Raw genomic sequence first — 547839 nt, 5'->3', positions numbered from 1 at the left:
CTCTCTCTCCCTCCCTTCCCCTCTCCATAAAAATCAATGGGAAAATATCCTTGGGTGAGGATTAACAACAACAAAAAGACCAAGCAAGGCTTTTGCCTGATCAAGTGATTTTTCACAGCTTCCAGGGGGTAATCGGTAATTACCTGGAGAAGGGTGACTTTCAACAAACTTTAGGTTTAAAATGCATATATTTCAAGGCATTTATTGCCATATTAAAATTGATGTGACATGGTGGGATTGTTGTCCTTTGGTACAGCAACAGCAAAAGCCTCAGAAAGTGATTGCTTTGCATTACTGCCCTCTCCATATAAAAAACTTTTAGGGAGTGAGACTTCTTTCTCACTTAGGATCTAAAAAATTTTTTAAAGAAAATTTGCAATCTGTCAGTATTCTATAACTATTGGGTGAAGATGGAGGAAAATAGCTTAGTGAATAGAGTATCAGAAAATTGTACAGATAAGGAAAAGGGGAAGGGATAAAATTCCTATCTGATACGAAGCATGTGACCTATGAAATTTTGTAACTAAAATGGCTGTGAGAATGGAAACTTTGGAATGACAAGAGCAGGAAACCAAAATGCTGACAGAGAGGTTTCCAGAGCTAAGTCATGCCTAGACAGCCTCCACCATAAACAGATGCTTAAAAGAAGTTGGCCACGTGTGCAGAGGAGTATCATCTAGTACCCATCACCCTTCAAATGCAATTTAAAGACCTGTCATATGTAATTGTGTTCATTTGATCCTTACAAGATAACACAATACCATAGCCTAAAGCAAATTATATGTAGACTTGCTTACAGGGTTGGTAAACCTAGTATATTATATTGCAAACAAATTGTAACTTGGAGACTATATTTAAGAGACCAAGCTATAATTATGGAAACATCAATATGCAAGTTGTGGTTGGTTTCTGCCATGAGCTAAAAGATGAAATCCAGGGGAAAGGGAGAGGCTGCCTGCCCCATGTTGTATATCACATGAAAAAATGGTGAAATATATGAAGCTATTTCTCATCCCCCTACAATTAGGTTCTTGTTCAAAATGTGATCTCTTCACAGAGTTGTGTTGACTAACAAGATGTTTCCTTATATTTATCTGATGTCAAATTATTAATACTTGCTCATTCTTTACTTCTTTGTCCTTTGGTTTCTCTGTCTTTCCTTCACAGCAGGACATGTAGATTGAGGCTTGTGGAAAACAACCTGCTGGAGTACTTTGTCATAAGTGATAGTTTCCTCCTAGCCCTCTTAAAAATGACAGCATTCATCTCTTTTCCTTCATTGCCAAACCCCAAATTAGTTGTCTTTTCCAAAGAGGTTCTTCCCTCCTTTTATCGTATGGATTCCGAAGGGGGAAGAGTGGAGTGTGACAGTAGTCTTCTGACTATTGTCCTCTGAGTCTGTGGGGCCTGTGGGAGTGGGAAGGCCCGGCAAGTGGGTTCAGTCTTAGTTACATTGCAGCTCGCTGTGAATGCCTTCCTCAGAGGACAAAAAGACTTCCATGGGATCCAAAGCCATTAGCCCTTCTTCTAACTGTGAAATAAAAAATCCAGGGATATATTTAGACATGGAAAGGGTCTTAGAGAACATTTCAGCTGCCCTCAGTTTATATCTGGGGAAACAGACCAAGAGAAGTGAAGGGATCTGTGCAAATATCAGCCATTACCCCAGTGCTCCTTCATAGGTAGGACCACACTCCAAGGGTATTCCAGAAAGTTAAGCACTTTCTCTATTAAATGAAGCTAGTTTATCCCAGGATCAACTCAGTAGATTCTAAATAATAATCCAAAGGCAACTTTCACTGTTTTTAAATTTCTGAGATATTTAGATCTTTCTTTTTATGCTAAAGTGTATTCTTACTGATAGGAGTGAGAAGACAAGGCATATCCACACAGAAACCTGCAGAAATTGTCCTGACTTGTAAGGGAGACTCTGGCAGCCTCTTCAAAGGGCAGTGGCTGTTGCCATTGTGGAGGGAATAAAAGTGAAGTATTTTTATCTGCTCTTACTTCTGAAAGAGGAAATCTCTATTATATATTTGAAAAAATTTAAGAAAAAAGGATGAAGATAATTTCAAATTCAATTTTGTTAGGGTTTAGTGAGAATTGATATTCCTTGATTCTAAAATGTACTAAACTCTTGGCTATCTGAAGCTTTTAAGGAAATGCATGGCATAAATTACCCAAAATAAAACGAGAGATTCTATTCAGATCAAATCCTCTTACAAGTTACCTCCCAGTAAAAAGTCTTATTATAAATTGAAGTTTTTTAGGCCCAAGATGATATCCATTAATTTTCTGCAACACCTGAAAAAGTTCCACAAAATAGATCCTAATTCACTGGAGTTGCCTTCTAACAAAAACAAAAAATCTGTACATGACTCTGAGACTTATCAAATGGGTTGTTTTCTTCAATAGTTTACCTTCCTAAACTAGTCTGTGGTGCAATCTGATCTGTCTGTCTTCTGTGAACACACTTGTCAAGGTACATTCTAGGTACAGCCTCCTCTACAGCCCCTCATGCTCTGAAAGCTTTGATACCTTAAGAGACCAGTTTACCTCCTCAAGTGCCTTAAACTCAAGCACAACAGCCCCCAATGCCATTACCACACTCAGCTTTGGCTCTGTACCCCTTGGAGGTGGGGGGCCTGTCATGTTGTTGGAAGACAGAAGATTCAGGATAGACGTGGGAGAGGCATGGGGAACCCCAGAACACTCACTATCTTATGCAACTGTCACCAGATTGAAATGAGCATCCTAGAAGGATCTATCACATGGCAATACAGTCTACATGGAGCCAGATGATGGGAAGGGTAGTTAGAGAGAAAGAGCTGGGTAGCTGTTGGTACATGATCGGCTGAGTTTGGTGAAGGCAGAGACTAGCTTTTCAGCTCCTGTTGGTAACCTCCACCTTTCCTTCTGCTGTTGCTTTCCTGTCCCTTCCCAGCACCTTCTTTGATGCTAAAGGTCTTAGGCCCTTGCCCAGATCCTCCATACTTACTTTGTAGCTCAGCTAGAGTCTATGTTAATTTAAAGAGATGTTTTCAATTGTCACAACCATATTCCTTTTTATTGGTGTTATTATGTAGCTTGAAAATATCAGGTCTCATATTTCTTTTTCAAAGAAAAGAGCCTTAAAATCAGAAAATCTACCTTCACATTGACATTTCTCAACCTTATTAACTTATAAAGGAATCTTACATCAACTCTATGAGACCTAAAGCATGGACTTTCTCTCTTCAGAAGCAGCCAACATGACTGTGCATGCACTTGAGCTTGATGACATTTTCAGGTCAGGATTTTGTTATTACTTCTCATTTATTAAAGGTTGGCCCAGGGCTGGTGTTGTCTCGCTCAGCTGAAGAACATTCATCTCCCCTCTTGCCCACTCTCAAAATAAAGGCTCAGAGAAGTATCCAATGGACCAAAACCATTCTTTTGTGTTTATTTACTGTACTTCAAGCTGGGTTTCCTTATCTTAAGAGCAAGAATTGTACTCTTAACAAACAGATCTCACCAATTCCAAAGCTGGTAAATTGCTTTTGTCAGGTCTGTGTTGACCTTCTGAAAAGCAATGCACTGGTGTAAGCTTACAGTTAAGGTGTGCTTATTCTGACCTTCTCCTTACCTAGGCAGAGAAAATTTTCAGTCATCCATGAGAATGTTCTTTACATTTTTCTGGGGATCAGCAAGATGACAGGTGGTTTGCAAAGCCTAACATGATCATTATTCTTCTAAATCATTGTTCCAGCTCTAGAGTTTTTCTCCCCTGATATTCACATGGATTCCTGTTTAAACAAACCTCCCACTTCCACAAGCTAATAAAAGTGTCACGCAGATTGTTACAAAGAACTATTGTTATTTACAAATCTACATTTTCTGTGAAATCAAAACATAATAAAGTAAATTTTCTGTGTTGACTTTGTTACTTTAAACTTGTGATGTCTTGCCAAAGCCTCTGGTGAAAAGAAATCCCTGCAGGTTATGGGAATTATTCCCTTTTCTTTCTCAGGACCACTCTTAACACAACTGGATCAAGAGATGTCTTTCAAGTTTGTAAAGATTTTCAGGGAAGACCATTGACTTATCTTACTGTTAACTACTCTAGTGAGTTAATGGGTAAGTCTTATATTCTAGATTGAATAATTATTCCAGGTTCCCACCCTGTGTTCCCCTGTGGTTACCATGTAAGGGCCTGTGCCCTCTTGGTGCCAGCATGCTTTGGCAGTGCTTATAAATTCAGTGTCTCTCCTAGGCCCACCCCCAATGACTTCTCTGAATCCTTGCTTTCCATGTATATGCTTGTTCTGGACTGAAATGATATTTTCAGGTTAATTAAAAACATGCAAAATCCCTCACTCCTTTACTGTGCATCCTGATAGTGTGTGCTACTTATATACAGACATGCAGCAAAAACCCAGAACAGAGAAATTAACTCTTTCCAACAAGGAAATTTATTCCCTGATGAACTCTTTTGGGGTGACCTACCTAAGCAAGGTGCTGATTCTGCACTTCAAGCACTCCAAGGTCAAACTTCTCACTGTCCTTCTAGGATTCCATTTTTCCTTCCAGAAACTCTAACCCTAACCCTAACTCCCATACTCACATGATCTGAAGAAGAGGTAGTGTCACATGTGTCTGTGTGTGTTTTGCAAAGGGCATTTCACCCAAACACTTTTGCTCAAATATTATCAATGAAACTTTCTGTTACCTAGCCTTTTGGTAAGAGGGCTGTGCTGTATATTGTTGGATCTATAGAAACAACCCTGGTCTCTACCCATTAGACACCAGAAGCAATTCTCTGGCTCCCCAGTTGTGACAATCGAAAGTGTCCCCAGACATTGCCTAATGTCCCTGGTGAGGGGAGGAGGTGGCATGGGGTGACAGTGAAACTGTTCTCTATGAGAAACTGACCTAACACTTTGAGTTAAGTCCTCTATGCAAATGCAAGTCATCTATCTCTCTGCCATTTTCAGCTAGAATACCTAACTGGCAGCATTAGTTTAATGGGATGAGTTCTCAGTATTAGTTTAATGTATCAGACCAGTTAGGAAGGAATCTTGTGGAAAGGGTATAGCTGTAGAACCCTCAGCATCATGGGCAGAATGAGGCAGGCTGGGACTTGCAGCTCACTTCAGCCACACTGTGTCCCCAGATGGTGGGAATCAAAGAAAGGAGGAAAGTTTAGCAAGGGGAAACAATGTGGTTTTAGGAGCTGGCAGCAGAATCTTTGTTAGGAATTCTTCAGTTTCACAACACTCAGTGGGAGAAACAAGACCACGATCCGACCTGGAAGGTGGAGGAGTGAGAATGCTCTAGCTCTGCCTAAAATAGTTGAGTAATTTTGTTTCTCAGGAAGGAGGGTAATAACAAAGGTAGGACACTGCAAAATGGAGACAGTCTGAGTTCCAAGCAAAGAAACAGTTTAAGGTAGGGTGGGGGGATCATCTGAAGGATTGTTCATGAAAAGACCCCCAGCAGTGTGCACATGCATGTGCATGCACACACACACACACACACACACACACACACACACACACACGCTGCCTGATAGTCCTACCCAGGGTAACCCTAGCCTTGTATAGGTGATATTTTAGTGGCATGAAGGAATCGGAGTGCTGTCCAACATGTGCCAGCAAAGGTGAAAAGGGACAGCACAGGCTGAATGCAAGATGGGGTAGAGTGGAGGAAAAAAAGAAGCCTGAGTGATAGACCAACTAAAGGGTAAGGCCACTGGTTGAAGACTTTGGGGTAGGTCACTGGCTGAAATAAGGAAGAGGAAAGCCTGTCCTTTTTTACTTGACAAATTTTCATGGGCCAAACTGAATTTATATTTTAGGTTGCCTATCGAAGTAAAGGGCAGATGAGAATCACTTGGATGAATAAGTAACACTTTTTCTATTCTCTCATGCTATTATCTAGTTCTAGATAATATAGCATGATTGAAATCCAATCAAAATGATTTTGTAATTTTTGAGTACTGAGTGACCCCATGAAAGCTCCTGTGCTTGAGTCACAGGCTCTGGCTTTCCTGAGGCCATCCACCCAATCCTATGTTAATAGTATCACAGTCTTTCCTAATTTCCACAAAGAGAGGACTCACATTACTGACCATAAACCCAATTCAAATAATAAATGATGAAGATAGGTTCAGTATCCACTCAGCTGGATTGCTCACACTGGTTACTTCAGCAGAGGTTGGGAAGGTTGGCAAACTCATTTGTCAATGTTTAGGGACTTCTTATAACAGGTGGATGTCATACACCAGCCGAATAATAGGAAACACAAAAAATGAAATCTGGACTGGAGTCCCTAAAAGTTTACTTATCCATATAAACTTTGTCATCTGCCTCTTGATCATTATTCTCCAATAGTAAGGAAGACTTCATGAAAGACCTTAAACTCTGAGTCGTCATTGTGGAATCACATCAAGACAAATATTCTCAGCCTAAGAATATAACTAGAAGGAGAAAGGATTAATTTTCCTATATGTTGCTTTAACTATAAACAATACCTTATCTTCTCAGCAACTCTCAAGAAATAATGAGCTCTAATGTTTTTTAAAGTGATTCCACCAGCCCTTGGAGATTTTCTTAGAATCATGATTCACAGATGAGAAAGTTCCCTCTTCTACAGGATTTAGTAACTGAAGTAGGAATTACTCAGTAGGTTGTCTATAAAGACAAATGAATTTGACTTCTATTAACCATTCATTCACTGGTCATATTTTGTCTTTTTTATTTTATTTTATTTTTTATCTGACTGAATAATTGGGTCAAGATGATCCCTCTGGTTTGCATTTACAGACATATTATTTGAACAGTTTATAAAATTATTGTTGTTCTGTCATATGGATATGGAACTTCAACAGAGCAGTGAGGTTCTATGACACATCCAGGATACTGAGAGTGAGGATTCATGGAATCAGAATGTCACATTTGGAAGGAACAATGCATATTAACTTATTCCAACCTCCTTGTATTTGATTCATGGGAAAACAAACGAAATTTCACAGTTTGGACACTGATGTAAGCAAGGCACTGAATCATCTTCAGGGAAGAACAGTTATTATTCATTCAATCAGTCTGTATTGAACATCTCCTGAGAGTCAACTGCTGTGCTACATACTGGAAATGGAGTAGTGACTAAGACAGAAGTATCCTTGCTCAGAGCCTGTTGGGAGGGCCAGCATGAAACATGAACACTTCTTAATTTACAAGTACTTTCACATGTATGGTGGGATTTAGCCTTTAGAACCACCTTTAGATACAAATATAATTATCCTATTTTTTGAAATGAAGCAAGTTTCAGAAAGATTTAGTAGTTTGCCCAAGGTCATAAAAACTCTCATAAGAGGCAGAGAGCAAGGACTCAAATATTTGTTTTCTAACTCTCATTCCAGTGTCCTTTCTAGTATATCAGAGCTCCCTCTAATTAAAGCTCAATGAGCCCTGGCTGGTGTTTCTCCGTGGTTAGAGTATTAGCCTATACAACAAAGGGTCATGGGTTTGATTCCCAGTCAAGGGCATGTGCCTGGGTTACAGGTTAGATCCTGCCCTGGTTGGTTGGGGGTGTGCGGAAGACAACCAATTAATGTGTCTCTCTCACATCTATTTTTTTCTCTTTCTCTCTCTTTCTCTCCCTTTCTTTCTCTCTCTGACTCTTTCTCTTCCTCCCTCTCCCCCTTCCACTCTCTATGAAAAAAAAAAAATCAATGGAAAAAATATCCTCGGACTTCCGGTCAAGATGGCGGTGTAGGTATCACATCCTCCCACAACCACATCAAAATTACAACTAAACTACAGAACAACCATCATTCAAAACTGCCTGAAATCAAGCTGAATGGAAGTCCTACAACTACAGAATTAAAGAAGCAGCCACATCGAGACTGAAAGGAGGGACAGAGGTGCAACGGGCTGGTCCCACACCCACGTGTGGCAGATAAAAATTAGGAGGATACCTCAGCTGGGAAGGACCTCCCTGAGGTCTGCGGGGTCCCTGTACCACACCAGCTGCCCTGCTCAAGGTTCCAGTGCCAGCTAGAGAAGTTCCCAAAACTTCTGGCTGGAAAAACCAATGGGAACTGAGGCTCAGGGAAGCTGAGGTGGCTCAAGCCCCAGGCAGCTCCTCTTAAAGGGCTTGGCACGGACTTATCAGACTCTCTCCCTCTAAGCTTGGAGGGGAGGTAGCTCAAGGGATGCCAGAGACATACAGGGAAGAACTGAGCTGTTTGGCACTGGAGCAAGGGCTGGAGAGGGCGCTTTCTCCAGGACAAACGTGCTGTCAGGGGCCTTTGTTCCTTTGGTGAGACCTTCCCTCGGGCAGCAGATAGCCACCATATCTGGGACTCCAACAACCTAGCTCACACTGTTTGCCCCCGTCCTGGTTATTCCCTGAGGCCCTGCCCCACCCAACTTTCAGGCACACCCAAGCTGTTGCCAGTTGCTTTACCACAGGATCGGCCTGTTTTGGCTCCTGCTTCAGGTTTTCCTAAAGTCTTTCAAACAAGCAGCATCTGGTCTCAGCTAGCCCCATACCTCTTGTTAAGTAATACACAGAAACAAACACAGGGAGGCAGCCAAAATGAGGAGACAAAGAAACAGGTCCCAAATGAAAGAACAGAACAAAACCCCACGAAAAGAGCTAAGCAAAATGGAGATAAGCAACCTAACAGATGCTGAGTCCAAAATACTGCTTATAAGGATGCTCAATGAACTTAGTGAAAACCTCAGTGAACTTAGTGAGGGCCTCAAGAGCATAAAGAAGGACCACTCAGAAATGAAGAATGCACAGACAGAAATGAAGGAGGCACTAACTGAAATAAAGGATAATTTACACAAATTCAATAGTAGAGTAGGTAAAGCCAAGAAGCAAGCCATCAATTTGGAATATAAGGAAGCAAAAAACACACAATCAGAACACCAAAAAGAAAAAAGGATCCAAAACAATGAAGATAGTGTAAGAGCCTCTGGGACAACTTCAAGTGGGCCAACATTCGCATCTTGGGGGTACCAGAAGGAGAAAAGAGAGAAGAAGAAATAGAAAACCTATTTGAAACAATAATGGCAGAAAACTTCCCTAACTTGGTGAAGGAAACAGACATACAAGTCCAGGAAGCACAGAGAGTCCCAAACAAGGTGAACCCCAAGAGGTCTACAACAAGACACATCATCATCAAAATGCAAAAGGTTCAAGACAAAGAGAGACACTTAAAAGCAGCAAGAGAAAAGTGGTTGGTTACCTACAAGGGAGTTCGATAAGACTGTGACCTGATTTCTCAAAAGAATCTTTGCAGGCCAGAGGGGAGCGGCAAGAAATATTCAGAGTGATGAAAAGCAAGAACCTATAACCAAGCTGTCATTTAAAATCGATGGCCATATAAACAGTTTCCCAGACAAGAAAAAGTTAAAGGAGTTCATCACCACCAAATCATCATTATATGAAATGTTGAAGGGTCTTTTTGAAGAAAAAGATAAAAAAATATGAGCAAACAAAATGGCAATGAAGACATAGCTATCGGCAATGGAATCTACAAACAAAATGAATAAGAGAACAGAAACATTCTCAGAGATATAGAGAACATTTTGTTGGTTGCCAGATGGGAGGGAGTTTGGGGTGAATGGGTGAAAAATGTGAAGGGATCAAGAAGTACAAATTGGTTGCTAGACTGACATACCTCAAAGGGAAGGGGAGTCTGGGGGGTGGGAAGAAATAAACCAAAGAACTTATATGCATAACCAACGGACACAGACAACAGTGTGGGAAAAGGCAAAAGGGGGGCAGGAGTGGGGAAGAGGAGGTCAATGGGGGAAAAATGAGGAACATCTGTAATACATTCAACAATAAAGATATAATTTTAAAAAAGAAAAAATATCTTCGGGTAAGAATGAACAAACACAAACAAACAAAACCTCACTGAGAAGTATTCTTTCTAATGGTCTGTTGAAAATTTGTTAATTGGTTTCATGACCATATTATTCAAATGTAAATGAGGATGGGTGAATGTCAAGGGAATTTCTGATTTCATTTATGTGCAATCCAGACAGCAAATTATATGTAGGTACACATTTAACATAGCTCTACCGGAAAGCAAGAGACTTTTAGTTATATATTTAACAATGTACTTTTAATTAAAATAAATTAGTTTTGAGATTCTTCTAGAAAATATGACATACCTCATATTTATTTATCATGTATAGAGTCAATAAACAGTTGAAGATGGTTCAAAAATCTTATGTATCAACTCAAACATGGTATAAATTATGATTTGTTTATTAAGAGTTTTCCCCAAACTCTTGGTTAGAAAATAAAATGGCAGTGGAGTGAATGGAAGCTACACTGATTGTCTCCCAGAATCAAACTGTAATTACAACTAAAATAAAGGAAAGTCATCTGGAATAACCAGCTGAAGAGCAGCTGGAGGGAACCCTTATAACTAGGAACATAAAGAGGAACCAAACTCAAGACTGGTAGGAGGTGCAGAGGCACAAGAGGGCTGGCTGGGCTCCCACAGGCAGCAGTTGAGAGTTATCTTAGTTGTGAGAAGTTTCCTATGAGAAATCCCAAACTGGATCCCCAGCACAGAGTGGTGGAACAGGAAAAGGTGTCCACATAATACCTGGCTGTGAAAAACACCAGAGCAGAGATTCTGTCCAGCAGGGAGAGGCACTGGTAACATGGGCACCTGCCTGAAGGGCCAGCACACTAAATTAGAGCTATAGCTACTCACCCTGGGCTCTGGCAGAGAGAGGGAAGGCTGGACTGGAGATCCATGAGGAGAGTTGGGGGTTCACGGCACTGGGGAGAGAGCTGGGGAGGAGGCCATCAAGAGACCTATGCTGAGTCATTTTCCCACACTACAGAAACCATTTTTTTGGGGGGGCAGACTTTTTTCATCAGAGCAGCTTTAGCCTAGAGGGTAGGGGAGCAACTGACCCACCCTTTGGAACTTAACTCTGCTAGACTAGGAAAAACACAATCAGAGGTTCATTAACTGTCAGAGACTACCAACCAGCCAGTAGGCAGAGATGAGTCCCTGAATGCTTTGAGCCTTGGGCCTGGCTCTTAGTTGTTGGGTTTCATGGATTTGGGGACCAAGCTGTGATGGTGGCTAACTGGGACCTTGGGCTGAGCCATTAACCTATGCTGGAGAAACCATTTTTTCAGGATGAGTTTTCCCAACACAGCAGCTGTAGCCCAGGGGGTGGTGAGAAGTAAATGCCCCACCCATTGGAATTTAACCCCATTTGGCCTGGAGGAGTCAGCGCCTAGCACAGAACTGCAACCTATGGCTCATTAACTGTCAGACACTACCAACCAGCCTGAGGGAGAGAAAAGTCTCTGGGGGCCTTGAACCTGGGATCTGACTTGTGGTCATTGGGTTTTGTGGCTCTGGGGACTGAGCTGTGACGCCTCTGACTTGGTTCACTATGCTGAGCCATTAACCCATGCTGCAGAAACCATTCTTCTCAGGCATAGTTTTCCCATCAAAGCAGCTTTGGTCCAGGCCCCCCACTGGAATTTAATTGCCCCACCCATTGGAATTTAACCCTTCCCAACTAGGAGTAGTAAGCACATAACACAAAACTGCAACTTGAGGCTCATTAACTGTCAGAGACTATCAGCTAGCCTGCAGGTGAAGATGAGTCTCTGGGCACTTTGAGCCATGAGCCCGGTTCCCAGTCATTGGGTTTCAAGGCTCTGGAGTCAGAGCTGTAAAGACTGGGCTCCTGTGCTGAGTCATTAACCCATACTGCAAAAACCATTTTCCTCAGGCAGTTTTTTTCTCAAAGCAGCTTTAGCCCAGGGGGAAGAAATTGCCTCACCCACTGGAAATACTCTTACCCTTCCCACCTGGAAGAGTTTTCATTCATCTGAGGGCTACAACCTGATGTTCATTAGTGATTCAGACTAAAAGTCAGACTTCAGGCAGAGGCTCTGGGATACTTGAATCTTTTTCTGGTCTGTGACTCTATCCAGGAAAATAAAAACAGACATTGGTGTTCAGCTTGGTCCCTTCCATACACATCCAAAACCAGCCGAGGGAGCCATAATCTGCAGAACATCGATACCCACAGGGAGATTTTGGCAGTCTCCAAACCCACCTGAGACAGCGAAAATGGTAAAACAAAGAAACAAATCCCAAATGAAAGAACAACAGTATTCTCTAGAGGAAGGACTAAGTAAAATGGAGATAAGAAAGTTACCAGGCCCTGGCCAGTTTGGCTCAGCAGTTAGAGTGTCGGCCTGCGGTCCGGAGAGACCCGGGTTTGGTTCCCGCTAAGGGCATGTACTTCGGTTGCAGTTTGTCCCCAGCCCTGGTTGGTCGTGCGGGTGGCAGCCACTCGATATGTCCCTTCACATCGATGTTTCTCTCTCTCTCTCCCTTCCTCTCTCTCCCTCCCATTCTATCTGTACAAAAAATGGAAAAATACCCTCAGGTGAGGATTAAAAAAAAAAAAAGAAAGTTACCAGACAGAGAGTTCAGAGTAATGAATATGAGGATGTTCGGCTCCATAAGGAATGATATAGAAACAATAAAAATCAACCAATTGGAAGTGAAAAAGAGCCAAGCAGAAATGAAGAGTGACATAGCAGAGATAAAGAATACTATGGAAGGAAAACCAGCAGATTAGAGAAAGCTGAGGATTGGATCAGATAATTAGAAGACAGAGTAGAGAAAAAAATCACTCATCAGACAACCAAAAATAAATAAATAAATGAAATAAAATAAAAAACAGGAAGACAGTTTAAGAGAGCTGTGAGACAATTTTAAATGCAACAACATCCACATCATAGGAATATCAGAAGAAGAGGAACGTGAGCAAGGGTTAGAGAATTTATTTAAAGAAATAGTGGCAGAAAACTTTCTTAACTTGGTAAAGGAAAAAGGCATACAAGTTCAGAAAGCACAGAGAATCTCAAGCAAGAAGAACCCAAAGAGGCCCACACAAAGACACATCATAATTAAAATGCCTAAAATTGAACAAAAGATGAATCTTAAAAGCAGCAAAGGAAAAGCAATAGGTTACATACAAAGGAGCTGTCCATAAGGTTGTCAGCTGATTTCACAACAGAAACACTTCAGGCCAGAAGGGAAATGCATGAAATATTCAAGGAAATGAAAAACACAGATCTGAATCCAAGACTACTCTATCCAGCAACACTAACATTTAAAATAGAAGGTGAAATAAAGAATTTCCCAGACCAAAAAAAAAAAAAAAGTCTAGGGGAATATATGAGCACCAAACTAGCATTGCAAGAAATGTTAAGGGACTGCTGTAATAAGCTGAAGAAATAGAGAGAGAGAAACAGGCATAATTAATAAAAATGCAATAAATAAGTACATATCAAAATAACCTTAAAAGTAAATGGATTAAAGGCTTCAATCAAAAGACACAGAGCAGTTGAATGGATAAGAAAGTATGAACCCATGTATATGGTGTCAACCAGAGACCCACCTCACAATAAAAGACTCACACTGTCCATCCTTGAAAGTGAAAGGATGGAAAAAATTTTTCCAAGAAAATGGAAATTTAACTAAAGCTAGGGTAGCAATACTCATATCTGATCAAATAGACTTCAAAATGAAGGCCATAACAAGGCACAAAGAAGGCTACTACATAATATTAAAAGGATCGATCCAACAAGAGGATATAACACTGATAAACATATATGCACCCAATATAAGATTACCAACATATATTCTAAAACTCCTGAAGGACTTTAAAAGCTAAATCAATAGTAATACAATCATAGCAGAGGACTTCAACACCCTGCTGACATCACTGGATAGATCCTCTAGACAAAAATTTACCAAGGAAACAGAGATCATAAATAATGCACTAGAGCAGATGGATTTAATAGATATTTATAGAAAATTATACCTCAAACTTCAGAATACACATTCTTCTCAAATGCACATAGAACATTCTCAAAGACAAACCAATGTTAGACATAAACTAAGGCTCTACAAGGTCAAGAAGATTGAAATCATATCAAGCATCATCTTTGATCAAAATGTCATGAAATTAGAAATTTATTACAATAAAAATACTCAAACACATGGAGGCTAAATAGCATGCTATTAAACAATGAATGAATTAACAAGGAGATCAAGGATGAAATAAAAAACTCACTGGAAACCAGTGAAAATGAACACACAATAACACAAAATCTATGGGATGCAGCAAAAGCAGTCCTGAGAGAAGTTCATAGCATTACAGTCCTATCTCAAGAAACAAGAAAAAATTCTAATAGACTATCTAACCCTACAACTCAAAGAAGTAGAAAGTAAACAAAAAGAAAAACCAGAGCAAGTAGAAGGAAAGAAATAATAAAGGTCAGAATGGAAATAAGTGACAGAGAGACTAAAAACAATTTAAAGGGTCAATAAAATCAAGAGCTGGTTCTTTAAAAAGATAAGATTGATAAACATTTAGCCAGACTCACCAAGAAACAAGAGAGAGGACTCAAATAAATAAAACCATAAATGAAAGAAGAGAAGTAACAACTGAAATCACAAATACAAAGGCTTATTAGGAAATACTAAGAACAATTAGACACCAATGAATTGGACAACCTAGGGAAAATGGACCAATTCCTACAATTAATTATACAGTCTCCCAAAATGGAACCAGGAAGAGTCAGAAAACTCAAACAGACCAATAAGTAAGAAAATTGAAGCTGTAATCAATAAACTTAGCAAACAAAAACCTGTGTCTAGACAGCTGCACAGGGGAGTTTATCCAAACATTCAAAGAAGAATTAAAACCTACTCTCCTCGAACTATTACAAAAAATTCAAAAGGAAAGAAAACTTCCAAGCTCTTCTTATAAGGCCAGCATAATCCTAATTCCAAAATCAGATACAGACACTACAAAGAAAGAAAACTACAGGCCAATATTCCTGATGAACATACATGCCAAAATCCTCAATAAAATATTAGCAAATAGAAACCAGCAGTATATATATTAAAAGAAAAATCCCCACCAGGCAATGGGATTCACCCCAGGGATGCAAGGCTGGTACAATATTCACAAATTAATAAATGTGATAGTACTACATAAACAAAATGTAAGATAAAAATCATGATCATATCAATAGATGCTAAAAAAAACATTTGACAAAATCCACCACCCATTTCTGATAAAAACTCTCAGCAAAGTGGGAATAAATGGACTATATCTCTACATAATAAAGGCCATATAGAAAACCAACAGTCAACATCATACTCAATGGGTAAAAACTAAAAGCATTTCCCTTAAGAACAGGAACAAGAAAGGAACAAGCCACTCTTATTTAACATAGTACTGGAAGTCTTAACCACATCAATTAGACAAGAAGAAAAAATAAAAGAGATCCAAAGTGGAAAAGAGGAAGTGAAACTGTCTTTATTTGCAGATGACATAATATTGTATATACAAAACCTAAAGACTCCATCAAAAATATACTAGATTTAATAAATGAATTTTTCAAAGTAGTAGGATACGAAATCAACACCCAGAAATTGATGGCATTCTTATACACCAATAATGAACACTCAGAAAAGGAAAATAAAAAATAAAAATAAAACCCACTTACCATTGCAACAACAACAACAAAAGTAAGATACCTAGGAATAAACTTAACCAAGGAGGTAAAACATCCTGTTCTCAGAAAACCACAGAACATTGAAAAAAAGAAATAGAGGAAGATATAAAAAAGTGGAAACATATACCTTGTTTATGAGTTGGAAGAATTAACATCATTAAAATGTCCATACTACCCAAAGTAATCTATAGATTCAATGTAATCCCCACTAAAATACCAACGATATAGTTCACAGAACAAGAACAAAAACTCCAAAAGGTTATATGGAACCAAAAAGACCCCAAATAGCCACAGTAATCTTGAAAAAGAAGAACAAAGAGGGAGGGATCACAATACCATATATGAAGTTATACTACAAAGCCATCATAATAAATAAGCCTAGTAATGGCATAAGAACAGGCATATAGATCAATGGAACAGAACAGAGAACCCAGAAATCGACCCAAGACATTATGCACAATTAATATTTGACAAAGGAGACAAGATAATACAATGGAGAAAAGACAGTCTCTTCAATAAATGGTGTTAGGAAAATTGGACAGCTACATGCAAAAAAAAATGAAGCTAGACCACCAACTTACACCATATATAAGAATAAACTCAAAATGGATAAAAAACTTTAATGTGACTCTTGAATCCATAAAAATCCTGGAAGATAATGTAGGCAGCAAAATCTCAGATATCACGTGTAGCAGAATTTTCACTCATACATCGCAAGAGAAACAAAGGAAAAAATTAATAAATGGGATTGCATCGAACTTCTGCATGGCAAAAAAGACCAACATCAAAATGAAAAGGGCACCCATTCTTTGGGAGAACATATTTGCCAATGATACATCAGATAAGGGGGTAATTTCCAATATATATAGAATGCTCATATAACTCAATGAAAAGAAGACAAAGAGCCCATTTTAAAAATGGTCAAAGGATTACTTCTCCAAACAGGACATACAAATGGCCAAGAGATATATGAAGAAATGTTCAACATCACTAATCAGAGAGTTGCAAATTAAAATGACTATGAGATATCACCTCGTACCTGCCAGAATGGCAGCCATCAACAAATCTTCAAACAAATGCTGGTGAGGATGTGGAGAAAAGGATACTGTAGTATATTGCTGGTGGGAATGCAGACTGGTGCAACCACTATGGAAAACAATATGGTGTTTCCTCAAAAAGTTAAAAATAGAATTGCCATTTGACCCACTGATTCCACTTCTAAGAATATATCCTAAGAAGCCAGAAATACCAATCAGAAAGAATATATGCACCCCTATGTTCATAGCAATGCTATTTACAATAGCTAAGATCTGGAAACAACCCAAGTGTCCATCAATAGACAAGTGAATAAAAATGTGATACTTTTACACAATGGAATACTATGCAGCTATGATAAAGAAAAATCTCTTACCCTTTGAGATGACATGGAGGGACCTAGAGAGTATTATCATGTGCGAAATAAGCCAGGCAGAGAAAGACAAGTACCACATTATTTCACTTATTTATGGAAGATAATGAACAAAATAAGCTGTTGATCTAAATAGATCCAGAGACATGGAAGTAGGGAACAGACTAACAAACCTCAGAGGGAAGGTGGATGGTGGGAGGTGGGAAGAGATAAACCAAAAAACTTATATGCATATGTACATAACCTATGGACACAGACAATAGCTTGGGGAAAGCAGGAGGGGGTGGGACTGGGCAGAAGGTGGTCAATGGTGGGGAAATGAGGGACATCTGTAATACTTTCAAAAAATTTTTAAAAAGTGTTTTCTTACTGTTTGATTACCCAGACTGAATAATTAAAAATTATATTTTTCATATATCTTGCCCTTTTATTGGTGTGAACCCTGAGGGGGGGAAAAAAGACACCTACTAAGAAGGGCTCCTGGTGGCTAATAGAACTGAAATTTAAAAAGCAGAGCCCAGCAGCCATTTCTGAATAGGGGGCCTCTCACACATCCCAGAGAGGCCTCTGTGCTAAACCGCCTGCCTGCACTGTGTTTCTGCTGGGTAAGTGAGCCCTTATAAAGGTTTCCTGGAATCTTGTTTAAATCAATAGCACTGAGGTTTTCCCCACCCAATCAGAGCTGCATAATTCTGGCCAACTGAGCAGCTCTATTATGACCAGTCAGGACAGTGCCTTTTGGGCCAAACTGCATGGATCTAGAGCCCTCATTTGCATAAGGAAGGACCAATCAGGGACCAGGGTGGAGGTCTCCTATCACATAAGCCAGCTCCTCTCTTGTTAAGGGAGCATGCTTTCCCTTACCACCAAAGGGGATTGCAACTCCAAGGCTGAGCTGGGAGAAATCTTGCCAGTGCAAAGCCGAGCAGGCCAGCACAGAGCTGTCTAGCTGGAGAGGGACCTGAATGTCTCATTGCCGTGCTACATCACAATTGAGCTGTTCCACAGCACTGCTGTTCTCACTGTTTTCTCACTGAATAAAGTTTCCTTCCTCACTGCACCCCAAATTGGGGATTCCTGTTGGTGCTGAATTGGCACCAATGACCATTGGTTAACACTGGGAAGAACAAAGACAGTAAAAATTTTCTTAGCGATGGATGCCAAAGAATTATTTTTTTCAGAATTGTATTCAAACATAACAACGTATTTAAAAATATTTTTGAAGGTACAAAAAAATATGTAAATATGATATGAGCATCTATTAACAATAATATTTCATCTTATTTAACATGAAGTATGGGTGGTCTTTCTCTCCATAAAGCAAATGGAAGATTTATATAATGCTAGATTATTAGATAATATTTCTAGGAGTCACAGGTGATCTCTCCTTTACCTTTTGATCTAGAAACAGTCCATCAGGATTGAAGCAATACATGTTGCTGGCATTGACTTTCAGTTGATCTCTAATTGACTGCTCACTTAGTCCATTCTTGAGGTTAGGATCCTTTCTGATGGTGGCCAAATCAGCAAAAGGAACGTCTCTTCAGAATGTAAAGGAACCAAAGACAAGTCTTTGAATATCTGGAGCATGTAAGAAAGTGAAAGAGAAACTTTGTCTAAATGGAATCTTAAGTAATGGGTCAGGGGTGAGGGTGGAGAATTTTTATTACAATTACTCTAGAAATATATGAAATAGATTTACACTCGTGTTTATTTATGATGGAAAAAACTGTCCCTGGACATGTATTTTAATTTATATGAAAGCTGCTAAGAAATGTAAGATCATGGAGAAGGTGGTCCTTAAAATATATAAATATAATCTAGGAGGAAAGTAATCCTGCCTAGAATGTAATTCATTCTTTTGGGGCAATAAATAGAGTGAGATTATATCCAAAAGCAACTTACCTATTTCTTGGACATGTAAGCATTTTTCCATATAACAACTACAGCAGAATCAGATCCCTAGGTAGATTATATTGCCAACAGTCATGGGGTAGGAGGGGAACAACTCACCGCCAAATGTCATTTTCTCTTTTATGGTCCTTAAGTGGGACCTAAAATTCTTACCCTTACCAATGCCATTTGGAGATTAAGAACATATTTTAAAAACTTTTCTTTTAAAATCAACGAATGTTATTCAATTTTATTCCATAATTTAACAATTATTCATTCAATAAATACCTGGAATAATTTATCATCTATCAATTAGTTCCCCTTGTTTTGGGAAAGTAGCATTGAATAAGGTAAATGAAATAAATGAGACTTCTATTTCTGGTAATATGGCAGACTAAATATCCATAAAAGGAGCCCTCTGCTGCAAAAGCCCTAGAAATTTACCTAGACATCAAGTAAAATAAGCATTCTTTGATATGTAAAAGTAAACTCTCTCTACCCCTAACTTCAATACAGAAAAGCTCCAAAGGCCAAAAATAAAGATGAAGCTGAAAACTCAAGCTTTGGTACCACAGTGAAGGTTTACTAATCTCCTTCTCTAAACGATTGGGTTCTAAAGGCCCTGTCAGTGTAGAAAACAAGGTCTTGGGCTTTCTTAAAGTGAAGAATTGGAATTACCATGGCAAATTCCATCCCTTCCCACATGAAATCAGAACCGTCAAAGTGCTATACATTTAATAAAGAAAAAATTTGACCACTAGCATAGGGAATAAAGTGGAAACTAGTTTGTTATGAAATGGGATTAGGGTAGGGAGAAATTAATTATTTAATTATTTAATTAAAATAAATTTATAGCTCTGACCATTTATAGCTACCAGCCTCTCCTCACCTTAGTTTGATGTTAGAATTACATAATTTGTATGCTCCAGAAATTGTGTACCCAGAAAAGTAACCTTAAAAACAAAATAAAACAGTTCTAGATTGAGGTACCAGGCAGATGCAAGAACAAAACCACTTTAAGGGTCACATTTTTAACCAGGTTGCACAGGATTTTCACAGATAAAGCTTCACCAAATCTGAGTTCATAATCTAAAATTACAAATACACCAAAAAGTAAACTATCAAGATTGAGCATTACAGATGAACAAACTATAGATTTAGACTCCCAAGAATATAATTTAGTAAAATTATTATGCATAGATAATAAAACAAATTGACCTAGAAATGATTTTTTAAAAGTTAAAATTAATAATAAATACAAATAAGGTATTTAATACGTAAAGGGGAAAAGTAAGCTAAAGCTAAAAGATATTTAGAAAAATAAAAAGAACATTCATAAATGAAAAATATAATCATTGATATTAAAAACTCAGTGAGTTTCTGCCTCTGGCCACAGTAGAGGAAATATTGTTAGTCCTTCCTACTAAGAAGGGCTCCTTAGAGTCACCCAAAGAGCTGCAGAAACTCTTCCTTAAAGGTTTGAAATTTAAAATAATCAACAACAACAAAAAAAATGGCGGCAGAATGAATGGAAGCTACACAGATCATCTCCCAGGACCAAACTGGAATTACAACAATAATAAAGACAAATCATCAGGAAGGGGCAACCGAAAGGCAGCTTGGAGGACCACATAACCAGGGACACTGACTCAATTCTGGTAGGCTTGAGAGGACACGAGAGGGGGCCAGGAGCCCAGTGTCCGCAGCGGCCTGGGCTGGAACCTGCAGCAGCCGGGGCTGGGACCTGCTGCAGACTCGGCTGGGACCTGTGGCCACTGTGGGGACCTGCTGCGGCCTCAGATGGGACCTGCGGCCCCTGTTGGAAGCTGCGCCCTTGGCTGGGACCTGTGGCCTCAGTTGGGTGCTAAGACCTCAGCTGGGTGCTATGCCCTTGGCTGGGAGTTGCCACAGCCTCAGTCACCCTTAACTGGGAGTGGCACCCTGGGATTAAAGTCCCAGGTGGCTCCATTGCCCAGAGCACAGACAGAGGCTAAATTGGCAGCAGCCACTCACAGAGGGAGGGCAGACTGGACTGGAACTGTGTGGAGGCACTTGGGACTTGGAGGGAGCTCAGAGCTTTTGCTGAGTGTAGCCATGCAGGACTGTGGTCATTTTACTCCTTCCCAGGGACCTGGGGAGAGGCAGCGGCCCCTCCCTCAGAGATTCAACTTCACCCAGTGGCCATTGAAATGCTAATTGAGGCCCATTAACAACCAGCATCTGCCCCACTCTCAGGAAATCCTCTTACACTGAGCACCTGAGGGAGTTTTTCATTTAACTCAGAAACCAAGGTTCTTCAGGTGACTGCTACTAATAGCCTCCAGGCAAAAAACCTAGAGGATAACTACCATTCCCTAGACTAGCAATTCTAACCAGGAAAGTTAAGACTTGACAGTGGTGTTTAAAGGGGGTCCTCCCTGGCTCATCCAAACCCAGGAGAGGGAGCCACTAACAGCAGAACAACAACACCCACAGGGAAAATTTGGCAGGCTCCAAAGCCAATGTGATAGCCAAAATGGTGAAAAACAGAAACTAAAGCCAAATGAAAGAACAAGAGACCTCTACCGAAGATGAGATAAACGAGGTGCACTTAAGCAAGTTAACAGAACTAGAATTCAGAGCCATAATCTTGAGGAAACTCAACAGCATGTGTAAGGACATGAGCACCATGAGAAAAGACATAGAAATGTTGAAAGACAACCAGCTGAAATTAAAAACCACCAAGAAGAAATGAAGAATGACATATCAGAAATAAAAAAAAAAAAAAAAAAACACATTGGAAAGTCTAAATAGCACAGTAGCGGAAGCTGAGCCCTGGATCAGTGAATTAGAAGATAGGGTAGAAAAAATCAACCAATCAGAAAACCAACAGGAAAAATGATTGAAAAACAGGAAAAAGGCTTAAGAGAACTGTGGGACAACTGGAAACATAATAACATTAAAATCATAGGAGTCCCCGAAGAGGAAGAAAATGAGCAAGGGTTAGAGAATATATTTGAAGAAATAGTGACAGAAAACTTATCTAATTTGGTGAAGAAAGAAGGCATTCAAGTTCAAGAAGCACAGAAAGCCCTAAGTAAGAAGAACCCAAATAGGTCCACACCAAACACATAGTAATCAAAGTGCCACAAATTAAAGACAAAGAGAGAATCCTAAAAGCAGCAAGAAATAAGCAACAGGTTACCTACAAAGGAAACCCCATAAGGCTCTCAGCTGACTTCTCAACAGAAACACTGCAGGCCAGAAGGGAATGGCATGAGGTAATCAAGGTCATAAAAAACAAGGATCTGAATCCAAGACTACTCTACCCAGCAAAGCTATCATTCAAAATAAAAGGTCAAATAAAGAGCTTCTGAGACAAATAAAAAAAAGGCTACGGGAATACAATAGCACCAAAGCAGCACTGCAAGAAATGTCAAAAGGACTGCTGTAATTAGCAGGAGAAATAGGAAGAAAAATAGAACCACACTAAACAAAAATGGCAATAAATAAGTACTTATCAATAATCACTTTAAATATAAATTGATTGAATGCTTCCATAAAAAGAAACAGAGTAGCTGATTGGATAAGAAAGCATGACTCATCTATATGTTGTTTACAAGAGACCCATCTCACAACAAAAGACTCACATAGGTTGAGAGTGAAGGGATGGAGAAAATATCTTCCAAGCAAACAGAAAGGAAAAAAAAAAGCTGGGGTAGCAATACTCATATCTGATAAATTGATTTCAAAATGAAGGCCATAAATTGAGACAAAGAAGGCCACTACATAACAATGAAAAGATCTATCCAACAGGAAGATATAACCTTGATAAACATATATGCACCCAATATAGGAGCACCAACATATATTAAAAATCTTCTGGAGGACTTCAAAGGAGAAATTGATAACAATACAATCATAGCAAGGGAATCCAACACCCCGCTGACATCAATGGATAGATCCTCTAGGCAAAAAATTAGCAAGGAAACAGAGACTCTAAATGAAGTACTAAACCAAATGGATTTAATAGATATCTACAGAGAATTACACCCCAAAACTACAGAATTCACATTCTTTGAAGTGTACATGGGACATTCTCAAAGATAGACCATATGTTAGGACACAAACTAAGTCTCTACAAGTTCAAGAAGACAATCATATCAAGCATCTTCTCAGATCACGATGACATGAAACTAGAAATTAATCGCAACAAGAACATGCAAAGACATTTGAACACATGGAAGCTAAATAGCATGTTATTAAACAATGAATGGGTTACCGTGGAGATCAAGGAAGAAATTAAAAAGTTCCTGGAAACCAGTGAAAATGATCACACAACAGCACGAAATCTATGGGATGCAGCAAACGCAGTTCTGAGAGGAAAGTTCATATCACTACAGGCCTACCTCAGAAAACAAGAAAAATATCTAATCTCACAACTTAAAGAACTAGAGAGAAAACAAAAAGAAAACCCCAGAGCAAGTAGAAGGAAGGAAATAGTAAAGATCAGAGCAGAAATAAACCACTAAGTGTCCAAAAAAACAATTCAAAGGATCAATGAAACAAAGGGCTGGTTTTTCGAAAAGATAAACAAGATTGATGGACCCTTAGCTAGACTCACCAAGAAACAAAGAGAGAGAACCCAAATACACAAAATCAGAAATGAAAGAGGAGAAGGAACAACTGACACCACAGAATACAAAAGATCATTAACAACTACTATAAACAATTATATGGCAACAAATTCGACAATCTAAGTGAAATGGACAAATTTCTAGAAACACATAGTATCCCAAACTGGATGAGGAAGAGATAAAAAACTTGAACAGACCAATAAGAACAGAAGAAATTGAAGAGGTAACCAAGACTCTCCCAGCAAACAAAAGCCCAGGCCCGGAGTTTTACCGAACATTCAAAGAAGAACTAACACCCATTCTCCTCAAACTATTTCAAAAAATTCAAGAAGAAGGAAGACTTCCAAACTTGTTTTATGAAGCCAGCATAGTTCTAATTCCAAAACCAGAAAAAGACACTACAAAAAAAGAAAACTACAGGCCAATATCCCTTATGAACATACATGGCAAAATCCTGAACAAAATACTAGCAAATCCGATCCAGCAATACACCAAAAAAATTATTTACCATGACCAAGTGGGATTCATCTCAGGGATGCAAGGTTGGTACAATATTCACAACTCAATAAATGTGATACACCACATAAATAAAATGAATAAAAACCACATGATCATATTAACTGATGCCGAAAAGGCCTTCAACAAAATCCAGCATCAATTTCTAATAAAAATGCTCAGCAATGTGGGAATAGAGGGATCATATCTCAAAATAATAAAGGCCATATGTGAAAGACCTACAGCCAACATCATACTCAATGGGCAAAAACTAAAAGCATTTCCCTTAAGAACAGGAACAAGGCAAGGATACCTACTTTCACCACTCTTATTTAACATAGTTCTGGAAGTCTTAGCCACAGCAATCAGACAGGAAGAAAAAATAAAAGGGATCCAAATTGGAAAGGAGGAAGTAAAACTGTCAGTATTCGCAGATGACATGATACTATACGTAGAAAACCCCAAAGACTCCATCAAAAACTTACTAGACTTAATAAATAAATTTTGAAAAGTAGCAGGATACAAAATTAACGTCAAGAAATCAATGGCATTCTTATAACCAATGATGAACTCACACAAAGAGAAACTAGGAATACAATCCCATTTACCATTGCAGCAAAAAAATTAAGATACCTAGGAATAAACTTAACCAAAGAAATAAAGGACCTATTTGCAGAAAACTACAGGTCATTGAAAAAAGAAAGGAAGATATAAAAAAGTGGAAGCACATACCCTGTTCATGGAATGGAAGAATTAACATTATTATAATGTCCATACTACACAAAGCAATCTATAGATTTAATGCAATCTCCATCAAAATACTAATGGCATACTTGACAGAATTAGAACAAGGACTTCAAAAGTTCATATGGAACCAAAAAAGACCTCGAAGAGCCACAGCAATCTTGAAAAAGAAGAACAAAGTTGGAGGGATCACATTACCAGATTTCAGGTTATACTCCAAAGCCACTGTAATCAAAACAGCCTGGTACTGGCACAAGAACAGGCATATAGACCAGTGGAACAGGACAGAGAACCCAGAAATGGACCCAAAGCAATATGCTCAATTAATATTTGACAAAGGTGGCAAGGGCATAGTGGAGTAAGGACAGCGTCTTTACTAAATGGTGTTGGGAGAATTGGACAGCTACATGCAGAAAAATAAAATTAGACCATCAACTTACACCATACACAAGAATAAACTCAAAATGGATAAAAAACTTAAATGTGACTCATGAATCCATGAAAATCCTAGAAGAAACTGTAGGCAACAAAATTTCAGACATTATATGCAGCAGAATTTTCACTGATATATTACCTAAGGTAATAGAAACAAAGGAGATAATGAACAATTGGGACTACATCAAACTCAAAAGTTTCTGCACAGCGAAAGATACAATCATCGAAACGAAAAGGTTACCCACTGTATGGGAGAGCATAATTGCCAATGATATATCGATAAGGGGTTAATTTCAAATATATATAGAGTGGTCATACAACTCCACAAAAGGAAGACAAAGAACCCAATTAAAAAATGGGCAGAGGAGCTGAATAGACACCCCTCGAAACATGACATACAAATGGCCAAGAGACATATGAAGAAATGCTCAACATCACTAATTATCAGAGAGATGCAAATGAAAACAACAATGAGGTATCACCTCACACCTGTCAGAATCACCACCATCAACAAATCATCAAACAACAAGTGTTGGCAAGGGTGTGGAGAAAAGGGGACTCTAGTACACTGCTGGTGGGAATGCAGACTGGTGCAGCCACTATGGAAAACAATATGGTGTTACCTCAAAAAAATTAAAAATTGAACTTCCATTTGACCCAGTGATCCCACTTCTAGGAATATACCCTAAAAAGCCTGAAACATCAATCAGAAAGAATATATGTACCCCCATGTTTGTAGCAGCACTATTTACAATAAGTTAAATCTGGAAACAGCCCACATGTTCATCAGTAGATCAATGGATAAAAAAGCTGTGGTACATATACACAATGGAGTACTATGCAGCTGTAAGAAAGAAAGATCTCTTATCCTTTGAGACTACCTGGAGGGACCTGGAAAATATTATCCTAAGGAAACAAGCCAAACAGAGAAAAACAAGTATCATATGATCTCAGTTATTTGTGGAATATAATGAACATAACAGTTTGAGGAATGGGGTAGTCTCAGAGATGTGGAAATGGGATACAGACTGACAATTCTCAGATGGGGGGGGGAGATAAACCACAGAACTTATATGCATGTATGTATGAACAATGAACATGGACAACAAAGCTGGGGACAGGGCAGGGAGGGAGGGGGAGCGGGGAATCAGTAGGGGTTACAGGAGAAACATCTGTAACAAAAATTAATTAATAAAAAAAACCAGAGAAAAACAAAATAAAATAATCAACAAAGAGACTGGCGACCCATTTTGAGCCAGGAGATCACACACAGTCTGTGTGGTAATGAAAGATCCAAACACTAAGCACTCTAGGAGTTTGGGGTCTGTCACATATGCCACTGTGGTTCCATCAGACAGTCATGAGCACAAAGCCACAAGGTAAATGGAAGAGTCATGGAACTAAATATGGCTGACTGAAGAGAAGCTTTTAAAGACCAGGTGCCCAGTTATTTATAAAATAGTGGTATTAAAGAAGACACTGAAGAACATCATGTAAGAGATTATTTTGAGCAGTATAGGAAGACTGAGGTTATTAAAATTATTAATGAATAGGGTAATGACAAGAAGAAAGGCTTTGCTTTTGTAACCATTGGTAACTATACCAACTCCATGGGTAAGACTGTCATACAGAAATACCATACCATGAACAACTATAACTGTGAAGTAAGGAGAACCCTGGATAAACAAGAGATGGCTAGAGCCTTATCCAAAAGTGGTTCTGAAAACTTGGCAGTGGTTGTACAGGCTGTTTTAGAGGGAATGACAACTTTGTTCATGAAGGAAATGTCAGTGGTTGTGATGACTTTGGTGGCAGCCATGGTGTTGAAGAATGTAATGGTCATAATGGACTGGGTAATGATGGAAGCAGTTTTGGAGGTAGTAGAAGCTACAACTTTGGCAATTATAATAATCAATCTTCAAATTCTGGACCCATGAAGGGAGACAATTTTGGTGGCAGAAGCTCTGGTTCGTATGGTGGTATAGGCCAATACTTTGCCAAACCACAAAGCCAAGGTGGTTATGGGTATTCCAGCAATACCAGTAGTTATGGCAGTTGCAGGAGATTTCAATTTTTTTTAAAAGCTATCAGAAGAGGAGAGACAGAGAAGTGACAGAAGAACCACAAGTTACAATATGTTTCCAAATTCAGCCAAACACTGTGGCAGGACCTAACTGCTACAGAAAGACATGTTTTAGAAAATACTCTATGGCCCCCACAAAACTAAGGACTATATTTATGATTAACTATAAAACAGGCATTTTAATTTCTGTATCGTGGAAAGCATTCCAACAAAAGTTTTTAATGTAGTTTTATTGATTGCTAAATATAATGATTTGATCATGAAGTTTATTAAATGTGTTTTAAAAACCCCAGTGATAAACAGAAAAGTAGATACAGCTAAAGAGAAAGTTAGTGAAGTAAAAGATAGATCTAAAAAAATTATTCACAACGCTGCCCAAGATATAAGAAAATGGAAAATATGAAGGAAGGTAGAAGAGATGGAAGATAGAATGAATAAATCCATCATATGTATTATAATAGAAATTCCAGGAAAAAAGAAGAAAATGAGAAAGATGAGCATTTCTCAGAATGGATAAAAAAATAGACACCTTCAGATTCAAGAAGCAGAAGTTCCAATTAGGATAAACAAAATACAGAGTTAAGAAAGAAAAAAAATAAGAGAAGATATCAAAAGCAGACTTTTCCAAAGAAATGATTTAAATAAGAAAGTAATGGAATAATATTTTTAAAACCCTGAAAGAAACTAATATCAATCTATAACCACATATCCAGCTGAATAAAGGTAAAATAAAGACATTTTCAGAGGGATTTCAAAATGGCAGCAGAGTAGATAGATCTTTCTTGTATCTCCTCTCTGAACCAAACTGGAAATAGTACTAAATTGGGGAACATTCACCTTGAATTACCAACTAAAGTCTGGCTGAAGAGGAGACTTTTAACAAGGAAGGGCAAAAAACACCTCAAGACTGGTAGGAAGAGCAGGGTCATGAGAGGGGTTGGATACACTCCCATGGGTGGCAGACTGAGGGCGAGGAGGGATATCTTGGCTGTGTGTGGGGGGTGAGTCCCAGACTCTAGGCTGGGATCCTCAGCCCAGGGTATCAGAGGTGGGTACAATAGCATACATAACATCCAGCTGTGAAAGGTGCAGGGCTTCTATCTGCCAGGGAGTGATGAAGCCTGCTAGATACAAAGCCACTTAAAAAAACAAACAAACAAAAAAAAAACCAGAGTACAATATTTTTGTTTGCATCCCCAGAGGCTTCAGCGGAGGGAGGGCAGTGTGGACTGGAGTTGTCAGGACAGTCTGGAGTGGGAGGCATGGGGGGAGACATGGAAGAGTGGTGGCTTGCACTGGTCATCCTCTCCATCATACAGCAGCAGCCATATTTCTTGAGAGTGCAAGCCCCTCTCAGCAGAAACAGCCTGAGAAAGGCAATTACCCCATCCTCAGGGATACAGCTCGCCCCACCCTGCATCTCAACCCCTGCTGAGGAGGTAGCAGCAGAGGCCAAGCCTATGTATCTAGGCAGTCTCAGAGGGCATCAGTGACTGGCTTTTGGGTGAGACCATGCTCCCCACTCTCCTAGGAACCTGACTGGTGCTTGGCCCTCATGGGAGAGTGGCTAGAAACTCCCAGCTTCCACCAGACCCCACCAGACTGCCTATGAGGGGCTTCACCCTCCTGAGGTCAGGGAAATATTTCAGGAAAGATTCAGACATAAGGCTCTGGGATGGAGAAACACATCCACCATCTTCCCTGAAATCTGAATAGCACTTCCCTCTCATGGGAAGCCCAGAGGTCTCACCCTTCCAATTCTGTGAAAAGCCCTTCAGAAACAGATATTTTAGTGACGAAGTCTGACAGCTGACCAGCAGGCGGAGGCAGAGGGGGACAGAGGAGGATCCCAAGGTGCCTTGAGATATTTTCTGACCCACCCCAGGGCTCTGTGCTGCTAAAAAGCAGGTCTTAGAGTGTAGCTTGCCCCTCCTGTGCATAGCCAAGCCATGTGGAGGAGGCCAAAAATGTGGATAACCTGAAGTTTTGAACAGATTGCCAAGAGCCAAACATGCACAGCTTCTAACAGTGAATAGCACCAAAGTATCTTCTGGGAGGCCCAGAATTGGCATACAAAACAGTCAGCCTGGACAACAGTCAACACAAGATTGGGCTGCAATGGGAGATCACAACAGGCACTAAACTCTATCAAGACATAGATAGAGTTTAAAAACTCCACTTTGTTTTTCTCTCTTTTTTCATTGTTTTTTTTTTTTTTTCTTCTTTATTGCTTTTTATTATTTTTTCTCTCCTATCATATCTGATTTTTCTCTTTCCTGTCTTACTCTATTTTTTCCTTCTCCTTTTTTCTCTTCTTCCCAATTTTCTTTTACTTTCTTCTTTCTCTTTTTTTCCTTTTCATAATTTCTTTCCTTCCTCTTTTTTATACCATATTCCTTTGTCAGTTCTTTATTCTTATTATTTTCTCTCCCTTCTTTCTAATCATATTCTTCTTTGCTTCCCCCTTTTTCCCTCATATCTTTTGTTTTGTTATTTTTACTCTCTTTTCTCTTTCCCAATCCTCTTTTCATTTGTGCTTGTTTTTTTGTCTTGTTATGTTGTGGTCTTTTGTATGTTTATGTTTTGTTTTGTTCTGTCAGCAGCTGCACAACAGCTCACATAGTGTAGTCTGGGTTGAGCCTCACAGTCAGCCAGCCTGAAGGGAGATTCCACCCATAAATGGGACAATAATAATCAAAACCCAATTACAACAGGAGAGCCCAAATAACTCACACAAGGGACATTGCCTGAGCATCATGCTCAGGAGATCAAAGAGTCTATACAACTGGGTCCTACAGGACTCTTACAACGCAAGGCTACACCACAAAGACAGGGAGTTATAGAAGTCCTATATAATACATAGAAATAAACACAAAGATATGGCTAAAATGGGGGAGACAAATAAGCAAACTCTCAATTTTTTTTTTTAAAGAAGGAGGAATCTCCAGAAAAGGAGTTAAATGAAATGGAGGCAAGTAATTTATTAGACATAGAGTTCATGGTAATGGTTGTAAGGATGCTCAAGGAACTTTGTGAGCACTATGAGGAGCTTAATGGAAACTACATTGGCGTAAGACATAAAAACCGTAAGTAAAAACCAGTCAGAAATGAAGAATACAATCTCTGACATCAAAAATACAATGGAGCCCTGGCCAGTTTGGCTCAGCGGTTAATGCGTCGGCCTGCGGTCCGGAGAGACCCGGGTTCGGTTCCCGCTAAGGGCATGTACTTCGGTTGCAGTTTGTCCCCGGCCCTGGTTGGTCGTGCGGGTGGCAGCCACTCGATGTGTCCCTTCACGTCGATGTTTCTCTCTCTCTCTCCCTTCCTCTCTCTCCCTCCCACTCTAGCTGTACAAAAAAATGGGAAAATATCCTCAGGTGAGGATAAAAAAAAAAAAAATACAATGGAAAAAATTAAAAGTAGACCAGAGGAAGCAGAGAATCAAACCAGAGCTTTGGAGGACAAGGTAGGGAAAAAATCCAATCAGAGCAACAAAAAGAAAATAACAATTTTTAAAAATGAGGAGAATTTAGGATTGGGACAACATGAACTGTAACAATATCCACATCATAGGAGGAGAAAGTGATCAAGGGAAAAGCTGGTGAAGAAATAATGACAGAAAATATCCCTAACCTCGTGAAGGAAAAAGTCATAAAAGTTCAGGAAGCACAGAGAGTACCAATCAAGATGAACACCAAGAGACCCACACCAAGACATATCATAATGAAAAGGGCAAAGGTTAAAGACATAGAGAAACTCTTGAAGGCAGCAAGAGAGAAAGAGTTAATTACCTACAAGGGAGTTTGCATAAGGCTGTCAGCTGATTTTTCAACATAAACACTTCCAGCCAGAAGGGATTGGCATAAAATAGTCAAAGTAATGAAAAGCAAGGACCTGAAACCAAGACTACTCCATCCTACAAGAATATACTTTAAAACTGAAAGTAAAATAAAAAGCTTCTCAGACCTAAATAAATAAATAAATAAAAGGGTTACAGGAATTCATTACCACCAAACCATCAATGCAAGAAACATTAAAAGGTCTGCTTTAAGAAGAAGGTCTTTAACAAGTGACAGCGAAGTGAATAGAAGCTACACAGACCATGTCCCAGGACCAAATTAGAATTACAACAAAAATAAAGACAAATCGTCAGGGAAAAGCAACAGAAAAGCAGCTTGGAGGACCATATAACCAGGAACACCCATTGATCCTGGTAGGATTGTGGAGGTATGGGAGGGGAACTGGGAGCCCACAGACAGCAGCGGCCTTAGCTGTGAGCAGCGCCCTGGGGTTAAACTCCCAAGTGGCTCCACAGGGCAGAGCTGGGACAGATGCTAAAATAGCCACAGCCACTCACCTTGGGCTCCGGAAGAGGGAGGGCAAACTGCACTGGAACTGTGTGGGGACACTCGGGATTTGGAGGGTGCTAAGAGCTTTTGTGGAGTTGTGGCCACACAGGACAGTGGTCATCTTACTCCTTCCCAGGGCTCTGGGGATTTGTGGTGGCCCCTCCCTCAAAGATTCAACCCCATTTGGTGGCCATTGAAATGCAAATTGAGGCCCATTAACAACCAGCACCTGCCCCACCCTCAGGAAATCCCCTTACACTGAGCACCTGAGGGATTTTTTCATTCAACTGAGAAGTGAAGCCTCTTCAAGAAACGCTATTGATAGCCTCTAGGCAAAAAGCTAGAGGATGACTGTACCATTCCTGGCTAACAACTCTACCCAGGAAAGTAAGACTTGAGAGTGGTATTTAACGTGGGTCCTCCCTGGCTCATCCAAACCCAGGAGAGGGAGCCACTAACAGCAGAACAATAACACCCACAGGGAAAATTTGGCAGGCTCCAAAGCCCACTGTGATAGCCAAAATGGTGAAACACAGAAACAGAAGCCAAATTAAAGAACAAGAAACTCGTCCTGGCCGGTTTGGCTCAGTGGTTAGAGAGTCGACCTGCGGTCCTGAGAGACCCGGGTTCGGTTCCCGCTAAGGGCGCGTGCCTCGGTTGCAGTTTGTCCCCGGTCCTGGTCGGTCGTGCGGGTGGCAGTCACTCGATGTGTTCCTTTCACGTCGATGTTTCTCTCTCTCTCTCTCTCTGTTCCTCTCTCTCCCTCCCACTCTACCTGAACAAAAAAATGGGAAAATGTCCTCGGGTGAGGATAAAAAAAAAAAAGAAAAAAAAAAAAAAAAAAGAACAAGAAACTCTACTGAAGATGAGATAAATGAGGTGCAGTTAAGCAAGTTAACAGAACTAGAATTTAGAGCCATGATGTTGAGGAAGCTCAAAAGCATGTGTAAGGACATGAGCACCATGAGTAAAGACATAGAAATGTTGAAAATCAACCAGTTGGAAATTAAAAACAACCAAGAAGAAATGAAGAATGACATATCAGAAATAAAGAACACATTGGAACGTCTAAATAGCAGGGTAGAGGAAGCTAAGGACCAGATCAGTGAATTAGAAGACAGGGTAGAAATAATCAACCAATCAGAAAACCAACAAGAAAAATGATTGAAAATCAGGAAAAAGGCTTAAGAGAACTGTGGGACAACTGGAAACATAATAACATTAAAATCATAGGAGTCCCCGAAGAAGAAGAAAATGACCAAGGGATAGAGAATATATTTGAAGAAATAGTGACAGAAAACTTCACTAATTTGGTAAAGGAAGAAGGCATTGAAGTTCAAGAAGCACAGAGAGCCCCAAGTAAGAAGAACCCAAACAGGCCCACACCAAACACATAGTAATCAAAGTGCCACAAATTAAAGACAAAGAGAGAATCTTAAAGACAGCAAGAGATAAGCAACAGGTTACCTATAAAGGAAACCCCATAAGGCTCTCAGCTGACTTCTCAACAGAAACACTACAGGCCAGAAGAGAATGGCATGAGGTAATCAAGGTCATGATAAACAAGAATCTGAATCCAAGACTACTCTACCCAGCAAGGCTATAATTCAAAATAGAAGGTCAAATAAAGAGCTTCCCAGACACACACAAAAAAAGGCTAAGGGAATACATTAGCACTCAACCAGCATTGCAAAAAATGTTAAAAACAAAACAAAACAAAAAACGGCTGACATCTTTATAAACTGCTAACTGATACAGTGACACAAATAAGAAGTAACAGACTTTTTCAGGACAATGAGCAATGTTTTAAGCATTGCTATATTAAGTACACACACAAAAGGATCAAAAATCTTAAGAGGATTCAGAGGAAAGCAAAGAACAGACACAGTTGATTCTTGTTATTAAAGTTGCCACCAACAATGAATTAGTGACTATAAGCATAACTCAGATTTAGTGTGGGTTCAGTTCCAGATCATTGTAATAAAGCAAATGTTATGCTAAATTGAGTCATATGAATTTTTTAGTTCCCCAGTGAATACAAAAGTTATGTTCACACTATATATAGTCTATTAAGTGTGCAATAAATAGCATTATGTTGAAAAAAATGTACATACCTAAATTAAATATACTTTATTGCTAAAAAAAAAAAAAAAAAGAAAAGAAAAACAAAACAGAACAAAAAACTGCGGTAATTAACAGGAGAAATAGAAAGAAAAATATAACAATACTAAACAAAAATGGCAACAAATAAGTACATATCAATAATCACCTTAAATGTAAATGGATCAAATGCTCCAATAAAAAGACACAGAGTAGCTGACTGTATAAGAAAGCATGACTCATCTATATGTTGTTTACAAGAGACCCACCTCACGACAAATGACTCACATAGATTGAAAGTGAAGGGATGGAAAAAAATCTTCCAAGCAAACGGAAAGGGAAAAAAAAGCTGGGGTGGCAATACTCATATCGGATAAAATGGATTTCAAAATGAAGGCCATAACTAGAGATAAAGAAAGCTACTACATAATATTGAAAGGATCTATCCAACAGGAAGATATAACCTTGATAAACATAGATGCACTCAATAAAGGAGCACCAAAATACATTAAAAATCTTCTGGAAGACTTCAAAGGAGAACTTGATAGCAATATAATCATAGCAGGGGACTTCAACACCCCGCTGACATCACTGGACAGATCCTCTAGACAAAAATTTAGCAAGGAAACAGAGAGTTTAACTGAAGCACTAGACCAAGTGGGTTTAATAGATAACCACGGAGAACTACACCCCAAAACTACAGAATTCACATTCTTCTCAAGTGCACATGGGACATTCTCACTGATAGACCACATGTTAGGACACAAATGCAGTCTCTACAAGTTCAAGAAGATTGAAATCATATTAAGCATCTTCTCAGATCACAATGGCATGAAACTAAAAATCAATTGCAACAAGAACATGCAAAGACATTTGAGCACATGGAGGCTAAATAGCATGTTATTAAACAATGAATGGGTCACCGAGGAGATCAAGGAAGAAATTAAAACTTCCTGGAATCCAGGAAACACCAATCAAAAAAAATATATGTACCCCCATGTTTGTAGCAGCACTATATACAATAGCTAAGATCTGGCAACAGCTCAAATGTTCATCAGTAGACGAATGGATAACAAAGCTGTGGTACAATTACACAGTGGAGTACTATGCAGCTGTAAGAAAGAAAGATCTCTTATCCTTTGAGACAACATGGAGGGACCTGGAAAGTATCATCCTAAGTGAAACAAGGCAAACAGAGAAAGACAAGTATCATATGATCTCACTTATTTGTGGAATATAATGAACATAACAGTCTGAGAAATGGGGTAGTCCCGAGATGTGGAAGTGGGGTACAGACTGACAATTCTCAGATGAGGGGGTAGTGGGGGAGAGATAAACCACAGAACTTATATATATGTGTGCATGAACAATGGACATGGACAACAAAGCTGGGGACAGGGTGGAGAGGGTGAGGGCGGGTGGAATCAGTGGGTGGAAAAGGAGAAACATCTGTAACAAAAATAAATTTATTAATTAAATAAAAAAGAAGAGGAAGAAGAAAAAGAGAAAAAGAGGAGCATAGATATTAAAAAATGGGAATAAATAAATACCTATCAACAATAACCTTAAATGTAAGTGAATTATATGGTCCTTCAAAACACATAGAGTAGCTGAATGGTAAGAAAACATCACCTATATATATGCTGTCTACAAGAGACCCACCTCAGAACAAAGATTCACACAGACTGATAGAAAAAGTATGGAAAAAATATTCCGTGCAAATGAAAACAAAACTAAACTGTAGTAGCAATACTTTCATCTGACAAAATAGACTTCCAAACAAAGGCCATAATAAGAAGGAAAGAAGGTCACTACATCATACTGGAGGGATAAGTCCAACAATAAGACATAACCCTTGTAAACATATATGAATCCAATACAGGAGCACCCAAATATAAAACAACAACAGAAACCACTTGGAGGGCTTTAAGGAAGAGAGTGACAGCAATAGAGTCACAGTAGGGAAATTTAATACCCCACTATCATCACTGGATAGATCTTCCAGAAAAAAATCAACAAGGAAGGACCAGAAAAATGGCGGTGGAGTGAATGGAAGCTACACAGACCGTCTCCCAGAACCAAACTGGAATTACAACTATAACACAGACAAATTGACGGGAAAAAGCAACAGAAAAGCAGCTTGCGAGGACCATATAATGAGGGACACTGACTCGATCCTGGTAGGCTTGTGAAGGCTCGAGACTGGGGCTGGGAGCCCACGGTCGGCAGCTCGGCAGCGGCATTAGCTGGGAGCAGCGCCCTCGGGGTACACTCCCAGGCGGCTCCACAGCCCAGAGCCGGGACAGAGGCTAAAAAAGCCACAGCCACTCACCTTGGGCTCTGGCAGAGGGAGGGCAGACTGGACTGGAGCTGTGTCGGGACACTCGGGATTTGGAGGGTGCTCAGAGCTTTTGTTGAATGCAGCCACACAGGACGGTGGCCATATTGTTCCTTCCCAGGGCTTTGGGGAGAGGCAGCAGCCCCTCTCTTGGAGATCCAACCTTACCCTGTGGGCCATTGAAGTGCTAATTGAGGCTCATTAACAACCAGCATCTGCCCCACCCTTGTGAAATCCCCTTGAGCTGAGCAGCAGAGGGAGTTTTTCAATCAACTGACAACCCAAAACTCATCAAGTAACCTCGACTGCTAGCCTCCAGGCAAAAAGCTGGAGGATAACAGTACCTTTCCTGGGCTAGCAACTTTAACCAGGAAAGTAAGACTTGACAGTGGTGTTTAATGTGGGTCCTCCCTCGCTCATCTAAACACAGGAGAGGGAGCCACAAACAGCAGAACACCAACACCTTTTGACAGGCTCCAAAGCCCACACTGATAGCCAAAATGGTGAAACACAGAAACAGAAGCCAAATGAAAGAGCAAGAGACCTCCACCAAAGATGAGATCAATGTGGAGCAATTAGGCATGTTAACAGAGCTAGAATTCAGAGCCATGATCTTGAGGAAGCTGAACAGTGTGAGTAAGGACATAGAGACACTGAAAATAAGCCAATTGGAAATTAAAAACCATCAAGAAGAGATAAAAAAATGACATATCAGAAATGAAAAACACATTGAAAGGTTTAAAAAGCAGAGTAGAGGAAGTTGAGGACCGGATCAGTGAATTCGAAGACAGGGTAGAAAAAATCAACCAATCAGAAAAACAAAAGGAAAAAACTATTAAAAAACAGGAAGACAGCTTAAGAGAACTGTGGGACAACTGGAAATGTAATAATATTCGCATCATAGGAGTCCCCGAAGAAGAAGAAAATGACCAAGGGATAGAGAATATATTAAAAAAAAATAGTGACAGAAAACTTCTCTAATTTGGTGAAGGAAGAAGGCATTCAAGTTCAAGAAGCACAGAGAGCCCCAAGTAAGAAGAACCCAAACAGGCCCACACCAAGACACATAGTAATTAAAATCCCACAAATTAAAGACAAAGAGAGAATCCTAAAAGCAGCAAGAGATAAGCAACAGGTTACCTACAAAGGAAACCCCATAAGCCTCTCAGCTAACTTCTCACAAGAAACACTATAGGCCAGAAGGGAATGGCATGAAGTGATCAAAGTCATGAAAAACAAGAATCTGAATCCAAGACTACTCTACCCAGCAAGGTTGTCATTCAAAATAGAAGGTCAAATAAAGAGCTTCCCAGACAAAAAAAAAAAAAAAAAAAAAAAAGGCTAAGGGAATACATTAGAACCAAACCAGCACTGCAAGAAATGTTAAAAAGCCCTGGCCGGTTTGGCTCAGCGGTTAGAGCGTTGGCCTGTGGTCCAGAGAGACCTGGGTTCGGTTCCCACTGGGGGCATGTGCCTCAGTTGCAGTTTGTCCCCAGCCTTGGTCGGTCGTGGGGGTGGCAGCCACTCGATGTGTCCCTTTCACATCAATGTTTCTCTCTCTCTCCCTCCCACTCTACCTGGGCAAAAAATGGAAAAATGTCCTCGGGTGAGGATAAAAAATAAAAAAAAAGAAATGTTAAAAGGACTGCTGTAATTAGCAGTAGAAATGGGAAGAAAAATAGAACCACACTAAACAGAAATGGCAATAAATAAGTACATATCAATAATCACCTTAAATGTAAATGGATTCAATGCTCCCATAAAAAGACACAGAGTAGCTGATTGGATAAGAAAGCATGACTCATCTATTTGTTGTTTACAAGAGACCCACCTCACAACAAAAGACTCACATAGGTTGAAAGTGAAGGGATGGAAAAAAATTGTCCAAGCAAATGGAAAGCAAAAAAATCTGATGTAGCAATTCTCATATCTGATAAAATAGATTTCAAAATGAAGACCATAACTAGAGACAAAGACGGCCACTACATAATATTGAAAGGATCTATCCAACAGGAAGATATAACCCTGATAAACATATATGCACCCAATACACGAGCACCAAAATATATTAAAAATCTTCTGGAGGACTTCCAAGGAGAAATCTACAACAATGCAATCATACCAGGGGACGTCAACACCCCATTGACAGCACTGGATAGATCCTCTAGGCAAAAAATTAGCAAAGAAACAGAGACTCTAAATGATGAACTAGACCAAATGGATTTAATAGATATCTACAGAGAATTACACCCCAAAACTACAGAATTCACATTCTTCTCAAGTGTACATGGGACATTCTCAAAGATGGACCACATGATAGGACACAAACTAAATCTCTACAAGTTCAAGAAGACTGAAATCACATCAAGCATCTTCTCAGATCACAATGGCATGAAACTAGAAATCAATTGCAACAAGAACATGCAAAGACATTTCAACACATGGAGGCTAAATAGCATGTTATTAAACAATGAATGGGTCACCGAGGAGATCAAGGAAGAAATTAAAAACTTCCTGGAAACCAATGAAAATGAACCCACAACAACACAAAATCTATGGGATGCAGCGAAAGCAGTTCTGAGAGCGAAGTTCATAGCACTAGAGGCCTACCTCAAAAAACAAGAAAAATTTCTAATTGACTGTCTAACCCCACAACTTAAAGAATTAGAAAGCAAACAAAAAGAAAACCCCAGAGCAAGTAGAAGGAAGAAGATAGTAAAGATCAGAGCAGAAATAAATGACATAGAGACAAAAAAAACAAATCAAAGGATCAATGAAACAAAGAGCTGGTTTTTCGAAAAGATAAACAAGATTGATGGACCCTTAGCTAGACTCACCAAGAAACAAAGAGAGAGAACCCAAATACACAAAATCAGAAATGAAAGAGGAGAAGTAACAACCAACACCACGGAAATACAAAAGATCATTAACAACTACTATGAACAACTATATGGCAACAAATTCGACAATCTAAGCGAAATGGACAAATTTCTAGAAACATACAGTCTCCCAAAACTGGACCGGAAAGAGATAGAAAACTTGAACAGACCAATAACAACTAAGGAAATTGAAGAGGTAATCAAGACTCTCCCAGCAAACAAAAGCCCAGGCCCAGATGGCTTCACGAGGGAGTTTTACCGAACATTCAAAGAAGAACTAACACCCATTCTCCTCAAACTATTTCAAAAAATTCAAGATGAAGGAAGACTTCCAAACATGTTCTATGAGGCCAGATAATTCTAATTGCAAAACCAGAAAAAGACACAACAAAGAAAGAAAACTACAGGCCAATATTCCTGATGAACATAGATGCCAAAATCCTGAACAAAATATTAGCAAATCGCATCCAGCAATACATCAAAAAAATTATTCACCATGACCAAGTGGGATTCATTCCAGGGATGCAAGGCTGGTGCAATATTCGCAAATCAATAAACGTGATACACCACATAAATAAGATGAAGAATAAAAACCACATGATCATATCAATAGATGCTGAAAAAGCATTCGACAAAATCAAGCATCCATTTCTGATAAAAATGCTCAGCAATGTGGGAATAGAGGGATCATGTCTCGACATAATAAAGGCCATATATGAAAGACCTACAGCCAACATCATACTCAATGGACAGAAACTGAAAACATTTTCTTTAAGAACAGGAACAAGACAGGGATGTCCACTTTCACCACTCTTATTTAACATTGTACTAGAAGTCTTAGCCTCAGCAATCAGACATGAAGAAAAAATAAAAGGGATCCAAATTGGAAAAGAGGAAGTGAAACTGTCATTATTTGCAGATGACATCACATTATACATAGAAAACCCTAAAGACTCCATCAAAAATCTACTAGACTTAATAAATGAATTTGGCAAAGTAGCAGGATACAAAATTAACATCAAGAAATTGATGGCATTCTTGTGCACCAATGATGAACTCACAGAAAGAGAAACTGAAAAAACAATCCCATTTACCATCGCACCAAAAAAATTAAGATACCTAGGAATAAACTTAACCAAAGAAGTAAAGGACCTATTTGCAGAAAACTACAGGTCATTGAAAAAAGAAATAGAGGAAGATATAAAAAAGTGGAAGCACATACCCTGTTCATGGATTGGAAGAATTAACATCATTAAAATGTCCATACTACCCAAAGCAATCTATAGATTCAATGCAATCCCCATCAAAATACTAACGACATATTTCATAGAACTAGAACAAATACTTCAAAAGTTCATATGGAACCAAAAAAGACTCCGAATAGCCACAGCAATCTTGAAAAAGAAGGACAAAGTAGGTGGGATCACAATACCAGGTATCAGGTTATACTACAAAGCGACAGTAACCAAAGCAGCCGGGTACTGGAACAAGAACAGGCATATAGACAACTGGAACAGAACTGAAAACCCAGAAATGAACCCAAGGCAATACGCTCAATTAATATTTGACAAAGATGGCAAGAGCATACAGTGGAGTAAAGACAGCCTCTTTAATAAATGGTGTTGGAAAAATTGGACAGCTACACGCAAAAAAATGAAACTAGACGATCAACTTACACCATACACAAAAATAAACTCAAAATGGATAAAAGACTTAAATGTGACCCGTGAATCCATAAAAATTCTAGAAGAAAATGCAGGCAACAAAATTTCAGACATCATACGGGGCAGAATTTTCACTGATACATCACCTAAGGCAACAGAAACAAAGGAAAAAATAAACACATGGGACTACATCAAACTAAAAAGCTTCTGCACAGCAAAAGAAACAATCATCAAAATGGAAAGGCAACCCACTGTATGGGAGAACATCATTGCCAATGATGTATCAGATAAGGGGTTAATTTCCAATATATATAAAGTGCTCATACAACTCCACAAAGGAAGACAAAGAACCCAATTAAAAAATGGGCAGAGGAGCTGAATAGACACCTCTCCAAACAGGACATACAAATGTCCAAGAGACATATGAAGAAATGCTCAACATCACTAATCATCAGAGAGATGCAAATTAAAACAACAATGCGGTATCACCTCACACCTGTCAGAATGGCCGCCATCAACAAATCATCAAATAACAAGTGTTGGCGAGGGTGTGGAGAAAAGGGGACTCTAGTGCACTGCTGGTGGGAATGCAGACTGGTGCAGCCACTATGGAAAACAATATGGTGCTACCTCAAAAAATTAAAAATTGAACTTCCATTTGACCCAGTGATCCCACTTCTAGGAATATACCCTAAGAAGCCTGAAACACCAATCAGGAAGAATATCTGTACCACCATGTTCATAGCAGCACTATTTACAATAGCTAAAATCTGGAAGCAGCCCAAGTGTCCACCAGTAGACGAATGGATAAAAAGCAGTGGTACATATACACAATGGAGTACTATGCAGCGGTAAGAAAGATCTCTTATCCTTTGAGACGACATGGAGGGACCTGGAAAGTATCATCCTAAGTGAAATAAGTCAAGCAGAAAAAGATAAATACCACATGATCTCACTGATATACAGAATATAATGAACATAACAGTCTGAGGAATACGGTAGACCCAGAAACATGGAAGTAGGGCACAGACTGACATCCCTCAAAAGAGGGGGTGGGGGGTGGGAAGAGATAAACCACAGAACTTATATGCATGTATGCATGACCAATGGACATGGACAACTAAGCCGTGGATGGGGCAGGGGTGGGGTGGGGAGGGGGGTGCCAATGGGGTAAAAAAGGTGAAATATTTGTAACAAAAAAATAAATAATAAATTAAAAAATAAATAAATAAAGCTATACACACACAGACACACACACACACACACACACACATATATAGCAATATTAAAAAAAAATCAACAAGGAAACAGAGACTTTACATGACACACTGGATTAGATGGATTTAATTGATATTTACAGAACATATTATCTCAAAGCAGCAGAATATACATTCTTCTCAAGCACACATGAACATTCCCAAAGATAGACTACAAGTTAGGACACAAAATAAGTTTTGACAAGTTCATGAAGAATGATATAATACCAAGCATCTTTTCATATCACAATAGCATGAAACTAGAAATCAACTACAATGAAAAAATAAAAAACACTCAAACACACGGAAGCTAAATAGCATGTTTTTAAACAATGAATGGGGTACCACTGAGATCAAGGAAGAAATTTTTTAAAAACCCCACAAAATCCTGGAATTAAATGAAAATGAACACAAAACAACCCAAAATGTATGGAACACAGTGAAAGTAGTCCTCAGAGATAAGTTCAAAGCATTATAGGCCTACCTCAAGAAGCAAGAAAAATATCAAATAAACAAGCTAACCCTACACCTATAAGTACCAGAAAGAGAGCAACAAGAAAAGCCCAGAGTAAGCAAAATGAAGGAAATAATAAAGATAAGAGCAGAAATAAATAACATAGAGTCTAAAAGAAAAACAAAAAAATACAAAAGAACAATGACACCAAGAGTTGGTTCTTGGAAAAGGTAAATAAGATTTATGAACCTTTAGTGAGACTTACCAAGAAACAGAGAAAACTCGTTGTAAATAAAATCAGAAATAAAAGAGGCAAAGTAACAATTGATGTCACAGAAATACAAAGGATTGTAAGAAAATACTATGAACAACTATATGCCCACAAATTGGACAACCTTGACAAAATGGACAAATTCCTAGAAATATACAATCTTCCAAAAGTAAGTGAAGAAGATTCAGAAAACTAGAATAGACTGATAACAACTATGAAATTAAAGCAGTAATAAAAATTCAAATTAAAATTAAAACTTCCAGCAAACAAAAGTCCTGGACCAGATGATTTAACAAATTTACCAAACATTCAAAGAAGAACTAACACGTATCCTTCTTAAACTATTCCAAAAAAATCAAGAAAAGGGAAAACTTCCAAACTCTTTTACAAGACCAGCATTATCCTAATTCCAAAATCAGATAAAGACACTACAAAGAAAGAATATTTTAGGCCAATATCCCTGATAAATATAGATGTTAAAATCCTCAACAAAATATTAGCAAACTCCATCCAGCAATACACCAACAAACTATACACTATGACCTAGTGGGATTTATTCTGAGGGTGCAAGGCTAGTGTACTATCCACAAACCAATAAATTTGATACATCACATAAACAAAAATGAAAGATAAAAATCACATGATTATATCAATAGATGCAGAAAAAGCATTCAATAAAATCCAGTGCCCATTTATGATAAACACTCTCAGCAAAGTGGGAATAGAGGGATCATACCACAACATAGTGAAATGCTATTTATGAGAAACCTACAGCCAGTATCATAGTCAATGGGCAAAAACTGAAAGCATATCCCTTAAGATCAAGAACAAGACAGAGATATCCATTCTCACCACTCTTATTCAACATAGTGCTGGAAGTCCTAGCCGCAGCAATCAGACAAGAAGAAGAAATAAAAGGCATCCAAATTGGAAAGGAAGAAGTAAAACTGTCATTATTTGCAGATGACATGATATTGTATATAGAAAACCTAAAATCTCCACCAATAATAATAAAAAAAAAACTAGATTTAATAAATAACTTTAGCAAAGTAGCAGGATATAAAATAAATATCCAGAAATTGGTGGCATTTTTATACACCAATAACACTCTCAGAGAAACCAAGAAAACATTTTATTTACTACTGCAGCAAAAAATAAATAAATATAATAAGACATCTAGGAATAAACCTAACCAAAGAGGTAAAAGACTTGTCTTCAAAGAACTATATGACATTGAAGAAACCAATAGAGGAAAATGCAAATAAGTGGAAGCATATACCATGTTCATGGATTAAAAGAATTAACATCATTAAAATGTCTATACTACCCAAAATAATCTATAGATTCAATGCAATTATTATCAAGATACCAATAATATATTTCACAGAATTAGAACAAATATTTCAAAAATCTATGTGGAACTACAAAAGATCTCAAATAACAACAGTGATCTTGAGAAAGAAGAACAAAGTTAGAGGAATTGTGCTACTTGATATCAAAATATACTCCAAGGCCATAGTAATCAAAACAAAATGGTACTGGCATAAAGATAGACATATAGATCAATAGAACAGAATAGAGAGCCCACAAATAAATTCACACATTTATGGTCAATTAATATTTGACAAAGGAAGCAAAAACATATAATGGGGTAAAGATAGTCTATTCAATAAACAGTATTGGAAATACTGGACAGATATGTACCCCAAAAAATTAAACTAGACCACCCTCTTATACTATACACGGGAATAAAATAAAAATAGTTTAAAGACTTAAATGTTAATCTCAAAACCATTAAAATCCTTGAAGAAAACATAAGCAGTAGAATTTCAGACATTTCTAGTAGCAACATTTTTTTTCTGATAGCAGTTCTATCTAATATATAGAAACAAACACAAAGAGAAAAAAAAGAGAAAATAAACAAATGCAACTATATCGAACTAAAAAAGATTTTGCACAGCAAAATAAATCATCAACAAAATGAACAGATAACCCATTGAATGGGAGAACAATTTGCCAATGATACCTCTGATAAGGAGTTAAACCCAAAATTTATAAAGCACTTATAAAACTCAACACCAAAAAAATCATTCTAATTAAAAAATGGATACAGGACCTGAACAGACAGTTCTCCAAAGATGACACAGAGATGGCCAATAAACATATGAAAAGATGTTCAACATCACTAATTATCAGAGAAATGCAAATTAAAACGAAAATATCACCACACACCTGTCAAAATGTTTATCATCAATAAATCAACAAACAAGAAGTGTTTTTGAGGATGTGAAGAAAAGGGAACCCTTTTGTACTGTTGGTGGGAATGCAGATTGGTGCAGCCACCGTGGAAAGTAGTATGGAGTTCCCTCAACAAATTAAAAATAGAACTGCCATGTGACCTAGTGGTTCCACTTCTGGGAATTAATCCAAAGAAACTCAAAACAGTAATTCAAAAGAATATATGCACCTCTATTTTCATTGCAGCATTATTTACAGTAGGTAAGATTTGGAGGCAGCCCAAGTTTCTGTCAGATGAGTGGATAAAAAAGCTGTGATACATTTACACAATGGAACACTACACAGCCATAAAAAAAAGAAGTAAATCTTATCATTTGCAACAGCATGGATGGACTGGAGACTATTATGCTGAGTGAAATAATCTAGTCAGAGAAAGACAAACACCATATGATTTCACTCGTATGTGGCATCTAATGACCAAAATGAACTAAAAAGCAAAATAGAGACAGACTCATAGATAGAGAACTGGTTGACAGCTGTCAGGGGGAGTGGCTGGGGTTGAGGACAAAGAAGGAAAAAAAAAAAGAGAGAAAACTCATGCATACAGCGATCAGTGTAGTGATTGCCAGGGGAGTGGGGTAGGGGAGTTATAGAAGGGTACAGAGGGGATAAATGGTGAAAGGAGACTTGTTTGGGGTGGTGAACACATAACAAAGTATACAGATGGTGTGTTGTATGTAGCATTGTGCACATGAAACTTGTATAATTTTTTTAAACCAGTGCCATCCCAACAAATTTAATAAAAAGGAAAATAAAAACAAACAAAAAAATATACTTGACCATTAGGTCAATAAAAGGGAGACCTGAAAGGAAGACAGAAGAGAAAGAGGAAAAATAAATGTAATATCCTGGAGGAGACTGAAATGAGGAGAGTTAAAGTGCAAATAGAAGGAGAAAGATTTGGAAGAAAATGAAGATTAGGAGTTAATAAAAAATTAATTATTTTTTTAAAAAATGGCATTGAGGACCTAACTGAGGTGATAGAGAGAGACTAATATGCTTGAATGATCAGAGGCTGAGCAGCAAGAGCAGGTGTTTATAGTAAGCAAGCCTTGTAGACTGACAAAGTGAGTGCAGTGGGGATCGAGGGATGAGAACATAGGTGGTGCTGGTCATGCAGTGTTTCGAAGGCCAAGCATGGAATTCTGTCTGAACTGGAAAGAAATCTGAAGGGAACTGGGCTTTCAATGAATCCTAAGAGAAGAAACTAAAGGGAAAAAATAGGTGCTTAAGAAATTGTCTTCATTGAAAGGCAAATTAAGACATCCAGGTTTTGGAAATAAGGCTGAATAAGGGTATGAGTCTATGGTTTGGCTTTGGGAGTGGAGTTCAAAAGTCAAAACAGAATGAAATTATGACCAGGAAAATATTTCCTAAGCTATAAATTACTAATCCTTTTTTATATATTGTTTTCATTATTTTTGGAATAGGTGTGTTGGGAAACTCCAGGGCTTACTGGGTGCATGAATTATCCATATGGACACAGAGGTTACCCAGAATGAAAGCAAGGGAAGGAAGAGGTGGGGAACTTTCTATGTTTATTAGGGAACATGGAAAAGTGTCCAGATATCAGTGGATGACAGGGAAGAGAAGAGTCCATCCTCATGTTGGACATGGACCTAAATAGAAGGTTGGTTTATTTTAAAAAGGTGTTGCAGAAATATTTGGGAAGGAATATTGTGGGGCATACAGTGAGAGGAATACTCTCTGGGCATGGGATAACAATCTCCACTTGATAGATGTTGAAGGCAATACTATCATCAAGAATGTTCAAGAAAGACTCTTTTGGTGGCAACAAACAGAAATCCATTCAAAATAGCACCCCCCCTCCCCACCCCCCAAAACCCACAAACAAACAAACAAAGAGCTCTGACAGAATTCCTGAACAGAAAGCATTGTTCATCAGGGCTTCAAATAAACTGACATTTGTTTCTAGAAAGATGTTGGAGACTAAGGTAGCTACTCTTCAACTGCTTTTCTCTGTAGTTCAGCTTCCTCATCCTCTTTCTTATCCTCTTTCTTCGCTTGTTTAAATTTTACATGGCCCATCATAATTGCTGGCTCCAGCTCTTCCTCATAACCTCACACTTCTCACACCCTGTCCCTCTTTCTCTCTTTCCTGGTTCATTGAGAGAAAGAAACTAAGTCCTTCTCACCAGGCATGTCAAGGGTCTCTTGCCACCTCTGGATGGGTTACTTAGAGGTCAGGTGTCTCTTTTCCTTGGGAGCTTCATAGGGTTCAGGTCCACTCAGCAGAGGCTGGAGTAAAGAATGAAAATGTCAGATATATGTAGCTCAAGAGGAAAGTAAAAACTTCATTAAATCCAGGGGTGGAGAGGGTATGGAAAGTCACTTAGAAAATCATAGTGAAAAAGACCTAAGGGAAGGTTGGCAGAGGACAGAGAGCCCAAGGAAGAGGATAAAGTAGTTGGGTGGCAGGGGCTACATCTTGGGTTGTCATGGCAGATCAAGGAGGCAGGAGTTGGGCTACAGACTAGGACAGGGTAAAGGGTACATGAACACTGTGTGGAATACTAGCCCATGTTAGCCTCGAGGCAGCATCCCCAGCCTTAAGAGAACCAACTGGCCCGCTCTAGGGTAGAGTGTGGGTTAAAGTCCTCTAGCTGAGCACAAGCTGGGATGGCTGGATTAGTCAGGCCTTTCACATTTTTCTTTTTACAGAAGAAAAGATGCCAGGTAGGGAAGACCTGGTAACAACCTCATAATTCAGAGTCTGGAAATCTTTTTGAAAAGCTGAACTAAGGCAAAACAAGAAGTCAGTTATTTTCACAGTGTGAAGTGGTAAGTCAGCTATTCGTTCTGATCCTTGTTTGTTCTTGGCAATGACTGTCACAAGTTCAGAGGTTTAAGCTCATTGAAGTTGTATACTCAGAAGTCCCTGAGTCGGGTTCCTCCAGCCATGACCGGTTGGTTGCTATGAATAGGCCAGCCTTTCTCAGGGGATGGGGCTGCTTATTGTGGGACTGTTTGTTTCATAGAGTTATTGCTTCCAAATATCAACATAGAAACAGAATGGGAAGAGTGGGGGCAAAGATAAAAGAGGGAGGGAGCAGCACACTGGTGATAAAACATGGCATGTGAAAGGAATGAGGATAGAAGCACCAGAAAGACACTGTCACATAAGTCTGGAGAACAAGCAAAAGCAAACACAAAACACTGTCCATTCTCCACTAAAAGGAACCCAGAGCTCCTACTAGAGGCAAAGAAAGTACAAAATAAGTTTAGAATGTCTTGTTGTGCCAGAAAGCAAGGGAGTGTTCAAAGAATGACAGGGACATGTCAAAAGACACAGAGCCAGACTGAATGGGCTTCTTCTAGCCTAATGTGGCATAATTTGAACATCAAAATAATGATCATAACATATTATAGCCTATTAAATAAAATAGAAATTCACGAGTCCTTTCAGATACAAATAAGCCCAATAATAAATCAAACGTTGGTGAGGAATAGGATATTTACAGTGTCAAAATTCTCCCTACAAAATACTTATTACACAAGGGAGAGGAAGAGTTGCTGATAAATACACCTTAATCAGGTGACTGAAGTCTTCATTGCCAGTGATTCTACAAATCGAAAACATATGTTACCTGATGCATTGAGAAGAACGGAGCATTACTTTGGGAGCAGTCCTGAGAAAGATGCATATCCTGAATCCAATCATGAGGAAATATCAGACAAGCCCAAACTGAAGGACATTCTACTAACAAGCCCTAAGTCTTCAAAAGTGTTAAAGAGTTAAAACTCAAAAAAAGACTACAAATCTGTTTCAGAGTAGGAAAAACTGAAGGGACATGACTAAATGCTCTGTGTGATTCTGAAGTAAGTCCCTTGACTATAGAAACAGTAATAGGACAATTGGAGGAACTTGAACAGGATTGCTGACTGTAGCCGTCAGTGCAGTTTCCTGGTTCTAATGGTAACGCTGCAGTCAGGGGAATGCCCTTGTTCACAGAGAATGCACACTAAAGAGCATGGGGGTTATGGGGCATCATGTCAACAACTAAATCCCCCCCCCCACAACCCACAAAAAGAGGTTTTTGGACTACGCTTCTAACTTTTCCGTAAATCTTTGTTTGTTTCAAATGTTTAAAAAAACATAAAGATAATCTCTATGTTTAAAAAAATGGAGGTTTCTTTTAAAGTATGTAATGGGTTGAATGGGGCCCCAACAAAGTATATCCACATCTTAGAACCTGTAATGTGTCCTTATTTAGAAAATGGGTCTTTGCAGATGTGATTAAGGATCTCAAGATGAGAGCATCCTGGATTATCAAGGTGGGCCCTAAAACCACTGGCAAGTGTCCTTGTAAGAGATACACAGAGGAAAGACACACAGGAGAAGGCCAGAGCCACCAGAAACAGAAAAAGGCAAGAAAGGCTTCTCCCCTAGACACCTTGATTTCGAACTTCTAACCACCAGAACTGTGAGAGAATAAATTTCTGTTGTATTAAGCCACACATTTTATGGTAATTTGTTACTACAGCCTTAGGAAACTAATACAGAGTACTAGTCTTCTTTCCTTTTGTTACAACAAGGTAAATACTGAAACCAACATGTGCTTTGGATATCCTCACCAATTTAGGCTGTGTTAGCCCAAAGAGGGATGGACATTCACCCTTTGAATGGCTATGTTACACTCAGAAAATGACCACCAAATATTGTATTTGACCTTCACCATTGACACCTTGGATGCCAAAGTGCTAGGCTTGTTTGGATTCTTCCTAAGGCAGTAGTTCCCAACCAGGACATTTGACGATTTCTGGACATATTTTTGGTTGTCATAACTGAGGGATGGGGATTGCTCCTGGGATCCAATAGGTAGAGGCTAGGGATGCTCAATATTCTGTAATACACAGGACAATTCCTCACCACAAGGAACTATCTGGCCTAAAATGTCATAGTGATGAGGATGAGAAATGCTGTTATAAAGGAACAACTTTCTTTTTCATTCTACAAAGAAGTAGGATTGTTGGATCATATGGTAGTACTATTTGAAATTATTTTTTAAATGTTTTCCATCTGGCTGTACCATTTATCCACCCACCAATAGTATACAAAGGTTCCAATTTCTCCACATCCTTGACAACATTAGTTATCTTTTTAAAAAATATGTAATGGTGATCCTAATAGGGGTGAGATGATATTTTGTGGGCTTTATTTATTTTTGTTTGTTTGTTTTTGTTTCATTGGCTTTGAATTGCAGTTCCCTGATGATTAGTGATGTTAAACATCTTTTTAAATGTCTGTTGGCTATTTGTATATCTTTAGAAAAATATCTATTCAAGTCCTTTGCCCATTTTTAAATCAAGTTATGTGTTTTTGTTTGTTTGTTTGTTTTTTGCTACTGAGTTGTATGAGTTCTTTATGTTTTTTATATTAACCCTTTATTGGTTATATGGTTTGCAAATATTTTCTCCCATTCCATAGGTTTCTGTTTCACTATGTTGATTGCTTACTTTTCAGAAAGCTTTTACGTTAGATGTAGTCCCACTTGTCTATTTCTGCTTTTGCTGTGTATACTTTTGGTGTCCCAAGAAATTATAGCCAAGACCAAAGTCATCAAGTTTTCCCCTGTGTTTTCTTCCAGGAGTTTTGTAGCTTCAAGTCTTACTTTTAAGTCTTTAATCTATCTTGATTTGATTATTATATATGGTGTAAGATAGGGTCCAGTTTCATTTTCCACATGTGCATATTCATTTTTTTCCAACACCATTTAAAATAAACTATCTTTTCCTCATTGTGTATTTTGGTACTCTTGTAGAAGATCAGTTGACTGTATATGCATGGCTGATTTCTGGGCTCTTTATTCAGGTCAATTGGTCTACATCTCTGCCTTTATGCTAGTACCATACAGTTTTAATCACTGTATTTTTGTAATATATTTTGATATAAGGAAGTATGATGTCTCCAGTTTTGTTCTTCTTTCTCAATATTGTTTTGGCTATTTGGGGGTCCTTTATGGTTCCATGAATTTTAGGATTTAAAAATAAATTGTAAACAATGTCATTGAGATTTTGATAGGAATTGCATTAAATCTGAAGATCACTTTAGGTAGTACAGACATTTTAACAATATTAAGTCTTCTAGTCTATGAACATGGGATGCCTTTCCAGTTTATTTGTCTTCTATTTCATCAATATTTTGTAATTTTCAATGTACAAGTCTTCCTCTCCTTGGTTAATTTTATTCTTAAGCATTTTTTTTTTTTTTTTGATAAATGGGATTGTTTTCTGAATTTCATTTTTGTTAGGCTTCCAGACTATGTATGTCTTCCATCTCCAGAAATCTGTGGTTTACAGTAGGATATGGGCTACATATAAGACGTGGGAAATGACCAAAGGATCTGGAATTTCTGAAAAGTTCCTGCCTCATACCTTTTAAAAAAAAATTATTTTTCTTTATTGTTTTTTAGAGAGAAAGGAAAGGAGAGGAGAGACAGAGATAGAAACATCGATAAGAGAGAACATCGATTGGCCACCTCTTGCATACTCCTCACTGGGGATCGGGCCCACAGCCTGAGCATGTGCCCTGACCAAGAATCAAACCGGTGACCTCTTGGTGCATGGGTCAACGCTCAACCACTGAGCCACACTGGCCGGGCCCAGTCCCACACCTTTTTAAAAAAATTATTATTAATTTATTTTTGTTACAGATGTTTATCCTGTTTCCTCCATTGACACCCTCCTCTCAACCCTCTCCCCATGTCATTGATGTCTATGTCCATTGGTTATGCATATATCCAGCCTTATACCTTTCTTTAGGCTGTTCTTGCTCTTTATCACTCACATGTGGAGAAAATTTTCAGGTGAGTACTGTAAATTGGTTCAGAATACACCTAATAAAATATTTTAATGTCAACCACCAAACAGTGTTGTACAAAGGACGCCAGAGCCCAAGCCATGAAACCCAGGAACTTAAGCTATCACATGATACAGCTTGGGAAGGAAACACTTCTCTGACTCTAACCACCCCTCTACCCTCCCTCCTTCCTTCTGCTAAGTATTTATTGACCACAACCAATGCAAACATTGTGCTAAACATTGGGAATCAAAGATAAATAAGTTCCTAATCTGATAGGAGAGAGACATTAAAATATAAAGTTTGAGTGCTGTTATAATGATATCAACAGAGATAGACTATTTTAAAAATATTTTTATTGATTTTTTTTTAAGAGAGAGGAATATCAATGTAATAGTGTAACATCAATTGGTTGCCTCCCTGATGCACCCAACCAGGGACCGAACCCACAACCTGGGCATGTGCCCTGAGTAGGAATCAAACTGACAACACTTTGGTGCATGGGACAATGTTCAAACAACTGAGCCACATTGGCCAGGGCCAGAGAGAGAATTTTTGGGAAAAGCTTTCTTTACTTGACAGGGCAAATCAAATCAGGATTCATATATTTGATAGGAGAGATGGAAAAAACATCCTGCAGAGATAAAATTGAAATAAATATCTCAAAGCTTGGTTCAGTTCTTTCTGTGGCAAAAACTGGTTAGGGGATGTGTGGAGTTGCTAATATTTGAAAATCCAGAGTGTTTTTTATTTTTTATTTATTTATTTATTTTTTTATCCTCAACTGAGGACATTCCTCCATTTTTTGTTCAGGTAGAGTGGGAGGGAGAGAGAGGAACAGAGAGAGAGAGAGAAACATCGACGTGAAAGGAACACATCAAGTGGCTGCCACCCGCACAACCGACCAGGGCCGGGGACAAACTGCAACCGAGGTACGTGCCCTTAGCGGGAACCGAACCCGGGTCTCTCAGGACCGCAGGCCGACGCTCTAACCGCTGAGCCAAACCGGCCAGGGCCAGAGTGTTTTTTAAATATCAGGTGAGATCTTTCTAAACTAAAAGACATCTAGAGATATTTTTGAAGGCAAATATCCTTATGAGTGCTGAAAATCTGCATTTATGAAAACGTCCCTTAGTGAGATTCAAAGGGTATTTGTTAGTCTTGCTGTGGAAACCATAGGCCACATGGGTTTTGAGGCTGTCAGTGGATATATAATCACAGTGGAGCAAGGCAGGGAAATTAGACCCTGGGGCAGCTATGAAGACTCACATTCTCTGTTCTTATTTGAATCATGCAGGCAAAGCAGGTGGATTATGTGAGTGACCCTTTTAAGACATGCCTTTGGCTATGGTGACCAGTGATTGTTGGGCAGTCTCTTTTGATACTTTTATTAAAGTAGGTGATTAAAACACCTACTTGACTATAGCTTGGCTATTTTTAGACTAACATTTCCTGGAGTCCAAGACCCTGTGAAAATATGGGCAAAGATGGTTAAAGAAGTGAGGATAGAAAAAGGGGCCTTTTGCACCCCTTGCATAAGAAATCATAGTAGTGCCATTTAATAGCCGATTTCCCTTCTGGTGACAGCTATGGGCACATGAAACCTGAGCCAGGAACTGCTCAGCTAATTGAAGTGCTGTGTAGGTTCTCTTTGCCCTCAAGAACCTTCTGATAAATAGCTCTTGACCAGCTCCTTATATGGTTACAGATAGCCCCAAGAGGTTGAGATGTATTTGGACCCTATCTGATTCTTATTTCTCAAGAGTCTCAAGCCTTTGCCTCTGCAGCCGAGAGAGATGGTAGTGGTCTACAGAGGCTCTTGTACCCTGGCCCTGCGGCACAGTCACTTTTCCTCTGAAGATTCTCTCTTATCTTGAAGAAGAGAGGTGCCTGGCATTTGTCACATTGTGTTGGGCAGTGGCTAAGATAGTTAAGCAGAAGCCATTTGGGATATCAGAACTGGCAAACTTGCACAGGAGAGAAGTGGCTCTTGACTTGTTCACCTTTTGAAAGCCTTTGGGACCCACTGAGAATAATTTCATAATTATTGGGTGTGACGTGCTGGCTATCATAATTATTGGGTGTGACATGCTGGCTATCCAATTTTGTTGGTTTATTACTCAGAAGAGCCACACCAGAGGGAAGGGTCACTGTTGTTGCCTGGCATCAGGTACTACAACCCAGAGACTTCCTCCAAAGGACTGTGGCCCTCGCACATTACATTTTTTTCTTGTTCACTGATGGAACACAATGCATAATATATGTTGAATAAATAAGTAAATTGAGCAAAGACAGAAGTTGGTGGCTCATTAGAACTTTGTGCTTGGATCTTGAAGCAGACAGAATTAAAAATATGTTGTCATTATGGAATTTATTCAAGTAACTAAAAAGATTAGATCATGTGAAATCCCTAAAACTGTCTATTAATAACACAGGTGCTTAAGAGTATGCTAGTCATAGAAGACAAAAACCGTATCGCTCAAGAGGACAAAAAATCATTTTTATGTTAGTGTTGCAGTAAGATGTGGTTTTTTATCAGTGGATTCGATGGATTCTGGCACACCCATCTCCTGCCTCCTCGAACCAGTTTGGCCACTCATGCTCCAAGCAGTCGCTTGCCTCCAGAGAAGCACTAAGCACTCGGCCCCAAACAGCTGCCACTTTCTAACCTCCCCTAAAGAAAACTATAGAGAGAAATGCTTTCCACCTTCTCCAGGTAGACTTTTCTTACTAAAGGCCACATCTTCCCTGAGGAGTATAAAAGAGAGGGAGAAGAAAACCTCCAGGAAAACACAAAGCAAAGACAACCTTTTCAGGCGCACTCATGGCAGCCCATATTTAATGTGGAACTGGAACTGTGGAGTGAGAGCTATTCAGAAATGTATACCCAGGAGTGTAACAATCTGTAATATATGACTATGGAGTAACATGTAATATGCTTTATATAACATTGCAACCAGGGGAGTCATTTTTTAAGAATAAAACAACGAAGGAGAATAAATATCATTAATACAATGTGAGTGACATGGGAGTTCCAGCGAATGGGGGTTTTTCCCACTCTAACATTAGATTCTAATTGCAGTGGGACCATCTTAGTTTCCACTAACCACCTTTTAAAAGATGATGTAAAATACAATTTGTTATCTATAAGACCCATAGGCTTGGGTTGTTGGAAAACCTGACTTGGTGGCGCCTCAAGGTGAGTGATAGTAATTTACTGGTAAAAAAAAAAACTGCCAAAAAAAAGAGCTCTTAACAGGTTCTCTCAGATACCATCACTGGGATGTTCTCGCATGATAAGAAAAAAAAATAGAACACTTGAATAGCTGCACCAATCCTTAATTTCTCCACTTTATTCAACTGTATTGGTATTCATGGACAGTTATAAGGTACCACGATGCTTCTGGGAGTCCATGACCAGCACCAATGGGAACTGGTAGGCAGGCCAGGAGTGGGCACAGAGCACATGATGCCCAGTTGAGGAGCATGACATCATTTCACAGCTTCATGCAGCCTGGATCCCTCTTGAAATTGTCTGGCAGGCCCCCACCTGGGTAGGATGGATGAGATGCTCAGAGAGACTGCACATCTTGTTCATGGGACCCTCCTTTTGATTCAACATTGGCCTTGTCCAATGTTTTCCAAAACAAATGTTGTGAGATGTTCATAAATATTCTTTATAAAAGGGAAGGGTGTCCTATGATCTATTAAAAGTGCTAGTTACACAGATTTCTTTATTATGGGACTTCTTAGCACTTCCTGACATTTGACTTCCAAGGGAATAGTAAAAGTTGCAATGTTCCCCCCAAAAAGCATTTCACTGGGCCAATGTTTCTCAAAACCCATTGTGGGAAATGACTGGTCTGTATTTGTTATAGGGATCTTCTTTCTGTTTCAAATTCATACACATCATTCCTCTTGTCTTTGTGCTTCTATCATCTGTTCTAGAAACATTAGTTTCCTATCTCCTATCATAACACACATGGTGAAGAAAAATGGGAAGTCCACCTTGTCTGTTGAGATCTGCTTAGGCTCTGCACCTTTCCAGGGTATCTGACAGGCACTATCCCTGTTGTACAATAATCAGCTTCCAGCTGAGGAGACCAGGTAGGCAGAAAGTTAGAGGCATACTGCATCATGGCCAGTGTCCAGGTGATCGGGGCTCAAACCCAGCTTTTTAATTCTGTAGCTGCTCAGTAGGAATGACATTAGTACCCACCCTATAGAGTGGTTTGGAGAACTGAAAGCAATCATGCACATTAGTACCTGATGCACAAGAAATAAGAACAATGATGATTTAGAGAACATTAGATAAGAAAAAATAATATGTCCCAAATAAAATTATAATTTGGCAAAATTTTTACAAAAGCTACTTATTAAAAGCTGCTGTTCTTCCTGGCCAGTGTGGCTCAGTAGATTGAGCATCACCCCATGGACTGAGAGGTTCCGGTTCAATTCCCAGTCAGGGTACATGCCTGGGTTGAGGCCTCAATCCTCATGAGGGGCATGCAGGCGATAGCCAATCAATGTTTCTCTCTCAATGCTCACTTCTGTTTTACCACCATCCTCTCTTCTACCCTGTCTGTCTGTCTTTCCTTCCTGCCAACATTTATTGAACTTTAATATTCTAGAATAGAGGCCATCTAGTTCTAGATCATGAAGGTATAAAGATGAATACTGTAATGTGGAACTTGAATTCCTTGTGGTCCAGTGGGGGAGGTCAACAAATAAATGTATAAGGAAAACACCATGTGTTAAGTGCTGCAATTTAAGGTGCAGTTGGGAGAACATGACAGTATCCCTGGCGCAAAGTGGGTCCTCAATACATTTCAACTGAGTAAAGGAAAGAGTAAACAAATGAATCTAATGTATACTGATATGAAGAAGATTATCATTGATTTGAGGGGAAAAATATGTTTGCGATGTTAATTAATATTTCCTCCCTGCATTTTGTCTTTTATCATTTCAAGTGTACAGATTTTTTAGTTCTTTGTCCCAGAAAACTATCAAAGAACCAGCCTAAAAGAGCTTGCATATGGAAGGACCTGCTCCCACTGTGGACACTGTCCTGAGTGGGCAAGATGGAGAGTGGAGAAGCTGAGAGGTATAAAGACATGGTATGTGAGCCTGGGAACAGCACCCAGATCTCAGAAATGGTGGCTCAGATACACACGGGGGGAGCCTGGCACAGGTGGGACCTCAGGTCCTACAGCCCATGCAAGCCACAGAAGCAGATAGCCACCAGACTTAAGGAGTACTGCGGGTTTATAACGACATGTCACAGGGCAGTAGGACACAGTTGCTTAAAATTTTATTCCTTGTACATTCTTTAAAATTGTAACTTACTGCCCCTTCCTTAGACAAACACACAATCTGAGTTTTCTTGCCTTTTGGTGATGGTCAGCTGAGATTTTTAACTCCAAAGTTTTCTGCCTAAGGCTGGTCACACACAAACTTCAAAGCTAAGGACTCAAGAGACTGTGAAATAAGCTACAGTTGAACATAAGAGACAAACTGGAGAACAAGGAGGAAGAGAGATAGCGACCTTTCTGCCTTCTTGCTCCTGCTAGAGAATTAAAGGTATTACTCGGAAGTAAAATATAAACATTACCTGAAAGTCGTCTGTCCTCTAGGCTCCCTACAGCTCTCCAGAGCATTCTTGATAGAGGGCCAAAATATGTGATGGCAATGTCTTAGAGGCACCCCTTCTTCCTCATTTTCAGCACCTACTTCAGGGTACCACTTACCTGTGTCCACACAGCACAGATATTATTTGCCCTGGTGAAGTGCATGATCATGGGACAAGAGAAGAACAATATAACAGTGGACAGAACACAAACATGTTTTAAACATTTTAACACATCCCCTGAAGTTTCACATTAAAGAAAAATGTATTTTTAAAAAAATGATTGAAAGAGGGATCAAAGTTTACTTAGAAGTAATCCATAGGTGTGAGATATGAGGGTTTACTATATTGGGGGGCAGGTAGTTGACCATATATGATGTTTTCATTAGATATTACAAAGTAGCATTAAAAATAAATTCTTTGCCCTGGCCAGTTTGGCTTAGCAGTTAGAGAGTCGGCCCATGGACCAAAGAGTCACAGGTTTGATTCTGGTCAAAGGCACGTACTTTGGTTGCTGTTCATCTCCTGCCCTGGTTGGGGTAGTGCGGGAGGCAACCAGTTGATGTCTCCCTCTCAGGTCAATGTTTCTCTCTCTCTCTCCTCTTTCTCTCCCTCCTGGCCTTCCATTCTATCTGAAGATAAATGAAAAAATATCCTCGGGTGAGGATTAAAAAATAAAATAAATAATAAAGTCCTTGAAGGAAGTAATGGAGACCAATTATTAAGAAATGCTCAGGGTCAAGATGGCAGCGTAGGTAAACACAGTATCGCATCCTCCCACAACTACACCAAAGTTACAACTAAACTACAGAACAACCATCATTCAAAACTGCCTGAAATCAAGCTGAATGAAAGTCCTACAACTTAAAGTCCTACAACTTTAAAGTAATTAAAGAAGCAGCCACATCGAGACTGGTAGGAGGGGCGGAGGCGGATGGGCTGGTCCCACACTCACATGTGGCAGATAAAAATCAGGACACCTCGGCTGGGAAGGTCCTCCCTAAGGACTGAGGAGTACCAGTCCCACACCAGGTGCCCCGCTCAGGGTTCCAGTGCCAGGAAGAGAAGTCCTCATCACTTCTGGCTGGAAAAACCAGCGGGAACTGAGGCTCAGGGAGGCTGAGGCGGCTGGAGCCCCAGGCAGCTCCTCTTAAAAGGCCCACACACGGACTTATCAGACTCTCTCCCTCTAAACTTGGAGGGGAGGCAGCTTGAAGGGCACCAGAGACATACAGGAAAGAACTGAGCTGTTTGGCACTGGAGCAAAAGCTGGAGAGGGGGCTTACTCTGAGACCAACATGCTGTCAGAGGCCTTTGTTCCTTTGATGAGCCCTTCCCTGGGGCGGCAGACAGCTGCCATATCTAGGACTCCAACAACCTGGCTCACACTGTTTGCCCCACCCTGGTGATTCCCTGAGGCCCCGCCCCACTTAATTTTCAGGCCCACCCAAGTTGTTGCCAGTTGCTTAATCATAGGATTGGCCTGTCTTGGATCCTGCTTCAGGTTTTCCTAAAATCTTTCAAACAAGCAGCATCTGGTCTCAGCTAGCCCCATACCTCTTGTTAACAGGGAGGCAGCCAAAATGAGGAGACAAAGAAACAGGTCCCAAATGAAAGAACAGAACAAAACCCCAGGAAAAAATTAAGCGAAATAGAGTTAAGCAACCTAGCAGATGCTGAGTTCAAAATACTGCTTATAAAGATGCTCAATGAAATTAGTGAAAACCTCAGTGAACTTAGTGAGGGACTCAAGAGCATATAAAAGGACCAGTCAGAAATGAAGGAGGCACTAACTGAAATAAAGAATAATTTACACAGATTCAATAGTAGAGTAGGTAAAGCCAAGAAGCAAACCATTGATTTGGAATATAAGGAAGCAAAAAACACCCAATCAGAACACCAAAAAGAAAAAAAAATCCAAAACAATGAGGATAGTGTAAGGAGCCTCTGGGACAACAATTGTGCCAACATTTGCATCTTGGGGGTGCCAGAGGAGAAGAGAGAGAAGAAGAAATAGAAAACCCATTTGAAATAATAATGGCAGAAAACTTCCCTAATTTGGTGAAGGAAACAGACATACAAGTCCAGGAAGCACAGAGAGTCCCAAACAAGATGAACCCCAAGAGGCCCACACAAAGACACGTCATCATCAAAATGCAAAAGGTTCAAGACAAAGAGAGACTCTTAAAAGCAGCAAGAGAAAAGCAGTTAGTTACCTACAAGGGAGTTCCCATTAGACTGTGAGCTGATTTCTCACAAGAATCTTTGCAGGCCAGAAGGGAGTGGCAAAAAATATACAGAGTGATGAAACACAAGAACCTACAACCAAGATTATTCTATACTGCAAAGCTGTCATTTAAAATCAATGGCCATACCATATATGAAAGACCTACAGCCAACATCATACTCAATGGACAGAAATTAAAAACATTTCCATTAAGAACAGGAACAAGACAGGGATGTCCACTTTCACCACTCTTATTTAACATTGTACTGGAAGTCTTAGCCACAGCAATCAGACATGAAGAAAAAATAAAAGGGATCCAAATTGGAAAGGAGGAAGTGAAACTGTCATTATTTGCAGATGACATCATATTATACATAGAAAACCCTAAAGACTCCATCAAAAATCTATTAGACTTAATAAATGAATTTGGCAAAGTAGCAGGATACAAAATTAACGTCAAGAAATTGATGGCATTCTTGTACACCAATGATGAACTCACAGAAAGAGAAACTGAAAAAACAATCCCATTTACCATCGCGCCAAAAAAATTAAGATACCTAGGAATAAACTTAACCAAAGAAGTAAAGGACCTATTTGCAGAAAACTACAGGTCATTGAAAAAAGAAATAGAGGAAGATATAAAAAAGTGGAAGCACGTACCCTGTTCATGGATTGGAAGAATTAACATCATTAAAATGTCCATACTACCCAAAGCAATCTATAGATTCAATGCAATCCCCATCAAAATACCAACGACATATTTCATAGAACTAGAACAAATACTTCAAAAGTTCATATGGAACCAAAAAAGACCCCGAATAGCCACAGCAATCTTGAAAAAGAAGGACAAAGTAGGTGGGATCACAATACCAGATATCAGGTTATACTACAAAGCGACTGTAACCAAAACAGCCTGGTACTGGCACAAGAACAGGCATATAGAACAGTGGAACAGAACTGAAAACCCAGAAATGAACCCAAGGCAATACGCTCAATTAATATTTGACAAAGGTGGCAAGAGCATACAGTGGAGTAAAGACAGCCTCTTTAATAAATGGTGTTGGGAAAATTGGACAGCTACATGCAAAAAAATGAAACTAGATCATCAACTTACACCATACACCAAAATAAACTCAAAATGGATAAAAGACTTAAATGTGACCCGTGAATCCATAAAAATTCTAGAAGAAAATGTAGGCAACAAAATTTCAGACATCATACGGAGCAGAATTTTCACTGATACATCACCTAAGGCAACAGAAATAAAGGAGAAAATGAACAGATGGGACTACATCAAACTAAAAAGCTTCTGCACAGCAAAAGAAACAATCATCAAAATGGAAAGGCAACCCACTGTATGGGAGAACATCATTGCCAATGATGTATCAGATAAGGGGTTAATTTCCAATATATATAGAGTGCTCATACAACTCCACAAAAGGAAGACAAAGAACCCAATTAAAAAATGGGCAGAGGAGCTGAATAGACACCTCTCCAAACAGGACATACAAATGTCCAAGAGACATATGAAGAAATGCTCAACATCACTAATCATCAGAGAGATGCAAATTAAAACAACAATGGGGTATCACCTCACACCTGTCAGAATGGCCGCCATCAACAAATCATCAAACAACAAGTGTTGGCGAGGGTGTGGAGAAAAGGGGACTCTAGTGCACTGCTGGTGGGAATGCAGACTGGTGCAGCTGCTATGGAAAACAATATGGTGCTACCTCAAAAAATTAAAAATTGAACTTCCATTTGACCCAGTGATCCCACTGCTGGGAATATACCCTAAGAAGCCTGAAACACCAATCAGGAAGAATATATGTACCCCCATGTTCATAGCAGCACTATTTACAATAGCTAAGATCTGGAAACAGCCCAAGTGTCCACCAGTAGACGAATGGATAAAAAAGCAGTGGTACATATACACAATGGAGTACTATGCAGCTGTAAGAAAGAAAGATCTCTTATCCTTTGAGACGACATGGAGGGACCTGGAAAGTATTATCCTAAGTGAAAGAAGCCAAGCAGAAAAAGACAAATACCACATGCTCTCACTTATATACGGAATATAATGAACATAACAGTCTGAGGAATACAGTAGACCCAGACACATGGAAGTAGGGCACAGACTGACATCCCTCAGAAGAGGGGATGGGGGGTGGGGAGGTGGGAAGAGATAAACCACAGAACTTATATGCATGTATGCATGACCAATGGACATGGACAACTAAGCCGGGGACAGGGTGGAAGGGGGTGGTGTGGGGAGTGCCAATGGGGTAAAAAGGTAAAATATCTGTAACAAAAAAATAAATAAAAATTCATAAAAAAATAAAATAAAATAAAATAAAATCAATGGCCATATAAAGAGTTTCCCAGACAAGAAAAAGTTAAAGGAGTTCATCACCACCAAACCATTATTATATGAAATGTTGACGGGTCTTCTTGAAGAAAAAGATAAAATATATGAACAAACAAAATGGCAATGAACACATATCTATCGACAAGGGAATCTACAAACAAAATGAACAGGCAGAACAGAAACAATCTCATACATACAGAGACTATTTTGTTGGTTGTCAGATGGGAGGGAGTATGGGGGAATGGGTGAAAAAGGTGAAGGGATTAAGAAGTACAAATTCATTGCTAGACTGACAAACCTCAAAGGGAAGGGGGTTGGGGAATGGGAAGAAATAAACCAAAGAACTTACATGCATAACCAATGCACACAGACAACAGTGTGGGAAAAGGCAGGAGGGGGGCAGGAGTGGGGAGGAGGGGATCAATGGGGAAAAAGTGAGGAACATCTGTAATACACTCAACAATAAAGATTAAAAAAAAAAAAAAAAAAGAAGAAGAAATGCTCACAAGTGATCATTTCTAGATGAGAAGAAACCAAACAGAAATTTCTGAAAAAGAAATGAAAGAATACTTTATTGCAAAATCAATGGGAGAAGAAAGCTACACAGAGAAAAATGTATAGCCTTAAATACTTTCTTTCTCAAAATAAAAGTGAACCAAGTACTCATCTAAAGAAATTAGAAAAGTTATAATTCTTATAAATAAGGAAGCTAGGAAGAGCAAATAAAGATAAAAGCTGAAAGCAACAAAATATAAAGCAAAAAATATGGTTGAATGCATCAGTAAAACCAAAACTTATTTCTTTTAAAGAATAAATTAAGACAAAATTTGAGGCTGATTAAAGGAGGAAAAAGGACAGAGAGCAAAAATATACAAAATTAGTTATGAGAAAAGAGAAATAATCACAAATAGAAAAGAGATTAAATAAGTAATATAAATTACATACCCTAGTAACTGTGGTAACATATTTTTTTCAATTTCCATGTAATTTTATTCAGAATTTTGCCTTTGTTTTCTAAATTAATAAATATTTTACAATGTAAAAATGGCTACTGTTTTTTTTTTCTCTCTCTTTTGCTCCCCCTGCATTTGGGGACAATACCCTGGGTCACCCAATTCAGAGGTTCTCCTCCAGATTTGGTCCAGGAAATAAGTTTGAGTGACATTATGGCCCCCTTGAATCATTTTCAGAGAAACTGGGTTGGAGTGGGGGGAGCCTGCTGGGATTTGGAGGTTGACTAGGTTAGGGAAGTGGATTAGTGTTTTTGGTAGAGAAGGCACCTAGGGCAAGAACCTACCCCAAAGAAAAGAGTATTTAAAATGTTTCTTTGCCTCAGAAAGTGACATTTATTCAGAGGACAAAAAAAAAAATGAAGACAAGATGTCCTTCTCTTGGCTCCCTTCTCACCTCCTTCCTGCTCTTCCTCATCTCCCTAAGGCAGTGGTTCTCAACCTTCGTAATGTGCAATCCTTTAATACAGTTCCTCATGTTGTGGTGACCCCCAACCATAAAATAATTTTTGTTGCTACTTCATAATTGTAATTTTGCTACTGTTATGAATCGTAATGTAATATCTGATGTGCAGGATGTATTTTCATTGTTACAAATTGAACAGAAAGCATAGTGATTAATCACAAAAACAATATGTAATTATATATTGTGAAATATTTATTTCTAATTACAAATGAATGAAATTTTGTCTTGAAGCATGGTGGAGCATGAGTAACAGTCTTAATATAACAACAGTAAACTACATTGTTACATTTTGCAACAGTATGCATAAAAAGCCAATGTCAGTGTGAAGGTTGAGATTGCTTCTTTCTCACCAGATCAGAAATTCTTGGGGCAGTCTTTGCAAGAGCACAACGAAGATCATCTTCCACAACAAGTCTAGTTCTGTATTTAGACTTGATAACCAACAAGCTGGAAAACCCTGTTTCACAAAGATATGTTGTTGGAAATGGAAGAAGGTGCCACACAGTCTCAGACAGAACAGGACATGACTGCAAACACTTGATCCAGAATTTTGTAACTGGCATTGTAGAGAAATCAGTTCTCATTGCATCGCTGTTAATAATTTAATGAACTACTCTTGTGTTGTCTCAGGAACATCTTCAGCTTTGTGAATGGACTTCTGGCAAGTGCAAATAGGGTGTCAGGTAGATTTAGAAAGTATGATGAAATTTCGTCTGCAAGCATGTGCAAGTGTTTTTTCACAGAAATTATCATTGTAATCTTTTTGTCTGGTTCAATGTCATGTTCCTCAAAGAAAGCAGAAAAGGTAGGCAACATGTAAATTTTATTTTCATCCAATTTTTTTTTTTCCCAAAGCTGAAGTTTCATTTGGAATGATCGGATCTTTTCAGACAAATGGAGGCATGTTGCATTTGGCCCTTGCAGTGATAAATTTAACTAATACAAGATGACAAAGATGTCAACTGAGTAAGCTATTTTCTGCAGATCACTTTTATCATTGAAAAGTGCTTTGAACTGCGGTCTTGCTTTCTGATTAAAAAATGTTTTGAGCCCTGGCCGGTTTGGCTCAGCGGCTAGAGTGTCCGCCTGCGGTCCAGAGAAACCCGGGTTCGGTTCCCGCTAAGGGCACGTACCTCGGTTGCAGTTTGTCCCCGGCCCTGGTTGGTTGTGCGGGTGGCAGCCACTCAATGTGTCCCTTTCACATCGATGTTTCCCTCTCTCTCTCTTCCTCTCTCTCCCTCCCACTATGTCTGTACAAAAAATGGAAAAATGTCCTCAGATGAGGATAAAAAAAAAAAAATGTTTTGAGTTCATCACGAAGCTCAAAAACACATTTTAAAACTTTTCCTGTCAACAACCATCTCACTTCAGTGTGAAATAACAGAGCATTGTTTGGGACACCCAACTCGTTGCACAGTTGTAAAAACAGTCAACTGTTTAAAGTGCTCGCCTTTACAAAATCAACAGAACTCATGACGTTTTTCATTACTTCTTGTAACTCTTGTGGCAACATCTTCATTGCTAATATTTGCTGATGACTCATACAGTGAGTTCTGACAACTTTTGGTGACTCATTCAGTACCAAATGTTGAAAACCAGATCGATGTCCTAGCATAGCTGGAGCACCATCTGTGCAAACACCACAAACCTTTTCCCAAGAGATCTTATGCTCTTTCAGAAATGAACCAACTGTGTCAAATACATCACATGCAGTAGTTGTCGTTTCAAGAGACTCATTTTTAAAGTCGCCATCATTAATATACCTCATGTAAACCAGTAACTGTGAACAGTTTGCAATGTCTGTAGATTCATCAAGCTGGATGCTAAATATTGGAAGTGGAGCAGATTTAATTTCCTGGATTGCCTGATCAAAAATATCAGCAGACATGTCATCTATTCTTCTGTAGACAGTGTCTTTAGATAAGGAAATTGCACTCAATTCCGTAACAAATTCATCTCCAATCATAACTCGAACAATGTCTTTGGCCGCTGGCAACAGTGAATCCTCAGCAATGGTGTGAGGTTTCATAGCTTTGGTGATTCTGAGTGCCAGCAAATGTGAAGCTTTAATGGCTGCTATGTTTTGTTTGTGGTACTTCCCATCCTGGCTTTCTTGAGTCCATCAGCTTTGCTTCTAAAATAGTTGGTATTCTTGCTGGCAAAGCTTGGATGCTTGCTATCAAAATGGCGTTTTAGTTTGTTTGGCTTCATAGATTCACCTGATAGAACTTCACAACAAATAACACATTGGTTTCTCAATTCCTGCTATAATTATTGTAATTACTGTAAAAAATCCTCACTATATTTTCTTAATGTTCTTCTCTACATGATCCATTGTCATGGGATAGTTTGCGAATGAAAACAATATATACCAATAGCTTTAATAATACAAAAGATGATACATGGCATAGTTTAGTCAATATAGTTCATTAAAGTTTCCTATGATTTACCTTTCTCTGTGCTGTGTTTTTTTTTTTTTTTTTTTTACATACCTGTTACTATCACAAGGAGGCAGTATTCACATCAACCACAGCTGAATATAAAAAGACCAATCAGCATCCAGATTAAGTTACCATGGTACAGTTATTTTTCTTTTGCAGTAGTTGATAATTTTACAGTACATGATTTTACATTTACCCAGTAATTATAATTCATGAAGTGTCATTTTATCTCCAATACTGCTGCTTTCAACACAGTACCTGCTCTCTACATATGTGTGACTGGTCCACATATGTACATTATGGTGCCAACCCTGTCACATACACCTGTATTTGTATGGGGTGTATGTGATGGGGTTGGTGTGATGATGTCATCATGCTGGGTACTCTTATGTGGGCGTATCTGCACGTGGGCGGACCTGCCTGGAGACGGATAGAGGAGTGGTGTCTCATTTCCTAAGACCATTGGAAATATGTGTTTTCCGATGGTCTTAGGTGACCCCTATGAAAGGGTTGTTAGACCCCCGAAAGGGGTTGTGACCCAAGGCTGAGAACCATTGCCCTAAGACTGAACCCTGGCTAGGGTGAGGTGGCAGGCCAGCCCCTCTTACATGAGGTCAGCAACATTGAGGGGCATCTCTAAAATGTAGGTGTTGTAGAAGGTTTCAATGTCTTGAAGAGTCTGCTTGTCTTCTTCTGTCACCATATTAGTAGCTGCACCCTTATGGCCAAAATGTCCACTCTGACCGATTCAATTCTGTGGGTATAGTTTTCCCTGTTGGTGGGAAGGTCATGGTTGATGACTAAAGAAACCTGCTACACATCACTGCCTCTGGTCAGCAGTGATCAATACTCTGCTAGAGCCAGAGTAGAACTCCCTCATGATTACAATTTGTTCCTTTGGTCCATATCTCCATACATGGCAGAGATGGTGAAGTCTTGGGCATGCATGTTCTCAGTGAGACAACCTTTCTTCATGTTGATGAAGATGACTGCTTGGGTGATGGTGAAGATTTTATACAAGTCAATGTGTCCAGTTTCCACTCCTCTCATTCTACATTCATGTAGAATTGGTGGATACCCTCCAGAGTCAACTATTCCTTCTTGACAAGAATCTGAATGGGGTCCCTCGTGAACTTCCCGGTCATCTCAAACACATTGGAAGGCACTGTAGCTGACAGCAAAAACACCTGGGAATATGTCATAGATCCGTTCCTTGAATTCATGGCTTAGCATTTCATCAACTTCACCCAATACAAACATCTTGATGTACTTGGGAGACAGTTATCTACAGTTAAGTATCAAACACATGGTGTGGGGTGCCCACAATGATATGGGGAACTTCATCTGCAGTTTCTGCACCTCAGCATGCACATTGGTACCCCCAATGCAAGAAGTGGCAGAAGGTAACCATGTGATCTCCTTAAGCCATGATCACTTTCTGTATCTGCTGTGCCAATTCTCTAGTGGGTTCCAGGACCAAGGCCTGGGTGGCCTTCAGACCCAATTCACCTGTTGCAGAGCTGATACGGCTAAAGTGGCAGTTTTTCCTGTCCCAGAATTGGGCTTGAACAATCACATTATAACCCCTGAAACAAAGAAGAATGGCTCACTGCTGGATGGCAGAGGGCTTCTCAAAACCACAGGCATAGATACACAGAGAAGGGATTCCACGAGGCTCATGTCATCAAAGCTGTTAACAACCTCATTTGTTACTCTCAGTGATACTTTCAGGCTCCACTTCATCTGGGCCATTGTCTCTGGGTCTGTGGGTTTAAAGTGTGAGTATACTAACAGAGGCACATTGGAAATCCTGACAACAGGCTCTTCCTACCAGTAACTGGCCTTGCATGATGTCATCTTTACTCCCTGACCCAAACTCCACCAGTTCCAGGAATCCTGACTTGCAGACATGATCCTTAGAAACTCCTGTGGTAACACATTTGAATGACTAGAGAAAATGGTTATTTTCTAGAAAAATACACAACCTAAATATAAGAAGAAATGGAATATTTGCATAGACTGATCACCATAGTAGACAGTAAAAACATGATTAAAGATCTATTATTAACCATGCAAAAATCAGTTATTTCATATCTAAATTTTTTTTTTTTTTTTTTATCCTCACCTGAGGACATTTTTCTATTTTTTGTTCAGGTAGAGTGGGAGGGGGAAAGAGGAAGAGAGAGAGAAACATCGATGTGAAAGGGACACATCGAGTGGCTGCCACCCGCACGACCAACCAGGGCCAGGGACAAACTGCAACCGAGGTACGTGCCCTTAGCGGGAACCGAACCCGGGTCTCTCGGGACCACAGGCCGACGCTCTAACCGCTGAGCCAAACCGGCCAGGGCTCATATCTAAATTTTTTATAATCCTTGAAGAGCAGTTCATTTTAGTGTTTAGTTATTCTGGGCCATATGAAAATATGGAAAGCTCACCAGTTCTTTTCATAAAGGCACAATGACTTTCATACTGAGTACTGATAAGGAAGTTAAAAAAGAAAAACCAACAAAACCTAGAGATCCATTTGGTAATAACTGGATTATTTCTTGTATAGAACTCAATTTGCCAATATTTGATTTAGAATATTTGCATTTGTATTCCAACACATATAAGTTGAAACTAAGGGATACTTATTGTCCTGTGGGAGAATCTTCATAGAGAAAAGCCCATCAGAATGGATTTTGATGCCCCCTCATATAGAAATAAAACCAGAAGGCAGGAATGCAACTTGGATTCCAGTTGCCATTTCAGTAAGAAGTCAGAAACTGTGGACTTGAGTGAGAAGTGTGAGAACCATGTGAAAATGATCATTTAAAAAACTGCTCTGTTTTATACTGGTGCTCTGGCTCTGCCTCTGCCTCACAGACATGCACAAAAGTCTCAAAACAAAAAGGACCGAATGTTCGTCCTTGGGGGCAGCAAACAGGCAGAAGCTGGGAAGACAGCCACCTTCCTGGCGTCCAGTCATAGTGAGGCCAAAAAAGCAGGAGTGAGTCTGGACTGCTCTCAAGAGTTGAGCAGAGAGGCAGAAGAAGGGGAGTACTGGGATCATGGCCCCTGTCTGAAGAGTGACTCTGGGTTACAAGGTGAAAGGGCTATTAAGTTCACACACGTTTAGGGAACGTGTCTCCCTCCTCAGCACATGATTAGCTCCTCTCTGGGATCACGGACTCATATCCTTCAACAATCTCGGTTACCCAGGCTGGTATCTTCATTCTGTCACCACTTTTCTCCACCTCCACCTCTCTCATTCACTCCCTTTACTCCTTCAAGTCTAACATCTGCCTCCCCTCTTCATAAGATTGCTCTAAAGTGCTAATAAATTTACATAGTGCTTTTAAATCCTCGTGTTACATTTCTTCGCTGCATTTCCTGGAACTAGGGTTCCTAACATGTACTCACTTTGGGCCATTTCCACTCGCCACTGCCTAAAGGCTCTTGAACATTTCTTTACAGCCTTGTCACAGTCTAGAGTCCCCAAATCAGGCAGGTTAAAATCATTGTGGATTTTTGTTTGCCCTCTTAAATAAAATAATTGTATTAATAACTACTTATTCTTCCAGCTCAGAATTACAATTCTTTGCCTTCCCTGGTCCTTCTCTGCTGGAACCAATCTCTCTCCTCTGAATAAGAACAAAAGTTTACTCATACCATATCAATTCAATGAATCATTTGAGCACCCATTCCAGGTCAAACGTTGTACTGGGGGAATAAGTGGTAAAGAGGCAAACAAGGTAGACATGACCCCTGCCCTTAAGTGCAGCCCCACTGGTATGCATATAGGAGTTCCAACTCTCCCAAGAAAATTTCCTAAGGGCAGCAGGCAGCTGCATGTTCCCACCAGGGCTTTGCACAAAAGAGGTACAAAGAAAAATCTTCCAAAAGCATGAACGACCCTTGGGCATCTAAACATTATCTGCCCTCTTGACTTTGTTCTGGGATGAAGACCAGGAGCCTGCAGGAAGTCCAACTGTGAAGGAGATGTAGTGTGGTGCTTTCCCCACACAATGCTATTTTAAGGTTCCTGCGGAAAGATTCAGGATTCTAAATAAAAGGGAAAACAAACTAGGGAAAGGACAATTCTCCACCCCCACTCCCTGCCATTTTTTTTAAAGCACTGGATTGAGATTTAAATAGAGGTACTTTCGACTTCAGAGAGAGGATTCAAGGTAGATTATTTTTCTTCTTTTGCTTAAGTAAAGCCAGATGCCCAGCAGGTGTGAATCATGTAGAAAGCTTTTAAAGGTGGTGAGGACAAATGATCACTAAAATACTCAAAGAATGCTCATATTCCAAGAGATGCACACATGACACATATAAAAAAAAGCACCCTTCTGAGAAAACATTTTAAAATGGCAATGTTAGTGGTCAGGTTCTACAAGAAACTATCAAGTCTATAGCTCCTTATCAAAAAGTTTTCTTCGCCCTGGCCGGTTTGGCTCAGCGGTTAGAGCGTTGGCCTGCGGTCCGAAGAGACCCGGGTTCGGTTCCCGCTAAGGGCACGTACTTCGGTTGCAGTTTGTCCCTGGCCCTGGTTGGTCGTGCGGGTGGCAGCCACTCGATGTGTCCCTTTCACGTCGATGTTTCTCTTTCTCTCTCTCCCTCTCACTCTATCTGTACAAAAATTGGAAAAATGTCCTCGGGTGAGGATAAAAAAAAAAAAGTTTTCTTCTCACAAGTCTGCAGAAAGCAAAACCAAAATGATTCCTAGAACTGCAATGTTGAGTTCCAGTGAATGAGTAGAGTATTTGAACTGGGACAACCTGTTATGGTGCATACATGTCATTTCTTTCACACTTCCTGCCATTCATTTTGAAAACTTTCTTTGTGCATTTGGCCCATGAGGACACTCAGTTTGAGACTGAAAATAATAATGCTTTTGAACCAAAGAGATTCTACTTTCCAAGCCACTGACTGTAGGACTCCTAAGGTCCTATTGAGTTCCCTGAGCAAAGAAAACTATTGTGTGACATTCAATAGATGTGGGTTCATTCACGTAGACCTATAGGTTTATTGGAGGCACCAAATTTTTAGGATTAGAAGACATAGGAAGGTCACAACTGGTTACTGCAATACACAAAAGTTTATTTTTTACTTTTTTGAAGGAAATAATAGAAATAAACATTAATAAATTTTGTACAACAAAAACAGCTTTTAATATGGAACAGACAGTCCATAAATGTTTTAAATCTCAGAATGGCTTCCCTTTTTCAAAGTCATGCTTTCTTGTGCTCTAGGACAAATCGGCATGGAAAAGACGGTGACAGCCCACTGGGTGCAGTGAGTGGAAGGATGGACGGGCTTCCTTAGATTCGAGTCAGCTGGTGCCACAGACTGGATGGGAGAATGCTTTCCACTTTCTCCATGACAAAGTTTAAGGGGGCAAACAAAGTGCTGAGGAACTGCAAAGAGACCAGAAGGGCAGAGGTCAGGAGAGATCTCATTCAAGATTATAAAATAAACCTTTCCCACCCATGCTTGCATCTAAAGTTTCTGAATTATGAAAGTCTCTGAAGGCTACAGTTTCATATTTATGTTGACAGGGAACACTGGTTGATGGTCAAACCTACATTCCAGTCCCCACTCCCTGGCTCTGAGAGATAAAGGGGAGAAGTGTCTGCTGGCAGCCCCCTTTGCTCCTTTGAGAGATGCCCCACAGTTCTGAGGCCTTCCCATTAGTTTTTAGGATCTCCTAGCTGCCCATGCAGATGACCATCAAAAGGGTGGCAGATAAGTAGAAAGTGGACAAGAGTTAAAAATGGTGACAACCTGCTTACCTAGCTGGGTGTAGAACTCGCTAAGGGAAAAAGGGAATTTTTAAAAAGTCAAGTTTGTTTATGGTTGTGAACTGTGCAAGCCCATGCTCATTTCTGAACTACCTGCTTAGTGGTGTGCATCATGGGAGCCTGAGAAAGGGCAGCCAACAGCTCAGTCCATGGACAGCATGTCCTTGTTGAAGAGGTGCTGCTTTGAGATCTTTGGGATCTATTTCATTTGCTTACCAAACTCCTTTCTGCTTTACATGTAGAAAATAATTTAGTTCATTAACTGTGCCTTTTCCCAGCCCGGACTCTCTGGTCCACAGCCGACGCTCCAACCACTGAGCCAAACCGGCCAGGGCAACTGTGCCTTTTAAGAAACCCAAGTGCGCCTGGCCAGTGTGGCTCAGTGGTTGAGCATCGACCCATGCAGCAAGAGGTCACCAGTCTGATTTTTGGTTAGGGCATGGGCCCTATCCCCAGTGAGGTGCATGCAGGAAGTGGCCAGTTAATGTTCTCACTCATCAAGGTCTCTATCTCTCTCCCTCTCCCTTCCTCTTTCTCTAAAATTAGTAAAGAAAAAAATTATTTTAAAAATATAAAGAAACTCAAGCGCTTCACCTGAGACTCACTTAACATAATCTCAAAACTTCAGATTATGTTCTTGTGAAGAGTCAGCGTCACTTCCCACCCAATATTTGGTAGAAGAGGGGCCCTAACCCAGCCAGGCAAGAGAAGGGTGTTTGGATGGTTTCTTTGCCCTCTGTCTTTTCAGAAACAAGGTATCACCTCTCTAGGGTTCAAGACCTGTTTGTGTACTGTGGAGTCCTTTTTCCTAATCCCTTGCCCAGAGCACATCACTGTCTATACTACCAGGAATTTCCCATAGAAGTGTAGTGCAGGATGTGAGTATACATGCAGAGAGGAAACATGGTTCTTAGCTCAAAAAACAAGTGGACAGTACATTTAATGACGTTAAATGGGCTTCTCTACTAGTCATATATTCTAGGGATTGTGGGTCTTCGAGAAAGGGTATGGAAGGCAAGTTTCCCAAATGTATTTGACCTCAGAATCTTTCCCTTTTCTTCTTTTTTAAGAGAACCAATAAAATACAAACTGAGAAAGCCCGTAACACATTGCAGCTGGGACATCAAGTCTGAGGATGTTAAGGAAACTCAAGATAGTGTAAGATTTGGAGTCTTTCTCTGTGCTGTGTCTTTTTCATCAATTAAATATATTTATTCAGTAAGGCATTTAAGTGTTGGGTGAGATATAAAAAAGTCTAGGATAAAAATCCCACTGTCAGAAACCTCAAAACCTGGAGTTGGGAGGGGGAGTCACTAAGACTGTACACAGCAAGGTAATAATACCAGATAGACCATGATAGAACAGAAGTACAAGGAGGATCCAGAAAAAAGAGAGAATCCTTTCTGTTGAAAGGATTGGGAAAGCTTAAAACGAGGCAACTGAAAGAGAACCCATTGAATGGTTGGATATCAAAAGATAGAGATGGGGTAAGGATGATAAGAAAAGAAATAGGAGCCGGGGACAACTGGAAGAGAAATGGGAAAACAACAGGTATGACCAGAAGATAGCAAATAGTTTAGCTTAGCTAGAAGACTTATAGGTAGAACTTAAAAATAACTAGAAGAATGCTAGGGAGGGCCTGAAAGCCAGGCTGGATTTGTAGTTAAGAAATAGGCAGCAATGTTAGTACTTCAGCAAAGATGGACGGCTCTTTCTTTCCTCAAGTGCATGTGAGACATATGGCAATTTCCAGTAATCTTCTGAAACGATCTTTTGAATGCATGGAACCATTTGAGATGCTCACCCTATAGAATGGACTGCCTATGCCCACCCTTTACAGTTTAGAGTTGAATGCAGTTGTAAGGCATCATGGGAGATATTTGGCCCAGAAATGAGTAATTACTTTCTCAGAGTTTGTACAATCCTGGTTATGAGAGCATAATATGGACCGAGTCTACTGACTGCATTAACCTAACATGATAACATTATAAAATTAAAAATATAAACACACATTTTTAAACTTATTTTTATGTGTTCAGAGACTGTCATGCTTCATAAATCACAGCATTTACCTATACTACTTATTTCCATGAAGAGAAGCTGGGTGCTGACATGGTTTGGATAAACCAGAGATCTAAAGGGGCTGGAAGATGCAGTTCAGGGAACAAGGTGATACTGCTGGTGAAATCATCATATCCTAAAGACTTGCCTAAAAACAGATTTAGAACTGCCAAAGTTGTGATTGAGGGGGAAGGAACTACTGAAGTATTAGCATGAGCCAGTGCAGTTAGAGGAAAGGCATCACTCAATGTCTGCACTCTGGGCTGTTTCATGCACTATATAGTGGAGACATCAGGGAACCTCAGCTTGGGCAGCAGAATGAATGGGGATGTTGTTACAAAATTGGTTTGAAATAAAGCCATGCTTGTTTGTTTGATTTGTTTTGGGCACTGATGTGGATAACAAGTGCAAAAAGGAAGGCCTCTGGAAATCAAGAGGTGGGCCTTTCTCCCTGTTTGATGTCCATAATTGCCCCCTCTTCCTTGCGGCATGGCAAGACACAATGGGGCCTGCTTCCCTAGACTACACCTGCCTTCTCACCAAGGTTCCACAAGAGATTTAAGTCTCCCTACCTCCAATGTACATGACAACTGACTGCTCTCCCTCACATCTAGAATGTGCCATCCTGGGGAAATGGAGAAAAGAATCCCTTGAACCTTTTCCCAGAGACCCTAATTCTCTCAAAAGCACCCAGTTGTGATATGCTCACTTTATTACTAATTTTCTCCTTAGCATGCTGCCCCCTTTCATTTAAGAACTAAGTAAAGGTCAGCAGCTTTCACTGGAAGCATTAAAAAAAAAGGTTTGGTAGAACCTGCCTTGCTTGAGATGCTCATTTATATTTCTTCGCATGTATGAAAATCAGTCCATTTGGGGGGGGGGGGGGGGGAGGCAGAGATGCAACCAATGCACACAAAGGAACAGCCGTTTCATTCACAGACTTGGGAAAATTATTGCCTGAAGAGTGAAGTTTGAATGAGCAATACCAGGCAACCCTGGAACAGCTAATCTCTTTCAATGTCCAAAACTTCTGTTCAGAGGGCAGACATATATGGTCCAAAATGCACCATGATTCAATCAGTGTCTTGTGGTGAGAAAAAGCAACTGAACTAATAAAAAAGAGAAAGTGACACTTCAATCGCCTGATGCTCTTTTTCCTGAAGCACCATTATTTAGAAGGTCATGGCTCCCAACATGCTTAGTTAACATTCGAAACGCCTCTGCTTATCTGAATAAGTTCCAGGTGCCCCACTGCAATCAGACAATTGACATTTCACTGTAATCAATATCAGACTTCAAAGAAGTCAGGGCCTGTAAGTAAAGACGAGAGTCAGAAGTCCACGAGCTCAGTCTCAGGGAAGGAAGAAGAAAGACTACAGGAGTCAAGACTAGGCTCTTGAAAGCAGCAGGGGTCAGAATGCTGACCTTCCCACATTCTGTGAGGGGTTGGGTTTGGAACATAACTTATTTATATGAGCAACCTTATCTTGGTAACCAAACATTCTAGGAGGAGTTAGTCCTAAGTCATTGAGGTAGATTAGATAGGGGAAACCAGCTGAAGCCTCTCATTCACTATTTCCAGTGGCTCACACTTGCCTGGGCTTCCTTATTGGCTGCACATCAACATGTAAACACACTGCAGAGTTCCCAAGCTGCATGTGGCCTGGGGAAGCAGTGCAATCTCTGCATCTACTAAAAGTCATTATCCCAGGGACATAGCTCAGGCGAGGGCGGAGAAAGTCAGTTTCACATGCTACAAATGGTTGTAGGCAGCCAACAAGGCAGCTGTGATAACCTATAGGCCTCATGAGGGGCCCTATGAAGTGACAAGGGTGCAAACGTGGAAAAGACCACGGGGGTGGCATGGGGAGGAGGGTGATGTGGCTCATCTCTTTCAGGCCATCCATCTTCCTTCCTCACAAAGTGTCTCCAGACATTTTGGAAACTGCCAAACCTTACTGAAGGGCAAGATGAGTGTGATCCTCCAGACAGAGGTTTAAAAGCAAATTTGTCTAGCCCTGGTCTGTTTTTCACAGTGGTTAGAGCATTGGCCTGTGGAAGTGAAGGGTTGAGGGTTTGATCCCTGGCCCCAGTCAGAGTTGTGGGGGAGGTAAGCAATCAATGTGTCTCTCTCACATTGGTCTCTCTCTCTCTCTCTCTCTCTCTCTCTCTCTCTCTCTCTCCCCCTTCCTCCCTCCCTCCCTCCCTCTCTTCTATCTAGCTAAAAAAAAAGCAATGGAAAAATATCCTCAGGTGAGGATTAATAAATAAATGAAAGCAAATTTATCTAAATCGTATTTGAAAATTACAAATAACTGGTCAAATGACCACACCTTGGTAGAGTATACAATATGAGCCCAGCAAATGCAAACATATATTGTATTCAATCACTTGATCTTAGACTCAAAACCAAAACTTGAAAACATTAAATAAGGAGAGTCCCCCTTGTCTAACATCCATGATGAACACGTCTCTGATATCTGGAGGCTGCACAGCCTTTCCTAGAGAACACCCAGTCTTATTCTATCCCCCCATCCTCACAATCCCATCCTACTTAAAGCAGTTTCAAGAGATTAGTCATTTCATTCAATGCAGTGGTTCTCAAAGCCCTGGTTCCATGCCTGAAACACATGGGGAGTGTCTGAAAACTCAGACACCCATGCTGCATCCCAAACCAATCTCCCTAGATGGTTCCAAGGTGCAGCCGGAGTGACACCACTAATTCCTAGAAAGCGTTCCCCTCAAGAGCTCTGACAGCACACCACACACCTGTAAAAATTCTGGAAAGGAAGTGTTATCCTCAACCCCTCCTCAGAATCTTCTGGAGTCCTTGTTAAAAACACAGACTCCTGGGTGCTAACACTTACAATTCTGAATTTCTGATGGTGAGGCCAGGTGAATTTTATGCACGCTGGAGGCTGAGAGTCTCTTTTCTGACCCCAAATTTCCACCAAGTGCTTTTTTTTAAGTTTAATGAAGAATACAAGGCCAGTGACATACTTTTACAAGTTTGCCTTTAAAAATGTTTAAGAGAGTATGAAAATAGAAGGAACAGTAATTGTCTAATGTTGTAAATATATCCTTACTGGGTACAGAAATCATGCCATGTACAGAAGACATAAGGAAATTTAAGATACTCTGCCTGGAGAAAAGAGGAGGTAGTCAGTCAGAGTTTGGAGGGGACCATCAATATAAGAACTTGCAAGAATAGGTTCATTTACTATAGTTTTGGAGAGCAGAATAGGAACAAGAGTGGAAATTAAAGAGAGGTCAGTTTTATCAGTTTAAAGAAAAGTTCTGAGTGACCCAATAATAAAATTGGCTTCGATGTTAAATAGATGAGCTCCCCATTGCTGAAAGTAGTCGAGTTAAGTCTGGATGATCGATCTCTATCATGTTTCTGTTGAAGGCAATTTGTTTAAAGTCCCTTTCAACTCTAAGAAAGAATAGAAGAAATAGAAGAATAGAAGAAATGCTAGGCTGTATCTGATTTTTAAACTGATTCTTTCTGTAGAAACCACTACCATTTATTTATTTATTTATTTATTTATTTATTTATTTATTTATCAATCATTTATTGAAAACCTACGATGTGCAAGGCACTGTGCAAAGCTTTGGGGATACAGAGATAAGGAAGACACTGTCTTGCTCTCAAGGAGCTCCCATTCTAAAAGGAAGACAGACAAGTTTTCAACAATTATATAATATTACAATAAATGTGATAGTATAGGTAGGTATTCATGGAATACTGTGGGATCATAGAGGAGAGATCTAACTAAGCTTAGGAAAAATTTAGAAAGAAAGCTGAATATAAAAAAATAAAGAGGCATTAGTAGGGTGGATAAGTGGGGGCGGTGATGGGAAAGAACATTCCATGCAGAGAAAATAGCATGTGCAAAGGTACTGCGGTGTGCATCTGGGAAGGGTGAGTAATTCACTATGGCCAAATAGCAGTATTTGTACAAGAGCTGGGAGAGATGAAGCTGAAGAGGCAAACAAGGGCCAGATCATAAAAGACCTTGCTTGCCATGCTAAAGAGTTGGTACTTTATCTTGAAGATGGTGGGAAACCATTGGAGAAAGTCAAGCAAGGAAGTAACATGCTCAGACTTGCAATTTAGGAAGATCATTTTTGTGTCAGTATAAAAGAAAGACTGGCAAAGGAAGCAAGGAGTCCAGTTAAGACTTTTGTAGGATTCCAGGAAGAAATAAGGAAGACCTAAACTAAGAGAAAAGGCTGTAGGGGGGAGAAGGAGGAGAAGATGTGAATTACATTGATTGAATGTCTAGTGGCTTAGGAGGTTATACCCAACAGATTTTGGAGGCTGAGACAGACGGTATGTGGGGAGTAAGAGAGGGAAGAGTTGAGGAGGACTGCTGAGTTTCTGGCTTGAGTAAATGAGTGCCACTGGCGGAGGTCAGGAATACAGGAGGAGAGTGGTTTTGGTGGTGGAGGAAGAAGGGTGATGAGTTCAGTTTTGGAAATGCTGAGATTGAGGAGCCGGTGGGATTTCCAGTTCATCTTCAACACGCATGAAAATACTCTTGCAATTCCAGTCCCTGAACTCTGCCGAGCAGAAAATGTCAATCATCTGGAAAGGGATTAAATCAACCCAGCCAAGTTAAAAATCATCCTTTCTGACTCCACTTGCCTTGAAACCAGAATGGAGTTCTGAGAAAACAATGGATACACTTTTCCTCATTTCTTCTGTTTGAAACCTGTCTATGGCAAAATCAGTAAACTTACCCTCACTATATGTGCAGGTTGAAATTGTCAGTTTTCAACAAGGAAACTGATTCTTGATTGTCAATGTAGATGGCTTTTCTGATTAAATCTCCTTTCCACAACCCTCTTTAAAGATTCTTAATGGATTTCCACATTTCTAAATGTCATATCTGCATACTTCTTACTACTACAAGCCCTTTACACCCTCTCAATTCATTCCCAAACAAGCCCAAGGTTTATAACCATTAAATTTTTAAAAATTTAAACCATTTTTGAAAATGTAAATTTCATTTTTGCATTAAAAAAGATCCACAGTATCTAAAGATTGGAAATAATGTCACTCAATTTATATAAAACTGAATCATTTCCCACACATTTTTCATTTGCTAGGATTCCCTTATTTATTTAATCCTTTTAGACCTCACCCATTTGGGGGGAACTGCTGAGAAATTTCTGTGTATAAAACAAGGCAAGGCATGCATTAACAAACAATCTACACTTTCTCATTTGACCCTTAACCCTTTTATTCCACTAATGATAAGAAAAATTAAGCAGTGAGCAAATGAGCAATGCAGGCATATCCATTTCTACATGAAATTCCCCCATTTCTTTTGTTACTTCTCTTGCTTTTCCTGACCCTTCCCTGAGGCCTCCCTCTTGGCAAATACTTACAGCTTTTGCGAAGACCCCCATAAGTTCCGGAAACTGATGTGTCAGGAGGGCCAGCATAGCTGTGAAGGAACACAAGCCAGCAGTAAAGAGAATAAAGAAGGGAAGCTCCTTCTTTGGGTAAACTGAGACTTCATGGAAAGCTGTGGAGAAGATCAGAAGGGAAATAACAGGACTGGAATAAAATGCATTCTCAAGAAATTTCTATATGTGGGAAGTATTCTTCAGAGCTTTGGCTAAAGCATGTTGCAAATGAAAAAGGCATGGGACTTGAACAAACCATAGTCTACATCAGGGCAAGCCTTTGGCAGCCTAACTGCTTCTCCCAAGTCCATGTTCAACCTTCAGCGCTCCATCTAGAAGCATGATAGAGCTCATGTGGGGACGTCACACATTCATGGGCAGGGACAGTAATACCATGCATGCCTAATATATTCTTTTCTCAAAAGCGAACGTAAATGAAACAAAACTCTATTCAAATTATTAAACACATGTTCATTGTATAAAACCTGGAAAATACAAAGTATACTGGAAAAAAAAATCCCGTCTCTAGATTTTCACCTTCCTATAATTTCTAAACATTATAATGCAGGGATATTAGTTTATCTTGTATTTTTTCCTGGTGCACTCTAGGTATGTTGATGGAGAGGGCCACCCAGATAGAGAGACATTCAGCAAGGACCTCTTTTGCTGGCTATTGAATCTGCAGGGCTGAGATAAAGGCTGTGAGGGCCATCTGGAACAATTGTAGGAGACTCTTGATGATAAATATACTTCCAACCACCACCAAAATAAATAAATAAATAATGGGTGCTCTTTAGAATGCCTTCTATAACTTTTAAATTTCAAATGTTGGATTTGGGGAAACCAAAAAACTGTGCCACTAAAGCTGAAATAATCGAACTGCCCTGCTTCTTGTGGCTCGGTGGCTGCCTGTGATGTTGGTTGGTGGGGTGCTGACCAAGGAGGGAGGGGCTGGTCTGCCAGAGAGAAAAGCACCAGCTGCCAGAGGCCCTGGTAGAGGAAGCAGTGAAACTGCACAGGAGCGACTGCCCCTAGAACCAAAAGGATCAAGTGCTCCACTTCCTCAGGAAATCCAAGCTGTAAAGGCCTTTCCTTGACCACTCAGTTCTCACTACTTAGATCCATAAACAGTAATCCACTCTGCTGAAGCTAAGGGTGGAGAGGGGCCAGGAGGGAGAGAGGGACAAAGCACAACTAACCACATGCACTGGAATCCAGGAAGTCAACCTGCTAGAATTCAAACATGGGTTAGTGGCAATAGCCACACTTTTAATGTACAAAATGTAGGTTGCATTTAAAACAACTGACCCTCTCTGTATGCTCACTCTCAAAACCCAGCCTCTTGCAAAATTTTGAGGAGATATCAGACTTAAATAAATGTGAGCCACAATTTTCTATTTCAAGCTTATAAAGATTATTCCTGTAAAGTTTCTTTTAAGAACTGTAATCTTGTTGTAATAGTAAATCTACTGCCATAGAAACTTCAAATTGGACTCAAGTAAAACACTTAAAATAGTGTACTTTTCAGAATAGTGTCTACCGTACCAGAAAACTGAAACTATTTCTTTTGTTGATAATCCTCATCCGAGGATATTTTTCCATTGATTTTTTTTTCTAATACTCTTTTTTTTTTCTTTATTGATTTGAGAGAGAAAGGGAGAAGGAGTAAGAGATAGAAACATCGATGAAAGAGAACATCGATTGGCCGCCCCCTGCATGCCCCAGATGTACAGACACATCTATTGATTGCCTCCCAGTCGTGGCTGGACCTGCAACCCAGGAATGTGCCCTTGATTGGGAATTGAACCTGCAACCCTTTGGTCGACAGGCTGATACTCTAACCTTTGAGTCAAACTGGTGAGGACCAGAAAACTGAAACTTTAACAAGGCTCTCCCTGAAGGGAAAGTCAAAAGGTAAAATATGGGCCCATAACAGAGATTTCTGAAATCAAATCGAATGCAGTGTGAGACACCAGACCCTTTTCACAATCGAACTCGGACATGAGGAGCAACATGTCACAGGTCTCCCAGTTCCCTAAGAAACAAAGTTCACACTGGGACTGGCGAGCAAGGAGTCAAGTGAGTGACCTCCTGCTACTTCAATTTAAGACAGCAATTCATTTTGCACCCAGACCTAACCCTATTGAAGATCTATGACTGGCTCAATAATGCCAGTGTTGGACAATTTACTATGCACTCAGGGCTCCAAAGGTACAATATTCCTCTGGGCAAATTATTTAAATATGTTATAGTTATGAAGTATGATATAACAGGGGCTGGTAAAAGGGAGGGTGTGGCAGGAGAGAGAATGGGAAAAAGGGAATAACCAAAATTTGGAGATCATTATCTGAGGGAGAAAAATATGTCTTAAGTCAGGGCCACATGAAGAACCTGGACATGGTCCTTGTGCACAGTATGATTTGATAATAACTAGTTAGCCAGAATTGTAAAAGAAATCTTGTATTACAGTAAACCAAATCACCCCTTCCACACATGGAATGGGCCAGACTGCCGGGTGGTGTGGCAGGGAGGGCAGGATCCCCTCCCTGTGCTTGAGGCAGTGCTGAGGCTGTGTGTGTGCTCTGTGCACAGCACACCAACTCACTAGTGCAATTCCTCGAGATGCTCACAGCAAATCCCTCCGGATAAGAGTCTTGAGAGCACGCTCGCCTCACTCCATGACTCCACCTTTGGTAAAGATGCCAGGGTCCTGGTGTTGCCCCCTCCCATCTGTGACTCATCTGAAGCTCCCTCTAAAGTCAGGGCTTCCTCTACAAACTCCCATCTGTTTGAACTGCATCCGACCAGAGGAGAGCCCAGGCAGCATACTGCACAGTGGACTGCCTAGCCAACATCAGCCTCAAACTAGGGGTCTCTGTGCCCAGGCCAACATGATGCCTCTTCATTTAAATTTCAGTCAACTAGGGTCTTTCCCTTTGACAAATCTGAAGAGACTTGGAGGAGTAGGAAGCCAAACCCACTCACATAACTCACTTTAATGCATATGCTATCAAATAAGGACAGGGTTTGGGAGAAGAGTAATAAAAGACAAGGAACATTATAAACATTTATCATTTCCAACTCTCCCCATCCCCCCTCACTGGCTGAAGACACAACATAGAGAAGTGAGACTTACACGGGAGCAGTTCTCGGTCTGCTGTTTCTGTACAGATCGGGTAAGGATAAAACAGATGCCCCTTTTCTAAGGGATAAGGGATCATCCGAAAAGCTGAAAAGGAGAGACAATATGTTAGAGGTTCAATATTTGTCTCACAACTTCTCAACTTCAAAAGGGGCCTTTTGAGCATTTATATAATGGGGAACACGTCTACAAATAACTCCCAGAAAGGATGCATGACTTTCCCAAACTTGAAGTCATGTGCCAGACAAACTGTCAGAGGCGCACTGCAATGTATGACTCACACATTCATCTCACACTATATATTCTGGGCAAACCTTACAAAACTGGGTGGGGATGGGGGTGCAGAGGAGTAGGGAAGCCATTAATTCCAATGCCCAGAATTTCCTCATCTACAAAATATTGTTAAAATGTCATAAGTACTAATTCAGTATAGCCCAACTGATGGAATACACAAATGTGGACTGACTTGTTGGAGCCTGTTATAGATGTACAAATATGAAAGGCATTCTACCATGTCTATTTAAAAAATATGTCTAGGTGGAGTAGGATTCCAACCAAGATGGATAAAAACAAAAATCTAAAAACGTATGACCTGAGATGTATTTCTAAACTTTATGAAACATTTAAATCTTCAATATCATGTGGAAAAAAATGGATTAGGAGAGATTTATTATGTGTATTTTGATGTCAGGCCACCTAAATTCTGCTTTTGTGGCATCAGATAATATTAAGTCTCACCAATCAATCCATCCCTTCCTATCATCACATGTGCTCCTCTCCCTATTACAATGTCATCAGCATGTTAGTCTCACTGTTCCTATGAACAGTGTTCACAGAGGTGATTTTTCTTCAACAGATGTCCTTTAACTATAGTATGCTGTAGATACAAAATATAAAAACTGAACCCTACACTGGGAATGTTGAATATCAATCGTTGTCTTTATGCATGTTAAAGGGGAGTGGTGGCGACACAGGATTCTTTTTAGTTTTAATGCAACATTTCAAGGAATCATAGCTACAGACTTAGCTGTGTAATTACCTAAACCTTCTCAAAATACTGTCAATGTACATATTTCTCTTTTGCATACTTATTTCAAACAGGAATCAGAGACAAAGAATGTTCTCCCTCACAAGAAATGACAAGGTTCCATTGTAACCAGCATCAGTGCACATATGGTATTTATTCTGGTGTCTGAATATTATTTAAAAGTAAAAAAGTATGTATGTGATTCCAGCATTTGGAATGCAGTCAATCCGCAGCACGGTGGCATCACTCCGAGGTCGCACCGCGCTGCCGCAGAGAATATAAATCACTATGAACGTGGGACAGAGCAGAGCCAGTTTGCTGGCAGTTGGCTGAGGTAAAAATGTTATCAATTTTCCTCTTATAACAGAAACCTCTTAAACAGAGATTAAAACATTAAAAACACTCCAGTCTTTAACTGTTCTTAAAATGAAAGGCTTACTCTAGTTCAATCAGCCTTTAACTTACATGCAAACAAAGATGACTTTTGCCCGCTACAACCAGCGGAGAGAGAGCTCTCCAAACAGGTTAACACATAGATATCACTCGAAGAAACCACATCTCTCTCAATAGAACTAAGTTTACAAGAGAAGGAAAAAAACTACAAAACCAAAAAAAAATCTTTTAGTGCCTTTGTAGGATACACTAAAATCTCTTCTGGAAAGTGGGCATTTAAATTTAAACTGCAATATGGCAGGATTTTAATACCATTTCCCATAAATGATGGCTCCTATAAAAACATCCCAAATATGTGGAAAAACGTATGTGAAAGTTTTTCTTTCTTACTTTTCTAAAAAAAATCTAGATTCTCCATGTGCAACGGGGCTGCTATACTTAATAATCTGTTTAGGTTTATAAGATATAAATAAGTCCTCAGTTTTCAAAGTAGCTATAAATATGAATGCTAGATTTTATTCAAAAACTGAAGTCATTTTATACTTCAGGGAACAATTTTTAAAATGAAATATAGGCGTGCAAGGTCTTTAGAGTGTTCAGCCATGGAAATCAAATGGTTAGTTGGTATCTTTTCAGTCAGATACCAAATGTTTTTTTACGCCAGTATTTGGCATGCATACACAATTTTGTGCATCAAGTTAGCCTTTTTCTTCTTCTAATCAGCACCGGTCTTTTGGGGAGGGTGGAGACATTGATCACACACACACTCACACACACACACGCACATACACATATACACATGCACACACGTATGTCTCATCCCTTCCACCTCATGATTGCGAAGATGTGGAGTAAGGTGCTTGTTAAAACCACTCTCTTTCTCATGTCAGTTGTTATCTACATCAATTTCATAAAATTAAGACTTTTGGCTTCACTGAACAAAAGAAAATAAAATTTCTGTTTGTATAATTCTATCCGTCAGCCACCATGCTGTGCAGTGTCAGTAAAGTGAGGTAAGTGACATTAGTCTGGAGAGAGGGAAGAGGCACTGCTCATGCCTTGCGAGCTTCACCTCCTACCTTTCACTGCAAAAACCTGTGTTTGACTGTTTCACGAGAACCTCATGGCTTAAGTCAACATCCAGAAATTTTGCAAGGGCAAATATTAACACACTGATTTGGCAGTGCAAATCAGAATGAATAAAGGGTCATTTGACCTATTTTATGAATTGATGTGTTTTATGAGTGATCACAAACCTCCTAAAAATCTATTCTGAGAAAACACACATTTCCAAGCAATTAAAGATATACATGGATTTGTTAAAATACAAAACAAAAAAGCCAGGCAACTCCGTGTTACTACATGGCACACAAATGACACCTAAGCTTTCCTTTGTGCACCATTCCTCCCCACCTTGACTCTGTCATGCCTGCTGAGGGGTGAACTGGGCTGGGAATCAGTTAATGAACAGTCAGGTCCTCCACAGTCAAGTCTGAAGTGTTACACTGCGGCCTTCCTTCCCTGACAAGACACATTTTCTAGGCTCGGAGCCTATAAGTGTGGTGCCTAGCAGACACTCTCCACCAATACTGAAGAAGAAAAAAATCAACAGAACCAAAGAGTGGACAGAAGGATGGATTAAGTGAACAAGCTCATTCCTGATTTTCCCAGCGATTTTCTCATCCTACCCACAATACAGAGGAGGACAGAAGGTAATGTTTGATGTTTTGTTTGTTTATGTTGTCTTTCCAAAGAGGATCTCAGAGACCTTAATATAGACAGATGACTTGTAATAGTGAGAACTGAATTAGAATCCCAGCTCCACCTCCTAAACACGTGAATGTCGCCCTCATGTACCAAAGATAAAAGAGTGAGCCAGGCACACATGGTCCCTAAACTGACAGAGCTCACCACCCGGGCAGAAAATGGATGATCCAATAATCATGAAAATATTTGTGAAAGTTCCCACTGTGATAGCTCTTGGTAGGAGAGATCCGAGGGGCTGAGCTTATCTAAAGGAGGAGCAGTGGAGGTGACAGCTAAAGAATAAGCTCAACTTGACCAGGTTAACAACTGCATGTCTCTGGGTGAGTCATTCATCTGGGTCTAGTCTGCCGGTCTGTAAAAATGAGAATATCACGGACCTTGTGAGGCTGTTAAAGGGACTACGTGTAACAGCAGAGGTCAAGGGTGTCAAAACACAGTGCCTGGCTGCTCAATAAAAGTTAGTTTTCTCTTTATCCTCCTTTTCTGCAAGCCCTAAAATTCATACTCTCTATATTAGGTCATACTCTAGCTCATAAATAAAAATGCTGCTGCTTGGCTGGTGTGGCTCAGTGGTTGAACGTTGACTGACACACCAAGAGGTCGCCGGTTCGATTCCCAGTCAGGGCACACGCCCAGGCGGTGGGCCTAATCCCCAGTGCGGGGCATGCAAGAGGCGGCCAGTTGATGTTTTCTCTCATTGACATTTCTATCTCTCTCTCCTTCTCCCTTCCTCTCTCTCTAAAATCAATAAAGAAAAAAAAAGTTTTTTAAATGCTGCTTGTTTGTAAACAATTGGAAGTACAAACAGAATAGAAAATTATCATCAAAATACAAATTTTATGCTCTCACCTTTTACTGCATTGTGGGAATCTGGCCATAAAGGCTACCTGTCTTTTGTGAGACATTTGGGCACAACAATAAAGAAAGCACAAAAGTCAAAAGCCTGGGTATGATCCACATTCTTTCAGTATCTAGTTATGTGGCCTTGTGAAAATCAGTTTCCCTTGGTCAGATTAAATTATGTTTCATTCTAATTCTGAAGAAAAATTAGAGTTTTACAACAGATTCCTAACTTATAAGTAACCCTAACACTCTGTTGCTACTTCCATGATAGTACTCGTTACACACATGCACGCACACACACACACACACACGTGTGTGTATATATGCATATGTGAATATATCTGTACATACATACACACACACATTTCTCCCAAAGCATTTCAGTCTTACTCATCTTGGTATCCCAACACAATGCCTGGCACAAAGGAGGAACTCAATAAATTTTTGTTGAGTAAAAGAATGAACATATGAATGCACAATCAGAAAGAACAGACTTTTCCCTTTAAAAATTCAAGTGGATTCAAATTGTGGTCAGTCACTAAGACTGAATAAAAGGAAGGAGCAAGCTGGGCTCACCGGGCAGAAGGTGGGAAAGTGTCACTAGGGATCTGGAAACTGGCTATTCATAAGTGGTAACTACCACCAGGGGCTTTAGCTGACCACTGCTTTCTCCCAAGAAACAAAATCTTAGATGTATGAGGTGGTGCAGTGGGGGTGGGGATCTCTCCTTAGCAGTCCCAAAGGTGTCAGCCTTTTGGAGGAAAGGTTTAGTTAGAGGAAATGCCCTAAGGCCCACATCTTACAGCAAGTAGCATTTACCATTAGGTTCAAAGAGAATAAATTAGAATCAGAATTTCATCCTATGCTTCAACAATGGGCTATTTTCTCGTCTCAAAGGAAATACTCTGCCTTAGTCCCCCTAAAAAACACCACCTTCTTATCTTATACATTATTTAGTGAATTCTTCGGGGGAAAAAATTTCCAAAAAGAAAATAAAGAATCTTACTTGGTAAAGTGGAAAAATGGAAACAAAGAAAGGCTAAGTGATGTACCCCATGGCATACTGGTCTTCTGATACTAGAAAATTAAATCTTAACGTTCCCAATTGAAGTCAGCAGACTATCCTGCTTTGTAAAATAAATACAACCAAAACAGCCTTGAAAGAGCTAGGTAGGAGAGAGATAAGGCCACATTGGTATTTAATACAGGTAAAACAGAAGACGTGTCATTTAAAATAGGGCTCTAGCCCTCATCGGTGTTACTCAATGGTTAGAGCATTGGCCCAATCACCAAAGGGTCTCACAGTCCATTTCTAGTCAAGGGCACATACCTGGGTTGCAAGTTCAATCCCCAACCCGGCAGGGGCACGGGCGGGAGGCAACCAATAGATGTCTCTCTCACATCAATGTTTCTCTCTCTCTCCCCACCCCCAACTCCATTCCATTCTAAAAAAAATCAATGGAAAAAATATCTTCAGGTGAGGGTTAACAAAAAAATAAAATAAATGGAAATAAAATAGAGCCTCCAAAGGCGCAATACCATTATAAATAAGACCTAGTTCAAGTGAAATCTTGCACTCATATGTGTTTTTTATATTCAACTCATTCTTGCACTGGTTGTGTATGTGTGTGTGTGTGTGTGTGTGTGTGCACATGAGGATAACCAGAACCTACAGTGTTTAAAATAAGTATAATTCAGATAAGATGGCAGCTGTATAATGAACTAAGAAACATATTTTTAAATCTTGTAAATGAAAACCTTTCCCCTTTCTTGATTATCTTGACTTTAAAAAACATATTGTGTAATTTCAGGAGCTGGGACAGTGATGAATCAAACATTTTAGAAACCTTTGAAATGCTGATGTATTTGTGGTTTGAGGACTTTTTTTTTTTTTTAACCACCATATGTTTCAAACCCAAACAATCTCTGCCATGCATCAGCTGGATTTGGGGGTTTTATAAAAAATGTGAGTTATTTCAGCCTATTGTTGGGAAATTCACTTAATTCCACATGATGACTAATGCTCCAACATTAAAAAAAAAAATCATTAAAGAGCAAAGCCAAACTAAATTTCCATCCCCACCCCTAAACAACATGACAATTTTATTTTAATATACAAAAGACAAATTGACTAAAAGAATACTCATTTTTAACATGGAAACTAGTGAAATTAGGTACTGTTACCTTCCTCCTTGAATTCTCTTGATGTTGGAAGGGAGTTGGGGGGTGCCCTTAAATTTCAGAATGAAGAAAAACATGATTTAAAGGAGAAAAACCTCAACCATGAGGCTGGAAATGTCAAAAGGCGCCACCATGTGGTGCACTAGAGGAAATGCAACATTCTGCTCTCTGGCACAGACTACCCAGGGGAGGCCCACTAACCTCCAAGAGGGAGAGGGAACAACTCAGGTACTGCAATTACCCTTTCCACAACTGCACTGAAGCCCACCAACCTGGGGGCGGGGTGATGGCTTTCAGTATCATCAATGCTTCACAGGGTTCAAATAAATAGCAGGGTAAGTAAATAGCACTGTAAGCAGCCAAGTCAGAATTCTATTCCAAGTCCTCTCATTTAAAATTCAGAGCTCATCATAAATATAGAGAGTAGACTGGTGGTTACCCTTGGAGGGGTGGGGGTGAAATGAGTGAAGGAGGTCAAAAGGTAAAAACGGATGTTTTTACAAAATAAATAAGTGATGGGGATATAAGGTACAGCATGGTGACTAGTTAATAATACTGTATTGCATATTTGAAAGTTGCTGAGAGAGTAGATCTTAAATATATACAAACACCAAATCACCACATTGTATACCTGAAACTAATATGTTATATGTCAATTACACCTTACTAAAAAAATAGATCTTAAATATATACAAACACCAAATCACCACATTGTATACCTGAAACTAATATGTTATATGTCAATTACACCTTACTAAAAAATAGATTAAAATAAAATAAAATCCAGAGCTCTGATGCTTCCATTTAACTTTGGATACTGATCTAGAAGTAATGGCAAAAGACTGCACACAGTTGTCTGAAGTTGAAGTGGTAATTCTTTCATCTAAATTGCATGACAGATTTATAGCTTTATTTTTAAAAAGGTTCAAAGTGTTTGTAATGAAAGTTTATTTTTCTAAATTATGTATATACATACACACCCATATACATATATTTATGCTTGTAGGAAATAAGAATAAATGTGCTTGTAGAAAATTTGAAAAATACAAATTTAAATAAAAAAAAAAAAAGAAATCACTTAAAATCAATTTAAAGATATATTTATTTCCAGTCTCCTTTGTTTACACATATTTATTTATTTATCCTCACCCGAGGACATTTTTCCATTTTTTTTTGTTCAGATAGAGTGGGAGGGAAAGAGAGGAAGACAGAGAGAGAGAGAAATATCGACATGAAAGGAACACATCGAGTGGCTGCCTCCTGCACGACCCAACCAGGGCCGGGGACAAACTGCAACCGCGGTATGTGCCCTTAGTGGGAACCAAACCTGGGTCTCTCTGGACCGCAGGCTGATGTTCTAATCACTGAGCCAAACTGGTCAGGGCTATAATTTATTTTTTTAAATATAAAATTGGGCTTATTCTACACTTAAAATATTTAAGTCAGTATTCAATAATAAAAACATAGTTTTATATAGAATAATTAACTTTATAAACACTAGGAAGGGAATAAGCATACCCCAGTCTGTAAGCAGTGATGTAAAAGTTGAGGACTTCCAAGCAAATGTTTCAAAGATAGCTGATTCTCTTATCCTTATTCTATTCAGGAAAGGCCTAAATAGCTGGTGTTACAGAAAAGAGGAGTGAAGAAAAGTGAATTTGGGTTTACATCGTCGCTCCACCAACAATGGCTGCACGACATTCAACAAGTCATTCATCTCAATGAGTCCATTCCTCTCTTGAACAACTGAGATGGACACCTCCGACCTGCCTAACTCAGAACGTTATCAGAAGAGTACATGAAATGATGGAAATGCAAACTCTCTGTAGAATTATCCAGTTACAAAACACTCTTTCAGGCCTTTGGTATTCCACAAGGCATTTAGTACCTAATAAGCACTCTCACGGATCTCTTTTCAGAAATTGAACAGCAGTGTAACTTCTCTGGAGTGGTTCCTATTTATAGGTAAGAACCAAGTGTAGAATTTCCCTTCCCTATAGGTCTGATTGCCTTGCCATACTGTTTTATGTCTAAAAATTGATCTCCTTTTTAAAAATTCTAATAAAGTGCTCTGCCCATGTAATTTGAAATAATTATATTCCCGAAACATTAGCATCCTGTTTTATTTTGGAGCAATGTCATTTCACATTTCTTGAAATCTCACTGTCCTTCTAGTTGATCCAAAGCATTTGTCCATTGTTAAACAATTATATGGGTAACTAGTTTCCAAACAGAATTTCCAGTTATTTCTCATAGAATATTTTTATAGTTATGCTATTCATTTCTTGCCCCCCACCCACCCTTTTTGATCCTTTCTATAGGACTGGTAACTACTTTTTATTAATTGGACCCAATTAATAAGCTTCTATTACTATGGTTCCAAGATGCCAATCTATAAATATGTTCTTATTTGGAAAGGCAATCTGTGCATTTAATTTTCCACAACTAGGTGAGTCCTCTCATGTTCACTCTCGCTGGAATTTTTCTGTTTTGTTTTTTTCCCCTTCATGTTTACAGAAAAATTCCTTTTGTCTTGTCTTGTCTGGATAGAATACCTTAAATACATCAATGATGAACTTAAGCCACAGGGGACTATTCATGTGCCCATACATGCCTAAGTACAGTGTGCTGTCCTAACACATCCAAATACCAAGACCAGGACACCTGGAATATGTTAATACACTTATGGAATAGGTAGGGGTAGAAGCATTGATCAAATCAACATCCCTCTTGTTATAAGTGGTAAATTTTTTAAGTAGACCCACTATTAATTCTAAAGAAATATTTTCAAAACAACTAAACAAAAAACTTACAATCAACTTGAGTCCCACCTTTGTTAACTTACTTTTACTCAATCCCATTTGGCTGTCATCCATTCCCCCCACCCCCTTCCTATACCAAATTAGATTCCTGCTAGATTAGGGAAGGATAGGAAAAGGGAAGAACAGAAGATTGTAAAAATGAAAACAGAAGCAGCTAAAATAAACAGAATGAAAGGGATGAAAGAGACATTCGTTTAATGAAGCTGATTAGAGTGAGGATGAACTACAAAAAAATTAACAGACAACTCTAATATTTGTTCTGTTTCCCCAGGAAAGGAGGGGGAGGAAGAATCTCATGATACATGTTGTACTTGTTTTGCTTGAATTAATGATATTTGAGGGTCAACACACATGTTGTCCAGTAATTCATAGTCTTAGGCCTTTTTTCTTAATTTACATTCTCCCAGTGTCCTTGCTTATGATACTGTCCCAGTTCTTCAAGGCTTGGTTCCAATCTCATGATCCATAAGCTTGCACATGACCACTCCACCCTACAGACCTCTCCCTTCTGAAGAATCACTGGACAGTTGCTACATGCTGCTGGTTACTATTCCCAACTAGAAGAGATGCTTCTCCAGGGCAGGGGGCATGTCTCACCTGCCACGAGAGCCCCTTCTCTTTACACAGAATGATGGTAGCTAACACCCATTACAGCCATCTAACATAACCTGCCACCAAACACTAGGGTCCAATGGCCACTGCTCTTATTCTGAAGCAGAACTGCTGCTCGTTTGTGTTCTGGCCACCTGCCTCCAGTAAAAGAGAACTGTGGCTCTCTAGCTAACCTATCCAGAAAGGCCATGTAGAAGTGATAATGATAGCCCAGCATAAGGCCTAACCCCAGGCCAAAGATCCCCACAATGCTAAGGTGCAATGAAGGTCTCCAAAGAGGTTTTTCTGTTGGTAGTGTGTTCCTCAGCCAGAATAGTCCAGATTCATTCCATCTGTTGTAGAAACTTGCCTTTTTGAGCTGCAGAGATGGTACTACCACAGTAACACCCACCACCACCGAGGAAATGGAGAGCCTGAGTAATTAACCATCTCTCAGTGATGAAACATCACAGAGAGGAACAGCTATTGATGTGCAAGTCATTATTCATCATGGACACTCAGGGTAAAAACAATTTTAGCATCTTTCCATGCTCTTAAAAAATGTTTCAAAGGAAAAAAATTACTTACTGCCTTCCCACGTACAATGCAAAAGATTCAAAGCCCCTTCCACCCTCTTCCAGTGTGCCAGATGAAAGAACGCATATGCTATTGCTTCACTGTCCCCTCTCTTCAGGATATGTTCTGGGGGTAGGATTAAGCTTTTCATTTCTAGTAGGTACTGAAATAAAAAAGCAGGAGACAGATGCATTAATACATAGTAATTTGGAATTCAATATTGAATATAGGTTGATTTCCCTAAAGCCACCTTTCATAAGCATTTCATCAAACCTGCAACCCTATTACTACATTTGAAGGCAATTATGAAAATATCCAGAAATCAAAAGTTTGCTGACAGGTATTTAGCCTAGTACTAGTTTACTACAGTGAAGATCAGAGGCTTTCAGGCTAAGATACTGCAGTCAAAGAAATAAATATAGACTCAAAGAGCAAAAAGAAAAACTTAGAAGACATAATAATTTGGTATCATTTTTTTACAAAAAAACAAAACAAAAAATGATGGAGGGATGTGTAACCAGAATGAAAATATATAAAATGGACATGTGAAAGTTAAGAAGTCATATGACTAAACCAACTACACTAGAGAGACTTGAGATTTACTAGCACTGCCCATTATTTTTTTCTCCACAGATCTATCAAGGAGAAGGACCTAGTTCTGTGAAAAGGGCCATCCTTCACTGCTCAGATGCTGGAGGGAAGAAGGGTAGCAGCTGGAGCATAGAGAGACCCAAGGGAGGAAAGCAGTAGAGACCCCAAACTACAATGTTCTTTTAGGTCCTTTCCCAAAGACTGGAGGGTTCTCAGCTGACACATCTTCATTCCTATCTTCTACAAAGGAGGTGAGAGTACAGGGCAAGAATGAATATTCTTCATGGAGGCTCAGAGAAGACTAAGAGTCTATTTGTAGTTTTTTTTTTTTTTTTTTTGTATTTAGAACTAAAAGGGAAACAAATTTAGAATGATGTTTTATATTTGCAAATGTTAACTTCTCCCTGCTGCCTGATACTCTCACTGTACTCCATTACTCATTATGTCCCTTCCCCATTTGTCCCCAACACACATACACATACACTACCATCATCACACCAACCTATGTGTCTCCTTTAAAATGGAGATTAACATAAAAATTGCAACTAAACTACAGAACAACCATCACTCAGAACCACCTGAAATCTAGCTAAATGGAAGTCCTACAACTAAGGATTTAAAGAAGATGCCACATGAAGACTGGTAGGAGGGACAGAGATGTGGAATGGGCCGGTCCCACACACATTGTGTGGAGGATAAAAATTGGGAGGGATATCTTGACTGCAGAGGTACCCCCTAAGGAGCAAGGGGCCCCAGCCCCACACTAGGACCTCAAGCCCAGGGTTCCAGCACCAGGAAGGGAAGCTTCCATAACTTCTGGCTGTAAAAACCAGCAGGGATTGAGGCTGAGGGAGGCTGAGGCTGCTGAAGTTCCAGGCAGCTCTTCCTAAAGGGCCTGTGCACGAATTTACTGTCTCACTCCCTCAGAACTCTAGCACTGGAGCAACAGCTTGAAAGGAACCAGGGACATATGGGGAGAAACTGGATTGTATGGCAATAGGACAAAAACAGGACAAAAGTGTTATCAGAGACCACTGTTCCTTTTCTGAGACCTGCCCCACAAAAAGCCAATAGGCAGGCACCATATCTGAGTCTCCATCAACCTGGCTCACACTGTTCACCCTGCCCTGGTAATTCCCATAGACCCGGCTCTATCCAACTTGTGGGCCTACCCAAGCTGTTTCCAGTGGCTTTTCCATACAAGTGGACTTTCTTGCCTCATGCTTCATAATTTCCTAGAATCTTTCAAGTTAGTAGCATCTTACCTCTGTGTACACCATACCTCTTGCTAAGTGGCCCCAGGCCCAGCAGTAGCAGCAGTGGCTTTGGTTTGCAGTTTGTCCTCTCCTGTGCACCTATGCACCTCGCACAAGGAACAGCCACTCGCAGATCATTCTCTATCTCGTGCCAGGTAGCCCCGGGAGGGCACAGGCAGTGGTTAACTTTGCACGTCCCAGGAGGCCCCAGAGCCTGCGCAACTGGTGGACAGCTTCAGACCACGCTGGCTTACAATCCTACCACCTCATGAGTGACACACTCAAAGGGCAAACTTGGTGAGCACCAAAGCCCCACTGAAGCACATCCTGTTCTGTAGTTGCAGCCAATCCTCACAGCCGACTGACCTAGGGGGTCAATCCCACCCAGTGATACCAAGAGCAATCAAGGCTCAGCTACAACAGGATAGTACATACAGTCTACACAGGGGCACACCTGGAGCATCTAGCTTGGGTGGCCAGAAAGGCTGTACCACTGGGCTGTATAGAATAGCTACTACACAAGGCCCCTCTACCAAGTCTGGGACATGTAGCAGCTCTACCTAATATATAGAAACAAACATTGGGGAGCAGCCAAAATGTGGAGACAAAGAGGTCCCGAATGAAAGAACAGGAGAAATCTCCAGAAAAAGAACTAAATGAAATGTAAGCAAGCAAATTACCAGATAACTGGGTTCAAAATAATGGTTATAAGGATACACAAATAACTTCAACAGCATGAAGGAGGACTTAGAAACCATAACAAAGAAGCAATCAGAAATGAAGGATACACTATCTAAAATGAAGAATAATTTATAGGGAATAAACAGGAGATTAGAAAACACTGAGAATCAAATCAGCAATTTGGAATATAAAAAAGCAAAAACACCCAATCAGAAAAGCAAAATCAAAAAGAATCCAAAAAAGTTAGGATAATGCAGGGAGCCTCTGGGATAACTTCAAGTGTAACAACATTCACATCTTGGGGGTGCTGGAAGGAGAAGAGAGAGAGGGCAAGCAATGCAAAACCTATTTGAAAAAATAATGACAGAAAACTTTCCTTCCCTGGTGAAGAAAATAGATATACAAGTCCAGAAAGCAGGGAGTCCCAGACAAGGTAAGCCCAAAGAGGCCCACACCAAGAAACATCATAATTAAAATGCAAAAGTTTAAAGACAAAGAGAGAATCTTAAAAGCAGCAAGATAAAAGCCGTTAGTTACCTACAAGGGAGCCTCCGATAAGAATGTCAGCTGATTTTTGAACAGAAAGTTTGCAGGCTAGAAGGAAGTGACAAGAAATATTCAAAGTGATGAAAAGCAAGGGCCTCCTACCAGGATTACTCTACCCAGCAAGGCTATCATTTAAAATCAAGGGACAGATAAAGAACTTCCCAGACAAGAGAAAGCTAAAGGACTTCAGCCCCACCAAATCAGTATTACACAAAAAGTTAAAGGGAGAAGAAGATAGGAAGAAAAGAAGGAAGGAAGGAAGGGAGGGAAGAAGGAGGAGGGGGATTAAAAAACTAAATAAATAAAAGTGATGAAGGGATATATAATTAAAATGGGACAAACACAGCAAAAGAAAATGCTATGAGAAGAGATGTTCAATTATTTTAATATCACAAACAGTTGTCTGTGGATTTAACTGTTGGTAGAAATTTATGAAAGAGGGTGAAGAATGGCAGAATCCTGATATATGGAATGGAGATTATGACACATACATCTACCAATGTCTCTTTATCATCTCACTATGGATTTAGACACTTCAGTCTGTTGGGGGCTGTTGCCTTTGAGCTTCCCCTCCTGTTGGCACACATGGTATCAGGGTGTACTGCCCGATAGGAGCTGGGAGGACACATTCTGGTCTCTTGGTTCAGCAAATAAACTTTCCTCACTCTGGGTCTGATATTTGAGGAATCCTAAAGCAGGAAGAGTAAGGAAGTGAGAGCCCACCCAGAGTGCACTGGAAAACAGAGTTACAGCCATCACACCTGGGGGATGGGTGGGCAAGAAGTCCTTCTTCAATAGAAAGACCTCGTCCCAAGTCAGTTCATGAAAGATGTTCATTATTCTGATGGGAATTCTTGAAGTACGAGTTCCAAAAGAACTCTTTTGTCATATGCCGTTTTTAATTCTACAAGGTACTGCTTTCTTTCTCCATCTTGTTTTATCTTTTTTTTTTTTTTATCCTCACCCGAGGACATTTTTCCATTTTTCCATTTTTTGTTCAGATAGAGCAGGAGAGAGAGGAAGAGAGAGAGAGAGAAACATCGACGTGAAAGGGACACATCGAGCGGCTGCCATCCGCACGACCGACCAGGGCCGGGGACAAACTGCAACCGAGGTACGTGCCCTTAGCGGAAACCGAACCCGGGTCTCTCTGGACCGCAGGCCGACGCTCCAACCACTGAGCCAAAGCGGCCAGGGCTCTCCATCTTGTTTTAAAACAGACAAGGCAGAAATCTTTTGGAAAAAATAATGATTTTGAATTACCTATTAATCCAACTAACACTGTATTTATAATGAATACAAGACATAATATAAAGGTGAATTTTATTGCAATATAGAAGCCATTAGACTGTATGTTGCTCCTACCTAGGATGATCTTAAAAGACCCCAAAGGCTATGAATCATGAGAAGGATATATAACTTGTAAAGTACTATGAACTGTACTGATTGTTTCAGAGTAAATTAGAGAAGGAAGACCAGTTGGTTACCCTTAATAATCATCTAGAGAATAAAGGAAAGAGAAAATTTCTTACCTAACAAAAGCCCTAGAACAAGATTTTGATTTCTGAGTTCTCTAATAATTTACAGCCACCTTGCCTACCAAATAGTCAATTTTTAAAGACGGATCATGCTGTATGAACTTTGAAACAAACTAAATATGAAAACCACTAGTTCGTGTGTTCCAGGTATACAGAAATCTCTTCAAGTCCCTGATAATCAGATAGTGGCTGAAAGAAAAGTGTAAGCTACTATTCCTTTTATTTCCATGATTAGGAAAAGCTTTCGAAGTTTTTCATTAAGGATCTATGAGAGAACTCTTCTCTTGGCCTAATGAACCTTCAGGAATAGAGACACCTGAGAAGAAGTGAGCCCGGTAACCACTCATATTTGTGTGTAGAAGTTGAAACAAACTAGAAAGGGGTGGGGTTACAATAAATGTAATAAAACAAGAATTCACTTAAAAGCAGTGTTGGCCACCAGGGCATCTACATATATCTGGAAAATAGTAGTACCCGTATCTGAGATGAACAGTTTACTCAGCCCGCGCAGAGTGAATGTAGTGCATACAGCTTCAAGGACATCGTTCACAGTCCCAAATGTGGGCTAATGTGAGGTAATGCTCTGTTTATCTCCTAAGCTCCCTCTGATCATAGCATGTGTTTTCACATGCTGCCTTATATTAGTTATCCATGTGTCTTTCCTCTCAGCTTAATCGTAAGATCCTCAAGAGCATGCATCTCACTTTCCAAGAAGTCTCTCAATGAGCATGAGCTAACTAGACCCTCATGAGGCTAACTAGAGTAGCTTACCAAGGAAACTTAGCTGCCTTCTCATTGCATCTACTTTATGGCAGAAATAGGTTATGCCTATAAAGGAGATTTATACTCCTATACAGTTCCATACAAAATGTTGGCTCTAACCAAATGATGAAGGCTAATAACAACAATGTGTTATGTTTTTGGCTAGTCTTAAAATGCCTGGCAAGTTCAGTTCTCAACATGTGCAACATTTAAATTAGAAAGGCATGGAACATTTCACATCTTACTTGTCAAGTGAAAAATAAATGGAAAAGGGCAGATCCCTATCCACAAGTATGCAGAAATCAATTAGAATAACTGTAGCTCGCAAATCAGAGAACTCTCCGCCTGTCTATAATAATTACTTGGTTTCTATTAGCTAAGCCTGCATTCCATATCCTGCCTCTAACTTCCTTCCCAGATTCTCAAATCATGTTGATCTCGAAGTACAGGCTTCTAAAGCTTTCGGAAGCAACTTTTCAAAATATATTTGTCAGCATCTAGTTCCTTATGCACAATACAGGAACATAAAAGAGGAGCTGAGTAGTGTCCACTTATGGAGGTATTTGAGCAGAGGGTGGTTTACTTGTCAGGAAAGCTCCAGGAGAGATTTGTCCCATCAGGGACCACCCCAAGTGACTGCTTAAATCTTTTCTGTTAAGGTCTTAACATTCTGTAATAATTTGAGTAAAAATGATCCCAAAGTTATGCTTCATATAGATATCAATGCCAAGGAATTAATTCATAGCCAATTTCTGAATTTTCATACCAACAAAAGCAGAAGCCATATAAAAATCATTAGCAAAAATATGGCAATAAAAATGAGAAAGAACAGGTTAATTAAATTACAGCACATTTAGGTGATGGTTAACAAGTTGCTCCCAAAAAAGCAGGTAATAGAAAACTATTTATCAGAATAGAAAGTTTTCAAGATATGTTACTAAATAAAAAAGTGTACCATATAGATTATGATGCTTGTAATAAAAATGTTTATGTAGGCATTGAAAGGTCAGAGGTTGGATACTAACAGTGGCTAAATATCTGTTTTATGAAGATTAATTTATTTTGTGCATTTCCTATGCTTCCCAAGTTTTCTGTAATAAGCATTTTTATTTCTCTCTCTCTCACCTCCTCTCTCCCTCATTCTCTCTCTCTCTGTGTGTACGTAATACAAACCTATTTTCTGGACATGCATTAAAAACCAAGAAGGTAGCCCTAGCTGGTTTTGCTAAGTGGTTAGAGCATTGGCCTGAGGACCGGAGAGTCCCGGGTTCGGTTCCCACTAAGGCCACGTACCTCGGTTGCAGTTTGTCCCCGGCCCCAGTTGGGGTCGTATGGGTGGCAACCACTCGATGTGTCTCACATCAATGTTTCTCTCTCTCTCTTCCTACCTCTCTCCCTCCCACTCTATCTGAATATAAGTGCAAAAATGTCCTTGGGTAAGGATAAACAAAAAAACAAAACAAAAACAAAAAACCAAGAAGGTAAAAGACCTGTACTCAGAAAACTAAGGAACATTGAAAAAAGAAACTGAGGAAGACACAAACAACTGGAAGCATATACTGTGTTCATAGATAGGAAAAATTAACATTAAAATATGCATTCAATGCAGTTCTTATTACAATACCAATGGCATGTTTCACAGATCTGGAAAAAATATTCCAAAAATGTATCTGGAACCAATAAAGACCCTAAATAGCTGCAGCAATATTGAGAAAGAAAAACAAAGTAGGAGGTATCACAATACCAGATATCAAACTATACTACAAGGCTACTATAATCAAAATAGCCTGGTACTGATCTCAAAAAGGCGGTGGAGTGAATGGAAGCTACACAGACCATCTCCCAGGACCAAACTGGAATTACAACTAAAATAAAGACAAATTGTCAGGGAAAAGCAACAGAAAAGCAGCTGGAGAGGACCCATAAAACCAGCAACAGGAAAAAAGGACACTGAATTGAGCCTGGTAGGATCTGCAGAGGTGCAAGAAGGTGGGATGAGAGCCAACAAACAGCAGCTGTTTCAGCGGTGAGCAGCTCCCTCAGAGTTAAAATCCCAAGCCAGCTTCACAGTGCAGAGGGCCGATACAGAGCACTAAATTAGCTACAGCCACTCACCTTGGGCTCTGGCAGAGGGAGGGTGGACTGGTCTGAAACTCTGTGAAAAGACTCGGGATTTGGAGGGCATTGGGAGTTTTCTGCTGAATCACCCCCTCACAGGACAGTAGACATATTACTCAATAAGCCCCTTCCTAGAGCCCTGGGCAGATGTAACAGTCCCTCCCTCAGTAATTTAACAAGACCCAGCTGGGCTAGAAAAATGCAAATTGAAGCTCATTAATAGCCAGCATCTGCCCCACCCTCTGGAAATCCTGTTATCCTGAACACCTGAGAGAGTTTTCCATTCAGTTGAGGGCTACAAACCAAGGCTCATCATATAACTGAGACTAATAGCCTCCAGGCAAAAAGCTAGAGAATAACTGAACCTTTCTGAGCTTGAAAACCTACCCAGGCAAGTAAGACTTAACAGTGGTATTTAACGTGAGTCCTCTCTCCCACACTCATCCAAACCCAGTAGAGGTAGCCACAACAGTGAAACACCAACACCCACAGGAAAAATTTGACAGGCTCCAAACCCCCCTGAGATAGCCAAACTGGTGAAACAAAGAAACATATTCCAAATGAAAGAACAACGGAACTCTACTGAAGATGAGATAAATGAAATGTAGTTAAGCAAGTTATCAGAGGTAGAGTTTAGAGCGATGATAATGAGGAAGCTCAACAGCATGAGTAAAGAGCTCAACACAATGAGTAAAGATATAGAAACACTGAAAACCAAACAAGTGGAAATGAATAATGACATAGAAGAAATAAAGGACACATTGGAAGAAATAATCAACAGAGTAGAGGAAGCAGAGGACCAGATCCGTAAATTAGAGACTAGGTGGAAAAAAATCACCCAATAAGAAAACCAAAAGAAAAAAACAATGAAAAAACAGGAAGATAGCTAAAGATTACTGTGGGACACTTGAAAACATAACAACATTCACATCACAGGAGTTCCAGAAGAAGAAGAAAATGAGCAAGGGTTGGAGAATACATTTGAAGAAATAGTAACAGAAAACTTCCCTAAGTTGGTGGAGAAAGAAGGCATTCAAGTTCAAGAAGCACAGAGAGCCCCAAGTAAGAAGAACCCAAACAGGCCCACACCAAGACACATAATAATTAAAATGCCAAAAATTAAAGACAAAGAGAGAATCCTAAAGGCAGCAAGAGATAAGCAACAGGTAATCTACAAAAGAACCCTCCTAAGGCTATCAACCCACTTCTCAACAGAAACACTACAGGCCAGAGGGGAATGGCATGAAGTAGTCAAGGTACTGAAAAACAAGGATCTGAATTCAAGACTACTCTAGCAAGGCTATCATTCAAAATAGAAGGTAAAATAAAGAGCTTCCTACACAAAAAGAGGCTAAGAGAATACATCAGCATCAAACCAGCACTGCAAGAAATGTTCAAAGGACTGCTATAATTAGTAGGAAAAATAGGTAGAAAAAATAAACAAAATAAACAAAAATGGCAATAAATAAGTACATATTAATAATCACCTTAAATGTAAATGGATTGAATGCTCCAATCAAATGATACACAGTAGCTGATTGGATAAGAAAGCATGACTCATATACATACATATATATATATACATACATACATACATATACATACATATATATATATATATATATATATAGTTTATAAGAGACAATTGTTTATATGTTGTTTATAACAGACCCACATCACAACAAAAGACACACAGGTTGAAAGTGAAGGGATGGAAAAAAGTCTTCCAAGCAAACAAAAAGGAAAAAAGAGCTGGAATAGCAATACTCATATCTAATAAAATATATTTCAAAATGAAGGCCATAACTAGAGACAAAGAAGGCCACTACATAATATTGAAAGGATCTATCCAACAGGAAGATATAGCCTTGGTAAACATATATGCACCCAATATAGGAGCACCAAAATATATTTAAAATCTTCTGGAGGAATTCAAAGGAGAAACTGACAGCAATACAATCATAGCAGGGGACTTCAACACCTCAATGACATCACTGGATAGATCCTCTAGACAAAAAATTAACAAAAAAACAGAGACTCTAAATGATGCACTAGATCAAATGGATTTAATAGCTATCTTCAGAAAAATACACCCCAAACTGCAGAATTTACATTGTTCTCACGTGCACATGGGACATTGTCAAAGACAGACCCACTCTAGGACACAAACTAAGTCTCCACAAGTTCAAGAAGATTGAAATTATATCAACCATCTTCTCAGATCACAATGGCATGAAACAAGAAATCAATTACAACAAAAACATGCAAAGACATTTGAACACATGGAGGCTAAAGAGCCTGTTGTTAAACAATGAATGGGTTACCAAGGAGATCAAGAAAAAAATCAAAAAGTTCTTGGAAACCAATAAAAATGAACACACAGCAACACAAAATTTATGGAACCCAGCAAAAGATGTCTTGAGGGGGAAGTCCATAGCACTAACAAGCCTACATCAAGAAACAAGAAAAATTTCTTATTGACTATCTAACCTCACAACTTAAAGAATTAGAAAACAAGCAAAAAGAGAACCCCAGTACAAGTAGAAGGAAAGAAATAGTAAAGATCAGAGCAGAAATGAATGACATAGAGACGAAAAACAATTCAAACGATCAATGAAGCAAAGAGCTGATTCTTTGAAAAGTAAACAAGACTGATGCACCTTAGCTAGACACACCAAGAAACAAAGAGAAGAACCCAAATACACAAAATCAGAAATGAAAGAGAAGTAACAACTGATACCACAGAAATACAAACGGTCGTTAACAAATACTATGAACAATTATATAGCAACAAACTGGACATAATGGACAAAATTCTAGAAATACAGAGTCTCCCAAAACTGAACTGGGAAGAAATAAAAAACTTGAACAAACCAATAGCAACTAAGGAAATTGAAGATGTAATCAAAACTCTCCCAGCAAACAGAAGCCCAGGCCCGGACAGCTTCATGGGAGAGTTTTACTGAACATTCAAAGGAGAACTAACACCCATTCTCCTCAAACTATTTCAAAAAATTCAAGAAGAAAGCCTTCCAAACTTGTTTTATGAGCCCAGCATAATTCTAATTCCAAAACCAGATAATGACTACAAAGAAAGAAAACTATAGTCCAATATCCCTGATGAACATACATGCCAAAATCTTTAACAAAATATTAGCAAATTGCATCCAGCAATATATTAAAAAAATTATTCACCATGACCAAGTGGGATTCATCCCAGGGATGCAAGGCTGGTACAATATTCGCAAATCAATATATGTGATACACCACATAAAATGAAAGATAAAAACCATATGATAATATCAATAGATGCTGAAAAAGCACTTGACAAAATCCAGCAGCCATTTCTGATAAAAACGCTCAGCAATGTGGGAATAGAGGGATCACATCTCAACATAATAAAAGCCATATATGAAAAACAAACAGACAACATCATATTCAATGGGCAAAAACTGAAAGCATTTCCCTTAAGAACAGGAACAAGTGAGGGATGCCCACTTTTGCCATTCTTATTTAATATAGTACGGGAAGTCTTAGCCTCAGCAATCAGACATGAAGAAAAAATAAAAGGCATCCAAATTGGAAAGAAGAAAGTGAAACTGTCATTATTTGCAGATGACATGATATTTATATAAAAACCCTAAAGACTTTATAAAAAATCTACTATAGTCAATAAACAAATTTGGCAAGGTAGCAGGCTACAAAATTAACATCAAGAAATCAATGGTGCCCTGGCCAGTTTGGCTCAGCGGTTAGAGCGTCGGCCTGCGGTCCTGAGAGACCCGGGTTCGGTTCCCGCTATGGGCATGTAACTCAGTTGCAGTTTGTCCCCGGCCCTGGTCGGTTGTGCAGGTGGCAGCCATTCGATGTGTCCCTTTCACATCGATGTTTCTCTTTCTCTCTGTTCCTCTCTCTCCCCCCCACTCTACCTGAACAAAAAATGGAAAAATATCCTCGGGTGACGATAAAAAAAAAAAAAAAAAGAAAGAAATCAATGGCATTCTTACATACCAATAATTAACTCACAGAAAAAGAAACTTAAAAAACAATCCCATTTACCATCATGGCCAAAAAAATTAAGATACCTAGGAATAAACTTAACTAAAGAAGTAAAGGACCTATTTGCAAAAGACTATAGTACATTAAAAAAAGGAAATGGAGGAAGATATAAAAAAGCAGAAGCACATACCTTGTTTATGGATTGGAAGAATTAACATCATTAAAATGTCCATATTACCCAAAGCAATCTATAGATTCAATGCAATCCCCATCATAATACCAACAACATATTTCAAAGAACTAGAACAAATACTTAAAATGTTCCTATGGAACCAAACAAAGACCCCAAATAGCCACAACAATCTTGAAAAAGAAGGACAATGTATGAGGGATCACAATACCAGATATCAGGTTATACTACAAAGCCACTGTAATCAAAACAGCCTGGTACTGGCATAAAAACAGGCATATAGATCAATGGAACAGAAGAGAGAATCTGGAAATCGATCCAAGACATTATGCTCAATTAATATATGACAAAGGTGGCAAGAGCATACAATGGAGTAAAGACAGCCTCTTAAATAAATGGTGTTGGGTAATTTGGACAGCTACATGCAAAAAAAAAAAAAAAAAAGAAACTAGACCACCAATTTACATCATACACAAGAATAAACTCGAAATGGATAAAAGACTTAAATGTGACTCATGAATCCATAAAAATCCTAGAAGAAAACGCATTTTGTTGCAGATATATGCAGCACAGAAACAAAGGAAAAATGAACACATGGGACTACATCAAACTAAAAGGCTCTGCACAGCAAAAAACAAACAAACAAACAAACAAATCTCAAAATGGAAAGGGAGCTCTGGCTGGTTTGGCTCAGCGGTTAGAGTGTTGGCCTGCGGTCCAGAGAGATATGGGTTTAGTTCCCGTTAAGGGCATGAACCTTGGTTGCAGTTTGTCCCCGGCCCTAGTTGGGTTGTGCGGGTGGCAGCCACTCGATGTGTACCTTTCACGTCGATGTTTCTCTCTCTCCTTCCCCATCTATCTGAAAAAAAAGAAAAGGGAACCTACTGTACAGGACAGCATAATGGCCAATGATATATCAGATAAGGGGTTAATTTCCAAAATATATAGAGTGCTCATACAACTCAACAAAAGGAATACAAAGAACCCAATTAAAAATTGGGCAGAGTACCTAAATAGACACCTCTCCAAAAAGGACATACAAATGGCCAAGATACATATGAAAAAATGTTCAATGTCACTAATCATCAGAGAGATGCAAAAAAAAATGACTATAAGGTATCACCGCACACCTGCCACAGTGGCTGTCATCAACAAATCATCAAACAACAAGTGCTGGCGAGGGTGTGAAAAGGGGACTCTAGTGCACTGCTGGTGGGAATGCGGACTGGTGCAGCCACTATGGAAAACCGTATGGTGTTTCCTCAAAAAATTAAAAATTGATCTGCCACTTGACCCAAAGATCCCACTTCTAGGAATATATCCTAAGAAGCCTGAAATACCAATCAGACTGAATATATGTACCCCTATGTTCATAGCAGCACTATTTGCAATTGCAATTGCTAAGAAAATGGTCCAAGTGTCCATCAATAAATGGACATCAAAAAGAAGCAGTGGTACATATACACAATGGAATACTATGTAGCTGTAAGAAAGAAAGATCTCTTATCCTTTGAGATGACATGCAGGGACCTGAAGATTATTATGCTGAATGAAATAAGCCAGTCAGAGAAAGACGAATACTGTATGACCTTACTTATAGTGAAATATAATGAACAAAATAAACTTATGAGCATAATAGAAACCGAGGTATGATTACATTGAACAGAGTGACACTGTCAGATTGGAGGGGGGAGAGGAAAACTGGATGAAAGAAGGTGAAGTGATTGGCTAGAGAACATATATGTATAACCCTTAGGCATAGACAACTGTGTGGTGATGGTCAGAGGGAAGAGGGAGCAGGTGCTGAATGGAGGTGGGCAAAATGGTAGAAAATGGGGATATCTGTAATAGTGTCACCAATAAAAATTTTTTAAAAAGAAAATACTCATTTAGAAATTCCTTAATAATTTTTTTCTGTTAAAAATTTAATACGATTATTATTAAAAACTTGGGAAATATAAACAAGCAGCAGAAAAAAAAAATTACGTAAGTTTGGCTGGTATGGCTCAGTGGTTGAGCATTGACCCATGCACCAAGAGGTCACTGGTTCAATTCCCGGTCACGGCACGTGCCTAGGTTGTGGGCCTGATCCCTAGTGGTGAGCATGCAGGAAGTGGCCAATCGATGTTCTTTCTCATTGATGTTTCCATCTCTCTCTCTCCCTCTCACTTCCTCTCTCTCTCAAATCAATAAAGAAAAAGAAAAAAATCACAGGGAAGCAGCCAAAATGAGAAGACAAAGAAACATGTCCCAAAAGAAAGAACAAAACTCCAGAAAAATAATTAAACAAAATAGAGATAAGCAATCAATCAGATGCAGAGTTCAAAACACAGGTTATAAGGTTGCTCAAGACACTTGGTGAGACATTCAAGGGACTTAGTGAGACCTTCAAGGAACTTAAGGAGACCTCCACGGAACTTAGTGAGAACATCAACAACATAAAAAAGGACCAGTCAGAAACAAAGGATGCACTAACTGAAATAAAAAATAATTTACAGGGAAGCAATAGTAGAGTAGGTAAAGCCAATAAGCAAACCATTGATTTGAAATACATAGAAGCAAAAAATACCCAATCAGAACAGAAAAAAGAATCTCAAAAAAATGAGGATAGTGTAAGGAGCCTCTGGGACAACTTCAAGTGTACCAACATTCACATCATAGGGGTGCCAGAAGGAGAATAGAGAGAACAAGAAATTGAAAACCTATTTGAAACAATAATGACAGAAAACTTCCCTAACCTGCTGAAGAAAACAGACACACAAGTCCAGGAAGCACAGAGTGTCCCAAACAAGATGAACCCAAGAGGACCACACCAAGACACATCATCATCAAAATGCCAAAGATTAAACACAAAGAGAGAATCTTTTTTTTTTTTTTCATTAATTTTTTTTTATTTTTTATCCTCACCCGAGGACATTTTTCCATTTTTTGTTCAGGTAGAGGGAGGGAGAGAGAGGAAGAAAGAGAGAGGAAGAGAGAGAGAGAGAGAAACATAGATGTGAAAGGGACACATCGAGTGGCTGCCACCCGCACAACCAACCAGGGCCGGGGACAAATTGCAACCGAGGTACGTGCCCTTAGCGGGAACCAAACCCGGGTCTCTCTGGACCGCAGGCCGACGCTCTGACCACTGAGCCAAACCGGCCAGGGCCAAAAAGAGAATCTTATAAGCAGCAGGAGAAAAGAAGTTTGTTGCCTGCAAAGGAGTTCCCATAAGACTGTCAGTTGATTTCTCAAAAGAAACTTTGCAGGCCAGAAAGGAGTGGCAAGAGATATTCAAGGTAATGAAAAACAACAACATACAACCAAAATTACTCTATCCTGCAAAGCTATCATTTAGAATTGATGGACATATCAAGAGTTTCCCAGACAAGAAAAAGCTAAAGGAGTTCATCACCACCAAACCAGTATTATATGAAACACTGAAGGGTCTTCTTGAAAGAGAAGAACAGCAAAAATATGAACAATAAAATGGCATTAATACATATCTATCAACAACTGAATCTACAAACAAAATGAGCAAGCAGAACAGAAACAAACTCACAGATACAGAGAATTTTTTGTTGGTTGCCAGACGGGTGGGGGCTGGTGGGGGAGATATAAACCACAGAACTTATATGTATGTGTGCATGAACAATGGACATGGACAACAAAGCTGGGGACAGGGTGGGGAGGGAGGGAGAGGGGGGAATCAGTGGAGGAAAAAAGGAGAAACATCTGTAACAAAAATTAATTAATAAAAAAAAAAAAGAAGTACAAATTTGTTGTTAGACTGATGGACCTCAAAGGGAAAGGGGAAAGGAGGGCAGGATGAGATAAACCACAGAACTTCTATGCATATATGCATAAACAATGGACACCAACAATAGTGTGGGGAAGGCTGGAGGGGGGCAGGATTGGGGAGAAAGGGGTTAATGGAATAAAAGGGGGGACATCTGTAATACATTCAACAATAAAGATGAGTTAAAAATGAAAATAAATACATAAGTGTGGGGTTGGGGGGTTACAAGATGGACGTTTTTTAACCTTGTGTTAAGCACTCTCAACCTTGTGTTAATGCATTCTCAGAATCCTAGCCTGGGGAAACCTGGCCTGCCCAGATGTATTGGGTGCCTCATTTGCATGTGAATAAGGGTTTGTTATCTTTTGGCTTCAAGGTTTCTTCCTGTAAAAAGCAAGAGACAAAGTTAAGGCATATGCAGTAATGCCATCTCAAGGAAATAGTTTACTTAAATCCACTTGTGACCTGGGGGTACCAATCTGCAAATAAATGGGACTGCATCTGGAGCATTTGCTACCTTATGCTCTCCCTCACTCCAAGGAGCGTGTGCTTGTAGTTTAATTGTGTTGCACTGATCCTGGCAAGACAAGATGGCAAATAAATAAATATAAAATTAAAATACCAAAACCCACTGCACGTTTTGAGCTCTAAATTGGATTAAAAGGCAATTTTGCACTGTCAGTCAGCTTTACCAAGATAACAAAAACTGTATTAGTGTTTGTATGAAATAAGAGTTTTCATCACTCTAACAAAGTCCTGTAGACACTCAATTACCAGGTTGTTTTCCCCCACAAGTTTCTTGAAATCCCCATGAAATTCAAGATTCTAGATTAACTTTAGAAGACCTTTTTTTTTTAAGCATAAATTAATGGGAATACACTTCTGTCATAACATTCTGCAATCCTTACTCTACCTTATCTCATGATATTCTACACTCCTACACTTACAACTTGAAAACTAAATATTTATTAGGGGGTACTCACTTCAATAATCTGTCAAGTCCAGGCATCCCTGTTGATAAAAGTAGCTGCAGGCCCTGGCTGGTGTGGCTCAGTGGTTACAGTATTAGCCCATGCACTAAAGGGTCACAGGTTTGATTCCCAGTCTAGGGGCATTTACCTGGGTTTCAGGTTCAATCCCTGGCCCCTGTTGGGGTATAAGCCGGAGGCAACCAACTGATGTGTCTCTTACATTGATGTTTCCATCTCTCTTGCACCTCAACCTCCCTCCCTTCCATTCTCTCTAAAAAAAGCAATGAAAAAAATATCCTCTGGTGAGAATTAACAACAACAAAAAATAATTAGCTTCAGGAACATGGTGAGTCCCCTTCCCCAAGCACTGACAGGGACTGCCCACCACACTCCCTGTTGCCCCCAGGGTGGGCTCAGTAAGAAGAGCCCATGGTTAAATAGTGTTGGAATGTTTGGCAAGATGAAGATGAACGTTTTCCTCCATTAGTGCTGGTGATTTTTCTCCCGTAATAGCAGCACCCACAACACCCAGGCATCCCAGGCAGCTGGGGCTCCCTCAGCCCCCTGCTGCTGCTCAGAATGGGTGTGGAGCTCTATAGGTGGGACCTCCAAAGCTTGGGGTTGTCTGGTGGTGGTTGGTGATGGGTCACAGGCTCCTGTTATTTTCTAAACTTAATACAGAGGTGCCTTGGAGTTGCTGGGCTACCTGCATTCTCTTCTCATCCCACTTTCTTTTTTTTTTTTTTTTTATCCTCACCCGAGGACATTTTTCCATTTTTTGTTCAGATAGAGCGGGAGGGAGAGAGAGGAAGAGAGAAACATCGATGTGAAGGGACACATCGAGTGGCTGCCACCCGCACGACCAACCAGGGCCGGGGACAAACTGCAACCAAGGTACGTGCCCTTAGCGGGAACCGAACCCGGGTCTCTCTGTACCGCAGGCCGACGCTCCAACCGCTGAGCCAAACCGGCCAGGGCAACATCCCACTTTCAATCAGAGCCCTCCTACTTTTACTTGCTTTGTTCATTAAGGTTTCACATAAGATTATATAAGAAGGGGAAAAATGTTTATTGCTTAAAAAAAATAAATAAATAATTTTTTGTGGCCTGTTATTTTATACTACTCAGCATTTGGTCCCACTGACAGTGTTTCTATCTTAAGGCCATATTGCCTCCTTTCTACCTTCTCTCTGTGTCACTTCTGCATCTCTGTGCACTCTCCTCCTACATCCCTGGAAGGCTATGTTGAAACAAGAATACAGGGTGGGGGAGATTGGAAGATGGTGGTGGAAGAGGTGAGAGAAATCTAACTGGAATTAGAACTAAATAGGGAAATATTCACCCTGAAACACCAGCTGAAGATAAGACTTTTAAACAAGGAAAGGCAGAAACCATCTTGAAACTGCACCTATACAAAAGCTCGCACAACATGGTTGGGGTTGAGCCTCACAGCCAGCCTGAGAGGATATCACATCCATGAATGGGACAACAACAATCAAGACCCAATTACAATAGGAGAGCCCAAATAATCCACAGAAAGGTCACTCCTAGAGCATCCAGCTCAGGAGATCAAGGAGATTGTACCACTGGGTCCCATAGGACATTTACTACAAAAGGCCACCCCTCAAAGATTGGGAGTCACAGCAGGTATATCTAATACATAGAACAAACGCAGAGAGAACACTAGAATGGGGAGACAAAGAACCCCCAAATTAAAGAAAAGGAGGAATCTTCAGTAATAGACCTAAATGAGATGGAGGTAAGCAATTTATCAGACATAGAGTTCAGAGTAATGGTTATAAGGATGCTCAAGGAACTTAGTAAGCACTACAAGAACTTAATGAAACTACAAGAAACTGAGTGGGAACTACATCAGCATGTAAAAGCACATAGAAACCATGAATAAGAACCAGTCAGAAATGAAGAATACTATATCTGACCTCAAGAATATACCAGAAGGAGAGGCAAGATGGCTGCAGAGTAACTGAAGGTTGAGAGCCTCCTTCCCAGACAGGGACCAGATTTATAGCTAAAATACTTTGCAATTGACTTAAAAAACCAGGTGAAGTACAACTGTTAGACATATTATATCTAAGAAACACTGAAGAAACCGCACAGAGAATGGTAAGAAGAAGGGAGTCACAAAAAGGGGGAGCCTCTTCTGGAGCAGGTGAGGTAGGCCTCAGCCTGAGTGATATAGGCTGCAAAGCTCCCTCTCCTTGGGAGTATGAGGTCTCAGCTCCATGCAGGAATCCCAAACCAGAGACAAGAATAAGAGCCCGCATAGCACTGGGCAGAGGAAACCACGGGAATTCTGTCTGCCTGAAAGACTGGGACCGCATCTTCCCAGTGAAGAAGTGCTCCAGCCCCAGCCTGAGAAGTTTGCTTAGACTCTGACTGCTAGAAAGGCTATGTTGCAGGGTTTGGGTCTAGTGGAAAAGCCTGCAGGCTGCACCCAGCAGTACTTTGACAGACACTCTTCTTTCTTGAAAGGCATTGGGCAGAACCATAGTCAATGATTAAACTGTTTGGAGTGGGGACAGTGGCAAGGATCCACCTCGTATGTGGGGTCAGAACCCCACCCTCTCCTGTGGAGGCCCCCAGACTGCTCATTTGGTGGCACAGGATAGCAGAATGGATTGGGGATTTTGAGCCCACACTGATGAGAGTGAAGTTCCAGATAACCCCACTAGGTGCAATTATGTGAGGGAACAGAAGAACAAGATATTCCAAATGTAAGGCCCTCAGAGGCTACTGTCTTGTAATGGGAGAAAATACTAGCCCCCTCCTGAGGGCTGGGCCTGGAACCTCCTCAACCAGAGACTCTTTTGATTAATCCCCCGTGAGCTTAGGGCAGCTGAAACTGCCCCTGTAGAGAAGACTACATGCTACCTAACCTGAATCTGCAGCAGGCTACCTTAGTGAAAATTAGAGTTGGAGTTTCTGGTAGAGACTGGAGTTTGGCTTTGAAGCAGAGACAAATTTTCCCTCAGTGAGTGCCTGACTATGTAATCTCCAAGAAGAAAGTCCATTAGCCTGAGCTAAGCGAGCCTGGGTCCATCCTACAGTCTCTTCTGAAGGTTTTGGAAGAAGACCAGGCAACTTCATGGGGGAGGCAGAATAGCTGACCAGTAGAGGTGGACCTCAGAGAGCCTGGGTCCAACTACAGACCTACCACCAGCTCTAGGCTAAAAAAGCCAACCCGTTTACACAGGCTGGTTCCTCCCACAAACATACAGGCCTAGCAGACTCAGACTCAGTGAACAGAGTGTTAACTACACATAGGCAGCCCAAGGAGAGTTATACACGTCTGACAGCATGTGTCAGAACCAACACAATGAGTTGTGGGCCTCAGACCACACCGGAGCTGGACTCAATGAGACACAGAAACTGCATACCCAAAGAAGGATCTCAGCAGGCTCCAATCCTGCCTTGGGGGGCAGCTCCTGCACAGCGTTCAATACAGGGTGACAAAGGTTTACCTCTATAGACAATCAGCCTGCATGGTTAAGGATTGTACCACTGAGCCCATCAAGACACCTTGAGACTGCACCTGTACAGCACTTTGTACACCAGGGGTGATATTGAGCCTCATAGCCAGCCTGAGGTTCAATCCCAACCATGAAAGGACCATCAGCAATCAAGACCCAATTACAAAAGGAGGGTCCAAATACCCCACACAGGAGACATTCCTAGAGTACCCAGCTCAGGAGATCAAGGAGACTGCACCACTGGAAGCCACAGGACACCTTTCATAGAAGGCCACCCCACCAAGACTGAGAGTCATAGCAGTGCTATCTAAAACATAGAAACAAAGACATAGAGAAAGCCAAAATGGGGAGACAATGAAACAGGCCCCTAGTGAAAGAACAAGAGAAAACTCCAGAAGAAGACCTAAATGAAATGGAGGCAAGCGATTTATCAGATAGTTTCAAGTAATGGTTACAAGGATGCTCAAGGAAACAGCATGAAGAAGGATATAGAAACCATGAAAAATAAGCAGGCATAAATGAAGAATGCCATATCTGAAATACAAAATTCACTAGAAGGGGTAGTCAGTTGGCCAGATGAGGCACAGGGTTGAATTAGTGAATTAGAGGAATAAATCACTTAATTGGAACAGGAAAAAAAAAAAAAAAAAAGAATTAAAAAACAGGAGGATCGTTTAAGGGAATTTTGTGACAAAAAGAAACGTAACAACATCCACATCATAAGGGTATCAAAAGGAGATGGCAGTGAGCAAGGGATAGACAACCTGTTTTAAGAAATAATGACAAAAACCTTCCCTAGCTTGGTGAAGAAAATGTCACAAGTTCAGGAAGCACAGAGAGTCTCAAACAAGATAAATACAAAAAGATCCACAGTAAGACACATCAAAATTAAAATGTACAAGATTAAACACAAAGAGAGAATCATAAAGGCATCAAGAGAAAAACAGAAAGTTACCTACAAGGGAGTGTGAAGAGGCTGTCAGCTGATTTCTCAACAGAAATACCTCAGTCCAGAAGTATTCAAAGTTATGAAAGGCAAGAATCTGCAACCAAGACTACTCTATCATTTAAAAGTGAAGGCAAAATAAAAGGCTTCCCAGACAAAAGAAGACTAAAGGAATCCATTACCACCAAACCAGCACTGCAAGAAATGCTAAAGGGACTGATTTAAGGAGAGAAAGAGAGGAAAAGGGACTGATTTAAGGAGAGAAAGAGTGGAAAACATAGGCATAGAAAAAAAATGGCAATAAATAAGTACCTATCAATAATAACCTTAAATGTAAATGCATTAAATGCTCCAATTAAAATACACAGAGTAGCTGAATGGATAAGAAAACATGACTCATATCTGTGCTGTCTACAAGAGACCCACCACAGAACAAAAGATATGCACAGGCTGAAAATAAAGGGATAGAAAATAATATTCCATGCAAATAGAAAAAAATAAAATAAAAAGCTGGGGTAGTAATACTTATATTGGACTTTAAAACAAAGTCCATAACGGGAGACAAAGAAGGACACTACATAATGATAAAAAGATCAATCCAACAAGAGGATATAACCTTTATAAATAAATGTATATGCACCCAATAGAGGAACATATAAATATATTTTAAAAAACTTTTGGTGAACTTTAAAGGAGAGCTCAACAGCAATATAGTCACAGTAGGAAAGTTTAACACCCCATTGTTACCAATAGATAGATCCTCTAGACAAGAAATCAACAAGGAAACAGGGACCTTTAATGACACACCAGATCCGATGGATTTCATTGATATTTACAAAACATTTTATCCCCAAACAGCAGGATATATATTTTTCTCAAATACACACAGAACATTTTCAAAGACAGACCACATGTTAGGACAGAAATGAAGTCTCAATAAGTTTATGATTGAAATCATATCAGGCATCTTCTTTTTTTTTTTTAATTAATTAATTAATTAATTAATTTAGTACAGACAGAGTGGGAGGGAGAGAGAGGGAGAGAGAGAGAGGGAAACATCGATGTGAAAGGGACACATCGAGTGGCTGCCACCCGCACGACCAACCAGGGTCGGGGACAAACTGCAACCGAGGTACATGCCCTTAGCGGGAACCGAACCCGGGCCTCTCCGGACCGCAGGCGGACGCTCTAACCGCTGAGCCAAACCGGCCCGGGCTCAGGCATCTTCTTTGACTATACCAGCATGAAACTAGAAATGAGCCATGATTAAAAAGCTCAAAAATACACAAACACATGGAGGCTAACTAGCAAGTTATTAAACACTTTTTATTCAAGTATTTTTCCCTTTTTAAAATATAATACACTATATATATAGTTTGGAAATTTTTCTCCCATTGCATAGGTTGCCTTTTCACTCTGCTGATTGTTCTACTCTGTTGATTATTTTAGCTGTGCAGTTTTTTATTTTGATGTGGTCCCACTTGTCCATTTTTGCTTTTGTTGCTTGTGTAATATCTAAGAAATTATTGTCAAGACAAATGTTAGAAAGCTTTTATCCTATGTATTCTTCTAGAAGCTTACAGTTTCAAGTCTTACATTGAAGTCTCTAAAGCATTTTGTGTTGCTTTTTGGGTATGGTGTAATATAAAGGTCCAATTTCAATTTTGCATGTGGATATCCAATTTTTCCAGCACCACTAGTTGAAGAGAATGATTTAATTCTTGTGTTTTCTATTGTAGATATCAGGTTGTGGTACACTTAAATAGTGAACTTTCTTGAGCTAAAGACTTTTTGGTATTTAAGATTATTTCCTTAGGATAAATATACAGAGAGGGTATTACTGAGTAACATGTAGCAACACTTTAGGGCTCTTTCTATTTATTGCCAAATTGCTTACCAAAAAAGATGGTAGCAGTTTATACTCCTATCAGCAAGTGACTTAATTTCACGAAACCCTCACTATCACTGAGTATTTTGTTTAAAACTAAAAGGAGGAAAACAAAAACATTTATGCTTTTATTAGGTACAAATAGAATTCTGTTCTTTTAGTCTATTTTTTTTTTTGCTGCCAATAGCAAATACATTATGTAGACTACTTATTATGGAAAAAGATACTAATTATAATGATGAAGCAAGTAGCAACATAAAGTCAGACATACCTGTGAAGTATTTAAGGGATTCCAAGTTATGTGAAACAAAGATTCTCACTACTTCCTGTCTATATGCCAGAGGGAACTACAGGAAAGGGGGAACTAATTAGCTCCTTGTCCATTTCCTTTTTTATTTTATTATTATTATTTTTAAATGTTTATTGTTGAGAGTATTACAGATGCCTCCGCTTTTTTTCTCCTTATTGCCCCCCTCCTCCCAGTTCCCATCCTGCCCCCGGCCTTCACTGCGTAATGCATATATGCATGGAAGATCTTTGGTTAATCTCTTCCTGCCCCTCCCTTTCCCTCTGAGGTTCGTCAATCTGTTCCATGTTTCAAAGGATGTTTCTATTTTATTCATCAGTTTATTTTGTTTATTTCCTTTTTAATAAAATGGGGATAAAAATTACGGATGAGTGTTGGCCCATGCATCAAGAGGTTGCTGGTTCAATTCCCAGTCGGGGCACATGTCCAGATTGTGGGCCTGATCCCCACTGGAGGGCATTCAGGAGGTGGCCAATTGATGTTCTCTCATCGATGTTTTCCTCTCTCTCTCCCTCTCCCTTCCTCTCTCTCTAAAATCAATAAAGAAAAAAAAAAAGTATTACAGGTATCCCCTATTTTTCCCCCTTTGCCCTCTACCCTGCTCCTGCCCCACCCTAGGCCTTCACTGCACTATTATCTGTGTCCATGTGCTTGTCATAAATGGCCTTTATTATGCTGAGATATGATCCATCTATTCCCACTTTGCTGAGAGTTTTTATCAAAAATGGATGCTGGATTTTATGAAATGCTTTTTCAGCATCTATTGATATGATCACATGATTTTTATCTTTCATTTTGTTTAGGTAGTGTATCACATTTATTGATTTATAAATAGGGTACCAGTCTTGCATCCCCGGGATAAATGCCACTTGGTCGTGGTGTATAATTTTTTTAATATATTGCTGGATTAAATTAGCTAATATTTTTTTTTGAGAATTTTGGCATCTATGTTCACAGGGATATTGGCCTGTAATTTTCTTTCCTTGTAGTGTCTTTATCTGGTTTTGGAATTAGGATTATGTTGGCCTCATGAAAAGAGGTTGGAAGTCTTCCTTCCTCTTGAATGTTTTGGAATAGTTTGAGAAAAGGTGACCGTTCTTTGAATGTTCAGTAAAACTCCCCTGGGTAGCCATCTGGACCAGGGCTTTTGTTTGCTAAGATTTTATTTTATAGGACATTGAAAAAAAAATAAAGAAAGAAAGATATAAAAAAGTGTGAGCATATACCTTGTTCATGGATTAGAAGAATTAACATCAATAAAATGTCCATAGTCCCGAAAGCAATCTATAGACTCAATGTAATCCCCATTAAAACACTAATGACATATTTCACAGAACTAGAACAAACACTCCAAAAGTTTATATGGAACCAAAAAAGACCCTGAATAACCACAACAATCTTGAAAAAGAAGAACAAAGTAGGAGAGATCACAATACCGAGCACCAGGTTATACTACAAAGCCACTGTAATCAAAACAGCCCGGTATTGGCACAAGAACAGGCATATAGGTCAGTGGAACAGAACAGACAACCCAGAAGTTGACTCAAGACACTATATTCAATTAATATTTGACAAAGGTGGCAAGAACATACAATGGAGTAAAGACAGCCTCTTTAATAAATGGTGTTGGAAAAACTGGACAGCTACATGCAAAAAAAATGAAACTAGACCACCAACTTACACCATACACAAGAATAAACTCAAAATGAATAAAAGACTTAAATATGACTCGTGAATCCATAAAAATTCTAGAAGAAAATGTAGGCAACAAAATTTCAGACATCACACGCAGCAGAATTTTCACTGATACAATGCCTAAGGCAGGAGAAACAAAGGAAAAAATTAATACATGGGACTACATCAAACTAAAAAAGCTTCTGCACAGCAAAAGAAACAAGCATCAAAATGGAAAGGGAACCCACTATATGGGAGAGCATAACTGACAATGATACATCTGATAAGGGGTTAATTTCCAAAATGTATAAAGTACTCACACAACTCAACAAATGGAAGACAAAGAATTCAATTAAAAAATGGGCAGAGAAACTAAATAGAAACCTCTCCAAACAGGACATACAAATGGCCAAGAGACATATAAAAAATGTTCAATGTCACTAATCATCAGAGATGCAAATTAAAACAACTATGAAGTATCACCTCACACCTGCCAGAATGGCCGCCATCAACAAATCATCAAATAGGTGCTGGCGAGGGCATGGAGAAAAGGGACTCCAGTGTAACCGCTGGTGGGAAAGCAGAGTGGTACAGCCACTATGGAAAACAATATGGTGTTTCCTCAAAAAAATTAAAAATTGGATTGCCATTTGACCCAGTGATCCCACTTCTAGGCATATACCCTAAGAAGCCTGAAACACCAATCTGAAAGAATGTATGTATCCCTATGTTTATAGCAGCACTATTTACAATTGCTAAGATCTGGAAACAGCCCAAGTGTCCATCAGTAGAAGAATGGATAAAAAAGCAGTGGTACATATACACAATGGAGTACTATGCAGCTGTAAGAAAGAGAGATCTATTATCCTTTGAGACTACATGGAGGGACCTGGAGAGTATTATGCTAAGCGAAATAAGCCAGTCAGAGAAAGACAAGTATCACATGATCTCACTTATTTGTGGAATATAATGAACAAAATAAGGTGATGAACAAAACAGACCCCGAGACACAGAAGTAGGGTTCAGACTGACAAACTTCAGAGGAGGGTTTGGGAGGAGAGAAAAGAGATAAACCAAACAACTTATTCATATAAGCATAACTAATGGACATAGACAACAATGCTGGGGGGAGGGGTGGATGGAGGGTGTCAATGGGGGAAAAAGGAGAAACATCTGTAACAAGAATAAATTAATTAAATTTTTTTAAAAAATGAAAATTTACCTTTAGTACTCTGAAAGGGTTAATGTAATAACCTCTAAACTAAAAATGTGTCTCTCCACAGAGAAAGCCTTGCTATGTAAGTACAGCATACTAAGAGTACATAGCACTAGTGAAAATTGAGATGTGTGTAGAGTAATAAATCATTGACAGAAATGTGCCCTCCCTCATGTAAATCTGAACATTGATAGGGAAGAGCAGGGTGGGTGGGGAAGCATATTTTCAAGGAAAGCAGAATAAAAAGCTAAAGGTAAAAATCCAATAGACTATAACAATACATAGATGAAGGTATAGAACCAAGATGGGTGTAGCCCTTCATTTGTTCAGCATCACATAAAGTGAAATTTTCTTTAAAAAATGGAGAATACTCCCTTTAAATTCAAAGTCTCTGTTTTAATCCCATTAACTGGCAAGCATTCTCCAATGGTTTAGAGATTTGTCTTTTTGAACTGTGTACCCAGTTCTTGAAAATCACTACCACCATTAAGATCCTAACATCCCTAATCATCCTCAGAAAAGAGTAAGCAGTAAGTACATAATCAATGACTATAGTGAAAGATCACACAGGAAGTGACTGATTCTGGGATGAGGAAAGTCCAGGTTTCCTAGTGGTGATTTTTAATGGTGGGGGAAGGATGATTAAGATTTCCTCAGAAGAAACAAAGAGGGAAGAGAAAGAGAATGTTTCTGGAACAAGGAACAGACTGTTAGAAGGAGCTAGAAACAAAATGAAAAACGAGTTGGGTCAAATTATGAAGGGCCCTAAAGAACTATCAAGAAGTTTATACCTTCTTTTTTTTGGTTAATCCTCACCTAAGGATTTTTCCATTGGTTTTTTAGATAAGAGTAGAAGGCTAAGAGAGAGAGAGAAAGAGAAAGAGAGAAACAGTGATGCAAGAAAGACAAGTCAATTGGTTGCCTCCGACTGTGGCCAGGGACGAACCTGCAACCCAGCTATGTGCCATTGACTGGGAAACTGAACTCGAGACCCTTTGGTCTGTGGGCTGATACTCTAACTACTGAGCCAAATGAGCAAGGGCATATACCTTCTTCTGTAGGGCTGGAGACACAGTTGTAGTTCCTCAGGAGGGGGATTGATTTGTAATGATGAGTCTAAGGGCCGTTTCCTCCTTATAATGTGCTGCAAGCTAGAGCTTCAGAAATCCTCATGTTTAGAATCCAACTGACTAGTAAGAGGCTCTCCTTCAGAAAAGAGACCCACAGCTTTTAACTGTTTTCATTTATTTCCCATTGTGATATGTTTAAGAAAGATACTCCCCCCTCCTCATGTGTGCAGGTAAGGAGTATTCCTAACAGTAACCCTCTTGGAGTAAATAATATTTTTCATTGGACATTGAAATATTAACGGTGTACCTTTGCTTAATCAATACCTGATGGATCTAAGCTAAGAATTTATGGAAGCAGTTCCCAACTATTCTATTTGGTACTTTAATCTCCTGAGAAGACTATAACTGTGTAAAACAGTGTGTAGATATAGGAAATTCCTGTGGTAGGCCTTTGATAACTTCTTATGACAGAGAAAAAGAAGCCATGGAAGTGTTTAAGATATGATAATATCTTTACTATCTTGAAGAAGTCTGAACTGTCCACAAGGAATTGAGTGCCCTAGGAAGTTACGAGTTTGTCATCATTTGAAGTGTTAAAACCTAGGCTCGTTTGCCACCAGTAGAGAGTGAAGTTTAAAAGTTAAAGAATCCAGAATCAGTTCAGGCTCTGCCATTTATTTACTAGGTGACCATAAACAGGTAACTTAACATCTCAGACCTGCAGTGTCCTCATTTAAGAAGCCGAGAAAATAATATGAAATACCTCACAATGTTGTTATAACAAATAAATGAGATAGCATATGTAGTTCAGTTAGCACTGTGCTTGACACGCAGCAAAACATTCAATAGAAGCCAATAATAAAATAACTATTGGGTTCAGCTGGTATTGCTCAGTGGTTGAGCATCAACCCATGCACCAACAGGTTGTGGGCTCGATCCCCAGTGGGGGGCATGCAGGAGGTGGCCAATCGATGTTCTCTCTCATCGATGTTTCTCTCTCTCTCTCCCTCTCACTTCCTCTCTCTCTAAGAAAGAAAGAGCTCTTATCCTTTGAGAAGACAAGGAGGAACCTGGAGAGTACTATCCTAAGCAAAACAAGCCAAGCAGAGAAAGACAAATATCACATAATCTCACTTATTTGTGGAATATAATGAACATAACAGTCTGAGGAATAGGGTAGACCCAGAGATGTGGAAGTAGGGTATAGACTGACAATCCTCAGAAGAGGGGGTGGGGGGAGGGGGAGGGAAGAGATAAACCACAGAACTTATATGCATATACATATAACCGATGAACATGGACAGCAAAGCTGGGGATGGGGTGGGGGAGATGGAGAGGAGGGTGTCAATGGGAAAAAAAGGAGAAACATCTGTAACAAAAATAAATTAAAAAAACAAAACAAAACAAACAAAAACTATCATGTTGGGAGGGAAGGGAAGAGATAAACCAAAGAACTTATATTCATATATGCACAACCAATGGACACAGACACTAAGCTGGGGAAAGCAGGAGGGGGGGGGGGGTGGGTGCAGAAAGGAGAGGGTTAATGGAAAAAAAAGGGAGAAATCTGTAATACTTTCAACAATATAAATAAATGAATAAATAAATAAATAAAATAACTATCATAATATCATTATAAGGAGAGATCCAAGATTATGATGGGAAGTTGTCCAAGATAACCATGAAAGCCCCTTCTTACACCAGGAGTCTAAGACTGTATATATGGTAAAGCAAAAGTGGGTTTACAGTTGTTTGTATAAAAATGATATAATTAATAAATAATAAAAGAATAAACTGTGTTTTTCGTACTCATGGCTGTAAACCTACTTTTGCCCCATCCTATATTCTTCATTGACATCAGTAGAATTAAAGCTATTCTCTGTCTTAAAAGGCACCAATGTGTATGTATGTGCATGTGTGTGTTTACTAAAATATTAGCAAGCACTCCAATAAACTGCAGAACATGTATAAAAAACATTTATAGCAGCCTGCACACAGTACATATGTACCAGATGTTTGTAGTTAATTCTGAACATATGAGGCCAGTATTCACAGGACCTTTTCTCCATGAAAATGTTGAAAGAAGATATGGAAACAGTTTTCCCCTCACCAACCAATAAAAGTGGTGGAGAATCAGTTTACCTGCATACCCTATCTTTTCTCCATTTAATAATTAGAAAATAGAGTGAAATAGAATATTTTTAAACGTTTCTGCTTTTAGAAAAATTCTGTTTTGCAGGGACTGTGCTAGTTGACTGAGTCATATTCTTCCATGGTAGCTAGCCTTAGAGTATTTCTTAGGTCTTTGAATACTCATCTAGAGGCTCAACCAACCATTTAAGACCATTACCAGGAATTAAACGACAGCTTCAATTAAAGTATCTCACCAACAAGTATTGTACCAGTTTTCTATATTGTGGCCCAGGATTATAAGTTTCTGGTTGGTATAACTAGGAAAGTTCTCAGACTTAATGGGACATCAACAAGTCAAACATTAACAATTTTAATAATGTACAAACATACAGTGCTCAAGTATTTTTTAAAAACTTTGACTATATTATCTTACCTTATCTTTATCACAGAAGATAGATAAGGCTTATATTTTTATCTCATTTAAAAGATAAAATTCTGAGTTCAGAGAGGTGAAGCCCAAATCCCATGGCTAATAAGTAACATAGCCAGAACTTGAATGCAAGTTTTTGTCTCAAAATCTAGGCCTTTACTGTCCAATACTACTTCTAAAAATACCTTATATATAAGATTAGAATCATGATGGTGGATTAAGTGGAAGCTACAATGACCTTCTCCCAGGACCAAACTGGAATTACAACTAAACTATAAATATAAAAAATCATCCTGAATAACCAACTGAATACTAGCTAGAGAGTACATCCTTATAATCAAGGATGTAAAGAGGAGCCCACAATGAGACTGGTAGGAAGTGCAGAGGCATGAGAGGGCTTGCTGGGTTCCCACAGGCAGCAGCCAAAGTGCTGGAGGGATATCCCAGCTGGTGCTTTTCACAGTCAGATGTTATGTGGGCACCTTTCCCAGTTCTGTTACTCTGGGCTAGGGAGCCTCGCTTGGGGTTTAGACCCCAGACTTCTCAGGGATTACCAAGGTCTGCTTTTACCTTCCCTAGGCAGAGAAGCAGGACAGGCAAAGAATCAAAGCAACAAGAGATCTGCCTCTGCCTGCAGACTGACTGTTAGTCTAAGTCACTTAATGAGCCTCAGTCTGTAGCCAGGTGTCAACTCTTAGCCACAGCAATCAGGCAAGAAGGAAAAATAAAAACTGGAAAGGAGGAAGTGAAACTCATTATTCACAGATGGCATAATACTGTACATAGAAAACCCTAAAAGGCTCTATCAAACTACCTGGTTTAATAAAAAAAAATGTAGCAAAGTAGCAGGATACAAAATTAACCAGAAATTGATGACATTTTTATACACCAATAACGAAGTCTCAGAAAAAGAAACTAAAAAATACTATCCCATTTACATTGTAACAACAACAAAAAATATGACACTTATCAATAAACTTAACCAAGGAGGTAAAAGACCAAAACTCGAAAAACTATAGGACATTGAAAAATGACATAGAGGAAGATATGAACAAGTTGAAGCATATACCATATTCATGGATTATAAGAATTAACATTATTAAAATGTCCATACTATCCAAATCAATCCATAGTTTCAATTCAATCTTGTTTAAAATACCTATGGCATATTTCACAGATCTAAATCAAATACTCCAGAAGTTTATATGGAACCAAAGAAGACCCTGAATAGCCTCAGAAATCTTCAAAAAGAAGAATAAAGTTGGGGGGATCACAATACCTGAGGTCAGGATATACCACAAAGCCACTGTCATTAAAACAGCCTGGTACTGGCACAAGAACAGGCATATAGAGCAATGGAACAAAACAGAGAACCCAGAAATTGACTCAAGCCATTATGCTCAATTGATATTTGACAAAGGAGGCAAAAGCATACAATGGAGAAAGACAGTTTTCTTAATAACTCTGGGAAATTGAACAAGTACACTGGAAAAAAAACAAAAAACAAAAAAATAAAATAAAAACACCAAACCATCAACTTACACCATACACAAGAATAAATTCAAAATGAATAAGACTTAAACGTTGAGTCGCAAAACCATAAGAATCCTAGAAGAAAACATAAGCAGCAAAATCTCAGACATATCATGTAGCAGAATTTTCACTGATACATTGCCTTGGACAAGAAAAACAAATGAAAAATAAACAAATGGGACTACATCAAATCAAAAACTTCTTCACAGCAAAAGAAACAAGCATCAAAATGAAAAGAAATTCCACTGTATGGGAGAACATATTTGGCAGTGATACGTCTGATAAGGGTTAATTTCCAAAATATATAGAGTACTCATACAACTCAACAAAAGGAAGACAAACAATCCAATTAAAAAATGGGCAGAGGACCAGAACAGATACCTCTCCAAAAAGGACATACAAGTGGCCAAGAAACATATGAAAAAAATGCTCAATGTCACTAATCATCAGAGAGATGCAAATTAAAACGGCAATGAGATACCACATCACACCTGCCAGAATGGCTACTATCAATAAACCACAAGTGTGAAGGTATGTAGAAAAGGGAACTCTAGTACACTGCTGGTGGGAATGCAGACTGGTGCAGCCACTGTGGAAAACAGTATGGTGTTTCCTCAAAAAATTAGAAGTAGAACAGCCATTCGACACAGTGATCCCACTTCTAGGAATATAGCCTAAGAACTCTGAAACAAAAATCAGAAAGAATATTTGTACCCATATGTTCACAGCAGCACTATTTATAATAGCTAAGACCTGGAAATAGTCCAAGTGCTCATCAGATGAGTGTATAAAAAGGGTGTGGCACTTCTAGTCAAGATGGAAGCATAGGTAAACATGGTACTTGCCTTCTCCCACAAAGACATCAAAATTACAACTAAACTACAGAACAACCATCATTCAGAACTGCCTGTCATCAAGCGAATGAAAGTCCTACAACTACGAAATTAAAGAAGAAGCCAGATAAAGATTGGTAGGAGGGGTGGAGGCATGGACTGGCTGGTCTCACACCACATGTGGCAGATAAAAATCAGGAGGATACCTCAGCTGGGAAGGTCCTCTCTGAGGAGTAAGGGGTCCCTGTCCCACACCAGGCCACCCAGCTCAGGGTTCCAGTGCCAGGAAGAGAAGTCCCCATAACTTCTGGCTATAAAAACCAGTGGGAACTGAGTCTCAGGGAAGCTGAGGCTGCTGGAGTCCTAGGCAGTTCCTCTTAAAGGGCCTGCACATGGACTTACTCAGACTCCCTCCTTCTGGGCTCCACTGGAGAGGCAGCTTGAAAGGCACCAGAGACATATGTGGAAGAACTGAATTGTCTGTCATTAAGGCAAGAGCTGGAGGAGCAGCTTTCTCTTGGACAGACCTGATGAGCCTTTCCCTGAGGCAGCAGAAGGTCTCCATATCTGGGACTCCAGCAATCTGGCTCACCCCACCCTGGTGATTCCCTGAGGCCCTGCCCCACCCAAACTTTGGGCCCACCCAAGCTGTTTCCAGTTGCTTTACCATAGGATTGGCCTGTCTTAGATCGCGCTTCAGATTTTCCTAAAATCTCTCAGACGAAAAGCATCTGGTCTTAGTGAGCCCCATACCTCTTGTTAAGTGGTCCCAGGCCTGGCACTAGAAGCAGCCAGCCTTGGTTCACAACTTGGCTTTTCCTGAGCATCTCCAAGCCAAGCACAGGAAGCAGCCATCTGCAGATCACTTTGTAGCTTATGCTGGATGACCCCAGGAAGAACACAGGCAGCGGCTAACCTTGCCCCATAGCCAACACATCCAGTGGACAGCTCAGACCATATCAAAGCACCACCACCCAACCACCTCCACAAGTGACACACTCAATGAGTGGACACAGTGGGTACCAGAGCCCTGATGAGGTAAGTCTTGCCCTGTGTGGTTGGCCCCTGCACAACTGATCCTCCAAGGTAGTCAGAGGCCAGTGGTCAGTGGGCACAGCCAGTCCTTGCAGCTGATCAGCCTGAGTAAATCCCTTCCACTGATGAGCCAATAGCAACCAAGACTCAATTACAACAGAAGGGTGTGTAGTCCACAATAAGGGTGCACCTCAAGGGTCCAGCTGGGGTGATCAGGGAGGCTGTGCCACCGGACCCTACATGGCACCTACAACATGAATCCACTCTACCAAGCTTAGGAGATGTAGCAGTTCTGCCTAATACATAGAAACAAACACAGGGAAGCAGCCAAAATGAGAAGACAAAAAAACACGTCCCAAGTGAAAGAACAGAACAAAACTCCAGGAAAAGAACTAAACAAAATGGAGATAAGCAATCAATCAGATGCCAAGTTCAAAACATTGTTTATGACACTCAGTGAACTTAGTGAGGGCCTCAAGAGCATAATAAAGGACCATTCAGAAATGAAGTATGCACTAACTGAAATAAAGAATAATTTACAGGCTATCAATAGTAGAGTAGCTAAAGTCAAGAAGCAAACCATAGATTTGGAATACAAGGAACTAAAAAAAACACCCAATCACAACAGCAAAAAGAAAAAAAGAATCCAAAAAAATGAGGATAGTACAAGAAGCCTCTGGGACAACTTCAAGTGTACCAACATTTGCATCATGGGAGTGCCAGAAGGAGAAAAGAGAGGGCAAGAAATTGAAAACCTATTTGAAACAATAATGACAGAAAACTTCCATTAACTCAGTGAAGGAAACAGACATACAAATCCAGGAAGCACAGAGAATTTCAAACAAGATGAACCCAAAGAGGTCCACCTCAAGACACATATCATCAAAATGCCAAAGGTTAAACACAAAGAATCTTAAAAGCAGCAAGAGAAAAGCAGTTAGTTACCTACAAAGGAGCTCCCATAAGACTGTTAGCCGATTTCTCAAAAGAAACTTTGCAGGCCAGAAAGGAATGGCAAGAAATATTCAAAGTGATGAAAAGCAATGACCTACAACCAAGATTACTCTATCCTGCAAAGCTATCGTTTAGAATCTATGGACATATAAAGAGTTGCCCAGACAAGAAAAAGCTAAAGGAGTTCATCACCACCAAACCAGTATTATGGAATGTTGAAGGGTCTTCTTGAAGGAGAAGAAGAACAAAAATATGAACAATAAAATGGCAATACATACATATCTATCCAACAATTGAATCTACAAACAAAATGAGCAAGCAGAACAGAAACAGACTCATAGATGCAGAGAACATTTTGTTGCTTGCCAAATGAGAGGGGGCTGGGGAGATGAATGACAAAGATAAAGGAATTAAGAAGTACAAATTGGTTGTTAGACTGATGAACCTCAAAAAGAAGGGGGGACAGAGAGCAGAAGGAGATAAACCAAAGAACTTATATGCATATATGCATAACCAATGGACACAAATAATAGTGTGGGGAAGGCAGGAGGGGGGAAGGATTGGGGAGCAGGGGGTCAATGGTAGAAAAAAGGAGGGACATCTGTAATACAGTCAACAATAAAGATGTTAAAAAATAAATAAATAGAAAAAGCTGTAGTACATTTACACAATGGAATACTATGCAGTTATAAAAAAAGGAGCTCTTATCCTTGGAGACAGCATGGAGGGACCTGGAGAGTATTATGCTAAGCAAAATAAGCCAGTCAGAGAAAGACAGCTATCACATGATCTCACTTATATGTGGAATCTAATGAACAAAATAAACTGACAAACAAAATAGATCCAGAGACATGGAAGCAGGGAACAGACTGACAAATCTCAGAGGGAAAGGGGGAAAGGGGAAAATGGGGTGGGTGGGTGGGAAGAGATTAACCAAAAATCTTATATGCATACATGCATAACCGACGTACACAGACAATAGTGCGGTGAAGGCCTGGGTGGAGGGCAGGATCTGGGTGGAGAGGGTCAATGTGGGAAAAAAGGAGGGACATCTATATAACTCTTAACAATAAAGATAATTTTTTAAAAATTATGAAAAAATGAAAGAGCCTTATTTATGCTCATAGAATAGCTCTGTATTTAGAGAATGGCATTCAATAAATATTGATTACTTCAGTTTACTATAATTCAGGACAATATTTTCATAACTAGTTTGAAATTTTAATCAAATTTGAATGAAGATTTTTAACTTAACAGAAAACATATTAAATGAAACTCTATATAAAACAGGTATTACAATAGTCTTCAGATATTATGTTCATCATTATTGGAACTAGAATGGATAAATACACCCTTCCACAACTGTGGCACCGTGCACCACTCTACTTTCCTGTTTTATGAAAAGGTAATCATAACCTGAGTAAAATTTCTGAAATAATATTAGATCATTTATCTCTGTCATTCTGGATATTAACAAAATAAATTAAAATAGGTTATTCCATAATCTATCTCTCTCACACACACGCCATACCACCCTTTTGCTACAACACTGCAATAAAACAAGAAAACAGTTTTCTTTTGTCATTTTTCACCAATAAAAGTCTTTATCAGACATTTTTCCAAGAACATCAGGCCCTGCAGTACCTGATATAAACTGCAAGAATAGTTTGATTGAGGTCAAAATGTGCTATATTATATAAAAAAAAATGAAAATGTTAAGTGATATGCCTATCACATAGTAGATACTCAAATACAGGTAAATTGTAAATATGCATCCATCTCCCGAATAAAAGATTATAGAAATAGCTCCATATTTCTACCATGACTGACTCCCTTAAAATTAAATTCAGAAAAAGTATATTAGAAATATTAAATTGGCATTTATAATTGGTAGTTATAAATTGGCCAATTGTGTGATTAATAATTAAGACAAATATTTCCTATTACATATACCTTACTAAAATGCCACTCACGAGTTAAAAGAAAAACACTTCTTCATACTTTGAGGTTTTCTCAATTATTTTTTTGCCAATACTAATTAATTATCATTTATTTATAGAGACACAGAAGGTCGCATTGGCAAGTATTTTTTACCACTTTTATTCACAACGACATTCATTTTCTGAGTTGGGTCTAAGTAAGACTAAAACCTGGTGTGAAATTCCTGTCAAATACACCAACACCCTTGTGATCTCCATATTTTGCCAATTTCAGACTTCTTGACCTGGCCTACCTCGCCAGTTCAATCCACAAATTTACCCTTATTATGTGAAGGTTGAAAACCAGCCCTAAAGCCTGTTGAATGAGCTTTTGCTAAAAAAATGAGGTTAACACTCATAGGCTATACAGGGTCTCAATATTTGTAGGTTGCAATTCATTTTTTAATATATGTATATATATGTATATATATAGCTGTTTGCGTCCAAGACATGATACTGTGGTCATGAAACAATTTCTCTGCTATCATAATGTGTTCCTGTGGGGATTCCATATACTCACTTTTGGTACATGAGGATTAAATTCCACAGCTCTATGAATGGCCTCAACTGCGTTCATCTCTGCTGTGCTCAGCCCCCGTCGAGATGCAGCCTCGGGAGAGAATCTGAAAAGCAGAAAGACAAACACCATCCAGTTGGGACCACTGCTTGGGCATCAACCCAGAGAGGCATCTACACATCAAGGGCCCATAAACCACAGCGAGCCAATGGCATAACCTTTCCGAACCTCCACTACATGGAACCTCTGAATGACCCCTCAGACCGAGGCCAAGAAAAACCCCCGCAGAAGCAGAAAGTGTGTTTGCATCTAATTGTGGCAGGAATTAAATTCAGTTGTCAAGTCTCTCTGTCTAAGTAGCTAATCTAAATTTTCTGTGGGGTACCTGCTTAGGTCAGAGGTGGGAGTAAGACTGATGAGGGCAGAAAGTGTAGGAAAAAGAGGAGACTAGGTTACAGAAGAGCACACTTGGTTAAAAACAAAACTGGGGAGAATTTTAAAAGAGGCTCCCAACCCAATGTCAGTGCTGACATGGAGGATTAAGTTGTTGAAGCTTCAGCAGCAGGAGAGCCTATTTGGGCCATTCCGGCAGGGGCTGTGCATGCCCAAACTGTGGGCAAGACACCTGCCCAAGTGAATGAAAAAAACCAGACCATGCAATCTCTTTCTCACCTCACACCCAGGGCTAACTCCAGAGCTGTGCTTGGCAGGCAGACACCACAGGGGAAGCTGTGACAACCCTGGCCCTGCCCTCCCAAGCTGGAGTCACTGTGTAGGGAGAAAAGATGTTGCAGTAGGTACTGGCGATCTACAGGATAAAAAAGAATGAAAGACAATTACTTCGGTCTTGAAGTGCACACACACTTAACAGCAAACCTGTCTGACATAGCAGAGGCTATTTCTTTTTTCCTGTTATATGATTTTCAGTGCTACCAAGGGCGTGTATCCGAGAAGTGTGTTTCTAAACTGTAAAACAATTGAACCATCTATTCTCTCACCTGCCAGTCATCTTGGATGCTTATGGAAATTCTCTATGCCACATGTCACCTGCCTGAGTAAAGTAGGCAAATGTCCCATTGAGATGGTGACTCAAAGTAAACAGACCCTGGGCGGGGAGTTAGTTCAGAATAGATGAAGCAAAGAATGGGAGATGGCCATCCCCTCTGCCATATTATATAATACTGCCAGTCTTGGACTGCTGAAGGAAGAGGAATACGCAAGAAAGAAAGAAAGAAAGAAAGAAAGAAAGAAAGAAAGAAAGAAAGAAAGAAAGAAAGAAAGAGAGAGAGAGAGAGAGAGAGAGAGAGAGAGAGAGAGGAAGGAAGGAAGGAAGGAAGGAAGGAAGGAAGGAAGGAAGGAAGGAAGGAAGGAAGGAAGGAAGGAAGGAAGGAAGGAAGGAAGGAAGGGGAGAAAGAAAAGAAAGAAAAGAATAGGAAAGAAAGAAAGAAAGAAAGAAAGAAAGAAAGAAAGAAAGAAAGAAAGAAAGAAAGAAAGAAAGGCATTTTGTGTAAGTCCCAAGCAAGCATCTATTATCTTGCAAAAAAAAAAAAAAAGAAAAGAAAAAGAAAGTCACCTCAGAGGAATGGACTTTACAGAAATCCCTCTTTAGGGATTCATACACCCTACAATACCACAGGGTGTACATTCCCTCCTGCTAATAGTGAAAGAAAAGATCAGCACATTTTGAAAAGTGCACACATATAAGCAGGAGTCTCATAGAATAAGAGACTTCCAGAGAAACTCTCAGAAGCAACACATCTCCTTAAGTCAGGTTAGGCATTTAGTACCGCACAAGTTATTACTCACTTACTTGTCAGAGACAGCTCTTGCTTTGAGCAAGGCAGCTGTGTAGCATATTGTTGCCGACTTTGGTAAGCTTATATCTGTTAGAGAAAAAGAAAGTAGAACTCTTATAAGTCTTCAGAAACAAGGAACAATGATTTTTAATACGCTAGTATTTTAATTATGTAAGTCTAATAAAGCATATAAATTAAGAATATTTTAATGCAATCAGAGTGGTATGTGTAACTAATGGTAATTTATATTTTTGTGAATAACTCATGTTTAAAATCCACCAGACTGAATTTTAGCAATCATCTTCTATTACATATTTTCATCTGTTGAGATTACTTAAGGAAAGAATAGCTATAAATATATCAATTTAAATGTTACATGAATACTCTTGATGTCATGAAAGGAAAATACAAACTCTTTGTTACTTATAAAAGTTCTCAATAGGCATATGAAATACCAATGTGAAGAAAAAAGTATTACCTGGATTAAAAAAACAAACAAAAATACATCACAGCTTAAACCATATTTCTTTTGAATTAAATTTCAAGATCATATTTAATTTTCCTGTTAAAAATGTCATATATTGTATATATAAAACCTACATGATACATTTTTAAATATATTAGGATATATATATATATATATATATATATATATAAAATTGTTAGAAAACTATACATTTTTTGTTCATTCAATCCCATTTCATATAGACCCTAATTTGTTTCCCAGCACAGCTTCCTCTAAGTTTGTGTAGAAAATCTCAGATGAAGAGGTAGGAGTGGGTAACAGGTTCAGATAATGTTTGCACAAAAGTAAAAGTACAAGGTACAACTGTGTGGACAAAAATGGGGCATATGCTAACCTGATAAGCTCAGGGAAGACCTATGTGGCAGCCTTGCAAACTCAAAGACCTAAAGTAACCACAAAGGATGGTCTGAAATTAAATTTTTTAACTAAAAGCAGTTTATGGCAAGTAGTCATATCCTAGGCCAGCATCTTCCCTGACAAAAGTCAATCTTTACCTTAACTGAGCCTATTGTTTTGTTTTTGCATCTATGATAACATATCTTTGTTTTTAAAATTTTTTTAATTATTGAAAGTATTACAGATGTACCCCTTTTCCCCAATTGACCTTCTCCTCCCTGTCTCCACCCCCTCTTGCTTTCCCCAGCCTAATGTCTGTGTCCATTGGTTGTGCATATATGTATACACGTTATTTGGTTTATAACCCCCCCCCCCTATTTTGCTCGACAGCTTAGTTTGTTCATGGTGTTCCATAAATAAGTGAGATCGTGTGGTACTTCTTTTTCTCTAACTGGCTTATTTGGCTCAGCATAAAACTCTCCAGGTCCCTCCACGTCATCTCAAAGGGTAAGAGATCTTTCTTTCTTACAGCTGCATAGTATTCTATTGTGTAAATGTACTACAGCTTTTTTATCCACTCATCTACTGATGGACACTTAGGTTGTTTCCAGATCTTAGCTATTGTAAATAATGCTGCTATGAACATAGGGGTACATATATTCTTTCTGATTGGTGTTTCAGACTTCTTAGGATATATCCCTAGAAGTGAGATCACTGGGTCAAAATGGCAATTCCATTTTTAACTTTTTGAGGAAGCACCGAATTGTTTTCCATAGTGGCTGCACCAGTCTGCATTCCCACCAGCAGTATACTAGAGTCCCCTTTTCTCCACACCCTCGCCGACACTTGTTGTTTGATGATTTGTTGATGGCGGCCATTCTGACAGGTGTGAGGTGATACCTCTGAATGTTTCTTATGTTGACAACCGAGAGTAGATTAACCCAAAAGAGTGTAGTCCTTTTGGGAGAAACATTTGTTTTTAAATTATGATTCTGTTTCTTACTAAAATAATATTTCTTTAATACTCAACCAAATTTATACTACAATACAACATAGAAATATGTTGTAGTATATTTCTTAATTCAGACCAGGTTAAAATACGCCATTCCCAGTGCTGCAAAATTCATTCTGGGTTAGAGGAATTCCTAACACCTGGAATACCTTTTAAGTTTCTTTAAAGAGTTGTTTTCAACTTAGAATTATATTACAGTAGAAATGAAAAGGGAAGTTTCACAACTAGCCATTAGAAGAAAGCAGAAAAAATAATTTCATAGCTCTGGTCAGTGTAGATCAGAGGTTAGAGCACTGGCCTGTGCATTAAGAAGTCCTGGGTTCAATTCTTGGTCTAGTGCAAGTGCCTGGGTTGCAGGTTTGCTCCCTGGATGAGGTCAGGGCATGTGCGAGGGGCAACCAATCGATGCATCTCTCTCATATCATGTTTCTCTCTCTCCCCACCACCACTCCACCATTTCCTTCCACTCTCAATGGAAAAAATATCCTCAGTGGAGGATTTTTATAAAAATTAAATAAAAGAATTTTATGAAAGAAAACCAATCCCACATCCAATAACAAGTATTTACCATTAATTCCAGCATAAGGAACTTCTCTTCCATGACATTGCTAAAATACAAATAATCATAGAAAATCCCAACACAGAACTGAAAGGGAGTGAGTTCTTTGCAACTCTGATCTCATATATTATATGCAAACAAAATTTCACCACCATATGCATAGTATAAAATGATATGTTTATGACTAAGAAGACATTCACAGATTTTTCTTATTGCTTTCCCAATATCTAAACATTTAACCATTTCCCGGTGTGAGAAATTAATATAGGAATCAAGTATCTTGTTCACTATGGTCCACTCATTGATCGTCAGTAGAAGATACTTTTTAAAAACTACAGATAATACATGTTTTACTTACTTAAAAGTTCAGACCTTTAATTAAAAATTATTCAAGCCTTGTTTTCACCCTTTTTGGTGTGATCTGTGTCCCTTTTGGGTCAACCTACCACCTTTCTATGAAGTAGGGGAACCAATGAAAAGTCCTAGGAAGAAGTTAAGCCTGAAAATAATGGTCATCATTATTTGAAGGTGGCAGCACAAAATGGAGCCTCACTTGATAAACTAAAAAAAACCTGTTAAGGATTTAGCTTCTCAATAAGAAAAATCATTGTTTGTTGATGATTACCTAATTACCCAGTTAGAAATGCAGAAAAAGATACAACTGAGGTGTGCCAGCAGAATACTAGAGATGTCTAATCAAAGGTGATCTTGAACCGAGAACCAGGCCCTCTCACACCCATAGAAAGGACATTGGTAACTAGAAAAATACAACAGAGTTCTGCAACTATATAGTACACTTTCCCCTTAAAAAAATATGTATACTCCTTCATTGTATGTAAAAATGGTGGTATATGTCCACAGTCATAATACTTAGAAAATAAATAACTAAAAACATATTTTAATCAATATCAAATGGGAGGAGGAAATGTAAATACCCGTTTCCCACAAGTAGTGTGTTCATTTCATTTGTTATCTTTTTACTCAAGTAAACTATTTTGCTCTCTTTAACAAAAATAAAAAATAGGAAAATTTCTTGCATAACTTGTTTATTTAGATAAAGTTGAGCCTTGAATGATGTGGTGGTTATAATGCCACTGCCAACACAGTCAAAATTCCACATATAACTTTTGACTCCTCCAAAACTTAACTACTAATAGCCTACTGTTGACTGGAAGTCTTACTGAGAGCATAAACACTTGATTATCACATTTGATATGCTATCTACATTATATATTATATTGTTAAAATAAAGTAACCTAGAGGGGAAAAAAACACTATTAAGAAAATCATAAAGAAGAGAAAATATATTTACAGTATAATATGTATTTATTGAAAAAAATCTGCAAGTGGAGCAGTTCAGTTCAAACCTGTGTTGTTCAAAGATCCACTGTATTTTCAACATTTTTCTTTTTTTTTGGTAATCCTCACCTGAGGATATGTTTCTACTGATTTTTAAAAGAGAGGCAAAAAGAGAGTGAGAGAAACATAAATGTGAGAGAAAACATCGATCAGTTGCCTCCCTTATGCACCCTGACTATGGACAAAACCTACAACAATCTAGGTATGTGCCCTAACCGAGAATTGAACCGGTAACCTTTTGGTATACAGGCTGTCACTCCAACCAACTGAACCACCCAGACAGGGCAACATTGTCCTTTCAGTTCTGTCAAAGAAATAGGTCTATTTTGTAATGGCAATTTGTCTCTAAGGAATGATGAAAGCATTGCCCTAAAGAAATTAATTATAAATTCCCCTTCAGGTAAAGCATCTTGCTGTTCAAATAAGGTTTTGTTTACATATATATATATATATATATATATATATATATATATATTAATATTTTTCCTTTATTGATTTTAGAGGGAGAGGAAGGGAGAGAGGAGAGAGAAACATCGATGAGAGAGGACATTGATTGGTTGCCTCCTGCATGCTCCTCACTGAGGATTGGGTCCACAACTTGGGCATGTACCCTACTGGGAACCAAACTGGCAACCTCTTTGTGTATGGATCGATGCTCAACCACTGAGCCACACTGGCCAGGCTGTTTACATATTTTTTTTTGTCCTCACCCAAGGAAATTTTTGCATTTATCTTCAGATAGAGTGGGAAGGAGAGAGGGAGGAAGAGAGTGAGGGAGAAACATCGACGTGAGAGAGATACATCGAGTGGTTGTCACCCATACAACCCCAACTGGGGCCGGCGACAAACTGCAATGGAGGTATGCGCCCTTGACTGGCATCAAACCCGCAACTCTTTGGTCCACAGGCCAAGACTCTAACTGCTTTATTAAAAAAGCATTTATAGTACCTTTAGGACAAAGCTAATTATTATAAGCTGCTTGCCCCATGAGCACAACCACTATCATGTCTTTTTTTTTAGAGAGGAGAAGGGAGAGATAGAAACATTGATGTGAGAGAGAGACATCGATGGGCTGCCTCCTGCACACCCCCTACTGGGGATCAAGCCCACAACCTGGGCATATGCCCTGACCAGGAATTGAATCCAGAACTCAGTCCATGGGATGACATTCAATCCACTGAGCCACACCAGCTGGCCTAACCGCTATCATTTCTTAAAAAAATAAAATAAAAAGACAGACTTGGTTGTTGTTGCCTATTATAATTTTGAAACGTTATTTTAAAATAATTATAGGCTCATAGGAAGTTGTGAAAATGATACACAGAATCCTGTGAATGCTTCCTTCAGCTTCCCCTAATGGTGACATCTTACATAATTGTAATACAAAATCAAAAATCAGAAAATTGACATTGGTACAGAACTATTAACTATAGACCTTCAGTTTTACATGAATTCGTGTGTGTATTTGAGCATGTAGTTCTATACAATTTTATCCCACGGCTAGATTCATGTAAGCACCACCATAATCAAAGTACACAAATGTTGCAAAGGAACTATCTTGTGGTACAACTTTTTCGTACCGTCCCCATCCATACCTGTCCCCCGGTGACCACTAATCTGTTTTCTATCTCTATAGTTCTGTCTGTCCACTATAATTTTATGCTATTTCCACTAGGGACATATATAAAGTGATAAGGGAAATAGAATGACTAATAATAGTAATAAAAATTGTAGTATCAAAATTTTGAGGAGTTCTAGTAAAGGGGACACATAGGTAAACATGGTACTCCCACAACCACATCAAAATTACAACTAAACTACAGAACTACCATCATTTAGAACTGCCTGAAATCCAGCTGAACAGATGTCCTATAACTAAGGATATAAAAAAGAAGCCATGCCCTGGCCGGTTTGGCTCAGCGGTTAGAGCGTCGGCCTGCGGTCCGGAGAGACCCGGGTTTGGTTCCCGCTAAGGGCATGTACCTCGGTTGCAGTTTGTCCCCGGCCCTGGTTGGTCGTGTGGGTGGCAGCCACTCGATGTGTCCCTTTCACGTCGATGTTTCTCTCTCTATCTTCCTCTCACTCTACCTGAAAAAAAAAGGTGGAAAAGTGTCCTCAGGTGAGGATAAAAAACAAACAAAAAAAAGAAGCCAAATTGAGACCGGACAGATGGGTGAAGACATGGAAAGGGTTGGTCCCACATCCACCTGTGAATAAAAACTGTGAGGGATAGCTCAGCTGTAGAGGTCCCCTGAGGAGCAACGCATCCCAGTCTCACATAAGGGGCCCCCCAGCCCAGGGTTCCAGTGCCAGGAAGAGAAATCCCCATAACTTCCTGCTGTGAAATCAATAACAACAACAACAAAAAAATCCTCATTTCTGTCGAATATGTAACTGAAATGGAATTGCTGAGTCAGAAGGTAGATGTTAAGTTTAATTTGGTAAACAGTGCTTCAAAGTGGTAACAAAGTTTGCAAAACAAAAATATGGTGACAGATGTCAGAAAAATAGTTATTTCTGGGTTGGAGGACAGTTTTTTGCTAGAAAGGGGTCTGAGGCAACCTTCTAAGATGATGGAAACTTCTATGATCCTGGGTGGTCATCACACAGAGGTAATACATAAGTGAAAAGTCATTCAGTTCTACACTTAAGATTTATACAAGTTACTACATGTAGCTTACACCTCAATAAAAGATTTAAACACACACACAAAACTATAATCCTGTGCCACCTGTAGCTGTCTTCTCTTCAATCTAATTTCCAAAATATTTCACTTGTCTTTTATCATTCTTTCCCCCTCCATTCTATCTACAAATCCTTACCTAGTTTTGTCTTCCATAATAAAACAGAATCTGGTTATTTCTTAAGTCAGCTTTTCAAATATCAAGAAGTTTAAAACATCTCCTCTAAACCTAGTATTTTCTAGAATAAATACTTCTAGTTCCTCAACTCATATATTCTTCAGAACTTATCACTTATTTTTGTTACAGGGCCATGGGTGATTTTAAAATATAACAATTGGAAGGTAAATAACCCTCTAAATCCCTGAAACCTGACCAGTACAGAGCTCAAGTGAATAGTGCAGTCTGGGGAGTTACAGCCACTACACTCTCTGTGTACCAGCTAAGATGGCTTGGTGTTGAGCATCTGGAACTCCTTGTTTGTTCCAATGATTGAGCAGTCAACAAAACCTTCCAGATTCTATTTAAATTGACTGCAGCCAAATCCAGGTTTTTTTCCCCTCATTTACTTAAGCCATGAAAATTTTAGAACCTTGAGGCAGAATTTTCCATTTCACTCCATTAAATTTTAAATCTTAAAAATGAAAACTAAACCATTAAATCTCAATCATATCATTTCAGCCTACCAGTCATTGTTCTAACTCAAGCTATTATCCACAGATTTGCTTCATATACTTCATAAACATATGACCTTCTTCCCATATGGTCATTATCGTCATCAAAATTACTGCTAAAATTTATCAAGGGCTTATTAGGTATCAGTCACTGGTGTTAATCACTTACTCACATTATCTATTTAATCTTCACAACAACCCTAAGAAGTGGGACTTAGAGTTAGCCCTGTTTCATAGATGGAGAAAGTGAGGCATAGAATGGTTAAGAAATAAGACAACTTTACATATTTAGAACAAATATAAGCTGTCCCAGAGCACATGATTTTTAAGCATGCTATGTCTATAAGGTGAGATTTTTAAAAATACTGACCATGGCAAGACCAAGGAGAGAATTCAAGAATCAAATTCTAGGGATCACCCTAAATTTGCAATGGTCTCAATGATATATGTACAGCCCTTTATTATATTTAATGGCACAATAGGTATCATTAACTATATATTATAGTATATTAATTAATTATACTAACTAATGGCATAAGTGTTATGACCACATTGTTCCACATTATGTAAAAAGAGTATTAAAAATATTATTGCCCTGGATTCAGCTGAGGGCTACAACCCAAGGCTCATAGAGTAACTAAGACTAATAATCCCCAGGCAAAAAGCTAGAGGATAACTGAACCTTTCCTGGACTTGAAAATCTACTCAGGAAAGTAAGACTTGACAGTGGTGTCTAACATGGATCCTCCTGCATGCATCCAAACCCCGTAGAGGAAGCCACAACCAGAGGAACACCAACAACTATAGGCAAAATTTTCTGGGCTCCAAAACACACTGGGGCAACTAAAATGGTGAAACAAAGAAGCAAATCCCAAATGAGAGAACAAGTTAATTAGACAGAAGATGAAATATATGAATGGAATTAAGCAAGATATCAGAGGAAGAGTTCAGAGTAATAATCATGAGGAAGCTCAACAGCATGAGTAAAGATGTAGAAGCACTGAAAACCAACCAACTGGAAATAAAGAATGACATAGCAGAAATAAAGAACACATTGGAAGGAATAACCAGCAGAGTATAGGAGGCTGAACATCAGATCAGTGAATTAGAAGAGAATGTGGAGAAAATCACACAATCAGAGAAGCAGAAAGAAAAAACAATTAAAAAACAGAAAGACAACCTAAGAGAACTGTGGGACAACATGAAATGTAACACCATCTGCATCATGGGAGTTCCCATAGAAGAAAATGAGCAAGGGTTGGAAAATATATTTGAAAAAATAGTGACAGAAAACTTCCCTAACTTGGTGAAGGAAAAAGGCACACAAATACAAGAGGCACAGAGAGCCTCACGTATGAAGAACCCAAAGAGACCCACACCAAGACACATAATAATTAAAATGCCAAAAATTAAAGACAAAGAGAGAATTCTAAAGGCAACAAGAGATAAGCAACAGATTACCTACAAAAGAGCCCCCATAAGGCTATCAATCCACTTCTCAACAGAAACACTACAGGTCATAAGGGAATGGCATAAAGTAATCAGGTAATGAAAAACAAGGATCTGAATCCAAGACTACTCTACCCAGCAAGGCTATCATTCAAAATAAAAAGTGAAATAAACAGCTTCCCAAACAAACAAACAAAAAGCTACGGGAATATATTAGCACCAAAACACCACTGCAAGAAATGTTAAATGGACTGCTATAATTAGTAAAAGAAAAATATAACCACAACAAAAAAATATGGAAAGAAATAAGTACAGCTCAATAATAACCTTAAATGTAAATGGAATAAATACTCTGATAAAAAGACAGAGTAGCTGATTGGATAAGAAAGCATGACTCATGTATATGTTGTTTACAAGAGACCCACCTCACAACAAAAGACTCACATAGGTTGGAAGTAAAGGAATGAAAAAAATCTTCCAAACAAACAGAAAGAAAAAAAGAGCTGGGGTAGCAATATCATATCTGATAAAATAGACTTCAAATAAAAGACATAGGTAGAGACAAATAAAGCCACTACATAATATTGAAAGGATCTATCCAACAGAAAGATATAACCTTAATAAACATATATGCACCCAATATAGGAGCACCAACATATATTAAAAAACTTCTGGAAGACTTCAAAGGAGAAATCGACATCAATACAATCATAGCAGGGACCCCAATGACATCACTGGATAGATGCTCTAGACAAAAAATTAACAAGGATACAGAGATTCCAAATGATGCACTAGATCAAATGAATTTAACAGATCTCTACAGGGAATTACACCCCCAAACTGTGCAATTCACATTCTTCTCGAGTGCACATGGGACATTATCACAGATAGGTCACATGTTAGGACACAAATTTAGTCTCTACAAGTTCAAAAATATTGAAATCATTATCAAGCATCTTCTCCGATCACAATGGCATAAAACTAGAAATCAATTGCAACCAGAACATGCAAAGACATTTGAACACATGGAGGCTAAAGAGCATGTTATTAAAAAATGAATGGGCTACCAAAGAGATCAAGAAAGAAATTAAAAACTTTCTAGAAACCAATGAAAATGAAGACACAGCAACACAAAATCTATGGGATGCAGTGAAAGCACTCTTGAGAGGGAAGTTCATAGCACTACAGGCCTACCTCAGGAAACAAGAAAAATTTCTAATTGACTATCTAACCTCACATCTTGAAGAACTAGAAATCAGACAAAAAGAAAAACCCAGAGCAAGTAGAAGGAAAGAAATAGTAAAGATCAGAGCAGAAATAAATGACATAGAGATTTTTTTAAAAAAGCAATTCAAAAGATCAATGAAACAAAGAGCTGGTTCTTTGAAAAGATAAACAAGATTGATGTACCTTAGCTAGACTCACCAAGAAACAGAGAGACAGGACCCAAATAAACAGAATAAAAAATGAAAGAAGAGAAGTAACAACTGACACCACAGAAATACAAAGGATCGTTAACAAATACTGTGAACAATTACATGCCAACAAATTGGACATTATAGGTGAAAAGCACAAATTTCTAGAAACACATAGTTTCCCAAAACCAAACCAGGAAGAGACAGAAAACTTGAACAGACCAATAACAACTAAAGAAATTGAACATGTAATCAAGAATCTCCCAACAAACAAAAGCCCAGGCCTGGACGGCTTCACAGGGGAGTTTTACTGAACATTCAAAGAACACTCGTTCTCCTCAAACAATTCCAAAAAATTCAAGAAGAAAATAGACTTCCAAACTCGTTTTATGAGGCCAGCATAATTCTAATTCCCAAAACCAGATAAAGACACTACAAGGAAAAGAAACTACAGGCCAATATCCATGATCAATATGAAGGCAAAAATTCTTAACAAAATATTAGCAAATCAGATGCAGCAATACATTAAAGAAATTATTCACCATGACCAAGTGGGATTTATCCCAGGAAGGCAGGGCTGGTACAATATTCACAAATCAATAAATGTGATACAAAACATAAACAAAATAAACAAAAACAATATGATCATATCAACAGATGCTGAAAAAGCATTCAACAAATCCAGCACCCATTTCTGATAAAAACACTCAGCAGTGTGGGAATAGAGGGATCATATCTCGACATAATAAAGGCCATATATGAAAAACCTACAGCCAAGATCATACTCAATGGGCAATAACTAAAAGCATTTCCCTTAAGAACAGGAACAAGACAGGGATGACCACTTTCACCACTCTTAATTAACATAGTACTGGAAGTCTTAGCCACAGCAATTAGACATTAAGAAAAAATGAAAAGAATCCAAACTGGAAATGAGGTATTGAAACTGTCATTATTTGCAGATGACATGATATTATACATAGAAAACCCCAAAGACTCCATAAAAAATCTACTAGATTTAATAAATGAATTTGGCAAAGTAGCAAGGTACAAAATTAACATCAAGAAATCGATGGTATTCTTATATACCAATAATTAACTCACAGAAAGAGAAACTAAAAAACAATCCCATTTACTACTGCAGCAAAAAAATGAGATACCTAGTGTAGGGATGAGGGTTTGGTGGATGAACAAAATGTAACCTTGTGATACACAACCTGGCCAGCTGAGGATCAAAGTGTGTGTGTGGACAGATAGGTTTGCCTGGAGGGCAGGAATACCACCTCATTTGGAACTGAATGTTTTGTTTGCATGAAAATAGATAAGGTTTGCATGTCAATGGGTTGGAGGATCACCTTGAGAGGATAATGGGCATGGAAACCCATGCATAGATGGGTTTATTATTTTGTATCTCCTTTGATGTTCCTTTGCTGTAAAAAGCGAGAGACAGGGCTTGGCTGTATGGTCAGCAGAGAGGCTACCTCAAGGAAATAATTACCTAATCAACATGTAACCTTGGGAACCACTCTGCAATAAATTTGGCTGCATCCCCAGATCTGGAGCATTTGCTCTCTTGCACTGCTCCCCCTCACTCCTACCAGCTTGTGTTTGTAGTTCATTGTGTTGCACTGACCCCCAGCAGGTTGAGAGAGACAGCACCTAAGAATAAAATTAACCAAAGAATTAAAGGACCTGTTTGCATAAAATTACAGCACATTAAAAAAATATATATATAGGAAGTTATAAAAAAGTGAAAGAATGTAGCTTGTTCACAAATTGGAAGAATTAACATCATTAAAATGTCCATACTACTCAAAGCAATCTATAGATTCAATGCAATACCCATTAAAATACCAACAAAATATTTCACATAAAGTGAACAAATACTCCAAATGTTTTATGGAACCAAAAAAGACCCCGAATAGCCACAGCAATCTTGAAAAAGAAGAACAAAGTAGGAGAGATCACAATACTGGATATCAGGTTATACTACAAGGCCACTGTAATCAAAACAATCTGGTACTGGCACAAGAACAAACATATATATCAATGGAACAGAATAGAGAACTCAGAAACCGACCCAAGACAGTATGCATAAATAATATTTGACAAAGGTGGCAAGAGCATACAATGGAGTAAAGATAGCCTCTTTAATAAATGGTTTTGGAAAAATTGGACAGCTACATGCAAAAAAAAAAAAAAGAAAAGAAACTAGATCACCAACTTATACCATACACAAGAATAAACTCAAAATGGATAAAAGACTTAAATGTGATTCGTGAATCCATACAAAACTTAGAAGAAAATATAGGCAACAAAATTTCAGACATCACACGCAGCAGAATTTTCACTGATACAACACCTAAGGCAAGAGCAACAAAGAAAAATAGTAATAAATGGGACTGCATAAAACTAAAAAGCTCTGTACAGACAAAAACAAGCATCAACATGGAAAGGGAACCCACCACATGGGAGAGTATAAATGCCAATGATACATCAGATAAGGGGTTAATTTCCAAAACATATAGAGTACTCATACAACTCAACAAAAGGAAGACAAAGAACCTAATTAAAAAATGAACAGAGGACTTAAATAGACCTCTCCAAAATGGACATACAAATGGCCAAGAGACATATGAAAAAAAATGCTCAGTGTCACTAATCATTGGAGAGATGCAAAATAAAATGACTATGAGGTAACACCTCACACCTGCCAGAATGGCTGCCATCAACAAGTGCTGGTGAGGGTGTGGAGAAAAGGGGACTCTAGTACACTGCTGATGGGAATGCAGACTGGTGATCCACTATGTAAAACAATGTGCTGTTTTCTCAAAAACTTAAAACTTGAACTGCCCTTTGATCTAATGATCCCACTTCTAGGAATATATCCTAAGAAGCCTGAAACACCAATCTGAAAGAATATATGTACCCCTATGTTCATAGCAGCACTATTTACAATTGCTAAGATCTTGGAAACAGCCCCAAGTGTCCATCAATAGATGAGTGGATAAAAAAGCTGTGATACATATATACAATGGAACACTATGCAGCTATAAGAGAGAGATCTCTTATCCTTTAGATGACATGGAAAGACCTGGAAAGTATTATGCTAAGCAAAATAAACCAATCAGAGAAAGACAGATACCACATGATCTCACTTATTTGTGGAATATAATGAACAAAATAAGCTGATTAACAAAACAGACTTAGAGACATAGAAAGAAGTATGGTTCAGACTGACAACCTCAGAGGAGGAGGGCAGTGGGGTGAAGATGAGATAAACCAAAAAACTTATATGCATGTATGTGTAACAAATGAACACAGACACCGATGCTGGGGGAGAGAGGGATTGGGGGGAGGGTGTCTGGGGGGGGGGGAAGGGGAAATATTTGTAACAAAAATAAATTTAAAAAATAAAAATATTGTATAAATGGGATTATATAGTCTGTGACCTTTTGGGATTGGCTTTTAGCACTCAGCATAATTTTCTGAAGATTGATCCATGGCGTGTGTATCAAGTTTGCTCCTGTTCATTGTAGAGCAGTGTGCATTGCTGTGGTGTGCATGTGTATATGGATGTACACATGCATAATATTTAACCATTCCCCTGGTGAAGGACAACCAGGCTGATTTTAGTTTTTTGCCATTACAATAAGGCTGCTATGGACAGTCGTGTACAGGGGTTTGTGTAAACATAAAATTTTATTTCTCTGGGGGGAAAAATAAAACCAAAAAACATTATTGCCTTGGCCAGTTTTGCTCAGTGGTTAGAGCACTGGCCCATGGACCAAAGAGTCACAGGTTCAATTCCGGGCAAAGATGTATTTCGGTTGCGGTTCGGTCCCTGGCCCTAGTCATTGGATTCATGTGGGAGGCAAGCAGTCAATGTTTCTCTCCTTCTCCTTCTCCCTCTCCCTCTCCCTCTCCCTCTCCCTCTCCCTCTCTCTCTTTCCCTCCCTCCCTCCTCCTACTCTATTTGAAGATAAAATAAAAAAATATCCTTGGGTGAGGATTAAAAAAAACCCCACAACATTATCAAATGTTTTATTTAAATAAAGAGATAAATACAGTGACCCTTGAACAATTAGAGGGTTAGAGATGCCTATCCCTGCCCCACGCAGTCGAAAATCCGGGTATAACTTTTGACTGCCCGAAAATTTAAATGCGGTCATCCCTCAGGATCCATGTAGGATCAGTTCCAGGACCAATCTGCAGATGCTCAAGTCCCTTACATAAAATGGCATGAAACAATGCATAGTTAGCTCTCTGCATCTGAGGGATTGAAAATACTGGTTTTGATCCTTGGTTGGTTAAAATGCAGACGTGAAACTTTGGGATATGAAGGTACAACAACATATATAGCATTCCTCTGAGAAATATGAAGAAAAATGGCAATTTACATTAATAAAAAACAATGAAATACTGTTGCACAGACTCCAAATGCTTTATATCCACTCTCTTGTGCTTTTATTTGGCAAAACTTCCTTAGTAAATCCATGTTGGATCTTCAACCACCTATTTCCTAAGTGTTCATAAACCACATAATCATCACTTCTAGCATTTTGCTGGGATTGACCTATTTGCTTAAATTCTTAAAAAAAAAAAAAAAAGAATCAAAAGAATTAAGGGCAACATAGGAAATAGGAATAAATAGTCGCATTTTTTTTTATCATCTTATTAAGACATTACTTTCTTCTCTGCATAGCAGTATCATTGCAATAATCTGGCTATTAATTAACAAGAAGGGAGCAGAGGGAGGGCCAGACAATATAGGCATGCCATTTATACAGCTTTGCCAGGAAGATGCAGTTTAACATTCTCTAGACCTGTCACTGTATATGGCTGGGGAGGGACTGGACAATAGACATATGCCCAGTAAGGTCTGGGTGACATGGGAAGATGCTTACCTGTCAGTCACACCTGGGAACAGGTAATTGGCCAGAATAGGCATGGCCACTGAAGGTACAAAATCTGAAATAACTTAAGCTCCTGAACAATGGAGTTTATGCCCCCCCCCCCCTTTTTTTGCTTTCTTGCTACTTGTGCCTGACTCCTGGCTTACAGGCTCTCATGATCTGCGCTCCCTCACATGGCCCACAGCCATGTGGACCCCCCACACAATGGACTAATAGACAGTGATTAGCATGATGCTATGTCGGACTCAATTCCACCATGGAATGGAAACTCTAGACACTAGCTTTGTTTTTAGCTGTGCTGAAGCCCCACCTACCCTTCTTCCAGGACTGGATTAAGGGAAATGGAACTTTGAAAATAAAAGAATGTAACTAACTACATGCACATAAAGACTATTCATTCTCCTGTGCAAGTCTTAGAAAATTCTTTTTCTCAAGATACTGTAAGACCCGAACTCCCAGCACCCAGTGGGGAAAGCAATCCCCCACTCCCACCGGTAGACACTTAACTTCCACCGGTAACAATAGGATAAGATAGATCAAAGAATTGGACAAGAGCACACAACTGTGAAGATCATCCTCAAAAATCTTTATTTACATATGAAGAAATGTGGGCCCAGAGAAACTAAATGATATACAGTACTTAGAGCGGCTTAACTACAGTTGTCCCTCATTTATCGCGGTTAATCCGTTCCAGACTCTAGCGGTTGCACCTGGCGTTGAAGGATTCCTGGGGAGCTTGAATACATAGGCCTACAGTCCATACGTACAGTAATTTTAATTGTAATTGTAATACAGGGGTATATAATTGACTCAGACAACAGAGCGCACGCTGTATCATTTTCACTTTCTCGATCAACTTTTTAATGAATATATTTGAAAAAACCATGATAGAGTGAAGCCTCGAAAGTCGAAGGGCAAAGTAGCAGGGATGACTGTAATTAGTGACAGAATTGGTTTTGCATACCATGTTTGTCACCATCCCATACTGCCAATGTGGTATTTGCTTTTATTTTCCATATCATTATTCTCTTATACTTTATCATTTTGCTTGGAAAATAGTTTACAATTAAAATCTTGGGACTTTTGCTTCCTCTGAACTTTAGCCACCCTGAACAACTACTTACAGGTTTCTACCTCACTTTTATATGCTTATTTAGCTTTCTGTCATTCTGATCTTTCAATGTACTTTAGTCATTTGTGTTTCCTTTATATGTACCCCACTGGAAACAACTATAATCTCATCTATTGAAATCTCCCATCCTTCTTGAACCAATTTCCACACAAAACACAAACACACAAACTCTGTATGGCAAATAGTGCCATCACAAAGTTAAGTCATTTATTGATCTCCATTTATGAATTTATATTTGTCTTTCCTCTGAATTGAACGAAGAGCATGGCTTTGGCTTTTTGTTGTTGATATTTGTTTGTTTGCTTTTAGATTTGTGGAATATGTTTTTGACTAATGTTCCTTTTTTTACTATTATAAGCTATAAGATAAGAATTAAATCCAAGGTATTAATTACTCTCAGGCTTTGTTTAGTAGTAACTGAAGTGTTTCTAAGGCAAGAATTTATTAGATAATTTTTGTTTAGCAAATGAAATTTCTTGTGGATCTATACACACAGCCATTCACACCATGTCTCCAAATTCACAACCTTGAAAGATTAGGTGGACACTGCACTTGTTTTCCACATTTCATTTTTGTTATCTTTGGTCATTGTCAGGATTCAGAAGTAGGTAGGTGTCAATGGGTTACACGAGTTCTGGTAGGCTCTTAATCATGTCTTAGTTACCCTCCCCGAAAAGACAGAGTATCTAAGGATTATGCTGGGTCTACGGAGGCCTCAATTTCCTGTAGCTGAGAGACCAGAGAGCAAACAAAATTAAGTGGTTATGGTTTAAGCATAAAAAAATGTTCTACACTGGGATTGTTTAAAGAAGAAAAATCAAACTGTAATAACTTTATATTTATTGGTTGGAAAACCTAGCAAATACCTCCCTAAAGGATAGAATTCTGCTTCTTCCCAGTGTCTGAAATCACCTCACTGGTCCTCTTCAGTGGCATTCCATTCCTTCACATATTAGTGATTTCATACTGTGTTCATTTCACAACCACCTCAACTCAAAAAAAGGGCAGAGTATGAATCCATCATGCCAGTCTCTTCACTTCATGATCAGATCGAAGTTTACTTCATGATCAGATTAAAGTTCTTCCTCTACTGAAATGGCCTCCAGGTTCCTCTGTGGTCTTCAGAATAAAATCCAAGCTAGATCCAAAGCTCTTCAAGGTCTTATTCCCTGCCTAATTCACCCAAATTATCTTTGGCTCTTTGCTGCAGCCCTCCTCCATCCCTCTAATCTATAAACCACATACAGTACTCCACACAAGTGATGTCAATTGTGCCCCAAACCTTTCAATATGCTCTCTTTGCCTCCAGCACCTTCACTGTGTGGCTAAACTAGAATCCATCTCCATAGCAAAGGCTTCCTTCACTCCCTCAGGAGGAGGTGTCTCTTCCATCTTGGATTAAACTATCACAGTCTTTACATTTTATAGCAATTGTCTGTTCTCTTATTTCCTTCTCCTACTTACATGGTGTGCTTTAGGAGTAAAAGCTGTGTTTCTTCACCACTTTGTACCCACAACACAAAACAATGTCTGAAACATTGTTGATGGTCAGTGTTTGCTAAGTGAAATCCTAAATTCATATACTAACATCTCAAATTACTTGATATTAGCTTCTTTATATATGCAAACATCTAATTTATCTTCTGGGAGCCAAAAGTGATCAGTATTGATATTTGTTTTAAGAGGGAGTCAGTAACTTATTATTTCTCAACATGTGTATTGCATTTATCTTTCCTTAAGGCAGTCTAGTGGAATGCAGGTAATTATACTAGATGTCTATTTGAAACAACAGTGGAATGAAAAAGTAGGGCAGGAAGAAAGCAAGAGTAAAAGCTGAAACATGGCTGAAGAAAAGTAGAATTTTGGGCCAGATAAAAGGAAAGCAAACAACATCTCTTCAGGCTCCCAAAGACCCTTTATGAGAATGATGCTGCTAAAAGAATAGGTCATCTCAGGTAGAATGACTCTTAACTTTTCCAATGCCATAAATGGCTCATAATAACAGATTTGAAATTTAACGTAATAATCTTGGGGAAAATTAATGTAATTATGAGTATAACTATCAATTTGATGTGTCTCAGAAAACCTATGGGCAAAACTTTAGATAGGAGAGACCAATTTTTTCAGTGCTAATCTTTTTGACCTAATTTCTTTTGTTTATCTACAATAAAAATGAAGATGTAATTTTAAGAGGATTATTACTGTTTCCATGCATGAGATAGGCCAACTGAGGGTCAATTTCATATCTATAATTCTAAAAGTGTTTTAGGGATAGAAGCCAGAAGATAAATAAGTCCCACAGTACCTCACAAGTGACAACACTATGTTTAGTGCATTTAATTCTAACAAATCATTCATTCACCACACATTAAAATGTCTATCCTAGTACAAGAGTGTCCCAGAAGAAGACAACACAGGGCTTGCTCTCAAAGAATTTCTTTCTCTGCACTCCCCACAGCACACTTCCAACAGATTCACTGAGCATTGATTCATCCTGTCTCACCCTACTGTGTTGTTGTTGTTGTTGTTTTTTAAAAAACCACATCTTTCTTTACTAAAGTGAAAGCTTCTTGGAAACACAGAATAGATCATATTCATCTCTGAATCTGGAAGCACCTAGAAGAAACTTCAACGAAAGGGTTTGATAGATCCTTGCTGAAATAATTTTTAAAAACTAACCTAATTACTACCTATAATAATTTAAGATTTTAGAGTATCAAGTATTCCTTTTCTTGGTCAGGCAAAAAATTTATATACTTGAAGTTTGTATTAATCAAACACATGTGGCATTGACAGATGCTTTGGAGCCACTGACCAACCAAATAAATAAAAATGACAAAAATGCAGCTCATGCCCTGGCCGGTTTGGCTCAGCGGTTAGAGCATCAGCCTGCGGTCCACAGAGACCCGGGTTCGGTTCCCGCTAAGGGCATGTACCTTGGCTGCAGTTTGTCCCCGGCCCTGGTTGGGTCGTGTGGGTGGCGGCCACTCGATGTGTCCCTTTCACATCGATGTTTCTCTCTCTTCCTCTCTCTCCTTCCCGCTCTATCTGAGTAAAAAATGGAAAAATGTCCTCGGGTGAGGATAAAAAAAAAAAAAAAAAAAAAAATGCAGCTCATTTCTTCTTCCTAACTTGTTTATGGACAATGATGTATTATTACTATCCACTGTGTGATGCTGTCTTCCATGTGGCTGTCTTCCATAAAATTTCTGTTTACTCCTGTTTATAATATGATACAAAGAAAACAAAAGAAATGTAGATATTTTTGGTTCCAGAAATGTAAGGTCTTTTTGCTACACCTTCAAAAAGCCAATTCAAGGTCCCCTTTTAACCAAAGGGTAAAATTTCACTGAAGAAATAAAAAGGATTGATATACCAGAACCTCAAAAAGATGTGCACCTGGCAGTTCAGTGATTTAATTGGGAAATATTACATGACCATAGTAACTTGGGGCAAGGAAGGGGTAGGTAACATGGGTTCAACTACACCTAAAAAAATTCATCTTATGCTACAAAGTCAAACACCAGATGTAACTTGCAACTTTTAGATTGGATTACCCCAGAAGGTCAATGTCAGAGGGCCCTCCTATGTCTGGTGCCTTGAAGCCAAACACCAAAGTTTATGTTATGGTAATGGCTGGCTGGGGAGGGAGGTTACCTTGGTAAATTACGATAACTGGGCAATAAGGATTATTAAGACAACATAAATTTAGAGGGTTTGTCATGTGCCAACTCTCTAAATTATAGATGTATGCATTCATAAAATGTCTTCCATCATCAGAGACAGTAGAAGTTTCTCATGCATAGAGTCTTAACTAAAATATCTTGATCAGAACTCCTACTCATTGAATGTACAGCATGACAATCAATCATCCTAGTCCTCTTGACAGATCTACCTCTTAGTTAGCTTGTAGGGCACCCAGTGCAAAGCTATACAGGGCCATAGTTTCTCAGTGACTTGTGTTTACTGACCTGAAACCATAGTGATGACAATTATTTTCTTTTTATTTGTTAAATTAAATTAATTTAATTTTTATTTTTTATTTCTCAATTACACTTTAATTTCAATATTATTTTGTATTGGTTTCAGGTGTACACCTTAGTGCTTAATCATATATTTTGTTTAGTGTTCTCCCTTAATATTTCCAGTATCTAACAGGTACCATGCATAGCTATCACAACATTACTGACTATATTCTCTGAGTTTTACCTTACACCGCCGAGATTATTTTGTAACTATCAATTTGTATTCCTAATATCTTCACTTCTTTCTTCCAGACTTCCAGGCCCCCTGCCCTCTGGCAACTATGAGTCCATTCTCTGTGTCTATAAATTTGTCTCAATTTTGTTTGTTCATTTACTTAGTTCTTTAGATTCCACAAATAGTGAATTCATATGGTATTTGACTTTCTCTGACTGACTTACTTAACTGAGCATAATACCTCTAGGTTCATCCATGTTGTCACAAATGGTAAGATTTCATTCTTTTTTTTATGGCCAAGTAATATTCCATCACATATATGTATCGCAGCTTTTTTATGCACTTTTATACTGATGGGGATTTGGGTTGAAGTTTATGCACACCAAAAGAAACTATCAAAAAAATGAAAACACAATCCACTGAATGAAAGAATATATTCACCAATGACACATTTCGTAAAGGGTTAATAGCCAAAGTTTATAAAGAACTCATACCACTCAACATCAAAAAAATAAACAATATAGTTTAAAAAATGGGCAGAGGACCTAAATAAATACTCTCCAAAGAATACATACAGGATAACAGACATATACTGTAAAAAGATGCTCAATGTCACTAATCATTAGAGAAATATAAATTAAAACCACAATGAGATATCACCTCACCCCTGTCAGATAACTATCATCAATAAATCAATCAACAAGTGTTAGTAAGGATATGGAGAAAAGAGAACCTTTTGAACACTGTTGGTGGGAATGCAGACTGGTGCAGCCACTGTGAAAAACAGTATGGAGTTTCCTCAAAAAATTAAAAATGGAACTGCCTCATGACCCAAACTGCCTCTGGGTATTTATTCAAAGAAACCCAAAACACTAATTTGAAAGAATATATGCATCCCTTTGTTCACTGCAGTGTTATTTACAATTATTTTCCTTTTTGAAGCAGCAATGTGATTGATTTACCCATTTTTTACACAATAATCTGTTTCAACATCTGCCTGGTATCCTTGATCTTTTCCATAAGAAACAGTCCAGGGAAGGGTGCTGGATTAGGCTTAGAGTCTGTTACTAGGGAATGAGAGCATTTCAATCCTTCTTTCTTAAATGCAGCCTAATTTTGTAGTGGATATGTCTCAGAAGCTGCTTGTGCCTGTGGCACCAAACATCTATACACTGGACTGAAAAGCACTGTTTTTTTCTTGGTCTAAACAGCTGAACGCTGATAGCTTGAATACAGATTTTACTCACTGGTACTCCTGGCATCTCAAATCCCCCTTATTCTGCCTATTCGTCAAACAAATGTAAAACAGCCTAACCAAAACACAGAGTATTCAGTGACCATGTCAAAGGAACAGTGATGATAGTTGAATAAGCTGTGCCAGCTAGTTATAAGGCCTTGCGCAATGAACAAGGTTTATGGAATTTTTACTTATAACTACATGCTGACCTGCAAAACAGTATCAGCAAAATGTTTATTCTCTGAATAGTCTCAACATGGAGTGATTCCCCAGTGTGTTCTTTAGAACTTCTGTTTTCAATCTACTGAGACGAAAATATTTCCCTCAATATTAGATATACGTCTTGTTTTTAAAAGCATACCCTTTGCACATTACCAGATGACAAATAAAAAATGCTAATTTAGGATGGGCTTGATGGCATCAGTAAAAATGGTCTTGATATAGTTATTGCATTTATATAACATTTGTGACTACAAAAGAATAAAGCTATCCCTCACAAGGAAGTTTCTGTCCCCCAAATTTAGGGCAATCACTAAATGACCTAATGAAATAAATAAAAGAAAAAAGCTTGGATTTATAGTTCCTCTGGTACAAATTGTCCCAAGGCTGAAATAATTTGTCCTTTGATCAGGAGTAAAAATCCCCGGCTTTTTTCTGTCAACTTTCCAAAAGTTTAAGAATTGCTTATAGATAAAACTAAGCATTTCTGTTCTTATCAAATATCTATTCATATGTCCTATTAGATCCACGATTAATTTTAATAACAGGCTGTAGCACTGCCTGTTGGGGGGCACAAAACTGGGCTCTTATTCTCTTATTTTAACTGACATTTTATATATGGTTTTCCATTTGAACAAAATTGACTGAGAACAGTGATGAAGTTCAGAAGTGGTAATCTAAGCTCTTTATAACAGCTAATAGTTACTGAACTCTTGTGTTCCACGCTGTTCTAAACACTTAACATGGATTAACTACTTTAATCCTATAACAAATTCCTAGCTGTGTGATATTGAGCATATTACTTTGCCTTTCTAAGCCTCCATTCCATTTCTAGAGAAAGAAACCAAGGCTTAAAAGGTTAAGTAATCTGCTGAATTCACTCAGCTAGTGGGGCAGAGCTGGGCTTGATTTTACCACTACCAGTGACTCCCTTTATACCCCAGGGGACAGACAGAAACAGATGCTCCCAAATGTAGCTTGTAGCACTCACATTAACATTCTTACTTGTTCTATGAGATTGTTCTAAAATCAAAATACATAAATAATAATAAAGAAATGTATGAATACTTCTCACATTACCACCCTAATCTTTGAGATTTAAGTTTTAAACCTAGGTGGCCTATAAACTTCTTTGAAAGGCAATTCGAAGCTTGTAACAACTTTCATAATGGCTTCTAAAAAAAGGTTGATGACTTAATGATCTTAAAAACATTTCTGTCTTTAAAGCAAACGCATGACTAGAAAAACAGATGATAAGTCTCAAATTAAGTGAACACCATACATCAAATCCCCTTTGTGACTAAAGAAATCAGACACAAGTTGACTGAAGATGGAAAGCCATATTGTGAAGATAGTTTCAGAAAGACAAGCCAATGTATATCTATCTCTTTCTTAAGAAATGATTAAAAAGGAACCTGAAAAGACAATTTGGCATGCCTTGGCCGGTTTGGCTCAGCGGTTAGAGCATCAGCCTGCGGTCCCGAGAGACCCGGGTTCGGTTCCCGCTAAGGGCACGTACCTTGGTTGTGGTTTGTCCCCAGCCCTGGTCGGTCATGCGGGTGGCAGCCACTCGATGTGTCCCTTTCACATCGATGTCTCTCTCTCTCTCTCTCTCTCTCTCTCTCCCTCCCTCCCTCCCACTCTACCTGAACAAAAAATGTCCTCAGGTGAGGATGGAAAAAAAAAAAAAAAAAAGACAATTTGGCATCACTCAAATATTGCACCACAGCTCCAGCTTGCCTAATTCATGCCTTTGTTAAGAGGAGTGGGATAGGCAGAGTAAGTCACTTCAGTAAGGCTCATGTTTATGAAAAACACATGGGCTCTTAGAGCCCAAGGGACCTGGATTTGAATACCAATTCTGCAGTTTTCAAGGAATGTGGTCTTGAAAATTGGTTAAACTGATTCCAAAATGGTGGCAGAGTGAATGGAAGCTACACAGACCGTCTCCCAGGAGCAAAATGAAATTACAACTAAAACACAGACAAATCGATGGGAAAAAGCAATAGAAAAGCAGCTTGCGAGAAAAATATAACCAGGGACACTGACTCTATCCTGATAGGATTGCAGAGGCGTGAGAGGGGGGCTGGGAGCCCACAGACAGCAGTGGACTTAGCTGTGAGCAGCGCCCTTGGGTTAAACTCCCAAGCGGCTCTACAGTGCAGAGCCGGGACAGACGCTAAAATAGCCACAGACACTTACCATAGGCTCTGGCCCAGTAAAGATGGACTACTGGAAATGTGTGGGGACACTCGGGATTTGGAGGGGGCTCAGAGCTTTTGCTGATTTCCAGCCACACAAACGGTGACCATCTTGCTCCTTCCCAGGGACCTGGGGAAAGGCAGCGTCCCCTCCCTCGGAGATTCAACCCAACCTTGTGGGCAATGGAATTGCAAATTGAAGTTCACTAACAACCAGCATCTGCCCCACCCTTGGGAAATCCTCTTACGCTGAGCACCTGAGGGAGTTTTTCAATCAACTGACAAACCAAAACTCTTCAGCTAACCATTGCTGATAGTCTCCAAGCAAAAAGCTAGAGGATAACTGTACCATTCCTGGGCTAGTAACTATAACCAGGAAAGTAAGACTTGACAGTGGTGTTTAACGTGGGTCCTCCCTCACTCATCCAAACCCAGAAAAGGTAGCCACAAAAAGTAGAACACCTACACCCACAGGGAATACTTGACAAGCTCCAAAGTCCACTGTGATAGCTAAAATGATGAAACACAGAAACAAAAGCCAAATGAAAGAACAAGAGACTTCTATCGAAGATGAGATAAATATGGAGCAGTTAGGCAAGTTAACAGAGCTAGAATTCAGAGCCATGATCTTGAGAAAGCTCAACAGCATGAGTAAGGACATAGAGATGTTGAAATCAACCAACTGGAAATTAAAAACCACCAAGAAGAAATTAAGAATGACATATCAGAAATAAAGAACACACTGGAAGGTCAAAAGAGCAGAGTAAAGGAAGCAGAGGACCGAATCAGTGAATTAGAAACAGGGTAGAAAAAAATCAACCAATCAGAAAACCAAAAGGAAAAAAAAATTAAAAAACAGGAAGACAGCTTAAGAGAACTGTGGGACAACTGGGAACGTAATAACATTTGCATCATAGGACTCCCTGAAGAAGAAGAAAATGAGTAAGAGTTAGAGAATATATTTGAAGAAATAGTCATAAAAAACTTCCCTAATTTGGTGAAGGAAAAAGGCATTCAAGTTCAAGAAGCACACAAAGCCCCAAGTAAGAAGAACCCAAACAGGCCCACACCAAGACACATAGTAATCAAAATGCCAAAAATTAAAGACAAAGAGAAAATCCTAAAAGCAGCAAGAGATAAGCAACAGGTTACCTACAAAGGAATCCCCATAAGGCTCTCAGCTGACTTCTCACAGGAAACATTACAGGCCATAAGGGAATGGCACGAAGTATTCAAGGTCATGAAAAACAAGGATCTGAATCCAAGACTACTCTACGTAGCAAGGCTGTTATTCAAAACAGAAGGTCAAATAAGGAGCTTTAAAGACAAAAAAAAAAAAAAAAAGGCTAAGGGAATACATTAGCACCAAACCAGCACTGCAAGATATGTTAAAAGGACTGTTGTAATTAGTAGAAGAAATAGAAAGAAAAATATAAACAAACTAAACAAAAATGGCAATAAATAAGCACATATCAATAATCACCTTAAATGTAAATGGTTTGAATGCTCCAATAAAAAGACACAGAGTAGCTGATTGGATAAGAAAGCATGACTCATCTATATGTTGTTTACAAGAGACCCACCTCACAACAAAAGACTCATACAGGTTGAAAGTCAAGTGATGGAAAAAAATCTTCCAAGCAAACACAAAGCAAAAAAAAAGCTAGGGTAGCAATACTCATATCTGATAAAATAGATTTCAAAAGGAAGGCCATAACTAGAGGCAAAGAAGGTCACTACATAATATAGAAAGAATCTATCCAACAGAAAGATATAACCTTGATAAACATATATGCACCCAATATAGGAGCACCACATATATTAAAAATCTTCTGGAGGACTTCAAAGGAGAAATTGACAGCAATGCAATCATAGCAGAGGACTTCAACACCCCGTTGACACCACTGGATGGATCTCTAGACAAAATATTAGCAAGGAAACAGAGACTCTAACTGAAGCACTAGACCAAATGGATTTAATAGATATCTACAGAGAATTACACCCCAAAACTTCAGAATTCACATTCTTCTCAAGTGCACAAAGGACATTCTCAAAGATAGACCACCTGATAGGACACAAATTAAATCTCTACAAGTTCAAGAAGATTGAAATCATATGAAGAATCTTCTAAGATCACAACGGCATGTAACTAGAAATCAATTGCAACAAGAACATGCAAAGACACTTGAACACATGGAGGCTAAATACCATGTTATTAAACAATGAATAGGTTACCATGGACATGAAGGAAGAAATTAAAAACTTCCTGGACACCAATGAAAATGAACACACAACAACACAAAATCTATGGAATGCAGCAAACGCAGTTCTGAGAGGGAAGTTCATAGCACCACAGGCCTATCTCAAAAAACAAGAAAAATTTCTAATTGAATATCTAACCTCACAACTTAAAAAACTGAAAAGCAAACAAAAAGAAAACTGCAGACCAAGTAGAAGGAAGAAAATAGTAAAGATCAGAGCAGAAATTAATGACAGAGAGACCAAAAAAATAATTCAAAGCATCAATGAAACAAAGAGCTGGTTTCTCAAAACGATAAACATGATTGATGGATCCTTAGCTAGACTCACCAAGAAACAAAGAGAGAACCTATATACACAAAAACAGAAATGAAAGAGGAGAAGTAATAACGAACAGCACAGAAATACAAAAGATCATTAACAGCTACTATGAACAATTATATGGCAACAATTTTGACAATCTAAGTGAAATAAACAAATTTCTAGAATCACAAAGTCTCCCAAAACTGAATCAGGAAGAGATAGAAAACTTGAACAGACCAATAACAACTAAAGAAATTGAAGAGGTAATCAAGACTCTCCCAGCAAACAAAAGCCCAGGCCTGGATGGCTTCATGGGGGAGTTTTACCAAACATTCAAAAAAGAACTAACACCCATTCTCCTCAAAGTATTTCAAAAACATTCAAGAAGAAGGAAGACTTCCAAATTCATTTTATGAGGCTAGCATAATTCTATTCCAAAACCAGAAAAAGACACTACAAAGAAAGAAAACTACAGGCCAAAATCCCTGATGAACATAGACACCAAAATCCTGAACAAAATACTAACAAATCGGATCCAGCAATACATCAAAAAAATTATTCACCATGACCAAGTGGGATTCACCCCAGGGATGCAAGGCTGGTACAATATTTGCAAATCAATAAATGTGATACACCACATAAACAAAATGAAGAATAAAAACCACATGATCACATCAGTAGACGCTGAAAAAGCATTCGACAAGATACAGCATCCATTTCTGATAAAAACACTCAGCAATGGGAGAATAGAGGGATCGTATCTCAACATAATAAAGGCCATATATGAAAGACCTACAGCCAACATCATACTCAATGGGCAGAAACGAAAAGCATTTCCCTTAAGAACAGGAACAAGAGAGGAATGCCCACTTTCACCACTCTTATTTAACATAGTACTGGAAGTCTTAGCCACAGCAATCAGACATGAGGCAAAATAAAAAGGATCCAAATTGGAAGTGAGGAAGTGAAACTGTCATTATTCGCAGATGACATGATATTATACATAGAAAACCTTAAGACTCCATCAAAAACTATTCGACTTAATAAATGAATATGGCAAAGTGGCAGGATACAAAATTAACGTCAAGAAATAGACAGTATTCTTATGCACCAATGATGAACTCACAGAAAGAGAAACTGAGAAAACAATCCCATTTACCATCGCAGCAAAAAAAATTAAGATACCTAAGAATAAACTTAACCAAAGAAGTAAAGGACCTATTTGCAGAAAACTACAGGACATTGAAAAAAGAAATAGAGGAAGATATAAAAAAGTGGAAGCACATATCTTGTTCATGGATTGGAAGAATTAACATCATTAAAATGTCCATATTACCCAAAACAATCTATAAATTCAATGCAATCCCCATCAAAATACCAACGACATATTTCACAGAACTAGAACAAATACTTCAAAAGTTCATATGAAACCAAAAAAGACCCCAAATAGCAACAGCAATTTTGAAAAAGAAGGATAAAGCCAGTGGGATCACAATACCAGATATCGGGTTATACTACAAAGCGACTGTAAACAAAACAGCCTGGTACTGGCACAAGAACAGGCATATAGACCAGTGGAACAGAACAGAGAACCCAGGAATGGACCCAAGGCAATATGCTCAATTAATATTTGACAAAGTGGCAAGAGCATACAGTGGAGTAAAGACAGTCTCTTTAGTAAATGGTGTTGGGAAAATTAGACAGCTACATGCAAAAAAATAAAATTAGAACATCAACTTATACCATACACAGAAATAAACTCAAAATGGATAAAAGACTTAAATGTGATCTGTGAATCCATAAAAATTCTAGAAGAAAATGTAGGCAACAAAAATTCAGACATCATACGCAGCAGAATTTTCACTGATACATCACCTAAGGCAACAGAAATAAACGAAAAAATGAACACATGGGACTACATCAAACTCAAAAGCTTCTGCACAGTAAAAGAAACAACCATCGAAATGGAAAGGCAACCCACTGTATAGGAGAACATCAGTGCCAATGATACATCAGATAAGGGGTTAATTTCCAATATATAGAGAGTGGTCATACAACTCAACAAAAGGAAGGCAAAGAACCCAATTAAAAAATGGGCAGAGGAGCTGAATAGACACCTCTCCACACAGGAGATACAAATGGCCAAGAGACATATGAAGAAATGTTCAAAATCACTAACCAACAAAGAGACGCAAATTAAAACAACAATGAGGTATCACCTCACACCTGTCAGAATGGCCGCCATCAACAAATCATCAAACAACAAGTGTTGAGGAGAGTGTGGAGAAAAAGGGACTCTAGTACACTGCTGGTGGGAATGCAGACTGGTGCAGCCACTATGGAAAACAATATGGTGTTACCTCAAAAAAATTAAAAATTGAACTTCCATTTGACCCAGTGATCCCACTTCTAGGAATATACCCTAAGAAGCCTGAAACACCAATCAGAAAGAATATATGTACCTCCATGTTCATAGCAGCACTATTTACAATAGCTAAGATCTGGAAACAGCCCAAGTGTCCATCAGTAGACGAATGGATAAAAAAGCTGTGGTACATATACACAATGGAGTACTATGCAGCGGTAAGAAAAAAAGATCTCTTATCCTCTGAGACGACATGGAGGGACCTGGAAAGTATTATCCTAAGTGAAATAAGCCAAGCAGAAAAAGACAAATACAACATTATCTCACTTATATAAGGAATATAATGAACATAACAGTCTGAGGAATACTGTAGACCCAGAAACATGGAAGTAGGACACAGACTGACATCCCTCAGAAGAGGGGGTGGGGGGGGGGTGGGAAGCGGTAAACCACAGAACTTATATGCATGTATGCATAACCAATGGACATGGACAACAAAGCTGGGGACGGGGTGTGGGGGATGCGGAGGAGGGTGACAATGGGGTAAAAAAGGAGAAACATCTGTAACAGAAGTAAAAATAAATTAAATTAAATTTTAAAAAAAAGAAAAGAAAATTAATTAAACTCACAAGCCTCAGTTTTTCATCTGCTAAAATGGAATACATACCTCCTTGCAAGGTTATTGTGAGGGTTAAAGGTAATGTGTATAACATCCTTAGCACATGATACTTTCTCAATACAGTGTGGCCATAATAACAACCAAGAATCACGTTAATAAAAAAAACAAACAAACAAAAAAAAATACTGCCAACAGCAGAGAGGGTGGAAGTGTAATTGTTAAGAACATGGGCCTGGAGTCAGACCACTTCAGTTTTTATACTGGCTTTCCTTTCCTTGGAGAATCCACATCTTATTGAAAAAAGTGTTCTCAGTTTATCTCTTTTGTCTCATAAAATAACATCTTCATGGCTTTACTTTGACATCTGAGGCTCTTAATTTAAGCAAGTTACTTAACTTCTCTCAGTACCAGTTCCACAGCTGTAAAGGGGGGGCTAATAATAGTATCTACCTCATATGCTTGTGATGAGAATAAATGAGTTCATCCATGTAGAGTTTACAATCATGTCTGACCTTGACACATTATAAGAACTAAACAAATGCTAGCTATTGCTGCTGCTGCTATTTTTGTCATTGTGTTAAGGACACTCCAAAACCAGGACCAACCACCTGGACAAAAACTATCCACCCATAATGTTGGTTAACAAATTGAAAATGAAAAATTATGAAAACTCCTGAGGGGGCCAGCATGGCATTTCAGACTAATGGCTGGAATAATATAACATGAGAAGTTACCGTAAGGGCAAAATTAAAACTAGACTGCACATTACAAAGATGTGTGTATAAATAACTGGTAATCCTACTATGGATGCAGGGCTTCCAAAGTAGTTCACTGCAAAAGGACTTTGTGAACATCACTTTTAAAACTCAAAGCCAGCCCTGGCTGGTTTGGCTCAGCAGTTGGAATGCCAGCCTGTGGACCAGAGAGTCCTAGGTTCGCTTCCTGCTAGGGGCACGTACAAAAAAATTTAAAAAACCCTCAAAGCCAAACACACACACACACACACACACACACACACTGAAGAAGAGGCCAAGGGACTATATGTTGCCTTCCTCCTTTCCTCAGAACATGTTTCCACTCACCCCCTCCCTGTGCCTTGTCATATTTCTAAATTCGTTTTGCAAAGATCAGAAAAACAGCACAAATCCCATTATGTCACTTCCCAACATATCACTTAAAAAATTTATTAAAAATTTAAAAATTCAGCCACCTAGCAAATGTAATAAATGTAATAAACAAGTATTGCTATATCCATAAACCATGTAAGAAATAGCTACCTAACCAGAGCATTCCAATTTGCAAAGATAACATATAATCCTGCTGCTTTGAATGTGGCTCTATGGAGAGGGATGGTGGGTCTGGGATTCAAAGGGCTGTCTCCAGCATCTCATGGATTAGAATGATGACATCTGAACCAGGGTCATGGTGCCCCTACTTGCTGTCTATATTCCAAGCCCTCTAAAGCACCCATTTCCTTATCTAGGGCCAGAAAATTGGACAACTCAGTAGAGTTGCTTTGGGTCTCCAGGAAAAGCAGCAAGGATGAACTTGAAAGAGCCCATGTTATGGAATGGTGTGAAAAACAAGAGACGGGTTTTTAATAATCTTGTGTGGTAGTAGCTCACTCCTCAAGAACAGTAACTTCAGCAGGCACTTCATTATATTTCTACTGTAAATGACACAGGCCGGAGCCAAGTCCACACCAGAATACCCTTCAGAATTCAGTCAGGGTTAAGTTATCTGCAATCTACTGACAAATGCTGAACTCAAAACCCCTAATGAGGCATCTCAGCAACAGTATGCGTCCTGCTACTAATGAGGCTCTTTTTCCATGAATAATGAATAAAAACATCATCTCTGTTGCCAGGTACACACAAACAAATCTCAACACAAGGGCCTTGGTATGGTGAGTTTGTCCATTTGCAACAAAGGAATTTTGCAACGTGTGAGCCAAATTTTAGTAGAGGGTGGGACAGCTGTCTTAACAAATGTGAACATATGTTATCAGAATCTAATAAATCAGCTTTCCATTTTTGTGGAACAGAGGCCATGCAGTGGGATAGAGATGACAGAAAGTTCCAAATGAGTTCATTTCTTTACTTTACAATCTGTCTTATAACACAAAGCTGACGATTTCTCTAATGAACTGAGATCTTCATGAAAAAAGCCTTAAGAGATTTGAGATCCCAAAGGCTCTATTGGTTAAATCTTTTTTTTCTTAAGCCTTGATGTATTAGGTTGAGTACAGGTTGGCACTGGGGATGAGAACATGGCTACAGTGTGGCATTTGGAAAAATGCATGGTCACCAGAACCAAATGCATGGGACAGGGTTCCTTTGGTACCAAAAGACCCTCAATGTATAAGCATTTTGCCTTTATAAGGTAGTCTCATGGCTTAGACTTCCAAAGTCAGCTAGTGAGATTCTAGCATATAAACAGAGAACAAAAGTGAGCTTATGTGAAGGCAAAACAGTATTTTGTTTACTATAAAGTGTGCCATAGATACTTTTTTTTTTCTAAAATCACTTCCATGCTAGGTAGCGTGTATCTTGTTACACAGGGTGCTCATGTTTTAACAGGCCAAGAGATATCATTACTGGCAGAGGGCTTTTAGTTTCCATCAATTTGAGCAAGAATTAACAACAAAACAAAACAAATATAGTCGTACAATACCTCAGTTTCCTTAACTGTAGTAACCAACAACTGTAACCTATTTCAGAGATTCCTTATAAAGAATTGTGTGTCAAAAATAAGACTTAAATAATACAGTTTGCTCTATATGTTTGATGAATTCTTAGACACTCTGACCTGAATAATTCATTAAATGTACAAAAAATACTTAAAGAATATTTTATAAAGTACAAAATAATCATGTAATATAAGTAATCACTCACTAACACCCGTTTTATAAGCAAACATATTTATTTTGGAGAAAGAGTTTATGAAATAAGGCAGAACAGTATGAAATTCTGCCCTGATTTCAGTAGACAAGTCATGGCAGGTAATATGTGGATAATTTTTCTACAATTATTCAAATAATGATTCACAGACAATAGCAATATAAATGGAACAGTTTCCAAATCTTTAGTCTGTGTCAGTTTATTTTTCTGGTTTATTAAGAACAGGCAAAATGGAAAAAGCTCATGGGTGAGTAACCAGAACTGCTAAAGGACTTCAAAGTCCTCATGTGAAGAAACGGGGGTATTCTGCTAATGAGGAGAAGACCTGGGATGAAGGAGACATAATTTTATCTTCAAATATTTACTGAGTTGTCACAAGGGCTGTAGCAAGGGATAGTAGCTATTCAAACCTGCTTCAAAGGGTCAACATGACCAACAGGTAAAGGTCACAGTCAATTGACGTGTGGGTCATAGCAGAAGCTCCAATAGTCAGTGCTGTCCCAACAGGACATGTGCTGCTTACAGAGGTTCTGAGTGTTTCCTGGCCATGAAAGTAATAAAGCAAAAAAGTGGAACATACATAAATCTTATTCACAGGAAGACTGTGAGGGGAACCAGCTAGGAGGGAAGGAGAGGAATGTGGCACAGAATATTCAACATTTCTGGCCCCCATTAACCATGAAATTGTACGATTCTGTAAATGCCATCATAAAACTGTTGACAAAAATTCTTTAAGAGGAATGTTAGCAAAGGGCTGTACTATTTGAAATGGTTCTTCCAATCTAGTCTTTTTTATTTTTAATCCTCACCTGAGAACATGCTTAGAGAGAGGGAGAGGAAGAGAGAGGAAGAGAGAGAGAGAGAGAGAGACAGAGAGAGAGACAGAGAGAGAGAGAGAGATCTATTGGTTGCATTCCATATGTGCCCTGACCAGGAATCAAACCCACAACCCAGGTATGTGCCCTGACCAGGAATTGAACTGGCAACTTTTTGGTGCACAGGACAATGCACCAAACATCTTTCTCAGTTTTTATAAAACCCTCTCTCTTTTGGAGTTTTCTCCCATCTTAGATTCTCACAAATATAAAGTTGCCATTTCTCCAAAATAGCAGGAAAAAATTAAAGTATTTAATGCTTTACAAAATAATAATTGGTGTGAGTACAGTATTAACTGTATTTCTAAAAATTAAATTATACAATGCTCAACCAACCGAGCCACTCCGGCCAGACCAATCCAATAATTAAAATACATCAAAAAGATGAATACTCAAGTAGATAAAATATCCAAGGACTTACCATCATACTTTGCTAAGACTGCCTGAACATCAGCATATGCTTGTAGTTCCAGAAGGGCTTCTAAAAGGTTTTCATGGATGTTGAACATGCTTAGCAAGGGGAACTCCTTCATTAACTAGAAAAGAAGAAACCAAGAAATAATTAATATATATTTCTCATTTTAAAAAGTATAACTCATGCTGAATTGTAATATATTTATGTAATGTAAATGTATAATGTAATTTTTATAAGTACAGTTAATACTGTACTCACACCAATTATTATTTTGTAAAGCATTAAATACTTTAATTTTTTCCTGCTATTTTGGAAAAATGGCAACTTTATATTTGTGAGACTCTAAGATGGGAGAAAACTCCAAAAGAGAGAGGGTTTCATAAAAACTGAGAAAGATGTTTAGAGTTAGTGCTCAGTAATGCTGAAATACCATAGAGGCACAATAAAGTAAAGGCTGACAACCATCTCTCAGATGTTAACATTTAAACCTCATCAAGAACGGTTTGGATGGAAGCCAGAGAATAAAGAGGAAGCAAGCAGGGACTACTCTTTCAAGCAGCCTGGTGACAAAAGAGAAAAAGGAGTAAAATAACAAAGGTGATATGGATTGAGAAAATATGTAAGTAGTGCCCTGGTGGGTATGGCTCAGTGATTACAACATCTGCCTGAGCACCAAAGGGTTGTGGGTTTGATTTCTAGTCAAAAGCATGTTCATGGGTTGCAGGTTTGATCCCCACACTGGTCCAGGCACGTGTGGGAGGCAACGAATGAATGTATCTCTCTCACATAGATGTTTCTTTCTCTCTCTCTCTCAAAATCAATAAAAAGATTAGCCTTGGGTGAGAATTAACAACAACAACAAAAAAATATGTAAGTAGTAACGGGCAGCGGCAGTAAAGGGAGTGGATGTTCAGCAGTCCAGCCTGGTGCCCTCAATAAAACAGGAGTCAAGAAAATTTTCTGAGACTAAGGGAATAGGTAGCAGGAAGAAAATTTAAGGATGGGAGAGCCTGGACGGTGTAGCTCAGTGGTTGAGTGTCGACCCATGAACCAAGAGGTCGCCAGTTCAATTCCCAGTCAGGGCACATGCCCAGGTTGTGGGCCTGATCCCCAGTGGGAGGCATAAAAGGAGGCAGCCAATCAATGTTCTCTCACATCGGTATTTCTGTCTCTTTCCCTTTCCCTTCCTCTCCCTCTAACATCAAAGGATAGGGATGCAAGTACAGAAAAGCCAGCTGCAAAGGTAAGAACTGCTTAGGAAAATTCCCCAGGATTCTTAAGGCCATCTAAAGGGCCTGAGAAATTGGAGACAATGAATTTACTGAGGCTATGACTGGCATTAATTGTCAAATTTTAGCTGACAACTGCCCAGGTCCAATAGCAAAGATGCCAAATGAGTTAGGTTGAGCCTGGGCAGACTGAATTAGATTCAATGAAAAGTCAAGGAGCAAGAAAGATGACAAAAATGGTGAAAGAAAGATTAAAGAAATTGCCTAAAAGTTCTAGGCAGGGTGGCAGGAAGAAAGGCCCAATGAGAGTTTAAAACTATATTGAACTTCATGGAAAGCAAAAGGAATAAGAAAGGACCAAGATTTCAGAGTAAAATCTTTATCTTAAAGAAAGATAAATCCCATCTTAAGGGAAAGATAACCGGGTTCTTAATAAAGAAAATAAATAAATAAATGTATATGTATATATCCACTATTTTATCTACTACAAGGATAACTATTTTATAACACAATGACCTGTAAAAAAGTGATAACTTTTTTATACTCAAAAATAGGCTAATTCACTCTTAAGAAAAAAACCAGTGGATAAATTGCATTGACTATTGATTTTTTAGAGGAGATAGGAAAGAAGAGAGAGAGAGAGAGAGAGAGAGAGAGAGAGAGAGAGAGAGAGAGAGAAACATCGACTGGCTGCCTCCTGCATACCCCCCACTGGGGACTGGGCTGACAACCTGGACATGTGCCCTGACCAGGAATCAAACCAGTGACCTCTTGGTGCATGGGTTGACACTCAACCACTGAGCCACACTAGCCAGGCATGTTTTTTTTTTTTCTTTTTAAGTCAAGAATCATATAGCATATCTCTAAAAATAATTTCCTTCAGCCTCAAAGAGCATTATATTACCAATGAAAAACACCTATCAAAATGATTATATATTCAATAAGACTGTTGGAAGCATTTTTTATCGCTAGTGAAAAAGTGAATAAGACTCTACCACACATTGTTGATGCTCTGTAACTAATAAAAGTATTTCTTGTTCTGGTTCACTTTGATTCTGGTTGACATCAACCTTTGATCTCTTTTTCTCTTTCTAATTATAACTCGTTAGAATTAAAGCTCTCCATCATTCAGCATTTGGCAACACAATAAAGACATTCTCTAAACTGCAACATTTAAACATTTACCATTTTTACCAATTCTTCAGGTAAAGGTTACAAGTCATACTGTGCAATTTTAAAACTGCTATCCCAAATATTAGTACACTGAAGCATAAAAACTGAGAAGGGAGTCTTATTAAAATCCAATGAGACTCTATGAACAAACAGGGGGGTCTCAGCTTGTTGAAACTGGACTTGAAATAAGATGTTAGGAGCTTGGGCAGCAGTGCTTTTATTGGAAGTTGGACAGAGTATATGGTGTCCAAAAAAAAAAAAAAAAAATTACCAATAATAGGACTTTAATCATGGCAAACAGCAAATGTTGGAGCAGTAATCAAAGTCATATGACAATTTGGAAATCTAGCTTTCTTTGTTTAATATAAACAAGAAAAAGTGAACTTTCTACTGCCCCATCTCATTCTAGATATCACCTTATCCTCTCTAGCCCTTCAGAACAAGCTATCTTAGAAAAAAGCCATGAACACTACTCCCTCAACTCCCTTTACTCACCACATAGCTATAATCTGGTTTGCAGCCCCACAATTCCTCTGATCTGTTCATCCCACATTTGGAAGTGACTTAAATTTCTCCCATGGACACCCTCCAGTCCTTTTCCTACTTGACCTCTGCAACGTTTGACAGTTTGAAGAGTTTTTCCTTGAAACTCTCATCTCTCTTGGCTTCCTTGACATCATTCTCTTCTGGTTTTCTTCTTACTTATCTCCCAGCTCCTAGTCTGCTACTTAGGAGTAAGTAGTCTCCCGGTTGTGTCCCAAGTACTCTTCTCAAAAACACACTGATATCTAGGACTACTTTCCAGAGTCTTAATACCACCATCTTTGAGAGGATGGCTGCCCCATCTTCACATCCTGCTCTGACTGTTCTCCTAAGTGATTATATTAAATCAATTTATAAACTATCTCCCTGACAGTTTTACCTGATATACTTAATACTGAGCTCATAAATTGCTCCTCCCCAAGGCAACCCTTCAAACTTGCTCTTCCCCCTTGGTATTTTCTTCCTTGGAGAAGAGAACTATTAAACACAGTTACCCTCATTGCCCTATCCATTACAGTTACCTTAGAGGTCCCTAATCCCCTGTATGTATAAATTACCAATAGCTTTCATCAGGTACACGAAAAGCTGTTATGCAAATAAACAATAAACAAGCAAACATGATGGTAAGAATCATTAGTATCTCCTCTTTTCTCTGACCTTGCAGCTAATACCTTAAGTTATGCCCTCACGGTTGGCCTAAATTGCTCTGCTTGCCTCTGGATCACCTCTTTCCAATCCACCTTTCACTCTGCTGTTGTAAAGGCTTTTCAAATATACACAGAAGAGGCCATCATGTCCCTGCTTAAAAGGCAACCACACACATGGTCAGACCTACTCCAAGGAAATAGGCATATGTGAATACAAATTGACAAACAAGGCTGCTTATCACAATATTACTTACAAGGGTGAAAAATGCAAGCAACTTAAAATTTAACCCACTATGAGGCATTTAAGTATAAGATAAAGTCATCTTTGGAGCTATTACATGTAATCCTTAGTAGTTAAATTCTCAAATAATTTTTAGTGGCATGGCCTGGAAAATGCTGACATACAAAGTTATGTTAGAAAAAAGCAGTACGCAAAGTATATTTTCAATAAGATGTTTTTCTTCTATATCTATGCATAGAAAAATACATAATAAGAAATGAACCAATGTTTTAATAGTGCTTAATTCTGGTTAGTGAGATTAAAGGTGTATTTTATTTCTTCCTTATATTTTCCATATGTTCTAATATTTTGAAAGGAATATATGTGTATTCTATAAATTGGGGAGGAAAGACTATACATAAGAATATTGGCTTCTCATCAAATTCAGAAAATAAAATACTTAGCATGGCAAACACTGCCCATTATGACAAGTCCCTGTCCACTGCGCCAGCCTCATTTGTAGTCACTTAACTGTATACACATCACGCTCCCACCACAGAACAGCTTTCAGTACCTTAAACAGGCCACATTTACTTGTGTTTCTATCCACACTCCCTCTCCCCCTGGGTTTTCTCCCTTCTGTCTCCTTGATTCATCTGGCCAGCTCCTCAAAACCCAGGAACCATTACCTGACCTTTGACTCCTGGCCTCTTGCCTCCAGCTGCCAGGTTAAATATTCCTGTCCCAAACTCCCAGAGTTCTTGTCACTAAATAGTCTACTGGTCTATCCCCCCATGAGCCTGGGAAGAGTGAGAGAGTAGGAACTCTTTCTTATCAATAAATTCTTGGTCACTAACTGACCCATCATAGGTACTCAATAAATATTTTTAAATGGAATGCTTTTTTAAAAAAAAACTTTATTGTTTAATGTATTACAGATGTTCATTTTTCCCCCACTGACCCCCTTCTTCCCACTCTCGCCCCCCCTCCCGCCTTTTCCCACATTATTGTCGGTGTCCATTGGTTATGCATATAAGCTCTTTGGTTTATTTTCTCCCACCCCCCAACCCCTTTCCTTTTGAGGTTTGTCAGTCTAGCAATGAATTTGTACTTCTTAATCTCTTCACCTTTTTCACCCATTCCCCCAACCTCCCTCTCATCTGGCAACCAACAAAATGTTCTCTGTATCTATGAGAATGTTTCTGTTCTGCCTGTTCATTTTGTTTGTAGATTCCATTGTCGATAGATATGTATTCATTGCCATTTTGTTTGTTCATATTTTTTATCTTTTTCTTCAAAAAGACCCTTCACCATTTCATATAATAACGGTTTGGTGGTGATGAACTCCTTTAACTTTTTCTTGTCTGGGGAAACTCTATATGGCCATCGATTCTAAATGACAGCTTTGCAGGATAGAGTAATCTTGGTTGTAGGTTCTTGCTTTTCATCACTCTGAATATTTCTTGCCACTCCCTTCTGGCCTCAAAAGTTTCTTTTGAGAAATCAGCTGACAGCCTTAGGGGAACTCCCTTGTAGCTAACTAACTGCTTTTCTCTTGCTGCTTTTAAGATTCTTTGTCTTGAACCTTTTGCAGTTTGATGATGATGTGTCTTGGTGTGGGCCTCTTGGGGTTCATCTTGTTTGGGGCTCTCTGTGCTTCCTGGACTTGTATGTCTGTTTACTTCACCAAGTTAGGGAAGTTTTCTGCCATTATTGTTTCAAACAGGTTTTCGATTTCTTGTTCTCTCTCTTCTCCTTCTGGCACCCCCAAGATGCAAATGTTGGCACACTTGAAGTTGTCCCAGAGGCTCCTTACACTATCCTAATTTTTTGGATTCTTTTTTCTATTTGATGTTCTGATTGGGTGTTTTTTGCTTCCTTATATTCCAAATCGATGGTTTGCTTCTTGGCTTTACCTACTCTACTATTGAATCTGTGTAAATTATTCTTTATTTCAGTTAATGCCTCCTTTATTTCTGACTGCGCATCCATCATTTCTGACTGCTCCTTTTTTATGCTCTTGAGGCCCTCACTAAGTTCACTGAGGTTCTCACTAAGTTCATTGAGCATCCTTATAAGCATTTTGAACTCAGCCATCTGTTAGGTTGCTTATCTCCATTTCACTTAGTTCTTTTCTTGGGGTTTTGTTTTGTTCTTTCATTTGGGACCTGTTTCTTTGTCTCCTCATTTTGGCAGCCTCCCTGTGTTTCTTTCTGTGTATTATTTAACGAGAGGCATGGGGCTATCTGAGACCAGATGCTGCTTGTTTGAAAGACTTTAGGAAAACCTGAAGCAGGATCCAAGACAGGCCAATCATATGGTTAAGCAACTGGCAACAGCTTGGGTGGGCCTGCATGTTGGGTGGGGCGGGGCCTCAGGGAATCACCAGGGAAGGACTACCAGTGTGAGCCAGGTTGCTGGAGTTCCAGATATGGTGACTGTCTGCCACCCCAGAGAAGGACTCACCAAAGGAACAAAGGACACTGACAGCACATTTGTCCCGGAGAAAGCCCCCTTTCCAGCCCTCGCTCCAGTGCCAAACAGCTCAGTTCTTCCCTATATGTCTCTGGCACCCCCCCCCCCCCAAGCTGCCTCCCCTCCAAGCTTAGAGGGAGTGAGTCTGATAAGTCCGTGCACAGGCCCTTTAAGGAGCTGCCTGGGGCTCCAGCCGCGTCAGCTTCCCTGAGCCTCGGTTCCCGCTGGTTTTTCCAGCCAGAACTTATGGAGACTTCTCTTCCTGGCACTGGAACCCTGAGCAGGGCATCTGGTGTGGGACGAGGACCCCTCAGTCCTCAGGGAGAACCTTCCCAGCAGAGGTATCCTCCTTATTTTTATCCGCCACATGTGGGTGTGGGACCAGCCTGTCACGCCTCCGCCCCTCCTACCAGTCTCGATGTGGCTGCTAATTTAATTTCGTAGATGTAGGACTTCCATTCAGCTTGATTGCAGGCGATTTTGAATGATGGTTGTTCTGTAGTTTAGTTGTAACTTTGATGTGGTTGTGGGAGGACGTGGTACTATGTTTACCTACACCATCTTGACTGGAAGTCAAAATGAAATGCTTTTTTTAAAGTTATCTTCCTTTAGGGTACATATTATATGCATGCTGCCACAGGCCTACTTCAGGCCTTTGGATTATATATCCCCGAACTTGTTCCTCTACCCTTTAAAATCTCCCAATGACCTTCCACTATCTACATCTTGGGAAAGGTCTAGCTAGAACCCATAAGCGTTGACTTACTTAATGCAAGGAAGAATTTTCTTACACTTAGAGCTGTCTGAAAATAGACTAGATGGTCCAGAGAAGTCTCTATCACTGAAACTATTCATACAGAGACAGGCTAGGCACTGAACAGGGATGCTAAAATAAAAAAGACCCAGGATGTTTCCAGTTCTGTAATTCCAAGGGAAAATTTCCCAGCTCCTCAGCATAACTCTCAGGCCCTCCCTCAGCTCAGTACCAGAGCCCTCTTGCCTCTCCTGTCTTCTACATAATTAAAACTCTAGCCTTGTCAGACTGTAATATCCACCATTCCCAGAATTCTTTCTCTAGTTATAAGCCATTGCGTTTTTGCTCAATCCATTCTCACCACCTGAAATACCTTTTCCCTTTATTTACAAGGCAGCCTGTCAAAGTCACCCCACCCTCCAAAGCTCAGATCAAATGCTACCTCCTAAAGTCATAGCATCATAGAAAGTGAGAGCCAGCACAGCCCATGGAGATCATACAAACATCCTCCTCAGTTTACAGACATGGCCCCTCCCACCCCTGCCCCACCAAAAACAATGAAGTCTGAAAATTTAAGTGATTCAGCCAAAGTAGTTATAGGACTATGATTCAAACCTAGTCATCAGTACATCACAACCCCAGTCTCCACCCTGCCAAGCCTAGGAGAACTAAACCATTTTACTTAGGCTTCTATGCTACACTTAGTTATCTGCTTTGCATAGTGTTTGCAAGACTATATGAAGACAGCTGAGGAAACAGCCCTATATTTGGAGTTATTTCTGCTACTTACTACCTGTGCAACTTTGTACAAATTACTTAACCTCTCTGAACCTTGCTTTCTTCATCTCCTGGGTCTCAGCTCATACAGCATCTTTTCAGACTCTCTCCACTACTCTATCTAATGTCACCACACATTCACATCACCATTTTCCATTGTTTCTATCACATTCTGAAATATTCCTATTTATGTGGCTTAATATTAGATAATATAATAAGCAAAACAAACAAACAAAAAAGAATTAAACAGAATAATAGTAGGTAATACTAGTATTACAGGAGTCAGCAAATTTTTTCTGTAAAAAGCCAAGCAGTAAAAATTGTGGGCTTTGCAACCCATATGGTCTCTTGCACCAACTACTCAGATCTGACATTGTAGTATGAAAGCAGCCACAGACAATACATAAATGAGTGAGTGAGGCTATGTTCCAATAAAACTTTACTTACAAAAACAGGCAAGAACCCAGATTTCGTGTACAGACAATTTTTTAAAGGGGATTTTATTTAAAAAGTTTCGAAGTGGTATTACATTTGAAAAACATAATATCTCTTATACATTTGGTTTGGCAGATCATGGTAAAACTGAAAAAGACCTACCCTCTTACTCAACACTGTTTCTCTAGCTCTGTTCCTAGAGACCACTCACACAGGTTTCAGAAGAATCTCATACTGGTACAGCCACACAAAATGGGGAGGGAGCACTGTCACAAACAGTGACATGGATGGAACAATGAAGTACGACAAAATGAAACTTAGCAGGTAAAAGGACTAAGTTAAGCTTCTTTTATCTTAATGTAGACAAATATCAAGCAGTTTGAGTGAAAAATACTCTGTAGATAAATACATTGTAGAACATGATACAATTTAATTTTTAAAATGCACACAAAACAATTCTACATATCCTTTATGGATATTTATTATAGAAATGTATAAAAACACTAACTGGCTGGTACCTCGGGAGGGGGATGAATGGTGTGAGTGGTGGTCACACGGGGCTATGACTTTATACTGTTTTGTTTCTTTTTAGTAAAGAAGGTGAACAAATATGACAAAAATTTTAACTTATTACTATTTATTATTCTGGGTAGTGAGGCTGCTTTTAATACATTATTGTTTATTTTTATGTATATTTTTAAAGTTGCTTCTCAAACAGGAAGTTCATTAAATGCACTTTTCATTTATAATTCAAGTCATGAAGAGTTCAATTTTTCATCACTTAGATTTTTATTTGTTTTCTTATTTTCTAAATGCCCTTTGAGATAAAATTCTTTTTTTCCCCACTGGGGCTTTGACTCTGTAGCTCCTTAAAGTATTGCTAGGATCTAAGAAAAAAGGTCAAAGTTTGACTAAACAACATTTAGAGAATTTGATCTAACAGATTTTAATACACTACACTTCAATTCTATAATCAAGATTATGATTGCTACTCTCAGATGAACTACATCTTAGCACTCCTTCATTCTTCTCCATCTGAGTTCCAGAGAGGAGATTTACTGACACATATGGTGTGAGGAATTATAAGAACTATTATTTCATCTTGAAGGAATGTTCAGAGTAAAACTGACTAGAAGGTAAATTCCTTCCCTCTCTACCCCTTAGTATTGGGGTTAGGGTTTGGCTTAGGCAAGACTACCTAAAAAGAAAACTTCTGTCATAAAATTCCTTCCTGCTTGCTCTCCGGAACCACTTCAAAGATTCCTATAGCACATGGTTTTCAACATAAAAGAGAAGGTATCAGGGCGGCTAGAGAGGTGGCACATACGAAGTCAAGAGGACCACTGTCTTTGGAATCAGATAGATCTCAGTTCACAGCCAGGGACAGTAGAGTTTCTGAGCACCAGGTGAACTGATTTCTCTTGTCTGCAAAACAAGGATAATTCCCAGCTCACAGTGCACCGAGATATAAGATATAACATGGGGGCTTCATAAACGGGAGCCATTATCCTTATACAACATTCATATAGGTATTCTACATTTTCAGAGGGCTATTTGTTTGTTTTGCTCTGTGCAACCAGTTCCCTTTTTTGGTTTTGGTTGTATAGTACAGCATATTTCAATTTATGTGTTTATTCTAAAATAACATATAAAAATGGCTTGGTGACATAACTGGGCTTGCTATTAAAAAACTTGAATGAAGGCATGTCATAAATATAAAGGCCTGTTTTCTATAAGCCAAGTCATTCTAAATATATGTTTAAACTCCTTCACTATCTAGCATAGTTCTGTTTATTTATTGCCAGCTATCTTCTCCACACTGGTAATTGCTTTCTCCTGGAAGAAAGTAATTTATATGCCCCATTTTATCTAAATATTACAGTTCACATACAATGAAACACTAACTCTCCTATGATTCCTCTAATACCTATGGGGAAGAACATGGGATGGGCCAAGGCTAGAATTTCAGTTTCAATTTTACATCATCTGGCTATTGTCAGTTCAAGTTTATTTCAATGGAAGAATTTGAGGCACTTCCGAGGTTAACATTTATGAGCTCAAATTAAAAAAAAAAAAAAAAGGAGAGTCAATTCATTGGTTTTGAAATACTCCATGGACATAATTTAGAACTATAGTATGTATGCTTTTTCTCAGCTGACTTGCAGGATAAAAACAACTGTTTAAACCTTTCATGTTTGATTTGTATCTATTTAAACATTTTATTAGTTTAGCTGCTCATGCATTGTTCCTTGAGTGAGAAAAGCAATGTGAAAATTCTTACATATTTTAAAGAAGGGGTAATTAAAAGAGATCCTCAGCCAGGTTCCTACCGAGGTCAATGTAAGCTTGGCTTAATTTAAAGTTTATAAAATTTGGCCTGTATTATATTCAAACAGCAGATACTATTTTGTTATAGTTGCAAGTTTGACATTATTTAATTATAGTTTGTATAAAAGTATAAACAGAAAACAGAAAAGACACTCTGTATTGCATGATTGTTATTTTGGCGGTAATTTTTACTGACACAAAGAGACATGAAAGGAAAGAATGAATTGTTTACCCAAGTCCTCAGCGGCCCATGAGAGTTCTATTTACACAAATCACTATAAAATGCAATCCTAAGAGGCATAAGTATACATTAATAAGAAAAATTCAGAGACAATCTAAAGGAAAACTTTCAGAGACAATCTAAAGGAAAATATTAAGCTACACCTATTGAAAAGTAACATGATCTGCACAACCAGTGTGGCTCAGTGGATTGAGCATCGGCTCATGGACTGAGAGGTCCTGGTTCGATTCATGGTCAGGACACATGCCCACATTGTGGGCTCGATCCCCAGTTGGGGGCATGCAGGAAGCAGCCAATTGATGTTTCTCTCTCACATCAATGGTTCTCTCTCTCTCTAAAAAAAATCAATAAAAGCATATTTTATTATTTTTTATTTATATTTTAATCCTCACCCGAGGACATTTTTCATTTTTTGTTTAGATAGAGTGGGAGGAAGAGAGAGAGAGAGAGAGAAACATCGACGTGAAAGGGACACATCGAGTGGTTGCCACCCACACGACCCAACTAGAGCTGGGGACAAACTGCAACCGAGGTACATGCCCATAGCGGGAACTGAACCCAGGCCTCTCTGGACCGCAGGCCGACGCTCTAACCGCTGAGCCAAACTGGCCAGGGCAATAAAAGCATATTTTTAAAAAATAAAGAAAAGTAACATGATCATTATATGATCTATATGGACAGTTAGTTAAATTATAACTAGTTCTTCATTGAACTGAACACATGACATAAATATATCCATCACTGAGAAATGAAGAGAGAACAGTTGTAGGCACTATTGTGAATCATCCAGTGACAGTTTCATGTTACTAGAAGAATCAAAGGGTTGGAAACTTACCTAAATAATCATCCAACTTTCCTGTCAAAATTATGCTCATTTCACTCCAGAAAGGGCAATCTTCCTGAAAATTTTCTAGTGAATGAAATAAGCTTTGCACTTTCATAGACCCCAACGAAAATATTTTCAGTATAAAACAAGGTTCCTCTTCCATTTGGTACTCAATCAATTCCTTAACAAATTTCTCTGTCCCTAGTCAGATAAAACAAGCACAACCCCAGTCAGAACTTAGAAATCTTCAAAGATTTTCTTCTTCAACTTCTACCCTCCTCAATGACAATCCTTTACCTCATTTCAAGACATCTAAAAACTTTTCTTTCCTAAAGCAAGGGTCTCATAGCACCACTGTTTTATCTATTATTATATTTAGATAAAGATTCCCTGACTCTAAACTGCATGGTAAACTGCAGCAGCTTCCAGAACCTCAAGGGTGAAGGTGGAGAAGAGGTCAGGGAAGAAATCAGTCTCATTTTGTCTTAGGAAATGATTTATACACTCTTAAAAACTGACAGGTAACACTTTGAGTATAACATCTGCTTTATCACCTTAAACAGCTTCAATTAGGGCTGTGCCCTAGCCCTGAGATCATAAACAAATCTGAACAATTTGATGTATATTTCAAATGGCTTGGAAGCAAGCCCAGTAAAGGAACACAGGACAATAAGCACCCTTCCCTCCATGATGACATGGCAATGCTCTCCTGTTTCAGGAGTGGCCTCAATGAGCAGCTAAGCATACCGGCCAATAATTATTGTCAGAAAGAACTTATGCCAAAACCACAGTAACTGTGTTTGGCAGACACCAGTCCACATTCACATGTGTCATGGTAAATAATTCTATTCAAGAGATGAACTCCTTTGGTTATCTGGGACACAGTCAATAAATGCTCACCCCAGCAGGCATTTCATAATAGGGTCATGCTAAAAGTTAAGTATTATGAAAGGTTCTTTTACAGCAACAGGCAGAAGGTCAGTACTTTGACCTTTGACTTTCTTCCCGACACTGCTCTGTAATCAATTTGCCTTCCAATACTATCTTTCCTCCCCCAGTCTTTCCACTGAACCTCCTAGAACTTGACTCCATGATACACAAATTCCCTGATACATCCATAAGCTATTTATAGAACACGAGTCTGAGTTCACTGCTTCTGCTGCAGCTCTTAAAATTGCCCACGAAACTTATACTTACCAGGCAAGATGTAGGGCTGGCTTCTCTCTATTCTCCAAAGCATATCCAAACCATTACTGCTCAGCACTTGGGAGGCAGTTCCTGCTCCTCTGAAGCTCATGCCATAATGCTCCAACACCTGCCACCATACTCTGCCCATGTTTTCTACCAAGTAACAGACCTATGTACACTGACAACTTTTGCACCTGGCTCCACAGTCTTACAGTTTTTCTTTTTTTTTTTATCCTCACCCAAGTATATTTTTCCATTTATCTTCAGATACAGTAGGAGGGAGGGAGAGAGAGAGAAACATCAATGTGGGAGAGACACACCAATTGGTTGCCTCTCGCACGACCCCTACCAGGGCGGGGGACGAACCACAACCGAAGTACGTACTGTAACCAAAGTACGTGCCCTTAGCCAGAATGGAAACCATGCCTCTTTGGTCCACAGGCTGATGCTCCAACTGCTGAGACAAACCACCGGGCCATAGTCTTACTCTTTAACCTCAAACCCTACCCTCACTGTAGATGATCACAGTCCATATAAACATCCCATTTACTATCCTCAACTCTTGATTGTCTTACTGTATCAAAGTAAAACACTGTTGCTCTGCTACAATTACGTAACTCAAGGTCATAGACAAACTCTGGACCTTGACATCTAGATGTGCTGCTCCATCTAAAATATATAACTACCTGACCATAATGTACCAATCTCCAGTTATCTTATACCATTATTCACACTAACCTTCCTGTTTAACTTCATTAAGACCACCAGTGCTCAACCTTTCCACTTATTTTTGTCTTTATCTCTCACCCACTACTCTTAAATTTTCTTCTTCTTTTAGCTTCCATGATATCACACTCTCCTAGTATTCCTCCTACCTTTCCAAGTGCTCCTTCTCAAAAACCACTGGGTGTTTCTCCTCTATCCAGCCTTTCAATGTTGGAGACCACTGGGGATCACTTTTTAACTTTCTTTCTTCTGTATCTACATCTCTACATATATCATCTCACTCAATATACCATGACTTTATTTTTTATTTATTTATTTTTTATCTTTATTGTTGAATGTATTACAGATGTTCCTCATTTTTCCCCCACTGACTGCCTCCTTCCCCCTCCTGCCCCCCTCCTGCCTTTTCCCACACAGTTGTCTGTGTCCATTGGTTATGCATATATGCATATAAGTTCTTTGGTTTATTTCTTCCCACCCCTTAACCCCCCTACCCTTTGAGATTTATCAGTCTAGCAACTAATTTGTACTTCTTTTTTTTTTTTTTTTTTTTAATCCTCACCCGAGGACATTTTTCCATTTTTTGTACAGACAGAGTGGGAGGGAGAGAGAGGAAGAGAGAGAGAGAAACATCGATGTGAAAGGGACACATCGAGTGGCTGCCACCCACACGACCAACCAGGGCCGGGGACAAACTGCAACCGAGGTACATGCCCCTAGCGGGAACCGAACCCGGGTCTCTCCGGACCGCAGGCGGACGCTCTAACCGCTGAGCCAAACCGGCCAGGGCCTAATTTGTACTTCTTAATCCCTTCACCTCTTTCACCCATTCCCCCAAATCCCCTCCCATCTGGCAACCAACAAAATGTTCCCTATATCTATGAGAATGTTTCTGTTCTGCTTGTTCATTTTGTTTGTAGATTCCATTGTTGATAGAGATGTATTCATTGCCATTTTGTTTGTTCATATTTTTTATCTTTTTCTTCAAGAAGACCCTTCAACATTTCATATAATAATGGTTTGGTGGTGAACTCCTTTAGCTTTTCCTTGTCTGGGAAAGTCTTTATATGGCCATCGATTCTAAATGACAGCTTTGCAGGATAGAGTAATCTTGGTTGTAGGTTCTTGCTTTTCATCACTCTGAATATTTCTTGCCACTCTCTTCTGGCCTGCAAAGTTTCTTTTAAGAAATCAGCTGACAGTCTTATGGAACTCCCTTATAGGTTAACTAAATGCTTTTCTCTTGCTGCTTTTAAGATTCTCCCTTTGTCTTGAACCTTTTGCATTTTGATAATGATGTGTCTTGGTGTGGGCCTCTTGGGGTTCATCTTGTTTGGGACTCTCTGTGCTTCCTGGAATTGTATGTCTGTTTCCTTCGCCAAGTTAGGGAAGTCTTCTGCCATTATTGTTTCAAATAGGTTTTCGATTTCTTGTTCTCTCTCTTCTTCTTCTGGCACCCCCAAGATGCAAATGTTGGCACACTTGAAGTTGTCCCAGAGGCTCCTTACACTATCCTAATTTTTTTGGATTCTTTTTTCTATTTGATGTTCTGATTGGGTGTTTTTTGCTTCCTTATATTCCAAATCGATGGTTTGCTTCTTGGCTTTACCTACTCTACTATTGAATCTGTGTAAATTATTCTTTATTTCAGTTAGTGCCTCCTTCATTTCTGACTCTGCATTCTTCATTTCTGACTGCTCCTTTTTTATGCTCTTGAGGCCCTCACTAAATTCACTGAGGTTCTCACTAAGTTCATTGAGCATCTTTATAAGCAGTATTTTGAACTCAGCATCTTTTAGGTTGCTTGTCTCCATTTCACTTGGTTCTTTTCCTGGGGTTTTGTTTTGTTCTTTCATTTGGGACCTGTTTCTTTGTCTCCTCACTTTGGCTGCCTCCCTGTGTTTGTTTCTATGTATTGCTTGAAGAGAAGTATGGGGCTATCTGAGACCAGATGCTTCTTGTTTGAAAGAATTTAGGAAAACCTGAAGCAGGATCCAAGACAGGCCAATCCTATGGTTAAACAAGTGGAAACAGCTTGGGTGGGCCTGAAAGTTGGGTGGGGTGAGGCAACTAGTGTGAGCCAGGTTGCTGGAGTTCCAGATATGGCGGCTATCTGCCACCCCAGGGAAGGGCTCACCAAAAGAACAAAGGTTCTGACAGCACGTTTGTCCCGGAGAAAGCCCCCTCTCCAGCCCTCGCTCCAGTGCCAAACAGCTCAGTTCTTCCCTGTATGTCTCTGGCGCCCCCTGAGCTGCCTCCCCTCCAAGTTTAGAGGGAGTGAGTTCGATAAGTTTGTGCATGGGCCCTTTAAGAGGAGCTGCCTGGAGCTCAAGAACGTCTCAGCCTCCCTGAGCCTCAGTTCCCACTGGTTTTTGCAGCCAGAAGTTATGGGGACTTTTCTTCCTGGTACTGGAACCCTAAGCGGGGCGCCTGGTGTGGGACGGGGACCCCCTCAGTCCTCAGGGAGGACATTCTGCCAAGGTGTCCTCCCAATTGTTATCTGCCTCATGTGGGTGTGGTACCAGCCCATCCACGCCTCCGTCCTCCTTCCAGTCTCGATGTGGCTGCTTTAATTCCGTAGTTGTAGGACTTCCATTCAGTTTGATTTCAGGCAGTTTTCAATGATGGTTGTTCTGTAGTTTAGTTGTAACTTTGATGTGGTTGTGGGAGGATGTAATACCGCGCTTACCCTATGTCGCCATCTTGACCGGAAGTCTATACCATGACTTTAAATCCTACATATATACTGATAACTCCAAATTCCTCACCCCTGAATTCCAGACGCATATTCAACTTTCTTTATGCAATCTCCACATCAAAGTAAAATGAGCATCTTAAACATGATGGCCAAAACAAAATCCCTGCTTTACAACAAAAATTTGCTCCTTTCCTTGTTCTCCCTTCCATAAATGGTATGACCATCACCAAGCTGCTTGGGCTAGAAACCTGTGGACTCCTAGGCTCCCTTGATTATATAATTTCTTTCTTTACACATCCAATCCATTCAGCAATTCATTTTTCTATTGGTTATTGAGAAGCTACTATGTGCTGAGCACTGATCTAATGGGATAAAGTAGTAAATAGATTTTTAAAAAATTATTTCGCACCTGAAAGTGACATTCTAAAGAAGGGAGGAGAAAATAAGCAGGTAAGTAAATATACAGGTGGTGATTAGCTCCAAAGTGAATAAATACAGCAGGGAAGCATGTTAAGGAATACTGGCATGGCAGGCAGATGCAGTTTTAAATACAGCAGTCAGTGAAGGCAGGATAGGGAAGGTATTTTGTAAAAGATAACATTTAAGCAGAAACTAAAGCAGATGAGGGAGAGTGTTTTAGAATGTCTGGAAGAGAAACATTCAGGGAAGGGTTCCAACAAGTGCAAAGATCCTGAGGTGAGAGTAAGTCTGGCAGGTTCAACAAACATCAAGGCCAGTGTGGCTGGAGCACAGTGAACACATGGCAGAAACAAGGGCTAGATTATCTAGAGCCTTATAGGCCACTTTTAGAGTTTAAATTGTGAGAAGACAAACTACTGGATGGTTTTAAGCCAAAGAGTGACATGGTCTAACATGTTTTAAACCGCTCATTCTAGCTGCTCAGTGGAGAGTAGATGCAAGAGGACAAGAGCAGAAGCACGAGACCAGTTGGAAGGTTATTACAACCCAAGTGTGAGATAATGACGGTTTTAGATCAAGAGGTTGGCTGTGTACAAAGTAAGAAGTGGTAGAATTCTAAATATAGTTTAAAGGTAGAGCCAATAAAACGTATAATAGTCCAACCCTGTTGATTTTATGTGCAAATATGTCTCAAATCCATCCACTTCTCACTGCCACACCCTCTTCAGTTCTTGCCTGCGTTACTATTATAACTGCTTGCCTGAACTCCTCGTTGCCATTCTTGCCCTCCATTCTCAACAATATACCCAGTAACGTTATAAAAACATGTTAGATGACATCCCAACTTTGTTTTGCACATTTCAATGGCTTCCCCCTGTGTTTACAATAAAATGTAAATTCCTTACTATTTCCTTCAAAGTCCTGAATGACAGAGCTGCTGTATGCCTTTTCAAAGTCATCTCATTCTGACCTTCTCTTTACATACATACCCCAGTCTTGGGGTCTCTGCATTAGCTCTTCCTCTGTAAAATTATCCCCTGATCGTCACATGGAGATATCTTACCCCTCAGGTCTAAGCAACAGTGTCATCTCCTCCTGGATACCCTCTCAGAGCAATTATCTAAATTAGCCCTGCCCCAGTTACCCTGCATCATAGCAGATTTTCTGTTGTTGTTATTAATCCTTACCCGAGGATATTTTTTCCATTGATTTTTAGATAGAGTAGAAGGGAGGAAGGGAGAGAGCAACATCGATGTGAGAGAGAGACATCAATTTGTTGCCTCCCGCCCAACCCCGACCAGGGCCAGGAATCAAACCTGCAACCCTGGCACAAGCTCTTGACCAGGAATCAAACCTGAGACCCTTTGTTCTGTGGTCTGACACTCTAACCACTGAGCCAAGCCACCAGGGCCATAGCAACTTTTTTATAGTTCCTTCATAGCACTTACCCCTCTCCCCATTATAACCACTGCATTACATCCATAATTGTTGTCTGTCTTGTTATCCACTAAATATTTAGTGCCTAGAACCCAGTTTGGCACCTTGTAGGTACTCAAAAGATACTTGTTTTTAGAAAAGAATAAATCTACTATCCTTTTTCCTTTTCCTTCTCTCCCCTCCTGGACCCTGAGTTCACAGCTTATCACCTTACCACTTTCTTGACAATCCCTCATGTTTCTGACTTCCTAGTCTTTCTATTTCACTCACCTGACAACACCTAACCTTGCATCATCCCAGGTATCTATCAATTCAGGTCAAAGATTTGGAGGAACAAATAAAATATAATAATCTCTAACTTCTGCTTGGCGAATACTGCCCAATAATTTCTCTCTCCCATTCCCCCACTTCCTTCATCCTCCTAACCCACTTTCTCCCATTTTGTACTCAGAAGATGATCTTTTCATGAAAAGATCATGAAAAGTGAGTACGCAGGACCCTCTTCAATTCTTCAACCCTACCTCTCTACTACAACCAGATACATTTTTGTATCCCTATCAGTCATGCATGGAATCCCTCCTTTAATCAATTTGTCCCTCCTGTGCTCTGGAATTATCACTATGTATTTCTCAGTGCCTCATTCTATCAACGATCCCTTCTCTTTTGTATATGTGTTCAACATCTCCCTTTCTTCGCAGTCTTTTTCCATCAACATTTGCACATGCTCAGGTCTTCTCCTGCTTACATGTTCCCTTCTAAGTAATATCACTTTTTTGTTTTTCTCTCATATATAAGCTTATTGATAAAGTTGTCTCCAGTATACACATTACCTCACATTTAGGAGACAATGCAATACAATCTATTTTATACCCTTTACATCCCACTAATCTTACCTTAGCCAAATTACCAATCACCAATTTGATCACCCCTATTCTGCAGTATCCTCCAATCCTCTTTTCTTCTTTTTTCCTTTATTCATTCTTCCCTGGATGAGTTCAACCTTGCTCATGGTTTCAATCACCTTCCATGCTGATCATTTCTTAGAACTTCCTCTAGCCTATGTCTCTCTCCTGAGCTCAATTTCTACCTACTATATATTTCCACTTAGATGACCCATAGGCACTGCAAAGGAGCATATTTAAAACTGAAATAATTCCTCCTGGTTTCCCCATCCCCATCCAAACCAGCCAGTTACATTACAATCTCAATCTCTATGACGGCAACATTATTTCCCCAGTTCCCAAGTAAGAAATTCAAAAGTCATCTATGAATGCTTCTCTTTCTTGCTCTCTCTCACACACACTACTCAATATCTGAAAGTACAGAGAAAAAAGACATTCATCCAATGAGTCTCCAACTTCTCTCAACTCTACCTCTTAAATCAAATTAGACCTAGAATCCACTTGGGGTTGTTTTTACCTGGATCCATTAAATTAAACCAGATAATTTAGATGTGAATGTCTCTTCATTACCAAAGAGCAAAAGGCAAGTTTGGAAATAGAAACTGTATGAGAGGTGTGACCTTTCTCTCTTTTGGAAAGGGACATGTGCTCAGTTACAACAGCACAAAATGAATTCTTACCCTTCAGTGAATGATCTAAATAAATTTCCTTGCCTGTTATCAAGGACGTATGGTGAACATCAGAGTTATTTATTAACACATAAACTCCAAGTGTACTTAACAAGCCTTTATGCATCCTCATCACTGAAGTAAAAGAACTCAGCAAAGTACTTACAAATCAAGACAGAAGACTGAACAAACATGTCTACCTCCTCTCCCTTCCACAAAACCTTTGAAATGACAGGAAAATGACACAAAAGGAGACAAATATACAACTGTGATGAGAAAAGCAAAGGGTGCCCTGGCCGGATGGCTCAGTTAGGTTGGCGTGTCATCCCATACACCAAAAGGTTGCAGGTTCGATTCTGAGTCAGGGTACATACCTCAGGGTTCAATCCCTGGTCAGGGTGTATATGATACGCAACTGATTGAAGGATCTCTCTCTCTCTCTTTCTCTCTCTCTCTCCTTTCCTCTCTCTCTCTCTAACAACATACCCTCAGGTGAGGATTAAAAAAAAAAGCAGCCCTGGCCAGTTTGGCTCAGCAGTTAGAGCGTCAGACCAGGGAGTCCCAGGTTCGATTCCCACTATAAGGACACATACCTTGGTTGCAGTTCATCCCTGATCCTGGTTGGGGTTGTGTAGGTGGCAACCAATTGATGTGTCTCTCTCACGTCAATGTTTCTCTCTCTCTTCCTCCCTCTCTCCCTCCCACTCTATCTGAAGATAAATAAATGCAAAAATACCCTTGCGGGAGGATTAAAAAAAAAGCAAAAACAAACACACAGCAAACAGGGTGGGAAGAATGGCTGGTAGAGTCATTGAACAGAGATTTTAACAAATTTCTCCAAGATGAACTGAAAATGGGACTAGATTAAATCACAGCAGAGGAAGTTGAGGAAGTTGCAGCTGTTCTTCTGAGAAGAGCACCAGAGAGACTCCAAATTTGCAGTTAGCAGACACAGAGAGCAAGAGTGGCTGTCAGGCAGTAACTACATGTAACTGAACATCTGACCATAGAACAGCTGAGCTGAACAGTCCTTCTCATCTCCCTGAATTTAATGGAAATAAAATAACTACCTAATATATAATCAGTGAAGTACTCACTAAAGAAACTGAAGATGTGTTCAGGGTAGAAAAGAGCTTATAATGCTAGGTTAAGAAGTTCTCAGCCAAATCCCCTTATTTTTGCATTTGGTTGGTTGTGGGGTAGGAAGTACTGTTGTCTATTCCCCACCCGGTGTCCATTCACTCATTCAACAAAACTTAAGTTGAGTAACTATTAGGTGCCAGAGAACAAAATGAAGTTCTTATCCTTGTGGAGTTTACTTTCTAGTGTAGGCGGGCCTACACACAATATGTAAGTAAACAAATAAATAAATGAGAAAATTCCAAGGTAAAAGGGCAATAAAGAATAAGACAATAATATGACTGAGAATAATAGTGTTTCTAAGTATATGTGTGTGTGTGCGTGCGTGTGTGTGTGTGTGTGTGTATACGCGCTCGTGCGTGCAGTGCTTCTTCAGCTGGGTAAAGTGCAAAACCCTTCAAAGGTGTTATTTCAGCTGAGCTTAAGTGACAAGAAGGAGCCATCCAGGTAAGAATCGGTAATAGAATATGCCAGGCAAAGAAAAGTGTCATCCATGAGCATGGAATATCTTTCCATGTGTTTGTGTCCTCTTCAATTTTTGTCATCAATGTCTTATAATGTTTAGTGCATAGGTTTTTTTCACCACTTTGTTTAAGTTTGTTCCTAGGTATTTTATTATTTTCGATGCTATTGTAGATGAAATTGTTTTCTTAATTTTTATTTCTGAGAGTTGACTGTAAGTGTATAGCAATGTGACAAATATTTGTATATTGATTTTATATCCTATAATTTACTGAATTTATTATTTCTAATAGTTTTGAGTGGAGTCTTTATGATTTTCTACATAGTATATCATATCTTCTGCAAATAGTGATGTCTTAAAACCCTCTCCTCATACTCTTAACCTTGCTTTATTTTCACATCTTGTAACAACCCTCTGCCCAGTTTCTTTTAATACAAGTTCCTTGTGTAACATAAGTCCTATATCTGAGGCCTTTGAAATAAATTATTCTGATTCTTCCAAAAACAAGAAAAAATGTCCTAAGGAAGAAACAAGTAAGCCTGGTATACTCAAAAAGAAGTTCAATTGTGACTACAACCTAGCAAGTGAGAAAAACAGTAGTATGTGCTTAGTTTGGAAGAGTAAGGCAGAGAGCAGATCATGTAGGTCCTTACAGGCCATATAGAGTTTGCATTTTATTTTAAATGTAATGGCAATCATTGAAGGTGTTTTAACAGGAAAGTGACAAGTTCTGATCTGAGATTTTTTTTTTACTTGGTTACTTTCTGTAGAAAAGACTCCAGAGGGCCACAGAGGAAGCCTGGAGACCAAATGCATAGTTCAAATGAAAGATAATGGTGACCTGAATGAGGATTACAGCAATGCAGTTGAAAAGATGTGAAGAGAGAATGTATATATATATATATATGGCATTATAACACACCTTAACTGAATCTGGAAGGTGAAGCAAAGAGTGTTTGGGAGTAGAAAAAAAAAAAAGTAACTATTTTTACTTTATCTAAGCAGTAAAAATTTTCCTGGTGGGAGAGTCTAGCAAGATGCCCTTCTAGAGACTAAGCTTCTATTTAAAGGGCTCAATGAGACTCAGTTCTCAGAAAGTAATCTTGTATACCAGTGGACTCTCAAGTCACAAAGGTAGAGTCCCCAACACCATGAAGAGGTGGGGGGTGACTATTAGGGTATCTGCTCTTAATAAGTAAGACAAACAATTGCTTTTGCACAGATTATTAAGAAAGGAAACCCAAGAGACCCAACTCACTAGCCTCTCTGGTCATCACATGCATTACTGGCTATGCTTGCTTTATGGTCTCAGTTCCTAGTCCAGGTCAGCCAATATGCCTGTTTCTGTGATTACCTATCTATTCAATATAGAAGTTAACAGCTTCACTGGCCATAGAAGCAAACAGGCCAGACCAGCCACTAGAGACTCAGACATCAGTATTCCCTGTACATCTCACAAAAGGAAAACTTGCTTAGAAATTTCCCTAGCTGTTGTGAGACTAGAGAGAGGGCAGGCACAGGTTAAGTTAACTATACTTCAGGAAGAAGACATGGACATTAATAAGTTTAATAAGTGATCAATTTAAATAAATATAAGTATGGATCTTAGTAAGTAGAGACCACAAGAAGAATAAAATGTAATTTTTAAATGTTGAACCAGCAGATTTATTCAATGGAAGAGAAGAATAAAAGTATAATTGATATAAAACATGAAATACAGCAAAATTGACTAAACAGAATAATTATGACAATAAACACAAATGGTAAAATATACTAAAAGCTCAGATTTGAATAAAGACAATATTCAATAAAAATTTTACAGTTCCAAAATGTTCATCACAAAGTTATAGAAAGCTTTATCATAAAATCTGGAAATAAATATACTAGGCAAATCCAAATAAGATGCAGTAGCCCATCTTACAAATACAAGTTAAAGAGAAAATCAAGCCCAGTTGGTGTGGCTCAGTGGATTGGGTGTCCTCCATGGACTGAGAGGTCCCGAGTTGTGGGCTTGATCTCCAGTAGGGGGCATGCAGGAGGCAGCCAATTGATGTTTCTCCCTTACGTGGATGTTTCAATCTCTCCCTTTCTCTCTCTATTGGAAAAAAAAAATCAATAAAAGAAAACCAAGGCAGAAAAATATAAGGGACAAAGGAAGAGCATTATATACCCTTAATTATTTACCATCAGAATTATAATCAACATAAATGCATCTAACAATATAGCCTCAAAATATATGAATCAACAATTAATGGAACATGGAAAGAAACAGGTAAATAAACCACTGGAAGTGATTATTTTATTATATTCCTCTCAGAAACTGAAAGAGGAAGCAGACAAAATAAGCTAAAATACAGAAGATTTGAATAACATGGTTAATAAGCTCAAACTAGCAAATAATACAAACTTTGATAACCAACAGGGACCATATTACTTTCAAATACATATATAACTTTTATGAAAACTATCCATGTACTAAGCCTCAAAGGAAGCCTCCATAAATTCTCTCCAAATAAATATTATATGATTTACGTTCTTTAAGCATGATGTAAAAATAATTATAAATAAATGACAAGGGACTAAAATATAATATATAGGATAAGATAAAATTAAGGGAATAAAGAAATACTTAGAATCAAATGGAGCTAAGTGTTCAACTCAAGAAATTAATTTATAAAAAGGCAATAAACAGAATGAAGAAGAAGAAACAAAATAGTACAATATGGGCAGAAAAGACTGGGGAAAAAGTTGCAAAAATAAGTAAAACTAAATCCTACTTCGTTTGAAACAATTAATACAATAGACACGCTTCTGGCAAGATTAATCAAAGAAAAATAAAAGTAAAAAAGGCAAATAAACAATATAAAACGAAAGAAAGAAAAAATAATTATTTTTAAATTATGAAATAACATTATGAAAAGCTATATACAAGTTTGAAATATATACACACACACACACAAGTATATTTTGTAAAAGCCTCTCATATGTCTATAAGGATGTGCACTGCAGCACTGCTGGAATAATGGAAAACTGGAGGTAATCTGAGGGTCCTTTACTAGGGAAAGGTTAAACAAGATAGAGTAAGAGTGTTACATGAAATATGATGCAGGAGTTAAAAACTACAGGTTAAATACTAAAGGTACATAGAGAAAAAATGGAGGCTGTACTGAGTGAAAATGATTAAGAAAAAGAGAAAATCTATAGATGTAAATTAAACACACATGCCACCACATGATATATTTTACAAAATTGTTATGATCATGGTTTCTCTGAAATCAACTAAGTTTCATCTTCCTGGAATTTAAAAATAAATGGTACTCTAATAGAGAAGTTCCTCACCAACTATAGTTATAAGAGATTCCATCAAATCCCGATGTCCCATTACTTTCTTAATGGCCTCATAACCTCAAAAAAGTAAAATTTTGTTATTGACCACAAAAAAGTTAAGAAGCTATTATTTAAGATAAAAATGCATATGTACTTTTCAAATACAGCAATGTTCAAAACTAAACTACTAACCTCCTCCTAAAAAAACTCTTCCACCTGCAGGTTTCCACATTTTAGCTGATAGAAGCTCCTCTACTCCCAAGGAAAAATACTTGGAACCATCCTTGACTTCTCTTTTTCTCAAACTGCACACTGACTAACAAATTCTGTTCATTCTACCTTCAAAATACATATAGAGTCTAACCACTTCTCACCAAAGGAGGCTTTGTTACCACTCTGGCCTAAGCCACCACTGTCTCCTGCCAAGATTAATATAAGAGCATTCTGATTGAACTTCCGCCTATCCCCTTGCCACAAAGCAGCCTGTAAAAATAAAGGCTGGTCATATCACTCCTCTACTCAAAAACTTGCAAGGTTAACCATTTCAGCAAGGATAAAAGCTGAAGGAGTTATTACAATTCCTAAATCCTGCATGATCTATAACTCCTCCCCCAGCCCATCCCCTTTTCCTCCCCTGGGATTATTCTATTTCATCCACCCAGGCCTCTTTTGCTGTTACCTGAGCACACCATGCATATTCTTGCCTTAGGGCCTTTGAGCATATATCACATGACTAACTCCCATACCTCCTTCAGTCTTTGATAAAATGTTACCTTCTCTATCACACCCACCTGAACATCCTATTAAACCTATGACTTCTTCTTTGGCCCATTTTGCTCAGCGGTTAGAGCATCTGCCCGCAGACCAATGAGTCGGTTCAATTCCAGTCAAGAGCTCGCTCATACCTTGGTTGCAGTTTGATCCCTGGGCCTGGGCCTGGTCAGGGTCGTGTGGGACCAGTTGGAGTGTCTCTCTCATGTCCAATGTTTATCTTTCTCTCCCCCTCCCTCCCTCTCTATCTGAAGATAAATGGAACAATATATTCAGGTGAGGACTTAAAAAAAAATCCTCCTTATCTTGCTCTACTTTATCTTTTTTTAAATCCTCATCTGAGGATATTTTTTTCCATTTATCTTCAGATAGAGTGGGAAGGAGGAAGAGAGAGAGAGAGGGACATCATGTGAGAGAGACACATCAAATGGTTGCCTCCTGCATGGCCAGGGATCAAACTACAACCGAGGTATGTGCCCTTGACCAAATTGAACCCATGACTCTTTGGTCTGTGGGCCCACACTCTAACCGCTAAGCCAAACCAGTCGGGCTACTTTATGTTTTTCAACAGCTCTTATCAATTTCTAATCTAAGAATACATAATTATATTTATTATAATTATGTCTCTTCTCCCTGCTAGAATATGTGTGTGTGTGTGTGTGTGTGTGTGTATATATATATATATATTTATATATATATATATATATATGCTAGAATATACATATATTTAGTGAGGTCAGGTCAGGGTCTATGTTTTGTTCACTAATGATACCAATCGCCTGAACAGGGCCTGGCATTTTCATTGAATGACTGGATGGTTTGTGCAATGTGGGTACAGCAAGACCAAAATGAGGGCTGTAGGGGGAAATGAAGAGAGATGTGAAACCCAGAGAAACAGTGAGTGTGACTAGAGCTACTTAATAAAACAAGAGGAAGTCCTAAGAAGGTGAAATGCAGAACAGCAGGAATCCAAGAGAATTGTTTGAATACACAGTTGAGAAGCACAGAAGCCAAAGATCAATAACAGATAAGGGAGGTCAAGAACAGGATTTTGGAAGAGGAAAGCTAAATCAATCTTCCAGATGACAAGCATCTGTCTAGAACTGCTCATGGCCCAGTCAAATATAATGAAGACTCTAGTCAGTAGTGGATATAACTTACCCCATGGAAAAACGTTGACTTAGAATATGAAAATTCCTGATAGTAACAGTTTAGGTTATCACGTGTGTATTTAGTATGCCACAAGTAAGACTTTCATGTAAATGCCACTAACTAATGGTAAATAAAATAACACTCTTTTTTCCTAAAACTGTCATCTACATGAGGGATTATATTCTACCTGCGCTTCACTTTATATAATAAATACAAACTACAATGCTGATAAAACCCGCTTCATTGTTACTGATACAACAAGGTAATTAATAAATCTAGTACTTTCTCTTCTTAATTAAACACTTTTCCTTTCTATATAAATCACCAATTGCCAATAACTTACTAAGTCAACTTAACATGTCAGGGAAATCCAGAAAAGCAAATTATGACAAAAATGACAGCAAATGTTCACATAAAGTTTAACTTTAAAGATTAGTGAGTTATTACTTATAGCATTTGCTTTCAAGGTTAACTTTTCTTTATTTGTAAGTATAGCAACGGTGTCCAAGTAATACTTGGTTGCCTGAAGGTATTAAAATACTGCTCTTCCCATCTCCCAAGTCCACATAACGGTACTTTACTTTCTTCAATAATAAAGCTTAACATCTTTTAAATCAACTCATCATCCAAATTATCCATAGTAATCTGGGACAATTTTATAAGAAAAAAAAATTGTATAAAAAGGAAATAATGTGACCTGTGGAATGAATAACAGAGAGAGAAGAAAGGAACAAAATTAGAAGATTTAAGAATGAGGAAAAAGAGATTAGAGAGAATAAAAAGTGACCCCAAAGTATTCATTTAGAATTTTCCTCCTAAAAATATTTTTACCAATGCAATAAGAGCAGAATATTTCTCTTACAAAATATTCCCTAAATTAATTTTAAAAACAATTTGGGAAGGGCATAATAGTTCTCTTATATGAATCACTGATTTCATTAGAAAAAATTTTTCATGAACACTAAGTAGGCACAAATGCAAATCAATAGTCCTGAAGGCTCCAAATGCTTTGATTAGTCCCTGAGGTATGTATTTTATAAAGAGTGCTTTTTTTTAGAAGTGCTCCTCTTCAAAAATCATTTAAATGGCATTCTCTTACTATTAATACTATTAAATTAATTCCCAAAGGTCAATTGCTCATACCCTAGGATATATCTAATGACCTAAAAGGGATATATAATGAACACCTATAATAATTTTCTAAATAGAACTCATTTTAATTTATATTATTTTAAAAATCAATATTACCACTTCTAATGAAGGTAGAAAATCAGTATAATTAAACCAGTAACAAAGCAGTGTCAAAATCAAGAAGCTGGGAATCAAAGGTCACAGGTCCAAAGCTCTAACTGGGAATTTGAATGCAATAGCTCTGATACACCAATTTAAATATTTTTTTGACTGTGTCTATCTATAAGATACTATGCAGAATGCTGGAAATGGACACAAGAAAAACAAATATCATACCACCACTCCAGAAGCTCAAAAATCTAGTGAACTTCAATTATCCTTTTATATGCTTTTCAAGTTCAGCTCAAAAAACCTCTCTCTGTTCATTTAGGCCTAATCTCTCCTTAATGAAGGGATCACATGAGAAAGTGATTTAAGATAAAAACTGAAAATAGGAATTATTGTGAAAAAAGATGTCAGGAGAAATGGTAATATATGATCTCAAAACCTATATGTTTTCTTTAGTGAGAGAGTTCCACAGATGCTCAGATATTAAGCATCTCCATGAAAACTTAATTCTCATACAGAAACTTTGGGTAGAATACAAATCAGCTCTGCTCAAAATCCTTACATGACCAGGTATGTATTTGTAGGAGCAAGGAAAAGGGAGTGGAAAAATATATATTGACCACAAGTGTTGGTTACGTCAGTGAGAAAGCACGGTAGGAGGTGAGGGGGTATATAATAACTTCTTTCTTCTTTGACTTATTACAGTGAGTATAAATTATTTCTGTAACTTAATGGGACACCCATGATGTGTGTGAATTAAATGAAATGGTCTATGTAAACTTCTTAATAAAATGTATTGCACTTGATAATACTCAAAATTGAGAACCCCTAGTTCTAAACTAGAGAAAATGCAGGAAGGGTACAAGCCCAGGGATGAGGTAATTGCCATTTCCTATGGCTATTTTTCACAAAGAGCCATAACTAAGAACACAAGAAGAGTGATTAGCAGTTATCATCCTTACCAGCTAAGCTGAGCTTGGGTTTGACACGGTCAATGGCATATAGAACACACCTTCAGCTTACCTGATGTAAGTAATGAAGTTTTAGAAAGAATGAAAATTTCTACATTTTGATTTTATATAGGATATATAAAATATCTACATTTTTATTTTATATAGGATCTGACATTGTGGGTTAAATTGTGTCCTTTAAAAGGATACATTGAAGTCTTAACCCTTGGTGCCTGTGAATGTGACCTTATTTGGAAACAGGGTCTTTGTGGATATAATCAGTTAAGATGAGGTCATAAATCCAACATGGCTGGTGTCCTCATGAAAAGATGGAAATTTGGACACCAAGATACAGATACACAGGGAAAACATCATGTGAAGTAATGCACCTACAAGTCAAGCAATGTCAAGGATTGCTGGCAAGAAAGGATTCTTTCCTAGAGCCTTCAGAGGACACGTGTATGGTCCAGCTTATAACTGATTTTGGACTACAGGTTCCCAGAACTGTGAGAGAACAAATTTGTTATTTAAGCCACCAATTTAGCGATACTTTATTACTGCAGCCCTAGAAAATGAATATACCTGGTCATAAACAAATCACAGGTTGGTTTTATGTTAAAACTTTAGGTGGATGGATTTTTTTCTTTGATAGCTGTATTTCCCTGTGTCTACCCCATGCTTTACCTTTTTTCCTAACACTATTTTGCATTTTGAAAGTGGTCTCAGTCATTATTTTTAAGGTTTATTTTTATCATCATGAGAAAATAAGAATAACATACTCAATTTAATACTACATAAATTCATAAAGAAGAAAGATAGCTATAATCTTACTGGTAACAACTTTCTCTTTATTTCACATTTTTTCTTAACGTTTATATAGTGGCTCTCAAAGTACGGTAAGGGGGTTGCTGATATGTTTTCAGGGGATCCTTAGGTCAAAACTATTTGCATAATATGTTTTAAGAGTTCTACACTCTTATCCTGTTACAAGTTTACACAGGGGCATTTCCACAGACCACATGCTTGCTGATACCACAAAAGACCAAAGGCAGAGCAGATATGAGACTCCAGTTGTCTCCTATTCGGCTGGACACTAAAAAGATTTGCAAGTGCATATGGAACATTCTCAAAAATAGACCACGTGTTTGGACACAAAATACATCTCTACAAGTTCAAGAAGATAGAAACTATGTCAAGCATTTTCTCAGATCACAAGGGCGTGAAACTAGAAATCAACAACATTCAAACATTCAAACACATGTTATTAAACAGTGAATGACTTACCAGTGAGAACAAGAAAGAAATAAAAAACTTCCAGCAAAATAATTAAAATGATCACACAACAACCCCAAATCTATGAGACACAACAAAAGCAGTCTTGAGAGGAAAATTCATAGCATTACAAGCCTACCTCAGAAAAAAGATACATCTCTAAAAAACTATCTAACACCACAACTAAAATAATTAGAAAGAGTAAGAAAAGCCCAGAGGAAGTAGAAGGAAGAAAGAAAATTATAATAAAGAACAGAGCAGAAATAAATGACATAGAGACTAAAAAACAAACTAAAGATCAATGAGCCCTGGCCAGTTTGGCTCAGCGGTTGAGTGTGGGCCTGCAGACCAGAGAGTCCTGGGTTCAGTTCAGTTCCCACTAGGGGCATGAAAGAAAAGAAAGGAGGGGAGGGGAGGGGAGGGGAGGGGAGGGGAGGGGAGGAGAGAAATCAATGAAACCAAGAGCTGGTTCTTTGAAAAAGTAAACAAAATTGATGAACCTTTCCCAGACTCATCAAGAAAAAATGAAAGAGGACCCAAATAAATAAAATCATAAATCAAAGAGTCAATATAACAACTGACACCACAGAAATACAAAGAATTGTAAGAAAATACTATGAACAACTATATACCAATAAATTGGATTACCTGGGCAAAATAGACAAATTCCTAGAAACATACTATCTGCCAAAACTCAAGCAGGAAGAATCGGAAAACCTGAATAGGCCGATAACAACTTAAGAAAATTGAAGCAGTAATCAAAAAACTCCCAACAAACAAAAGTCCTGGACCAGATGGATTTTTAGGCAAGTTTTACCAAACATTAAAAGAAGCATTAACACCAATTTTCCTCAAACTATTCCAGAAAATTCAAGAGAAAGAAAGATTCCCAAGCTCTTTTTACAAGGCCAGCATTATCCTAATCCAAAACAAAATATACAACAAACAAAAAGAAAATTACAGGCTAATATCTCTGATGAACATAGATGCTAAAATCCTCAACAAAATATTAGCAAATCATATCCAGCAATACATTAAAAAGATCATACACCATTACCAACTGGGATTTATTTCAAGGACACAGGTCTTTGCAAATCAATAAAAGTGATACATCACATTAACAAAATGAAGGATAAAAATCACATGATCACATCAATAGATGCACACACACAAAAAAGCATTCGACAAAATCCAGCACCCATTTCTTATTTATTTATTTTTTTAAAAATTTGTATCATTGAGAGTATTACAGATGCCCCCTTTTTTTCTCCCTTGTCTCCCACCTCCCAGTTCCTGCCCCACCCCAGGCCTTCAACATCCTATTGTCTGTACCCATGGGCAATGCATATATGCATATAAGTTCTTTGGTTAATCAATTCCCATACTCCATCCCCCCCTTCCTTCTGAGATTTGTCAGTCTATTCCATGTTTTCATGCCTCTGGTTCAAGCTCTCATTTTTGATAAAAACTCTTAGCAAAGTCGTAATAGAGGGATCATAACTCAACATAATAGAGGTCATATATGACAAACGTACAGCCAACATCATACTCAATGGGCAAAAACTAAAAGTGTTTTCCTTAAGAACAAGAACAAGACAGGGTTGCTCATTTTTGCGACTCTTATTCAACATAGTACTGGAAGTCCTAATCATAGAGATCAGACAAGTAGAAAAGATAAAAGGCATCCAAATTGGAAAGGAGAAAATAAAACTGTCATTATTTGTAGATGATATGATACTGTATATGGAAAACCCTAAAGACTCCACCAAATAACTACTAGATTTAATAAATGAATTCTGCAATACAGCAGGATACAAAATTAACATCCGAAGATGGACAGCATTTTTATACACCAATAATAAACTCTCAGAAAAAGCAAGTAAAAATACAATTTCATTTACCATTGCAACAATAACAAAATAAGGTACCTAGGAATAAACTTAACCAAGGAGGTAAAAGACCTGTTCTTGAAAAACTACAGGATGCTGAAAAAAGAAATAGAGGAAGATAGAAACAAGTGGAAGAATATACTGTGTTCATGGATTGGAAGAATTCATTAAAATTCCATACTACCCACAGCAAACTATAGATTCAATGCAATTCCTATTAAAATAACAATGGCATTCTTCACAGATCTAGAACAAATATTCCAAAAATGTATATGGAACCAAAAAATAGCCATAGCAATCCTGAGAAAGAAGAACAAATTGGAGCGATCACAATACCGAATATCAGGATATACTACAAAGCCACTGTAATCAAAATAGCCTGGTACTAGCACAAGAACAGGCACATAGATCAATGGAATAGAACAGAGACCCCAGAAATTGACCCGTTCCATTATGATCAATTAATATTTGAAAAGGTGCCAAGAGCATATAATAGAGTACAGACAGTCACTTCAATAAATGATGGTGGGAAAATCTGACAGGTACATGCAAAAAAATGAAACTAGATCACCAACTTATACCATACACAAGAATAAACTCGAAATGGATTAAGTCATGAAACCACAAAAATCCTAGAAGAAAACATAGGCAGTAAAATCTCAGACATCTCATGTAGCAGAATTTTCATCAATACATTTCCTAGGATAAGAGAAGTAAAAGAAAAAATAAACAAATTGGACTACATCAAACTAAAAAGCTTCTGCACAGCAAAAGAAACCATCCTCAATATGCAAAAGGAATCCACAGTATAGGAGAACATATTTGCCAATGATCCATCTGATAAGGGGTTCATTTCCAAAACATAAAGAACTCATACAACTCAACAAAAGGAACACACACAATCCAGTTTAAAATGGGCAAAGGACCTGAATAAACACATCTCCAAAGAGGACATACAGATGGCCAAGAGACATATGAAAAAATTCTCAACGTCACTAATCATCAGCAAGATGCCAATTAAAACAACTATGAGGTATCACCTTATACCTGCCTGAACGGCTACCATCAATAAATCATCAAACACGTGCTGGCAAGGGTGTGGAGAAAAGGGAACCCTAGTACACTGCAGACTGAGGCAGCCACTATGAAAAACAGTATAGAATTTCTTCCAAAAATTAGAAATAAAACTGCCATTTGATCCAGCAATCCCACTTCTGGGAATATATCCTAAGAATCCCAAAACACCAATCAGAAAAAATATACACATTCCTATGTTTATGTTCACAGTAGCGTTATGTATAATAGCTAAGATCTAGAAACAGCCCAAGTTGCCATCAGTAGATAAGTGGATAAAAAAGATGTGGTACATTTGCACAATGGAATACTATACAGCTGTAAAAAAGAATGATCTCTTAACCTTTGTGATGGCATGGAGGGACCTGGAGATTATTATGCTAAGTGAAATAAGCCAGTCAGAGAAAGATAAATATCACATGATCTCCCTTATATGTAGAATCTAATGAACCAAATAAACCAATGAACGAAATAGGACCACAGACATGGAAGCAAGGAACAGACTGACAAACCTCAGAGGGAAGGTGGGAAGAGATTAATCAAAGAAATTATATATGTATATATGCATAACCCATAGATACAGACAATAGAAAAGTGAAGGCCTGAGTTGGGGCAGAAATTGTGTGGAGGGTGGCTAAGGAGGAAATCAAGGGGACATCTGTAATATTCTCAACAATAAAATTAATTTAAAAAAATAAAAAATAAGATTTGCAAACGTGAGAACACAATGTCACTGTTCTCATAAATTTTTGTTTGAAAAACAGTTACTTTTCATAAAAATGTTATTTGTGTTAACATGTAATGTATTTGTAATTATTATTTTGAAGTAAATATTTTTAAAACAGTTTTAGTTTATACATGATAAATATGATATCTAAAGATAAAACGATGAGTATCAATAGACAGACCCACAAATACAAAAGTTTTGGGGTCCTTAATTATTTTAAATGGGTTCTGAGACCAAAAAGTTTGAGAACCACGGGTCAATATTAGCATCTATTTTTTTTTTTTTAACCACCTGAGGATATGTTTTTATTAATTTTGAGAGAGAGAGGAAGGTAGAGTAAGAAAGAGAAAGAGAAACATTGATGTGAGAGAGAAACATCGATTGGTTGTCTCCCGTACACACCCCAACTGGGGATCAAACCCACAACCTTAGTAGGTGTCCTGACTGGGAATTGAAACACCAACCTTTTGGTGAACAGGATGACACTCCAACCAACGGAGCCACCCAGCTAGAGCAGCATCTATTTTTAATTGAAAAAATGTTATGAAACTATACTTAATATTTACAACTTTCCTTTTCACAGAAACTATATAACCTGGACAATAAAGGTAAGAAAAGCAACCCTAACTGAGTATTTACTATTCATGAAGTCCTGTTCCAAGTGCTTTGCATAGATTATCCCATTTCATTAGTACATCAACCCTATGAGTACTTCTGATGATAGGTGACTGGTAGACCACACTCTCAGAAATACTAACTATGTAACCTCGAACAAGATGTATGTCAAGGGTTGTTATGAGAATTAAATGAGTTTATATTTGTAAAGCACTTAAAACAATGCCTAGAACACAGTAAATAGTATACAAATATTTGTCAGCACTTAGATGGTATTTAAAACTATGAGTCCGAATGTAGTCATCCAGAGTTGTCAATGAAAACAGAACAGAAGGCTCAAGATTGGCCAGGGATAATTCAAATTTTGGAAGTCAGGAAGCTTAAGAGAATCTAAGCAGGAAGACTGTGAGATTTTAGAAGAACTAAGAGCACATGGTTTCCTAAAATCAAACAAATAAAATGTTTCTAGAAGGCTGTGATGATCTGTGTCAAATGAGAGGACAGGATACTGAAAGAAGCAGTGTTGCAGAGACAGAGAGTGAAACAATAATGGGGGAGAATGACGCAGAGGTCTGCAGAAAACTACATAAGTTGGGAAAACAGGTGATAAAAGTCTGAGAGCCTATCTTCAACTTTCAAAGGAGCTACAGATTTTAGGAAAGAAAGGCAGACAATGATATGGAAGCAGGCTCAAGAAGCAAGGAAGACCACTACTGCACATCAGGCCTTCACATTCTCCTCTCTCCTTCCCATCCCTCCAAACAGAGCCACACCAAACCAAAATCTTCTAGTTCTTCTAACTCTTCATACCTCAGGATTCCACTTTGGGAAATCCCATCTGAGACAAAACATGTCCCAAACCATCCCACATTAAGGGTTCTGGGAGAAACTGATCATATCTAGGGAGGCTTGTTCCACATGAGGGGAAGCTCAGACTACTAATGAGTGAACGAAACCCGATGTCTGCCTTGAAAAGATCATTTCAGGATTCTCTAAACCAGTGGCTCTTAAATGGGGAACAACTGTCCCCCAAACGGGACAGTTAGCTATGCTTTGGGTAGTAACAAGGGAACAGTTGCTACTGGCATCTAGTGAGTAGATGTAAGGGATTGCAGCTAAACACCCTACAATGAGAAGTACAGCCCTCCACAACAAACACTTACATAGTCCAAAATGTCAATAATGCTGAGACTCAGAAACCCTACTCGAAACTTGGGGCAAGAGGAGCGTTTGGTTTCTTTCATACAGGCAAACATTCCCATCCACACCAGTTATCTATGCCAGTTCTGAGTGAGTATGGCTAAGGGGCCAGACCAAACAGCCTTATGAATTCTATTCTAAATCTGTTCAAATAGGCCAAGGAAAGACAGAAGAAAAGCTTGAGGCTAGCTAAATAACAAAAGTTAAAAAATAAAATAAATAAATAAAAAAGCAGAAAGAGGCACAATACCAAAACTGAAAACAAGCAAATAGATTTTTCTTTAAATTTTAGAAAGCAAAAAAAATGCAATCCTTTTCATTTTGACTAATAACACATTACATGAAGTTCAATAGCTGGCATGCTCTCTTAGCTCCATCCACTGTCAAAACATTCCTTCAGTAAGGTGCTTTCATTCTGTTGATTGCAAAACGAAGCTAATTTAAAAAAATTTTTTTTTTCCCTTTTATTGATTTCAGAGAGAGGAAGGGAAAGGAGGAGAGATAGAAGCATCAATGAAAGAGAACATCAATTGGCTGGCTGCCTTCTGCATGCCCCCCACTAGGGATTGGGCTCACAACCTAGGCATGAGTCCTGACCAGGAATCAAACCGGCAACCTCTTGGTGCATGGGTCAATGCTCAACCAATGAGCCATACTGTCTGGACAAAAGGAAGCTAATTTAAGTGGGGTTTTTGAGAAAGCATCCTGGAAATTCAAAGTAATTCATGTGTTGTTGTTTTTTTCAAAAAAGCCATGAATCTTGACATAAAGAAACCTATGTGTTCTTACCTCATCAATATTTCACTTGCAGTATCAATATTTTATTAGACTCATAATCATCTACAGCTGGACTTCTAGAATTTCCTTTCATTCTCTTTCAGGATATCTCTCTCACCAAATAAGTTTTCCCTTCCTTAAGGGGTTTCCAGAGAAATTTAGAGAATTTATCCTCTATATGGAAGGCATTCTGACTCTAGCATTTCTATTTCCACTTTAAAATCTGCTCTAGGAAAGTTTCAACCAAATGCATGAGGAGAGGATGGCTGTGTCTTAAAGAAAAATTAGATCCCCCTGCTTAAAGGCTTTATCAGCATGCTGCCTAGAATCTAGCTTCCCAGCAAGACGGTTTATGTGCATGTATGTTGTTAAAGTAATGAACCCGTCACTGCAGTCCCGTTTAAGTATGACCTGTGACCTGAGAGGAGTTAGGCCTAACCAACAATTGTCTCCTGCAAGGCTGGTACCAGCTGCAACTTTAACAGAGAGAAGGATCCTCAAACTCCCCTTTTCCATTTGGGTGCCAGGAGTTTCTGAAGGAAAGAGCACTCGGAATATTTCTCTTCAAAACACATCTCCAGTATGTGTGACAGTGTCTTTCACAGGACTGTTATTAACAGTAGGTCCCACATCTACTGGATGATCTATAAACCCCATCAAAAAGCAACATGTGGGATTCCAAAATGGTGGCAGAGAGAATGGGAGCTACACAGACCGTCTCCCAGGACCAAACTGGAATTACAACTAAAATAAAGACAAATTGTCGAGAAAAAGCAGCAGAAAAGCAGCTTGCGACAACCATATAACCAGGTACACTGAATCGATCCTGGTAGGATTGCGGAGGTGCAAGATGGGGGCTGGGAGCCCACAGACAGCAGCAGCCTTAGCTGTAAGCAGCGCCCTCGGGTTAAACTCCCAAGCGGCTCCACAGCCCAGAGCTGGGACAGACACTAAAATAGCCACAGCCACTCACCTTGGGCTTCAGCAGAGGGAGGGCGGACTGGACTGGAACTGTGTGGGGACACTCAGGATTTGGAGGGCACTCAAAGCTTTTGCTGAGTTGCAGCCATGCAGGACGGTGGCCATCTTACTCCTTCCCAGGGCTCTGGGGAGAGGTAACCCCCTCCCTCCGAGGTCCAGCTCCACCCAGGTGGGCCAGTGAAATGCAAATTGAGGATCATTAACAACCAGCATCTGCCCCACCATTGGGAAATCCCCTTATGCTGAGCACCTGAGGGAGTTTTTCATTCAACTGAGAACCCAAGGCTCTTCAAGTAACCACTACTGATAACCTCCAGGCAAAAAGCTAGAGAATAATTGTATCATTCCTGGGCTAGCAACTCTAACCAGGAAAGTAAGACTTGACAGTGGTGTTTAATGTGGGTCCTCCCTCGCTCATCCAAACCCAGGAGAGGTAGCCACAAACAGCAGAACACCAACACCCACAGGGGAAATTTGGCAGGCTCCAAAAAACCAACATGTATTGGTACTCTAATAATATGACAGATTTTTTTTTTTTAGAAAAGTAACCCAAGGAGCAAATACATATAAATACACATACATACATACATACATAAATATGTGTGTACATATATGTAGAGAAAAAAAGAGAGATTGCTTAACTGATTGACTGTCTCATTCAAGAAAAATAAATCAGAAGTATCCCAAAATGTCCATCAGTAGAATGGGCAAGCAAATTAAGGCATACAGTCATCCCTCGTTTATCGCAGTGAACTCGTTCCAGACTCTAGCAGTTGTACCTGGTGTTGAAGGATTCCCGGGGTGCTCGAATACATAGGCCTACAGTCCATATGTACAGTAATTTTAATTGTAATTATAATGCAAGGTTGTATAATTGACTCAGACAACCAAGCACGCACTGTATTATTTTCACTGTCTTGATCAACTTTTTAATGAATATATTTGAAAAAACCGTGATAGAGCAAAGCCGCGAAAGTCGAAGCGCAAAGTGGAGAGGGATGACTGTGCATATATAATGGAGAAAAAAAATAGGGGAAAAAAACTCTAAGCATGTTTTCTATTTGGCAGTCGTTTTCACATAATCACATTTCTTTCTTCCCATCACTCCCTAAATTACCATTTTAGGTCAATTAATTTAAGACAAATGAAAAGCCAATAAAAGAGAAGTAAATTGCCCTGGGTCACAAAACTAGTGAAGAGAAAGGTAAGATTCACATCCAAGTTTTTGGACTCCCTACCCAGCATTTATCCCACTGTATCCCAGACTTTCCTCTAATATCTATATTTGGATTAGGTCAATAAATGCAATAATAAGTATAAAATAATATTAAATAAAAATCAAACTATTGTAAAGATGTGTTGGTTTTAATCATGTGAAATTTATATATATATACCAAAAATGATGATAATCCAAATGAGGCTGATGGAAAACAACTAAATTTAAAATCTCCTGAGTTTGTTTTTCTAATGAAGTTGCTTAAGCATATAATACAGAAAATCACCAAAATCTGTTCCTCCACGCATGCCTGTACCAGGCTAATTAAGGTTAAGAAAAAACAATAAATATAAGCGGCTAGTGTGGCTAAGTGGTTGAGTGTTGGTCCCATGGACTGAGAGGTCCCAGTTCGATTCCTGGTCAGGGCACATACCCAGGTTGTGGGCTTGATCCCCATTGGGCGTGCAGGAGGCAGCTGATGGAGGTATGCCTCTCACATTGATATTTCTATCTCTCTCTCCCTTCCTCTCTCTATAAAAAAATAACAATAAAAACATATTTCAAAAAACAAATAAATAAATATAAAACACCTCATAAAGGCTGAATGCAGCTGTGCCAGGTTAAGATAGAGAAATACCCTGTCCTTCATAAAATTCTCAGCTGTTTCTCTGCTATATCAAGAGAAGAAACTTCCACAAGTTAAAAAGCTTCAGGGGAAGTTCATACCTCTACAGAAATATCCTTTTCCTAAAATTAGCACTTGTACATTATAACAAGCATTATTTAAATTCTTCTGTCAACCAAGGAAGTAATTAAATCCTGAGAGATTTCCTTTACACAGTATATCTATCACTTTTAGTCAAATAAAAATCACTTCAGAATCTTCCTCCTCTTGTTCCTATCCTCAGGTCTAAGGAAGATACTGCTGTTTAATGGAGTAGCCAGAATCCAAGCACACATCTCACTTAAGCCTTTACATAATGTTATAACTTGCAGAAATAACCAGGATCGTTTATTGAAATCTTCCTAACAACTACACTTTTTTTTTTTTTTTAATTGAGTTAGCTAAAATTACTTATCTCATTCTTGGTTTCTGGTTACAGCCTCAAAAGTTTAATAGAAGGACATCTATTAAGATTTCTTTAATATGCCAGTCACTCTATTAAAAACTTTGCATGTATTATCCCATTTAATAATAATAATTATTGTTATTATTATTATTGTCCTAATTTTACAGATGAGGAAACAGGGAATAGAGAAGTTGAGTAACTTGCCCAAGATCACCCATCTAGCATGTTGGGAGCAAGAACTGACCCAAGACAGTCTGGCTCCAATGCCCATGGGATCACCATACCACAACTGGTATTCTTTACTATACTCATTCAGTGGACTCCCCTTTCTCTAAGTCAGGTTCATCACTACTGTTCTCAAACACAAATTTAAACTCACATCTCTCATCATTTTCACTGCCTCCCTGGTCCTTCCAAGTCTTCTGGCACACATTGCTAGCCTTCTTTTGATGTAGACCAAGACATTGGTGTCTCGTCCTGAAAAAAAAAGATATAGAACACCAAAATTACAAAAAAAAAAAAAAAAAGCTTTCAGCTTATCAGCAAGAAATACAGAGGCCCATTTGCCATGCCCTTAAAGTAAAACTAAAGAGAAAACAGACTGCTCCTTAGTTTTTCCTTACATCCAGGAGCAGTGACAACTTTGTTAACAGAATGCATACAGAGTAAAGTCAAAGTCCTTAGACTTGCAAAGGTCAAATCATGTAACTGATTCTCTAATCCATGATTTTGAGTTAGGATGTTGAATAGTTGATAAATAAAATCATCTGCCGCAAGTGCTGGGAAAACGAACATACCCACATTGGATGTAGTTTACAAGCAAGAATTCCACATTCTTCAAGTGTGCATGCTTTTGGAGAAGATGCAAGAGGTGAATCTCAGGTTGCATCCTGATGAACTATTTTTTTTTCCTTCTTGACATTAAGTTTGGAGAAGCCTCATCTTGAACTTCTGTTTTATATTATTCTTCCCTAAACATCAGTGACATCATAATCATCTCCAGGTCCCCAAAGCAGTCAATTTTAGATGGCAATGTAATACATTCCAGATATGACAATAGAGTATGCAACAAAATGAAAAACTACCCTAGAGTTAGAGAAAGCACTGACAAGCTAAATAGTTGTAATAATAGTCACCAAAATGGATCTTAAAAAGTACGTTAACAACTTCTTATCTTAATCTTTTATTTAATTATATGTCTTTTGGTTTTTGTTTCCAGACCAGAGCGAACATGCATACGCTTAATCCTCAATAAAATTACCATGTTTGAGAAAAATATGATACACGTGTTATAGATTAAGTTCATGTATAATATGCAGCTATTAAAAGATGTTAAGACTAAAGTCCTAACTTTTCAAGTTTTAAACAATGAGAACAAGATGTGTGCTGAAAATCTGCCAAGTACCTACAAATTATTTTAAAGATGTGATTATATTTGTTTGATATATTTAGGAAATAGATTAAAAGATTTAATTTACAGAAGAAAAGAAACAAAGAAAATTTCTTAAGTTATAGGTTATGTAATTTTATGTATTAATCCTCATTTAGTTCACAAAATAGACCTTTACTAGTATGTCTTCAAAATTTGTCATACATATTTTTAAAATCAAGATATATTTAGTAATTTGAGACTTGATTTACATATACTTACTGCAAAATAAAAATAAAATCATGTGTATTAATGGGTTGTGTGGACCTATTCATGTATACACAGGCCATAATGAAAAGATTTGCTGCACCTTAGTCACAGAGAGTAATACACTTTGTTTCTGCAACAAATCCAAGTATATCACTAACATTTAATTTTATAATCTCAAATATGAAAGAGATACATTCTTACTCTCCAAGTGGCAGGAGGGAGAAATTAGGTGAGAGAAATCCCACTTTAAGGAAATAACCCAAAGTTAGATTGGAGGATGAAAACACTTCCTCTCAAGAGGATTGATAAAATTCTGTTTAAACAACCAAGAAACTGGTAAGTCAGGGGGCTGGGAGGATTCCAGAAATGATTTTGTTGTCCTGTTTTTATACCATTCCCCCAAAACATCACTGACTCTCAGTTCAGTGTACTGAGGTGAAAGGTCTCATTTTAAAGTTATCTTAAATAAAAGAAGTCATTATTTTTCATGTAAAAAGAAGATAAATTAGGAATTCATGGCTCTTTCTCTCTAAATAAGAGCTAAATACTGAGACAGTCACCAATAACTGTTATATTCTTTTTTTTTTTTTTTATCCTCACCTGAGGACATTTTTCCATTTTTTGTACAGATAGAGTGGGAGGGAGAGAGAGAGAGAAACATCGACGTGAAAGGGACACATCGAGTGGCTGCCACCCGCACGACCAACCAGGGCTGGGGACAAACTGCAACCGAAGTATGTGCCCTTAGCGGGAACCGAACCCGGGTCTCTCCGTACCGCAGGCCGATACTCTAACCGCTGAGCCAAACCGGCCAGGGCAACTGTTATATTCTTTATGGTCCTATTTCAACCCATGCTATAGAAGACCCATAAAATAAAACCTTTGATAACATTAATACTAATTTAAGTCCTGTTTCCCATTAGGACTTAAAGTTATGGGGCAGAGAAGCAACTGATAAACAGATACATGAAAAAATTCTGGGGAGAAAAAAAGTTACCACTAAAAATTATTATCATTTATTCTTGGAATTAGGAATATCTAATTCCTAAGAAAAGACAATCTGAACATTAATTTGAACAGTATTGAAGCTACAAGTTAATTATGTATTATGCTCTTATGGGAAAGAAAATATAAGAACAAAGAAAGGCAAAAACCAGTATTTATTCCCATCTAAGGGAATCATATTTTGAACTGGCCTGAAAATTTTCTGATTAATCATGTTACAATTCTGATCCCCAACACCTCAACCTGGAGGAAACCTTACTATGTTGGGCTTCGTACTGGGATCCATGATGCTGTAGCTGCTGAGAACGCCGGTAACAGCCATCCCCAGCCTTCAGGGCCTGTTTAAACAGCTTTTCTGCTTCAGCAATGGTTGTTGCTTCCTCTTCAGCCAAGAGAATATAAGCAGTTGCACACCTGTCCATTCAGATAATAGCCACCATCAATTAAAAATTCAAGGACATTGTAATAGCTGTAGGAGTGCATGCAGAAGGGCAAGGAGTTAACAACAAAACATGCAGAGTGGCCAACTGGTTCATGCACTCCTGTTTGTAGTTGTTGACACAAAATAATGGTACAAAAGAAATGTCTGTATTTTAGCTTAAGAAGTAGGATGCATAGTGTTAGGAGCATGGGGCTCACATGGGGACTCTGCCCCTTATTAGTGTGTCATTTGGGTAAGTTATTACTCTGCCTCCCTGATGGAGAACAACATGGAATCTATTTGTTCACAATGTTGTTGTGAAGGTTAAGTAAGGTGATGCATGTAAAGTGCTCGGTGTGGTAGCCAGCATGTGGTACATACTCAATAAATGTCAACTAACGATGGTGATAATAATAGCTATTATTAAATATCTCCTTCCAACACTCAAAGTTAGAGGTACTGTATATAAGTTTACTTCTGTTTACTAAATATAGAGTCTCTATTCTCAAACACAGACTCAGTAAATCAAGTAAGTTACTCATTGAAAGAAACAGCGCTTCAACATCTCATTAGTTACCACTGATGTTCTATGTCAGAGAACACTAGAACCTCCAGACAGTGTTATTTATGAAGAGCTCAAAATTTGATTCAGCCTTAGTAGCAAGCAAGCATTAAATCTCATGCCTTTAACAACAATAGCTACCCCTTGTTGCTTAGTATATATTAAGCACTGTATCAGGCACTCAACATATATCGTCTCATTTAATACTTTCAACAGCCCCCTAAGGTAGGAAGCCACAAAGAATAAGCAGTTAACTAATGAACAAGGGGATCTCTTGGAAATTTAAACCTTCTAAATCATATAAGAACAATCCAACTGCCAAAGAAAGGGAATGTAATAGAGAAATGCTGAGGCCACAGCAGAGCACACAGATCTTCATCTACACAGATCCTTTTGGTTTCCTTCTTCTCCACTGTCTCTCTGGTGGTCATTTCCCTACTTAGCAGAACCTCCATCAGACCACAAGAGAGAAAGTAAACAGAAAGTAAAACCAAATGTTACTTTTACTATTCATAAAATGCAACGGCCAGCTAAGAAAAGGAGGCTGAACTTATGTTTTAGGTCACTAGTTAATCTTAGCCTTGAGGAGGGGTCTTGGAAGTTCTCTAGCCAGTCCATCCAGTTTCAGGCAGGACTGATCAGTGGAGTTTAAACTGAATGTAGTGAGGTAGGGAGGAAAATGCCCAGGAAAAAAAAAAAGCTATAAACCAATTACTATGGAGGGCAGTAGATGTGACTTGGAAAGAACAATAATGATGGTGAAACTGCCCAGTAATTCACTAGAGAAAACAACTGGGACAGGCATCAGGAAGCAATTCTTAAGGCTTCAGATACCGATATATAAACATGGGTCAAGGGTAATGAAGTGAAAATTGAGATTATAATACTGAGTGGTAGATACAGTATCTGAGGAATCAGCTTTAAGATTATAGTTGATGGGCTGGAAACTCAAGACAGGTTGGGGCTAACTTGCTTGCTTTGTTCATTTATATTACAAATAGTATCTTAGGAGGAGAGGCAGAGTAGCACTATTGGCCAAGAAAACATACATCTATGTAGAAACTCATGAGTCTGGGGTAGAAACATGCTAAGAGCTTATGAGTGAAGGAGAAAAGAAAGAGCAATAGAAGTGCTAATGATTGGGGAATACAGAACAGACTGCTCAGCTCGATGTAAGATACAGATGATGCGTCCTTGTCACAACACAATACACATACAGAAGCAAGAAATTGTGGTGATGGGGGTATCAACCATCCAGATATCTGCTAGAAGTCTCATTTGGTTAGACATAGGGTACCCAACAGGTTCTTGACTTACTTTGGTAACAATTTTATCTCCCAGATGGTAGAGGAAGCAATTAGGGGAACTTCAACTCTGGACCTAATTCTGACCAAGAAGAAAAAAATAGTTGGTGAAATGAAAATCGATAGGAACATTCAGAGAGAGTTACTATGTCATTTTGGAGTTTGAGGTAATCAAAGAGGGTAAGGTGAACTTTAAAGAAAAGAAGCATGACTCAATGGCATGAGACTCAGAAGGAAAATAATTTAAGAAGGTTGGGTAGTGTCCAAATGCTCAACTGTAACTGCAATTACTATGATCCTCTCAGAAAGAAAAGAGGGGTGACAATTAAGAAACCAATGTGGCTGCACAGAGATCTCTTACAAGGTCAGATTTTTAAAGAACATGTAAAAAATGATGGAAAGAGGGCATGTAGTGAAGGACTATAAAAGAGTGAAATGAGTTTATAAGAATAATGTCAGGAGAGCTAAAATTCCAAATTAGCTTAAGCTTACAAAACAAAATAAAGACAAAACAAAAAAATGCTAAAGACAACCATCTATTCCCTGTTTTTAAATTATGTTTAAGGCCCTAACACCAACCCAATTTCTCCAAAATTATTACAAAAATAAATAAGCAAAAAAGACAAACAACACAACAACATTAAAACAAGGAATGTTTATGGTTAGTAGCAGCAGATAAAGAGAAAGCAATACTTTCTAATTCCTATTTAGTTCCTGGCTTCTCCATCAAGGAGAATGATTGTCAGACTAAAAAAGGGAGAAGAAATTAAACTCTAAAATGGGTAAAAAGATCTAAGATAGCAAATAAATGAACTACAGTTTATCCTAAATGAACTACTATACTGGGATGGGCAAAACCCAGGAAGCCAACAAACATAGGCAGGCCAAGGAGTTGCTCTCTGTGAATAGTTAAGGACTCAAAGAATGGAGAGGTACTAGAAGATGAGATAATACATGTAGTATAAATGTTCAAAAAGGGAAAGAAGGCAGACTTTCCAAACTACAGAACTGATTTGGAAAGATATTGTAATGGATTATTAAAGAATAGGCTCCAAGCATTTTAAAAAGAAAGTGAACACTGGAGCTAGCTTAAACTCACTAAGACTAAGCAATTCAGTGTGTGCTAGCTTAATTTACTCTAATAGATTTACTATCCATTAAAGATCCATAGATACAACTGGCATTCTTAAAATCAAAATGGAGGAATATGGGCTGAATTATGGTATAACTGGTGGCTTAGTAATTATTTGAACAATACCAAAGGATGATGATTCATGAAGACATGAACCTGGAGGGTGGTTTCTATATGTCATATCACAGGGATCTATCCCTGACCCTGATATTTTTATCAAAAACATGGATGACACACAGAAGGCAGGTACGTCAATTCTGTAGATGAAAAGAAACTGGAAAATAAATATTTTGCATGACAGAACCAGAAACCACAGAGATCAACAGGTTATAATGGCAGGATTTCCATCTCTCAAGTGAGTATTTTTTCTAAGATAGCTGAAGAAAATTCTGTAACCTTCTTCAGAAAAAAACATAAACAGTTTAACAATGACCATTAGGCAGGGAGTGTTAAAGGTGATTCAAGTACCAGATGGGTGGCTGAGGTAAACAATCTTTAAGATCTCTGCCAACCCTGAGCTTTTATGATTCCAACTTCAAGAATCTTTCTCATTTTCCAAGATCTCCAGAAGATTTCCCAGTCTTCCTTGGTAACCCACAGAATGTTTAACAACAAAGCACAGCATTTCCTCTTATCTTTCCCTTGATCTTGAAATATTTTTAAAGTGTAATTTTTTCACCTTATGTTTTTATTATGTTTTTCCCACTAGCAGAAGTTCTATCTAGAAAATGTGATGGCTGAAACAAGCCTTCTGTAAAATTTTACGTCAAAATGTTTTAGATATGTAAAGAACTGTATTTATTTTATATACTTACAATATCCCATGAATAGCCCTTGAAGGATTTAATTGAACATTATAGCAAACCACTGAGCTGCTCTCTAAAATGACTAAAATCAACTTCACAAAAAGATTTTTTATAAATCAATGCCCCCCAAAATAATCCTCAAGTTCAAATGCATAGTTTAATATCAGTATCTCATCAATGCAACTGAATAGATTCAGCAAAGAATACAATTTCCTTTTTAAAAGCAATATTTTCCCCACTTACTCATTTATCTCTAAGGCTTCATGAGCTGCAGATATCCTAGCTTGGGGGTTTCTCTCCCTCCAGGCTTTCTGCATTACTATTTTAGAAAAAGAGAAAAAAAGCAAGTCAATCAATACACACAATTAGGAAGACTCAGTACAGGACTATAGTTGAATTAGTAGTTTTAGGCTTGGATTACAAGGAAATATTTCACTACCAAGAGGGTCAGCCCAAACCTCCAAGTAACACAAATGCATTCTAACTTGCTTTTCAACTGTCCTTCAGTTGCTGCTATCAAAACTTTCTTGTCCTCACAAACTACAGATCTAAATCTTATAGACTACTTCATTGTCTATAATATTACAATCTTGATTAAGATTTCTTAATCAAGAAGAGGCACTCTAACAGATATTTAATATTTCTTTTGCTCATTAATGTCATTTGTTGTTAAAGAATATATATTATTTTACACATTTTCAGATGACATTGTTACTAATCTCTTTCTTCTACATAGATACAACATAACTGCTATTGGTCATTTGCCCAAACACCTACTATAGGCTCTGGATATTAGAAGATTTTAAAATCTTTTGAAGAATTATCAGTTGGGTCAGATGAAAGTACTTTAGGCTTTTGCTTAAGATGTGTACCTGTTTATAGTGATAGCTGTAAACCTAGTTTTCATATACCAGAGCAGTTTGATGTATATTGTGGGAAGCTCAATGCTTGGAACATTTATTTCACTATGATGTTCCACCATGACAAAAAGTACCATTTTAAAAAGAGTTACAATCTCCTTATTTAATTTGTTCTATAAATTTGTATCCTCTAAGTTACTTTCTTAGGTATATGTAAGTATACCTTTTCTTAAAGATTTTTTTCATCTATTTACTTTAAGTTTAGTAATATAAAAAATATCAGGCCCTGGCCGGTTTGACTCAGTGGTTAGAGCATTGGCCTGCAGTCCGGAGAAACCCGGGCTCGGTTCCCGCTAAGGGCATGTACCTCGGTTGCAGTTTGTCCCCGGTCCTGGTTGGGTTGTGCGGGTGGCAGCCACTCGATGTGTCCCTTTCACGTCGATGTTTCTCTCTCTCTCTCTCTTCCTCTCTCTCCCTCCCACTGTATCTGAACCAAAAAAAAAAAATGACCTCGGGTGAGAATAAAATAAAATAAAAAATCAGTAGGAATATTTATAACTCAAGCAGTGTCAAATGCATGCTCAACAAAGTCTTTTCTAGGATGGAAAACAAATATGGATTCCAACAGCTAAGCCCATGCCCCCATTCAATTCTAATGAACCAATAAATAAACATATAAATCACTATAATATACTCTTTAATCATTTGGATTCACTAAATCCCAATGACTAACTCGAATATCATTAAGAAAACATGACCTTTCATTCTATCTCAACCAAGGATTTAATTAGCTTCATGTAAGAGTTATATATCTTCAAAACATGTAAATCCAACTTTGAAATCTTTTTTAAAATAATATTTTAAATTATAATGAAGGGACTCATTTCTATATCACTACTTTATTGTGATAAAGACTTTACAGTCAGCCCTCGTTTATTGCGGTTTATAGACTTTACCATGATAAATAAATTTCTGCAAAGTAGGATTCTTTCTTTATACAATTGTCTCCCTATTTGAAAAAACCACAATAGCCCTGGCCGGTTTGGCTCAGCGGTTAGAGCGTCGGCCTGCGGTCCTGAGAGACCCAGTTCGGTTCCCGCTAAGGGCGTGTACCTCGGTTGCAGTTTGTCCCTGGCCCTGGTCGGTTGTGCGGGTGGCAACCACTCGATGTGTTCCTTTCACGTCGATGTTTCTCTCTCTCTCTCCCTCCCACTCTACCTGAACAAAAAAAAAAAAAAAAAAGGAAAAATGTCCTCGGGTAAGGATAAAAAAGAAAAAACCACAATAGAGTGAAGCCGCAAAAGTCAAAGCATGAAGTGGCGAGGAAGAACTGTATTTAGGTATCAGAATTCTGGGTTCCACTAGTCAATCTCCAATTTAATTTTTATTTGTTGGGGTTTTTTATATTAAATCATTTTTTTATTTTTCAACTAGAGTTGACATATATTATTATATTAGTTTTAGGTGTATGCCCAGTGATTAGACATTACATAACTTACTAAGTGACCATCTGATAAACCTCACACCCATCTGACATCATACAACATAGTTATTACAATATCACTGACTATATTCCCTTATTATAATATCATTGATTATATTCCCTATGCTGTACTTTACATCCCCATAACTATTCTGTAACAACCAATGTGTACTTCTTAATCTCTTCACCCCCAACATCCCATCCCCCAACCTCCTACCATCTGGCAACCATAAAATGTTCTCTGTATCTATGAGTCTCTCTCTTCTGCTTATTTTATTTTTAAGATTCAATTGTTGATAGATATGTATGTATTGCCATTTTACTGTTCACATTTTTTGCTTCTTCTTATTTTTTTTAATCCTCACTCGAGAATATTTTCCCCATTTATCTTCAGATATGAGTGGGATGGAGGGAGAGAGAGAGAAACATCGATGTGAGAGAGAGACATCGATTGACTGCCTCCCCACACAACCCCAACCAGGGCTGGGGACCAAACCGCAACCAAGATATGTGCCCTTGACTGGAATAAAAAATGTGAATCTTGGGTTCGTGGGCTGACTCTCTAACCACTGAGCCAAACTGGCCAGGGCTTTTAAATTTTTTTTAATCCTCAACTGAGGACATGATTTTTACTATACTTTTAGAGACAGAGGAAGGGAGAGGGAGAGAAAATCATTGATGTGAGAAACACTGACTGCTTGCCTCCCATACAAGATTGACCAGGTATCACACCTGCAACCTGAGTATGTGCCCTGACTGGGAATCGAACCTGAAGCCCTTTGGTGCAAGGGGCAATGCTCCAACCAACTGAACCACACTAACCCAGGCTTCTACTTCTTCTTAAAGAAGACTCTTCAATATTTCATGTAACGAACTCCTTTAGCTTTTTCTTGTGTGAGAAGCTCTTTATCTGTTCTTCAATTCTGAATGATAGCTTTGCTGAGTAGAGTAATCTTGGTTTAAGTCCTTGCTTTTCATCATTTTGAATATTTCTTGCCAATCTCTTCTGGCCTGCAAGGTTTCTGTTGAGAAATCAGCTGACAGTCTTATGGGAATTCCCTTAGAGTTAACTGATTTTCTCTTGCTTTTAAGATTCTCTCTTTGTCTTTAACCTTTTGCATTTTAATTATAATGTGTCTTGCTGAGGACCTCTTTAGGTTCATCTTTTTTGGGACTCTGTACTTCCTGGGCATATATGTCTATTTCCTTCACCAAGCTAGGGAAGTTTTCTGTCATTATTTTTTCAAGTAGATTTTCAATTTCTTGCTCTCTCTCTTCTCCTTCTGGCACCCCCATGTACAAATGTAGGTATGCTTGATGTTGTCCCAGAGGCTCTTTACACTATTCTCATTTTTTTGGATTCTTTTTTCTTTTTGCTGTTCTGATTGGTTGTCTTTTGATTCCTCATCTTCCAAATCTTTGATTTGATCATTGGCTTCATCTACCCTGCTGTTGATTCCCTGTAATTTATTCCTCATTTCAGTTAATGTAGTCTTCATTTTTGACTGGTTCTTTTTTATGTTTCCTGTTTCATTTTTACTGTTTCTTATCACTTTGCTGAAGTTCATTTACTCTTCCTTTAAGTTCAGTGAGCATCCTTATAACCAATGTTTTGAACTCTGCATCTAACAGATTGCTTGTCTCCATTTTGTTGTTCTTTTTTTTTTTTTTTTTAAATCCTCACCCGAGGATACTTTTCCATTTTTTGTACAGATAGAGTGGTAGGGAGAGAGAGGAAGGGAGAGAGAGAGAAACATCGACATGAAGGGACACATCGAGTGGCTGCCACCTGCACGACCAACCAGGGCCGGGGACAAACTGCAACCGAAGTACGTGCCCTTAGCGGGAACCGAACCCGGGTCTCTCCGGACCGCAGGCCGACGCTCTAACCGCTGAGCCAAACCGGCCAGGGCCATTTTGTTGTTCTTTTTCTGGAGTTTTGTTCTATTCTTTCATCTAGGACATGGTTCTTTGTCTCCTCATTTTGGCAGCCTCCCTATATTTGTTTCTATGTATTAGATGTCTTCCAGGCTTGGTGGAGTGGCCCAATGTAGTAGGTGTTCTGTAGGGTCCAATGGCACTGCCTCCCCAATCACCCAAGCTGGTTACTTGAGGTGTGCCCCCCATATGGGCTGTGTACACCCTCCTCTTATAGTTGAGCCTTGATTGCTGTTGGCATGCCAATGGGAGGGATTTGTCCCCAGGCCAATCAGCTACAAGGACTGTCTGCAACCACCTACCACCGACCTATGACCACTGTGGAGGATCAGCTGTGCAGAGACCCACCCCACTGAGCAAGACTTCCTTCAGCAAGGCTTTGGTGCCCATTGAGTCTGCCCTTTGAATGTGTTACTTATGGAAGTGGTTAGATGATGGTACTTCGACATGATCTGAAGGAGTCCACTGGGGCCTTCCAGGAGGTGCAAGTCAAGGTCAGCTGATGCCTATGTTCTGCCTGGGGCAACCCCACATGAGCTACAAAGCGATTTGTAGATGGCTGCTACTTGTGTTGGCCTTGGAGATGCCCCTTGAGGCCATGCTGTAAACCAAGGCCAGCTGTTGGTAGTGCCAGGCCTGGGGCCACTTATTGAGAGGTATGGGGCATGCTGAGGCCAGATACTGCTAGTTTGAGAGATTTTAGGAAAATATGAAGCATGAGCCAAGACAGGTTATTTATATGAAAAAGCCACTGGAAACAGCTTGAGTGGGCCTGAAAGCTGGGTAGAGTAGTGTCTCAGGAAATCACCAGGATGGGGCAAACAATGTGAGCCAGGTTGATGGAGTCTCAGATATGGCACCCACCTGCCAGCTCTGTGGGAAAAGGGCTCAAAAAATTAATAGCCTCTACCAGCACTTTTTTTCTGGCAGAAAGCTGCCCCCAACTCTCACCTCAATGCTAGACAATTTAGTTCCTCCCAAGAAATGTCTGGTGCCTTCTGAGCTGCTGCCCCAGCACGGGAGTTCAGTGGGAGTCTGAGTAAGTCTGTGTGTGGGCCCTCTAAGAGAAACTTCCTGGGGCTCCAGCAGCCCTCTGTCTCCATCAGCTTTAATCGCTGCTGGATTTTATAGCCAGAAGTCATAGGGACTTCTCTTCCTGGCACTGAAACCCTGCGCTGGGGGCCTCCTATGGGGCTGGAACCCCTCGCTCCTCACAGGGGACCTCTACAGCCAACATATCCCTCCCAACTTTTATCTGCCACACATGGATGCAGAACCAGCCCGTTCTATGTGTCTCCACCCCTCCTCCCAAGTCTCAATATAGCTTCTTCTTTAATTCCCTAGTTGTAGGACTTCCATTCAACTAGATTTCAGGCAGTTCTGAACAGTGGTTGTTTTGAAGTTTAGTTGTAATTTTGATGTGGTTGTGGGAGGCCATGATACCGTGTTTAACTATGCAACCATCTTGACCAGAAGTCCCTGGTCATTATAGAGCAGATATTCTAAAAGGAATAAGCTAACTACTTAAAGCAGATTGAAAAGCCCTCTCACTCAGAACTAATGAAAGGATTTTCCATACTTGCATCTGCAGGACGCAGATGGTCCGAGTCACAAGTAAAGAATGTCTGGTGGTCCTGGGCAGAGAGATTCATGTCATAGTAAGTCAGAGGTTCCCGTCCTGTCACCCAAGTGTACCTGTTAAGGGAAAATAACATCATCAGACACATTTGAGAGAGAAAAGCATGACCTACAAAATACTAAGCTACGCAGGAACTGAAATATAAATCATTAACTAAGTACTAGAACAGCTTTGCTAAATATATTAGAGAGAGAGAGGAAGGAAGAGAGAGATAGAAATATCAATATGAGAGAGATACATCAATCGGCTGCCTCCTGCACTCCCCTTACCAGGCATCAAGCCCAAAACCCAGGCTTGTGCCCTGATAGGGAATCTAACCGGGACCTCTCAGTCAATGGGACAATGCTCAATCCACTGAGCCACACCAGCCAGGCAAAAAAACCCACATTTTTTTAAGTCATCTTATTCTTCCTTTAGGAAATACATCAGCAGGAAAGAAATAATCATTTTCCTATATATTTGTGTGTTAAAATTTTTCTAGCACTAGCTAATAAAAACCTTCCCTAATTAGTATTATAAGCAGATATTTCTCCAAAGCTATGACAATTCTCGTTTCCATAATTACTCTGATAAATTAAATTTCAATATAACTTCTGTGGCATCCTTACAACCATATTCCATGTAAGCTTCAAAATATTTTGATTGTATAATATATAATGAAAACAGTAACTATAATAGAAAATTTCCAAAAACGACATATTTTGTACATTATCCCAATTTCAATGCTAAAATATTTATAAAACAGAAAAATAAAAACATCTGAGAACTGTATCAAAATATAGAAGCATTAAATAGACTCTTAAAATGACCCCTAAATGAACCAGCAAAAACATTTGCTTTTGTCTCTGCTCTTAGAACTACTCATTTGTTCCCCAAGCTGTCAAAATGCTTACCGATTATATTCAGCTCCCCGAAATAAATTTAGTGGATTTCGCCATACTTTGCATTCTGCAATGAAGACAAATATGAAAATGTTACACATAGTTCAGAGACACTACATCTATAAGCTAATTAATTCAGCAAAACACCCTTCCTGGCCATTTGACAAGATAATTGTATTCTCTATCTTCTACGTGGGAAGCAACATGGAAAAACTCTGGGTGATTAACCAGGAAATGTAGCCCAGGCACAAGGACTTTGGAAAATTTTGCCTAATCTCTCTGGGCCCAAGTTTCTTCATTTATTAAACCAAGGTATGTGCCAAAATCAGCTAGTTCATAACTTCTACAATAATTTCAAGAAGTCTAAACAGATTCTATAAGCTTACTTCTAAAGGTAGAAGATATAGTTAGAAATAAAACTACTTTCTTTTACTCTGAAATATATCTTACAATAACCTTATATATGACAAGCTAAACTGAAGCTCTACAGTATAATATACAAAGAGCTTTAACTTTTTAATTAGGGTCTGTGTTAATATTGATTTTGTGTTAATTCACAAAATTGCTTTTACACTGCCATAAAGGACTGACAGGGAAATTAATACAGTTAACATTACTGTAGAGAGAAATGCTATAAAATTAAATTGTCTTAAAGCACTTAACTTTGCTTACTTATGCAGATACATGCATTAATCATCAGACTAATATCATAATGTTAGCATGTACTAGTAGATTTTACATCTTTGTTATACAAGGACCATAAAGATTTAGAACCACAGGACTTTAACTTAGAAAAGTAAATCATCAGTTTTTAGGACTATGTAACAGTAAGTGTGTGACTAACAAGCTATAATTCTTTTAAGACAGCCTGTGATTAAGACTTTCAACTGATTCAGAATACTATATTTCTTTGGATGAATAATGTCTTATTAGAAAATAAAATTAGTGCCCTGGCCGTTTTGGCTCAGCGGTCGGAGCAACGGCCTGTGGATCAGAGAGTCCCGGGTTCGGTTCCTGCTAGGGGCACGTACCAAAAAAATAAAATAAAATAAAATTAGTTATTAGTACTTAAAACATCTGTGTGTGTGTGTGTGTGTGTGTTTTCTCCCAAAAAATACACCTAAAGACATATAAGAGTGATAAATTATTGTAGAAATCAAAGAAATATTAAAGGCCATGGGTGAGATTCTACTCTCAGTCCTGTTATATTCAATATCCATTTTTTCACCAACCCACCCATAGACCCATCCATGAGCACTGAACAACCAGTGACCAGTGGGGTAAACAAACAGGTAAAAACCATTATTACAACACAGTGTGAAACTGAAGAACATGAAGCACTATGGAAACACATGTAATTGCAATAAAGTTATTAAAAATACAGAATGAAGGGTGCACACATAACAGGAAGACATGTTTTTATTTAAAAGAGGTAACTTTATCTTTAAATTAGGACAGAATCCCACTTAAAATCTGCTCAATGTTTATAAACAATGGCCCTAAATTCTCTGTCACTTACCTTAATTTGTCATTTAGGAAATGATTTTTGCTCAGTTCAGCATCTTTAAATTTTATTCTTAAAAAATTGAAATTTAGCCCTGGCCGGTTTGGCTCAGCGGTTGGAGCGTCGGTCCGCTAAGGGCACGTACCTCGGTTGCAGTTTGTCCCCGGCCCTGGTTGGTCGTGCGGGTGGCAACCACTCGATATGTCCCTTCATATCGATGTTTCTCTCTCTCCCTCCCGCTCTATCTGAACAAAAAATGGAAAAATGTCCTCGGGTGAGGATAAAAAAAAAAAAAAATTGAAATTCAGTGGCTGTCACTGCATATGGCACTAACTAAACAATTATGCTTCTCTTAAATAATTACTGTATTCCCAAACAAAAGGCCCCTAAGAGGTGTCATTAATGTACTCCAGATCATGGCTTGAATCACACTGGTGAGCCAAATAATCAAGATTGCTATCCTTGTGGCTATTACAACTTTTAGGTCCTTATCACTCCCAAACCCTCCTCAGAGAATATCTTTCAAGATTCAAAGTACTCTTCTTAAAATTTTATAAATATTGCAAACTTTGTAGTTAGCATACAATAAATATGCACACAGGTTTATGCACAAAGATATTCATAGTGGCATTAGTTACAATAAAACAGGTACATTTAGGGAGATGCCTCTCCCTCACTGAATTTCACCTGAAGTATCAGTAAAAAGGTTATGACAATTAATTTATCTTCAGTAAATATATCATTGTATTGCCTGGAAGGATAAGCACTGTACTGTCAATTGACAAATTACAAAGCAAATTGCCTTCAAGTAAATTTTCAATCCAACTTTATATATTGGATGCAAATAAAATATTTCTAAATAAAAAGAACTCCACAGAGAAATAGTATGTATACCTAAAGTATTATTGAACAGTATCTGAAGATGGTATCTTTATTTAGGAAGTGCCACAATGTAGCAAGCAGGGGGTGCAAGAAACATTTTTAAATACTGTTTTTATGACTTTATTAGAAAACTGAACTTTAAAAATAAAAAACCATTAAGAATTATTGCCAATTGTAAAAATAGTCATAGGGATATAAAGTACAGCACAGGAAATATAGTCAATAATACTGTAATATTGTATGGTGCCAAACAGGTACTATAATTATTAGGGTGATCACTTCATAATCATTATATTGTACACCTGAAACTAATGTGATACTATATATCAACTGTGATTTAAAAATTATTTTTTTTTAAAAAAGGAGTAATACAATTAACCAAAATCAAGAACTGGGAAGAAAGAGATGGACAGTCTTTACCTTTCATAAAAAAATAAAGGACTCAATAATATTATTTAGGTCTGGACAGTGTGGGTCAGTGGTTGAGCTTTGACCCATGCACCAGGAGGTCACCGGTTCAATTCCCAGTTAGGGCACATGCCCAGGTTGTAGGCCCAGACCCCACTGGGGGGCATGCAAGAGGCGGCCAGTTGATGTTCTCGCTCATCAATGTTTTCATTTCTCTCTCCCTCTCCCTTCCTCTCTCTAAAAAAAATCAATAAAGAAAAATTTTTAAAAAATAGTATTATTTAAACTGAAACATAGTAGTAAAAAAAACAAACAAAAAACATCATTGTAAACATTAGTATCATACATGTGATCTGTAGTCAGTTTTTTCAACTATCCCTGAACCTTAGAATTAGGATCTAAATAACTGTAAAGAATGTAAAAGGTTCTGATTAAAAAAATAAAAATGTGATGAAATACACACAAAAGTCTTCATTAGCTGTATCCTTCAAATTGAGGGTGCAGGGAGGTATCATTTTCCTTTAAAAATAAGTAATCCAAAGGTCAAATATGACATGTCAAAGTTTCACTTCAAATTAGGTAATAGCTACACTAATTTCTTCTTTGCTGCTCTGTTTCATAATATTTTATTTATCACAAAAACTTTAGTCTGGAATCACTCTAGGGAACCTAACCCTAAATATCAGACTGTCTGATGGTTTTGTGATATGGACAAAGGTTGAAAACGCCAAACATATTAGAATATGAAGATTTAAGACAGAAAATTAAACTCAGGTCTCCAGAGAGTAAAACTTTTTTCCACATGAGGTCAAATTTCTTACCTTATTTGTGCCTTTGAGAAATAAATTCCTTATTTAAAACACAAATAAAAGTTTATCTCCAAAAGGAATTTTCCATTCTCCATTAATATCAAAATTTTGATATTCTTAAGAAGCATTCAAAGTTGACTATGACTTCTTTAAGGGTTTGCTAACATCATTAATAGTTCAGTTAAAAATATGCCCCTGATACAATAAACATGTTCTCTATGGTTCCATCTGCAGGACCTCACAGTCAAGTGTCTGTCCACAACTGCTGACAGAAATGTTCAGACTTCGGTATGTAGACAGGAATGCATTTAGAGAAAGAGAAGCAGTAAATAATGGAATAGCACTTGTTTAATTCCCAAAGCCTACAAAATGGATTTTTTTCCTTTGTCATAATAGAATGATAAGTTTCTGTGTGAGACACAAAGAACATTAAAAAAAAAAAAATTGGTATCTATACCAAGGACTTTAAAATCAAGCTCAATCTTTTCTTCAGTCTTTCCTCTCACCATTCCCTATGAAAACTTTCCATCTCAAAGATGCTTATTTCATGCTTTTTCATATTCAAGTACTCCTCTAGAATGCCCACCCATCACTCATAGGACTGTGTGGTTTAAACATGTATGGAGTGGCTATTACACATTAGTTTCTGCATTAGGCCGTGTGTTACAAAAAAATAAAAATAAAAAAGATACAGTTTATGACAAAGAGGTTATATATAGCCTTGGTAGACAAATGAAGAGGGCATTGAACTATTATTATCTTATAGCCAACTGAAGAAGCTCTACAGAAAGAATAAATTTTCTGAGAGAACCAAAGTCTTTCTCTTTGTCACAATCCTCGAGGAAAAAGAAAACTTAATTATCAGAAAAAAAACTAAAAGGCTCTAATGTCATGATACTTTAAATAACATGAACAAAATATTGTTCTCTACATCCAACCTATTTAACTCTGATAATCTTTTTTTCTTAAAATTAAAAAAAAAATACATAATTCTCATTCCTGGGGCTTTCAAACATGTAAATTACTATTTCATAGCCTAGGAAAATTTTTTGTCTAAAAAGTTACCACCTCTTCCCAGAGACTAAAATCTGATAATGGTGGTAATATTATTATCACAAACAGCAGCAACAGCAACTTTTTTATAGCTATAAGCTTGATTTTCATTGAGCCTTTTTATAAAGGGGCTTGAAGCTCAAGTCATCTATATTCCTTACATAAATTATCAAGGGGGCATATAGTAGGCCCTTTTTACAGAAGTAATGAGTAAAGCATAACTTCCGGTCAAGACAGCAGCATAGGTAAACGCGGTTTCGCCTCCTCCCAAAACCACATCAAAATTACAACTAAACCACAACATAACCATGATTCAGAACTGCTGAAATACAACTGAATGGAAGTCCTACAACTCTGAAATTAAAGAAGCAGCGACATCGAGACTCGTAGGTGGGGCAGAGGTGTGAACAGGCTGTTCCTACACCCACGTGTGGTGGATAAAAATCAGGTAAAGCCAAGAAGCAAACCATCAATTTGGAATATACGGAAGCAAAAAACACCCAATCAGAAAAGAAAAAAGAATCCAAAAAAAATGAGGATAGTGTAAAGAGCCTCTGGGACAACTTCAAGCATGCCAACATTCACATCACAGGGGTGCCAGAAGGAGAAGAGAGAGAACAAGAAATTGAAAACCTATTTGAAACAATAATGACAGAAAAATTCCCTAACTTGGTGAAGAAAAAAAACACACAAGTACAGGAAGCACAGAGTCCCAAACAAGATGAACCCAAAGAGGACCACACCAAGACACATCATCATCAAAATGCCAAAGGTTAAATACAGAGAGAGAATCTTAAAGGCAGCAGGAGAAAAGTAGTTTGTTGCCTACAAAGGAGTTCCCATAAAACTGTCAGCTGATTTCTCAAAAGAAACACTGCAGGCCACTGATTTCTCAAAAGAAACTTTGCAGGCCAGAAAGGAGTGGCAAGATATATTCAAGGTGATGAAAAACAATGACCTACAACCAAGATTACTCTATCCTGCAAAACTATCATTTAGAATCGATGGACATATCAAGAGTTTCCCAGACAAGAAAAAGCTAAAGGAGTTCATCACCACCAAACCAGTATTATATGAAATGTTGAAGGGTCTTCTTGAAGGAAAAGAAGAACAAAAACGGCAATTAATACACATCTATCAACAACTGAATTTATAAACAAAATGAGTAAGCAGAACAGAAACAGACTCATAGATAACAGAGAACTCTTTGTTGCTTGCCAGATGGGTGAGGGCTAGGGGGATGGGTGATAAAAACTGAGGGAATTAAGAAATATAAATTGGTTGTTAGACTGAAGAATCTCAAAGGGAAGGGGGGAGGGAGGGAGAGATGAGATAGACCAAAAAACTTCTATGTATATGTGCATAACCAATGGACACCAACAATAGTGTGGGGAAGGCAGGAAGGGGACATGACTGAGGAGGAGGGGGTCAATGGGGGAAAAGAAGTGGGGACATCTGTAATACATTCAACAATAAAGATGAGTTTAAAAAAAAGACCTACATAATATCCCCAAGGTTCTTAGTAATTGAGATTAAGGCCTGGTGTCCAAACTGCCCAACAATTACCTTTATTCCATTTACCTTCATTACATTTACAATTATGCAACAGACCTGTTACCCTGCAATATCATATTTTTTAAGTCCTGTGCCTTCATCAATTAAATTTCCCACTAGAGAAACAGTTTTGAAAACTCCTCTGGAAGACTGCTAGGCATTTTTTAATAATCCTTTTAAGCATTTTAGTTCCAAAGCATAAATGAAAAGGGCCCTAACTAAAGTTCATCATATATATTAAAACAATCAGGATTAACCCCAACCCAGTCCATTTCAGAAATGGACATCATGTAGGCCAATTTTAAGCAATCATTAAGAGTAGCAAAATATGCCCTGGCTGGTTTGGCTCAGCAGTTAGAGTGTTGGCCTGTGGTCCAGAGAGACTCATGTTTGGTTCCTGCTAAGGGCACGTACCTCGGTTGTGGTTTGTCCCAGGCCCTGGTTGGGTCATGTGGGTAGCAACCACTCGATGTGTGTCCCTTTCACATCGATGTTTCTCTCTCCCTTCCACTCTATCTGAACAAAAAATGGAAAAATGTCCTCAGGTGAGGATAAAATAAAAAAGAGTAGCAAAATACCAATTTTCTTAAATAATTAGGCTTTAACTGTTTTTATAACTTTTCAAAATAATCATTTAAACATTATTAGAAGTCACAAAGTAACATGTAGGTAGCTTTCAATTCAAAAATGTTAATCCCTAAATCAATCAACCATACAAAATAATGTGAAAATTGTGAATAAATGTTCACCAGGGACTAAAACTGCTTTAGGCATTTCAACTGGAAATCTAATCTATACCAGAACATAAATTTTAGTGGCAAAAGATTTTTAAAAATAATAAACATTGGCTAAGAGAATCATCTTCAACACAAACACAGATTTTGGCAAGTACAAATTGTTTATCTCCTGATTGAGACTATTAAATAGCAATTCCAAGAGTCCTTCATATGTAACAATTTGCAGTTTTGTGAGGGATGTATCTAAAATGTAAGCACTAAAAAGCCTGGTTATAATAATGAGTCATTGAACCCATGAATAACCTAGCTGAACCCTCAGCCATATCGTCTTCCTTCCCATTATATTCATAGAAGTCAGTTAATCTAAAAACACTGCCAAATGGTTGTCACCTGACTTGATATTTCTGCATGACTTCATTTAATCTGCAGACTACTCTATGAAGTAGATACTATCATTATTTCCATGTGTGAAAATTAAGATAGAAAGGAAGGTTAAAGTGACTTGCCCAAGGTCACAATCTGTAAGCAATAGAGTCAATATTAGGGACACATCAGACTAACCCAAGAGCCTGAGCTCTCAATCATCAGCAATCCTGCCACTGAGCTGTTTTTTGGGCTAATGTCACTTCAGCAATAATGTTATATACTACAGTTCAGGGTTTTAATAAAAGTATTCGGTTAATTGCTTAATACTTGCATTAGTCTTGAGTTTATGGACCCTACAAAGGATCTGGACTAACCTTTTTAGTTAGTACTTAAGATCTTGGACTTTGAAGTGAGAACACCCAGCTTACCAGCTATGGGCAAATGAATTAACCTTCCTGTACCTCAGTTCCCTCAACTGCAAAATAGAGATAATGATAATATTTGCTTCATGGAGTTACTGTGAGAACTAAATGAGTTAATACATGTAAAGCTGATAGCAGGCACTAAGGCTGTCATTTACTATTATTCGAACCATATGGCTTTCAATGGGGAAAATTATTTGCTCAGGAGTTAATGACAATTCAAAGGTCTATGAAGGTCTTAGGATATATCTTAGCAATGTACCTGAGTTTCTTCATCTCCATTGCTTTTCTTTAATTTACTATCTGTATTTAATCAGTACTTGAACTTCCTCTAGTGATGTAATAAACTTCAGAATTCCAGATGAAAAATTTTTTCAAAGTTTTAAATAAAAGATATATATGTTATATAGATTGCATGTGATTAAAATGAGAGGATTTGTAACAGGAAGCCAAATAACTATAACCAGAGTTTGTCTTAAGATCCAGTTCTATGCAAGAGGCCACTAAAGTATCTCAGAGAATTTATTTATTTATTTATTTTATTTATTTTATTTATCCTCACCCGAGGACACTTTTCCATTTTTTGTACAGATAGAGTGGGAGGGAGAGAGAGGAAGAGAGAGAGAAACATCGACGTAAAAGCCACACATTGAGTGGCTGCCACCCGCTCGACCAACCAGGGCCGGGGACAAACTGCAACCGAGGTACGTGCCCTTAGCGGGAACCGAACCCGGGTCTCTCCAGACCGCAGGCCGATGCTCTAACCGCTGAGCCAAACCGGCCAGGGCGTATCTCAGAGAATTTAAACTTGACTTTGGCAAGGATACTTCTCACGTGATGGAACACCCTGACTTTTCCAAATATCTTGAAGAAGCTGAACGCTGCAAATCTTGCCTTTATAGCATCTTATTTGAGAATAGGGAAATTTATCAAACAAATGTGTCCATAAACCCAAATTTAGAATGTTACTGGGACCTAAGAATCTATGCCCTTAAGACTGGGAAAAAATGGCCGTGTTTCAAATCCCTATGCATCATCAACTCAAAAACTAAGTTCAGCCCTGGCTGGTTTGGCTCCGCGGTAGAGCCTCCGCACATAGACCAATGAGTTGCCAGTTCAATTCTGGCCAAGGGCACGTACCTCACTTGCAGTTCGTCCCCGGCCCTGGTCAGAGTCGTGCAATAGGCATCCATTCGATGTGTCCCTCTCACATTGATGTTTCTCTCTCTCTCCCTTTCTCTCCCTCCCACTCTATCTGAAGATAAATAGAAAAATATCCTCAAGTGAAGATAAAAACAAAAACTAAGTTGAATTAAGATATGGTAGAATAAAACATGGCGACATGGAAAATATATCATCAGGATTTATCAGAAATTATACATTTGTGAGAGAAATAGCAAATAATGCAATACAAGTGAAATGTTCATAAATATTATGAACAATCCAAAATTTTGCTACATTAAGATGAAGATCACTACAAATTTTGATAGGGTCTACACGCAGGTCAATTTGCACGGATCCAAAGTTAAACAAATATATGAACAGTCTGCTCTGTAACAATCACAAACCTCTCACTCCCATTTCCCCTACCCCAAATTATTCTAAGGTAGGCCAGGTCTTTCAGCATTTTATTGTTTTGGGGTTTTTTTAATTTGTTTTATCCTCACTCGAGGACATTTTTGCATGCATATTCAGATACAGCAGGAGGGAGAGAGGAAGGAAGAGAGAGAGAGAAGCACTGATGTGAGAGAGACACATCGACTGGCTGCCACCCACACAACCCCAACCAGGGCCAGGAACAAACTGCAACTGAGGTATGTACTCTTACCGGGAATCAAACCTGGGACTCTCCAGTCCATGGGCCGACACTCTTATCGGCTGAGCCAAACTGGCCAGGGCTCTTTCAGCTTTTAATCAAATAAATGATTCTTTAAGAAAATAGTTTGACTATGAGTTCGATATAGATCAATGTTTATAACTGGTATTTTCAGCTTTTTCAATGATCTTCTCAAATAAGCAATGTCATTAAAGCGTCTTTGCCAATGTCCATAGGATTTTGTTATCCATTATGCATTTCATGTAAGCTTCAGCAAAGAACTGTCTTATGACGTTCCAAAAAATTCAACAGATTCACCCTTCAGTTATTATGGTAATAGTCATTTTATCGTTATTCAGGCAATAGAAATTTTGAAACAAATTATTTTAAGAAAATGTTTTGATTAGCCTCAGTTTCGACCTTCTTTTTCTTTTACACATAGCTGAAACCAGTCTATACAAAGTGAATAATGGGGCCCTGGCTGGTTTGGCTCAGCAGTTAGAGTGTCAGCCCATAGACCAGAGTCATGGTTTGATTCTGGTCAAGGGAATGTGCCTTGGTTGCGGTTCGATCCCCGGCCCTGGTTGGGGATGTGGGAGGCAGCCAGTAGATGTTTCTCTCACATCAATGTTTCTCTTTCTCTCTCTCTCTGTCTCTCTCTGTCTCTCTCTCCTCCACTCTCCCTCCCCACCTCTGACTGAAGATAAATGGAAAAGTATCCTCATGCGAGGATTAAAAAACTAATAAGTTAATTAAGGGTAGAGATAGGCACAAACAATTTTATAATAGTTTTCTTATTAAAAAATAAAAATCGAGATTCCAAAATGGTGACGGAGTGAATGGAAGCTACACAGACAATCTCCCAGGACCAAACTGGAATTACAACTAAAATAAAGACAAGTCGTCAGGAAAAGCAACAGAAAAGCAGCTTGTGAGGACCGTATAACCAGGGACACTGAATCGATCCTGGCAAAATTGCAGAGGGGCAAAAGGGGGGCTGGGAACCCACAGACAGCAGGGGTCGTAGCTGTGAGCAGCACCCTTGGGGTTAAACTCCCAAGCCTGCTCCACAACACAGAGAGTCAGAAAAGATGCTAAAATAGCCACAGCCACTCACCTTGGGCTCAGGCAAAGGGAGGGTGGACTGGACTGGAACTGTGTGGGGACACTCGGGATTTGGAGGGCTCTCAGAGCTTTTGCTCAGCCGTGGCCTTGCAAGGCAGTGGCAATCTTACTCCTTCCCAGGGCTCTGGGGAGACCTGGTGGCCCCTCCCACAGAGATTCAACCCCAACTGGTGGGCCATTGAAATGCATATTGAGGCTCATTAACAACCAGCATCTTGCCCACCCTCAGGAAATCCCCTTAAGCTGAACACCTGAGGAAGTTTTTCATTCAGCTGAGAACCCAAGGCTCTTCAAGAAACCACTACTAATAGTCTCCAGGAAAAAAGCTAGAGGATAATTGAACCATTCCTGGGCTTGCAGCGCTACCCTGGAAAGTAAGACTTGACAGAGGTGTTCAACGTGGGTCCTCTCACGCTCATCCAAACCCAGAAGAGGGAGCCGAAAAGAGCAGAACACCAACACCCAAAGGGAAAATTTACCAGGCTCTAATATCCACTGAGATAAACAAAATGGTGAAACAAAGAAACAAATTCCAAATGAAAGAACAAGAGAACGCTACTGAAGATGAGATAAATAAAATGCAGTTAAGAAAGTTAACAGAGGAAGATGGCGGCGGGCAGAAACGGAGGGAGGGTGAGTGTGTGAGAGAGTGAGCGAGTGTGTGAGAGTGTGAGTGGATGTGAAGGTGCACAACCAAACACAAGCAGTGCAGAACCACGGAGCAGAAAGTTACTGTGCTGTGAACGGGAGCAGCCAGCTACCGCGGCAACTGGCCCTTCAAGGCACTTCTCCCTGCGCAGAGGGGAGGTCCCACCATTTTTAAAGACTGTGCGAACTAGTTACCCGCAGGACCTGCAGGGTGCTGAAGCACCAGAGAGGCCTGTGGGACCCAGGAGGGACTGGGCAATCTAGTTACCCACAGGACCTGCAGGATGCTAAAGCACCGGAGAGGCCTGTGTGACCCAGCAGCAACTGTGCCATCCAGTTACCCCTGGGACCTGTGGGGTGCTAAAGCACCAGAGAGGCCTGTGTGACACAGCAGCCCATAACATAGGCATATAGCCAGGTCCCCAAAGAAACTGTGCGATCCAGTTACCTGCAGGACCTACAGGGTGCGGGGGCACCAGAAAGGTCTGTGTGACCCACCTGCTCACAACGTAGGCATAGAGGATATGAAAATGGAGGTGGAGTGAATAGAAGCGATGGAGGTGATCTCCCAGGAACAAACGGGAATTGCAACTAAAATAAAGACAAATCCTTTCAGATTGGTGTTTCAGGCTTCTTAGGGTATATTCCTAAAAGTGGGAACACTGGGTCAAATGGCATTTCAATTTTTAATCTTTTGAGGTAACACCATATTGTTTTTCATAGTGGCTGCACCAGTCTGCATTCCCACCAGCAGTGTACTGGAGTGCCCTTTTCTCCACACCCTCACCAACACTTGTTTGATGATTTGTTAATTGCGGCCATTCCGACTGGTGTGAGGTGATATCTCATTGTTGTTTTAATTTGCATCTCTCTGATGATTAGTGATGTTGAGCATTTCTTCATATGTGTCTTAGCTATTTGTATGTCCTATTTGGAGAGGTACCTATTTAGTTCCTCTGCCCATTTTTCAATTGGGTTGAAACACCAACCAGAAAGAATATATGTACCCCCATGTCCGCAGCAGCACTATTTACAATAGCTAAGATCTGGAAACAGCCCAAGTGTCCATCAGTAGACAAATGGATAAAATAGCTTTGGTACATAATCACAATGGAGTACTATGCAGCTGTAAGAAAGAAAGATGTCTTATCATTTGAGACAACATGGAGAGACCTGGAAAGTATTATCCTAAGCGAAACAAGCCAAACAGAGAAAGACAAGTATCATACAATCTCACTTATCCGTGGAATATAATGAACATAGCACTCTAAGGAATGGGGTAGTCCCACCAGAAACATGGAAGTGGGGTACAGACTGACAATCCCCAAAACAGGGGTGGTAGGGGAGAGATAAACCACAGAACGTATATGCATGTATGCATGAACAATGGACATGGACAACAAAGCTGGGAACAGGGCGGGGAGAGACAGGGAGGGAGGAAGGAATCAGTGGGGAAAAAAGGTGAAACATTTGTAAAAAAATATATAATTAATTAATAATAAAAAATATATATATAAATCCTCGGAAAAAAGCAACAGAAAAGCAGCAGGACAGGACAATATAACCAGGGACACTGGTAGGATCTGTGGAGGCGCAAGAGGGTGGCGGACTGGGAGCCCATGGACAGCAGCGGTCGTAGCTGGGAGCAGCACCCTTGGCAAATAAAGACCAAGACAGCTCCACAGTGCAGAGAGCCGGGACAGCGTGCTAAAATAGCCATAGACACTCACCTTCGGGCTACAGCAGAGGGAGGGCAGACTGTGCTGGAACTCTGTGGGGACACCCAGGATTTGGAGGGCATTCAGAGATTTTGCTGAGTTGTGGCCACAAAGAAGGTGGCCAGTGTGCTCCTTCCCCGAGCTGTGGGAAAAGGCAACAACCCCCCACCTCCACCTCGGAAATTCAGACTTTCCCAGGTGAGGCAAAGAAATGCAAATTGAGGCTCATTAACAACCAGCATCTATCCCACCCTCTGGAAGTCCTCTTATACAGAACAGCAGAGCTACATTCCAAGGCAATGAGTGACTGAAACTACTAGCCACCAGGAAAAAGCTAGAGGATAACTGAACATTTACAGGGCTTGCAAATTTACCAAGGAAAGTAACACTTGACAGTGGTATTTAACGTGGACCCAAGCAGGCTCCTCCAAACCCAGCAGAGGGAGCCACAAACAGCAGAACACCAACACCCACAGGGAAAATTTGGCAGGCTCCAAAACCCACTAAGATAGCCACAATGGTGAAAAACAGAAACAAATCCCAAATGAAAGAACAAAAGAACTCTATCAAAGATGAGATAAATAAAATGCAGTTAAGCAAATTATCAGAGGTAGAGTTCATAGCCATAATCTTGAGGACGCTCAATAGCATGAGTAAGGATATCAGCACAATAAGTAAAGATATAGAAACATTGAAAACCAACCATCTGGAAATGAAGAATGACATAGCAGAAATTAAGAACACATTGGAAGGACTAATCAGCAGAGTAAAGGAAGCTGAGGACTGGATCAGTGAATTAGAAGACAGGGTAGAAAAAAACAACCAAGCAAAAATCCAAAAGGAAAAAAACAATTAAAAAACAGGAAGACAGCTTAAGAGAACTGTGGGACAACTGGAAATGTAATAACATTCGCATCATAGGAGTCCCAGAAAGGGAAGAAAATGGGCAAGGGTTAGAGAATATATTTGAAGAAATACTGACAAAAAACTTTCCTAACTTGATGAAGGATGAAGGCATTCAAGTTCAAGAAGCACAGAGAGTCCCAAGTAAGAAGAACCCAAACAGGCCCACACCAAGACACACAGTAATTAAAATGCCAAAAATTAAAGACAAAGAGAGAATCCTTAAGGCAGCAAGAAATAAGCAACAGGTAACCTACCAAGGAAACCCAATTAGTCTCTCAGTTGACTTATCAACAGAAACACTGCAGGCCAAAAGGGAATGGCATGAAGTAATCAAGGTCAAGAAAAACATGAATCTGAATCCAAGACTACTCTCTCCTACAAGGCTATCATTCAAAATAGAAGGTCAAATAATGACCTTTCCAGACAAAAAAAAAAAAAAAAAGGCTAAAGAAACATATTAACATCAAACCAGCACTGCAAGATATGCTAAAAGTACTACTATATTGGTACAAGAAATAAGAAGAAAAATATAACCACATTTAAAAAAAATGGCAATAGATAAGTACATATCAATTATTACCTTAAATGTGAATGGTTAGAATTCTCTGATAAAAAGACACAGAGTAGCTGATTGGATAAAAAAGCATGACTCACATATATGTTGTTTACAAGAGACCCACCTCACAACAAAAGACTCACATAGGTTGAAAGTGAAGATATAAAAAAAAATCTTTTAACCAACAGAAAATAAAAAAAAAACTGGGGTAGCAATACTCATATCTGATAAAGTAGATTTCAAAATGAAGGCCATAACTAGAGACAAAGAAGGCTACTACATAATATTGAAACGATCTATCCAACAGCAAGATATCACCTTGGTAAGCATATATGCACCCAATATAGGAGCACCAACATATATTAAAAATCTTTTAGAGGACTTCAAAGGAGAAATCAACAGCAATACAATCGTAGCAGGGGACTTCAATACCACTCTGACATCAATGAATAAATCTTCTAAACAAAAAATTAACAAGGAACCACAGACTCTAAAAGAAGCACTAGATCAAATGGATTTAATAGCTATCTACAGAGAATTACACCCAAAAACTTCAGAATTCACATTGTTCTCAACTGCACATGGGACATTTTCAAAGATAGATCACATGTTAGGGCACAAACTAAGTCTCTACAAGTTCAAGAAGATTAAAATCATATCAAGCATCTTCTCAGATCACAATGGCATGAAACTAGAAATCAATTGCAAAAAGTACATGCATAAACATTGTAACAAGTACATGCATAAACAATGAATGAATTACCATGGAGATCAAGGAAGAAATTAAAAAGTTCCTGGAAACCAATAAAAATGAACACACAGCCCTGGCCAGTTTGGCTCAGTGGTTAGAGCGTCGGCCTGCGGTCCGGAGAGACCCGGGTTCAGTTCCCGCTAAGGGCACGTACTTTGGTTGCAGTGTGTCCCCGGCCCTGGTTGGTCGTGCAGGTGGCAGCCACTCGATGTGTCCCTTCACGTCGATGTTTCTCTCTCTCTCTCCTTCCTCTCTCTCCCTCCCACTCTATCTGTACAAAAAATGGAAAAATATCCTCGGGTGAGGATAAAAAAAAAAGAACACACAACAACAAAAAATTTATGGGATGCAGTAAAAGCAGTTCTGAGAGGGAAGTTCATAGCACTACAGGCCTACCTCAAGAAGCAAGAAAAATATCCAATGGACTATCTAACCTCACAACTTAAAAAACTGGAAAGCAAAAAAAAAAAGAAAACCCCAGGGCATGTAGAAGGAAGGAAATAGTAAAGATCAGAGCAGAAATAAATGACATGGAGTCCAAAAACACAATTCAAAGGATCAATGAAATGAAGAGCTGGTTCTTTAAAAAGATAAATAAGATTGATGGACCCTTAGCTAGACTCACCAAGAGACAAAGAGAAAGAACCTAGATACACAAAATCAGAAATGATAGAAGAGAAATAATAACTGACACCACAGAAATACAAAGGATCGTTAACAAATATTATGAACAATTATACAGCAACAAAATTGACAATCTAAGCGAAATGGACAAATTTCTAGAAACACAAAGTCTCCCAAAACTGAACCGGGAAGAGACAGAAAACCTGAACTGACCAACAACAACAAAAGAAATTGAAGATGTAATCAAGACTCTCGCGGCAAACAAAAGCCCAGGCCCAGACAGCTTCACATGGAAATTGTACCGAACATTCAAAGAAGAACTCACATCCATTCTCTTCTAACTATTCAAAAAATTCAAGAAGGAAGACTTCCAAACCTGTTTGATGAGGCTAGCATAATCCTAATTCCAAAACTAGAAAAATACACTACACAAAAAGAAAACTACAGGCCAATATCACTGATAAATAAAGATGCCAAAATCCTGAACAAAATACTAGCAAATCGAATACATCAAAAATATTATTCACCATGACCAACTGGGATTCATCCCAGGGATGCAAGGCTCGTACAATAGTCGCAAAACAATAAATGTGATACACCACATAAACAAAATGAAAGATAAAAATCATGATCATATCAATAGATGCTGAAAAAGCATTCGACAAAATACAGCACCCATTTTTGATAAAAACACTCAGCAATCTGGGAATAGAGGGATCATACCTTGACACAATGAAGGCCATATATGAAAGACCTATAACTAACAGCATACTCAATGGGCAAACTCTAAAAGCATTTCCAGTAAGAACAGGAACAAGACAAGGATTCCCACTTTTGCCACTCTTATTTAACATGGTACTGGAAGTCTTAGTCACAGCAATCAGACAGGAAGAAAAAATAAAAGGGATCCAAATTGGAAAGAAGGAAGTGAAACTGTCATTATTGCAGATGACATGATATTATACATGGAAAACTTTAAAGACTCCATCAAAAATTTACTAGACTTAATAAATGAATTTGGCAAAGTAACAGGATACAAAATTAACGTCAAGAAATCAATGGCATTCTTATACACCAATGATAAACTCACAGAAAAAGAAACTAAAATAATAATCCCATTTACCATCATGGCAAAATATTAACATACTTAGAAATAAACTTAACCAAAGAAATAAAGGACCTATTTGCAGAAAACTACAGGTCATTAAAAAAAGAAATAGAGGAAGATATAAAAAAGTGGAAGCACATACCTTGTTCATGGATTGGAAGAATTAACATCATTAAAATGTCCATATTAGCCCTGGCCCATATTAGCCTGGTTTGGCTCAGCGGTAAGAGCATTGGCCTGCGGTCCGGAGAGACCCAGGTTTGGTTCCCACTAGGGACACGTACCTCGGTTGCAGTTTGTCCCCAGCCCTGGTTGGGTTGTGCGGGTGGCAACCACTAATGTGAGAGTTCCTTTCATGTTGATGTTTCTTTCTCTCTCTCTCTCCCCCTCCCACTTTATCTGAACAAAGAATGGAAAAATGTCCTTGGGTGAGGATAAAATAATAAATAAATAAAAATGTCCATATTACCCAAAGCAATCTATAAATTCAATGCAATCCCCATCAAAATTCCAATGCCATATTGCACAGAACTAGAACAAACACTTCAAAAGTTCATATGGAACCACAAAAGACCCCGAATAGCCACAGTAATCTTGAAAAAGAAGTACAAAGTAGTTGGGATCACAATACCAGATATCAGGTTATACTAAAAACATACTATAATCAAAACAGCCTGGTACTGGCACAAGAACAGGCATATAGACCAGTGGAACAGAACAGAGAACCCAGAAATGGACCCAAGGCAATATGCTCAATTAATATTTGACAAAGGTGGCAAGAGCATACAGTGGATAAGGACAGCCTCTTCAATAAATGATGTTGGCAAAATTGAACAGCTACATGCAAAAAAATGAAACTAGACCATCAACTTACACCATACACAAAAATAAACTCAAAATGGATAAAAGACTTAAATGTGACCCATGAATCCATAAAAATCTTAGAAGAAAATGTAGGCAACAAAAATTCAGATATCATACGGAGCAGAATTTTCACTGATACATCACCTAAGGCAACAGAAACAAAGGAAAAAATGAACACATGGGACTACATCAAACTCAAAAGCTTCTGCACAGCAAAAGAAACAGTCATCAAAATGGAAAGGCAACCCACTCACTGTATGGGAGAACATCATTGCCAATGATACATCAGATAAGGGGTTAATTTCCAATATATATAGAGTGCTCATACAACTCAACAAAAGGAAGACAAAGAACCCAATTAAAAAATGGCCAGAGGAGCTGAATAGACACCTCTCCAAACAGGACATACAAGTGGCCAAGAGTCGTATGAAGAAATGCTCAACATCACTAATCATCAGAGAGATGCAAACTAAAACAACAATGAGGTATCACCTCACACCTGTCAGGATGGCCGCCATCAACAAATCATCAAACAACAAGTGTTGGTGAGGGTGTGGAGAAAAGGGGACTCTAATACACTGCTGGTGGGAATGCAGACTGGAGCAGACACTATGGAAAACAACATGGTGTTACCTCAAAAAAATTAAAAATTGAACTTCCATTTGACCCAGTGATCCCACTTCTAGGAATATACCCTAAGAAGCCTGAAACACCAATCAGAAAGAATATATGTACCCCCATGTTCATAGCAGCACTATTTACAATAGCTAAGATCTGGAAACAGCCCAAGTGTCCATCAGTAGACGAATGGATAAAAAAGCTGTGGTACATATACACAATGGAGTACTATGCAGCTGTAAGAAAGAAAGATCTCTTATCCTTTGAGATGACATGGAGGGACCTGGAAAGTATTATCCTAAGCGAAACAAGCCAAGCAGAGAAAGACAAATATCACATGATCTCACTTAACCGTGGAATATAATGAACATAACAGTCTGAGGAATAGGATAGACCCAGAGACGTGGCAGTAGGTACAGACTTACTTACAACCCTCAGAAGAGAGGGTTTTGAGGGGAGGGAAAAGATCAACCACATAACTTGTATGCATGTACGCATAATGGATAGACATGGACAACAAAGCCGGGGATGGGGTTGGGGGGATGGGGAGGATGATATCAATGGGAAAAAAAAAGTAGAAACATCTGTAATAAATATAAATTAATAAAAATATAAATTAAATAAAAAATAAAAATCACCAAAAGAGAAAAATGGTATTCGTTCCATGGTATCTGGTATTTCCATACCATCATAGATGTTTGTTGGGCTGAGTTAGCCAAATATTAGAAACCCAGATGTGAAGGAGAAGTGGGTAGATTGATTCCTAAGGATACTTAGACAGGATAATTTCTATTTGCCTAAATGTAACTATTTGAACATTGTTATGATCAGATCATAAATACTATATATATTATGAACAGAAATATTTCATGCATAGTAGTAGATATTCAGTAAATGCTGGTAGAATTGAATTAATAATATTCAAAAGTTCAGTCTTTACCAGGTAATAACTCAGTACAAATAAAATTGGGAATTCTCATGATTCCCATTATTATTATTGTTGACTACATTTTTATAAAGGGCTTATTCACTGCATAATGCTTATTCAAGACATTCACAAAGAGAGACAGCAAAATTATAATGGTAATAAGAAGAGCATGAGCTCTTTATTGAATTAAGGAATGATGTCAACAGATTTAAATTGGGTACAGAGATAATTTTAATGAAAATAAAAATGTATTCACAATAATGAATGGCCTCAAATGAGGCTGCTTTCTGTTTTCAATCAGTTAATTTTCTACAGTGTTCTGTATCATTCAAAGACTATAGTAATCAAACATGAGCACATTTAATCTCTGGGGTCTTCACAGCAGATGCAAAGCAATGGCAATTATCCACACTGCTTGTATGATGATTACTGAGTGATTAAGATTCTCCATTAGCATAATATGCTACATTCATTAGAGTAGCTGGTTAAAGTAATGGTTCATTTTGCTCAGGTCTCTTTCTGTGTCTTTCACAAAGTAGATGAGTTTACAAAGTCCCAGACAATTCTTTCACCTTGGTGTGCCATTTCTTACAAATGTACCCGTTAGGACAAAGTAAATGTGTACCTCAAAGTGCCCATTGCTACTCATGTCTGGCTGGCAAAGGGTGTATTAAAAGAGCATTGAATCAATATCAGGAATAAAATATATACACAATGCTACTTGATGCTTATCAGCTGGCTAAACCATTGTGAAATGTGGACTAAGTTGTTCTAGGAAGAAAAAAATATCTGACCTAGCTCTTTAATTTCTTCCTTTTCATTCATCAAGTCTCAGAAGTTGTGCCCTCTCCTTCAAGAAGCAAAAGTCCCCCAGTTTGGGGGACTTTTGTTCTCCATAGCATTAGATGTTCCCCTCAGAGAGAACTTACCACTTTGTCTCCATCAGTAGACATGAGGGTTCTATGCGGACATATTATTTATAAGAACCTGCAGAAGTCCAGGTTCATATTAGGAAATGTTTACTGATCTGATAAAGAGACCAAGCTATAAAATTATATTCTTCCTTCTTTTAGGGTAGAGAAAGCACAGGCCTTGTATATGCTCATTCATTCATTCACTGAGTTTCAATGATGTAAGGGAGACTGCAAAATGTTAGATGTACTGTAATAAAACAGTAAGTTAAAAAATTAAACTACAATTTGATAAATGTTGCTAAAGATAAAAATATTAAGAGTCAGTAAATGTGGAGAGATGTTGTACAACCTATCACAGAAGGCTGCTCAGGAGATGACATTTGAGTTGGGTTGTAAAAGTTGAACAAACATTGGAGGCAGACTTCTAGGCAGAAGGTCTTCAGAAAACATGGCATGTTCAAGAAATAAAAAGGAAAGAGAAAGGACTATGACAGAAGCCAAGGTTGGCAAAATAAATTAGAAGCAGCTTATGCTGTGCAAAGGAATCTGGGCTTTACCGTCAGTGTAATGAGAACCAATGAAGCCTTTTAAGCAGAGGAGCAATGTTATCAGCTCTAGTTAGACATGAGATTCTGTAATCAGAATGAAAGAAAATGAATATATTCAATAATGTTTGAGAAACTAGGAACAAGGAGGCTTGAGACTCAAGTTTGGAACACTGACCTAAATGACCATTAGCTAAATCAAATGAAAGAAAAAAATAAAATTAAACAAGATACATATTCCTTTCTCTATGTGATGCTTACATGCTAGTTCTCTGGCAGAGGTTGTCACTCCTTTGGAAAATAAACTGAATTTTTCTCTGAAGTCTAATATAAATAACAGCATTCTTATTGTCATATAGTAATTTAGTAAAAGTAAGCAAAGACTGCTGCAAACAGAAGGACTTTACATACCTGAGACGCTTTGCCTGTTGGAATCTGAGTCCCCATTACTGGAGTTAGAATTGTTGGAGGAGTTGTTGTCAACCCCTCCCAGAAGGGGGCGCAAGTGGCTTACTGAGACTTGTTCAATGAATGATGTTCCATACTTGCGAAAATACCACCATTCAAATATCTGGAATAAAAAAATGTGTGGTTATAGTCCTTGTTACTGTTTGTGATTTTTGTACACATGCCCATAAAATATGTTGCATTTACTAATTACATCTACCTTAAATACTTAAAAAATTTTTATTCAAAAAATTTGTTTATTCTAAAAATTAAAGAATTTATGAAAATTAAAACACCAATTATATTTTAAATTGTTAACGTTGTTTCCTCCAATTTAATATTGGTTTTCAAGAAATGTCTTCCCTGACCGGTGTGGCTCAATTGGTTAGGCGTCATGCCCTGCACCGAAAGGTTGCTGGTTCTATTCTCTGTCAGGACAAACATGCCTGGGTTGCAGGGCTCAATCCCTTGTAGGGGATGTGCAGGAGGCAGCCAATGAATGTTCTGCTCTCACTTCGATGTATCTCTCTCTCCCTCTCCCTTCCCACTGCTCTCTAAAAATCAATTAAAAAAATATATTTTTAAAAGAAACATATAGAACTACAACCACAGATAAAAGAACACTATAAGAGTTGTTCAATATTATTTTTCTCCAAATTCACATTATTATTCTAATAACAAAGTCATCATAGCTGAAAGAGAGCTCCAAAAATGTATACAAATAAGCCAGTTTTAGAAGTATAGCTTATAGCCCTGGCCGGTTTGGCTCAGCGGTTAGAGCATCGGCCTGCGGTCCGGAGAGACCCGGGTTCAGTTCCCGCTAGGGGCACGTACCTCGGTTGCAGTTTGTCCCCTGCCCTGGTTGGTTGTGCGGGTGGCGACCACTCGATGTGTCCCTTTCACATCGATGTTTCTCTCTCTCTGTTCCTCTCTCTCCCTCCCACTCTATCTGAACAAAGAATGGAAAAATGTCCTCGGGTGAGGATGATAAAAAAAAAAAAAAGAAGTATAGCTTATGAAATATTCCAATTTAAGATTGTGATAAAAGCTCCTTACAAAAATGCTGGTTTTATAAAAAGAGCAGAAGGCATCCCATTTCATGCATGGATGACACCCAACTGCAAAGAAATACAGCAATGTCCCACTCTGGAATGGACTTTGGGCTATTATTTAAAAATTGATGTTTTCTCTCTTTTGCTCTACCAAAATTTCTTTTAAAAAGACAAAAAAAGCCCTGGCCGATTTGGCTCAATGGTTGGTTGGAGCATCGGCCTGCGAACCAAAGAATCCCAGGTTCGGTTCCCACTAGGGGCACATACCAAAAAATAAATAAAAAAAGACCATGGATCTAGAAGAAGAGAGTTTGTAATCTCAGGTGAGTTATTTAATCTATTTTAATGTCAGTTTCTTCAATGGAAATCATATTTATTATTTGTCATAAATCATATTTAATATTATTAAGGATTCTCAATTTTCACAGCAATGTAAAACACCTAGTCTCAACCTCCATATAAAATACTTAGTTCAGTGACTGTTGCATAGTTGGTTCTCAAAAATAACAGCAAAACCATCATTTATTGCACTGATGATATACACACCTCCCATAGACAGCACACCTCACATACTGCTGTGACACACCCCTCTTTGGCCAATCTACAATTCAGGCTAGTACAGCATCTTGTCTGTGTTATTAAGTTGTTGGCTGAAAACCCTGGAAAACATTGTGAAAATGGGTATTGCTCACCACTCAAAACTGAGCACCCAACAAAGCCCTGAAGAGACTGGCGTCTTTGCTTTTAGAAGAGATGATTCCAAGGGACTCAGAACATGGATCACAGAACTGTGGGTGGCTCTCATCACCTGCGGTGGGGGAGCTTTCTAAGCTCTACTTCCTATATTCAACTGCTTGGGCACCTGCCAGGCCTTAGTTCATTCATTCAGTCACACAGCACTAAATGCTCCACACCAGGCGTGAGCTACCAGTCCATGCCACAGACCCACAATGTCTCTCACAGGTTGCTCCTAGGCCTATACCCATTACAAAAAACACACCTTGGGATGATTCAGATTTCTGTTTCTCCAACAGAATCACAGAATATCAGTACTAAAAGAGACTTTAAAGAACCATGTACAGCCCTGGCCGGTTTGGCTTAGCGGTTAGAGCATTAGCCTGCGGTCCAGAGAGACCCGGGTTCGGTTCCCGCTAAGGGCACGTACCTCGGTTGCAGTTTGTGCCTGGACCTGGTTGGGTTGTGTGGGTGGCAACCACTTGATGTGTCCCTTTCATGTCGATGTTTCTCTCTCTCTCTCTGCCTCCCACTCTATCTGAACCAAAAATGGAAAAATGTCCTCGGGTGAGGATAAAAAAAAAAAAAAAAGAACCATGTACAATCTCCATTTAGAAATGAGGAATCCAGAAGGTCTGTACACCTTCAGTGACCTGACCAAAGTCACGCAGTTCATTAAGAAGTTGCTTAGCCAGCTCTATACCGCTAACCTTACTAGGGCCTTTTAACGAGATATCTTTTTATAACTCTCTTGATCACTTAAACAGAGAAAGATGTAGCCTATCATTTCCCTTTTTAAAGACTCACTTCCAGGTGTCCTCCCACTTTACTGTCCCTCTGAGGTTTCTTAGCTGTCAAAACCAGTCCAGAAGTAGCCTATCAAATGGGGCCTGATAATTAATCCTAAAGTGTAAATGATTCTTATTAACAGGATATTTACATTATAGTAAGAGACAGACCTTCTATGCAGTATTTCTAATGTAGGAATGAATAATGGATCTCAGTAAAGATTGGGTTATTTCTGCAGAGGTTTGGGAGGAAAGAAGAGGGCCTTTTCTCAGCATTAAATAGTTTCTTACCCAACACCCTAGAACAGAAGCTCCAATATATGCTCCAATGAACAACTACTGAAAGGGAGAAGGAAAGGACTTGAAGCCTTCTTAAACTTCAAACCTAGTCTTCTAATTTGGGGTCTTAGCATAACAATCTGCCCCTTATCCAGAAACATGACAGGCTTTGGGCCCGTATCTCACAGCATTTGGGAAGAACTGCACTAAGCCAAATGGGCAGATGGTGTTATCTAACATGCACATATTTGTTGTCACTTTGAATTCTTCTCCATGGTGCATAACCTACAATGTAAACCACATGCTCTCATAAACAAATTTAGATTTTAAAAATAGTTTTTGGACATGCTAATAGCTAACTGTGCTTGCCACAGTGGAACAAAACAGTTTTTAAATATGACAACCATAAAATTAAAATATAAATTAATACATTTCACAGAATCTCTCTAATATGTTTTTACTACTCATATTCCACTCCAAGGATCATACAGATCAAGTAAGATGAAAACTAAAAAGCATCAATTGTGTTAAACATTTAAAAGCCAACAGTGAGCCCTGGCCGGTTTGGCTCAGCGGTTAGAGCGTCGGCCTGCGGTCCGGAGAGACCCGGGTTCGGTTCCCGCTAAGGGCATGTACCTCGGTTGCAGTTTGTCCCCAGCCCTGGTTGGTCGTGCGGGTGGCAGCCACTCGATGTGTCCCTTTCACATCGATGTTTCTCTCTCTCTCTCTCCCTCCTGCTCTATCTGAACAAAGAATAAAAAAGTGTCCTTGGATGAGGATAAAAAAAAAAAAGAAAAAAGCCAACAGTGAGCCTACAATCTTCAGCAGTTCTCAACCTGTGGGTCGCAACCCCTTTGGGGGTCGAACAACCCTTTCACAGGGGTCACCTGAGACATAACAGTAGCAAAACTACAGTTATGAAGTAGCAACAAAAATAATTTTATGGCTGGGGGTCACCACAACATAAAGAACTGTATTAAAGGGTCGGGACATTAGGAAGGTTGAGAACCACTGATTCTAGTTGAAAGGTAAAAACCCTAATTCATTTCATGACAGCTGAGTTGTATGACCTTGGTTCATTCTTTTAATTCTCTGGGGTTTGGTTATGTTATGTATAAAATAAGGTCACAGCAAGCACTCAGTTAATGTTGGATGGATGGAAGAATGGATGATTGGAAGACTGGATGGATGGTTGGAAGGTTGAAAAGATGGATAATAAGGACTAGCCTGGTGATTTAATGCAATATAATTTAAATAAACAGCAGGACCAATGAAAGGGTTTATGTTCATTTTGTTTGTTATAAAAAAAAGAGAAGCCTACACATATTTGTGGAAAAGGAAAGAATCCAGTGCAAAGAAAGAAACTGAAGATGCAAACAAGTACAAATAATCAAGCAAGATGCTAAGAGCCCAGGAAGCACACCCACCCTGCCCTGAAAAGATAACCTACCATTTCTTGGTCTAAAACAGGAAGAATGAATGAATAGAGGAATACATTCTATTTTGGAAAGTAGGATGTGATATGAGCTATTTCTCATGTAAGAAGGCAACAAAGGGATAAAAGGTGGGTGACACTGATCTCAGTAGAGATGCAGATAAGGTTTATCTTCTGAAAATAAGTGGGATAGAATTAGAAATGTGAGGGTGGAAGAAGTGGTTTGGATCTATGACTTGCAGAACAGATGAGCCATAAACTATACTCAGGACAGAGATTACATTTAAAACAAAGACCCATTTGTCAATGATTAAGTTACCAATGCCTTGTGACCACCTCCATTACTAATTGACAGAGGCAGATGATTGACTAAGGAGCACTGGGGTTAGGGCTTAAGAGTGGAGATCCATGTTGGCAGTTGGCCTAAGATGCAAACTTGTCTCATCTTCTGCTCCAGGGAAGGAACAAAAACCTGACAAAGTGGTAACAGACAAGGCCCTTTCATCTATCTTGCAGACCTCAAAGCTGACTCTTTCCTCAATATGCCTAGATTCTTCCTAGCTATTAAGATCTCCTCTTCTTGAACTAGATGGTCTATATATAAAACACTTCTCTCCATGAATCAGGGATTTCCCTATACACTATTTCACATTAAAAAAATATGCCCTGGCCAGTGTGGCTCAGCAGTTAGAGCATCAGCCCTCAGACCAAAAAGTCTCAGGTTCAATTCTGGTCAAGGGCACAAACTTTGGTTGCAGTTCATCCCCAGCTCTGATCAGGGTTGTGCGGGAGTCAACCAGTCAATGTGTTCCTCTCACATCGCTGTTTCTCTCTCTCTTCCCCCCTCTCTCCCTCCTGCTCTATCTGAAGATAAATGCAAAAATGTCCTCGGTGAGGATAAAAAAAGAAGAAAAATACCCTCGGGTGAGGATTAAAAAAAAGATACTCCAAGGGCTGTGGTCAGTTTGGCTCAGCGGTTAGAGCATCAGCCCACGGACCAAAGAGTCTTGGGTTCGATTCTGGTCAAGGGCACATACTTCAGTTGCGGTTCGTCTCTGGCCCTGATCTGGGTCTTGCTGGAGGCAACCAGTTGATGTGTCTCTTTCACATCAATGTTTCTCTCTCTCTCCCCCTCTCTCCCTCCCTCCTACTCTATCTGAAGATAAATAAAAAAATATCCTCAGATGAGGATTAAAAAAAATATATTCCAAGGGAGCATTTGATATCTCGTTCCCTGGCATATTTTGTCAGTTTGGCTTAAATAAATTTTTATTAAATTAAGAAAAAAAAAATACTCTCAGATTCTATATAGTAGCACCTTAGTCACACTGATTCCATTAAATCCATGGGAAATACAAAGATGTCACAGTCTGAAATTGACTAAGTGCTTCCTACTGTAAAGCAGATGATAACACAAGAGGATAAATACAGTAATCGTGAAGATTAAAAAGGAAATATGAAACATTCTAGCAGTCTACTGCTTCGGAAAAATTGCCAAATTGACATCTGCTCTAAGTCTTCAGAAATATATCTGGTGGTAAACAGTGTTTTGGCAAGAGAGTATATTCTGTGGCCTTAAATTATATAAACTAAGGCAGTTGTCATGGGTTATTTATAGTAAAATCCATAACCTTTTTAGTTTCCTGTTAGAATTTTCAAGTATATACCTTTCTCCATACTCACCTACCCTTTCAAAGTTCCTCCCAATTCCCCATAACAGATTTTTTTTTTTTACTCTTGGTTTCTGTATGTTTTGTTTAGGAATACTGAAGGTTCTTGACTTCCTGCTTCCTTGGTCTCGGCTGATCCCTTCTCAGTCACCTGTTTCCCTAACAGTTGAGAGGGCTGTGTGAAGAACTGGCATTCAGGCCCTTCCACTCTCTTTCCTGGCCACCTATTGCCTTTAAGAAAAGAAAGAAGAGAGAAAACTAAGGTTCTCTTCAAGATCAATAGTCAATGATCCACCGCACTTCAGTGTCTGTATGTTCAAAATGATGAAGTTTTCCACTGTAACACTACTGATTGTGGCTTAGAGAGGAGGACTGTTTTCCTAGGGTAAAGTTATAGAGAAGCTAGCCTGTGCCATGTGCCCCAAGCTCTGCCAACTCAAATACTTGGGGTGGTGCTCAGAATTCATTATTTTATTTTATTTTAATTTTTTTATCCTCACCCAAGGACATTTTTTCCATTTTTTGTTCAGATAGAGTGGGAGGGAGTAAGGGAGAGAGGCAGGGATAGAGAGAGAGAGAGAGAAAAAAACATTGACATGAAAGGGACGTATCCAGTGGTTGCCACCCACACAACCCAACCAGGGCCAGGGGCAAACTGCAACCGAGATACGTGCCCTTAGCGGGAATTGAACATGGGTCTCTCTGGACCGCAGGCCGACGCTCTAACTGCTGAGCCAAACCGACCAGGGTCAGAATTCAACATTGTAAATAAGCTCCCCAGATAATTTCGATGCAGTTGGTTTATTTCTTACTCACTGAATAATTTCTTCACTCATTGGATCTCTATGCAATCAACAAATATTCCTACGAGTTTACTCGGGCATCATTTAGTCATATACAAAAACAGATATGGTCCCAGCCTTTGTGAAACTTCCATTATAGATAACATAAACAATAAATGATGACACAAAAATATAATTATAAATTGTGGTAAGTGTTGGTCTATGTTCTAGACTGGCCAAATCTGATCAATCCATGGGAAAAAAAAGTGTCTCCTCCAGAGAAGGTGGCAGTCTCCCTCTTTTATTCTTTTCTTCTTCTCTCCCCTTGCCTCCTTTCTTATCTACCTGACTCATTTCTGTGAGCCTCTTAACATTAAAACATCAACTGCTAGACACTGATGCAATCTATCTTCCTTGTCAACAACTTCATGAGAGGCAAATTAATGCTGTGGCAAAGCAGTGGAAATTTAAATCCTAGTCCTCACTCCATCCTTACCAAGCAAGGTGATGTGGGCAAGTCATAAACATTCTGGATGTCTAGTCCTTAGTTTTTTTTCTGGTTTCAATTGCATGGCTTCTGAGGGTTCCCACCTCCAGCCCTCCAACTGCATAATTTTCAAGCTTCTCAATTTGTGCTCAAATGTAAACTGAAAAAGCCAAAAAGATAGATCTGTCCCTTTATCTGCCATGGGCCTGTTCACTTCTTCTAATCGTTAATCTGACCCACTCATATCCACAGACAGACCCTGGCAAATACTCTGTAGCATTTGCTCATGAAGATCATGTATTTTCATAGTGACCCCAAGAAGCTGTATCTGATAAGGCTGAATAAACCTCAGTCTCCTCCCACTGTCTGCAGGTTCCCCTGCTATCTAACCACCACAGCATCTCTCTCATTCTTTATTCTAGAGCCAAGAAACAAGCTGCTTCATAATGGATACAACCTGATATTTATATGCTACTTCCCACACCCTGAGAGCCCGTCCAATCAAGTTTACATGAGTCTTTTTGCATTTTTAGTACCAGAATCATTTGGGTGATCCATATGCCTACCAAAGTGCTAAGTGCAAGTCAAGTTCTTTAGATAAATGAAAAAAAAAGTTGAAAGGAGCCATAAAAACCTTCTAGACCCACTCCCTATCTTTTGAACAGGAGGGAATAGAGGGCATGATCAGAGAGATCCGGATTCAGATCTCACCATTTGTCTGCTATGTAACCTTGGTCAAATTATTATTATTATTATCTTTTTTTATCCTCACCTGAGGACATTTTTGCATTTATCTTCAGATACAGCAGGAGGGAGAAAGACAGAAACATCGATGTGAGAGAGACACACTGACTGGTTGCCACTCACACGACCCCAACTGGGGCCGTGGACAAACTGCAACCGAGGTACATGCCCTTAGTGGGAACTGAACCTGGGACTCTCTGGTCCGTGGGCCGATGCTCTAACCGCTGAGCCAAACTGGCCGGGGCTTGGTCAAATTATTTAAACTTTGTGTCTATTTATTTCAGCAGCACAAAAGCACTGGTTATATCTACCACTTGGAATTTCTATGAGAATTAAATAAAATAATATATGCAAAGTGCTTAAAACAGTACCTGAAATAGAGTGGGAAACTCAATAAATGGACCAGATTTCCTACCTGATCTGTCATCGCTTCTACCACTTTCCCCAAAATGTAATTCTTTTACTTTAATTTATGAACTAATTATTTTATTTACTATTCTAATCTTCTGCCTTTTTTGTTCTCGATTCTCAGTTTAGAAATTATGATCTGAATGTCTACCTTATTATTATTTTTTAATCCTCACCCTAGGATATATTTCCATTTATTTTCAAACAGAGTGGGAGGGAGAGATAGTGAGAGAAACAAAGATGTGAGAAGAGACACATCAATTGGTTGCCTCTCGCACGACTCTGACCAGGACTGGGGACCAAACCTCAACCAAGGTACGTGCCCTTGACCGGATTGACTCTTTGGTCCATAGGCTGACACTCTAACCACTGAGAAAACTGGCCAGGTCTGAATGACTACTTTATATCTCTCCATTTAATATGTGTAAAATGTAGGTGTATCCATTAATGAGGATAAAGGGATCTATATATGAATGTCAATACAACTTAGCAGCATTTTCTCCATTCTATCAACATTCTAAGAAAACTGAGGGGAGCATTTTTTCCACATATCCACCTGACTTCTCTCATAAGCAAAAACAAAACCCAGAAATATTCTCCACTTAAACAAACACTACCCACAGAGGCTACTTCAAGCAGACTGGGCATGTCCTTGATAGAGCAGATAAAAGACAATACTGGTAGATTTGGACTATGATACAAGTGCAGTTCCTGTGGCTGAAATCAGACTGAGATGAAAAGGCTTGTGCCAAGCAGGCATAGGCGGCTTGAAGTTAAGCACGAGAGAGAGCTGCCTGAATTGAGTACCTAGGCAAAGAAACCAAAAGGGAAGAATGAGAGCTAGATGTTATAACAAACACATTGCTGGCTTTCAACTTGTGAAATTAAGAACTAGCTGTGACATCTGGTAAAATACACAGCAATTAGTCCTCATTTATTTTTAAACACATTTTAGTGTAAAAGAGAGCCGCATTTGGCAAACACATTTTATTTCTATGTATATTTGTTCAGTTAATTGCTTTTTTTTCTTCACAGGAAAAATACCAGGGTTTTTTGTTTGTTTCTTTTTACCTCCCTTCTCTTAAGACATCACATTACATGATCATTTCAGTCTCCAGCATAGGAATCCTGAGGTCCCCAAACAAACAATTTCCCCATGGGCAGCCCTGTACTTTCAATGTTCACTGCCTGGCTCTCCTAACATTGCTCAAGGGAGAGTAGTTAGATAATCATCTCTCTGGTACCAGGAAACAAACGGCTGAGCAGCTATTTTTCAATTCTTCTCCTCAATGACATGCACTTGGCAGAAAAGAGTTGGGGCTGAATAGAAACCTCCACCCTAGGTACATTTTGAGGGCTAGCAAAACTGAGTCCTCAAAGGCTGGACAACACCAGTGTCAACAATATAAAGCAGGAGGAGCCTAAAACTATCAAGAACTTTTCCCACATTGTAGTTACTTCCCCCTCAGTACAGACCAAGTATTTTTGAGAAAGGCCTTTCAAAATCTTCACACATTAGAGGTTTTCCTTTGCTCAATGTTCAACATCAGTCAGAAATATCCTCTGCATCCTGAGAATGCTGCAATGCTAATATATCCCTTAAGGCAGTACTGCAGGGATCATCAGGTTTCAGCAGCTGCAGTCCACAGAGAAAGCCTCTCTAGCCTGGATCTGTAAAAATATGGCCACGGTCTCAGGAAATCCCTGTATTTGGAGGACAAGAAAAGCAAGCTGATGGGACTTCATGATGGTTTTGGGCCTAGCTCACCAGAGTGAAAGCAAATAACCCACACTCTTGGAATCAAAGCCTAATATTTCTATAACAATATACTACTGGAATAAAATCCAGACCTGCCATTTGTTCAGCAAGCTAGAAAAACAGTCGAGAAGTTAACCAAGAGACAAAATGAGTGAAAAAGCATGACTGCCTGGGTGGAAATCCCATTTCACCCTTCGCCAGCTGTGTTACCTAAAGGTAGGTTACTTACTCGCCTATTCTACCACCCAGTGAGTGCATAAGTAAAACTGAAACAACACTAGCAATTACCTAATTGTACCGTTGTGAAGAGTAGAGAGTTAGCATGCACAGTGCTTAGATCACTGCCTAGCACAAAGAAAACACCACCTAAGTAGGTAATATTCTTAAGTGAACATCACTGAGAGCAATGCACAAAACCTACCTTTCCACACCAGAGTGGATTATTGTTTTCAGTATGAAATTGCTATTCAAATTATATACAAAAATGTACACCTTTTTTCTATTTGTTTAATCAAAAATTATTTCAAAGACTTTTAGAAAAAATACTAAAATATTATTTTAAACATTTAAAAGGAGTTTTTTTCTTTATTGATTTTTTTTTAGAGAGAGAGGAAGAAAGAGAGAGAAACATCGATGAGAGAGAACATTGACTGGCCGCCTTCTTCATGGCCCCCACCGGGGATTCGGCCCACAACCTGGACATGTGCCTTGACCGGGAATCGAACCAGCGACCTCTTGGTGCATGGGTTAATGCTCAGCCACTGAGCCACACCAGCTGGGCTAAAATATTATTTTAATTGTAAATAATTATTAGATGGAGATTTGTAATACTTTCTACCTCCCTCTCCTCCCCGCAAAAAATATATATATGCTAAAAGGTTGCTGTTTTCAGTATATACTTAGTAATAATTTATGAAGCATGTGAAAGCATTCTCTAAGTCTGAAGTTTCGTCAGTCCATTTAAGCACATTAAGGTGGGAACCTAAAGACAGGTTCTAGATCTGGCTTTACTATGAACCAACAAAAGCGTAAGCGAATCACTTACAGCTTTATGAACAACTCCATATAAGGCCTTTATTTTTCTCATGTCCCCATAGAAAAAGAAAGACTTCAGACACAGATGGGTGCAGTTCTGCATTTAAGCCGCAATATGGTACAAATTACAACATATACCTCATTTCAACCCATTTTAAGAAGGAACTTTATTAGGCTTCTCCTCACACGTTGGCTTGGTCTCTGTAGCCAACATTGGACTTTCTATTTAGATTTCCACTTACATAACCATCTTGGAATGTCCCTTGCTGATGTTCTTCACATTCCTGGCCCAATAGCATCAACTTTAAACATCTCTTCCCTTGAGTCCAGCAGCCCATATGATACAGCAGAGCAAGATTAACCTGAATATGCTCTGACCACAAAAAAGATGCTCCCTATACTACCACCATTCCTATTACCTGTTTGCAGGTTTCTGCCCTGCACACATCGGTTTACCTTTTTACTATGCTCCTTACAAGCTCAAGTTTCTGAAACCCTCTGTTGATCTAGGTTTACTTATGCTCTTGTTCTATATCTTTGTGCCCTTCCCCCAAAACTTGAGTTTTTCTACAGCTCTTAACATAAATTCAGTACTATCTTTCTTGTCCCTGTTTCTAATAATAATTAGTAATCACAGGGTTATGTACATATAGAGAAAAAAAATCTAAAACCACTTTCTCCTTAAAGGTCACTTAAGTATATGAGAGTGATTCCACTAAGTTTGGATGGCCCTTCTAAAGGTACTTAAAGTAAAGAAAATGACTTCAGGTGTTATAATTTATTACATCTGCAACTCTTTCAGAGCTTAATGTAACAGAATCACAGAGATAATTATCATATTGCTTTTAGCCTAACTGAAAATTTTTTAAAGGAAAAAATAGGGAAATATATGTAAATATTGAGAGAAAAGGAGATCAGCCCTGGCCGGTTTGGTTCAGCGGTTGGAGTGTCGGCCTGCAGTCCGGAGAGACCCTGGTTCGGTTCCGGCTAGGGGCTCGCACCTCGGTTGCAGATTGTCCCCCGGCCCCAGTTGGGGTTATGCAGGAGGCAGCCACTCGATGTGTCCCTTTCACGTGGATGTTTCTTTCTCTCCCTCTCTTCCTCTCTCTCCCTCCAATTCTATCTGAACAAAAGTGGAAAAATTTCCTCGGGTGAGGATAAAAAAAAGAAAAGGAGATCACAGGAAAAAAGCTTAGAATTGCCACACCCATATCAATAAATTTAAAGAAACAGAGCTTGGTAAATACTGATCTTGATTATGCCCAATAATTTATTTTGAAAAGAATAATAAAAACATTTTTACTTGAATTGAGTCACATTTATTTTACAGTGCATTAGACACTACAATTTGACACAAAATCGTTTTCCTTTTTCTCTTTTATTTATATTTTGTTTATCCTTTTCAACAAAAGTAATATATGATTGTTTACATTTTTTAAAGATATTTTAGAAATATATAACCTACACAGTGGCAGGCCTCTATAAGTGCCCCCACCCAACATATATACACAAGCTAGATAATCACTAAGCTGCTGGTGTATATTCTTCTAGATTTTTTTCCCTGAGCACATACTAATATATACATATATACATGCATACATATATGTACATATGTGTATATGTACACACACACACACACACACACATATTTATATATTCAGCATGTTTTTAAATAGGAAGGAGTCCATCACTTACCAGAATAAGCCCCGATATTAGTGAGGAAGTGCCTGTCAGGGCTACGTAGAACTTCGGTGTTAACGTATTCAAAAACATGCTCACTGAAAAAATGAAACAGGGAGAAGAAGAAGGAATGCATGAGTAGGCAGGTAAAACAACGGCTTCATTTTTCTTTCTGTTTAAATCATTCATTTCTGGTGATAAGAATTCTTAGAACTGTAACAAAGCCCCAGTAAAATGGTTCAGCACTACACAAGCTCAGAACACTAGGTGTCATTATATATCCTGAAAGAAAAAAGCTACATACAAGAAAAAAAGAGCAGCTTGTTTAGTTTCTGTCTCCCCAAACTACTGTTGTAAATGGTTTTCTTGGATTCAACACAACTGAAAAGTCTAATCAGAACTGGTTAAGTCAGTCAAATAGAGAAAATGCCCTATATGTTTTGTGAGACCCACACATCAGAGTCTTTGAGGAACCAATAAGCAGTATGTCAGATAAGTGAAATAAGTCAGTCAGAAAAAGACAAATACCAATATGATTCCACTTATATGTAAAGTAAAGAACAAAATAAATAAAAAACAGAAACAGACTCACAGATACATAGAACAAACTGATGGCTGCAAGATGGGAGGAGGATTAGGAGACTAGGTCAAAAAGGTGAAGGGATTAGCAGTACAAATTGGTAGTTACAAAATGGTCACAGGGATATAAATTAATACCATAGGGAATATAGTCAATAATAATGTAATAACTATGTATAGTGCCAATGGGAACTTAAATGATCAGGGAGATCACTTTGTAAATTATATAATTCTTTAACCACTCTTTTGTATACTAGAAACTAATATAAAATAATATTGAATGTCAATTCTAATTAATAAATAAAGGTTAGTTATACATTTTATAAATATATTAGAGTCATTATCATTTATATCCAGATATTGCATAAAACTTTGACTATTACCAAAACAAGAACTGACCTAACAGGCTTTTTGCACACATATTCACATTTGTTCACTGAATCTGTTTGTAGAAAGAGATTATATCCACTCCAGTTTTAGAATGAAGGGTATTAGAGCCCTGGCTGGTTTGCTCAGTGGTTAGAGCATCGTCCTGCAGTCCAGAGAGACCAGGGTTCAGTTCCCGCTAAGGGCAAGTACCTTAGTTGCAGTTTGTCCCCGGCCCTGGTTGGGTCATGTGGGTGGCAACCACTCGATGTGTCCCTTTCACGTCAATGTTTCTCTCTCTCTCTCTCCCCCTCCACTCTATCTGAACAAAATATCAAAAAATGTCCTCGGATAAGGATAAAGAAAAAGAATGAAGGGTATCAGAAGTAGGACTTTGATGTCACTAGGAGAAAAGTCTTTGGGATTTCTCCTAAGCTCGGCCCAAAAAGCAAAGTCACCACCATGAACAGAGATCCCAGGCTCATTCAACATGCTCTCTGTTTATGAATGAAGCCATGGACAAAGACTGGGAACATGAGTCAGACACAGTTCCCACCCTCCAGTAGGCCACAGTCTAGATGAGAAATAGATGAGTAAACAAGCAATTACCATATGTTTGATAAGTATGTATACAGCGCCTGTGCATAGAATTTTATGAAAACACATAAAAAGGATATACCTCAGGCTGGGGCCTGGGAAGAGGTCTAGGAAAATAAGTAGGCCTTAACCAAACCAAAGAGGGCAAGAGAAGGGATGGAAGGGCAATGTGAGCAAATGAAGAGACCTGCTTTGAGCAAGCAGCACAACCTTTCTAACAGTTGTATGGGTTGAGGAGGGAAGGAGCTTGAGCTATGAACCCTTTGCAAAGATGCAGATGTGGAAGAATACACTGATTCCATCCTTCCTGGCTATGATCATCCTGTCAATAAACCCTATACCCATTCTTTTGTTTTGTTTTGTTCTTTTGTTTGTTTATTTTATTTTTTAATCCTTACCTGAGGATATTTTTCTATTTATCATCAGATAGAGTGGGAGGGAGGGAGAAAGTGGGAGAGAGAGAGGGAGAGATAGCAACATCTATGTGAGAGGGACACATCAACTGGTTCCCTCCCACATGACCGACCAGGGCCAGGGATGAACCACAACCGAGGTATGTGCCCTTGACCGGAACCGAACCCATGACTCATTGGTCCACAAGGCAATGCTCTAACTGCTGAGTCATACTGGCCAGGGCCCCCCTGTACCCACTCTTAAAATGAAATTGATTTGTGGTCTGTCATTTGTTATCACAGAGTCTGGACTAACACAATGTGTTCAGTCAATAGTCGTGATTTGATTAAGTGAACACTTTCCAGGGAAGTAGAGAAAGCCAAGGAAGGAGAGATCAGACTAGAGCTGTAAGACAAGGGGAGGTACAGTTGAGGTGGCTTTGCTTGGCCATTATAAACAACAAAAACAAAGTGATTTGTCATTTCCCATACAACAGTCTGCGGAAGTAGGTGGATTTCTACAAAGGAAATATATATATATATATATATATATATATATATATATATATATAAACCCTAGTTATAAACCTAGAGCTCATAACTTGAGGTGCCTAAAATTTTCAAAATTCCCTTCTTACATTATCAGATCCCACATGACCCATTATTTTTAAAAAGTCATAAAAAGAGAGTATTCATTTGTTATTCTGTAGTTATGAACACTAATATCTGCACCATATATTCTTCAGTAAGTTCTAAGGACAAACTGAGCATAGAATTCAATGAAATCCACACTTCTAAATGACAGAGACAAGATTTGCCTGAATTAAAAGTGCTTTAGTAGCACTACTGTTAACTCTCCAGAAACAAAGCATGAAGAAATGCAGGGGAAAGGTTTTCTACTGAACTACTGATCCATTAATCATCAAGAATTAATGGACAGCCCTAGCCAGTGTGGTTCAGCTAGCTGAACATCGTCCCATGCACCAATGGGTCACTGGTTCAATTCCCAGTCAGGGCACATACCCAACCCAGGTTGCTGGTTTGATCCCTGGTCAGGGTATGTACAGGAGGCAACTGATAGATGTTTCTCTCTCTCTCTCTCTCTCCCTCTCTCTCTCTCTCTCTCTCTCTCTCTCTCTCCCCCTCCCTCCCTCCCTCCCTCCTTCCCTCTCCCTTTCTCTCTTTCTCTTAAATCAATAAAAACAAAATTTTTAAAAAAAGAATTGATAAATGAAAAAAAATGAGTTTTTTTAAAGAGAAAAATAAACATTTCACTCATTTGGTTTTATTCATTACGATTATATAGTACCAGTAATTAATAATTAGAACATATTTCTCTATTATATCTGGTTACAGAAAACTGACTACAGTTGGAAGAGTTAATGGTGGACATTAAAATAAATAGAGATATAAATAAAAAATAAAGCAGAAACAGAAACATTTAAAGAGTGGAAGGTGCTCATTTAAGATCCTATTAATCTCATAGTCATACAGGATATTCTGGCTAAAATCATTAATTGGCGAATCAATGCTTAGTACTTGCCACTTCAGTCTATCTACCTATTATTCAATGTTTATAACCAAAGTACTTTCACATGTTAGATTATTCATTTTCATTTCAACTCCATACCTGCTAAGGTCAATATTACTGTTCATCTATGTCACAACTGAAGTTTAGCAAAGACTGGAAAACCAGTTGCCCTGCTCTCATGGCATGCCCAGGCTCATGGCATGACAGGGTTACACATGGGGATACTGATGAAAGCATGATGGAACAATACAGCAAAATGAAAACAGTAGCCTACCATAGGAAAAGAAGGGGAAGCTGTAAATAATGAATGTTCTTAATACTGTACTTATTTTTACCTCTGACCTTTAAAAATAAGTCCACTGTGGTCTTATCATTAGTATATGCTGCCCCAGGGTGGAAAGGCAGGACGCCACCTTGAAAGGAAAGAATCTAGTTCAAGATCTCCCCATTACATTAGGGCTGTACACTATAGGACAAACTATCTTTAACCAAGGAGTATATTGCCTAGTTTCATCAGGGTCACTAGCAATTAATTTTTAAAACATATGAGACCTGATAAAGTACCTAAAAACTGGGCCAGTACCTAAAAATAGGGATATGTGTTTTTAAACATAAACTGGATTTTCCTGAAATGTACAGGCATAACAATATAACCTCCCTACCTGCTGGGGCTAGGCAAAACAAACAGGTAAAGAGTAATCTAGTTTTGTGAACATAAAAATATAAATTCATAACTTATGTCCAATTTTATGTCCATATAATCCTAATGTCCAATTTCAACCCAGAGACAAAAATTAATAAATCAGAAAGCTTTTCATTTGATCCAATAGGGCACTCCTAACAGGTCACTGGCTCAAAGAATATAGCATCACTTATTCAAAGTCAGCCTCCGGGACTGCATCATAGAGCATGCTGAACTTACTGAACTTGAACCTGGCATGGTCTTTTCAATTAATTAATGAGTAATTGGGAAGGAACTGAGTATGACCCTAAGAGGAAACTTGGTAAGAGGAATAGATATAAGGATTAAACATTAAGTGACCTCTATGAATCACAAAAGAGAAGAGATAAGAAAATAATATAACAGATCAGCTGTGGGAAGTGAAGAATTACTCCTGTGAGCAAGAACTAGAATACAAAAGGGCTTACTCAGGAATCATTTGCAATAGGCCTGTGAGGACAAACCTGTGAGGAGCCATCCATGTTTCTAGACTTCATGACAGTAAGAGCCTTTCTACATATTCTTCAGAGCACAAGCTATTCCCAAGTTACTTTCCTGGAAAAGACCTTTGAAACAGAGTGAGCACATAACCCTGTGCGTTTGTCTCTGCAGACATAGTACACCTTACACAGAGAAGCCCTGGAATGAAGAGGTTAAGGCAGCATCGAAGACTTTGAGGTACTGACTAAATAGAACTGAATAGCAGCAAAATAAAATCTACAACACCCCAAAATATGGGTCTGCTTTGTCCTGTGTTTCTTTTAATGCCTCACTAAAATATAGCATGTGAAATATTTTCTAACAATCAGCAATCATTTCAAAAGTTACGGGGGAAAAAATTCCTGGAAAGAAAGGTTAAAGAAACTAAGCTTATTTAGGCTGGATGGAAAAAATAATTAAAGAAATTTTATGTAAAATCATTATGCCTGGAAAAAAAGACCAGGCTTAGGACACTTAGTCTCTAAACGTGAAACCAACTGTGACGTGTGTATTTGGTGGTGGGGAGTCCCACACCCTCCTAGAATGCTCTCTCTCATAGCTTCAATACATATTAGCTGAGTGCCTACCTGGGCCAAATGATGTTTAATAAATGATGTTTGCAAAACTGGACAGCTACATGCAAAAAAAAAAAAAGAAACTGGACCACTAATTTACACCATACACAAGAATAAACCCAAAATGGATAAAAGACTTAAATGTGACTCATGAATCCATAAAAATCCTAAAAGAAAATGTAGGCAACAAAATTTCAGACATCACACACAGTGCAATTTTCACTGATACAACACCTAAGACAAGAAAAACAAAGGAAAAAATGAACACATGGGACTACATCTAACTCAAAAGCTTCTGCACAGCAAAAGAAACAAGCATCAAAATGAAAAGGGAATCATATGGGAAAGCATAATTGCCAATGATATATCAGATAAGGGGTTAATTTCCGAAATATATAGAGTACTCATACAACTCAACAAAAGGAAGACAAAGAATCCAATTAAAAAATGGGCAGACTGGCCGGTTTGGCTCAGGGGTTAGAGCGACGGCCTGCGGTCTGGAGAGACCCGGGTTCGGTTCCTGCTAAGGGCATGTACCTTGGTTGCAGTTTGTCCCCAGCCCTGGTTGGGTCGTGTGGGTGGCAACCACTCGATGTGTCACTTTCACGTCGATGTTTCTCTCTCTCTCTCTCTCTCCCCCTCTCACTCTATCTGAACAAAATATCGAAAAATGTCCTCGGGTGAGGATTAAAAAAAAAAATGGGCAGAGAGCACCAGATCCAAGATGGCGGCCAGCAGGAGGCTGATGAAGGAGCTTGAAGAAATACACAAATGTGGAATGAAAAACTTCATTGATGAAGCTAGGTTGATGAAGCTAATTTATTGACTTGGCAAGGGCTTATTGTTCCTGACAACCCTCCATATGATAAGGGGGCCTTCAGAATCGAAATCAACTTTCCAGCAGAGTACCTATTCAAACCACCGAAGATCACATTTAAAACAAAGATCTATCACCCCAACATCGATGAAAAGGGACAGGTCTGTCTGCCAGTAATTAGTGCTGAAAACTGGAAGCCAGCAATGAAAACTGACCAAGTAATCCAGTCCCTCATAGCACTGGTGAATGACCCCCAGCCCGAGCACCCACTTCGGGCTGACCTAGCTGAAGAATACTCTAAGGACGGTAAAAAATTCTGTAAGAATGCTGAAGAGTTTACAAAGAAATATGGGGAAAAGCGACCTGTGGACTAAAATCTTGATTCCAGCAAGTGTGAGCAGAGGCCCGGAGCAGTGCATTCAGACACCCCGCAAAGCAGGACTCTGTGGAAAATTGACACGGGCCACCACCTGGCGTTTGCTTGTGGCAATTACTAACTTTCTACAGTTTTCTTAATCAAAAGTGGTCTTAGGTAACCTGTAAAGAAAGAATTAAAAATTTAAGATGTTCTAAAAAAAAAAAAAATGGGGCCCTGGCCGGTTTGGCTCAGCGGTTGGAGCGTCGGGCTGCGGTACAGGGAGACCCGGGTTCGGTTCCCGCTAAGGGCACATACATCGGTTGCAGTTTGTCCCTGGCCCTGGTTGGTCGTGCGGGTGGCAGCCACTCGATGTGTCCCTTCACATCGATGTTTCTCTCTCTCTCTCTTCCTCTCTCTCCCTCCCGCTCTATCTGAACAAAAAGTAGAAAAATGTCCTCGGGTGAGGATAAATAAATAAATAAATAAATAAATAAATAAATAAAAAATGGGCAGAGGATCTAAATAGACACCTCTCCAAACAGGACATACAAATAGCCAAGAGACATATGAGAAAAGGAGCAATGTCACTAATCATCAGAGAGATACAAATTAAAAAGACTAGTGTGGGATGGGGGTTGGTAGATGGATGATTTTTAACCTTGTGATATACATTCTCACAACCTGGCCAGCCTAGGATCAAAGTGTGTGTGTGGACAGTGGGGTTTGACTGATAGGCAGGAAGACCACCTTGGGTGCATATGTATGCTTCATTTCCATGTGAATAAAATAGGGCTTGCATGACAAAGAGTTGGAAGCAGGATAATAGGCTGTAGGCCCAGACATGGCTAGGTTTGTTATTTTTTAGTTTTAAAGTATCTTTCTGCTGTAAAAAGCGAGAGACAAGGCTAGGCTGTATGGTTTGCAAAGATGCCATCTCAAGGAAATAATTTACATAAATCCACTTGTAACCTGGGGGAACCAATCTGCAAATATATGAGACTGCGTCCAAAGATCGAGAGCATTTGCTCCATTGCAAAGCTCCCTCTCACTCCAACCAACATGTACTTGTAGTTCATTGTGTTGCACCAATCCCCGCAGGCAAAGAGACGGCAGACTAGGAGGTATCACCTCACACCTCCCAGAATGGCTGCCATTAACAAATCATCAAACAATAAGTGCTGGCAAGGGTGTAGAGAAAAGGGGACTCTAGTATACTGCTGGTGGGAATGCAGACTGGTACAGCCACTATGAAAAACAATATGGCATTTCCTCAAAAAATTAAAAACGGATGTGCCACTTGACCCAGAGATCCCACTTCTAGAAATATATCCTAAGAAGCCTGAAACACCAACCAGAACGAATATATGTGCCCCTATGTTCTTAGCACTATTTACAATTGCTAGGATCTGGAATCAGCCCAAGTGTCCATCAATAGATGAGTGGATTAAAAAGCTGCAGTACACATATATACAATGGAATACTATGCAGCTGTAAGAAACAAAGATCTCTTAACCTTTGAGATGACATGGAGGGACCTGAAGAGTATTATGCTAAGTGAAGTAAGCCAATCAGAGAAAGACAAATATCACATGATCTCACTTATTTGTGGAATATAACGAACAAAATAAGGTGATGAACAAAATAGACCCAGAGTCATAGAAGTAGGGTACGGACTGATAAACCTCAGAAAAGGGGAACAGGTGAGAGGGAAGAAATGAACCAAAGAACTTATATACATATATACATAACCAATGGATATAGACAACAATGCCAGGGAAGGGAAGGATCAGTAGGAGGATGTCAATGGGAGAAATAGGGGAAACATTTGTAACAAAAATAAATTAATAAAAAATAATATGAATGAAAGCCTTGGCCAGTAGTTCAGTTGTTTAATGTCGTCCCAAACTCCAAGTTTGCAGGTTCAAGCCCCAGTAAGGGAACACACAAAATCAACCAATGAATGCATAGATAAGTGGAACAACAAATTGATTTTTTCTCTCTTTCTCTCTCTGTCTCTTTCTCTTCCTCTCTGTCCCTTTCTCTCTCTCTCAAATCAATAAATATAAATGCATGGAAGTAACTAAGAAAGGTAAGAAGAATAGTAACAAGAGTAATGGAATAACCAGCCACATTCTAAAACATTTTTCAGTAAATGCTCTATATTTATTAATATCAGCTAATTCTTTCATTTATCCAAATGTACTTAACTTATAAAAAGTACATGACTCTCAACTAGACCCTGGAGTTGAAAAATAAAAAGATGAAAATGACTATCCCTTAAGAAGGAAAAATGAGATGCCCACACAAATAATACAGGACAGAATGTGAAACACATCAGAAAAGAGGGACAGATAAAATGTAAAAGAAAAGACTATTATTTCCAAGTAGAAGGATCAGAGAATCTTAATGAATGAGATGTCCAACTGGGCTTTGAAAGAAGGATAAGCTTGGAACATGAGATTGGTGAGAAGAATAGAAATGGTATGAATTCCAGACAGATATTACAACATACACAAAAGAACTGAGCTGGCATACAGGGCAGATGAGGAGAAGCTGTGGGAGAGGGAGAGAATGCTGATTCAAATGCCAGGTTGAGAAAATCAGTCTTCAAATAGTGAGAAGATACCCACCATTCGTAAAGAGAGATGTGACTGAGACAGATGTGTTTTGTAGTAATGAAGTAGGGTGTAAAACGTACAGCTTTGGGAGTTATTTGAGAGGGGAGCTCCTGTCAAACCACTAGGGTAGGAAGTGGGGCATTTCACATGTTGCAGAGGTAAATTTAATAGGATATGGCTCTTAACAATGTGGTGAAGTGGGGACAAAGTTGAACAGCAAGTGATTAGAGACAATGAGTGGTAAGGAAATTATGGCAGCAAGCACAGGCTGCTTCTACAGTAAGTCTGGCAGGAAAGAGATGAGAGTTTATCGTTAAGTGTGACTTAAATCAAAAGAAAATATAAATAGCCCTTGCTGGTGTGCTCAGTACTTAGAGCGTTGGCCCGTGGACAGAAGGGTCATGGGTTCAATTCCCAATCAAGGGCATGTACCTGGGTTGCAGGTAGGATCCCAGGCCCTGGTAGGGGTCATGAGGGAGGCAACCAATCAATGTGTTTCTCTCTCATTGATGTCTCTCTCTCCCATCCTCCCTTCTACTCTATCTAAAACTCAATAGAAAAATATCCTTAGGTGAGAACTGCCCCCCCAAAAAGAGGAGGGGTAAATAAATAGCACTGTAGGAGTTAGTATCCAAATCAGGAATAAAACTGCCTGGCCAGTGTGGTTCAGTGGATTAAGCATTGTCTGATAGATTGAGAGGTCCTCGTTTGATTCCAGGTCAGGGCACATGCCCAGGTTGTGGTCTGGATACCCAGCAAGGGGCATACAAGAGGCAGTGGATCAATGTTTCTCTCAGATCGATGTTTCTATCTCTCTCTTCCTCTCTCTCTAAAAAATCAATAAAAACATATTTTAAAAAAATTTTTTTAAAAATTAGGAATAAAACTGAAACTAAACTTTATTTCACTGCAACAAGATCAGGTCTCTTAAGAAATCCTAAAAGAATAATTAAAACAGAATGACTCAGTTCATTGAATATCATCCTGTACATCGAAAGCTTGCCAGTTCAATTCCTGGTCAGGGCACATACCTCGGTTGTGGGTTTGATCCCCAGATGGGACACGTATGAAAGGCAACCAGTCCATTTTTCTGTCTCACATCAGTGTTTCCCTCTCCCTTCCTCTCTCTAAGCATGTCTTTGGGTGAGGGTAAATTTTTTTTAAAAAAGTATGCCCTGGCCAATCTGGCTCAGTGGTAGAGCATCGGCCCACAGACCAATAAGTCGTGGGTTCGATTCCAGTCAAGGACACGTACCTTGGTTGCAGTTCGTCCCTGGCCCTGGTCCAGGTCCCCTGGGAGGCAACCAGTTGATGTGTCCCTCTCACGTCAATATTTCTTTCTCTCTCCCTTTCTCTCCCTCCCATTCTATCTGAAGATAAATAGAAAAATATCCTCAGGTAAGGATTTAAAAAATAATAATAATGATTAAAACAGAACGAAGCACTTTATTTGACAGGATTTTGAACCTAATAATTACACATAAGTATATTCCTGTTTTACCAACTGGGGTTAAATATGCCCTGGCCAGTTTGGCTCAGCAGTTAGAGCGTCGGCCTGTGGTCCAGAGAGATCTGGGTTTGGTTCCCACTAAGGGCACGAACCTGGGTTGCGGTCTGTCCCTGGCCCTGGCTGGGTCGTGTGGGTGGCAACCGCTGGATGTGTCCCTTTCATGTCAATGTTTCTCTCTCTCTCTCTCTCCCTCCCACTCTATCTGAACAAAATATCAAAAAATGTCCTCGGTTGAGGATAAAAAAATAAATAAATGACAAAATAAAAATAAATCTATTTCCTATTATATATAATATTAGATATTATTGTGACTTTTGCACTTTCTATTAATTTACTTATTCTGCATTGAAACCCTCTGCTAACTTACAGCTAAAGAGTTGCCTCTGAGAAAGTTAATGCTTTGGGCAGGCAGAGAAGCAACTAGAGGCCATTGGGTAGTAAAATTCAAATTGGATTTTTAAGTTAGCTTTTTCTTTTCATTATATTCTCCAAAAGTTCAATGACTAACTTACTTCTCTTTTGAGTGAAAAGCTGCCCCATAACAAGGTCTTCTGAAAGCTGTGTTAAGGCTATTTCCCTCTGGGTGAGGGTGCATAACCCACAGAGATAACAAGTCACAGGGGAGAAAACTAGACAGGCCAATATTTTAGTAGTCATCTGCTCCAACTGCCTGGTTGTCCTAAGTAAGGCTTCATTATTTTCAATTCTAGTAACTAGATTTTGCTTCACACTTGCATCAAATGACTGGTTACTATTCAAAGGACACCTGAAAGTGTATCTCCCTAGGTTTAGGGCTGGTAGCAAATTATAAACAGTAAATCACAAATTCATCTGTCTTGGAGAGTGACATTGGAGGAATGGCAGTGTGAGAGATCCCCTTGGCCTCTCCCCCTGAAATTCCCTGAAGTTAACTAACTATAACCCAACAAAGAATTCCCAACTCAGTGTGGAGGCAAGCCTGAGAGACCTGTGAATTGAAGCATCTATAGGTGGGCAACCAAGAATACATAGGGAGGCAAGAGGGGAGGAAAGCTGTGATTGCCACAGACGCAGCCCTGCAGCCAGGAGCTCAGAGTGCCTGAAGTCAGTGGTAGTGGGCACTTTTTATGGCCAGAGGAACACAGAGTCACAGTGGGCAGTCCAGCAGAGTGAAGGGAGCAAACAGTGACTGAGCCAGCAGAGATGCCTGACAGAGCATAGGGGTTCTGCTGTGCAGCTGTCCACTGCTGAACAGTGGTGTTTCAGACAGAGAAACAGACACAAGAAGCCCTGCCACCCTTGGACTCCCAAAACTCGCCTCCTGTTGCCCTTGGTGTTGGATTAAGGAGCACATATCTGTAAACCAAGAGCTATTGCAGTGGAATTGCTGTTTCCCCAGCTGAGGCAATGGGGGGCTGGGGTGTCCCCTCAGAAGTCCAGGGTCACCATTATGTTGAAGGCAAAACAAACCCCACTCCCAAGCACCGGAGGCTGTACTGTCTTATGGAAGCCACTAAGGTCAAAACTGGGAGATCACAGAGGTAAAAATCTTGTGATTTACTGCCATCTACTGGAAAATAGTAGAGAGACCTCTTTAGAGAAAGCAGCTAGAGAAGGGCCAATAATATATACATACAGGCCTAGACAAAGGAGACCAGCAAATACCATGAATAACCACAGAGACAAGGAAGCTCAGAAAGAAAACAAAACAAAAAAATCCCCAGAAAACAAGATGGAACACATGGAACTGTGATATGAATGCCAGCTATTTCAAGACTGCAGTTCTGAAAATACTTAATGAAATACAAGAAAATACAGACAGGCAATTCAGTGAACTCAGAAAACAAATTAATGAACAAAATGAGTATTTTACCAAAGAGATTAAAACTTTAAAAAAGAAACAATCAGAAATCCTTCAAATGAAGCTCTCAATTGAGGAAATCAGGAGTCAACTACTGAGCAAAGGAAACAGAGCCAACCAGATGGAGGAAAGAATTAGTGATATTGACGATAACATCTAGAAATGACACAGAGAGGAGAGAGAACTGAGCATAAAGATAAATGAAAGAGCTCTATGAGAATTATCTGACTCCATCAGAAAAAGCAATATTAGAATAATAGGCATACCAGCAGAAGAAGAGGGGGAGAAAGGATGGAGAGCCTATTCAAACAAATAGTAGATGAGTGTGGAGTTGGGAGGTTGGAAGATGGACATTTTGTAACCTTGTGTTAATGCATTCTCGGAAAACTGGCCCACCAAGGTACATTGAGTGCTTCATTTGCATGTGAATAAGGGTTTGTTGTCTTTTGCCTTCAAAGTCTCTTCCCATAAAAAGCAAGAGACAAAGCTAGGGTGTGTGGTTTGCAGAGACGCCATCTCAAGGAAATAATTTACATAAATCTGCTTGTAACCTGGGCGTGCCAATCTGCAAATGAATGGGACTGCATCCAAAGATCTGGAGCATTTGCTCCCTTGCAAAGCTCCCCCTCACTCCAAATAACCTGTGCTTGTAGTTTCATTGTGTTGCACCGATTCTGGCAGGCCGAGAGATGGCAGAAAAGAACTTCCCAAACCTATGAAAAGAACTGGAACCTCGAATCCAAGAAGCAAAAAGAACACCTAGATAACTCAATCCAAAGAGGCCTACTCCATTGTATTAAAACTGTCTAAAATTAATGACAAAGAAAAAATTCTCAAAGCAGCCAGGAAAAAGGAGGAAGCAACCTACAAAGGAAAACCCATCAGAATATCATCCAACTTCACAGCAGAAACTCTACAAGCCAGAAGAGAGTGGAACCAAATATTCAAATGTCTGAAAGAGAGAAATTACCAGCCACAAATAATATATCCAGCAAAATTACCCTTTAAATATGAAGGAGAAATAAAGATATTCCCAGAAATACTGAAGCTGAGGGATTTTATCACTAGAAAATCTCAACTGCAAGAAATACCCAAGGGAGTTATTCCACCCAAAACAAAGATCATAAGGTCACAACACTATGAGTAAGATCACCAAAAAACTTATAGCGGAAACAGGGATAATTTGTGACAACAAAAACATAAAAGGGGAGGGGTAAAGGTCTGAACTGGCAAAAGAGGATGGAGACCAGATACACCCAAAAGAAAAAAGAACAAAAATTACTACATATATGCAACTTTATTTTTCAAAATTAAGACACATAGCTTAAAAAAAAAAAAGAGGAAAAATAGGAAAGAAGTATGGAATACCACCAAACAAAAACAACAGACATAAACACAAAAGAAAAGAACCAGTGGAAGCACAGAGCTACCAGCAAACAAAAGATAAAATGGCTACAGGAAATCCTTATACATAAATAATTACCATAATTACCCTAACTGTAAATGGACTGAATTCACAAAAAAAGAGGCACAGACTACCAGATTGAATCAAAAACAAAACCCCATCATGCTGCCTTCAAGAGACATATCTAAGCTTCAAAGACAAAGGTAGATTCACAATGAAAGGGTAGAAAATTATTCTCTAAGCAAATAACATTCACAGAAAAGCAAGTGTAGCCATACTTATGTATTACAAATAGATTTCAAGATAACAAGAGATAAAAATGGACACTTTATAATAATAAAGAAAACAGTATATCAAGAAAATATAATACTTCTTAATGTATATGCACCAAATCAGGGAGCACCAAAATATATAAAGCAACTACTCACAAAACTAAAGAGAGAACATAATCATAGTTAAGGACTTTAGTACTCCATTGACAGCTCTAGATAGAACATACAAACAGAAAATCAATATAGAGATATTGGCCTTAAATGACACACTAGGCCAAATGGACATAATTGACATTTACAGAGAGCATTCCATCCCAGAAGATCAGATTATAAATTATTCTCCAGTGCACATGAAATATTCTCAAGGGTAGACCATATGTTGGGTCACAAAACTAGCCTCAACAAATTTAAGAAGACTGAAATTATACCAAGCATATTCTCTGACCACGATGTCTTCATATTAGAAATCAACTGCAAAAAGTAAAGAAATCCATAAATACATGAAGATTAAATATTTTACTACCATAAATGACTGGGTCAAAGAAGAAATAAAAGGTGAGATAAAAAACATATATAGAAACAAATGAGAATGACAATACAATATATCAAAACTTCTGCAATGCAGCAAAAACAGTAATAAGAGGGAAGTTTATACCATTACAGGCCTATCTCAAGAAACAAGAGAAATCACAAATAAACAACCTAACATTACATCTTAAAGTACTAGAAAAAGAAAAAGTAAAAGGACAATCCAAAGTCAGCAGAATTTAATGAAATAGAGAACAAAATGACTATACAAAAAAATAATATAACACACAGCTGCTCCTTTGAATAAATTAATAAAATTTATTAATCACTGACTAGACTCACTAAGGAAAAAAGAGAAAAGACTCATATATATAAAATCAGAAATGAAAGAGAAGTCACCACAGAAATCATAGACATACAATGGATCATACTGGAATGCTATGAAGGATTATATGCCACCAAATTCAATAACCTAGAAGAAATGGATAAGCTCCTAGAAATAAATAACCTTCATGAAGAATTGAAAAATCTAAATGGACCAATCAGCAGTGAGAAAATTGAAACAATCATCAAAAACCTCCCAAGAAATAAAAGTTCAGGACCAGATGGCTTCACCAATGAAACCTACCAAACATTCAAAGAAGATTTAAGACCTATTCTCAAATTCTTCCAAAAATTTGAAGAAGAAGCAATGCTTCCTAACACATTTTATGAGGCCAACATAACCATGATACCAAAACCTGGCAAGAATAACACAGAAAAAAAAAAAAAAAAAAAAGACTACAGACCAATATCTCTGATGAATACAGATGCAAAAATCCTAAACAAAATACTAGCAAAACAAATACAACAATACATCAAAAAAATAGTACATCACAATCAAGTGGAGTTCATTCCAGGGGTATAAGGATGGTTCAAAATACACAAATCAATCAATGTAATATACCACATCAACAAAAGAAAGGATAAAAATCATATGCTCTTATCAGTAGATACAGAAAAAGCATTTGATAAGACACAACACCATTTTTTATTAAAACATTAGGTAAAATAGGAATAGAAGAAAATTACATCAACATAATAAAGGCCACACATGATAAGCCCTCAGCCAATATTATACTCAATGGCAAAAAACTGAAAGCTCTTCCTCTAAAATCAGGACCAAGACAAGAATGCCCACTCTTATAACTCTTGTTCAACATAGTTCTGGATGTCCTAGCCAGAGCAATCTGGTAAGAGAAAGAAATAAAAGGCATCCAAACAGAAGGATGAAATAAAAGTATCATTCTTTGCAGATAACATGATTCTGTTATCATATTAACCCTAAAGACTTTATGGGGAAAAAAAAAAAAAAAAACTATTAGAAACAATAAACAAATATAGGAAAGTTGCAGGAGATAAAATCAATGTATAAAAAGCCACTGCCTCCCTGTATACTAACAATGAAACTTCAGAAAAAGAAATGAAAAAGACAATTCCTTTTGCAATTGCAATCAAAAGAATAAAATACCTAGGAATAAGCTTAACAAAGAACATGAAAGACCTATATACTGAAAACTACAAAGCATTATTAAGAGATTGAAAAAGACACAACAAAAATGGAAAAATAGCCCATGTTCATGGATTGGAAGAATCAACATAGTTAAGCCCTGGCCGGTTTGGCTCAGCGGTTAGAGCGTCGGCCTGCGGTCCTGAGAGACCCGGGTTCGGTTCCCGCTAAGGGCACATACCTCGGTTGCAGCTTGTCCCCGGCCCTGGTTGGTCGTGAGGGTGGCAGCCACTCGATGTGTTCCTTTCGCATGGATGTTTCTCTCTCTCTCTCTCTCTGTTCCTCTCTCTCCCTCCCACTCTACCTGAACAAAAAATGGAAAAATGTCCTCTGGTGAGGATAAAAAAAAAAAAAAAAAAAAAGAATCAACATAGTTAAAATGTCCATATTACCCAAAGCAATATACTGTTTTAATGTGATCCCCGTTAAAATCCCAATGTCATTTTTTAAAGAAATAGAACAAAAAAATAATCAAATTTGTATGGAACCACAAAAGACCCTGAATAGCCAAAGCAATCCTGAGAAAAAAGAACAAAGCTGGAGATATCACACTACCTGACTTCAAATTATACTACAAAGCTACAATAATCAAAACAACACGGTACTGGCAAAGAAAGAGACACACAGATCAGTGGAACAGAATGGTGAACTCAGATATAAATATGTATATGGGCAGATAATTTTCAACAAAGGAGCCAGAAACACACAATGGAGTAAAGATAGCCTCTTCAATAAATGATGCTGGGAAAATTGGAAAGCCACATGCAAAAGAATGAAACTGGATTACAGTTTGTCCCCATGTACCAAAACAAATTCAAAATGAATCAAAGACCTAAATATAAAACCTGAAACAGTAAATTACATAGAAAAAATCATAAGTATCCGACTTATGGACCTTGGCCATAAAGAAAATTTCATGAACTTTATACCAAAGGCAAGGGAGCTAAAGGCAAAAATACATGAATGGAACTATATCAAACTAAAATGCTTCTGCACAGCAAAAGAAACCAACAACAAAGCAAAGACTTTGCTGACCAAATGGAAGATGATATTTGAAAACAATAGCTATGACAAAGGTATAATATTCAAAATACATAAAGAACTCATAAAATTCAACACCAATCAAACAACCCAATGAAAAATGGACCGAGAATCTCAAAAAACACCTTTCCCAAGAAGACATACAAACAACAGCAAATAGATACATGAAAAGATGTTCAACCTCACTAGCAATTAGGGAAATGTAAATCAAAACTATAATGAGATACCACCTCATACCTGACAGAATGGTCATTATCAACAAGACAAGTAATAACAAGTGGAGAAAAGGGAACCCTCATTCACTGCTGGTGGGAATGTAGACTGGAAAGCCACTATGAAAAACAGCCTAAAAATTCCTCAAAAAAACAGGGATAGAGCTATCCTTCAGTGGTCCCATCCTCCTTTCTCTTGCTTAAACTATCATACTCTCTAACCTGCCTCCTTGTTGCCACCTCTAAGTTCAGTCTAACCTATTCCCTACCCTGCTTCCTTAGTCATCTCTTTATCTCATAGGAGCTAATAAGCTACAACTTAAAGATCACTGAACAGGCAAAACTGAAACAAAATACCTAAAGATGGTAAGTATCATTCCTTAGGTACTAGCAAAGTATTCAGATTCCTTATGTTGTGCCTAAACTATAATTTATTACTTTAGAGCAGGATCTATCATCTCTTCTAGTGAATTTAGAATCTCAAACTAAAGTATTAATTGAGATGTTATAACAATGATATATTATAACTCATTAAGTTCAATTAATTTGTGTCACCAGATGACTGAATTAACACATCTTAATCAGCAATGCTCCTAAAACTAAGGTTGTAAAAACAATGATTATAGTTCTTGAAATCCTTATTTTTCCTACTCTACCATTAAATTGTTTAAATATGAGTTGCACCTTCTCAACATGAAGCAAACTATGTTATGAATTCTTAGCTTCATAGCAAACTATGCTATGAATTCTATGACAATGTTGTGTAAAACTATTACATAAACATAGTTGCAACTAAGAGTTCTTCACTGTCCATCAGTGCCTTCCTTCTATCTACATGGAACACTACTGCCTAGGAACGACCTAGGAGTCAGATTTGCTCTCTTGATCCAATGTCTCTGAACCAGGGATTTTGTACTGTGGGGTCCTTTTCAACCCTAAGGCAAATACTAATCTCTAAGGACAAATGTAGCACAGTTTTTAAGCTAAACACCACCCACTTTTGTAATTCATATCGCAAAGGGCTAATCTCACTAATAACTAAAGAGTTCCTAGAAACTAATACTTCTTTCAAAAGAGAATTCAAACCTACACAAGATAACCCCTTTTCACTGATTAGACTAGCAGAAATTCAAAAGTTTGAAAACATGCACGTTTTAGGTTTGCTTATTAAAATGAGGCAAACCCACATGCCACCTATAATGTTATCAGTATTAATATTATCATTATTATAACTGCTGCTACATATTACTCACTCTAATTAAACTCCATGAAAATCTAAACCAGACCTATTATGGTTTAACTTATAATACTCATATAATACAATGTCTACATGATGCTGTTGCAATAATCTGGTTTATAGTTAACTGAAAAAGGATAAAGGCAAGACTAAATAATATAGGCATGCTATTTATACAGCTTTGCCAAAAAACTATATATAACACTCCAGGTCTGTTCCCCGCTGATAAATGAGGGAAGGGACTGGACAATAGCAATTTAGACACATGAGTGATGTGAAAAGATGCATACCTGTCTGTCACAACTAAGAGCAAGTAAGTGGCCAGAATAAGTGTGGCCCCTACAAACACACCAAACCTGAATATTTAATCTCCTAGATAAAGTCAGATCTCTACCTCTTCCTCTCACTTGCTGCTGTATCCAGTCCCCTGGCTTGCAGGGCTCCCAGGTCCTGTATTCGCCACATGGCCTACAGCCATGTGGATTCCACACAATAGATTAATGGACTGAATCTAGACTTATGCTGAACTGAACCAGCTACAACATGGAAAGGAAGCTCTGAAGTGAAACAAGCCAAGTATAAAAAAGACAAATACCACGTGATCTCACTTATTTGTGGAATATAATGAACATAACAGTCTGAGGAATAGGGTAGACCCAGAAACATGGAAGTAGGGTACAGACTGACAACTCTCAGAAGAGGGGGTGGTGGGGGGAGAAAGAGATAAACCACAAAACTTACATTCATGTACTCATAACCAATGGACATGGACAACAAAACCAGGGGCGGGGCGGGGGTGGGGGATGGAGAGGAGGGTATCAATGGGGTAAAAAAGGAGAAACATCTGTAACGAAAAAAAAAAAACCCAAATAAGATCATGAATGTCAAAGTACTCTGAAGACTCTGAAGCACTGAATACTGCTTGTAAGAGAATGCTTATATAATGTATAGTATTTAACCAAAAGGACCTTGGAAGTTTTTTTTTTGTTTGTTTTTTTTTAAAAGAAGACCAGGAGGATGAGGTGGGGGAGTGTGTAGGTTGTACCTCTACTGTGAATCTGGAGGCTATGCTTCTACTAGGCTATAGTACTCAACTGTACAGACCTATTTAAAATGGCCTTGTTATTCTTAATCCAAGTGCCTTGTGAAACAGAGGACTCTAGATACATTTAAATGCTATTAAGATGATAAAATGTGAAAAAAAAAAAAAAAGGAAGGAAGCTCTGGACACTGGCCCCCCTACCCCGTTTCTACCCTTACTAAACCCACAACTACCCCTCTTCCAGGACTGGACTGAGGGACAGGAGACTTTACAACCCCAGAAATATAATTCCACACCAATAAAGACCATTCATTCTCCCATGCGAGTCTTAGAAAATTCCTTTTTCTGAAGATATCACAAGAGCCCCACTCCCATGAGTGTTGGGAAGATCTGGCCCACTCTGTATTTCCAGCAACATACAGGAGTATAAAAGCAGAGTTTCTGGATTACTAAATGTGATTCCTTCTAGCCCAGCCGGTGTGGCTCAGTGGCTGAGCGTAGACCCATTCACCAAGAGGTCGCTGGTTTGATTCCCGGTCAGGGCATATACCCAGGTTGTGGGCCAAATCCCCAGTGGGAAGCATGCAGGAGGCAGCCCATCTATGTTCTCGCTCATCAATGTTTCTATCTCTCTCTCCCTCTCCCTTCCTCTCTCTCTAAGAAATCAAAAAAAGAAAAAAAGTTTAAAAAAACAAATAAATAAGCAAATGTGACTCCTTCTCTGGCTGGATACACATTTAGGATCATGAATAAATTGGTGTGCTAGCCAAATCTAGTCATAAATGTACTCTTTTAAATCATGTTTATTTTAATCCTCAACCAAGGATATATTTATTAATTTGAGAGAGAGAAAGGGAGAGAGGGAGAGGGAGAGAGAGAAACATTGATTGGTTACCTCCCATATGCTCCTTGACCTGGAATTGAACCCACAACCTTTTTGGTGTACAGGACAATGCTCCAACCAACTGAACCATGTGGCAGAGCATAAATGTACATTTTATACTTCTATCATTCTCTAAGGATTTTATAGAAAATAATAAGGCAATATTTATAACTCACTCAGAATTCAAAATAAATACTTTCATACTAAAGGAGTTTTATATATATGAACATTCACAAACACACACACACACACACACACACACATATTGAGTTAGCTAAATTCTGAATTGGTACCTTCGTTAGCTAAATCCTGAGTTGATAATTGGGAAATAAAAAATCTACTTTGTTTTATCAAGATATTTTCTATATCTTTGTTTTCTCCTTTCTGCATCTTTGTTTTCTAATCAATTTTTTAAGTGACAACTTCTGAAATACTCTCATTATTTCCAAGGAGATGAGCAAAAATTATTTAATTATAGGAATCCCTTGTAATTTATGGAGTAACTGTTCTAGAAAACCCTAAAAATGAGTGTCTTTCTCTAGCTCTTTTAACACTGGTTCAGGCCACACCCTACCAGACAATCCTGAAAGCAGGAGACAAGTACACAGCTACGGACTACTCAGAAAACACAGCTTTCCTTCCCTTACTTTTTCTTCCCATGTCCAAGGGAATGGCTGCAGAGGAAAACAATGTGTTGCCAAATGTCCTAATTTAGAAGCAAAGGAACATATAGCCCCTATATGAAGCTTCTGTTCCAATCCATCTCCACTAACCTCCATGCCTTTATTTCTGTAAGTTGGACTGCTGCTATAGAGAAAGTAAAAATTATTATGAGAGTTCAATAGGCATATGATATAAATTCAAAATTAATTATTAACCTTTAAACTATGGGTGCTTATATATTTAAGCAACATGAAAGTTACTAGTCAATATAATTTTTCATTAATAGAATATATCTGGGCCTGGTTGGTTTGGCTCAGCGGTTAGAGCATAAACCTGCGGTCCAGAGAGACCTGGGTTCGGTTTCCGCTAAGGGCGCGTACCTCAGTTGCCCTGGTTGGGTTGTGTGGGTGGCAACCCTTTCACGTCGATGTTTCTCTCTCTCTCTTCCTCTCTCTCCCTCCCACTCTATCTGAACAAAAAAATGGAAAAAAAATGTTCTCGGGTGAGGACAAAAAAAATATATATATATATATGGATTTACAACTTATTTTACAGTAATTATTTTCATTATTCATAAAAATCCTCAGGAACAGTTAAGAATTATTCTCACCATATTAGCACACTGGTATCACCTTCACCAAGGGATAATTTTAAAATATTCAGTTTCTTGATATTGAGCTAGAAAGAATGAAATAACTATACTTAAAATTAACTATATTTACCCTGGCTGGTTTGGTTCAGCAGTTAGAGCATGGGCCTGCGGTCCAGAGAGACCCGGTTCATTTCCCGCTAAGGGCATGTACCTCAGTTGCAGTTTGTCCCAGGCCCTGGTTGGGTAGTGTGGGTAGCAACCACTCAATGTGTCCCTTTCACGTCAATGTTTCCCTCTCTTGCTCTTTCTCTCTCTCCCTCCCACTCTATCTGAACAAAAAATGAACAAATGTCCTCAGGTGAGGATAAAAAAACAAAACAAATTAACTATATTTTTCTATAGTGCTTGAAACAATACTTTTTAAAAAAAATTTCATGTCCTAAGAGAAATACATGTACAAAAGATGGAAAGATAAGTCTGAAATTAGCTTCTGACTGATTCCTGAAAGCTGAGAAAGTATGTTTTTTGTTTATTTGTGTAGAGCTTAGTATAGGAGAGACACTGTTCAACATATTTTACAAATATTAGTTCATTTAATCCTCATAACTACCACATGAAGTAAGCACTACTATTGTCCTCATTTTACAGATAGGGAACAGTCACAGAGAAGTTAAGTGACTTGAAGTTATATAAGTAGTCAGTGGTAAAAGCAGGATTGAAACCCAGGCAGTCCAGATCCAGAGTTTGTGTCACTAAACTACTTACACCGTCCTCCACAATATATTGCCTCTCTTCAGGAGTACCAGCAACATTTGCCAGCTTTGGATATCTATTATTCAATAATGTGGATATTCCCAGGGAGATAGAAGGATTTTTTTATTTTAATGGCAAACAACTTATAAGGTGTTTGTATCATTCATCTGAACAGAGTTCTACCTTACCATGTCCCAAGGTTCCTTCCACTGAGACAGTACATTTTCACCGCAAAACTACATGTTATATAGTATACTACAATTTGTATTTTCACTTACTGTATCATAGATAGTTTTCTATTTCAGAACATCTAGACCTACCTCATTCATTTAAAATGCTACACAGCATTAGATTGTGTGGACACTCAGGGAGATGGTTAAATAGACTGTTGATGTCTCCCACTGTTTTCTCCTGATTTTTCTCCAAAGTCTCATTCCAGTAAACTACTTAATATCCCACCCCTTTTCGGTCTTATACTTCAAAGACTAAAGCTCAACTAAGCATTGTGCCAGGTAGAATCACTTTGTAAATTATATGACTGTCTATACACCTGAAACTAATATAAAATAATATTGAATGTCAACTTTAATTTAAAAATAAAAATTTTAAAAAGCCTGAAGCTCAGACTCAGTGGTCCCTGGTGGGTTCCAGCACAGTCTGCCTGGACTTCTAAGGTTTTGAGTTACTAGCTCCCTCTTTCTTTGTCACAAACTCCCTTTTACAGTGTCCTACCATGTACCTTACTGCCTGAGCACTTTTTTGGTCTCTGGACTTGAGCTGACACCCATTACTTCCTTCACCTACAGCTGAAGCTGGGCCAGTTGCAGTGGTTACATCTCCCTCCCATTTCTGGCTCCTGCCCACCTGCATTGCTCTGCTGGAAGGAATTAGCCTGGCCAGTTTCCAAGAAGTGAAAAATCAAACTCAATGAAAAGGTGGTAATTAAACTTCTGCCTCAAAAGCCCAAAAGAGTTTCTCAATGGAATCTCTCAGTAGACCCCAGCTACTAAGCAAGGATGCAGTTTTATGTTTAGCTTTAAAACATGAACTCTCTAGCCCTGGCCAATGTGGCTCAGTTGGTTGTCTCATTAACGGATTCGATTCCCAGTCAGGGCACATACCCATGTTCTAGGTTCGATCCCTAGTCGGGGAGCATACTGGAGGCAACCAACTGATATTTCTCTAGCACATCAATGTATGTCTGTCTGTCTGCCTGTCTGTCTGTCTCTCTCTCTCTCTCTCTCTCTCCCCACTCCCTTCCTATCTCTCCCCAAAAAAAAACAAAAAACAAAAAAACTTTGAATGCTCTCTAGCAGGGTTCTAAGAGAAAACAATAAAGAGTGAATAAAGGCAAAATTAAGAGTTGCTTTATCCTGGCGGTGATGCTCAGTGGTTGAGCATCAACCCCTACACTAGGAGGTCGTTGGTTCGATTCCCAGTCGGTGCACATGACCGGGCTGCGGGACAATCCCCAATGGGGGTGGGGGGGACGAAGCAGCTGATCAGCGTTCTCTCTCATCAATGTTTATATCCCTCTCTGTCTCCCTTCCTCTCTCTAAAATCAATAAAGAAAAAAATATTTTTTTAAAAAGAGGTGCTTTTACCTGGCTGGTGTGGCTCACTGCTTGAGCATCAAGAGGTCACCAGTTCACCTCCTGGTCAGGGCATATGCCCAGGTTGTGGGCACAATCCCCAGTGGGGGGCATGAAGGAGGTAGCCAATTGATCTCTCATCAATGTTTCTAACTCTCTCTCCTTCTCCCTTCCTGTCCCTCTAAAAATGAAAGAAAAAAAAAATTTTTTTAAAGAGTTGCTTTAAGGGAAAATTGCCAATAAGTGCAAAACATAATCTGAGAGGACCAGGCATTTTTGAAATGAAAACACCTATTAACTAACTGGATTGTGACTACTCTCCATTTGTAGGTGAGCAGAATACAAACACTAATTGAACAATGACATAGGTCATTTTCAAACCTGACATATTTTCTTGTTTGTTCCTTCAATCTAGAATCTTAAACCATTCAGAAGATTTATTACAGAATGACACTAACTGAGGGTAGGGAGAGGGAGGAGGATGACTTTATTAAAAGGCCTTAAGTGCGAAAAGCATTGCTTTTGCTCATGATCTAATCTATATAACCTTTAAGAATGCACTAATATGGCCCTGGCCGGTTTGGCTCAGCAGTTAGAGCATCGGCCCACAGACAAATGGGTCTCACGTTGGATTCTGGTCAAGGAAACATACCTCGGTTGCAGTCGTCCCCAGTTGGGGTCATGCGGGAGGCAGCCAGTTGATGTGTCTCTCTCACATCAATGTTCCTTTCTCTCTCTTTCTCTCTCTCCCTAGCACTCTATCTGAAGATAAATGGAAAGGTATCCTCTGGCAAGGATAAGAAAAAAAGAATGCATTAATATGAATATACTTTTCTCCCCCATATCCAATCCATATTACTGCACCAAATAATTATGCCTCAAGAACAGCTGTTTTCGATAGGAAAAAAATGGCGGCGAAGTGAATGGAGCGACCCAGACCATCTCCCAAGACCAAACTGGATTTACAACGAAAATAAAGGCATACAGTCAGGACAGGGCAGCCGAAAGACATCTTGGAGGACCACTTAACCAGAAACACCCACTCAGTCCTGGTAGGCTTGCGAGGACGGGAGAGGGGACCAAGAGCCCAGGGTCCGCAGCGGACTGGGCAGGGGCCAGGGAACTGGGCGGGAAGTTAATCCTACCGTCTCCCTTCCCACCGTGCACGGCCCTGGAAACTCTGTAGCGGGCTAAACTCTCCGCTGAAGCCACACAGACTCACGGCCCCCAGGGAACTCGGCGGGACCGGGGAACTCGGCGGGAAGTTAATCCTACCGTCTCCCTTCCCACCATGCACGGCCCTGGGAACTCTGTAGCCGGCTAAACTCTCCGCTGAAGCCGCACAGACTCGTGGCCCCCAGGGAACTCGGCGGGACCAGGGAACTCGGCAGGAAGTTAATTCTACCATCTCCCTTCCCACCGTGCACGGCCCTGGGAACTCTGTAGCCGGCTAAACTCTCCGCTGAAGCCGCACAGACTCCCCGCCCCCAGGGAACTCGGCGGGACCGGGGAACTCGGGGGGAAGTTAATCCTACCGTCTTCCTTCCCACAGTGCACGGCCCTGGGAACTCTGTAGCCGGCTAAACTCTCCGCTGAAGCCGCACAGACTCGTGGGCCCCAGGGAACTCGGCGGGACCGGGGAACTCGGCGGGAAGTTAATCCTACCGTCTCCCTTCCCACCGTGCACGACCCTGGGAACTCTGTAGCCGGCTAAACTCTCCGCTGAAGCCGCACAGACTCGAGGGCCCCAGGGAACTCTGCGAGACCGGGGAACTCGGCGGGAAGTTAATCCTACCGTCTCCCTTTCCACCGTGCACGACCCTGGGAACTCTGTAGCCGGCTAAACTACCCCCTGAAGCCGCACAAACTCGCGGGCCCCAGGGAACTCGGTGGGACCAGGGAACTCGGCGGGACCAGGGAACTAGGTGGGACCAGGGAACTCAGCGGGAAATTATTCCCACTGCCTCCCTTGCCACCCTGCACGGGCCCGGGTAACGCTGTAGCCTGCTAAGCTCTCGGCTGGAGCCACACAGACTCCCGGAGAACAGGGGACTTGGCGGGATTAAAGTGGGTTCTCCCTGGTGCATCCAAACCCAGGAGAGGGAGCCACAAACATCAGAACACCAACACCCACTGGGAAAACTTGGCAAACTCCAAAGCCCACTGTGATAACCAAAATGGTGAGAAACAGAAACAAAAGCCAAATGAAAGATCAAGAGACCTCTACAGAAGATGAAATAAATGAGGTGCAGTTAAGCAAGTTAACAGAACTAGAATTTGGAGCCATGATGTTGCGGAAGCTCAACAGCATGTGTAAGGACATGAGCAACAGGAGTAAAGACATAGAAATGTTGAAAATAAACCATCTGGAAATGAAAAGCCAACAGGAAGAAATGAAGAATGACATATCAGAAATGAAAAACACACTGGAAGGTCTAAAAAGCAGAGTAGGGGAAGCTGAGGACCGGATCAGTGAATTAGAAGACAGGCTAGAAGAAATAAACCAATCAGAAAACCAAAAGGAAAAAAAGATTTAAAAAAAAGAAGAGAGCTTAAGAGAATTGTGGGACAACTGGAAACGTAATAATATTCGTATCATAGGAGTCCCTGAAGAAGAAGAAAATAAGCGAGGGCTAGAGAATATATTCAAAGAAATAGTGACAGAAAACTTCCCTAATTTGGTGAAGGAAGAAGGCATTCAAGTTCAAGAAGCTCAGAGAGCCCCAAGTAAGAAGAAGCCAAACAGGCCCACACCAAGACACATAGTAATCAAATTGCCAAAAATTAAAGACAAAGAGAGAATCCTAAAAGCAGCAAGAGATAAGCAACAGGTTACCTACAAAGGAAACCCCATAAGGCTCTCAGCTGACTTTTCACAAGAAACATTACAGGCTCGAAGGGAATGGCATGAAGTAATCAAGGTCATGAAAAACAAGGATCTGAATCCAAGACTACTCTACCCAGCAAGGCTATCATTCAAAATAGATGGTCAAATAAAGAGCTTCCCAGACAAAATAAGGCTAACGGAATACATTAGCACCAAACCAGCACTGCAAGAAATGTTAAAAGGACTGCTGTAATTACCAGGAGAATTGGGAAGGAAAATAGAACCACACTAAACAAAAATGGCAATAAATAAGTACATATCAATAACCACCTTAAATGTAAATGGACTGAATGCTCCCATAAAAAGACACAGAGTAGCTGATTGGATAAGAAAGCAAGACTCATCTATATGCTGTTTACAAGAGACCCACCTCACAACAAAAGACTCACATAGATTGAAAGAGAAGGGATGGAAAAAAATCTTTCAAGCAAATGGAAAAGAAAAAAAAGCTGGGGTAGCAATACTCATATCTGATAAAATAGACTTCAGATTGAAGGCCACAACTAGAGACAAAGAAGGCCACTACATAATATTGAAAGTATCTATCCAACAGGAAGATATAACCTTGATAAACATATATGCACCCAATATAGGAGTACCAAAATATATTAAAAAACTATTGGAGGACTTCAAAGGAGAAATCGATAGCAATACAATCATAGCAAGGGACTTCAACACCCCACTCACATCACTGAATAGATCCGCTAGACAAAAAATTAGCAAGGAAACAGAGACTCTAAAGGAAGCACTAGACCAAATGGATTTAATAGATATCTACAGAGAACTACACCCCAAAACTACAGAATTCACATTCTTCTCAAGTGCACATGGAACATTCTCAAAGATAGACCACATGTTAGGGCACAAACTAAGTCTCTACAAGTTCAAGAAGATTGAAATTATAACAAGCATCTTCTCAGACCACAATGGTATGAAACTAGAAATCAATTGCAAGAAGAACATACAAAGACATTTTAACACATGGAAGCTAAATAGAATGTTATTAGACAATGAATGGGTCACCGAGGAAATCAAGGAAGAAATCAAAAACTTCCTGGAAACCAATGAAAATGAGGACACAACAACACAAAATCTATGGGATGCAGCAAAAGCAGTTCTGAGAGGGAAGTTCATAGCACTATAGGCCTACCCCAAAAAAACAAGAAAAATCTCTAATAGACTACCTAACCTCACAACTTAAAGAACTAGAGAGTAAACAAAAAGAAAACCCCAGAGCAAGTAGAAGAAAGGAAATAGTAAGGATCAGAGCAGAAATAAACGACATAGAGACCAAAAAAACAATCCAGAGGATCAATAAAAGAAGGAGCTGGTTTTTCGAAAAGATAAACAAGATTGATGGACCCTTAGCTAGACTCACCAAGAAACAAAGAAAGACAACCCAAATACACAAAATCAGAAATGAAACAGGAGAGATAACAACTGACCCCACAGAAATACAAAAGATCGTTAACAACTACTATGAAAAATTATACGGCAACAAATTCGAAAATCTAAGCGAAATGGATAAATTTCTAGAAACACATAGTCTCCCAAAACTGGATCAGATAGAGATTGAAAACTTGAACAAACCAATAACAACAGAAGAAATTGAAGATGTAATCAATACTCTTCCAGCAAACAAAATCCCAGGCCTGGATGGCTTCACGGGGGAGTTTTACCGAACATTCAAAGAAGAACTAATACCCATTCTCCTCAAACTATTTCAAAAAATTCAAGAAGAAGGAAGACTTCCAAACTCGTTTTATGAAGCCAGCATAATTCTAATTCCAAAACCAGAAAAAGACACAACAAAGAAAGAAAACTACAGGCCAATATCCCTGATGAACATAGATGCCAAAATCCTGAACAAAATACTAGCAAATCGAATCCAGCAATACACCAGAAAAATTATCCACCATTACCAGGTGGGATTCATCCCAGGGATACAAGGCTGGTACAATATTCGCAAATCCATAAATGTGATACACCACATAAATGAATTGAAGAATAAAAACCACATGATCATATCAATAGATGCTGAAAAAGCATTCGACAAAATCCAGCATCCATTTCTGATAAAAACGCTCAGCAGTGTGGGAATTGAGGGATCATACCTAGACATAATAAAGGCCATATATGAAAGACCTACAGCCAACATCATACTCAATGGGCAAAAACTAAAAGCATTTCCCTTAAGAACAGAAACAAGGCAAGGATGCCCACTTTCGCCACTCCTATTTAACATAGTACTGGAAGTCTTAACCACAGCAATCAGACAGGAAGAAAAAATAAAAGGGATCCAAATTGGAAAGGAGGAAGTGAAATTGTCATTATTTGCAGATGACATGATACTGTACATAGAAAACCCCAAAGACTCCACCAAAAGCTTACTAGACTTAATAAATGAATTTGGCAAAGTAGCAGAATACAAAATTAACGTCAAGAAATCGATGGCATTCTTATACACCAATGATGAACTCACAGAAAGAGAAACAAAGCAAACAATCCCATTTATCATTGTGGCAAAAAATTAAGATACCTGGGAATAAACTTAACCAAAGAAATAAAGGACCTATTCGCAGAAAATTACAGGTCTTTGAAAAAAGAAATAGAGCAAGATGTAAAAAAGTGGAAGCACATACCCTGTTCATGGATTGGGAGAATTAACATCATTAAAATGTCCATATTACCCAAAGCAATCTATAGATTCAATGCAATCCCCATCAAAATACCAACGGCATACTTCACAGAATTAGAACAATTACTTCAAAAGTTCATATGGAACCAAAAAAGGCCTCGAATAGGCACAGAAATCTTGAAAAGGAAGAACAAAGTTGGAGGGATCACAATACCAGATTTCAGGTTATACTACAAAGCCACCATAATCAAAACAGCCTGGTACTGGCACAAGAACAGGTATATAGACCAGTGGAACAGAACAGAGAACCCAGAAATGGACCCTAGGCAATATGCTCAATTAATATTTGACAAAGGTGGCAAGAGCATACAGTGGAGTAAGGACAGTCTCTTTAATAAATGGTGCTGGGAAAATTGGACAGCTATTTGCCGAAAAATGAAACTAGACCATCAACTTACACCCTACACCAAAATAAACTCAAAATGGATAAAAGACTTAAATGTAATTCATGAATCCATAAAAATCCTAGAGGAGACTGTGGGCAACAAAATCTCAGACATCATACGCAGCAGAATTTTTACTGACACATCACCTAAGGCAATAGAAACAAAGGAGAAAATGAACACATGGGACTACATCAAAGTCAAAAGCTTCTGCACAGCGAAAGATACAATCATCAAAACGGAAAGGCTACCCACTGTGTGGGAGAGCATAATTGCCAATGATATATCAGATAAGAGGTTAATTTCCAATACATATAGAGTGCTCATACAACTCCACAAAAGGAAGACAAAGAATCCAATTAAAAAATGGGGCCCTGGCCAGTTTGGCTCAGCGGTTAGAGCGTCGGCCTGCGGTCCGGAGAGACCCGGGTTCGGTTCCCGCTAAGGGCACGTACTTCGGTTGCAGTTTGTCCCTGGCCCTGGTTGGTCGTGCGGGTGGCAGCCACTCGATGTGTCCCTTCACGTCGATGTTTCTCTCTCTCTCTCTCCCTTCCACTCTCTCCCTCCCACTCTATCTGTACAAAAAATGGAAAAATATCCTCGGGTGAGGAAAAAAAAAAAATGGGCAGAGGAACTAAATAGACACCTCTCCAAACAGGACATACAAATGGCTAAGAGACATATGAAGAAATGTTCATCATCACTAATCGTCAGAGAGATGTAAATCAAAACAACAATGAGCTATCACCTCACACCTGTCAGAATGGCCGCCATCAACAAATCATCAAACAACAAGTGTTGGCGAGGGTGTGGAGAAAAGGGGACTCTAGTACACTGTTGGTGGGAATGCAGACTGGTGCAGCCACTATGGAAAAAAATATGGTGTCAACTCAAAAAATTAAAAATTGATCTCCCATTTGACCCAGTGATCCCACCTGTAGGAATATACCCTACGAAGCATAAAACACCAATCAGAAAGAATATATGTACCCCCATCTTTGTAGCAGCACTATTTACAATCGCTAAGATCTGGAAACAGCCCAAGTGTCCATCAGTAGACGAATGGATCAAAAAGCTGTGGTACATATACACAATGGAGTACTACGCAGCGGTAAGAAAGAAAGATCTCTTATCCTTTGAGACTACATGGAGGGACCTGGAAAGTATCATCCTAAGTGAAACAAGCCAAACAGAGAAAGACAAATTTCATATGATCTCACTGATTTGTGGAATATAATGAACATAACAGTTTGAGGACAATCCCCTAAGGAGTGGGGAGGTGGGAGAGGGATGAACCACAGAACTTATATGCATGTATGCATGAACAGTGGACATGGACAACAATCTGGGGAAGGGGCAGGGAGGGAAGGGGGAGGGGGGAATCAGTGGGGAAAAAAAGGAGAATCATCTGTAACAAAAATTAATCAATAAAATAAAAATAAAAAAATAAAAGAACAGCTATTTTCAACCCTTTTCATCTCATGGCACACATAAACAAATTACTATAATTCTGCAGCACAAAACAAAAAAATTTTTTTTGGCTGATCTGACAAAAAAGAAATTGGTATAATTTTGATTCATTCATACTGAATGGCTATTGTTGTGTTGGTTGTTGTCATTTTTTTAATTTGACAATCTAAATGAAAAGAGGTCAGTGCCTCTGACTAAATAATCAGGTATTGCATGTTTCAAAAAATCTTGTGGGACACCAGTATAAAATCGCTGCTCTAGAAAATGTGAAGTTGAAAAAAAAATTTTTTGTCCCATTAAATTAGAGCTATTCTGCTTTTGACATTAGTATATCTGCTTTCACTTTTAAAATAAGAGGCTGTTGAATCAATCACTTAAGTATATTAAATAAGCTGTGGAAGAATACAATCCTGCTGGAAAACTCCCATCCCTCACTCTCACACCAAGAGAGACTTTCTGTTAGATCTAAATGTTACTGGTGGAAGTGCGGTTCTTGGGGTGCTGCTGGAATAAGAATTTCCAGAGACCCCCATGGGAAGACGAGGTATTGCAGAAAGCTTTATTTCTGTGGAATTTCACCACTGAGTTTCCAAGGTCCCATTTCCCTTTGTCCAGCCAAGGAAGGAGACCCATTTTGCTATCAGCAGAGCTAGGACCAAAGCCAGTGTACAGATTTTCTGCTATCCATGTTTGAGCACAGGTCCAGTCCAGCATCAGGCTAGCTAGTTTGTGTTCCCCACTGCAATCCATCAGTCCCATTGCATGTGGGGTCCGCAGGGCCACATGGCTATGGAGGGAAGATGGACAGGAGATAAGCCAAAAGAACCAGAGAGGCAAGACAGAGAGAATTCCTTTGTCTAGGAGATTATGTATTCCTAAATTTTCGTGGGTTCGCATTGGCCCTGCCTACTCTGGCCAATGATTTCTGTTCCCATGTTTAACTGACAGGCATCTTCCCTATGTGCCCATCTTCCCTTTTGTCCAGTCCCTTCCCTCAGTGATTTACAGGGAATGGACCAGTGGTTCCCTGGGGAGCGTGAAATAATAATATGCCTATAATATCTGGCCCTTCCTTTGCTCCTTTTCTATTATTAATAACTAGCTAATTACAACAGTATCATAAAGACCAGTAATAACTACAGACACACAGGTGGTAAAGAGAATTTCTAGTTTACCCGAAGTGAAAAATTGCTGCCAAGGAAGAGCAAATGGAACAGAGTTTAAGTGTTCTGCCGCCTCTAGTGCCTCTTTCACAGGCTGAACATAACATCTGAATAAGACATTTCATGAAGTTTGTTCAATGATAACTTTTACAGATCTGATTACCAGATCTTTACCCAACTGGTGTGCTGATTAAGTTACTCAGCTGCCAGCCCTGAGCCCCCTCCTCTGTTTACCCCACCACACCATTCAAATACCATTACTTTCTATGCATGCCATGATGTAGGAAAGGTTGAAAAGCCCAGAATTAATCTTTGTCATCCAGGCTATCTGTCTTACCTTGGTATAGCACATATTACCATGGTGTCTTTGAAGAATGAGAACCTATTTGAGCTGAAAAAGACCTCAGTTCACTGCTTCCCAAGTTCCATGAAATATTAAGTGATGTTAGTTTAATTGGGAGAAGGGAAATTTGAGAAATTCTAGGCTTAATTTAAGCAAATTTCTTAGTGCAGGATGTCTCAGAAGCTTCCATATGTTGAATGTGCTATGACTACAGAGGGGGAGATTAATATACAATTTATTATTTCTGTTTAAGGGCAGAGCCCTTATAATATCTTTTTTTCAACTGTGGTAAAATACACATAAAAATTTATCTTAACCATTTTTAAGTGTACGGTTTGGTAGTCTTAAGTATGTTCATACTGTTGTGTAAACAATCTTCAGCACTTTTCATTTTGCAAAACTGAAACTCTGTATCTATTAAACCACAACTCCCTATTTCCCCCTCCTCCCTGCCCCTGACAATTCCCCTTAGAATATCTTTAGCAAATAATAATTTACAAAATACACTTGGGAAAATGCTGCTTTATCTCTGATAGTTCACCCTCTCATTTTATGGGTGAGAAAAAGGGCCTGAAGATGTTAAGATATTACGTAATTTGTCCAGTGTCACATGTTAATAGTGAGCCAAATCTAATTGTCCAACTTCTACCACCATATGCTTTGAAAATACCCAGTATCTACCAGGTGCCCTTCAAATAAAGGAATGTTAAGTAATATTTTCCCCAAAGTCACACTATATCTGGGATTCCCCAAATTGGGGTACACATAACATCAGGAAGCTCCAATTTAAACATAGCATACCGTTGCTGTAGATAGCCAGAGAGAGCTGGGGAGTCTCTCCCATTAACCAAGATGGCACAGGGGGAGGTTCTTACACTGAATATGCCAAAAAACAGAAATATGAATAGACAGGGCCCAAGCATGCCAAAAACTAGAAAGATGAATGGGCAGGGCCCAAGTGCACCAAAAGCTAGCAAGGTAATTGGATAGAAAAAAAGTCCTCCCCTTCCTATCCTCATAAGAACTGTAGGCTCGAGCAGGAAAGGGAGATAGTCTTTGAGATCAAAGGCCAGCATTCTCCCAGGTGTTGACCCCTGAATAAACCTCTTTTCCCCTTTGTACCAGCACCTGTCTCAAAAGTTCGGCTTTCAGCCTGGTTGGTGTGGCTCAGTGGTTGATCATCAACCCATATACACCAAGAGGTCGCTGGTTTGATTCCCGGTCAGGGCACATGCTCAGATTGTGAGTCAAATCCCCAGTGGGGGGCATGCAGGAGATGGCCAATCAATGTCCTATCTCTCTCTCCCTCCCCATCCTCTCTAAAATCAATAAAGAAAAAAAAATTTTTTTTTAAAGAGGTTGGCTTTGCCCTGGCCAGTTTGGCTCAGCAGTTGGGAGTGTCGGCCTGCTGACCAGAGAGTCCCAGGTTCGGTTCACGCTAGGGGCACGTACCAAAAAAAAAAAAGCCAGTTGCCTGGCTTTCATTGCATCAGGCAACTGAACCAGCATTTTCAGTTACAATACCTTTTCAGAGCATCAAGTTTACTTCATTAAATAACAATATTTTGATATTAAAATAATCAAGGATAGAGACTTCCGGTCAAGATGACGGTGTAGGCAAACATGGTACTCACCTCTTCCCATAACCACATCAAAATTACAACTAAACTACAGAACAACTATCATTCAGAACCGCCTAAAATCAAGGGGAATGGGATTCCTACAAATACGATATTAAAGGGGCCGCATCAAGACTGATAGAAGGAGTGGAGTCTCGAAAGGGCTGGTCCCACACCCATGTGTGGTGGATAAAAATCAGGAGGGATACCTCAGTTGTGAAGGTCCTCCCTGAGGAGCAAGGTGCCCCAGTCCCACACCAGGCCCCCCCAGCTCAGAGTTCCAGTGCCAGGAAAAGAAGTCCCCATAAGTTCTGGCTGTAAAAATCACCAGGAATTGAGGCTCAGGAAGGCTGAGGCTGCTAGAGTCCCAGGCAGTTCCTCTTAAAGGGCCCATGCATGAATTTACTCAGACTTCCTCCCTCTCGGTTTTAGCATGGGGGAAGCAGTTTGAAAGGCACCAGAGACATACGGGAAGAACTGAGTTTTTAGCATTGGGGCAAGAGCTGGAGAGGCAGCTTTCTCCTGGACAGATAAGCTGGCAGAGGCCATTGTTCATTTGGTGAGCACATCCCCCACGGGGCCTGCAGACAAGTGCGATATCTGGGACTCTAGCAACCTGGCTCAAGTTTGCCCCACCTTGGTGATTACCGGAGACCCTGACCCTCTCAACTTTCAGGCTCACCCAAGTTATTTCCAGTAGCTTGACCATAGGAATGGCCTGTCCAGGCTCATGCTTAGGACTTTCCTAAAATCTCTCAAACAAGCAGCACCTGGTTTCAGCAAGCCCCATACCTCTCACTAAGTGGCCCCAGGCCCAGCACTAGCAACAGCCAGCCTTGGTTCACAGGTTGGCCTGGCCTGGGCACCTTCAAGCTCAGCACAAGAAGCAGCCATCCACAGATAGCTTTGTAGCTTATGCCTGGTGGCCCTGGGTAGAACACAGGCAGTGGCTGACCTTGACTTGTGCCTCCTGGGAGGTCCCAGAGCCAGCATACCCAATGGACAGCTTCAGACCACAATGAAGCACCATGACCCAACCACCTCCACAAGTGACACACTCAAGGGGTGGGCTGGGCACCACAGCCCTGCTTAAGTAAGTCTTGCTTTGTGTGGTGAGTCCCTTCACAAATAATCCTCCAAGGTAGTCAGAGGTTGGTGGTCAGTGGGCACAGCCAATCCTTGCAGCTGATCAGCCTGAGTAAATCCCTCCCACTGAAGTGCCAACAGCAATCAAGACTCAATTACAAATGAAGGGTGTACAGTCCACACAAGAGCACTTCTTGAGTGCCAAGCTGGGATGATCAGGGAGGCTGTTCCCCCAGAGCCTGTAGGACACCTATATAATAGGCCAGCGTACAAAGCCTAGGAGATATAACAACTCTACCTAATACATAGAAACAAACACAGGGAGGCAGCCAAAATGAGGAGACAAAGAAACATATCCCAAATGAAAGAACAGAACAAAACTCCAGGAAAAGAACTAACAAAATTGAGATAAGCAATCCAACAGATGCAGAGTTCAAAATACTGGTTATAAGGATGCTCAATGAACTTAGTGAGGACCTCAAGAACATAAAAAAGGACATCAGAAATGAAGGATGCACTAACTGAAATAAAGAATAATTTACAGGGAATCAATAGTACAGTAGGTGAAGCCAAGAAGCAAACCATCAATTTGAAATATAATGAAGCAAAACAACTCAATCAGAACAGAAACAAAAAAGGGAATCCCAAAAAAATGAGCATTGTGTAAGGAGCCTCTGGGATAATTTCAAGCATACCAACATTTGCATCATGGGGTGCCAGGAAAAGAGAGAGAACAAACAATTGAAAACCTATTTGTTTGTTTGATTTTTTATCCTCACCTGAGGACATTTTTGCATTTATCTTCAGAAAGAGCGGGAGGAAGAGAGAGATAGAGAAACATCGATGTGAGAGAGACACATTGAGCAGTCCCCACACACATGACCCCAACCAGGCCGGGGAAAAACTGCAACCAAGGTATGTGCTCTTAGCGGGAACCAAACCCAGGTCTCTCCGGTCCGCGGGCCAATGCTCTAACCATTGAGCAAAACCAGCCACGGTTGAAAATCTATTTGAAAAATGATAGAAAACTTCCCTAATTTGGTGAAGGAAACAGACATACAAGTCCAAGAAGCACAGAGAGTCCCAAACGAGATAAACCCAAAGAGGTACACACCAAGACACATCATAATCAAAATGCCAAAGGTTAAGACAAAGAGAGAATCTTAAAAGCACCAAGAGAAAAGCAGTTCGTTACCTACAAGGGAGCTTCCATAAAACTATCAGCTGATTTCTTAACAGAAACTTTGCAGGACAGAAGGGAGTGGCAAAAAATATTCGAAGCGATGAATATTCGAACCTACAACCTAGATTACTCTATTCTGCAAAGTTATCATTTAGAATTGATAGACATATAAAGAGCTTCCCAGACTAGAAAAAGCTACAGGAGTTCATCACCAACAAATCAGTATTATGAAATTTTGAAGGGTCTTCTTGAAGATCAAAAATATGAACAATAAAATAGCAATAAATACATATCTTTCAACAATTAAATCTACAAACCAAATGAACAAGCAGAACAGAAACAGGCTCATAGATACAGAGAAGGGCGGGAAGAGATTAACCAAAGAACTTAAATGTATATATGCATAACCCATGGACACAGACAATGGTGTGGTGAAGGCCTAGGGGTATGGGAGCAAGTTGGGGGGAGTCAGTGGGGGAGAAAGAAGGGACATCTGTAATACTTTCAACAATAAAAATAATTAAATAATTAAAAAATGAAAATTAAAAAAGAAGGTCCATTATAGCCTGGCCGGTGTGGCTCAGTGGATTGAGCATCGTCCCATGGACTGAGATGTCCGATTTGATTCCTGGTCAGGGCACATGCCCAGATTGCGTGCTTGATCTCCAGTAGGGGGAATGCAGGAGGCAGGCGATACATGTGTCTCACATTATGTTTCTATCACTCTCTCCCTTCCTCTCTCTCTAACAAAATCAATAAAACCATATTTAAAAAATAAATTTAAAAAAAAGGTCCATTATAGAATGGCATTTAAATTTCAGTAGCTACCTTCCTCTTCCTGTAAATTCTAAATCCATGAATCTTAACATGCATGCTCATTCATTTTTGCAATGTTCTTATGAAAATTCAGTTATATCTAATCACACAGTAAGAGTGAAAATGAAAAAATATTTTTTTTCCTTTCTTCTACAAATTATCCAAAAAGGAAAGGCACAACCTTTGAAAAATAATTCTGTAGAGGCAGAAAGTATGTTATTTTCCTTTTGGATATCTAAGTTTTAAGCTTTCATCCACAGGCTACTATCAATATACTAAGCTTTATAAATTAATGGCAGATTTTCAAACATTAAATATATAGTGATAATTTTTTTGCCTTTACAGCTGGCAACCCGAGAATGAAATGCAGCAGAGTGAAGCCAAGTACCTCCTTGACTAGCATCACGTGTCAGGGCAAGGCCAGCTGCAGTTCCACTTGGTGTTTCCTTTTAACTGTGTCAAAAGATCCCTTCTCAGAATCTGCATCAGTATGTTAATCCTGGCACTGGGTTCTTAGTGTTCATTCTCCCCCCAGCTGCTCTCTGCTTTACATCCCCTAAAATCATAGTTCCCCACACCAAAATGAAAGGCAAATGGTAATTAGTCAAAGAAACAGAGAATGAGCGCCACATAAGGTGAGAGACATGCACCATGAATATTAATGTAACTCAAGCAATTATAATCATCCCAATGAGAGCTGGCATACATTAGTTACTAAATGCACAAAAGAGGCTGCAGCTAACATTGGTGAAGCTCTGCTTCAGTCACTCTGAGAAGGCCTTCATTTTTCTAACTGAATAACAACTCTGGATTCCCAACTCCCCAAGACAGCCAATTGTTTTCAGAAGTATTGCTAAATTCTCAAAATATAAATTTGAATTTGCATTAGTTGAAGATACATGACATAACTGCGATGGGTTGTAGTAAAGTAGAAAAAACAGGATTAAACACTTTGTGAGAAAGTTAAAATCATTCTTAGCAGTTACTGGTTAATTTATAAACAATCTAACAATGTATCGGTAAGATGGATAAAGTAATAAAATAATTTAGTACTGGATCAGAGCCAACACCACCTGAAGCATAGAAATAAAATTTTATTAAGGAAAAGAATAGTGAAAAAGGAAAAGCAAAACAAAAATTAGATAGGCATTATGTTTAAAATGTATATTTATGGCAAGAATGGTCATTTACTTAAATGAGACCAGTGTCCTAAACTATGAACCATACAATATATGATGTTGCATTTCATTCTTTACAGCATAAATAAGGATATACCAAAAAGACCTAAACTATCAGATTTGCTAAATGTTTCTATACAGATCTAAAACAAAACAAAAATACTAATTTGTAAACATGAAATTGAAAATAAAGCCCTGGCCAGTTTGGCTCAGCGGTTAGAGCGTCGACCTGCAGTCCCGAGAGGCCCGGGTTCGGTTTCCGCTAAGGGCGCGTACCTCGGTTGCAGTTTGTCCCCGGCCCTGGTTGGTCGTGCGGGTGGCAGCCACTCGATGTGTCCCTTTCACATCGATGTTTCTCTCTCTCTCTCTCTCTGTTCCTGTCTCTCCCTCCCACTCTACCAGAACAAAAAAGGAAAAATGTCCTCAGGTGAGGATAAAAAAAAAAAGAAAGAAAAGAAAGCAGTTTTACTAGCTTCAAGAGAATAGTCCATAAGCTGTATCCCGGATCAGTCAGTACCATGTCAATAAATATTAGTTGGATCCTGAATGAAATGTCACTGTGTAGAATGTAAGGGAATTTAAAATAATTTATTGAAACCTCCTTGCTAACACAGTTGAAGAAAAACACTAGAAAGGTAATACCTGAATTATCTGTTACAGGTCTGACAAAGAGTCTCTCTTTGACCAGACTTTAATCAGCATCTTCTGAATCCTCTTTCCAACTGGGCCTTGACTTTTAGACTTGCCTGTCTGCCTTTGCATCACACAATTTCAGTAAGATTATTATTAAGTAGATTTAGCCAGAATCCCCCATCCTTAATATTTGGTCACCTTCAATATGGCTTGCCCTCAGTAAGAATCCTGTTAGATCAGTTTAGCAAAAAATTGCCCTAGCCTCTTAATAATTTTCCATCTACTGATTCCCTGGAGCCCTATTCCCACCCTGCTCCTTAGCTATAAATTCCAACTTTTCTTTGTTGTATCAGCCCAGTTCTATACTGAGGTCTGTTTCTCCCTATTGCAATCGTCTTGAATAAAATTTGTGTTTACTGCTCTAACTACTGTCGAGCTCTGGTTTTCTTTGACAGGTCTTGATGATTGTGCCACTCTGGAAAAAAGTTTGACATTTTTTCAAAATATTAAACATAGTGTTACCACAAGATTGCCATAAGAATTGAAAAAAAATATGTCCTTGCAAAAACTTGTGTACAAATGTTCACAAGTCCATAAAGTAGAAACAACCCAAATTCCTATCAAATAATGAATGGATAATAAAATGTGGTATATCCATGCAACAGAATTACATTCAACAAGAGAGTAACGGAGCACTGATACATGCCCCAACATGAATGGACTTGGAAAACATTATGCAAAACTAAAGAAGCCAATCACAAAAGGCCATATGTTGTATGATTCCATTTATATAAAAATTCCAGAATAAGAAAATCCAGAGAGACAGAAAGTAGACTGGTATTTTCCAATGGATAGGGGAAGGGGAAAATGGGAAGTGGATGTTAATGGGTAGTTTCTTTTTGGGGTGATGTAAATGCTCTAAAATTAGTGATAATAATGCAGAGCTCTAAAATCCAGTGAACTGTATACTTTAAAAGGATAGGTTTTATTGTGTGTGGATTATATTTCAGTAAAGTGCTATTTAAAAAAAAAAAAAAACAAAACAAAAAAACAGTCATTTGACTCAAACCTAGCAGAAACCTCTTGCCAGAGATGTGGTTCTGTTGCCCTACCTCAGCAGGTCTCTCCATGGCAGTTCCTGAAAGCTGCCCCAATCACACTATTTATATCAACAACCTCAATGAGAACATCAAAATGTCCCTGTATGCCATCTTCTCCCAGTTTGGCCAGATCCTGGATATCCTGGTGTCACAAAGCCTGAAGATGAGGGCCAGGCTTTTGTTACCATCAAGGTCACAGTATCACCAATGTCCTATGCTCCATGTAGGGTTTCCCCTTCTACAACAAGCACAAATGCATGTAGTACACCAAGACCCACTCAGCTATCATTGCCAAGATAAAGGGCACCTTGGTGGAGTGAGACTACAAGCAGAAGAGGAAGCCCAGGAGCCAAGAGAACCTGGCTGCCCAACGAGCCACTGCAGGGCAGGGCAGTTACCCCCACCGGGGGCCTGTCCGGGACATGGCGCTGATGACTCTGGAACCCCGAATCATGCACCACATGCAGGGTCTCCCTCCCTGCATACTTCCCCCTGACATGATCCCACCTCTAGGCCTTGCACCCAGTCAGACCCTACCTGAGGTATACCCCACAGCAGCTTATGCTGGGCCAGAGGCCACCTGCCCAACCTCTTTCAGAAAACCCATCAAATCACATCTTGTTCCTCACAATCTGCCAGAGGAAATGAGTTCATGCTGTTCATGCTTTTAAAAGAGTTCCCTGGATTCAAGGAGGTCTGCCTAGCCCCAGGACTGCATGGCATCGACTTTGTGGAGTTTGACAACGAAGTGCAGGCAGGGGCTGCCCATAATGCACAACAGGGCTTCAAGAACACCCAGAACAACCCCATGAAGATCTCCTTTGCCAAGAAGTAGTGCCTTTTCCCTATGCCTGCCCCTATCCCATTTGGCATGAGGCCTCCCCTCTTCCCCTTGACACAGTCTACTAAAGGTAAGTCCCCCTTGGGAGCTTTCTTTGAGTCATATGTGAGTGGTCACACAGCACATACCCAGAGATTGTCCTCAGACATTGCCCCTAATGCTGTTAGGCTGAAATTGAAGTGTTGTATGTTTTTTATAATGTTTAATTTTTTGCCAAAAAAAAGTCATTTTTTCAAAATGTGTGTGTGGGGGGTGGGGGTGGTTTTGGTACGTGCCCCAAGCGAGAACCAAACCCGGGACTCTCTGATCCACAGGCCAATCCTACAACCACTGAGCCATACTGGCCAGGGCCAAAAGGTATTTCCTGAGGTCCAAAAACACATATGTCAAGCACAAGAAATAAAACAATACACAGACATGGATCCTGCACTCCCAGAGTTTATAGTCTTGTGTAGGAAGCCTGGGTTTAAATTCTGGTTCACGATTTACGGTTATCAGGAAAAGTATCTTCTTCCTCATCTATAAACAGGGTTAAAGGCAATATTCAGTGACCCACACATTGGAAGGGCACCCTAATTGTTAGTTATTATTAAGCAAATATAAAAGCAAGATTTAAATGTCAGGAGAAAGAATATAAATAAAACAGGAGAGCTTAGATTGGAAGGTATCTCTTCAGGAAATTACATTTGGACTAAAACCTGAAAGATGATCAGTTGAAGGTAGTCAGAAACAACTTAAGAAATGCAGAGAAAGTAAAAGTGCAAATGCAAAGGTTTTGAGGCCAGCAAGGGTGTGAGGTGTTCCAGGAACAAGGGTGTGAGGTGTTCCAGGGGACACTAAACAAGTAAGAGAAAGATAGGCAGGAGCCAGAATGTGTTGGGTTTTGTAGACCAAAATAAGTATTTCAAATTTTATTTGTAGTACAATGGAAAAGCGTTGATGGCTTTTAAGCAAAAGAATATGATCCAAATATATTTCAAAAAGACCAATGACTGCTGTGAGGGAGAAGAAGAACATGCAGTCAGAGGCTGCTGCTGTGTTCCAGGGGAAAGATGATGGTGACTTGGATTGCGTGATCCTGGGCTGAGACACAAGTAGAAACAAGGATTTGCAGCAGAATCCCTTCCTTTCTGTTCCACATAGCCAATCTGCCCTGGATAGAACCCAAATGAAGAAAGTGTACCCATAACAGACTTGAATCAAAAAACCCTCAGATTCCTAACTCTACTCTCAAATAACTATTGAATCTTTAAAAATGCATCCTTTTTGAGTCTGTTTCTTATCATTATAATTAGAGTAAGACCTCTACCTCTAGGGCTTAAACGACCATGTGAAAGTGCCTACAGAGTATCAGGCACTGTGCTCTAAAAGTGCCAGTCAATTTCAGAGATACCCCCAAAACAAAAACAAAACACAAAACATGATTAGTATTTGTTCCTTTTTAAGGCTAGGTTGTTTTTTGTTGTTTTGTTTTGTTTTAATGAACACATGTTCAACTTCTTCAATATATTCCAGCCTATACAGAACACAGCATGATCCATCAGACTTCTGTTCCATGGCACTTACTTGCTGGGAAACCCTTACACTTGTTGCAGATAAAAGTCCTCTTCCAGAGGCCCATCTCTGGGGAGCAAATGTTATTAAAGAAAGCTTTTTGTGAGAAAAGCAGTGAAAATATTGCTACAAAATAGGTTTATGAAGCAAACACCATGAGGATTGATTTTAGGAGATATTCTGGAAATGTTCATGATAAAATTATCCTTTAAATTTCTAATGAGATTTATAAATTAGACCCAAATTCCACCTGAAAACCACAACACGTTGAACTTCCTGAAGGTGAAGACACCCCTGTACACATTAGACTCACCACCTTTTCTGAAGCATATTTGTAGTAAGTTAATTAAACAGCTGTAAAAAAAGCAAATTCTTCTGAGACTTTTCTGGAACCCCTGACAGTAGCCCATAGAAGTAGACTTTTAATTACCTTGATATTTCATTAATGTTTTTGCTGCCTTTTTATAATAATTACACCACACTTCTTAAAATTTTCACAGAAAGTATCAACTAAAGAAAAAGCAAAGAAATATGTATTTATTTACCAGTAAAATGAGTCAGATAATAATTAAAAAAAGAACTTGCACACATATATATAATGTCACATAAATTTTTATCCTCAACAGAAAAAGGTTTTGTTTTCTGGCTTAATACCATATTAAAAAGCAAAAGGTAGAAAAATGGCGGCGCAGTGAATGAAGCTACACAGACTGTCTCCGAGAACCAAACTGGAATTACAACTATAACACAGACAAACTGACAGGAAAAAGCAACAGAAAAGCAGCTTGCGAGGACCATATAACAAGGACACTGACTCCATCCCGGTAGGCTTGCGAAGGCGCGAGACGGGGGCTGGAAGCCCACGGTCAGCAGCTCGGCAGCGGCCGTAGCAGGGAGCGGCACCCTCGGGTTACACTCCCAGGCGGCTCCACAGCACACAGCTAGGACAGAGGAGGAAACAGCCACAGCCACTCACCTTGGGCTCCGGCAGAGGGAGGGCGGACTGGACTAGAACTGTGTCGGGACACTCGGGATTTGGAGGGCGCGCGGAACTTTTGCTGAGTGCAGCCACGCAGGACGGTGGCCATATTGCTCCTTCCAAGGGTGCTGGGAAGAGGCAGCAGCCCCTCCCTCGGAGATCCAACCACACCCTGTGGGCCACTGAAGTGCTAATTGAGGCTCATTAACAACCATCATCTGCCCCACCCTCTTGAAATCCCCTTGTGCTGAGCACCTGAGGGAGTTTTTCAATCAACTTACAACCCAAAACTCATCAAGTAACTTCGACTGCTAGCCTCCAGGCAAAAAGCTAGAGGATAACAGTACCTTTCCTGGGCTAGCAATTTTAACTAGGAAAGTAAGACTTGACAGTGATGTGTAGCTTGGGTCCTCCCTCGCTCATTTAAACACAGGAGAGGAAGCCACAAACAGCAGAACACCAACACCCAAGGGAAAACTTGACAGGCTCCAAAGCCCACAGTGATAGCCAAAATAGTGAAACACAGAAACAGAAGCCAAATGAAAGAGCAAGAGACCTCCACCGAAGATGAGATCAATGTGGAGCAATTAGGCATGTTAACAGAGCTAGAATTCAGAGCCATAATCTTGAGTAAGCTGAACAGCATGAGTAAGGACATAGAGACACTGAAAATAAGCCAACTGGAAATTAAAAACCATCAAGAGGAGATAAAAAATGACATATCAGAAATGAAAAATACATTGGAAGGTTTAAAAAGCAGAGTAGAGGAAGGGGAGGACCGGATCAGTGAATTAGCAGACAGGGTAGAAAAAATCAACAAATCAGAAAAACAAAAGGAAAAAACAATTAAAAAACAGGAAGACAGCTTAAAAAAACTGTGGGACAACTGGAAATGGAATAATATTTGCAGCATAGGAGTCCCCGAAGAAGAAGAAAATGAGCAAGGGATAGAGAATATATTCAAAGAAATAGTGACAGAAAACTTCCCTAATTTGGTGAAAGAAGGAGGCATTCAAGTTCAAAAAGCACAGAGAGTCCCAAGTAAGAAGAACCCAAACAGGCCCGCACCAAGACACACAGAAATTAAAATGACACAAATTAAAGACAAAGAGAGAATCCTAAAAGCAGCAAGAGATAAGTAACAGGTTACCTAAAAAGGAAACCCCATAAGCCTCTCAGCTGACTTCTCACAAGAAACACTACAGGCCAGAAGGGAATGGCATGAAGTAATCAAAGTCATGAAAAACAAGAATCTGATCCAAGACTACTCTACCCAGCAAGGCCATCATTCAAAATAGAAGGTCAAATAAAGAGTTTCCCAGACAAAAAAAGGCTAAGGGAATACATTAGCACCAAACCAGCACTGCAAGAAATGTTAAAAGGACTGCTGTAATTAGCAGGAGAAATGGGAAGAAAAGTAGAACCACACTAAACAAAAATGGCAATAAATAAGTACATATGAATAATCACCTTAAATGTAACTGAACTGAATGCTCCCATAAAAAGACACAGAGTAGCTGATTGGATAAGAAACCATGACTCATCTATATGTGGATTACAAGAGACCCACCTCACAACAAAAGACTCACATAAACCATGACTCATCTATATGTGGATTACGAGAGACCCACCTCACAACAAAAGACTCACAAAGGTTGAAAGTGAAGTGATGGAAAAAAATTTTCCAAGCAAATGGAAAGCAAAAAAAAAGCTGGGGTAGCAATTCTCATATCTGATAAAATAGATTTCAAAATGAAGACCATAACTAGAGACAAAGACGGCCACTACATAATATTGAAAGGATCTATCCAACAGGAAGATATAACCTTGATAAACATATATGCACCAAAATATAATAAAAATCTTCTGGAGGGCTTCCAAGGAGAAATCAACAACAATGCAATCATAGCAGGAGACTTCAACACCCCATTGACAGCACTGAATAGATCCTCTAGACAAAAAATTAGCAAGGAAACAGAGATTCTAAATGAAGCACTAGACCAAATGGATTTAATAGATATCTACAGAGAATTACACCCCAAAACTACAGAATACACATTCTTCTCAAGTGCACATGGGACATTCTCAAAGATAGACCACATGATAGGACACAAACTAAATCTCTACAAGTTCAAGAAGATTGAAATCATATCAAGCATCTTCTCAGATCACAATGGCATGAAACTAGAAATCAACTGCAACAAGAACATGCAAAGACATTTCAACACATGGAGGCTAAATAGCATGTTATTAAACAATGAATGGGTCACCGAGGAGATCAAGGAAGAAATTGAAAACTTCCTGGAAACCAATGAAAATGAACACACAACAACACAAAATCTATGGGATGCAGCGAAAGCAGTTCTGAGATTGAAGTTCATAGCACTACAGGCTTACCTCAAGAAAAAAGAAAATTTTCTAATTGACTAACCTCACAACTTAAAGAACTAGAGAGGAAACAAAAAGAAAACCCCAGAGCAAGTAGAAGGAAGGAAATAGTAAAGATGAGAGCAGAAATAAAAGAAATAAATGACATAGAGACCAAAAAAACAATTCAAAGTATCAATAAAACAAAGAGCTGGTTTTTCGAAAAGAGGAACAAGATTGACAGACCCTTAGCTAGACTCACCAAGAAACAAAGAAAGAGAACCCAAATACACAAAATCAGAAATGAAACAGGAGAGATAACAACTGACCCCACAGAAATACAAAAGATCGTTAACAACTACTATGAAAAATTATACGGCAACAAATTCGAAAATCTAAGCGAAATGGATAAATTTCTAGAAACACATAGTCTCCCCAAACTGGATCAGATAGAGATTGAAAACTTGAACAGACCAATAACAACAGAAGAAATTGAAGATGTAATCAAGACTCTTCCAGCAAACAAAAGCCCAGGCCCGGATGGCTTCACGGCAGAGTTTTACTGAACATTCAAAGAAGAACTAACACCAATTCTCCTCAAACTATTTCAAAAAATTCAATAAGAAGGAAGACTTCCAAACTCGTTCTATGAGGCCAGCATAATTTTAATTCCAAAACCAGAAAAAGACACTACGAAGAAAGAGAACTACAGGCCAATATCCCTGATGAATATAGATGCCAAAATCCTGAACAAAATATTAGCAAATCGGATCCAGAAATACATCAAAAAAATTATTCACTATGACCAAGTGGGATTCATTCAAGGGATGCAAGGCTGGTACAATATTTGCAAATCAATAAATGTGATACACCACATAAACAAAATGAAGAATAAAAACCACATGATCATATCAATAGATGCTGAAAAAGCATTCGACAAAATCCAGCATCCATTTCTGATAAAAATGCTCAGCAATGTGGGAATAGAAGGATCATATCTAGACATAATAAAGGCCATATATGAAAGACCTATAGCCAACATCATACTCAATGGACAGAAACTAAAAACATTTCCATTAAGAACAGGAACAAGCCTTGGCCAGTTTGGCTCAGCGGTTAGAGTGTCGGCCTGCGGTCCGGAGAGACCTGGGTTCGGTTCCCGCTAAGGGCACGTACTTCGGTTGCATTTTGTCCCCGGCCCTGGTTGGTCGTGCGGGTGGCAGCCACTCGATGTGTCCCTTTACGTCGATGTTTCTCTCTCTCCCTTCCTCTCTCTCCCTCCCACTCTATCTGTACAAAAAATGGAAAAATATCATCGGGTGATAAAAAAAACAAACAAAAAAAAAAGAACAGGAACAAGACAGGGATGTCCACTTTTGCCACTCTTATTTAACATTGTACTGGAAATCTTACCACAGCAATCATACATGAAGAAAAAATAAAAGGGATCCAAATTGGAAAGGAGGAAGTGAAACTCATTATTTGCAGATGACATCATATTATACATAGAAAATCCTAAAGAGTCCATCAAAAATCTACTAGACTTAATAAATGAATTTGGCAAAGTAGCAGGATACAAAATTAACGTCAAGAAATCGACGGCATTCTTGTACACCAATGATGAACTCACAGAAAGAGAAACTGAAAAAACAATCCCATTTACCATCGCGCTAAAAAAATTACGATACCTAGGAATAAACTTAATCAACGAAGTAAAAGACCTATTTGCAGAAAACTACAGGTCACTGGAAAAAGAAATAGAGGAAGATATAAAAAAGTGGAAGCACATACCCTGTTCATGGTTTGGAAGAATTAACATCATTAAAATGTCCATACTACCCAAAGCAATCTATAGATTCAATGCAATCCCCATCAAAATACCAACGACATATTTCATAGAACTAGAACAAATACTTCAAAAGTTCATATGGAACCAAAAAAGACCCCGAATAGGCACAGCAATCTTGAAAAAGAAGGACAAAGTAGGTGGGATCACAATACCAGATATCAGGTTATACTGCACAGCGACAGAAACCAAAGCACCCTGGTACTGGAACAAGAACAGGCATATAGACGACTGGAACAGAACTGAAAACCCAGAAATGAACCCAAGGCAATACGCTCAATTAATATTTGACAAAGGTGGCAAGAGCATACAGTGGAGTAAAGACAGCCTCTTTAATTATTGGTGTTGGGAAAATTGGACAGCTACATGCAAAAAAATGAAACTAGACCATCAACTTACACCATACACCAAAATAAACTCAAAATGGATAAAAGACTTAAAGGTGACTCATGAATCCATAAAAATTCTAGAAGAAAATGTAGGCAACAAAATTTTGGACATCATACGGAACAGAATTTTCACTGATACATCACCTAAGGCAACAGAAACAAAGGAAAAAATGAACACATGGGACTACATCAAACTAAAAAGTTTCTGGACAGAAAAATAAACAATCATCAAAATGGAAAGGCAACCCACTGTATGGGAGAACATAATTGCCAATGATGTATCAGATAGGGGGTTAATTTCCAATATATATACAGTGCTCATACAACTCAACAAAAGGAAGACAAAGAACCCAATTAAAAAATGGGCAGAGGAGATGAATAGACACCTCTCCAAAGAAGACATACAAATGGCCAAGAGACATATGAAGAAATGCTCAACATCACTAATCATCAGAGAGATGCAAATTAAAACAACAATGAGGTATCACCTCACACCTATCAGAATGGCCGCCATCAACAAATCATCAAACAACAAGTGTTGGCGAGGGTGTGGAGAAAAGGGTGCAGCCACTATGGAAAACAATATGGTGTTACCTCAAAAAATTAAAAATTGAACTTCCATTTGACCAAGTGATACCACTTCTAGGAATATACCCTAAGAAGCCTGAAACACCAATCAGGAAGAATATATGTACCCCCATGTTCATAGCAGCACTATTTACAATAGCTAAGATCTGGAAACAGCCCAAGTGTCCATCAGTAGACGAATAGATAAAAAAGCTGTGGTACATATACACAATGGAGTACTTATGCAGCAGTAAGAAAGAAAGATTTCTTATCCTTTGAGACGACATAGAGGGACCTGGAAAGTATTATCCTAAGTGAAATAAGCCAAGCAGAAAAAGGCAAATACAACATGATCTCACTTATACACGGAATATAATGAACATAACAGTCTGAGGAATACGGTAGACCCAGAAACATGGAAGTAGGGCACAGACTGACATCCCTCAGAAGAGGGGGTGGGGGGGGTGGGAAGAGATAAACCACAGAACTTATATGCATGTATGCATGACCAATGGACATGGACAACTACGCCGGGGACGGGGCGGGGGTGGGGTCGGGAGGGGGATGCCAATGGGGTAAAAAAGGTGAAATATCTGTAACAAAAAAATAAATAAAAAATTTAAAAAATAAATAAATAAATAAATAAAAATAAAAAGCCAAAGGTAGCAAATAAAACCAAAAATCTTTAGACAATTGCCATGTTATGTTGTTATAGCTATATTAACTACTGAATAAATCTGAGGAAAATTAATTATTTCCCTGAAATGTTCTGAAAATTATTGTACTTCAAATCTTATACACAGTGATACAGATTAATATAAATAATACCTGTTGAAAATTGCTATAAAATGGTACACACTGGCACAAAATTATGACTCCTGGGTAAAGAAAGGAAACATCAGAGGATAAATTCGACACGTATTTTATGAGTTTGTGTGCATTTTTAAAAATCCAGCTTCCTGAGTCCAAAGAACATTGCCAAAGATGGCCGTGGGCAGAACCTGAGGGAGGATGAGTGTGTGAGAGATGAAGCGAGTGTGTGAGACTGTGTGAGTGGACGTGAAGGTGGATGAATAAACCCAACCAGTGACAGCAGCAGAGCAGAACGTTCCTGTGTTGTGGACGGGAGCAGGCGTCTACCACGGTAAGCGGCCCTTCAGGGCCCTTCTCCGTGGGCCATTGGGAAGTCTCACCATTTTGGAAGGTCCCAGGTATTCCCTGGGAGGAGGCAGTGGGAGCAACTAGGGCCCAGCAAACTGAGACCACCATCGCACCTAGCACCATCGACCTAGGACACACGGTTCAACACAGACCAGTGCATAGCAGTGGAGTTCCCAAGATGCTGGTCGCAAAAGCCAATGAGAGCCTGGAGCTCAGCACCATCCCCCATAGTAGCAGCCCAGTCAGAGTCCAGATATACCCCCAGCAACAGAGGCTAGAGAACAGACATCCATCCCCAGGCAACAGAAGCACAGACCAGCAGCTGAGACGCATCCCCTAAAACTACAGCAACAGCTGAGATGGAGTTCAGCCCCATGGGGCACTAGCATTCCCCTGCCGCCAGATGCAAAACCTGGGGCCCCACAGAGGCCTCTGCGGTCCAGTAGCCCACAAGAGCAATGGAAAACCGGAGCCTGAGAGAGACTGGTGTGATCCAGCACCCTGCCCTCAGGAACTGCAGGGTGCAGGGGAACAAGAAAGACCTGTGCGACCCAGCAGGGACTGCGCAATCTAGTTACCCATGGGGCCTGTGGGGAGCTACTCAAATGATCTTCCAAGACCTAACAAAAATTACAACTAAAATAAAGACAACATACAACAGAAAAGCAGTAGGACAGAACTGTATAACCAGGGACACTGAACACCAGGCATACATTCCAAGTCACTGAGTAACTGAGACTACTAGCCACCAGGAAAAAGCTAGAGGATAACTGAACATTTCCTGGACTTACAAATCTACTCAGGAAAGAAAGACTTGACAGTGGTGTTTAACGTGGGCCCACCCAGGCTCATCCACCCAGTAGAGGGAGCCACAAACAGCAGAACACCAACTACCCTCAGGGAAAATTTGGCAGGCTCCAAAACCCCACTGAGATAGCCAAAATGTGTGACACAAGGAAACAAATCCCAAATGAAAGAATAAGAGAACTCTATCGAAGATGAGATCAATGAAATGCAGCTAAGAAAATTATCATAGGTAGAGTTCAGAGCCATGATCTTGAAGCAGCTCAACAGCATGAGTAAGGATATCAGCACCATGAGTAAACATATAGAAACACTGAAAACCAACCAAGTGGAAATGAAGAATGACCCAGCAGAAATAAAGAACACATTGGAACCCCTGGTCGGTTTGGCTCAGCGGTTAGAGCATCGACCTGCGGTCCAGAGAGACCCGGGTTCGGTTCCCGCTAAGGGCACGTACCTCGGTTGCAGTTTGTCTCCGACCCTGGTTGGTTGTGCGGGTGGCAGCCACTCGATGTGTCCCTTTCACGTCGATGTTTCTCTCTCTCTGTGTTCCTCTCTCTCCCTCCCACTCTATCTGAACAATTAAGTGGAAAAATATCCTCAGGTGAGGATAAATAAAAAAATAAAAAAAAGAACACATTGGAAGGACTAACGTGCAGAATAGAGTAAACTGAGGACCGGATCAGTGAATTAGAAGACAGGGTTGAAAAACTCAACCAAGCACAAATCCAAAAGGAAAAAAACAATTAAAAAACAAGAAGACAGCTTAAGAGAACTGTAGGACAACTAGAAACGTAACAACACTCGGATCATAGGAGTGCTTGATTAGGAAGAAAATGGGCAAGGGTTAGAAAATATATTTGACAAAATAGTGACAGAAAACTTTCCTAACTTGGTGAAGAAGGAAAGCATTCAAGTTCAACAAGCACAAAGTAAGAAGAACCAAAACAGGCCCACATCAAGATACATAGTAATTAAAATGCCAAAAACTAAAGACAAAGAGAGAATCCTAAAGGCAGCAAGAGATAAGCAATACGTGACCTACAAAAGAAACGCCATAAGGCTCTCAGCTGACTTCTCAACAGAAACACTACAGGCCAGAGAGAGTGGCATGAAGTAATCAATGTCAAGAAAAACAGGTATCTATACTACCCAGCAAGGCTACCATTCAAACTAAAAGGTCAAATAAAGAGGTTCCTAGACAACAAAAAGGCTAAGGGAATATATTAACGACAAAACAGCACTGCAAGATATGCTAAAGGGACTGCTGTAATTAATAGAGAAATAGGAAGGAAAATGTAACCACACTAAACAAAAATGGCAATAAATAAGTACATATCAGTTATCACCTTACATGTGAATGGTTTGATTGCCCCGATTAAAAGACATAGAATAGCTGCCTGAATAAGAAAGCATAACTCACATATATATTTTTTACAAGAGATCCACCTAACAACAAAAGACTCACATAGGTTGAAAGTGAAGGGATGGAAAAAAAAATCTTTCAAGCCAATGGAAAGCAAAAAAAAGCTGGGGTAGTAATACTCACATCAGATAAAGGAGATTTCAAAAAGAAGTCCATAACTAGAGACAAAGAAAGCCACTACATAATATTGAAAGGATCTATCCAACAGGAAGATATAACCTTGGTAAACATATACGCACACAATATAGCAGCACAAACATATATTAAAAATCTTCTGAAAAACTTCAAAAAAGAAATCAACAGTAATAAAATCATAGCTGGGAACTTCAATACCTTGATGACATCAATGGATAGATATTCTAGACAAAAATTAACAAGGAAAGACCAACTCTAAATGAAGCACTAAATTAAATGTATTTAATAGATATCTACAGAGAATTACACCCCAAAACTACAGAATTTATATTCTTCTCAAGTGCACATGGGGCATTCTCAAAGATAGACCACATGACGGGACACAAACTAAATCTCTACAAGTTCAAGTAGATTGAAATCATATCAAGCATCTTCTCAGATCACAATGGCATGAAACTAGAAATCAATTGCAACAAGAACATACCAAGACATATCAAAAAATGAAGGCTAAATAGCATGTTATTGAACAATTAATAGGTTACCATGTAGATCAAAGAAATTAAAAAACTCCTGGAAACCAATGAAAATGAATACACAACAACACAAAATCTATGGGATGTAGCAAAAGCAGTTCTGAGAGAGAAGTTCATAGCATTACAGGTCTACCTCAAGAAGCAAGAAAAATTTCTAATACACTATTTAACATCACAATTTATAGAACTAGAAAGCACACAAAAAGAAAACCCCAGAGCAAGTAGAAGGAAAGAAATAGTAAAGACCAGAGCAGAAATAAATGACATGGAGACCAAAAACACAATTAAAGGATCAATGAAACAAAGAGCTGGTTCTTTGAACAAATAAACAAAACTGATGGACCCTTTGATAGACTAACCAAGAAACAAAGAGAGACAACTCAAATAAACAAAATCAGAAATGAAAGAAGAGAAATAATAACTGACACCACAGAAATACAAAGGATCGTTAACAAATATTATGAACAATTATACGGGAACAAATTCAACAATCTAAGCAAAATGGACAAATTTCTAGAAACACATAGTCTCCCAAAACTGAACCAGGAAAAGATAGAAAAATTGAACTGACCAATAACGACAAAAGAAACTGAAGATGTAATCAAGACTCTTGCAGCAAAGAAAAGCCCAGGCCCGGATGGCTTCACGGGGGAATTGTACCGAACATTCAAAGAAGAACTAATACCCATTCTCCTCAGACTATTTCAAAAAATTCAAGAAGAAGGAACACTTGCAAACTGGTTTGATGAGCTAAGCATAATTTTAACTCCAAACCCAGAAATAGGCACTACAAAGAAAAAAAACTAAAGGCCAATATCCCTGATGAATATAGATGCTAAAATCTGGAACAAAATACAGGCAAATCAAATCCAGCAATACAACATAAATATTATTCACCATGACCAAGTGAGATTCACCCCAGGTATGCAATGCTGATACAATATTCGCAAATCAATAAATGTGATACATCACATAAACAAAATGAAAGATAAAAATCATATGATCATATCAATAGATGCCGAAAAAGCATTCGACAAAATCCAGCATCCATTTCTGATAAAAACGCTCAGCAATGTGGAAATAGAGGGATTATATCTTGATAATAAAGGCCATATATGAAAGACCTACACCCAAAATAATACTCCATGGGCAAATTCTAAAAGCATTTCCCTTAAGAACAGGAACAAGACAAGGATGCCCACTTTCACCAATCTTATTTAACATAGTACTGGAAGCCTTAGCTACAACAATCAGACAGGAAGAAAAAATAAAAGGGATCCAAATGGGAAAGAAGGAAGTGAAACTGTCATTATTCGCAGATGACATGATACTTTACATAGAAAAACCCAAAAACTCCATCAAAAATCTACTACACTTAATAAATGAATTTGGCAAAGTAATAGAATACAAAATTAACAAGAAATCGATGGCATTCTTATACACCGATGATGAACTCACACACACACACACACACAAAAAACAATCCCATTTACCATCAGGATAAAAAAATTAAGATACCAAGGAATAAACTTAACCAAAGAAATATAAGACCTATTCAAAAAAAAACTATAGGTCATTAAAAAAAGAAATAGAGGAAAATATAAAGAATTAGAAGCACAGGACTTCTGGTCAAGATGGCGGCGTAGGTAAACGCGGTATCGCGTCCTCCCAGAACCACATCAAAGTTACAACTAAACTACAGAACAACCATCATTCGAAACCACCTGAAATCAAGCTGAATGGAAGTCCTACAACTACGAAATTAAATCAGCAGCCACATTCAGACTTATAGGAGTGGCGGCGCGACCGGCTTGTCCCACACCCAAGTGTGGCGGATAAAAATCAGGAGGCTCCCGGGGCTGAGAAGGTCCTTCCTGAGGACTGAGGGGTCCTCGTCCCACACCAGGTGCCCCGCTCAGTGTTCCAGTGCCAGGAAGAGAACTCCCCATAACTTCTGGCTGGAAAAACCAGCGGGAACTGAGGCTCAGGGAAGCTGAAGCGGCTGGAGCCCCAGGCAGCTCCCTAAAGGGCCGGCGCACGGACTTATCGGACTCTCTCCCTCTGAGCTTGGAGGGGAGGCAGCTCGAGGGGCGCCAGAGACATACAGGGAAGAACTGAGCTGTTTGGCACTGGAGCGAGGGCTGGAGAGGGGGCTTTCTCAGGGACAAACGTGCTGTAAGAGGCCTTTGTTCCTTTGGTGAGCCCTTCCCAGGGGCGGCAGACAGCCGCCATATCTGGGACTCCAGAAACCTGGCTCACACTGGTAGCCCCGCCCTGCTGACTCCCTGAGGCCCCACCCAGCCTCACCCAACTTTCAAGCCCACCCAACGTGTTGCCACTTGCTTAACCATAGGATGGCTGGTCTTGGATCCTGCTTGAGGTTTTTCCTAAATTCTTTCAAATGAGCAGCATCTGGTCTCAGCGAGCCCCATACCTCTCATTAAGTAATACACAGAAACAAACACAGGGAGGCAGCCAAAATGAGGAGACAAAGACACAGGTCCCAAATGAAAGAACAAAACAAAACCCAAGGAAAAGAACCAAGTGAAATGGAGACAAGCAACCTAAAAGATGCTGAGTTCAAAATACTGCTTATAAGGATGCTCAATGAACTTAGTGAGAACCTCAGTGAACTTAGGGAGGGACTCAAGAGCATAAAAAAGGACCAGATAGAAATCATGGATACACAGTTAGAATTGAAGGAGGCATTAACTGAAATAAAGAATAATTTACACAGCTTCAATAATAGAGTATGTAAATCCAAGGAGCAAACCATCGATTTGGAATATAAGGAAGCAAAAAATGCCCAATCAGAACAGCAAAAAGAAAAAAGAATCCAAAAAACTGAGGATACTGTAAGGAGCCTCTGGGACAAGTTCAAGTGAGCCAACATTCGCATCTTGGGGGTGCCAGAAGGAGAAGAGAGAGAACAAGAAATCGAAAACCTGTTTGAAACAATAATGGCAGAAAACTTTCCTAACTTGATGAAGGAAACAGACATACATGTCCAGGAAGCACAGAGAATCCCAAACAAGATGAACCGCAAGAGGCCCACACCAAGACACATCATCATCAAAATGCAAAAGGTTCAAGACAAAGAGAGAATCTTAAAAGCAGCAAGAGAAAGGCAGCTAGTTACCTACAAGGGAGTTCCCATTAGGCTGTCAGCTGATTACTCAAAAGAAAATTTGCAGGCCAGAAGGAAGTGGCAAGAAATATTCAGAGTGATGAAAACCAAGAACCTACTACCAAGATTACTCTATCCTGCAAAGCTGTCATTTAGAATCGATGGACATATAAAACCTTTCCAGACAAGAAAAAGTTAAAGGAGTTCATCACTACCAAACCATTATTATATGAAATGATGAAGGGTTTTTTGAAGAAAAAGATAAATGTATGAACAAACAAAATGGCAATGTATACATATCTATCAACAATGGAATCTACAAACAAAATGAACAGGTAGAACAGAAACATTCTCATCAATACAGAGAACACTTTGTTGGTTGCCAGTTGGGAGGGGGGTTGGGGGAATGGGTGATAAAGGTGAAGGGATTAAGAAGCACAAATTCATTGATAGACTGACAAACCTCAAACGGAAAGGGGTTTGGGGGGGTAGGGTGGGAAAAAATAAACCAAAGAACTTATATGCATAAAAAAAAAAAAAAAGAATTAGAAGCACATACCTTGTTCATGGATTGGAAGAATTAACATCAATAAAATGTCGATACTAACCAAAGCAATCTATAGATCCAATGCAATCCCCATCAAATACCAATGACATAATTCACAGAAGTAGAACAAATACTTCAAAAGTTCATATGGCACAAAAAAGACCTCGAATAGCCACAGAAATCTTGAAAAAGAACAGAGTTGGAGGGATCATATTTCCAGATTGTAAGTTATACTACGAAGCCACTGTAATCAAGACAGTCTGCTACTGGCACAAGAACAGGCAGATAGATCAATGGAACAGAATAGAGAACCCAGAAATGGAGCCAAAACAATATGCTCAATTAATATTTGACAAAGGGGGCAAGAGCATACAGTGAAGTAAAAACAGCCTCTTTAATAAATGGTGTTGGGCAAATTGGACAGCTACATGCAAAATAATAAAACTAGATCATCAACTTACACCATACACAAAACTAAACTCAAAATGGATAAAAGACTTAAATGTGACTCATGAATCCATAAAAGTCCTAGAAGAAAATATAGGCAACAAAATTTCAGACATCATATGCAGCAGAATTTTCACTGACACATCACCTAAGGCAATAGAAACAAAGAAGAAAATGAACACATGGGACTACATCAAACTAAAAAGCTTCTGCACAACAAAAGAAACAACCATAAAAATGGAAAGGCAACCCATTCTATGGGAGAGCATAATTGCCAATGATACATCAGATGAGGAGTTAATTTCTAATATATAGAGAGTGCTCATACAGCTCAACAAAAGAAAGACAAAGAACCCAATTAAAAAATGGGCAGAAGAACTAAATAAACACCTCTCCAAACAGGACATACAAATAGCTAAGAGACATATGAAGAAATACTCAACATCACTAATCATCAGAGAGATGCAAATTGAAACAATGAGGTATCACCTCACACCTGTCAGAATGACCGCCATCAACAAATCATCAAACAACAAGTGTTGGCAAGGGTGTGGAGAAAAGGGGACTCTAGTACACGGCTGGTGGGAATGCAGACTGGTGCAGCCACTGTGGAAAACAATATGGTGTTACCTCAAAAAATTAAAAATTGAACTTCCATTTGACCCAGTGATCCCCCTTCAAGGAATATACTCTAAGAAGCCTGAAACACCAATCAGAAAAAGTATATGTACCCCCATGTTCATAGCAGCACTATTTACAATAGCTAAGATCTGGAAACAGCCCAAATGTCCATCAGTAGACAAATGGATAAAAAAGCTGTGGTACATATACACAATGGAGTACTATGCAGCTGTAACAAAGAAAGATCTGTCCTTTGAGACAACATGGAGGGACCTGGAGAGTATTATCCTAAGCTAACTAAGCCAAGCATAGAAAGACAAATATCACATGATCTCACTTATTTGTGGAATATAATAAACATAACAGTCTGAGGAACGGGGTAGTCCCAGAGACATGGAAGTGGGGTAAAGACTGATAATCCCCAGAAGAGAAGGGAGGGGGAGATAAACCAGAGAACTTATATGCATGTATGCATGAACATGGATATGGACAACAAAGCTGGGGTCAGGGCTGGGAGGGTGGAGGAGGGGTGTATTAGTGGGGGGAAAGGAGAAACATCTGTAACAAAAATAAATATATTAAATAAAAATATTAGTAATAAGTGGGGGGAAAAGGAGAAACATCTGTAACTAAATCAATAAAAAAATTAATTAATTAATTAAAAATAAATAAAATAATGCTGAAGTGCTCACTTCGGTACACATATATTAAAATTGGAACAATACAGAGAACATTAGTATGGCCCCTGTGCAAGGATACATGCAAATTCGTGAAGCATTCCATATTTTTTGAGATGGCATGGAAGGATCTGGAGAGTATTAAGCTAATCAAAACAAGCCAAGCAGAGAAAGATAAATATTACATGATCTCACTTATTTGTGGAATATAATGAACTAAACAAACTGATGAACAAAATTGACCCAGAGACACAGAGGTGGGGTATAGACTGATAAGCCTCTGAGGAGGGGGTTTTGGAGGGAAAGAGATAAACCACAGGACTTACATGCATGTATGCATGACCAATAGACATAGACAACAAAGCTGGGGATGGGGGGGGATGGGAAGGAGGGTGTCAATGGGGGGGAAAGGAGAAACATCTGTAACAAAAACAAATTAATAAAAAAAATTTTCAAAATGTGTGTAACAACTGGTATTAAATAAAACTTATTTTAAGTTTTCAAAATTAACAGCTTTTATGTAAATTGACCATTAATTTCTGAAGGTAGATAAAGCTAAAGAAAAATTAATGTTTATGTTTTACTGGGAAATAAAAAAATATCATCTTCAAATTTTATGAGGAATAACTACTCTTCTGGAAAAAAAATGTGTTATTAATTTCCCTGTCTTATCTAGATAGATAACCTGACTGGCTAAAAATGATCATTCTCAAAACTCAAAAGCAGATGTGCTTAAAACCACTCACACAATTTAATCAATATTCCTAATACTCTTGATACCCATGACACCTACTTACACATTTACAAATACAACAACAAATAATTTGTGGCCCACTGCTTGAACATCAACCCATGCACCAAGTGGTCACTGGTTCGATTCCTAGTAAGGACACATGCCAGGGTTGTGGGCCTGATCCCCAGTGGGGGGTGTGCAGGAGGCGGGTAATCGATGTTCTCTGTCATCGATGTTGCTATATCTCCTTCTCCCTTCATCTCTCTTGCAAAATCAATAAAGAAAAAAAACAAAACTTCAGATTAGCCCTGAGCTAGCCAAGGGGTGTCTGTTTAAGATTATTAACCTGCTGGAGAGGAGAAGGGTTGACACAGCCTATGAGGTTGGAAGAAAAATAGGGCAGAAAAGAGTATATAAATTTCAGAAATAGGGTTTTGAAGTAGCCTAAGGCAAAGGGACTCCAAATGGTTAACTTTATGGCACCAAGCCAGAAGGACTCTCCTCATATTTTATGGTTGGTGTGAAGTAACTGCAAAGAAGGGAGTATAGATTGTTGGGTATGGTTTGGGAGAGGGATGTACAAAAACAGTGTTCTAGATAGTTCAGACGTTAGCTAGCTTTCAAACATACACTGAACACTCTACATATCGTACTTTAGAGTTTGTGCACATACACCTTTAGTGTATGAGCTACATCTGTTAAACCATAAAGTGAGACAAAAGAACACAGTTAGTGAAGCAGAAGCTTTGTGTGGTAATGCTGTGTCTCTCTGCTGGCCTTCTGCATTATTGGAATTATCAGGCTAGATCCTGAGTTGTCACAATGCAAGCCTGGATTCAGGAACTAGTCTTCTCCACTGTGCCTACGGCGGAATGCATACCCCACATTAAAGGTGGAGGTGGGTAGAGCTTGGCTTGTAGTATTCCTAGAAGGTGACTATTATTCTTGGTGTGTTTCCCTCCTCTTCTTAAAAGGATACCATGAATACAGAATAAAAGTAAATTTTGCCCAGGGAGGAGGCCAAAATGAGGAGACAAAGAAACAGGTCCCAAATGAAAGAACAGAACAAAACTCCAGAAAAAGAACTAAACGTAATGAAGATAAGCAACCTAACAGATCCTGAGTTCAAAATATTGCTTATAAACATGCACAATGAACTTAGTGAGAACCTCAGAGAACTTACTGAGGGCCTCAAGAGCAGAAAAAAAAAAAAGGAGTCAGAAATGAAGGATGCACAGTCAGAAATGAAGGCACTAACTGAAATGAAGAATAATTTACACAGATTCAATAGTAGAGTAGGTAAAGCCAAGATTTGGAATAAAGGAAGCAAAAAACACTCAATCAAAACAGCAAAAAGAAAAACAATCAGAAAAAAAAAAAAAAAAATGAGGATAGTGTAAGGAGCCTCTGGGACAACTTCAAGCGAGCCAACATTCGCATCTTGGGGGTGCCAGAAGGAGAAGAGAGAGAACAAGAAATCGAAAACCTACTTGAAATAATAATGGCAGAAAACTTCCCTAACTTGGTGAAGGAAACAGACATACATGTCCAGGAAGCACAGAGAGTCCCAAACAAGATGAACCCCAAGAGGCCCACACCAAGACACATCATCATCAAAATGCAAAAGGTTCAAGACAAAGCGAAAATCTTAAAAGCAGCAAAAGAAAAGCAGTTAGTTACCTACAAGGGAGTTCCCATGAGGCTGTCCGCTGATTTCTCAAAAATAACTTTGCAGGCCAGAGGGAGTGGCAAGAAATATTGAGTGATGAAAACCAAGAACCTACAACCAAGATTACTCTATCCTGCAAAGTTGTCACTTAGAATCGATGGCCATATAGTTTCCCAGACGAGAAAAAGCTAAAGGAGTTCATCACCACCAAACCATTACTATATGAAATGTTCAAGGGTCTTCTTGAAGAAAAAGATAAAAACTTCCGGTGAAGCTGGCGGCATAGGTAAAAGCAGTATCACATCCTCCCACAACCACATAAAAGTCACAACTAAACTACAGAACAACCATCATTCAAAACCGCCTGAAATCAAGCTGAATGGAAGTCCTACAACTACGGAATTAAAGCAGCAGCCACATTGAGACTGGTAGGAGGGGCAGAGGTGGACGGGCTGAATCCACACCCACAAGTGGCAGATAAAAATCAGGAGGACACCTCGGCTGGGAACATCCTCCCTGAGGACTGAGGGTTCCCCTTCCCACACCAGGCTCCCCGCTCAGGGTTGCAGTGCCAGGAAGAGAATCCCCATAACTTCTGGCTGGAAAAACCAGTGGGAACTGAGGCTCGTAGAGGCTGAGGTGGCTGGAGCCCCAGGCAGCTCCTCTTAAAGGGCCCGCGCACAGACTTATCGGACTTGCTCCCACTAAGTTTGAAGGGGAGGCAGCTCGAGGGGTGCCAGAGACATACAGGGAAGAACTGAGCTGTTTGGCACTGGAGCGAGGGCTGGAGAGGGGGCTGTCTCCTGGACAGACTGCTGTCAGAAGCCTTTGTTCCTTTGGTGAGCCCTTCCCTGGGGCGGCAGACACCACCATATCTGGGACTCCAGCAACCTGGCTCACACTGGTTGACCCACCCTGGTGATTCCCTAAGGCACCACCCCACCCAACTTTCAGGCCCACCCAAGCTATTGCCAATTGCTTAACCATACGATTGATCTGTCTTGGATCCTGCTTCAGGGTTTCCTAATTCTTTCAAACAACCAGCATCTGGTCTCAGCTAGCCCCATATCTCTCATTAAGTAATACACAGAAACAAACACAGAGAGGCAGCCAAAATGAGGAGACAAAGAAACAGGTCCCAAATGAAAGAACAGAACAATACCCCAGAAAAAGAACTAAGCGAAATGGAGATAAGCAACCTAACAGATGCTGAGTTCAAAATACAGCTTATAAGGATGCTCAATGAACTAAGTGAGGGCCTCAAGAGCATTAAAAAGGACCAGTCAGAAATGAAGGAGGCACTAACTGAAATAAAGAATAATTTACACAGATTCAATAGTAGAGTAGGTAAAGCCAAGAAGCAAACCATGGACTTGGAATACAAGGAAGCAAAAAAACACCCAATTAGAACAGCAAAAAGAAAAAAGAATCCAAAAAAATGAGGATAGTGTAAGGAGCCTCTGGGACAACTTCAAGGGAGCCAACATTCGCATCTTGGGGGTGCCAGAAGGAGAAGAGAGAGAAGAAGACATCGAAAACCTACTTGAAACAATAATGGCAGAAAACTTTCCTAACTTGGTGAAGGAAACAGACATACATGTTCAGGAAGCACAGAGAGTCCCAAACAAGATGAACCCCAAGAGACCCACACCAAGACACATCATCATCAAAATGCAAAAGGTTCAAGACAAAGCGAAAATCTTAAAAGCAGCAAAAGAAAAGCAGTTAGTTACCTACAAGGGAGTTCCCATAAGACTGTCAGTTGATTTCTCAAAAGAAACTTTGCAGGCCCGAAGGGAATGGCAAGAAATATTCAGAGTGATGAAAAGCAAGAACGTCCAACCAAGATTACTCTATCCTGCAAAGCTGTCATATAGAATTGACGGCCATATAAAGAGTTTCCCAGACAAGGAAAAGCTAAAGGAGTTCATCACCACCAAAATGTTATTATATAAAATGTTGAAGGGTCTTTTTGAAGAAAAAGGTAAAAAATATGAACAGACAAAATAGCAATGAGTACATATCTATCGGCAATGGAATCTACAAACAAAATGAACAGGCAGAACAGAAACATTCTCATACATACAGAGAACATTTTGTTGGTTGCCAGATGGGAGGATGGTTGGGGGAATGGGTGAAAGAAGTGAAGGGATTAAGAAGTACAAAGTGGTTGCTAGACTGACAAACCCCAAGGAAAGAGGGGTTGGGGAGTGGGAAGAAATAAACCAAAGAACTTATATGCATAGATGCATAACCAATGGACACAGACAACAGTATAGGGAAAGGCAGGAGGGCGGCGGGAGAAGGGAGGAGGGGTTCAATGGGGGAAAAATGAGGACCATTTGTAATACATTCATCAATAAAGATAAGTTTAAATAAAATAAAAGAAAACAATCACACAACAATCTAAAAGTAAAGGCAGTCCTAAGAGGGAAATTCACAGCAATACAGGTCTATTTCAAGAAACAAAAAAAAAATTTTTTCAAATAAACAATCTAAACTTATACCTAAAGGAACTAAGAAACAAAAAAAAAGGTAAAGGTAGGCAGAAGGAAGAAAATAATAAAGATCAAATCAGAAATAAATGACATAAAGACTAAAAAAAAAAAAAAACACCAAGAAAGTCAATGACACCAAAAGCTGTTTCTTTAAACAGTTAAAAAAGATTAACAAATTTTTAAGTAAATTCATCAAGTAAAAACAGAGAGGACCCAAATAAAATCAGAAAGAAAAGAAGTAACAACTGACACCACAGAAATACAAAATATTGTAAGAAAATATTACAACTATACGTCAACAAATTGGACAATCTGGAAGTATAAAATTCCTAGAAAGAGACATTCCAAAACTGAATCAAGAAATATCAGAAAATCTGAACATACCAATTACAACTAATAAAATTGAAGCAGTAATAATAAAAACTCCCAACAAACAAAAGTCCTGGACCATATGGCTTTACAGGTGAAATTGATCAAACATAGAAAGAAGAACTAACACTTATACTTTTCAAACTATTTCAAAAATTTCAAGAGGAAAGAAGACTCCCAAGCTCATTTTATGAGGCCAGCATTATACTAATTACAAAACAAAGAAAAAAAAAGTATAGACCAATAACCCAGATGAACATAAATGCTAAAATTCCCAGCAAAATAGTACCAAAATTAATCCAGCAAAACAAAAAATATATACACCATGATCACTTGGGATTTATTCCTGGGATGAAAGGTTGGTACAATAACTACAAATAAATAAACATGGCATAACTCATAAACAAAATGAAGGATAAAATGAAGGATAAAATGAAGGATAAAAATCTATGATCATATCAATAAATGCAGAAAAAGCATTTCATAAAATCCATCACCCATTATGATAAAAGCTCTCAACAACGTGGGAATAGAGATAATATACCTCCCAGTAATAAAGGCCATATATGACAAACCCATAGCCAACATTATATACTCAATGAGGAAAAGCTAAAAGCATTTTTCTTAAGATCAGAAACAAAACAGGGACGTCCACATTCACTACTCTTATTCAACACAGTACTGAAAGTCATAGCCCCAGTGATCAGACAAGCCGAAGAAATAAAAGGCATCCAATTTGGGAAAAAAGAAGTAAAACTATCATTATTTGCAGATGACATGATGCCGTACATAGAGAACCCTAAAGATTACACCAAAAAACTACTAGAATTGATAAATGAATTCAATAAAGTAGCAGAATACAAAATAAGTACCTAGTTTAAAAATTATTTGCACATTTATACACCAATAATGAGATACCAGAAAGGGAAACTTCCAAGAAAACAATCCCATTCACAATTACTTCCATAAAAATAAAATATTTTGAAATAATTCTAACCGAGGATAAAAAAAAAAAAAAAAACAAACCTGTACTTGGAAAATTATAAGACACTGAAAAAATTTCTTAAGAAAATACAAGGAAGTGGAAGCATATACCATGTTCATGGATATAAAGTATTAACCTCATTAAAATGTCTGTACTACCCAAGGCAATCTATAGATTCAATGCAATTCACATTAAGATACCACTTGCATATGTACAGAACTACAACAAATATCCCAAAAATATACGGAACCAAATAAGACCCTGAATAGCCACAACAATGTTAAGAAAGAAGTATAATGTTGAAAGAATCAGGCTACCTGATATCAAAATATACTATAAGACTACAGTAATCAAAACAATATTTTACTGGCATAAAAACAGTCATATAGCCTGGCCAATGTGGCTCAGCGGTAAAGCATCGACCCATGCACCAAGAGGTCGCTGGTTTGATTCCCAGTAACAGCACAATGCCCAGGTTGTAGGCCCAATCCCCAGTGGGGAACATGTAGGAGGCGGCCAATTGATGTTCTCTCTCATCAGTGTTTCTATCTCTCTCTCTCTCTTCCTTCCTCTCTCTAAAATCAATAAAGAAAAAATATTAAAAAAACTAAACAAAAAAACATTAGTGGAACAGAATAGAGAGCCCAGAAATAAATCCATGCCTATATGGTCAATTAATATTTGACAGAAGAGGCAACAACATACAATAGGGTAAAGATAGGCTATTCAATAAATGCTTTTGGAAAAAGTAGACAGATACGTGCAAAAATATAAAACTAGACCACCTTGCCCTGGCCGGTTTGGCTCAGCGGTTGGAGCATCGGCCTGCGGTCCAGAGAGAGCCGGGTTCGGTTCCCGCTAAGGGCACGTACCTCGGTTGCAGTTTGTCCCCGGCCCTGGTTGGTTGTGCGGGTGGCAGCCACTCAATGTGTCCCTTCACATCGATGTTTCTCTCTCTCTCTCTCTCTCATCCTCTCTCTCTCTCCCTCCCGCTCTATCTGAACAAAAAAAATGGAAAAATGTCCTCAGGTGAGGATAAAAAAATAAAAAAATAAAACTATACCACCTTCTTACACCATATACAAGAATAAACTCAAAATGTATTACAGACTTAAATATAAGACTTGAAGCTAAAAATTCTAGAAGAAAACATAGATAGTAAGGTCTCCGACATTTCTCTTAGCGTTACTTTTTCTGATATATGTCGTCAGGTAAAGGAAACAAACAAACAAAAAAACTAAACAAATGTGACTATCTCAAGCTAAAAGTTTTTGGCACAGCAAAGAAAACCATCAACAAAATGAAAACAACCTACTAAATGGGAGAACATATTCTCCAAAGATATATCTGATAAGGGGTTAATATTCAAAATTTATAAAGAACTCATACAACTCAATACCAAAAGAACAAACAATCCAATGTAAAAATAGGCAAAGGACCTGAATACACTTCTCCAGAGAAGATATACAGATGGCCAATAGACATATGAAAAGATGCTCAAGTCACAAATCATCATAGAAAAGTCAGCTGAAACCACAATGAGATATGATCTCACACCTATCAGAATGGCTATCATCAAATAACAAGTGTTGGTGAGGATGTGGAGAAAAGAGAACCCTCATGCACTGTTGGTGAAAATGCAGACTGGTGCAGCCACTATGGAAAGCAGTGTGGAGTTACCACAACAAATTAAAAATGAAACTGCCTCATGACCCAGCAATTCCACTTCTGGGAATAAATCCAAAGAAAGCTAAAACACTACATGTACCCCTGTGTTTACTGCAGTGTTATTTACAATAGCCATAACTTAGAAGTGGCCCAATTGTCCATTAGTAGTCGATGAGTGGATAAAAACACTGCAGTACAGCCCTGGCCGGTTTGCCTCAGCGGTTAAGAACGTCGGCCCATGGACCGGAGAGTCCCGGTCAGTTCTCACTAAGGGAACGTACTTCATTTGCAGTTTGACCCTGCCCCAGTTGGGGTTGTGTGGGTGACAACCACTCAATGTGTCTCTCTCACATTGATGTTTCTCTCTCTCTCTTCCCCCCTCTCTCCCTCCTGCTCTATCTGAAGACAAATGCAAAAATGTCCTCGGGTGAGGATAAAAAAAATTTGTTTTAATAAAATTTTAAAAAAAACATTGCAGTAGATTTATACAATGGACTACTACTCAGCCGTAAAAAAAAAGAGAACCTGACCCTTTGCAACAGCATGGATGGAACTGAAGAGCATTATGCTAAATGAAATAAGCCAGTAAGAGAAAGACAAGTACCATATGATTTCACTTATATGTGGAATCTAATGAACAGAGTAAACTAACTAATAAAACCAGAAACAGACTCATAGATAAAGAAAAGACTGATAGCTGTCATAAGGGTGGTGTGTTGCAGGGCTGGGTAAAAAAGGTGAAGGAATTAGCCAAAAAAAAAAAAAAAAAAACTCTCATAGAATCGGACAATATGGTGATTACCAGAAGGAAAGGGAGGTGTGGGGGACATAGAAAAGAGTAAAGGGGGGGATAAATGGTGATAGAAGGGTACCTGACTTGGGGTGAACACACAATACAACATACAGATGATGTATATAATTGTATTAACCAATAAATAAATTTAATGAAAAAGAAAAAAATTGGTTGCATTTTTATAAACCAATAATAAATGATTAGAAAGGAAAACTAAGAAACTCAGCCATAAAAAAGAGTGAAATCTTACCTACCATTTGTGACAGCATTGAGAGACCTAGAGGGCATTATGCTCAGTGAAATAAGTCAATCAGAGAAAGCCAAATACCATATGAATTCACTTATATGTGGAATCTAAAGAACTAAATAAAAGAACGAACAAAGCAGAAAGTCACAGACACAGTGAACTGGTGGTTCCCAGAGCAGAGGGGATTGGAGGACTGGGTGAAAAAGGTGAAGGAATAAGAAGTACAAATCAGTAGTTACAAAACAGTCACCGGATGTAAAGCATGGTAAGGGAATATAGTCAATAATATTGCAGTAACTATGTATGGTGCCAGTTGGATACTTTGTAAAGTATATGATTTTCTAACCATTCAGCTGTACACCTGAAACCAACACAAAATAAAATTGAAACTGAAAAAAAAAAAGAAAGAAAAGAAAACTGCATATAAAGTGAAGCATTATGCTAGTTAAATTTTTTTTTACAAGATGAAGAAAATATTACTTTTCATTATTGGAATTACAAGTGATTGTCTAACTCTCTGTACTTTCCAAATTATCCACAATGAAGATATTTTATTTATAACAAGAAAAGTTACTTATTTTTAAAAGAATAAGAATGAAGATAACTGGCAAATGATTTTGAAAATATTAGATAAAAGTGGTTAGAAATACAGCCCATAGCAAAGAAACAAACTACAGTGGTTACCTCTGGGGAGAGGAGCTGGAGGGAATGGGGCATGAGGAAGTTTCTTTTTTTTCACCAATGACACTTTTGTTCTGTCAAATTTTGTAAAATGTGTATTACTGCTTATCAAAAAAAGTATATAATAAAAGAATACTCTTCCTTCTTCTGAATTGCAAAGCAAAAAAAAAAATGAATGAACCAGAATAATTACTTTTCTGAAAAAGTAACTGCTGGAAGGTTGAGAAGCTACACCTCCAAAAGCGTTTCTGATAGCATGTATAGTAAAAAAAAAAAAAATTCAGTTGAAACAAAACATACCAATCATCCTATTTAGTTTCCTATAAATAGGGTGCACATATTAGTACAGCAGGTCCTAGAAAAAACATAACATTTATAGTTAAACTACACACCTGCAAAAAGGAGAGTAACCCTGGGTAAAATTTAATTATGGCCCTTTTAATTGCACCATACTAATAAATGAAGGCATTTATTGTGTTTAAATCTTCCCTTTCATATCTTCCCTGTGAAATATTCTGGAAAACCAAAGCAGAATCACAAGGCCTTGGACACGACTGCTTTTCCTTGAGAATACTGCATAAATTATTGATGACACAGAGTCTGCACTGTGTTCAGTCTACAGCAGATAAAAAAATTTTAATTTTGGTAAAAAGCAAGAGAATGGGGAATAAAACATGTAGATTAATGATAGACTCTACCAAGGGTTGCCAACATTCATATTTCCTTTGGCCTTTGTTGTGTGTCCTCTATTTCCTTCAAATAATCTCCTATTTGGTTAACAGCACTCCCATCCAGTCAGTTCCTCACGCTAGAAACTTGGGAGTCCTCCTTAATTTCTCTAGATACATCCTGAACATCTCTCCACCAACAGCTACCCTAATCCACACCCCCATTACCATTCATCTTACACAACAGCCTCCTAATTAGTCTCCCGCTTCCACACTAGCTCCACCATTGCAGCAGTAGTGACCTCTTACAGGAACTGGTAAGGCCCATCAGAGCCTTTGCATAGGCTGAGCCCTCCCTGCTTAAAAGGCTCTTCTTTATAAGGGTAACTGCCTGGAGTCATAGACCTTAACTCTCAAGTCCTCAGGAAAGCTTTCTCTCGCCATCTTATCTGTTATAAATGTCCAATTATCCTCAACATCTGCACCATTTGGTAAATAATAATGCATGCTCTATCCATTAAACTATAAACTTAATGAGGCAGGGACCATTTTCATCTTATTCACTTCACTGCTGGATTGCTAGTAGTTAAATACAAAATGTTTTAATTAATTGAAGAATATTTTGTTGCATCTGTAATTAGAGTTATTTCTACAAATATATAAAAGCTCTAGCAGGCCAGAGAAAATAAATCCCTGACTTCCAAGTTCATTGCTTAACTCAATTTTTTTACTCCTGTATTTGTTTTCTCAGCATGCCTTCTCAGGCCAATTTCAAGAATAAACATTTGTCACAGAGACTTATAATAACAAAAAACATTCCCAGCCTCCAAACACCTGTTATTAAGCTGGCTAACTCACCCTCAGATGTCACAGACTTCACATTACATCTACTTAATCCAAATACTTTAAAATTGCCAGCCTAGGAAGTTTTCTGACAATTCACAGAGAATATAACATGCTAGCCACTAAATCAATGTAAAATCATATTGCAACTGGTATGCACATTTGCATGGTCTTATAATTTTCATAGAGGGCTCTCTAAACATAATTCTACCATATGGACACCAAAACACAGGGTCCGCCACACAGATTCTGGTCAAGTTTCATTTCTTGCAATCAAATGCTTTACTTGGTAAAATCTCTTCTTAATCCATCTCATAAACAACACTAAGACTGTCATATGCCTGTAATTAAACTGTTCTGATGAAGCAAGCATACAACTCTTAGGTTCTAACTGTTTTCCAAGAATAATGACCATTTCTAAACCTTCTCTATTTAAATGTTTAAAAACTCAACTTATCGCCCTGCCGGTATGGCTCAGCGGTTGGAACAGGGGCCTGCGGACCAGTAAGTCCCGGGTTCAGTTCCTGCTAGGGGCACATACCAATAAAAAATAAATAAAAAAAACTCAACTTATCACTTCAAATGAAGGCTCTATGTACAACAAAAAAGATGAAGATCAGAAATAATTCTGAGGGACAAATCCACAACAAAACATAAAAAACAAGTGGCTTGCTTTTTTATGACCAGTGTCCTTAGTTTAGTATTTTGCCATATCTATTCAATGTAATTTAAATCTAAGACCTTGTAATAAAAATATTAACCCCTCCAGAAAGCTTTGTTGTAATTACTGTATATTTATTTATTTATTTAGTGCTTAATATGTGGCAGCCTCTTTATATTGTCATTAAATCGTCCCATCAACACTTAGGTAGGCACCAATATTACTCCCCAATTGTAGATCAGGAAGGTTCATAGAGATAAGTAACTTAGCAAGTTTAAATCACAAGTAAAAGGCACAATTGGGTGCTGAACCCATTAATTAAGTCCATGCACTTTATAAATACTCTTATAGTCATGAATACATGAATGAATGCATCAGCCAAAGAGCGTTTCTGAGGTCTTCTAGACTTTTCTCAGATTATTAACTGTCATTCTTCTGTTTTTAAATTCAAAATCCCTAGTTGTTTCCAATTATAGTTCACAGCTTTATTAAGTGACTGAAGAAAAACATTTACTTAGCATATGGTGAATTCGAGGCCCTGTCCTGGTATTGGTAAAACAAAGAAATCTCCATTCCTGGGGGACTAACTAGAACATAGTGGAAAGGATAGGTAATTCCCACCTGATATATGGCATTCTGGGGAGCAGTGTGTAGTGACCAACTGTCTCCCCAAGAGAAGCCAAAAAAGCCTCCGTGGAGGACATAAACATGAGCTTGGATTCTAAGAGCCAGTAAAAATTCCCCAGACAGAAACAGGGCTTAGGAAAGGGGCTCAACCTACAGGTGATAGGGGACTGTTCTGGAAAGGCAATGGGCAGAGTGGGAAAAGCAGAAACAAACAGATAACGACACTGACTCTTCTTTATGTCACTTATTGGGTGTTTAGCAGGATGAATAACATCCATGAAACACAGTTTCCTCCAAAACACAGATAACATACCTCACAGAGTTATAAGGTATATATAAATGCATTCTATCTACATGAAACATCTGCTACAAAGCAACTGCTGAACATTTGCTGGTTCCTTTCACCACAAAGATTATGACTTCTCTAGAACTTGATTTCCGTTTACCAAAAAAGGTAAAACTCCTAAAAGAATTAATTAAAAGCTTGAGAATCAGGGATGGCCCCTGTATTCCTAACTCTCAGCAAAGCTTGATACATGTTTGTGAATAAATTTATTCATCCCAGAGATTTCACTGATCATCAACAACGCACCAGGCCTTGAGATAATTGCTAGGCACTACAAAACAAATGATGAAACCAACAATAACAATAAAACATCCCTGCCTTTATGGAGCTTTCAGTTGAGGGAGGAAGAGTCACAGGTGAGGGAGATAGAAAATATATATTAATAAATAAATTGTTTTACCTATTTAGAAGGTAGTAAATGGAGTATAGGAAATTTAAACAGGGTATAGGGAGATGGGGTGTGCCAACAAGTGGAGTGATCAGGGTCAAGCCTCACTGAGAAGGTATCATTTGCTCAAAGACTTGAAGGAAATGAAAGAATGCATACTTCAGATTCTAGAGGGAGAGCACTCCAGGAAGAAGGAACAGGAAGTGCAAACACCATAAGGCAACTGTGTGTCTGATACGTTAAAGGAATAGTAAGAAGGCCTATTTGGCTAGAATGGGTCAGCAAAAGGGAATGTAACAGAAGATAAATCTGAAAGATAACAGGGCTAGATTCTATAGGGATTTAACTCTGAAGGTGAAGAAAAGCTACTATAGGATTTGAGGAGAAGGATGAGATCAGAGTGAAGTTTGAAAAGGGTCTCTTTAGCTAATGTGTTTAGACTAAACTTATTAGGAAGCAAGGGTAAAAGCAAGGTCACCATTCAGGAGACTTTTGCAGTAATCCAGGCAGAAAATGGCATCTTGAACCAGGTAGATAATAACTGATATAGTTTGAAAGCAAAACCAACAAAATTTCCTCACAGGTCCATGTGGGCATCGACGATTTCAAGGAATCTGTGCCCTGAGCAACTAGAAGGATGAAATAGTAACAACTTGAGAAGGAAATGAATGGGTGGGGTAGTAGGTCGAGGAAGCCCTTAGAAATCAGGAGTTTGGGGCTATACTGAGTTCATGTATTTATGGGCCATCCAAATAGAGATGTGGAGTAGGCCATTGGATGAACAGGTCTGGAGTTCAGAGGAGAGGTTGACTAGACTCTAGGTCTAGTCTAGAGAGATCCATACTAGATTTAGAGGTCTAGATATAGATTTGGAAGATGTATGCATATAAATGGTATTTAGAGATATGAGAAGCAGATTAATAAACAAACATTAGTTTTAAAGTCACAAAGTTCTGAGTTTGATTCTTGGTTCAGACAATGTGTGACCTAAAACAAGCTTCTTTACTACTCTTCTGAATTCATTTCCTCCTGGTTGGTGACAAGTTCTCAAATGGTACTGAGCGTAACAGGTTTTTAAACAAATAAGTGATGTTATCCAATTTGTTTTGTTAGAAAGGTAAAGTTCCTCTTTCCCTTTCTCCCACCTCCCTCATGCCTGCTTATCCCTTCCCCTAAAAAGAAAGGTCCTATCAGCTATGTAGATCAAAACTACAACAATTCCTTTTGCTTTCTTTATGAAGTCAAGGGAAGAAGACATCTGAGAGAAAAGGAAAGAAAAAAGGAAGTCATTAAATATCTATCTCAGGGCTGTGTACTATAAAAAGAATAATACATGATGAAACCTAATAATGACAAGAGACAGGGGTGGTCTAAGAAGCAGAATATTATAAACTATTTTCTTCAGAGTTGCTGCCATCACTGAAAAGAATGTGTTTCCTATTATCATGGCAAAAACTCTTTGACCCTGAGAAGGGCAGATCTAAAGAAATGTAAAGGTAATTAAGGAAAACTGTTTAGAAAGTTAAGAAACAGACTGGCATCTTCATCCTTAAGCAGGCACTAATACTCACTCAACTGGAATCTCTGCAACTAGGAACAGAAATACTATTTGCTATCTCACAAGGATGTGGTGGTGTTATTTTACAAGTTTGGAGTTTAAAAAACAATAATACCAGCCCGGCTAGTGTGGCTTAGTGGTTGAGCATCAACCCACGCACCAAAAGGTCGCTAGTTTGATTCCTGGTCAGAGCACATGCCCAGGTTGTGGGCCCAATCTCCAGTGCAGGCATGCAGAAGTCAGCCAATTGATGTTCTCTCTCATCGATGTCTCTATGTCTCTCCCTCTCTCTCTAAAATCAATAAAGAAAAAAAATTTTAAATAATATATAATAATAATAGCTCTAGCCCTGGCTAGTGTTGGTTGGAACATTGTCCCATGCACTTAAGGGTCACAGGTTCAATTCCCAGTCAGGGCACACACCCAGGTTGCAGGTTTGATTCCTGGCTGGGACACATGAGGGAGGCAACCAATCAATGTTTCTCTTTCTCTCTCTCTCACTCTCTCTCTCTCCCTTCCTCTTAGTCTAAAATCAATTTAAAGAAAATAATAGCACTAACGATAAAATCTAAAAATCTGAAATAGCATTTATGTACTATTCTGAGGGACTTCACTGAATAGCAACATTTATGTATTATGATGGTGTACACAATCACTTCCTTATCTCAGGAAGTGAAGTTAGGCTCTCCTTAGACTCCACTCATGACAAGCCTTTATTGGCTAAAGGCAATTAAATAAAAGAAACTTCCTGGTCTCCTCTGAGAGGTCCTATTGATAGGGTAATACAAAGCAGTTACCACGGAAGTAATATATGTTTAATCAAAAAAATATTTCTTGATCTAAAATTTTAATTAGTCTCAAAAATATGACTTTTTCATGTAGAATAGAATATTGTTATGCCACAAGGGAAAAAATGAAAAGGAACAGTCTCAAACATCCCAGCAATGCATATCAATACTTGCTTCATTAGTCACTATTTTTATCAATACCAATTTCAAACAACTAGAAGACTATAAAGCATAAATAATTAATCTTTATTCCCCTGCTGGGAAGCTCAAGTCAAAATAAAAAATTACTAAAACTACTGTAATCAGACCAGAGAAGGTAAATCCAGATAACAGCAAAGAGTTCCAAAGATTAATTATTAATAACATGTGTTTTATGATGCTGCAATAACTCATTCTTGACTGTCTAATTCTTAGTGGACTACTATAATTCTAAAACAAAAAGATATATTGTTTTGTGTGTTGCAGTGACAATGCAAAACATTACTTATCCTACCCCTAAATAGTTATACTGAAAATGTCAAAAATAGAAAAAAATTAACTCAGATAATCCATAAAAAAAATATATACTGAGTGGTACCATTCTGCTAAAATATATATTTAACATAAAGACCATATAGATTATATTGAATCTCATATTTAATTGCATGATTTCTTCCTTGAAAGAAAAAAAAAAATCCATTAGCAGATCAAAGATTCAAAAGTAAACAAGAAAGTGTAAAAGTCCTAGAAGGAAATATGGGAGATTTTAATCATTTCTTTTGACCTTGGAAATGGGAAGGCCTTTTAGTCAAGACATGAAACAAAAGACAAACAAAAGAATTATAAATCTGACTACATAAATATTAAAAATATCTGCATGAGAGAAAAATGTCAATAAATAAAGACAAATGACAAAATGAAAAACGTTATTTTCAAAATATATGGCAAAGGTTAATCTTCTTAATATAAAATACAAAATTATGCATCAATAAAAACAATTTTTATACATACTGAACAATGTTCAACCTCATATATAATTAAACAGTTCAATGAGATATTATTTTCACCCATCAGACTGACAAAGATTTATAGTCATAATAATAGTAGAAACTTATTATGCTTCCTATATACTATTACCTTCATTTTATAGGTAAGGAAACTATGTAATCTTTCAAATATCACAAAGCTAGGAAGTGACAGAACTGTCATTTTTTAAAGTTTGTTCATTCACAGCATTGGTGAAAGTGAAGTAAGCAGGCACTTTCATACATTATTGCTGATAATGTCTTATGGAAGACTCTTGGGAGGAAAATTTTCTATACCCCATGTGCATGGCCTCTGAAAGTACTACGTGATTCTTCCTCTTCATGAGACCAACATCTTACCTGTCCTTGAAAATTTAAGGTATGCCAGGGTCTTGTGACACTTATAGAGACAGTCTACATATTCCCAAAACAGAACTACATGCAAGAATCATGTGTACTATATAAATAGTGTGTTACTATGTCCATCAGTATCCCAAATAAGAAAAAAAGACAAGGTTGTATGTCACAATGCCTTCCCTCCTCTGTTAGAGTTGCACTATCATCCCACATGACCTATGCTGCAGGACATGGACACTCCTACTGCTGTCCCGCTCTCAACTCTGCCAATGTAACCACACTGGCTCTCAGACCCAGATCATACTGGCAATCAGAAAACAATGTTTGGCACTGTATTTAATTGGAAATAAAGAGACCGACACACTCTCTGATCTCTGTCTCTAAGTATCTTGCACTTTCCACTTCATTCTGACTAACAATGTACAATTTAGCCCAGACAGAGAATATAAAACAGAATGTACAGTGGATGGCCTCTTTGGAGAGTGATCTGGCAATAACCATCAGAATTTTAAATTCATGAATATCCATCCACACAACTTTTAGGAATTTATGCTGCAAATATACTTGTTACAAAGACGTGTGCATAGACCGAATGTCTGTGTCTCTACAAAATTCATATGTTGAATCCTAACCCCTAAGATGATGGTATTTGGAGATGAGGACTTTAGGAAGTGTCTAGGTCAAAAGAGAAAAAACCCTTATAAATGGGATTAATGCCTTTATAACAGAGATCCCAGAGAGTTCCCTTGCATTTCTGCCATGTGAGGACAGAGCAAAAAGAGAAGAGTCTACGAACTAGGAAGTAGGCCCTCACCAGAACCCAAGCATGACAGTACGCTGATCTTGGATCTTGATTTCCCAGCTTCCAGAACTGTCAGAAGTAAATTTCTATTGTTTATAAGCCACCCAGTCTATGCTATTTTGTTAGAACAGCCTTAAGAAACTAAGACAACTTATAATAGTCAAAACTGAAAACAACCCAGTAGTCCATCAATAGAGGACTATTTAAATAAATTTTAGTAGTCTTATAAAGAAATACTATAAAGCTGATTTTTAGAAAGAATGCAGCCCACCCTAAGTGGCTCAATTGATTGAGCATCATCATGTGTACTAAAAGGTTGCCAGTTTGATTCCCAGTCAGGGCACATAGCCAGGTTGTGGGTTCGCTCTCTGGTCGGGGCACATCCTAAAGGCAACTAACTGATCAATGTTTCTCTCTCACATAGATGTTCTTTCTCTCTCCCTTTCTCGCTCTACCCCCTCTTCCTCTCTCTAAAATCAATTTTTAAAAAGAATGCAATCTAATTGAGAGCTCTACATCTCTTCTCAACATTTGATTTAAAAAGCAAAAAAAGCCCTGGCCGGTTTGGCTCAGCGGTTGGAGCGTCGGCCTGCGGTCCTGAGAGACCCGGGTTCGGTTCCCGCTAAGGGCACGTGCCTCGGTTGCAGTTTGTCCCCAGCCCTGGTTGGTCGTGTGGGTGGCAGCCACTCGATGTGTCCCTTTCACGTCGATGTTTCTCTCTCTCTCTCTCTCTCTCTGTTCCTCTCTCTCCCTCCCACTCTACCTGAACAAAAAAATGGGAAAATGTCCTCGGGTGAGGATAAAAAAAATAAAAAATAAAAAAAATAAAAATAAAAAGCAAAAAAAGGGCCCTGGCCAATTTGGCTCAGCGGTTAGAGCGTCGGCCTGCAGTCCGGAGAGACCAGGGTTCGGTTCCCGCTAAGGGCACGTACCTCGGTTGCAGTTTGTCCCCGGCCCTGGTTGGGTCGTGTGGGTGACAACCACTCAATGTGTCCCTTTCACGTTGATGTTTCTCTCTCCCTCTCTACCCCTCCCATTCTATCTGAACAAAAAATATCGAAAAATGTCCTCAAGTAAGGATAAAAAAAAATAAAAAATAAAAAAAAGGCAATCGTGGCGAGTTGGAACCGTATTCAGAGTTCAGATCATTCAGTAACTCCTTAAACACTGTTGACATCACATTGTTGAGCCACAATAACTGTGCACAGAGACTTTCTTGGTATATGATGCAGTGGCATATAATTAAATCACTTGGATCAAGACTAAGACAATTTAGTTCTTTCTTGACAAACGCAATTAACCCTTTTTGTGAGCCAACAATGGCTGGTACTCCATCTGTAGTAATGCCACTTTTCAAATGTTAGCTCAAGTTTTATCATTGATAAAACAAGTCTCTCACACAAGTCTCCAGTTCTTGTGGTGTCATGCACGACTTCCAGTGACAACAGTTCCTCTCGTGTGTCAAACTGCATTTATCCCCATGAATGAAAATGGCCAGTTGGTCCTGACAGGTTTGGCTCAGTGGTTAAAGCATCGGCCCACAGACCAATGAGTTGTGGGTTCGATTCTGGTCCAGGGCACATACCTCGGTTGCAGTTTGTCCCTGGCCCTGGTGGCCCTGGTTGGAGTTCTGCAGGAGGCAACCAGTCGATATGTCCCTCTCACATAGGTGTTTCTTTCTCTCTCTCTCCCTCCCTCCCACTCTATCTGAAGATAAACAGAAAAATTTCCTTGGGTGAGGATTTAAAAAAAAAGAAAAGGCCAGTTGAGCAGTATTTGTTACATCCACTATCTCCTCACAAGCCAGAGAGAAAAATTGGAAATCTACAGAATCCTTCAGTGTTTTTTCAATATCTTGTGCTAAATCAGTAATCTGATCTGAGACAGTTCTCCAAGACAAACTAACACTCTGATATTTTACTGTCTGGTGCTAAGAACTCTGCAGCAGCCACCATGCACTCTTTCACAAACTCTCCCTCTGCATGAGGCCTCAGCTTCTTTGAGATTAGCTCGCTCACTATATAACGTTGTCTCTGTCACAGCAAGGGCTAGTGAAAGCAGCTTGCTGTGATTCCAAACTGCTAAAGAGCATTGATTTTATCCAGATGCATTTGGCCCCCCAATTCATTAGGTTTAGAATGTTTTGAGTTGTTATGACACTCCAGATTGGCTTTTTTCATTACTGCTAACACATCGCCACAAACTAGGCACACAGGTTTGCCTTTAACAAAAAAACAATCATTTGTCCATTTCTCTTGGAAGATTGACAATCTGCATCAATTTTTCTTTTCTTTGTAGTTTTCATTTGTAGGATGTCACACCACTTAAGTTTTAATAACTAGCCAGTGTGTGTCACCCGCAATGAGATTATTTTGCATTGATTGCTGTTCTAATCCTGCGTCTTGAATTTGGAACATATCCAACGTTCGTATCATTGACTCTTCAGGTCTTTTCTGTGTACTGTCATTTCCTTAATCTTCATCTGAGATTACGTTTTTGTGAAGATTGTTGATCGTGGATTTGTGGATAAAGGTTGGATTGGAGTTATAGTGTGTCAAGAAAGAAGCTGACAACATCATCCTCAATCATCGGAAGGATATCGTCGCGAGCAATCATCTCATTGCATCTTGTCTCATCATCAACGCATTGCCGTAGTTTTACCACAGTGTGTTAACACTTTCACAATGTGTACAATCCCAGCCTGCCTGGCACTGACTGTCCTCTGAGTCACTGCAATACAGGCAATCGGACCGAGGGCAGCCGAAGAGAAGAATACATGTCTGTCCTGTCATGTACTTGTATGTGTCCTGTCTATCCCATAATGGACATTCCTTGACTGTCCCTCAAACTTTACATTATTATTATGATGCACTTAATACAAATTTATGTTGCTATAAAAAAAAACTCCTAGATTTATTGAATTTTGAGTCCTACCTGCGGTTGCCTTGGCAAGGCCAAACCAAAAGATTTCACAGGCCTTATATGGCCTGTGGGCAGGATGTTCCCCATTCCTGATCTAGAGATATAAGTGCTAAGGCTTTTAAACTTTTGGTGGTATTGTGTTGGCTGAACACTAGTTCATTTGACTTGATTTTCAGGCCCAATATCACACTCCCTCCAAGGCTCCTCTACCCAGAAAAGCTTTCTGTTGTTTTGTTTGTTTTGTCCACAGAGTTCAAGGTTGGACTTGAGAAAAACATCAGAACAACGTGTATTGGAATCTTCAGATTGGAAAGACTGCAGATATTTAAACTATCTCCTTTTTTTAATCCTCACCCAAGGACATTTTTTTTCCATTTTTTGTTCAGATAGTGTGGGAGGGAGAGAGAGGAAGAGAGAGAAAAAAAAAACATCGACGTGAAAGGGTCACATCGATCAATCGATCAGCTGCTACCCGCATAACCAACCAGGACCGGGGACAAACTGCAACCGAGGCACGTGCCCTTAGAGGGAACCGAACCCAGGTCTCTCTGGTCCGTAGGCCAACACTCTAACCGCTGAGCCAAACCAGACAGGGCTAGACTATCTCCTTTTGATAGCAAGTCTCCATAGTATATTTTGTATATTGCAAAAATAAGGTATTTAATACTTTCATGATGGGTATAATCTGTGTGCTTTCATTATTGCAAGACTCCTTAAAATTGAATGTGAGATTGATCTTCATGTTCTTTCTTTACTCTCATTAGTGCATCAGATACAATGCTAAATAAAACTCAGAGTGATTTTTATTAAAAAAAAAAAAAACCTCAAAAAATATAAAAGTTTTAGATAAAAGACTCCCATTTATGTAAAATAAAAGGAGGGAAACTGTACATTCATTTATTATGCAAGAATATTTCTGGAAGGTTACATATGGCCACCCACGTTCCTTGGCTCATTGCACTTCCTCCATCTTCCAAGCCAGCAACAGAAGGCTGAGTTCTTGTCACATCATATTACTTTGGCCTCTTCTATCGCCCGCCCCCTTCTATATTTAAAGAACCTTTTGATTACACTGGGCCCACCTAAACAATTCAGGATAATCTCTATATTATAAAGTTAGTTCATTATCAACATTAATTCTGATACTTTAATTTCCCCACTGCCATTTGATGTAACATATCCACAGTTTCCAGGGATTAGGACATGGACAATTTTGGAGGCCATTATTCTGCTTATCACAGACTTGCACATGCAAGTTAGAGAAAAGGACTTTCTTATTTTGAAGTGAAAATATATTTTGCTGAAATCACCTACACAGCTATTTTAGAAAAAAAAATCTAAAATAGATCTGCCTACAGATAGAAGAGGCATTTATGTATGAGAAAAGTGATCATTTTAAAGAAGATATATATGAATATATAGTAATAATGCAAGAGAAACAACATATAGGAAAATGTATGGGAAAAGGGGGACATTCCAGTTAGCACCAAGCATTAATCAAATTCTTTTTTTTTTTTTTTTTATCCTCACCCGAGGACATTTTCCCAGTTTTTTGTTCAGGTAGAGTGGGAGGGAGAGAGAGGAACAGAGAGAGAGAGAGAGACATCGACGTGAAAGGAACACATCGAGTGGCTGCCACCCGCACGACCGACCAGGGCCGGGGACAAACTGCAACCGAGGTACGCGCCCTTAGCGGAAACCGAACCCAGGTCTCTCAGGACCGCAGGTCGACGCTCTAACCGCTGAGCCAAACCGGCCAGGGCAATCAAATTCTTCCAGTACATACTGCTTTGTGATCCTCATTCTTTGCTAATATAACTTTTTTAAAAATATGTTTTTACTGATTTTTTAGAGAGACAGAAGAAGGGAGAAACATCGATGTGAGAGAGAAACATCTATCAGCTGCCTCCTGCAAATCCCCTACTGGGGGATCCAGCCCAAAACCTGGGCATGTGCCCTGAATGAAACAGGACCTTCAGTCCATGGGAAAATGTGCAATCCAATGAGCTACACCGGCCAGGCTAATATTAATACTTTAAAAGTATTCATACCACTGGGCCAGTGTGGCTCAGAGGTTGAGCGTCAACCCATGCACCAAAGGGTCGCCAGTTCGATTCCCGGTCATGGCACATGCCTAGGTTGTGGGCCAAATCCGCAGTGGGGGACATGTAGGAGGCGGTCAATTGATGTTCTCTCTCATCAATGTTTCTATCTCCCTCTACCTCTCCCTATCTCTCTCTGAAATCAATAAAGGAAAAAAAAATTTTTAAAGAACCTTTAAAAGAGGTCTTATTGTTTAAAAAAAAAAAAAAGTATTCATACCACTGTCCTACAGCTCTGGCTAATTTTGTGACTGCAACAGGAATCCTTAGCACATAAACACCTCTAGGTTTCACTCGAGTAGCAAAGCTGAACACTTCAGCAACAGCAGAATTTGCAATGAAAAACCAATCTGCTTGCTCACCTACTAAAATTACACTCTCAGTGTAGAAAAAAATGAATATGCAATCAAAATTCAATCCTACACTTTAGGGTGACACATTTTTAAATCCTTTAAATGCAAGTCAGCTAACACACTTTCATACACATCACATAGGCTTTCCTGCCCATGTACAGAGCCCTCATACAACAAGGTAGATACAGCCCCTGAAAACTGTTTCCCAGAGTAATCCTTGAACATTCCAAAAAGCATCTTCTACTGGAAGTAACCAATTCAATCCAAAGAAAAGGGAAGGGGTGGGTGGACAGTGGAGGGAGGAGGGAAGAAGAAAGTTTTGATGGCGTGTACGTAATTCCATAAAGTAAATTCTATAAAAAAAGAAACTAGAGCCCTGGCCAGTTTGGCTCAGCGGTTAGAGTGTCGGCCTGTGGTCCGGAGAGACCCGGGTTCGGTTCCCGCTAAGGGCACGTACTTCGGTTGCAGTTTGTCCCCGGCCCTGGTTGGTCGTGCGGGTGGCAGCCACTCGATGTGTCCCTTCATGTCGATGTTTCTCACTCTCTCTCCCTTCCTCTCTCTCCCTCCCACTCTATCTGTACAAAAAAAAAAAAAAAATGGAAAAAAAAGAAACTAGAAAAATATTCCTCAACACACTATGTTAATTCAGAGTTAATCTTAGATCCTTTTAGCAATGATATTATTGTATCATTGCTAATTAAACACTATGAAAGTCTAACTAGATTAGCAACTTAAACTATATTAAACACTATGAAAGTCTAACTAGATTAGCAACTTTTCCTACCAATGATGGTTTCCCAAAAGGAACTGGCACCTATCAGAACTCCATAGCAACAAACAGGTACACGTAGGTCCACTGGTAAAGAAAATGAACTGGAATAGCAGATTAAGACTCCAGTTTTTAAAGTTAAATTTACCTAAGACCTATTATAAAGTGACCTGCTCAGTTTAAATGTGCCACCCAGAGGGGGGAATTGAAAATGCATAGAGTAAATATATACTTACTCACCAACTAACTGTGTCTGAATTTCTTTTAACTGTTTTTCATGTGCAAGGATATTATTGAAACTTCCTGGGTTCTTCTAGCTCCCATGACAGATTATTTGGGACCATTGCGTCCAAGATTTGCAAGAAGTTTACTGGGCTAGGCAGTGAGGTCTATAACTATAAAAAGGTGGACCAACTGGCCCAAACTGAGCACAAGCCAGATTCACCAGGATCACAGCCTAACCAAAAGTCCCAACTGCCCCTGAGACCTGCTCAGGTGCAGAGTGGAAAAGAGGGATTAATTTCAGCCACCTTTCTTCTGTAAAAAAAACATAAATTAAAATACTAAAATTAAAAGCATTCTTTCATGACCTTACAACTTCCGAGTTTCCACAAAGATATTTTTAAATATATACGAAAGGAGTACAAATTCTCGGTAATCTGCTAATAGAAACCAAGTATTTCAAATTTTTGCATGCCTTCTCCAAATATATTTCTAGAAATTTATGCTAAGGATAAAAGCATGGCTGTGTGCAAAGAAAACCACAAGAAGAAAAGGGGGGGGGGGAGGACCATTAATAAAGGATTAGTTAAATATGTGTCAACCTACAAAATACTCTACCATTGTGGCAAAATATTTATAAAATATTGCTAAATTTTTAAAATTCAAATTGCAAAGTAGTATCTACAAAATACATATCACTCAAAGACTATTTTATATTAAGACACATTAAGAGAAGTTATCACCAGATGGGAGGATTTGGGATATTATTAATAATAATAAAATCTCACATTGAGTAGAGCACTCTAAAGAAAGAAGTGGAGATTTTGCATACAACACACACATATTTTTACATGGTGTAAATGCGTCAGTACACTGCCCTACAAGTGCTCAAAATACATTTATATTTGTATAATTACATATTCAAAATCAACACTTATATGTAGAGCACTGTTTTAAGCCATTTACATATACTATCTCATCAACCATTTCAGCATGGGCTCAGTACTATCCTCAATTGAAAGACTATAAAATTACCAAATATCATTTGCCCAGCAAAAGGCAAAACCAACATTCAATCCCAAATCTGTCTGGCTCCAAAGCACAGAGACTTCTACTTTTTTTCCCTCCCTTTTTTCATTACTTGTATTGTTCAAGATTTCTACAATGAAAATGAACTCTGGTGTGTTAAGGAAACAATATAGTATGTTTTAGATGTACACCAAAAGAACTAAAATCATTTTGTTTTAAAAATATCTCTCACCTAGCCTTCAGAAATAAAATTGTCATTAAGTATCAATCAATACTCACTGGTAGAAAATATTATTTATAAGGAAGACTAAAACTGGCCCTCAGAGGTTATTGCAGGAACTAAAGTAAACAAGCCTTTCCCCAGCAGCAGGAACTGCCCAATCGTGCCATTCGCTGTGGTACCCTTAAGTGAGCATACTGGGACTCTTCCAATTAACTTATGAATTATCCTCAGCAATGAAGAGGACTCCAGATAAATGACAGAAAATTACCCTTAAGAAAAAGTTGTTATATTACATCTACCTATAATTATCCCTTTAAAAAGTTATCACATTAGACTACCTTTTTAGCACCTAGCATCTATCACCAGATATTTTTTCATTTAAGGCTGTAGAGATAGAAGGTCTAGCCTCCTCCCCACTCATCATTACCACCTAAAGAACACAAGGCACTAAGAGTTTATATTTCAAAATCCTCCCTCAATATCTCCACACACTGAGTACAAGTATCTGAAACAACTATTTCTTTTCTTTTTGGTATGTGCCCCTAGCAGGAACCAAACCCAGGACTCTCTGGTCTGCAGGCTGAAGCTCCAACCAGAGTCAAACCAGCCAGGGCTGAAACAACTATTTCAATGCAGTCTGGAGTCATTCTTTTTTCTATATAGACTAACACTAACATCCCCAGAAGCTTATTGCAGTAAATTATTTTCCAAAGCATCTGTTTACCATTAATTAGGCAGCTAAAATTTTGGAAGTCAGTCATCAGCTAAACTATAACATCAGATATTGGATTCAACTCTATCTAGAAATAATTTCATGAAATTCAAGATTATACTATTTGCCATATACTTAAAAGTCTCATTAGATCCCTCCCTCACACATTCAGAAGCATAGGCAAGGCCCTTAGGGAACATAAGAACAATAAAAAAAAAAAATTATTTAAGTGCAATACAACATGCTTAACATGTACTAGATAATTTTAAGTTTCACAAAAACTGAATAAAATATTCTCTCCATCTTCAATAGGAGAATTTGAAATGATCATAGCATAAAATTATCTTGATTCAGGGGGGCGGGGGCATTGGTAATTCAGGTCCAGTCAATGCAAAAGGTGATGGTCAAAGGATGGATTCAACCGTTTGGATCAGTCTTTTATCGCAGGCTTGTCGGTTTTCACCTCATTCTAATCTACTACATTTGAATGTCTTGCTCAGTTTAAATGGCATCATAAAATATTTTCCTCTTCAGCTTAAAATTGGCTCTTTTCAGGAATTTTTGACAGGACTGTACATTAAAGGCACAACTTAAAAATGCAATACTGTGGATGTTCATACAAAATATAAGGTCATAGAATCTTGTTCCCAAATGTCAAACTTTTCTAATCACCACCATAAAATACTAACGTTGGGAGGAAGGTTGCCTCACAAAATATGGCACAGGCAATTGCTCTGGCTGCCCATGAGGTGTCCATGGCAGCTGTTCAAGGCAGAGCTGATCTCTCCATTTATATTGCCAGTGTTCCTAGAGCCAGAATGCTGGGTCCAACAACAGCTTTTAAATCTGGATAGAAGAAAGGGGAAACTTATGAAGTGACCTACTGGATTTTATAAGAGTATAACAGGCCTTTAGGCTTAACAGCTGAACAATGGCATGAAAAAAAATTCTGACACTATTAGTAAGCCTAACCCTTAGGAAAGGGTTTTAAACTGAGACTGGATTGGGAGATTAAAGCAACTGGTTTTTCCACCAAATGTAGGGTATTCTACTATTATGCAACTACTTTTTCAAAATACAAAATTGGCAGCCAAACCCTAAAGTAAATGAATGTGATATATGGTTGCCCTTGGGAAAGCCATAATTACCACCTACATGCTTCTGCCTGGCTTCCTTTCTCTGTTCAACAGGGTTCTCTGAAAAGGCAGCTTAAATGATCATGTCTCATTTTTAGAGTGGCTAAAAAGGAAACTAAGAGTACAAAACTTAGCCCAGCTGGTATTTAGCCTTCTTTCTGCTACAAATTTTCAAAAGCAAAGATAAATAAATAAATAAAAGTCCAGTCACATAAATGAGTAAAATACCAAATAATTTCCTATCCAGATTCTATTGATTCATGAACCTCACCATGCTCTCCCTTATTCCAGATGTGACTTGGGGGCCCCACACAATACATATAATAAAATAATACAAGCTGCATCATTTGGGTTGACAGCTAATCATTGATAACATTGATTTCACAATTAGGGAGGACTGTTCACAATTAGGGCAATGGCTTCACTGCATTTTAGGGCTTCAGAAATAAGGAGTGAGCTCTAATAAAACACTGGGAAGTCAATTTGGGGTGGGGGGGGGGGTTCTTTGGGTGGTTAATTCTCACCTGAGGATATTTTTTCCAATGATTTTTTTTTTGAAGGAGTGAAAGGGAGGGAGGGAGGGGGAAAGAGAGAGAAAATGAAACACGGGTGTGAGAAAAACACACCAATTGGTTGCCTCCCGCATGCAACCCAATGGGCCTGGGATTAAGGCTGCAACCCAGGTATGTGCCCTTCACAGGGAATCAAACCTGCAACCCTTTGGTGCACAGGCTGACGCTCTAACAACTGAACCACACCAGCCAGGCGCTGGAATGTCAAGTCTTAATGCATGGAATGAGGTTTTCAAACAAAAATAAATAATTCCCAAAGAGATTTATTAGATAGCAAGTAACTATTTTGCTTTTCATCCTGGGACCTCCACAAAATCTTTCCAGACAAATAGTACCTCAGGCTTACAATGCTAATATCCTAAGATACCTCTAGATTGACTGGTGAAATAAGAATGAAGCTATATATTTCTCTGTATGCTTCTCAAGAGTTCCCAATCATCTGACTGTTCATATTAGTTAGCAGAAAATATTGGTTCGTATTAAGATCCTGAACTACCAAATTTTTTGAGATTGTTATGGATGAAAAGGGGTCACATGCTAACCTGACAAGCTCATGGAAGGCCTGCATGGTGGCCTTGCAAACTCAGAGACCTAAAGTAACCACAAAGAATGGTCTGAAATTAAAACTTCTTAACAGAAGTAGTTTGTGGCAGGTAATATCCTAAACTAGAACATTCCCTGACAAAAGTTGATCTTTACCTTAACTAAACCTATTGTCTTTTGCATCTAAAATAACATTCATTTGGAATGTCAGGGTAACTCCCCCTTTTCCAGACCCCTCAGGGCACAACCAATGCACCAGGGTAGAGACCACAAATCCCCTCATTGTAATGTAAATTATTGACTATTAACAGTTCTGTACCAACCTATATAAAAGATGTGCATCTATCATTCTACCTTTCATCCAGTAAGAGGTTTCCCCACTTTGCTTTCACCCACCTCCCTAATCTGTTGCCAGTGGATTTCATGTAACCCCCTTGCGTCTTCTTTTTTTATTATAATGTATAAAATAAGGTACAAAACTGCCATTCTCTGGAACATCATCTCAATCCCTTGAGATTTTGCTTCCTGGCAATTGTCAACAATTTGGCTCAAATAAACCAACAAAAGTTCTCTTAGTTTGTAAAGTTTCTTATGTTGATATTGTCTCTTCTACAAAGAATTGACTTAGGAAAAAACAAAACAAAAAACCTATGTTGATATGTAAAACTCTATGAATACAGTTCAGTTTTATTTACTCAATCATGTCAAATAAAGACAATCCTGAAAATATTCATGAAAAAACTGTTCTCAAGCTGGGAGCAGTAATTAGAATGAACGTTGTCTCCTATACTAATTAAAAATGAGGACATTCCAAAATGGCGGCAGAGTGAATGGAAGTTACACAGACTGTCTCTCAGGACCAGACTGGAATTACAACTAAAACACAGACAAATTGACGGGAAAAAGTAACAGAAAAGCAGCTTGAGAAGACCATATAACCAGGGACACTGACTCGATCCTAGTTGGATTGCGAAGGCGCGAGAGGGGCGCTGGGAGCCCACGGTCGGCAACTCAGCAGCGGTCTTAGCTGTGAGCAGCTGCCTTAGCTGGGAGTGGAGCCCTCAGGTTAAAGTCCCAAACTCCTCCATAGCGCAGAGCCAGGAAACAGGCTAAAATAGCCACAGCCACTCACCTTGGGCTCCAGCAGAGGGAGGGCAGACTGGACTAGAACTGTGTGGGGGACACTCGGGATTTGGAGGGGGCTCACAGCTTTTACTGAGTTCCAGCCATGCAGGACAGTGGTCATATTGCTCCTTCCCAAGGCTCTGGGGAGAGGCAGCAGACCCTCCTTTGGAGATTCAACCCCAACCTCTGGGCCATTGAAATGCAAACTGAGGATCACTAACAACCAGCATCTACCCCACCCTCGGGAAAACCCCTTACCCTGAGCACCATAGGGTGTTTTTCAACCAACTAACAACCCAAAACTCTTCAAGTAACCTGGACTGCTAGTCTCCAGGCAAAAAGCTAGAAGATAACATTACCATTCCTGGACTAGCAACTCTAACCAGGAAAGTGAGATTTGACACTGGTGTTTAACTTGGGTCTTCCATCACTCAACTAAACCCAGGAGAGGAAGCCACAAACCTCAGAACACCAATGCCCACAGGGAAAACTTGGCAGGCAACAAAGCCCACTGTGAAAGCCAAAATGGTGAAACAGAGAAACAAAAGCAAAATGGAGAACAAAACACCTCCACCGAAGATGAGATCAATGTAGAGGAGTTAGGCAACTTAACAGAGCTAGAATTCAGAGCGATGATCTTAAGAAAGCTCAACAGCAAGAGTAAGGACATATAAATTCTGAAAATCAACCAACTGGAAATTAAAAACCACCGAGAAGAGATCAAGAGTGACATATCAGAAATAAAGAACACATTGGAAGGTATAAACAACAGAGTAGAGGAAGCTGAGGACCTGATCAACAAATTAAAAGACAGGGTAGAAAAAAAATCAACCAATCAGAAAACCAAAAGGGAAAAACGATTAAAAAACAGGAAAACAGCTTAAGAGAACTGTGGGACAACTGGAAATGTAATAATATTCGCATCATAGGAGTCCACAAAGAAGAAGCACAAAGAGCCCCAAGTAAGAAGAACCCAAACAGGTCCACACCAAGACACATAGTAATTACAATGCCAAAAATTAAAGACAAAAAGAGAATCCTAAAAGCAGCAAGAGATATGCAACAGGTTACCTACAGAAGAAACCCAATAAGTCTCAGCTGACTACTCAACAAAAACACTACAGGCCAGAAGGGAATGGCATGAAGTAATCAAGGTCATGAAAAACAAGGATCTGAACCCATGACTACTCTACCCAGCAAGGTTGTCATTCAAAATAGAAGGTCAAATAAAGAGCTTCCCAGACAAAAAAAAAAAAAAGAAAAAAAAGGCTAAGGGAATACATTAGTACCAAACCAGCATTGCAAGAAATGTTAAAAGGACTGCTGTAATTAGTTGAAGAAATAGAACGAAAAATATAACAAACTAAACAAAAATGGCAATAAATAAGTACATATCAATGATCACCTTAAATGTAAATGGACTGAATGCTCCAATAAAAACACACAGAGCAGCTGATTGGATAAGAAAGCATGACTCATCTATATGTTGTTTACAAGACACCCACCTCACAACAAAAGACTCACATAGGTTGAAAGTGAAGGGATAAAAAAAAATTTTCCAATCAAATAGAAAGCAAAAAAAGGTGGGGTACCAATACTCATATCTGATAAAATAGATTTCAAAATGAAGACCATAACTACAGACAAAGAAGGCCACTACATAATATTGAAAAGCTCTATTCAACAGGAAGATATAACCTTGACAAACGTATATGCAACCAATATATGAACACAAAAATATATTAAAAATCTTCTGGGGGAATTCAAAGAAGAAATTGACAGCAATACAATCATAGGAGTGGACTATCCATTGACATCACTGGATAGATCCTCTAGACAAAAAATTAGCAAGGAAACAGTGACTCTAAATGAAGCACTAGACCGCCCTGGCCGGTTTGGCTCAGCGGTTAGAGCGTCGACCTGCGGTCCAGAGAGACCCAGGTTCGGTTCCCGCAAAGGGCATGTACCTCGGTTGCAGTTTGTCCCCGGCCCTGGTTGGTCGTGCGGGTGGCAGCCATTCAATGTGTCCCTTTCATGTCGATGTTTCTCTCTCTCTCTCTCTTCCTCTCCCTTCCTCCCACTCTATCTGTACAAAAAATGGAAAAATGTCCTCGGGTGAGGATAAAAAATAAATAAATAAATAAATAAATGAAGCACTAGACCAAATGGATTTAATAGATATCTACAGAGAATTACACCCCAAAACTACAGAATTCACATTCTTCTCAAGGGCACATGGGACATTCTCAAAGATAGACCATATGTGAGGACACAAACTAAGTCTCTACAAGTTCAAGAAGGCTGAAATCATATCAAGCATCTTCTCAGATCACAATGGCATGAAACTAGAAATCAATTGCAACAAGAACATGCAAAGACATTTGAACACATGGAGGCTAAATAGCATGTTATTAAACAATGAATGGGTTACCAAGGAGATCAAGGAAGAAATTAAAAACTTCCTGGAAACCAATGAAAATGAACACACAACAACACAAAATCTATGGGCTACAACAAAAGCAGTTCTGAGAGGGAAGTTCATAGCACTACAGGCCTACCTCAAGTAGCAAGAAAAATTTCTAATTGACAATCTAACCTCACAACGTAAAGAATTAGAAAGCAAACAAAAAGAAAACCCCAGAGCAAGTAGAAGGAAAAAAATAGTAAAGATCAGAGAAAAATAAATGACATAGAGACCAAAAAAACAATTCAAAGGATCAATGAAATAAAGAGCTGGTATTTCGAAACAATAAACAAGATTGATGTACCCTCAGCTAGACTCAACAAAAAACAAAGAGAGAGAACCCAAATGCAAAAAATCAGAAATGAAAGAGAAGTAACAAATGACACCACAGAAATACAAAAGTAGTAGTTAACAACTACGATGAACAATTACATGGCAACAAATTAGACACTCTAAGCAAAATAGACAAGTTTCTAGAAACACACAGTCTCCCAAAACTAGACTGGGAAGAGATAGAAAACTTGAACAAACCAGTAACAACTAAGGAAATTGAAGACATAATCAAGACACTACCAACAAACAAAAGCCCAGGCCCGGATGGCTTCACGGGGGAGTTTTACCGAACATTCAAAAAAGAACTAACACCCATTCTCCTCAAACTATTCAAACAATTCAAGAAGAAGGAAGACTTACAAACTCGTTTTATGAGGCCAGGATAATTCTAATTACAAAACCAGAAAAAGACACTACAAAGCAAGAAAACTACAGGCCAATATCCCTGATGAACATAGACGCCAAAATCCTGAATAAAATACTAGCAAATTGGATCCAGCAATACATCAAAAAAATTACTCACCATGAACAAGTGGGATTCATCCCACGGATGCAAGGCTGGTACAATATTTGCAAATCAATAAATGTGATATATCACATAAACAAAATGAACAATAATAACCACATGATCATATCAATAGAGGCTGAAAAAGCATTCGACAAAATACAGCACCCATTTCTGATAGAAACACTCAGCAATATGGGAATACAGGGATCATATCTCGACATATTAAAGGCCATATATGAAAGACCTACAGCCAACATCATGCTCAATGGGCAGAAACTAAAAGCATTTCCCTTAAGAACAGGAACAAGACAGGGATGCCGACTTTCACCACTCTTATTTAACATAGTACTAGAAGTCTTAGCCACAGCAATCAGACAGGAAGAAAAAATAAAAGGTATCCAAATTGGAAAGGAGAAAGTAAAACTGTCATTATTCGCAGATGACATGATATTATACATAGAGAACCCTAAAGACTCCATCAAAAATCTACTAGACTTAATAAATGAATTTGGCAAAGTAACAGGATACAAAATTAACGTCAAGAAATGGACGGCATTCTTATACACAAATGATGAACTCACAGAAAGAGAAACTGAAAAAACAATCCCATTTACTATCACGGCGAAAAAATTAACAGACCTAGGAATAAACTTAACCAAAGAAGTAAAAGACCTATTTGCAGAAAACTACAGGACATTGAAAAAAGAAAAAGAGGAAGATATAAAAAAGTGAAAGCACATACCTTGTTCATGGATTGGCAGAATTAACGTCATTAAAATGTCCATATTACCTAAAGCAATCAATAAATTCAATGCAATCCCCATCAAAATACCAACGATATATTTCACAGAACTAGAACAAATACTTCAAAAGTTCATATGAAATCAAAAAAGACCCAGAATAGCCACAGCAATTTTGAAAAAGAAGGACAAAGTAGGTGGGATCACAATACCAGATATCAGGTTATACTACAAAGCCACTGTAATCAAAACAGCCTGGTACTGGCACAAGAACAGGCATATAGACCAGTGGAACAGAATAGAGAACCCAGATATGGACCCAAGGCAATATGCTCAATTAATATTTGACAGAGGTGGCAAGAGCATAGTGTAGAGTAAAGACGGCCTCTTTAATAAATGGTGTTTGGAAAATTGGACAGCTATATGCAAAATAATAAAACTAGACCATCAACTTACACCCTACACAAGAATAAACTCAAAATGAATAAAAGACTTAAATGTGACTCATGAATCCATAAAAATCCTAGAAGAAAATGTAGGCAACAAAATTTCAGACATCATACACAACAGAACTTTCACTGATACATCACCTAAGGCAACAGAAACAAAGAAGAAAATGAACACATGAGACTACATCAAACTCAAAAGCTTCTGCACAGCAAAAAAAACAACTATAAAAATGAAAAGGCAACCCACTGTATGGGAGAACATCATTGCCAGTGATACATCAGATAAGGGTTTAATTTCCAATATATATAGAGTGCTCATACAACTCAACAAAAGGAAGACAAAGAACCCAATTAAAAAATGGGCAGAGGAACTGAATAGACACCTCTCCAAACAGGACATACAAATGGCTAAGAGACATATGGAGAAATGCTCAACATCACTAATCATCAGAGAGATGCAAATTAAAACAGCAATGAGGTATCACCTCACACATGTCAGAATGGCGACCATCAACAAATCAACAAACAACAAATGTTGGTGAGGGTGTGGAGGAAAGGGGACTCTAGTATACTACTGGTGGGAATGCAGACTGGTGCAGCCACTATGAAAAACACTATGGTGTTACCCCATAAATTAAAAATTGAATTGCCATTTGACCCAGTGATCCGACTTCTAGGAATATACCCTAAGAAGCCTGAAACACCAATCAGAAAGAATATATGTACCCACATGTTCATAGCAGCACTATTTACAATAGCTAAGATCTGGAAACAGCCTAAATGTCCATCAGTAGATGAATGGATAAAAAAGCTGTGGTACATATACACAATAGAGTACTATGCAGCTGTAAGAAAGAAAGATCTCTTATCCTTTGAGACGACATGGAGGGACCTGGAAAGTATTATCCGAAGCAAAACAAGCCAAGCAGAAAAGACAAATACCACATGATCTCACTTATTTGTGGAATATAATGTACATAACAGTCTGAGGAATAGGGTAGACCCAGAGACATGGAAGTAGGGTACAGACTGACAACCCTCAGGAGAGGGGGTGGTGGGTGCAGGGAAGAGACAAACCACAGAATTTACATGCATGTACGCATAACCTAATGGACATGAACAACAAAGCCAGGAATGGTGTGGGGGGGGATGGAGATGAGGGTGTCAATGGGGTAAAAAAGCAGAAACATCTGTAACAAAAATTAAATAAAATACATAAATAAATAAAAATGAGGATGTCTTTATGATGTGAATTGTCTGTAGAGATGTTATTTTGCTTATTATTCTCTGTATCTTATGGTAAGTTTGTATGGAATCTGACCTCTGTGCTTTTTTTGTTGCTTGTTTTAATATACAATTAGTTTTCCTGAACTTTTGGAACAAAACTTGGTTCATGTAGCTTACTTAGCTTCATAGAACTTCCTCTTCTGCTCTTTTGCATTGTTTTGTTTTGTTTTGTTTTTAATGTAGTGTTATTAAGTGTTAAAAATATTAAGGTTTAGCCCGGCCAGTATGGCTCAGTGGTTGAGCATCAACCCCCGCACCAAGAGGTCGCCAGTTTGATTCTAGGTCAGGGCACATAACCAGGTTGTGGGCCAAATCCCCAGTGGGGGGCATGCCGGAGGTGGCCAATCAATGTTCTCTTTCATCGATATTTCTATCTCTCTAAAAATCAATAAAAAAAATATTTAAAAATAATAATAATAATATATATATGGTGGTTTAGTTTACTTTTTGGGATTTCCTGCCTTTGTTTCCCTTCCCCACTTTTATCTGGACCTTTTTCTTTTCTTCATCTCTGTAATGCTTATCCCACTTAATTTTGATTTCATTCCCCAGCAGTTTCTCCTCATGTGGGGCCTTGACCTGGATGGAGCCTCAGCAGGTCAGATTGGCTAATTCACAGGGCTTGGTTTATATCAGCTGCAGTTGGAATGGCAAGATTCCTTCAGTGTTGGTTTGTGTCCTTACATTTTGATAATTCTGTGAACACCTGCCATCTACTTAGAGATGCTCCTATTCTGAGGTCCTTCAGATGCCCTGTTACCCATTATTTCCTCTGATTCCTCCCTGACAGATACTGATTGCATGCAGGGCTTATGGCTGGAGGAGGTTTGTCCCCACTCTCGTGTATTTTGCGATTCCTGGTAATGTTATGATGTTATGACCTTGTTTTGTTATAAATGTTATCCTTGAGGTTTTTGGTTTTGCTATTCTTTTGTTCTGTAAGCTTTTTTTTTCTTTCTGTTTCTTCTGTTTTGCTCCTGATTGATTTCCCAAGCTAGAAACTAGAAAGTCATTTATGACTCTCCCTTTCACTCACTTTCACATTGTGGTTTGCTTCTTCATCCTTAACATTTCTCAACTCTGCCCACTTTTCCCCATCTTCATTGCCAGATTCTTACAACTTCTCTGCTAGTGCTACAAAGTCTCAAAGCCTGATATCTCAGCTTCCAATCTAGCCATTGTCCACACTGAAGCTAGAATGCTCTTTCTAAAATGCAAACCTGATCGTGACTCTTCTTACTGGAAACCTTTCAGTGATGTCCAGCAGCTGCAGGATAAACTGAAACCCTGTAGCATAAACTACAAGGCCTTTCAAGGAGCTGGCTCTTCTTCCACCTTCAGCCTCTTCCCTCTCCCCTTCCTCCCTTCAGTTCTCCATCCTGCCCTTAGGAACTATTTGCAGTAAGTTCTCCAAAGATGCCATAGCTCCTTCTCACTTCTAGAGCTTCGTCTGCAGTACTATCCTGCCTGCCCTGCTTCCTGGTTAAAAAGTGAAATCGAAGAATGCCAGTACCATCATTTTTTCAGAGAAAACCCAGTGATTTATATCTTAAAAGAAATGTGTATTTTCACTAGAATTTGTTATAAAATGTATTATTTCCCAGTGGTCTTATAATCTTTTTTCTCACTTTCAATAGAGAAAAATCCTGGACTGCTATGCTTAGAGTACTCCATTTATTTTTATTAAATAATGAGTTTAAATTTATTAAATATATATATTTTAAAAAATTAGAAATAAAAAAATAAAAATGAAAAAGCCACCCTGGCTGGTTTGGATCAGTGGTTAGAGCGTCTGCACATGGACCAATGAGTTACGGGTTCGATTCTGGTCAAGGGCACGTACCTCGGTTGCGGTTCGTCCCCAGCCCTGGTCAGAGGCAACCAGGGAGTGGATGTGTCCTTCTCACATTGATGTTTCTTACTCTCTCCTTTTCTCTCCCTCTTCCCCTCCCACCCTATCTGAAGATAAACAGAAAAATATCCTCAAATGAGGATTTAAAAAGTAATAATAATAAAAAGGCCTAAAAAATAATACTCAATAAATAATCAAGTTGCCGTGAAGAGAAAGGGTCTGACAATTACGATACTGAAAGACTCAGTTAAAATTTCTACAACATGTACTTAAGCAAATTAGACCTACTGAATAAAATTTGAAATTGCAGATAAAATATTTGCTTTTAAAAGAAGTCTAAGCCCCACCAAAAAAAGACAAACTAAAAATATAAAATATTGCTTTCATTCATCTGAAATATCCTACTGACAAAAGAAATCAATGGACAATTTCAGGAAACAAAGGCGAGGCATACTAGGCATCCCTGAATTGTTCCATTCTGACACCACATACAGCTTGGTTTTATGCAAACACCAACTTCCTCAACTAGAGTGTAAGGTCTGCAAGCTCCAAGGAGTCACATGACTTCGGGGAATGAGACTGCCGAGGAGAAACCAAAACCACCAATCAAATACCTCCACTCTTCGCTAAGCAGAATCACTCCACCTTACCCCTCAACCAGTCAAGTACCTCCCCTCCTTGATCCTCAAGCCTCCCTTATAAAACTTTCCTGGGTGGCCATAACAGCTCGACTTCCCTGGCCTGAACCCCCTGGACCAGCAAACCTCTCCCGGGAGTGCTCCAATAAAACTTTCTTGCCCGCTTTTGCGGCTCTGTTTCTCTTTCTTCCTCAGCAAGAAACCTTATAAAGAAAATCTGGCCGGTTTCACTCAGCGGTTAGAGCGTGGGCCTGCGGTCCAGAGAGACCTGGGTTCAGTTCCTGCTAAGGGCAAGTACCTCGGTTGCAGTTTGTCCCCAGCCCTGGTTGAGTTGTGCGGGTAGCAACCAGTCGATGTGTCCCTTTCACGTCGATGTTTCTCTCTCTCCCTCCCTCCCACTCTATCTGAACAAAATATTGAAAAATGTCCTCGAGAGAGGATAACAAAAAAAAAAGGAGAGAACCTGAATAAGGTCAATTTAATATAAAAAACAAATGGACTATAGTCAACTGTGCTGATGGTGATTACCCAGCAACTGAAAACCCAAGAATTCAGGGACCTGGGATTTTATATCTTTTTTTTTTTTTTTTTTTGATATTTTGTTCAGATAGAGTGGGAGTGGGAGGGAGAGAGAGAGAGAGAGAAACATCAACGTGAACAAGACACATCGAGTGGTTGCCACCCTCACGACCCAACCAGGGCCAGGGACAAACTGCAACCGAGGTACGTGCCCTTAGCGGGAACCGAACTCGGGTCTCTCTGGACCACAGGCTGATGTTCTAACCGCTGAGCCAAACCGGCCAGGGCTGGGATTTTATATCTTAAGGAAAAAAAAAAAAAAAAAAACACAACTCTCCACTCTTCAGCATGGAATCAAATGTAAGCACAGAATGTCTTTGCTCAGTGAAAGCATGAAGGGAAACTAGGCATATTGCAACACCACAGTAAAAGTCTTTCATAATATGCACAAATACTGGATAGAGTAGCAATGATGCTGGCTGTTAAACTTTACAAAACCAACAAAAACATTCCTTATACATGCTAGTATAAAACTTAAAAGAAACAAACTAAGGACAGAAAACAAGCCTCTCTTTTCTTTGTTGTGGACTTTCCACAATTTATGAGAAGCACCTGGTAACCAAACTGTAACTTTTCAAGAAGACTCCCAGGTCTGGCTAACTTAGCACAACACCCTCCCTTCCTTGTTGCTTAGCAACAGCAACTGCTTGCTCTTTAAAAGTGCAAGACACTCTTAGTAGCCTTGTATTTTCCTGTTGCCTATCAACACCTGGGCCTTTCCTCCCTTGGAAAGCAAAATAAGTTTTCTCCCTGCATTTATTCTTTTTCTTTGTGAATTCTTTCACAGCCTGCATCACCAGCCAAACCCTAACACAAACTAAATAGTAAACTCAAAAGTCTTCTCTTTCCCATTCTCCTTAAATCATGATAATTCTGTCCATCCCAATTAAAAATCAAGCCCTGGCCAGTTTGGCTCAGCGGTTAGAGCATCGGCCTGCGGTCCGGAGAGACCAGGGTTCGGTTCCCGCTAAGGGCACATACTTCGGTTGCAGTTTTTCCCCGGCCCTGGTTGGTCGTGCGGGTGGCAGCCACTCGATGTGTCTTGTTCACGTCGATGTTTCTCTCTCTCTCTCTCTCTCCCTTCCTATCTCTCCCTCCCACTCTATCTGTACAAAAAAATGGAAAAAATATCCTCGGGTGAGGATTAAAAAAATAAAATAAAATAAAAAAATCAAAAAAGGCCCCAGCCGAGTTGCTCAGTTGGTTGGAGTGTCATCCCATACACCAAAAAAGGTTGTGGGTTCAATTACCAGTCAGGGCACATACCTAGGTTGTGGGTTCCATCCCCACTCAGGGCAAGTATGGGAGGCAACTAATCAACATTTCTCACATCAATGTTTCTCTCCCTCTCTCTCCCTCCCTCTCTATAGTCAATTAAAAAAATCCTCTGGCGAGGATTAAAAAACAAAGAACAGTTTATCAAATTTCTTAGAGGAGAAAAATGCCACTTAATCTATTTTAAAAAAGAGTAAATAATGCAATGCATGCTGTGACATCTATATCAAATTGTCATAAAGCTTTAAAAAATTATAGATGTACACAACTTTAAGAAAATCTAACAAACAAAAAGACAAACATATAAACTAGACAGATTAAGGAATGATTATTTGTATTTAAAAGATTCCCCTTGCCCTGGCCGGTTTGGTTCAGTTGGCTGGAGCATTGCCCCATATGGCAAAAGGCTGCAGGTTGCCCCATATGGCAAAACCCCAGTCAGGGTGTTTGCCGGAAATAATCTCTCAATCTCTCTCTCTCTCTCTCTCTCTCTCTCTCTCTCTCTCCACCCTCTCCTTCCCTCTCCTTCTCTCTCTCTTTCTCCCTTTCCTACTTCCCCTTAAATTCTTCTTTCTCTTTAAACATCAGGTTTGAGATAAGTTAAATATGATACCACTACAAAGGTATGATTTCCATTCACATTTTCCTTAATAAAGAGGATACTGACATTATTTTGTTTATGTTAAGAATATGCCCATTTTACAGATGAATAAACTGAGGCTAAGAGATAAGCTGCCCAAGGCAACATAATAAACTAGACCTTAATGTTTGTCTGGCTGAAAGCCAAGGTTCTTAAGCACTGTGCTACATACCTATACCAAAAATAACTAACATAGTGGGCTACCTAGAACTAACTCAGAAAAAGGGTGAAAAACTCAGTACAGATGAACTCACAATCCATTAAGTATACTCATCCCCATAGTTTAAGACTAGATTAGTTAACTACTATGGACAAAAAAGGGTTACATGCTAACCTGACAAGCTCAGGGAAGGCCTGTGTGGCAGCCTTGCAAACTCAGAGACTTAAAGTAACCACAAATGATGGTCTCAAAAGAAAACTTAACTAGCCCTGGTTAGTTTGGCTCAGCAGTTACAGCATCGGCCTATAGAACAAAGGGTCACGGGTTCAATTCCCAGTCAAGGGCACATACTTGGGATTCAGGTTCAGCCCCAGTTGGGGTAATGGGGAAGGCAACCAATCCACCTGTCTCTCCGACATCCATATTTCTCTTTCTCTCCCTCCCTCCCTCCCTTCCACTTTATCTAAAAAATCAATGGAAAAATATCCTCTGGTGAGGATAATTTAAAAAAGGAAAGAAACTTTTTAACTAAAAGCAGTTTATGGCAGGTACTCATGTCCTAGGCTAGAATCTTCCCTGACAAAAGTTAATCTTTAATTTAACTAAGCCTGTCTATTGTCTTTTGCATCTAAGATAACATTCCTTTGGAATGTCAGGGTAACTGCCTTTTTACCAGACCTCTCAGGGCACAACCAGTACACCTGGTAGAAACCATAAAACCTCATTGTTATTGTTATCACATTAATTATTGCGAGTTAACTATCCTGTACTCACTTATGTAAAGAAGTGTGTGTCTATCCTTTTACTTTTCATCCAGTACCAAAAGATTCCCCATTTTGCTTTCTCCCACCTCCCTAATATGTCACCAGTAGAGTTCATGTAACTAACTCACTTGGGTCTTCTCTTTTGATTGTAATATATAAAATAAGTTACAAAAACTGCCATTCTCTGGAACATTATTTCAATCCACTGAGATTTTGCTTCCTGACAACTGTCCACGTTTTGGCTCAAATAAACTCACAAAAATTATCTATAGGTTTGAATGTTTCCTGTGTTGACACTACTCTTTAATAAGCTGCCTAAAACAAGGATGGGGGTACTTTTTGCTATATATATATAACATGCTATCTCAGGTCAATTAAATCTATCAGATCTGGCTTTGTGAAGTTTGAAGACTTTGGAAATTATCACAACTAATGTGTATTTATTAAAAAAAGTTCTTAAAAAATAAAGTTAATTCAAGTTCAATTTAATTTTTAAAGGTTACAAATCTATTTTTAGAGAGTGGTTGGCTTCAAATCTCTAGAAATCATAAATCCATAGACTTATCAGGATTTTTAAAAGGCTAGGACCCCAGCAGGATTATAGGACCCGTTTCATCAAAAGGGGGATCGGATTTCCAAATATAAAAATTCATACATTAGATCCTTTTAATTAAAGAAATGTGAGTATTTACACAAAAACTAAAGTGAACTTCTAAAACATAATAAAGTTATTTTCTACGATATAACAAACAAGAGAAAGAATTAGTTCATTTTGTTGTGGGAATGGTTTGACAACTATAAAAGCAGCATTTCATGTGAATATGTTAAGTGTTCTTTGTGGTTACAAACCATTCTTATCTATTTGTTAAACCATATCCTCAGCCTTGCCGGGATGCCTCAGTTGGATGGAGTATCAATTTGCACATCAAAAAGATTGCAGGTTCAATTGGTCAGGGCTCTTACAAAAAAGGTAACAAATCAATATTTCTTTCTCTTTCTTTCTATCTCCTTCTCTCTAAAAATCAATAAAAGCAGCCCTGGACAGTGTGGCTCAGTTGGTTGAGAACTGTTACATGAAACAAAAGGTTGCTGGTTCAAATCCCGGTCAGGGCACAGGCCTAGGTTGCAGGCTTGATCCCCAGCAGTGAGCATGTAGGAGGCTCTCATACCAAACTTATCTCACTTTCTTTCCCTCTCCCTTTCTCTCTAGAAATCAATAAAAAATATTTCTTAAATAAATCAATGAAAACATATATTTGGGTGACGATTTAAAAACAAATATCCCCGTAAAACTTCTTCATGGAAACATTTCTTTAGTGAAGTCTAATTTATCAGGCTATTTAAGATTTTCACAAGTTCAAAAAAGTCCTCCAAATCCAAATTAATGAAATGTTACGAATACAACCATTTTTACATTCTACTATACTTTCCCTAGAAACCCATCACAGATAAAACTTATTTTTCTATCTATGAAAAAAATCCTTTCTTTTAATTTTGTAACTCATTTTACTATGGCTGGGAGAAGTTAATGACCCAAATGAGAAAAAAACAAATATACCATGTTCATAAATTGAAAGACTCGATATTGTTAAAATGTCAACTCTCCTCAAACTACATATTTTTTTATTAATTTATTTATTTCTGTTACAGATGTCTCTCCTTTTTACCCCCAGACACCTTCATCCCTATCCCCCCTCCAGCACTGTTGTCTGTGTCCATTGGTTATGCATACATGCATATAAGTTCTATGCTTTATTTCAACCCTCCCCTTACCCCCTCCTCTGAAGTTTTGTCAATCAGAATCATTCTCCTCTCTATGTCTCTGGGTCTATTTTGTTCATCACCTTGTTTTGTTCATTATATTCCACGAATAAGTGAGATTATGTGATGTTTGTTTTTCTCTGATTGGCTTGGTTTGCTTAGGTTAATACTCTCCAGGTCCCTCCATGCTTTCTCAAAGAATAAGAGACCTTTCTTTCTGATAGCTGCATAGCATTCCATTGTGCATATGTACCACTGCTTTTATATCCACTCATCTATTGATGGACACTTGGGCTGTTTCCAGATCTTAGCTATTGTAAATAGTGCTGCTATAAACATGGGGTACATATATTCTTTCTACTTAGTGTTTCAGACTTCTTAGGATATATTCAAATTTAAACTTTTTGAGGAAACCCCATATTGTTTTCCTTTATGGCTGCACCAGTCTGCATTCCCATCAACAGTGTACTAGAGTCTCCTTCTCTCCACCCTCCCCAGAACTTGTTTGAAGATTTGTTGATGGCAGCCATTTTGGCAAGTGTGAGGTGATACCTCACAGTCATTTTAATTTGCATCTCTCTGATGATTAGTGACACTAGCTTTTTTCCATATGTCTCTTGGCCATTTGTATGTCCTATTTGGAGAGGTGTCCATTTATGTCCTTTCCCATTTATTAATTGGGTTCTTTGTCTTCCTTTTGTTGAGTTGTATGAAGACTCTATATATTTTGGAAATTAACCCCTTATCTGATGTATCGTTGGCATTTATGCTCTCCCATATAGTGGGTTCCCATTCCATTTTGATGGTTGTTTCTTTTGTTGCGCAGAAGCTTTTTAGTTTGATGTAGTCCCATGTGTTCATTTCTTCCTTACTTTCTCTTGCCTTAGGCATTGTATCAGTGAAAATTCTGCTGTGTGTGATGCCTGAAATTTTGTTTCCTGCATTATCTTCTAGGATTTGTATGGACTCATGAGCCACATTTAAGTCTTTTGTCCATTTTGAGTTTATTCTTGTGTATGATGTAAGTTTTGGGGGTCTAACTTCATTCTTTTGCATTTAGCTGTCCAATTTTCCCAACACCATTTATTAAAGAGGCTGTCTTGACTCTACTGTACGCTCTTGCCAACTTTATCAAATATTAATTGAACATAATGTCTTAGGTCAATTTCTGGGTTCTCTGTTCTGTTCCATTAACCTATATGCCTGTTCTTGTGCTAGTACCAGGCTGTTTAGATTACAGTGGCTTTGTAGTATAACCTGATATCCGGTTTTGTCATCCCTCTTACTTTATTCTTTGATTCCTGTAACTATTCAGGGTCTTTTTTGGTTCCATATAAAGTTTTTGTTCTAGTTCCGTGAAATATGTCATTGGTATTTTAATGGGGAGTGCATTGACTCTGTAGATTGCTTTGGATAGTAGAGACATTTTAATGATGTTAATTCTTCCAATCCATGAACAAGGTATATGCTCCCAATATTTTATATCTTCCTCTATTTCTTTTTCCAATGTCCTGTAGTTTTCTGCAAATAAGTCCCTTACATCTTTGGTTAAGTTTGTTCCTAGGTATCTTAATTATTTTTTTGCCGTGATGGTAAACGAGATTGTTTTTTTAGTTTCTCTATCCGTGAGTCATAATTGGTATATAAGAATGCTATTGATTTCTTGATGTTAATTTTGTATCCTGCTACTTTGCCAAATTCATTTAAGTTTAGTAGATTTTTGATGCACTCTTGAGGGTTTTCTATGTACAATATCATGTCATCTGCAAATAATGACAGTTTCAATTTCTCCTTTCCAATTTGGATCCCTTTTATTTTTCTTCGTGTCTAACTGCTATAGCTAAGACTTCCAGTACTATGTTAAATAAGAATGGCAAAAGTGGGCATCCCTGTCTTGTTCCTGTTCTTAAGGGAAATGCTTTTAGTTTTTGCCCATTGAGTATGATGTTGGCTGTAGGTTTTTCACATATGGCCTTTATTATGTCAAGATGTGATCCCTCTATTCCCACATTACTGCGTATTTTTATCAGAAATGGGTGCTAGAGTTTGTCAAATGCTTTTTCAGTATCTATTGATATGATCATATGGTTTTTACCTTTCATTTTGTTTATATAAAGTATCACATTTATTGATTTATGAATATTGTACCAGCCTTATATCCCTTGGTCATGATGAATTTTTTTAAAAATATATTGCTGGATCCGATTTGCTAATATTTTGTTAAGAATTTTGGCATCTATGTTCATCAGGAATATTGGCCTGTAGTGTTCTTTCTTTGTAGTGTCTTTATCTGGTTTTGGAATTAAAATTATGCTGGCCTCATAAAACGAGTTTGGGAGTCTTCCTTCATCTTAAATTTTTTGGAATAGTTTGAGAAGAACGGGTATTAGTTCTTCCTTGAATGTTCGGTAAAACTTCCCTGTGAGGCTGTCCAGTACCAGGTTTTTGTTTGCTGGAAGAGTCTTGATTATATCTTCAATTTCCTTAGTCGTTATTGGTCTGTCCAAGTTTTCTATCTCTTCCTGATTCAGTTTTGGGAGACTATGTGTTTCTAAAAATTTGTACATTTCGCCTATATCGTCCAATTTGTTGGCGTATAATTGTTCATAGTATTTGTTAATGATCCTTTGTATTTCTGTGGTGTCAGCTGTTACTTCTCTTTCACTTCTGATTTTGTTTATTTAGGTCATCTCTGTTTCTTGGTGACTCTAGATAAGGGTCCATAAATCTTATTTATCGTTCAAAGAACCAGCTCTTTGTTTCACTGATCTTGTGAATTGTTTTTTTAGTCTCTATGTCATTTATTTCTGATCTGATCTTTACTATTCCTTTCCTTCTAGTCGCTCTGAATTTTACTTTTTGTTTGCTTTCTAGTTCTTTAAGCTGTGAGGTTAGATAATCAATTAGAAATTTTTCTTGTTTCCTGAGGTAGGCCTGTAGTGTTATGGACTTCCCTCTCAGGACTGTTTTTGCTGTGTCCCATAAATTTTCTGTTGTATGTTTATTTTCATTGGTTTCCAGGAAGTTTTTAATTTCTTCCTTGATCTTTTGGTAACCCATTCATTGTTTAATAACATGCTATTTAGCCTCCATGTGTTTAAATGTTTTTCCATGTTGTTGTTGTAACTGACTTGTAGTTTCATGGCACTGTGATCTGAAAAGGTGCTTGATGTGATTTCAGTCTTCTTGAACTTGTAGAGACTTAGTTTGTGTCCTAACATATGGTCTAGCTTTCAGAATGTCCCATGTGCACTTGAGCAGAATGTGAATTCTGCAATTTTGGGATGTAATTCTCTGTAGATATTTATTTAATCCATTTGATCTAGTGCATCATTTAGTCTCTTGTTAATTTTTTGTCTAGAGGATCTATCCAGTGATGTCAGTGAGGTGTTGAAGTCCCCTGCTATAATTGTATTGCTGTCAATTTCTCCTTTGAAGTCCTCCAAAAGTTTTTTAATATATTTCGGTGCTCCTATATTGGGTGCATATACATTTACCAAGGTTATATCTTCCTGTTAGATAGATCCTTTCAATATTATGTAGTGGCCTTCTTTATCTCTAGTTATGGTTTTCATTTTGAAGTCAATTTTATCAGATATGAGTTTTGCTACCCCAGCTCTTTTATCCTTTCCATTTGCTTCAATTTTGTTTCCATCCCTTCACTTTCAACCTATATGAGTCTTTTGTTGTGAGGTGAGTCTCTTGTAAACAATATATATATGAATCATGCTTTCTTATCCAATCAACTACTGTGCCCTTTGTTTGGAAGGTTTACTCTATTTACATGTAAGGTGATTATTGGTATGTACTTATTTATTGCCATTTTTGTTTATTGTAGCTATATTTTTCTTCCTATATCTTCTACTAATTACAGCAGTCCTTTTACCATATCTTGCAGTGCTGGTTTGGTGCTATATATTCCCTTAGCCTTTTTTTGTCTAGGAAGCTATTTGACCTTCTATTTTGAATGATAGCTTTGCTGGATAGAGTAGTCTTAGATTCAGATCCTTGTTTTTCATGACCTTGATTACTTCATGCTATTCCCTTATGGCCTGTAGTGTTTCTGTTGAGAAGTCAGCTGATAGCCTTATGGAGGTTCCTTTGTAGGTAACCTGCTGCTTATCTCTTGCTGCCTTTAGATTCTCTCTGTCTTTAATTTTTGGCATTTTAATTATTATGTGTCTTGGTGTGGGCCTCTTTGTGTTTTTCTTAATTGGGGCTCTCTGTGCTTCTTGAACTTGAATGCCTTTTTCCTTCACCAAGTTAGGAAAGTTTTCTGTCACTATTTCTTCAAATATATTCTCTAACCCCTGCTCATTTTCTTCTTCTTCTGAAATTCCTATGATGTGGATGTTGTTAAATTTCATATTGTCCGATAGTTCTCTTAGGCTGTCTTCCTGTTTTCTCTTTTTGGTACTCTGATTGGGCAATTTTTCTACCCTGTCTTCTAATTCACTGATCTGATCCTCAGCCTCCTCTACTCTGCTGGTTATCCCTTCCAATGTGTTATTTCTGCTATGTCATTCTTTATTTACAATTGATTGATTTTCAATGCTTCTATATCTCTATTCATACTGTTGAGCTTCCTCATGATTATTTCCCTGAACACTCCCTCTGATATCTTGCTCAATTCCCTTTCATTTATTTCATTTTCTATCAAATTATCTTGTTCTTTCATTTAGGATTTGTTTCTTTGTTTTACCATTTTGGCTGTCTCAGTGGGTTTTGAAGCCTGCCAAATTTTCCCTGTGGTGTTGGTATTCCACTGATTGTGGCTCTCTCTACTGCATTTGGATGAGTGTGGAAGGACCCATGTTAAAACACCACTGTCAAGTCTTCTCCCAAAAATATTTTTTTACATTAAACACATTAACAACCAAAATTGCCACAGAGCTTTTTATAGAAATTGATAAGCAGCGTATACAGTTTCTATGGACATGAAAAGATCAAGTATAGCCAAAACAATTTTCAAAAAGAACAGACCTGGAGGACTTATACTAACTGATTTCAAAAGTGATCATAAAGGTATAGAAATCAAAACAATGGTACCCATCTAAGGATAAATACACACATCTCTGTAATAAAATAGATCAGAAATATGAGGCCGATTGGTTTTTGACATAGTTGACAATTCAATGGGGGAAAGGATTATCTTTTCAATAAATACTGCTGGCACAACTGAATTTTCATTAAAAAATAAATAAACATGTATCATTACTCTATACTATGTACAAAAATTTATTCCAACTTAATCATAGTACCCAGAAAAGCAAAACATATAATACAGTTGTTAATCTGTAATACTTTAAAAAATTTTTTTAAAAACTATTGCAGGAAAATATAGGGAAAAATTCTTTACAACCTTAGAGTATGCAAAAGTTTCTTACATAAAACACAAATTAAAAAACTGAACTATATCGCCCTGGCCGGTTTGGCTCAGCGGTTAGAGCGTCGGCCTGCGGTCCGGAGAGACCCGGGTTCGGTTCCCGCTAAGGGCACGTACCTTGGTTGCAGTTTGTCCCCAGCCCTGGTTGGGTTGTGTGGGTGGCAACCACTCGATGTGTCGCTTTCACGTCGATGTTTCTCTCTCTCTCTCTCTCTCCCTCTCACTCTATCTGAACAAAATATCGAAAAATGTCCTCGGGTGAGGATAAAAAAAAAAAACTGAACTATATCAACATGAAAAACTTAATATCATGAAGAGAATAAAAGGCTAAAAACTATAAGAAAATACTGTCAATACAGATATCTAACAAAGGACTTCTATCAAAATATATAAGAACTCTCAAAGTTCAATGATGAAAACAATCACCCAGTTTTAAAAACAAGCAATGTATCTAAACAGGCATTTCATCAATGAAGATATACCAATGGCTACAAAGCACATGAAAAGATGTTCAACAACTTTTTCTTTTTTTTTATTACATGGTGTAATTGTATTTTGAAAATTACAGTCTGTATAAATACCAAGAAAATAAATATTGGAAGTTCAAATATTTAAAAAGCTCAGAAACTGTGGACATGACGTTGTTTGGATTCAAATGTTGACAGGAAGAAATTGCATCCATGGCAGTTCATCTGCCTTAATGCTTATACTTTTATTCATTCTTTTTTGTGTTTTTAAATTACAATTTACATGTTCAACATCTTTAGGATAAGAAAAATACAAATTAAAATCACAATATACAAACCACATAACCACTGAATTAGCTAAAGTTATCAAGACTGATAGTACCAAGTGTCGAAGAGGATAAACAGCAACTGTCTCTGATGGGAATACAAAAAAAAGTTTAACCATTTTGGAAAAGAGTTTGGCAGTTAGTTTGTCAACAGTTGCATGTTGAGGTCTTTAACCAAGAGAAATGAAAACATATGTCCACACAGAATAATACATAAATAAATATAGCAGCCTTAAACATCAATGAGCAAATGGCTGAACCAATTATGATATTTTTACTATTAGTAATAAAAAGAAATGAACTACCAACAGCCACCACAACATGGCTAAAACATTATGCTGAACAAAAGAAGTCCTGATCCCATTTACATGAAATTCTAGAGACATAGAGATTGACTGCAAAGTAGCACAAGAGAACTTTTTGGGGGATGTTGGAAATGTGTATCTTGATTATAATGATAATAAAGGTTATACACATGTATATATTTGCCAGTATTCATGAAAATGACTAGAGATCCTTCCAGACCTTCCAGGGAAAAGCCTCCACAAAGAGCCCTCCTAAACCCAAGAGGAGGAAAAACTTGGAGACTCAATTGTAACCAGGGGCCATATGGCTGGTGGCTTCTCCCCGACGGGAGGATCCTCTGGCCTGTGGCCCTCTCAGCTCCATCAGGGCACTCACCTTGGCAAGACTAAACTTTCCAGTCTCATAACCCAGGACTTTTATGTCCTAAACCTCAACAGATGGATAGAATCTGAAATAAGATGCCCTACCTGTGCCCAACTCTCACTCTCGGGAAACAACAGACCTCGGGACCCGAGAATGAGGCACAGCTCCCGGTGACCACTGGGAAATTGACTTTACTGAGGTCACCCCTGGCCAATATAGCTATAAATATCTACTTATTTTCATAGATACCTACTCCGGCTGGACTGAGGCTTTTCCTACCAAGACTGAAACTGCAACCACGGTATCCCGGTTACTCCTCTCTGAGATAGTCCCCCAATTTGGCATCCCTCTAGCTCTGGGTTCCAACAATGGTCCAGTATTCATTGCTCAAACCACAATCTGCTTCTGTACTGCTTGCTTGCACGCATACCCTTAACCCAAATTCCTTAACAGGGCTACGACAACTATATAAGCAACCCACCCCGAGCTAGGGGCTGCTCTCTCCTCTGCATAGGATGGGACAGTCGCCGCGCGGCTAATAAAGCTCTCTTAATTTGAACCCAGTTGGGAGTCTAAGTCTGGTCTGTCTCCTTGGTCTACAACAAATGTACCTTTTAAATGGATAATTTTATCATAAGTACATTGTTCTTTAATAAAGTTATTTAAAGAGCCCTGGCCAGTTTGGCTCAGCAGTTACGGATCAGCCCGTGAACTAAAGGGTCGCGGGTTCAATTCCTGGTCAAAGGCATGTATCTGGGTTGCAGGTTCAATCCACAGCCCAGGGTCATGTGGGAGGCAACCAATCGATGTGTCTCTGTCTCTCTTTCTCTCTCCCTGCCTTCCTTCCACTTTATCTAAAAAAAATCAATGAAAAAATATTCTCAGGTGAGGATCAATGAAGGGGGAAAAAAGAAAGCCCAGTCTGACCTAGCTGGGAGTTTACCTCAGAAATGGTGTCTATTACCCTTATCTGAAAACAAGGGAAAACTGCTCAACGTCAAGGAAAGACTAACAACCTTGGAGCCCTGGGGGAAGACAACCTTTCATAGCCCCCAGCCCACATTCCCCAGCCAACATTACTTCCCCATGCCTGTAATCTGTAACTATTTTACCCACTGTTATTCCTCAGGCCTGTCTGTCATATTCCTTTCAATTCCCCATGCCCAAAATCTGTAACCCTTTTACCCACTGTTATTCCTTTTTTGCCTACCTGCCCTTCCCTGCATAGCTACCCAATATAAGTGACAGGCTATCAAGGGAGTGCACAGCAGATTTTTCAGAGATGACCTGCTGCTCTCCCACACTGCTGCCAATATTGGCATAAATGCTCATATATAATTCAAGTTTGTCTCTACTTAATTGGCTCAAGTAGTGACAGGCAACCCAGACCCATTCGTTGTTCAGTTTCATTTTCTGACAATGCTGATGGGATCATAAGAGGGACTCCTATGGGGTGAGTACCAGGGATCCTGCTTACTGCCTGGACTAGGGGTTCCTGGGGCTGAGGGCTGAATTCTTTTATTCACAGCACTGCCAGGAATTTTCCTGTTTTGAGTCCTAGTCGCAGCCGCAGCAATTCCTGTCATCTCAACTAAAATTGATCAAGTGTTCAACTCTGTAGCTCTGTAACTCTAATTCTGTACCAACAGATGCCTGTTCTCTGTTGCCTCTGGTCTGGTGTGAGCCTAATCATCTCCTGGTTGCAAGTGACCTCTCACAGTCCTTCCCTGGATTCTGAAGCCAAGCCTGATCAGCTTAGGGTCAAGGCACTTGCTCTGCATGGTGCAGGGCATTCTGTCTGGCTATACAAGCAAAAGGGCACGGAAGCCATTAAGCTTCCATTTATCTGTTGTGTGCACTTGAAAATATTGTATATTTGGGTGGTTTTGTTTTTTCTCTTGTGTAACTTTGCCTGTAGTATTGCTTACTTTGTCTAAAGATGGGGATTGGGGGGGGGGGGGGGCGTATCGCCCTGGCCGGTTTGGCTCAGCGGTTAAAGCATCAGCCCACAGACCCGAGAGTCCCGCGTTTGGTTCCCACTAAGGGCATGTACCTCGGTTGCAGTTTGTCCCCGCCCGGGGAGGGGTTGTGTGGGTGACAACCACTCAAAGTGTCTCTCTCATATCAATGTTTCTCTCTCTGTCTTCCTCTCTCCCTCCTGCTGTATCAGAAGATAACTGCAAAAATGTCTTCGAGTGAGGATAACTAAAATAGAGAGAGAGAGAAAGAGAGAGAGAGTTCAGGTTTTAGCTCGACCAGTGTGGGCTCAGTGGATTGTGCACTATCCCATGGACTGAGAGATCTCAGTTCAATTCTCAGTCAGGGCACATACCTGGGTTGCAGGCTCAATCCCCAGTAGGGAACATGCATGAGGCAACCAATCAATGTTTCGCTCACGTCGATGTTTCTATCTCTCTTTCCCTTCCTCTCTCTCTAAAAAATAAATCAAAATATATTTTAGAAAAAAAAATAATTCGCCCTGGCCGGTTTGGTTCAGCAGTTAGAGCGTCAGCCTGCGGTCCAGAGAGACACAGGTTCAGTTCCCACTAAGGGCATGTGCCTCGGTTGCGGTTTGTCCCCGGCCCTGGTTGGGTCGTGTGGGAAGCAGCCACTCTATGTGTCCCTTTCATGACAATGTTTCTCTCTCTCTCTTCCTCTCTCTCCCTCCCACTCTATCTGAACAAAAAAATGGAAAAATGTCCTCGGGTAAGGATGAAAAAAAAAGAATTCTACTCTCACTCCCCATTACAGGTTTTTTTTTTTTTTGTACAGATAGAGTGGGAGGGAGAGAGAGGAAGGGAGAGAGAGAAACATCGACATGAAGGGACACATCGAGTGGCTGCCACCCGCACAACCAACCAGGGCCAGGGACAAACTGCAACCGAGGTACGTGCCCTTAGCAGGAACCGAACCCGGGTCTCTCTGTACCGCAGGCCGACGCTCTAACTGCTGAGCCAAACCGGCCAGGGCTACAGTTTTTTTTTTAATGTGATGAAATTAATCTTTTAAACACTCTAAGTCCTCCTCCTGGTAGCCCAGGAGCTACAGCAGTCCATAGAAGAATAGGGAAATTAACACCACCTGAAAACCCTGTGCAGGCTGTGGAAGCAGCAGGAGCCAGTGCCCCACCTCAATGTGAAGGAAAAAAAAAAACAGTGAGTTTAAATTCAAGCCTCTGGAGGCCTGGAAACTGCTATAGTCCCTGGAACAAGCCTCAGGCCTGATATCCCCACCTGCTTCTTCTCCAGGCTCCTAGAAGCAGCCAAGGACATTAGATAATTAAACAGCTCACTTTTGAGCACTTTAAAGGAATACAGTAATCACCAAGAATCATATGGGTAATTTAAGTTTGTTATCTCTTAAAGTTATTAACATAAAATATGTTTGTTTTTTCCTGGGTTTACAAAAAGGATTAATGTTATCTCTGTTGTACCTCTTAAAAATAAGTGTATTTTCCAATGGGGAGTGCTGTTTCTGAGAGTTACTCCTTCTGGCTAAAATCTCAGGCATTCTTAGGCGATTGAGAATCTTTGTGTGGGGGACCGGAAGGCCAAGACAAGTAGGAAGCATTGAGATGACTTGAAGCTTGGCACACAGCCAGTGTGCTTCAACCCAGTACACAGTATATCTGGAGGTTTATTCCAACTCTACAAACCTCAAAATAAACTAAAATAAACATGGGAAAGTGTGCCTCCAAGGCCAGAAACTCCCAGCCCCCAAGTCCCTCCCATTAACACTCCTGACTTATAGAAATAGAAAGATTCAACTATAAGTGATATCAACTTAAAATGGGCATAATGTAGCTCGTGATGCCTAAATTAATTTTTTTGCATGCAATGTTAGAAAAAGCCAGCTTCAGAATTAAAACAGAATTAAGTAGAAAGCTTATCTTGATTGCAAATTGGAAGCTCCTAGAAGAAGTACAGGTCAATTGCATAGAAAACCAGAAAGGCAGGTTTCAGGCAAGAGGGAAACAGCAATTATACACATTCTTTCCTCAGGAACACTGATGGGTTTGCAAAAAAATTTTATTTACTGTTAAAGAACACAGTGCTAGCTATTCTGACCTAATCCAATTAATGTGCCTGGTTTCTGGGAGCAAGGCAACAGAATTGTTGAATAAGGTCTGCTGCCAAACTATAGAAGAGTCTGTTTCTATTGTAGAAAGCCAAGTCACCTTAAAAAGAATTGTAGAGCCCTGGCCGGTTTGGCTCAGCGGTTAGAGCACTGCCCAGCAGAGAGTCCAGGGTTCGGTTCCCACTAAGGGCGCGTGCCTAAGTTGCAGTTTGTCCCCGGCCCCACCTGGGGTCATGCGGGTGGTGACCCCCCCGCATGTGTGTCTCTCACATGGATGTTTCTCTCTTTCTCCCACTATCTGAAGATAAATGCAAAAAATGTCCTCGGGTGAGGATAATAATAATAATACATGTCTTTAAAAAAAAAGACTGAAAGGATTGTATAAAACAAAAATTGGCCTTACAAAGAGAAAAAAACACAAGCAAGCAGAGGGTTGCTCCAAGGGCATTTCCCCTTCTCCTCACTGCTAGTTTGGGAGAAGTCACAATTATGATAGAAAAGGGAAAACCACTAAGGCCCTGGAGCTAAGGAGCTAGGAGCTATGTTATCTGTTCTTAGCCACACCCAGGCATTGCCTACTCCTTCAGAGTAAAGCTTCTGTACCAATGGCAGGAATATTTAATCAATGTCTTTTTAAAATCAAAACCTGTTTCCCTCAAACTAGGGAATGTTATGGAACAATATGTATTTTTGGTAAGCAAATCTGCCCTAATTCACCTTATAGGGCAAGGTTTCTTTAAATTCAGCCCTGGCTGGTTTGGCTCAGGGGTTAGAGCGTTGGCCTACGGACCAGAGAGACCCGGGTTGGGTTCGGTTCCCGCTAAGGGCGCGTACCTCGGTTGCAGTTTGTCCCGGCCCTGGATGGGGTCATGCGGGTGGCGACCACTCGATGTGTGTCTCTCACATCAATGTTTCTCTCTTTCTCTCTTCCTCTCTCCCTCCCACTCTATCTGAACAAAAAATGGAAAAAATGTTCTCAGGTGAGGATTAAAAAAAAAATTCAATGATGCCCATATATGCTTTTTTCCAGAAGGGTACTATGTATTTAGAACTAAATGAACCAGATACTGAACTGAAGGGGAAAATGATGATATTAAAGGAACTGCCACAGGAGAAAACTAGAGTCTGATTAAATGATTGCTAAGCATCTTTTTCTTCATTATTAACTTCCTTAAGAACCTCAGGGATATCTTAACAGAGATTCTCCCTTCCCTTCAAAACGTGGCTGCTCTTTCTCTTTCTCTCTCTCTCTCTCTCTCTCTCTCTCTCTCTCTCTCCTAGGCCTCTTAAAGCACAAGGGCTTTGCAGAACATGAAAGACAGGGAAGCTCACTAGCTGACTACTGGAGACCAGAGCTATAGGATGAGAGTTCTCCATTCCAGGTGACAAAGGTACTAGGCACCCCTTGTACGGATAGATATGATAGAGGAGATCCCCAGTAAGGCTAGCTAAAGCTGGAGATCATTAAGTGAGGGATGCCTCACTTGAACAGATGTCTGCAGAATTGGAGCACCATGTATCTGCATGTAGGGGTGCCAGGTATCTGCAGGATTGGGACCCCAGATATCTGCACATAAGGGCTCTCTGCCTAGTGTCCACAAGATTGAGACACCAAGTGCCTACATGATCTGAGATACGGGGTGCCTGTTAGATGCCTTCATGATGGCTCTTATAGCACAGACTAGCAGGGACACCTCTCTCAGCTTGGAACATTTCTGTCTCTCCGTAGATGGGGAACCAGTGCACTGTACCTCACCATAACCCTTTGGGATGCATACTCGCCAAATGGTAGAAATTTGACCCTGAGTCCCTCAAGTTTCTTTTGCAACATAGCCTGGCTTTACTATAAAGTGGGCAATGGAGAGGTTTGGCCAGTTAATGGCACCATTAACTTTAATACTATCTTGTAGCTAGGACCTGTTTTGCCATGCCCAAGGGAAATAGTCAGAGGTGCCATATATCTAAAAGCCTCTATAGCTCTCAGAGGTGACCCTAAGCTATGTGCTTTCTTTAAACTAGACAAATGTACTCAAATAAAAGGAAACATTTCAAAAATTGGTGAATGGATTTGTCAGTCCCTTGCCAACATGTGGGTGGCAGCCTGGTCCCTGAGATATTAAAAATGACTGTCCTTGTTTTATACATGAAATATTCATAGGGCCAGAGGTGTGGCTCCAGAAACAATTTGAGCCCACCAAATCCTTTTACCTTCCCCAAACCTCCCCTATTCATCTCAAAAGGCTTATAGATAATTAGCTTTATTAAACCAAAGTCCCAGGACCCTGGAATTCCAAATACCACCTAGTCTTCACCTAGAGCTCTTCTCTGGGACATTTTTTCTTAATGCAAATATTTGGGAGATGATTCTTATCAAAAGGGGAAAACCCTAGCCATCTGAGCAGATCACTTTCATTTATTTCAGTCATTTTTCTAACTTAGTGAATTTTGATAAAAGTTATTGAATATCTAGATATTTTGAAATAACATAAAATATGGAAACACTGATTGCTAGACAAGTCAAATTTGCCTGCTTTTGGCTTTTTTTTTAAATATTTTTCCCTTTTTTATTTTATTTATTTATTTATTTATTTATTTATTTTGAGAGAGAGAGGAAGGGAGAGGGAGAGCGATAGAAACATCAATGAGAGAGAACACTGACTGGCAATCTCCTGCATCCCCCCACTGGGGATTGAGCCCACAACCTAGACATGTGCCCTGACCAGGAATTGAACCAGCGACTTCTTGGTGCATGGGTTGACGCTCAACCAGCGAGGCACACCAGCCAGGCTGCTTTTGGCTTTTTATTGCAGAAAGTCTGTAAAGTAGATTTGGAGCTGCTGAGGTAACATCTTGTGCTTTGTTGAAGGTGTGTTTCTTAAAAGTTAGAGTGTGTTTAAAATGTGTTCCTAAACATCAATCTAAAAATTGCTGGTTGTTTACTCTTTTGGTTATCATGGAAAATTGAGGTTTCTAAAAGTTACAAGTTCAAATTAAGTTGATTGTTTAGTCTTCATGTATATGGTCTTTATGTGATATGTGTTTGTGTATTATATGTGGTATGTTTTCTGGCTTTGGATGGCATTACTAAGGGATAATATTTTATTGGCCTAAAGAGATTAAATACTTACATAGGTTAAGCAGAATACTGTGGTCTAGACAAAATATTTGATATTAAAACTGGCTTAAATTTAACCAATGTTTTAGAGTTATTACAATAAAATATGTGTTTACTTAAATTTACTGTTTACGTCATAATCTTTTGGCTAAATATATTTAACAACCTTCCCAAAGTTTAATTTTAAAAGACTTTTTTTTAAACAAATAAATGACTTTGAGTTATTCCTATGGGCCTAGAATACCTCAAGGATTTATTCTTTCTCCTAAGTTTTTTGTTGTTGTTGTTGTTACCTAATTAGGCCTATTTGATATGCTTGAAAGATTATAGGAGAAGCTTTGCCAAACCAAATTATATTACCTATGTTCTGTTTGTATACTAATTTTTTATTATAATGGATGTTCTAGATATTTCAGTCTGCTATAGAACGGAACTTGCAAAATTCAGAGGCAAGTTCAAACAGGAAACCCTCAGGGGCAACAGGTATCCTGTCAGTGACACTGGGCAAATCAAAAGTGATGGATCCCTATGGGAGGCATCTGGCAATGGTAGTCCAGGTATTTGTAATCCACACATTAGGGTGTTTATGAATTGTTTATAGTGCTCAGTGCACACTTCTAATGAGCCATGTGCAGTGTTTTAAAATCTTGAATATTTGTTTTTTATATATTGAAATTATATATTATTTACCAAGAAATTATCTTGTAATGTTATATCTTACAGAAAAGCAAAGTTCTTTATCAATTGTATTATAATCAAATCTATAACCATGTCATTTTAAATTTCTCTTTTATCATTTACTCTAAAGCATTTGCAAAGATATTACATCTTCTGAAAGATCCATGGAAAGGACTCTGACTTATTTTAAATCACAAATCTCTGAGAATAAATTTTCAGATAATCCCCTTGAACAGGATGGAAATTACTAGAACTCTAGGGAAAATCTGAATTTATGGAAGTACTGACAAGAAAAATCAGGAAAAACAGAATTTGATTATGGGACTGCATAAACTGAAAAATTGTAGTTTTATACTTCTTTTAAGTATTGCTGATTTTTAATCTTTTTGTTTTCCAGACATAAGGAAACTTGTTTTTCTTAAAGCAATTTAGTAAACTGTATTTTCAAAAGCAATATTGAGGCATTTATATTTTTCTCCCTCTGAAATTTGGAAACTCTTAATGAGTGAATACTATTACATTTAAGGCAATATGTTTATTCCAATAGGTATCTGATTTCTTCATAACAGGACACATGAATCCAGTTTCAAATTGTGGTTTTATTAACCAAGGCTCTGACTGGAATGTCATGTCTGAGAGACATGCCAGGATTCTGGATGTCACCAGAAAACTTTAAGGAAAAAAGGCTGACTTTGAAGCCAAAAAAGCCCCTTGGAGATATGTCCTGGGGTACCTTGCTTAGTCATGTGGTTCACAGCAATCTTTCCAGGTAAGGATCAAAGGCTGCTTTCCTGAAAGATGGCAAAAAGGAACATCAGCATCTTTGGGAAACTCAAAGCTTTGAGGACAGGAACCAAATCCACAGGTAATCCAGGCACTGCCTGATGGCAATTGTGGCTTTAGCTTCTCTGCCCTAAGGGTTTGACTACTGACTGCTCACTAGAGCGCAATCTAAAAATTCCTTATGGATGAGCAACGTTCCAACAAAATAAATTAGAAAAAGCCTATGTCATCAATTTGGTCTATTGATACTCTTATGTTTATGCAAATAACCAAGCCAGACTAGTACTAGACTTAATACAGTCTCTGTAACAGGATGGTACACTTAGGGAGAGAAAAATTATGTCTCAATGAAAACCACAATACCCATTCATGGGTACTGAACTCCAGTACAGTTAAATGTCTTCAAAGTTTTGTTCTAAACTGTGTCTGTGTATGCCACACATGCCTCAGCACCTGATGACATCACCAGAGATGTTCTAACTGCAGACAATCTACTGGATTGTCACTGTGTGATTTCATTCCAGCAGAAGCTTTACAGCTGGAAAACTTCTCAATTGGTCTATGATGTACTGTATACATTAACCTTTTAGTTTTGTGTTCTGTTTTATAGAATGTATGCCTATGTCCCTGTTTACCTAATTGCTTACTCACACAGTATAGGCCTCACAGAAGTTATCTGCATCACTGTCTTCTGAAATGAGAGATTCAACATTTTGGACTTATGAAAAAGTCAATGAAACATGGATGGTCTATCAGCTTCACTTAAAAACTGCTTTCCCCTTTGGCTCCCCTCTTCTTTTGTCAGGCAGGGAGAATCTCAGGATTCCACATCCCCATTAGCAGGAGGCAATTACAGGAGAGACCCGATGCCCCTTTCCTTAAAGGAATTCAGAGCCAAAATCCATAAGGGGAAAATATAATAGGCCAAGAATACAGTTCAACAAGACACTTTCCATTTAAAACTAATCTCATAGATATGAGATGGTAAAATCAACAGGAGGGAATGTAAGGGGTGGGAGAGAATAATAGACTAATAGAGAACTAATCATAGTGGGGTACTGGGTACTAAACATAGTTATAAGAAATGTTAAACATCCTTGCTCCGTTAATCGTGATTGCTTTGTTTTGATTAAAGAAAGCTCATTATAACCTGGCTGAGAGTTGTATGCCCTGGGAGTTTGCATGAAAAATGCTTTCAATTCTCCTTATCGGAGAAAAAGAAAAAATTGCTCAACATCATGGAAAGACTAACAAAGTTGGAGCCCTGGAGGCAGAAAACCCTCCCTGGCCTGCATTCCCAGCCTACATTACTTCCCAATGTCTATAATATGTAACCATTTTACCCACTGTTATTCCTCATACCTGTAATCTGTAATGGTTTTACCTACTGTTGTTCCTCATGTCTGTAGTCTGTAACGGGTTTACCCATTGCTATCCCTTTTTTGCCTACCTGCCCTTCCCCACATAAGCGACCCTAGCGAGGGAGTGCAGAGAAGATTTTTCAGGGATGACCCGCTGCTCTCACTGCCAATATTGGAATAAACACTCACATACAATTCAACCTTGTCTCTGCTTAATGGGCTCAAGTTGTGACAGGCAGCCTGGACCCATTCACAGTCCCGTTTTAGTAAAACTGTGTTTTCCAGAGCATTTTCTCAATCCTTTGAGATTTTGCTTCCCAGCAATCATTGTCTGTTTGGCTCAGATAAACTCATAAAAATTATTACAGGTTTGGAAATTTCTTACATTGATATTTATACACATTCCAATCAAGCTCACAATGCTCCAAAATGTGCTAATAAACCTGAAATCTTAACAGTCATAAATTCTCACAGAGCAATGGAAAATAATTTTTCTAATTCCTGAAATTACATCAAGATTGGTAAAGAAACAAATCAGTTTTTATGCTATGAATAAACTGGTGATTAGAATACCTCATTATTTTTACATAATAATCTCAAAATAGGATATGTGAGCTTAGATGAGACATAATCGAGTTGTCGGTATACAATAAAGTAGCAGTTTACCTCTAACATATTTGGACTTAGTAATAAAAATCCATATACCATCATGTTTGTATCACCTGCTCCTACCTCAAAGGGTAACAGGTAAGAGTTATTCTGTTCATCAGTTTGTTTTGTTCATTATATTCTACAAATAAGTGAGATCATGTGATATTTGTATTTCTCTGATTGGCTTATTTTGCTTAGATACAGACTGACAAACCTCAGAATGGGGTGGGGATAAACCACAGAACTTATATGAATGTATGGGTAACCAATGTACATCCCCATCTGGGGATGGCATGGGGGGGGGGGCGGATCGGGAGGAGGGTATCAATGAGGGGAAAAGGAGAAACATCTGTAACAAAATTAAATTAATAATAAGAAAAGTTATTCACCGACATGTTTCTGATATTTGCCTAGACATTTTAATTAAACTCAGTATTAACCCCCTATAAAGCCCATACATCATACTACTTCCTTAAGCCACAGCAGGTTCAAATTTAAGAAGGAATGCTTAGTGTATGTTAGGTACCCTGCTATACTCTGGGGATATGTCTCCAATTTCATTTACGAGATCAGTGGGGTCTTGAATTATAAACCCATTGATATTACTGAAAACCACAATATAACACAGAATAGTGTGTTTATTTCACAGCTAAACAAATATTACTGAAACATTTAAGAGTCCTAGCTTTTTTAATTCAGTGAGTGTTTGCAAGTTTATTTAAATATTTATGTGACAATCACTCACACTAATGTGGAAAACACATGCACAGATACAGTGTTTTAGGTGGAAACATTTCTACCTTTGGTGGCTTAAGCCAATCCTACAAGAGTGCTGTGACCAATCAGTGATGCCTCTCACAGAGGCAACTAGTAGTGAGAAATACACTGGGTACTTGCCAACCCTGACTCATTTCATCCTGTTTCATGCAGTCTCCCTCCTTCAGATCACCTACTGCATCCATTCAAAGATTCCCATGATGGAATTTCCACTGAGCCTTAGGATTCCACACTTCCCTGGTAGAATATGGTAGAGACATAATTTGAATTCAGGCAACTGAGCAGCTGAGTATCTGTACGTAGCCACAGCATCTGGCATGTGGTTGCTGCCATTTTTACATGTGTTAAACTACATCTTTGTCTTTTAGTTCATAATTATCTGAATCCAGTGAAACTCTATGAAGAAAATATTACAATTTATTAATCTAGCACAGCAAATGTGACCACATTACAGGACTTTTAAATAATTCAAAACATGCATGTTTTCTAATTAAAAACACATTAACAAGCATGTTAATGAATGCTTTAAACTTACTAGAAAAAAAGGATATCAATGCTCTTTGAAAAACAAGTTAAAAAATAACCATATGACCCTGGCCAGTTTGGCTCAGCAGAAAGAGCGTCAGCCTGCGGACCAATGGGTCACAGGTTGGATTCCAGTCAAGGGCACGTACCTCGGATGCAGTTCTCCCCGGCCCTGGTCGGGGTTGTGTGGAAGGCAACCAGTCGATGTGTTCCTCTCACGTCAATGTCTCTCTCTCTCTCCCTCCCTTCCACTCTATCTGAAGATAAATAGAAAAATATCCTTGGGTGAGGATTTAAAAATAAATAAATAACCATGTGTTTCACAGTCTTGTATTCCATGTGGTCTTGCATTAAATGTTTAATAGTATTTGCACATAATTTAATGGAGTGATTATTATTAATGTTAAAAATACACATTATCAGCCCTGACCGGTTTGGCTCAGCGGTTGGAGCATTGGCCTGCAGATCAGAGAGTCCTGGATTCGGTTCCCGCTAGGGGCACATACCAAAAAAAAAAAATTAAAAAATATACATTATCAGTTACTTTTCTGACTCAGAATCCATAACAAGAATCCTATTCACATCCTGTGTAACTCTATGGGGATTCTATGGGGAAAATTTACATATATGGTAGTTTTTCCCCAGGAACTCCCCATAGTTTATACAGGATATGAATCTGCTCCATTGTGACAATGAAAACAAATCACTGAAAATGCATGTGTAATTTCTGCCGAACAAACTACAGACTAACAATTAGGAAAACCAATACTGAAGTGAAATAAATAATCTGAGAATTTAAAACTACCCACTGGGTATTATTATTCTATTTCTAGACTAACAGAATAAGTACATAAACATCCAGAAGAAAATAAATTTCCTATCTGATTTAGTTTAAAATAATGTCTTGATACTAAAAATTATGATGCCAACTATTAACAGGCAAGAAACCCAAAAGAAACTTCACATAACAACTTATACTGACAGAATAAAAGATGATAGAGTAAGACAAGTCAAAAATGTTATGTGTGCTTTTCCTTCCCAGGCTCCTGTATGACCATGTCCCAACATAAATCTCTATGATCTAAATTATTTTTCCATATTTGTGACTTTAGCAATCTAGTATTCTACTCAACTAAAGTCATGTAATATATATATATTTTTTACAGTCAGTGCTCTGAATGCAGACCTCAACGTAAATTTTTGTGTGTATACTTACATATTTGTTTTTAATTTTTTTTAATTGATTTTAGAGAGAGAGGAAGAGAGATGAGAGAAACATCATCTACTGTTTGCCTCCTGTAGAGCCCCTGCTGGGGATCGAGCCCAAAACCCAGGCATGTGCCATGACCAGGAATTGAACCAGCAACCTATTGGTCCATGGGTCAACACTCAACCACTGAGCCACACTGGCTGAGCTACACTTGTATATTTTGTATTTTTGCTTTAAGTAACATAAAAGCATTTAAAATCCAACACAGCTAAATACTAACAGCCAGATTAAAGTTGTAGAAAAAAATGGCTGTTCCTAAATTACCTAGTTTCACATGAAACTAATAAAGGGAAAAACAAAATATAGTACTAACATGTCAACACATAACAAGCAAAAACAGCAGTCACTGATACAATTATTTAATAAGAACTAGGGCTTATATTGAGAAGCTGTCCAATTTGTGAATAGCCATTTTTGAATGACCATGGTTACTATTAACATCTCAAATGATTCACATAAATTACACTAACACAACAGAACTAAATTTAATCTTATGTATTACGAGTTCTCAAAATGGCCGTGAAATGCACATAAAAAGGGAGTGTGACTAATTTACTTCTCTATGAAAGAGAGGCCTCGTTAACTATTCAGTTTCTTGGTGACCTAATGTTGCTGGAGTATATTCATCTGACTATCTCCCTTACAATGGCTCAAAATTTGAGATAATCATTTTGTTCCTGGAAAGATGGTACTACCACACTCACTACTAAAACTGAAAGGCTGTCCGTTTTCAACTCATTTATCAGTAATGAAAATAAAGGGCAACAGTGGACCTATTGCTGCCCATCAAAGACAAATCACATGTACCCCAAATCCTTTCCAGCATCTGGCTACCTACCAAAGGTGATGTGGGCATCCAGAGAATAAAAGAGACTTGTGGGCCAACCACACCAGAGCTAAAGAGACCTGACAACCTAATACATGTGTCCCCATTAGCATCAAGCTCACTAAACATTTCTACTTTGCTGGTACTTTGGTGATTTCTTTCTCTCTTTCACAGATGCATTAGATTTTTTTTTTTTAATTTATTACTACTATAACAAATATTTGGGGGCAAGGATTAAATGACACTATTTGCCCCAGGGGCACCCTGTTTCTCAAACTATAAGGTGTTGGCCCTGGCCGGTTTGGCTCAGTGGTTAGAGTGTCAGCCTGTAGGCCAAAGAATCACAGGTTCAATTCCAGTCAAGGGCATGTACCTTGGCTGTGGTTTGGTCCCTGGACCTGGTCAGGGTTGTATGGGAGGCAACCAGTCAATGTGTCTCTCTCACACTGATATCTCTCTCTCTCTCTCTCTCTCTCTCTCTCTCTCTCTCTCTCTCTCTCCCCCCCCCTCCCCTCCCTCCCTCCCTTCCTCCCTCCCACTCTATCTGAAGATAAATAAAAATATCCTGGGGTGAGCATAAAAATAAAGTGTGTGTGTGTGTGTGTGTGTGTGTGTGTGTGTATGGTGTTGTTCTCTTCACTGAACAAATAAAGCAGGTGCTTTAGCAGACACATTAATGTGTTAGACCAGGACACAATTCCCACCAGAGTACATCTTAAATGGTACCCTCGAGCCTTGAAAAATTAAACATGGGAGAAGAGAAAGGAGGAGAACTGGGCCAGATAAATGCTAACTGAATAGCTGGTCATTGTACTTGAAGTATTTACTCTTCAGAGAATAACTGGCTCTATTTGGAAGGACGACAGCAATGCATAACCAATTTATCTTACTCCATGAAAGATTAAATTTTTCTCTCCCTTTATAAAATTTTAAGAAGACATAAAGTTTTTGTGGAATTCAATTTATTGATTATAAAATATTATTAAATCAAATTAGGTATCTAAAATATGCATGTTAATGACTCTCCTCAACAAAATTTTACTGATAGTACTTTCTTCTTAAACATAAATTATTCTCACCACAGAACTAAAATTTCATTTCCTCAAAGCAGATAAAGAGCAAACATACTACTCCCAATTTTAGACATGGGAAATTTCAATAAAGGAAATTACTCTGTGAAATACATCAAGATGGTAACAGAGTTACAGAAGCCACACTTCCTGCTTTATAATGATTTATCTACACATAAGATAGAATATTTCCATTTCAAAGTGGGCCAAAATAGATTGTGGACAAACTATACAACTATGGGAGATTCAGATCCATTAACTCAGGAAAAATAGCACTGTTGGAAATAGTCACTAAAGTGATATCAGAAGATATTTATTAAAATGACGTCAGATAGCCCTGGCCTGTGCGGCTCAGTTGGTTGGGCATCGTATTGTGCACCAAAAGGTTGCTAGCTCGATACCTGGTCAAGGCATATGCCTAGGTTGCCAGCTCAATCCTCAGTAGGGGGTGTGCAGGAGGCAGCTGATGTATGTTTTCCTCTCACATTGATGTTTCTCTCTCAAGCTCCCCCTCTCCCTTTCTCTCTCTCTAAAAATCAATTAAAAAAAAATTTTAGCCCTGGCCACTGAGCAGTGGTTAGAGCATCAGCCTTCGGACTAAAGGGTCTAAGATTCAATCCCAGTCAAGGGCAAGTACCTGGGTTGCAGGTTCGAACCCTGGCCCCGGGTGGGGTCGTGCAGGAGACAACAGATTGATGTCTCTTTCTTACATCAATGTTTCTTCCCCCCCGCCCCCCATCTAAAAATCCTCAGGAGAAGATTAACAACAGCAACAAAATTTTTTAATGATGTCTGACAGGGCGTTTATTTATTATTATTATTATTTTTTTAATCTTCACCTGAGGACATGCTTAGAGAGAGGAAGGGAGAGAGAGAAATATCAATGTGAGAGAGAAACATCAATTGGTTGCCTTCCGTGTATGCCCCAACTAGGGATCGAACCCACAGTCCAAGTATATGCCCTGACCAGGAATTGAACCAGCAACTTTCTGTGCACAGGACAACACTCAACCAACTGAGCCACCCCAGCTGGGATGACAGAGCATTTATTAATTCTGTTGCCATAACCATGTAAGTCTTTAACTTTGAAGAACAAGGGTCTACTCTTCCAGGAAAATTTTTTGGTCATTTTATAAGCTGTGTGGCAGGGGTGGAGGGAAGGGACATTTTGGTAATAAAATCAAGCATACTATTTCAGTGAGACAGAACATGTTATAATGTGATACCCAGGCTACAGCAAATTCCTGACCTCCAAGGTCTAAAACATAAAGTCAACTTAATCTATCCAGTATTTGAAAATGAAGACATTGACATTTCCTTCTCTTATAAGCAAAGAGTAAGTAGGAGAGAAAGAAAATTTAAAAGAGCCAGTTACACACAACTCGATGGCAACAGAAATCAGAATAATGAATACCTTTTGCTGAGAAGTAATGCTGACTGGGAAGTCACCCCAAGTAAATTTTCTGAAGTAACAGAAATGTTCTGTATCTTTATCTGAGTAGTGGTTCCATTAGGTAAACACAGCTGAAAAATCGCTGACCTGCACACTTTGACTTATGCATTTTATTTTATGTAAACCATACTTCAATTTAAAAAGTAAAAGCATCTAATAAAGTACTGCAACCCAAATCAAGGGTAAGAATCATGAAATCAGAATATTAGGAAAAAACTGACCTTTTGAGGATCTAGCACAGCAGGATTTATTATAAAGTATTTCTTATAAAAATTTAGTAAAATTATCCCAGATGGCTTGGAAGAGCCTTTCTGAACTAATTAGAGCTAAAATACAAACAAACAAACAAAAATCTTGTACGACAGTATTCCGTCTTCTGAACTATATTCTGTCTTTTCAGTAATCTAGTAGCTATGGAGACCAAAAGCAACCAGAAGTTTTCCACATAGTACATTGTCATATTATCAAAAGATCAGGTTTGATAATCAAGAAAGGCTTGGTAAACCTAGCCAGACTACAGTCCTCAGTCCAAGAACCCGAAGACCCCCACACTGAGTTTCAGTTTCCATTTTCAGCTACACAAATAATAAGCCATTTTATTTTCTTTTAGTAGCTAACTATTTCTGTCCATACCTAGGTTCCTACATAAACAAAATTCCATGACTGAAATGAAACTGGAAGTTCTCTGCCTCTCAATAATCTATTTATATTCCTTGAATAACAATGAAGAGGACCAAAAGTTTGCCTTTTGGCATACTGATTTTTAAACTGGTTATTAAGAAACAAAAGAACATTTGACCCTCCTCCCTTTCCTGCCTAAGAGATTCAGAGGGAAAGAGACCTATTCCAGGAAGGAAATCCTAGGATGTTCGCCTTAGCAGCCGAATTTGAACTGAGTATGGTGGATGATGGTGCTTCCAACAGGGGCCTGTTTACTGGATTACCCTGTGTCTCATTGTTTCTGGGTTGCCTAGCAAAAAATTACCTGCTGTGTGTGTCAGCCCTTCATCAATTACCTGTAAATCACCCATTCTCACTTTTGAAATCTAAGATCCCAACCCCTCCCCCAACAATTTTTCTTCTTTGTCCAAAATGTCATATATAACCAATTTTACCTCACTGTCTCTGGAATTTTCATGCTTATGTGAATTCCACATGAGCATGTGTTAATATTTTATTTTCTCCTGTTTCTCTGCCTCTGTTAATTAGCCCAGCCAAAATAACCTAGAAGGTAGGAGAAAAAGTATTATATATATTTTAGCCCCACTCCCAACCATAATTCTAAATGTACCATTAAGTAAATTCAAAAACTATTTTTAAATTATTAGAAAATATATTGTCACATGCTGAATGAGACATTCCCTCTCATTGTTAATGCATCATGACCTTGATTAGGCAATATGGTAATTTCAGAAATGGGAAGCTACCATGTGAAACAGCAAAAATAATCAACCCTTTAAAAAAGCCAGTCAAAAAAAAAAAGCCAGTCAAGAAACAAAAAAAATTGAGGATCATTAGCTCTCTTGAAATATGAATATTCCAGAATAATCATCAGATGTGCACAAATAGTCAGTCACACTGCTCACCTGAGATCAGAAAGAAAAGGTCAAATTACAAATTCATAAGAAATGTGTTTCTTACATTTCTGCCCTAGCCCCCTATTCCTCTCAAAGATACAGTGTCTTGTCAGTTTTTAATGTTCTAGGCCAACAGGTTGAGTCCCTTTAAAAATTCTTAACTGTCTCCTTTGCTAATTTATATATATATATATATATATATATATATATATATATATATCACCACATATTCTGCACTGACAAGTTATATTATTCTACAACCAATATTAAATAATCCTCGAATTATTTAGGTTGGTCATTATTTTATAAATAACCCATTTTAGCTATCTACAGTGCTGTCCAGCCCAGCCCATTGGTCAGGGCCTACTTCTGTACCAAAACAATTTCATTGCATAAGTTTTAAAACAGATACGATGCTGCTGGACTGTGATGCTAGCCAGCATATCAAAATCGAAGCCACTATGCAAATTTAAAAATCCATCTTCAAAAATAAAGTACGTTTCTTATCCTTTTTTAACCCACATTAAATGTCTATTCCTATGTTTTTATAAAAATATGAAGAAAACCCTGGTCAGTGTGGCTCAGTTGGTTGGGCGTCATCCTGTGCACCGAAAGGTTGCTGGTTTGACTCCTTGTCAGGGCACATGCCCATTTGAAGGCTTGATCCCCAGTGGGGGTTGTGCAGGAGGCAGCCAATCAATGTTACCCTCTCACATTGATGTTTCTCTCTCTCCCTCTCCCTTCCTCTCTCTCTAAAAATCAGTAAAGTATTAAAAAAATAATTTTAATAAGCCAATAAATTATTTTTTAATATGGAGGAAGAGGTTATAATCATATCTCTTTATCCATTTAGATTAAAAAATAATGTAAGCCCTTCTGCCCTTTCTAATAAACACTATCATCACTGATCCTCTCCCAGTATCTCTTTTAAGGTTTAAGGACCTTTATAGAACCCACAACAATAGATCAATGACAGACTTGATCCTACCAATTAACACATTCTAGGAAGGCTGCCTAGATTCCTCTGTTCCTCCCTCCCTCCTGAAGGTCTGGTTTTAACCTCACTGACATCCCCAGCCTTCAGGATCAATAACCCAGTTAAGGGACAGTCCCTTCCCTCAGACCAATTCCCTTGTAATTACAACAAAAACACAAAGGCTGTTAATGACCTAAGGCAAAGTGATACGCACTCCAAGCCAATGAAACCATGGGAGCAAGCAGATTTCTAAACAGCAAATAAGTGGGATCCATTTACTTACATGAAGATTCAGTACCAAACATGGCTGGCTCCAGAGACTGCTTTTTTAAAAATTAGAAGAAAGGGGGAAAAAAGGGAAGGAAGAAAAATCGAGGAAAGTGAATGTGTGAGAGTGAAGAGATGAGGCTCTACACAGCAGAGATCATGAAGACAGACAATGCAGTCCAAGCTGTGTCCAGCTGCCAGATTCTCCTCTTAAAAGCTTCAGTATTCTTCCGTGTGATTGAAAAGCAAGGTTTCCTACAGCACCAAAAACCAAAACCGAAGAGCTGCTTTTGAAAGTCCAACAGGGAAAGGCAGGCCAACGTGGCTCTTCTGGGATGCGGTGAGGCAGGACTAGGTAGCAGCAGAGGCAGGACTGGGAGCAGCAGCAACAGAGGATACTGCAATCCCCAGGCCGGCTGTAGCAGTAAGACAATAGCAGGGCTTATGCATACACCGATGACGTCAGAGACACTGCACAGACCAACTGCAATGCTGAGCCAGAGGCTCCAGTGCCTTCAGGAGAACAGGCAGTTCAAAGAGGAATTCCTTTGTCACAAAATGCACCAGACCAAGAGCCACGTATTTATTCCCCCTCCTAACAAGATCTTCATCCTGTAATACTTTAGTTCACTAAAAGAGAACTCAAGAGAAATTTCAATATTGGCTTTATAGTCACTAGCCACAAGAATATCATGCAGTTCAGGATTCTTGGTTTTATGCAGTAAGTAGAACTTTTCAAGGGAATTAGGAATATTAGAAATGAGAAAAATAATCTACCATTAAAAAGAACTACAGAATTCTTTTTTTTTTCACTAGGCTGATGGTAGACTGAAAACTTACAGATCAAGGGTTGAATACTCAATCACAAATATGTAAATATATATATACTATTGCACAAACATTCTGGGCATATAAATACACAAATTTAAAAGTAAAACAAATAACAGTGTAAATGCTTAGAATACTGCTTGGTACACAGTGCATTCAAATGTTAGTGACTACATCATTAGTTATTTTGCAGTTATTATTCAAATGTGAAAAACACTGCTTTGGGAATACATTTATGTACATGTATTTCTCCTGTGCTATTCCTTTTGCTCTGTTTTTCTTCATTTCTCCTAATGAGAATTACTGTTAGTTTCCAGAGTAATTCAGTCATTTTAAGGCTATGTGCACACACCTGTGTATACCTGTGTGCCAGTGGACACTTATGACCAACGAACTTATTTCTTTCTAACCTACCCATACAAAGAAATAATTGAAGTTATTAATATTTTGTCTCTTGACTCACTTCACAAGTCTTCCTGCATTTACTCTTAGAAATGTGTTTTTAAAAAAAAAAGCTGGAGCCCTGGCCGGTTTGGCTCAGCGGTTAGAGCGTCGGCCTGCGGTCCAGAGAGACCTGGGTTCGGTTCCCGCTGAGGGCACGTACCTCGGTTGCAGTTTGTCCCCGGCCCTGGTCGGTTGTGCGGGTGGCAGCCACTCGATGTGTCCCTTTCACATCGATGTTTCTATCTCTCTCTCTTCCTCTCTCTCCCTCCCACTCTACCTGAACAAAAAATGGAAAAATGTCCTCGGGTGAGGATAAAAAAAAAAAAAAAAAAAAAGCTGGAAATGTACAGACTTTCATTAAAATGTCTATCTAGCAAAAATAGTTTTAATGTTTTCAAAATATTGAAATGTAGTGTTTATATGTATTCCCATAATTCCACACATTTTAAATAATATAAAGTAGAAAATTAAAGAGCTCATTTCTTGTCCATCCATTCATCCAAATTATATACTTTTTCCAATATTTTCTTATGTTTACACAAAGACATCTTTATATAATACAGCTTTTAAACATTAAATTCTGATATAATTGTGAACTAAAAATTACCATCTAAAAGATCATTAATAGTTTTTCTGGTCAATATATATAGTTCTATCTCATCCTTTTAATGGTCATGTAATATTCCATCATTTGGACATAGCATAGTTTATTCAAGGTCATTTGACCTTTATCTTATTGAAAATAAGAAAATGTAATGACGCTATATATAAGATAAAGAACAAATATTTTGTTGTAGAAAAGAGTAAAAATAATAAATATTTACTGAATGTTTACTATGTGTCAGATACTATCCTGGGAACCTTACATGTATTAAATTATTTAATCTTCATAACAGCCCTACGAGGTAGATACCATTATTATCCACACTTGATAAAGGGTGAAATAATTTGCCAAGGCCACTCACGTTAGAGGTTTGGGGTCCATATTGCTAAAGATCTACATTTGACAAAATAGATTCCAAAAATTTAGTTTGTTCCAATTCCTTCCTCTACTTAGCTGGCATGAGCTCAGAGAATGAAGACAAATTTTAATGTGTTGCCTAAGGAAAATGTAATGAAGGACAAATGAAATTGATCTGATATCCTCCACAACACTCAAAAAAGTCACTTTAACACATTCCCAAACCAGTTCTGGACTATTAGTTCTGTCTAATTATGCCTGTCTGCCTGCAACCTGGCCTTTCCACTAATAAAAAGAGTACTGTTAATTTCAGGATAAAATTGGCCATGAAAGAAAAGATCAATATTCAAAATAATTAGAGATCAAAATAACTACTATTAAATTAGAATCCTTTGACTAAAAACAAGTAACAAAATAAGCCCTGCCATTGTGGCTCAGTGGTTGAGCATCAACCTACACCAAGAGGTCGCCGGTTTGATTCCAGGCCAGGGCACATACCCAGGTTGAGGGCCAAATCCCCAGTGAGGAGCATACAGGGGGCAGCCAATCGATGTTCTCGCTCATCGATGTTTCTCTCTCTCCCTCTCCCTCTCCCTAAAATCAATTAAGAAAATAATAATAGTGAAATCTTGAAGTAAGTTAATAGTCACTATTAGAGGAAACCCCATTCATAATTTCCCTCAACAACTATTTCCTGGCAGGCTACTGTTCTGCACTGTACGCATACAGTCATGAACAAACTCCCTCCTTTATGGAGCTTATATTCTATTGAGTGAGACAAATAAATATGCAATGTGTCAAGGGGTGATATGTGTTATAAAGATAAGAGGAATTAGAGGATGAGGAGTGATTGAATAGGAAGCTATTTTAGGTAAAATTGTCAGGTAATGCCATCCTTTTAAAAGGAGGAGAAACCACATGGATAACATGGAAATCACATGGGAGATAAAGCATTCCAGAAAAAAAAAAAAAAAAAAGACACCTATTCCTGAATCATCAAGAATCAGTTTTCCATTGAAAGATATCCCCTTCAGTGCTATGATGATGTCATATGTGGTTCTGCTGAACCGTGCTGACAGCAAAAACAAATCACCTTGTCTAATCTAAAGGATACACTCTCCCATAAACTGAAAACATGTGTTCTTCTTTAAAGTTTAATAGACTAAATATACCTATATTTGCAAATACATAAATGTTTATGAAAATCACCATAGAAGATAACATTCAAAGAAGCTCCGCCCTGCCCTGGCCGGTTTGGCTCAGCGGTTAGAGCGTCGGCCTGCGGTCCCGAGACCCGGGTTCAGTTCCCGCTAAGGGCACGGGCCTCGGTTGCAGTTTGTCCCCGGCCCTGGTTGGTCGTGCGGGTGGCGGCCACTCGATGTGTCCCTTCACGTCGATGTTTCTCTCTCTCTCTCTTCCTCTCTCTACCTCCTCTCTATCTGAACAAAAAGGTGTCCTCGAGTGAGGATTAAAAAAAAAAAAAAAAAAAAGCTCCGCCCTGGCCGGTTTGGCTCAGCGGTTAGAGCATCGGCCTGCGGTCCAGAGAGACCCGGGTTCAGTTCCCGCTAAGGGCACGTACCTCGGTTGCAGTTTGTCCTCGGCCCTGGTCGGTCGTGCGGGTGGCAGCCACTTGATGTGTTCCTTTCACGTCGATGTTTCTCTCTCTCTCTATGTTCCTCTCTCTCCCTCCCACTCTACCTGAACAAAAAATGGAAAAATGTCCTCGGGTGAGGATAAAAAAAAAAAAAAAAAAAAAATTCAAAGAAGCTCCCTACCACATAAGAAAACTAATTTAATTAATGTATTTATTAATGCGGTAAGATATTAAACCATATATGCTCTCTAGAGTATCCTACTGGTTCTCAACCTTCCTAATGCCGCGACCCTTTAATACAATTCCTCATGTTGTGGTGACCCCCAACCATAAAATTATTTTCATTGCTACTTCATAACTGTAATTTTGCGACTGTTATGTCTTAGGTGACCCCTGTGAAAGGGTCGTTCAACCCCCAAAGGGGTCACAACCCATAGGTTGAGAACCGCTGGTATATACAATAACTAATTTTGAAAGTATCAAATCTGGACTTTCTCTGAAGCCATCTCCTTTGTTCATAATGAAGTTATTTTCTTAGTATTCCTCTTGATGTCTAATTAGCATGTTAAAGTTTCGTCTCTTAGAATATCGACACGTTTATAAAAGCAATACTTAAAAACAAAGAAAAAGTGTTTTAATGACAATATATAAGTTGCAGAAAAATGAAAGAACCAATTATTCTATTCTTTGGTAAAAGAAGTACAAATTTATTATTAAAAGTATACTCACAATACAGCTCCCAGGTATGATTTTAGAAATTTGATTTCTTTGCATACAGCTATAAAGTGTGTTCCTTCCTGCTTCAACATACTGCCACACATTTAACAAACCTTCTAAAAGATAAGTGTATTTTATTTCTGAGTCCTAGAACAAAAATTCTGGTATACTAATCTTACAAGGAAATAAATTTAAAATACACATGAGAGGGGGGAGAGGGAGAGTACTAATATACTTGCTTTAAAAAAACTTAGTCTAGCCCTGGCAGGTTTGGCTCAGCGGTTAGAGTGTCGGTTAGAGCATCGGCCTGCGGTCCTGAGAGACCTGGGTTCAGTTCCCGCTAAGGGCGCGTACCTCGGTTGCAGTTTGTCCCCGGCTCTGGTCGGTCGTGCGGGTGGCAGCCACTCGATGTGTTTCTTTCACATCGATGTTTCTCTCTCTCTCTCTCTGTTCCTCTCTCTCCCTCCCACTCTACCTGAACAAAAACTGGAAAAATGTCCTCTGGTGAGGATAAAAAAAAAAAACTTAGTCTAGCACTGGCCGGTTTGGCTCAGCGGTTAGAGCGTCAGCCTGCAGTCCAGAGAGACCCAGGTTCGGTTCCTGCTCAGGGCACATACCACAGTTGCAGGTTTTGGTTGGGTGGTGTGAGAGGCAGCCACTCGCTGTGTCCCTTTCACATCAATGTATCTCTCTCTCTCTCTCTCTCTCTCTCTCTCTCTCTCTCTCTCTCGTCCTCTCTCTCCCTCCCACTCTATCTGAACAAAGAATGGAAAAATGTCCTCAGGTGAGGATATTAAAAAAAAAAAATACTTAGTCTAATATATGAAAATATAAACTTATAAAACAACATATTTGTGGCAATTTAAGATGTTTTATCTTAAAAAAATATTCACCACAAAAGTACTACATAGCAAGCTCCTAAGAGTTCCATTTTAAATCACTGACTGCCCAGTCCATTGTGGCTCAGTTGGTTGGAGCCTACTGCGTGCACAGAAAGGTTACGGGTTTGATTCCCAGTCAGGGTACATGCCTAGGTTTCAGGTTTGGTACCCACTCGGAGTGCATGAAGGAAGTAACCAATCACTGTGTCTCTCCCACATCCATGTCTCTCTCTCTCACACACACACAGTTTCTCTCTCTTTCTCTCCCTCTCCTTTCCTCCCTCCATCTCAAATAAATAAATGATTTCACAAAAATCTGATTTGCACACCATAATTAGCTGTCTTGCCAAAGGCCAATCCACTGGGATTTTGTCATTATACTGGGTATGGAAAGTGGGTCTCTGCCCTGGTGAAAAAACTTCCAAAACCCTTTGTTCTTTAGTTGAAAACTGTGTCATCATTACCAAAGTTCATATTCAGGGTAATATAATTTTGAATTAGTTGTATGCAAAGAATCATGTCCTTACCTCCTTATCAGCACCTCACCTTCCAACAGCAGGCTGGTGGAGCAGTCAGAACACACACACTTATTAACTTAGCCGTCTTATATGGCGAGGTTGTGGTGCCCAGAAAAAATTACAGAAGTGAAATGGACCAAAGTGTTGCCACCCTGAAGCTGCATTTTGGGATATTGATTTTAAGCTGTTTATTTTTTGTTGTTGTTGTTTTTTTTTTTAATCATCCTCACCCGAGGACATTTTTCCATTTTTTGTTCAGATAGAGCGGGAGGGAAAGAGAGGAAGAGAGAGAGAGAGAAACATCGATGTGAAAGGGACACATCGAGTGGTCGCCACCCACACAGCCAACCAGGGCCAGGGACAAACTGCAACCGAGGTACATGCCCTTAGCGGGAACCGAACCCGGGTCCCTCCGGACCGCAGGCCGATGCTCTAACCGCTGAGCCAAACCGTCCAGGGCTAAGCTGTTTATTAAGAAACAAAAGACTCAGAAAGAAATTTTGACTCTCTGCCTAAGAGATTCAGATGGAAAGGCCTACTCCAGGAAAGAAATCTTAGGATGTTCACCTTAACCTAACATAAATTCAGTATAGCAAATAGGAGGGCTTCCAGTAGGACCTGTTACGTAGATACCCACTGTGTTCCATTGTGTCTAAGTTGTCTAGCAAGAATTTGCCTGCCATATGTGTTCCACTCTTCCTCAACTACTGATATACTGCCCATTCTCACTTCTGAAATCTAGAACCCCAGTCCCCTCTTTTCTCCTTTGTTCAAAATGTCATATATACCCAATGTCACCTCACTGTCTTTGGAATTTGCATGCTTATTGTGAATTCCTCATGCACATGTATTAAAATTTTGATTTTCTCCTGTTAAACTGTCTCTGTTAATTTCTTATTAACCCAGCTAGAAGAATTTAGAAGATAGGTGGAAAAGTACTATATTTTTTTAGCCCCCACAATAGTAACATCAAAGATCACTGATCACAGATCACCATAACAAATACAATAATAATTTTTATTACTATTTTTTTAATAATAATATTTTAAAAGTTTGAGTCCTGGCCAGTTTGGTTCAGCAGTTAGAACATCAGCCCATGAACTGAACGAACGGTCAGGGGTTCAATTTTCTGTCAAGGGCACGTACCTAGGTTGCAGGTTTGATCTCTGGCCCCAGTCAGGGTCACACGGAAGCAACGAATCGAAGCATCTCTCACATAGATGTGTCTCTCTCTCCCCCTCCCTTCCACTCTATCTAAAATGAATCAATGGAAAAATATCCTCAGGTGAGGATTAACAACAACAAAAAAGTTTGAAATTCTGCAACAATTAACAAAATGTGACAAGACACAAAGTAAGCAAATGATGTTGAAAAAAATGGCACCAATAGACTTGCTTTACACATGATTATCACAAACTTTCAATTTGTAAAAACACAGTATCTTCAGAGTGCAATAAAGCAAAGTAAAATGAGGTATGCCTATGCCTGTATGTTCATTCATTTGATAGTATACATTTTTGATCCATTTGAAACACATTTGATTACCAAATACAGGTAATTAAATAACAATCCTTTAATGCATATCTAAAACCTTCAACTCATTTGTCTGAGTCCTGAAACAGACATCAGATGGAAAGGACATATAATCATTCCTGAGAGACTCTGTCTAATATAATCTTTTTTAAAAAAATATTTTTTCGTTATTGATTTTAGAGAGAGAGGAAGGGGGAGAGGGAGAGAGAGAGAAACATTGCGATGAGAGAGAACACTGACCGGCTACCTCCTGCATGTCCCCCACTGGGTATTGGACCTACAACCATATGCCCTGATCGGAAATTGAACCACTGACCTCTTGGTGCATGGATCAACACTCAACCAGTGAGCCACACCAGCCGGGCTCTAATATAATCTTGAGTCTATTTTTGTTTTTTTAATCCTCACCCGAGGACATTTTTCCTTTTTTTTTTTTTGGTTCAAATAGAGTGGGAGGGAGAGAGATAGAGAGAGACATCGACGTGCAAGGGACACATCGAGTGGTTGCCACCCACACGACAAAACCAGGGCCGGGAACAAACTGCAACCAAGGTATGTGCCCTTAGCAGGAACTGAACCCAGGTCTCTCTGGACTGCAGGCTGACGCTCTAACCGCTGAGCCAAACCTCTAATATAATCTTTAATGTCACATTATGACATGCACTGAGCCATCATTTCATTCACTGTGAAATGTTTTGATCTTAAGGGTGTCCTGGCTAAAACTTTAAATAAACTTTAACAATGAATAAAATGTTTTCAACTTTTAACGGTTTTCTTTTTATCAAGCAACCTGAATGGTTAGACAATTTTCAAATTAGAGATTTTTAAACACTCCCCCAAATTGCAGCTACTTTGAGGAAGATACAGTATTGGTTGTTTAGAGTGGCTTTGGAATAGTAAGGGGCTTTGTTTTGCTTTTATTTTGCTACTTTCCATTGAATATGTTTCTCCATAAGATAACTACAAAGTTGACAACACTATAAAATATGATTTCTAATTTTCAGTACAATATCAGAAGCATGCATAGTACAGAAATCTAAAAACTCTGGGCTCTATGTCATCATTTAACAGATTGCCTCCAATAATTTTATAATATAAATGAGAAAGTAGCACCATTTCACTCAGCCATCTAGTAAATGCTTCATTACAATTAGCAGATCCCATTACACCACCATGCTGCTAAGAATCAAAAAGCTGTTAATTCTCATCAACCTCACCTGTCACAGTTGCTCAGCCGAACCATCTCACTTCCCAGACCTTAATTCTCTTTATCTTAACCTAGGGTACAGGTTGGAAAGCTTTCCAAAGCTATAAAAATGTAATTTCTTCCTGGTAATTAAGATGTGCAAATGGTTAAAACATTAATGCCATGATTGCTTTAAAATGGTAAGCTCAAAATGCCTAAAAACTGTCTTAATTTCCACACAACTTACAAGTATATGCAAACACTGATAGCTATTATCAGATGTCACATGAAATGACATTTTACGCCTTTCACGGTACTGTTAGCATAGATTTTTTAAGTTCTTATATAATTATATGAGTAGCACTATTTTAACAACACTTGCTTTATTTTTATCCTTTATATTTTATACTTCTTCTTAAAAATATTTTTCCTCTATTGATTTGTTTTATCTTTATTGTTGAATGTATTACAGATGATCCTCATTTTCCCCCACTGACCCCCCTCCTCCCCATTCCCGGCCCCCTCCCGCCTTTTCCCACACTGTGGTCAGGGGCCATTGGTTATACATGTAAGTTCTTTGATTTATTTCTTCCCAGCCCCCCTCAACCCATTTCCCTTTGAGGTTTAACAGTCTAGCAAACCAATTTGTATTTCTTAATCTCTTCAACTTTTTCTCCCATTCCCCCAACCTCCCTCCCATCTGGCAACCAATAAAATGATCTCTGTATGTATGAAAATGTTTCTGTTCTGCCTGTTCATTTTGTTTGTAGATTCCATTGTCGATAGATGTGGACACATTGCCATTTTGTTTGTTCATATTTTTTACCTTTTTCTTCAAAAAGACCTTTCAGCATTTCATATAACAATGGTTTGGTGGTGATGAACTCCTTTAACTTTTTCTTGTCTGGGAAACTCTTTATATGGCCATCAATTCTAAATGACAGCTTTGCAGGATAGAGTAACCTTGGTTGTAGGTTCTTCCTTTTCATCACTCTGAATATTTCTTGCCACTCCATTCTGGCTTTTAAAGTTTCTTTTGAGAAATCAGCTGACAGTCTTTTGGGAACTCCCTTGTAGGTAACTAACTAACTGCTTTTCTCTTGCTGCTTTTAAGATTCTCTCTTTGTCTTGAACCATTTGCATTCTGATGATGATGTGTCTTGGTGTAGGCCTATGGGGTTCATCTTGTTTGGGACTCTCTGTGCTTCCTGGACTTTTATGTCTGTTTCCTTCACCAAGTTAGGGAAGTTTTCTGCCATTATTATTTCAAATAGGTTTTTGATTTCTTGTTCTCTCTCTTCTCCTTCTGGCACTGCCAAGATGCAAATGTTGGCATGTTTGAAGTTATCCCAGAGGCTCCTTACACTATCCTCATTTTTTAGATTCTTTATTCTATTTGCTGTTCTGATTGGGTGTTTTTTGCTTCCTTATATTCCAAATCGATGGTTTGCTTCTTGGCTTTACCTTCTCCACTATTGAATCTGTGTAAATTATTCTTTATTTCAGTTACTGCCTCCTTTATTTCTGACTGTGCATCCTTCATTTCTAACTGCCCCTTTTTTATGCACTTGAGGCCCTCATTAAGTTCGCTGAGGTTCTCGCTAAGTTCACTGAGCATCCTTATAAGCAGTATTTTGAACTCAGCATCTGTTAGGTTGCTTATCTTCATTTCACTTAGTTCTTTTTCTGGAGTTTTGTTCTGTTCTTTCATTTCGGACCTGTTTCTTTGTCTTCTCATTTTGACTGCCTCTCTGTTTGTTTCTGTGTACTACTTTTTTTTTTTTTTTGCATTTTGAAGTGCTTTATATCTATTTACTCATTTACTTTTTTTATTTTATTTTATTAATTAATTTTTGTTACAGATGTTTCTCCTTTTTCCCCCACTGATTCCCCCCTCCCCCTCCCTCCCTGCCCTGTCCCCAGCTTTGTTGTCCATGTCCATTGTTCATGCATACAAGCATATAAGTTCTCTGGTTCATCTCTCCCCCACCATCCCCTCTTCTGGGGATTGTCAGTCTATACCCAACTTCCACGTCTCTGGGACTACCCCATTCCTCAGACTGTTATGTTCATTATATTCCACAAATAAGTGAGATCATATGATACTCGTCTTTCTCTGTATGGCTTGTTTCACTTAGGATGATACTTTCCAGGTCCCTCCATGTCGTCTCAAAGGATAAGAGATCTTTCTTTCTTATAGCTGCATAGTACTCCACTGTGTATATGTACCACAGCTTTTTTATCCATTCGTCTGCTGATGGACACTTGGGCTTTTTCCAGATCTTAGATATTGTAAATAGTGCTGCTACAAACATGGGGGTACATATATTCTTTATGATAGGTGTTTCAGGCTTTTTAGGGTATATTCCTAGAAGTGGGATCACTGGGTTAAATGGCAGTTCAATTTTTAATTTTTTGAGGCAACACCATATTGTTTTCCATAGTGGCTGCACCAGTCTGCATTCCCAGCAGCAGTACACTAGAGTCCCCTTTTCTCCACACCCTGGTCAACACTTGTTTGATTATTTGTTGATGGTCGCCATTCTGACAGGTGTGAGGTGATACCTCATTGTTGTTTTAATTTGCATCTCACAGATGATTAGTGATGTTGAGCATTTCTTCATATGTCTCTTAGCCATTTGTATATCCTGTTTGTAGAGGTGTCTATTTAGTTCCTCTGCAAATTTTTTAATTGGGTTCTTTGTCTTCTTTTTTTGAGTTGTATGAGCACTCTATATATATTGGAAATTAATCCCTTACCTGATATATCATTGGCAATTATGCTCTCCCATACAGTGGGTAGCCTTTCCGTTTTGATGATTGTATCTTTCACTGTGCAGAAGCTTCTGAATTTGATTTAGTCCCATGTGTTCATTTTCTCCTTTGTTACTACTGCCTTACTTAGGTGATGTATCAGTGAAAATTCTGCTGCATATGATGTCTGAAATTTTGTTGCCTACAGTTTCTTCTCGGACTTTTATGGATCATGAGTCACATTTAAGTATTTTATCCATTTTGAGTTTGTTCTTGTGTAGGGTGTAAGTTGATGGTCCAGTTTCATTTTTCTGCATATAGCTGTCCAATTTTCCCAACACCATTTATTAAAGAGGCTGTCCTTATCCACTGTATGCTCTTGCCACCTTTGTCAAATATTAATTGAGCATATAGCCTTGGGTCCATTTCTGGGTTCTCTGTTCTGTTCCACTGGTCTATATGCCTGTTCTTGTGCCAGTACCAGGCTGTTTTGATTACAGTGGCTTTGCAGTATAACCTGAAATCTGGTAATGAGATCCCTCTAACTTTGTTCTTCTTTTTCAAGATTGCTGTGGCTATTCAAGGTCTTTTTTGGTTCCATAGAACTTTTGAAGTAATTGTTCTAATTCTGTGAAGTATGCCGTTGGTATTTTGATGGGGATTGCACTGAATGTATAGATTGCTTTTGGTAGTATGGACATTTTAGTGATGTTAATTCTCCCAATCCATGAACAGGGTATGTGCTTCCACTTTTTTACATCTTCCTCTATTTCTTTTTTCAATGACCTGCAGTTTTCTGCGAATAGGTCCGTTATTTCTTTGGTTAAGTTTATTCCTAGGTATCTTAATTTTTTTGCTGCAATAGTAAATGGGATTGTTTTCTTAGTTTCTCTTTCTCTGAGTTCATCATTGTTGTATAAGAATGCCATCGATTTCTTGACGTTAATTTTGTATCCTGCTACTTTTCCAAATTCATTTATTAAGTCTACTAAACTTTTGATGGAGTCTTTGGGGTTTTCAACATATAGTATCATGTCATCTGTGAATAATGACAGTTTCACTTCCTCCTTTCCAATTTGGATCCCTTTTATTTTTTCTTCCTGTCTGATTGCTGTGGCTACGATTTCCAGTACTATGTTAAATAAGAGGGGTGAAAGTGGGTATCCTTGCCTTGTTCCTGTTCTTAAGGGAAATGCTTTTAGTTTTTGCCTATTGAGTATGATGTTGGCTGTAGGTCTTTCATATATGGCCTTTATTATGTCTAGATATGATCCCTCTATTCCCACACTCCTGAGCGTTTTTATCAGAAATGGATGCTGGATTTTGTCGAAGGCTTTTTCGGCATGTACTGATATGATCATGTTGTTTTTATTCTTCATTTTATTTATGTGGTGTATCACATTTATTGATTTGCGAATATTGTACCAGCCTTGCATCTCTGGGATGAATCCCACTTGGTCATGGTGGATAATTTTTTTGGTGTCTTGCTCGATCTGATTTGCTAGTGTTTTGTTCAGGATTTTGGCATCTATGTTCATCAGGGGTATTGGCCTGTAGTTTTGTTTCTTTGTATTATCTATTTCTGGTTTTGGAATTAGAATTATGCTGGATTCATAAAACAAGTTTGGAAGACTTCCTTCTTCTTGAATTTTCTGAAATAGTTTGAGGAGAATGGGTGTTAGTTCTTTTTTGAATGTTCGGTAAAACTCCCCCATGAAGCCATCCAGGCCAGGGCTTTTGTTTGCTGGGAGAGTCTTGATTACATCTTCAATTTCTTCTGTTGTTATTGGTCTGTTCAAGTTTTCTCTCTTCCTGGTCCAGCTTTGGGAGACTATGTGTTGCTAGAAATTTGTCCATTTTGCTTAGATTGTCGAATTTGTTGCCATATAATTGTTCATAGTAGTTGTTAACGATCTTTTATATTTCTGTGGCGTCAGTTGCTACCTCTCCTCTTTCATTTCTGATTTTGTGTATTTGGGTTCTCTCTCTTTGTTTCTTGGTGTGTTTCTGCGTATTACTTAGTGATAGGTATGGGGCTAGCTGAGACCAGATGCTGCTTGTTTGAAAGAATTTAGGAAAACCTGAAGCAGGATCCAAGACAGACCAATCCTATGGTTAAGCAACTGGCAACAGCTTGGGTGGGCCTGAAAGTTGGGTGGGGCTGGGCCTCAGGGAATCACCAGGGTGGGGCAACCAGTATGAACCGGTTGCTGGAGTCCCAGAAATGGCGACTGTCTGCCACCCCAGGAAAGGGCTCACCAAAGGAACAAAGGCCTCTGACAGCACATCTGTCCAGGAGAAAGCCCCCTCTCCAGCCCTCCCTCCAATGCCAAACAGCTCAGTTCTTCCCTGTATGTCTCTGGTGCTCTTTGAGCTGCCTCCCCTCCAAGATTAGAGGGAGTGAGTCCGATAAGTCCGTGTGCAGGCCCTTTAGGAGGAGCTGCCTGGGGCTCCAGCCTCACTGAGCCTCAATTCCCGCTGGTTTTTCCAGGCAGAAGTTATGGGAACTTCTTTTCCTGGTACTAGAACCCTGAGCGTGGCACCTGGTATGGAACGGGAACCCCCAGTCCTCAGGGAGGACCTTCCCAGCCGAGGTATCCTCCTGGTTTTTTTTTTATCCTCACCCGAGGACACTTTTCCATTTTTTGTTCAGACACAGCAGGAGTGAGAGAGAGGAAGAGAGAGAGGAAGAGAAACATGGACGTGAAAGGGACACATCATGTGGCTGCCACCCACACGACCCAATCAGGGCCGGAGACAAACTGCAACCGAGGTACGTGCCCTTAGCAGGAACCGAACCCAGGTCTCTCTGGACTGCAGGCCGGCGCTCTAACCACTGAGCAAAACCAGCCAGGGCTTCCTCCTGATTTTTATCTGCCACACGTTGGTGTGGGACCAGCCTGTCTGCCTCCGCCCCTCCTACCAGTCTTGATGTGGCTGCTCTTTAATTCCGTAGTTGTCGGACTGCCATTCATCTTGATTTCAGATGGTTTTGAATGATGGTTGTTCTGTAGTTTAGTTGTAACTTTGATGTGGTTGTGGGAGGACATGATATCGCATTTACCTACGCCGCCATCTAGACCGGAAGTCTTTTTCTATTTTATAATTCTTAAGCCAGGTAAAGAAAATGCACTTTATTAACAAAATAAGAACATAATAAAAAATTAAATTAGAAAGTATAAAACTGATAATACATAGATATCTATAAAACTACAATCTACAATTAAATGATCAGAACACCTCAGAAGTCCACCAGAGTGGTTAAGAGACAGGCTCTGAGTCAGACAGAGAAAGTTCAAGTTGCACCTTACCCACTTATTAGATGGATGATCCTAAGCAAGTTTTCAAATCTCTTTAAGCCCCAGTTTGCTCATAAATTAAGTGACAAAGGTGCTAAGATCAATGCCTGGGACATGTTAACAGCTAATATGTAAATAGCATTTAATGTGTACCAGACATTGTTCTAACTCATGTATAAACTTATTTAACCCTCACAAAAACTCTGAGTTATAATCCTCATTATATAGATGAGAAAACTGAGGTATGGAGGATAAATAATTCACCTAAGGTCATACACTATACATACCAAATCCAGGATTCAACACAAGCAAGCCTAGCTCAGAGTCCTTGTGCTTAACCACTATACCAACACTCCCTCTATAGAGTAAGATAATCAATAAATGAAAGCAAAACAAGAAAAATCATTTTAAAAAGACAGGTTCATTCTTTCCAGTAAAATCAATCCCGAAATTTGCCAAATATTTTAGTTCAGAGTTTATAAAAAGTATCTCTTTTTTTTAATTCTATATTCAATTCCAATATATGGAAAAAGTAGACAGAGAAATAAAATGAAAGAGATAACATTTAAAGTATGTGATAGCTTACAATGAGGGATGCATTAGACAGTTAAGCAGAAATAAGTACCAACTGAAGAAAGCTATAACCATAAAAGGATCTGTACTACCACCGTACTCTCAGTAACCAAGTTCCTCCCTCTCTACTTTTCAGTTTTCCAATAGTTCTACTACTCACCTGGTTTCTAAAGAGTTTGGAGAGTTTCCTCTATCTTCAAAGTTCACTCAGAGAACAGCTTTTAACTAAATCTCCCTACCTTCCTACCCAAAAATCTTCTCTATCCCTAACTCACCCTCAATAAAGGAGAGTCACTGGTATATCTGGATATACCCCTGTGCACAGCAACAATCACATCACTGCCCTCCCCACCACTCAGTAACAAGTCACCAGAGTCATAGGTTCTTCTAGGGCCTAATGGCACAGAGACCACTGCCCTGGCTGCAACTTACTGACTCAGCAGCAGTTCACACTGCAGCCCAGGAACCCCATCCCAGATTCATGCTATAATTCAACCCTTCACGGACCAGGATAGAAGCAGCATAGTTACTGAATCAAAAGACCTGGTGTACAGCCTCAACAAGGCCACTCGTTACCTCTATGGTCTGAGATAAGTCCTGGAAGCCCTATAGGTGTCCATTCCTTCACTGGTAAAATAAAAAGGTTGAACTGGAGGATTCCTAAAATTTCATATGAATCTAATAATCTAGGATTCTACTTTGAACCAATTACAGCTGTAAGAGAAAACCCAAGTAACTTCCTTCAGGTAACTGTTCCTCCTCCTCTTTCCCATACCTTCCCCTCTCTATCCTGCTCGGGCTTTGGGAACACACCACCTCAAGGGTGGGAAACCAGGGAGCCAGAGTATACGAATTGTCTAAATTCAATACACTTACACTGAATGGCTAATGCTCCCAGGGAACCTCCAACTGTTTACAGGCTCAACAGTTTACAACTGTTCCTCTCTAGACAGGCCCTTTACCTAGGAGTGAGTAAACAAATGCAAATACAAAACACACAAGAAATAATTGTAGGAGGCCCTGCCTACTACAGGGTTCATGGTCTGGCGGATCACACTTTTAGGACAACAAGGCCTGAGTGACAGAAACAAAACTTCTGCAGGATCCCAGGACATGACTAAAACGTCCTGGACAGAGAGTTCTGAGTTTTCTGTAGATGACAGCTCAGGATCTGAGACAAAGCTTTTTTCCCCTCCCTCTTATGGCTTTCCTACCTGGAGTAGTTGTTGCTCTTTGAGTCCATAGTCCCTTCCCCTCCCCAGAGAACAATGAGCATGGCTCCCACTTCACTTTCCCTCTTAAACCCTAAAGCCATAATTTTACCATAATATCATACATCATATTTCCTACCCATACAATAACTCACTTTATTGTTCATATAATCCAACTCCGGGATTGGATTATAAACACTTTGTTTTTCCACATTTCAGAAATCATGCAGTTTTCCTTCAGTCTCTGTTCTTACCCTCCTCACAAACTAGTCAGACTTAAGTCAAATTGGAGCTTCCTCTTACTATAAGTCACAAGAAACTTTACTTAAGATGTTGCTGCTTTTCCAAGCTGCTTACCACCCATCCCAGGCTGCAACTCCATCATTTCCTTTTCATGTTCTGTCATCTTTCATTGGCTTTGCTTATGGAAATCCAAGACTACCTCTCCTATAATCTGAGAAGATTTTATTGCAAAAAGGATTCTTTGGAAGAAGATTCGAACAGAGTGAGCCCAACTCTTCCCATGAGTGGGGCTCTACTCTTTATACCTCAAAGTTTTTTAAAAATATGTTTTTATTGATTTTTAGAGAGAGAGGGAAGGAAAGAGAGGCAGAAACATCAATCAGCTGCCTCTTGCACACCACCTACTGAGGACTGAGACCTCAACCCAGGCATGTGCCCTGACTGGGAATCCAACCAGTGACCTCTTGGTGCACGAGTCGATGCTCAACCATCAACTGAGCCACACTGGCCATGCAACCTCAAAACTTTTAACTAAGCTAAGACAGAAGAGAATCAAGCACCAAACAGGAAACAAAACAATTCTATGAAATAAGAAGGGAGATCAACTGCTCAACTCAATACATTTACCCAGATCAGTGCTATACATTCTCCAAGGCAAAGTTAAGAATCAACTTTAGCAAACACAATTATAACCAAAGTCATGGTGAAACCTCATAGATCTACTTTACCAAACTCCGAACCTTCAGATAAGGGTTCCTTCTGGATAGACTGTAACACCTACTAATTATGCTTTAAAAGAATGGTGGCAGCCCTGGCCGGTTTGGCTCAGCGGTTAGAGCGTCGGCCTGCGGTCCAGAGAGACCCGGGTTCGGTTCCGCTAAGGGCACGTACCTCGGTTGCAGTTTGTCCCCGGCCCTGGTTGGGTCGTGTGGGTGGCAGCCACTCGATGTGTCCCTTTCACGTCGATGTTTCTCTCTCTCTCTCTCTCTCTCCCTCCCACTCTATCTGAACAAAAAATGGAAAAAAATGTTCTCGGGTGAGGATAAAAAAAAAAAAAAAAAAATTAAAAAAAAAAAAAAAAGAATGGTGGCAGAATCCAAACCTCTCCAGTAGCCACAAAACTCAGACTTCTTAGAAAGCAACAGGGACCCTGGCCAGTTTGGCTCAGTGGTTGGAGCATCAGCCTGTGGACCGGAGAGTCCAAGGTTTGGTTCCCGCTAAGGGCACGTACCTTGGTTGCAGTTTGTCCCCGGCCCCAGTTGGGGTCGTGTGGGTGGCAACCACTCAATGTGTCTCTCTCACGTCGATATTTCTCTCTCTCTCTTCCTCCCTCCCTCCTGCTCTATCTGAAAACATAAATGCAAAAATGTCCTTTGGTGAGGATAAAAAAAAAAAGCAGCAGGGCCATTCCCTTCTTACAAGAGCCCCAAAAGAACTCACATCAAGTAACTGTAGCTGGAAAGAACAAGGAAATAACTACTAAGAGGTATAGTCTCCCAACAACTGATACTTTATTTTTTTACTCCATCAGAAGATGACTGTAAAAAGATAAACTGGTTTAAATGTTTAAGGCTAACCATTAAAAAGAAATATATAAGTTAATATTGATGTAAAATTAAGAATCATAAGAAACATGACTAAAGTTACCAAAATGCCTGATAAAAACATGAAAGGTTAAGGATTTCTTTCCAAAAATATGGATCCAACAATAAATATGTTTGTTTTACACTTTGAAAGAGAGGGTCATTTTATATGCATTTGAATCAAGACTTTAGTGGAAAGATCACAATCAAAATCCAGGTCTCTACAGCAAACAAAGAGTTAACCAAGACAATTATAATCTCTCTATAGATGCTTCTTTAGGCAAACCATATGCCTGTGTGGTCGCAGTCTGTTCACCGGGATGGCAAAAGGAGCCACTGGAAAATAAGCAAAGGAAGTCAACAAAAATATTCATGAATGGACTATTGTGGGTTGTCCCAGAGGCAAAAAACAGCAGAAAGACTTCTGGGCAAGATGGTGGTGTAGGTAAAGGTAGTACTTACCTCTTTTCACAACCACATCAATTTACTGAATAGACTATCTTTACCCCATTGTATGTCTTTCCTCCTTTGTTAAATATTAAGTGACTATAAAGTTGTAGGTTTATTTCTGGGCTCTTTATTCTGTTTCACTGATCTATATGTCTGTTTTTATGCCAGTTCCATGCTATTTTGATTACTATGACTTTGTAGTATAGTTTGATTATCAGGTAGCGTGACTACTTCAACTTTGTTCTTCTTTCTCCAGATTGCTATGGCTATTTAGGGTCTTTTGTGGTTCCACATAAATTTCTGGAGTGTTTATTCTGCAAAATAAACCATTACTATCTTGACAGGAATTATGTTGAATCTACAGATTGCTTTGGGTAGCATGGAAATTTTAATGTTAACTATTCCTATCCATGAACATGGTATATGCATCCACTTGCTTGTATCTTCTTCAATTTCTTTCTTCAGTGTCTTATAATTTTCTGAGTACAGGTCTTTCACACCCTTGGTTAAATTTATGTCTAGGTATTTTATTTATTTATTTATTTTATTGATTTTAGAGAGAGAAGAAGGTAGAGGAAGAGATAGAAACATCAATGACAGAGAACATCCATTGGCCACCTCCTGCATGCCCCCCACTGGGGATACGGCCCACAACCTGGAGTGTCCATCGACCAGGAATCAAACTGGTGACCTCTTGGTGCATGGGGTCGATGCTCAACCACTGAGCCACACTGGCCAGGCTAGGTTTTTTTTTTTTTTTGAAGCAACTGTAAATGGTATTGTTGTCTTACTTTCCCTTTCTGATAGTTCATTACTGATGTATAAAAATGCAGCTGATATCTGGATATTTATCTTGCTACTTTACTGAATTCATTTATCAGTTCTGATAGTTTTTTGGTGTAATCATTAGGGTTCTTTATATACAGTATTATGTCATCTGCAAACAATGACAGTTTTACTTCTTTCTTTCCAACTTGAATGCCTTTTATATCTTCTTGTCTGATTGCTGTGGCTAGGACTTCCAGTACTAGACTGAAAAAGAACAGTGAAAGCAACATCCCTCTCTTATTCCTGATCTTTTGGAAAATGCTTGTCGTTTTTTTGCCCATTGAGTAGGATATCCGTTGGCTGTGAGTTTGTCATATTACAGCCTTTATTAGTTTGAGGTATGTTTCCTCTATTCCCATTTTTCTGAGAGTTTTTATCATATATAAGTGCTGTATTTTATCTAATATTTTTTTCTGCACCTATTGATATCATGTGATTTTTATCTTTCATTTTGTTTATGTGATGTATCACATTTATTGACTTTCAGATATTGTACTCATCTTGCATCCCCAGAATAAATCTCACTTGATCGTGGTATATAATCTTTTTAATGTATTGTTAGATCGGCTTACTAAAATTTTGTTAAAAATTTTAGCATCTATGTTCAGCAGGGATATTGGCCTATAATTTCCTTTCTTTGTGGTATATTTGTCATTTTGGAATTAGTATAATGCTGGCTTCATGAAACGAGCTTGGGAGTCTTCACTCCTCTTGAATTTTTTGGAATAATTTGAGAAGGACAAATGTTAGTTTTTTATTTAACGTTTGGTGAAATTCACCTGTGAAGCCATCCAGTCCAGGACTTTTGTTTGTTGGGAGATTCTTTGTTACTACTTCTATTTCATTAATTGTCATTTGTCTATTCAGATTCTCTGATTCTTCCTGATTCAGTTTTGGAAGATTGTATGTTTCTAGAAATTTATCTATTTCATCCAAACTGTCCAACTTGTTGGCATATAGTTGTTTCTAATATTTACTACAATCCTTTGTATCTCTGGTGTCAATTGTTACTTCTCTTTCATTTCTGATTTTATTTGGGTCTCCTCTCTTTCTTAATAAGTCTGGTTAAAGGTTTGTCAATCTTGTTTATCTTTTCAAAGAACCAGCTCTTGGTTTCATTGATGTGTTGCATTCTTTTTTTTATCCTCACCCGAGGACATTTTTGCATTTATCTTCAGATAGGGAGGGAGTAAGGAGGGAGAGAAACATCGATGTGAGAGAGACACATTGAGTGGCTGCCACCCACATGACCCCAACCAGGGCCAACCAGGACCAGGGACAAACTGCAACCGAGGTACATGCCCTTAGCAGGAACAGAACCCAAGACTCTCTGGTCCACGGGCTGACACTCCAACCACTGAGCCAAATCAGCCAGGGCAATCTGTTGCATTCTTTATTTAGACTGTATTTTGTTTATTTCTGCTCTGATCTTTATTTTTCCATCCTTCTATTCATGTTGGGCTTTATTTGTTGTTCTTTTATTAGTTCCCTTATGAGTAAAGTTATTGTTTATTTGAGATTTTTCTTGTTTCTTTTTTTTTTTTTATTTTTTTTTTCTTTATCCTCACCCAAGGACATTTTTCCATTTTATTGTTCAGATAGAGTGGGAGGGAGGGGGGGAGAGAGAGAGAGAGAGAGAAACATCAACGTGAAAAGGACACATCGAGTGGCTGCCACCCACACGACCAACCAGGGTCGGGACAAACTGCAACCGAGGCATGTGCCCTTAGCGGGAACCGAACCCGGGTCTCTCTGGACCGCAGGCTGATGCTCTAACCGCTGAGCCAAACTGGCCAGGGCGATTTTTCTTGTTTCTTGAGATAGGCCTGTAATGCTAAAAATTTCCCTCTTAGGATTGCTTTCATTATGTCCTGTAAATTTTGGGTTGTTGTGTTCTCACTTTCATTTGTTTCATAGTATTTTTAGATTTCTTTCTTGATCTCACTGTTAACCCATTCCTTGTTTAGTTACCTGTTATTTAGCCTCCATGTCATTGTGTGTTTTTTACTATTTTCTTGTGATTGATTTCTAGTTTCATACCATTATGGTCAGAGAAGATATGTTTGATATAACTTCAATCTTCTTAAATTTATTGAGACTTATTTTGTGTCTTAACATGTGGTCTATCCTAGCAAATGATCCTGTTTCATATGCACTTAAATAGAATGTATACTCTGCTGCTTTGGGGTGAAATGCTTTGAAGATATCAATTAAATCCATCTGATCCAGTGTGTCATTTAAGGCCATTTTTTCCCCTGTTGATTTTCTTTCTGGAAGATCCATCCATTGATGTCAATGGAATGTTAAAATTCCCTACTATGTTTTATTGTCAATATCTCCCTTTATGTCCATCAAGATTTGCTTTACATATTTAGGTGCTCCTATACTGAGTGCATAAATGTTTACAAGGGTTATATTCTCTTGTGGACTGTTCCCTTTATCATTATGTAGTGTCCTTCTTTGTCTCTTACTGCAGTCTTTGTTTCAAAGTCTATTTTGTGATAAAACTAGTGCTATTCCAGCTTTCTTTTCATTTCTATTTGGATAAAATATCTTTTTCCATTCCTTTACTTTTAGTCTGTCTATCTCTTTCATTCTGAGGTGGGTCTCTTGTAGATAGCATATATATGGGTGTTGTTTTCTTATCCATTGAGGTACCCTATGTTTTTTGATGGGGCATTTAATCCATTTACACTTGAAGTGATTAATGAGAGGTATATATTTATTGCCATTTTATTCTTTTGACTGTGCTCTTTTGTTTTATTTTCTTCTTTTTCTGCTACTTCTTAAATTAAGCCCATTAACATTTCTTATAATACTGGTTGGTAGTAAAAACTCCTTTAGCTTTTTATTGTCTGGGAAGCTCTTTATTTTTCCTTCAATTTTAAATGATAGCTTTGCTGGGTAAAACAGTCTTGGTAGTATGTCCTTGCTTTCATCATTTTAACATTTTCATATCAGTTCCTTCTGGCCTGCAAAGTTTGTGTTGAGAAATCAGGTCAGTCTTATGGGAGCTCCCTTGTAGGTAATTAACTGTCTTTCTCATAGCTTTTAAGATTCTCTCTTCATCTTTAACCATTTGCATTGCAATTATGATGTGTCTTGATGTGAGCTTCTTTAAGCCATCTAGTTTGAAACTCTCTGTGCTTCCTGAACTTGTATGTCTTTTTCCTTCATCAAGTTAGGGAAGTTTTCAGTCATATTACTTCAAATAGGTTCTTGATCCCTTGCTTTCTCTCTTCTCTTCTGGTTCCCTATGATGTCAATGTTGTTACACTTAATATTGTCCTAAAGGTCTCTTAAACTATTCAAATTTTTTTTAATTTTTTTTCTTTTGCTGCACTGATGGGGTGTTTTATTAACCTTGTCTTCCAAATCGCTGATTCTATCCTTCACTTCATCCAATCTACTGTTGGTTTCTTCCAATATATTCTTTGTTTCAGATATTATAGTTCTTCTTTTGTGACTGGTCCTATAGGGTTTCTATATCCTTTTTCATGCTGTTAAGCATCCTTATAACAAATACCTGTCCTTTATATGGTATTCCACAATTCAATTCAGATTTTTTCCAGGACCTTATTTTTTCCTTCTTTGTTTTAACAGAAGCATGCCCAACATACTTTTTATAAGCATAATTTATTTGAAATTGATGCCTTGGAATTCAGCACACTACATATTAAAACAGTACTCCATGTTCATCATTGTTTCCACAGTTCATTAGCACTCTGGCAGGAAGTGTGATATTCAAAGAAGAAACTGAATCTCAGGGGTCTATCAGTAATATCCTCTAGCATTTCATAAAAATCTGATACACATAACTACTCATAAAAACTGGATATGTCTTTATGTTAATGGTGACAACCAATGTGAAGACTAAGGAAAAACAGAGACCATTTAAGACTTATTATCACAGGAGCCCTGGCCAGTTTGGCTCAGCAGTTAGAGCCTCCACCCATGGACCAGAGAGATCCAGGTTCGGTTCCCACTATGGGCACATACCTCAGTTGCAGTTTGTCCCTGGCCCCGGTTGGGGTTGTGTGGGTGGCAGCCACTCGATGTGTCCCTCTCACATTGATGTTTCTCTCTCTCTCTCTTCCTTCCTCTCTCCCTCCTGCTCTATCTGAAGATGAATACAAAAATGTCCTTGGGTGAGGTTTAAAAAAAAAGACTTATTATCACAGGAAATCACTAGAGGTGAAGTGGACTGAATCAAGGCTAGACTTAGGATCAACAACTTTTACATTTTCCTGCTCTGCACAACATTAAAACATTAGATTTTATTTTTACATAATATGAATTTACTAACATCAAAAATTTATCCTCATAATAAATCACAGGTAAAATTAGATTCAACAGACTGATGTCTTGACATTTCATCAAGAATGTAAATGAAGACATACAAATGGCTAAGAGACATATGAAAAAATGCTCAATGTCACTAATCATCAGAGAGATGCAAATTAAAACGACTATGAGGTATCACCTCACACCTGCCATCAACAAATCATCAAGCAACAAGTGCTAGTGAGGGTGTGGAGAAAAGGGGACTAGAGTACACTGCTGGTAGGAATGCAGACTGGTCAGCCATTGTGGAAAACAATATGGTGTTTCTTCAAAAAATTAAAAATTGAACTGCCATTTGATCCCACTTCTAGGAATATATCCTAAGAAGCCTGAAACACCAATCAGAAAAAAATAGATGTACCCCTATGTTCATAGTAGCACTATTTACAATTGCTAAGATCTGGAAACAGCCCAAGTGTCCATCAATAGATGATTGGATAAAAAACCTGTGGTACATAGACACAGTGGAATACTATTCAGCTGTAAGAAAGAAAGATCTCTTATCATTTGAGATAACATGGAGGAAACTGGAGAGTATTATGCTAAGCAAAATAAGCCAATCAAAGAAAGACAAATATCACACGATCTCACTTATTTGTGGAATACAATGAACAAAATAAACTGATGAACAGAATGGACCCAAAGACATGGATGTGGGGTAGAGATTGACAACCCTCACAAGAGGGGGGTGGGGGAGGGAAGAGTTACACCATAGGACTTATATGCATGTATGCATAACCAATGGACATAGACAACTATACTGGGGGTAGGGGGGTCAGGAGGAGGGTGTCAATGGGAGAAAAAGGAAAACCATCTGTAACAAAAATAAATTAATTAATAATAAAAAGAATGTAAATGATTCTAGAAATGTATGTGTGTTTCTTTAAAAAAATAAAGTACGCCTTCATGAAAGATCATATAACAATGAAGAAAATACAAAAGCTGGTGAACAGTAGCAACACATTTAAATATAGCCATGTTTCAAAAATATCTAAGGAAATCAAAACATAAAACATGTTAGGTTCTCCACATACTATTTATCTAAAATACTCTTAATTCTACTTGAACCAAGTCTTTATAGAAATATAGATTAAAATATCATAAATGTTTTCTCCTATCCAAAATAGTCCATGAACGATATGTCATCTTTTTTATTGTTTACTGTAACTTACCCATTTTTAAAATTAGGTACTATTTTAGGTTATACTAAAGCACTTATCTCTAAAGCAGTGATTCTCAACCTTCCTAATGCCGCGACCCTTTAATGGAGTTCCTCATGTTGTGGTGACCCCCAACCATAAAATTATTTTTGTTGCTACTTCATAACTGTAATTTTGCTACTGTTATGTCTTGGGCGACCCCTGTGAAAAGGTTGTTGGAACCTCAAAGGGGTCACGACCCACAGGTTGAGAACCGCTGCAAAGCATTACAAGACAAAAAAATAAGGGTTCATAGACATGCTTTAACACTAGACATAAAGTATAAGTACACTAAATGTAAAATACAAAATAAATATAAAAGAAAAATAAGGTTTTTTTTCTATAATCAATATATAATCCGATAGAATCAATGCTTATTTGGAGACAGATTTCTGAAAGGTGACTATTTAATTCATTTGGGGGATAGTTCAATGATAGCTTCTACATTTTCCTCCTTGAGCACAGAACAAGAACTTGCTTGTACAAGTCCCCTAAATCCACTCAAAGAATTAGGTTGACAAAATATGTGAGTAGTATGGAGCTTTTAAATTTGGAGTCCACGCCTTCAGACTGAGGCATTCGTTTTTTGGTAGATGATTTCAGTACTACAATGTAAATACATTTGTATGAATTGATGAAAAATATAACTGTAAAAATGCTTTACATTTTTAATGTGAAAGAAAACATTTTCAAAGAAAGAGAAAGACCAAATCTAACATTTAATGAGTACTTTAGTATGTTTTAGAGAAAATGAAATACTACGATAGAAACTTTCATATATTACATTATCATAACCATTTTCTCCATCTTTGCTATAAGGCATAAAACATTCAATCAAGGGCCCTAAATTATTAAAATGCCTATCTGTTGACTATTAATATCTTTTCAACATACATAATACTTCTGAATTAAGAGATTCACCACGCTGAATATTTCATCCTTTCTCTCCAGTGACCATGAACAACATAATGAAATGGTAAAATTCTGAGCCAAGTTGACAATACAAAATGAAGGTCAATTGTCCAAGAAATCATTTTCAGGAGGTTGGATTTTTTCCTCCTTAATTTAACAACTTTACTGCTGTATATCCAAAAGGCAATCATTTTCCATCTGCATCAAGTTATTCTGACAAAAATATATTACCGATACTATATAATACTCATTCATATAAATGAAAGGAACTAAAAAAAGAAAGAAAAAAAACCTAAATAGTATTTATAATGGGCTATCACAAAAGTCAGCCTTCTCATTTTAACACTAAACAAAAGACCCTGGCCGGGTAGCTCAGTTGGTTAGAGCATCATCCTGATATGCCAAGGTTGCAGGTTCAACTCCCACTCCCCCTCCCTCACTCCCAGGTCAGAGCACATACATTCTAAGAATCAACGAATGAAGCTATAAATACGTGGAACAAACTGATGTCTCTCTCGTTCTCTCTCTCTCTCTCTCTCTCTCTCTCTCTCTCCCCCCTTTCTCTCTCTCTCTCTCAAATCAATCAATAAATACAATTTTTAAAGTAAACAAAAGATAATGAATAGTAACATCATTTTGAAAGAACCTGACTTCAGATTTGTAGAGACAATTGAAAATGGAAGAGAGATCTCTAAAAGAAAGATTGCACTCACCCTACAAAGACACATCCTCCATGTGACATGAATCAAATAACCATGAATTATGACTTACAGACAATCCATTCGGAACCCTTTCCTAAAGGAGTGAAAAAAAAAGAAGCTCTGCAGGGAGGGTGGAAAAAAAGCACATTCTAAAATAAACTAATTCAGTAAATGCATCTGGCATTGTAGATAAAAGAATAAATTTTATTTTATTATTGATGTGCACAATTTTTTCATTTAATGGTTTATAATGAAGAGATTCCATAACACTCATATACACACAGCAACCCTTAGGGAGGCTAGCAGATTCTATGCACCTAATCTAGTTGAAAGAGATTGCATTAAAGATAGAGTATTCTAGGCACAACGTCAAGCCACTGTCCGTTTGGAATCACAGAGCAAGGACTTTGTAGGTGCTCCAGTCTAACAGTGGACACCCAGTAGGACGTCCAACCCCCAGAGCAGCAGCCAATAATATATATCTGTGGAGAATGTCACACAGAAAGTGAAATAAAATCCAGGGATCCAATCAGATGCAGAGAATGTGGATACAGAATAATGTACAAGAAAAGGACTAAAAGATTGGTGGTTTTTGATGCTCGGTGAAACATGGAATTCAGAAGAATATCTTCGCATTTGGATTTGATGTTAATGTTGTATAGCTTTTGATTAGTGTACTTACTTTTTTTTTTTTTTTTTTTTTATCCTCACCAGAGGATATTTTTCCATTTTTTGTACAGATAGAGTGGGAGGAAGAGATAGGAAGGGAGAGAGAGAGAGAAACATCGACGTGAAGGGACACATCGAGTGGCTGCCACCCGCACAACCAACCAGGGCCGGGGACAAACTGCAACCGAAGTACGTGCCCTTAGCGGGAACCGAACCCGGGTCTCTCCGGACCGCAGGCCGACGCTCTAACCGCTGAGCCAAACCGGCCAGGGCTAGTGTACTTACTTTTATGAATACAACTATATACACACAATTTCATTTAAAAAAAATACATAGTATTCTAAGCTTGTAAGAATAACCAAATATTGTATGAAAACAATATTGTATTAGAAAAACTCAAAATTCCTCCCAAACAATATTCTTGATCTCTAGCTAAAATTATTTAAACCTCAATGTTTAAGAAAGTATGTTCATAAAATGTGATGTCTTTGAGGTTTTCATTCACTTTTATTGTAATTTGTCTTCAGGCAAGAGAGAACAGATTATATTTTGCTAAAACAAAATAGGATCCTATCTTTAGTATGGCATTGAAGGGGGAAAAAAGGAAAACTGGTCATCTTTTCCTTTTTTAATCTACTACCTATATTGATACGAATGCAATTATCCCCCAAAGTTACCACACACACAAAAAAAAATCATAGTAACAGCAAACTGCATTAAAAATGGTCTCCAGTTACTATGATGTACTTTCTCAGACAGGAACAATCATGTCAGCTCTAATAATGAAAGCATCATTACCTGATCCCTGAACTTTTATCATCTTTATTATTAGCCCTTTCTGTAACTCACACAGACATTAAAAAACCTGTCTGCCCAGCTCACTTATCAAGTGGAAAAGCTCCTTTCCCAGAAAACAAACATCCAAGCACAAGGGACTCTAACTGAAAGCAGCAATACAACCATAGAACTGCACTTAGCTTTGGTAGTTTCTTTCCTACTACTATGTTCTTTGGGAAGAAGGTGGTCTTTAAATTTGGAAATGTATTCTCTAAATACATGCCTTCTCCTACATAATGCCACAGTAGTTTGATTATTTGTCTTTTTACATGGACACAGATGAATATGTTTGGGTGAGGTTTCAGCTAACAATGATTGAACCTCTCTCGCTTTCTTCCATTCATAGCAGAACGGTTTTCAGTCATCCCTTAGGATTTTTTTTCTTGTTAGAGATACAGAGGAAGGGTGAGAAAAAAACATCAATGTGAAAAAGAAACATCAATCGTTTGCCTCCCATACAAGCCCCAACCTGGGATCAAACCCACAACCTTGGCATGTGCCCAACTTGGAATCAAGCCCACCACCTCTCATGCACAGGACGCACCAACCGAGTACCGCCGACCAGGGCCTCCATGAGGATTTATACACATGCTGGATAAGGCACCAGTTTCACTGCTTTCTGCTCGAAACAAGTATCAAATAGCTTCTTCAATGTTTTCCAATATCAACCTTCAAATGTTCTATTAATTGGTTGGTGCTGAAAAGGAGTCCTAGATTCACTACACAAGAGACTATAGAACATAGAAACCCCATGGCCAGTAGGCGTTAAAGAATGTCTTCCAAACATCTTAGTTTTTCAGAGAGATAACCATTTGGGTGCTAGGATTTCTAAACTTTAATATAATTCTTATCATCAAAAAGATCCAACAGTGGTTCTCAATGAGAGTGCTATGAGTATTTAGCAGTATGATATTATAATTAATATCCCTGGCCCCCAGGCATTAAAAGGCCAGTAACACTGACCAGTCATTGTGACAACACAAAGCCCCCCCCCCCACATTTCCACATGGCTCTTAGTGGGACAGTACTGGCCTCCCAACCTTAAAAATTTATTTCCCTACCATCTTAGATAAGTCATACAAAGTTCCAAAGAAGCTTTTCTTAATAGCTCATTTATTTTGATAGACCAAAGAAGTAATTGGAGATACAAATACAGATGATGTGGGATGTGGAGTTCCTAACATGCTGCTTGAAAAAGTCCCAAAATTCACTTTGCTTTGTGGTCACTTGTTTCTCCTTCATCAAAGTATTTAAGTTACCTCTAATCCTGCGTTGTCCAATATGGTATCCACTAGTTATACAGAACTATTTAAAATTAAATTAATAATTCAGGTCTAAGTCACACCAGCCACATATGTTCAACAGACACTTTGTTATAGAAAAGTCCCATTATCACAGAAAGCTGTATTAGACAGCACTGCTCTTAGGCTTCCTAAGCGTATGACAAGGCTCTTCAGTGTCATTTCAAGGACAGTTTACAGCAAAGATATAGAATTCTTCAGTGTCAGTAACAAAAAGTTACAGTTCATCTCCAAACTCATTTTTTTTAATATTGTTTTATTGACCTTTTAGAGAGAGAAGAAGGGAGAGGAAGAGAGAAATAGAAACCGGTAGGCTGCCTCCTATACTGCCCCTACTGTGGATCAAGCCCACAACCTGTGCATGTGCCCTGACTGGAAACAAACTGGTGACCTGTTGGTGCATGGAAAAATGCTCAATCTAGCCCTGGCCAGTTTGGCTCAGCGGTTAGAGCGTCGGCCTGCGGTCCCGAGAGACCCGGGTTCGGTTCCCGCTAAGGGCACGTACTTCGGTTGCAGTTTGTCCCCGGCCCTGGTTGGTCGTGCGAGTGGCAGCCACTCGATGTGTCCATTCACGTCGATGTTTCTCTCTCTCTCTTCCTTCCTCTCTCTCCCTCCCACTCTGTCTGTGGAAATGGAAAAGTGTCCTCAGGTGAGGATTAAAAAAAAAAAAAAAAAATGCTCAATCTACTGAGCCACTCCAGCCAGGCTCCAAACTCTTTTTAACATTTGGTTTTGGAACAAAATTCCAGGGATGAGCAACATTAAAATCAGAAACTTCCAAGTTGATTAGAATCTAAAGATGGAGCAGCTCTCTTTTAACATCTCCTAAATAAACTGTTCTAGGAGATGAAGTTGATTGGTAAAATAATAAAGGAAGGTGCCTAATGTTTCTTCTCTAGATATTACTCACTTAGGGCCAAACTTTGTCTGTTGGCTGGGATGCCCTTCACAAGACTCTGTGTAGCCCTTTGGGGCCACAGAGGTATAGTAGTTCCCATCATCTACAGTTTCACTTTCCTCACTTTCAGATTCCAACGGTCAACTAGGGTCCAAAAATATTATATGGAAAATTCCAGAAATAAACAATTCATGCTTTAAATTGAGTGCTGTTCTGAGTTGAATGATGAAATCTCACTCCAGCCTGGGACATGAATCATCCCTTTGTTGGTGTCTCCAAGTTGTATACATTCCCATTCATTACTCAAATGTCCATGTCAGGCAGATAGTTGAATATATGAGCCAGAGATAGATTTTTGCACACTCTTTATAGGTAGTATTTAAAGCCATGAGATTAGATAACATTATTGAAATAATGAATATAGATAGATAAAGAGAAGAGGCCCTAGACTGAGTTTGAGGCTTTCCAACTCAAAGAGTTTGGGAAGAAGAGAAGAAACCAGCAAAGGAGACTGAGAAGGAAGATTAAAGATCCTTTTACTGAGGATTCGGGTGTGTATTCTCCTATAGGCCCTTTCAAGTCTATCCATTCACATTCCCCAATCTCCAAACTCTTAGCCACAAGTCCTTCAATATTACAGCGGCTATTTAACCGCTGTTCTGACCCAAAAAAGTCCAAAGTTGTTGAATCATTTCTATAATTTTGTAGAAGGCCTCTTAAGTATTTTCTTGAAGCAACCTGTCTCCCAACTCATTGGTTGCTTTTTTTTTTTCTTTATTGATTTTAGAGAGAGAGGAAGGGAGTAGGAGAGACAGATAGAAACATGGATGAAAGAGAACATCTATTGGCCGCCCCCTACAGGCCCCCACTGGGGATTGGTCCCACAACCTGGGCTTGTGCCCTGACCGAGTATAAAATATCTGAATATCTCCAAGTTAACAAATTAATAAATCCAAAATTAGTCTTCCCCCTAAAACCTGTTTCTCCTTCTCAAAGTAGCCTTCCCCATCTCATTTGATCCCAACTGGGATGGGCGCAGGAAGGGTCTCTCCAAGGAATCTAATAGTTAACAATGATTTTTTTTTAAGTGAAGTAACTGGAATGCATTCATTCTGACAGTGGCATCTGAGAAAACTATTCATTAGTTCCTGCTACCTACATCCCTGCAAATGTTATAGATTTTGCCCTTTCTAAAAGTGAATTCTTCAGCTTTTCATTAGATTCTGAAATTTTTCACTTTTCCTTAAATTGGCCAGGGTCCGTTTCTATTGCTTGCAACTAAAACTTCTTGCTCAGTATAACCACCATCTCTCAACTGGCTAACTCAGCTTTACCTCTACCTGCTCCCAATTTGCCACCAAACCCTGTCCCCTATCCTCCTTTCCACTTACAGTTAGGGTAAAAACACAGAATTTTCCTACTTTCAATTGTAGTAGACTCTAGTCACACGTGTTTTGTTGATATCTGAAAAACTCTAAGAATTAAAATTATCTTTCACCTAAGTATTTGTTCCCAAACTAGTTATGTCCTGCTATTCACAGAAAACAGAATAAGTAGGAGGAAATCTCTCACAGGATTCTCCCTACAGCTCATCTAAAATGGTCCCATACCACAAATTCTGATAATCCTTTCCTCTGATCCCACACAATCTCTATTACAGTAGCTAATCTCAATAAAACAATTAATTATTCATGAATCCATGAAAGGAAAATGTCTCCTCATCTCTGTATCCCCATGTGAAACAGACTTGATAAATGTTTAATTTTATCAGAAAATAACATAGAAAATGCTTCACACTTTAAAACAATCATCATACTTCAAAATATATACACTCTGAATTTACTATACTGTTGATATAATAAATATGAGTATCAACTGTCTGTTAAGCCTTTCTGATCATATTGAAAAATCAATGGCCCTACAAAGTACTTTTTTATTATCTTGATATTTCTAACTAATTCATGACTTAGCCTAGGTCAAATTTTGTGCATATCTCAAAAATATGAATACCAATTCACTCACATTTGCCTTCTAATCTCATTCTTTCTTTAGTAAATACCTTATGCTTAGACTTGGGAGTTGGGAATTATATGGATAAACAGGATGATCTAAAAGATCTTTTAAAGTCCCATCTAATTTCTGCCACCTACCCTCCAGTTTAACCGTAAAATGTCAAATTCACAGGTTGAGCATGAATATCAACACCACATATAGAATCTCAAAGGTCAACATGATGTGGTTTCCCCAAAACAATGTAACTTTATATAGGAGAACCTCAGAAATGCACAGACAAGTACCACCTAGTGGCAAAAAGAATTACTTCAGATAAACAGTTACCAATGACAGTGCATCTAAAATGATTTACCTACCAAAATCTAAATCAAGGACAGCTGTTATTCAGGATACAACTTTGTTAAAATGTTTAATAATCATGTGGCTACTAAATCAAGAGTAATACCAGTTTTAAGATAAATATTAAGACTATATACTTGGCCATTGGGACGGTCCAGGTTCAGCTGTTTCAACGATCTTGATTGAATCTCTCAAAATTAAAATGGAAGGAAATGAACTAATGTTTATACTGAACACTCATTCTGTCATTTGCTGGGCACATTCATATATGCTACATCTTATTTAAACCCACAACAACCCAGTAAGAAAGCTACTAGAATCCCCACAGTACAAACTAGGAAACTGACCCTCAACTCATAGATGGAAAGGGAAAAAATAATCACTTAATATTTTAAGCCACTAAGTTTCAAAGCATTTTAGTTTGGTTGGTTTTATTTTATGTGGCATTACTATAGCAATTGCTGACAAATACAACCATTTGTAAAGTAATCTGGCAATATCCTATCAAGTTGAAGATGCTCAGATGGCCCAGAAATAGACACTTCAAAGTACGTGCCCTCAAGTAGTGATTCTCAGATCTAACGCCTCCTTTTTATAACAAATAATGTTAAACACCATCTTTCTATCCTGTAACAAACCTAATGATCTATCTACTCTTACATACAAATTTCCCAAAAAAATTAACATAATGCCCTAACCATCATATAAAGAAGCAATAAATAGAACATAACTTTTAATCAAAACTAGGATGAGGCAAGCAAGTTGCCTAAAATGCAAAATTTAAGGAGGCAAAGTTGTGCAAGTGCTGAAGCTGTACTCGCAGGACTCTGAAAGTATCTCCTGAAATTCTGCACTTAGGCACCTCACTTGTCTTACGCTACCTAGTTCTGGCCCTGTTTAAAATAATACAATAAGGATTTAGAAAGCAAATGTATTTAAGACTTAATGAAGTAAAGACACATGTACCCACATCACCTCAACATGAATGTAAAACCTACAAATACAAGCTGATACAGTGTGCTCTATTAATGATGCAGATACTATGAATGGTATTGCTCTTGAAGGCAGTTTTCAAATAGTGAAAAATTCTTGGTAAATTTCTAAACAAAGTAAAGTCTTCAGTCAGTTTACATGGTTGTTTGAATTCTTAAAAGCAACAGCATATGCTAAAACCATGACAAAAATACTTTGGGTATATATGCAGAATGAAGGTTCTAGACTCAGATTATTTTAAACAAGATTTTTGCCTATATGAATACCTGAGAAGGATATTTCAAAATTGTGTGACACAGGCAAATGCAAACATTGCAGATCATCAAAAATCTCTTGTCCTCAACCTCTCAGTGCCAATCATAAGATAACTAAAAAAAAATGCCCCTCCCACCCCACATTTCCAACTTTCCTTAATTCATCCCATCACCACTGATAACCCCTTCCCTGGATAAACAGAACACAAGTACAAGGAGATTCATGCAGCATTTATTGTCTGTTTGTTGTGGAATGGATATACCATGGTATACTCACACAATGGAATACTATACAATTAAAATAAATGAAGTAGTGCCTGGCTGGTGTGGCTCAGTGGTTGAGTGTCAACCCATGTACCAAGAGGTCGCCGGTTCAATTCCCAGTCAGGGCACATGCCCACGTTGTGGGCCCAGTCCCCTGCAGGGACATGCAGGAGGCAGCCAATCGATGTTCTCGCTCATGGATGTTTCTCTCTCTCTCTCCCTCTCCCTTTCTCTCTCTCTCTAATATCAATAAAGGATAATAATAATAATAATAAAATAAATAAAGTAGATCTACAGCATGAAAAATATCCTATAAACATAATGTCCAATAACAGAAACAAATTATAAAATGGTATGTGCAGTAGTGCATTCACGTAAATTTTTTAAACTCATGAAAATTACTATATATTATTTGTGAATACATTAAATACAAAAGAACTATACCAACTTCAGGAAAATAGTTATCAATAGAGAGGGAATAGGGGGAAAGGATTACAGTGCAGCTTCACCTGCATAGGTAAGAGTTTTTAAAAAAAAAAAAAAAAAAAAAAAAAAAGAGGGAGCCCTGGCCAGTGTTGCTCAGAGCTTAGAGCGCTTGCCCTCCCACCAAAGGGTCGCAGGCTTGATTCCCAGTAAAGGGCACAATCCCTGGCCCCAGTCAGGGTGTGTGCGGGAGGCAACGGATAGATATCGCTCATATCAATGTTTCTCTTTCTCCCTCCCTCCCTCCCTTTCACTCTCTCAAAAAATAATCCTCCTCAGTGAGGATTAACTAACTAAATAAAAGAGGGAGATGAGGCGGGAAATCCAAGATGAGTATGGAGTATCTTGTAGTGTGCCACACAGAAAAGAAGTATTCAAACACAAACCAAAAAATCCCACTGTGATGGGAATGTCAAAGGGATTCAGGAGCCAAAAGAAAAAGCTCCCAATGTCCACAACGGGAATAATATGAGCAACAAAATAAACAAAAGAGTATGAACAAAATAATAAAGCAATATTGGTTATAACACAAAACAGAAAATATCATGGATTCCATACTGAAATAAAGAGACAAATTTATGCAAGAGAATTCCAAATTATTGCTGTAGATACTCCACCCTGAAAGTGGGTAAGAGACAAACAGGCAATGACCAAACCATATATAAAAACAGAACTCTCATCCAAAGCTTGCAACACCAGCCCTGATTGTCAAACCACAACTTATAGAAATCAGCCCAGTCACAACTTGATCAATGACTGATAGTTTCCCTAATTTCTGTCCATTCTAATGTAGAATCAACAACAACAACAAAAAAGCCAAATATCCCTCCCAAATCAATGACATAGGATGTCCTGCTGCTAATTGCCCACCTCCAGCTTCCCCATGCCCCAGGCTCCAATCAGGGGAAATCTGAAGCCTTCTCTTTTTCCCACTGTCAAGTTTTCCTCCTACTTGGCTTCCCTTTGAGTCTCTGCCAGAAACAAGGAATGGTGGCTGACTCCCTTGCTATAAAATAAATAGCCTTTACTTATTTTCATTTGGGTAACCTTCATTTATTTCCAGAAAAAGAAGCAGAACTCTTCACTCAGCATGAGTAAAGACATAGAGATGCTGAAAATAAACCAAGTGGAAATCAAAAAGCACCAAGAAGAAATTAAGAATGACATATGAGAAATAAAGAACACATTGGAAGGTCAAAACAGCAGAGTAGAGGAAGCGGAAGACCGGATCAGTGAATTAGAAGACAGGGTAAAAAAAAAACCAACCAATCAGAAAACCAAAAGGAAAAAAAAAAAACAATTAAAAAACAGGAAGACAGCTTAAGAGAACTGTGGGACAACTGGAAACGTAATAATATTCACATCATAGGAGTCCCCGAAGAAGAAGAAAATGAGCAAGGGTTAGAGAATATATTCAAAGAAATAGTGACAGAAAACTTCCCTAATTTGGTGAAAGAAGAAGACATTCAAGTTCAAGAAGCACAGAGACCCCAAGTAAAAAGAACCCAAACAGACCCACACCAAGACACACAGTAATCAAAATGCCAAAAATTAAAGACAAAAAGAGAATCCTAAAAGCAGCAAGAGATAAGCAACAGGTTACCTACAAAGGAAACCCCATAAGGCTCTCAGTTGACTTCTCAAAAGAAACACTACAGGCCAGAAGAAAATGGCATGAAGTGATCAAGGTCATGAAAAACAAGGATCTAAATCCAAAACTACTCTACCCAGCAAGGCTGTCATTCAAAAGAGAAGGTCAAATAAAGAGGTTCCCAGACCAAAAAAAAAAAAAAAAAAAAAAAGGCTAATGCAATATGTTAGCACCAAACCAGCACTGCAAGAAATGTTAATAGGACTGCTGTAATTAGAAGAAGAAATAGGAAGAAAAATATAACCAAAATAGACAAAAATGCCAATAAATAAGTGCATATCAATAATCACCCTAAATGTAAATGGACTGAATGCTCCAATAAAAAGACACAGAGTAGCTGATTGGATAAGAAAGCATGACTCATCTATATGTTGTTTACAAGAGACCCACCTCACAACAAAAGACTCACATAGGTTGAAAGTGAAAGGATGGAAAAAAATCTAAGCAAACAAAAGCTGGCATAGCAATACTCATATCTGATAAAATAGATTTCAAAAGGAAGGCCATAACTAGAGACAAAAAAGGCAACTACATAATATTGAAAGAATCTATCCAACAGGAAGATATAACCTTGATAAACACATATGCATCCAATATAGGAGCACCAAAATATATTTAAAATCTTCTGGAGGACTTCCAAGGAGAAATCGACAACAATACAATCATAGCAGGGGAATTCAACACCCCATTGACAGCACTGGATAGATCCTCTAGGCAAAAAATTATCAAGAAAAGAGAGACTCAAATGAAGTACTAGACCAAATGGATTTAATAGATATCTACAGGAATTACACCCCAAAACTTCAGAATTCACGTTCTTCTGAAGTGCACATGGGACATTCTCAAAGATAGACCACATGATGGGACACAAATTAAATCTCTACAACTTCAAGAAGATGAAATCATATCAAGCATCTTCTCAGATCACAATGGCATAAAACTACAAATCAATTGCAACAAGAACATGCAAAGACATTTGAACACATGGAGGCTCAATAGCATGTTATTAAACAATGAATGAGTTACCATGGAGATGAAGGAAGAAATTAAGAACTTCCTGGAAACCAATGAAAATGAACACACAACAACTCAAAATCTATGGGATGCAGCGAAAGCAGTTCTGAGAGGGAAGTTCATAGCACTACAGGCCTACTTCAAGAAACAAGAAAATTTTCTAATTGACTGTCTAACCTCACAACTTGAAGAATTAGAAAGCAAACAAAAAGAAAACCCCAGACCAAGTAGAAGAAGGAAATAGTAAAGATTAGAGTTGAAATAAATGACATAGAGACCAAAAAAACAATTCAAAGGGTCAATGAAACAAAGAGCTGGTTTTTCAAAAAGATAAAAAAGATTCATCAACCCTTAGCTAGACTCACCAAGAAACAAAGAAAGAGCCCTAGCCGGTTTGGCTCAGCGGTTAGAGCGTCGGTCTGCGGTCCCGAGAGACCCAGGTTTGTTTCCCGCTAAGGGCATGTACCTCGGTCGCAGTTTGTCCCCAGCTCTGCTTGGGTCGTGCAGATGGCAGCCACTCGATGTGTCCCTTTCACATTGATGATTCTCTCTCTCTCTCCCTCCCACTCTATCTGAATAAAAAATGGAAAAATGTCCTCGGATGAGGATATAAAACAAAAAAAATTAAAAAAAAAAGAAACAAAGAAAGAGAACCCAAATACACGAAATCAGAAATGAAAGAGGAGAAGTAACAACTGACACCACAGAAATACAAAATATCATTAACAGCTACTATGCACAATTATACGGCAACAAATTCGACAATCTAAGCAAAATGGACAAATTTCTAGAAACACACAGTCTCTCAAAACTGGACCGGGAAGAGATAGAAAACTTGAACAGACCAATAACAACTATGTAAATTGAAGAGGTAATCAAGACTCTCCCAGGACACAAAAGCCCAGGCCCGAATGGCTTCACGGGAGAGTTTTACCGAACATTCAAAAAAGAACTAACATCCATTCTCCTCAAACTATTTCAAAAACATTCAAGAAGAAGGAAGACTTCCAAACTCGTTTTATGAGGCCAGCATAATTCTAATTCCAAAACCAGAAAAAAACACTACAAAGAAAGAAAACTACAGGCCAATATCCCTGATGAACATAGATGCCAAAATCCTGAACAAAATACTAGCAAATCGGATCCAGCAATACATCAAAAAAATTATTCACCATGACCAAGTGGGATTCATCCCAGGGATGCAAGGCTGGTACAATATTCGCAAATCAATAAACGTGATACACCACATAAATAAAATGAGGAATAAAAACCACATGATCATATCAATAGATGCCGATAAAGCCGTCGACAAAATCCAGCATCCATTTCTGATAAAAACACTCAGCAATGTGGGATTAGAGGGATCATATCTAGACATAATAAAGGCCATACATGAACAACCTACAGCCAAAATCATGCTCAATGGGCAGAAACTAAAAACATTTCCCTTAAGAACAGGAACAAGCCCTGGGCGGTTTGGCTCAGTGGTTGGAGCGTCGGCCTGCGGTACAGAAAGAACAGGAACAAGACAGGGATGCCCACTCTCGCCACTCTCATTTAACATAGTATTGGAAGTCTTAGCGATAGCAATCAGACAGGAAGAAAAAATAAAAGGGATCTAAAGTGGAAAAGAGGAAGTGAAACTGTCATTACTTGCAGATGACATGATATTATACATAAAAAACCCTAAAGACTCCATCAAAAACCTACTAGACTTAATAAATGAATTTGGCATAGTTAGCAGGGTACAAAATTAACATCAAGAAATCGCCCTGGCCGGTTTGGCTCAGCGGTTAGAGCATCCACCTGCGGTCCGGAGAGGCCCGGGTTCGGTTCCCGCTAAGGGCATGTACCTCGGTTGCAGTTTGTCCCGGGCCCTGGTTGGTCGTGCGGGTGGCAGCCACTCAATATGTCCCTTTCACATCGATGTTTCCCTCTCTCTCTCTTCCTCTCTCTCCCTCCCACTCTGTCTGTACAAAAAAAAAATGGAAAAATGTCCTCGGATGAGGATTAAAAAAAAAAGAAAAAGAAATCGACGGCATTCTTATACACTAATGATGAACTCACAGAAAGAGAAACTGAAAAAACAATCCCATTTACAATCGCAGCAAAAAAAATTAAGATACCTAGGTATAAACTTAACCAAAGAAGTAAAGGACCTATTTGCAGAAAACTACAGGACATTGAAAAAAAAATAAATAGAGGAAGATATAAAAAAGTGGAAGCACATACCTTGTTCATGGATTGGAAGAATTAACATCATTAAAATGTCCATATTACCCAGAGCAATCTATAGATCCAATGCAATCCCCATCAAAATACCAATGACATACTTCACAGAACTAGAACAAATACTTCAAAAGTTCATATGGAACCAAAAAAAGACCCCGAATAGCCACAGCAATCTTGAAAAAGAAGGACAAAGCAGGTGGGATCACAATACCAGGTATCAGGTTATATACTACAAAGCGACTGTAATCTAAACAGCCTGGTACCGGCACAAGAACAGGCATATAGACCACTGGAACAGAATAGAGAACCCATAAATGGACCCAAGGCAATATGCTCAATTAATATCTGACAGAGGTGGCAAGAGCATACAGTAGAGTAAAGACAGTCTCTTTAATAAATGGTGTTGGGAAAACTGGACAGCTACATGCAAAGAAATGAAACTAGACCATCAACTTACAACATACACAAAAATAAACTCAAAATGGATAAAAGACTTAAATGTGACCTGTGAATCCATAAAAATCCTAGAAGAAAATGTAGGCAACAAAATTTCAGACATCATACACAGCAGAATTTTCACTGATACATCACCTAAGGCAACAGAAACAAAGGAAAAAATGAACACATGGGACTACATCAAACTCAAAACCTTCTGCAACAGCAAACGAAACAACCACCAAAATGGAAAGGCAACCCACTGTACTGGAGAGCATAATTACCAATGATATATCAGATAAGGGTTTAATTTCCAATACATATAGAGTGCTCATACAACTCCACAAAAGGAAGACAAAGAACCCAATTAAAAAATGAGCGGAGGAGCTGAATAAACACCTCTCCAAACAGGGCATACAAATGGCCAAGAGACATATGAAGAAATGCTCAACATCACTAATCATCAAAGAGATGCAAATTAAAACAACAATGAGGTATCACCTCACACCTGTCAGAGTGGCCGCCATCAACAAATCATCAAACAACAAATGTTGGCGAGGGTGTGGAGAAAAGGGGACTCTAGTACACTGCTGATGGGAATGCAGACTGGTGCAGCCACTATGGAAAACAATATGGTGTTACCTGAGAAAATTAAAAATTGAACTTCCATTTGACCCAATGATCCCACTTCTAGGAATATACCCTAAGAAGCCTGAAACACCAATCAGAAAGAATATATGTACCACCATGTTCATAGAAGCACTATTTACAATAGCTAAGATCTGGAAACAGCCCAAGTGTCCATCAGTAGACGAATGGATAAAAAAGCTGTGGTACATATACACAATGGAGTACTATGCAGCTGTAAGAAAGAAAGATCTCTTATCCTTTGAGACGACATAGAGGGACCTGGAAAGTATTATCCTAAGTGGAACAAGCCAAGCAGAAAAAGACAAATACCACATGATCTCACTTATTTGTGGAATATAATGCACATAACAGTCTGTGGAATAGGGTAGACCCAGAAACATGGAAGTAGGGTACAGACTGGCAATCCCCAGAAGAAGGGGGGAGGGAGGAGGGAAGAGATAAACCACAGAACTTATATCCATGTATGCATAACCAATGGGCATGGACAACAAAGCTGGGGACAGGGCGGGGGGATGGGGAAGAGGTTGTCAATGGGGTAAAAAAGGAGAAACTTCTGTAACAAAAATTAAATTAAAAAAAAAAAGAAAAGAAAAAAGAAAAGTCATAATCCCCCCTCTAAAGCTCTTCTGGGTATACTAAGGAAATAGTCCCTTCCAAATATCTTCAAGTCCTCGTTCTCATTCATAAATTAAACTGCTTTCCTATTAAACACGTTTTAATGTGTTCACTTGTATTGCTTCCTCTAATAGGACACCTAGTATTATAACAGTACTTTTTCTTTGAACACTTTTCATTCCCCAGGTACAAAAAAATATCAGCTATATAGTTGTACATATGGGATATAAACAGACATGTGTACAAGGGCAGGGAGCCTAACAACCAGTGATAAAGCAGGCAGCACAGTGTGTGGCTCCTGTAAGAACTCAATACATGTTAATTCCTCATCCGTTCCTAGTTCCAATCTACAGACTTACACTGGATCTTATTTTTAAGATCTAATTTCAACTAGGAATGATCCTTGCTCATAGGGAGCAAAATATACTTGGAAGCATTAAACTTGGCAGTATATTAGGGGATATTAATTGTTCAGCATAGGAAACAAGTACAGAAACTGGGAGAAACAAAACTAACATGAGATTGTGTATCCCAGTAATAACTGACAGGAATGACATAACTTCCATTTTACAGGTACCTTCTTTTCCAAACAAATGAATAAACAAACTAGTGGATAAATGGATTAACCAGTGAATGAACATAGTTCAGAGTCAGTGAAATGGACTAGAACAACCAGGAATACAAAAAATGGCTGCTGATGTTACTTATGTGCTATGCTCAGGACTCAATGCTAAAGGTTATTTCATTTAGAGTTTAAATAAAACTGTAAAAGTGATTACTGTCCTCATCGTATAAATGAGGTAACAGTCTCATAAAGTAATCTATCCAAAGTTTCCCAACAGATGGCAAACTGGGATTTGAACTCAAATCTTCTAAATCCAATGCTCCTTTTCATCTCATCACAGATGGTATTTCATTCTTTCAAGAAAGAAATATTCCAGTAAAATTGGCAATAAAGCAAATTTCCATAATTCTAAAACTATTTTCACTATGGCTTCTCATAAAAACCTAGAAATGTTTTCTATAGTTAGGGAAAGGATGTGCAAATACATGAACTTAAAATTGTGCTTAAGTATTTCTAATTGCTTTAAACTATGTTTCTACATGTTAAGTTTTATAATGCCTGCCAATAAGTGTTCTGAAAATTTTCTCAGCCAAATCTTTCTTATATTTCCTCATCCTTCCCCAAAGGCAAGAATTTTTTCCACAATGGTAGAACCCCAAGCTCCATCCTTATGATTAACGTGAGGTATTTAACTCTGGTAAATGTGCTATCCATTTTTGAAGTTCCGGGTTATCTTACACAAATTGTCTCCCAATGCAATCAATTTTTGACTCAATATTCTTTATATTAAATTTAATTTACAACAGAAACCAAAAGGATAAGCTTTCTTTAAATTCAACCCCTAAAGAATAGATCAAAACATTAATATTCTGAAATATCAGTAAACATTTTCAGGCTAATCTTTATAATTTAGAGTCAGTAAACTCAACTCTCAATCTCATAAGAAATTACTACATGGTAGATTTCAAAATCATTTTCTAAAGGACAGTATTACTGCTGAGTCACTACAACCAACTGACATAGTTTTTCATTCATTCAACAAAGACATATTGTGTACATATTAGGCCCAAATACTCATTGTTCGAGATCCTGGGGATACATAATAAAGCAGACAAAACAAGACAAATGAGGTCCCTACTCTCAATGAGTTTACAGTCACATAGGGACAACTATTACCCAAGCTTACAAAGTCTGATCATCTGACCCCTGCAATGAATAAACAAAAAAGAATTAAATGAAACCATGCTCAGTGCTATGCAAAGAATTCAAATCTGGTGATATTATAACGACTGGATGGTCATTTTAGATGGGATCATAAGGGAAAGCCCCTTAAAAGAAGTTACTATAATTTAAGCAGAGATGTGACTACTAAGAAGAGTGTCATGTAGAAATCAAGTAGAAAATCATTCTGGTGGAGGGAATAGCTAATGTAAAAGCCATAAGGTCAAGGAAGACATGTTTAAGAATAAGAGAGATATCACGTATCTGGGGGTGACCTTGACAAAGAATGGTAGAAATTTAGATAGAAAGGGTAGAAAGGGGTCAGATCATCAGACTTTGTAAGCCAGGGTAATTATTTGTATTTTATATTTGATATGGAAGGTAACTGAAAGAAGCAACATAAAATCTGGAGTTTTCACTAAGAATTAGAGTCAAAACTAGAAAAAAAACACATTAAGTCCATGTATTTGCTTGGTTCTATACTCTGCACTCAAAGAAATTTATCCCAAGACAAAAAAACAGAATCCTAGAGCTAAAAAGAACCTTAAGGAATGTAAAGTTAGCATTCATTGTTTATGTATGGAAGCTGAGTCTGAGAAAAAAATCATCCTTCAGATTGCTTCATTAATGGCTGAGAAAAACATCTCCGAAAATAAAAGCAATTAAGATGTCTGGGATATATCCTCAACTCAAACTCACATTAATCAGAAAATTGTCCTTTTATGTGTTCGTACACTGGACCACCATGATTTAGATGCACGTGACCCATCAGAAAATTTTTTAAGTTTTTGTGACAGCTTTCGACCTCGATCTAGAGCTGAAAACCCAGTAATGTGTTCGATCAATTCCACTATTCCTATCTCAACTCATTGGGTACACAATAACTTGAAGATTCATTTATTGAGTGAATGGTAAGGACCTGCTGTGTGCAAGGGATTGTACTGGGAAATGAACTAGTCAAGTAGTAGCTATGGAACACAAACACAAAAAGAGAGATACCTACACACAAACATTGACACACATTTTTATACATAACGCAAGTAAAAATAGCCAACATGCCTCTCAAGTTGGAAGAAATATTTCTTTCCATGGAAACAATCAGAAGGCAGCATGCAAAGTAGTCCTTGAAGGATAGGAGGGATTTACAGAAGGGAGATTTTTATACAGGCGCAGCAGGGGCAAAAGAAGTAGGTAAACTGAAAGCAGGCCCTCCAGAGAAGAAGTCCAGTGTTAATTAAATTTAGAGCAACTATTTCCAATATAAAAATACTTAAAACTGAGCTACACCTGAAGTTATGTATCATTTCAGTTCAGTAATGTGAGAATTTTGCATCTGTATTTATCACCTTATATAACACACACACAAAAAATGTTTTATAATATAAACAACACTAAGGCTAGGTCAGACTATTTCCAAAGGGAATGAAACAGGATTTCAAAGATCTTTGAAAACTTGCTTTCCAGGAAACAAAAAAAGAATTGAAAAATCATTTAAGGTGCACGGTACAAAAATGGCAAAAGGGCACATTTTAAGAAAAGGTATTATCATGCAAAGTGTTTTAAATTCACTATCTAAAAATTCAGAACATAAGGTAGATGAGAAAGTGCTATCAACATCACAGTATAAAGTAAGTTATGGCACTATTTTTTAAACTAATCTATTGTTTTTCTTGAAATAATATCCTGCATTGCTACTCCATTTACTAATTTTCTGCCCTTCTGGAAAAGCATTGTTTTAGGATGTTAACTCTCTTGGAAAGTGACAAGTAATGATATAATTCAGAGGATTTTTTTTAAAAACCTGTTAGAAGTTCACTGTATTTTCAGTAAATCATAAAACTATTTAACACTCTCCTATCCAACTCAAGAGCAGAGCATCAAAAAAGCGATTATCAGCCCAGCTGCTGTGGCTCAATGGATTGAGCATTGTCCCAAGGACTGAAAGGTCCGGGTTCAATTCCTGGTGAGGACACATGCCTGGGTTGCGGGCTTGATCCACAATAGGGGGTATGCAGGAGGCAGCCAATTAATGTTTCCATCTCTCCATCCCTTCCTCTCTCTCTCTCTAAAAAAAAATAAATAAAAATAAAGAATTATCAAAGCTAACCAGTACATGCTGTTCCTAATATGTTTGTTTTCTCCACTTTCCTTCTTAAAATTCATTTTTCATTATAAGATTTAGTTGCCTACATGAAGTTTTCTCTGTGTGGTCTAACAAATTCTGGGGAATTGTTTGGACTCTATCTCTACCCTAAATGGCAACTCAATGCAATGAAGGTCAAGCAAATCCAGATGGTGGGAGTAGAGAAGGAGAACAATGAAATTAAGGCACAGCACAAAAAGAACCTTGAAGGTATTTTTACTTGGAAAACCAAGAGATACAAGAACTGCAAAGGTATGTATCATTGTTCAGTCAAGTCCTTTTCCTTTACTATTTTAAATTCCACATGATTCACAGTTCTCTGAAACCGACCTGCACTTTCACATATTCATGCCTTTGTTTGGGATGCCCATCCTCTGTGTCCCCGTCTCACAACTGTGGAATTCTCCTCATCCTCCAAGCATAATTCAAACGAAGGTCCCATGGCCTTGCCCTGCTCCACTTTGCATTATGGGAAGTTGTACTCACTTTGTAAACTCTATTTCGCCTGAGTTTTGCAAACTTGTATTATCTTTCCTATGATAGCACCTGTCACAATGACCTATACATAGAAGGTATTCAAGAAATGTTTTAATGAGTTTATCATATTTACCACAAAATATGATCAAATGAGATCAAAATATTAAAGATGCCATCAATGATCAAGATATTGAGAGAAACTAGCCAAGTAGATATCCAGAACAACTCAGGAACATTTTTACCAGATTCCACAACCCTACAAGAGCAGAGCTGGGCCTGTGGTATGGAAGCCCTGGCTCCTGGCAGCCTCATGGATCTACCTTGCTGCAGTGGTGTCCTCAGCTTTCCTGAGAAAGAAGTCCTGCACCACCCACACTTCTCTGAAAACAGCTCTAGACTCAGCTGTTTTCTAGCCCTCACAGAAAGAGCAAGCACCACAGGGCTTAGAACAGCAAAATGAGTCCCATTAGAACCCCTTCCACCATGGGAGGGTCCAATGTCCACCTCTCCCCTACTTGTCATAGAAATAGCAGAGGTAGCTGCTCTTAGTATGCTTCTCCTTTTACCTACCTTTATGACTAAAATGTGCATAAAACCAAACTGAAAATAGAAGTCCAGCATCACTGGGGAAAATAGCCTCAGGCTCTCTCTCTATCACATGTCTGATGAGATTCAACCCAGAGGGCCTGAATATCTTCATATTTTCTCTTATAAGCTCAAATGAGAAATGGACCTATTCAAATTAACAAAGGCATTTGTGAAAAATGCTAGATTTAAAGTTGCTGTGAGAAGGCCTAAGAATTTCTTCCTTAAAAATTACACACATTCCCAACATGTACTTTGTTTTTGTCTGCTAAAGTATTGGTATGTAGCATTTATGGGCACATGCACACATATACACACATGGATAATTATTTAAACTACTTTAAGAAAATGACTTTTTTGAGAGGAAATAAATCAAACCCATTTACCAATATACATGATTCCCTTACTACATATATTCAAACAACTTCTTAAAAGTATAGGACTTTGGGCCTAGAAGATATATTAGAAACATACGTATTTACATAAAGCAAGGAAGATAGTATTGCGACAAGCAGCCACTCTAAAAGATGAAAAGCCAGGCAGGGGTTGGGAACCTTTTTTCTGCCAAGGGTCATCTGGATATTTATAACATCATTGGCAGGTCACACAAAATTATCAACTTAAAAATTAGCCTGCTATATTTGGTCAGGCTAATTTGGTGAGGTGTGTGATGTTAGGTGGTAATTGATTTCTCAGGCCTTATACCCATGGCTGAGACAGAAGTTCCTCACTCCTGGATGACTGAATCCAAGGGCTGAGCAGTGGCTATTAAAATGGTAAGTGAGCCAGCTGGTGTGGCTGGTGTGGCTCAGTGGTTGAGCACTGACCCCATGCACCAAGAAGTAGATGGTTCCAGCTCAGGGCACATGCCCAGGTTGTGGGCGCAATCCCCAGTGGGTGACATACAGGAGGTGGCCAATTGAAGTTCCCTTTCATGATGTCTCTCTCTCTCCCCCCTCTCCCTTCCTCTCTCTCTAAAATCAATAAAGAAACATTATTTTAAAATGGTAAGTGATTCTAGGGTGCAGAATCCTATCTGCTTGGCAGGGGTACTAACCCAAGAGATACTATGAAACCAATGTAAATGTGAACATGAGTTCAAGTTAAAGTAATGAAGAAGTCTGAGGTTTATATTTAAAAGCATAGTACATTTAAAGCACAATGAGTGCATTATCTCAAGTATTCTAAAAAGTGTCAATGCAGTTAACACTACACAGGAAAGTGCATTTCCAGACCTGGACCCCCAGAGTAGGTAAACCACAGCAGGTAGAAAGTATACATATACATCAACATGTCCATAGATATTACACATTCATATATTCAGGACTGGAACAATTTCCCAAAGTACTATAAAGTTAAAAAACAAATACACAATCCATCTAACTTTCCAGACTTCACGAAGGATTGTAAACCTTCCTGCAAAATATACTTTACGTTTCTGGAGTTAATGTTGGTGTGAGTTTTCTTTGTGGCTGTTTTTTAATGACTGGATTGGCTGACTGCAAGTTTATTAAGATCCTATTCTAATTACTCTCTGTACTCGTGACCGTGGATATGAGACGTGCGGGGCCTAACTAGTCACCAAAGCGTTATGCAGGCGGGGAGAGGACAGATCACTGAGAAGCATCCTAAATTCCTGGTTTCCCGTCTCTTTCTGTCCCTTCACGTTCCGTCTGGTAACCCGACACGTCATCCCTACCCTTAACAGAACCTTCGGGAATCCCTCTCCCGATCTAGGTCGGAGCGAGGCGCTCCCCACTCCAAACCCAGGGGCCCCAAACTTGGGCGGGTGGAGGGCGCCCCAGGGCCGCACTGGCCGCAAGGTCCGGGGACGACCCCTTTTGGGCTCGACTGTCAGCACCCCAGGGGGCGCCCGCGACCGGCCGAGTCCCGCCGGCGGAGGGACAGACGCCTCGCCCCACTACACTTAAGACGTTCAGCACCCACCGCCGCGAGGGTGTGAGGAAGGACACGGTCCAACTCTGAGGAACCCTTAGGGTTCACGCGCAGACACCGAGGGGGCGTCCACGGGGACTTCGCTCCCCACAGCCGTCCTCATCCGTCGCCTGCCGACGGATACTCGGGAGGGCGGCAGGCTCGGCCGAGGTGCTGTCGCGGCCGACCGGGCCCGCCTCGCGGCATGTGCGCAGCACCGCCTCCCCGGGGTCGCAGGGCCGGGAAGGCGGCCGGCCGCTCCCGAACGCCCAGCGGGCCGGCCCAGAGTCCCGGGCGGGTGGCCGCGGGCGTGCGGAGCACGGGCCCGGCGCAGACCCCGGGCCCCGGCGCGGACCCGAGCGCGCACCCGACCGCGCCCGCGCCCGCGCCCGCCGCCAGCGCCGCCGCGGCCCGCGCGAGTTGCGCTAACTTTCCGGGGTGGTGTGGGGGAGGGGCGGGCGCCCAGGGCTCGGCTGCCGGGCCTTACCTGTGCTCAAATTGTCGTTGATTTTCAAGGGCACCCGCAGGATATAGACCAGGAAAAGCACGATGAAGAACCACACGGTCCAGAGATACGTCCAAGACCAAACTATGCAGGACTTGAGCTGCTCCAGAAAACCCGTGCCCGCTTCAGCCATTTTTCAGCGCTGCTCTCTGCTGCCGCGGCTCCCGGTGTCTGTCGGATGATTCACTGGCCCAGGCTCCACTCGCAGCGCCGCCGCCGCCGCCGCCCGAGCGCCCCCGGAGCCCGCCGGCCGCCGGAACACGGGCGCGCTGCCTTTCCTTTTCCAGCCTTACTGTTAATTCTCAGAAGGCCCCTAGAAGTGGCTTTCGTGGAGGGATCACGTGGCCCTGCCCCCTCACGGTCTGATGCCATTTACATTTATTATGCTTCTGTTTAGAAAGACAGGCCCAGGCGGCAGTCAGGGAAACTCTTGACATAACAACAAACGTTGAGGACTTCCTATGTGCGAGGCACTGCTTCAAACTCTGTATAATCTTATTGAATCCTTCAGTAACCCCCATTCTATACAGAGGGAAACTGAGGCACAAAGTGATTGAGTAGTTTACCTTAAACTGAAGCTAAAATTCAATTGCAGTATGATGGATGCCAGGGCACGAGATCCTAAACCCTGCACTCTTATTTCTTTCTCTCAGGCTCAGGGGAATGAACAAACCCCGGGCAACTAGGAAAAGAAAAATGTGCTTCTGTCACTGGTTAGTAGATCTGAAAAGAAATCACTCTTGAGCAAAATTTGGGTTGTACATCTGTTTACCTTTGTTTTGTCTTCCTTGAATCAGCACCGAGGTTCTCCAAAGAAATGTCTTGGAAGAATGTTTATTTATCCTCCAATTTGGGGGGCAATCACAATTCAAACAACTCTTGGTCTGTTTTTAATATAAACAATTCTCTGGGATAATGTTGGCTTAATTCTGAACTTGCTACTTTAAACAAGTAAATCATAAACATTTTTTGTGAGTACTAAATAAAATGTTAGCTTTACTAAATAAAAATTTAAAGTCTGTTTCTGTCTGTAACTCATTTCACTTTCTATGTATTAGGTGGTAACAAAGCAATTGCGGTTTATCGAATCTACAGCCAAGATTTTTAGAATTCTGAGCATTCAGCAGAATATTTTATTACAGATTTTGTTTTGCTTACTTGTAGTTTTCTCCATAATAAAACAAGCTCCTTCAACTTTTGTTTTGTTTTGTTAATCCTCATCAAAGGATATTTTCCCCATTGATTTTTTTAGAGAGGGAGGAAGGGAGAGAGAAACATCCCTGTGAGAGAGACACATAGACTGGTTGCCTCCAGCAGGTCCCTGGGAATCAAACCTGCAACTCACGTGGTGCCCTTGGCCTGGAATCTAACCATGACCCCATGCTCCAACTGCTGAGCCAAACTGGCCAGGGCAGGCTCCTTTAACTTTTTTGTGTAGGACATACTGATGGCATACATAATAGAATTATTCACATTTTCACTAATTTAAACCCCACAGCTACTGGTTTCTTCATACACTTGATCTACTACAGCAGTAAGATACAAAGATAAGAGAAATTGACACACACATACTTTATAGTTATTTCTGGCAGCACACTACCAAACAATTTTTGTATTTAACAATGATGCCAGGATTCTCAGAATAAAACAACATGAGTACATAACTGGCCAGGTAGCTCAGCTGGTTAGAGCATCATCCCCATATGCCAAATTGTGGGTACAATCCCAGGTCAGGGCACATTCAAGAATCAACCAATGAATGCATAAATAAGTGGAACAGCAGATTAATGTTTCTCTCCCATTTCTCTCTCTCTAAAAATCACTAAATAAATTAATTAATTTTGTTTTTGTTTTTATTTTTTTATCCTCACCCGAGGACATTTTTCTATTTTTGTTGTTGTTGTTGTTCAGATAGAGTGGGAGGGAGAAACATCAACGTGAAAGGGACACATCGAGTGGCTGCCACCCACACGACCCAACCAGGGCCGGGGACAAACTGCAACCGAGGTACCTGCCCTTTGTGGGAACCGGACCCAGGTCTCTCTGGACTGCAGACCGGTGCTCTAACCACTGAACGAAACCAGCCAGGGCTGTTTCTGTTTTAAAAATTAATTATTTTAGCCCTGGCCGGCAGTTAGAGCGTTGGTCTGCAGTCCAGAGAAACACGGGTTCGGTTCCCGCTAAGGGCAGGTACCTCGGTTGCAGTTTGTCCCCGGCCCTGGTTGGGTCGTGTGGGTGGCAGCCACTCGATGTGTCCCTTTCATGTTGATGTTTCGCTCTCTCCCTCCCACTCTATCTGAACAAAAAATAGAAAAATGTCCTCGGGTGAGGATAAAAAAAAAAAAAGAAACTGAAAACTTCATATGTTCAAAATCAAAACAAAAACATGAGTGCATGAACCATCTATTTTTTGCGATTAAGTAACCCACCAGATTCTCTGTGATAATATTCTTCACTTAATTTATTTTTATTTTTATTTTTATTTTCATTTTTTGTTAAATCCTTACCTGAGGATATATTTCCATTGATTTTTTTTTTTTTTTTTTTTTTTTGATAGAGTAGAAGGGACAGTGGGAGAAAGGGAGAGAAAAATATCAATGTGAGAGAGACACATCAATTGGTTGCCTCCCCATGACCCCAACCAGGGCCAGGGATTGCGCCTGCAACCTAAGTATGTGCCCTTGGCTGGTAATCAAATCTGAAACCCTTTGGTCCACAGGCTAACGATCTAACCACTGAACAAAACTGGCCAGAGCTCTCCACCTAATTTAAATGAACATCCCATGACCTGGATTTTTGCTATCAGTAAATATTTAAAAAGGGACATAAGTATGACTCAATTGAACCACAGTTTTTTATGTCAACTAGGTGCTTCTGAAGAGGCAGCCCAATCTTATCATTACCTCTTGGGAGTGTGCAGCCAGGGATGGGAGTTGGAAACATGTCTATGTGCTTAGACACAGTAGCAAGAGAGCATGATCTCTTGGGAACTGTGGCTTCTTCAGTATGGTAGGAGTGCAGGCTCTATGTGGACTGGTGTCAAGAGAGAGAAAACTGAAGATGATCTGATTTTGAAGGGCTTTGTAGAGACACTAAGGTTTTCACAGTTATTTGGCTTAAGTGGGAATTAAAGAAATATTAAGGAGGTAAAATTACAGGCCTTTGGAGACTGATAGGACAGGCTAGGTAAAGATAAAGGGTTAAGGGTGGCTCTCCAGTGGAACTGTAAATAAAATAGTGACAACCCAGATATATCCAGCTGCCTCTTGACCATCTCCCAGTGGAATGGCCCACAGTCACCTCAAGCTCATGACATCCAAAATGGAACTCATTATTTCCTCATTCCCAACTGTTCCTCCTTCCAGAGAGAGTTATATCAGGAATTAGGCACAACCCTTCCAGCTACCTAATTAAAAAATCTGAGGATCACCCCATCTAAATGCCCCTCTCTCACTTACCTTCTTTCCTCTCCACATTCAACTGGGTATCAAAATTTTAAGGTATATCTCAGATCTATCACTTCTCTCTATTCTCTCTCTCTCTCTCTTTTTTTTTTATCCTCATCCAAGGACATTTTTGCATTTATCTTCAGATAGAGCGAGAGGCAGAGAGGGAGGAAGAGAGAGAGAGAGAAACATCGATGTAAGAGAGACACATCGATTGGTTACCACCCACACAACCCCAACTGGGGCCAGGGACAAACTGCAACTGAGGCCCATGCCCTTAGCAGGAACCAAACCCAGGACTCTCTGGTCCATGGGCCGATGCTCTAACTGCTGAGCCAAACCGGCCAGGGCTTTATTCTCTTAAGATAGCCTCTGGTCTCTCCTGGCCTGATCATCACTCATGGAGAACAAGGCATTAGGTGCCCTAACTCCAGTTTCCCCACTACTAACACTACCACCATCATTATCACCACTAGCAACCCCCTCACCCACCCACCCCCATTCACCTTCCATACTTCTTCACCTAATTGCCTTTAAAATCACAAATCTGATCATTCACGCCCTGCTTAAAATTCTTCAAGCCACATCCACTCCTACTCCACATCAATGCCTACCTAAAGGATAAAATTTAGATTGTGCTGTAGATGGAAAGAAGCCATGTGCTAACCTGACAAGCTTGGGGAAGGCCTGTGTGGCAGCCTTGCAAACTCAAAGACCTAAAATAACCAAAAGAATGGTCTGAAATTAAAACTTTTCAAATAAAAGCAGTTTATGGCAAGTAGTCATTCCTAGGCTGGCATCTTTCCTGACAAAGACCAATTTTTACCTTAACTGAACCTGTGTGTTATCTTTTTGCATCTATGATAACATGTCTTTGGGATGTCAAAGTAATTTTTTGTTTTCCAGAGCCCTCAAAACACAGGCACCACTCTGCGGAGACCAAAAATCCCCTCATCATTATTGAGTTCATTGTTGACTATTAATTATCTTGTACCCACCTACGTAAAAGATGTATGTGTCTATCATTTTACTTTTCATGCAATCCCAGTGGTTTCCCTGCTTTGCTTTTCTCCCTCCTCCCTAATCTATTGCCAATTGAGTTCATGTAACACATGTGTCTTCTCTTTTGATTGTAATATATAAAATAAGTTATAGTTCTCTGGAGCATTAGCTCAATCTACTGAGAGTTTGCTTCCTGGAAATTGTTGACAGTTTTGGCTCAAATAAACTCACAAAAAATTTTCACGGGTTTGAATGTTTCTTACTTTGATAGTACACAATGCTTTTTACAGACTTCTACCAACCTATGTAGCCTCATACCCCACTCTAGGCATTCTTCATACCACCAGCATTTTGGCAAGTATGCCATTCTTTATTTTTTTAATCCTCACCCGAGGATATTTTTCTATTTTTGTTCAAATAGAGTGGGAGGGGGAGAGAGAGCGAGAAATATTGACATGAGAGGGACACATCGAGTGGTTGCCTCCTGCACAACCCCAACCAGGGCCAGGGGTGAAGTGAAACTGAGGTATGTGCCCTTGACTGGAATTGAACCCACGGCTCACTGGTCTGTGGGCCGACGCTCCAACCTCTGAGCCAAACCGGCGAGGGCAAGTATGCCATTCTTTTTCATACCTTTGGACCTGCCCCACAGGCCCTGCCCATAGTATACTTCTCTATGCTACACTTCCTACCCACCTTCTCTCCCTGCCAGAACTGCCTGAGAAAAGCTTATTTAGAGATGCACTTGAAAAAACATCAGCTCCCTCCTGCTCCCAGAGTTCACTGTGTCTTCCCTGAGATGCAGCACCAGGAAGCTTCTGGTGGAGTGCTACAGCATAAGCTTGAAGCCAGACAATAATGGGCTCTGTTCCTGAACCTGCTATTCACTTTTTGGGTGTGATACCAGACAAAATGGAACCAAAGCTGCCTCTCACGACTTGAGCCAAATTAAGCAGAGACAGGGTTGAATCATATATGAGCATTTATTCCAATAATGCCAGCAGTATGGGGAGAGCAGTGGGTCATCCTCAAAATTCTGCTCTGAGCCATTTCATTTCAAACAAACTCTTATATAGGGTTAGTGGGCGGGAAAAAATATAAAGTTAGTGACTCCCCTAAATCTACCTTCTTTCATTGTCCTTGCAAAGATTAGCCCCTGGAATGCTGCCTCCTTTCAGATAGGTTCTGTCCTTGATCTGTGCTCTGGGCTGCCTTATCTTCAGTGTCTGTTCTTCTTCTTAACATGTCCTTCAGTTTCCCAGGGTCTGTAAGAAAATCTCTTCTTTATAGTGCGTAGCTATTAAACAACTGTGATTCCATTTCTATTATGTGCCCCTTCCCCATCATTCCCCCCTGTTAATACTATCATCTCATATCTATAACTTAGTTTTAGATGTAAAATGTCTTGTTGAACTGTATTATTCCTGGCCTATTATATTTTCTCCTTATGGATTTTTTTTTAAAGAAGGAGGGAGCCAAAAAGGGAAAGCAATTTTAAGTGAAGCCAATAGACCATCCATGTTTCACTGACTCAATCATAAATCCAAATTTTTGAGTCTTATTTTCAGTACACAGTGATGCAATGAGTAAGAAATCAGGTAAACAGGGATATAGGCATACATTGTATGAAATAGAAGAACACAAAACATAAAAGTTAATGTATACATTAAATCATAAAGCATTTGAGAAGATTTCCAGATGTAAGGCTTCCACTGGAATGAAATTACACAGTGACAATCTGATAGATTTTCTGCACTTAGAAAATGTCTGGTGATGTCATCAGGTGCTGAGGCATGTATGGCATACACAGACACTATCTTTAAACAAAACTTTGAAGATAATTAACTGCATTGGAGTTCAATACCTACAATTGGGCATTGTGGTTTCCATTGAAACACATTTTTTCTCTCTAAAATTACCTTCATTTTAAGTCCAGCTTTAGTTTGGCCTGACTATTTGCATATAAGCAATAAGAATAATGATTGAGCAAGTAGATCATATAAGTTCTATAACTTTGTTTCGTGGGAATTTAACAAGGAATCCTCAGATTGAGCTTTTGTCAGCCCCCCAGGGTGCAGAAGTCAAGCCACACAGCTGCTATCTGGCTTTGTCTGTAAAATCTATAGTTTTGGGTGGATTCCTCAGTTTTTCAGGTCCCCAAAGGTGTCTTGAGGTTTCTCCTTGCTATCTTTCAGGAAAGAAACCCTCATTCCTTACCTGGAAAGACTGCCATTAACCAACAACGTGACCAAGCAAGGGACCAGGTTACATCTTCAAGGGGCTTCTTTGGATTCAAAGTCAATATTCATTTTTTAAAGCTTTCTGGTGACATCCAGAGAGTCCTGGCATGTCTCTCTCAGATATGACATTCTAGTTGAAGTTTTGGTTAATAACCCTACACTTAGAAACTGGCTTTATGTCTTATTAACGGTTTCCAAATTCCAGTGGAATTAGGTGGGAGAAAAATATAAAAGCCTCAATATTGCTTTAAGAAAAGAAACAAGTTTTGGTAGACTTCCAGTCAACATGGCAGTGCAAATAATAGTGATATTGCCTTCTCCCACAACCACATGAAAATTACAACTAGCCTAGCCAGTAAGGCTGAGTGTTGACCCATGCACCAAGAGGTCACTGGTTCAATTCCCAGTCAGGGCACATGCCCATGCTGTGGGCCCGATCTCTAATGGGGGGCATGCAGGAGGCAGGCAATCGATGTTCTTTTTCATCGATGTTTCTATCTCTCTCTCTCTAAAAATTAATTTTAAAAAAGGAAAAAGAATTACAATTAAACTACAGAATAACCATCATTCATAACTGCCTAAAATTGAGCTGAATGGAAGTCCTACAACTACAAAATTAAACAAAATGTCAAAACGAGACTGGTAGGAAGGGTAGAGGCATAGATGAGCTAATCCCACACTCACTTGTGGTGGACAAAAATCAGAAGGAATATCTTGGCTGTAAAGGTCCTCCCTGAGGAACGAGGGTTCCCAGTACCACACCAGGCCCCCCAACTCAGGGTTTCAGTGCCAGGAAAAGAAGTCCCCATAACTTCTGGCTATAAAAACTAGCAGGAATTGAAGCTGAGGAAGCCTGAGGCTTCTGGAGTCCCAGGCAGCTCCTCTTAAAGGACCTGCACACAGACTTACTGGCACTTGTTCCCACTGGGCTCCAGTGAGGGTGAGGCAGCTTGAAAGGCACCAAAGACATATGCGAAGAACTTAGTTGTTTGGCATCTGGGCAAGAGCTGGAGGTGCAGCTTTCTTTCAGACAAAAATTTATTCTCAGAGATGTGAAATTTAAAATAAATCAGTTGCCCTGGCCAGTTTGGCTCAGCGGTTAGAGCGTCGGCCTGCGGTCCGGAGAGACCCGGGTTCGGTTTCCGCTAAGGGCACGTACTTCGGTTGCAGTTTGTCCCCGGCCCTGGTTGGTCGTGCGGGTGGCAGCCACTCGATGTGTCCCTTCACGTCGATGTTTCTCACTCTCTCTCCCTTCCTCTCTCCCTCCCACTCTATCTGTACAAAAAGTGGAAAAATATCCTCGGGTGAGGATTTAAAAAAATAAATTAATTAATTAAATAAAATAAATCAGTTATTTCCATGGATCTTTCAGGAGATGTAACATTTTGTAAATGTATCAGAGTAAAACAATGATTGTCTGTAAATGATTTTTTAAAAAGGAAACTTTAAACTGACATGGTTATAGGTTTAATTACAGTACAATTGACACAGTATCCTGTCCTTTTTGTAAAATGCAACTTTCCAGAATAAAATCAGAGGTATGAATAAAGGTATATCAGAATTTTGTAGACTCTTTTATATAATCTCCAGTACATTCATTTTTTAAATAGTTATTATTTCTTTATTTGACAAAACTTCTCATATACCTTAAATATAATTTTTTTCCTTCACAAGGAGAGAAAACAAATCCTTGAGGCATTCCAAGGGCCTATTGAGATGACCTAAAGCCAATTCTAAGTCCAGAAAAGTTTTCTTAAAATTCAAACCCTGGCAAGGTTCTCAAACATATTTGACCAAAAGATTATATATTATCACTATTGAAACGGTATTAAACTATTTATTCATTGAAAGTGAAAACAAAAGTATTAAACACAACCATAGCTAGCAAGACTTCAGTTCTTATTATTAAGAACATGGGTTTTAAGTAATCAAGCACCTAATTAATATAACATAACATATAATCATTTCAATAATACATAGAACTTTTGATTCCTAGGCAAATACAGAAAAAATTATTTTCCTTTTAACAGATTGGAAAAGGACCAAATAAATTTAGTATTAGTTCACTTTAGATTCTTTTAGCTAATTAAATTTATAGTTTAGTTTACCTATATGTTTCTTCTTTTTTTTTTTTTTTTTATTAATTAATTTTTGTTACAGATGTTTCTCCTTTTCCCCCACGTCCCCCTTTCCCCTCCCGTCCTGCCCCCTCCCCGGTTTGCTGTCCATGTCCACTGTTCATGCATACATGCATATAAGTTCAGTGGTTTATCTCTCCCCCACCACCCACTCTTCCGGGGATTGTCAGTCTGTACCCCACTTCCAAGTCTCTGGGACTACCCCATTCCTCAGACTGTTATGTTCATTATATTTCACAAATAAGTGAGATCATATGATACTCGTCTTTCTCTGTTTGGCTTGTTTCACTTAGGATGATAGTTTCCAGGTCCCTCCATGTTGTCTCAAAGGAAAGAGATCTTTCTTTCTCACAACTGTATAGTACTCCATTGTGTATATGTACCACAGCTTTTTTACTGTCTACTGATGGACACCTGGGCTGTTTCCAGATCTTAGCTATTGTAAATAGTGCTGCTACAAACATGGGGGTACATATATTCTTTCTGATTGGTGTTTCAGGCTTCTTAGGGTATATTCCTAGAAGTGGGATCACTGGGTCAAGTGGCAAGTCAATTTTTAATTTTTTGAGGCAACACCATATTGTTTTCCATAGTGGCTGCACCAGTCTGCATTCCCACCAGCAGTGTATTAGAGTCCCCTTTTCTCCACACCCTGGGCAACACTTGTTGTTTGATGATTTGTTCATGGCGGTGATTCTGACAGGTGTGAGGTGATACCTCATTGTTGTTTTAATTTGCATCTCTCTGATGATTAGTGATGATGAGCATTTCTTCATATGTCTCTTAGCCATTTGTATGTCCTGTTTGGGGAGGTGTCTATTTAGTTCCTCTCCTCATTTTTTAATTGGGTTCTTTGTCTTCCTTTTGTGGAGTTGTATGAGCACTCTATATGTATTGAAAATTAACCCCTTATCTGATATATCATTGGCAATTATGCTCTCCCATACAGTGGGTACCATTTCCGTTTTGATGATTGTATCTTTCGCTGTGCAGAAGCTTTTGAATTTGATGTAGTCCCATGTGTTCATTTTCTCCTTTGTTTCTATTGTCTTAGGTAATGTGTCAGTGAAAATTCTGCTGCGTATGATGTCTGAAATTTTGTTGCCTAAAGTTTCTTCTAAAATTTTTATGGATTCATGAATCACATTTAAGTCTTTTATCCATTTTGAGTTTATTCTTGTGTAGGGTGTAAGTTGATGGTCTAGTTTCATTTTTCTGCAAGTAGTTGTCCAGTTTTCCAAGCATCATTTATTAAAGAGGCTGTCCTTATCCACTGTATGCTCTTGCCAACTTTGTCAAATATTAATTGAGCATATTGCCTTGGGTCCATTTCTGGGTTCTCTGTTCTGTTCCACTGCTCCATATGCCTGTTCTTGTGCCAGTACCAGGCTGTTTTGATTACAGTGGTTTTGTAGTATAACCTGAAATTTGGTAATGTGATCCCTCCAACTTTGTTCTTCCTTTTCAAGATTGCTGTGGCTATTTGAGGCCTTTTTTGGTTCCATATGAACTTTTGAATTAATTGTTCTAATTCTGTGAAGTATGCCATTGATATTTTGATGGGGATTGCGTTGAATCTATAGATTGCTTTGGGTAATAAGGACATTTTAATGATGGTAATTCTCCCAATCCATGAACAGGGTATGTGCTTCCACTTTTTTATATCTTCCTCTATTTCTTTTTTCAATGACTTGTAGTCTTCTGCGAATAGGTCTTTTATTTCTTTCGTTAAGTTTGTTCTTAGGTATCTTAATTTTTTTGCCGCAATGGTAAATGGGATTGTTTTCCTAGTTTCTCTTTCTGTGAGTTCATCACTGGTGTATAAGAATGCCATCGATTTCTTGACGTTAATTTTGTATCCTGCTACTTTTCCAAATTCGTTTATTAAGTCTACTAAACTTTTGATGGAGTCTTTAGGGTTTTCTATGTATAGTATCATGTCATCTGCAAGTAATAACAGTTTCACTTCCTCCTTTCCAATGTGGATCTCTTTTATTTTTTCCTCCTGTCTGATTGCTGTGGCTAAGACTTCCAGTAGTATGTTAAATAAGAGTGGTGAAAGTGGGCATACTTGCCTTGTTCCTGTTCTTAAGGGAAAGGCTTTTAGTTTTTGACCATTGAGTATGATGTTGCCTGTAGGTCGTTCGTGTGTGGTCTAGATATGATCCCTCTATTCCCACACTGCTGAGCGTTTTTGTCAGAAATGGATGCTGGATTTTGTTGAAGGCTTTATCGGCATCTATTGATATAATCATGTTGTTTTTACTCTTCATTTTATTTAGGTGGTGTATCACATTTATTGATTTGCGAATATTGTACCAGCCTTGCATCCCTGGGATGAATCCCATTTGGTCATGGTGGATAATTTTTTTGGTGTATTGCTGGCTCTGATTTGCTAGTATTTTGTGCAGGATTTTGGCATCTATGTTCATCAGGGATATTGAACTCTGGTTTCCTTTCTTTGTTGTGTCTTTTTCTGGTTTTGGAATTAGAATTATGCTGGCTTCATAAAACGAGTTTGGAAGTCTTCCTTCTTCTTGAATTTTTTGAAATAGTTTGAGTAGAATGGGTATTAATTCTTCTTTGAATATTTGGTAAAACTCCCCCATGAAGCCATCCGGGCCTGGGCTTTTGTTTGCTGGGAGAGTCTTGATTACATCCTCAATTTCTTCTGTTCTTATTGGTCTGTTCAAGTATTCTATCTCTTCCTGATCCAGTTTTGGGAGATTATGTGTTTCTAGAAATTTGTTCATTTTGCTTAGATTGTCGAATTTGTTGACATATAATTGTTTATAGTAGTTGTTAACGATCTTTTGTATTTCTGTGGTGTCAGTTGTTACCTCTCCTCTTTCATTTCTGCTTTGTGTATTTGGGTTGTCTTTCTTTGTTTCTTGGTGAGTCTAGGTAAGGGTCCATCAATCTTGTTTATCTTTTTGAAAAACCAGCTCTTTGTTTCATTGATCCTTTGAATTTTTTTTTTTTTTTTTTTGGTCTCGATGTCATTTATTTCTGCTCTGATCTTTACTATTTCCTTCCTTATACTTGCTCTGGGTTTTCTTTTTGTTTCCTCTCTAGTTCTTTAAGTTGTGTGGTTACATAATCTATTAGAGATATTTCTTTTTTTTTTTTGAGGTAGGCCTATAGTGCTATGAACTTCGCTCACATAACTGCTTTCACTGCATCCCATAGATTTTGTGTTGTTGTGTCTTCATTTTCATTGGTTTCCAGGAAGTTTTTGATTTCTTCCTTGATATCCTCGATGACCAATCAGTGTTTAATAACTTGGTATTTAGCTTCCATGTGTTCAAATGTCTTTATATGTTCTTCTTGAAATTGATTTCTAGTTTCATGCCATTGTGATCTGAGAAGATGCTTGATATGATTTCAGTCTTCTTGAACTTGTAGAGACTTAGTTTGTGCCCTAACATGTGGTCTATCTTTGAGAATGTCCCATGTGCACTTGAGAAGAATGTGAATTCTGTAGTTTTGGGGTGTAATTCTCTGTAGATATCTATTAAATCCATTTGGTCTACTGCTTCATTTAGAATCTCTGTTTCCTTGCTAATTTTTTGCCTAGAGGATCTATCCAGTGCTGTCAACAGGGTGTTGAAGTCTCCTGCTATGATTGCATTGTTGTTGATTTCTCCTTGGAAGCCCTCCAGAAGATTTTTAATATATTTTGCTGCTCCTATATTGGGTGCATATATGTTTATCAAGGTTATATCTTCCTGTTCGATAGATCCTTTCAATATTATGTAGTGGCCGTCTTTGTCTCTAGTTATGGTCTTCATTTGAAATCTATTTTATCAGATATGAGAATTGCTACCCCAGCTTTTTTTTGCTTTCCATTTGCTTGGAAAATTTTTTTCTATCACTTCACTTTCAACCTATGTGAGTCTTTTGTTGTGAGGTGAGTCTCTTGTAATCCACATATAGATGAGTCATGGTTTCTTATCCAATCAGCTACTCTGTGTCTTTTTATGGGAGCATTCAATCCATTTACATTTAAGGTAATTATTGATATGTACTTATTTATTGCCACTTTTTGTTTAGTGTGGTTCCATTTTTCCTGCTAATTACAGCAGTCTTTTAAACATTTCTTGCAGTGCTGGTTTGGTGCTAATGTATTCCCTTAGCCTTTTTTTTTGCCTAGGAAGCTCTTTACTTGATCCTCTATTTTGAATGATAGCCTTGCTGGGTAGAGTAGTTTTGGATTCAGATCCTTGTTTTTCATGACCTTGATTACTTCATGCCTTTCCCTTCTGGCCTGTAGTGTTTCTTGTGAGAAGTCAGCTGAGAGCCTTGCGGGGATTCTTTTGTAGGTAATCTGTTGCTTATTTCTTGCTGCTTTTAGGATTCTCTCTTTGTCTTTAATTTTTGGCAGTTTGATCACTATGTGTCTTGGTGTGGGCTTGTTTGGGTTCTTCTTACTTGGGGCTCTCTGTTCTTCTTGAACTTGAATGCCTTCTTCCTTCACCAAATTACAGAAGTTTTCTGTCACTATTTCTTTGAATATATTCTCTAACACTTGCTCATTTTCTTCTTCCTCGGGGACTCCTATGATGTGAGTATTATTACGTTTCCAGTTGACCCACAGTTCTCTTAAACTGTCTTCCTGTTTTTTGTTTTTTTTCTATTTACAGAAATTTTTATCAACCTTGTGCTCTCCCTGTTCTTGGATCAAATTCAAATCAGAGAAGGAAAATACAGGTCACCCTTGAACAACACAGGTTTGAACTGTACAGATCTATTTATACATGGATTTTTTTTTCAAAAAATACACTACTGTGAATATATTTTCCATATGATATTCTTTTTTTTTATTTTTATTATTTTTTAATGTATTTATTTATTTTTTTGTTACAGATATTTTACCTTTTTTACCCCATTGGCACCCCCCTCCCCACCGCACCTCCACCCCGTCCCCAGCTTAGTTGTCCATGTCCATTGGTCATGCATACATGCATATAAGTTCTGTGGTTTATCTCTTCCCATCCCCCCACCCCCTCTTCTGAGGGATGTCAGTCTGTGCCCTACTTCCATGTTTCTGGGTCTACTGTATTCCTCAGACTGTTATGTTCATTATATTCCGTATATAAGTGAGATCATGTGGTATTTGTCTTTTTCTGCTTGGCTTCTTTTACATAGGATAATACTTTCCAGGTCCCTCCATGTCGTCTCAAAGGATAAGAGATCTTTCTTTCTTACCGCTGCATCGTACTCCATTGTGTATATGTACCACAGCATTTTTATCCATTTGTCTAATGATGGACACTTGGGCTGTTTCCAGATCTTAGCTATTGTAAATAGTGCTGCTATGAACATGGGGGTACATATATTCTTCCTGATTGGTGTTTCAGGCTTCTTAGGGTATATTCCTAGAAGTGGGATCACTGGGTCAAATGGCAGTTCAATTTTTAATTTTTTGAGGTAACACCATATTGTTTTCCATAGTGGCTGCACCAGTCTACATTTCCAGCAGCAGTGTATTAGAGTCCCCTTTTCTCCACACCCTGGCCAACACTTGTTGTTTGATGATTTGTTGATGGTGGCCATTCTGACAGGTGTGAGGTGATACCTCATTGTTGTTTTAATTTGCATCTCTCTGATGATTAGTGATGTTGAGCATTTCTTCATATGTCTTTTGGCCATTTGTATGTCCTGTTTGGAGAGGTGCCTATTCAGCTCCTCTGCCCATTTTTTAATTGGGTTCTTTGTCTTCCTTTTGTGGAGTTGTATGAGCACTCTATATATATTGGAAATTAACCCCTTATCTGATGTATCATAGGCAATGATGTTCTCCCATACAGTGGGTTGCCTTTCCATTTTTTTTTTTTTATCCTCACCCAAGGACATTTTTCCATTTTTTGTACAGATAGAGTGGGAGGGAGCGAGAGGAAGGGAGAGAGAGAGAGAGAAACATCGATGTGAAGGGACACATCGAGTGGCTGCCACCCGCACGACCAACCAGGGCCGGGGACAAACTGCAACCGAAGTACGTGCCCTTAGCGGGAACCGAACCCGGGTCTCTGCGGACCGCAGGCTGACGCTCTAACCGCTGAGCCAAACTGGCCAGGGCTTGCCTTTCCATTTTGATGATTGTTTCTTTTGCTGTGCAGAAGCTTTTGAGTTTGATATAGTCCCATGTGTTCATTTTTTCCTTTGTTTCTATTGCCTTAGGTGATGTATCAGTGAAAATTCTGCTCCGTATGATGTCCGAAATTTTGTTGCCTACATTTCTTTCTAGAATTTTTATGGATTCACGGGTCACATTTAAGTCTTTTATCCATTTTGAGTTTATTTTTGTGTATGGTGTAAGTTGATGGTCTAGTTTCATTTTTTTGCATGTAGTTGTCCAATTTTCCCAACACCATTTATTAAAGAGGCTATCTTTACTCCACTGTATGCCCTGGCCAGGTTTGTCAAATATTAATTGAGCATATTGCCTTGGGTCCATTTCTGAGTTCTCTGTTCTGTTCCACTGGTCTATATGCCTGTTCTTGTGCCAGTACCAGGCTGCTTTGGTTTCCGTCGCTTTGTAGTATAACCTGATATCTGGTATTGTAATCCCACCTACTTTGTTCTTCTTTTTCAAGATTGCTATGGCTATTTGGGGTCTTTTTTGGTTCCATATGAACTTTTGAAGTATTTGTTCCAGTTCTATGAAATATGTCGTTGGTATTTTGATGGGGATTGCATTGAATCTATAGATTGCTTTGGGTAGTATGGACATTTTAATTATGTTAGTTCTTCCAATCCATGAACAGGGTATGTGCTTCCACTTTTTTATATCTTCCTCCATTTCTTTTTTCAATGACCTGTAGTTTTCTGCAAAAAGGTCCTTTACTTCTTTGGTTAATTTTATTCCTAGGTATCTTAATTTTTTTGGTGCGATGGTGAATGGGATTGTTTTTTCCGTTTCTCTTTGTGTGAGTTCATCATTGGTGTACAAGAATGCCGTCAATTTCTTAACGTTAATTTTGTATCCTGCTACTTTGCCAAATTCATTTATTAAGTCTAGTAAATTTTTGATGGAGTATTTAGGGTTTTCTATGTATAGTATCATGTCATCTGCAGATAATGACAGTTTCACTTCCTCCTTTCCACTTCGATCCCTTTTATTTTTTCTTCCTGTCTGATTGCTGTTGCCAAGACTTCCAGTACAATGTTAAATAAGAGTGGCGAAAGTGGACATCCCTGTCTTGCTCCTGTTCTTAATGGGAATGTTTTTAGTTTCTGTCCATTGAGTATGATGTTGGCTGTAGGTCTTTCATATATGGCCTTTATTATGTCTAGATATGATCCCTCTATTCCCACATTGCTGAGCGATTTTATCAGAAATGGATGTTGGATTTTGTCGAATGTTTTTTCAGCATCTATTGATATGATCATGTGGTTTTTATTCTTTATCTTATTTATGTGGTGTATCACGTTTATTGATTTGCGAATATTGTACCAGCCTTGCATCCCTGGGATGAATCCCACTTGGTCATGGTGAATAATTTTTTTGATGTATTTCTGGATCCGATTTGCTAATATTTTGGCGTCTATGTTCATCAGGGATATTGGCCTGTAGTTTTTTTTCTTCGTAGTGTGTTTTTCTGGTTTTGGAATTCGAATTATGCTGGCCTCATAAACGTGTTTGGAAGTCTTCCTTCTTCTTGAATTTTCTGAAATACTTTGAGGAGAATGGGTGTTAGTTCTTTTTTGAATGATCAGTAAAACTCCCCCCGTGAAGCCATCTGCGCCTAGGATTTTGTTTGCTGGGAGACTCTTGATTACCTCTTCAATTTCCTTAGTTGTTATTGGTCTGTTCAAGTTTTCTATCTCTTCCGGGTCCAGTTTTGAGAGTCTGTGTGTTTCTAGAAATTTGTCCATTTCGCTTAGATTGTTGAATTTGTTGCCATATAGTTGTTCACAGTAGTTGTTAACGATCTTTTGTATTTCCGTGGTGTCGGTTGTTACTTCTCCTCTTTCATTTCTGATTTTGTGTATTTGGGTTCTCTCTCTTTGTTCCTTGGTGAGTCTAGCTAAGGGTCCATCAATCTTGTTTATCTTTTAAAAAAACCAGCTCTTTGTTTCATTGATCCTTTGAATTGTTTTTTTGGTCTCTATGTCATTTATTTCTGCTCTGATCTTTACTATTTCCATTTTTCTACTTGCTCTGGGGTTTTCTTTTTGTTTGCTTCTAATTCTTTAAGTTGTGAGGTTAGACAGTAAATTAGAAATTTTTCTTGTTTTTTGAGGTAGGCCTCTAGTGCTATGAACTTCCTCTCGGAACTGCTTTGGCTGAATCCCATAGATTTTGTGTTGTTGTGTCTTCATTTTCATTGGTTTCTAGGAAGTTTTTTTTTTTTTTATCCTCACCTGAGGACATTTTTCCCTTTTTTGTACAGATAGAGTGGGAAGGAGAGAGAGGAAGAGAGAGAGAGGGAAACATTGATGTGGAAGGGACACATCGAGAGGCTGCCACCCACATGACCAACCAGGGCTGGGGATAAACTGCAACAGAGGTACATGTTCTTAGCGGAAACCGAACCCGGGTCTCTCCGGACTGCAGGCAGACGCTCTAACCACTGAGCAAAACCGGCCAGGGCAGGTTTCCAGGAAGTTTTTAATTTCTTCCTTGATCTCCTCGGTGACCCATTCATTGTTTAATAACTTGCTATTTAGCCTCCATGTGTTGAAATGTCTTTGCATGTTCTTGTTGCAATTGATTTCTAGTTTCATGCCATTGTGATCTGAGAAGATGCTTGATATGATTTCAATCTTCTTGAACTTGTAGAGATTTAGTTTGTGTCCTAACATGTGGTCTGTCTTTGAGAATGTCCCATGTGCACTTGAGAAGAATGTGAATTCTGTAGTTTTGGGGTGTAATTCTCTGTAGATATCTATTAAATCCATTTGGTCCAGTGCTTCATTTAGAGTCTCTGTTTCCTTGCTAATTTTTTGCCTAGAGGATCTATCCAGTGCTGTCAATGGGGTATTGAAGTCCCCTGTTATGATTGTATTGTTGTCGATTTCTCTTTGGAAGTCCTCCAGAAGACTTTTAATATATTTTGGTGCTCCTACATTGGGTGTATATATGTTTATCAAGGTTATATCTTCCTGTTGGATAGATCCTTTCAATATTATGTAGTGGCCGTCTTTGTCTCTATTTATGGTCTTCATTTTGAAATCTATTTTATCAGATATGAGAATTGCTACCCCAGCTTTTTTTTGCTTTCCATTTGCTTGGAAAATTTTTTTCCATCACTTCACTTTCAACCTATGTGAGTCTTTTGTTGTGAGGTGGTGTCTTGTAAACAACATATAGATGAGTCATGGTTTCTTATCCAATCAGCTACTCTGTGTCTTTTTATGGGAGCATTCAATCCATTTACATTTAAGGTGATAATTGATATGTACTTATTTATTGCCATTTTTGTTTAGTGTGGTTCTATTTTTCTTCCCATTTCTACTGCTAATTACAGCAGTCCATTTAACATTCCTTGCAGTGCTGGTTTGGTGCTAATGTATTCCCTTAGCCTTTTTTGTCTGGGAAGCTCTTTATTTGACCTTCTATTTTGAATGATAGCCTTGCTGGGTAGAGTAGTCTTGGATTCAGATTCTTGTTTTTTATGACTTTGATTACTTCATACCATTCCCTTCTGGCTTGTAGTGTTTCTTGTGAGAAGTCAGCTGAGAGCCTTATGGGGTTTCCTTTGTAGGTAACCTGTTGTTTATCTCTTGCTGCTTTTAGGATTCTCTCATTTTCTTTAATTTGTGGCATTTTAATTACTATGTGTCTTGGTGTGGCCTGTTTGGGTTCTTCTTACTTGGGACTCTCTGTGCTTCTTGAACTTGAATGCCTTCTTCATTCACCAAATTACAGAAGTTTTCTGTCACTAATTTTTTGAATATATTCTCTATCCCTTGCTCCTTTTCTTCTTCTTCGGGGACTCCTATGATGTGAATATTATTACGTTTCCAGTTGTCCCACAGTTCTCTTAAGCTGTCTTCCTGTATTTTTTAATAGTTTTTTCCTTTTGTTTTTCTGATTGGTTGATTTTTTCTACCCTGTCTTCTAATTCACTGATCCGGTCCTCAGCTTCCTCTACTCTGCTTTTTAAACCTTCCAATGTGTTTTTCATTTCTGATATATGATTTTTTATCTCTTCTTGATGGTTTTTTTTCCAGTTGGCTTATTTTCAGTGTCTCTATGTCCTTACATGCTGTTCAGCTTCCTCAAGATCATGGCTCTGAATTCTAGCTCTGTTAACATGCCTAATTGCTCCACATTGATCTCATCTTCAGTGGAGGTCTCTTGCTCTTTCATTTGGCCTCTGTTTCTGTGTTTCACCAGTTTGGCTATCGCTGTTGGATTTGGAGCCTGTCAAGTTTTCCCTGTGGGTGTTGGTGTTCTGCTGTTTGTGGCTCCCTCTCCTATGTTTAGATGAGCGAGGGAGGACCCACATTAAACACCACTGTCAGGTCTTACTTTCCTGGTTAAAGTTTCCAGCCCAGGAAAGGTACTATTATCCTCTAGCTTTTTGCCTGGAGGCTAGCATTCGAGGTTACTTGATGAGTTTTGGGTTGTCAATTGATTGAAAAACTCCCTCAGTTGCTCAGCACAAGGAGCTTTCAAGAGGGTGGGGCAGATGCTGGTTGTTAATGAGCTTCAATTAGCACTTCAATGGCCCACAGGGTGGGGTTGGATCTCTGAGCCAGGGGCTGCTGCCTCTCCCCAGAGCCCTGGGCAGGAGCAATGTGGCCACCGTCCTGTGTGGCTGGCACTCAGCAAACACTCTGAGTGCCCTTCAAATCCCAAGTGTCCCGAGACAGTTCCGGTCCAGTCTGCCCTCCCTCTGCCGGAGCCCAAAGTGAGTGGCTTTGGCTGTTTTAGCCTCTGTCCTGGCTCTGTGCTGTGGAGCTGCTTGGGAGTGTAACCCGAGGGCTTGAGCACTGGGAAGGAGCAATGTGGCCACCGTCCTGCGTGGCTGCACTCAGCAAAGGCTCTGAGCGCCCTACAAATCCCGAGTGTCCCGACACAGTTCCAGTCCAGTCTGCCCTCCCTCTGCCGGAGCCCAAGGTGAGTGGCTGTGACTTTTTTAGCCTCTGTCCCTGCTCTGCGCTGTGGAGCCACCTGGGAGTGTAACCCGAGGGCGCCGCTCCCAGCTGAGGCCGTTGCTGAGCTGCTGACCGTGGGCTCCCAGCCCCCGTCTCGTGCCTTCGCAAGCCTACCAGGGTGGAGTCAGTGTCCCTCATTATATGGTCCTTGCAAGCTGCTTTTCTGTTGCTTTTTCCTGTCAATTTGTCTGTGTTATAGTTGTAATTCCAGTCTGGTTCTGGGAGACGGTTTGTGTAGCTTCCATTTACTCCACCGCCATTTTTTTTTCTCTCTGTCTTCCTGTGTTTTAATTGTTTTTTTCCTTTTGGTTTTCTGATTGGTTGATTTTTTCTACCCTGTCTTCTAATTCACTGATCCAGGCCTCAGCTTCCCCTACTCCGCTTTTTAGACCTTCCAATGTGTTTTTCATTTCTGAAATGTCATTCTTCATTTCTTCTTGGTGGTTTTTAATTTCCAACTGGTTGATTTTCAACATTTCTATGTCTATACTCATGGTGCTCATGTCCTTACACATGCTGTTGAGCTTCCTCAACATCATGGCTCTAAATTCTAGTTCTATTAACTTGCTTATCTGCACCTCATTTATCTCATCTTCGGTAGAGGTCTCTTGTTCTGTCATTTGGTTTTTGTTTCTGTGTTTCACCATTTTGGCTATCACAGTGGGCTTTGGAGTCTGTAAATTTTCCCTGTGGGTGTTGGTGTTCTGCTGTTTGTGGCTCCCTCTCCTGGGTTTGGATGAGCCAGGGAGGACCCACTTTAAACACCACTGTCAAGTCTTAGCTTTTCTGGTTAGTGTTGCTAGCCAGGGAATGGTAGTTATCCTCTAGCTTTTTTTGCCTGGAGGCTATTAGTAGATGTCACCTGAAAAACCTTGGTTTCTGAGTTGCCTGAAAAACTCCCTCAGGTGCTCAGTTTAAGCGAATTTCCTATGGGTGGGGCAGCTGCTGGTTTTTAATGGGCCTCAATTAGCTTTACAATGGCCACCAGGTGGGGTTGAATCTCTGAGGGAGAGGCCGCCGCCTCTCCCCAGGGCCCTGGGAAGGAGTAAGATGACCACAGTCTTGAGTCGCTGCACTCAGTAAAAGCTCTGAGTGTCCCCACAGAGTTTCAGTCCAGTCTGCCTTCCCTCTGCCGGAGCCCAAGGTGAGTGGCTGCTGCCAATTTAGCCTCTGTCTAGACACTGCGTCATGGAGCTGCCTGGGACTTTTAACCCGAGGGTGCTGCTTCCAGCCAAGGGTGGCCGTGGCTGTGGCACCAGCCGAGGGCGTCGCACTCAGCAGAAGCCACAGGACTAAGCTGCGGTAGCAGGACACTCCCGAGGTGGTAGCAGCTTCTAGCAGAGTCCACTGGTCCCAGCGAATCTGTGCAGTACCAGCCAAGGGCTTAGCACGCAGCAGAGTTTGCAGGACTCAGGCGGGGTCGCAGCCGAGGCGGCAGCAGCAGCTTCCCGCAGAGCCCCCTGGTCCCAGCAGGCTGCTGTGGACCATGGGCTCCCGGCCCCCTCTCACGTCCTCGCAAGCCTACCAGGATTGAGTCAGTGTCCCTGGTTATGTGGTCCTGCAAGGTGCCTTTCGGTTGCCCCTTCCTGACAATTTGTCTTTATTTTCGTTGTAAATCCAGTTTGGTCCTGGGAGATGGTCAGTGTAGCTCCATTCACTCCGCCGCCATTTTTTCTCTATATACTTTTCTTCTTGTTTCTTGTCTCCATACAATCTTTTTTGTACTTGCACAGATTCTCTGTAAGTTTCCTAATCCTTCTGTGACTTTCCTAGTCCCTTTCAATTTTTTTCTTCTTAATTTATTCTATAATACCAAAACCATACAATTTCTTTCCAATTTAATTATAATTTTTTACTCTTAGAAACCTTGATCTCTTTTGTGACAAGTAAGTAATTAACATTCCTCAGATTGGCAAATACATTCCACAAGTCCCCCTACCTTTATTTTTATTAGCAAATACATTCACATTTTTAAGACATATTTAAAATATGACATATTTATTAACAGATCTAAATTCATCCTCTAGCTTCTCTGTAATAAGAAGCCAAAAGTAGGCAAATACAGATTAGTTAATATTTCAGTATTCTGTTATTTCAAAATATCTAGATATTTAACAATTTTTATTATTCAACCCAGGAAAGCTTCAATGTTTAAGTTACCAAAGACTTTGGAAAACTATATTTAGGTATATATAATTATTACTAAAAAGTTTTTTCAAAAAACCTTCATTTTAGTTATATCTATTTACTATGTCTTATTTTTTATTCATGTCTAATTGCTGTGGCTAAGACTTCCAATACTATGTTAAATAGGAGTGGAGAAAGTGGGCATCCCTGTCTTGTTCCCGTTCTTAAGGGAAATTCTTTTAGTTTTTGCCCATTGAGTATGATGTTGGCTATAGGTTTTTCATCTATGGCCTTTTTTATGTCAAAATATGATCCTCTATTCCAACGTTGCTCAATATTTTTATCAGAAATGAGTGCTGGATTTTGTTGAATGTTTTTCGGCATCTATAGATATAATCATATGGTTTTTATATTTCATTTTGTTTATGTGGTGTATCACATTTATTGATTTGTGAATATTGTGACAGCCTTGCATCCCTGCGATGAATCCCAGTGGGTCATGGTGAATACTTTTTTTAATGTATTGCTGGATCCAATTTGCCAATATTTTGTTAAGAATTTTGGCATCTATGTTCATCAGAGATATTGGCCTGTAGTTTTCTTTTTTGTAGCGTTTTTATCTGGTGTTGGAATTAGAATTATGCTGATCTCATAAAATGACATTGGAAGCCTTCCTTTTTCTTGAATTTTTTGGATTAGTTTGAGGAGAATGGGTGTTAGTTCTTCTTTGAATGTTTGGTAAAACTCCCCCAAGAAGTGATTCGGGCCCAGGCTTTTGTTTTCTGGGAGATTCTTGATTATGTCTTCAATTTTCTTAGTTCTTATTGGTGTGTTCAAGTTTTCTGTCTCTTCTAGGTTTAGTTTTGGGAAACTACGTGTTTCTAGAAATTTGTCCCTTTCACTTAGATTGTCCAATTAGTTGCCATATAATTGTTCATAGTTAATTATCCTTTGTATTTTTGTGGTGTCAGTTGTTACTTCTCATTCATTTCTGATTTTGTTTATTTGGGTCTTCGCTCTTTGTTTCTTGGTGAGCCCAGCTAAGGTTGATCAATCTTATTTATCTTTTCAAAGAACCAGCTCTTTGTTTCATTGTTCTTTTGAATTGTTTTTTTGTTTTTTTTTTTTGTTTGTTTGTTTCTATGTCATTTATTTCTGCTCTGATCTTTACTATTTCTTTTCTTCTACTTGCTCTGGGTTTTCTTTTTGTTTGCTTTCTAGTTCTTTAAGTTGTGAGGTTAGATAGTCAATTAGAAATTTTTCTTGTTTTCTGAGGTAGGCCTGTAGTGCCATGAACTTCCCTCTCAAGACTGCTTTCCTTGTATCCTATAGATTTTATGTTGTTATGTATTAATTTTCATTGGTTACCAGCAAGATTTTAATTTCTTCTTTGATCTCTTGGTAACCCAGTCATTGCTTAATAACATGCTATTTAGCCTCCATGTGTCTGATGTTTATGTGGTAATTGATTTCTAGTTTAATGCCACTGTGATCTGATAAGATGCTTGATATGACTTCAATCTTCTTGAACTTGTAGAGACTATGTTTGTATCCTAACATGTGGTCTATCTTTGAGAATGTCCCATGTGCACTTGAGAAAAATGTGAATTCTTCAGTTTTGGGGTGTAATTTTCTGTAGATAACTATTAAATGTATTTAATTTAGTGAATCATTTAGAGTCTCTGTTTCTTTGTTAATTTTTTTGTCTAGAGGATCTATACAGTGCTGTCAGTGGAGTGTTAAAGTCTCCTGCTATGATTATATTGCTGTCTATTTCTTGTAGATTTTTAAGATATCTTGGTGCTCCTATACTGGGTGCATATATATTTACCAAAGTTGTATCCTCCTGTCGGATAGGTCCTTTCAATATTATGTAGTGGCCTTCTTTGTCTCTATTTATGGCCTTCACTTTGAAATCTATTTTATCAGATATGACTATTGCTACCCCAGTTTTTTTTTACCCTTTCCATTTGCTTGGAAAACTCTTTCCATCTTTTAACTTTCAACCTATGTGAGTCTTTTGTTGTGAAGTGGGTCTCTTGTACAATATATATATATATGAATCATGATTTCTCATCCATTCAGCTACTCTGTGTTTTCTCATGGGAGCGTTTAATCCACTTACAGTTAAGGTTATTATTGGTATATACTTATTTATTGCCACTTTTTGTTTATTGCGGTTATATTTTTCTTCCAATTTTTTCTATTAATTACAGCAGTCCTTTTAACATTTCTTGTAGTGCTGGTTTGGTGGAAATATAGTCCCTTAGCCTTTTTTTGTCTGGGAAGCTCTGTACTTCACTTTCTATTTTGAATGATAACCTTGCTGGGTAGAGTAGTCTTGGGTTCAGATTCATGTTTTTCATTACCTTGATTACTTCATGCTATTCTTTTCTGGTCTGCAGTGTTTCTGTTGAGAATTCAGCTGATAGCCTTACGGGGGTTTCTTTGTAGGTATCCTGTTGCTTATCTATTGCTGTCTTTAGGATTCTCTCTTTGTCTTTAATTTTTGGCATTTTAATTATTATGTACATTGGTGTGGGCCTGTTTGGGTTCCTCTTACTTAGGGCTCTCTGTTCTTCTTGAACTTTAATGTCACCGTTTCTTCAAATATATTCTGTAACCTTTGCTCATTTTCTTCTTCTTCTCGAACTCCTATGATGGAAATGTTGTTACATTTTCAGTTGTTCCACAGTTCTCTTAAGCTGTCTTTCTGTTTTTTAATTGTTTTTTCTTTTTGGTTTTCTGATTGGTTCATTTTTTTTCTCCCTTATCTTCTAATCCATTGATCCAGTCCTCAGCTTCCTCTCCAATGTGTTCTTTATTTCTATTGTGTCATTCTTTATTTCTTCTTGGTCGTTTTTCATTTCCAATTGGTTGGTTTTCAATGTTTCTATATCTTTACTCATGGTGTGGAGCTTCCTCAAGATCATGGCTAAGAACTCTACCTCTGATAACTTGCTTAACTGCAGTTCACTTATCTCATCTTCAGTAGTTTTCTTGTTCTTTCATTTAGATTTTTTTCTTTATTTTAAAATTTTGGCTATTACCATGGGTTTTGGAGCCTGTCAGATTTTCTCTTTGGGCCTTGGTGTTCTGCTTTTGGATCCCTCTATGGGGTTTGAATGAATGTGGGAAGACCCACTTTAAACACCACTATCAGATCTCCCTTTCCCTGGTACGTTTGCAAGCCCAGGAAAGGTTCAGGTATCCTGTAGCTTTTTACCTGGAGGCTATTAGTCTCAGTTACTTGACAAGCCTTGGGTTGCAGCCCTCAATAAATGAAAAACTCCTTCAGGTATTCAAGGTAAGAGGATTTCCAGGAGGTGAGGCTGACACTAGTTGTTATATGAGCCTCTATTTACATTTTACTGAAACAGCTGCATGGGGTTAAATCTCTGAGGGTGGGGCTGCTGCTTCTCTCCAAGGCTTCGGAAAGGGGCTCCCAGAGCAAGATGGCCACTGTCTTGCAACTCAGCAATAACTCTTAGCACCTTCCAAATATCAAGTTTACCCATATAATTCCAATCCAGTCCACCGCCCCTCTGCCAGAGCCCAAGGTGAGTGTCTGTAGCTAATTTAGTGCTTTCTCCTGAGCCTCTGCACTGTGGAGCCGGCTTAAAATTTTAACCGCAAAGGAGCTGCTCACAGCTAAAACAGCTGCTGTCTGTGGGCTCCCAGCCCGCTGTGTTGTATCTTTGCACACCTACCAGACTCGATTCAGTGTTCTTTTTTCCTGCCCCTGGTTATATTTGTCTTTTCCAGCTGCTTTTTTTTTTTTAACGATTTGTCTTTATTTTAGTTGTAATTCCAGTTTGGTCCTGGGAGATGGTCTGTGTAGCTTCCATTCACTCTGACACCATTTTGGAATCCTGGAATCATACTTTCTTATCCATTCAGGTACTCTGTGTTTTTTGATCAAAGTGCTCAATCTATTTACATTTAAGGTTATTATTGATATTTACTTATTTATTGCCACTTTTTGTTTATTGCGGTTATATTTTTTCTTCCTATTTCTTCTATTAATTACAGCAGTCCTTTTAACATTTTTGCAGTGCTGGTTTGGTGCTAATACAGTCCCTTAGCCTTTTTTGTCTGGGAAGCTCTTTATTTCACCTTCTATTTTGAATGATAGCCTTGATGGATAGAGTACTCTTGGGTTCAGATTCTTGTTTTTCATTACCTTGATTACTTCATGCCATTCCCTTCTGTTGAGAAGTCAACTCATAGCCTTATGGGGGTTTCTTTGTAGGTAACCTGTTGCTTATCTCTTGCTGCTTTTAGGATCTCTCTTTGTCTTTAAGTTTTGGCATTTTAATTATTATGTGCCTTGGTGTTGGCCTCTTTGGGTTCTTCTTAGTTGGGGCTCACTGTGCTTCTTGTACTTGTGTGCCTTTTTTCTTCACCAAGTTAAGAAAGTTTTCTGTCATTATTCCTTCAAATATATTAGCTCATTTTCTCCTTCTTCTGGTACACCTATGGTGCATATGTTGTTATGCTTCATGTTGTCCCACAGTTCTCTTAGGCTGTCTTCCTGTTTTTTAATTGTTTTTTCTTTTTGGCTTTTTGATTGGGTGAATTTTTCTGCTCTGTCTTCTAATTCACTGATCCTATGCGGTCAGCTTTGTCTTCTCTGCTGGCTATTCTTTGCAATGTCTTCTTTATTTCCACTGTCACTCTTCATTTCCAATTGGTTGGTTTTCAATGTTTTTATATATTTACTCATGCTATTGAGCTCTTTACTCATGTGGTTGAGCTTCCTTATGATTATTGCTCTGAACTCTCCTTTTGCTATCTTGCTTAATTCTATGTAATTTATTTGTTCTCCTGCAGAATTATCTTGTTCTTTCATTTGTGATTACTAGCTTTGTTTCACCACTTTGGCTGTCTCAGTGGGTTTTGGATCTTGCCAAATTTTCCCTGTGGGTATTGGTGTTCCTCTGGTTGTGGCTCCCTCTACTAGGCTTGGATGAGTATGGGAGGACTCACATTAAATGACACTGTCAAGTCTTACTTTCTTGCATATATTTGCAAGCCAAGAAAAGGATCAGTTATCCTGTAGCTTTTTGCCTGAAGGCTATTAGTCTCATTTATTTGATGTGCCTTGGGTAGTAGCTCTCAACTGAATGAAAAAAAAAAATCCCTCAGGTGCTCAGGGTAAGAGGATTTCCAGTGGGTGGGATTGATACTTGCTGCTTGTTAATGAGCCTCAATGTGTATTTCTCTGGCCTGGCCTGGTGGTGTTAAATTCCTGAGGGAGGAGCTGTTGCTTCTCCCTACGGCAATGGGAAGGGGCTTTTTGAGTAAGATGGCTATTGTCCTGTGAGGGAGTGATTCAGCATAAACTCTCATTACCGTCCCAGCTCTCCAAACTCTTGAGTCTCTCCCCACAATTCCAGTCCAGTCTGCTCTCTTTCTGCTGGAGCCCAAGGTGAGTGGTCATAACTAATTAAGTGCTCTGTCCTGGTCCTCTGTGCTGTGGAGCCGGTTTGGAATTTTAACCCCAAGGGAGGTGCTCACAGCTAAAACAGCTGCTGTTTGTGGGCTCCAAGCCCGCCTTCTTATGTCTCTACAGTTCCTACCAGGGTAGATATAGTGTCCTTTTTCTGACTGCGGTTATAGGCGTCCTCTCCAGATACTTTTCTGTTGTTTTTGTTCGAACCATTTATCTTTATTTATTTTGTAATTCTGGTTTGGTCCTGGGAGGTGGCCGATGTAGCTTCCATTCACTCTGTCACCATTTTGGACACTTTAGTAACTAGAGTCTTTGTCTCTGAGTTTATATGAGTAAAACCACTTTGGCATGTAGGTCTGTCCTAGAAATTCTGAAGCCGAATGTGTTACTAAGTATCACAGATGTGGACCTCATGTAATACAGAATAAAATCTCAACCTTGGTTCTTCACCTGACAACCCTTTCATGATGTATCAGAATGACAAAAAAAAAAAAAAAAAAAAATCTTTCAGGACACAAAGGAGAAATTGTGCCAGTATGAGTCAGTTTACAGCTAAACTTTTCTAGTTAACATCTCATAAAGTTATGTTGGGAATACTTTTGTGGGTTTTTTTTAGTTTAGTTTAGTTTTGCTTTGCTTTTGATGCTGGTGAAATGGATAAATAGCAAAATTTTAAAACATAAAGAGACCATCAAGAGTGTTAAGGTTGCCCTGGATAGTTTGGCTCAGCAGTTAGAGCATTGGCCTGTGGACTAATTAGTCCTGGGTTTGATTCTGGTCAAGGGCATGTACCTTGGTTATGTTTTATTTCCCACCCTGGTTGGGGTCGTGCAGGAGGCAACCAGTCAATGCGTCTCTCTCACATCTATGTTTCTCTCTCTCTCTCTTCTCCCCCTCCCTCCAACTCAAGCTGAAGAAAAATGGAAAAATATCCTGGGTGAGAATAAAAAAATTGTGTTAATGTTGCTAAAGGTGTGAAAGAAACAATGATCATAGGCAGTTGAAGAAGTAGAAAAATTGTTGTTGATTTGGATACACAAAAAGCTGTTAGCTGGTGACAGCATTTCAAAAGGTAGTGATTTGTGAAAAAGGTCCCCCACACTGACCTCCTGAAAGACACCCCTGAAATGAGTGGTGAAAGTGATTTGTTGAAGGATAATAGGAGGTGGTTCGATAAATTTAAGAAAATAATTGTTCATATATTAAACAGTACATTAAACATGTACTGTAAATGAGAAAGGTTAAAACAGGATATCATTTTGGGGTCTAGAACAAATTAATTCAATTTACATTATTTAAAATGGGAAAAAATATTTGGCTTTCAAACAAACCATTTCTTAAAGAGCTTTCTGGAACAAATTAAGTTCAAGAACTGAGGTTCCATTGTTCCTATTACATGGGGTTGCTGAGAAGACTCAGTGAGATGGGTACTAAAAATACTTAGCACACCTCTTAGTCCATATCTTTTCTCTATGTTAATAAAAGAAGGTCTTTAATGAAAAGTAATTTGTTGTTTATTTTTGTCATCTGTATCTACTAGTACAAATAGTGCTGGGTTTGGCACATGGTACACGCTCAATACTTACCAATTATTTCAAAAGAAATTCTAAATCTTGCCTTTTTCAGAGAGTACTATACTTGGATTTAATTCATGGGTAAAAGTTAAGATTTGGTCTTCCACCACATGGTGAATATCCTTCAAGTTTGCTTCTGGAGGTGTAACAATCTATGACTGTATATTAGGAGTCAAATGACCATTAATTTATGAGAATTGGGTAAAAAACAATATACTCTTAAGTTTGTTTATGTGTTTGATCAGATATATGTCTTAGTTTAATAAAATATCTAAACTGAATAAGAAACTAAGGCTTCCAGTCCAGATAGTGGTGTAGGTAAACATGGTACTTGCCTCCTCCCACAACCACATCAAAAGTACAACTAAACTACAGAACAACCACCATTTAGAACCACCTGAAATTGAGCTGAATGGAAGTCTTACAACTAGGAAATTTTAAAAGGAGCCACATTGCCCTGGCCAGTGGTTAGAGCATTGGCCCATGGACCAGAGTCCCAGGTTTGGTTCCCTCTAAGGGCACATACCTCAGTTGTGGTTTGTCTCTGGCCTCAGTTGGGGTCGTGTGGGTGGCAACCACTCTATGTGTCTCTCTCGCATTGCTATTTCTCTCTCTCTCTTCCTCCTTCTGTCTCTTCCACTCTATCTGAAAGATAAATGTAAAAATGTCCTTGGGTAGGAATAAAAAAATAAAAATAAAAATAAATAAATTAATTAAAAGAAGCCACATCAAGACTGGTAGGAGGGGTGGAGACATAGAAGGGCTTGTCCCACACTCATCTGTGGAGGATAAAAATCAGGAGGTATACCTTGGCTTTGAAGGTCCCCCTGAGGAGTAAGGGATCCCATTCCACACCAGGCACCCCACCTCAAGGTTCCAGGGCCAGGAAGAGAAGTCCCCATAATTTCTGGATGTAAAAACCAGAAGAAATCACCCTGGCTGCTTTGGCTCAGCAGTTAAAGCATTGGCCTGTGGACCAGAGAGTCTCAGGTTTGGTTCCCGCTAAGGGCACGTACCTTGGTTGAAGTTTATTTCTGGCCCTGGTTGAGGTAGTTTGGGTGGCAACCACTTGATGTGTCTCCTTCTCTATCTGAAGATAAAAGCAGAAGTGTCTCAGGTGAGGGGGAAATAAACCCCAGCAGTAATCAAGGCTGAGGGAGGCTGAAGCTGTTGGAGTCCCAGGCAGTTCCTATTAAAGGGCCCATGCACGACCCTGGCCAGTTTGGCTCAGTGGTGAGAGTATCTGCCTGCAAAACAGGGGGTCCCAGGTTTGATTCTGGCCAAGGGCACATACATTTTTTGCTGTTTATCCCCAGCCCTTGTTGTGGTTGTGCAGGTGGCAGCCAATCGATGTCTCTCTCACATCAATGTTTCTTTCTTTTTCTTTCTCCCCCTCTTACTCAGTCTGAAGATAAATGTAAAAATATCCTTGGGTGAGGATTCAAAAAATAAGGGCCCATGCACACACTTACTCTGACTCACTCCCTCCAGGCTTCAATGGGGGGAGGCAACTTGAAAGGCACCAGGGACATATAGGTAAGAACTGAGTTGTTTGGCATCAGATCGAGAGCAGGAGCTTTCTCCTGGACAGATGTGCTGGTGGAGGCCATTGTTCCTTTGGTGAGCCCTTCCCCCATGGGGCCGTCAGACAGGTGCCATTTCCAGGACTCCAGCAACCTGGTTCACACTGTTTTCCCCTGCCCTGGTGATCCCCTGAGGCCTACCCCACCCAACTTTCAGGCCCACCCAAGTTGTTTGTAGGGGATTTATAATAGGATTGGCCTGTCTTGGCTCCTGCTTCAGATTTTCCTAAATTCTTTCAAACAAGAAGCATCTGGCCTCAGCAAACCCCATACCTCTTGCTAAATGGACCCCATCTTGGTTCACAGCCAGTCTTGGTTCACTGCTTGGCCTTGCCGAGGCACCTCCAAGTCTAGCACAAGAAGTAGCCATCAACAGATAGCTTTGTAGCTTATGCCTGGTGGCTCCGGGTAGAACATAGGCAGTTGTTGACTTTGCCCCAGGGCCAACTCACCCAGTGAACAGCGTTAGACAACACCGAAGCACCACCACCCAACCACCTCCGAAAGCGACACACTCAAGGAGTAGACTCAGTGGGTACCAGATCCCTGCTGAAATAAGTTTTACTCTGTGTGGTGGGCCTCTGCATAGCTGGTCATCCAAGGTGGTCAGAGGTCAGTGGTTAGTGGGCACAGCCAGACTTTGCAGCTGATCAGCCTGAATAAATCCCTTACATTGAAGTGCCAACAGCAATCAATACTCAATTACAGTTGAAAGGTGTACATTCCACATGAGGGGTGCACCTCGATGGCCCAGCTGTGTGACCAGGGAGGCTGTGCCACTAGACCCTACAGGACACCTACTATGATAGGCCACCCTAGGAAGCCTAGGAGACATAGCAACTCTACCTGATACATAGAAACATACACTGGGAGGCAGCCAAAATGAGGAGATGAAGAAACATGTCCCAAATGAAAGAACAAAACAGAACTCCAGGAAAAGAACTAAACAAAATGGAGATAAGAAATCTAACAGGTGCAGTGTTCAAAACACTGATTATAAGGATGCTCAATGAACTTAATGAGAATTTCAAGGAACTTTGTGAGAACATCAAGGAACTTAATGAAGACCTCAAGAGCATTAAAAAGGACCAGTCAGAAATTAAGGATGCACTAACTGAAATAAAGAATAATTTACAGGGAATCAGTAGTAGAGTAGGTGAAGCCAAGAAGCAAACCATTGATTTGGTTATTAGGAAGCAAAAAACATCCAATCTGAACAGCAAAAATCAAAAAAGAATCTAAAAAATGAGGATAGTGTAAGGAACCTCTGAGACAGCTTCAAGCATACCAACAGTCTCATCGTGGGAACGCTGGAAGGAGAAGAGAGAGAGAGCAAGAAGTTGAAAACCTGGTTTAATAAATAATGACAGAAAACTTCCCTTACTTGGTGAAGGAAACAGTCATAGAAGTCCAGGAAGCACACAGAGTCACAAACAAGATGACCCCAAAGAGACCCACAACATAATCAAAATGCAAAAGGTTAAAGTCAATGAGAGAATCTTAAATGCAACAAGAGAAAAGCAATTTATTACCTACAAGGGAGCTTCCATAAGACTATCACTGATTTCTCAACAGAAACTTTGCAGGCCAGAAAGGAGTGGCAAGAAGTATTCAAAGTGATGAAAAGCAAGGACCTACAACCAAGCTTACTCTATCCTGCAAAGCTATCATTTAGAATCAATGCACCTTTAAAGCGCTTCCCAGACAAAAAAAAAAAAAAGCTAAAGGAGTTCATCACCACCAACCAGTATTATATAAAATGTGGAAGGATCTTCTTGAAGAAGAAGAAGAAAATGAAGATAAAAATATGAATGATAAAATGGAAATAAATCTACTAAATATATCTACTACAATTGAATCTGCAAGCAAAATGACTAAGCAGAACAGAAACAGACTCATAAAAAAAAAGAACTTTTTGTTGAGAGGGAGGTTGGGGAGATGGGTGAAAAAGATGAAGGGTTAAGAAAAAATATATGTACTCCCATGTTCATAGCAGCACTATTTACAATAGCTAAGATCTGGAAACAGCCCAAGTGTCCATCAGTAGACGAATGGGTAAAAAAGCTGTGGTACATATACACAATGAAGTACTATGGAGCTGTAAAAAAGAAAGATCTCTTATCCTTTGAGACGACATGGAGGGACCTGGAAAGTATTATCCTAAGTGAAATAAGCCAAGCAGAAAAAGACAAATACCACATGATCTCACTTATTTGTGGAATATAATGAACATAACAGTCTGAGGAATAGGGTAGGCCCAGAAACATGGAAGGAGGGTACAGACTGAAAACCCTCAGAAGAGGGAGGGGTGGGGGGAGGAAAGAGAAACCACAGAACTTATATGCATGTATGCATAACCAATGAACATGGACAACAAAGCCAGGGATGGGGCAGGGGAATGGGGAGGAGGGTATCAATGGGGTAAAAAAGGAGAAACATCTGTAACAAAAATAAAATAAAATATAAAGAAGTACAAATTGACTGTTAGACTGATGAACCTCAAAGGGAAGGGGGAAGGAGAGGCAGGAAGAGATAAACCAAAGAACTTATGTGGATATATGCATAACCAGTGGACACAAACAATAGTGTGAGGAAGGCAAAAGAAGGGTGCGAGTATAGAGGATAGGGTCATTGGGGAAAAAATGAGGGACATATATAATACATTCAACAATAAAATTAGTTTTTTAAAACGTTAATTCTGAAAAAAAAATATATTAGGGAAGAACTTTAAAAGTTCTTTAAAATTAATTCTCAATTGTTTCTTATTTTGTAAGTGGAGTTTGGAAGTATATATGCATATATTGGCTTTCATAGTCTTTAATTTCATACTTTGTTATAAGTTTAAGAATCTACTTTTATAAATGATTTTCAGAGTTCACCTGAGATTTACATGCAAGAAATGACTGTTCTTTTTTTTTTTTTCTTTAAAGGAACTCTTTTATATTTATTTATTTATTTATTTATTTATTTATTTATTTATATCCTGTATTTTCAGATAGAGCGAGAGGGAGAGAGGAGAGAAGAGAGAGAGAGAGAAACATTGATGTGAGAGACACACATTGACTGGTTGCCATCCACATGACCCCAACTGGGACAGGGACAATCTGCAACTGAGGTACATGCTCTTAGTGGAAACCAAACCCAAGAGTCTCTGGTCTGTAGGTCGATGCTGTAACCTCTAATACAAACTGTCCATGGCTTTCTTTTATTTTTAAATTTACTTATTGATTTTAGAAAGACAGAAAGGGATAGAGAGAAAAAAAAGAGAGAAATAATAATTTGTTGTATGTGCTCTGACTAGAGATTGAATCTACAACCTTGGTGCATCAGTAAGAAACTCTAATGAACTTTGCCATCAGTCAGGGATTGACTTTTTGGGTTTTATTAAAAATTTTAAAATCTGAAGAAAGAAAAAAAAACCCACAGCAGAATGAATGGAAGCTAAACAGTTAATCTTCCAGGACCAAATTGCAATTACAACTAAAATAAAGACAAATCATCAGGAAAAACCAACTGAAGAACAGCTGGACAGAACCAGGACAACCATGGATGCCAAAATGAGCCTGTTAGAAATTGCAGGGGTATGTGGGGGCAGTCTGGAGCCCATGGGCAACAGCAGAGAGCTGTATTAGCTGTGTGCACTTTCTGCTGAGAAAGCAGGTTTAAAACAAACAAACCAACAAACAAACAAACAAACCAGCTGTAGCCACTCACCATGGGCTCTGACAGAGGAAGGGCAGACTGGACTGGAACTGAGTGAAAAGAGGGCTGCTGGCTTCAGAGGGGTGGATTCAGGGAGTTCTGTACTGAATCTCACAGGAGAATATACATCTTATTCAAAGAGCTCTTTCCCAGAGCCCTAGAGAAAAGTAAAGGCCTCTCCCAAAGGAATTCAACACCACCAGGCCAGTTCAGAGAAATGCAAATTAAGGCTCATTAATATCTCAAATTAATAAACTAGTAAGGGCTTCACTGGTAAATCAGCTATAGCCACTCACCTTGGGAGGGCAGACTTAACTAGAACTGAGTGGAGAAAATCCAGAACTCCCAGCTCAGGAGGGGTGGACACCAGGAGTTCTGTACTGAATCACTCCCTGACAACACTGTAGCCATCTTACTCAAAGAGCCCCTTCCCAGAGCCCTGGGTAGAAGCAAGGGCTCCTCTCACAGGAATTCAAAACCACTAGACCAGGTCAGAGAAATACAAATGAAAGCTCATCAAGTACTGAGGCCAATAGCCTCCAGGCAAAAAGCTACAGGATAACTGACCCTTTCCTTAGCTTGCAAATATACCCAAGAAAGTAAGACTTGACAGTGGCATTTAATGTGAGTCCTCCCACACTCATCCAAGCCCAGCAGAGGGAGCCACAACCAGAGGAACACCAATACCCACAGGGAAAATTTGGCAGGCTCCAAAACCCACTGAGACAGCCAATGTGGTGAAACAAAGCTAGTAATCACAAATGAAAGAACAAATTCTGCAGGAGAACAAATAAATGACGTAGAATTAAGCAAGATATCAAAAGGAGAGTTCAGCCCTGGCCGGTTTGGCTCAGTGGTTAGAGCGTCGACCTGTGGTCCTGAGAGACACGGGTTCGGTTCCCGCTAAGGGTGCATACCTCGGTTGCAGTTTGTCCCCGGCCCTGGTCAGTTGTGTGGGTGGCAGCCACTCGATGTGTTCCTTTCACATCGATGTTTCTCTCTCTCTCTCTGTTCCTCTCTCTCCCTCCCACTCTACCTGAACAAAAAAATGGGAAAATGTCCTTGGGTGAGGATAAAAAACAAAACAAAACAAAAAATAAACAAAAAACAAAAGGAGAGTTCAGAGCAATAATCATAAGGAAGCTCAACCACATGAGTAAAGAGCTCAATAGCACAAGTAAATATATAAAAACATTGAAAACCAACCAATTGGAAATGAAAAGTGACAGTGGAAATAAAGAAGACATTGCAAAGAATAGCCAGCAGAGTAGACAAAGCTGACGACATAGGATCAGTGAATTAGAAGACAGAGCAGAAAAATTCACCCAATCAAAAAGTCAAAAAGAAAAAACAATTAAAAAACAGGAAGACAGCCTAAGAGAACTGTGGGACAACATGAAGCATAACAACATATGCACCATAGGTGTACCAGAAGAAGGAGAAAATGAGCTAATATATTTGAAGGAATAATGACAGAAAACTTTCTTAACTTGGTGAAGAAAAAAGGCACACAAGTACAAGAAGCACAGTGAGCCCCAACTAAGAAGAACCCAAAGAGGCCAACACCAAGGCACATAATAATTAAAATGCCAAAACTTAAAGACAAAGAGAGATCCTAAAAGCAGCAAGAGATAAGCAACAGGTTACCTACAAAGAAACCCCCATAAGGCTATGAGTTGACTTCTCAACAGAAACACTGCAGACCAGAAGGGAATGGCATGAAGTAATCAAGGTAATGAAAAACAAGAATCTGAACCCAAGAGTACTCTATCCATCAAGGCTATCATTCAAAATAGAAGGTGAAATAAAGAGCTTCCCAGACAAAAAAGGCTAAGGGACTGTATTAGCACCAAACCAGCACTGCAAAAATGTTAAAAGGACTGCTGTAATTAATAGAAGAAATAGGAAGAAAAAAATAACCGCAATAAACAAAAAGGGTGATAAATAATTACATATCAATAATAACCTTAACTGTAAATGGAAGAAAAGACACAGAGTAGCTGAATGGTTGAGAAAGCATGACTCATATATATTGTTTACAGGAGACCCACTTTACAACAAAAGACTCCCATTGGTTCAAAGTGAAGGGATGGAAAAAGTTTCCCAAGCCAACAGAAAAGAAAAAAAGCTGGGGTAGCAATACTCATATCCGATAAATTAGACTTCGAAATGAAGGCCATAAATAGAGACAAAAAAAGGCTACTACATAATATTGAAAGGATCTATCCAACAGGAAGATGCAACCTTGGTAAACATATATGCACCCAATATAGGAGCACCAAAATATATTAAAAATCTTCTGGAGGTCTTCAAAGGAGAATTCGATAGCAATACAATCATAGCAGGGGACTTCAACACTCTACTGACATCACTGGATAGATCCTTTAGACAAAATATTAGCAACAAAACAGACTCTAAATGATGCACTAGATCAAATGGATTTAATAGATATCTACAGAGAATTACACCCCAAAACTGAAGAATTCACATTTTTCTCAAGTGCACATGAGACATTCTCAAAGATACACCATATGTTAGGACACAAATGTAGTCTCTACAAATTCAAGAAGATTGAAATCATATTAGGCATCATCTCCGATCACAATGGCATGAAAGCAGAAATCAATTACAATAAAAACAGTCAAAATCACTCAAATACAGGGAGGCTAAATAACATATTATTAAACAATGAATGGGCTATCAAGGAGATCAAGGAAGAATTAAAAAAAATTCCTGAAAACCAAGGAAAATGAATACACAACAACACAAAATCTATGGGGTGCAGGGAAAGCAGTTGTGAGAGGGAAGTTCATTGCACTACAGACCTACCTCAAAAAACAAAAAAATTTTGAATTGAATATCTAACATCACAAATTAAAGAACTTGAATGTAAACAAAAAGAAAAACACAAAGCAAGTAGAAGAAAAGAAATAGTTAATGTCAGAGCATAAATAAGCAACATAGAAATTAAAACACAATTCAAAATATCAATGAAACAAAGAGCTGGTTCTTTGAAAAAATAAACAAGATTGATGGACCTTGAGCCAGTCTCACTAAGAAACAAAAATACAGGATCCAAATAAACAAAATCAGAAATAAAAGAGAAGAAGTAACAACTGACACCAAAGAAATACAAAAGATTATTTATTTATTTATGTATTTATTTATTTATTTTTAATCCTCACCCAAAGACATTCTTCCATTTTTTATTCAGATAGAGCAGGAGGGAGAGAGAGAGAAACATCGACGTGAAAGGGACACATCGAGTGGCCGCCACCCGCATGACCCAGCCAGGGCCAAGGACAAACTGCAGCCGAGGTACGTGTCCCTAGCGGGAACCGAACCCAGGTCTCTGTGGACTGCAGGCCAACACTCTAACTGCTGACCCAAACTGGCCAGGGCACAAAGGATCATTTAAAAATATTATGAACAATTATACGCCAACAAATTGGACAATATAGGTTAAATGGATAAATTTCTAGAAATCACCCAGTTTCCCAAAACTGATCTGGGAAGAGATATAAAACTTGAACAATCCAATAACAATTAAGAAAATTGAAGATGTAATCAACATCTTCAGGAAACAAAAGCCTGGGTCTGGATGGATTCACAGGGGAATTTTACCGAACATTCCAAGAACTAGCACCCATTCTCTTCAAATAATTCCAAAAATCCAAGAAGAAGGAAGACTTCCAAACTCATTTTATGAGGCCAGAATAATTCTAATTCCAAAACCAGATAAAGACACTACAAAGAAAGAAAACTACAGGCCAATATCCCTGATAACCATAGATGGCAAAATAATTAACAAAATATTAGTACATCAGATCCAGCAATGTATCAAAAAAATTATTCATCATGACCAAGTGGGATTCATCCCAAGGATTCAAAGCTGGTACAATATTTGCAAATCAATAAATGTGATACATCACATAAACAAAATGAAAGTAAAAACCATGTGATCATATCAATATATGCTGAAAAAGCATTCAACAAAATACAGCACACATTTCTGATAAAAATGTTCAGCAATATGGGAGTAGAGGGATCATATCATGACATAATAAAGGCCATATATGAAAAACCTACAGCCAACAACATAGTCAATGGAAAAAAAATAGAAGCATTTTCTTTAAGAACAGGAACATAACAGTGATGCCCACTTTCACCACTTCTATTTAACATAGTACTGGAAGTCTTAGCCATGGCAATTAGACAAGAAGGAAAAATAAAAGGTATCCAATTTGGAAAGGAGGAAGTAAAACTGTCATTACAGATGACATGATATTGTACACAAAAATCCCTAAAGGCTCCATCAAATCCTTCTAGAGCTAATAGATAAATTTGACTAAGTAGCAGGACACAAAATTAACATCAAGAAATTGATAGCAATCTTATACACCAACAATGAACTCACAGAAAGGGAAACCAAAAAATAAGTCCCATTTACCATTGCAGCAAAAAGAGTAGGATACATAGGAATAAACATAACCCATGAAGTAAAGGACCTGTTCTTAGGTAACAATAGGACATGGAAAAAAGAAATAAAGGAAGATTTAAAAATGTGGAGCCTGGTGGATGTGGTTCACTGGTAGAGTGTTGTCCCATGCACCAAGAAGTCACCAGTTCGGTTCCCGGTAGGGGCACATGCCTGGGTTGTGGGCCCGATTCCCAGTGGGGGGCATACAGGAGGCGGCCAACTGATGTTCTCTCTCATTGATGTTTCTATCTCTCTCTCCCTCTCCCTTTGTCTCTCTCTAAAAGCAGTAAAGAAAAAATACTTTTAAAAAAAGTGAAAGCATATATCTTGTTCATGGATCGAAAGAATGAACATCATTAACATGTCCATACTCCCCAAAGCAATCTACAGATTCAGTGCAATCCCCATTAAAATACCAATGTCATATTTCATGGAACTAGATCAAATACTCCAAAAGTTTATATAGAACCAAAAAAGACCCTAAATAGCCACAGCAATCTTGAAAAAGAAGAACAAAGTAAGAGGGATCACAATACCGAATATCAAGTTATACTACAAAGCCATTGTAATAAAAACAGCCTGGTACTGGCATAAGAACAGGCACATAGATCAGTTGAATAGGACCGAGAACTCAGAAATTGACCCAAGAAATTATGCTCAATTAATATTTGACAAAGGTGGCAAGAGCATACAGTGGAGTAAGGACAGCCTCTTTAATAAATGGTGTTGAGAAAATTGGACAATTACATGCAAAATAATGAAATTCGACCACCAACTTACACCATATACAAGAATAAACTCAAAATGAATAAAAGACTTAAATGTGACTCATGAATCCATATAAATCCTAGAAGAAAATGTAGGTAACAAAATTTCAGCCATCACACACAGCGGAATTTTCTTTTTCTTTTTTTTTTTCCTGTGGCTTTAACATTTTTATTTTTATTTTATTTATTTATTTATTTTTAATATATATATTTTTTTATGAATTTTTATTTATTTTTTTGTTACAGATATTTTACCTTTTTACCCCATTGGCACCCCCCACCCCACCCCCCCTCCACCCTGTCCCCGGCTTAGTTGTCCATGTCCATTGGTCATGCATACATGCATATAAGTTCTGTGGTTTATCTCTTCCCATCCCCCCCACCCCCCATCCCCTCTTCTGAGGGATGTCAGTCTGTGCCCTACTTCCATGTGTCTGGGTCTACTGTATTCCTCAGACTGTTATGTTCATTATATTCCGTATATAAGTGAGATCATGTGGTATTTGTCTATTTCTGCTTGGCTTCTTTCACTTAGGATAATACTTTCCAGGTCCCTCCATGTCGTCTCAAAGAAAAAAAGATCTTTCTTTCTTACTGCTGCATAGTACTCCATTGTGTATATGTACCACAGCTTTTTTATCCATTCGTCTACTGGTGGACACTTGGGCTGTTTCCAGATCTTAGCTATTGTAAATAGTGCTGCTATGAACATGGGGGACAGCGGAATTTTCAATGATACATCACCTAAGGCATGAGAAACAAAGGAAAAAATGAACACATGGAACTACATCAAACTAAAAAGCTACTGCATAGAAAAAGAAACAAGCCTCAAAATGGAAAGGGAACCCACTATATGGGAGAGTATAATTGCCAATGATATATCAGATAAGGGGTGAATTTCCGAAATATATAGAGTACTCATACAACTCAACAAAAGGAAGACAAAGAATCCAATTAAAAAATGAGCTGAGGGCCTAAAGAGACACCTCTCCAAACAGAACATACAAATGGCCAAGAGACATGAAAAAATGCTCAACGTCACTAATCATCAGAGAGATGCAAATTAATACAAGTAGGAGGTATCATCTCACACATGCCAGAATGGCTGCCATCAACAAATTATCAAACAAGTGCTGGGGAGGGTGTGAAGAAAAGGGGACTCTAGCCCTGGCTGGTTTGGCTCAGCGGTTACAGCATTGGCCTGCGGTCCAGAGAGACCGGGGTTTGGTTCCCCCTAAGGGCAGGTACCTTGGTTGCAGTTTGTCCCCAGCCCTGGTTGGGGTCGTGCGGGAGGCAGCCACTAGATGTGTTCCTTTCACATTGATGTTTCTCTTTTCTCTCTCTTCCTCTCTCTCTCCCACTCTATCAAAAAGAAAGAAAGAAAGAAAAAGAAAGAAAGAAAGAAAGAAAGAAAGAAAGAAAGAAAGAAAGAAAGAAAGAAAGAAAGAAAAAGGGACTCTAGTACACTGCTTGTGGGAATGCAGACTGGTGCAGCCACTATGAACGACAATATGGTATTTTCTCAAAAAAATTAAAAATTGAACTTCCATTTGATCCAGTGATCCCATTCCTAGGAATATATCCTAAGAAGATATATCCTAAGAAGTCTGCAACACCAATCCAAAAGAATATATGTACCCCTATGTTTATAGCAGCGCTATTTACAATTGCTAAGATCTGTAAACCGCCCAAGCATCCATCAATAGATGAGTGGATAAAAAAGCTGTGGTACATATACACAATGAAATACTATTCAGCTGTAAGAAAGAAAGCTCTCTTATCCTTTGGATGGACCTGGAGGGTATTATGCTAAGCGAAATAAGCCAATCAGAGAAAAACAAATATCACTCAATCTCACTTATTTGTGGAATATAATGAACAAAACAGTCTGATGAACAGAACGGACCCTGGAGACATGAATGTGGAGTAGAGACTGACAAATCTCAGAAGAGAGCGACAGGGGAGAAAAGAGACAGACCACAGAATTTATATGCATGTATGAGTAACCAATTGATATAGACAACTAGGGGGGGGGGGGGCAGGAGGAGGGTGCCAATGTGGGGAAAAGGAGAATCATTTGCAACAAAACTAAATTTATTAATAAAAAACTTAAAAAAAATCTCACCCACATTCATTGGTTGAATTTATATATTAGTCAATATACCTATGTTCATGGATAACAAACATCCTAAGTAAATGGTTATCTGTAATTAGTGACTCATCTAAACCTGGATAATCCAAAGAACGGACAAATGTGTTTGAAAGGGAATTTGCCTTTTCTTCTTCAAGGCAACATACTTTCTTATAGAGGACTAAAGAGAGGGAATTTTGGACACTCTTTCAGCTCGTGTGTCCGGTTCTCTCTGGCTCACTTGGCACCCAAGCCGCAGCACCGTGGACGCCCTGAGACAAGTGGTCAATTTCGTGTTGGGCAGGCCAAGCTGCCCTGCTAGGTATTATTGCAGATACAAAAAAATTTTGTTAGGCTACAAAGGCATTGGGATTGGTGTTCTTGAAATGAGCCACAGGTCATCAGACTTCGCTAAGATTCTTAACAACACAGAAACTTGTGTGGGAATTGCTAGCTGTTCCATGTAACTCTGAGGTAATTTTTATGCAAAGAGGTGGGTCTGGCCAGTTCAGTGCTGTCCCCTTAAATCCGTTTGGACTTAAAGCTGGACAGTGTGCCAACTATGTGGTGACAGGAGCTTAGTCAGCTAAAGCCTCAGAAGAAGCTGAGAACTTTGGGACTGTGAACATCCTAACCCCAAACTTGGGAGATGCACAAATATTCTAGACCCAAGCACATGGACCCTCAGTCCCGAGGCCTCCTATGTATACTATTGCACCAACCAGACCGTGCACAGGGTGGAATTTGATTTTATCCCAAACCAGTGGACATTTACAAGTTGGGGGTGATTTTTGCTGGTGCGCAGAAGAACTTTGGCTCTGCAGGGGACACGGTGGTGATCATCCGAGATGACCTGCTGGGGTTCTCCCTCAGAGAGTGCCCCTTGGTCCTGGACTACAAAGTGCAGGCCGGAAACAAATCCTTGTACAACACACCTCCCTGCTTCAGCATGTAAGTCGTGGGCTTGGTCCTGGAGTAGATTGAGAACAATAGCGATGCGTCAGCCATCGTGAAGTTCAGTTTATCAAATCTTAGATGATTTATGATATTATTGATAATTCTCAAAGATTCTATGTATGTTCAGTAGAACCTCAAAAAAGAAGCAAGATGAATATTCCATTCCGCATTGGCAACGCCAAAGGAGACGATGTGTTAGAAAAATGATTTCTCGAAAAAGCCCTTGAATTGAATATAATCTTGTTGAAAGGGCATAGGTGTGTGGGAGGCATCCCGGCCTCTCTGTATAATGCGGTCACCATCGAGGATATTCAGGAGCTGGCGGCCTTCATGAAGCAATTTTTGGAGATGAATGAGCTGTGAACACATTCCAACCGATATATACTCTACCCTTGAACAATGTCCAGAATTTAAAGTAACTTAATGACTTCAAAAACTTAACCATGGTATTTTTCTTAGAGGAACATGCTTATTATCTATCTACCTCTCCCTCACCCCTTCCCCGTCCCCCGCCTCCCACCTCCCACCCCCGCAAAGAACAGCAAAATATCCACAGTTCTGCAAAGCTGGTGGGACTTAACCTTAATTTTGACTTGAATTGGAGGCATTTAAAATTTTTTCCTTTAGCTTTTCTAACGAGTCCGCCTTATGTTGTCTTTGTTGCTATTTTTTCTAGCTGGATTTCAGTATTCACACTTGCCTGTGAACTTACACAAAGGGCAGTTAATATTTCTGGAAACACACGGACTCATAGCAATGAGAGTGGGTGGGGTCTGCTAGGTTCTGAATCTTGATCCTAGATGATAGCAAAAGACTTGGGAAAAATGTCTCCAAGATGTAATACTGCATATTTAAGAAAGAACGCATTTCCATCATTGACATGCACATACATTGTAAAACGACTAGGTATGTAAATTATATGATGAATTATAATCACATTTACTTTTGTTCCCTATTTCTTAAAAAAGATATTTTAGTTTCTATGTAAAACCTTTTAAAGGCTCAGTGACATTTCTTAGCAACCCTGATTTGTTTTATAAATCAAAATTATTTTAATAAGATTAACTTTGTTGACATACAGAATAATTCTGGTAGCAAGAATGCAAACTAAACAATCAGAGCCCTGTATAAAGAATCTAAAGGCAACCTAACCCTATCTTCACCCTAAACACCTGCCCCAGGCAGTGGAAGCTGGTTCTTTATTTTCAAAGGAAAAGAAAACATAATATTCCTTTGGAAAGAAGTAACTAGTCAACACAACCTTCTAGTTTACTCTGCTGAAATTATAATCAGGAGAGAAGAACAGAAGAAAATGAGACTTAAAAAAAAATTCTGAGGGCAGAGAACAGATGTGTTTAAAAATAAACAAGAACAGAATTATATATTTAAGGAACCCTCTGAAGTTCTTTTTGTTCCCTAGGCTAACCAATCATGAGAGGTAACAATAAATACCTATCCTATTATTTATTATTTATTTATTTATTTATTTATTTATTTATTGCATTTATCTTCAGATAGAGCAGGAGGGAGAGAGGGAGGAAGAAAGAGAGAGAAACATAGATCTGAGACACACATCGGGTAGCTGCCACCCACACAACCCCAACCAGAGCCAGGGACAAACCACAATCAAGGTACATGCCCTTAGCGGGAACAGAACCTGGGCCTCTCTGGTCCACGGGCCAACGCTCCAACCACTAAGCCAAACCGGCCATGGCTTATTTTTGATTATCGTACTCAATATCTTTATTCTTGGGAAGATACTCTATGATGGGTTAGTTTTTCATTTGCACTTTAAATAGTGTAGAAATGATAATAGTATATTTATATTTTTCTTTTTATTCATGATACTCAAACCCAAGAGGTTTTTTTTAATTATAGCCTTTTTAATTAAAATAAAAATCTATTATCTGAAATTTTCTGTATATGTGAAACATCATCAATTATTCCTATTTTATTTTAAACTGCATATTTTGGTCCATTACTGCCTTAGAATTTCAGGAACAACAGTCATATATATATATATATATATATATATATATATATATGTATATATATACACACACACATATATATATCTTTGCTAAAAATTATATGATTTCAAAAATACCCAGTACTAATGATAACCTTCATAAAATAATTCTAAGTAAAAAATAATATGCTGTCTGTTTACTTGCTACGTGTGTCACATGTTATTTTGTGGTTTTGGCTTCAAATTTCAAATTCATACACATACACCTCCAAAACATCTGACAAATTTAGATACATCAATTAAATAATTGGTTGCATTGAAAAGAAAAAAAACAGAAATAGGGTTAGACTGATGTTATAGAATTGTTGGTAGAATTAAGAAACATCCAATAGTCATACATAAGTTTACATTTGTTTTTATTGACAGAGCATTTATTTTTTAATTTCTGAGAATTGATCCCATTATTCAACCAATATGTATTCTTCTATACTCTATCAGTTATATTTCATTTTGTTCTCATTTGTAATGTGCAAGACTATACTTAGGCATGAAAATTAAAGTGGAAATTTCACAGCCATCTGGTATTGTCAAAACCTAATATAAAAAAGGGAAAAAAAGAAAAATCACATTATATTTATCTTAGACCACATTTCAGGCTAGTATTAAGTAATGCATTTGACCACTCCAGCTAAATTAATTATATTTCTAATATTACACTAGGTCTTCAAATAACATCGTTTCATGCAATGTCATTTCATTTTAATGTTGATGAGAAAAAAATAAAAATTGATTCCCATCTGGGGCCTCTGTGTGGAGTTTACACATTCTCCCCATGTCTGTGTGAGTTCTCTCTGGGTTTCAGGTTTCCTCCCACATCCCAAAGATGTGCTAATGAAGTGAATTGGGGTATCTACTTGTCTATTCCAGTCTGAGTGAGTGTGGGTGTGGGTGTAAGTGGCTGTGGGATAGAAGGGTGTCCTATTGAAGGTGGGTGCCCGCCTTGTGCCCTGAGCTATTAGGAGAGGCTCTGGCCTCTCAGGGACCCTGAACGGGTTAGAAAATCATCATCCGACTTGTTTTTTGTTGTTGTTGTTGGTTGGTTGGTTTTGTTGTTTGTTTTTTATGGTAATTTATTTATTTATTTATTTATTTATTTATTATTTTTTTTTATACTCACCCCAGGACATTTTTGCATTTATCCTCAGATAGAACGGGAGGGAGAGAGAAAGGGAGAGAGTGAGAGAAACATCAATGTGAGAGAGACACATCGAGTGATTGCCACCCACATGACCCCAACTGGGGCTGGGGACAAACCAACCGAGGTACATGCCCTTAGTGGAAGCTGAACCGGGGACTCTCTGGTCCGTGAGCCAACACTCTAACAGTTGAGCCAAACCGGCCAGGGCTTGATTTTTTGTTTTGTTTTGTTTTTGTTGTTAATCCTCACCTGAGGACATTTTCCCATTGATTTTTAGATAGAGTAGAAGGAAGGGATGGAGAAAGAGAAACATCCAAGTGAAAGAGACACATCATTTGGTTGCCTCCTGCATGATCCTGCCTGGAGACGGGATTGAATGTGCAACACAGTGCCCTTGACTGGTATCAAACCCACGAACCTTCGGTCCTCAGGCTGACACTCTAACCGCTGAGTCAAACCAGCCAGGACTGACTTGCTTTTATTAATCTTTTAAAAATGTATGTACTGCTAACATTCATTTCAGTGTTTAATATTAGAAGTATTTGTAGTCTTTATTTAAAAGTTTGGTGATAGCCCTGGACAGTTTGGGTCAGCGGTTAGAGTGTCAGCCCAAGGACCAAAGAGTCTCGGGTTTGATTCCGTTCAAGGGGCATGTACCTTGGTTGTGGTTCCATCCCAGCCCTGGTCAGGGTTGTGTGGGAGGCAGCCAGTCGATGTGTCTCTCTCACAACAATGTTTATTTCTCTCTCTCTCTCTCCCTCCCTTCCACTCTATCTGAAGATAAATGGACAAATACCCACGGGTGAGAATTAAAAATAAATAAATAAATAAAAGTGTGGCTGATGTTTTTGTGACCAGAAATATGCTGTAATCACTTAACTCTTGTTTATATCAATTAGCCTGTGATAAAATTGGTATAGTCTTTTCTCTTAAAGTCAATTTCCAGGAAGCTGTCCATGATGTTAAGTGAGGCCTTCCTGTACTTCTAACCTCTATTCCTTACTTTGCCTTGAAAAAATTATTTCAGTTTTTCTTTTATTCTGCATTTCAATGCCATGCTCAGAAGCTACATTTAGTACCTTGTGCATATTTAACTATAATGGGATTTATCTCCTTGTTAATAGTAACTGTGAATATGGATTAAAATTGAAGCTGTGGTTTCCCTTGAGTTTTTTCTCCTCCTCCAAATTATCTTTATAATACCGTCTTTATAGTACTGTCTTGATCAAAGTTTCTCATCGAGCCTTTGAGCTGAAGACATCCACGTAATCAACCAATGTGGACTAACTTGTCAAATTTGACTGATTAGACAAACTGTAAGAAATAACTTGCTATGGTGTAGATTTAATTTTCTGTACTTCTATTTATCATATTACACTTTTATTCCAAGAAAGGCACTTATTTTGGTCTATCATTTTATATACATTTATTACATATTCTTTATAGATTTGTTCACTGGTCTATGTTCTTATTAGATCCCTTCCTGGGCCATTTCATTTAATTGAAATGATTATGTTAAGCTAGAGGGTGGAAAGGTAGAGTTGTTTGATTTTTTTGACATCTTAAACTGTTACTTGAAAGGGGACCTGGCCCTGAGCAGGTCTGCCCTCACTATGTGTGGGTTCTTGACTTTTGGCAGGAAAGATTTTACAGTGCAAGTCCACGTGATTTGGCAGGTATATTTATTAAAGTTGGGGACAGTGAAGCAAGGAAGGACTTAGCATAGAAAAGCCACAGGGGAGACATAAGCTAGGTTGCTTTGGCTCTCTAGAAAAGTTATAGGAAAGAAATGAGCCTATGCAGGGCTGCTTTAGCTCACTGGGAAGTCAGAGAAAAGGGGGCCTTGGATCCATATTCAGAAGGTTAGCCTGGGACGAATTGCCACTGCCCATTGCTCCCCTGGGTGCAAGTTTTGTGGGGACCCTTAGAGTTTAGGAGATGCATGCCTGTGGGGGAAGAAGAAGGTGAAATGAAAGGCACTGGGTATGCTCCCAGAAGGGAGAGCTCATGCTAGGTCCTTTGTTTGAGGGTTTTTATCTCTCCCCGGCAGGCAAGAATCTTAGGGGAGGTCTCAGGGAAGGGTTTCAGCAGACTATTCATCAGTTTTCCAGCTGTGCCTTTTAAGGGTCATGGTCTCTACTCATTGGTCAGTGCCAGGTCAAGGAGTCATTAGTCATTGCAGCTGGTCCTGGTGTCAGCCATCTGGTTTTGCTGCTTTTCTGGACCTGGAGGCCTACATGGTATCTCTAGGGAGGTGACCTTCTGTATTGGGCTGTAAGTTGCTCATCCAGTTTGTTCAGCTATCTGTTTCCCCATTCTACTTGCCAAGGAATTTTCCTAGTTTCTTACTCTCTTGCCTCAAAACAAGTTGGTTTTCCAGACTTAGAACATCTAAGCCCTATGTAATTTTCATGTAAGAAAAGACCAACACACCCTGGCTGGTTAGCTCTTCTGATTTGTTCACTGAAAGGTCTCAGGTTTGACTCTTAGTCAAAAGCATGCATCTGGGTTGCAGGTTTGATCCCTGGCCCCAGTCGGGACTTGTGTGGGAGGCAACCAATAGATGTGTTTCTCTCACATTGATGTTTCTCTCTCTCTCTCCTTCCTTCCTTTCCTTCCACTCTCTACAAATCAGTGGAAAAAATATCCTTGGTTGAGAATTTAAAAAAAGAAAAAAAACCAATGCATGTACGTGTAAGCCTCTAACAGACCCTAGCTTCCCATCACTGAAAGTGTTCTAACAGAGATTTAGCTGCCCGCCTGTAAACCAAAACAATATCAGGTAGGAAAGGATCCTTGCAGACACTGGGAGTTTGCTTGAGGCTTGAAAGGACTTTCTCAGTTTTTTTGTTTTGTGAATACATACATTTTCAACTTTTAAATAAAGATTTTTAAATTGATTTTTAGAGAGAGAGAAAGGGAGAGGGAGAAAGAGAGAGAGAGAAACATTAGTCGGCTGCCTTCTGCAGGCCCCCTTATGGGGGATCGAGCCTGAAACCCAGGCATGTGCCCTGAACAGAAATTGAATCAGTAACCTTTCAGTGCATGGGACAACACCCAAGCAACTGAGCCACACCAGTCAGAGAGGGACTTTCTCAGTTTCAAACTGAAAGTACCACATCCTGGAACCCCCTTAGTCACAGCTGAACTAAATGACTGAGTTTTGTCAGATTCTAGGATGTAGGGCTAACCTCAGGCAAAACTGAGAGGTAGGAGGATGTCTGTTTTCCATATCTCCTATTAGGCCTTCTCTCTTCCTCAGCTTTCATTTCTTTCCCTTGTCTATTCTCAAAATCTGTTCTCCCCACTATCAGTTTATGTATACATAAATAAAATATATGTCAGCTTAAAGAGTTACTATTTCAAGTGCTATCTACAGATACCAGATATCAAAGCCATAAAGTTAAATAATGCTTCTCAAGTGTTTGTAGGTATTAGCATCTTTTGAGAGTCAGCAGGCCCTTACCTAACCGTAATATGCTGACAAGTTTAATTCCCTCATACACAATAAAAATAAATATGTGAATATATTATACATCTGCAATTTAAAAAATCACTAGCTACGAGCATGGGTACCCATTTTAAAAACCTTAAAGAATTTTATTCCTTATTGTTTCTTTTATTACTGATTCACTACTTACTCATCCATTTTATTATTTACCGGGACTCTAGAAAACAAATGATAACATGATAATAAAAATATATGGAAAAAAACCCTTAAATATGAGAACTATCTATTCTCCTTTCTGCAAATTAACATTATTGTTATAGTCTAGTTCACAAAACAACTGAGTTATAAGAAAGTATGGATGGACTAAACTGAGATTAGCAAATGAAACTCAAAATTCAGACATTAACTGGTTGTGGTGGTATTTGAATCATGATATAGTAGAAACAACATGGAATTTAGTAAATAAATAGTTAGGTTTAGAGAAATAGTCTCCAAGCTTTGGCTAACAGTAGAAAAATTTAAAACTTACTTCCAAAGTATGTATATCTATTTATTTATAAATTAGTATTTTTCAAAATACCAATATACTATGTACACAATAAAAATAAATATATAGTCATTTCAAAAGTGGGGTGAATATAAATGTTTTAGCATTTCCTACCTAAAGCCCAACAGATTATGTATTTTCATACTGCCTGCATCCCACTTTAAGGAGCAGTAGTTTGGAGAATTTCTATTTTGACTATTACTTCAATACTGTTAGTCCCCCTAAATCACATAACAACATTGCTGACTACTGCAGCTAATTCTACAATAGGTTTGAATGGAAATCTTGTTTTGCTGACTCATCTGACTGCCCCAAGCAGTATCACTTGCATCTAAGCCTCACACTACCTCTGCACAGATTCCTTGAAATGGCTTCAGTTCATCAGCATATGACTGCTTATTTCTGAACCTCCACAGAGGCTGTATGTTTCTAGAAGTTTCCTTAGCTCACATATAAATCAGTGGATGCAAATTACTAGGAGTAGAAGAAGTTGTTAACTATCTCCTCAAAAGTTAAGTGTTATCCCTGCCCAGTTTGGATCAGTGCTTAGAACGTCGGCCGGTGGACCAAAAAGTTGTGAGTTTGATTCCGTTCAAGGGGTTGGTACCTCGTTTGGTCCCCCACTCTGGTCAGGGTTGTGTGGGGGGCAACCAACAGATGTGTCTCTCTCACCTTGATGTTTTTCTCTATTACTCTCTCCCTCCCATTCTGACTGAAAATAAATGGAAAAATATCCTCCGGTGAGGATTAAAAAAAAAAATTATGTTTTATCTCAGCTCACACTCAGCAGGGAAATTTTTTTATGTAACACTGTTATGATAATGGCAATGTACTTTGGTTTTAGAATTTTTATTTTATTCCAGAGTTTAAAAGTATAGGAATTGTTTTTATCTATTTCTATCTTTTTCTTTATATTCTTGAGCATATTAATCATAGTTATTTTATTATTATTTTTTATCTTTATTTATTTTAATTAATTAATGTATTTATTTTTGTTACAGATGTTTCTCCTTTTTCCCCCATTGACACCCTCCTCCCCCTCCATCCCCACCCTGTCCCCAGCTTTGTTTTCCATGTTCATTAGTCATGCATACATGCATATAAGTCCTGTGATTTATCTCTCCCCGCCACCACCTATTCTGGGGATTGTCAGTCTATACTCTATTTCCACTTCTCTGGGACTGCCCTGTTCTCCAGACTGTTATGTTCATTATATTCACAAATAAGTGAGATCATATGATACTTGTCTTTCTCTAAATATCCACAACTTGAAGCTATAGCATAGTTGAACATGATTGTGCAACATGCATTAGGAGTTTTGCCTTGTGACTCAGCTCAATTAGATCTGTGACACAAGTAGTCCTGCTGGTAAGATAGATGCCTACATTTTATTGTAACTTATTATTATTATTATTATTTTTATTGACTTACTCAAAGCTATATAATATACATTTTGGGGAAATCTGTAGAAATTTGACTATGGGCTTAATAAGAGGAAAAATTTTCCTTTCTAAGTTTCTCATAAACTATAATACAAAATAATTTAGTCCTCAGCAAATGTGCAAACTTAAATCACTGTACACTGCAAGCAACGCTTAACCCTACATCATCAAAATGACACATCTGCCCTGGCCCGTTTGGCTCAGCGGTTGGAGCGTCAGCCTGCCGTCCAGAGAGACCCGGGTTTGGTTCCCGCTAAGGGCATGTACCTCGGTTGCAGTTTGTCCCTGGCCCTGGTCGGTTGTGCGGGTGGCAGCCACTCGATGTGTCCCTTTCACGTCGATGTTTCTCTCTCTCTCTCTCCCTCCCACTCTACCTGAACAAAAAAATGGAAAAATGCCCTCGGGTGAGGGAAAAAAAAAAAAAATGACACATCATCTCCTTGGAAATTACATTTTACTCTCAAGAGTCTTAATCTATTCAATGGCTAGGTAGGGTCCATGAAAATTCCCTCTAAGGAGCAACCTTTGACAGAAATAAGTTTTACTGGTTAAACTGCACCCTGTCTGTATTAATGTTTTAAGGCTGCTGTAACAACTGATCACAAACTTGGTGGATTAAAACAATACAAATATATTCTCTCACAGTTCTGGAGGCCATAAATTTGAAATCAAGGTGACAGTATGAATGTGATCCTTCTGAGGGATCTAAGGGAGAATTCTTCCTTGCCTCTTCCAGCTTTTGGTGGCTCTCTTTGGTTTATGACAGAATAACTCCAGTCTCTGCCTCAATCCTCTCATTGTCTTCTCCTCTGTGTTTTTGTCAAATATTTCTCTGCCTTTCACTTCTACGGATACTTGTCATTGTATTTAGTGCCCATTCAGATAATCCAGGATTATCTAATTTCAAGATCCTGCAAAGACTATTGTTACAAATATTATTATTATTATTATAAATAAATTAATATCCAGGGATTTCATGTAAACATATCCCTTTGTGGGTCACCATTCAACCCATTATACCATCCAACCTTCATTTAATAAGCAAGAAAAATAAGCTGTATACTTATAGGCCTATGCTTAGAATTAAAAAATAGTTTTACTTTATACTGCAGCTGAAAAGGACTTTATGAGTGAAGAAATCTTATATGCTAATTGGTAGGTATGTTGTGGCTGAAACAAAAGTATAGTTCTATCCTGTACACTGAACTGTGCTAGCTCTAACTTGGAAGTCGCTGAACATTTAGTAAGAAGAGGCACTCATAGGCATTTTTTTTTTTCTGTCTCTTGAAGTTATACAACTACATGATAGCAAACAATATTCATGGCAATTAGTATAAAGTGCTCAAAGGAGGCACCTCCTTTAACAGGTTATGTGGCCACCTCTTTGTGACTGAAAATCTGAGAGCCACATTGCCCTTTTGGATATTATATCTCAGAGTAAAATATTCTTGGAGAGCTGTGAGTTTTTAAAGAATCTTTAGAATAATTTATGAATTATGGTTTTTTGTTTATGTGATAATTGTGAAAAACTGATGTACATGCATTTGGGATGATCTGGATAGTGCCCAATATTGCATAATTTTGGGGGCAGTATCACACTGTGCTGATTTGGGCTCCAGGAGAACTATTCACAAAGATAATGAGAAGTTCTCTGCTTCTCGTCATCACCTTAAAGCTGTTGGCAGCAAAGCAGAACCAGGTATTAGACATCCATTCAGCAACATTGATACTTGAGTTCTGGCTAACAAAGAACTCAGAGGCAAGATTCAAACTGTAAGAGAACATTTAATTTAAAAGTCACAGAAATAGAAGTGAGCATTATAAGAAATAGGCTCAGGAAACAAGTGACAGAGGCAATATTAGGACCCTTGGACTGAGATGGAGAGAGAGAGAGAGAGAGAGAGAGAGAGAGAGCGCAAGCATACATTGGGTCTCCGGGTTTGTGTGTGTGTGTGTGTGGGGGGGGGGAGGTCCCTGTCTTAAAGAATTTTATTTGGAGGTCTCAGAGGAGGATCTCAGTAGAATATTCATCATTTTTCCAGGTATGCCCCTCAGGGTCATGGTCTCCACTTATTGGTCAGTGCCAGAGCAGGGGGGCATCAGTCAATCAATGCAGCTGGTCCTGATGTCAGCCATGCTGTACTCTGTCTGATTTTGCTGCTTCTCTGGGAATGGAGTTGAAACACAACTGAAGCCTAGACATCATCTCTAGGGGTTAATGCTTAAGGGAGTGGTCATCCAAGGGCTTGTAGTTTTGCCCTGTTGTTAGGCACCAGAGGCTCTCCACCCTGGTGACCTTCTGCACCTGGCTTATCATGCCTATTCTTTTCATGCCTATCTAACTACTAAAAAACCATCTATTACCATAAGGCCTTAGTGGGGCAGTTTTATTCATATTACAAATGATTATTGAGAACCCTCAACCATGGCCCCATTTTAGGAGCTAGGGATTCAAGTTTGTTTTCATTAAGACTGTATTCAATCTAGCTAATGTAGCTCAGTGGTTGAGTGTCAATCCATGCACCAAGAGGTCACTGGTTCAATTCCCAGTCAGGGCACATGCTCAGGTTGTGGGCCAAATCCCCAGTGGGGGGCATACAGGAGGTGGCCAATTGATGTTCTCTTTCATTGATGTTTCTATCTCTCTCTCCCTCTCCCTTTCTTTCTCCCTAAAATCAGTAAAGGAAAAAAAGCCCTGGCTGGTTTGGCTCAGCGGTTAGAGCATCAGCCTGCAGTCCAGAGAGTCCTGGGTTCGGTTCCCGCTAAGGGCACGTACCTCAGTTGCAGTTTGTCCCTGGCCCTGGTTGGTCATGTGGGTGGCAGCTACTCGATGTGTCCCTTTCATATCGATGTTTCTCGCTCTCTTCCTCTCTCTCACTCCCACTCTATCTGTACAAAAAATGGAAAAATGTCCTCGGGTGAGGATAAAAAAAAAAAAAAAAAAAAGACTGTATTCAGCCTTGGCTGGGTAGCTCAGCTGATTAGTGTTGTCCCATTATGCCAATGTTGTGGGTTCAATCCCCAGTCAGGGCACATATAGGAATCAACGAATGAAGCATAAATAAGTGGAAAAACAAATCAATGTTTCTCTCTCTCAAATCAATAATTAATTTCTTTTTTAAAAGACTGTGTGCATAAAAAGATGGCAGCAGGCAGGATTGAAGTGAGGGTAAGTGTGTGAGAGAGTGTGAGTGGATGTGAGTGTGGACAAGCAACCTCAAGCAGTGCAGAAACATGGGGCAGAAGATTCCTGTGCTGTGGACAAGGAGCAGCCAGCTATCATGGTAAGTGGCTCATCAGGGCACTTCTCCCTGCATGGACAGAATGCCCCACCATTTTCGAAGATCCATGGTCTTTTCTTGGAGGAAGCAGCAGGAGCAGCTAGGGCCCAGCATCCTGAGCCCACCAGTGCATCTCGCCCCATCGGGCCAGTGGACCCCGCTGTGTCAACATAGAACAGCACACAGTATTGGTGCTGTTAAAGTGCCTGCTGTGAAATCTGCAAGTGGCTGAGAGCTGAGCACTATCCCCCATAGCAGCAGCCTGATCAGAGCCAAACACGCCCCCAGCAACAGAGGCTTGGGAGCAGAGATACATCCCCAGCAAACAGCAGCACAGATCAGCAGCTGAGACCCATCCCCAACAGCATCATCAGAGGCTAAGCAGGAGCTGAGACCCATCAGGCAGCAGTGAACCCCAGATGTCAGTGGCAGGATCAAGCAGCCTGCAGCATTGGGGGGCCAAAGTAATCCAGCTGCCCACAGCACTGCCAGAGTCCACATTATCCAGCTGCCCACAGCACTGCCAGGGTCCACATTATCCAGTTGCCCACAGCACTGCCAGGGTCCACATTATCCAGCTGCCCACAACACTGCCAGGGTCGTCCACATTATCCAGCTGCCCACAGCACTGCCAGGGTCCACATTATCCAGTTGCCCACAGCACTGCCAGGGTCCACATTATCCAGCTGCCCACAGCACTGCCAGGGTCCACATTATCCAGCTGCCCACAGCACTGCCAGGGTCCACATTATCCAGCTGCCCACAACACTGCCAGGGTCCACATTATCCAGCTGCCCACAGCACCGGCAGGGCCTGCAGCTCCAGCAGCAGCACCTACCAGGACAGACGAGTGTGAGCCACCAGTAGTCAATCCTTCAGAACACACAGCAGGCAAGAGACACCACAAACCAGAGCAGTCTGGGAGGCACAGAAACTTTATTTATACACACCGACCTGCCGACACATCCCAACATCCCTCACAGGGTCTTGAAAAACCAGATGGCTAGAATGAGGAGACAAAGAAACAACACCCAAATGAAAGAAAAGGAAGACTCACCAGAAAAAGAACTACATGAAATAGAAGACAGCAATTTGTCAGATAAAGAATTCAAAGCAAAGAATTCTTAAGGGTGCTCAAACAATTCAGTGAGAGCTACAAGCAATCTTATGAGCTCAGCAGGAAGTACATCAGCTTAGAAAAAGAGGTAGAAGCTGTGAATAAAAATCAAGAGGAAATAGCCCTGGCCAGTTTGGCTCAGCGGTTAGAGCGTCAGCCTGTGGTCCGCAGAGACCCGGGTTCAGTTCCCGCTAAGGGCACGTACTTCGGTTGCAGTTTGTCCCCGGCCCTGGTTGGTCGTGCGGGTGGCAGCCACTTGATGTGTCCCTTCACATCAATGTTTCTCTCTCTCTCTCCCTTCCTCTCTCTCCCTCCCGCTCTATCTGTACAAAAAATGGAAAAATGTCCTCGGGTGAGGATAAAAAAAAAAGAGAAAAAAAAATCAAGAGGAAATAAAGAATGACATAGCTGATATGAAAAATACCTTAGAGAAATTCAATAGAAGATTAGAAGAAGCTAAAGACTGAATCAGTGAGTTAGAAGACAAGGTAGAAAAAAATGCTCAGATAGAGCAGAAAATGGAGGAAAAATTACAAAACAGGAGGAGAGTGGCAAGAAGTGTACAAAGTAATGAAATACAAGGATCTGAATCTGAAAGTACTCTATCTCTCAAGACTATCATCCAAAATTGAAGGTGAAATAAAGAGCTTCACAGACAAAAAAAAAAAAAAAAAAAGAAAGCTAAAGGAATTTACCACCCCAAACCAGCACTGCAAGAGATGTTAAAGGGACTTCTGGAAGAAGAAGAAGGAGGAGGGGGAGGAGGAGGGGGAGGAAGAGGAGAGAGGGAGAGAGAGAGAGAGAAAGAAAAAAACAGGCATAAAATAAAAATGGCAACTAACATCTATCAATATACCTTAAATATAAATGCCCCAATCAAAAGACATAGGGTAGCTGATTGGATAAGAAAATATGACCTATATATATGCTGTCTTCGAGAGACCCACCTCACAACAAAAAACTCACACAGAATAAAAGTGAAGGGATGAAAAATTTTCCAGGAAAATGGAAATAAGAAAAAAGAAAGCTGATGTAGCAATGCTTATATCTGATAAGATAGACTTCAAAATGAGGGCCATATTAAGAGACTAAGAAGGTCACTACATAATATTAAAAGGAACAATTCAACAAGAGGATATAACTCTAATAAACATATATGCACCAAACACAGGAGCACCAAAATATATTTAAAAACATCTGGAGGATACAAAGAAGAGATCAATAGCAATACAATAATAGTGGGTGACTTTAACACCCCACTGACACCATTGGATAGATTTTCTAGACAGAAAATTAACAAGGACACACAGTCTTTAAAAGACCAACTAGATCAACTGGACTTAATTGATATTTACAGAACATTTTACCCCAAAGCTGCAGAATATACATTCTTCTCAAGTGCACATAAGACATTCTCAAAGATAGACCACATGTTAGGACACATACTAAGTCTCTACAAGCTCAAGAAGATTAAAATCATATCAAGCATCTTCTCAAAACACAATGGCATGAACCTGGAAATTAATTACAACAAAAACATTCATACACATGGAAGCTAAATAGCATGTTATTAAACAATGAATGGGTTACCAAGGAGACCAAGGGAGAAATTAAACACTTTCTGGAAACCAATGAAAGTGAACACACAACAACACAAAATCTATGGGATGTAGATAAAACAGTTCAGGAAAAGTTTATAGCACTACAGGCCTACCTCAAGAAACAAAAAAAATTACTAATTGACTTTACAACTCAAAGAACTAGAAAGTAAACAAATAAAAAAACTGAGATCAAGTGGAAGGAAAGAAACAGTGAAGGTCAGAGCAGAAATAAATGACATAAAAACTAAAAAAAATAAAAATAAACAGTTAAAAAAATCAGTGAAACAAAGAGCTGGTTCTTTGAAAAATAAACAAGATTGATGAATCCTTAGCCAGACTCCTGAAGAAATAAAAAGAGAAGACCCAAATAAACAAAATCAGAAATGAAGAGGAGAAGTAACACCACAGAAATACAAAGGACCATTAAAACACACTATGCACTTACCTGACAGGAGAGATACCATGATCACGAAGGTGGTTTTCCCAGGGGAAGGTTTATCCATTACACTCCGGATGTGCTGACCCCTGCGGTTTCCCCAAATGTGTAAAACTCGACTGTACAATTTGTGGTAGTGGGGGAACATTTTAAAAAAAAAATAATAAAATAATAAAAAACCCACACACTATGAACAATTATATGCCAACAAATTGGACAATCTAAGCAAAATGAACAAATTTCTAGAAATGCACATTCTCCCAAAAGTAAACTGGGAAGAGATAGAAAACTTGAACAGACCAATAACAACTAAGGAAATTGAAGATGTAATCAAGAAACCCCCCCCCACAAACAAAAGCCCAGGCCTGGATGGCTTCACGAGGGAGTTTTACTGAACACTCAAAAAAGATCTAACACCTATTGTCCTCAAACTATTCAAACAAATCTACAAAGATGTAAGACTCTCAAACTAATTTTATGAGGCCAACATAAACCTAAATGCAAAACCAGATAAAGACACTACAAAGAAAGAAAACTACAGGCCAATATCCCTGCTGAACACAGATGCTAAAATCCTTAACAAAATATTAGCAAATCGGATCCAGCAATGCATTAAAAAAACTATTCATCATGACCAAGTGGGATTCATCCCAGGGATGCAAGGATGGTACAATATCTGAAAATCAATAAATGTGATACACCACATAAACTAAGTGAAAAATAAAAACCATATGATCATATCATTAGTTGTGGACAAAGAATTGACAAAATCTGGCACCCATTTCTCATAAAAACGCTCAGCAATGTGGGACTAGAGGGATCATATCTTGACATAATAAAGAAAGACAATATATAAAAAACCTAGAGCCAACATCATATTCAATGGGCAAAAACTAAAAGCATTTCCCTTAAGAACAAGAACCAGACAGGGATGCCCACTCTCACCACTCTTAACATAGTTCTGGAAGTCTTAGCAATAGCTGTTAGACATGGAGACAACATAAAAGAAATCCAAATTGGAAAGGAGGAAGTGAAACTGTCATTATTTGCAGATTACATGATATTGTACATAAAAAAACCCTAAAAGCTTTCTCAAAAATCTACTAGATTTAATAAATGAATTTGACAAAGTAGCAGGATACAAAATTAATGTCAAGAAATCAATGGCCTTCTTTTACACCAACAATAAACTCACTGAAAGAGAAACTTAAAAAACAATCCCATTTACCACTGCAGCATAAAAATTAAGATACCTAGGAATAAACTTAACCAAAGAAGTAAAGGACCTATTCGCAGAAAACTACAGGTCACTGAAAAAAAAAAAAAATCTAGAAAGATATAAAAAAGTGGAAGCATACACCTTGTTCATGGCTTGAAAGAATTAACATCATTAAAATGTCCATACTGTACAAAGCAATCTATAGATTGTATGCAATCCCTATCAAAATACTAATGACATATTTTACAGAACTAGAACCAATACTCTAAAGTTAACATGGAACCAAAAAGACCTGGAATAGCTACAGGAATCTTGAAAAAGAAGGACAAAGTGGGAGGGATCACAATACCAGATATGAGGTTATACTACAAAGCCATAGTAATCAAAACAGCCTGGTACTGGCATGTAGATCAATGTAACAGAACAGAGATCCCAGAAGTTGACTCAAGTCATTATGCTCAATTAATATTTGACAAATGGGTCAAGAGCATACAGTGGAGTAAAGACAGCCTCTTCAATAAATGGTGCTGGAAAAATTGGATGGCTACATGCAAAAAAAATGAAACTAGACCATCAACTTACACCACACACAAGAATAAACTTAAAATCGATAAAATTCTAGAAGAAAATGCAGCCAAGAAAATTTCAGACATCACATGCAGCAGAATTTTCACTGATACTATGCCTAAGGCAATAGAAACAGGGAAAAAATGAACATATGGGATTACGTCAAACTAAAAAGCTTCTGCAAAAACATCAATGAGGTATCACTTCACACCTGTCAGAATGGCTGCCATCAACACATCATCAAACAACAAGTGCTGGCGAGGATATGGAGAAAAGAGGACGCTAGTACACTGCTGGTGGGAATGCAGACTAGTGCAATCACTATGAACAACAATATGGTGTTTCCTCAAAAAATTAAAAATTGAACTTCCATTTGATCCAGAGATACCACTTCTAAGTATATACCCTAAGAAACCTGAAACACCACTCAGAATGAATATATGTACCCCTATGTTCATAGCAGCACTATTTCCAATGGCTAAGATCTAGAAACAGCCCAAGTGTCCATCAATAGATGAGTGGATAAAAAAGCTGTGGTACATATACACAATAAAATACTATGCAGCTGAAAGAAAGCAAGATCTCTTATTTTTTGAGATGACATGGAGAGACCTGGAGAGTGTTATCCTAAGCAAAACAAGCCAATCAGAGAAAGACAAATATCACATGATCTCACTTATTTGTGGAATATAATGAACAAAACAAGCTGAGGAACAAAATAGACCCAGAGGCATGGAAGTGGGGTACAGACTGACAAACCTCAGAAGAGGTGGACGTAGGGGGAGGGAAGTGATAAACCACATAACTTATAGCATAGACAATAATGCTGGGTTGGGTGGAGGGTGTCAATGGGAGAAAAAAGGAGAAATATCTGTAACAAAAATAAATAAATAAACATTATAAAAAAATTTTTAAAAAAACTGTTCAGCTGATGAAACAGAAAATTTAAATAAAACAGTTTAACCAAATGTGGGGTAGGGTGGGGAAGGGATCTCTTTTTCTCACATAAAAGAAGTTCCCCCGTCTAGCGCTCATGCAGCTGCTCAAGGAATTCACCAAAGTCCAGGTTCCTTCTGCAACTGCTCTGCTGTGCTGCTGACAGAGAGCAGCTGTTACAACTATGGCTGCCTGATGGTGTCTGCAGCTCCAGAAACAGGTCCACATTCCAGGGAGGAAAAGGGACAGAGGGCAAAAAGCCAAAGGGAGCAAATCAGAAGTTTGTTTCTTTTAAAGAACATTTCCCAGTGCTTGCTTGGGCAGCACATATACTAAAATTGTAATGACACAGGGAAGATTAGCATGGCCTTGGTACAAGGATAACAACAACAAAAGAACATATTTCAAAGCTCTACCCGGCTACTTCTGTTTACATCTCATCACATGGCCACCTCTGCCTGCAAACAAAAGTAGTTAAATATGTATTTTAACCAGGCATATTGCCACTCCCAGCATACTTTGGGGTCTGTTAGGGAAAAAAAAGGACGAGAGAGGGAGGAAAAGATAAAACATGGTATACAGAGAGGGAAGAAGGAAGAAAGAAAACATTTTGAGTTGGCAACTGGAAGTGTCTGCTATAGTAGTGAACAAGGCAGACAAGATATCTGCCCTCATGCAGCTGACTTTATTATCTTTAACAACTTAATTTCTGTCACATCCAGATTAATATCTAGTGACATCCAAATTAATTTGGTCATATTCAGCATTTGTCCCCCCCCCCCTTTTAAAATTGTATGTTTCAATTATAGCTTATAGTCAACATTATTTTGTATTAGTTTCAGGTGTCCCATATAGTAGGAAGACAGTCATATTTTACAGAGTGTTTTCTCTGATATTTTTAAGTACCCACCTGGCACAGCACATAGTTATCACGATATTACTGACTACATTCCCCATGCTGCACCTTACAATCCTGGGATTTTGTGACTATTGATCTGTAATTCTTATTTCTTTGATGCTGGGTGGCACCCAGGGAAGCCAAGGGAGGCCTCAACCTGATGCAGGTTCTTGTCATGACCCAAGAAGAAATTAGACAGCATGGAAGATTTAGGCAAGCATGGGAAATTTATTAAAGTGATAGTGTACACTCAAGAAGTGAGAGAGGGCAACCTTAGAAAATGAGACACACCAATGCTGTCTGGGTGAAAGATTTTTATTAAACATGGTTAAGGTGGGGTCAGGGGAATAGGGTAGTCTTCACCTTCTGATGCTGATGAGGTGACTGCTCATTCTTGCTCCTCCTCTCCAGATAGCAATTTCTTTTTTTGGTCCTCTCAATTACAGACCATGAAGTGGGAAACAGGTGGTCAGTGAAGGTCATGTTTGTGATGTTTCAGCCAAGATGGAAAAGGAGGGATAGAGCTTGAGGCCTTTGTTCCCTATTCTAACTTTCTTGCCTCACTTTTATTTTTTTCAATTAGTTCCCCAACTTTCTGGAAACCATCAGTCTGTTCTCTGTATCTATGAATCTGTTTCTATTTTGTTTGTTTAATTTACTCTTTAGTGATATCATATGGTATTTTTCTTTCTCTGTCTAACTTATTTCACTGAGCATAACACCCTTTAGGTCCATCCATATTGTCACAAATGGTAAGATTTTATTTTTTTTATGGCCAAGTAATATTTCACTGTATATAAGTACCACCGCTTTTATATCCACTTGTCTATTGATGAGTACCTGGGGTGCTTTCATATCTTGGCTATTGTAAGTAACACTGCAATGAAAATAGGGATGCACATATTCTTTCAAATTAGTTTTGAAACTCTTTTGAGTTTCTTCAGATATATACCCAGAAGTGGAATTGCTAGGTCACAAGGCAGTTCCATTTTTAACTTATTGAACAAACTCCATACTGTTTCCCATAGTGGTTGCACTACTTTGCATTCCTACTAACAATACACAAGGGTTCCGTTTTCTGCATATTCTCACCAACACTTGTTATTTGTGGATTTATTAATGATAGCCATTCTGACAAGTGTGAGGTAATATCTCATTGTTGTTTTAATTTGCATCTCTCTGATGATTAGTGACCTTGATATCTCTTCATGTGTCTATTGGCCATCTGTGTGTCCTCTTTGGAGGTGTCTATTCAGGTCCTTTGCCCACTTTTAAATTGGATTGTTATTTTTGTGTTGAGTTGTATGAGTTCTGTATACATTTTGGATATTATTGGATGCATAATTGGTGAATTTATTCTCCCATTCAGTAAGCTGATTTTTGGTTTTGTTTTGTTGGTTTCCTTTGCTGTGCAAGAAAATTTTAGTTTGGTGTAGTCCCATTTGTGTATTTCTTTTTTCTGCCCAAGGATATGTATCAAAAACATATTGCTAAGAGAAATGTCAGAGAGTTTACTGCCTATGTTTTCTTCTAGGAGTTTTATGGTTTCAAGTCTTACATCTAACTTTTAAATCTATTTATGTTTAATCTTGTGTATGGCATAAGAAGATGGCTTAGTTTTATTTATTTATTTTTTGCATGTATCCAATTTTTTTAACACCATTTATTGAATAGACTGTCTTTACCCCAATGTATGTTCTTGCCTCTTTTGTCATATATTAATTGACCATATAGGTGTGGGTTTTTTTCTGAGCTCTCTATTCTGTTCCATTGATCTATGTGTCTGTTTTTACACCCTGCTATGCTGTTTTTATTATTATAGTCTTGTAGTATATTTTGATGTCAGATAGCATGATACCTCCAACTTTGATCTTTTATCTCAAGATTGCTGTGGCTATTTGGTGTCTTTTGTGGTTCTATATAACTTTTAGGATTACTTGTCCTATTTCTATGTAAAAAAATCATTAATATTTTCATAGGAACTGCATCAAATCTATAGAGGGTAGTATGAACATTTCCATGATGTTAATTTTTTCTATCCATGAGCAAGGTTTCCATTATTTTGTATCTTCTTCAATTTCTTCAGTGTCTTACAATCTTCTGAGTACAGATCTTTTACCTCCTAGTTTAAATTTATTCACCCTGGTCAGCATTGCTCAGCAGTTAGAGCATTGGCCTAAGGACCAAAGAGTCAGGGGTGTGATTCCTGGTCAAGGGCATGTACCTCGGTTGTGGGTTTGATCCCTGGCACTAGTCAGTGTTGTGTGGGAGGCAGCCAATTGATGTGTCTCTCTCACATCAATATTTCTCTCTCTCTCCCTTCTACTCCATCTAAAAAAAAAATCAATGAAAAAATATCCGTGAGTGAGGATTAAAAAAAAAAATTTATTCCCAGGTGTATTTTTGAAGCAACTGTATATGGGATTCTTTTCTTAGTTCCCTTTCTGACAATTCATTATTGGTGTTTAAAATGCAACTGATTTCTGAATATTTGTTATATATCCTACTACTTTACTGAATTCATTTATTCTAATAGTTTTTTGGTGGAATATTTAGGGTTCTCTATATACAATATCATGTCATCCACCCTATATTTTTCACTAGTATTAATTCTAAGCCTTTGGATTATGCTGTGCTTCACCAATAAATGGGGGAGATCTTATCTACCTCTCAGTTTCTAGCTCGTCTATTCTGGCCTTGGCAGTATTGTGCAATAGTCTAATCCTGGTCTTTGGGTGTCAGAATCTACTCCACACTGGCTGAGATATCTCATCTCTAAATGCACAGTCTAAACTTCTTTCTCTTTATCAGCTGCGAAGCTTGGAGCTGCAACAGTCATTTTGTGACCATGAGAAGATCAAACAACAATACAAAAACCACATGTTACAAACGGTGGAGCAAAAAAATAGAAAAAGATTATGGATTATGTCCTTGATGCTCTCACTGAGTTGCTGAACTAACCCTAGAATCATCTACATTTGGAACTCTTAAATAAACAATAAGTGTCTTTATGGTGTAAATGAGAGTTCTGCAAATAGTAAATATTTTAAGTTTTGCAGGCCAAGACACAAATCAAAGGTATTTTTTAGGTGCTTATATATGAAGAAAAAAAAAACAAATTTTCGAGACTCCAGGTCAAGATGGCAGTGTAGGTAAATGCGGTATCACGTCCTACCACAACCACATCAAAGTTACAACTAAACTACAGAACAACCATCATTTGAAACTGCCTGAAATCAAGCTGAATGGAAGTCCTACAACTATGGAATTAAAGAAACAGCCACATCGAGACTGGTAGGAGGAGTGGAGGCAGACGGGCTGGTCCCACACCCATGTGTGTCAGATAAAAATTAGGAGGACACCTCTGCTGGGAATGTCCTCCCTGAGGACTGAGGGGTTTCTGTCCCACACCAGGTGCCCCACCCAGGGTTGCAGTGCCAGGAAGAGAAGTCCCCCTAACCTCTGGCTGGAAAAACCAGCGGGAATTGAGGCAGAGGGAGGCTGAGGTACCCCAGGCAGCTCCCTTAAAGAGCCCGTGCACAGACTTATCAGACTCACTCCCTCTAATCTTAAAGGGAAGGCAGCTCAATGGGCGCCAGAGACATACAGAAAAGAACTGAGCTGTTTGGCATTGGAGCGAGGGCTGCAGAGGGTGCTTTCTCTGGGACAGACACGCTGTCAGGGGCCTTTGTTCCTTTGGTGAAACCTTCCCTGAGGCAGCAGACAGCTGCCATATCTGGGACTCCAGCAACCTGGCTCACACTGGTTGCTCCACCCTGGTGATTCCCTGAGGCTACACCCACCCAACTTTCAGGCCCACTCAAGCTGTTGCCAGTTGCTTTACCATATGATTGGCCTGTCTTGGGTCCTGCTTCAGGTTTTCTGAAAATGAGGAGACAAAGAAACAGGTCCCAAATCAAAGAACAGAACAAAACCGCAGGAAAAGAACTAAGTAAAATGGAGATAAGCATCCTAACAGATGCTGAGTTTAAAACACTGCTTATAAGGATGCTCAATGAACTTAGTGAGAACCTCAGCAAACTTAGTGAGGGCCTCAAGAGCATAAAAAAGGACCAGTCAGAATTGAAGGAGGCACTAACTGAAATAAAGAATAATGTACACAGATTCAATAGTAGACTAGGTAAAGCCAAGAAGCAAACCGTCGATTTGGAATATAAGGAAGAAAAAAACACCCAATCAGAACAGCAGATAGAAAAAAGAATAAAAAAAAAATGAGGATACTGTAAGGAGCCTCTGAAAAAGCTTCAAGCATGCCAACATTTGCATCTTGGGGGTGCCAGGAGGAGAAGAGAGAAAGCAAGAAATCAAAAACCTATTTGAAACAATAATGGCAGAAAACTTCCCTAACTTGGTGAAGGAAACAGACATTCAAGTCTAAGAAGCACAGAGAGTCCCAAACAAGATGAACCCCAAGAGGCCCACACCAAGACACATCACCAACAAAATGCAAAAGGTTCAAGACAAAGAGAGAATCTTAAAAGCAGCAAGAGAAAAGCAGTTAGTTACCTACAAGGAGTTCCCATAAGACTGTCAGCTGATTTCTCAGAAAAAACTTTGCAGGCCAGAAGGGAGTGGCAAGAAATACTCAGAGTGATGAAAAGCAAGAACCTACAACCAAGATTACTCTATCTTGCAAAGCTGTCATTTAGAATCAATGGCTATATAAAGAGTTTCCCAGACAGGGAAAAGTTAAAGGAGTTCATCACCACCAAACTGTTATTATATGAAATGTTGAAGGGTCTTCTTGAAAAAAATATATAAAAAATATGAACAAGCAAAATGGCAATGAATACATATCTTTAGACAATTAAATCCAGAAACAAAATGAATAGGCAGAACAGAAACAATCTCATAGATACAGAAAACATTTTGTTGGTTGCCAGATGGAAGCAGGGTTGGGGGAATGGGTGAAAAAGGTGAAAGGATTAAGAAGTACAAATTGGTTGCTAGACTGATAAACCTCAAAGGAATGAGGGTTTGGGGGGTGGGAAGAAATAAACCAAAGAACTTATATGTGTAACCAATGGACACAGACAACAGTGTGGGGAAAAGTCAGGAGGGGGGCATCAATGGGGAAAAGGAGGAACATCTGTAATACATTTAACAATAAAGATAAAAATTTTAAAAAAAGAAAACAAATTTTCACATTTTTTTTTACTGACAAAATTCAAAATGTAATAACTATTATATTGGTATAACTAAGAACAATAGAGGCCCCTCTGGGTTTGAATTCCAGCTGAAATACCATTAGCTGTATGATCTTTTACTGCTTACTGAACCCATCCAGTAGCTTCAGTTTTTTCATTTGTAAAATGAGTAATAATATCTACTTCATAAAGTTATTGTAACAATTAAATGAGTTAACAAGTGCAAAGATTTAGAGCAGTGCATGGCATACTTTAAAGCAGAGGTTCTCAACCCATGGGTCACGACCCCTTTGGGGGTCAAATAACCCTTTCACGGGGGTCATCTAAGACCATCACAAAACACATATTTCTGATCATCTTAGGAACCAAGACACCGCTCCTCTACCCATCTCCAGGTGGGTCCGCCCACATGCAGATTTGCCCACATACAAGTACCCAGTGTATTGACATCATCACGCCAACCCCATTATAAACACTTCATACAAATACAGGTCTATGTGACAGGGTTGGCACCATAATGTACTTATGTGAACCAGTGACACACATGTAGAGAGCAGCTACTGTGTAGAAAGCAGCAGTATTAGAGGTAAAATGACACTTCATGAATTATAATTACTGGGTAAATGTAAAATCATGTACTGTAAAATCATCAACTACTGCAAAAAAAAATCTGTACCATGAGAACTTAATCTGGGTGCTGATTGGTCTTTTTATATTCAGCTGTGGTTGATGTGAATACTGCCCCCTTGTGATAGTAACAAGTATGTAAAAAAACAACCGAGAATGGTAAATCACAGGAAATTTTAATGAACTATATTGACTAAACTATGCCATGTATTATCTTTTGTATTATTAAAGCTATTATTTTCATTAGCAAACCATTCCATGACAATGGATCATGTAAAGAAGAATGTTAAGAAAAAAATTATAGTGAGGATTTTTTACAGGATGGTTTTACCTCAATAATTACAGCAGGAATTGAGAAACCACAATGTGTTATTTGTTGTGAAGTTCTATCAGCCAAATCTATGAAGCCAAACAAACTAAAATGGCATTTTGATAGCAAGCATCTGAGCTTTGCCAGCAAGAGTACCAGCTATTTCAGAAGCAAAAATGATAGACTCAAGAAAACCAGACTTGTCCTGGCCAGTTTGGCTCAGCGGTTGGAGCGTCGGCCTGCGGTACAGAGAGACCCGGGTTCGGTTCCCGCTAAGGAAACGTACCTCGGTTGCAGTTTGTCCCCAGCCCTGGTTGGTTGTGCGGGTGGCAGCCACTCGATGTGTCCCTTCACGTCGATGTTTCTCTCTCTCTCTCTTCCTCTCTCTCCCTCCCGCTCTATCTGAACAAAAAATGGAAAAATGTCCTCGGATGAGGATAAAAAAAAAAGAAAAGAAAAGAAAAGAAAACCAGACTTGACACTGGTGGCAAATACCACAAAAAAAATGTAGCAGCCGTTGAAGCTTCATATTTGGTGGCACTCAGAATCACCAGAGCTATGAAACCTCACACCATTGCTGAGGATTTACTGTTGCCAGCAGCCAAAGATATTGTTCAAGTTATGATCGGAGATGAATTTGTTAAAAAATGGAGTGCAATTTCCTTATCTAATGACACTGTCAGTAGAATAGACGACATGTCTGATGATATTCTTGATCAGGTAATCTAGGAAATTAAATCTGCTCCACTTCCAATATTTAGCATCCAGCTTGATGAATCTACAGACATTGCAAACTGTTCACAGTTACTGGTTTATGTGAAGTATATTAATGATGGTGACTTTAAAAATGAGTTTCTTTTTCGCAAACCTCTTGAAATGACAACTACTGCACATGATGTATTTGACAAAGTTGGTTCATTGCTGAAAGAGCATAAGATCTCTTGGGAAAATGTTTGTGGTGTTTGCACAACTTTAAATATGAGTTTCTTTTTTGAAAACCTCTTGAAATGACAACTACTGCATGTGATGTATTTGACAAAGTTGGTTCATTTCTGAAAGAGCATAAGATCTCTTGGGGAAAAGTTTGTGGTATTTGCACAGATGGTGCTCCAGCTATGCTAGGATGTCAATCTGGATTTCAACGTTTGGTACTGAATGAGTCATCAAAAGTCATCGGAACTCACTGTATGAGTCATTGGCAAATATTAGCAATGAAGACACTGCCACAAGAGTTACAAGAAGTAATGACAAGCATCATAAAGTCTGTCAATTTTGTAAAGGTGAGAACTTTAAACAGTGTACTATTTTCGCAACTGTGCGAGTTGGATGCGCCAAACAATGCTCTGCTATTTCACACTGAAGTGAGATGGTTGTCGACAGAAAAATTTTTTAAATGTGTTTTTGAGCTTCGTGATGAACTCAAAACATTTTTTTTTTTTTTTAATCCTCACCCGAGGACATTTTTCCATTTTTTGTTCAGGTAGAGTGGGAGGGAGAGAGAGGAACAGAGAGAGAGAGAGAAACATCAATGCGAAAGGAACACATCGAGTGGCTGCCACCCGCATGACCCAACCAGGGCCGGGGACAAACTGCAACCGAGGTACGCGCCCTTAGCGGGAACCGAACTGGGTCTCTCAGGACCACAGGCCGACGCTCTAACCGCTGAGCCAAAACGGCCAGGGCTCAAAACATTTTTTAATCAAAAAGCAAGACCGCAGTTTGAAGTATTTTTCAGCAATAAAAGTGAACTGCAGAAAATAGCTTACTCAGTTGACATCTTTGCCATCTCGAATGAGTTAAATGAGTTATCACTGCAAGGACCAAATGCAACATGCCTCAATTTGTCTACAAAGATCCAATCATTCCAAATGAAACTTCAGCTTTGGCAAAAAAAAAAAAAAAAAAAGGCTGAAAATAAAATTTACCTGTTGTCTACCTTCTCTGCTTTCTTTGAGAAACATGACATTGAATCAGACAGAAGGATTACAATGATAATTTCTGTGAAAGAACACTTGCACATGCTTGCAGACAAAATTTCATCATACTTTCCAAATCTATCTGACACCCCATTTACACTTGCCAGAGGCCCATTCACAGTCAAATTTGAAGATGTTCCTGAGAAAACACAAGAGTAGTTCATTGAACTTATTAACAGTGATGCAGCGAGAACTGATTTCTCTACAAAATTCTGGATCAAGTGTTTGCAGTCATGTTCTGTTCTGTCTGAGACTGTGTTGCGCCTTCTTCCATTTCCAACAACATATCTTTGTGAAACAGGGTTTTCCAGCTTGTTGGTTATCAAGTCTAAATACAGAAGTAGACTTGTTGTGGAAGATAATCTTTGTTGTGCTCTTGCAAAGACTGCCCTGAAAATTTCTGATATGGTGGGAAAGAAGCAATCTCAACCTTTGCACTGATGTTGGCTTTTTACTCATACTGTTGCAAAATGTAGCAATGTAGTTTACTGTTATATTAAGACTGTTACTCATGCTACACCATGCTTCAAGACAAAATTTCATTCATTAGTAATTAGAAATAAATATTTCACAATATATAATTACATATTGTTTTTGTGATTAATCACTATGCTTTAATTCTGTTCGATTTGTAACAAAGAAAATACATCCTGCATATCAGATATTACATTACGATTCATAACAGTAGCAAAATTACAGTTATAAAGTAGCAATGAAAATAATTTTATGATTGGGGGTCACCACAACATGAGGAACTGTATTAAAGGGTCGTGGCATTAGGAAGGTTGAGAACCACTGCTTTAAGGTATCTGTTATACATTGTCCTTTGATATTTCCAAACATTTAATAATTCAGATAGTCTTCTTAATTTTCTTGGTGTACAAGAACTGGCAATGGGCTGGATTTGGGCCATGGGCACAGAGTGTGGATCCCTAGTTTGAGCTACTATTATTAGGTAACTTGCTGCTAAAAGAATGACAGACTGTACAAGAATAAGGATCAGGATGCAGGTCCTTCTGCATAGCATTTAACTCTCTTGTTTTATTTATAGTTCTCTCTACCTCTACTGGTATGTCATCACACACAGTATAACCCTACCCACAGACACACACACAGTTTACAGATTACAGATTTTACTTGGCACTGAGGGCAGAATGAAAATCTTGCTCAGCCAATATTATTTCAATACATTTGCTGTTGTCTTATAACTCTCAGATCCATGCTTTGAATGTGAAATTCAAGACTTTATTTGTCCTTGTTCTCAGTTTGTTTCCTTTCTCTTTCCCCTTAGGCAGTTGTAGCTTTGTGTCTTCTGGTCTGATAAAGGTTTGGGGAAGATGGGATGAAGTAGCAAAATAATCAATACTTCAAATATGATCCCACCACAGAAATAAACAAGATAATGAGAGATTAGTATAAGTGATATGAGTGGAATACATTGCTTGACTGGCTAGGAAATAATGGGTGGGGGTAGCAAGGAAGACTACTTGAGATAGGTCACTTGGGAAAGACTTAAGGAGATGATATTTGATTTGAAACCTGAATAATAGAAAATGCAAGTCATGTGAAGAACAGTGATGTGGGGAAGGCATGGAGGAAGGGGAGTTTGAGGGGAGAACCCAGGAAGAGGGCACAGCATGTACCATGCCCTGCAGTAGAGAGCACTTAATGCATTCCAGGAACAGAAAGGAGGCCAGTGCCAAGAAGCCAAGAGAGGAAGAAGAGAGAGGAATGATGTGAGACTTTGGCATGTCCAGACCCTGTTAACAAGGGATGTTAAAAACTTTTAAGTAAGAAAGGAAAATGACAGATATGTGGTATAAAAAGATCACTCCACTGTGGATATTATGTAGAAAATGGATCAGAAAAAAACAAGAATAGAAACAGAAAACCAGTTTAATTGTTTTTACAGTCTAGGTGCTTTGTATTAGGACAATAACACTGAAGTAAAGAAACGCGGAATTATCTAAGGTATATTTTGGAAGTAAAACTGGCAGTATTTGCTGTCAACTGGATGTGGGTATAAGAGAAAGGAAGGAATTGAGAAAAATGTCCATGGCTCTACCTATCCAGCCAAATTCACTCCATACTAGGGGCCTTTGCAGTAGCTGTTCCCTTACTGGAAATTATTTTGTCTTAGTCTTTTCACTACTTCTTTCTGTTACTAGCATTAGGGTTCTTGGGTTCCCCTAATAGAATTTGAGAGCAAACTCCAGAGAAATTTCTAGATAGATTTTATTAAGCATATGCTTGGGCACAGGGAGACAGCACAGAGGAAAGGAAGGTCCAGTAAACTCGTTGAGGGCTGGCTGTGCTTGGCTGCTTTTTACAAGCTGGGTACAAAGTGGGCTTGTACAAAATGGCAGGTATTTTGAAAAACGTAGGCTGGTGGATGTTTCCATTTCAGGGTCTGGTGACTTCTTTTTCTAGCTGTGTTGCCTGGTAACTACGTTTGTGCCTACACTATCGGGGACACGATGGTAAACCACTCAATACCACCACCCTAAGATCCTATAGTGATCAAACCTTGATCAACAGCACATGTGGGTCAGTAGTTTAAGCAGAAGGGAGGTAAAATCAGCTACCTTTGCATTTTTGAGTAGGGAGTGGAGGGGTGGTGATAGTTTTGCCTGAGTGCCTTCTGATCCACTGGTCTTAACTTGGCTTCCTGGCAACTTGGTATTTTCTATTCCTGGGCCTAAGTCCCTGTGTGTCTCACTTAGTTTACATGCCATCTTTTCAGAGAGACCTTTTCCTCTTTTGTTTCCTTTATACACTTACTGCTATCTGGCATTTCTTTTCTTCTTCTTCTTTTTTTTAACTTATCTTTATTGTTAAATGTATTATATATGTTCATCATTTTTCCCCTATTGACCCCCTCCTCCCCACTCCTGCCTTTCCTCACTCTGTTGTCTGTGTCCATTGGTTATGCATATATACATATAAGTTCTTTGATTTATTTCTTCCCACTGCCCCAACCTCCCATCCCTTTGAGGTTTGTCAGTCTAACAACCAATTTGTACTTCTTAATCCCTTCACTTTTTTCACCCATTCCCTCAACCCCCCTCCCATCTGGCAACCAACAAAATGTTCTCTGTATCTATGAGAATGTTTCTCTTCTGCTTGTTCATTTTGTTTGTAGATTTAATTGTTGATAGATATATATTCATTGCCATTTTGTTTGTTCATATTTTTTATATTTTTCTTAAAGAAGACCATTCAACATTTCATATAATAATGGTTTGGTGATAAACTCCTTTAGCTTTTCCTTGTCTGGGAAACTCTTTATATGGCCATTGATTCTAAATGACAGCTTTGCAAGATAGAGTAATCTTGGTTGTAGGTTCTTGCTTTTCATCACTCTGAATATTTCTTGCCACTCCCTTCTGGCTTGCAAAGTTCCTTTTGAGAAGTCAGCTGACAGTCTTATGGGAACTCCCTTGTAGGTAATTAACTGCTTTTCTCTTGCTGCTTTTAAGATTCTCTCTTTGTCTTGAAACTTTTGCATTTTGATGATGATGTGTCTTGGTGTGGACCTCTTGAGATTCATCTTGTTGGGACTCTCTGTGCTTCTTAGACTTGAATGTCTGTTTCCTTCACCAAGTTAGGGAAGTTTTCTGCCATTATTGTTTCAAATAGGTTTTTGATTTCTTGCTTTCTCTCTTCTCCTCCTGGCACCCCCAAGATGCAAATGTTGGCATGCTTGAAGCTTTTTCAGAGGCTCCTTACAGTATCCTCATTTTTTTTCGATTCTTTTTTCTATTTGCTGTTCTGATTGGGTGTTTTTTGCTTTCTTATATTCCAAATTGATGGATTGCTTCTTGGCTTTACCTACTCTACTATTGAGTCTGTGTAAATTATTCTTTATTTCAGTTAGTGCCTTCTTCATTTCTGACTGTGCATCCTTCAATTCTGACTGGTCCTTTTTTATGGTCTTGAGGTCCTCACTAAGTTCACTGAGGTTTTCACTAAGTTCATTGAGCATCCTTATAAGCAGTGTTTTGAACTCAGAATCTGTTAGGTTGCTTATCTCCATTTCACTTAGTTCTTTCTGGAGTTTTGTTCTGTTCTTTCATTTGGGACATAGTTCTTTGTCTCCTCATTTTGGTTGCCTCCCTATGTTTGTCTCTGTGTATTACTTAGTGAGAGGTATGGGGCTAGCTGAGACCAGATGTTGCTTGTTTGAAAGAATTTAGGAAAACCTGAAGCAGGACCCAAGACAGGTCAATCATATGGTAAAGCAACTGGCAACAGCTTGGATGGTCTGAAACTTGGGTGGGCCAGGGCCTCAGGGAATCACCAGGGTGGGGCAAACAGTGTGAGCCAAGTTTCTGAAGTCCCAGATATGGTGGCTGTCTGCTGCCCCAGGGAAGGGGTCACCAAAGGAACAAAGGCCTCTGACAGCATGTCTGTCCAGGAGAAAGCTGCCTCTCCAGCCCTTGCTCCAATGCCAAACAACTCAGTTCTTCCCTTGTATGTCTCTGGTGCTTTTCAAGCTGCCTCTTTGACACTGGAGCCTGGAGGAAGCAGTCTGAGTTTGTCTGAGTGTAGGCCCTTTAAGAGGAGCTGCCCGGGGCTCCAGCCACCTCAGCCTCCCTCAGCCTCAGTTTCCGCTGTTTTTTTCAGGCAGAAGTTATGGTGACTTCTGTTCCTGGCACTAGATCCCTGAGCTGGGTGCCTGGTGTGAGCCAGGAACCCCTCAGTTCTTAGGGAGTACCTTCCCAGCTGAGGTGTCTCTCCCAATTTTTATCCACCACACATGGGTGTGGACCAACCCGTCAGCCTCCGCCCCTCCTACCAGTCTCCATGTGGCTGTTTCTTTAATTTCATAGTTGTAGGACTTCCATTCAGCTTGATTTCAGGCAGTTTTGAATGATGGTTGTTCTGTAGTTTAGTTGTAACTTTGATGTGGTTGTGGGAGGACGTGATACCGCATTTACCTACACTGCCATCTTGACCGGAAGCTTCTATCTGGCATTTTCTTGTTGACTTGCTCAGTGCCTGTCTTTCTCCTATTGAAACTGTACAATCGGTCCATTACTGCCTGTCACTACTAAGTCAATAAACAGAGACAAAGTTGATTTTCTTTCTGAGCATTTATTAATCAGATAGTCAACAATCTGAAAGTGAAGCAATATTAACACCTTGAAAAACTGCTCTGACATTTCATTTCAAACAAATTTTTATATAGGGTTAATAGGTGGAAAAAAAATAAAATGTTTGTGAGTTTCCAGGGTCTGCCTTTTTTCATTGCCTTTGCACAGATTAGCCCTGGACTGCTTTTTTCCCTTCAGACAGGCCCTGTCCTTGATCTGGGCTCCGGCTGTCATATCTTCAGGGCCTTTCCTCCTTTTTGTAACACATCCTTTAGTTTACCAGGATCTGTAAAAAAAATATCTCCATGATATCAAAATAGCTTAACTCATTTCAAACAGCCTAACCCATTCCTAGAACTGGAGAATAGTCAGCATTTACAGAAACAATTCAAATGAATGGTGAGGTGGGTTACAATTTCCACTGTTACACTGGCGAGTAAGGACTTTCACTGTCTGATTTACAGGCATACTCCCAAGTGCCTAAAAGTGTCTGGCACTGGAAGGAGTTGTAGAAAAGTTTGTAAAGGAAATAAATTCTGATTTAAAAAATAATTTAACGCCAACAGCAAGGTATTGCAAGATATTTTTTCTATAAAATATGTCTGAACATTACCTAGATGAGGAGACACTAGAGTATAGGAGCCATGAACTCTCTTAAAGTATGAAGTATGTGTGATGAGAGAGATTGGTAGTTTTGAACATGCAGACACATGCATTTTACTGAGAAAAGGCTTCATAAGTTTCTTCAGATTTTCAGATGACTCCTTGACTTTAAAAATGGTTAAGAAACACTGTACTGCTGGCTTGAATATACCCCAAATTTTCCACAAGTGTTAGTGGGCACTACCCAAATTGATTACCAAATATTTCTACATTAAAAATAGAGAGAGAGAATATTTCCACATCATAAGGACTCTTTCTTGGGATGCTAACAGAAAAGTTCCTTTCCCAGAACCAGCAGTGTCCTTCCACTGAGTAACCACCAAGTCAGGACAAGCCCAGGCGCTTCATGTGGTCAGATATAGCATGGTGGCCCCCTTTCACATTTCAATGTGTCTGAAACTGTCTGTCATCAACCTGAAATGAGAACAGTGACACCTGCTGGCTTCTCTAAGAAACTGCCACATGAGCCATTTCTCTGGTGAAAATTTCAGAAATATGATCTCATCACACTCGAACATATGCTCAAAAACACAAACTGCTTTTCCTTTTTAAGTGCTCAGTGAGACACATAGTGATAATATTTCTGACTACAAAAGACACCAAACACGAAATTGAAAGATAAAATGCATCCAATGTGCAGGACATTTTGCTTTAGCTTCAGTGATTTGAATGTTAGAAAAAAATATGTTAGGAAAGAATGTTATTTACTGTATTAAATATTCCTTGAAAAACAAACAAAAACAATACAATAGAGGAGGGAGTAAGATGGCTGTGGTGTAACAGGAGATTGAGTGCCCTTCCTCCCAGCCACAGACTGGAGTTACAGCTAAAATATTGCGTGGTCAGCTTGAAAAATCAAGAGTAGTGTAGGTGATTGGCCATATTTTGTCTAAGGAGCACTGAAGAAACAATGTAGGAATTGGTAAGAGAGGGGAAGTCAGAAAAAGGGGAGGTCCCCTGGAGCTGGTGCTAGCTGAGAGGACTGAGTGCAAAGCTCCCTCCCCTTGGGGGTATGGGCTCATATCTCCACGCAGGGATCCCAAACCTGGAACAGCAGAAACTGGAGGAGAGCCCATGCAGAATTGGGCAGAGGGATCCAGGGGAACTCTGCCTGAAGCCTGGGTCCTACCTTCTCCGTAAAAGAGCACACCTAATGTCTGGCAACCCCAGTGGCAGACATCTACCCAGGGCTCTGATTACTGGAAAGGCTGTGCTGCAGTGTTTGGCTTCAAAAGAGGGGGAAGAAGGGTCTGAGGGCTGCACTAACAGTGACTTTGAGGGACCCTCTGCTTTCCTCAATGAAAAGGTGCAGAGCCCCAGGGGAGAGGATTCTTCCACCTGGAGAGAGAGGTTGGAACCCCTTCCCCCACCTGTGGAGCAGCAGGAACGACTCCATCCTGTGGTGTTGGTGGCAGGGTAGATTGAGGATTTGACTCTCACTGAGAAGAGTTGAGAGTGTGAGTGGAGCTGAGATTCTCAGTCCCAGCTTTACTGTTACCAGCCCTGCAGAGAAATGGAGTTCTGCACAGTGCTGACATTGTAACCCCTTCCACTTAGACCTGAGGTGCAAGGGCACCGGGTTCATGCACAGAAGGGATTTTATTTTATTTTATTTCAACGACATTCCACATTATCACCTGGGACAGTTTATTTTGGGGAGCCAGATGAGCAAGAGTTGGACTTTATGACTGCATTGTGAGGAGGCCAATCTGAGCACTCTGTGAATTTACCCTGAAAGTCCCAGGAAGGAGGGGTAGAGCATGCCTCCCCCTCCTGCAGGTGGGGAACACCACCCCAAACAGGAAAGTATTTGGATTAGTTCTCTGAAGCCCCAGATACCCCTGCGGGATGCAGTTCAGTGAGGGTAGGGAGAACATCCCAGAGTAGGACATTCGAAGGGTAAGACCCTCAGAGGCTATTGTCTGGGATCCATAAAAAATGTTTACCCCCTCCTGTGGGCTGGGCAGTCTATTTTTTTTTTTTTTAATAATCCCGCTGAGCACAGGGCAGCTGAATCTTCTGCTGAGTAGGAGGCAGGCAGTATCCAACCTGAACCTGCATCAGGCCACATTAGAGGAAACTAGACTTGGAAGTTATGGTAGAGACTGAGGAGTTTGGATTTAAAGCAGATATTAATTTCCCCTCATTGAGTGCCTGATGGCATATTCTCTAAGCAGGGGGCCTACTAGCCTTTGCTTTGCTAGCCTAGCTCCACCCTAATGACCCTCTTTGGAAGATACTGGAGGAAGACCAGGCAACCTAAGAGGGGAGGTGCAGTAGCTGATAGGAGGAGGTGGTCCTTAGAGAGCCACAGACCAACAACAGCTATAACCAGACACTGAGAGCTCCTGACAATGTCTGACACAAAATTACTCCCAAGAAGCCTGAAATCAACATACCTGCCTAGACAAACTTCACTTGGCTGGCTTTTTTTTTTTTTTGTATTATTATTGTTGTTACTATTTTAGCTCTTTTCTCTTTTGTTTCATCTCTTATTGGCCTCCTTCCTTTTCCTAAAAATTTTTTTTTTCCTTATTGATTTTAGGGAGAGGAAGGGAGAGGGAGAGAGATAAAAACACTGATGAGAGAGAACATCAATTGGCTGTCTCCTACATGCCCCTCACTGGGGATTTGGCCCACAACCTGGGCATATACTCTGACCAGGAATCAAACAAACCAGCTACCTCTTGGAACATGGGTCGATGCTCAACCAATGAGCCTCATCGACCGGGCCTCTTTTTCTTACTATATCTTTTTGTTTATTTTTTCTTTTTTATTCTTTCTTTTGCTTTACCTTTCTCTCTCTTCTTTTTACCTTTGCATAACTTATTTTTTTTTTTTATCCTCACCCGAGGACATTTTTCCATTTTTTGTTCAGGTAGAGTGGGAGGGAGAGAGAGGAACAGAGAGAGAGAGAAACATCGATGTGAAAGGAACACATCGAGTGGCTGCCACCCGCACAACCGACCAGGACCAGGGACAAACTGCAACCGAGGTACGCGCCCTCAGCGGGAACCGAACCCGGGTCTCTCTGGACCGAAGGCCGACGCTCTAACCGCTGAGCCAAACCGGCCAAGGCCTTTGCATAACTTTTTATTCTTTCTTTCTGTCTTCTTTTTTTTAATTTAAAAGAATGTTTTCTTTTTCCTATGCTCTACTTTTATTTTTTGCTCTCCCTTTTTTCCTTTCTCCCCTTTCTCCTATAATATTCTCTTAATTTTTTTATTTTACTATTAGTAATATATTTTCTCTTTCTTTTTGTTTCTTCTTGTTCTTCTCTTTTCTCTTAATTAATTCTCTTTTCTTTTGTGGTTGTTCTTGCTGTTGTTTCCAGGATCTATGGTATGTTCCTGCCAGTTTCCTGTTTGTTTTGTTTTGTTTTGCCCTGCCAGCACCTGTACAACAGCTCACATAACATGGTAGCAGCTGAGCCTCACAGTTAGCCAGCCTGAGAGGAGAGCCCACCTATGAACAGGTCAACAACAATCAAGACCCAATTACAATAGCAGAGCCCAAATAAGCCAAGTTCCCGCTAAGGGCATGTACTTCAGTTGCAGTTAGTCCCCAGCCCTGGTTGGGTCTTGCAGGTGGCAATCACTCGATGTGTCCCTTTCTCATTGATGTTTTTCTCTTCCTTTCTCTTCCTCTCACTCTATCTGAACAAAAAACAAAATAATGTCCACGGCTGAGGATTAAAAAATAATAATAATAAATGAATACACAACAACACAAAATCTATGGGATACAGCAAAAGCAGTTCTGAGAGAGAAGTTCATAGCAGTACAGGCCTACCTCAAGAACAAGAAATATTTCTAATAGACTATCTAACTTCACAACTTAAAGAACTAGAAAGCAAATAAAAAGAAAACCCCAGAGCAAGTAGAAGGAAGGAAATAGTAAAGATCAGAGCAGAAATAAATGACATGGAGTTCAAACAAACAATTCAAAGGATCAATGAAACAAAGAGCTGGTTTTTCAAAAAGATAAACAGGATTGATGCACCCTTAGCTAGACTCACCAAGAAACAAAGAGAGAGAACCCAAATACACAAAATCAGAAATGAAAGAGAAGAAGTAACACCTGACACCACAGAAATACAAAAGATCATTAACAACTACTATGAACAATTATATGGCAACAGATTTGAAAATCTAAGTGAAATGGACAAATTTCTAGAAACACACAGTCTGCCAAAACTGGACCGGGAAGAGATAGAAAACTTGAACAGACCAATAACAGCTAAGGAAATTGAACAGGTAATCAAGACTCTACCAGCAAACAAAAGCCCAGGCCTGGATGTCTTCACGGCGGAGTTTTACCGAACATTCAAAAAAGAACTAACACCCATTCTCTTCAAACTATTCAAAAAATTCAAGAAGAAGAAAGACTTCCAAACTCGTTTTATGAAGCCAGCATAATTCTAATTCCAGAACCAGAAAAAGACATTACAAAGAAAGAATACTACAGGCCAATATCCCTGATGAACATAGATGCTAATATCCTGAACAAAACACTAGCAAATCGGATCCAGCAATACATCAAAAAAGTTATTCACCATGACCAAGTGGGATTCATCCCAGGGATGCAAGGCTGATACAATATTTGCAAATCAATAAATGTGATACACCACATAAATAAAACGAAGAATAAAAACCACTTGATCATATCAATAGATGCCGAAAAAGCATTCGACCAAATCCAGCATCCATTTCTGATAAAAACGTTCAGCAATGTGGGAACAGAGGGATCATATCTCGACTCAATAAAGGCCATATTTATTGAAAGACCTACAGTCAACATCATACTCAATGGGCAAAAATTAAAAGCATTTCCCTTAAGAACAGGAACAAGACAAGGATGTCCACTTTCACCACTCCTATTAAACTTAATACTGGGAAGTTTTAGCTACAGCAATCAGACAGGAATTAAAAATAAAAGCGATCCAAATTGGAAAGGAGGAAGTGAAGCTGTCATTATTTGCAGATGACATGATACTATCTATACATAGAAAACCCCAAAGACTCCATCAAAAATCTACTAGACTTAATAAATAAATTTGTCAAAGTAGCAGAATACAAAATTAATGTCAAGAAATTAATGGCATTCTTATACACTAATGAGGAACTCACAGAAAGAGAAACTAAAAAAAAAAAAAAAATCTCATTTACCACTGTGGCAAAAAAATTAAGATACCTAGGAATAAATTTAACTAATGAAATAATGGACTTATTTGCAGAAAACTACAGGTCATTAAAAAAAGGAATAGAGGAAGATATAAAAAAGTGGAAGCACATACCATGTTCATGGATTGGAAGAATTAATATCTTTAAAATGTCCATACTACCCAAAGCAATCTATAAATTCAATGCAATCCCTGTCAAAATACCAATGACATACTTCACAGAACTAGAACAAATCCTTCAAAAGTTCATATGGAACCAAAAAGACCTCGAATAGCCACAGCAATCTTGAAAAAGAAGAACAAAGTTGGAGGGATCACATTACCAGATTCTAGGTTATACTACAAAGCCACTGTAATCAAAAAAGCCTAGTACTGGCACAAGAACAGGCACATAGACCAATGGAACAGAACAGAGAACTCAGAAATGGACCCAAGGCAATATGCTCAATTAATATTTGACAAAGGTGGCAAGAGCATACAGTGGAGTAAGGACAGTCTCTTTAATAAATGGTGCTGGGAAAACTGGACAGCTACTTGCAGAAAAATGAAACTAGACCATCAACTTACACAATACACAAGAATAAACTCAAAATGGATAAAAGACTTAAATGTGACTCATGAATCCATAAAAATCCTAGAAGAAACTGTAGGCAACAAAATTTCAGACATCATAGGCTAATTTTTGGTCTAGATCCTCTAGACCAAAAATTAGCAAGGAACTAAATAGACACCTCTCCAAACAGGACATACAAATGGCTAAGAGAAATATAAAGAAATGCTCAACATCACTAATTATCAGAGAGATGCAAATTAAAACAACAATGAGGTATCACCTCACACCTGTCAGAAAGGCTGCCATCAACAAATCATCAAACAACAAGTGTTGGCGAGGGTGTAGAGAAAAGGGAACTCTAGTACACTGCTAATTTTATGTCTAGAGGACCCTCTAGACAAAAAATTAGCAAAAATCTACTAGATTTAATAAACAAATTTGGCAACGTATTAGGATACAAAATTAACATCAAGAAACCAATGGCATTTTTTTTCTTTGCTAATTTTTGATATAGATTGAGGAGACTGGGTGTTAGTTTTTTGAATGTTTGGTAAAACTCCACCATGAAGCCACCTGGGCCTGGGCTTCTGTTTGCTGGGGTTTTTTTTTTTTTTATTATGGCATCTTCAATTTCCTTAGTTGTTATCAGTCTGTTCATGTTTTCTATCTATTTCCGGTTCAGTTTTGGGAGACTGTGTGATTCTACAAATTTGTCCCTTTCGCCTAGATTGTCCTTGTTGGCATATAATTGTTGATAGTATTTTTTAACAATTTGTTTTATTTCTGTGGTGTCAGTTGTTACTTCTCTTTCATTTCTAAGTTTGTTTATTTGGGTCTTTTTTTCTTTGTTTCTTGGTGAGTCTGGCTAAGGGTCCATCAATCTTGTTTCTCTTTTCAAAGAACCAGCTCTTTGTTTTATTGATCTTTTGAATTGTTTCTTTTAGTCTCTATGTAGTTTATTTCTTCTCTGACCTTAACTATTTATTTCCTTTCACTTGCTCTGGGTTTTTCTTTATATTTACTTTATAATTCTTTAAGTTGTAGGGTTAGATAGTCAATTAGAAATTTTTCTTGTTTCTTGAGGTAGAACTGTATTGCTATGAACATCTCTCTCAGGACTGCTTTTGCTGCATCCCATAGATTTTGTGTGTTATGTGTTCATTTTCATTGGATTCCAGGAAGTTTTCAATTTCTTCCTTGATCTCCTTGGTAACCCATTCATTGTTTAATAACATGCTATTTAGCCTCCATGTGTTTGAATGATTTTGACTGTTTTTATTGCATTTGTTTTCTAGTTTCATGTCATTGTGATCTGAGAAGATGCTTGATATAATTTCAATCTTCTTGAACTTGTAGAGACTTAGTCTGTGTCCTAACATGTGGTCTGTCTTTGAGAATATCCCATATGCACTTCAGACGAATGTGAATTCTTCAGTTTTGGGGTGTAATTCTCTGTAGATATCTATTAAATTCATTTGATCTAGTGCAAGGATTAGGTGGTGTCACTGGCATTTGGTGCCTTGGGGCAGAGGTGATAAACACACTACAGGGTGCAAAATTTACACATTTTCAAATGTCAATGGAATTCCTGTTGATGTACATTGCCTTTAACCAATGCAACATTTTAGTTCTTGTTAACTCTTCGTGTTACTGAAAAGGGGACCTGGTCCTGAGTGGGTCTGTCTAGGGCCATCTGGTAGTGTATGGGTTCTTGACTTCATGCAGAAAAAAAAATTCACAATTCAAGTCCAGGTGACAATGGAGAACATTTATTAAAGCTGGGACAATAAAACAAGAAAGAGCTTAGCATGAAAGAAGCAACAGGAGTGCCCAGGCTGGGCTACTGTAGCTCTCTGGAAAGTTAGAGAAAAAGGGGCCTTCGAGACTTGTTCAGGGGATTGGACTGAGACAAGCTGCCACTGCCTATTGCTCTCCTGGTTGCAAGTTTTGTAGGGTTTAGTTTTCTTAGGGTTTAGGAGATGCATGCCTGTGGGGGAAGAAGTGGGGGAAGAGGAAGGAAAAGGAAATGGCAGAGGCTACCCCCCAGGGGGAGAGTGTGTGCTGGGTCCTTTGTCTTGAGGTTTTATCTCTCTCTTGCAAGTAAAAATCTTAGGGAAGATCTCAAGGGAGGTTTCAGCAGAATAGTCATCAGTTTTCTAGGTGTGCTCCTTCAGAGTGGTGGTCCTCACTGATTGGTTAGTGTCAGGGCAGGGTGTCTTTAGTCACTGCAGCTGGTCCTGGTGTTGTCTACCTGGTTTTGCTGCTTTTCTGGGTCTGGAGCTGAACTACAACTGAGACCTAGATGTTATTTCTAGAGAGGTGACCTTCTGTATCTGCCATAAATTGCTGTCAGTTTTTTCAGCTGTCTGTCTCAGTTTCCCTATTCCACTTGTCCTGGCTTACTGGCCGGCCTCATTAGGAGTCCATCTCTGGTATACCAAATTCTATATAGGATATGAGGCAAAAGTGAGCTATCCAAAGGGGGAAAACAAAAAGATGCAAATTTATTTTTCAAAGACTGATTAGGTACTTCAAGACTGGTAAGGCTCTCCATTATGTCAGGGATGCAGGCATCATAAGATCTGCTTTTCAATTTTCTTTTTTCTTAATTAATTAATTAATTAATTATTTTTTGTTACAGATGTTTCTCCTCCCCCCCCCCACTGATTCCCCGCTCCCCCTTCCTCCCCGCCCTGCCCCCAGCTTTGTTGTCCATGTCCATTGTTCATGCATACATGCATATAAGTTCTGTGGTTTATCTCTCCCCCACCATCCTCTCCTCTGGGGATTGTCAGTCTGTACCCCCCTTCCACGTCTCTGGAACTATCCCATTCCTCAGACTGTTATGTTCATTATATTCCACAAATAAGTGAGATCATATGATACTTGTCTTTCTCTGTTTGGCTTGTTTCGCTTAGGATAATACTTTCCAGGTCCCTCCATGTAGTCTCAAAGGATAAGAGATCTTTCTTTCTTTCTTACAGCTGTGTAGTACTCCATTGTGTATATGTACCACAGCTTTTTTATCCATTCATTTACTGATGGACATTTGGGCTGTTTCCAGATCTTAGCTATTGTAAATAGTGCTGCTACAAACATGGGGGTACATATATTCTTTCTGATTGGTGTTTCAGGCTTCTTAGGGTATATTCCTAGAACTGGGATCACTGGGTCAAATGGAAGTTCAATTTGCTTTTCAACTTTCTATTAGACTCATCATTTTTATGTTGTAGGTGCTCACTGGACATTAGGAAAATGAACCATTTGTCAAATAAGTTGCATTTTTCTCCTGTGAGTGGTCTGTCGTTGCTTAGAGCATTATAAGCCATATAGAAGAAATTAATTTTTATGAAGTCAAGTACATTAATATTTATTGTATGGATTCTGAAGATTTTATCTTAGAAAAGAATTCTAATACTCTGAATATTTAAAAATTGTTACTATGATTTATTCAAGAACTTTATAATTATACAGTTAACTCTTTGATCTAATTTTAACTTGGTGTAAGATGTGAGGTATTGATCCAATTTAACTTTTTCCCCCGGCTGGTTACCTAGTTGTCCCAACACCATTTAATAGAGTAATTCATCTTTACCCTAGTGATTTAAGATGCTATGTTTAATAACAGCACTGAGTACAAAATTATCAAAATTTTTAATGGTATTTACCAATTACATGTTTCTCTCCTTTAATATGCTAATGTAGGTGAGTTATATTATTAGATTTGCTAACAAGGAATAATTATTGTACTCCAGTGATAAATTCTACTTGGTCATATTGTAGTATCTTTTGGTTATTACTGTATTAAGATTTTTTGCTCTTTACAGGAAATTGTCAATAGTTTTTCTTTTTTGGTACTATTCTTAATTATGCTAGTCTTACATAATACACCTCCATCTTTTTCTAATATCTAGAATAATTTCTATAACAAAAATAATTTATATATAGGAAGTTTGATAACATTCACTGTAAAATATGGGTTTAATGACTTTTTTGTATATTATTACCTTCTCAGAGTTCTAAACATGTTTGCATAAATTTTATATATATTTTATTAATTAATTTCTTTTTGTTACAGATGTTTCTCCTTTCCCCCCCACTTATTACCCTATTCCCCAATCCCTTGCTGCCCTGTCCCCAGCTTTTTTGTCCATGTCTATTGTTCATGCATACATGCATATAAGTTCTGTGGTTTATCTCTCCCCCACCACACCCTTTTCTGGAAATTGTCAGTCTGTACCCCACTTCCACGTCTCTGGGACTATCCCATTCCTCAGAATGTTATGTGCATTATATTCCACAAATAAGTGAGATCATATGATACTTGTCTTTCTCTGTTTGGCTTGTTTTGCTTAAGATAATACTTTCCAGGTCCCTCCATGTCATCTCAAAAAATAAGAGATCTTTCTTTCTTACAGCTGCATAGTACTCCATTGTGTATATGTACCACAGTTTTTTGTTTTTTTTTTAATCAATTTGTCTACTGATGGACACTTGGGCTGTTTCCAGATCTTAGCTATTGTAAATAGTGCTGTTATGAACATGGGGAAACATATATTCTTTCTGATTGGTGTTTCAGGCTTCTTAGGGTATATTCCTAGAAGTGGGATCACTGGGTCAAATAGAAGTTCCATTTTAAATTTTTTGAGAAACACCATAATGTTTTCCATAATGGCTGCACCAGTCTGCATTCCCACCAGCAGTGTACTAGAGTCCCCTTTTCTCTACACCCTCGCCAACACTTGTTGTTTGATGATTTGTTGATGGCACCATTCTGACAGTTGTGAGGTGGTACCTCATTGTTGTTTTAATTTGCATCTCTCTGATGATTAGTGATGGTGAGCATTTCTTTATATGTCTCTTAGCCATTTGTATGTCCTGTTTGGAGAGATGTCTATTCAGCTCCTCTGCCCATTTTTTAAATGGGTTCTTTGTCTTCCTTTTGTTGAGTTGTATGAGCACTCTATATATATTGGAAATTAACCCCTTATCTGATATATCATTGGCAATCATGCTCTCCCATACAGTGGGTTGCCTCTCCATTTTGATAATTATATCTTTTGCTGTGCAGAAGCTTTTTAGTTTGATGTAGTCTGGTGTTTTCATTTCCTCTTTTGTTTCTGATGCCTTAGGTGATGTATCAGTAAAAATTCTGCTGCTTATGATGTCTGAAATTTTGTTGCCTACATTTTCTTCTAGAATTTTTATGGATTCATGAGTCACATTTAAGTCTTTTATCCATTTTAAGTTTATTCTTGTGTATGGTGTAAGTTGATGGTCTAGTTTCATTTTTTTTTTTTTTTGCACATAGCTGTCCAATTTTCTCCACTGTATGCTCTTGCCACCTTTGTCAAATATTAATTGAGCATATTGCCTTGGGTCCATTTCTGGGTTCTCTGTTCTGTTCCACTGTTCTATATGCCTGTTCTTGTGCCAGTACCAGGCTGTTTTTATTACAGTCACTTTGTAGTATAACCTGAAATCTGGAAATCTTTGTTCTTGTTTTTCAAAATTGCTGTGGTTATTTGAGGTCTTTTTTGGTTCCATATGAACCTTTGAAGTATTTGTTCTAGTTCTGTGAAATATGTCATTGGTATTTTGATAAGGATTGCTTTGAATCTATAAATTGCTTTGGGTAGTATGGACATTTTAATGATGTTAATTCTTCCAATCCATGAACAAGGTATGTGTTTCCATTTTTTTATATCTTCCTCTATTTCTTTTTTCAATGACCTGTAGTTTTCTGCAAATAGGTCTTTTATTTCTTTGGTTAAGTTTATTTTTAGGTATCTTAATTTTTTTGCCTCAATGGTAAATGGGATTGTTTTTATTAGTTTCTCTTTCTGTGAGTTCATCATTGGTGTATAAGAATGCCATTGATTTCTTGATGTTAATTTTGTATCCTGCTACTTTGCCAAATTTATTTATTAAGTCTAGTAGATTTTTTGATGGAGTTTTTGGGGTTTTCTACGTATATTATCATATCATCTGCGAATAATGACAGTTTCATTTCCTCCTTTGCCATTTGGATCCCTTTTATCCCTTTTATTTTTTCTTCCTGTCTTATTGCTGTGGCTAAGACTTCCAGTACTATGTTAAATAAGGGTGGTGAAAGTGGGCATCCTAGTCTGGTTCCTGTTCTTAAGGGAAATGCTTTTAATTTTTTCCCAGTGAGTTGGCTGTAGGTCTTTCATATATGGCTTTTATTATGATGAAATATGATCACTCTGTTTCCAGATTGCTTAGCGTTTTTATCAGAAATGGGTGCTGGATTTTTGTCAAATGCTTTTTCAGCATCTAGTAATATGATTATGTAATTTTTATCTTTCATTTTGTTTATGTGGTGTATCACATTTATTGATTTGCGAATATTGTACCAGCTTTGCATCCCTGGGATGAATCCCACTTCGTCATGGTGAATAATTTTTTTGGTGTATTGCTGGACTCAATTTGCTAGTATTTTGTTCAGGATTTTGGCATCTATGTTCATCAGGAATACTGGTCTGTAGTTTTCTTTTCTTGTATTTCTGCTCTGCTCTTTACTGTTTGTCTGGTTTTGAAATTAGAATTATGCTTGCCTCATAAAACGAGTTTGGAAGTCTTCCTTCTTGAATTATTTGAATAGTTTGAGGAGAATGAGTATTAGTTCTTCTTTGAATGTTCAGTAAAACTCCCCCATGAAGCCATCTGGGCCTGGGCTTTTGTTTGCTGGGAGAGTCTTGATTACCTCTTCAATTTCTTTTGTTGTTATTTGTCTGTTCAAGTTTTTTATTTCTTCCCAGTACAGTTTTGAGAGACTATGTGTTTCTAGAAATTGTCCATTTTGCCTAGATTGTCAAATTTGTTGCCATATAATTGTTCATAGTAGTTGTTAACAACCCCTTGTATTTCTGTGTTGTCAGTTATTATTTCTTTTTTTCATTTCTGATTTTGTGTATTTGGGTTCTCTCTCCTTGTTTCTTGGTGAGTCTAGCTAAGGACCCATCAATCATGTTTATCTTTTCAAAGAACCAACTCTTTGTTTCATTGATCTTTTGAATTGTGTTTGGGGTCTCCACGTCATTTATTTCTGCTTTGATCTTTACTATTTCCTTCCTTCTACTTGCTCTGGGGTTTTCTTTTTATTTGCTTTCTAGTTCTTTAAGTTGTGAAGTTAGATAGTCTATTGAAATATTTCTTGTTCTTGAGGTAGGCCTGTACTGCTATGAACTTCCCTCTTTCCCTCTCAGAACTGCTTTTGCTGTATCCCATAGATTTTGTGTTGTTGTCTGTTCACTGATATTTATTTATTTATTTATTTATTTATTTATTTATTTTTATCCTCACCCGAGGACATTATTCCATTTTTTGTTCAGGTAGAGTGGGAGGGAGAGAGAGGAACACAGAGAGAGAGAGAGACATCGATGTGAAAGGAACACATCTAGTGGCTGCCACCCGCACGACCAACCAGGGCTGGGGACAAACTGCAACCGAGGTACGTGCCCTTAACGGGAACCGAACCCGGGCCTCTCTGGACCGCAGGCCGATGCTCTAACTGCTGAGCCAAACCGGCCAGGGCTATTATTATTATTTTTTAATTCTCAGCTGAGGACATTATTTTGTTTTTTTGTTCAGATAGAGTGAGAGGGAGAGAGAGGAAGAGAAAAACATCAATGAGAAAGGGTTACGTCAGGTGATTGCCACCTGCACGACCCAACCAGGGCTGGGGACAAACTGCAACTGAAGTACATGGCCTTAGCGGGAACTGAACCTGGGTCTCTGTGGACCACAGGCCAGTGCTCTAACCACAGAGCCAAACTGGCCAGGGCATGTGTTCATTTTCATTGGTTTCCAGAAAGTTTTTCATTTCTTCCTTGATATCCTCGATGACCCATTCATTGTACAATAACATGCTGTTTGGCTTCCATGTGTTCAAATGTCTTTGCATGTTCTTTTGCAATTGATTTCTAGTTTCATGCCATTGTGATTTGAGAAGATGCTTGATATGATTTCAATCTTCTTGAACTTGTAGAGACTTAGTTTGTGCCCTAACATGTACTCTATCTTTGAGAATGTCCCATGTACACTTGAGACGAATGTGAATTCTGCAGTTTTGGGGTGAAATTTTTTGTAGATATCTATTAAACTCATTTGGTCTAGTGCTTCCTTTAGAGACTGTGTTTCCCTGTTAATTTTTTGTCTAGAAGATATATCCAGTGATGTCAGTGGGGTATTGAAGTCTCCTGTATGATTGTATTGCTGTTAATTTCTTTTTGAAGTCCCCCAAATGATTTTTAATATATGTTGGTGCTTCCATATTGGGTGCATATATTTTTACCAAGGTTATATCTTCCTGTTGGATAGATCCTTTCAATATTATGTTGGGGCCTTCTTTGTCTCTAATTATGGCCTTCATTTTGAAATCTACTTCATTAGATATGAGTGTTGCTACCCCAGTTTTTTTTACTTTCCATTTGCTTGGAAGATTTTTTCTATCCCTTCACTTTCATCCTATGTGAGTCTTTTGTTGTGAAGTGGGTCTTTTGTGAACAACATATATGTGAGTCATGCTTTCTTGTCCTGACAGCTACTCTGTGTCTTTTTATCAGAACATCCAGTCCATTCATATGTAAGATGATAATTAATATGTACTTATTTATTGCCATTTTTGTTTAGTGTGGTTCTATTTTTTGTCCTATTTCTTCTACTAATTAAAGCAGTCCTTTTAACATATCTTGCAGTGCTGGGTTAGTGTTACTATATTCCCTTAATCTTTCTTTTGTCTGGAAAGCTCTTTATTTGACCTTCTATTTTGAATGATAGCCCTGCTGGATAGAGTAGTCTTGGATTCAGATCCTTGTTTTGCATGATTGTGATTATTTCATTCCACTCCCTTCTGGCCTGTAGTGTTTCTGTTGAGAAGTCAGCTGAAAACCTTAAGGGGTTTTCTTTGTAGTTCACCCATTGCTTTTCTCTTGCTGTCTTTAGGATTCTCTCTTTGTCTTTAATTTTTGGCATTTTCATTACTATGTGTCTTGGTGTGGGCCTGTTTGGGTTCTTCTTACTTGGGGCTCTCTGTGCTTCTTGAACTTGAATGCCTTTTTCTTTCACCAAGTTAGAAAAGTTTTCTGTCACTATTTCTTCAAATATATTCTCTAATCCTTGCCCATTTTCTTCCTCTCTGTGGACTCCTATGATATGAATGTTATTATGTTTCCAGTTGTCCCACAGTTCTCTTAAGCTGTCTTCCTGGTTATTAATTGTTTTTTTCTTTAGGTTTTCTGATTGGTTGATTTTTTCTACCCTGTCTTCTCATTCACTGATCCGGTCCTCCGCTTCCTCTACTTTGATGTTTAGACCTTCCAATGTATTCTTTATTTCTGCTATGTCATTCTTTATTTCGATTTGGTTGGTTTTCAATGTCTCTATATCTTTACTCATGATGCTGATGTCTTTACTCATGCTGTTGAGCTTCCTCAAGGTTATGGCTCTGAACTCTACCTTTGATAATTTGCTTAGCTGCATTTCATTGATCTCATCTTCGATAGAGTTCTCTTGTTCTTTCATTTTGGATTTATTTCTTTGTTTTACTATTTTGACTATCTCAGTGGGTTTTGGAGCCTGTCAAATTTTCTCTGTGGGAGTTGGTGTTCTGCTGTTTGTGGCTTTCTCTACTGGGTTTGGATGTGCCTGGGTGGGCTCTCATTAAACACTGCTGTCAAGTCTTACTTTTTTGGGTAGATTTGCAAACCCAGGAAAGGTTTAGTTATCCTCTAGCTTTTTCCTGGTGGCTAGTAGTCTCAGTTACTCAGTGCTTTTGAATGTAGCCCTGGTGTTCTGCATAAGAGGATTTCCAGAGGGTGGGGTAGATGCTGGTTATTAATGAGCCTCAATTTGCATTTTTTTTTTTTTTTTTTTGCCTCACCTGGGAAAGGCTGAATATCAGAGCTGGTGGGGAACTCCTGCTTTTTTCCACAGCTTGGGGAAGGAGCACACTCGCCACCATCCTTTGTGGCCACAACTCAGCAAAAACTTTGAGTGCCCTCCAAATCCTGGGTGTCCCCATAGAGTTCCAGTCCAGTCTGCCCTCCCTCTGCCAGAGCCCCCAGGTTAATGGCTGTGGCTATTTTAGCACTCTTTCCTGGCTCTCTGTGCTGTGGAGTGGCTTGGTCTTTATTTTCCAACAGCTCGGCTCATAGCTAAGACTTCTGCTGTCTGTGGGCTTCCAGCCCACCACCCTCTTATGCCTTTGCAGATTTTTCCAGTGTCCCTGGTTATATGGTCCCTTCCTGCTGCTTTTCTGTTGCTTTTTTATTTTTTTTTAGGATTTGTCTTTATTTTAGTTGTAATTCCTGTTTGGTCCTGGTAGATCATCAGCATAGCTTCTATTCACTCTGCCTCCATTTTCACATCCTCTAAGCCTATCTTTTGTGCAGCTGGGTCTCACAGGACTTCCTGGTGCCCCCACACCCTGCAGGTCCCATGGGTAACTGGATCACACAGTCCTTTTGGGGACCTGGCTCTATGCCTATGTTATGGGCTGCTGGGTCTCACAGGCTCTCTGGTGCCTCAGCACCTCACAGGTCCTGCAAGTAACTGGATGGCCCAGTCCCTCCTGGGTCTCACAGGCTCTCTGGTGCTTCAGCACCCCACAGGCCTTGTGGGTAACTAGATCACGCAGTCCCTGCTAGGTCACACAGGCCTTTCTGGTGTTTCAGCACCACGCAGGTTCTGGGGGTAACTAGATTGCACAATCTCTGCTGGGTTGCACAGGCCTCTCTGGTGCCCCACGCCCTGCAATTTCAACAGGTGGGCAGCTGGATTGCACTAGTTTCTCTCAGGCTCCAGCTTCCCACTACTCTTGTGGTCTCCTGGACCACATAGGTCTCTGTGGATCCCCAGGTCCTGCTTCTGGTGGCTGGGGAGTGCTGCTGCCTTGTGGGTCTCAACTCCTGCTCAGCTTTTGCTGTAGTTTTTGGGGATGGGTCTCAGCTGCTGGTCTGTGCTTCTGTTGCCTGTGGATGGATGTCTGCTCCCCAGCCTCTGTTGCTGGGAATATATCTCCACTCTGATCAGGCTGCTACTATGGGGAATGGTGCTGGGCTCTGGACTGTCTGCAGCTTCCACAGCCAGCACCTTGGGAGCTTCACTACTGTGCACCGGTCTGTGTTGACACAGAGTGTCCACTGGTCTGATGGTGCCAGTTGCGCTGGTGGGCTCAAGTTGCTGAGCCCTAGCAGCCCCCACTGCCTCCTCCCAAGGAAGACCCAAAATCTTCTAAAATGGTGGGACCTCCCCATGGCACAGGGAGAAGTGCCCTGAAGGGCCCATCCATAGCACCGGAACTTTTTGCTCCATGGCTCAGCACTGCTCGGGTTTGGTTATCCACCTTCACATCCACACACACTCTCTCACACACTTGCTCACTCTCTCACACACTTACCCTCCTCCCGGTCCTGCCCATTGCCATATTTCAAACTACGTTATTGTTATCATAAATTGTATATTTTAATTTGCAAAATTATATCAGACATAGAAAAATGGAATGTTTTAATGAATAAAGAAATACATTTTGAAAAATTGATTTAAGAGAGAAGGAGGAGAGAGAGAAAGAAAGAAAGAGAGATTATTGTTGTTTCACTTGTTTTTGCATTCACTGGTTGACTCTTTGAAAAAAAATATGTTTTTATGTATTTATGTATGTATTTATTTATTTAGAGGAAGGGAGAGAGAGATAGAAACATCAATGAGAGAGAAGCGTCAATGAGAGAAAAACATTGATCTCCTGCCACCTGCACACCCCCTTCTTGGGATTAAGGTTTCAACCCAGGCATGTGCCCTGACTTGGAATAAAAATGGGACCCCTCAGTCCATGGGACAATGCTCAATCCACTGAGCCACGCTGGCTGGACTCACTGGTTGATTCTCGTATGTGCCTTGACTGGGACCAAACCCACAATGCTGGTGTATCAGGACCAATGCTATAACCTACTAAGCAGGGTTCTGCAGCTTGCTTTTTTCTCTCAGCATTTATATTATGTTATTACATGAAGCTCCAGCTCATGAGTTTTGAAAAGGAGTGTGCTATGCAATGTTAACAAACTACAGTATCTGTATTCATTTTCTGTTGATGGATATTTAGATTGGTTTAGGTTTTTGACATGACAGTCTCTGGCATAAAATTCATTTCTTCTGTCTTTCTCTGCCATAAAGCCCCAAAGTAAGGGAAAAATCAGTACACATAAGCATAATTTTTTTTTCCTATTTTAAAAAAAATGTGCTGTTTCTTCATTTGAAATTCTTTTAGTGTCCTGGAACACTGATCTTCTATGTTTTTCTGTGTATTCTAAAAGAACTAGTCTTCCACCTGGCTAGTATGACTCAGTGCTTGAGAATCAACCCATGCACCAAGAGGTCACAGGTTTGATTCTCAATCAGGGTGCATGCCCAGATTGTGGGACTGATCCCCAGTCAGGGGTATGCAGAAGGCAGCCAATTGATATATTCTTTCATCAATGTTTCTATCTTTCTCCTCCTCTCCCTCTCTCTCTAAAATCAATACAGAAAAAAATAAAAGAGCTAGTCTTTCTTAAGTGTCTAAGTTCTACCTAAAACAGCTACAGATTCTTGGTATTTTTTGTTCTCTCTCTCTCTCTTTTTTTTTTATGCCTCACCCGAGGTAGTTTTTTATTTATCATCAGATAGAGTGGGAAGGAGAGAGAGAGAGAGAGAGACAGAGAGAAACATCAGTTATAGAGCCACATCAACTGGTGGTTTCCCGCATGACCCTGACAAGGGCCGGGACAAACTGCAACCAAGGTACATGCCCTTGACTGGAATTGACCCCAAGACTCATTGGTCAGCGGGCCGATGCTCTAAACACTGAGAAAAACCAGTCAGGACCTTGATATTTTTCTTTAGTATACTTTTTTTTTTTTTTTAATCTTTATTGTTGAATGTAGAATGTATTACAGACGTTCCACATTTTTCCCCCCATTGACTCCCTCCTCCCCACTCCCGCCTCCCTCCCACCTTTTCCCACACTATTGTCTGTGTCCATTGGTTATGCATATAAGTTCTTTGGTTTATTTCTTCTCACCCCCCCAGCCCCTTTTCCTTTGAGCTTTGTCAGTTTAGCAACCAATTTGTACTTCTTAATCCCTTCACCTTTTCACCCATTCCCCCAAACTCCCTCCCATCTGGCAACCAACAAAATGTTCTCTGTATCTATGAGAATGTTTCTGTTCTATCTGTTCATTTTGTTTGTAGATTCCATTGTTGATAGATATGTATTCATTGCCATTTTGTTTGTTCATATATTTTATCTTTTTCTTCAAAAAGACCCTTCATCATTTCATATAATAACGGTTTGGTGGTGATGAACTCCTTTAACTTTTTCTTGTCTGGGAAAGTCTTTATATGGCCATCAATTCTAAATGACAGCTTTGCAGGATAGAGTAATCTTGGTTGTAGGTTCTTGCTTTTCATCACTCTGAATATTTCTTGCCACTCCCTTCTGGCCTGCAAAGTTTCTTTTGAGAAATCGGCTGACAGCCTTATGGGAACTCCCTTGTAGGTCACTAGCTGCCTTTCTCTTGCTGCTTTTAAGATTCTCTCTTTGTCTTGAACCTTTTGCATTTTGATGATGTTGTGTCTTGGTGTGGGCCTCTTGGAGTTCATCTTGTTTGGGACTCTCTGTGCTTCCTGGACTTGTATGTCTGTTTCCTTCACCAAGTTAGGAAAGTTTTCTGCCATTATTATTTCAAACAGGTTTTCGATTTCTTGTTCTCTCTCTTCTCCTTCTGGCACCCCCAAGATGCGAATGTTGGCACGCTTGAGGTTGTCCCAGAGGCTCCTTACACTATCCTCATTTTTTTTTATTCTTTTTTCTTTTTGCTGTTCTAATTGGGCGTTTTTTTGCTTCCTTATATTCCAAATCAATTGTTTGCTCCTTGGATTTACGTACTCTATTATTGAAGCTGTGTAAATTATTCTTTATTTCAGTTAAAGCCTCCTTCGTTTCTAACTTTGCATCGATCATTTCTGACTGGTCCTTTTTTATGCTCTTGAGGCCCTCACTGAGTTCACTGAGCATCCTTATAAGCAGTATTTTGAACTCAGCATCTGTTAGGTTGCTTATCTCCATTTCGCTTAGTTCTTTTCTTGGGGTTTTGTTCTGTTCTTTCATTTGGGACCTGTTTCTTTGTCTCCTCATTTTGGCTGCCTCCCTGTGTTTGTTTCTGGGTATTACTTAACGAGCGGTATGGGGCTAGCAGAGACCAGATGCTGCTCGTTTGAAAAAATTTAGGAAAACCTGAAGCAGGATCCAAGTCAAGCCAATCCTATGGTTAAGCAAGTGCCAACAACTTGGGTGGGCCTGAAAGTTAGGTGGGGCGGGGCGGGCCTCAGGGAGTCAGCAGGGCAGGGCTACCAGTGTGAGCCAGGTTGCTGGAGTCCCAGATATGGCGACTGTCTGCCGCCCCAGGGAAGGGCTCACCAAAGGAACAAAGGCCTCTGACAGCACGTTTGTCCCCGAGAAAGCCCCCTCTCCAGCCCTCGCTCCAGTGCCAAACAGCTCTTCCCTGTATGTCTCTGGTGCCCCTTGAGCTGCCTCCCCTCCAAGCTCAGAGGGAGAGAGTCCAATAAGTCCGTGCCCGGGCCCTTTAAGGAGCAGCCTGGGGCTCCAGCTGTGTCTGCCTCCCTGAGCCTCAGTTCCCGCTGGTCTTTCCAGCCAGAATTTATGGGGACCTCTCCTCCTGGCACTGGAACCCTGAGCAGGGCACCTGGTGTGGGACGGGGACCCCTCAGTCCTCAGGAAGGACCTTCCCAGCCCAGGTGTCCTCCTGATTTCTATCCGCCACACGTGGGTGTGGGACCAGCCCGTCGCGCCGCTGCCCCTCCTACCAGTCTCGATGCAGCTTCTTTAATTCCGTAGTTGTAGGACTTCCATTCAGCTTGATTTCAGGCGGTTTTGAATGGTGGTGGTTCTGTAGTTTTGTTGTAACTTGGATGTGGTTGTGGGAGGACGCGATACTGCGCTCACCTCTGCCGCCATCTTGACCGGAAGTCCTCTTTAGTATACTTTTGGGAAACAAGAAGCAAGCCCTCATCTCGGGTAGAAGTCTGGATAGAGTTGTATCAGTGTTTAGATTCTGCTAAGTCAGCAAGTTAGCAGCACAAAACTTGAAGCTAAGAGGAAAGCCATAATTTTTACTGTTTAGTCAATAAGACTTTGGTTGCTTGGGTTGGTATCCTTTTAATAAGAGAACTCCTTTGATATTTATTTGGTTTAATAGCAGGTGCACAAGGAACAGCACCAAATAAGTTTCCTGCTTAGCAGTCAGTTGGTGAAGGGGTGAGGATCCAGGAAGCAGTGAGAGAGCAGAGATAGGGTCTTGAAGGCAATTCTCTGGAGGCTGGATCAGCAGAAAGAGTGGACACTGTGCACCAGTGATGAAACATAACTCTGGACCCCAAATCAGGGAGGTGGTGGACAGGGGTGAGTGTCACTGACTGAGGGTGGTGGGTGGAACAGCCCCACTATAGCTGTCACAGGGCCACAGGGAAAAACATGGCCATCAGGTCACAGAGGGCTCCTTCCAGCATGGACACAAAGGCACAGAAGTCCTCATATTGACAGTGGCCTTTTTTGGCAAAGTGTTGGCAGACTGGGCCATCAGATTGGTCTTCCATAACCTGGGGTTCATACTTGGGGGGGGGCAGGTATTCTTGATAAGTGACCAGCTTTTGAGCCTTTGATGTCTCTGTTCTTCAAGAACATCTCCCCTGGAAGTAGTACTGTGTCCTGGCCCAGGAAAAGGAAGCTCAGTATTGACTCCCCACCAACCATGACCATATGGACCAAACCTGGGGCCTAAGCATCCCCAAACTGGGCCTCTGTCCCAGGGAAGAGGTGGGAGACAGCAGTGGTGGAATCATCTGTCCCCTTGATCCTGAAGGACCTCTGTAAAGAGAGTCTGCATTCTTGTGTGTCTGGCTCTTTTTGCTCAACATCATGTTTGTGAGATTCATCCCAGATGCCTGCAGCAGAAGTTCATTCATTTTCATTAGAGTATAGTCCCATTGCATGAACACACAACTTATTTATCCATTATACTGATGGTGGATGTGTGGGGGAATCCAGCTGGGGTCACGAGGCTTTCTATTGGCTACTAGGGGAGTGCCCAGAAGACTGGGTGGTCCAAGAGGACTCCCATTGTCTTTGTCTCCCCTCTCTTCCTGCTTTGGCACTTGGGGTTGTGGTGGTGACAGCTGTTGCTGATTTACTTCTTTCTTTTGGGCATTGTGGTTGCAGTAGTGGCTGTGGTGGGATTTGGAGAGCAGTCATAAAAAATGATTTTAATCATAGATAAGGTCTCCCAAAGGCTATAGAATTATCCATAGTTATCCTTAATTACTTCCCTAAGAACTTCAATTTTCAAGAACATTTGTAATGAACCAGAATTTCTAGGATGCTTTTCTTCCTTTTTTTTTTAATTTTTTTTATTTTATTAAATATATAAATCATTTATTCAAGCACAGTGCCAAGGTACAAGAAGTCAAAAGGGTTATGGAGAATGTGAAAGGCCAGCAAATGCTCTCCAAAGGAAGTCAGGTGGAATCTGGAGCCTGAAGGATGAATGAGATTTTGGAAGATAAAAAGTATGGGGAAGAGTGTTGCTGAGGCAAAGGGAAAAGCATAAGCAAAAGCCCAAATAAGAGATGCAGAATGCAACTTTTAAGGATGAAAAGTTTTTCAGTATGACTGGAGCACAGAGCCTGAGAGAAGAGTACTGAGAATGAAAGTGGGGAGATGAACAGAGAACAACTTGTAATAAGTTTTACAATTTACATAAGGCATCTGGGTTTAATCTAGAGGACAATCTGGAGCTGCCAAAATGTTTGAAATAGGGACTGAAGTGCTCTATGTTCTATCTCAGACATATCATCCTGGCTGCAGTGTTGAAATAGACCCTAAGCACATCAGACTGGTTAGGAGGTTGTAGTAGTCAGCCATTTGAGAGATGGTGGGAGTCTGGTCTGGGGTAATGCAGTAGAGGCTGTGGGTATGGAGAAAAAGTGAACATATTTGAGAGACAGATAAGTAGACTTAATAAAACATGCTGAAAACTTGGGTTATAGAAGCACAGGAAGAGGAAGAAGATGTAAAAAGGTAAGAGAAGACTATGAGTCCAGCTTGGGATATGTGGGTTTGGTGTATACCTAGAACTATGAATCAGTTGGACATATGTTTGGATTAAAGATATAGATTCAAGAATAATAAGCATGTAGCCCAGCTGGTGTGGTCCAGTGGTTGAGTGTGGACCCATACACCAAGAGGTTACCTGTTCAATTCCTGGTCAGGGCACACGCCCAGGTTGTGGGTCAGTCAAATCCCCAGTGGGGAGCATGCAGGGGGCGGCCAATTGATGTTCTCTCTCATCGATGTTTCTACTTCTCTCTCCCTCTCCCCCACTCTCTCTCTCAAATCAATACAGAAACAAATATATATCTATTTTTTAAAAAAGAAGAATAAGCACTTAGATAATAATTAAACCTTTGATGAAATTGACCCAGAGAAAGTGTGTACAGTAAGAAGAGAAGGTAGTCTAGGACAGAATCTAAGAAACTTCCAGAAATGGGCAAAGAAAAAATTACTGCCAATAAGATGAGGGGAAAAAACAACTAGAAAGTCAGGATAAAACCAAAAACTCAGCGGTATTGGGAAGCCTAAAACTCCCATTTAGTTGTCTGCCCTCCAAGGTCATGAATAAATTTCAAGAAAGACATGATCAGCAACATAAAGGGAAGAGGAGTAACAGCAGTACTGATGTGCCCACTGGGTTACTCAGTCAGGAGCACTGCTTCCCTGGCCAGGAGCATTTCAGTATTGGGGAGAGAGGAAATCCTGATTTCAAAGGGTGATGACTGACAGGAAGTGGGGTAGTGGATGCAGTAGGTGAAGATGTCTGATTGAGGACATCTTGGTATAAGATGGAGGAGGCCATGAGGTGGAAGAGGGCTTTTTTTTTATCCTCACCCGAGGATATTTTTCCATTTTTTTGTACAGATAGAGTGGGAGGGAGAGAGAGGAAGGGGGAGAGAGAGAGAAACATCGACGTGAAGGGACACATCGAGTGGCTGCCACCTGCACGACCAACCAGGGCCGGGGACAAACTGCAACCGAAGTACGTGCCCTTAGCGGGAACCGAACCCGGGTCTCTCCGGACCGCAGGCTGACACTCTAACTGCTGAGCCAAACTGGCCAGGGCGAGGGCTTTTTATTATTATTATTATTATTATTATTATTATTATTATTTAATCCTCATTCAAGGACATTTTTCCATTTTTTTTTGTTCAGACAGAGTGGGAGGGAGAGAGAGGAAAAGAGAGAGAGAGAGAAACATTGATGTGAAAGGGACACATCAAGTGGCTGCCACTCATACAACCCAACCAGGGCTGGGGACAAACTGCAACCCAGGTACATGCCCTTAGTGGGAACTGAACCTGGGTCTCTCTGGATCACAGGCCAAGTCTCTAACTGCTGAGCCAAACCTGCCAGGGCGGAAGAAGGCTTTTTAAACAATGAGAGTTTTGACCATCTTTAAATGCTGATGGGAAGGAGCCAGCAGAGAGTAGAGATTTAAGATAAAAGAAAAAAAAAGAAAAGAATAATCAGTTACATGAGGTCTCTGAGGAGACAGAAAGGAGTAGGATCCTGAGTGGAAGTAGAAAGTCAGGTGTTGACAGAAGGGAGGACACTGAGACAGGAGAGTATAAGAACGGGATGGAGCTGAGTAACCAGAAAGTGCAGGTTTATTGAGGGAAATACCTGCCGGGCTGCCTCCAAGTAGAGTGCAGCAACCGGTTCTTACAGACTACGGGTTTTTAAACTTAGGGCTGGGATAGGTGGTTGCCCCGCCAAGGAGTTGCGGTTGTCTTTGGTTGGTTGTGGCTGGGGTCTTTCCAAGTTGTTCTTCTCGTCGAGCAACTGTTTAGGTTTGGGTGGGGGTTTCAGGATACTGTTCCACCTGGCCGGAGTGATAGCTTTGGTTTCCTGGAATAAAGGGCTTGGGGCGAGGTTAAACAATAGGAGGCTGGGGGTAGTAATATGGAAGTCAAAGTTAACATTTCCCGGGAACCGAAAAATGGCGGCGGAGTGAACGGAGCTACACAGACCGTCTCCCAGAACCAAACTGGAATTACAACTATAACACAGACAAATCGACGGGAAAAACCAACAGAAAAGAAGCTTGCGAGAACCATACAACGAGGGACACTGACTCCATCCCGGTAGGCTTGCGAAGGCGCGAGACGGGGCTGGGAGCCCACGGTCGGCAGCTCGGCAGCGGTCTTAGCTATAAGCGGCGCCCGCGGGTTACACTCCCAGGCGGCCCCACAGCGCAGCCGGGACAGAGGCTAAAACAGCCACAGCCACTCACCTTGGGCTCCGGCAGAGGGAGGGCAGACTGGACTGGAACTGTGTCGGGACACTCGGGGTTTGGAGGGCTCTCGGAGCTTTGGCTGAGTGCAGCCACTCAGGACGGTGGCCACATTGCTTCTTCCCAGGGCTCTGGGGAGAGGCAGCAGCCCCTCCCTCGGAGATCCAACCCCACCCTGTGGGCCATTGAAGTGTTAATTGAGGCTCACTAAGGACCAGCATCTGCCCCACCCTCGTGAAAACACTGCTGGTGGGAATGCAGACTGGTGCAGCTGCTATGGAAAACAATATGGTGCTACCTCAAAAAATTAAAAATTGAACTTCCATTTGACCCAGTGATCCCACTGCTGGGAATATACCCTAAGAAGCCTGAAACACCAATCAGGAAGAATATATGTACCCCCATGTTCATAGCAGCACTATTTACAATAGCTAAGATCTGGAAACAGCCCAAGTGTCCACCAGTAGACGAATGGATCAAAAAGCTGTGGTACATATACACAATGGAGTACTATGCAGCGGTAAGAAAGAAAGATCTCTTATCCTTTGAGACGACATGGAGGGACCTGGAAAGTATTATCCTAAGTGAAAGAAGCCAAGCAGAAAAAGACAAATACCACATGATCTCACTTATATACGGAATATAATGAACATAACAGTCTGAGGAATACAGTAGACCCAGACACATGGAAGTAGGGCACAGACTGACATCCCTCAGAAGAGGGGATGGGGGGTGGGGGGGTGGGAAGAGATAAACCACCGAACTTATATGCATGTATGCATGACCAATGGACATGGACAACTAAGCCGGGGACAGGGTGGAGGGGGGGGGGGTGGGGGGTGCCAATGGGGTAAAAAGGTAAAATATCTGTAACAAAAAAATAAATAAAAATTCATAAAAAAAAAAAAAAAAAAAAAAAAAGTTAACATTTCCCAACTCTTAGTTAATACAAGTTGGAAGGTTAAAAAAGTTTCTCCTTATGAGTTGCTCCTCCTGGTGGTCACGCTGGGGTAGAGGGGTGTAAGTTTGGAGTAATAGTTGGTGGTGGGCTACCCTGGTGAGTTCGGTGACCCGTATTTGCAAAAATTTTAGGAAACAGGGAAGAAGCAAGAGGAGGAGGCAGATGATTATCAATGGGCTGATGAGTGTGGCAATTACGTTAAAAAGGGTATAGACCACCATTGGCTTAGAGGTGAGGGTTCCTCGTGTCTGTGGTTACAAAGTCTCTCCTGTAATTTTCGGAGAGAGTTAATATTTTCCTCTACTATACCTGATTCGTTGATATAGCAGCAGCATTTTTCTTGGAGGGAAAAACAGGTACCTCCTTTCTCAGTGGTGAGAAGGTCCAGGGCCCATCGGTTTTGGAGGGTGACCTCTGCTAGGGAGGTGAGTTGTAGGGAGGCTAGGGAGGTAGCCGAGTTTTCATAACCTCTTTCTAGATCTGCCTGAATTTGTTCAGTCATCTTAAGGCTGTAGCCGAGTCCAGCTCCCCAGTTCCTAGGGTGGCTACTGAGGAGAAGAAAGAGAGACCTACAAGAAAAGAGAGAAAAATGGCCCGCTTCTGGCGGGGGGTTTGGAGGTTTCTGGCTAATTCATCCTCAGTGTAATATGGAAGCTGTGGGGGAGGTTGAGCTTGTTAAAATATGCTTCTAGGGCCTGACCAAAAAAGTGGGGACTGTCCCGGAATCCCTGAGGTAGGACTGTCCATGTTAGTTCCTGTGAGCACAGGGTGTCAGGGTTGTCCAAGTGAAAGTGAAAATATTCTGGAAATCTGGATGTAGGGGGATGGTAAAAAAGGCATCTTTGAGATTCAGAACAGTAGAGTGGGGGGTGATAGCAGGAATGGTAGAGAGGATAGTATATGGGTTGGGTACTACCCGAGTGATGGGAAAGATGGCTGAGTTAATAGAGCGTAAGTCCTGTACAAGTCAGTAGGTGCCATTTGGTTTGACGATGGGGAGAATTGAAGTGTTGTAGGGGGGGTTAGTGGGGATTAAGAGTCTTGAGGTTAAAAATTTGGAGATGAGGGGTTTTAGGCCCTGGAGATGTTTACAAGAAATGGGGTAGTGGAGTACATTAGGAAAGAGAGAGATGTTTTTGAGATTAATTGAGATGGGGGTATGGTGTGTCACTACAGAAGGCTGACTAGAGTCCCAAACTTGGGGGTTAACAATAGAGAGGGGTATGGGAAAGGAAGCAGAGGGATTGGAAGAATGGGGGGTGAGGCTGTCATCCAGCAAGCAGAATATTTTAATACTTTGAGATAGGGTTGTAGGTATCTTTGGAGGGAAGAGTTGGAGGGTAGTATGGAATTTGCTTAAGATGTCCCATCCCAGAAGGGGGGTTGGACATTGAGGCATGACTAGAAATTGATGTATAAATGAGGTTCCATCTAAGATACAAGTTATAGGAGTGGTAATGAGGGGGCAGGAGTGCCGACCTGAGATTTTTACTATGAAGGTTTGAGAAGAGCTGAAAGGGCCATTAAATTCTGGGAGGGTAGAGAAGGTGGCCCCAGTGTCTATGAGGAAGGAGATTTCCTTACCTGCTATGTGAAGGTCTACCGTGGGCTCACTGTTGGTGATGTGTACTAGGGCCAGTGTCCCATGGCCTCCTTAGTCCTCTGCTGCCAGTCCCAGAAAGTCTGTTACTGACCTGGATGGGGTGTTGTTGGGAAAGGTTGACCAGAATGCCCTTTGGTGCTTGGGGCAATCAATTCCCCAATGGTCCTCATGGTGATAGTGTGGGCAAGGCCCTGGTGGGGGGGGGGAGGCGAGGGTTTGGGCACTGTCTCACTCAGTGGCCCGTTTGTTTGCATTTGAAGCAGGGACCAGGAGGACTTCACTGAGGAGGTTGTCTACTAGAGCCTTGGCCCTTCGGACCAGTGTTCCCTTGAAGGGCTCTTGCCAGCATATGATAGTTCTCCTGTTGTCTTTTCTGTTGCTCTTCCCTCTCTGTTTCCTCCCAGTTGTTAAAAACCTTAAAGGCAATATGTAAGAGCTCTCTCTGAGGTGTCTCGGGTCCATCCTCAAGTTTTTTGAGTTTGCATCTAATGTCAGGGGCAGATTGGGAGATGAAATGTGAGTGGAGGAGGGTGGTCCCAGCTGGGGTGATGAGGTCCATACGAGTGTATCTACAAAAGTTTTGAGAGAATCATTCTAGAAATTCTCCTGGATTTTCTTGGGGCCTCTGAATAATTTCTTTGATTTTGTCATAATTGACGGCCTTATTGGCAAGGTTTTCTAAGGCCTGAAGAAGGTAGTCTATAAGATGGTCACGTTCCCTATGATTAGCATGGCCAATCTGATAGTTCCAATTTGGGTCATTGAGGGGAACTGCCCGCCCCTCCCACCCCCACCAGAGGGAGGTTATTGTCCTGGGCATGTACCTCATCTGCTACTTGCTGGGTGGTTGCCCACACCTGATTCTTATCGTGTGCAGAGAGGAAGTAAGGATGATGGAAAGATCGTGTCAGGTAAGATCATATGATGGAGTGAGGTATCAGAACTCCCTGATGTAGGAGTCGGGATCAGAGGAGAAGGAGCCAAGGCAGCGTTCAATTTGGGATAAGTCAGAGAGGGAGAAGGGGATGGCTACATGGACTATCCCTTCAGCTTCTGCAACCTCATGGAGTGAATATAGGCTGGGATGGGGAGGCTTACGTGAACAGAGACAGAGGAGGAATGTGGAGGAAAGCTCATCTGGTGGAAGAGAAGAGGTATTTGGATAAGGTGGAGGTGGAGAGGTTGGTGCGGTGGAAGAAGGGGATGTATCTGGGGCAGGAGGAGGAGGAGAAAGAGGAGTGGGGGTTGAGTGGTCTTGAGGGTCAAAAGAATTAGTCAAAGGCAGAGGGCTTGGGGATCGGGATAGAAGGACTTGGTATGTGGAGCAGGTGAAGCAAAGGGAAGGGTGTGAGTGGAGAGAGAAGAAAGCCTGCACATAAGATGTCCAGTGGCAGAAATTATCTAAGTCTCTTAGAATTGAAGAGTAGCTTATATTGGGGCAGTAGACAGCAAAGGGGGCTTGAGCGAGGTGGTTTTGATTGAGATGACCCCATTTTGTAGAGAGGCAATGACAGGAAAGGGCATCCCTGTCTCCAATCAAGGCCTCAGGAGGACAAGCCTCTAGGATGGACAGATCAAGAAGGAGTCATCACCCCGACTTGAATGTCTGAGTAGCAAGAGACCCAACTAGGAACCCAGATTTTGAGGCGAGAGCGAGACAAACGGGCCACTCTGTAGATAGGGATGAGTCAAAATCGAAACCGTGCGTAGGTGAAAAAATAAGGGAGAGAGAGTGTAGGGGCCTACAATTTGGAAGGTCCACCAGAGAGGGGAGGAAGAAATTCCCTACCTCCTGGTTCAACAGGTAGGAGGGAGTCTGGGACATGTTGGAGCCAGCCAATCAACCCAGACCACAGTCCACTCAGAATCTGGGAGTTAGCCCAGGTGAGCTGCCACAGCCCACTGCTTCCCAGGCAGTAAGGGTGGTTTGTGCTGGGGATCGTCCAGGCTACCAAGCTCCCATCCCGGGTTTTGGCACCATTATGTAAGAATGGGATGGTGCTGAGTAACCAGGTGCAGGTTTATTGAGGGAAATACCTGCCGGGCTGCCTCCAAGTAGAGCGCAGCAGCCAGTTCATACAGACTAAAGGTTTTTAAACTTAGGGCAAGGATGGGTGGTTGCCCCACTGAAGAGTTGTGGTTGTCTTTGGCTGGTTGTGGCTGGGGTCTTTCCGAGAGTTGTTCTTCTAGTAGAGCTGGTTTCCTGGAATAAAGGGCTTGGGGTGAGGTTAAACAATAGGAGGCTGGGGGTCGTAATATGGAAGTTAAAGTTAACAGAGAGTAGCTAAAGGAGGATGTAGGAAATCTGTGGGTTGGTGAGAAGAAACCAGGAGACATGAGGTTGATGGTTATTTTTTTTGTGCTGAGAGTGAGGTAGACAAGTTGGGGTCAGTAGTTTAAAGATATCAGAAAAAGAAAAAAGTCCAGTGGAACCTTAGTTCTTGAACTTAATTCATTCTGGAAGGCTGTTCAAGAAGCCATTTGTTTGAAAAGGGAACCATTTTCTACCAGTTAGAAGTATGTAAATTGAATTAATCCATTCCAGATCCACATATGACTCCCCATTTTAACCTTTCTTATATACAGGACATGTCTAATGTACTGTTTAATCTATAAACAAACACTTTTTTTCTTAAATGAATTATTTTCAGCACTCATTCCAAGAGGTCAGCATGCCTACAAAATGCAGTCACTGGCTAACTGCTTTTCCTTCAATTCAGAAGTTTTTCTATCTCTTCTCTTTCTGTGATCATTGTTTCTTTTACCCTCTTAGTAACATTAGCACTCTTTTTTTAAAAAAATTATTTATTTTTGTTACAGATGTTTCTCCTTAATTTTGATGGCCCCTTTAAAATTGTGATAACCTTCATATTTTGCCAGCAACAAAATCATTCTCTTCTTTGTTGCCTGGGGGTCACTTTTTGTCATGCTGAGGTATCAGCATGAAAGGATTTTCAGGTCCAAAACTAAAGTTTGGTTCAACATCCTAGACATCTCCCACTTCTCCCGGTGGGCAACTTGCTTGAGAATCAAATTGTTTGAGATGGGAGAGTTTTAAGAACCGAGGTTTGACTGGCTTCACTGTGAAAGAGAATGCCAACTAGGTAGCATCAAGGGTCCAGAGGTGGTAGCCTACTAAGCATTTACAGTGAAAGTAATCACACAGTTGTATGGTTATCATCCTTGGGACTTAGTATCCTGAAGAATCTTTCTTCTGTGCCCCTTCACCTTTGCCCCAATCTCAAAACCACATCAGGCTTGTCTACCCCCACACCTATCAGAGTTTCTAGAACCCGCTCAGGTGTAGTCCATCTTCACATTTGGCTGGGAAGGAGTTTGACCTTTTCCCAAGTCTACCACACTTCATGATTATGTCTTCAGATGTCTCTCTCAAATCATAGCAGACCACCCAGAGGGAAATTATTCTGTGAACTGCAGCACAGTGATTAGTACCATGCTAAAATCTATATGTTAAACATATTCATCCTATAAAGCAAAGTTTCTAAACTTTGGTTCATAGTATGAAAGTTAGGAGTGAGCAGACTCTAGAATAAGCTGGACTGAGTTTAAATTCTGATTTTTCTATATTTTTGAAGTGTGACCTTGGGTTAACTATATAACCTCACTGTATCTCAATTTCCTCATCTGTAAAATGAGGACACTAATAGAGGAGAAATAATATGGATAATAACCTCTGCATTAACTCATAAAGTGTGTTAATAAAAAGAAAGGGCTTGACGTCCTGGCCAGTTTGGCTTAGCAGTTGGAACGTTGGCCTGTAGACCAGAGTCCCGGGTTCAGTTCCCGCTAGGGGCACATACCAAAAAAAGAAAGGGCTTGAAATAGTGCCTGGCACAAGTGAGGTATATGTAAAGTGGTGTTGCTATCTTATCATTATTAGTTTCTTCTGCTCCTAGATATTCCCAACAAGTGGACATCTCTACAAACACAATCTTCTATTTGTTTATGAATAGACACAGATAGAAATCTAAAAACTAGTCCAATATTTGCATTAACTTGAAAGCCTGGTCAAATCACTTATATATAAAAATAGATCTTGGGTTACATTAAAAATGAAAAATTCTATGATGTAAAAGATGGTATCATCCACAGAATTTGGTATAGATGACATGGTACTGCTTCTAAATATTTAGACTTGCAGATTATTTCTTAAATATTGTATTATTTTTCTGACAATTCTAGAACCATTTTATTGCACTTGTAAAAGAAAGAAATATCTAAGTATCTTTCTTGAGTAATTTCAATTATCTGGACCATTTGTTTTCCATTTCCACTCAGATCTAAAACTCCTCTGTTCATTGTCTACCTTCCAAGGTCTCTGATAAATTTTGAGAAGGAAGTGATCAGCAACATGAAGGATGAAGGGAAGATGAGTAACATCAGCACAAGTGCCCACTGGGTTAATCAACCAGGAACACTGCTGCCCTGGCCAGGAAGATTTCAGGATTTCTGAGTAGAAAAATTGGTGCTGGATCTTCAGTTTTGTGACTATTCAAGAGGTCAGACAGAATTAAATCTTTATAAAAGCCCTCGTTTTGAACCAGTGTTTCCCTGAGGAAAACAAGCCCGTCATTTTGGTCTCCACATACCCTTCTGGCAACAAATAGCAGGAACCAGGTGCTGCTGAAGATGTTGACCAAGAGTGCAGAGCGCCAGGATGCAGCCAGTCGTGCTATGGCCCCCAGCAGGGAAGAGGGGGCAAGTCCCAGGTGAAACCCCTTCTTGGAAGCTGTAACCACTTCCCAAGTGGGCTCAGCATCTGCAGCCGGCGGATGGACTCCTAGCGTGAGTCTGCCGGACAAGGTTGCGCTGGACTGCTGTGTCCTCTGAACCGCTAGGATACTTTTCTTTGAATGCTCCTGTTCTCACTTGAGTTTCCAAAATTCTGAGTGAAGAAAAACCTTTTGAGAGGACTTCCAGTCAAGATGGCAGCGTAGGTAAACATGGTACTCGCCTCTGCCACAACCACATCAAAATTACAACTGAACTACAGCACAACCATCACTCAGAACTGCCTGACATTGAGCTGTCCTACAACTACAATATAAAGAAGCAGAATCAGCCACAAGGAGACTGGTAAGAGGGGTGGAGGCACAGACAGGCTGTTCTCTCACCCACATATGGCAGATAAAATCAGAATACCTCAGCTGGGAAGGTCCTCCCTGAAGAGTGAGGGGTCCCTGTCCCACATCAGGTGCTCAGCTTAGGGTTCAAGTGCCAGGAAGAGAAGTCTCCATAACTCTAAGCTGCAAAACCCAGTGGGTACTGAGGTAGAATGAGGCTGCCATTGCTGGAGCCCCACGCAGTTCCTCTTAAAGGTCTCGCACACGAACTAACTCGCATGTGCTCCCTGTAAGTTTGGAAGGGAGGCAGTGTGAGGGGCACCAGAGACATACAGGGAAGAACTGAGCTTCTTCAGGCCTCAGGACAAGGGCTGGATAGGTGGCTTTCTCCAGGACGGAGGTACTGACAAAGGCCATTGTTCCTTTGATGAGCCCTTCCCTGTGGGGGCAGATGGCCACCATATCTGGGACTCCAGCAACCTGGGTCACACTGTTTGCCCTACCCTGGTGATTCCCTGAGGCCCTGCCTCACCCAACTTTTGGGCCCAGCCAAGCTGTTTCCAAAGGATTTACCATAGAATTGGCCTGTCTTGGATCCTGCTTCAGAGTTTCCTAAAATCTTTCAAACAAGGAGCATCTGGTCTCAGTGAGCCCCATACTTCTTGTTAAGTGGCCCCAGGCCTGGCACTAGACGCAGCCAGCCTTGGTTCACAACATGGCCTTTCCTGGGTACCTCTAAACCTAGCACACAAGCACACAAGAAATAGCCATCAGCAGATCATTTTGTAGCTTAAGCCTGGTGGCCCTGGATAGAACACAGGCAGTGGCTGACCTTGCCCCAGAGCCAGCAGACCCAATGGACAGCTTCAGAACAGCATCAAAACACCACCACCCAACCACCTCCATAAGTGACACACCCAATGAGTGGACTCAGTGGGTACCAGAGACCTGATGAAGAAAATCTTGCTGTATGGTGGGCCCCTACACAGCTGATTCTCCAAAGTAGTCAGAGGCCAGAGGTCAGTGGGCAGCTGATCAGCCTGAGTAAATACCTCCCATTGATGTGCCAATAGCAATCAAAACTCAATTACAACAGAAGGGTATACAGTCCATACTAGGAATGTATCTTGAGGACCCAGCTGGGGTGATCAGGGAGGCTGTGCCTCTGGATCCTACAGGACACCTATTACAATAGGCCACCCTATGAAGCCTAGGAGACATAGCAACTCTACCTAATACATAGAAACAATCACAGGGAAGCACCCAAAATGAGGGGACAAAAAAAATTGTCCCAAATGAAAGAAAAGAAATCTCCAGGAAAAGAATTAAACAAAATGGAGATAAACAAGCAGTCAGATGCAGAATTCAGAAAATAGGTTATAAGGTTGCTCAAGGAACTTGATTAGACATTCAAGGAACTTAGTGAGACCTTCAAGGAACTTAAGGAGACCTCCAAGGAACTTAGTGAGAACATCAACAACATAAAAAAAAAAAAAAAAAAACTAGTCTAAAACGAATGATGCACTAACTGAAATAAAGAATAATTTACAGGGAACCAATAGTAGAGTAGGTAAAGCCAAGAAGCAAACCATCGATTTGGAATATAAGGAAGCAAAAAACACCCAATCAGAACAGCAAAAAAAGAAACAAAAACAAAACAAAACAAAAATCCAAAAAAAATGAGGATAGTGTAAGGAGCCTCTGGGACAACTTCAGGTGTGTCAACATTTGCATCATAGGGGTATCAGAAGGAGAAGACAGAGAACAAGAAATTGAAAATCTATCTGAAACAATAATGACAGAAAATTTTCCTAACTTGGTGAAGGAAACAGACATACAACTCTAGGAAGCACAGAGAGTACCAAATAAGATAAACCCAAAAGGACCACACCAAGACACATCATCATCAAAATGCCAAAGGTTAAATACAGAGAGAATCTTAAAAACAGCAAGAAAAAAGCATTCTGTAACCTACAAAGGAGCTCCCATAAGACTTTCAGTCAACTTCTCAAAAGAAACTTTGCAGTCCAGAAAGGAGTGGCAAGATATTCAAGGTGATGAAAAGCAATGACCTACAACCAAGACTACTCTGTCCTGCAAAGTTATCATTTAGAATCGATGGACATATCAAGAGTTTTCCAGACAAGAAAAAGCTAAAGGAGTTCATCACCACCAAACCAATATTATATGAAATCTTGAAGGAGAAGAAGAACAAAAATATGAATAATAAAATGGCTATTAGTACATATCTATCAACAATTGAATCTACAAACAAAATGAGCAAGCAGAACAGAAACAGACTCATAGATACAGAGAACTTTTTGTTACTTGCCAGATGGGTGGGGGCTGAGGGAATGGGTGAAAAAGATGAAGGAATTAAGAAGTACAAATTGGTTGTTAGACTGATGAACCTCAAAGGGAAGGGGGGAGGGAGGGCGGGATGAGATAAACCAAAAAACTTCTATGCATATGTGCATAACCAATGGACACTGACAGTAATGTGGGGAAGGCAGAAGGGGGGCGAGATTGGGGAGGAGGAGGTTAGTGGGGAAAAAGGGAGGACATCTATAATACATTCAACAATAAAGATGAGTTTAAAAACAGCCTCTTGAATATCTGTATCACATATTTATCTAATTCATAGAAATGTGTTATAAATGTATATCCAGGCATAGTCTACAAAAACACTAACTCTATTGTTATTCTTGATTTCAATATCCTCAAGCAATCCCAAGCTCTAGCTGCTTAAACTCCTTTCTTCTCTTCACCTCAGCAAGTCATACTTGTCATTACTAGTAGCCTGAACTCCTCAAAATCTCATTTTAAAGCACACACTTTTGTCACCACTCCCTACATTTGTAGAGTGTTTCTTTTAGTAACCCCTCTCTAAACATGCCATGGACAAAAGGGGTTCTGTAATAAATCACAAATTCCTAACTGGGTAGGTCATAGTGGGTAGTCATGCCCAGGCCTATACCTTCCTTAGTGAAAGATTTTAAAGCAAGTCCTGTTTATTTTTCTTGTGCATCTAGGTTAACACACCTTTGGATTGCCAGAAATAATTGTCCCCAAGATAGCACATAATCTTTTTTTTTATCCTCACCCAAGGACATTTTTGCATTTATTTTCAGATAGAGCGGGAGGGAGAAAGGTAGGAAGAGAGTGAGAGAGAAACATTGATGTGAGAGAGACACTTCGACTAGCTGCTACCCACATGACCCCAAACAGGGCCAGGGACAAACTGCAACCGAGGTACGTGCCCTTAGTGGGAACCGAACCCGGGAGTCTCTGGTTCGCGGGTCGACCCTCTAACCGCTGAACCAAACCGGCCAGGGCAGAAAGCACGTAATCTTTACTATCCCGTAATCCAATTCCACCTTGCTCTCTTCCACTTTTATGTAATCATTCTTTTTTTTTTTTTCACATTTTTTTTTTTTCTTTTTAATCCTCATCCGTGGACATTTTTCCATTTTTTGTACAGACAGAGTGGGAGGGAGAGAGAGAGGGAAACATCGATGTGAAAGGGACACATCGAGTGGCTGCCACCCGCACGACCAACCAGGGCCGGGGACAAACTGCAACCGAGGTACATGCCCTTAGCGGGAACCGAACCCGGGCCTCTCCAGACCGCAGGCAGACGCTCTAACCGCTGAGCCAAACCGGCCAGGGCTATGTAATCATTCTTAAAGTCACTCCTTAATCTCAAATTCATAAAAATAATTGCAAACAGTCATTCTCTGGAGCATTTTAGATCTTGCTTCCTGGAAACTGTCATCTGTTTGGCTCAAATAAAATCTTATAACATTTTTTTACAGGTTTGTAATTCTCTTTTTAAAATGTTTTTATTGACTTTTTTTAGAGAGAAGAAGGGAGAGAGAGATAGAAACATCGATATGAGAGAGAAACATCAATTGGCTGCCTCCTGCACGCCCCCTACTGCGGATCGAGTCCAGCCCTAACCAGGAATCGAACACATGATCACTCAGTCCATGGGATGATGCTCAATCCACTAAGCCACACTGGCCGGGCTAGGTTTGTACTATTCTTACACCAAAAATCCATTAATCATGCTACAATTTTCACCATCTTTCCCTTCCCATCAAGTCCTCATTTCCCTACTTCTCTCCTTTAAATTCCACAGACTATCATTATAACCTTGCCCCCTTTTACATGTGATTAGTTATACTCCCTTGGCAAAATCACAACCTTGGTTAAATGTAATTTATGTACTCCATGCCCACACCTGTAAAACTGTTCATGGCTGAAGAAAAACAAAGAGCCATACTCATTGGTCTCACTTCAAATTAATTATCACTAGCCTTGAGGAGTCCTTCATTTTACCTGGCTTTCAAACTGTGTCGCATTCTTCTAGCTCAGAGAACTCCTCTACCCAAAGTCTCCAGTATGTAACTGCTACATGATATTGTTACCAGCGAGATGACAAGACCTCAGTTCTTGTTTTCTTGAAGAAAATATTTCAATTAAGAGACAAAGTGTAGAAAAGCAGCAAGATTTTATTGACCACAGCAAAAATATACTTAGGACAGTGAAACAAGGAAGAGTATAGAAGAAGTGCAAGGGGCGGGAGAGAATAATAGAGAACTAATCACAGTGGCGCACTAGCCACAGTTATGAGAAATGTTAATCATGCTCTGTTAGCCGTTATTGTTCTGATTAAGGAAAGCACATTCTGATCTGGCTGGGAATTGTACGTCCTGGGACCTAGCAGTTAATCTCAAAATGCAGCTGATTCTCCTAATCCAAGAACTGACCCCTTACCATGGAAAGACTAACAACCTTGGAGTCCTGGAGGTGGTGCACTGCAGAAAACCCTTTATAACCCCTAGCTCACATTACTTCCACATACCTGTAGTCTGTAACTTTTTTTTTTTTTTTTTTTGTCCTCACCCGAGGACATTTCATTTTTCCATTTTTTGTTCAGGTAGAGCGGGAGGGAGAGAGAGGAACAGAGAGAGAGAAACATCGACGTGAAAGGAACACATCGAGCGGCTGCCACCCGCACAACCAACCAGGGCCGGGGACAAACTGCAACCGAGGTACGCGCCCTTAGCGGGAACCGAACCCGGATCTCTCAGGACCGCAGGCCGACGCTCTAACCGCTAAGCCAAACCGGCCAGGGCTGTAGTCTGTAACTTTTTACCCATTGTTATTCTTTTTGCCTTCTTCTCCATGTAAACTTGGTTGTTCTACCCAATATAAGCAGTTGGCTAATGGGGGGAAGAGCAGGCTTTTACAGGATGATCCACTGCTCTATCATACTATCAGCAATATTGGAATAAATGCTCATATACAATTCAATCTTGGCTCGAGTATTAATGGTGGCTTGGACCTATTTGTTGTTTGGTGACTATGGCAGAACTGTGAGTGGGACCCCTCTGGGGTGAGTACTGGGGATCCTGCTGGCTGTCTGGACTGGGTTCCTAAAGCTGAGGTCTGGACTCTTTATTTGCAGTGCTGCCAGGAATTTTGCAGTTTTGAGTTCCGCCTTTGACTTCAGCAATCCCCGTTGTCTCACCTAAGTTGAATGGAACATTCAACTCTGTAACTCTGTAATGGGAGGCATCTGCTGTCTTGCCTCTCATCTGGTGTGAGCCTGATCAGCTCCTGGTTGCAAGTATTCTCTCATGATCCTTGTCTGTTCTCTGAACCTGAGCCTGATCAGCTCAGGGTTGAGACACTGTTCTGCATGGTGCAGGGCATTCTGTTTGGCATTTTGTCAGGCTGTGCAAACAAAAGGGCACAGTAAACCACAAACATTTGTTTGTTGTGTTCACTTGTAAGTATTGTATATTGGGGGCATTGTCTTGTGTAAATTTGCTTAATTTTGTTTAAAAAATGGGGGCATATCTTATTTAGCTGGGGGCCCCAGCTGCTTGTGGTGAGCTGACTCCATGGCAAGTATTGCAGAAACTTCCCAGCAGCTGCTGAGAGTTCTTTTTCTCTGAGACCATCCTTGCTCTCCCTCCCAAGGCATCAGCTGTCTGAAATGCTTAGCTAGTAAAAGAAAACATGTGTATTCTGTTTGAGGGCTGAGAGTCTTATCTGCAATATAACTTTGGTTACAGATGTTCTTTGCTTGCTTTCTTATTTTAGGGGGTTACTTTTCATTGTTTCATGAACACAAGAAATCCTCTGTCTCTGCTGGTTGGACTTTGTGCTACTTAGACCTTGTGAGGGTCATTTTGCTGTGCTGGTTGGTGTGAAATAAGATTTTGAAGCTAGTGTCCCAGTCCCCCATTTTGAGAGCACTCATGTATATACTTTAGATGTCATTTCTGTTTTGAGATAGGATAAGATCTCTTATGTGCAAGATTTCATGTTGTTACATCTTAAGAATTCTACTCAGAAAGATCTAAATTGGTGTTCAAAGAGGGGAGAAAGGTCTTCCTTCCTTCCCAGAGAGTAAAAGAAAATGTTATTAAATAAGTCTTTTAAATACTCTAAGTCCTCTTCCTGGTGGCCCGGGAGCTACAGCAGTCCTGAGAAGAATGGGGAAATTAATACCACCCCAAAACCCTGTGAAGGTTGTGGAAGCAGCAGGAACCAGTGCCCCACTTCATTAAAGGAAAAAAAATGGTATTTTCAAATTCAAGCCATTAGAGGCCTGGGAACTGCTGCAGCCCCTGGAACAAGCTGAAGGGTCTGATACCCGCATCTGCTTATTTTCCAGCCTCCTAGAAGTGGCCGGGACAATAGATAATTAAACAATTAACTTCTGAGTACACTAAAAAGGAAAACAGTTATCACCAAGAATCCAAATGGGTACTTTAATTGATTAAAGTTATTAACATGTTTGTTTTTGCCTGGGTTTACAAAGAGGATTTATATGATCTCTGTATGCCTCTTAAAAATTGGAGTGTATTTGCCAATGGGAGAAAAAGCCTGTTTCTGAAAGTTATGGACTGTTTTAATAAATTTGTCAATCTAAAGAATACTAATTGCTTGTGTTTAGTTGTCACTAAAAATTAAGATTTCTGAGAAGGGGATTCTAATTAAATCAAAAGAAAGCTATATGGTTTTGGTAATATAGAATTAAAAGTAGGTTGTTCCAAAGTTGGTTATTTCTGAATGAATTAAGAAGGAAGCAACTAAGAGGAACTAGGAAAGTCACAGGTTTGTGTAAATTGCAGAGAAATTGTGTGGGAAGGAACAAAAAGTGAAAGATTTGAGGAAGTAAAAAAGGTGAGAAAAGATTAAAATGAAAGAGGGGGATACATATTACAGGAAGAAAAAACATTGGAGGAGGAATACTCAAGAAGGAAAATGGAAATAGAAAAATAAGAAGGAAAAGGAAAGGTATATAGATCGATAGTAAAATGGAGTTGTGATTTCAATGACAAATGAAAAGGCCAGGAAGCTCTCTTTAATTTTTTAAACCAATTGTAATTTCCCCACTGGAACTCCAGGTAAAACTGACAGTGGGGAATAAATTAATCAATTTCTTATTCTGATATACTTTCATTTGTAATTCTGTTATCTTAAAATGTTGTTACAAAATAACCAAGTTCCCTTGTCAACTGCATTATAATCAAACCTATATAACCTGTCATTTTAAGTTATTTTGTCATTTACAGTCACTCTTTTGTTATAATGCTTTTACAAAATGGTTACATCTTCTGAAAGATCCATGGAAAGGACTCTGACTTATTTTTAATTATGTATCTCTGGGAATACATTTTCAATTTATTTTATTTTTTTATCCTCACCCGAGGACATTTTTGCATTTATCCTCAGATAGAGTGGGAGGGAGAGAGGGGGAAGAGAGAGAGAGAAACATCGATGTGAGAGAGACATATTGAGTGGCTGGCACCCACACGACCCCAAATGGGGCCAGGGACAAATTGCAACCAAGGTATGTGACCTTAGCAGGAACCAAACCCGGGACTCTCCGGTCTGCAGGCTGATGCTCTAACTGCTGAGCCAAACCGGCCAGGGCTGGGAATACATTTTCAGATAATCCCCATGAACTGAATGAAAATTACTAGAACTCTAGGGAACATCTAAATTTATGGAAGTACTGGCAAGAAAAATCAGGAGAAACAGAAAACAGAAATCAAGGGATTGAATGAACTGAAAATAATTATAGTTTTTGCAATTTTTAAAATATTGCTGATTTTTTATCTTTTTTGTTTTCCAGACATAAGGACACTTGTTTCTTTTTTTTTTTTCTTTATTGATTTTTAGAGAGAGAGAAAGGGAGAGGGAGAGATAGAAACATTGATGAGCGAGAACATCAACTGGCCGCATCCTGCATGCCCCCAGCTGGGGATCGGGCCCACAACCTGGGCACATGCCCTGACTGGTAATCGAACTGGTGACCTCTTGGTGCATGGGTCGATACTCAACCACTGAGCCACATTGGCCAGCCTTGTTTTATTTTTAAAGCAATTTGGTAGATTATACTTTCATAGGCAATATTGAGGCATTTATATTTTCTTCTGGAAAATATTAAAAAAACCCACCTAATTCCTCTGGAATTTGGAAGCTCTTAATGAGTTTTATTGTTCTCATGGTAATATATTTGTTTGCATAAATCCACAAGAATCTAATTTCTTCATAAGAGGACTCAAAGCTAGTTTCTAATTGTGGTTTTCTAAACCAAAACTTTGACTGAAATGTCATGTCTGAGACTCTGAATGTCACCAGAAAACTTTAAGGAATGAGGATTGACTTTGAAGCCAAAGAAGGCTCTTGGAGACATGGCCTCGTACCTTGCTTGGTCATGTGGTTCATAGCAATCTCTCCAGGTAAGGAATGAAGGTTGCTTTCCTGAAAGATGGCAAAAAGGAACCTCAGCATCTTTGGGAACCTCAAGGACTTGAGGACAAGGCCCAAACCTGCAAGTGTTCCAGGAACTGCCTGATGGCAATTGTGGCTTTGGCTTCTCTGCCCCGAGGGTCTGAGTTGACTGCTCACTAGAGCTCAATCTAAAGATTTCTTATGAATGATAACATTCCAGCAAAGTAAATTGGAAAAAGCCTGTGCAATTAATTTGATCTATTTGATACACTTGTGTTTATGCTAATAACCAAGCCGGAGTAGAACTAGATATAATACAGTCTCTTTAACAGGAGGGTACATTTAGGGAGAGAAAAATTATGTCTCAATGAAAACCACAATACCCAATCATGGGTACTGAACTCCAGTATGGTTAATTGTCCTCAAAGTTTTGTTTAAAGCCTGTATCTGTGTATGCTACACATGTCTAACACCTGATGACATCACCAGAGATGATATTCTAACTGCAGACATTCTATCAGATTGTCACCATGTGATTTCATTCAAGGGAAAGCCTTACAACTGGAAATCTTCTCAACTGGTTTGTGAATTACTGCATATATTAACCTTTATGTTTTGTGTTGTTTCATAGAATGTATGCCTATGTCCCTGTTTATCTAATTGCTTACTCACACAGTATAGACCAAATTATAGAAGTCATCGGTATTACTATCTCCTGAAATATGAGATTCAATGGTTTGGACTTATGATTCAGTGAAACATGGACAGCCTATTGGCTTCAGTTAAAGACTGCTTTCACCTTTTGGCTCCCCTCCTCTTTTGTCAGGCAGAGAGTAGCTCAGGACTCCAACCCCCACCAGCAGGAAGCACTTACAAAAAAGACCCAACATTCCCTTTCCCTCAAAGGATTCAGAGCCAAAATCCTTAAGAAAAAAAATATAATAGGCCAGAAATATTACAGCTCAGCAAGGCACTTTCCACTTAAAACTAATCTCATAGATATGAGATAAAATCAACAGGAGGGAATGAAAGGGGGGGGGGAGAGGATAACAAAATAGAGAACTAATCATAGTGGGTACTAGACACAGTTATAAGAAATGTTAATCATGCTATTAATCGTGATTGCTTTGTTCTGATTAAAGAAAGCATATTCTTACTTCATTGGGAATTGTATGCCCCAGGACCTGGGAGTTAACTTCAAAATGTAGCCCATTCTCCTTATCCAAGGACTATCCCTTCCATCATGAAAAGACTAACAACGTTGGAGTCCTGGAGGTCGTACACTGGAGACAACCCTTTCTAGCCCTCAGCCCACATTACTTCCCATGCCTGTAATCTATAACCGTTTTACCCACTGTTATTCCTTTTGCTTACTTCACCATGTAATCTTTGTTCTTTCACCTAGTATAAGCAGTTGGCAAATAGGGGTGTGGGTGTGGGGGGGAAGATTCGATTTTTATGGGCTGACCTGCTGCTCTCTCATACTGCCAGCAATATTGGAATACATGCTCATATATGATTCAACCTTGTCTGTCTTTAACTGGCATGAGTAGTGACAGGTGGCCTGGAGCTGTTTGTTGTCTGGTTTCAAAAGAACAGGAGAGCTTAGGCTGGGCTGCTTTGGCTCACTGGGAAATCAGAGAAAAGAGAGCCTTGGAGAGAGGTTCAGGGGTTAGCATGGGCCAAGCTGCCACTGCACATTGCTCCCCTCGTTGCAAATATTGTGGGGTCCCTTGGAATTTAGGAGATGTGTGCCTTTGGGGGAAGGAAATGGCACTTGCATGCTCCCCGGAAAGAGAGAGCCAAGGAGAGCCTAGGCTGCACTACTTTGCCTCACTGGGAAGTCAGAAAGAAGGGGGCTTTGGAGACAGATTCAAAGGGCTTGTCTGGGATGAACTAATGCTGCTCATTACAAGCCTTGGGGGAAGGTCCCTTAGGGTTTAGGAAATGCATGCTGTGGGCGAAGAAAAGAGGTGGGGAGGTGAGGGTGTGCTCCTGGGAAGGAAAGTGTGTTGGGAGCTTAGTTTTTCAAGGGTTTTAAAGGCTGGAAATCTAGAGGATGTCTTAGGGGAGGATCAACAGAGTATTCATCAGCTTTATGCTGTTGTATCAAAATGAAATTTATTTTCTTAATTTGTGTCCTTGGGTGTGGTTGGCAAATGACACCAATTGGATTTATTGTCTGTCTCCCTGAGTAGGGTGAAATGTATACCATTTACTCTTAAGTGTCCTTGGTTTGGGGAAGGCAAGATTTTGTAGGTGGTTGCAAACTGCTGTTTAACTATCTTAGTTTCCCTATTTTGCTTGTCCTGGAATTTTCCTAGAGTCTTACTATTCTATAACAGTATTTCCCCTTGAAATCTAAAACCAAGCTGCCGATTAGCCCCTTCCCAACCAAGTTTTCCCCAATTTTTCAACCCCCAAATTCTTGGCATTAGCTTTATCTCACATTCCACAACCAATCTTTTAGCAAATCTTGATTTTACCTTTAACATATATCCAAAAGTCACCATCTCTACAAGCCTAAAGCTATCACCTCAAGCCAAGCCAGCATTCTCTCAACTAGATTATTGAAATAGCTTCCTAATCATTCTCCGAGATTTTGCTCTTACCTCCACATTTCAGTCTATTCAACAGACATTGAGCCCTAGTAAAACTATATCCCTGCCCTGGCCGGTTTAGCTCAGCGG

The 547839-nt window shown here is 39.2% G+C and overlaps 1 protein-coding gene, 2 non-coding genes and 7 pseudogenes across 11 annotated transcripts; 7 read left to right on the top strand and 3 right to left on the bottom strand.

Moving 5' to 3' along the window:
* Positions 1-66433: 66433 nt before the first annotated feature.
* Positions 66434-67740, bottom strand: LOC118620334 (annotated as a pseudogene).
* Positions 67741-70838: 3098 nt separating this feature from the next.
* Positions 70839-428686, bottom strand: ST7 (suppression of tumorigenicity 7). 9 transcript variants are annotated; one of them, XM_036246193.1, is made up of 16 exons: positions 428355-428545; positions 251719-251801; positions 238814-238973; positions 217559-217613; positions 216606-216721; positions 210989-211064; positions 208821-208889; positions 206780-206934; positions 204256-204353; positions 164333-164447; positions 130689-130761; positions 128882-128984; positions 92452-92602; positions 82234-82326; positions 79077-79216; positions 70839-71234 (listed from the first exon to the last, which is right to left on the bottom strand). In XM_036246193.1, the coding sequence occupies exons 1-16, from the start codon at positions 428503-428505 to the stop codon at positions 71139-71141; spliced, it is 1734 nt and encodes a 577-aa protein (XP_036102086.1). In that variant the 5' UTR covers positions 428506-428545; the 3' UTR covers positions 70839-71138. The 9 variants fall into 9 exon arrangements, 8 of the variants coding, with proteins under 8 accessions (XP_036102086.1, XP_036102091.1, XP_036102089.1 ...); XM_036246198.1 differs by lacking the exon at positions 428355-428545 and adding an exon at positions 379550-380033; XM_036246192.1 differs by lacking the exon at positions 70839-71234 and adding an exon at positions 77234-78270 and having other exon boundaries at positions 428355-428686.
* On the top strand, positions 257669-258135 carry LOC118619569 (annotated as a pseudogene).
* LOC118619568 lies at positions 292444-293250 on the top strand (annotated as a pseudogene).
* LOC118620548 lies at positions 310444-310548 on the top strand. Its single transcript, XR_004957462.1, has one exon. It is a non-coding gene; the product is annotated as a U6 spliceosomal RNA (small nuclear RNA).
* Positions 379669-406914, top strand: LOC118620304 (annotated as a pseudogene).
* Positions 428687-462591: 33905 nt separating the features above from the next.
* Positions 462592-471446, top strand: LOC118619663 (annotated as a pseudogene).
* A 14680-nt stretch (positions 471447-486126) lies between these two features.
* Positions 486127-486276, top strand: LOC118620586 (annotated as a pseudogene).
* A 2879-nt stretch (positions 486277-489155) lies between these two features.
* LOC118620561 lies at positions 489156-489262 on the top strand. The gene has a single exon (XR_004957473.1). It is a non-coding gene; the product is annotated as a U6 spliceosomal RNA (small nuclear RNA).
* Positions 489263-524848: 35586 nt separating this feature from the next.
* Positions 524849-525603, bottom strand: LOC118619662 (annotated as a pseudogene).
* Positions 525604-547839: the final 22236 nt, after the last annotated feature.

The sequence above is a fragment of the Molossus molossus genome, unplaced genomic scaffold (assembly GCF_014108415.1).
Source record: "Molossus molossus isolate mMolMol1 unplaced genomic scaffold, mMolMol1.p scaffold_m16_p_7, whole genome shotgun sequence".
Classification (NCBI taxonomy): domain Eukaryota; kingdom Metazoa; phylum Chordata; class Mammalia; order Chiroptera; family Molossidae; genus Molossus; species Molossus molossus.
The sequence above is the reverse complement of the archived record's forward strand: the minus strand, read 5'-3'. Positions and strand labels throughout refer to the sequence as shown.

Coding starts and splice junctions, on each gene's coding strand:
- ST7 (XM_036246192.1), bottom strand. CDS start 428,505: ATGGCTGAAGCGGGCACGGGTTTTCTGGAGCAGCTCAAGTCCTGCATA. Junction 216,722..217,558: donor CGGGGAGCTGAATATAATCG/GTAAGCATTTTG, acceptor TTCCCTTAACAG/GTACACTTGGGTGACAGGAC. Junction 208,890..210,988: donor GAAGCCTTAGAGATAAATGA/GTAAGTGGGGAA, acceptor CTTCTTGGTCAG/AATTAGGTCCAGAGTTGAAG.